At 44.6% G+C, this 571,371-nt stretch overlaps 1 protein-coding gene across 1 annotated transcript; it reads right to left on the bottom strand.

Annotated features, from left to right (window-relative positions):
• Positions 1-96,790: 96,790 nt before the first annotated feature.
• On the bottom strand, positions 96,791-494,681 carry CLSTN2 (calsyntenin 2). The gene is made up of 17 exons (XM_047100142.1): positions 494,510-494,681; positions 475,359-475,481; positions 235,203-235,398; positions 234,033-234,241; positions 227,264-227,413; positions 202,925-203,110; positions 192,922-193,170; positions 187,378-187,499; positions 137,870-138,032; positions 121,094-121,260; positions 112,527-112,675; positions 110,396-110,613; positions 100,540-100,710; positions 99,921-100,066; positions 99,690-99,813; positions 98,835-99,019; positions 96,791-96,994 (listed from the first exon to the last, which is right to left on the bottom strand). The coding sequence occupies exons 1-17, from the start codon at positions 494,679-494,681 to the stop codon at positions 96,791-96,793; spliced, it is 2,934 nt and encodes a 977-aa protein (XP_046956098.1).
• Positions 494,682-571,371: the final 76,690 nt, after the last annotated feature.

The raw sequence follows: 571,371 nt of genomic DNA, 5'->3' as shown, positions 1-571,371 counted from the left end.
AGGGGCCGCTGAAGGACACTCCATGCTTCCACAGGATCAGGTCCAGAGTAGGGTTGATGCAAACAGCATCCTGGAGGTTTGTCACCTTTTGGGTTATGGGGTGGATTCAAGAAGCTATTTCTCTTTGCTTGAGGTTTTCCCTGCCACTTGGGCTAGTTGACTTCAGGGTATGTCTTCATGGACTGAAAGGTCTGGAATGGTTAACTGGGAGTGGACTGACATGATGTTCCTCTCCCTGGGCTTTTCTGCGTTGAATAAACTCTTAATGCAATGAACAAAGCACCGTATTTACAAATCATGGCAATGCCACATTTAAGGGAAATCAACATTTGGAGAAAGAATTAAAGGGAAAAAAAGATAGAAGTTCACTTAGGCATGCCTTTCAGTAGTCATTTTGTTTGTCAATTGCTGCATAGTCATTGCTGAGTTTCAGGAGGCTTCATGCATATGTCACTCTAAATATTTCTTGGCTTTTTTGTAGCTTCATGGTGTTTGGCTGAGGCTCAAGCTGTTTTCCTCCCCGTAATCTCCCTTTTATCAAGAGGCTGGAACTCTACATGATCATCTTTAACTTTGCTTTTAGTATATGCTCAGTATTTCTAGAAATGGCCTTATATTTTAGGGGAGAATTTCACTTTCCTTTACTTTATGCAGCTTGCAAAGATTAAAAGAGAAAGGTTTCATGATCATACTACCCTATGGTATAAACACTGTCTCAGTATTTTTCCAAAAGGGAGCAGAAGTGAGAGCTGAATTTGGCTGTAGGAGTTTATTGTGTAATTTATTATCTCTCCCTGTGATTATCACCTTTATATTAGGAAAGAACATTCACTGAGTGCTAACTGTGCCAGCCACACATTGATTTTAAGTTCCTACAAATGGAAATTCTGGATCATGGGGTGTGTGTTTTATTATTATTTTTTGATAGATTACTACTAAATTACTTATTTAAATGAATGTGTCAGTTTCTACTGACACCAACAATGCATGGGAGATGCTTCCCCCCTGCCCCCATTTTCCCAATTTTCTCAAATATTCTTCTCTATCCTCCAGGCACAGAGGTTTGAGTTTTACTCCTGGATTTATAGTACGTTTTCATCACTGGTCTGTGTAAGGCTCCTTGTTGTTTTAGTTTTTTTAACTTAAAATTTTTTATTGAGATATAGTTTAATTACCATGAAAATCACCATTTTAAAGTGAACAATTTGATGGTTTTTAGTATATTCACAAGACTGTGCAACCATCACCACTTGCTAAATCCAGAATATTTCCATCACCCCCAAAAGATACCCTGTGCCCATTACCCATCACTTTCTATGCCCCCTTCCCACATCTCTGGGCAACCATATATCTACTTAGTGTCTCTATGGATTTGTCTATTTTGGACATTTCATATAAATGGAATCATATAACATATGGCTTTTTGTATCTGGCTTCTTAGCATAATGTGTTCAAGGGTCATCCATGTTTTACCATGTATCGGTGTTTTATTTTTTTATGGCTGAATAACATTGTAGGTATATACAACATTTTGCTTATCCATTGATGGCCATAGGTGTGTTTCCTACTTCTTGACTATTATGAGTAATGTTGCTGTGAACATTTGTGTTCAGGTTTTTGTATGAACATGTTTTCAGTTCTTTTGAGTATACACCTAGAAGTGGAATTGCTGGGTCAAATGGTAACTCTGTGTTTAACTTTTTGAGGAAATGCCAAACTGTGCATCCAAAACAGATGGATTTTACATCTTTCCGTTCCTGTCAGCAATATATGAGTTATAATTTCTCTACACCCTCGCAAAAATTTGTTATTGTTCTCCTAAAATTATTATTATTATAGCCATCATAGTGGGCATGAAAGTGGAATCTCAAAATTACATCTCTTTACCTAGCAATTCCAGTGATAAGAATCTCTCCCAAAGATATACTGGCAAAAAAAAAAAAAAAAAAAGAAGAGAGTTTCACTCATTGTGTTACTTATAATAGCACTATTTTGAGAGCATAAAATGAGAAACAATCCAAATACCCATCAATAGGGAACTGATCAAATAAACTAACATATATCTACACAAACCGAAACATATCCACACAGGTACATCCACTGTCTAATGCAGTTATATAAACCAATGAAAAAGACCTCTGTTGACTGTTTCAAAATGATTTCTCAAATATATTGTTGAGTACAAAAAGCCAGGTGTAGAAATGTGCATGTAATATGCTGCTGTTCATTTCAAGAAAGGTCTTAAGTCATTGGTTAATCTTTTCCTATGATATTGAAAAATAAACCACAAGATTAGATTTATGAGGGAGGGCAGAAAAAAGATTGAGGGGCCTATACGACCTAATTTATTGAATTGATTTTGAAACTACTTAAATATTTTACATAATTATAGAACAAAATTAAACTAAAAAGCCCAATCCTAAAAATTAAAGCAAAATGAAACAAACGAATCTGTGAAGTGAATTTGTGGCACATATGAAGAGGAATTATTTTAAGTTAGTTTAAAACACAGTAATTTGGTGATATATCCCTGGGAGGGGGCATTAATCCCTAAGAGGAAACAAAACAAACAAATAAAACAAAGCAAAGAGAAGTTAAATTCTTTCAGTAATGCAGTGTTGGTATTCTTATTCTGGAAATCTTATGCGGGTAAGGCTTTGTTTGTACAGTAAAGCAAACAAGGAATTAGGTTGATGTCAGTGAGAATCACCATTTTGGACAACGGGGAAGGGGCATACAGATGGACAACTGATGAAGTTAAGAAAATTATGTAGTCCTGAATATGAAACTCATGACGTATCTTATCTGGGAAAAAAAAAAAACCCAAACAGCAACATATTTCTTAACTCCAGCCACTGAAAAGTCCCGGAAACCATGACTTAATCAGTAGTAATGAGCCCTCCGTCTCCTGGATTGTGGTCCTGAATATTACTGAAAAGAAGCCAGGCTCTTTGGAGAAATGGATGATACCAGATGTGGGGCAGGAAATGTACAAGGTAAATGTGGGTTTAGATCTACGTTTCCCAAAACTGAACAGGTCCCCTCTGGCATCTGTTTGTTAGCTGTGCTGGTGGAGGTAGGACAGGAAGGACAGCTTTTCAGCAGGGCAGAGGCAGGTGTGATGGCTCAGGTGTGAAGGAATGAGACCAAATGAGCAGGTGTAGTGATGCTGTGGTACTTGAGCCTGGGGATCCTTGTTAAGACCCAGATAATTGTTCCCCCAGTTGTATGAGTGCTGGCTGCTCACAGTTCACACTTGAACCAATCTCTGGGGATTGCGTTCTGTGGAAAAAAAGCTGCCTTGCCCAAGAGTACGCCCCTATTCAGGAAGCAGGGAGCTTCCTAAATTAGGACTTTAAATGGCCATCCCAGCTACTGAGGAAGTCCGATTGGATTGGCTGAGGTTTACAGTTGAAACTATACTGTAGTTTATCTTTTTCCTCTGCAAAATCTGATTTCCCTCACTCCCCGAGAGCCCTCTCCAATAAACCTCCTGTGCACAAATCTCCATTTCATAGTCTGTTTCTTGGTGGAATCTGGCCCACGTGAATGAGTATAGGTGCTATTCTGGTTTATAAGCTCCATTCCCCATATGAGCCAATATGTTTTATTTCCTCCCACGGGAATAGCTTTCAGGAGGCCTAGCAAGGGACATACCCAGTTGCAAGAATGCACTGCATCAGAGGAGTTCAAACTATGGATTCTCACTGGGTATTTATAGTTAATTCACAGTCCTCCCAGGCCAGGTATAGTTTACTAATTAGAGGTCATTTTTACCATGAGCAATGTTGCCTGGTAACATAGATGGCATTCCACCTTTATTAGGTTTCCAGGGGAACAGAGCTAGAAAGTTAACCCAAGGTCAGTTTTCCATAGAAAAGGAGAATGAATTTGTTAACCCTATATTTGCATTTGAAAACCCGCAAGTTTGTAAAGATAATTGAAACAGAACAAAAATCCCAACAACCCTCATTTAGGTGGTACTAGAAAACTACCTTGTTATTTTGAAACCTGGCAAATAAAGGGAAAGAATAATTTATCCAGACTTGGTTAAATGGATTGTGCCTTAGGATAATAAACGAGTTGGTAAGGGGAGTTTTCTCTTTATAGAAGTGTGCCAGCTGAGAAATGAAGAATGATGAACTTAAGATTCCATCCATTTACATTTATCTCCTACAGAAAAGATGAATCTGGGCAATATTATCGGTGACTGCTAATAGCACAAGAGGGACAACCAGACATTGTGTGCTCCGGATGGAAGTATACAGCACCACCGATGAAGTGTTCTTGCAAAGAGTTCCAGCCTGAATCTGATCAAGCTTCTAGATCTAAACACCAGTTGTTGGGGACAAGATGATATTGGGGTGAGGCAATTTGTAAAATGAAGACTGTGGAAAACTGTTTAGGACAAATGACTGTTTTTTCTTTTTTCTTTCTTTGTTTCTTTTTAATGTTTATTTATTTTGAGAGAGAGAGAGAGAGAGAGAGAGAGAGAGAGAGCGAGCATGCAGGGTAAAATCATAATAGGGGAGAGTGGCCTAGGCCTGCATTTAAGCATGTGACTCTTTTTTTTAAAACATTTTTTAAAAGTTTATTTATTTATATTTTGTATGAGTGAGAGAGAGGGGGAGAGAGAGAGAGAGGGCACAAGCAGGGGAAGGTCAGGGACAGAGAGAGAGAGAGAGAGAGAGAGAGAGAGAGAGAGAGAGAGAATCCCAAGCAGTCTCTGCTGTCAGCACAGAGCCCAATATGGGGCTCTATTTCACGAACTGTGAGACCAACGGCCAGAGGCTTAACTGACTGAATCACCCAGGCATCCCATGACCATTGTTTTTTCAACAAAGACATTGCAAGGGACACACACACACACACACACACACACACACACACACACATACACACACACAGATATGAAGGGGAACATTTATAAACTAAAGGGACTTAAGAGACAAGAAACATATTAACCAATTGTAATTCTTGAAACTTAATAAGATTCTGGTTTGAGCAAACTGTAAAAATATTGTTTTTGGTTCAGTCAGGGAATTTTAACACTGCCTGAAGACTGGATGATAGGAAGAAATAATTGTTAATTTTTTAGGTTTGATAATAATCTTCTGGTGGTATTATTTTAAAAAGTCCTCAACGTTTAGAGATACAGGCAGAAATATTTACAGATTATGTGATAGAATATCAGTTTTCCTCCAAAACATTCTAGACTGTGGGTAATGGATTTGATGAAACCAGATTGGCCATGATTTCATAACCACTGAAGCTGTGAGCATTAGGTTTAGGGGGGTTCATTATTTGGTTTCCTTTACTTTTATATGTTTGAGAATTTCCATTATAAGTAATAGAAGCATGTATACACTTAATTTTTTTTTTGAGAGAGACATTTTAAATTAATTAATTAATTTTAGAGAGAGAGGGAGAGCGAGTGGGGGCAAAGAGAGAGATTCTCAAGCAGGCTTCCCACTCAGCGTGGAGCCTGACATGGGACTCAATCCCACATCCCTGGATCGTGACCTGAGACGAAATCAAGAGTTGAATTCTCAACCAACGTAGCCACATAGGGGCCCTGATACATTTAATTTTTAATATAATAATCTCACTCCTGGGAATCTATCCATAGGTGTTATCCATGTATGAATGTTTAATGTAGCAAAACTAACACAAGAGAAAAAAGATTCTGCAAATAAGCTGAATCCCCAACAGTGACATATGGTTGAATAAATTGTGACACCATGCAGTCGTTACAAGGAAATATTTGGAGGCAAACCAGTTCACCTTAGATGAGTTTTCAGGAATGTTGTTGCTGAATGAGAAAAGCAAGATGCACACATGAATGTAGGAGACCTCATTAAAAAAAAAAGAAAACCGGCAAAAATTCTACGTAGGCACATTTGCATTTGTGTATATGGGAGGGTGTTCAGCAGGTGTTAACATGGTTACTTGGGGCCGGGGGGGGGGGGGGGGGGAGTGGGAAAGTGCTGTGGGTGGAAACTTTGGAAAAATAAAAGGCAGCTGTGATGTGCCCATGTTCCGCCGGCCGGGTGGGCTATATGGCAGGAGCATGGGCCGTGGGGCCAGCCTGCGCTGCAGTCCAGCTTTGCCGCTTGCCAGTGGTGTCACAGTGGAGAGTCCAGCAGTGTTCACGAAGCACCTATTGTGTGCCGGTCTGGCCTGCGTGCTTGCGACACAGAGATGACCATTGCTGTTCCTGCCCCTCGGAAGCTGCCATGCTAAAGAAGGAAGAGAGCAGGTCAACATGTGTAAGTGTTTTCCACACAGGATGCTAGGGGCATATTACTTGAATTTTATGAACCTCAGTTTCCTTATCCATGTAATGGGATTACAACGTCTGCTTCACAGGGCTCACATGAGGATTAAATATGTGCAACATCAGTGTAATTGCACCCTCATGAGCTGCATCCCTCTAAACATGTTCTTATTGTCCCTGCAGGTGGGAAGATGGGTAGTGAGAGTGGGTGAGGTGGGGGAGGGCTGTCGGTCAGGAAGATAAGTCTGAGAACTAAGGCACACAAGAGTAAGGTCAAATTTAATGCTAGTTTCTGGAGGAAATAGAAGAAAGGAGGTAAATGTATTTGTTTAATCATTCATTTGGAAGCATTTGCTTAATCCACTTACATTAGACATCAGTGAGTAAAGTAGACCAAGATCTGTGCCCCTTTAGAGGTTATGTTATAATCCAGAAGGAGGAGAGAAGACAATAGACATTAAAAGAAAGAAATGATTATTTGTTTTTCGGGTGTGGAGTTTGGTAAGTTCTTTATAGATTTTGGATACTAACCCTTTTTATCTGATACATCATTTGCAAATATCTTCTCCCATTCTGTTGGTTGCCTTTTAGTTTTGTTGATTGTTTCTTTGCAGTGCAGAAGCTTTTTATCTTGATGAAGCCCCAATAGTTCCTTTTTGCTTTTAATTCCCTTGCCTTTGCAGACCTGTTGAGTAAGAAGTTGCTGTGGCTCAGGTCAAAGAGGTTTTTACCTGTTTTCTCCTCTAGGGTTTTGATGGTTTCCTGTTTCACATTTAGGTCTTTCATCCATTTTGAGTTTATTTTTGTGAATGGTGTAAGAAAGTGGTCCAGTTTCATTCTTTTGCATGCTGCTGTCTAGTTCTCCCAGCACCATTTGCTGAAGAGACTGCCTTTTTTTTTTTTTTCCATTGGATACTCTTTCCTGCTTTGTCAAAGATTAGTTGGCCATACATTTGTGGGTTCATTTATGGATTCTCTATTCTATTCCATTGGTCTATGTGTCTGTTTTTGTGCCAATACCATACTGTCTTGATGATTATAGTTATAGCTTTGTAGTAGAGGCTAAAGTCTAGGATTGTGATGCCTCTTGCTTTGGTTTTCTTCTTAAGTATTACTTTGGCTATTCAGGGTGTTTTGTGGTTTCACACAATTTTAGGAAAAATGGATAGAAAACATGTGATTTATATTTGCAATAGAATACTACTTGGCAATGAGAAAGAATAAAATTTTGCCATTTGCAACAACGTGGATGGAACTGGAGGGTATTATGCTACGTGAAATAAGTCAGAGAAAGATACATGTTTTCACTTATATGTGGAATTTGAGAAACTTAACAGAAGCCCATGGGGAGAGGGAAAGGGAAAGGGAAAAGGAAAAAATAGTTTCAAACAGAGAGGGAGGCAAACCATAGAGGCTCTTAAATAGAGAACAAACTAAGGGTTGAAGGGGGAGGGGGAAAATGGGTGATGGGCATTGAGGAGGGCACTTGCTGGGAAGAGCACTGGGTGTAAGTGACAAATCATGGGAATCTACCCCCGAAGCCAAGAGCACACTGTATACACTGCATATTAACTAACTTGACAATATATTTAAAAAAACAGCAAGAAATGATACTGTGTGACACATTAGAAAGTCCCATGGGAAATAGGAAAAGCAGAACAGGAGTGAGTTAGTTTCCAGGGCTGTGGTAACAAAGTATCACAGACTGAGTAGTACAAGCAACAGAAATTCTTTGCCCTCACCTCTGGAGGCCAGAGGTCTGAGGTGCAGGGGTCTGGGAAGGATCTGTGCCAGGTGGCTCTCCTGGCTTTTGGTTGTTCCTTGGCTGGTGGTAGCAACACCTCAGTCTTCACATGGGTTTCTCCCTGTGGGCATGTCCATCTCTGCGTCCCAATTTCCTCTTTTTATAAGGACACCAGTTATGTTGAATCAGGGGTCCACGTGACTCCAGCATGACTTCATCCTAACTAATTACATTGACAATGACCCTATTTCCAATAAGGTCACATTCAGAGCTACTGGGGGTTCAGACTTCAGTGTATGAATTGGCTTAACAGGAGGGGAGGTTGAAGTGCCCAAGTGAGTGGTCAGTCGTGTTAAATAGGGAAACATGTTGAGAGGGGCTTGGAGAGAAGGCTTGCAGGAGGTAGAGAGAGGGCCACGTGGATGTCTGTAGAAGGGTGTCCCGGGTAGAGGGGACAGCTGGTGCAAAGGTACTGTGGCAGAAGCGTGCCTGGGATCTTCCCAGAGGAGCAGGGAGCCAGCGTGCCTGCAGCAGAGTGTGAGGGGGTGAACCAGGAGATAAGGCCAGATAGCATCAGGCCCAGACCATGCATCCCTTGGAAGCCAGTGGAGGATTTTGGCTTTTACTCTGAGCACAGGGATTGCAGGTTCTGGTCAGAGTGCCACACTGACAGCACACTGTGGATTGGTGGGAGGCAGGAAGCCACAGCTGTGACTCAGGTGGGAGATACTGATTTAGAAGAGAGCAGTGTCCTGAGTAGAGAAGTGAGGATGGGATCTGGTACACAAGAAAAGGGATTGACATGGGAACCGGGCCTTGGTAAATATGTATAATTTAAATGCTTTCCCCTTATTGCATATTTAAAGGATCTAGCGAAATACACAACAGACAGAAGACCCTCAGTAAAGGTTAGCTTCTTTCCTCTCCCTTCCGTCCTAGAGTCTGGTCTCCTCTGCAACTGCCCCGCTGTTCTCCATTTTCAATCACTCAGCTTAATCTTTATTGGCTCCTTAATCTGTAAAGAGGGAAAGTGGTATTGGCTTAAAGAAATGAATTGTAAATGGTCTTCTGAGGAATCACAGGTTTTTGAGGCAGTGCCTTGGTGTCCATGTGAATGAAAGAAATAAGTGGAGAAACTTCCAGGTATCCGTGCCCATTCCCGCCCTGTCCCTGCTCCATTCCCCACTTCATCCAGAAAAACTCAGTATCCATTGTTTGTATATTGGGGCTCATTAAAGAGTTTTACTTAAAAAAAAAGATTACTGCTTCTTAAAAACAATAAATTTTTAGAGCATTTTTCCTATATGAGATATTTTAGAACCTTTTAAAACCAAAGGAATGAGTCTGTAATGGTAGAATTTTAGATCCTCGTTCTGCTTCTTTTGCTATGGATAGACTTTATGACTTCATCAAGTAATAATGATGATGACAATGATAACTAATACTTATCAAGGGCTAAACTTGCCTTTGTGTAGGATTCTGCATAGAAAAGTATAAAGAATGATGGTGTGCATAGTCAAAGTCATAGGTTTGTGAAGCTATAGACCATTGGAGCTTGGAGAGCTCTTCATAATGTTCTAGTTGCAACCCTCTCATTTTATTAGGAAATAACTGAGAGAAATGTTGACTTGGTCAAGGTCATCCAAGGACAGGTGGTTCTAGAGTCCAGGTGACCTATGTCCCAGGTCCCTGCTCAAAGGCAGATGTGTTCAGACTGGGATATGGAGTGCCATATTACAGCTGTTGAAACAAAGGGTAGATAGGAAATGTGTACTGAAGCCATTTGATGTGACATTTACTGTCCCTGGGAGTTTAGGTTTATAAGCTCCACCACATTTAAGAGCCTTTTAAAGTCTCTAATTGCTCATTTATCTGATGTTACAAAAACCGTCTCCACAGATACAGACTGACAGGTAAAGAGCTTGTTGAGAATTTATTTAAAATGATAAACTAACATAATGCATCTTCTCTTGAGAGAATTATCAAAAGCACCACAGTTTGTGGCAGTATTTCTTATGTAGTTATTATTGGCCGTGGCCTCCTAATTTTCTTGGGCAGTGTTTCATTTCTTGATCCCATGAACTACCACACTGTGAATAAACCTGGCAGTTCCCGTGGAGACAAGTAGATCAGAGTGCCTGGTGAAGTGTAAAAAAAAACAAACCAGTTTGGGGGTTTCCCAGATCTGGGTGTGAATCCTGCCTCTGCCTCTTAGATTTGTCTTACTTTAGATAAGCACTTAACTCTCTAGGCCTCACTCCCCCCCCCCCCGCCCCGTAAAATGGGAATTATAATAATACCTATGAGTGTTAGGATGGTCATGGCAATGAAGTAAGTAGAATCTGTAGAACGTCTCGTGCCCTGTCGGTCTTGTGGCAGATGCCAGTCGGTGCACAGTCTGCTGGGAGGCAGGATGGAGCCTTGCGTTGAGCTGCAAGTGTGGGCTCTGGACCAGCAGCACCAGTGCATCCAGCTGGAGGCACGCTGGTGTGGCTTTTGAGTCAGGCTGCTTGGGGTCAAGTTTCAGCATGGTTCCTAATTAGCTATGTAGTTTTGGATGAACCATTTAATTTCTCAAAGTTACTGTTTATTCATCTGTGAAATCAGAAGGATGATGATAGGAATGCCTACCTCATGGGCCATTTTTACATATCAGTGAGATGCTGCGGAATTTCCCACGATGTCTGGTCTGTGAGGAGTCACCATCATGATGTGAGACTGTCTTCCAGAAGCAGCAAGCCTGTGGGAAAGAAAACTAATATGACATTTTGGGATAAGGAAAGATATGTTCTATTCATATTTTCAAAGTTGCTAATACAGTGTTGGGCAAAATGCTCTCCTATGTATCTTTGGATTTTTCTCTGCATTTGTGTTTTCTCCTTTATTGATTCTTAAGGTTATAATTTCGTGCTTTCTCTCTTTCATTCCTGATTAGGCTGCCCAATGATGTATTCGTTGTATTGATTTTTTTTTCCCCAAAGAAACTGCTCTTAATTTAATCCTACTATTTGTTGATCACAGATTCATGGTCTTTTGAGTTTATATTTTTCTTCAACTTCTTTTTTTCTTTATCTTTGAACTTTCTTATGTTGAATGCTTATTTATTTTTATTCTTGTTTGTTTAATAGTATAAGTGTTTGAAGTTGTGAATTTCCCTGTAAGTACAATTTTGAATGTATCCTAGTTCTTTTTATTTTTTTAAATTTGTTCATTTATTTTGAGAAAGAGAGAGGGATAGAGTGTGCACGAGTGGGGGAGGGGCAGAGAGAGATTCCTAAGCTGGCTCTGCAGTGTTGGAGCAGAGCCCAAAGCTCCACCAGGGGCTCCACATGGGGCTCAACTCATGAACCATGAGATCATGACCTGATCTGAAACCAAGAGTCAGACGTTTAGCCACCCAGGCACCCTGAACGTTTCCCAGTTCTAATTGGTAATGCTATTATTTTATTTTTTAAATATTTGATAGTTGTAATTTATCTATTACCTGTGACCTAATAGTTAATTAGGAGAGATGTTTTCCCCCAAATCTGCAAGTATTTGACTTTTCTATGTTTCTGTTTGCTACTTATTTATTGTTTTATTGTATTGCAATCTTAGAATGTAGTTCTTCGCATTATAACACCTTGGAATTTATGCCCAAAAGATGATAACTTTTGTAAATGCACCATAGCAACCTAGAAAGACATAATTTTAATTATATCCTTAACATATTTTATATCTTTACTTATTTTCATATACTTGATCTGTCAGAGCTCTAAAGCGTGTATTAAAACCTTCTATTACTTTCATATTTTTGTCAATTTCTCTTTGTATTTCCTATGGTTTTACTTTACTGATGTTGATGTTTTGTTATTTGATTCCTAATGGATCATGACAGTATTATCTCCACTGTGGATTGCATCCTTCATCATTGTGAAGTGGCCGCACACAGTGCTTTTGACCTTGAATTCAACTTTGTCTAATAACACTGGTCACAATTCCTGCCTTGTCTCTGTTCAGGCTTCTGCTCCAGGTTAAGAAGCTGGTTTGGGGAAAGGAAAAGTGGTATGGCTGCCTATCCCTCTCTCAGCTCTGTCGACATTGTTTTTTGTTTCCCCATGTGGTGGAGGAACAGCCTTCCACAGGGGTCCCTGCTTCTCCCCTGGCTCACTCAAGACCAGTGTCTCCATCTCTCCTAGGAGAGAGCTCTCCAGATCCCTTTCCCTGATGTTTTCAGATTTCCTAAGCACTGGGGATGCACCAGTGAGTAACACACAGACCCTGGGTCTCAAAGCCATCTCACTGTAGTGGAGACAGTCAAAGGGAGAGGTCACAGTATGGAATAGCAATGGTTACAACTGATGTTGCCTCTGTTCTCTGTAAGTGGATGCTGTAGTCCAGTCTTCCTGAGGAAGACACGGATCAAATATAGCCTGGATAGGAGTCAGCAGGCAAATGGCAAGGACTATGTGGGCATTCGAGACAGAGAGGATGCAATGATCTAAGGCACAGAGATGGCATATATATGTATCTATTTCACAAAGAAGGTAGTAGAATTTCAAAGAAGTGAAGTAACTAGCCAAATGTAAAGGTTAGAAGGTAAGAGAATCAAGATTTGAATTCATGTCTTTCTGACTCCAAAGTCTGTGCTTTGCCCATCCCAGGGTACCACTTGCCCAAATACCATTTCCCCTCTTTGGCATCCCATTTCTTTGTCTTCCTCTTGTATTTTTGTTCCTAGATATCACACTTTCTTCTGTAATAAAAAAGCTTTCACACAGAGGAGCAACAGTTTAATGTCTGAATCTCTTTCTTTCCAAAGACATCTGTGTCTTAATGAGATTAAAGTCAAAAGCTAAAGGAATACAACTCCAGCAGTGGAATTTCATTCCTTATATAGAGAAGGAAGTTGGGGAAGTGCCTGAGAATATTGTCAATGCCTGAGAAGTTTCACCACTTGAGTTCATCCGAAGATTCACTATACCCTCTGCATCCCTCTTTCCTTCCTTCCTTCCTTCCTTCCTTCCTTCCTTCCTTCCTTCCTTCCTTCCTCTCTCCCCACTCTATTTTTTCCTTCCTTCCTTCCTTCCTTCCTTCCTTCCTTCCTTCCTTCCTTCCTCTCTCCTCACTGTATTTCTTCCTTCCTTCCTTCCTTCCTTCCTTCCTTCCTTCCTTCCTTCCTTCCCTTCCTTCCTTCCTTTCTTTCTTCCTTCGTGTCCCTTTGCTCACACTGATTTCTAACTCCTTTGTACAAAGAAGTCTCTGACTCATCTCTTCAGTGACTGAAGCCATGGAAGAGCCCTGGACCTCTGGGAAGGAGGTGCTGATAAGGGACACAGGCTTCAGTAGTGAGAACAGAACTTTGCTCAGTTTATAGTTTTCTAAAGCCATTCCTGCTCAAGTCTTGGTTCTTCCTTCAATTCTAGGTCTTGTGAGGACTCCTTTTTCTGGAGTCCTGTGCCTTCCCTGTCTAAAAAGAGTTTTGAATTGCTGAGAATGCTGAACTTGTACTGTCAGGAGAAAGCCAGCTTCTTCCTGCCATGGACCTCAGGCTCTGCATGAGTTTCTTCTGTAAACTCGTGCTGCCCATGTCAGCTCTCACCCTCACATCCCTTGGATGTGGAAGGCATTCTGAGGCCCTGACTCTGATTTTTCACTGCTCCGGGGGTGCATCTGCAATGTGGAGGTGGGGATGGGAGGGGCCTTCTCTCAGGTTTGTCAGAGTTCCTGTTTCAGGGAGATAGGTGGCCTTGCCAGGAGATGGTCAGTGAGAGCCTTCTTGCTCACAGCCATTTTATTCTGTGGCTCAGCTTTTAGTGAGTTCTACTCATTGAGCATTGACAGGCAGTTGCATATTTACTAGAGAACTTCCAAATTCCAGTGATTGTTGCTTTGAAACCCAGGGATTCCCTAACAGTTGACATGAATTATTCCCGACAGAATTATTCTTTCTGGGCCCACTCAGTCAGTCCAACACACACACACACACACACACATACACACACACACACATACACACACACACACACACACACACACACACACACACACACACACCCCATCTTGGAAAGCTAGAGTGTGGCCAGGATGTGCTTGCTGCTTTGGGAAATGTAGAAATACAGGCTCTTTATCACATCACTTAATTTATACTTTTACCTACACTGAATATATTTTTCAAACCTAAAATCAGGGTATATGGTGGAACACTGAGGGTTTTTGTTTGGTTTGATTTTGAAGTAAAAGAATATCATATCAAAACCTGCTATGGGGCATCTGGGTGGCTTAGTCCATTAAGCGTTGGCTCAGGTCATGATCTCAGGGTTTGTGAGTTCGAGCCTCACGTCTGGCTCTGTGCTGTCAGCACAGAGCCTGCTTCAGATCCTCGGTCAACCCCCCTCTCTGCCCATCCTTTCTGGTTCTCTCTTTCTCAAAATAAATAAATAAGCTTTAAAAAAACCTGCTTAAGTAGAAAAAAGAAAAAAAAATTGTTTCATTTAACAGGACCATACAGTTATAGTTTCAGACATTGCTGAATTTAAGGACTCAGTTTCTTTCCACATCTCTGCTCTGCCTCTTTCTGTCTTGACTAGAGCCTCAGGTTTCTTGTGGTATAACATGATGGTGGGAACAAATCTCCAATGCTTTCCCCCCCACAGTTTAAATCCAGAAATGAAAATACCTGTTTCCCTGAAACTTAACTACATTTTTATTGGCTCTTGTTGGGTCATGTGACCATTCCTAAGCAAATGGCTAGGGTCATGGAAATGCAGTGTGCCGATTGGCTTAGACTCAAGTTTTACGTTCAACCCTGGAGCTGGGGTTGGCTCGGACTCAGAGGATGGGGTCTGAGTGTGGGAGGGGCTAGTTCTCCAGAGGGAGGCAGGGGTTAGTTAGGAGCAGAGTGGCAAATGGGTGGTGGGGGTGAGGGTGGGGCAAAAGCTGTAGGTATTCACCACACCTGATCTGACCAAAAATTTTGAACTTCTAGACCTAAAACCAGCTTGAGAGAAGTAATTTCATGTCAGTGTATTGTCATTTCTGGAACATATTTTTCTTTGTGCAATGACAAGCCTGTCACAGAACTTCAGTGATTTATCGTGGCTGAACTGCTACCTCAATCCCTATGGTCTTTATAATTATTTGGTAATATCTCCCAGGGAAAACCAGCAGAGAAGAAACAGTGTCTCACCCAGTCTATATATTGTTGGCAATTTTAAAAGAGATTGTTTTGAAAACCTATTTATTATATGTGCTGAGAACTTATAAGCTTTCAACACTTTCCAGGGAAGTGTGAAGTGCTTTGAAGGCTGCCAACAAAATGCCAAGTCAGCCCACTGACAGAAAAAGGAAGAGAAACCTTTGGAAAATACATTATTGTTTCCCATTAGCTTACTTTCCGTCTGAATCTGAGCACCTGACCTGAGGAAGGAGGTAAGAGAGGATAAAGGCATGAAATGCTGAGCAAGCCTTTTACTAATGGTTTCAGTGGGAGAGACGCCACCTCATCATTGAAATTCTAAGGGAAATACCCATAGCTTCAAAGATGTTGGACTGCTTCTTCTTGCAGTGCAAAACTTTACGGGGTGAAAAATAAATTTCAGCATAAATTTCTTTGGGCATCTTTTATTAACAGACTCAGGCTAACCAAGTGATTCCTCAAAAGCTCATCAAATTTCCAAGAAGGAAAGCAAACTATTAATCATGAAATATTAATTATTATTATTTCACATATTTTAGAGTGAACATAGAATGGCGAATTTGTTCTAGGACAGTGAGTGCTCTGAGAGTGTTGGGAAGAGGGAGCCATGCTGCGTAGACCAGAAAGCAGGGCAATGGAGGAATGGATACAAGTAAGTAGAAGCAATTCAATCCACAAGCTCTCATGAAAAACTTCTATTCAGTAGATGCAGGGTCTCAGTGCCATAACTATCACAAACAACACAGTGATAAACATTCTTGCATGGTTATCCTTGTCCTTGGATTGTGTAAGAGTTTCTTCCAGGTAAGTACGAAGGTGTGGGGCTGCTGCTTGTCAATCATGTCTGCTGTGTGCCCCCTCAAACACAGCAACACCAGTTACTCATTTCTCAGCCAGGCGTTAGATAGTAATTGTTTAATTTTTTGTCAGTAAATGGGTGTTTTATCATGGCATCAAATATTGTGTCCTCCTGAGGGGGAAGTAACCAGAAGCTCATGACTATCGAGATCACTGGATAAAACATGGCATTTTTTTTTTCACTGTACAATCTCTGGTTACCAGTGAGGTAAAAAAAAAAAAAAAAAAAAAAAAAAAAATCATAAACTCATCAATAACCTGGGGTTTCCTTTCCTGTGATTTCCCCATGTATATTGTTTGTATTTTTTAAATTTCTTGCCTTCTTGTTGCTGATACAATAGAGAATAAAGGAGAAGTGTATGTATGTAAGTCACATTTTTTAAACCATTGTCCTATTGATATATGGGCCATTTCAGTTTGAAATAAAGCAGTATGTCAGTTTATTATTTAAAATGTATCACTATAATTCACCATTGCAAAAGACTAACAAAGAAATAAAATTTATTCATCCCAGTAGATGCAGAAAAAAACATTTGAGAAAATACAACAACATGTGATGAAAACTCTCAGGAAACCAGGGATAAATGGAATTTCCTCAACCTGACAGAGCATTTATGAAAGACCTGCAGTTAACATCATATTTACTGGTGAAAGATTGAATAATTTCCCTCTAGGTTGGGAAATAAGGGAAAGCATGACCACTTTCACCACATCTATTTGACATTGTACTGGAAGTCATAGCCAGTGCAATAAGACAGGAAAAAGAAGTAAGAGATAACATATATTGGGAAAGAAATAAACTGTATTCCCAGATGACATAATTGTCTCCATAGAAAATCTTAATAAATCTGGGGCGCCTGGGTGGCACAGTCGGTTAAGTGTCCGACTTCAGCCAGGTCACGATCTCGCGGTCTGGGAGTTTGAGCCCCGTGTCAGGCTCTGGGCTGATGGCTCAGAGCCTGGAGCCTGTTTCCGATTCTGTGTCTCCCTCTCTCTCTGCCCCTCCCCCATTCATGCTCTGTCTCTCTCTGTCCCAAAAATAAATAAACGTTGAAAAAAAAAATTTAAAAAAAAAAGAAAAAAAAAGAAAATCTTAATAAATCTATTAAAAAGCTATTAGAACAACTAAGTAATTTTATGGGCTTATAGGACATAAGGTCAAAATGTACAAAATGTACAAAAATAAATTGTATTTCCCTATATTAGCAACAAAAGTATCAGACTTGAAATTAATAATGCCTTTTAAAATAACATCAAAAATATAAAATCATGTAGAGAAAATATAAAATACTTATGGAAAACATTTACACACAAAATCTGTACATATTGAATATATTTTTAGTGTACTGAAAAATATTTGCTGAGAAAAATTTTTAAAGACTTAAGAGACTTCCAGTTTATGGTTCTGTAGTAAAGATACTGGAAGTCTCCACTCTGTCCTAACAACAGGTAAAAAGCTAAATGAGCAAAAAATCAACAACTCTTCTTAGATCCATAGGAGAGGGGAGGACACAGGACACAGGGCCAGTTACTACACCCAAGACTTGTGAGGCAGACATGCAAATGCAGGGAGTCATGACTAGAAGCCAGCACAGGAACCAGTGCTGGGGTAGGAAACCCTGAACTATAATTGACAAACTGCTGGAGGCTCAGTGTGGACAAGTATGAGAGTTAAAAACTCCAGGAGGACCCCAGTCATAGGGGAGGATCTCATAATTCTATGAGATTTATCTGTAGGAGTTAGACTACTTTCCCACAGTAAATATCCAGGAAAAGTCCCCTTGTGATTCTGGCAGGCAGAAGGGAAAAGGAATCATTTTGAAATATGCCTGGGTACTCTGTTCTTAACAAGGTCTGCACTCAGGGGAAACTAGTTAACCAGAGCTTAACTTGCTGGGGTATTTTTCAGACTGACTGGGGGAAAGGGAGAGCACAAGTTCTAGCTGGTTGTAGCAGTCTTGTCCCACCTCAGGTGGGGAAGAAAAAACCAAGAAACACATGTGAAGTTCAAAGTCAAGAGGCCCAGGCTCACTAAAAGACTAAGACCTAATCACAGGACTGTAGAAAGCTTTCCCTCCCATCACACCTCATGACCACATTACTAAAGGCCTATTTACAGCAGTTCCTTCTACCCAGTACATCATATCCAGCTATCAGGAAAAAATCACAAGGCATACCAAGAGGCAAAAAACACACTTTGAGAGACAGAGCAAGCATCAGAACCAGACATGTCAGGGATGTTGGAATTATCACACCAAGGATTTAAAATGATTATGATATTTTATTTTATTTTATTTTATTTTGTTTTGTTATGTTATGTTATGTTATGTTATGTTATGTTAAGGGAAGCTAATGGATAAAATAGACTTTATGCAAGAACAGATGGTATATGTAAGCAGAGACATCGAAGTCATAAGAAAGAACCAAAAAGAAATGCTAGAGATGAAGAACACTGTAAGAGAAATTTAGATTGCTTTGATGGGCTTATTAGTAGATTGGATACAGCTGAGGAAAGAATCTGTAGCTAGAGGCGATTTCAGTGGAGTCCTTCAAGAGTGAAAAGCAAAGAGAACAAAGACTGGAAAAAACGGAACAGGATATCCAAGGACTATAGGACAACTACAAAAGGTATAAAATACAAATAATGGTAGTACCAGGAGGGAAGGGAGATTGAAAGGAACGGAAAAAATATTTTAAGCAATAGTGACAGAAAATTTCCCAAATTAATGTCAGGCATCAAACCACAGATCCAGAAAGCTTAGAAAACACCAAGCAGGATAAATGCCAAAAAGCTACACATAGGCATATTATTTTCAAACTACAGAAAATCAAAGATAATGAAAAATTCTGAAAGAAGCCAGGGGGAAGAAATCTTATGTATAAAAGAACAAGATTATATCTGACTTCTCAGAAACCATGAGAGCAAGGAGAGTGTAGTGAAATATTTAAAATCTTGAGGAAAAAAATTGACCTAGAATTCTGTACCCTGTGAAATTATCCTTCAAAAGTGAAGTAGAAATTAAGACTTTCTCAGACAAACAGAAATTGAGAGAATGTGTTTCCAGTATACCTACCTTGCAAGAAATGTTAAAAGAAGTTTTTTATAGAGAGGAAAAATAGTACATATATCAGTAACTTGGATCTAAACAAGAATACTGAGGAAGGAAAATACTGAAGAAGGAATACATGAAGGTAAAATAAAAACTTATTTTTCTTATTTTTAATTGATCTAATAGGTAACAGTTCATTTAAAATGACTTGTGTCATAGGGGCGCCTGGGTGGCTTAGCTGGTGAAGCATCTGACTTCAGCTCAGGTCATGCTGTCACGGTTCGTGGGTTCAAGCCCCGTGTCGGGCTCTGTGGTCTCCCTCTCTCTCTCTGCCCCTCCCCCACTCATGCTCCATCTGTCTCTCTCTCTCAGAAAAAAATAAAATATTAAAAAGTGATTTCTATTGTATTTGATTATACATGCCTATGTATGTATCTTATATGTATATATATGCTTATGCATGCTTAAAAAATTTAAGAAATAGAGTAATATGAGTAGGTTTATGAATTTGAAGACTTAGTATTGTTACAATGTCCATTCTCCTGAAATTGATCTGTAGATCCAAAACAATTCTAATCAAAATCATAGTAGGCTCCTTACAGCTTCTTTCACAAGCTCATTCTATAATTTTTTCTTTTTTTTTTTTTTTATTTTTTTTAAATTTTTTAAAAATTTTTTTTTTTTCAACGTTTATTTATTTTTGGGACAGAGAGAGACAGAGCATGAACGGGCGAGGGGCAGAGAGAGAGGGAGACACAGAATCGGAAACAGGCTCCAGGCTCTGAGCCATCAGCGCAGAGCCCGACGCGGGGCTCGAACTCACGGACCGGGAGATCGTGACCTGGCTGAAGTCGGACGCTTAACCGACTGCGCCACCCAGGCGCCCCTCATTCTATAATTTTTATAGGAATTCAAAAAACCTAGAATAACCAAAGCCATTTTTGCAGAGAAGAATAACAGGGGAGAATGCACAGTACCTAATTTCCAAACCCACTACATAAGACTACAGTAATCAAGGTAGTGTGGATTTGTCATAAAGATAGACATATAACTCAATGAAATGGAAGGAAAAATTCAGAAATGGACACATATGTACATGTTCAACTGATTTTCAACAAGGTGCTGTGAAAATTCACTGGAGAAAATCTAGTCTTTTCAACAAATGGAGTGGAAGCAATTGGATAGTTATATGGAAATAAAAATGAACCTTCATCTTGACCTCATATAATATATAAATAGGAACTCAAAATGGGTCATACTGTCATATAAAAGCTATAACTATATGAAATTTCTAGAAGTAAACAGAAAATGTTTGCGACCCTGGCTTAGGTAAAGATTTCTTAGATAAAGCACAAAAAAGTAGAAACTATAAAAGAAAAAGATTGATAAACTGGACTTCATGAAAATGAAACTTTTTGCCCTTTGAAAAACCCTGTTAAGAAAATGGCAACACAAGCCTCAGACTGGGAGAAAATATTTGTCAACCATATATTGGGTAAAGGACTTGGATTCAGAATATTTAAAGAACTGTTAAAACTTAGTATTGGGAATCCAAACAACCCAGTTAAAAAAAAATGGACAAAGATTTAGTAAGACCCTTTTTACCAAAGAAGATATAGGTATAGCAAATAAACATATGAAAGGATGATTAACATCAGTTGTCCTAAAGGACATTTCCTAAAGGAAATTCAAATTAAAACTGGTTGAGAGGGGCCCCTGGGTGGCTCAGTCAGTTAAGCATCTGACTTTGACTCAGGTCATCATCTCATGGTCTGTGAGTTCAAGCCCCGCATCAGGCTCTGTGCTGACAACTCAGAGCCTGGAGCTTGCTTCCCATTCTGTGTCTCCTTGTCTCTCAGCCCCTCCCATGGTCATGCTCTGTCTCTCAATAATAAATAAACTTAAAAAAAAAATTTTTTTTTTAGAAGACTGTCTGTGCCAAGTGCCACAGAGGACGTGGAACAACCGGCCTGCTTGTCAATTGCTAGGGGGAGAGCAAAATGTCATTGCACTTTGGAAAATAGTTTGCTATTTCCTTATAATGTGAAACATACATCTACCATATGACCCAGCCATTGCAGTGTTGGATATTCATCCTTGAGAAATAAAAACATATCCTGAATAAATGTTTTTACATAAAGTTTATAACAGCTTTATTCAAAATAGACAAAGCCTGGAAACAGCACAAATGTCTGTCAAGTGATGGAGAAATGAACTGTTGTGTATTCACCCAATGGAGTACTACTCAGCAATAAAGAGGAACAAGCTAATGGTAGATGCAAGAATGGAATTGAATTTTATTTTATTTATTTTTTCATATATTTTTAAAAATTTTTTAACGTTTTTTTTATTTTTGAGACAGAGAGAGACAGAGCATGAACGGGGGAGGGTCAGAGAGAGGGAGACACAGAATCTGAAACAGGCTTCAGGCTCTGAGCTGTCAGCACAGAGCCCGATGCGGGGCTCGAACTCACGGACCATGAGATCATGACCTGAGCCGAAGTCGGCCGCTTAACCGACTGCGCCACCCAGGCGCCCCTGGAATTGAATTTTAAAAGCACTATGGTAAGCAAAAGAAGGAGGACTCCAAAAACTATACACTTTAACCTTCCATTTTATGACATTTTAGAAAGAGCCAAAGTGTAGCAACAGGATGCACATCAGTAGCCTGAAGCAAGGAACTTTTGCACTGTGGGGTCCACCTATACACAGATTTTTTTTTTTTAATAAATAAAGTACAATATTGTAAATGTATGTTTTCTTCTTTGAAATTTTCTTTTTAAAAAAATTTTTTTAATCTTTATTTTTGAGAGAGAGAGACACACACAGAGTGAGAGCAGGGGAAGAACAGAGAGAGAGGGAGACACAGAATCCAAAGTAGGCTTCAGGCTCTGTGCTGACAGCTCAGAGCCTGATGCAGGGCTCGAGCCCACGAGCTGTGAGATCATGACCTGAGCTGAAGTCGGAGGCTTAACCAGCTGAGCCACCCAGGCGCCCCATCTTCCTTGCAATTTTCTTTTTTTTTTTTTTTTTAAATTTTTTTTTTCAATGTTTTTATTTATTTTTGGGACAGAGAGAGACAGAGCATGAACGGGGGAGGGGCAGAGAGAGAGGGAGACACAGAATCAGAAACAGGCTCCAGGCTCTGAGCCATCAGCCCAGAGCCTGACGCGGGGCTCGAACTCACGGACCGCGAGATCGTGACCTGGCTGAAGTCGGACGCTTAACCGACTGCGCCACCCAGGCGCCCCTGTTGCAATTTTCTTTTTTTTTTTTTTTTTTTTTTTTTTTTTTTTTTAAATTTTTTTTTTTTTTTCAATGTTTATTTATTTTTGGGACAGAGAGAGACAGAGCATGAACGGGGGAGGGGCAGAGAGAGAGGGAGACATAGAATCGGAAACAGGCTCCAGGCTCCGAGCCATCAGCCCGGAGCCTGACGCGGGGCTCGAACTCACGGACCGCGAGATCGTGACCTGGCTGAAGTCGGACGCTTAACCGACTGCGCCACCCAGGCGCCCCCCTGTTGCAATTTTCTTAATGACATTTTCTTTTCGGTAGCTTATGTTATTGGAAGAATACAGTATATAATATGTATAACATACAGAATATGTGGTGTTGACTGTGTATGTTATTGATAAGGCTTCTGATCAACCGTAGGCTATTAGTTCAGTTTTGGGGGAGTCAAAAGTTATACTGGGATTTTCAACTGTGGGCGGGGGTTGGCAGTCCTAACCCCCGATGTTCAAGGGTCAACTATATATCTTGACTGTGGTGGTAGTTACAAGATTGCACACTTTTGTCAAAACTCACCACACTGTGCACTTAAAATGAGTGACTTTATGGGGCGCCTGGGTGGCGCAGTCGGTTAAGCGTCCGACTTCAGCCAGGTCACGATCTCGCGGTCCGGGAGTTCGAGCCCCGCGTCAGGCTCTGGGCTGATGGCTCAGAGCCTGGAGCCTGTTTCCGATTCTGTGTCTCCCTCTCTCTCTGGCCCTCCCCCGTTCATGCTCTGTCTCTCTCTGTCCCAAAAATAAATAAAAACGTTGAAAAAAAATTTAAAAAAAAATAAAATGAGTGACTTTTTGTAAGTTACACTGCAGTAAATCTGATTTTTAAAATTGTTGAAGCATCTATTGTGTTGATACAATGTTTTCGTGTTGTTGTGCAGGGAATCGGGTGGAGGAGTGCTGTAGGACCTGGGTTAGGGAGGCGGTGGGGTATGGTGAGGTTGGAGGTCAGGTCTGCAGCCTGGGTTGCTCAGGTGCCAGCAACTCTCTGGAAGTTTCCCACTTGTCTAGCACATCATGGGAGTGTGATGTCACATTTCTTTCTGCTGGAGTCCCCATCACTACCTGGGATCCACATTTGACTGCCCGGGTGAAACCCCCAATGGCTAGCTGGTTAAGGAGTAGTGAGCCCCAGAGCAGATGGAAGAGGTGGAAGGGAAAACATTGCTGTTTTTGTCAAGGAGAGAGAACAGTGGTCTCAGAGCCAGGCCAGGGCAGCATCTGCCTCGGGGACTTGTGCTGATTGTCTGACCTGGGCCCCTTCCTCTGTTGATGGACTGACTGATTTGGCCAAGTATTTTCCTGAGCCTGGCCCTCTGTGACTCGCCAGGGCTATGGTGCGACTCATTTCAAGGTTCTCACTGCCCAGGGGGAAATGCAGACATGGGCATAAGTAATTGTCATAATGCATTTGGTGAGGGCTGTGATACAAAGATGTAGGCAGGAGAGAACAGGGGCCAGGACTCTTGAACCTCAGCACTTTCACCTATTAAATGTGGGTGACAGCAATAGCAACCGCCCAAGATCATTGTGAGGCACTAACAGAATATCGAACACTGCATTTTCAAACTCCACATTGCTCAAGTTGCATAAGGAAGCAGCATTCACAGCATGTTTCTGATCTGTGCGAGGCTCTGGCTGGCTTAGCCCCATATTTCCTGGATGGAGTATATGGCTTGCGTCTGAATAAACTAAATCATAATAATAGCTACCAGGTGTTGTGCAAACATTATACAATTTCATCCTCATAAACATCGTGCAGGATCTATACCATTAGCTCTATTTTACCCAGGAGAAAAGCAAGTCTCCTAAAAGTTATAGACTTGTCAAAAGTCACCCAGCCAGTGAACACTGATTCTGATGGAAGATGGACAGAAAGGCAGGATCCCCTGTCTTCTTTTTCCTCTTAGTCTTACCCTGGCTTCCTTATCCTCTTGTTGTTATCAGGGATCACACACCTAAATGCCTTCAGGAGCCAGGTAGGTGTTGTAGAAGAGGGAGATAGAGAGTGTCAGACAGGAGGGTGGGGCTGTGGGGGCTGAGCTGTGGGGGATGTACCCCGTCTAAATCAGCAGCTCCTCAGCTCCAGCCAAGTTTTGCCAAACACGAGTGCCAGCTCCATGTGGCTAGCTCCCTTGGTTTTCCAAGAGAAGCAGAAATCTGAATCTAAAAGTGAACGCAGCAGTGAAATATCCTGAGTTTTAATTGTTAAATACTTTCAAAATTAACAAAAACTTTGCATTGGGAGTCTAACGAAGCACATTGTGGGTTAGATTAGGTCCAAAATTTGCAACATCTGGTCTACATAATTTTATTGTAATGTGATATTAAGAACAACAACAACAACAACAAAAAGGAATTTGCCATAGGCTATGTTCAAAGATGTGACATATTGTATTGGAGTTTTGGATCATATGCTACTTTAAACCATCTTCATTGGTGTATTAGGGTTTTCCAGATAAATAGAATCAATAGGGTGTGTGTGTGTGTAGGAGAAAGAGATGGAGATTTATTTAAGGAATTGGTTGATGAGGCTATAGAGACCCAGGAGAGAGCCAGTGTTGCGGTTCAAGTCTGAAGGCTGTCTGCTGCACAATGCCGTCTTTCACAGAGGAGACCTTCAACTGATTGGACGAGGCCCACCCACACGAAGGAGGACATTGTGCTTTACTCAAAGTCTACTGATTTAAATGTTACCCTCATTCAAAAGCACTGTCATAGAAACATCCAGAGTAATGTTTGACCAAATATCTGGGCACTGTAGCCCAGCCAAGCTGACACATAAAATTAACTATCGCAGTTGGTAATTTCCTTATTATTTCCACTATGCTCAACCTAGTCTGTGGTACGTATTCCTAGGGGTGGAATTTAGTTTTTTTATGTAGTATATGATCATGTTTATTTATTCTAGGAATCTGGCAGTGAGTGCACCACAATGAGTTCTACTAGTGAGATGCCCCAGTTTATGCACTGTGGTGGGTGTATTAGTCGGGGTTCTCCAGAGAAACAGAATCAGTAGAAGATCGATCTATCATCTATCTATCTATCTATCTATCTATCTATCATATACATAATAAGAATATATATACATTTTATATATATAATAAGAATGAATAACTGAATAAAGATATTTATTAGAGGGTATTGGCTTATGAGATTGGGAGGCTGAAAAGTCCCATGATCCTCTGCAAACTGGAGTACTCAGGAAGGCCAGTGGTGTACTTTGAAAGTCTGTGAACCAGAGATCCAATGGTGTAGATTATGGTTGGGGTCTGAAGGCCTATAATGGAGAAGTAACTTCCTTTGGGGCCTGGAGCACTGATTGTCTGAGCTATGATTAGCTGTCTTACATTTGGGGACTATATTCCATATGAGTTGTCTTTAGAACACAACCCCGCCAAACACCCAGCGAACTGAGAAATGGGGGGGAGCAGCCTGTGTTTCAGACTCTGTAGCCTTAACACAATAATTTTCAAGGGAAAGGCTGAAGCTGGGCCATTTGCTGCTGCTTGGACAACTTCACCAATCAGTACAGGCCTCTGGGTTAAAAGCCAAAAGGCCAATGACCTTGACGGCTAAAACTTTTGAGTCAGTGAGTGGAAATGTCACCTGGCTACAAGTCTTTGGTAGTGTTTGGTGAATGGACAGAATACCTTAGTCTGCATGCATATCCCTCATTTGTGAATGCAGGCTTCAAGGTGGGAATTCCAGTTCAAGATTGTGTCATAGGAAGACTATGAACTCACCTCCTCCATGGAACACGCCAAATAATAACATGAAGAACTGAGGGCAGACTGAACTGCTGTTGAAGGACCAAAGACAGAAAGAACAGCAAAAGAACAGGAAGAGAGGTGGACACATGGTAACAAAGGGAACCCTCCACCCCCAGTGCTGCGAGCAGCAGTGGGGAGGGACAACACTGAGGGAACAGGAGCAGAAGAGATTCTTCTGTCCTTGGGCACAGAAAAAAGCTGCAGTTTAAAAGAGCAACTAGCATATAACAGAGATAACACTAGGACTCTGCCAAGCGGCGGAGGAGCCCCAGGAAATCTCTGCAGGTCAGAGGGACCGGAGAATGACACGGTTTCTATTCCCGCCTCACTGGCGAAGCTTGGATTGGAGCAGGGTCCGGACACTCTGGCGGGCGGGTCCAGGCGTGTCTGTGAATTGCACCTTTAGTGAGCCCAGGGTCTACAGGCCCACACCAGTCCTAGATGCACTGGACAGAGGAAAAGCTGTGGTTTAGAGGTGCTGGGGAACTGGGGAACTGGGGAACTGTGGTCTCTCCCTCCATCAAGAGTTCAGACCAGAGCAGGGTCTGGCTGCCATAAAGGGCAGGTTCAGAGGCCATAATCTGAGGGTCCCGATGCCATAACTGGCAGGTCAGATCATCACAGAGGGCTTGGGACCTTAGCAAGCCCAGGGTCTGCAGGCTCACACCAGCCTTAGTCACACTGAAGCACAAAATAAATAGATAGATAGATAGATAGATAGATAAATAAATAAATAAATAAATGCTGTAGATTAAAAGGCTTGAGGAACTGCAGGAATGTTCTCTTTTCCTCTACCTTAGCAGGGTCTAGCTCCTGGCAAGCTTGTGACCTCAGTGAGTCTGGGGTCCACAAGTCCACACTAGCCACCCTGTGATGCTGGGGCACAAAGAAGCTGTGATTTTGTGTTTTGCTTTGTTTTTACTGTTTTATTGTATTTTTTTGACTTTTTTAGAATTTATCTTGCTTTGTTCTTATTTTTTTTCATTTTGGCTTTATTCTTTCTTCTTCTTTTTTCTTTTTTTTCTATTATTTTATTTTTTCTACATTATTATTATTTCTTTATTCTTTGTGTAAAAAGTCATGGTTTAAAAGAGTAATAACTAGCATATATAGTCATAGCTCCAGCCAGCGACCAAAAGTCATCAAGTATACCCAGTCTTTGTAGGGGTCACCATATACAAGACCATTCCTTCAACTTTAGGAGAAATAGTCATTTTTCCTAATTCATAGAAACAAACATAGAAAGCCAAGCAAATTGGGGAGACAGAGGAATGTGCTCCAAAAGAAAGAATAAGATAAATCCTCAGTAAAAGAATTAAATGCAAGAGATAAGCAATATGCCTGATAAAGAATTCAAAGTAATGATTATAAAGATACTCATTGGGCTGGAGAAGAGAATGGAAGAACTCAATGACACTGTCAATAAAGAGATAGAAAATGTTAAAGAGAACCAATCAGAGTCAAAGAATACAATAACAAATAAAAATCACACCAGAAGGAATCAACAGCAGATTACAGGATGCAGAAGAATATGCCAGTGATGTGGAAGACAGGGTAATGGAAAGCACGCAAGCTGAACAGCAAAAAGAAAAAAAGATGCAAAAAAAAAAAAAAAAAAAGATGAGGATAGATTAAGAGATCTCTTGGACAACATCAAGTGAACAAACATTATAAGGGTCCCAGAAGAAGAGCAAGAATGGTATAGAAAAGTTATTTCAAGAAATAATAACTGAAAACTTCCTAGCCTAAGGAGGGAAATAGATGTCCAAACCCAAGCAGCACAGAGAGAATGGCAAATAAAAACGAAGCCAAGCATGTCCACACCATGGTACATAATCATTAAAATGTCAAAGGTTTGGGGTGCCTGGGTGGCACAGTCGGATAAGCGTCCGACTTCAACCAGGTCACGATCTCGCGGTCTGTGAGTTCGAGCCCCGCGTCAGGCTCTGGGCTGATGGCTCAGAGCCTGGAGCCTGTTTCCGATTCTGTGTCTCCCTCTCTCTGCCCCTCCCCCGTTCATGCTCTGTCTCTCTCTGTCCCAAAAATAAATAAACGTTGAAAAAAAAATTTTTTTTAAATGTCAAAGGTTAAAAATAAATAAATAAATAAATAAAAATAAAAAAAATGTCAAAGGTTAAAGATAGAATCCTAAAAGCTGCAAGAGAGAAACAGAAAGTTTACCTACCAGGGTAAACCTGTAAGACTATGAGCTGATTTTTCAGCAAAACTTTTGTAAGTTAGAAGGGAGTTTTCTTGCTGCTTTTTTGGCTATATACTCTTTGACTGACTTTTCACATGTCAATAATTTTGTAATATCACTGTTTACAGACGGAATTAAATGGTAATTCAGTCTTTCCTCCAGCATGGCTGATTCAAATTTCCTTTTTATTATTGATAATTTTAGGTATGTTTTTTTGGCTTAATAATTTATTTTTGGAATGTCACGTAAATTTTTAGGATTGTTGTGTCGTCTAATGACATATGTGCTTAAATTTATTCGTGCTTAACATCACAAAATTGGACAGTGTATGTAATTAGTATTACAACTGGTCCTGTATATAATTTCTACATTCTTTGAGACATCATTTTATCTCCTGTCTTCTTTAATATGTCAAAGATTTTTACCCAATCCAACTGATATGCCCTGAGAGGAATTGACCAAAGTATATTTAAAATGCTTAAAAATAAGTGAATGAGAAAAAAAATGAAAAATTTAAAAGGCTCTAAAGGAGCTACACAGATACATTGAATATGAAGAATCGCACGTGTGATAAATATCTATTTGCCAAAGATGCACATTCAGAGGAATTGCGCGCTCTGGTCAGCTGCAGCTTGCTTCGTGGGAGAAGACGTGATCGCCAAATCATGCTCTTGTTCCAGCCGGAGTCCTTCAGAGGCTTCAATAGGAATTGAATTGCGTTTCTGTGACTTAACACCTGCCCACCCTGCTTGGTGCCACAGAAATGGTATTGAGGGTGAGAGCAAGAGAGGGCTTGCAACATGGTCCCATATGCCTGACTTTTGTATGGAAATACTTCTCCTTACCAACTAGTACACTTGTATTTTATGGAAACTAAAAATATTGTGCTGAATGTATTTCTTTTTTTGCTTTGGACACTTGGAAGCTCCCATTGAATTGTATGACCTTAGTAAGAGTGAAGGACCATGTAATGTCCATTTTTAGGAATTGTGGCTTCAATGCCTTATTCTGATGGTTGCTAATCAATTACTCTGTTTTTGTATACAGATTTCAAAGCACCACAAATCTTATTTGGAAAAATAATAGAGATATAAATGAAAAAAAAAGATGATGTTTTGAGGGAGCATGGCTGATGTGGAGTTGAGCAAGCAGGGATATGAACAAAAAAGCTGAAATGGGAGAGAAGTGGGCTTTGAATATTGAAGAAATGTGGGGAACAGGGTGGGAGGAGGGATAAGAAATTAAGGACAGGATCAAGATTTGAGAGGGTGTTAGCAAAGATAATGTACTGAAATCAGACAGCTCAGGATGAGGAAGGAGAGTTTGCAGCCACACCCCAGGGCAGTCTAATCACCATGCCTTATTTAGTTAGCGATCTTTTTTTGTCTGGGTATTTTAAAGATTTTTCTCTTTATCTTTTTCATATCAACTTTTGGATTAATTTGTGTCAATCCTGCTTTGTGCTCAGAGCAAACTTTTGAGAATTTATGTCTCTCTTAAATCTTAGAAATGTTCTAATTTTCTCTCTCAAGTATTGCTTCTTCACTCTCACCCATGTCTCTTAACAGATTTTTCTGATAATTATCCTTGTTATGGTTTTCCTACAGTTCACTTCCTCTGAATCCATTTTCACACTATGTCCAGTCTCTTGTACACTTTGCCTATTAAGTATATTTCAATGAGTATAGATTTCATTTTCAGGGTTTCAAATTATTTTTTCAATAGTTTATTGTTATTTTAATTTCTGCCTGATTTTGTCTCATAATTTCTCTTTATTGATCATTTCTTCTCACGGAGGATCCTAGACATATTATTTAAAGCCATTTTTAGATTATAATTTTACTTTTGTTTGGAGTAAATTCATGTTTGGTAATTTATTAGTGTATTTTGTTTTGAGTCTTTTATCGAATTTGATTTCCTCATTTGTACTGGAATTTTTGTTTGCAGGCTCATCTTAAGAGCGAGGTCTTGCCCACCTCCCTATCCTTGGAAGGTATTTCAATGAGGATGCATTTGACTTCATGTAGGAGGAAATCCAACCAACACTGGTTAAACCATATGAAATGTATTACTGACTTTAGGAGTACAGAGGATGGGTGTTCCCAGGTTCATTAAGTGGTCCAACAACATCAGGATTCCAGGTCAGTATCTTTCCTTTTCTTCAGCAGTTGCAAGAGGCTGTCTCGGCTTCTGGCATCATGTCATTGCATAATAACATCCCAGGTAACATGGGAGATATAAGCAGAAGACAGCAGTTTTTTTCCCCACAAATGCTTTGTTTGGAAGAAAACCTTTCCCAGAAGCCCTGAGCAGTGAGCCTGATTTGGGTCCTTCACCTGGTGTTCAACGCATTTATTGCCTGCCTGCTGTGCAAGAACAAAACTCTCAGACATCCCAGACTCATTGAGAGCTTAGCAAGACAGCGGTTCCAGCTTTTAGTCACCACTTTGGATTTCTCCTCCAATTCACATCCATAGACACAGTCATCTTGATTTTGGCTATAATTTTTTTATATTTATTTTTATATTTCATCTGTCATTAACATTTGCTCAGATTGGAGGTAAGGAAAGTGGCTTCAAATGATGTACTTACAATACTATCTTTTTATTTTTTATTTAAAAAAATTTTTTTTTATTTTTTCAATATATGAAGTTTATTGTCAAATTGGTTTCCATACAACACCCAGTGCTCATCCCAAAAGGTGCCCTCCTCAATACCCATCACCCACCCTCTCCTCCCTCCCACCCCCCATCAACCCTCAGTTTGTTCTCAGTTTTTTTTTTCAACGTTTTTTTTTTTTTTATTTTTTTTTATTTTTGGGACAGAGAGAGACAGAGCATGAACGGGGGAGGGGCAGAGAGAGAGGGAGACACAGAATCGGAAACAGGCTCCAGGCTCCGAGCCATCAGCCCAGAGCCTGACGCGGGGCTCGAACTCACGGACCGCGAGATCGTGACCTGGCTGAAGTCGGACACTTAACCGACTGCGCCACCCAGGCGCCCCTGTTCTCAGTTTTTAAGAGTCTCTTATGCTTTGGCTCTCTCCCACTCTAACCTCTTTTTTTTTTTTTTTTTGTCTTCCCGTCCCCCATGGGTTTCTGTTAAGTTTCTCAGGATCCACATAAGAGTGAAACCATATGGTATCTGTCTTTCTCTCTATGGCTTATTTCACTTAGCCTAACACTCTCCAGTTCCATCCGTGTTGCTACAAAGGGCCATATTTCATTCTTTCTCATTGCCACATAGTATTCCATTGTGTATATAAACCACAATTTTTTTTATCCATTCATCAGTTGATGGACATTTAGGCTCTTTCCATAATTTGGTTATTGCTGAGAGTGCTGCTATAAACATTGGGGTACAAGTGCCCCTATGTATCAGTACTCCTGTATCCCTTGGGTAAATTCCTAGCAGTGCTATTGCTGGGTTATAGGGTAGGTCTATTTTGAATGTTTTGAGGAACCTCCACACTATTTTCCAGAGTGGCCGCACCAATTTGTACAATGCTATCTTTTTAAAAAAAATATTTATTTATTGTTGGGAGAGCACAAGCAGGGGAAGGGCAGAGAGAGGGGGACAGAGGATCTGAAGCAGGCTCTGTGCTGACAGCAGAGATCCTGATATGGGACTTAAACTCACGAACTGTGAGATCGTAACTTGAACTGAAGTCGGAGTCTCAACTGACAGAGCCACCCAGGAACCCCTATAATGCTGTCTGGATCCAAGTCCCAGTCCGCTGTCTATTTGGAATTATGGGATGTGAGTTGTGTCTTGGGCAAATGATCAAACTAACACAAATTAACTCACGGATATGGGCCAGAAGGATAAAGAAGAGAGTCACCATTTATAACCTATATGGATGTAAGGCTTGAATCACTATGACACAAACACCCTCAACAGGATACACCTTCACTTTGGGCTTAAACCAGCCGAAGCTCCAATCACCAGGACACAAACACCCTCACAAGATGCACGTTCACTTTGGGCTTAAACCAGCTGAAGCTCCAATCACCAGAACAAAAAACACCCTCAACAGGATGCACGTTCACCTCGGGCTTAAACCAGCCAAAGCTCCAATCACCAGGACACAAACACCCTCAACAGGATACATGTTCACTTAGGGTCTAAACTAGCCAAAGCTCCAATCAACAGGACACAAACACCCTCAACAGGATGCACGTTCACTTCGGGCTTAAACCAGCCAAAGCTCCAATCAACAGGACACAAACACCCTCAACAGGATGCACATTCACTTCGGGCTTAAACCAGCCGAAGCTCCAATCACCAGGACACAAACACCCTCAACAAGATGCACGTTCACTTCAGGCTTAAACCAGCCAAAGCTCCAATCAATAGGACAAAAACACCCTCAACAGGATACACGTTCACCTCGGGCTTAAACCAGCCAAAGTGCCAATCAACAGGACACAAACACCCTCGACAAGATACACGTTCAATTTAGGCTTAAACCTGGTGTAGCTTGAATCACCGTGACACAAGCACCCTCAACAGGATACACGTTCACTTCGGGCTTAAACCAGCCAAAGCTCCAATCACCAGGACACAAACACCCTCAACAGGATACATGTTCACTTTGGGCTTTAACCAGCCAAAGCTCCAATCAACAGGACACAAACACCCTCAACAGGATGCACGTTCACTTCGGGCTTAAACCAGCCAAAGCTCCAATCAATAGGACACAAACACCATCAACAAGATGCACATTCACTTCGGGCTTAAACCAGCCAAAACTCCAATCACCAGGACACAAACACCCTCAACAAGATGCACGTTCACTTAGGTCCTAAACTAGCCAAAGCTCCAATCAACAGGACACAAACACCCTCAACAGGATGCACGTTCACTTCGGGCCTAAACTAGCTGAAGCTCCAATCACCAGGACACAAACACCCTCAACAGGATGCACATTGACTTCGGGCTTAAACCAGCCAAAGCTCCAATCAACCGGACACAAACACCCTCAACAGGATGCACGTTCACTTCGGGCTTAAACCAGCCAAAGCTCCAATCAATAGGACAAAAACACCCTCAACAAGATGCACATTCACTTCGGGCTTAAACCAGCCAAAGCTCCAATCAACAGGACAAAAACACCCTCAACAAGATGCACATTCACTTCGGGCTTAAACCAGCCAAAGCTCCAATCAACAGGACACAAACACCCTCAACAGGATGCATGTTCACTTCGGGCTTAAACCAGCCAAAGCTCCAATCACCAGGACACAAACACCCTCAACAAGATGCATGTTCACTTAGGTCCTAAACTAGCCGAAGCTCCAATCACCAGGACAAAAAACACCCTCAACAAGATACATGTTCAATTTAGGCTTAAACTTGGTGTAGCCTGAATCACCATGACACAAACACCCTCAACAGGATACACGTTCACTTCGGTCCTAAACTAGCTGAAGCTCCAATCACCAGGACACAAACACCCTCAACCGGATACACGTTCACTTCGGGCTTAAACCAGCCAAAGCTCCAATCAATAGAACACAAACACCCTCAACAAGATGCACGTTCAATTTAGGCTTAAACCAGGTGTAGCTTGAATCACCAGGACACAAACACCCTCGACAGGATACACGTTCACTTTGGGCTTTAACCAGCCAAAGCTCCAATCACCAGGACACAAACATCCTCAACAGGATACACGTTCACTGTGGGCTTTAACCAGCCAAAGCTCCAATCAATAGCACACAAACACCATTAATAAGATGCACGTTCACTTCAGGCTTAAACCAGCCAAAGCTCCAATCACCAGGACACAAACACCCTCGACAAGATACACGTTCAATTTAGGCTTAAACTTGGTGTAGCTTGAATCACCATGACACAAACACCCTCAACAGGATACACATTCACTTCGGGCTTAAACTAGCCGAAGCTCCAATCACCAGGACACAAACACCATCAACAAGATGCACGTTCAATTTAGGCTTAAACCAGGTGTAGCTTGAATCACCAGGACACAAACACCCTCGACAGGATGCACATTCACTTGGGGCTTAAACCAGCCAAAGCTCCAATCACCAGGACACAAACATCCTCAACAGGATACACGTTCACTTTGGGCTTTAACCAGCCAAAGCTCCAATCACCAGGACACAAACACTCTCAACAGGATACACGTTCACTTCGGGCTTAAACCAGCCAAAGCTCCAATCAATAGGACAAAAACACCCTCAACAAGATGCACGTTCACTTTGGGCTTAAACCAGCCAATGCTCCAATCAACAGGACACAAACACCCTCAACAAGATGCACGTTCACTTCGGGCCTAAACTAGCTGAAGCTCCAATCACCAGGACACAAACACCCTCAACAAGATAAACATTGGACTTAGGTTTAAAACAGGTGAAGCTCCAATCAACAAGACAAACACTCTCAACAAGATAATGTTCAACTTACAAGGCCACACTTGTACATTCAGGTTATTAACATTTGAGGGCTGAGACTGTAGCACAAATGGACCTTCCATAAGATTAGAATTCCAAAATCACCCCTAAAACCATGAATTTTCGTCACTTAGAACTTGAACTGGCTTCATCATGGCAGTTGTGAGGGTCAATATTTAGTCATGGTTAATTTAAATGGAGCGTGATTTCCTACTTGGAAATGACAGAGGTAGGATACGAATACACTGACCCATGAACCCGCCTTGCTTGCCTATTAGGAACTTCATGGGCATGGGGTGAGGAGGGGGCTGGAGAGTGAGGAGAATCAGAGCTTTGTCTCTTTCCCGTGGGAAGGCCTATGTTACAGATCAGAACAACAAGGCACTTACTTAGTTTAACCTGCTGGTATTTGTTGATCCCTGGCTTTTGTAGACTGGCGGGCTGAGTTTTAGGAGCAGAGGTGAGGCTGTTTCCAAGACTTTCTTTCAAAGGCTTTGTTTTCAGAATTCATTTCTCCCTTTTCCTTCAAAGTTAAAAGAAAGTTCTGTACAGGTTGTTTACTAGCAGTTTTTCCAAGGGAATTGGAGTTCAGCATTTCAAAGGCCTTATTTCCAGAATTTTTTTCTTTCCACCCCGCTTCCCCCAAGACAAGTTAGTTTTGTGCAATTTACTAGAGTTTTTTTTAATGCTTATTTACTTTTGAGAGAGAGAGAGAGGGAACACACACAAATGGAGGAGGGGCAGAGAGAAGAAGACACAGAATCCAAAGCAGACTCCAGGCTCTGAGCTGTCAGCACAGAGCCCAACGTAGGGCTGGAACCCATCAACCATGAGATCATGACATGAGGGGAAGTCTCAGACTCAACCGACTGAGCCAGGCACCCTTAAGGGTATTTGAAGGTAGGTAGTGATAGGGCTGTGTGACGTCTCCTTTGCCAGTTTTTTCCAACTTCGGGTCTGCTGCTGTTTAAGTGAAGAGGGGCTCTGGCTGCTGCCGCGGGAGCATTACCCCCTCCTCACAGTCCCGGGGTCCTTCCAGGACGGTCAGCTTTGGGCTTCTGCTCAAGCCCGATCCCAGCCTCTGACTGCTTCCACCTTCACGTCCCCGTCAGTGTCGCTGCTGACCCATTGTGTGGGGCTGGCCGAGGACTGCCTCCGCCCTACAGCCCCTCGGGGCTCCACCCATGCACCTGCCGCTGAGCCTGGCCTTGGGGGCCATAACTGGGTCCAGTCGCCCTCTGGTGAATGGGGCTGTAGCTCTCAGCCACTCAGGCTGCAGCAGTTTCTGAACCTTCTCCTTTCCCTTGGCCACTTTTAAGGAGGTAATGTGTGCAGCCCCTCACCTCTGTGCTAATTGCTTGTACATGATGAGCTCCCACAGATGGTGGGAAAAGCAACCATGAGTTGATTTTGCTTTAAGCTTTAGGGACACAGGTACGGAGGTGTAGGAAGTGGGTGTATCAGGGCTGTGCAACCACGGGAGGCGGCTTTGTCCTGTTGGTTTAGGGAGGCTGCTATAGTCAGGAATAGGGGTTGGCAAACTATGGCCCCAGATTAGCCTGCCACCTGTTGTGAATTACTGGACTTCAATTACAGTTGTTGGTTTACATTTTGTATCGCCAAAATTGGGTAGTTGTACTGGAGATGGTATGGCCCTCAAAGCCCAAAATATTTGCTGTCTGACCCTTTGCAGTAAAAGTTTGGTCTTCAGTTTACTGAGAAGAAACATATGAATTTTGGTAGAGCCCTGAGAGACTCTGGAAACTTCCCTGCACCCCTTATACCTGTTCTGGGTGTGTGAGGTCTTCATGATGCTTATCCATTTACCAAGATAAATCTAAGTGCACTTAACTTTGCCTGGGTCTGACAGGCTGAATGAGGTTCAGCGTTGACGTGTGCCTCATTAATTCCCTCTGAGATGTTATGTCACTAGGAAGGGAAAGAACTAAAGACAGTGTCATATTAGAAACAATAAAATATTTGTGATTATTTGCATCTTTGTGAAGGTTTTGGGGTGTTACATTATTTGCTTTGGTGACATCTAGAGTAAAGCCAGTCAAAGCCGCTGACCACTCATCCTAACACATTTGTATCAGCACATCCTTCTAGGTGGCCCCAAGGTCAAGGAACCCAGCAGAGCTGCAGGCTACCACAGTGGTCAGTCCAGGGCAATCCTCAAAAGCCATGAGGATAGGAGAATGAGTCTGGCCTTCCTTCTCCTTAGGGTTTCTTCCCATCCATCCCCTGCTCCTGGTGGAATAGCCAAGGCAACAAGGAACGCACAACGTGTAGTTTATCTGCATAGTGTGATGTATCAGCAGGAGCATTGCCAGGTCTGCTCTACCTAAGGCGTTCCTGGGCTTCCTTGTTCAGGATACCGTGTTTCCTTTATAACCCAAGGCTGTTCTCCTTGACTGTGGTGTACCCCTCAAACAAGGGCAAAGAAAGTTTTCTTGAAGCTTGAAAATAAGGCAAAAATATGGGACATTTTAAATTAACAGGCTCAACTAAGAATTATTGTTTATGAGATGTTCCTGTGTTTGACCTTGTGTTTTACCATTTATTAAAGCTCAGACATTGTAAAGTTACTTGGTAACTTGAATTCTGCTTGATAGAAAACAATCCCCCCACAGATTATGGTTTTATTGCTCTGTAGAACAGTAACTAGTTTTGCATCTGGCCTAGCAATCCTTTTTAAAGAATTTCTTTTGTTTTTGTTTTTTCCTGGAAATCTTACTGAAGCATTCTTTTTTAAAATACCTTTTATTGAGGGGGTACCTGGGAGGCTCAGTCGGTTGAGCATCTGACTTCGGCTCAGGTCATAATCTCCCATTTTGTGGGTTCGAGCCCTGTACTGGGCTCTGTGTTAACAGCTCAGAACCTAAAGCCTGCTTCAGATTATGTTTATCCCTCTCTCTCTGCCCCTCCCCTGCTCACTCTTTCCTTCTCAAAAATACACAAACATTAAAAAAATACCTTTTGAGGATTACGTAGACCTGTTACTCACATGCTCTACCACCTTACTGGCACATCCTTCTAGTGAAAGGCAGGCACAACTCTGTGATTTTAAGCCTCTTGTCCTTTAAGGTACTCTGACCTCCCACTGGCCAAGGCAAATCAAATCAAACTCCAGGGCAATGAACTTCTCCAAAGGATGTGGAAATAAATATTACCTGAACAAGTATCTAACCTATTAAATGGTTAATTTTATGCATCAACTGAACTGGGCCTTTCGATGCCTAGACAGATGGTTAAACATTTCTAGGGGTGTCTGTGAGGGCATTTCTAGAAGAAATTGAATGAGTAGAGTAAAGCTGATGGCCCTCCTCAACATAGGTGGGCACCCTCTAATCCACTGAGGAGTTGAATAGAACAACAAGGCAGAGGGTGGGAGAATTCTTTCTCTGCCTGATGGCTGAACTAAACATCAATCTTCTGTCCTCTGCCTTCAGACTCAGCTGAAATCTGCCCCATCAGCTCTGTGGCTCACAGGCCTTTGAACTACATTACTGGTCTTCCTGGCTTCTCTAGCTTGTAGGTGGCAGATTATGGAACTTCTCAGCCTCCTTAATTGCATGAACCGACATTATATATATTGGCTCTGTTTCTCCGGAGAACCGTGACTAATACACCTACTACAGTGAATGAACTGGAGAATTTCATGAGCAGAACCCACTGCAGGTTCTTAGAACAAATAAAAATGATCATGTGCTATACAAAATATAAAAGCATGCACACTGACTTCTCAGCAAAAGCAAATTGCACCCCCGTGAATGTGTATCTCAGACTTCATTGAGCATAATGGAGATAATGAGTAAATTCAACGAATCCAAACATGATTATGCCATAATCTTGTACTAGTACCCTGTAGAGACTTTTTTATTAATGAATTCCAGTGGTTGCAACTTTGTAGGGAGTAAACAGATCTAGGTGAGGTGATAGAACTTTATATAAGACTAAGTTTATACCCATTGCAAAAACATTAGGATGGAACAGAAAATTTGAAACAGAGGTAGGAGACTCTATAGCCTGGGAGCCAAATCTGGCCCACCCCCCAATTCTTGTAAATAAAGTTTTACTGGAGCATGGTCATGGGCATTCATTCCTTTATGGTAGTCTGTGGCTGCTTTTGTGCTACAATGACAGGGTTGAGTAGTTGGAACAGAGATCGCAGGGCCCATGAAGTCTAAAATAGTTTTTGGCTTTTTTGGTTTATTTTGAGAGAGAGCATGAGAAAGGGGGAGCGACAGAGAGCGAGGGCGACAGAGGATTCGAAGTGGGTTCTGGGCTGCCAGCACAGAGCCGGACGTGGAGCTCAAACTCACAAACTGTGAGATCACGACCTGAGCTGAGGTCAGAAGTTTAACCGACTGAGTTTCCCAGGCACCCCGTCTGTGGCCTTTGACAGAAAATCTTTGTTGACCCTAATCTAGAAGGATGCCACAGGTATGATTTTTGCCTACTCTTGAGTTGCCTCTGGAGACCCCTACACAACCAGCAAGGTGACTGCAAGGGCAGCAGGACAGACCTTGCTAATACCCCAGTCTGTGGCAGGTGGAGCCTGCTGGGAGGTGTGGGGCAGGGTCTGCCAGAAGACCTACTGAGAGCTCCTCCCTCCCCCCTCCTTCTCAGGTTTCTTAGAAAAATGTTTTCTGAAAGGAAGAATGTTCTGGGTATTACCATCCCTCAAGAATTGGAAAGGTTTACCTCTGTTATACACCTTGAGCTGAAAACAAGAGATATTTATGTGAAAATGTGAAAAACTCAATTTCAGCAGTAGCGACAGGCACATGCAATGTCAGGCTGCTCTCTCCCCACTGACATTGCCAGTATTAAAAATAGCTGCTCTGTTTGTCCTTCAGCCCTGTATTGAACTGGAGCCTCCGAGCTGAGTTCTCCTTAGCTTCACGCTTAATGAAGCATAATTTGTATTAATAGCAGCTATTAAATCTAGAGTACTTAATAGGAATTTAGAGTGGAGGCCCTGAGTCACTGAGCTCCTCCAGCATGGTCCCCAGAGGGCTGAGCTCAGGCCCAAATGCCGGTGGCAATGAATCTTGGGCCTGGTGAGGTGAAACAGCTGTGGTTGAGCAGGAGGAGGGCAGGACTCAAAATCTCCGGATTCAGCCTGGAGTTTGTCGTGTCCCAGGCCCTGCATTGGTCCCTTGGTGGTGTAACGGCTGTATTCTGGAAAAAAAGACAGTGCCGGTGCTGGAGAACGGGTGGACCTGGCAGTTTTATAGATGGGCATTCAGATGTCGGTTGTGCTGTGTGACCTGACCCTGGTCCCCTTATCTCTTTAAGCTTCAGTATTTTTTTTTTTTTTAGCCTGGGAAATGGTGGTAATTGAATGGGTGTAATAAAAGAAATGGGAGTTGCTATGAGGAATAATGAGGAAAGACACACAGAAATGAAGATTTGATGCTGGTTTTGTACCTCTCTGTTGTCGCATCCTTCTATAAAATCAGCTCAATTGTAGATGTAATTCAGAAGGACTTCTGTAGAGAATTACTATGGGAAACAAAATAGCTCCCTTTTATTTTCTTTAAAAATATATATTTTCTAAACGTTTATTTATTTTTGAGAGACGGAGACAGAGCGTGACCACAGGAAGGGTAGAGGAGGAGACACAGAATCTGAAGCAGACTCCAGGCTCTCAGCTGTCAGCACAGAGCCTGACGCCAGGCTCAAAGGCAAGATCACAACCTGAGCCGAAGTTGGACACTTAACCGACTGAGCCACCCAGGCGCCTCCCTTTTATTTTCTTTTAGAAGTTTATTTATTTTGAGAGAGAGAAAGAGCACACAGGCAGGGAAGGGGTGGGGGAGGGGTAGAGAGAATGCCCCCAGGCTCTGTGCTGACAGCCTTGGAGCCGGAGGAGGGGCTGCGTGTCATAAACTGTGAGATCTCTATCTGAGCTGCAGTCAAGAGTTTTGGATGCTCGGCGCGCCTGGGTGGCTCAGTAGGTTAAGCATCTGACTTAGGCTCAGGTAATGATCTTACGGTTCGGGAGTGTGAGCCCCACATCAGGCTCTGTGCTGACACCTTGGAGCCTGGAGCTTGCTTAGGATTCTCTGTCTCCCTCTCTCTTCCTCTCTCCCATTTGTGCATGCTCTCTGTTTCTCAAAAATAAATAAACATTAAAAAAGTTTTGGATGCTTAACTGAGCCACCCAGGTGCCCCAAAAGCTCTCTTTTAGACCTGCATTAGGAGTATTTCCTTACTTGTCCAGGCCTCCTTCCATTAACACACGTTGTATTTGCATTTTCCCTGTGTTGTAAATCCCCTCCTCAAATGTCTGTGTCCGTCCCCACCTGCCACCCCATGGGCTCCTTACAGGCATTGGGCAAAGAAAGTATCTTTCTCAGTGTGACTTGCCATCGCCTTGCCCAGGGGCTGGCACCAAGTACACGTGTGGTCATGAGGTTGCTGTGATCACTGTTATTTTATAATTAAGAAAATAATGTTAAACACAGGGTCTAAATGTCTGTTTTAATATCATCCCCAGCTGCTTGTCCTTGGGCAAATCGCTTAGTCCGTCTGGACTTCAATTTCCACATCTGCAAAATGGGGTTAATAATAGTACAACCTCAAAGGTTGTTGAGAAGAATAAGCATAAAAATAAGGCACTTAGGCTGTGCTTCTGCCCTAGAGCTATTCTTACTAGAAGTGCCCCCTGGTTATTACTAGCAGAGCAGGAAAGGTGAGGCACAGTCCCTGCACAGGCTGTAGCTCCTTCTGACGGTTGCATACTCCGTGTGAAAGGCCTTTTCTGTGCTGGCCTGTGGAACTGGTCCGTGTAGTGGAGGCCTGGCTCCACGCATGGCTTCTGCTCAGCGGTATCCTCCCTTTGGAAGATACTGTTTGAGGCAAGCCATTAAGCAATGCCCTGGGTCCTTTTAAACGCACCCAGGAGAAAATGCTTTCAACAATATCCAAAAGCCCTTCAAGGGGGAGGACAGCTCTTGTCTTGGACTCAGGCAGCCAGCAGGAAGAGCGGCAGTGAGGACCTGGCCAGATGCAGGCCTGAGCATCCTCACTGAGCGTACATTTCCAAGGAAGTGGTGGTGGGAGAGGGGGAGAGAGTTTTTCCCTCTTTAGCAAACGGTGAGGAGCCCTGTTTCATGAACAAGCAGACGAGCTTGTAGACTGTCCAGAGTGGGAGCACAGAGCAGGGGGGTTCTACAGGTGATTATTCAATTCTGTGATGCTGGGTTGACTGCAGTGATTCAGTCCCGGAGGTGGGGCTCTTTGTTGGGCTCTGGACATGAAAATCAGAGCTCCCAGGGTATTTGCTCCTCTCTGATGTACAGCTGTGTGTGCACTCTGACCTGGCGTTTCCCCCAGGTCCAGGTATCACAGCCCTTGGGGCAAGAAAGGACTGGACGTTGGCAGAGTGGGAAACTGAGGAGTGACCTAAGGAGACTCGAGGTAGGGCAGTAACAGTACAGCTGGCTCACAAAGCCGGCCGTTTGCTTTCCTGAGCGAGGCACAGGGTGAAGCAGTGGAGAGAAACGTGGAAACAGAGTCCCCATGCACCTGGCAGTGGACCCAGCTTTGGTGAAAATAATACAAGATGATGAACACAAAAGTAGGTAAAAAGTACATGTTTATTTAGAGGAAAAAAGACATTGCAGATTTTAAAAGCTGACAAAAACAGGCAAATAATAATGTGCTTGAATTAACAGCCAGATGCAGCTCTGGAAATTTTTTTACTAACCTATTTTGATTGCGTATTCTTTGATTGTCAATTCAGATGGGGACAATTTTGTAATGTTTTTTTCTGTGAGGACAGAAAGGTGATTCAGTCTCCCCTCTTGCATAGTTTATCAGACATTGCTGTATGTTATTGGTAGTTTAGGAAAACATTTTTCATCCTCATGAATCATTAGAGTATGTCATGGAAATGTGAGGATTGTTGTAAATTTGGAAAACTTCTCTATGTCCAGTATATGGATCGTATTTCCTTCTGCTTATTTCTTGTTTGGTAGTGTTCTGATCCTCCTCATATATATATATATATATATATATATATTTTTTTTTTTTTTTTTTAATTTTTTTAATGTTTATTTATTTTTGAGACAGAGACAGAGCATGAACAGGGGAGGGTCAGACAGAGGGAGACACAGAATCCGAAACAGGCTCCAGGCTCTGAGCTGTCAGCACAGAGCCCGATGCGGGGCTCGAACTCACGGGCTGCAATATCATGACCTGAGCCGAAGTCGGCCGCTTAACCAACTGAGCCACCCAGGCGCCCCTATATATTTTTAATCTCTTCTGTTAGTCCATGATCTGCACTTTTTGGATACCATGATGCCTTCCTTATCTTCATTTGGAACGTCAGCATTTCAATCTAGTGCGATGTAAGAGCTTTAGACATTTTGGGGCTCCTGGGTGGCTCAGTCAGATAAACATCTGACGTCAGCTCAGGTTATGATCTCATGGCTCATAGGTTTGAGCCCTGCATTGGGCTCCGTGTGGACGGTGGGGAACCTGCTTGGGATTCTCTCTTTGTGCCCTTCCCTACTTGCGTGTGCATGTGCGCACACGTGTGCTCTTTGTCTCTCCAGCTGAAAAAAAAAAAGTTTAGACGTTTTGAGGCCTCTGCTGGTCTTTCAGCTGATATTTTTGGCTTCTGTTAGGATACTTCCTTTCTGTTGTATTTGAGTTTTGGAATGATCGTTACTTCTCAAAAAATACACAAAATCTGTAATTAAGGAACACAAAGAAATCCAAATATATTTTTAAATGCTAGTACTTTGTATTTGCATAATTGTGAAATCAACTTATTTTTATACGATCTACATTGACTGTGTAGGAGTTTAGCCAGGCAAATTTCTTCAGGCCATTTTCCTGCATCCGTGGTAAATTTGTATGCAGTTTTATCTGAAACTTCCAGATTTTTTAGAGGAGAAATTGTGTCAGATATACTAAGATATGCCCTGATTCACGGGGACATTTAAATAAAGCTGTTTTCTACATAGACATGTTTTCTGTTTGTATTATTGCTGCAGGTTTGTGCCCTATAGCACAAGAATTATAAAATTTATTTTGTTACATTCCCATAACAAATAATTTTAAAATGTATGCCAACTTTATCATTGTATATACAACATTATTAGGTGTATTCTGAGAAGAGAGACATTTTTATCTAGGATAGCACTGCCTAGGAGAGGGTGGATAGGCAATGAAGCCTTTACTTACAATTTTAATCTTCCTGTGATTGTAAGAGTGTTTAAGAGACCAGCTCTGACTCCGTGCATTTTGAAATTGGTTTCTCTTCCACCCCCAGGTGCTGTGGATCATGTTTATACATGTCATCTCTGGACTTGTGCCTTTGTACAAGATGCTGGAGGGATCAGCACAGTGGGCAGTAAGTGACCACCCAGCCCTTTTGTAAAATGCCCACTAAACTGATTGCACAGCTGCTCCAATGCCACCTACAGGAAGGGAAATGACCCAGAGAGGAAGTCAGCTGGTGAATGACAGCATTATTAACTGATTATGTTCACATATCTTATTTTGGACAAATCATGTGACCATGAGAACACATTGTTGAGGCTGCTGTCAGGGTGTTGGGAAGGGGCTAGGCAAGTGAGGAGCACTGAGGAAAGCACCCTCAGCTTTGTTGGGGAATCCACCTTAGGCGCCCATAGGAGCTCATACAGGAGGGAGGGAGCAAGGGAGCCAGGCTAGGAGACAGGCCACGCAGGGTGATAAGATGGATCTGTGTCAGAGGGAAGCAAGGACAGTGGAGAGTCAGAGAGGCAGGACCTAGGTCAGCAGAGAGGGCAGGGAAGGCATCCTTGAGGATATGGTGTCCAAGCTGAAACCCAAATGGTGGCCAGTGCTTAGCTGGATAAAAAGACGAGAGAGGCATTTCAGGTAGAGGGCACATTGAGAGCAAGGGCCCAGAGGTGTGGGTGTTTGCAGAGTACAGAGATGCACAAGCAGTTTGATATGGCTGGAATTCAGAGTGCCAGGAGAGGAGAAGAAAGAGGTTCAAAAGAAAAGCAGAGGGGGGATGGCAAAGGACGTAGAGACCATGGTAAAGGGAGGATGGGCCCTGGGAGGTACTGGAAGATGCAGGTGTGATTTGCATTTGGAAGGCTCACTTGAAGCAGGGTGGAATTGGAAAGGAGTGGGGAGAGACTAGGTTGGTGCATAGCCTGTGGGAGAGTGGCTGCATATGAGTAGAGTAGTAGTTTTTTGTTTTTTTAGGAAAAAAAATAAGGAATGAGGGGGGGAAAAACCTTTGGATGAGTGGGGATTTCCAAGGGTAACAACCCAGGTGTTTGGGTTGATGGTGATGTCAAATGAGGGGACAGAGGAAGAGAAGCAGATAAGATGATGCGCTGCTTGAGGTTCTTAGAGTAAAGATGCCCCGTGAAGGGTCTTCAAACACACCCACCGCACAGGTGAGGAACCTGCCCTAGCGATGACTTTTGCAAGTCAGTGAAGCCAGAAGCAGGCATGAGCTCCTCGAAGGAGTCAGTGGGAGGTGAGAGAATCAAGGGCATAGCACCAAACCCTGAAAACACTAATACTGAAGGCAGAGAAGAGAAGCGTGTGTAGGACACTGGGAAGAAAATGGTAAAGTGTAGGAGAAAGATCAGTCTCCAGGGAAGTTTTTCTGAATTTGGGCATGACCTGGAAAAGGAGAGGATGAGGCAGAGCTTGGGGAAAGCCAGATAACAGCAAGCATGTTTTCCTTTTTACAGTTCCACGTGATTTTCCACATTGGCAGCATCTGGTGATTGGAGGGGCCAACTACTTCCACTACTTGCATTCTTTTTATTTTTGTCTCAGAGGGACCATACAACTATAGTGTTCTCCATACCTAAGGCAGACATTTCCTGAAACTAGCAGAGAATGTGGATAAATACAAAATGTTGAGGTTTTGCCTGCAATGATCCTGTAGGTATCTCTGTGGCCTAAAATGTGAATTTACTTTGCACATGCATTTGAATTTACTAATGACAATATTTAACTCTTAGAATAGTAGTTTTGTGTTGTATTCTGTGTAGAGGAGTATAGATACTCGTTATCTCAGTTAATTAGAATAATGCTATGTAGTTTAACACAGCAGAAGTTTATTTCCCAGTCATAATTCCTATCTGGGATAGGGTCTGTTGGAGTTTGGCACCCTAAGGCTATTCAGGGATCCAGGCTGACAGAAGGTACATCATCTTGAAGCTCCACCATTTGGAACACTTGGCTTCCTCAAGCACCGGACAGACAAAAAGAGAGCTGTTGTATCATGCCCTGGCTCTATAGTGCTTTGTCCCGGAAGGGCATGTATTGCTTTGATGACCAGCTCTTTGGCCCAGACAAGTCACACAACCCCATCTAACTGCCTAGGAGTTGGGATGTGGAGGAGTACATCCATATATGGTGGGCAGTGTATCTCTGCCACACCCAATATTGTATAAATCCAAAGTCCCCCAAACCAATGTAGGTTGGAAAATAGAAACAAAACAATAAGAAAATACCTTCCAATTAATATGAACAAGTATTCATGAAATACTTTTGTTGGAAATTATCTAAACAAATACAAATGGAAATGCATCTGTATCATTTTACAATGTCTGGTTTCATTGGAAGCAATTTATTTTTTTAAACCCTAGTAATTTAGAATTTGACATCATATTTGTAATATTAATTGTAATACCACATTGACATTCCACTTATATATTTTCCAATATTAATTTAATTAAGAGTAACTAGAGGATTTTTTGTCATCATTTTTATATGAAAGTAAGTATAGGAAATTGAGAAAATTACAGTAAAAAAGTTTTAGCTATTTTGCTTTTGTGGTAAAACCCAATTGTAGCATAATTTAAATATGTCATGGTATGTTTCTATCTTTGCTTTCTGTAATAAGTGCACAAATACTACAGAGATAAAACACAGTCACTTATAAGAAATTGAGTTTCAACAAAAACTTAATTCACCAACAAATTTTTTTCTCATCCTAATTTATAAGGAAATTACTAGACTGTGAAATGTTAAATTTCTAAGTTTTATTATACAATACATTTTTATTTGGAAGGAAAAGCATTCAGTACCAAGTTCTATGTCGGGAATTCTTAATCATTTAGAGAAAACAAAGCTCATAGGTAAGATTTTTTTTTTTTTTTTAAGAAAAGTTAGGTGATAGTCTCATTTATTTTTCTGGGCCCAGAATCTACCATTTCCAATATTGAAAGTGACACTTTGATCATTTTTAAAAAAGATTTTTGGCCTTATGTAAAGAGAACCCCCCCCCCAACCTTTGGGTCTCCTTTACTCACACACTCAGGAGACTTCTGATCACATGTGTGGGTTTTCTATACATCAAACAATTCTCTGTGACATTGGCTGGGTGTCCTGTAATTCATTTCAATTCGAATGTTTTTTTTAATATCCATTTATTTTTGAGAGAGAGAGAGACAACACGAGTGGGGGAGGGGCAGAGAGAGAGGGAGACACAGAACCTGAAGCAGGCTCCAGGATCTGAGGTGTCAGCACAGAGCCTGACGCAGGGCTTGAACCCACGACCATGAGATCATGACTGGAGCCAAAGTTGGATGCTTAACCGACTGAGCCACCCAGGTGCCCCTAATTCATTTCAATTCAGACACCATCAGAATCAGATCCCACATGCTGAGGGCTCAGTCCCATAAGACTGCCCAACTTCAGGTGCCAATCACAAGTCCCAGGTTGTCACCTGTACTTCTGATTGGTTATAAGTCAGGGTTCCTATAGTCCTCTCCTTGGGCTTGATAATTTGCTGGAATGGCTGATAGACTCTGGGAAACTGTTAGGTTTACAGGTTTATTAGAATATGAAAAGCATATAAATGAACAGCCAGATGAAGAGAGAGGGTGAGGCCTGGAAGGGTTCTGAGCACAGGAGCTCTTAGCCCTTTGGGATTGGAGTGTGCCACTCTCCTGCCATGCAGGTGTGTTTACCAACCCAGAAGCTCTTTGAACCCAGTATTGAGAATTTTATGGAGGATCGCATAAGCTTGATTGACCATTAACTCAAATCTCAAGCCCCTCTCCCCTTCCCAGAGGATGGGGACTGGGGTGAAAATTCCAAGCTTCTAATCATTATTCAGCCTTTCTGGTGAGCAGCTCCCATCCAGGAGCCCACCAAGTTACCTAAGTAGAACAAAAGACTATCCTCTCACCCAGGAAATTCCGAGGGATTTAGGAGTCCTGTGTCAGGAACCAGGGTCCAAGACTGAATATTAGAACAAAACATGCTTTGGAAGTTCTTGGCTTCTCTCATCCCTGAAATGCAGTTAGATCAGCACCAAACCATTTTGCACACCTGGGAAATTGATCTGAGGATTAACACAAAAATCTGCCTACTTTGAGCCATAGAACTTGGCAGGTATGCAGTACAGAAAGGTGAGCTGGGGCGGGGGGAGAAGCCACTGAGGTTTGAGAGCTGTTTTTGCAAAGGGGGGACAGAGAAGGGGGGGGGGGAGACTGTGTCACACTGGAAGAGTACAGGAAAAGAACTCCCCCAAAAAGTAACTGGAAAGAAATAATGGAAACACTCACAGGGACTGAATAAGAAATCTGTTCCCTAAAACCATTGATGAGGAGAAATCAGGGGGGTTCAATACTGTAAGGACTCTATAAATAGACAAGAGCAGAGTCAGAAATTCCAGAGCCCAATACCTGGCAGTGCTCTGGTGGGGAGGAGGGGCAAATCCCCAGGAGCAGGCACTGAGGTTTGAGGGGTTCATGGGCCACACAGGAGAAGTGGTTTCCCTGCTTGGAGGGCATTCAGCCTCCCCACAGGCAGAGGTCCCAGCAGACCCTAGAGGACAGCCACATTTGCTGGTATTTCTACAAAGATGCTCGGTGTGGTGAAACCTGGTGCTGGCTGTGTGTTGTGATTTTCCATAATCTTTGAACCTTTGCTGCTGCTGATGGCATGAAAGTTTTGTGAGGCAGCCAGCACCCAACCACAGTCTCTGAACCTCTGCCACAGGCAGATTGCACGAGCATTCTCTGGGGCAAGCTGGTATCTGGCCATTGCTCAGAGAGGCACTCCCCCCAAGGGTCAGAGCAGGTCCAAGCTGCAGGGTTCCCAGAAGTGAGAGCCCCATATGAAATAAGATTCAGGAGGGAGGTGCTGCGTGGCAGGGTGATTGATGGCTTGGACACGGAGAGTGTGGAAGTGTGGAGTGAACAGAAGCCTGAGACGGGTGGGGTGCTTGATTGCTGGTCAGTGAGAGCACAGAGTTCCTGGGCCAGAAACTAGGAAGCTGGGTGTAAGCATTTTCACCTCTCCCGGGCATGCACATACAAGCGCACATGCTCATTACTGATACACCCCAGTAAGCTAATCAGCACCACCTAGTGGAGAATGGAACTGTTACAGCAAGCCCCACCCGATTGTGCTCTCCAAGCACATGCCCTAGAGGAGCAACACAAGTCTCTCTGACTGTGTATTGTATAGACTATAGAGTGCTTCATAGCTTGAGTTCTAGGGGAAACTAGATGTAACTTCATTCAGGTTTTATTCTGTTTGCTAGTTCATCTATACGTTTTTGTTTTTGCTTTTAAATTGTTTTTTTTTTCTTGGATACAGAAAGAGAAACATTTTTATTTCCCATTAAAATTTTTTTGGATTCTTTAACTATACTTTTAATTTTTTGGTAACTTTTAACATTCTATTTTACTTCATTTCATCTTATTTTATTTTCTACTTTTTTTCTTTTTCTTTTCTTTCTCTGTTTTCTCTATTCTATCAAGCTTCTTTCAACAACCAGAACAAAACAGACCTAGGATCTACCTTCCTTTATTTGATTTTATGTATTTTTAATTTTTTTTTTAATTTAAAAAAAATTTTTTTTTTCAACGTTTATTTTTGGGACAGAGAGAGACAGAGCATGAACGGGGGAGGGGCAGAGAGAGAGGGAGACACAGAATCGGAAACAGGCTCCAGGCTCTGAGCCGTCAGCCCAGAGCCCGACGCGGGGCTCGAACTCACGGACCGCAAGATCGTGACCTGGCTGAAGTCGGACGCTTAACCGACTGCGCCACCCAGGCGCCCCTAATTTTTAAACTTTAATTTTTATATTATTTCATTCTTTTTCTTCCTCCAAAATGACAAAATGAAGGAATTCATCCCAAAACAAAGAACAGGAATAAATGACCGCCAGGGGCTTAATCCACAGATATAAGTAAGATGTCTGAACTAGAATTTAGAATCATGATAATAATAGTAGTTGGGGTTGAAAAGCATAGAATCCCTTTCTGCAGAGATAAAAGAAGTGAAATCTAGTCAGGATGAAATTAAAAATGCTATAACTGAGATGCAGTCTCAAATGGATGCAATGGTGGCAAGGGTGGATGGAGCAGAGCAGAAAATCAGTGATATAGAAGACAAAATTATGGAGAATAATGAAGCAGAAAAAAGAGGGAAACTAAGGCAGAAGAGCACAATACAAGAATTAGAGAACTCAGTGACTTATTAAAAAAGAATAACATCTGAATCCTAGGAGCTCCAGAAGATGAAGAGAGAGAAAAAGGGGTAGAAGGTTTATGTGAGTCAGTTATAGTGGAAAACTTTCCTAATCTGGGGAAAGACACAGATCTCAAAATCCAAGAAGCACAGAGAACTCCCATTAGATTCAACAAAAATCGACCATCAACAAGGCATATCATAGTCAAATTCACAAAATACTCAGGCAAGGAAAGAATCATGAAAGCAGCAAGGGAAAAAAAGTCCTTAACCCATAAGGGAAGACTGATCAGGATCACAGCAGACCTATCCACAGAAACTTGGCAGGCCAGAAAGGAGTGGCAGGATATATTCAATGTGCTGAATTGGAAAAATATGCAACCACGAATTCTTTACACAGTAAGGCTCTTATTCAAAATCGAAGGAGAGACAGTTTCCCAGACAAACAAAAATTAAAGGAGTTTGTGACCACTAAACCAGCCCTGCAAGAAATTTTAAGGGGGACTCTCTGAGCGGAGAAAGGATGAAACAAAAAAGACCAAAAGCAAGGAAGACTATAAAGGACCAGAGACCACCACCAGAAACTCCCAACTCGACAGGCAACACAATGACAATAAATTTGCATCTTTCAGTACTTTAAATATCACTTGACTAAATGCTCCAATCAAAAGACTTAGGGCATCAGAAATGGATGGATAAGAAAACAAGACCCATCTGTATGCTGCTTACAAGAGACCCATTTTAGACCTAAAGACAATATCAGATTGAAAGTAAGGGGATGGAGAACCATCTATCATGCTAAGAAAGCTGGAGTAGCCGTACTTATATCAGACAAACTAGATTTTAAAATAAAGACTGTAACAAGAGGTGAAGAAGGGCATTATATCATAATTAAAGGATCTGTCCACTGAGAAGATCTAACAATTGTAAACATTTGTGCCCCAAAGTGAAAGCACCCAAATGCATAAATTAACATAAACTCATTGATAATAATACCATAATAGTAGGGGACTTCAACACCCACTTACAACAATGGACAGATCATCTAAGCAGAAAATTAACAAGTAAACAATGGCTTTGAATGATGCACTGGACCAGATGGACTTAACAGATATATTCAGAACATTTTATCCTAAAGTAGCAGAATACACATATGGAACATTCTCCAGAATAGATTACATACAGGACACAATCAACCCTCAACTAATAAAAAAAAAACAAAACAAAACAACAACACAACAAAAAAACCCGAGATCATACCATGCATATTTTCAGAACACAGCACTTTGAAATTTGAAATCAACCACAAGAAAAAATTTGGAAAGACCATGAATACTTAGAGATTAAAGAACATTCTCCTAAAGAATGAATGGGTTAACCAAGAAATTACAGAGGAAATTAAAAAGTACATGGAAGCCAATGAAAATGATAACATGATAGCCCAAAACCTCTGGGATGCAGCAAAGGTGGTTGTAAGCAATCCACGCCTTCCTAAAGAAGGAAGAAAGGTCTCAGACACACAACCTAACATTACACCTTAAATAGGTGGAAAAAGGACAGCAAATAAAGCCCCCAAACAGCAGAAGATGGGAAATCTAAAGATTAGAGCAGAAATCAATGACAACAAACAAAAAAAGAAAAAAGAAAACAAAAACAGATCCATGAAACCAGGAGCTGGTTCTTTGAAAGAATTAACAAAATTGATAAACTCCTAGCCAGATTGATCAAAAAGAAAAAGGAAAGGACCCAAATAAATGAGATCACAAATGAAAGAGGAGAGGTCACAACTTACACTGCAGAAATACAATAATGAGAGAATATTATGAGCAATTATATGCCAATAAATCAGGCAATCTGGAGGAAATAGACAAATTCCTAGAAACATATAAACTACCAAAACTGAAACAGGAAGATGTAGAAAATTTGAACAGACCTGTAACCAGGAATGAAATTGAATTACTAATAAAAAAATATCCCAAAAAACAAGAGTCCAGGGCCGGATGTCTTTCCAGGGGAATTCTATCAAACATTTAGAGAAGAGTTAACATCTATTCTTTTGAAGATGTTCCAAAAAATAGAAATGGAAGGAAAACTTCCGAACTCATTCTATGAGGCCAGCATTACTTTGCTTCCAAAACCAGACAAAGACTCCACTGAAAAGGAGAACTACATACCGATTTCCCTGTTGAACATGTGTGCAAAAATTCTCAACAAGATACTATCCAAACAGATCCAACAATACGTTAAAAGAATTATTCATCGTTACCAAGTGGGATTTATACCTGGGATGCAGGGCTGGTTCAATATCCACAAAACAATCATTGTGATTCATAACATCAATAAAAGGACAAGAACCACATGATCCTCTCAATAGATGCAGAGAAAGCATTCAACAAAATACAATATCGTTTCTTGAATAAAAACCCTCAAGAAAGTAGGGATAGAAGGATCATACCTCAAGATCATTAAAACTATATATGAAAGACCCACAGCTAATATCATCCTCAATGGAGATATACTGAGAGCTTTCCCCCTAAGGTCAGGAACATGACAGGGATGTCCATTCTCGCCACAGTTATTCAACATAGTGTTGGAAGTCCTAGCCTCAGCAATCAGACAACACAAAGAAATAAAAGGCATCCAAATTGTCAAGGAGGAAGTCAAAATTTCACTCTTCACAGACAACAAATACTGTATGTGGGAAACCCAAAAGATTCCACCAAAAAAACTGCTAGAACTGATTCATGAATTCAGCAAAACAGCAGGTTATAAAATCAATGTACAGAAATCGGTTGCATTTTTATACACCAATAATGAAGCATCAGAAAGAGAAATCAACGAATTGATCCAGTTTACAGTTGCACCAAAACTGATAAAATATCTAGGAATAAACCTAACCAGAGAGGTGAAAAATCTATACACTGAAAACTATAGAAAGCTTATGAAAGAAATTGAAGAAGACACAAAAAAATGGAAAAATACTGCATGGTCGTGGGTTGGAAGAATATTATTAAAATATTGATACTAACCAAAACAATCTACATGTTCAAAGCAATCCCTATCAAAATAACACCAGCATTCTTCACAGAGTTGGAACAAACAATCCTAAAATTTGTATGGAATCAGAAAAGACCCCAAATAGCCAAAGCAATCCTGAAGAAGAAAACCAAGCTGGAGGCATGGCAATTCCGGACTTGAAGCTGTATTACAAAGCTGTAATCATCAAGAAAGTATTGTACGGGCACAAAAACAAACACACAGATCAATGGAACAAGATAGAGAACCCAGAAATGGACCCACAGACATATGGCCAGCAAATCTTTGACAAAGCAGGAAAGGATATGGAATAAAGACCGTCTCTTCAGCAAATGGTGCTGGGAAAACTGGACAGCGACATGCAAAATAATAACATGGACCACTTTCTTACACCATACATAAAAATAAGCTCAAAATGGGTGAAAGATCTAAACGTAAGACAGGAAGCCATCAAAATCCTAGAGGAGAATGTGGGCAAAAATCTCATTTACTTTGGGCACAGGAACTTCTTACTCAACAAGTCTCCAGAGATAAGCAAAAAACAAAAATGAGCTTTTGTGACCTCATCAAGATAAAAAGCTTCTGCACATTGAAGGAAACAATCAGCAAAACTAAAAAGCAACCAGTGGAATGGGAGAATGACATATCAGATAAAGTGTTGGTATCCAAATCTATAAAGAACTTATCAAACTCAACACCCGATAAACCAAATAATCCAGTGAAGAAATGGACAAAAGACATGAATAAACACTTCTCCAAAGAAGACATCCAGATGGCTAATGGACACATGAAAAAATGCTCAACATCACTCATCAGGGAAATACAAATCAAAACCACAATGAGATACCACCTCACACCTGTCAGAATGGCCAGCATTAACAACTCAGGCAACAACAGACGTTGGCAAGGATGCAGAGATAGGGGAACACTTTTGCACTGCTGGTGGGAATGCAAATTGGTGCAGATACTCTGGAAAACAGTGTGGAGGTTCCTCAAAAAATTAAAAATAGAGCTACCTATGACTCAGCAATTTGTCCAAAGGATTTGGATAGTACTTATCCAAAGGATACAGATGTGCTGTTTCGAAGGGGCACATGCACCCCAATGTTTATAGCAGCACTATCGACAACAGCCAAAATATGGAAAGAGCCCAAATATCCATTGACTGATGAATGGATAAAGAAGATGTGGTATATATATACAATGGAATATTACTTGGAAATCACAAAGAATGAAATCTTGCCATTTGCAACATTGTGAATGGAACTAGAGTGTATTATGCTAAATGAAATAAGTCAGAGAGAGACAAATATCATATGACTTCACTCATGGAATTTAAGATACAGAATAGATGAACATAAGGGTAGGAAAGCAAAAATAATATAAAAACAGGGAGGGAGACAAAACAGAAGAACAAACTGAAAGTTGCTGGAGGGGTTTTGGGTGGGGGGATGGGCTAAGCGGGCAAAGGGCATTAAGGAGGCATTTGTTAGGAAGAGCACTGAGTGTTATATGTAGGGGACGAATCACTAGATTTTACTCCTGAAATCATTGCACTATATGCTAATTAACTGGGATATAAATTAAAAAGAAAAAAAGAACAAAACATGCTCTTAGTGTTCTTATTAAGAAAATACAAGGGTATAGGAACCCTGTGTCAGGAACTTGCAGCTCTTTACAAATACTTGCATGTATTTCTTTTTTTCCTGTCAGAATATATTTATTTTCAAGGAAACTTGTTTTAAGTTTATTTCAGAGAGAGAGAGAAGGAAGGAGGGAGGGAGAGAGAGAGAGAAATTTCTGAGAGAGGGAGAGAGCACTTGTGTGTGAGCAGGGGAGGGGCATAGAGGAAGAGGAAGAGAGTGGATCCCATGCAGGCTCCACACTATTCGTGCAGAGCCCAACATGGGGCTCGAACTCATGAAATGTCAGATTATGACCTGAGCTGAGATGAAGAATCAGAAGCTCAACTAACAGCCACCCAGGTGTCCCATCTAAGGAAACTCTTTAAATGAAGTTTTTTTTTTTTAAATCGTTATTTTAATTCCAGTATTGTTAACGTGCAATGTTATTAGTTTCAGGTGTACAATGTCACGATAAAACAATTCTGTATGTTATTCATTGTTTATCAAGATAAGTGTACTCTTAATTCCCTTCACTTATTTCACCAATTCCCCCACCCACTTCACCGCTGGTAACCATCAGTTCTGTGTGGTTAATAATTTATTTTTTGGTTTGTCTTTTTTCCCTTTATTCATTTGTTTTATTTCTTAAATTCCAAATATGAATGAAATCATTGGTATTGGTCTTTCTCTGACTTATTTTGCTTAGCAGAACACTCTCTGGCTCCATCCATGTTGTTGCAAATGGCAAGATTTCATTCCTTATTATAGCTGAATAATATTCCATTGTATCTATACAACATCTTTATCCATTTATCTATTGATGGATACTTGGGCTGCTTCCATAATTTAGCTATTGGAAATAACGTTGCAATAAACATAAGGTTGTATGTATCTTTTCAAATTAGTGTTTTCCTATTCTTTGGGTAAGTAGCCAGTGATGCAATTACTGGCTCATATGGTGGTTCTATTTTTTATTTTTTTGAGGAACCTCTATACTATCTTCCACAGTGGCTGCACCAACAGTGCAAGAGGGTTCCTTTTTCCCCATAACCTTGCCAATACTTGTTGTTTCTTGTGGAGGTTTTTGTAGTCATTCTGACAGGTATGAGGTGGTATCTCATTGTGGTTTTGATTCACATTTTCATGATGATGAGTGATGTCGAGCATCTTTTCATGTGTCTGTTGGCCATCTTTATATCTTCTAAAAGAAGACTATGGAGAAATGTCTGTTCATGTTTTCTGCTCATTTTTAATTGGATTATTAATTTTTTGGGTATTGAGAGGTATATCTTAATTATATATTTTTAATGCTAACCTTTTATTGATATCATTTGCAAATATCTTCTCCCATTCAGTATGTCGTATTTTAGTTTTGTTGGTTGTTTGCTGTGCAGAAACTTTTTACTTTGATGTAGTCCCAATAGTTGTTTTTTGGTTTTGTTTCCATTGCCTCAGGAGACCTGTCTATAACGATGTTGTTATGGGCAACAGAGAAATTACTGTTTATGTTTTTTTCTAGATTTTTATGGTTTCAGGTCTCACATTTAGGTTGTTAATTCATATTGAGTTTATTTTTGTGTATTGTATAAGAAAGTAGTCCAGTTTCATTCTTTTGCCTGTAGTTGCCAGTTTCCCCAGCACCATTTGTTGAAGAGACTGTCTTTTCCCCATTGTGTATTCTTGCCTCCTTTGTTGACGACTAATTGACCCTCTAATTGTGGGTTTATTACTGGCCTCTTTATTCTGTTCTGTTGATCTATGTGTCTGTTTTTGTGCCAGTACCAGACTGTTTTGATTATTGTAGCTTTGTAATATAACATAACTTGAAGTCTGGCATTGTGATATCTCCAGCTATACTTTTTCAAACATGCTTTGGCTGTTCAGAGTCCTTTGTGGTTCCATATAAATTTTGGAATTGTTTATTCTAGTTTTGTGAAAAATGTAGATGTTTTGATAGGGATTGTGTTAAGTCTGTAAATTGCTTTGGGTGGTATGGACATTTTAATAATATTTATTCTTCCAATCCATGAGAATGGAATGTCTTTCCATTTCTTTGTGTCCTCTTCAATTTCTTCAGTGTTTTATAGTTTTCAGACAGGTCTTTCACCTACTTGGTTTATTCCTAGGTATCTCCAGTTTTTTTGGTGCAGTTAGTGGGATTGTTTTCTTAATTTCTTTTTCTGCCACTTCATTTTTAGTGTATAGAAATGCATTGGATTTCTGTGCAGTTTGTATTCTGTGTATTCATTGATTTTGTATTCTGTGACTTTAGTGAATTCATTTATCAGTCTAGTAGTTTTTGGGAGGAATCTGTAGGGTTCCTGTATAGTATCATGCCATTGCAAATAGTGTAAGTTTTGCTTCTTCCTTACGAATTTGGATGACTTTTATTCATTTTTCCTATCCGATAGCTGTGGCTAGGACTTCCAGTACTCTGTTGAGTAAAAGTCGTGGGAATGGACATCCTTTTCTCACTTCTGTTCTTAGGGGAAAAGTCTCATGTTTTCCCCATTGAGTTTGATGTTAGATGCGGGTTTTTCCTGTATGACCTTTATTAAGTTGAGATATCTTCCATCTACACTTACTTTATTGAGGGGTTTTCACTGTGAATGGATGTTGTACTTTGTCAAATGCTTTCTCTGCTTCTATTGAAATGATAATATAGTTTTTATCCTTTCGCTTGTTGATGTGATATATCATCTCACATTAATTGATTTGTGAATATTGAATCACCCTTGCATCCCATGAATAAATCCCACCTCATTGTGGGGAATGATTTTTTTTTTTTAATCTGTAGTGGCAGATTTGGTTTGCTAATATATTGTTGAGGATTTTTATGTCTCTGTTTATCAGAGATATTGGCCTGTAGTTCTCTTTTTTGTAGTATCTTTAACTGGTTTTGGTATCAGGGTAATGCTGTGCTCATGGGATGAATTTCCAATTTTTCCTTTGTCTTCTTTTTTTTTTTGGAATAATTTGTGAATAAGTATTAACTCTTCTTTAAAAGTTTGGTAGAATTCACTTGTGAAGCTGTGTGGTCCTGGACTTTAATTTTGGTAATTTTTTGATTACTGATTCAGTCAATATCTTTGCTGACAATTGGCATGTTAAAATTATATTTTCCTGATTCAATTTTGGGAGGGTCTATATTTCTCAGAATTTATAAGTTTCTTCTAGGTTGTCCAATTTGTTGGCATATAATTTTTTATAATATTTTCTTACAAGCCTTTGTATTTTTATTTTGTTGGTTATTTCCCTTCTTTCATTTCTGATTTTATTTGAATCCCCCCCCCCTTTTGGTGAGTTTGGCTAAAAGTTTTCAATATTGTTGATCTCTTCAAAAAACCAGTTCCTGGTGTCATTGATCCATTCTATTTTTTTATTTTCTATTTCATTTATTTCTTCTCTCATCTTTATTTTATCCTTCCTTTTGCTGGTTTGGGGTTGTTTGTTGTTTTTCTATCTCCTTTAGGTGTAATGTTGGGTTGTTTATTTGAGATTTTTACTGCTTCTTGAGGTAGGCCTGTATTGCTATAAACTTCCCTCTTAGAGTAGCATTTGCTGCATCCCAAAGATTTTGGAGCATTATGTTTCATTTGTTTCTGTGTATAGTTTTATTCTTTTATTTCCTGGTTGACCCATTTATTGTTTACTAGTATGGTATTTTTTAAATGTTTGTTTATTTATTTTGACAGAGAGGGAGAGAGAGAATCCCAAGTAGGCTCTGCACTGTCAGCACAGAGCCCAACGCAGGGCTCGATCTCACCAACCCTACGATCATTATCTGAGCTGAAATCAAGAGTTGGATGCTCAACCATTTGAGCCACCCAGACACTCCTAGTAGTATGGCATTTAACCTCCATGGATTTGTGGTCTTTCCAGAATTTTTCTTGTGGTTGGTTACTAGTTTCACAACATTGTGCTCAGAAAAGATGCATGGTGTCACTTGGATCTTTTTGAGTTTGATCAAGTTTTGTTTGTGACTTAGTATATGATCTATTCTGGAGAATGTTTCATGTACACTTAAAAAGAATGTGTATTCTGCTGTTTTAGGATGGAATGTTCTGAATATATGTTAGATCCATCTGGTCCAATGTGTCATTCAAAGCCACTGTTTCCTTGTTGATTTTCTATTTGGATGATGTGTCCATTGACGGTAAAAGGAGTGTTAAAGTCCCTTGCTATTTTTCTGTTACTCTACATTATTTCCTTTATGTTTGTTATTAGCTGCTTTATGTATTGGGTGATTCTATGTTGGGTGCATAAATATTTACAATTGTTCTATCTTCTTGTTGGATCATCTCCTTTATGATTATATAATGTCCTTCTTTGTCCCTTGTTATAGTCTTTGTTTTATAATTTTTTTAACGTTTATTTATTTTTGAGAGAGAGAGAGAGAATGAGAACGAGAACGAGGGAGAGTCAGAGAGAGAGGGAGACACAGAATATGAAGCAAGCTCCAGGCTCTGAGCTGTCAGCCCAGAACCCAATGCAGAGCTCTAACTCAAGAACCATGAGATCATGACCTGAGCCAAAGTCAGATGCTCAACTGACTGCACCACCCAGGTGCCCCTACAGTCTTTGTTTCAAAGTTTGTTTTGTTCAAGGTGTGCCTGGGTGGCGCAGTCAGTTAAGTGTCTGACTCCGGACCTCGGCTCAGGTCACGATCTCATGGTTTGTGGGTTCAAGCCCCGAATCGGGCTCTGTGCTGATGACAGGGTGCCTGCTTGGGATTCTGTCTCTTCCTTTCTCTACCCCTCCCCAGATTGTACTCTCTCCCTCTCTCTCAAAATAAATAATTAAGACTAAAAAAAAATAAAGTCTATTTTGTCTGATATAAGTGTTACTACCCCAGCTTGCTTTTTACTTCCATTTGCATGATAAATGATTTTCCATCCTTCACTTGCAATCTGTGTGTGTCTTTCAGTCTGAAATGAGTCTCTTGTAAGCAGCATATGGATGGGTCTTTTTTTTTTTTTTTTTAAATCCATTCCATCACACTGTGTCTTTTTACTGAAGCATTTAATCCACTTACATTTAAAGTAATTATTGATAATTATAGATAATAATTACAATAGATATTATTGATATCAATCATTGATAGATAATACTCTTTGCCATTTTGTTACTTGTTTTATGGTTGTTTGTGTAGTTATTTTCTGTTCCTTTCTTCTCTTGCTCTCTTCTCTCATGGTTTGTTGGCTTTCTTTAGTGATATACTTGGATTACTTTTTCCTTATTTTTTGCATATATGTTCTGGTTTTTTGATTTGTGTTTACCATTAGGTTTATATATAATGCCTTCTGCATACAGTAATCTATATTAACTTAATGGTTCCTTATGTCAGAACCCATTCTTTACTCCTCCCCGTCCCCCCCCCCCCCATTTTAGGTACATGGTATCATACTTTACACTCTTGTATTTTGTGAGCCCCTTGACTGATCTTAATAGATATACTTACTTTTATTACTTTTGTGCTTCCTACATTTATTACTTCTACTTATGGTCTTTACTTTCTACTCAGTGAATCCGCTTTCACATTTCTTGTAGTGCTGGTTTAGTCATCATAAGTTCCTTCAACTTTTGATTGCCTGGGAAACTCTTTCTCTCCTATTCTGAATGATAGCCTTGCTGGATAGAGTATTCTTGGTTGCAGGGTTTTTTTTTTTTTTCCTTTTAGCACCTTGAATATATCATGTCACTCCCTTCTGGCCCGCACACTTTTTGCTGAAAAATCAGCTGATAGCCTTTTGGGTTTTCTGTTGTATGTAACTGTTTTCTTATTCTTGCTGTTTTAAAATTTTTCTCTTTATCACTACTTTTTGCCATTTTAATTACTGTGACTTGTAGTATACCTCCTTGGATTGATTTTGTTTGGGTTTCTATCTCATGGATCTGGAGGAGATCCAGGTTTGGGAAAACTTCAGTTATTATTTCTTCAAGTAAACTTTCTCCCTTTTCTCTCTCTTCTCTTTCTGGGATCCCTATAATGCAAATGTTATTATGCTTGATGGTGTTGCAAAATTTCCTGAGTCTACTCTCATTTTGCAGTTTTTTTCCTCTCATCTGTTTAGCTTGATTACTTTCTATTTCTTGGTCCTATAGGTTGCTGACCCTTTATTCTGCTTCCTCTGGTCTACTATTTTTTTCATCCAGTGTATCTTTAGTTTCATTTCTGGTATTCTTTGTGTCTGATTGGTTCTTTTTTTTTTTTTTTTTAATCTCTTTGAGAGTCTCACTGATGTTCTCCACTGTCTTTTCATGTCCATTGAGTATCTTGGTGATCATTATTTTAATGATTCTATCAGTCATATTACTTCTCTCTGTTTCACTTAGGTCTCATGCTGTGTTTTTGTCCTGTTCTTCCATTTGGGACATACTCCTCTGTATCTTCATTTTGTCTAAATCTCTATGTCTGTTTCTCTGTGTTAGGAAAGTCAGCTATGTCTCTTCCTCTTGAAAGTACTGGCCTTATGAAAAAGAGGTCCTGTAGTGCTCTACAGTGAATTGTCCCCTGTTCACCAGGACCTGGTGCTTTGGGGGTGTCACTTCTATGTGTTGCTTGTGCCCTGCTATTGTGACTGAACTGTTTTTTTTTTTCCTTCAGTCCAGTTGTCTGAAGTGGCTCTCTTTGCCTTTGTGTGCAGTCTTGGTCTCTGTGGTATTAGTAGACCAGTCTAGGGCCTCCTTGGCCTTGAGTTGAGTCATACCAGGCATTTTCCAGAGGTGCAGTAGAACCAAACTGCAGGGCATTTGCCTTGCGTTGTTGTCTGAGAAGGTTTGTTTGGTGGGCAGGGCCTGTAGTCAGACCAGCTTTTTGCTGGGGCAGTCCACTGCTGGGGCAGGAGTAGGACTGGTATGTGTGGTTCTTGCCCTGTCCCCAGGGCAGGAGTCACTTTGAAGTGGTCTAGTCACTTTTGGGGCTGCTTGCACACTGCCAGGGTATGCAACCACTTTGGATGGGCTCCAGCCAAGAATATATTGGAGGGCATCATTCTGCAAAGTGTGTGGGGGAGGGAAGTGTGGTGTTACAAAGATTTGCACTGGTGTTCTGAGGAAAGGAACCGGCAGCACCAGGGCTGAGGCAAGCCAGATTGGAGGAGGACCAAAGTAGGGTGGGGTGTGGCAGGACTCAAAGTTAGGTAGCAAGTGTTGGTACTGTGGTGGTTCCTGCACTTGGCTGTGTTTATACTGTGGGGCAGGGGAGGGAAATCAAACTGGCCTTCTCCTTTGTTCCCGGAGGAGTCTCCTAATGATCTGTATCCCTCTAGGACTAGCTTTGAGATTAATAAACAACTCTCCCTTCTCTATGCCCCACACGTTTTTCAAACTGCTACTTCTGTGCTGCATTTCTATGGGGATATTTGTTTTGTTATCTCTTTAAGAGCAGCGACTCCATTTCTTCTTGCCCTCCTAGCTCTCCCAGAGCTGAGCAAGGGTGATTTTTGCAAAATTCCAAGTTTTAAGTCCTGCCGGCTTTAAGAGCTCATTAAGTTCAGCTCCTCTGGTTTTCATGGCCAAATGTTATGGGTTTTGTCTTCCCTCTGTGGGCTTTCCAGTGTGACAGTCTATTTCTCTCCACTGTCCCTGCCCATGAGTTCCTCCCTCTTGGGAACAGTCCCCGGGGTCCCTTTAGTTCTCAGTGCATCCCCACCCTTCCTACTCTGTTCAGTGTGACATCTTCTTGACATTTAGTGTGTGGGGTTTGTTTTCCAGTCTTCAGGTGATTTTCTGGGTTGTTGACACTGATATGAGTGTTATCTAGTCGTGTCCATAGGACAGGGTAAGTTTAGGGTTGTCCTACTCTGCCATCTTCCCAGCAATCTCTTCTGAAAGAAGTTCTTAAAATATATTTTTACAAATGAGGTTTTAGACCTTCAATTACCTATATTTTATATTGCATATTTAGGAGAAGCCCTTACTTATCAGACAATGTCTTGCTCTCTCTTTGAGACTTATAATCTCTTAATATCATTTTAAAACTATAAATTATAGAACATTTATGTAAATTATAGAGCATTAATTTCACAGCTATGTTCTAAAAACAGTATTCTTTGTATTTGAAAAGGAGCAGAAAGACTAATATATGGTATCAGGAAACCATTTGTCAGCAAATAAGAGAAACTCAATTGAGTAGGCTGAACAGATCACAAAAAGCTGGGGTTCTAAAGGGAGGCAGTAGGGATCCAGGCTGTAGCTGTGGCTCAGCACAGCTGCCAGGAGCTCAGGCTTCTTTACATGGCTCCATACTGTCACCCTCGGCATGCCCGCCTCCGCCGTGAGCTGGGTGTTGTGTGGTTACAAGGTGGCTGCTGTCCTTCAGAGCTTCTCACTCATGTTCTGGCAGCAGTCAGGAAGAACAGGAAAGGCAAAGGCTACCTACTTACAAAGCCTTATTTTTTTGTGTTTTTTAAAAAAAATTTTAAGTTTTTAAAAAATGTTTGTTTATTTTGAGAGAGCATGTGCATGCATGAGCAAATGGAAGAAGGGCAGAGAGAGAGAGAGAGAGAGAGAGAGAGAGAGAGAGAATCCCAAGCAGGCTTCAGTGTGGGGCTCGATCTCACAGTAGTGAGATCATGACCTGAGCCAAAATCAAGAGTCAGACACTTAACCAAATGAGCTACCCATGGGCCCCTAAAGCCTTGTTTTGAGATTCAGGCAAGAATATCTTCCCCAGGGTCTTCCCCAGCTCCCTCTTATTGGCCAGAACTGAGTGAAGTGGTCATGTTTAGCAGCCCGGGCTGGGAGACTGGATGGTTTGAATTGTTCTGTTAGTGAGAATGTGGGACTGGATACAGAAGAGGCAGTTAGCAAGGGCTGCTGAACTTAACTGAATTAAAGTTACTTCTGTAATTTAAAACTTCACATGCACATATTTATTTGACCAGTACATGAGTAACCTTCTTCATTTTATTTATAATTGGCCACTGTTAGGATTTTCCTCCCAAAAAGACAGCTATCTTAGAGCACTTCTCTGCTCTGTTCTTACAGCTTTCTCTGTTTGACACCTGAGTATTTATCCTTTTTCTCTTTTTAAGTAAAAGGAGCTTTGGTTATTTTAAAATAAAATGAGGACTCTTGGTTAATTTGTGGGGTGAGAAGGACGAGGTGAACAGACCTAATTAAGGAAATGCTAGAAGCCTTAACACACAAGCCGAAGCGTATAGAATGATTAATAGACAATGAAATGTTAACTTTCCTAGCTTTGTTCTATGTTTTAATTCCTTTTGAATTTGCTCATGTAAGAGCCAAAGCAGGTGTTCTCATCTTATTATTATTATTATTATTATTTTAATTTACATCCAAGTTAACATGTAGTGTAATAATGATTTCAGGAATAGAATTTAGTGATTCTTGACTTACATATAACACCCAGTGCTCATCCCAACAAGTGCCCTCTTTAATGCCCCTTGCCCATTTAGCCCATCCCCCCACTCCCAAACCCTCCAGCAACCCTCAGTTTGTTCTCTGTATGTAAGAGTCTCTTATGGTTTGTATCCCTTCCTGTGTTTGTATTATTTTTTGCTTCTCTTCCTTTATGTTCATCTGTTTGGTATCTTAAATTCCACATGTGAGTAAAGTCATATATTTGTCTTTCTCTGATGACTGACTTTGCTTAGCATAATACCCTCTAGTTCCATCCATGTTGTTGCAAATGGCAAGATTTCATTCTTTTTAATAATGAAGTAATATTCTATTGTGTATGAATATATATACACACACACACACACATACACACATAGCACATCTTCTTTATCCATTCATCAGTCAATGGACATTTGGCAAAGCACGTGTTCTTGATCAGTGGGCAGCTCTCCGTCCAGTGCCCCATCTTCTAGTTCTGCTGTTGGCCACTTGTGCTTCCAAGGATGCATGTTAATCTGCATTTGGTGGCAGGAGGGGAAGAACTCAGGAAACTATTCACAGCAGGTTTATAAGGGCCAGACTTGGAGTGGCTGGCATCACTTCTGTGCACATGCCATTGGCTAGAACTTCATCACAGGACCACACTAACTGGGGCCCTGTAGTGAGGAGGGGGTGCTGGGAACTGCTTGCCAGGAAGAAGAAGGGATTTGGGAAATGACCTGTCTTTGCCACACAGCTGATTAGGCTATTCAATATTTACCAGGTCCTTTTGACAAACACTGGTTGTGTCTGGTAATTAGAGTTTAGTGGGGCTATATTTCTCTCCCCCACAATTTTGTTGCAGAACTATCACAACAAGAATTTTCTAAACTCAATTCCAGTGAATGTATAAGAAGTTAGACAACAGTCACATGAGCTATGCTTATACATAAGGAAGTGCCCCCTCCTTATCCTTAGCAATTTCTATGAGTGTCTTTGGTGGCACGTTCACCTCAGGGGAGGCCCAGAGGTACTCAAGATACTCAGGCAGAACCAGCCAGCCATAGAGTTGAGCGACTGGATGGAGTGCTCTGGAAAGTGGGGGTTCACAGAGACAATGGGACTCTAGACCTCAGTGCTGTTCTGAAGAAAGCAGGCTGTTGCGTTTGCTTGCTTACCTGTTAACACAGGGGCCATGGAGACCCAAACCATCTCTGTAGGCAGTCACATACCAAGAACCACTCCTCATTTCATCACTTCAAATTAGTTTACTGTTATTAGTAATAGTAGTAATGTGAACTGCAGGTGTGAAAGTGTTGACTTAGTGAGTCCGACAGCTCATGTCCTGCTGTCTTCACTGGTCTCGGCTCAAGGCTTCATTCCCACTCTGGATCCCTCCTTCCTCACATAGGCAAGTCGTCTAATGTGTAAATGTGTGTTCTCTTATCTGTACATGTTCTTGAAAGCACATATATTTTTGTGTGCAGCTATTGTTAATTTGCATTTATTCTAGTGGCTTAGGATCTCATTCTGTTACTTATTTTTTTCCCTCCCCTTTTGCTATTTTTACATGATCCACCTGTGTTGCTATGTGTCTTAGGTTGGGTTTCCCAGGGCACAGACTCTGAGATAGAGATTAACATGAAGGAAGTTTATTATGAATGTTTTCTGCTCCAGGGTCAACCCCTTGGAGGGGAGGGAGGCAGGACTGGGCAGAGGGAGCCCCTGATTTGTGGTGCAAATCTCAGTGATCTAGTGGGGGGCTCTGGAGTTGGGGTGATTCAGCAAAGTTTTCCTGACCTAAGACAAGGGGCCAGACTGCAAGCCATCAACATCTTATTTGAGGCAGAGGTGCCTTGGAAGTGCTGAGGTGGTGGACAGGAGTGAGGGGCTGCTTTGGTTGAGAACAGTTTTCTAAGAGGGACTCAGATAAGAGCATCAGTGGTCAGCACCTCCAGGAGCTGGAGGAATGAGTGCCTGCCTCTATCCTGAAAGAGAAGGGAGACAGAGGCTGGAGAGCACACATGCTATCTGTCAGTTGGTCTCTAAGTCCAGTGTGACATTTCCCACCCTGCTTCACATCCCACCTCACTTCCTCATCTGTGTCTGCAGACAGCCTCAGCTCCCTGGTAGGGAAGGATGTTGTACCCAGCGCCCCCATTTCCTGTGTAGATCTGAGCGAGTGTCTGGGATCATGGGCAGGGAATTCCTGGGGCCCAGGCAATGGTGCCAACTTGCTCTCCAGAGCGCTGTCCCTGCTGTGTTTCCCACCAGTGATGCACAATTATTTCTGGACTCCAGCAACTATCGGCAGGATTCAGCTCTTTAATTTTTGCCAGTGATGGGTCTGTGAGTCTAATTTTGGTTTAAATTTGCATTTTTATCATTGCTAATGGGTTTGAGAGTATCTTTATATGCCTTTTAGCCTCTCGGGTTTCCTTTTCTGTGACTTGTCTGTTCATATTCTTTGTCCATTTTTCTATTGGGTTCTGAAAAAAATATTTCTGGTCTCTTTTTAGCTGGTAAACAAACTTCCCATATAGATTTTAATAATGATATCTAAAGAGTTGAAGCAACTTTCTCTGGAGTGGGGATTCCTGTTCAGAATATTTCAAGTGTTAACTAACTTTCTTCTCTTCTCTCTCTCTCTTTCTCACACACACACACACTGCTTTTTATAATAAAGTATTTTTGGAGAAATGATCACTTAGATTATATAACATCCCATCCAGTTTTTTTCTTAACTTTTTAAAAGTGTTTATTTTTGAGAGTGAGTGAGTGCATGAGTGGAGGAGGGGCAGACACACACACACACACACACACACACACACACACACACACACGGAATGGAAAGCAGGCTCCAGGCTCTGAGCTCTCAGCACAGAGCCTGATGTGGGGCTTGAACCCATGAACCATGGGATCATGATAGGAGCTGAAGTTGGACACTTAACCGACTGAGTCACCCAGATGCCCCTATCGAGTTAGTTTTTAACTGAGAGTTTCTTTGGAGTACCTGCTTTTGCTTTTGTCTTCCCATCTCTCACTTATTTCTTTGTGATTACTACTAATATTTTTTACATCTAAATCTAGAAAAATGTATAGTGTTATCTACCATTTCTGGATGAGAACTACCATCTTCTAGTCAGTCAAATCTGTAAAAAAGCCAAAGAAGGTAGAGGGCTGGTTTTCTTACCTTTACCTCCCTCCCCTCTTATCTCCCTCTTTCCTTCTCTCTTTACTATATTAGTTAAAATGAGAGTCTGGAAGCCCTGAGTTCCGTGATTTGGGGGATGTTTTAAGGCACGTGATTTTGTTTAAAAGTGAAGGTCCTGTTTGAGGGAAGTATTTTTTTTTTTATCCCAGGAAATGTACAGCCTGGGTACCATACGATGTGCATATAAACTGTGCCATCATCCTGGGCGGGCACATTCTTAGGCTCTTTCTTCACACTTCCCCTCCACCATGGGAGAAGCACCCTCAGGGCAGTCTGCTTTAGCATTCTGCCCAGGAAGATTATTTCAGGGGAAGAATATATTCAAACCCATCTGTCTTGGGTTAAAATTTTCCCTGTGTACAGATCAAATCCTCCTGGGGTCCTGTTGCAGAGCCCAGGTGGCCTTTAAGAGGGACTGACAGTGCAGGGTGAGCATGTGCCCCTATTCCCAGGAAAATTCAGGCGTTCCACCCCAGTTAGCACACAGCTCTTTTAAAAAAAAAAATTAAATTCCAGTGTATTTAACTTACAGTGTTATATTAGTTTCAGGTATACAATGTAGTGATTTGTCAGTTGTGTACGTTACAACAAGTCCATTCCCTAATCCCCATCACCTATTTGACCCATGCCTCCACCTACTTCCCCTCTGCTAACCATTACTTTGTTCTCTATAGTTAAGAATCTGTTTCTTGGTTTGTCTCTCCCTCTTTTTTTTTTTTTTTTACTCTTTGCTCCTTTGTTTTGTTTCTTAAATGCTCCCATATGAGTGAAATCATACGGTATTTGTCTTTCTCTGACTTATTTCTCTTAGCATTATAATCTCTAGCTCCATCCATATTATTGCAAATGGCAAGATTTTATTCTTTTTTATGGCTGAATAATCCATTGTATGTGTGTATATATGTATGTATATACACATACATACATACAATATCTTCTTTATCCATTCCTCTGTGGATGGATACTTGGGTTACTTCCATAATTTTGCTATTGTAAATAATGCTGCTATTAACCTAGGAGTGCATGTATCCCTTTGATTTAGTGTTTTTGTAATTTTTTGGTAAATACCCAGTAGTGTGATTATTGGATCATATGATATTTTTATTTTTAATTTTTTGAGGAAACTCCATACTCTTTCCCAGAGTGACCCCACCAGTTTGCATTCCCACCAGCAGTGTAAGAGGGTTTCTTTTTCTCCACATGCTTGCTGACACTTGTTGTTTCTTATGTTTTTGATTTTAGCCATTCTGACAGGTGTGAGGCGATAGTGAAGCTTTGATTTGTATTTCCCCAGTGATGAGTGACTGTTGAGTATCTTTTCATGAGTCTGTTGGCCATCTGGGTGTATTCTTTGGAGAAATGTCTGTTCATGTCTTCTGCCCATTTTTAGTTGGATTATTTGTTGTTGAGAGTGTTGAGCTGTGTAGGTTCTTTATACATTTTGAAAATAACCCTTTCTTGGATATGTCATTTGCAAATATCTTCTCCTATTCCATAAGTTGCCTTTAGTTTTATTTATTATTTCCTTCCCTGTGCAATAAATTTTTTTGATGTATTACCAAAGTTCATTTTTGCTTTTGTTTCCCTCGCCTCAGGAAACATAACTAGAAAAATGTTTCTATGGCCAATGCCAAAGACATATCTGCCCGTGTTCTCTTCTAGGCTTTTTACAGTTTCGGGTCTCACATTCCATGGTGAGTTTATTTTTGTGTATGGTGCAAGAAAGTAGTCCAGTTTCATTATTTTGCATGTTGTTGACCAGTTTCCCAGCACCATTTGTTGAAGAGACTATCTTTTCCCCATTGCATATTCTAGCCTTCTTTGTTGAGGATTAATTGACCATCCAATTGTCAGTTTATTACTGGGCTCTTTTATGTCTGTATTTGTGCTAGTACCAGACTGTTTTGATTGCTGTAACTTTGTAATATAACTTGAATTATAACTTGTGATACCTTCAGCCATGCTTTTCTTTTTCAAAATTGCTTTGGCTGCTCAGAGTCTATTGTGGTTCCATATAAGTTTTGGGATTGTTTGTTCTAGTTCTATGAAAACCGCTGATGGTATTCTGATAGGGATTGCATTAAATCTGTAGATTGCTTTGGGTAGTATGGACGTTTTAACAATATTCTTCTAATCCATGAGCACAGAATGTCTTTCCCTTTGTTTGTGTCATCTTCATTTCTTTCATCAGTGTTTTAGCTTCTTCTTTTTTTTTTAATATATGAAATTTATTGTCAAATTGGTTTCCATACAACACCCAGTGCTCATCCCAAAAGGTGCCCTCCTCAATACCCATCACCCACCCTCTCCTCCCTCCCACCCCCCATCAACCCTCAGTTTGTTCTCAGTTTTTAACAGTCTCTTATGCTTTGGCTCTCTCCCACTCTAACCTCTTTTTTTTTTTTTTCCTTCCCCTCCCCCATGGGTTCCTCATCAGTGTTTTAAAGTTTACATAGTAGAGGCCTTATACCTCTGTGGTAAGGTTTATTTCTAGATATCTCATTATTAGGGTGCAATTACAAATGGGATTATTTTCTTAATTTCTGTTTCTGATGCTTCATTATTAGTCTGTAGAAATGCAATGGATTTCTGTTCATTGATTTTGTATCCTGTGACTTCAGTGAATTCATTTATCAGTTCTAGTAGTTTTTTTGGTGAAGTCCATAGGATTTTCTAGATACAGTATCATGTCATCTGCAATTAGTGAAAGTTTTACTTCTTCCTTACCAATTTGGATGCCTTTTATTTATTTATTTGTTTGTTTCCTGATTGCTGTCGCTAGGACTTCTAGTACTATGTTGAATAAAAGTGGTGAGAATGGATATTCTTGTCTTGTTCTCAGTCTTAAGGAAAAAGCTCTCCGTTTTTCACCAGTGAGTATGCTAGATATTTTTTCTCTATGGTTTTTATTATGTTGAGATATGTTCCCCATGAGCCTACTTTGTTGAGAGTTTTTATCATGAATGGATGTTGTACTTCATCAGATGCTTTTTCTGCATCTGTTGAAATGATCACATGATTTTTATCCTTTCTCTTATCGATGTGATGTATCACATTGGTTAGTTTGCAGATACTGAACCACTCATACATCCTGAGAATAAATCCCATTTGATCATGGTGAATGATTTCCTTAATGCATTGTTGGATTCAGTTTGTTTGTTAAGGATTTTTGCATACGTGTTCATCAGAGATATTGGCCTATAGTTTTTTTTTTTTTTTTGTAGTGTCTTTATCTGGCTTTGGTAATAGGGTAATGCTGTCCTCAGAGAATGAATTTGGAAATTTTCCTTCCTCTTTTATTTTTCAGAATAGTTAGAGAAGAGTAGGTATTTACACTTCTTTAAATGTTTGCTAGAATTTCCCTGTGAAGCTACCTGATCCTGGACTTTTGTTTATTGGGAGGTTTTTGATTACTGATTCAATTTCATTGCTGGTAATTGGCATGTTCAAATTTTCAATTTCTTCCTGCTTCAGTTTTGTCATGTTCTATGTTTCTAGGAATTTACCCATTTCTTCTAGGTTGTCTAATTTGTTGGCATATAGTTTTTTCATAATATTCTCTTACAATTATTTGTATTTCTGTGGTGTTGGTGGTTATTTCTCCTGTTTCATTTGTAATTTTGTTTGAGTTTTTTGCCCTCTTCTTGCTCCTAACGATTCTGGATAGAGGTTTATCAATTTTGTTGATCTTTTAAAAGAACTTCCTGGTTTCATTGAATTTTTTTTTATCTTTTTTTATTCTATATCATTTATTCTTACTCTATTATTATTTACTTTCTTCTGCAGTTTTTGGGTTTTGTTTGTTGTTCTTTTGCTAGCTTCATTAGGTATAATATTAGTTGTATATTTGAGATTTTTCTTGCTTCTTGAGGTCCTGTATTGCTATAAACTTCTCTCTTAGAAGTGCTTTTGCTGTGTCCCAAAGATTTTAAATCACTGTGTTTTTGTTTTTATTTGTTTCCATGCATTTTTTTTACTATTTTATTTCGTGGTTGACCTATTAATTGTTGAGTAGCATGGTATTTAACTTCCATGTATTTGTGGTGTTTCTTGCGGTTGATTGCTAGTTTCATAGTGTATGGTCAGAAAAGATGGATGGTTTCACTTCGTTCTTTTTGAATTTGTCGAGGCTTGTCTTGTGACCTAATATGTGATCTATCCTGAAGAATGGTCCATGTGCACTTGAAACCAATGTGTATTCTGCTGTTTTAAGATGGACTGTTCTGAATATATCTTTTAGATCCATCTGGTCCAATGTGTCATTCAAAACCACTGTTTCCTTATTGATTTTCTGTTTGGATGATGTATCCATTTATGTAAGTGGAGTGCTAAAGTCCCTCCTATTATTGTATTACTCTCAATTTGTTCCTTTATGTTTCTTAGGAACTTATTTGGGTTCTTCGATGTTGGGTGCATAAATATTTACAATTGTTTAACTTTATGTTGGATTGTCTCCTTTATTTTATAGTGGCCTTCATTGTCTTTTGTTACAGTCTTTGTTTTACAGTCTGTTTTGTTCTATATGAGTGTTGGTACTCCAGGTTTCTTTTGTTGTTTTTTTTTAAATATGTAATTTATTGTCAAATTGGTTTCCATATAACACCCAGTGCTTATCCCAAAAGGTGCCCTCCTCAATACCCATCACCCACCCTCCCCTCCCTTCCACCCCCCATCAACCCTCAGTTTGTTCTCAGTTTTTAAGAGTCTCTTATGCTTTGGCTCTCTCCCTCTCTAACCTCTTTTTTTTTCTTCCCCTCCCCCATGGACTTCTGTTAAGTTTTTCAGGATCCACATAAGAGTGAAAACATATGGTATCTGTCTTTCTCTGTATGACTTATTTCACTTAGCGTAACACTCTCCAGTTCCATCCACGTTGCTATAAAAGGCCATATGTCCTTCTTTCTCATTGCCACGTAGTATTCCATTGTGTATATAAACCACAATTTCTTTATCCATTCATCAGTTGGTGGACATTTAGGCTCTTTCCATAATTTGGCTATTGTTGAGAGTGCTGCTATAAACATTGGGGTACAAGTGCCCCTATGCATCAGTACTCCTGTATCCCTTGGGTAAATTCCTAGCAGTGCTATTGCTGGGTTGTAGGGTAGGTCTATTTTTAATTTTTTGAGGAAACTCCACACTGTTTTCCAGAGCAGCTGCACCAGTTTGCATTCCCACCAACAGTGCAAGAGGGTTCCCATTTCTCCACATCCTCTCCAGCATCTATAGTCTCCTGATTTGTTCATTTTAGCCACTCTGACGGGCATGAGGTGATATCTGAGTGTGGTTTTGATTTGTATTTCCCTGATAAGGAGCGACGTTGAGCATCTTTTCATGTGCCTGTTGGCCATCTGGATGTCTTCTTTAGAGAAGTGTCTATGCACGTTTTCTGCCCATTTCTTCACTGGATTATTTGTTTTTCAGGTATGGATTTTGGTGAGTTCTTTATAGATTTTGGATACTAGCCCTTTGTCTGATATGTCATTTGCAACTATCTTTTCCCTTTCCGTTGGTTGCCTTTTAGTTTTATTGATTGTTTCCTTTGCAGTGCAGAAGCTTTTTATCTTCATGAGGTCCCAATAGTTCATTTTTGCTTTTACTTCCCTTGCCTTTGGGATGTGTCAAGTAAGAAATTGCTGTGGCTGAGGTCAGAGAGGTCTTTTCCTGCTTTCTCCTCTAGGGTTTTGATGGTTTCCTGTCTCACATTCAGGTCCTTTATCCATTTTGAGTTTGTTTTTGTGAATGGTGTAATAAAGTGGTCTAGTTTCATCCTTCTGCATGATGCTATCCAGTTCTCCCAGTACCATTTGTTAAAGAGACTGTCTTTTTTCCATTGGATATTCTTTCCTGCTTTGTCAAAGATTAGTTGGCTATACTTTTGTGGGTCTAGTTCTGGGGTTTCTATTCTATTCCATTGGTCTATGTGTCTGTTTTTGTGCCAACACCATGCTGTCTTGATGATTACAGCTTTGTAGTAAAGGCTAAAGTTTGGGATTGTGATGCCTCCTGCTTTGGTCTTCTTCTTCAAAATTGCTTTGGCTATTTGGGGCCTTTTGCGGTTCCATACAAATTTTAGGATTGCTTGTTCTAGCTTCGAGTAGAATGCTGGTACCATTTTGATTGGGATTGCATTGAATGTGTAGATAGCTTTGGGTAGTATTGACATTTTAACAATATTTCTTCTTCCAATCCATGAGCACAGAATATTTTTCCATTTCTTTATATCTTCTTCAATTTTCTTCATAAGCTTTCTATAGTTTTCAGCATACAGGTCTTTTACATCTTTGGTTACATTTATTCCTAGGTATTTTATAGTTCTTGGTGCAATTGTGAATGGGATCAGTTTCTTTATTTGTCTTTCTGTTGCTTCATTGTTAGTGTATAAGAATGCAACTGATTTGTGTACATTGATTTTGTATCCTGTGACTTTGCTTAATTCATGTATCAGCTCTAGCAGACTTTTGGTGGAGTCTATCGGATTTTCCATGTATAGTATCATGTCATCTGCAAAAAGTGAAAGCTGAACTTCATCTTTGCCAATTTTGATGCCTTTGATTTCCTTTTGTTTTCTGATTGCTGATGCTAGAACTTCCAACACTATGTTAAACAACAGCAGTGAGAGTGGACATCCCTGTTGTGTTCCTGATCTCAGGGAGAAAGCTCTCAGTTTTTCCTCATTGAGAATGATATTAGCTGTGGGCTTTTCATAAATGGCTTTTATGATGTTTAAGTATGTTCCTTCTATCCCGACTTTCTCGAGGGTTTTTATGAAGAAAGGATGCTGAATTTTGTCAAATGCTTTTTCTGCATCGATTGACAGGATCATATGGTTCTTATCTTTTCTTTTATTAATGTGATGTATCACGTTGATTGATTTGTGAATGTTGAACCAGCCCTGCAGCCCAGGAATGAATGCCACTTGATCATGGTGAATAATTCTTCTTATATGCTGTTGAATTTGATTTGCTAGTATCTTATTGAGAATTTGTGCATCCATATTCATCAGGGATATTGGCCTGTAGTTCTCTTTTTTTTACTGGGTCTCTGTCTGGCTTAGGAATCAAAGTAATACTGGCTTCATAGAATGAATCTGGAAGTTTTCCTTCCCTTTCTATTTCTTGGAATAGCTTGAGAAGGAAAGGTATTATCTCTGCTTTAAATGTCTGGTAGAATTCCCCAGGGAAGCCATCTGGTCCTGGACTCTTATTTGTTGGGAGATTTTTGATCACCGATTCAATTTCTTTGCTGGTTATGGGTCTGTTCAAGCTTTCTGTTTCCTCCTGGTTGAGTTTTGGAAGCGTGCGGGTGTTTAGGAATTTGTCCATTTCTTCCAGGTTGTCCAGTTTGTTGGCATATAGTTTTTCATAGTATTCCCTGATAATTGCTTGTATCTTTGAGGGGTTGGTTGTAATAATTCCATTTTCATTCATGATTTTATCTATTTGGGTCATCTCCCTTTTCTTTTTGAGAAGCCTGGCTAGAGGTTTATCAATTTTGTTTATTTTTTCAAAAACCCAACTCTTGGTTTCATTGATCTGCTCTACAGTTTTTTTAGATTCTATATTGTTTATTTCTGCTCTGATCTTTATTATTTTTCTTCTTCTGCTGGGTTTGGGGTGTCCTTGCTGTTCTGCTGCTATTTCCTTTAGGTGTGCTATTAGATTTTGTATTTGGGATTTTTCTTGTTTCTTGAGCTAGGCCTGGATTACAATGTATTTTCCTCTCAAGACTGCCTTCGCTGCATCCCAAAGCATTTGGATTGTTGTATTTTCATTTTAATTTGTTTCCATATATTTCTTAATTTCTTCTCTAATTGCCTGGTTGACCCATTCATTCTTTAGTAGGGTGTTCTTTAACTTCCATGCTTTTGGAGGTTTTCCAGACTTTTTCCTGTGGTTGATTGCAAGCTTCATAGCATTGTGGTCTGAAAGTATGCATGCTATGATCTCAATTCTTGTATACTTATGAAGGGCTGTTTTGTGACCCAGTATGTGATCTATCTTGGAGAATGTTTCATGTGCACTCAAGAAGAAAGTATATTCTGTTGGTTTGGGATGCAGAGATCTAAATATATCTGTCAAGTCCATCTGATCCAGTGTATCATTCAGGGCCCTTGATTCTTTATTGATCCTATGTCTAGATGATCTATCCAATGGTGTAAGTGGAGTATTAAAGTCCCCTGCAGTTACCACATTCTTATCAATAAGGTTGCTTATGTTTGTGAGTAATTGTTTTATATATTTGGGGGCTCCCAAATTCGTTGCATAGACGTTTATAATTGTTAGCTCTTCCTGATGGATAGACCCTGTAATTATTATATAATGCCCTTCTTCATCTCTTGTTACAGCCTTTAACTTAAAGTCTAGTTTGTCTGATATAAGTATGGCTACCCCAGCTTTCTTTTGAGTTCCAGTAGCATGATAGATAGTTCTCCATCCCCTCACTTTCAATCTGAAGGTGTCCTTAGTCTAAAATGAGTCTCTTGCAGACAGCAAATAGATGGGTCTTGTATTTTTATCCACTCTGATACCCTATGTCTTTTGGTTGGAGCATTTAGTCCATTTACATTCAGTGTTATTATAGAAAGATATGGGTTTAGAGTCATTGTGATGTCTGTAGGCTTCATGCTTGTAGTGATGTCTCTGGTACTTTGTCTCACAGGATCCCCCTTAGGATCTCTTGTAGGGCTCATTTAGTGGTGATGAATTCCTTCAGTTTTTGTTTGTTTGGGAAGACCTTTATCTCTCCTTCTGTTCTATCTGACAGACTTGCTGGATAAAGGATTCTTGGCTGCATATTTTTTCTGTTCATCACATTGAAGATTTCCTGCCATTCCTTTCTGGCCTGCCAAGTTTCAGTAGATAGATCCATCACTAGTCTTATCGATCTCCCTTTATATGTTAGAGCATGTTTATCCCTAGCCGCTTTCAGAATTTTCTCTTTATGCTTGTATTTTGCCAGTTTGACTATGATATGTCGTGCAGAAGATCGATTCAAGTTACGTCAGAAGGGAGTTCTCTGTGCCTCTTGGATTTCAATGACTTTTTCCTTCCCCAGATCAGGGAAGTTCTCAGGTATGATTTCTTCAAGTACACCTTCAGCACCTTTCCCTCTCTCTTCCTCTTCTGTAATACCAATTATGCGTATATTATTGCGTTTAATTGTGTCACTTAGTTCTCTAATTCTCCCCTCATACTCCTGGATTGTTTTTATCTCTCTTTTCTCAGCTTTCTCTTTTTCCATAGTTTTATCTTCTAATTCACCTATTCTCTCCTCTGCCTCTTCAATCTGAGCTGTGGTCCCCTCCATTTTATTTTGCAGCTCATTTATAGCATTTTTAGCTCCTGACTGTTTCTTAGTCCCTTGATCTCTGTAGTAATAGATTCTCTGCTGTCCTCTATACTTTTTTCAAGCCCAGTGATTAATTTTATGACTGTTATTTTAAATTCATTTTCTGTTACATTGCTTAAATCATTTTTGATCACTTCGTTAGCTGTCGCTACTTTCTGGAGTTTCTTTTGAGGAGAATTCTTCCATTTCGTCATTTTGGATAGTCCCTGGAGTGGCGCGGAACTGCAGGGCTCTTCCCCTGTGCTGTCTGGAGTAACTTGCATTGGTGGGCAGGGCCGCAGTCAGACCTGATGTCTGCCCCCAGCCCACCGCTGGGGCCACAGTCAGACTGGTGTGTACCTTATCTTCCCCTCTCCCGGAGGTAGGACTCACTGTGGAGTGGTGTGGCCCCTGTCTGGGCTACTTGCACACTGCCAGGCTTGTGGTGCTGCTTTGATGGGATCTGACATATTAGCCGGGGTGGATCCACAAGGTGCACAGGGGCAGGAGGGGCAGACTCAGCTCGTTTTGCCTTCAGTGGTCCACTTTGGGAGGGGCCCTGTGGTGCCAGGAGGGAGGCAGACCCGTCGGACGGATGGATCCACAGAAGCACAGCGTTGGGTGTTTGTGCGGTGCAAGCAAGTTCCATGACGGGAACTGGTTCCCTTTGGGATTTTGGCTGGGGGTGGGTGAGGGAGATGGCACTGGCGAGCGCCTTTGTTCCCCGCCAAGCTGAGCCCTGTCCTCCGGGGCTCAACAACTCTTCCTCCCATTTTCCTCCAGCCCTCCTGCTCTCGGAGCAGAGCTGTTGACTTATAACATTCCAGATGTTAAGTCCCGCTGGCTGTCAGAATACACTCTGCCTGGCCCCTCTGCTTTTGCAAGCCAGACTCGGGGGCTCTGCCTTGCCAGGTGGGCTGCCCCTCCACCGCCCCAGCTCCCTCCCACCAGTCCATGGAGCACGCACCGCCTCTCCGCCCTTCCTACCCTCTTCTGTGGGCCTCTCGTCTACGCTTGGCTCTGGAGAGTCCGCTCTGCTAGACTTCTGGCAGTTTTCTGGGTTATTTAGGCAGATGTGGGTGGAATGTAAGTGGTCAGCAGGACGCGGTGAGCCCAGCATCCTCCTATGCCGCCATCTTCCTCACTCCAGCTTTCTTTTTGATCTCCAATTGCATGATAAATGTTTTTCATCCCCTCATTTTCAATCTGCAGGTGTCTTTAGGTCTGTAATAAATCTCCTATAGGCAGCATATGCATGGGTCTGTGTGTGTGTGTGTGTGTGTGTGTGTGTGTGTGTGTGTGTGTGTTGTGTGTGATTAATCCACTCTGTCACCCTATGTCTCCCAGTTGGAGCATTTCGTCCATTTATGTTCCAACTACTTACTAATAGGTATGTATTCCCATTTTGTTACTTGTTTGGTGGTGGTTTTTGTAGTTGTTCTCTGGTCCTTCTTTTGCTCTTTTTCATGGTTTGCTGAGTTTGTTTAGTGATATACATGGATTTCTTTCTCTTTATTTTTTGTATAGCCATTACTGTTTTTTGATTTGTGGTTACCATTAGGTGTGTGTTTAACACCTGCATATGGAAGTATATGTTAGGCTGATGGTTGCTTAATTCTAAACTCATCTTTTCTCCCTTCAGTGTTTCCACTTTGGGATCGTATTTTATATCCTTTCATTTTATGCTTCTCTTGACAGCGTTTTACAGGTATACTTAATTTTTTTGCTTTTTTTGCTCTTATTTTTCTTAGTCTTACTTATGTTTTCTGTTTTCCACTCACAGAGTCCCCCTTTTGGTCTTCTAAGTTTCTGCTAAAATATCAGCTGGTAATTTTATGGGGTTTCCTTTTTATGTACCTCTCTTCTCTTATAAGCTTTATAATTTCCTTTATCACTATTTTTGCTGTTTTATTTACTATGTGTCTTGGTGTGCACCTCCTTGGGTTGAATTTGTTGGGGGGGATCTCTGTGCCTCCTGAATCTGGATCTCTTTTTCCCTCCCCAGATTTGGGAAGTTTTCAGCTATTATTTCTTCAGATACATTTTAGGCCCCCTTTTCTCTCTCCTCTCCTTCTGGGATCCCTATAATGTGACTGTTACTATGTTTGATGTTTTCGCTGAGTTCTCTAAGTCTGTTCTCATTATGCAGTATTTGTCTCTTACCTGTCAGCTTGATTACTTTCCATTACTCTGTTTTCTAGGTTACTGGTACATTTTTCTGCTTCTTGTAGCCTATATTTATTCCATCTGCTGTATTTCTACTTTTCATTTATGGAGTTCTTCATCTTTGATATTATGTTTTTATCTCTTTGTCATGGGTCTCACTGATGTCCTCCACCCTTTTCTGGAGTCCAGTGAGTATCTTTATGATCATTACTTTAAATTCCCCATCAGGCTTATTACTTATTTCTGTTTTGCTTAGATCTCCTGCTGTGGTTTTGTCCTGTTCTTTCATTTGGGACATACTCCTCTATCACCTCATCTCATCTGTTTCTTTGTGTCTGTTTCTGTGTATTAGGAAAGCAGGTATGTGTTCTGCTCTTGAAGGTAGTTGCTTTACAAAGAAGAGGTCCTGTGCCTTCCAGTGAGGTATCTCCTGTTTGCTGGAACCTGGCACTTCAGGGGGGTCTCCTGTGTGTGTTGTTTGCATCCTATTTTTGTGTCTGAGTCACTTTTCCTTTCAGTCTAGATGTCTGCACTGACTCTGCCTGTTGTGGGCTATGCTTGCTCTCTGTGGTGTTAATGAGATCCATGCAGGCTGGCTCTGAAGGGGCATGATTGCAGTAGAGCTTGGGAGTGGGATGGTGCTGTTAGCAGAATATGCACTAAGACTCTAGCACAAGGCCAGATCCTCAAAGCACAGTGGTTGCCAGGGACAAGCAGGGGTAGCAGTGGCTGGGGATGCAGTGGGCAGTGGCAGCTGCAGGGGACGTGGCTCCAGGGGTGGGGGGTGGGGAGGGTGCTCTGTGCAGTGCCTGGGCAGGGCACACACTCTTTATTAGCAAAATTTGCAGTGAGCCCACTGCCGAGGCCAACAGGCTTGGAGTGGGTGAGTCCTCAGGAGAATACATAGGTGGGGTGCACTGCTAGCAAGTTAGGTAGCAAGTGTCTGTGCAGTGCTGCCTCCCAAAGGTGGCCCTGTGTTTATGTTGGGGGTGGGGGAGGAAAATGGTGCCTGCCAGCTCCTTTGTTCCCTCATCCTGCTCTGAAATCAGAATAAACAGATCTTCTTCCCATTTGCCCTAGGTGTTGTGCGAACTGTCTCTTCTATGTTGTCTCTTCTTCAAGGGTGGAGACCAGCTATCTTGCCCAGTGCTGAATCAGCTGACTTTTAAAGCTCCAGGCTCCAAGTTCACTGTTACACAAAGTCAGGGGATTCAGCCCTTCTGGTTTTCAAAGCCAGATGTTATGGGAATGTGTCTTCATGTGAGCTCTTTGGTGCTTTCCCCTCGTTGTGCCCACAAATCCCTCCCTCCTGTGGGCATCTCTTGATCACATTTATGCCCTTCCTAACCTCTCAGATGAAGCTTTTCTCTACATTTAGTTGTAGAGTTCTGCCAGTCTTCGGGTTGCTGTCTGATTTATTTATATGGATGTGAGTGATATCTAATTGTAAATGTGGGATAGGGTAAGCTCAGGGTCCTCCTACTCTGCCATCTTTCCAAGCTCCCAGCACACAGTTTTGAAACTGTTACTTTAAATTAATTTTCAGAAGTGGATATTCTCCAATACAACTCATTGACAACAACTCATTGATACCACCTTTATCCTTGAGCCTAGACATCATATTTTATCTTTCCTTATATGAACAAGTTGAAAATGTGGTAAGGAAGCTGGTGCAGGTGTGCTGGACATACACACAGTTGCCAATCTATGAAAAGCATTGTCTGAGTTTCCTGGCAGTGAGCAGGCTGTCCTGCCACCGCCCCTCTGTCAAACATAGTCTAAGTGAGAGACACCTTATGGTGGAAGAAGCATGCTTCGAGTTGTGTTTTGGCCAAAATCTGTTAGAACCAGGCTTTTATGGTAACCTTCCAGCTATTGTTGAGAGACAGATTGCACCAGAGGGCCTTTTTAATCAAAGTGTTCTCTTGCCAAGTGACAGAGTTGACTTATTTTTATAAAGTGAGAAGTGATTTTATCATTTATTAACAAGGAAAATACACAATGTCATTTTTCAATTTTTTGAATGTGTCCAAGAAGACTTGTGGCTGTCCATCACCAGCATTGCAGATAAGTAGCTACATTTTTCAGAAAGCAGCTTGCTCTTTGGGATTGCTTCTTACTTTCTGCAGCCTTACCCATGCCTAGTGAAATAGGATGACCATGTGGACAAGCTCTGGAAGGCAGAATTCCACACAGGAAATAGTATATGTAGGCTGTGGCCAGTTCATCACCAGTATCATGAGCCATGCCATAGGTATCACTTTACCTTGAGGTCATGGTGCTTTTTTGGTGGATTGTGAGCAGGGGAATAGCACAAATTTGACTGACAAAATCTGAGCTCACTTGGAAATATCCCTGTGCCTACTGTACCCACTCACTGATTCTCCATCAGGTGAGATCCTGGCTGAGATGCCGTGTTTCAGGGTGGAATTGCAGGAAGAGTTTTGGAGTGAAAGTTGTAGGGGATGAAATGGAGAAAGCAAAGCAAGGTGGGGATCCTTCCAGATCTGTAGCCTGTGTCTGTACTCTTGTCACGGTTCATTTCTGTTGGAGGAGGCACTGCCGGGAGGTATTTCTGGAAACTTTAATTCTCTAGTCTTCCCAATGAGTCTGTTTCTAAATACTTGCTGCTTTCAACTAGCTAAAGGTGACTTTATCCTCTGCAGCTATGAAGCTTGACTGGTACGCTTCCCCTTTCTCTTCTCTCAGCTTAATTATTTCTTCTTTAGGGAACTTTGACCTTCCTGATAATGGCAGTTCAGCCTATGATAGATGTTCATAGCTCCAGAGGGGCTTCCTTTGCAGTGCTCATAATAAGTGCAATTGTACACTTATTTATGGGGTTATTTAATAACCACTCCTGTCCTTCACTAGACTGTACATTCAGTGAGGGTGGGAAGCTGGCACTGCTGGTGTCCCCAGTGCTTAGCACAGTGTATGGAACACAGGAAGCACTGAATAAGGCATTTTGGAACATCTTTAGACAACGAATACATGAATAAATGAAGACTCCCCAGTTTCTCCTTGTCTCCAGGATTGTCATAGATTCCAGGACATAGAAGTCAACCGAGACCATGGGGATGGCTTTTTGGTGTTACTGCTCTGGGAGAAGAGACCCATTTGTCCATGTCTCTAAGTGTGTATTTCTAAATAGTTTGTTCTTCTGCTGGTTTTTAGACTCTCTCTGGCTTATGTTTTTTTTGTTTTTTTTTTTTAACACTCATTTTATTTTTGGAACTGTAGTTGTCTAACCAGGACTTCTCAGTTCCTATCTGGTGTGTGCTTTGGGACAGGTTGTAGCCCAAGGTGCTAAAAAGGAAAACCACATTTGTCACTGGGCTCTGGCACCTGCACACTCTGCCTTTTCAGAGGCAACATTTCACTCTTCAAGGCTGGGTATTCCATAGATGTGGGCAGAACCTAGGTTCAGCAGCACTAGCATGGTATTCAGAATACCACATCTGTGGAGAAAGCTGTGCTCTGCCACTTACCTGAGGGTGACCTTGACAGGAGACCTAATCTCTCTGGAACTCAGCTCCTTCATTTATAAAATGTGGATGAAGGTGCTTGCCACATAAGATCACTGGAAGAATTGCATTAGAAAATACCGGGGAAGTGTGTGGTCCAAAGTAAACGCTCGCCAAATCTTTGTACCTCTCTTTGTTCTTTCCCTTCCCCCTCTTTCTGCAAGTGCCTACACTGAAGAGATAAAGAGGAGGTCACCCATGAAGAATGTTGTCCAGGCTAGACCCCAGAACCATTGGATGAATTAACGAGTGAGTGCCTGAGGAAGGACTGAATGAATGAGGGTGTGACCCACACTATCTGTTGCTAGGGGACGTCTGAAAAGTAAAGGTCATAGCTGAGACAGTAATTATTTAGTGAATGCCTTAAGGGCTAGACTTTGTGGCAGATACTTCACAGATATTATCTGACTTAATCGTCATAACCTTCTTTAAGAGAGGTACCATTATCACCATTTTATAAAGAAGGGAAGGAAAGCTCAGTGAGATTGCCACATAGCAGCAATGCCATGACTAGTAGGTGGTTTTACTAAGTTTCTTGAAAACAGGAGGGCGAAGGTATGTATATGCATATGTGTGCATGTGTGTGTGGTATTTATCTGAGTCCCAAGAAAACAGTAGGCACTCATGACATGATTGAGCAATTAATAAATGACTTTAAATGTTTCTGGTAATTAGAAGGGTAAAGATAGATACGGTGAAGGGTAGAACAGGTAAAGTGGTTTGACATTGTGGCCTTGAGAAATGGAAGTCAAGGTCAGTTTACAGAAGGCTATACAACCTTTTCATTGTATAGGGAAAAGAACTGGGCTGAGGGCCCTGGGTGAGGTCAGAAGGTAGTGATACTGGGAGCCAGTGCTGTGAGGCTTCGTGTGCACAGAGTGTCTTGGTGAAGTCCCTATGCACGTATGGAAGTCTCTGCAGAGAGGTCATGTCTAGGATGAAATTAACTGCTTGGTTCAGAATGGTTTCCCCAATGAGACACTAACAAAAGGAAGAACTCTATGCCTCAGTCTCAGGTCCTTATCTCAGGTGAAGAAACCTTATAAGGGAAAAGGTTCCATAGTCAAATCAGTTTGAGAACTATATGTAGTACTGATACTGGTATCAGTGTATTAATAGTATATAACATATAATTAATGGTATATAATAGACGATTATAATTTTGATTTAGTTATGCATATATAAATATATACATAATTATACAATATATAGTTATAATTACAGAATATATGCTATTTTACTGTATACTATATGTGCTTGCATGTTTATATATGATATATATTAGGACTTGTTAAGAACTCTCTTGAAAGAGAAAATCAGAAAATCTGGCAATAATGGGCAGCCATTCTTGCATTGACATGGTTGGTTGGAGCAGAGGGGCAGTTTTCCCTCTGGACTTGGCATGCGATTTTCTTTTTCACTGCAGGCCCCATCTAGGTAGTTATGCACATTCTACCTGCCTTACGTCTGCAGGCATTTGAATTTGACTTTGAACGACATGTCCTGTGACATGTTCCCCTCACCCTCCACTCAGGGCACTTCATAATACGGCAAGAACGTGCTCTGGGGGTGCAGACGGTGGTAGGATCACAGTCCACTGGGGAAGTCAAGGATGGCATCACTGACAAATAACTCTGGACCTTGGGAGTGGGAGCTTCCTCTAGATTTCCATGGTCTCAGATATGGGAGGAGGGATGGAGCTCCAGGGAACAGGAGCTGCAGGAGCAACAGCATGGAGATGGGAATGCTCACCGTGTGTTTGGGAACACTGAGACATGGGACTCATGTTGGCCGACTGGGGGATGTGAGGATGAAAACCAATCACTGAGGACCTTGGACTTGAGTTTAATTCAATTTGTTGTACTTAATTCTCTCTGAGCCTTTTCTATCCCTGGCTCTGCACTAGAATATGAACACAGGCATGAGTGAGATGAAACCTTTACCTGAGACTTTTGTCCATAGTATGGTAGTTTAGAAGCTGGTTTTTGTACGTGTGTCTAAGTTTTTGCCATGGACCCTCTATCAGGTTAATGCAATATGAAGCCCTGTACTCAGGCCTGATAAACCCAGACTTTTTCAATTTACAGAATGGAGCTCATTTGCCCTGAGGACAGGGAGCCCCTAAAGCTCCAGGGGCTTGTGTAGAAAGGGTAGGTTCCCAGAAGTCTGTAGCCTGTTGATGTGGGAAGCCACCTGCCAGTGGAGCTTCAGCAGGCACAGGGTCTGAGGAGGGAAGCCAGGAAGCAGGTGGCTGTGGTGCTGAGGGATGAGGAGATGCTTTTGAAAGAGAAGAGAGGGAGTAGACACAGAAGGCAGATGAAGAATCGCTCAGATGCAAGAACATGGGCCATATTGCTTTGGGAATAAGGGAATGGGGGAAGTAAGGGCTCTGGCAGTGAGCTGCTATATTAGGCTCCAGGGAAGCCCAAGGGTGGGGCATCAGGGGTGGGGTGTGTGGACAGACAGGCAAAGGACAGACAGGCAAAGCCTTTTTAGGCTGAGATGTAATACAAAAATATCACTCAGTGCAGTAAACATGCTGTCTTAACATCAGGCAGAAGAACTCCTCTTAGGTTGTGAATGATCTGTATTTGGGAGAAGGTGGTTGTGAACTGTTTGGGGCAGAAGGATGGGCATGGATTTTGGCAGGAAGCTGCTTTTCAAAGAGGAAAAGATGTGGAAATCCTCTCTTAATTCTGAGAAGGGTGAATGGGGAGGAGACGGGGAGGAAAGGGAAGGGTGGGGTGGGCAGGTAGGCAGGTGGCACAGGGCTGGAGGAGGGTAGCCGCTGCCTATTGTGATATGTGAAGGTTACTGTGTCATGTGCAGCGTGGCTCATCCTCACGACCCCAACACTTATAAGAAAACTTTTCTTGAATTTTTCCTCCTCCTCTCTGAGACCAAAGGGTAGGCTTAACCCCTGGGTCAGGTCAATATGAAACAGGAGGGAAGGGCAGCTGTAACTATAACTCACAGAACCTGGAGAAGTTCTCTGGCTCTCCAGCAGCTCTGGGTGGGGAGAGGAGCCCATCCTCAGTGGGCTTATGGGCCAAGGCGGCACCTGGGTATGAGGCAAGGTCAGCATGGAGGAGCAAGAAGGAATGGGCTAGGAAACAGATCTGTGTTGAGTCCCACCTGCCCTCTGGCAATGCCTGTAGCTCCTCTGAATCTGCCCTTCTTCATGTTACTAGTGAGAACTGCCTGCTTCAAGGATTAATGAAGACCACACACACTGGGCTCCAGCACTTTGTAGGCACTCAGTAAGTACATGAGGATTGTCTTTGTGTTGGTCTCCAGTAGCAATGCTGCTGAGTTGTGTTCTGGTGTAACAGTTTGCCCTGACGGAGGCCTGAATGGGGCCAGCTCATGTCACCACCCCTCATGTCCCACACCCCTCTCTTCCCCATGCAAGGATTTCAGACAGAGCCCCAGAGAATGTTGACCTGGCTGCGCCATTCTCAGCGTCTCATCAAATAGTCTGAAGGATAAAAACTCTCAGAGGTCATCTTTACTGTGAAATTCTAAAATCATATTTATTGACCAATTCACAGAAAGTGTCGTAACGACCACCAGCATGAATCAGTTTGTAGGCATTTACAAGTCAAGGCTGAAAATAAATATCTGTCTGTGTCGAATAGGCATTTAACAAATTACTTGGAAACTGCAAGAATCTTAACTGTTAGAAATTCAAAGTTTGTGACTCAAACATGGGTAAAATCACAGTCATGGGAAGAAGCCCAACAGATTCCTGTGGTGGCTCTTATTTTCTTCCTATATCTTTATATACATAGAGATCCTCAGTGCCCTTCACTCTGCATCAGCCTGGAGTGGACAGGACAGCTCAATTAGGGCAGGGCTGAGAGGTGTGGGGAGGGGAAGGGGCATTTTCTCTGATCATCTGCGATTGGGCAACCTGATTCATTGAGCAAGATGACAGTGTACTTTCCTGAAATTAAATTCAACATTCTATAAACGCTTAAGTCCTCCTAACAAGATAGTCCAAAGTTTGCATTGTATCACATCATACACAGTAGTATATTTAGCAAATAAGTACATTTTCTAGACTAAAAGAATTCATTTTTTGAGGCAGCTAGATGAGCTCAGAAGTCTGACATGCGCCAGATACACACTGGCCCACCCCGGAGGTGGCATCTCCAGATATGGGTGATGGGAAAGGCTGAGAGAAGAAATCACTAGACCTTTTAGACTGACACAGCCCAGAATGGTTCCATTGAGTTCCAGAATTGTGCCCGAAGTTGGCAAAACCCAACAGCATTGCACCAAGTGTTTAGGAAATGGCAGAAGCAATACGAGGGGAGCCCCCAGCCCTGTTCCCTCTAGAAATAGCTTGTTAGGTGTTATGCAGATGAAGTCTAAGTGATACAGACCCACTGTGTGCAGCATCCTAAGTGAAATAGACCCACTATGTGCATCATCCTAAGTGATACAATCCCACTATGTACAGCATCCTGGCAAAAGCCAGACCCAATGCCTGCAGCTGGCTGGACATTGCTCTGAATCTCTGAATTCTTAAAGGCCTCTTCTTAGCTAGATTGTGATGGTCTAGAGGGGGATGTAGCCAGCCTGATTCTCTATGGCTCATTTAATTTGGGGTATAGTGAGTACCGAGTGTTTACCAAGTAGTGACAAGCTGGACTTTCCATTTCCCAGTGCTTACCAAACTCCTACTATGTGCCAGGCACTGTTCCCAGTGCTTTGAGAACTTAAAGTAAATGAGGATAATAAGAAAAAGTATAACATCCAAACCTGTGCTTCTAAGGAATTGAAAATGTCTTAGGACCATTGACATCTTTATTCTCTTACTTATTTGTGCATTGTGTGTGTGTGTGTGTGTGTGTATACACATATGCCACACATAATTGGCTGTCCTTAGTCTACTTATCTCTGATAACTCATATTTAACACATTAACTAATTTTCCAAAGAATGCCCCACCAAGTCATACTCAGTCTTACCTTACTGATAGTGTTCATGCCAACAACATAACACAACCAACTCTAATACCTACAGATTTCTTTGAAAACAACCAAATTCTACATGCAGTTTCTTTTCTAAATTTACTGGCTGGTTTTATTCAATTTCCTTCCAAGCTGTCTAGCTCAGGGCATCAACAACTTTTTTTTGGAAGCCACCAAGGTCAGGCTGGAAGCACTCAGGTGGATTGCTCCATTGTGACTAGTTCAATTAAGAATGAAATCCTCGAACAGGTCTGACTTCAGAGGCATTGGTTTGACTGCCTCTGTGGTCACACAGCCAGCCTTCCCCCTAGGTTGCTGAAACTTGGATAGAGCCTTTCAGTCCAGAGAAATGCTCTGGCCTCCCAGATGAGGGTGTTCCTGTTCTGTCACTGTTCTCCAACTTTCCCTGTCCCTCTGAGTCAGCTTTCTCCTCAGTCTCTCTTTCCTTGCCTTTTGAGTGATCAGCCCTGGGTTATCAAGTCTAACTTCCTAATTTCCAAAAAACTTTTGCCTTATTTCCACCACTTGAAGTTTACAAGTGAAGATGTGCATGGCCTCTTCTGAATCCTGCACATCAGCAGTTCCTTTGCAGCCAAGGGAGGAGCTCATGGGTGGGTTCCACATTGCCCAGGATGGATGGTCTGGTGTTCTGCAGGGTTGTGCACATTATATTCCTATCTGTGACCCACAGGCCCAAGTGGAGCCCCTTGTCACTGAGGCCCTAATGAATCCTTCCCCTCCCTTTTTCACAGGGCATGGACTCTAGCTGAGACCCATGGTTCATTCTCTGCTCCTGCAAATAGACACAATCTATGGGCTCCTTTCTCAGATAGCTCTTTCTGCTGGGGAAAAGTACCCTTACCACGTGTGTGTGTGTGTGTATGTGTCCCATTTCTGTTTTGGAATGCTCAGGAAAAAGGGTCTGGGCAACAGAGATGCATTTTAATTTCCAGATAAAAGCAAACAGATGTTAAAGCCGGCATGTTTCTATTGCCTGTGATTAATATACACTGTCTGTGTTTTGGCTCTTCTCATGTCTGTTGCCCTCTTTTCATTAGTCTGTTGGGGATTGAGCTTCATCTTGACGGATCTCCTCTGCAGTGAACCTGGTAAAAGGGACTGCAAAGCAGTGCAGGACTAGGGTCATTAACAGATGAGGGCTTCCTTTCCTCAGTCGGGATGCTGCCTAGGACCTAGCGGGTGGACCTAGTGGGCCCATCAAGGCTCCTCTAACCCTACTCTCTGTTTAGGGGCACCTTTTACTGGTTATAGACAGGTTATAGCCATCCAAACAACCCCACTCCTGTTCTTTTTTCTACCCCTCTATGCACTTCCACTCCTCCTTGGTCTGATTTTATGAAAGACCCCAACCTATATACTAAGAAGATTTAGGAGTCTATTTCCATTGAAGCGTCTTAATTTTTCACATCCTTTGCTGAGGTCAGGTGATCTCTGATACTGCATTTAATTCACCATTTATCAAGCTCATGCTGTGGGCTAGATGCTGTGCTAGGCACCCATGGTGCTGTGACAAGTAAGTGACCTTTCTTGTCATGAGAGGAGTCTGTGATAGCAGAGGAGGCAAGAGCTGAGGGGGCATACAGCCTCACAAAACCATGTTTTCTGGGACTTGGTCAGTGTCCCTATCGGGGCCTGAGCACTGTGGTTCCATCTTATTCAGTCGACCATTATCAAGGAGAACTCTGGACAAGTATCTCCTCAGTGGTTCAGAGGTAGCAGCTCCTGTCTGCTGCTCAGAACTCGCTGGAGTTGGAACCCAGTTCTCTCCACTGTTTCTGACAAATGCAAATGGCTGGCATGGCCCACACAACGACACACCCAGCCTTCCCAGTGAGCTCCTCTCATACTTACTCTCCCCGCCTGGTGTTCTGGCTGGATCAGAGCTCTGGATCCTTCTGTCTGACTGTACACAGATCTAAGCTTGCCAGTGAAAACAGAACTACTTGAAGCCTTTCCACCCATGTCCTACCATCCCATTCTTTGTCCTTTTGTCCCACAGGGGACTTCATAATAAGTGACTTCAGGGAAACAAAATTGTCTTAAGGTCTTGGGAGAGAGATGTCACATCAGAGAATTCACGAAGAGAGGCCAGGCTGTAAAGAAAGTTCTTCTAGACCTAAGTGACGTGGATACCTCTTGGGATTGCTCCCCCCATGCCTCTCACAAACAACTGGAAAACTCTACTGGTTCTTTTTAGTGTAATCTAATGTGTTAGCAGTGGTTGCTCTTGATATGATCACTGTAGTCTCAGGGGATTGGTTGGACATTTAATCAGAAGATGTTTCCACAAACTGGGCTAGAGATATCCTTTAGGGCATTTGGGAAGATTCAGTAAGGACATGGCTGATGGTACCAGGAATGTGCCTCTGATCAAGAGGGAAGTGGGTTCTTAGGAACTAAGCAGCAGGGGCATGTTATCCATGACCGCATGTCTGGGTTCCCTTCCAGCCCATTCCTCCTCTGAACTTCTACCCCAAGACCCAATGCCCAGGTCCTCTGACTTTTAGTGTCAGGAATCCTTCTATGAGGAGATTCTGCACCACATGTAGGTGTAAATGACCAATAGAGTGCCAACTAATTTCTCCCAAAAAAGTTGTAGACCTCTACAGAGTTTAAGCCATGAATCAAAAACCTAAATCAATAATCAGCAGACCTCAGGCTTCTGAGAGTTGGGGGAAAAGGGAATTGGTGGAGATTGGCACATTTGCAGGCCTTAGAGATGCCAAGGCCAACACAGATTATGTCTGTAGAGAATGCTGCAGGTTTGTTTTTGGGTTTTGCTTCCTACATTTAGTATCCTCCACAATGAGTTACTGCCCTTCCAAGAAAAGCCATTCATTCTCTGTCCAATTTTATGTTTGGATTGTGATGCTGCATGCCCTGGTCCCATTACATATGGAGCAGCACTGCAGTAATCTGGCAGTGTCCTTAGATGACCCAACTCCACTATATAGGCCCTGGTGGCTCCACAGCATAGAGGCTGTGTGGGGGCCAGTTCTCCTGGCGATGTAAGGACACTGCTACGGTTTAATCATTTCCCCTAAAATATGGCCCTTCAGGGGGCTGCTTATCTATGGGACTCTGGAAGGCAGCCTCCCTAGGGATAGGTGACCTCACTGTAGCCTCTCCTGGACTGTGTCTCTCTCAGGATGAAAGGGGTCAGACCAGCAGGAGGAGGCTCCTGCCCCATGGGAGGAGTGGAGTTGGTACTAGGCTTAAGGTTCCTTGAAATCACTGATTCAAGGGACTATGGACTAGAGTCTAGAGGGCCCTGGAGGCTTCATGGGGGAAGTCTCCTTTAGCCCCCTGGCTTCTACACTTGTGATTGAGTCTCTCATCCTGTTAGTCCTCCTTTCCCAGTGCCGTGGAAGTCACTGTCATGCTCTATATCAGTTTTCAAACCTTAGTGTGCATCAGGATCAGAGAGCCTTAAAACATAAACAGCTGGGCTCTACCCCTGGTTTGTGGTGTAGTAGCTCTCAGGTGGATCCCAAGATTTTGCATTTCTCATTCATCCTCAGGTGATGCTCTAGTCCAGGGATGCACCTTGAGGACCTCTGCTCTACAGTGTCCTGTGGCCCCTTTTCTGGTCCTGAAAGGTTAGGCCCTTCTTCCCTCCTCAGCTCTGACTTCAGGCCTCAGGGATACTCCCCCACATCAGGCTTTTCATGCCTTTGGAACTTGGCACATACCAGCCTCTATAGCTGGGTTACTTTCCAGGTATTCATGCTTAAGAATTCATCCTGTTGTTCATACTTAAGAACTTCCTTTGGCCTAGTTTCAAACCTCAGATCAACAGCCACGTGATATCTACCTGATGGGCAGGGTGACTGGCTTTCATCCATACGTGACCTGGGTCAGGTTGGGGCATTGCCTCCTTCCCTAGAGATCTCCTCCTCTCTTGCCTTGGCGATGTGTGTCAGGGCTCTCAGAATCACACCTACCATCTAACTTAGGATGGAGAACTGCAAAAGCAAGTTACCCACATCCCCCAACTGCAAACTTCTGTCTGCATCTCAACTTCCCAACTGCTCTCAGACAACCTCCAGCATTGTAAGGGAAGCATGCCAACAGCTCATGAGACCGGGAGACCCTCCTGGGCAGGGCCGTGCCTCATTCATTCACCATTCCCTGTTTCTGGCACAGGGCCTGGCACACCATGGATGCTCAACAAGGATTTGCTGAACTACACTGAACATAGCTGCAAACACAGAATCCCATCTGTTCGCTAATGGCATCCAGGGAATGTTTGATTGCTTTCTGGGGTGCTGGTGGAGGTAACTTCTTGTGTCTCTTTGTGTCTTCCTGGGAGAGAGTCAAGTTCGACATCTAGCCCATAGCCCTTATAAAGCCAACACTCCTTTGTAGTTGGTGCCAAATGGAAAACTAGAGCAAGATCTATAAAGTAGGTACAGAATAAATTTATAAAGTAAATAAAGGCAGGGAAATGAAGGTCTGGAGTAGACTTCAAAACTTTGCTCATTTCCTTTGCCTAGAGTAGGGCAGCAGAAAGTGATTACATGAAAATTAAATTGTGCCAAGGGCTTTGGCTTGTCAGCCTCGATAAAAGTCTGATGCAGATAGAGGAACCTATACCATCCATAGCCCTCCAAAGTATTTTGCAGGGGCTTTGGAGATCCCCCAAAGGCCCGAGAAGGACTGTACCTAAAAATCATCTACTTTTCACTCGTAAATTATTTCAAAGAATTAAACTCACTCCCTCAATTTTTTTCTAAAACTGATTTGGTTAATTTCAATGAGAGTATGGTTAAAAAGTCCTCTTTTCTTCCTCTTGCTAATATTGAATCATAGAGCCAAGTAGACTGCTAATTTTGAAATGTGCTGGGTAGGGCTTTCTACTGATTATGTTGCTATTGATTCAGTCAACAGTCTTTAGGATCATTTTTAGAGCAATGGCATGAGCAGGGCTAAAATGGAAATCAGTCTGAGATAATGAACACTCCTGCTTAGAAATCATTATGGGCTGAGTCGTGTAGGGAAGGTGCTGCTCCTGGGAGTTGACCCTGAGCTCTAGGGGGTTAGCGCTCAGTGGTCAGTTCCTGGACCCAGAGCTTGGAGTTCTCGATGAATGATGAATGATTGCCTGTGTTTGAGTCAATTCCACCAGTAACAGGTGTTTTTTGTTTTTGTTTTGTTTTGTTTTTTGGTTGTTGTTATTTCCTCGCTGGGACATGGACATTTAAAACAGCTTAATTAAGGGCTATGGAGTTGCTGTTCATTTTGGAGGCAAAGGCCCCTGGGTAGTTGAAAGAAGGGTCTAAGACAGCAATTTTCTTTTCCTTGGCAAATGGAGGACTGCTTTTCATGAACGTATGGTAGAGGTGTGTAAGTTAAAGCCCGCAGACCACATCTGGCTGGCTGCTGGGTTTTGTATGGCCCATGGGCTCAGAAGAGTTTTTCAATTTTTAAAAGGTTGAAAGTAAAAAAAAAAAAAGTAATAAAATTTCATGATATGTAAAAATATGAATTCAAATGGTCGGCTTTTTTAGTATTCATAAATAATTTTCTTTGGAACATACCATATCCATTGGTTTATGTATTGTCTGTGGCTTGTTTCATGTTATGGTGCAAGAGTTGAATACTTGCAACAGAGACAATATGGCCTTGCAAAGTACAAAATATTTACTATCTGGCTCTTTACAGATAGAGTTTGCCGACATCTGCTGTATGTACAGGCACGGAGGACATTGCTTCCCACCAGGAGCCCTCTCCCTGGAGGGTCCATGTCCACAAGGTACAGCTCTTGTTACCTGCAGAGATGTGTGGTCTAAACTTTGCTTGATAGGATGATGGAGAACATTCAAGAAAGTGGTAATGAACTAAGATCCCACTAAAATCACATTTTTGTTATCTACATAAATTTGGGCCTTGGTCAGACTTAAAGGATTTGATTAACTTACTAGAATATACTTTCAGTATTCTTTAAGACAGGTGACCAACTGGTTGATTCCTTTACTCCATTGAGGCAACTCAGTCTATACTGGCTTTTTCCATTTCAACCTCCTCTTCCTCCCTGTCACCTGAATCACTTGAGAGGTTTTAGCCTATTTTCCAGCTCCAGAGAACAGAATCTGGTCATCCTCTTGGCAAGATAAACAATGGTCTGGCCTGTGGCCAGATTGGTCAGCTGTTCCTCTGGGGTCTGAGCCTGCATCTGCTGCTGCTGCTGTCTAGATGCCAGGCTGCATGGCGTCTGGGCCATCTGGGAGTTCTGGTTCCCTGATACCAGCATATGGAGTCTGGAAAATGCTGGGCTGATTAGTGACATTTTTCACTCGTAATTAGAATATCTGGTAGAGGGCAAGTGACATTACTTGCCACTCACCTGAATACCACCTGATGCTTTTGCTCCTTTTATATAACCACTCCTCCTTGTTCTCATCCATGGTGATGAGTGGGGCATGGGATGTGATAAACATCCGTTGACCTAGCAGCATCAAGAGTCTCACTTGTGGGGCTGACATGCAGTGTGACCTCCTACAATAGGAGCTGATGGAGAGGGTCCTGATGTGTTGTTCCCCTTGTTTCCCTCTGTCAATCTAGTCACAGATGATTGAACTCTGCTACCCTAGCCAAATGCCACTTTGACCTGCTTCTCCCATACCCTCCCTGATGTATGCCCCAAATAGCTCACTCAACCTTGAGTAAGTGATGCAGAAATTGGAGACAGCCACAGGGCATGAGGAACACCTTCCCACCCCAACCAATCCGAACATACTGAGCAAGGTGCTCTTACGAAAACCAGACTTAATGTTTTAAATGGAAATCCAATTAAAAAGAATTCGTTGTGATGAGCACTGGGTGTGGTATGTAAGTGATGAATCACTAAATTCTCCTGAAGCTAATATTACACTAAATGTTAACTACCTAGAATTTATATAAAAACTTGAAACAGTAAAAACAAATTATCTTATGAATAACAAAAGTTAGTTTTAAACCATAAATTTGGCTTTTACTGCCATAATTTTGGGAGAATTCTGTTAGCTCCTAAATGCCCAACTGGAGAATTTTTTAAGGGAATTGGGAGGGCTAAGCAGTGTTACCTATTTTCTCCTTGTAGATGTGCAGACAGCCTGATAGAAAAGGGTTTTTTTTTTTTTTTTTGGTTGGGAGAATTCACAGATGTGTCTATTTCCATTCAATGAATATAAAATTCCAAACTTCTCCCTTCATTTTTCCCTAAGAAGGAAAAAACAAGAGCACTTGTGATTGTGTTCCTCTTCTTCCTGTGACTTCTCTCCCCACTCTATGTCGGTCTCTTGTATAATTTCTATGCGTATTTGTTTCTCCTTTGCAACTTTTATGTCTCTGAGGGGGAGAAGCTCATCTCACTTAGCTTTATCATTTCCCATCATTACTGGCTGAGTGCTTAGCACACAGTAGGTCCTCAGCAATGCCTGTTAGCTGCATAAGTATGAATATAAGTAGAAGCAGGGTGGTGGGCACTGGACCAAGAGTGGAAGGTGGGGAGTCTAGTCTTGTCTATGCCTCTGAATGACTCTGAACAAGATGTTCAATCTCTGAACCTCAGTTTACTCGTAAGGGAAATGTTCCTGACAATATATATCCCAACTCCCTGGTATAATTATTGTGAGGCTCAAAGGAGGGAACAGATCTGCAAAAACCACTTTCAGTGGTGGAAAAAGCCACTTAAGGTAGTTTTCTTGAATCAGAATTTTGCAAAGGCCTATCACGGATCCTCACTGGGTGGAAGACACTGATGATGGTCCCCCTTATGCTCTGTTTTGGTGACATGGTGAATAAAATGAACAGATTCTCTTCTTTTGAACCTGAATGCCATTGTGACTAGGGGCCAGCTCTGTGCCTATGCCAATATGGGATGGGGTAGGGACTGCGGGAGGATGGGGACAGATTGTACATACTGAGGACAAAGCCAGAGAAATTCAAAACAAAGATGGTCTCAGAGCCTCGTGGAAGTCCTAGGATGGCCCTGTTTCTTGCCTGCTATTCTCTTGGTCACAAAAGAGCACAGATGAGTTACTATAGCAACAGTTCTCGTCATGAGGTGTCCACATCAGGATGGAGGTGGAAAAGATTTTCTTATTAAAATAAGAAGAAAGAAAGAAATTAGGTTTTCAGATCTATTTGCCCTCCACCCAAAGTGTTGCTCCTTTTATGAGAATAAAGCAGCGGCTGTTACTATCACAGATATGTTTCTAATTCCTAGCATTCAGATCTCCAAACTTTTCATTTTAGATCCAGCACAGTTCATGCTTGTCCTAATACATCCAAGAGGAATGTATTTTTTTAAGAGGAAAAACAGTGTGAGACAGGTGATGAGGGACCCTAAGACTAGATGCTGAGAGCCTTCTTAACCTCTGGCTCAGGAGACACCATTCACCCCTGTCCCCCAGATCTGTGCCCACCATGACGCCTAGCTGTTCATCTCATCAGCCTTTCCTTCTGGTCCCTGGCTGCAGGCTTGTCATGCTGTCGCCTGGGGCAGTGCCTCTGTGGCGTGCTTCCTGGTTTCTGCAATGTCCTGTGGTGGCATCCCCCAGCAGGGCACCAAGGCAGGTAGGTTTGCAGATAGCTTTGGCTGGGGTTCAGGCCCTGCTGTGGTCAAGGACCTATTCTTGGTTTTGGACTTTTCATCTAAGCTTTATGTGGCCTCCAAAAGGATAAAGGGGAAAGGTTCTCCAAACTGGGGAGGGTGTATGTATGCATGTGGGTGTGCACACGCCTATGTGTGAACCTTTCCCTATACATTTAATTTTGCCTCAACAAGGATTTTCCTTTAAAGTGTTAAGGACTGAGACCTCTTGTGTGTGAAGTCTGACCACCTTGCCTGTGTGAAGCCACCTGAAGAGTCAGGTAAAGAGAACCTGCTGGTCTGTGTGGAAGAGGAGACTGGGTCAGGTACACGCACAGTGAGCTGGAACCCAAGGTCCCTGGCCATGGGGAACCCGGGGGAGGTGAGTGACATAAAGGCTTACTTTCTTCCCTGCAGAGAAAAGCAATGGCAGAACTCTGCAGATTGGCCGGCAGGATGCTGGGTGAGCCCAGGGCAGGAAAAGTGAGGGCTACAGGACAAAGTCCACCTTGAAGTCTCCACTAATGACCCTGGGCTTCTTGGAACTACCCTGGGGCTGGGACATAGGGAGTGCCCAAGGCATAACGGGTGGCTTCCAGGACACTGGGGAGGGCCTGCCCAGACCTGTCCTAGAAATCAGAGGCGACATGTGATAGACTTAGGTGTACACTGGGGTGAGGCTTACAAAAGGGACACGTGGGTGGGCGCAGACAGCCGGGCACTAGTAGGGAAGGGCGGAGTCGTCCCACTCCAGCTGGGCTTGCCTGGCTCCACTCTGCCCATGTCTGCCCCTGCCCATTCCTTCCTCCTCCTCTTCCTCTTCGCTGTCCTCTGAGTCACTGCTGCTGGAGCTCACGTCTTCCTCTACTTCTTCCTCCTCTTCCTCCTCAGTCTCTTCTTCTCCATGCCCTGGTTCTTCATGTTTCTGGATGTCAGGGAGAGAAGGTATATGCTCATCAGGGGCTGAGCAAAAGCTGCTTTGGAACCTAGACGTTTCTTCCTCCACTAAGGGAATATTTTGGGCCCCTTGAATTCCTTTCCCTTCACGCTAAATCCTTGGGCCTGGAGATCTGCCTCCTGGATGAGCAGTCCTCTGGTGAAAGGGAAATCGGAGGGCTAAGGACAGTGAAGAAATAGCAAATTCTAAGATCTGCACTCAAGGTAAATTGTGTGTTTTAAACACAAGACATTGAAGCCCATCCCTTCCATCATTTAATGAGCCTTTTATGCCAAGGTTTGCTCTCTGGCATTTCTGAAGCCTGTCTATATGGAACTTTCCAAGCCTTAAGTGTTTGCTTTTCCAGGAGATAATGGCATTTAAGCTTATGGCCTGTTCCCAGGTGAGATTATATTCTCTGGGAGCAGGTCGTCTTTTAAGCCAAGACTCAGGTGTACTGCCCCTCTGAAATACTCCTTTGGGAAGGACCATGGTCCTCATTTTCCATGCCTTCCCTTACCTTCTGAGACTTGTGTCCTCAAACTCAACCCCACTCTTTTCCAGTTCCATTCCCCCTACCCTCCTGGCCAGCTTTTTGGTGATTCTAGCAAAATCTTAGTTTTGGATTTATGTTTTGAGTTGATGTTTGCTGTTGTGTGGCCCTGGAGTGGCTTCCCTTCTACTTTGCCCCCTGCCCCCATTCTTCAAGGCCTCTCTCAAGCTAACCTCCTCCAGGAAATCTTTCCTGAATACTTGAGCCTCAGTGGATCTCCCTACTCATGCTTCACTGACCATTGGAATCAGCAGGTTAGCCCTCGGTAAGAACACTCTTGCCTGGTACTCAGATTGTTCTAGGCAGAGTGGTTTATTTGCCACACCTGAGGCTCAGCTCTCTGAGGGGGAGATGCTGGTGTTCCTACAGTGGTGCACTCAGCATTATACCTACACCCTGTGCTAGAAGAAGCTGAGCTGCACTCTGGCTATGAAATTGGAGCATGAGGCCAACTCAGGGGGACGCTGAGGACCAAACTGGGAGAATCTTCATTTCTCAGTGACTTTTCCTGACCTTCCCCTGCCTCTAGCACCCAGGGCCCATGGGCAGACCAAAAGGTACTTTGATATTTGTATGTCCAGAGCTGGGGTCTTAGACCCTCATGGGTGGATGCTGGAGGTTGCTGGCTAACTGAAAGTTATGAATGTTAGGATCTGGTAACCTTGAGTTGAATACTGGCAATGCCATTACCAGCTGTATAAGTTTGAGCACTTTTACTTTCCTCTCAGAGTTGGTTCCCACCTTGGTGAGGATGAGGACTCCTACTTCACAGAGGGCTGTGAAGATTAAATGAGGTGGTATATACAGAGCTCCTTATGCAGTGTCTGGTATAATGGGGCCTCACTGAATGGCAAGTATTGATGTTATATTTTTGTTTGAACCTGTTCTGAACCTTTACATGAGCTCTGCAGGAAGTATGGAGCAAAGCCATCTAATTTACACTGTTAATCAAAAATTCAATACTCAGTTTTTAAGTGTTAGTCAGCTCTGAGTTAAATACTACGGGGGAGGCAAGGGATAGACACCACATGGCTGCTTGTCTTAAGAAATGTCTGGTTCTGTTTGTAGGGTGAGAGCAATTCACACGTTTTTAATCAGTGAATGCAGCTGGTAGGAAAGTATGGTCCATGCAGGTTGCATGGGCTGGAGGTGCTCAGAAAAGGGAAGGGTCAGTGGGGCTCGGCTAGTTGGGGCAGGGCTTCCAGCACAGGAAAGGTGGAGCTGGTGGAGGGGAAGCATCCTGCCCCAAGATCCCAGCCCCTGCACGGGGATCACCTCCATGGGGTTGACTGTGATAGTGAGCGCAGAGTCGTCCCAATCCATCTCCGCCTCCTTGGCAGCCTCAGTCTCCTGGGTGAAGTGCTGGTGGGCGATCCGGACCCGGTACACGCCCATGGCCACGACAAACACCAGCATGCACACGGAGATGATGATGACCACTGTGGCGATGCTTGGGACCACTGGAACAAGGAAGGAATCCACGTGACATGGTGAACGGAAGGACTAGCTCAGTCTTGGGATGGCATGTGAATGAAACATCCATGTGTAGGTTAAAATCTGCTCTACCATTTCTCAGCTGTAGAACTCTGGACCAGCTCCTTACCCTGTCTGGGCTTTATTTTCTTCATCTATACAATGGGTAACTGTGGGAAGTAAATGAAATAACTGATGTAAATTCTATCTCTGGCTTTCCCCCTCAAACTCTAGGGCAGCGTCCACTGACAGGCAGGTGACTGTGGAATTTCATAAGGATGGAGGGCCCACCAGTCAGTAATATAAATGGCAAGACTAGAACAGAAATAAGGGTGGGAGACCCCAATATGTGTACATATGCATGTGTGTGAGCATATGCAGGGGTTCATGGAAAGCTTCACACAGGATGTGGCTCTGAGGCCTAAAAGACTTGGAAGATTTTACCCTAGTACTCTGTACTAAACTCTGTTATGATATGTTGTGTGTAACTTCTTTCCCTGACTGGCCACTTACTGAGGCTGTGAGTATCTGAGAGGTAGGGCTCCCAACTTTCCCATTTCTGGGTACCTGTAGCTCCTGCACCATACCTGTTAGTGGGTGGTCTTCAATCACAGTGACCACCCGGTATCCTGAGGTCCTTCCTCCAAGGCCACCTACCTGAACTGCGCTGGATGCTACTCCGGGACTCGGGGTGGTGGACAGACTGTAGGAAGGGAGGCTGCACAATAAGGTGGCTGACGTGCTCCTTGTCTGACATTCTGACCTCATGGAGGATGCTGACCTGGGAAGAGCAGGGAGAGGTGCTGCTGACCAAGAGTGGCAGGTGGGCCCAGACAAATGAGGAACAAGTGGGTGTGAGATTCCCTAATGATGGCAGGGCTCACTCACCTCGAGGTTGAACTCATTGCTAGTATAACGTCCATTGAGTTCTGAGCACTTGATTCTAAACCGTCGGGACTCCAGGGAAGCTGGATGCCAGTTGCGGTAGCGGATGTGATGCAGCACCTGCTCATAGCGGCTCATGGAGCCCACACCTGTGCCAAGAGACCACACCTGTCATAAGAAGGCAGAAGATGGGGGATACAGGCTGTGGCTGCTGAGACTTGTGAATCTCCTGAATTTTGGGATGCTTAAGGGCAATGAGTAGGCACAGAAGTTCTAAGGAGCCAATTAAACTGACACACAGGATTTCCAAATACATTGGTCTCTGACCAGAATGTTTGGCCTCAGTCTGTCAAATGCTGCTATAATATTTGCTGAGATCAAACATGATAAGATAAAGCATGCACCTACTTTCTGTAGATGTTCCCAGGAATGAGATGTGGGCCAGGTCCTCAAGATACTGGAGTAATTCATGGAAGGAGGGGCTATAAGTCCATGCTCTGAGGTCAAGAGTCTCCGCATGACCCCTATTCCACAGGTGCCAGAGTGCCATCACACTCATGACTCTTGCATGAAGGCACTCTGAAAGGAGACCACCAGGTGAAGGGGCCAAGTGTGGCCTTACCATAGATGGAGTAACCTGCGGTGGAGTTAGTGGCATCCAGGTGTCGCTGATGGAGCTCACTGTGGTTGAGCTCTAAGCATTCCTGTCTCGGGTCCAGGTCCCCTCCAAGTACCAAAATGTCACAGAAATCTAGGTTATGGAGCATTTCTTCTAAGACTGCTGATTTGGGGGCTGAGGGAAGACAGACACATAGGAAACACAAGCATGAGGACAACTCAGACAGCAGGCCTTGTATGTCATCTTCCTCCTCTGCGACTCCACCCCAGGGTCAGGCTGGGTCAGGAGAAGAGGCTGTGCCATCCCAACCACTGTCTTCACTGCTCAGATGAACGCTCAGGTAGACCCTGAGGTTGGAGGGCATGGATTTGTGTGAGAAACACGAAAATCATAGTCAAAAGATACGTGAATACCAGCTCTGCTACAGAGATGCTTATAATGTTAGAGAAACTACCTACCTCTCTCCTCATCTGTAAGGAGAGTGAGGGTCTTGAGGGGATTGAAGATCGTGTCTGGCATCTAGTTAGGTGCTTCATAAGCAAAAGGTAAGTGCCTTTCTACCATGCTTCCCTAGCTTTCCCCATGGCGTCATGGTATATGTGTCTGTGACCCCCAACAAACCTTGGGTTTTTCAAGGGTAGAGGCACTAGTTTCTTAGGAATGACTCCTCAGTATCTAACCCAGGGGCTCATATGGAGCATATCACTACACATTGTCCAAAGAGAGAAGCATTGTTAATATAATCAAATGGTTAAGTAAACTGGTTAGTTGTCAAGCTTTTGGTCAGTTTAACCATCGTTGCCTGATTTTATGACCACAAATTTCCCAGAGGGATGTCTGAATATTTGAATGCTGGACAGGTTGGCAGTCCTAACTTAAAAATGATTGGGACTTCTGGGGAAGATGGCAGAGTAGGAGGACCCTAAGCTCACTTTGTCCCAGGGACATACCTTGATAACACCACATTAGTGTAAATAACCCAGAAAATAATCTGAAGACTGGCACAACAAACTCCAAAACTAAATGTAGAGAAGAGGCCACATGGAAGAGGATAGGAAGGGAAGAGATGTACTCAGGAGCTAAACGAGTCCATGGGAGGGAGGGATGCCATGGGTACAGATAGGGGAAAAACACAGACGCTCATGCCAGGCACCCCAGGGATGGGGAACCTACACAGAGAAGATTAATCCCCATACCATTTGGCTTTGAAAACCAGTTGGGTATAATTTCATGAGTTCTGAAAATTGGCTTAACCCCTAGAACATTAAAAATTAGTGGGTTTGGCTCTGGGGGAGCCAAAGGGTGAGAGGAAACTCTGTCCCTCTCCTTTCAGAACCAGCACAACAGCCCATGGAGATATAGAAGCAACAGTTTGAAAAATGCCCAGGGTATACTGAAGGGAGATTTGTTTTTATTCTCAAAGTGTGTGCAGAGGGGCAGAGGTCATTGGGAGACTGCTCTAGGAACAAAGGAGCTGGTGGGTACCATTTCCCTCCCCTGCTCCCCAGTCTAGATACACAGACACCTACAGAAACCAGCACAGCACCAACACATGCTACCTAACTTGCTAGCCGTGCAACTGCACCCAGGTTCACCTACAGAAATGTCCCCTCACATAGCAGATGTACACAAACCTTGCTAAAACCAAGTGCCATGCCCCAAATTCTGCTGACTGGCCCCCTCCAAAATGCCCTTGGCTGGAGCCCATCCAAAGTAGTGCCACAAGCCTGGCAGTGTGTAAGCAACCCCAAAAGGACTAGCACTGCTCCAAAGTGATTCCTGGCCTTGGAAAACGGGATGATAATCACACATACCAGCCAGACTACAGCCCTAGTAGTAGGCTGGGGGAAGATATCTGATCTAACTGCAGGCCCCATCCACTAACAAAAGCTACTTAGAGGGCAATACAGGGAAAGAACCCTGCAGTGCGATACTACTGTGATGAAGGCAAAAGCTTATCCACAACAGTAGAGCACACACAGCACACATAGGAGACATTCCTGAAGTGCCAGGTTGTAGTCAACAGGGGACACTGCAGGGCACTATAGGACCTCTTTTTCATAAGGCCACTACTTTCAAGAGCAGTACATGTAGCTGACATTGCTTACACACAGAAGGTTAGACAAAATGAGACAGAGGAATATGTCCCAAATGAAAGAACAGGACTAAATCACAGCAAGAGACCTAAACAAAAATTAGAAGATTAATATCTGTGATACAGAATTTAAAGTTATAGTCATAGAGATACTCACTGGACTGGTGAAGGGTAAAGGACCTCAGTGAGTTCCTCAACAAAGAGGAAACCTAAATCACCAGAGATGAAGAACTCAGTAGCTGAAAATAAAAATACACTAGATGAAATAAATAGTAGACTAGAAGAAGGAGAAGAGCTCAGCAACCTGGAGGACAGAGTGATGGAAGGCAATAAACCTGAACAGGGGAGAGAGAGAGAGGGAGAGACGGAAAGAGAAAGGAGACTTGGAGAATTCTGTGACACCATCAAGCATAACAACATTCACACTATAGGGATGCCAGGGGAAGAGAGAAAAGGGGTAGAAAATTTGCTTAAAGAAATAATACCTGAAAACTTCCCAAATGTGGGGGGAAAAACAGATCCAGAAGGCACAGAGAGCCCCCAATAAAATCAACCCAAGGAGGCCCACACCAAGATACAATCATTAAAATGGCAAGAAGTAGTGACAATTTTTAAAACAAGAAAAAGAAAACAGATACAAAGGAAGCCCCATAAGCTATCAGCTGATTTTTCAGCAGAGAGTTTGCAAGCCAGAAGGGAGTGGCATGATATATTCAAAGTGCCTAAAGGGGAAAAAAAACCCTGCAACCAAGAATACCCTATCTAGCAAGGCGATCATTAAGAATAGAAGGAGAGAAAGAGTTTCCCAGGTAAACAAAACATAAATGAATTTATGGTGACTAAATCACTATAAGAAATGGGAAAGGGGATTCACTGAGTGAAAAGGAAAGACCATAAGTAGCAGTAAGAAATTTAGGAAGCACAAGAGCAGTAAAAAACATCTACAAAAATCAGTCAAGGGACTCACAAAAGAGTATAAAGTATGACACCATGTACCTAAAATGGGGGGGGGGGTGGGGTGGAGAGGAGTCAAGAATGGGTTCAAACATAAGGGACCATTAACTTAATACAGATTGCTAAATGCAGAAGATGTTATATACAAACCTACTGGTAACCACAAATCAAACCAGAACAGATATGTAAAAAATAAAAAGAATGGCATCCAAGCATATCACTAAAGAAAGCCAACCAACCATGAGAGAAGAGAGCAAGAACAGAACAGAGAAGAACTACAAAAACAACTATAAAACAAGTAACAAAATGGCAGAGAGTACATATTTACCAATAATTACATTAAATGTAAATGGACTAAATGCTCCTAAAAAAGACACAGGGTGATGGAATGGATAAACAAATAAAAACAAGACCCATCTGTATGCTGCCTACAAAAGACTCATGTCAGACCTAGAGAAACATGCCGACTGCAAATGAAGGGATGGAAAAGCATTTATCATGTAAATAGAAGTGGAAAGCAAGCTGGGGTAGCAATACTTCTCTCAGACAAAATAGACTTTAAAAGAAAGACTGTAACAAGAGACAAAGGACACTATATAATCAAGGGGACAATCCAACAAGAAGATATAACAATTGTAAATATGTATCCAACATGAGAGCACCCAAATACATAAAGCAGCCAATAATAAACATAAAGGAATTAGTGGAGAATAATATTAGTATATGTGCTGCCAAAGTGAGCACAATTAGTTGAGAATAATAAAATAATAGTAGGGGACTTTAACACCCCACTTACATAAATGACAGATCATCCAAACAGAAAATCAACAAGGAAACAGTGGCTTTGAATGACACATTGGGCCAGATGAATCTAATAGATCTATTCAGAACAGTGCGTCCTAAAACAGAATAAACATTTTCTATTACACCTGGAACATTTTCCAGAGTATATATTAAGTCATAAAGTCTCAATAAATTCATAAAGATCAAAATCATACCATGCATCTTTTCCAAACACAGTGCTATGAATCTAGAAAGCAACCACAAGAAAAAACCTGGAAAGAACACAAATACATGCAGGCTATTAGAATGTGCTAGTAAACAATGAAAGGGTCACCAAGAAATCCAAGAGGAAATTTAAAAAAATACATAGAGACAAATGAAAATATAATGGGCCAAAATCTTCGGGATGCAGCAAAAGCTGTTCTAAAAGGGAAGTTTATGGCAACATAAGCTCGCCTCAAGCAGGAAGAAAAATCTCAAACAACCTTACACCTAAAGGAGCTAGAAAAAGAACAACAAACAAAACCCCAAACCAGTAGAAGCAAAGAAATAATAAAGATCAGAGCAGAAATAAATGAAATAGAAACTGCAAAAGCAATAGGATAGCTCAGTGAAACCAGGAGCTGGTTCTTTGAAAAGATGAACAAAATGGATAAACCTTTAGCTGGACTCATTAAAAGAAAAAAAGAGGACTAACAATCAGAAATGAAAGAGGAGAAATAACCAACACCACAGAAATACAAAGGTTTATAAGAGAATATTATGACAAATCCTATGCCAACAAGTTAGACAACCTAGAAGAAATGGGTAAATATATAATCTCCCCAAATGGAATCAGGAAGAAATAGAAAATTTGAACAGACTGATCACTAGTAGTGCAATTGAGTCAGTAATCAGATACTTCCCAAAAAACAAGAGTCCAGTACCAGATGGCTTCACAAGTGAATTCTACCAAACATTTAAAGAGTTAATACATATTCTTCTCAAACTTCCAAAAAATTAAAGAAGGAAAGCATCCAAATTCATTCTGAGAACAGCATTACCCTGATACCCAAACCAGATAAAGACACTACCAAAAAGGAAAACTACAGGCCAATATCCCTGATGAACATAGTTGCAAAAATCCTTAACAAAATATTACCAAACTGAATCCAACAATAAAGAAATCACTTACCATGATCAAATTGGTTTTATTCCCAAGATGCAAGGGTAGTTCAATATTTGCAAAACAATCAACATGACACATCACATCAACAAGAGAAAAAATGAAAAACATGATCATTTCAATAGATGAAGAAAAAGCATTTGACAAGGTAAAAATTCCATTCATCATAAAAATCCTCCATAAAGTATGTTTAGAGGGAACATATCTCAACATAATAAAGACCACAGATGAAAAACCCACAGCTAACATCATACTCATTGGTGAGAAACTGAGATTTTTCCCCAAGATCAGGAAGAAGACAAGAATATCCACTCTCACCACTTTTATCCAACATAGTACGAGAAGTCCTAGCCACAGCAATCATACAACAAAAAGACATAAAAGGAATCCATATTGGTAAAGAAGAAGTAAAACTTTCACTATTTGCAGATGACATGATACTGTATCTAAAAAACCCTATAGACTCCACCAAAAGACTACTAGAATTGATAAAGGAATTGAGTAAGGTCTCAGGATACAAAATCAACAAACAGAAATTTCTATACACTCACAATTAAGCAGCAGAAAAAGAAATTAAGAAAATAATCCCATTTAAAGTTGCACCAAAAATAATAAACTAACTAGCAATAAACTTAACCAAGGAGATGAAAGACCTGTACTCTGTAAACTATAAAACACTGATGAAAGAAATGAAGATGACACAAAGGGAAAGACATCCCATTCTCATGGAGTGGAAGAAGAAATGTTAAAATGACTATATTTTAATGCAATCTACAGATTTAATGCAATCTCTATCAAAATACCAACAGCATTAGAACTAGAACCAGAACAATCATAAAATTTTTATGAAATCACAGAAGACCCCAAATAGCCAAAGCAGTCTTGAAAAAAAAGAACAGAACTGGAGGTATCACAATCCCTGATTTTGAGATATACTACAGAGCTGTAGTAATCACAACAGTATGGTACTGGCACAGAATAGATGCATAGATCAATGGAACAGAATAGAAAGCCCAGAAATGAACCCATGCATATAAGTCAATTAATCTGTGACAAAGGAGGCAAGACTATACTTTGGGAAAATGATGGTCTCTTCAACAAATGGTATTTGGAAAACTGGATGGCTATATGCAAAAGAATGACAGTGGACTACTTTCCAACACCATAGACAAAAATGAAATCAAAATGGACTAAGGACCTAACTGTAAAACTTGGAAACCATAAAAATCCTAGAAGAGAGCACAGGCAGTTATCTCTCTGACAACGGCTATAGGACCATTTTTCTAGGTATGTCTCCTGAAACAAGGGAAACCAAAAGCAAAAATGAACTATTGGGACTACATGGAAATAAGCTTCTGCATAGCAAAAGAAGCAATCATCAAAACTAAAAGACAACGTACCGAATGGAAGAAGTTATTTACAAATGATAAAGGGTTAGTATCCAAAATATATAAAGAGTTTACACAACTCAATACCCCAAAATAAGTAATCCAATTAAAAAATGGACAGGAGACATGAGCAAACATTTCTTCCAAAGAAGACATTCAGATGGCCCATTAGACACATGAAAAAAGGCTCATCACCACTAATTATCAGGGAAATGCAAATAAAAACTGCAATGATACATCACCTCACATCTCTCAGAATGGCTAAAATAAACACAAGAAAAAACAACTGTTGGCAAGGATGTGGAGGAAAAGGAACCCTTGCACACTGTTGGTGGGAATGCAAACTGGTGCAGCCGCTCTGGAAAACAGTATAGAGGTTCCTCAAAATATTAAAAATAGAATTACCATACGATCTAGTAATTCTCTTGGGTATTTACACAAAGAATACATAAATACTAATTTGAAAAGACATATGCACCCCTACTTTTATTGAAGCATTATTTACAATAGCCAAATTATGGAAGCAACCCAAGTGTCCACTGTTACATGGAAGGATAAAGAGGTGGTATATATATATATATATATATATACACACACACACACACACACACACACACAGACACACACACTATGGAATATTATTCAACCTAAGAATTAAATCTTGCCATTTATGACAACATGGATGGATCCTGAAGTGCAGCAAGTCAGAGACAAATACTGTATGATTTCACTCGTGGAATTTAAGAAACAAACGAAGAAGAAAAGAGACAAACCAAAATACCAGACCCTTAACTGTAGAGAACAAACTGATGGGTATCCGAGGGGGGATGGGTGAAATAGGTGAAGGAGATTAGAGTGCACTTATCATGATGAGCACTGAGTAGTGCATAGAATTGCTGAATCAATGTATTGTACACCTGAAATTAACAGAACACTGTATGTTAACTATACTGGCTTAAAAAAAAAAGTGGGATTTATGGAGTGCTTGCTATGGATCAGGCACTGTGCAAACAATCTTAACAGATATTAAGTGGGGGTGCCGTTATTATCCTTATTTCACCAATGGTGAGATGGAAGGTTCAGGGGTGGGGTGGACTGCCCAGGCTTACACAGATAGTAGGGGAAAAGCTGGTACAGAAACCATGACTTTCTGATTCCACGGTTTATAAATTCATAATCTTTGGGCTAGTAGTCTAAGTGTTTTTGATTTCACAGCCTTTTTTTTTTTTTTTTTTAGTTTCTGAACCAAGATCATTTAAATATGGTTATTTATTTATAAAGTAGACTAATATATTTTGTGGATTATAAAACATTTATGAAAATAGAAATTAAAAAGCATTTACTAAAGAGGGGAGAATTATTTTAAATAATTATTTTCTATTTTAATTTTTTAGTGATACCAAAAATACTTTTTGCTCTCACTGGATATACATTATTATAAATAATTTCATATGATTAATTTTTAAATGCTTGTTAATCCCAATGGTTTCATGGATCACTGGCAAAATCTGAAAGTCTATGAATATACATTTAGGACCCATCATTAATGATAGTGTATGTGTATCAGTATTTCAAGTGGCCTTTGCGAGGTTTCTGGAGATTTTTGTGAGTTTCTTGTCAGGTCACTTAAGGTCATCCTTACTCCTACTGCCCCATGTGGCTGGCTGATTGCTCACACTAGGTAGGGGGCGTGGTGTGGCTATTTTCTCATTGTTCTTTCATGACTGCATTACAGGTTCTATCTTGCGTCTATACTTCTCTGGATTCCCACTGTGCTGAAGGGACTGTGCTGGGCTCAGGCATTTAGGCAAATCAGCCATGGTGGAGCCCTCATGGAGCCCCTGGTCTGGCTTAATTAACAGATAACTGCCACTGAGGGCTAGCCCACATGTACATTACAGGAAAGCATGTTATTGGAGGCTTACAGAGCAGGAGAGCCAGCCCAGACTAGGGATCAGAGCGGGAGGAGGGAGAGTAACACACATGGGAAGGGAGAGGGACCTTCCAGGCAGAGGCTAGAGCATGAGTAAAGGTGAGAACACGGAGGTGTGAGGGAGAGGGGTGGGCATGGGGAACTTGCCTGTCTTTGGTACCGAAACAGCACAAAGAGGAGGGAGTCGGTAGGGGCAGATGATGATGCCGGGGTGGGTCACTGAGGCCTGGTGGCAAATGCCATTAGCCTGCTTATTGAAGGCACCCATAATAATTATTCTAGGCACAGTAAGAGTAAGATAAACAAAGTACCAATAAGACCTCTTGGGCATGTGGCTCTATGCTCTGCCCACACCTCTCATAAACAGCAAGTTTATAAGACAGACACCCAGGTGATTGCTTTTCCGGCCACTGCCCGTCAGCCAGTGTCAGGCCTAGTGTATTCAGCCACTCTCAGTTACAGCCTGCAACCATGGTGGTCACAAGCCCTTCCTTTTTCTGTCTGATGGTAGCTACAAATGAGGGGAAGGCGGAAGACCAGAGGACTGAATGCACCTTGGAGTATAACTAGGAAATGGCCCTGCCAGGACAAGCGGTAAGACACCATCTATTTTTGTGAGCTAAGAAGGGCTGCCTTTTGAGGGACCCCATTCACTAGGGACCAGGGTGGTTTAAGGCAATGAGGATTTGGGATTACAGGAGCAGCCTCTCAGGCACTCTGGCCCACAGGCACCAGCACATCATCAGCAGTGCTTTTGGAGGGGGAGAGGGAGAGCTGGAAGTATGTTCCTGGAGGAGGCCACAAAGGACAGTTAAACAAGTATTTCCGCTGTAGATCTGGGCCCTGGGTTTCCCTTCCTTCTTTCTTTATCCTTCCTGTCACCCACCACTCTCTGCCAGCTGAATGCACTGTAGCTTTTCCGTGCAACTGAGTGTTTCTCCCTGGCAGATAATTCAACTTACTCCACCTCCGCCAGATGGATCTCCCAATGATGGACATGTTGGAAAGCACAATCGGGAAGTTTCTGAAGAGCTTAGACCAATGCTGCTGAATAAGTCCTTTTACCATGTGTGTATTAAGGTGCAGCTAGATTTTTTCTTTGTGCCTCTTTAGCTTTTCTCCTGATTATCACAACAATACACGCTCACTATAGAACCTTTTGCACTTGCCGCAAACTGAATGGGAACAGAGAGAAATGGGCTCTTACGCTTCTTGGAGAACAGCACGGTTAGCATTAGCCTTTTCTTCCTGGCATTTTTCTGAGTATGTGTCGGTACTCTGTAATTTGCATCTTGCCTTCTTTCGTCCACCATTTGGTAAGTGCCCTCCCTCCAACATCCTAACACATGGGTATGTGGGCAGACCCCAATTTGCCAAGTGGTTCATTTCCCACCTGTTACTTATCTGCGTTGTTTCCAGGTTGTTTGCTTTGCTATTAGAAATTCCCTGCTGTGGTGAAGAGCGCTGTTGTTCTCAAGCGTGACCTGATGTGACTGTGAGGACTGAAGGCCCCCGCCCCACAACCCAGTGTGCATCCGTACCTGTGGCCTTCGGCTCACCCGGGGTCTCAGCTTTGGTGAAGGTGCTCACGATCTTGATGTCGGGGAAGAGGGTCACCCCTCTGGCACTTTCAAACTGGGCGGCGGGTCTCCAGAGGCGGTCCGTGCCACGGAGGCTGATCTGGGGCTCGATGGCCTGCAGCACCATCACATAGGCGTCCACGTCGGGGACGCTGATGCACACATCTTCTCCAAAGCACCTGGGAAAACAGCCGCAGTCACGGCACTGACGAGCGAGTGATAAAACCATCCATCGCGCGGCTGTGGACAAGGGTCCACACAGCCATCTCTCGTTCTCAACAAGGTATCCTGACTGCCTCAGAGTCTCTGACGGTGTCAACAGACATTCAGATTTAAAGCCACATTAAAGTCAAAGCCAATAGCAATCTAGGGGCTTAGGAAGATCAGCTTCTGGGAGAAATGGGAATCTTCGATACCAGCAACAAGTAACTGTTAAACCTTTAATTATCCTTTAACAAAGTAATCAGTGGCAACATGAATTAGATAGCAACTGCTTCAGATGTGCATTAGGATTTGGTAAGCAAATTGTTGTCTAACTGGTTGAGTAGCGGCACCTTGCTGAGACCCCGGGGCTAAACTCTCCTGCACTTTTGTGTATGTTTTCTCTCTCTGAGGCCATCTCACAGTGTCCCTGTTGCAGCTGTACAGCTGGGTGCTGCTGACCACATTCCTTTCTCCTGACGCACGGCCACAGAAATATCCAGAAGGCAGAATGGTGTGACAACACAAGCAAGGCCTGGGAAGTTAGGTAAGGGTCCATGGCCTGGCTCTGCCACCACTGGGCGGGGTGACTGTGGGCAAGGTACGACTCCTGTGAACCTCAGCTTCTCCATCTATACAATGGTGATGACAATAATTAATTACCTTTTAGTAGGAAGGATTCAAGGTGATGACGTACAGAAAAGAGGCTTACCCCAGAACCTGCATCGTGGAGCTCATGCATCATGTTGGCAGATCCAACACCCTTAATCACACTCTATCACTAGAACTCTATCACTCATGTAGGCCAAAGACAGAGGCTATAATGGCAGCCCAGATGGTTGCTCTGAGAACGCTGACTTGACTCCAGCTGTGGCAGCCATCAGCTTGTATCTCTTGGGAAAGTTCCTGAGAGAAGTGCAGTCTGGGTGGACATCATGCTGAGCCACATCTTCTTTGGGGTGGGCCAGATGTGCGAGTGGTGGTTGTCTCCTGCTCCCGACTTTGGCCTTTTCTGCACCAACCCCAGAAGGTACCCTGTCCCTCGTCAGTTTATGGAAACCTGGTCCCAGAGGTAGAGACTGGCCAGCCTAGTCCCTCTACTTGACTGCAGCTGACCTGGAGGTGCTTGCTCCCTGGTGCAGGCCTCCAAGGGTGGCCCTTAGTGTGAAGGTGGATGCACCTTCTCTGTCACTACAACTATTCAATCTAATTGCTGCCTAATCTAATGGCACCTATCCCAGGGCCCAGTAATGTGGCAGTCAGCAGCCTCATTCTTCTCTGCCTTGTTCCCGGCCTTCTGGATTCTTCTCCTGGCTCCAGGGGCTGGGTGACTCCACTCCCACCTCTCAGGAGTTTTTCTGGGGGTCCCCCCTTTGCTGCCCTCCCAGGCAGTTGCTGTGGCTGAGAGATGACAGGCCAAGAAGGGAGGTATCCACAGATTTCACTAATAAACGGTTGCATCTCCTTAATTGAACTCTGATTCCCTGGGGACAAGAACCACACCCTCTTTTCAGACTCATGGTGCTTAGGAGATCTCTACAAAGCTGGGTGATTTGAAGCTAATTTAATAAACATTTGTTAAGCACCTGTGTACCCACCAGCTACGGTACCCTGAGATCAGACCACTTAAAACCAAGCTTTCTGAGAATTTACAGAAAGCAGTACTACATCAGATTCTGAATTAAATGGAGAATGCTGGATTGGTGTTGACAAAGCAATAGAACATTTTCTTTAAGAACAAGGGGAGAACACTGATTCACTGGGGCATCCTCACAGGGACAGCAGAGAAATTGAGAATTAGCTGAAGAAAGGTGAATTGTTTTGCCAGGGAGCATGCCCCATCCCTGCTGCCTCAGCTGGGCCCCTAGTTGACCAGCACCTGTCTACTCACTGGACTTTGGAAGAGACTCTCAGGCGCCGCACACCTGCCGTCGGGAACTGCCTGGAGTTGATGTAGGAGACCTTCTGGAGGGCACGATTGATGTTCCCAATATCGTCACCTTCCATCACCAGGACGGACTGCGAGGGGTTGAAGTGGTACTAGAGGAGGAAAGGGGCATCATGGGGGAGAATGATCAGCGACGGAGCCCTCCACCTCCATGGACAGACCACAAAGGCCTGGTGTCTCCAGAGCGTCTGCAAGGGCAGCAGCCATGAGCACAGATGAGTGTTTTAACCCCTCAAACAATTCCTGCTCCGCCCCGCCCCCTTGGCGGGGCTTCCGGGCCTCCCCTTTAAGACCTTTAGGGATTATAAACTCCAAAGCCATAGCATAAGATTCTGGATCCCCATCACAGGTCTCTTGTGATCTAGCCCTTGCAGGGTGGCCCATGCTCTGTGCTGCTGTGGGGTCCTGACCAGCCTTTCAGCCCTTAGACGGCCTGCCCCCTCAGCTGAGTGCCTGGAAACTTGGGGTTTTGCTCCTTCCACTGGTCTTGTCTTTGGCCTTGAACTCCTCCTCAGTTCACCCTGTGCTCCCCTTCCTGATTCATGGCCATCTTCTTAGCTTCTGACCTTAAAGCTCATTTTTTAGTTAACGGCTCTCTTTATATCTGATTCCTGGTCTTTTTTTTCCTGGTGCTCCACTCTGCCTTCCCAAGAGTTTTGCTCACTTGCTGTTTACACTCTTGCCAGCTGTCCCAGGTCTGTTATCTGTTCATTTCACTCAGAGTCCCTGGTATCCCATACTTGGTGAAGGCCCCGGGGCTATAATGCTCTCCACCAAGTCACTTGAGTCCTCAAGACAGATAAACCAGATACAAGCTTCTGCTTCTCTCTGCAAAGCCCTAGCAGTTACTCTTCTCCAAATGGAGCACAGAGAACTGCTTTGGTGCTGGTCTGACTTACTGATCTTCACATGCTTCTGAGCAGGAATTATTAGTAAGTGTTGTCAGTAAGATGTCAGGAGCTTATCAGTGGATTCAGATTATGTATCCAAAGTTCATATCAGAGGAAAAGGAGATCTGGTTATCTATCTATCTATCCATCTATCTATCATCTCTACACCCAACATGGGGCTTGAACTCACAACCCTGAGATCAGAGTCACATGCTCGTCTGACTGAGCCACCCAGGCACCCCTGATCTGGATATATTTTTATGCCAACATTTTTTTGGATAATATATTCACATAATTCAAATATATATATGTTCTAAGTGAAAGTGTCCATCTTATTCATATCTCTTACCCAGTTTCCAATATCCCGTCCCACAAGTAATCAGTGTTCTATTACTTTCTTAGTGGCAAATTGCATTATTGTTCATGATTACCTGCTTCCCCTCCCAGTGGGAGGCTTATACATGCCTGACCTATTGTCAGTAGACTTGATTATGTGACCTATGGAACCATTACCTGCAAGACACACATTTTTCCCTTTTGTAGTCAGTAGTGGTCATGTGACTTGCTTGGCCAATGAAGTGTGGGCAGAAGTATTATTTGGTTCACACTCATGGAGACGATTTCACAGCTAGTTCATGGTTTGCCATGTCCCTTTCCCTCTGCCATGAAACCTGCCAAGTTCCCTCAGGGTCTGGTCCAGCAGCCTGGTCTCACAGTGCTGGTGATATGGATCAGAGCTGAAGCCAATCTATGTAATGGACATTAGGTGTGAACAATGACAACAAAAAGTTGGATAAGCCACTGAAATGTTTAAGTCACTTGTTAGAGCAGCATGACTTAGCCTACCCTGAAAGTTATATGTAAGCATTCTTAGGAATATAGATTTCCTTTTTTCTCCTTTCTTCAACCAAAAGTAGCTTTTTACATACTTTATTGTACTTTGTTTCTTCACTTAGCTCAAATCTTGGAGATCTTTCTGTATCAGTACATCATAAACTTTTTTTATAGTTGTATAATATTCTACTGTGTAATTTTTTCAACCAGTTTGTTACATTTGGATTATTTCCATTCTTTTACTAATAGTTCCACAATGAATAATCTTGTACACATTTCATATGTATGCAAATATCTATGTATTGGATAAATCCCTCCGTGTGAAGTTATTAGGTCCAACAGTATATGCACTTTTAAGTTTTGACAAATGTTGCCTAATTCCCCCTTGCTAGGGATTATATATATCAACACATGCTCCCTCTCCCAGCATATGGGAATGCCTCTTTTCTCAAAACCTCAACAACAGAATATGCTGTCATTTGAGATTTTTGCCAGCCTGATAGGTGATAAATGCTACCTTCATGTAGTTTTAATTTACCATTTAGTGTAGGTTTAATCTTACCATGAAGGAGACAGAGTATGTTTTCAGGGGATTAAGGAAAAATCCATCTGTATGAACTTTTCCCTGACTTGGATGCCTTTTTAAGAGTTCCCTGTTCTGTGTCTGGAGGGTAAAACGAAGTCGACATCCCATGAGCACTACTGATGATACTGACCCGCATACAGTCTTGCAGCATGGCCCCTAGCCAATCAACAGCTTCCACTTTGCCTCCTTCAACTATCATTTGAGTATTTTGTTACCTCCTCCTTGAGGCCACCCCAACTTCACTCGTTTACGTCCCCACTGGGCTCCTCTAGTGCTTATCAAATGGCAGTATAATTACTGTAGTACAGTGACCATGAGCTCACAGAAGACAGGGACTGCAACTCCTATCCCTGAATTCCAGAACCTAGCCCTAGTGCCCTATAATCCCATCAGATGAATGAGTGAATGTTCCCCCTTGGCCCACATTCTACTCCTATCATCTCCAGGTTACTCTCCAAAAGGACTTTTTTTCAGTCACTGTTTCCATAGTCATGGCTCTGTGGGAGTCATCAGTGCTTGCTAAACCCTGTTCACCTCTGCATCCTTGGCATCCTGGAGGCTACACTTGCAAAGGCCTCCTGCTGTGTGTGGGAGGGCCATGTGACCACGTCTGGCCAATGAGGTGTGAGAGGAAGTGAGGCGGGGCTTCCGGGCTGGGGCAGTCAAAGCCCCCCGGAATGCTCTAGCCTTTTTCTTCCTCCCCTTTGGTGGCTCTGTTGTTGTAGGCAGAAGCCTCACACTGCCTCCCTGGCTTGATGTCAGAGAAAAATAAACTTTTAAGCATTAAAACCATAGGGATTTTGGAGTTATTTGCTACTGCAATCGTTTTAAACCCATTTGGAAAAATTGAGCTCCTCCCAGGCAGGATTCTCGCTTACCTAAGTCTATGTGGCATCTTTGAAAGATCATGGGCTGTGCGGGTTGCAGTACCCCAGTTACAGTACAGACTACAGGATACAACAACTTTGGACTACTTGCCCTTTCCAGACTTTATTTCCTCATTTAAAGTAATGGGGATATTAATACCTACCTGTCTGGGGCTTAAATGAGATAATGTATATAATGAATCTAGTGTGTAAAGGGTGTTCAGTCCTAGATAGCTTTTATTATAATTCTTAACATTGTAATTATTTCTGCCCTGAGTCTTGGCCCACACAGGTATACCGCAGCCTTCACTGCTCCTCTTATCCTATGATCCAGTTCCCTTCTGCCCTCAATGCCCTGAGCAGGGTCTCTCTGATCTGGGAGATCAGAGCACCAACCCCTCTGTTGGGTGTGGAAGCCCCGGATATATGTGCAGGTGATGATGCCACAGTCATCTTTTCAGTTGGCGTCTCCCTTGCTGTGGATGACTCACTAGCTTAGTGTGCTCAGCCATAGAGCTGCCCTGTTCTGAGTGTTTTGGAAGTCATTCGGAGATTCGAGTTCATTCTTCTAAAATACCACTTCTGTTCCCATGTGTTTTTATGCCCCCCTACCTCCCTGCAACCCTGCCCTGCACCATCCCTGCTATAGCAGAGTCATGGAGCTGTTGTTGTCTGTCTCCCCCAGCCAACTGTGAGCACCTCCAGGGCAGGGTCTGTAGACTTTTCCTCACGGTCACCACAGGGTCTAGCACACGAGACACAGGAGATGGAATGATAAGCCCTGCAGAGGTGGCTGATCTCTAAGCTTCACACAAGGGCTGAACAGGAACCTCAAACAGTTCTTCCAGAGGCTCTTGGCAGCAGCATACTGTGGCAATCAGCAGGGGGCACATTCCCACTGCAGCCACCTAAGGAGGGGATGGGTTAGGCCATGTGTTGGATCTCCAATTAATACCCTAGTTTGGCTGCCTGACCATCCCCAGAGCTGCCACAGGGCATGAAGGTGGGCACTGGACTAGCAATAAATTTCGTGCAGGATCAACAAAACCTTCTACCAAACTAGGTTTTTTAAATTTTCTTAATGTTTGTTTATTTTTGAGAGAAAGAGAGAGAGCGTGAGCATGGGAGGGGCAGAGAGAGGGAGACACAGAATCCGAAGCAGGCTCCAGGCTCTGAGCTGTCAGCACAGAGCCTGAAGCAGGGCTCAAACTTCCCAAATGTGAGATCGTGACCTGAGCCGAAGTTGGACGCTTAACCGACTGAGCCACCCAGGCGCCCATGTTTTGTTTGCTTTAAATTGTAGTGTTACTAAACATAAAGAATTAAAAAAAAAAATCAGGTTCTGTCTCTGTCTCTTTGCCCCTCCCCTGCTCGCTCGCTCTCTCTCTCTCTCTCTCTCTCAAATATAAAACATAAAAATTTAAATTGCAGTGTTACCAACCCTGTGGCATGACCGAAGTTAGGTCTCTGTGTAAGACACACAGTGGCATTAGCATTACACAGGGACAGGAGATGGCTTCCTGGGAACCCTGCAAGGGGTGATAGCAGCCACTTTCCTTTAGGAAGCTGTGCTGTGGCCATGGTGATTCCTTTCTTTGAGCTAAGAAACTACTAGACATCCCCAAAGCTATGGCCCTTGGGAATAGTCAGTTCTCTTAGAGGGCCAGCCAATATCACCAGGCACCTAGCAGGCTGGGAGATCAGTGAAATTCCTGGCCAAAGCCTAGGTCTGTTCCTCCAGGGAAGGCTGGCCACGGCACTCCAGGCACCTAGCCATTCACTTGGATGCCTGCCAGCCCCTCTGGGTTGGGCCAGATGAAGATTTGCCACATTTGAGGCTCCTCTGCTACAAGTGTCACCTGGTTTACCTTTCAAAAGAAGCTGGGGCAGCGTCAAGGGCAAGTGCAAGACCAGCCCAGTTGGAGAAGAGAACTGTGATTTTATTTGTTAGATTTGCTAAGGAAGATCTTTATGTCTGTATCTGTATTTATCATCTTATCTACACATATATGTATCTTTCTTTTTCTCTCTCCCTATATGTGTGTGTGTGTATCTATATATAACATACATAGAATTTAGTTCCCACAACATCACAACAAACTACACTTTATACATGAGGGAATTGGAGTTTAAAGGATTACATTCCTTTGCCCAAGGTCACCCAGCTAGTAAATATTCATACTACGATTTGAACCTGGGAGTAACTTGTCCCAAAGTTTTTGCTCTTTCCCACTCTTCCACATGGTAGAAATGACAAATTGGCAGGGAGTATGTTATGAAAATCAGAACAGGGTGTTCTTCAGGAATGTGGCTATTCCACAGTGTCATGTATGGGTACGAGACGGTAACCACCCCAGCCATCTAATGACTCCAGCCAGGCTGGACAAATATTCAGAAATTGGCATGAGCCGGGGGAAAACAAGTGGAAAGAGGAACCGGGCCAGTCCTGTGAGCAGACGGAGAGTTTTGTTAATCAAAGACGGACCTCACTTCCTTTGACTAGCTAGGGAGGAGGGAAGAGGCGAGGCACAGGTAAAAGAGAACAACAGTATTCAGGAATGAAATGAGGGATCAATGGAGGAAGGACAAGGAGGAAGGAAGTCTGAGTGATTTTCAAGAATGCCTTCTACTCTGAGTTGCCGGTGTGGAGGAAAGAGCACAGACTTATTTTGGGCAAGTCCCTGAGTCCCAGTCTCCTTATTTCTGAAATGGGGCCATAACATTTAATCTGTTGTGAGGAGTAGGGCTAATGAACTTCGAACAGCCCCCAGTGGGTACACCATAAATTGTGTGTCTTATCATTAACTTCCCCGCAGTGCTCTGCTTCTTGCCAGCTGTGCTCTAAGGATGGAAAAGGATCCTCTGCGGTGACTGCCTATCAACAGGTGGCACCCTAGAAAGTTGGAAGAGCCTCCCCACCCTCCGGGGTGGTGTGTGCCATTTAGTTTACACCCCCTCTTTTCACAGCCTCTGGCTGCTCTGGAGAGACTGCCATGCTTTTCCATTTATGATCCTAAGAATGTGTGGCTTTTCAGTCCAGTATCTTTGCTTTATGTGTTCTGTAGTGCCGGAATCCTGAAACTATGGTCTCACGGGATGCTCCACAGCAGAGCGGATGCAGCTCAGAGGCAGGGAGCAAACCCAGAATCAGACAGAGAGGGGGATGGTTGGAAGACAGATTTCCGCATCACTGGGCTGACAAAACGCTAAGGAAACAACACAAACAGTTGGTCAAGGATCAAACCCTAGGTTCTACACGTGAGGGTGCCTATATGAAATGTGCCGCGAAACAGACCGGGGGAAAGTTGGCCTTTCCAATAGGAGGCAGTCACGAACGTGTCCTTCAATGGCAGGTGATTAACTACTGAGTGCACCTGAGTGCATGTGTGTATCTAATGTTCTGGAAAGCCATTCTTGCCTTACCCTGTCTGAGCACTGCTCCCACCTTCCCCCTCTGACCCAGTTTCCAAGGTGAGCGTCTTGCCCAGATCATGTTCCTTTGCCTACAGCCCTTCAGTGGCTCCCTTGTCGCTGACAGAAGAAAACATGTGTACACGTGAATATAGTTTACGGGGCCCCATGACGTGGTCTGTGCGCAGCTCTCCGACCACACTTTCTACCTCTCCTTCTGCAATTTGGGCACTGTTCCACTGGCCTTCTTGGAGTTCCAGTGCACAATGCGGGGCTCCCCAGCCCTCTGCCATCACTCGTGCTCTCAGATCTGCCTAGAATTACTGCCCAGCTCCCCTCCCCTGCTTTTCTCCTGTTCTATGTCTACCCATCCTCAAATATTCTGCTCAGACCTCACCTCCTCCAGGAAGCCTTCCCTAACTGCTGCTCCCCAGGATCTAGAATTCTGGAGCAGGCTACCTGGGCTTCTATTCTGGCTCTGCTCATTACTAATTCTAGGATCTTAGACAAGTTTCCTTTCTCCTGCAGTCCTCAGTTCCTTACGTGCAAAATAGGAATATCCACACCAACTTTGCCATAGGGTTGTTCTGGGCTTCAATGAGTTAACACCTGTAAAGCATTGAGAACCACGCCTGGCACTTGGGGAGCCTCAGTGCTCATAATCATCACGGCGGTTACCACACTGGATTATAAACGTCCTCTTAGGCCACTGACTTCCCAGAAGACAAAAGGCTGGCAGTGTTCAGTTTCGCGTCTCCTCACCTAGCCCTGAACCCATATGTGGGTGTCTGTGGCATGTTTGCTGAAGTGACTGCAGCTTACAGAAAAGCATGGCATGCTCAGATCACCAGACCCTCCAGGGCTCCCCACATCCGAGCCCCACAGGCCCCACACATAAAGGCACTGTCTGCTGGAGGGGTGACTGCCGGTCCAGGATAGGTAGGCCCAGGGCAGGAGGCAGGTGAGGATCCTAGGGCTGTACCAGGTGCAAGATGGGGGTGGGGGGCACACCATCCTTGGGAAATGGCCCGTAAAGGAAGCCTCCACGGTTTGGCAGGGGCGATGGCTTGTGGGGCTGTCCTGTGCTGCAGGAGGTAGAGGGTGGGCTGCCTGTTCTCACCGCAGACCCCTAACAGGGGTGTGTTAGGATCGAACAGGGGCTATGATGATGTTCACCCAGCTCTTTGCTCAGGTTCCCAGAGGCTCCCTGCTGGCCGGAGCTCCTAAGGTCCAGGTGAGGCCAGAACTACCCCTGCCTGTCCGGGGTGGGGACGGCGAGGGGCGCTCACTGAGGACAGTCAGCCATGTCTTGCCTCTCAGGAAGCGCTGTTCTCAGAATGCAGCTTTGATTCTTTTGGATCACACGGAATGTTTTTATTTTGCATAATCTGCTCACATTCCCTTTGCCAGAGATTGCTCGAAGCCCAATCTGTGCTTCAATTTCACAACATGAGACCCGGCGACCTCTGTATCTGCTTTCTAATTCCAGCCCACCCCAGGCTGACCTTCCTTCCTAATTTATATTTAACATGGCCAAACTTTTTATTCTATTTTTAAATATTTTTGAAATACATTCCTGCATGCTGCTTCTGAGCCTTTGGCAAATAAAACAAAAACCAATCAACCAACCCAGGAACAGCTGAAATACAACAATTCCCTTCTGGTAGGCATTGGACATGTGCCTGCTTTTGCGTAGTGAACTGATTATACAGGAGGCCTTCGTCTAGGAATTTCAGGACATGGCAGAAGCCCATCATGGAAGTCACGGTCGCTAATCTCCCCACCGTGTCAGCACCTTTGCCCCCAGACCATCTCTGTGCAACTCCACACTGAGGACTCCATTTCCCGGAGTCCACTGGCACTGGGCAGCCACTGCCCCATAAATCAATGTCTTATTGGTGGGGATGCCTGCTCCTGCCTTACCTTTATTCCTTGGCCGAGACTTTCCAGGGAATTAATATCCAGCCCTTCCTTGCAGGCCTGCAGGCAGGAAATGACCTTCTGACTCTCCATTTTGCCAGGGCGGATGGTGAGACTGGCCAGGCTGCCGTGGAAGAACTGAGCAAACCGCGGTTTGGTGACTTCTCCTCCTAGAAATGAAAGAAGCACGGTCATTTGCCCTGTGGAGATGAAACACCACTTCAAGGCCACCACCATCTGGCCAGGGGACCAAAGACACAGTGACTGTGTCCCCTCAACCTGAGCTTTTCCTTCGGAGCGGTGAGCTCAGCGGCCGCACTGCCGTCGAGAGGATATCATCTGCACCTGATTTAGAAATCCTGGAATTCCTGAATTTTAAGCAGCTGCCTTCAGGGCCATGAACTGCTTTAGAAGACAGAAAGGGCCTAGAGAGTAAAGGTAGGAGGGAGCAGGAAGTGGCCACTGATGCCAGGCCTGCTGTGTGTCCGGATGTCTGCTAGGGACTTCATCTGAACAAGCCTGCAAAGAAGGAACCCTCGTTTCCCACTGACACCTGAAGAAACCCGAGACTCAGCAAGGTTGAGGGACTTGCCCCAGGACACACAGCTGAACGCTGGAGCTGGTACCCTAGTCCCAGTCTGTCTGGCCCCAAAGCTGGCCTTTGCTTCCCTATATTCTACAAAGAGGCTGGCAGGCAGTCAGGGAATCCTAGAGCCCTACATCCACGGCCTCTGGCTCTCTTGCGATAAATTGGTTTTGTACCCACTTAAATTCAAGCTCTTTGGCATGGAAGGACTTCCTTGATTCTGTTCTACCTCTGACTTTCTTCTCATTGCCTACGTCTCGTTCTCCACTGTTCTATCGGCTGGGCCAAGTCCTGAGGTCAGGCCTGCTCTTCAGCACGTGAGACTGTTTAACGCTGCTGGTCTCAAGTCCTCTCCTCTCATTTTCTCCAGGTCTCTAAAAGCTCCCCTGAGGTCTATTGGAATCCTCCTCCCCCACAGCCTTCCTCCTCCAGGAGGCCTCCCCCGCAGCCTTCCCGGGGCCCAGGCCTGTTCCATCTCTGAGCAGCCCACACGGACAGCCCAGCCTCTCCTGTTTGTTCAGCGGGGTGGCAGGATGTATAAGAAACGCGGATGTGGGTTGAAGTCCAGCCTTGCTAATTCCCGGGGAAGGTTTTGCAAATTCTCAGCCTCTGCTTGCTTGTAGGGGACAATTCTGGGTTTTGCCTCCTGGCTCTCCCGCCCTCTCTCAGAAGTCTCCTGCAGTGTGTCCCCAGGGAAGTGTGCTCCAGTGAGACACCACCACCGAGGGCGAATTTCTGACAAGTTCTACTAGACTAGAAAGCTACAGTGACTTCTCTGCCCTCAACAAGCTACTCTGAGCCAGCAGAGCCTGGACCTTAGCTGGAGAGTGGGGGGAGGGCTCTCCCCTGGTCACCCCACCTCAGCCCTGGGGTAGTAGAGTCTTCTAATACCTGCCTTCCTCTGTTCTTCAGAGTTCTACTTCTCAGGGGCTAATCCTTCATTATTCCAATTCTCCGTTAGTTAATAATTCTTTGCATTTACCTGTTGAAACTACGGTGTAGTTTTTCTCTCCCGATTGAGTCCACACTCAACACCCTCTACATTTGCACACGTACTTTGCTCCCGCTTGTTCCTCTTCCCCCTAAGGCACTGCCTCCAAACTGCTTACATTAGGCAAATCCCATCTCCTGTCCCCTGCTGCACACAAAACCTTTCATGAGCCACCCTGCCTACCACGCTCTGTGTCCTGAGCCCCCTGCTCACTGTGTCCTCTCCTTGCCCTGCGCCTTGGAGCGCTGACTTCATTTTCACATCCCCTCGCAACCCAGTGTTGCTAATGGTTTACACGTGTGCGTTTTATGTCCTCAATAGCCTATTACTGTGCTTCTCAACCTTGGCCGCGCATTTTAATCATCTGGGGATCTTTAAAAAGTCAACCTGATTCTGGTGCTGGGTCCTGCCCGGAGAGATTGTGACTTAATTGGCGTGGGGAGTTTCAGAAGGTCCTCAGGTGTGTTAAACGTGAAGTCAAGGTTAGGAATCACTGGCTAGAAGCTTCGTAGGTTGGGCCTCCTGCACGCCCCTGTGTGATCTCTCTCCTTTCTGCCACCCGCCGGCTTACCCTTGCAGCCCTTTGCACGGTGCTAGAATGTGTTTGTTTAAGTCTCTCTCCTGGATGGCAGGGGGCACTCATGCATTATTCATTTTAATGAAGATGATACTGAGCAGGTATTAGGGGCCGAGGGCTGCACCAGGCACTTTGCATAAGTTGACTCATTTATTCCTCTCAACAACACAGGGCCTCTGTGTCATCCCAGCATCCTGCACCCTGCCTGGCACCCAGCAGACATTTCAAAACTGTTTCCTGAACTAAAAGAGACGGTGAGTTAATGCCAGCAGAGTACCGGGCATTGTGGTGTCTCCCCAACATCCATCTCTCCTCTGCTTTCTTGTCGCAGCGCCCAGAGGTTTGGCCGAGTGGACTTGAATTCCAGGGATGGATTCTACTTAGTCACGGCGAATCAGGTTTTCCTGTTTCCCTTGCTCTAGTGACTGACTCAGGTGTCGACTTGGGACCCAGTACCACGACGAAGCCAATCGGTGCCTGCGTCCACTAAATCACAGAGGCTGGCCCAGGAATAATCACGAAACCAAATTAGGCCAATGAGTTGAGAGGAGAAATTAACCAGCAGCCTTTGGGAAAAGAGCTTTCATTTTCTCTCCAGAAAGTTTCTGGAACCTGCTCTTGCTCTCTTCCCTGGAGATGATTACGTGAGGATGGAAGGCTAAGAGCTGCTCCAGCCATCTTGTAGGCCGACAAGGGATGACCAAGGTGATGCATGAAGGAGAGAAGGGCCAGGAGGATCCTAGCAGAGTGCTGAGTGGACCTCCTCACTGCTCTACCACAGGGCATCTTCAGCTGTGGGAGGCCATCATCCGTCTTTATGGCTTAAGCCCTTTGACTCACACTGTTGTTACCTGCCGCCAAAAGTGTCTTCACTTTGGAAATGAAACTAGAAGGTTCTATTGAAGTACTTAGTCCACGGGGAACTCTAAAGAGATTTGGCTTTGAGGAATGCCCTGACATGGCAATGACTTGGGAGTAGGGGGAACCCTCCTGAAGCCTTCTGATCTTAGTTATCAAAGCACCCATGGGTAGGGTCCTCCGTGCCATTAGCGTATTCCTATTCTAGCAAAAGGGGCACTTCTGTGGACCTGCAGGAAGAAGGGTGTGTCTTGGGTACAAGTCGCAGAGTTGCCACTCTCCGGGGCATTCAGAGGGTCATCTCTTCCCTGCTTTGTCCACCCCACTGTCCCCTTAGAGCAGCAGATACAGCAACTATCATTTACTGGATATGAACTATGTTTCCAACACTGTGCCAAGTCCTCAAGATACATCATCTTACTGAATCTTCACTAAACACTTGGATACGAGGTACTTATTCTATCGTTACAGTGGAGCAAACTCAGATTGAGAGAGAAGTTAGTGGCCCGAGGCCACACCAGTAGTGAAGTATGTGCCCCTCCAGTGTGAGCACATTCACTCCTGCACGGGGCCAGCTGGGGCATCCTGTTGTACCAGCGGCCCCATCCAGAGTGAGGTTGAGAGAGAGCCCTCTGTCATCCAGTCCCCTGAAGTGCTCACTCTGCAGCACCAAGTTTATTTATTTATTTAAAAAAATATTTTTTTTACATTTATTCATTTTTGAGAGACAGAGAAAGACAGAGCACAAGCGGGGGGCGGGGAGGAGCAGAGAGAGAGGGAGCCACAGAATGAGAAGCAGGCTTCAGGCTCTGAGCTGTCAGCACAGAACCTGACGCGGGGCTTGAACTCATGAGCTGTGAGATCATGACCTGAGCCGAAGTCGGACGGACGCCTAACCGACTGAGCCACCCAGGCGCCCCTGCAGCTCCATGTTTAAAGACCAAACTTTGTGACTCTCTTGGATTCTTAGACATTTTCCAACGCACCATTTTCTCTCAGCAAAACATTCATATTCTGTATTTTTCACTCAAGAATCCCACATCTGTGGTGCACTGTATTTATTAGTGATGCAGCTCCAGGAAATCAATTCAATTAGCACTTTGCAATAGGAGGCCAGCATAAAATTTGAAATATATTTGCACTCAGGGGTGGTTGTGATTCAGGATTTAAAAAATAATAGATACATTGAAAATCTCTTTTTAATATCTGGGGTGTCTTCGTAAACCACATGGCTCCTCTGTTAACATTTAGACACAAACATGCTCATGAATTATTTGAAGGAAAAAAAAAAAAACATAACCTGATTTCTTACACAAAGAACTTTCTCTAAATGTTTGCGAATGTGATTTTGGATTCTTGAGGCTAGATCTGCACACATTTTTAAAGTGTTTGCTGAATGTCTAGCCCTCTGTTATATTCAGTTAATTATAAGATATAGACCATGCTCTCTAGGAACTTACATTAGTTGGGAGAATAAAGTGTAGACAATGGGAAGATAAAAATCTAAGAGTAAATTGCTAGTAGAATAGATGTTCTAAGGCAGTGCATGATTAATTTCCAAACAAATGACAGAGATGATGTGTCCAACAGATCATAGGGGAAAGAATAATAGCCATTGTTTATGAGGCCCTTAAAATATGGCAAGTGCTTTCATGTTCTATTTTATTTAATACTTAAGTGGCAGGATAGTACGTTTGAGATCTTAATCTGTCTATTCTTTTGATTTTTTTCCTGAGTATTTCTCCCACCTTACCCTCCATTTAGACACATATCTGGCTTCTGCTCATTGCCACAGGGAGGGTTGTGACAAGGAGAAGAGCAGATCGGGCTTAAAGCTGAGCTTCTTCCTCGGTTTTGTTTCCAGCAGCCTAAGTCCTTAGGAGGATGGAGAAGATCTGGGTATGGATCAACATTTGGGGGAAAATAGAGGAAGAAAATCTGGCTTCCCCCAGAGGAGAAAATGTTGCCCTCGACTGGGGAGGGAGGCTGGCAGGGAGGCAGCAGAGGGGGATAAGGCACAGGGGTGCTGAGTGAGGCACCTAAAGCCCGCCACCTGGGCTGAGCTGGGGCTGGGGAGCATGATGCTGGAGGGAATGCCCGCCTGTTGCATCTGGACAGACAGGCAGATGGACCGCAGATGGTCTTACAGAGAGAGCATGAGAAGCAGCGAAGATATTTTTGTGCCCTCAAGGAAGGCAAGGAAATGCTGAGAGAGCTGCCAGGCCAGAAGGCCCATCAGTGACAGGACCAAAAAGGCGAGCACCATTTCAGCAGACACCTGCTTGGGGAGAGGGCTGGGGGCCCCCTCAACGCCCTAGCCCCACATCAGTACTCCCCAAATCGATCAGCCCCAAGGAAATGGAAACATTTCTAATTTGCCAAGGTTAAATCTCCCCCACTCAGATGGAATAGGGGTTTGAAATGAAACTAAGATGGATGTAGAAAAAATAATTTTTCTTTGTGAATTCTGATTCTTACCTGCTAAATGTATAACTCTTTTAACAGATGATGTTGCACATTTAGGTAACTTGCCCAAACCACACAGCCAGGAATTAGTGAAGCCTAGATTCAAACTCAGGTCTTGCTTGCTTCCAAGGCTTTGACCCGCATGCCATACAATAGATGTGGCTGGGAAGGCTCAAAGAGGACTCCTTGGGGGATGTAGTAATTGGGCTGCTTCATAAAGATGGGGACAGGCTGGGACCGACACAATGCCGGGAGAGACTGTCTGAATAATTGGGTTCTGTGGACACTGTTCAGCAACAACTCCCAATGATTTGTGTCAGGTTTTCTGGGAAATGCAGTTGTCTTGAGAAATAGTAGTATTTGGCAAAGGTGATTTAATGTAGCTTGTATTCTGAGCCAGAGTTTGCGTTGGGGATGAACTCCCCCTCAGCTTTCTTTCAACTCAACTCCCCCTCAGTCCCACCTCTGTAGCTTTTCAATCAGTAACATCCACTTCCCTCCAAGTAGAAGATCCGTGTTGTGAGAATGTGCTGTCTCCTCCCTTTGTGAGGTGTGTGCAGGACGCTGCTGGTGCTTCCTTTCCCGCCGTCATCCCCACAGCTGTTTAGTCTGAGAAACACACGGTGGAGTGGGTGCGACATTCCCTCTTGCTTGACTCGAATGCTGCTCTATGTGTGGCTTGTTGATGGGGACGCCCCTCAATGAACACAATTTCACGGATGGTTGGGTATCAATTTTGAGCAATGCAAATGGCGAGACCGTCTGAAATCTCGCTTTCCCTCATTTCCTCCTGTCAGTGATGGAGACACCCATGGAACGCAAAGACTAAGTGAAGTGTGTAATAGACCCCCACAAGCTGTAGCTTCACAACTGTCCCCACAACCCCGGGGCTGCAGGGGACTTGTGGAGATGGATGACCTGTGGTCGTGGCCGGCCACGGCCATTCTCAGCAGGTTTCTCACCCTTTTTTGTTTCTATGTATCCCCCTCCAGCTGTCCCAGCAGACATTTAATATGTGGCATGTTCTAAGAGAGCAAAACATATGACTATAGATGAGCCCAAAGTCAGCTCTGTCAGGTTGGGGACCTGAATTCATGGAGTGGATTATTATTATCCTATATTATCCAGGATACCCCCTTCCTTCTCCAGATGAAGAACTAAGGAATATAGAGGCAAGACACTTTTCAAAGACCCAGAGCAGCAGTGAGGGTCTGGAATTTTCTTCCTATGGCTCCAAACTCAACTCTCCCTACAGTGAACCACAATGCATTGAGGGGCCTGTAGTTACTTTAAGGCCTCAGCTTGGACATTGTCCAATGTGTGGGGAAAATGCCCTGGGGGTTTGTACAAGTGATTTGGCTCCAGGTTTCAGAATTGTCTGGTCTTCTGTACTTGGGTATGAAGCTCCATCTGGCTTTTTACATGTCCCTAGAAGCACAGGTGGTGTAGCAGTGCAATTAAGGATAAGAGTTCTGGTGGCAGAGTCCCAGGTGCAAATCCAGGCTCTGTGTGACCCCTAGTGAGGTACTTCTCTTCTGTCTGTTTCTTCATCTGCAAAATGGGGATCCCATTCTCACCCAGGCAATAGGGTTGCAAAAGGGGAAGACATGCATTTAGCTCGGCACAGGGCAGGTACTCAAAAATGGCAGCTAGTGGTAGAGGGACAGCATGAACCAAGGAACTCCAAGATCAGATTACATCACGTGAGTCTTCACTTTTTCTTCAGTGGCCTCTTTCCTTCCTTCTGGTGTATCTCTTAGAAAAACTAAGACAATACTGTTTTTGCTCCAAGCCCTTGTCAAATTTTATTTTTTTTTAATTTAATTTTTTATTTTTTACAATTTGCATCCAAATTAGTTAGCATATAGTGCAGCAATGACTTCAGGAGTAGATTCCTTAGTGCCCCTTACCCATTTAGCCCATCCCCCCTCCCACCACCCCTCTGGTAAACCTCAGTTTGTCCTCCATATTTATGAGTCTCTTCTGTTTTGTCCCCCTCCCTGTTTTTATATTATTTTTGTTTCCCTTCCCTTATGTTCATCTGTTTCGTCTCTTAAAGTCCTCACATGAGTGAAGTCATATGATTTTTGTCTTTCTCTGACTAATTTCACCTAGCATAATACCCTCCAGTTCCATCCACGTAGTTGCAAATGGCAAGACTTCATTCTTTTTGATTGCCGAGTAACACTCCATTGTGTATATATACCACATTTTCTTAATCCATTCATCCATTGATGGACATTTGGGCTCTTTCCATACTTTGGCTATTGTTGATAGTGCTGCTATAAACATGGGGGTGCATGTGTCCTTTCGAAACAGCACATCTGTATCCTGTGGATAAATGCCTAGTAGTGCAATTGCTGGGTCATAGGGTAGTTCTATTTTTAGTTTTTTGAGGAACCTCCATACTGTTTTCCAGAGTGGCTTCACCAGCTTGCATTCCCACCAACAATGCAAAAGAGATCCTCTTTCTCTGCATCCTCACCAACATCTGTTGTTGCCTGACTTGTTAATGTTAGCCATTCTGACAGGTGTAAAGTGGTATCTCAGTATGGTTTTGATTTGTATTTCTCTGATGATGAGTGATGTTGAGCATTTTTTCATGTGTCGGTTGGACATCTGGATGTCTTCCTTGGATAAGTGTCTATTCATGTCTTTCACCCATTTCTTCACTGGATTGTTTGTTTTTTGGGTGTAGAGTTTGATAAGTTCTTTATAGATTTTGGATACTAACCCTTTATCTGATATGTCATTTGCAAATATCTTCTCCCATTCTATTGGTTGCCTTTTAGTTTTAGTGATTGTTTCCTTTGCTGTGCAGAAGCTTTTTATTTTGATGAGGTCCCAGTAGTTCATTTTTGCTTTTGTTTCCCTTGCCTCCAGAGACGTATTGAGTAAGAAGTTGCTGCAGCCAAGATCAAAGAGGTTTTTGCCTGCTTTCTCCTCGAGGATTTTGATGGCTTCCTGTCTTACTTTGAGGTCTTTCATCCATTTTGAGTTTATTTTTGTGTATGGTGTAAGAAAGTGGTCCAGGTTCATTCTTCTGCATGTCGCTGCCTGGTTTTCCCAGCACCACTTGCTGAAGAGACTGTCTTTATTCCATTGGATATTGTTTCCTGCTTTGTCAAAGATTAGTTGGCCATAGTTTGTGGGTCCATTTCTGGGTTCTCTATTCTGTTCCATTGATCTGAGTGTCTGTTCTTGTACCAGTACCATACTGTCTTGATGATTACAGCTTTGTAGTATAGCTTGAAGTCTGGGATTGTGATGCCTCCTGCTTTGGTTTTCTTTTTCAAGATTTCTTTGGCTATTCGGGGTCTTTTCTGGTTCCATACAAATTTTAGGATTATTTGTTCTAGCTCTGTGAAGAATGCTGGTGTTACTTTGAAAGGGATTGCATTGAATATGTAGATTGCTTGGGTAGTATCGACAGTTTAACAATATTTGTTCTTCCTATCCAGGAGCATGGAATCTTTTTCCATTTTTTTGTGTCTTCTTCAATTTCTTTCATAAGATTTCTATAGTTTTCAGTGTATAGATTTTTCACCTTTTTGGTTAGATTTATTCCTAGGTATTTTATGGTTTTTTGTGCAACTGCAAATGGGATCAATTCTTTGATTTCTCTTTCCGTTGCTTCATTGTTGGTGTCTAGGAATGCAACTGATTTCTGTGTATTGATTTTATATCCCGCAACTTTGCTGAATTCATGAATCAATTCTAGCAGTTTTCTGGTGGAATATTTTGGGTTTTCAAATTTTCTTATTAATATAATCTTTGGAAAGGGGAGCATGGGTGGCTCAGTTGGTTAAACGTCTGACTTCGGCTTAGTCATAATCTCATGGTTCATGAATACGAGCCCCAAATCGGGCTCTGTGTTGACAGCTCAGAGCCTGGAGCCTGCTTCGGATTCTTTATCTCCCTCTCTCTCTGCCTCTCCTCCACTTGGGCTCTGTCTTTCTGTCTCTCTGTCCCTCTCTCTGTCTCTGTCTCTCTCAAAAATAAACTTAAAAAAATATAATCTTTGGAATAAGATACAAAGTTAGAATTACAACCCAGTTATACTGTGTTTCCAGACATGAATTTTAAAGCTGATTTCATCTATTAAACTAAGATGCCCTTGCATCAAATTAACTCCATTGCCTAGAACAATCTTCTCTTGATTTGTTGATACAGATAATACTAAGGAACACCTTGTTAGTCATCCCTGTGTGTCAGACCACAAACCACATAGCTTTGTCAAAACAGCTTCAAAACTGGGATGTGGGGTGCCTGGGTGACCCAGTTGGGTAAGCATCCGACTGTTGATTTCAGCTCAGGTCATGATCTCACAGCTCGTGAGTTCAAGCCCCATGTTAGGCTCTGTGCTGACAGTGCAGAGCCTGCTTAGGATTCTCTGTCTCTCCCTTTCTCTCTGCCCCTCTCTCACTCACACACACACACACACACACACACACACTCTCTCTCTCTCTCTCTCTCTCTCAAAATAAATAAATAAACTTTAAAAAAACAAATGGGATGTAATTCAACAAACATTAGCTATTGACCTACTAGTGGAGGGGGAAAGGTAAGGAGAGGAAAATCTGTGAGAGCAGACAGTCCTTGCCTTCTGTAAACTCATGGCCTGGTAGGGATGGAGACCTGCATCTCCAGTGAGATATTTCCCAAAGAGTGCTCCAAGAACGCTATTTCACAAAGAGTGAGTTCCATAGTGAAATGAGATTGAGAAACATGGGTTAAGTAATATCAAACAGAATGCTTCATTGGTGGGCTTTTGAGAGCTTTTAATATGCTAACAAGCATTGTGACTCTCCAACATGGTCCTGTGGGGATAATTTATGCAGTTTCCCAAACCTGACCATGGCCTCCTTGTGGAAGGGGCAGCCTATGGAACTGGAGCTTCATGAAGCCCTCCTTGGGAAATGCCCACCTGAATGTAAGGCAGACTATGTTAGCACGTGCCTCTTGCTTCCAGCAGCAGAGACCCTGGGGATGCAGAATAATTTCAACACAGACTTTATTAAGAGAATTTGTACTAAATTAGACCAATCTTATTAAGTGAAGGCATGTACTCCAAGTCCCTGCACTAATTTTAGTGTCTGGCGACAAGTTGACCCGGAAACGTGTACCAGATCTCAGGACCACATGTGGCCCCAACTCGCCTCTGAAGATCCCATACTATTGATTATTGCCACTCTCAGAGTTATTTGTGCCTTTTTATCTCACTTTTGACCATTCCTGTTCTTTGCCTTGACTCCTCCCAAAAGCCACAATGGGAGTTCTGTGTCTGTCCTTTAAGAAGAGGTTCTAATTTTTAGCACCATCCCTTTCTGTATCTCCTGTGGCTTTATTTGTTAAGTAGGGGGTAGGACTCAGCAAGAGCTCTCCTCATCTGAGACCAGGATAAAGTCACAGTCAGGGGCAGGCAAAGCTGAACACTCTAGGAAGGCCAAGATCCAGAGCACTGGAGGAGAGTCCCCAGCAGAGGTAGGGATGAGGTGGTTGCTGGGGACGAGCAACAAGTAGGGAAGTCTGTGATGAGATCCACCAAGAGTAGATGAGGACCAGTGAGGGAGCAGGTTGGTGGCTTCTTGAGGATGTGCCTAGAATTGTGCTTCTGAAACGTGGTTAGCTCCTTTGTTGAAAGAATCCTTGCCCAGATGCCTTAGAAAATAGGTGACACAGAGCTGCTTTGGTTGTAGTATTGGGGGAGGGGTGACCCAGACTTTCACCTGCTGAGGCATCTCCCTGAAACCCTGGGGGCTCCCTAAGACCCTGGACTGATGCAATCAGCAGCCTTCCTGATTCGCTCCCAGGGACAGCTGGGTTCCAGTCCCTGTGTGGGTGGCCCCAGTTTAGAGGTCCAGGGCCGAAGCAGGTGTGAGTATACAATTTTTATTATACACCAGTAGAACCGGAATTTTTGCTGTTAGAAATGGATGAGTAGGAAATCTAAGGAAGAGGGCAAATTAATTAGTCTTTTAAATGATCTTCTCCCAAGGTGTGACCCAGGGAGACGCAAGGAACCTGGAATTTGCCTAAAGGCAGCAGTTTCTGAGTTGGCATAGACTGAAGTCAACCCCAGGAGGGTCTGATTACATCCTGAGAACACTGTGACTCTTAGCACAGAGGTGAAGTCAAGGTGGTGTGCATCAGCCACACAGGAGAAGAGGATTCTTGTGATGCGAGGTCCGTCCTCACCGCAAAAGCTTTTCTCTACAATTAAGATATGCTTTGCGCTCGAGGCTGCACTGGCTATATTTCTTAAGTGTACATGAAGTCTCTCTCTTTTTTTTAAATTACTGGAAAAAATACCAATGTAAATGAAGTTCCACTGATTACTTTGGCTTTCAAATTCACTAACAGGACACAGTAGGCTAATGGGGGCTGCCAAGCACTACCCAGCAACAGTGCTGGAGCCAGTTCCCAGGAGCATCCAACAAGCAGCTGCTATCAAATTATTTTCTATTCCCATTGTTAAACCCCAATTGGAAATTTCACAAATGGGAACTAGTTTCCTTGCCAACCTCAGAGGCACCTAAAAAGTCTCCCCACAATAGCAGGCCCAGAGGCAATTAGAGGCTCATCCAGCAGGCTTATAATATGTATGTAAGTGGACTTCAGAAAGTATAGAAACATGTCAAAATAAGGGCTGCATCATAGGCTGTCAATTTCACAGCACCATGTCCTATTGAAAGGTCTTTTGACGTGTTCTTCTAAGACAAAGCATGGCTCCAAGGAGGATGTACGTATTCAGGAGAATCCAGGCTCCTTATCAAGGCAGTATGGCATCTCAACTCCTCTTCCCAGCCTCTTCTGTACTCTTTCTGGTCCGTGTACCTTCCAGTGACAGGGCATCTTCAGCATGTCTATGTGAAGCTTCCCTGCTATGGCATATGCTTTTGCCTTCCCTGTCTTGCTAGTGAACTCTTACCGATCCTATAAAGCCCAATAAAGACTGTTAAGGATTTTCTCCTATGCTAAAAATTTACCAATGGATTGTCTTTCCTCTGAGGGAAGATACCCAAATGTCCATGGCCTGAAAGACCACACGATCGGGTTCCTGCCTGTGCCACAAGGGCCATGTTCTAATACTTGTCTTCTGACTGGCTAGTGTCCAGCCTCATTGACCCTCCTGACCTGTAGATGGACCTGGGGGAGCAGGGTCTGTGTGTGAGGGTTCATCCTGAGGGAGGGGGATAGAGTCGGTGGATGCAAGGAGTCACGGGGAGGCTGGAATCACAGAAGCCAGAGCATACTGAAAGGTCTTGTAGACCGTCTGCCATATTGGACTTAGGTGCAAGGAACAAGAAGGGATGAGGAGGAGACCAGATGTTTTCAAATGTATACATTTATTCAACTGAAACATGCCAAGCATGCTCCGTGTTCCTATCATCTAACCCTTAGAATGACAAGGGAGGCATTAGCCTAGTTTTATAGAATAGAGAAGAGTTGCTCAGGGAAGTCGAAGTTTCTGCTGGGTCCGCACAGCTAGTAAGTGGCAGGGTTGGGATTTGACTCACACTCAAACTTTTCTGACTCCCAAGGCTAAACCCTTTCCCCTTGTTCTGTGCAGGGTCACTTAAGAGAGTATACAGCAAGGGATTAGCAATTGCAAAGCAGGGTTGCTGTGGCTTTTTGATTGCAGAGTTGTCAGATGTGTCCGAAGGTAAAAGGTTGACAGAGTTTGTATCAATACACATCGGCTCCCGCATTTTCCCAGATACATAACCACATCAACAAAAGGATCAACTAGCAATTGGGGGAGCAAGCCACAGTAAGAAGAAACCAGGCTTTGAAGACCTGGGGTCAGGCAGGTTTGGCTGGGTAACCTAGGGTCAGCTACTTCACCTCTCAGAGCCTCAGTTTCTTTATCTATAAGTTGCTTTATCTAATAGCGCTTTTATCACGGGACTGTAAACACCAGGTTTGTAAAGGACCTCCTTGCAATACTGGCTCTTAAAGTTTCATCCAGGAAATGACATCAGGCACTTCCACTCACATTTAATTGGCCAAGGCAAGTCACATGACCACACCTTACTCCAACAAAGATAGTCCTAGCATCCCTGTCTGGGAAGAGGGCAGAAATACTCGGTGGTGAACACCCTAGTTGGCACTTTCTCCCACATTCCTTTAAAATAAACATATACTTTGGTTTAATGTTTGAAAAGCATTTTTGAGAAATAGTTTTTAAATCAGCTGAAATCAGGTAAAGTATTAGTGCTGTTACTTATGCAATGACAATGCTGTCTTTGGACGTGGCCTAGGTGGATACTGAGAAGGAAACACCTCCCAGAAAGTGGAGTCAGGTACCACAAAGAACACTCTCCATCCTAGGGTAGGGCCCTTAAAGCATCTGCCCAGAGGGATTTCAGAATTGCTAGCAACCAGACTGCTGTGTTTCTCTAATTCTTCCTCTTATTTAGTGGAAATGGTTTTTTTTTTTTTTTGGTTATTTTGACTGATTCCACTGTTGCATTGTGTGTGTGTGTGTGTGTGTGTGTGTGTGTGTGTGTATGAGTGTGAGTGTGTGTAGGGGTGATGGTTGTGGTGGCAGCACATACTTCTCCCTATTAGTGTAGAAGTCTCCAGATCAAGCAGAGCTACATCTGGTCCTGAGATAGAACCTTCTATGCAACTCAGCCTGATGAAGGGACAGATCACCAGGAATCACTCAGAGAATCTGGACGTTGAACTTGGAGCCAGTAACAGGTCAAACTTTTGGGTTGCCTCATTAGGGAAGGGTAGTTCTATGTTTTATGTGGGAAGGACAGTCAAATAGCTGTAGAGTAGTAAGTGGGCAGACCATGGTGTTCATCAGTGTTGTTCATAAAATATTTTCAGTTTTTCTTCCAGACACATTATAGATTTTACTTCCCTGCCTTGTTGGGGTTAGGTGTGGACATAGGAATTGCTTTGGCCAATAAAATGTGATTAGAAATGATTGGTGTCACTCATAGGTGAAAGCTGTAAGGGCTCATGCACCATTCGTCATGCTTTCTTTCTCCTGTTTCTCAGTACGAAGCAATGCAGCTGCTCTCTCTGCTTGGGTCTCAGACTGAGGAGAAATCAGAGAAAATCCCCCCACTGATCTGCAGCAAGTATAAAGTGAGAATTATTTTAAGCACCTGAGAATTGGGACTTGATTGTCACTGCAGCACAACTTAGCCTATTGTAACTGATTCAAAGAGGTCATCCTAGTTCTTTATAAAATCGCATTTTATTTTGGTGGGACTATTTCCCCACCCAATGGGCATGCAGCTGGGCAGCAGTGGTTACAATTGCCCTTCAGAGGTGGGGGCAGGTTTCCCTTGCAGGCTGGTGTGACAGGGAGCCCGATGTGTTCTCTGAAGTCCTCTAGAGGAAGAGTCATGGTGAGGTTCATAGTGAGGACATTACTGGGGCCCCCTTAACTTGTGGGTAGCATCCAGGATATGTCCCAAAATATCCACAGGCTGGCTGTGGTGTCCAACTGGGACACTGAACCATATGAGGGCCATCACTCGGGCATAGCTGTGTTCAGTGACTAGTCATTCCTGTGTAATCTCTGAATCAGGGGCTTGTTGTACTCATTAGTTTCATGGACTCTTGCCAGTTGACCCAGTTTCCCTTTTCTGAATTCCTGGGAAATTCTGCAACAATGATGAAGCTCTTACCAAGTTCTATTGAAATGTTCAATGAACTTTTTAGTATCATATGACATATATCAGATGTTAAATTGGTGACCTCAACTTAAAAATATATTCTCGGGGCTCCTGGGTGGCTCAGTTGGTTAAGTGTCTGACTTCAGCTCAGGTCATGATCTCCCAGTCTGTGGGTTCGAGCCCCGCATCAGGCTCTGTGCTGCACCTTGGAGGAGCCTGGAGCCTGCTGCAAATTCTGTGTCTCCCTCCCTCTCTTCCCTTCCCTCACTCATGCTCTGTCTCTCAAAAATGAATAAATGTTTAAAAAATTAAATATATATGTATATGTGTGTGTGTGTGTGTGTGTGTGTGTGTGTTTGTATGTGTGTGTGTGTGTGTGTATATATATATATATATATATATATATATATATATATATTTATTTATTTATTTATATTCTCTTCCCAGGGTGCCTAGATGGCTCAGTTGGTTGAGCGTCTGATTTTGGCTCATGTCATAATTATCTATCTATCTATCTATCTATCTATCTATCTATTCATCCATCCATCTTCTCTTCCCTTGCCTCATTTGTGCTTTATTTCCTTACTAGGTTGTGTATACCTAGTGTTCCCAGGGCTGAGCTATGTGTGCATCTTTCTGTCTTATCTCTTATGGTGTGGCCTAGAACTCTGTCTCAACCCAAAGGGGCCTATATCTCCTCTAGATCGCTCCTTGGTTAACTGGTTCTCTGAAGACATATTCTTCTACCACAGCCCATCTCTATCTACCCTGAGCCTCCCATGGCGAATGGTCAAAGTCACAAACCTTAGCTTTTGAGGAATCCATCAACCTGAGGTTGGGTCATCTCAAAGTATTAATCTGCTTATTTGGGGAATGTTTTTCTTCCCCTCTGTTCTTTCATTGGTACTTTATAGCACCCTAGCTTTTAAGGGAGCAAAAACAAAGATTCCAACAGATCTGAGTGAAGGACAGAGGGTTAAATGTATGCTCAAACAGCAGGTTTTCCTTCTTCCAAAGAGGAGATTAGTCTTCCAATTTGGGGAATGCAGGAGAGGCAGCAGCAGCACTGAGGGGGCAGCAGAGACCTTTGAGTGGGAAGGCAATAAGGAACCTCTGTCCTTAATGAGCAGGGCAGGGGCTAGGCAATGAGCTGAACTTGAGAGTGGCCGTCCATTGTCTCACGCCTATAGACAATCCACCCCTCATAGCCCTACATATGTGTGAGCTCCCAGAGCAGAGGGTTGGAGGCTTGGACAACTTGTGTGGGGATAAAAGGAGATCCTTGGTTCCTGATTAGCACTCAACAGAGCCAAAAGGCAATTTTGATATGGGATTCTACATTCAGCCTTTTCTGTATATAGTCCCAATTTGAAACTATGTAAGGTTCCAGAACAATAAAAGGCATTAGCCTATTCAGAGGCAACCATGAAACTGCTCGTGTTAACCTAAAATCAGAATCTGGTCTCCAGCCAAGTGCTTTATTATGACACAAGTTTAGTGTCTGGATTAATCCTTATTTTTATAAGTCCTGTCATGTTAGTAAGGGGTAGTAAATTTTCGAAGCTAATTCTCACATCACTTGTTTTCCCCTTTTTTCTATCAGTACCTTTCATGGACTGTATACAGATGGGCCAGGGAGAAGGGCTTGACGTATAGTTACCTTGCCAACAAGCGCCGACCGTAAGTTGCATTGCTATGTGAGATGGATGAATGGGCCAGTCGTTGGTCACCAGATAGGGTTCGTACGTTGCTCCGTCCATGTACAAAGTAACCACAGGAAACTCCACGTTGATGACATAGTAATGCCATTCTTTGTCACATATCTAATGAAAGGAAAGAAAAGCAACACTTAAAATTGAATATGCAATGAAACATCAAACAGGCCTTTATTTTAATTATGAAAGGAAGAGAAGACATTTTGCGTGAATAGTTTTTATTGCAAAGAACCACATGAATATAATGGTTGCTATAACTGAGGTTAGAGAGGCTCATGTCCAACACCATGGGGCAAACCATGGAGTAGAGGAACACCAGAGATTCCAATCATCAGGCAAGTATTTGAGCATGGGCAGAGCATCTTGGTCACATAATTAACAGTTGTCAAGGCTGGCAAATTCTTGGGGGACAGGTGGGGCTGACAGCTTAAATTTGCTTTGTATAAAATTTTTCTTAGTTCTTTAATAGAGACAAAAGTTAAATTGAAATTATTTTCCTAAGCTTGGGGATAGATGAAGCTCTAAAAAGAAAGATACTAAGATTGAAAGTAGAAGTGAAGGTGGAGATAGAGAAGGGGAGGAAGAAAGGAAAGAAAAAGAAGAAAATGGCAGAGAATTAGGGGTTCAAAAGGAGCAAGAGAGGAGGTGAAGAACATCGGGTGAGGAAGAAGGTTGGAATGCAGAAGAGTAGAAACGCCCAATTCATTTGTCTCTACTTTAAGCCTTGCCCAAGGAGCTCTTCTTGTAACCTCAGGGCCTTTCAAATCGAGCAAAATACATTCTGAGAAACATAGTCTTTCCAAGGGGACTCACCTGAATCTTACCTTGGAGTGTTCCTGGGGAGGCACAGAAGGGCCACAGATGGTCCTCCTGGCCTGGATAAGTGCAGGGCACTCTTACACTTAACGCCTCTCCCAACTTTTGTGCCTGAGATTTCTGATCTTATGGTGGTAACCAAAACTTTAATGGACGGGTAGAGACGCTGAGGGCTAGATGGAGCCATAATTCCTGACCTTAAGATGCTGAACTCTCACAGCATGATCCAAAATAGAAACCAAGACTGGTGGGCCTTGGGAAGGGAGGTAAGATGGCCAGGCTGGAGAATGGTGCCCCTTCCCTCTGATCCCTTAAGCCAGTGTCTTGGGGTCACATTCAAACCTCTCCTCCACCCCTCTTCTCCCTCAAATCACTCTGCACCCTGTGGAGTCCACCTCTGAAATGCCTCTCATCTGTATCTTCTTGTCTCCATTGCCCCCGCCATCTGTGGCAGCGGAGACAGATGAGTTCTGCATGAAGGTGACCTCAAGGTGAGGGCATCAAAGCCCTCCCTACAGCCCATTCTGGATTAAATGTGCTGTTTCTCATGAATAGATAACACCAACAGGGATGCTAAATGATCTTTTCCCTTTCATTTTGGAATAGGAATTTTTTCCTTAATGTTCTTTTTATATTGTCCTGTCTCATGTCTCAGAAAATTGCTCCTTTTGAAGCCCATTAGCCTGATAAAGGCTGATGAATATTTTAGGGGCCCTTGGAAAGTAATCAGGAGGTGTCCAAGCAAGTATTTCCAAAATCCTATTACACCCCACTGCAAGTACAGCTCAGTACCTACTAATGAGGTTCTAACCAGGTTTACATCCGTCCTGCTCCATGTCTGAGGCCACATCCTGGGTTGGGGCAGACTCTTAGGCTGGGCCTGTGACTGGGGTAGGGCTGACCCAGTGGTGTGGGAGTGGTACAAAGGAAGACCTGGAAACAGAGCCTAGGGGTCGTGGAAGAGTGGGGAGCTAAGGAGGAGGCATCTAATCCAAGCAGGCTCATCCTGTGCACCTTGGACTTGAAGTCTGCAATCAAGAGTAGGCAGGTGGCATATTTCAGAGCCTCATGTTCTCTGAGGCATGGAGAAATCTCTAGCCAGTCCCAGGGTGGGGTGGGAGCAGGTGGCAGTGCTGTGACCCTGACCGTATCCCGTGCCCTTTGAAATGTGGGCAGAGCATGAGAGTCAACCAGGCAGCCCAGGGGGCCCCCCCTGTCCTGGCCGCCATACCACCCTCTTGGCAGCCATCCTCTGAGGCATGACTGCTGTGTAGGACCCGTGTGCTGACTGACTCTACATCACTCCACACTGCTGATGCTGGGAGGAGAAGGATCCTCTGGCTCGCGTCCTTTCACGATACTTACAGCATTTTTGTAGGACAAAAAAAAATTCCAAGGAAGAAATAAAATAATTCCATAACTAACAGCAGCAGTGACCCCTTTAACATAGGAATCTTTTCCTAGGTATTACCCCCCCAAGTTTTCCGAAGCATGATTCATGAACAGCAGCCCCTGTGATGCCCTGAAGAGAAACAGCGACCATGTATACTGGGTCTTGTGTCTTTTTTTTTTTTTGGATTTCCCATTTCATTTGCATATCCAAGGCTCCCAGCAGCCTCAAAGTATGAAGTATATGCCTATAATAACTTTCCAACCTTGTTGGAAAATGAATTTTTCTATTTATAGCATTCCTGTAAGCGTCCTATGAAACAACAGTGGGAGAAGGTCAATTTGGATCATACTGTGTATATGATTTGAGTTTGCTGGCTTCACTTAATGTCAGCATTAAAATGCCTTTACCAACTTCAGTTTAGATGGCTGTATAGTATGCATATACTAAACCATATTTAAATATGTCCTTAGAATCACGTATTAATTATGTACCAGCAGTTATAAAACATGCTGTAACCTAATACTATATTTATTTATGAATAATTATTTGCCTGCATTTCTGATTATATCCTTGGGAAAGATTCATGGAAGTGCAATTACTGAGTCAAAGGTTGGAGGTAGTTTGAAGGCTCATGACACACACTGTCATTTTTTTTTTTCCGGCAGAAGTTTGTGCCTTTTTGTTCTCCTGCCCACAGACTCTAAGAGTGTTCGTGCATTGTACCCTTACCACATTGAGTGTTAATAAAATATACAATCCTGGCAATTTGAAAGGGGATACATTTTATCTCATTTTAAGATGGGTCACAAAAGATGGCAAGATTTATATTCTCCAAGGTCAAAAGGGAGGGCCTTCTGGGAGTGGGGAGCTCCCGCAGGCAGGAATGCTGGGGAGCTTCCTACTTAGCTCCTGATTGGGCATCTTCGAGCTCAGACTAGGCGAATGCTTGCAGACTTCTGGCACCAAGTAATCTGCGAAGGCTGACCAAGGAGATGCCTAGTTAGGGTTTCACTAATGTGGATCTGTGATCAGGAGGAGACCTGCATTAGCCCTCTGTTAAGAGTCAGAGGGACAAACTGTAATAAAAAAAATGATCAAGCCAGGAGGCAGCAAAAATAAATGTGTCAGAGCAATGGCTCAACCGTGAGAGAAGGAGATTAGGCAAAGTGACCTTTCCTGGGGGGAGAGAAGAACTTTAATTCCTGACTGTTCATGAATCACTGGTGAATGCAGTTGGCACCAAGCATGTCCCGTGTCATCCCCTGAGGCGGTGCCCAGGACCTCGGTGGGGCCAGAGACCCTTTCTCTGTGAAAACTTGCAGGTGTGTTCCCAGGATGGGCGGCTGGGATGCTGTTTAGCTGGCAAGTGAAGCAGAGACCAGAGACCAGAGACCCGGGGACACGTGTTGAGGAACGGTAGGTAGCAAAGACGATGCCAAAGGAGGTTGTGTTGGGAGTGGGAGGGTACTCCAGGGTGAGTCGGGCCATGGAAGCCTCCCACTAGAGAGGAGGAGAAAATCAGGCTGCTGACTGGTCGGTCCAAATATCCTCTAAAGCGTGCAGCCCCTGGCACATAATAGGTGGGAGGCAAAAGTATCTCACGTTGAATTGCTGCACTCAAACATTCCTGATTTCCTGGAAAAACCAATCCGGAGCTGGCACTGTGGCCCTTTAAAGGATATCTGCACTGGGAGGCGGGTGGCGGGGGAAGAAGCCCAGGCACGGAGTATGGAGGGGTCAGGCTGGTCTGGGAAGGGCCAGGGTGGGGGAGGAGGCCACAGGGATAGATTGGGAAGTGAGGCCCAAGGATCGTTATTCTTCAGGCAGCAGGAGGTGTGGGGGGGTTGGGGCAGGGGGGAGGAGGATGGTAGTCATAACAACAGTCAATCCTGGAACATGCTTCTCCCTTTTGAAGAAGCTTTTCATACTCCTTACGCTAGTGAATCCTCGCTGCACCCCGATACAGGAGGAGTGCCAGTTTGACACAGGCAGCTTTACAACATAAAGGGAGAAAAAGGATATGGTTTCTGATGTCGAGGAGTGGATGTCGGGAGTTAGGTGTAACAGGCACCCCACTCGGACTTCCACACTCAGCCTCTCGTGTCTCTATTTCACACACAACCAGTGGCTCAGCTTCGCATACTCACCGCCGAATCAGGGTCTGGTGCAGACACTTACCTCCTGAGTGATGGGCTTGCGTGTCAGATTGTCCCCGAGTGGCCCACCTGACGTGCTACAGGCACTTCGGACTCACGGGGTGTCCAAAATTGAGCCCAACACCCGCCATGCTCCAGTTCCCCCTTCGCCCCCTCCTGTGTCCCTGCCTCAGCAAGTGCTCCTCATCCTATGTATCGTCCAAGCCAGAACCCTGGGCATTGCTTTAGACTGCCTCATTCTTTCCCTCCCTCCTGCCCGCGTGCTGCCAAGTTCTGATGACGCCCCTCTCATCCACTCTCCTCTGTCTACCTTCACTCCCGCTCAGAATTTACAACATGCACTGGAGGGGGGGAAGTTGAGGGAGTGCGTCTCTGACAGGCTACTGCAAGAGGGAAAGCACCTGGGCCAGGGGAGAGGCCCATCTGCAGCAGGGGGATGGCCGGAAAGGTCTGGTGTGAGTGTGGGTGGGCAGAGCCTGCAGACTGCTGGTGGCCAGCAGGCGGCGCTGCGCTCGGGGAGCCAGAGAGAGAGAGCCAAGGAGGACGCGGGTGGGAGTCGTGCAGGCCAAGCCTGGGGAGAATGGGCCAGGGGTCACACCCGCTTTAACAACTTCTGGGGAAGCATGTTGTGGGCTTTGGGAAAATAATTGAAAAATTTAAATCCTGACTCCTTCACCTGTAAAGTGAGGATAATAAAGAGTACCCAATCAGAGGGTTATTGTGTGAAGGGAGCTAAAATAAAGCATATACAATGCCAAGCACGTGTTTGCAGCCTGAGCAGATATGCAGACCCCTTTCCTTTTCCAAATACATTGAGATGCTGCATAAAACAGAACAGCGATAATGACAAAACAGAACAAATAAGAGAGTTAGAAGTCCTTAGGTATAAAAAGCAAACAAAACCCCCAAAGCTGCACCTGACTGTTGTTGGAAGCAAATGACTGCAGAGGGGCTATGGCCCACCCTTTCTTCTTTTTTTTCTTTTAATTTTTTTTAATGTTTATTTATTTTTGAGAGAGAGAGTGAGACAGAGCGTGAACGGGGGAGGGCCAGAGAGAGGGAGACATAGAATCGGAAGCAGGATCCAGGCTCGGAGCTGTCAGCACAGAGCCCAACGCGGGGCTTGAACCATGAACCCTGAGATAATGACCTGAGCCAAAGTCGGGCGCTCAACTGACTGAGACACCCAGGTGCCCCATGCAGCCCACCCTCTCAGCCGTGGTTTCAAAGCCAGTGGGAGAGAGGAATGTAGACTCAGGTCCTTCACCTGGGAAAACTCGACCTGACACGTCTGCATAAAGCCTGCAGCTGCAGAGGGGCCATCTGAAGCCTGTGTCCTGGGACAATGGCAGCCATGGATGGACCGAGGGAGGCAGGGAGGAAGTTGGACAACGGCTCTGGAACAGGTCACCTCTGCGACGTTAGACCCGCAAGCCTGCTCTGTGTGTGTGCATCGGCTCCAAATGTACACAGCCTGCCTGATGCAGAAACCTGGAACTCAGAAGCAAACTTAACGCATCCACAAAGTCTCTAGGCCCTCCACAAAGACAGTCGGAATCTATTCTACATATGCTCACCACCCAGGGCTTAGGCAGGACAATTCCTGCTGGCCTTGAGCTCAGGGTTAAAATTTACAAAACAAAGAGGAAGCGATCCTTTGTGTGTGAGAGAAAAGGCAGACAAAACAAATGATCAAACCCACATTCAGGGAACCACAGAAAATGGAGCAATTAGAAAGGAAATAGAGGAAAACAGGTCTGAAAAAGAATCAAAGAAAAATTCCAGAAACAAAAGACATAGTTATTGAAATAAAAATAAATCAAGAAAACTGACAATGGCATTAGAGAACAGGCTGATAGATGAGATTAGAGAACAACGAGAATTTGATAAAGCAACAAAGAGGTGTATGGATTCTATGGCTGATCAAAGGACATATTCCAACAGACAGCCTGACAGATGTGTGTGGGGAGGGCCCCCCCCCAGGGGACCGCAGCCGGGCTGGGCTCCTGAGGACCTCTTGCATCCTGCCGATGCATGTACTACTCTATTGTAGCGCCTCGCATTCTAGAAAGCCATTCTTTACTTCCACAGCCCCCTCCTGTGACAAATTAGAGGACAGTGGACACACAGAGCCCCCTAGCCCCCGCCCCACAGGACATGTTTGAAGGGCAAGTCAAAACCAAACTTCCCTTCCTGAAACGGAGAGTGATTGAACCAGGAGTGTTGAAACCATGCAAATCGAGTTCTCACTGTGGACTTGCAAGGCCCTTTGGCCCCAGGCCGCTGTTTGGGAACATTTAGAAAGATGAGGTTTTGGTCACTGCCAAGACCAACCTCATGCCAAAGCAAAGATGCCACTCTTATTTGCAAATCTCTTTAAGATCTTCCCAGGAGGTCGCCTGCACCTCCAGACTGGCAGGGAGAAGTACAGTGTGTTTTCAGGGAAGGTGATTATGACAGCTCAGAAAGCACCCGCTGGGCCTTCTGTCAAAAAGCAATTGCTGACTCAGGGCGGTGGAGCCCAGGGGACCGGGAAACATGAAAGGTAGCTTGTGTCAAAGAGACCACCTCCATTTGCAATTTGGTTGAGCAACATTTGGGCCAATCCCCAAAACAATCCTGAAAATCTGTCCTTGCAGTTTGTTCCTGGAGCACGTAAATCAAGACTTGCCCGCACCCACGATTTAAACTCGTCCAGGGTCCAGGGGGAGAGAAAATACACCTTTATTATGCGCTGATGATATGCCTGGCACCATGCTATGGTTTTTGCGTATGTAATTACGGTAGGAAAAGATAGGAGAAAATAGGCAGAGAGGGTTAGGACCTGAGGTCCCTGGGTGCGGAAAAACACGTAGTTTGGAACAATGCTGGGCGTCTCTGACCACAGCAACCCCCCTGGGGTGTAAAGTTCCTCCTAAGAATGTATCAGACACCATCTACCCCCCTGAGGTTCCCCTCAGGAATTTGACAAAAGACCTAACTAAAAATAAGTAGTAGACCACAAAGCGTATGACCCACAAGGAATGATGTGGCTACAGACCACCGCTCATGCAATGGAATCGAGCCAATCAGGAAGGGACAGCCCTGCACCTCGAGCCATCCAGCCAGTAAAGGTGGAACCTGAGAAGGAATGATGGGGAAGGGAAGGGAGAGACGACCAGAACCTCATAAAACAAGGACCCTTGCCTATAGTCACGGGCATTCCCTTTCGAATGCCCCCTCTCTGTAGACAGCTTTCACACCATTCTTCCTTTCTGATCTTATACTCTAATAAGCTTTCGCCTGCTGCTCATTTTGCGTCCACCTCTTCATTCTTCGAAGCGGCGAAACAACGAACCCCACATATTGAGGTAGAGAATTCCGCAACATAATCAGCTTCTTGGATCAGCGGTTCATTCTTCCCCACCACAGCCTTTCAGCAATGCCAGTCAGATCTCCCTTCCCCACCTCTGGAGGACAACTCTGGGAAGATCCCTTAACTTCCAGATCTTACTGATGGATGGCCTCATTTTTATGTGTTAAAATGGTACTTCAGTTAGTCTCTCGTCCAAACCAAAGCTTCTCTCCCCAGCCTGGGTCTGATCTGCAAACTCTACAAAGCCCCATGGAGGTAGGGTTGGCAGCTTCATGGGGGAACCAGATGTGTAGGGGCAGCAAACCTGCACATGAAGTGGGCATTGTACATTCTGGGTGCTGGGTCTCCCACACGAGTAAGCAAGAAGAATGGGGCCAACCAGCGGAGATGAGGCTGCTCTTTGGCCATCACTCAGGAAAGTGTGACCCTTTCAGGCTTCTTTCCCAAGTGGGTTTTTTGTAAAATACGGTCCTGCAAGATATATCATGAACAATGGGGTCAGGGTCAAAATTAGAAAAGCTTCATGTTACACAGTTAATCAGGTTTCTTCTAGCAAGACTCCACGGACCAGTGGTTCTCAAAGTGTGGTCCCTGGACCAGCAGCATCGGCACCAGCTAGTGTTAGGGACTGGATGTTTGTATCCTCTCCAAACTCATATGGTGAAGCCCTAATGCCCAGCGTGATGCTATCTGGAGGCAAGGTCTTTGTGAAGTAATTAGGTTTAGGTGATGTCATAAAGGTGGGTCTCCCCCGGTGGTGCTTGTGTCCTTATAAGAAGAGGAAGACCGGAGCCCCTCTTTTTCTCTGCTTGTGAGGACACAGGAAGAAGGTGACCTTCTGCAAGCCATGAAGTGGGTTTCCACCAAGAACTGAATCTGCTGGCACCTTGAACTTGGACTTCCCAGCCTCCAGAACTGTGACGAATAAACGTCTATTGTTAAAACCACCCAATCTGTGGTATTTTGTTCTGGCAGCCTGAGCGAAGTCACCAAGGAACTTGTTAGAAATGCAGATTCTCCGGCTCTACCCCGGATCCAATGAACAGAAACCCTGCAGGTGGGGCCCAGCAGTCTGTGTAACAGGCCCTCCGGATGTTCAGACAAGTCAAGTTTGAGACCCTTTGCCTCAGAGAATTTAATACGCTAATGTGGTCGATAGACTAGTCAGTTTAGCAAATTTGTTCACCGCATTTATCCTGTTTGCCTGTTAGGCACCTATGAATATCACCTGAAACAAACAAAAGACTCTCAGAAGACGCATGCTGTGAAATTCATTAAGTTCGCCGAACACATATTAACAGAGTACCCACTGTGTCCCAGGCAACTTCCGGGCACTGGGGATGTGACAGTGAACAAAACAGGAAGATTTCTACCAGTCCCTTCCCACTTTCCAGCCTTTGCCCTAGTCTCTCCCCTCCCCCACCGTCCCGCCTCTCCGGTCCCAACTGACTTCCCTGCCTCTGCTCACACACGTTGGCTGTAGCTCTTCCTTTTGAGCAGTAGGATTCCCTTGCCCCCAAAGCAAAAGGCCTCTCTTAAGCTTGCCAAGCTTTCTCCCGCCTCAGTTGCTGCTTCCAGGACGTGCCATCGAATTCCTCGGGGGATATTTTCCTCATGAATTTACTGAACAGCTGACACCTGTCAGGGCCCCGGGGCGCGCACTGGAGCTGCGGAGGCAGGCCAGGAAGAACATGTCTTAAATTTGACAATTAGGAAAGGGACGATTTCTCCCCAGGTGTGCTTTCCCTGATCACAGTCAGCTGCACAAAGACCAAGCTGATCGCTCGCCCTGACACAGGAAGGGTGTGGAAAGCGAGATGCTTTGGTTTGGGGCCGAGGTGGGTGCTGCTCCAGACTGTGAGCCAGTCGCGGTCGGTACAGCCTAAGAGGCGGTGATGGCCACTTAACAGTGAGCGCTTGTAGACGGACCGACTGACTGAAGGAATGAATGATTACAGTAAAACCAGCCAAAGCCAGCGACACTGGAAATGGATCCTTTAGAAAAGGGGGACGTGGGGGCCCAGCTCAGAGAGCTGGAGCACGGTTCTGGGGGTAAAGCTGTGTCTGTGTCAAATACTTAGAATTCTGACAAGCTCACCAGGATGGCAGTCCAAGAGACAGGGTTGAGAAGGTCCAGCAAACATGGAAAGTTCTGGATAGAAGACGAGGCAAAGGAAGGAGGGTGAAGGTCATCAGACACAGGGGAGTCCGGAGAAGACCCTGACGAGGGAAGGGCCCAGGCATGTCGCGAAGGCCTCCTCACGGCCTCTGGCTTCAAGGCCCATCCTGGGGGTACCTGCATCTCTGTGCGTTCCCACCAAGAGGCAGTGGCTTTGAAGAGTCAGGTGGAAATTGTGCAGAGGAAATTTCAGCTGCACCATCTTACCTGGGCTGGGACCTGGGGCAATTTTCTCAAACTTTCTTAAACTTGGTGGTCAGTTTCTTCATCTATAAAATGGGTAGAACACCTGTGTTGCAGGAAGGTTTGTTTATTCCGTGGATATTTATTGGTAGCAACTATATAGATCAGGAATTGTTCTAGGTGTTGAGTGTATAAAGTGAGCAAAAACAGACGCAGTTCCTTCCCTAAGGGAGTAGACAGAAAATACTCGCATAAATAAATGTAATGTTCTAACTGAAAGAAATACTACGCAGGGGAGGTACAAGGTGCCATATGAGCTCAAAGTTGGGAGATCGGGGCTAGTTGTGGCAGTGAAGAAGTGAGGGTGAAGGAAAAGGAGGCAGGTGAAAGGGCCGGTGGGGGTAAGAAGGTTCCAGGAGGAGGGAAGGGCACGGACAGTGGCCCTGTGGTAGGAGCACCGAGGGGACGGGAGAGCTTGTGACGTGGTGCTGAGGACTTGGCAGGGCTGGTGTCATGGGAGCGTCAGTCTCTGCCCTTCCTTCAGCCCCGCTGCCGCCAGCACCCCTTTGGGTCTATCCCAAACTCCCTGCCCCCAGATTACTCTTCCTGTGTCTGCAGACTGGTCTCCGCACGGCTCCAGACCCGCGGGGTGCCCACCTTCCACAGACTCAGCTTCACCGCTCAGCCTGAGCCTGGAGAGGGGCCTAGGACAGATCAATGCTGGGGCTCTGGAGCCAGGCCTCCAGGGTTCACGCTCTAATTTGACCCCTTCCTGGCTGTGTGATCCCAGGCCAGTCACATTCCCTCTTTGTGCCTCAGTTCCTTCATCTAGGCAATGGAAATAACAATAGTAACTACCTCCTGGGGTTTACCCAAGTCCCTCACAACATTCATGGCCCATACGTAATTTCACATTTTTTAAGTAGCCACGTTAAAAAACTAAAAAGGAACAGGTGATACTAGCTTTAATAATACACTCTAATCCAGGGGCACCTGGGGGGCTCAGCCGGTTAAGCGTCTGACTCCTGATTTGGGCTCAGGACATGATGTCACAATCGTGGGGTGTAGCCCCATGTCTGGGCTCAGGGTGGAGTCTGCTTGAGAATCTCTCTCCCTCTCTGCCCCTTGCCCACTCATTCTCCCTCTCTCTCTCTCTCTCTCTCTCTCTCTCTCTCAAAATAATAACCTTAAAACAATAATATACTCTAATTCAATCTATCCATTCATCATGCAACGTGTAATCGATCTTAAAATATAGCATATTTTACATTCTGGTTTTCTTACTAAGTCTTTGCAGGGCACTGTGTACGTTACATTGTCAGCACACCTTGCTTCAAACTGGCCGGATTTCAACTGCTCAACAGTCACGCATGGCTAGTGGCTATCCTGCTGGTCTGGCCGGCCTTTGGCTCTGAGATCCATGGGGCAGGGCCTTGTCTGGACTCCAGGTATGTGGTAGGTTCTCGATAAATGCAGATTGCACACGTAAAAGCATGGATGCACGGGAGAACAGCAGTCATGCTCTGCAAAGCCCCCGTCTGCTCTCATTTGGCTTCTGTTACTGGGCACATAGCCTTTCAGCCATGATGGGGATCAAATCCTGGGTACCCAGTGCCAAATGACCTTTCCGAAGAGAAGGTGAGAGGTGCACTTATGGACCTAGAGGCCCAGAAGGCACCATTAGGAGGACCATGTGAAGAAAGAACGGTGGGGTGGTGAAGATTCGTGGGAACAGGCCCCATCCTGGGAGCCCTGGGCCTTCTGCCTGTAGGCAGAGGGAAAGGGGAATGGACAGAAGGCGAGGGGGCTTCTCCCAGAAGGGCTCTCTCAATTTCCTAGGACCTTGGCAGGAGAGGCAAGAGTTGGCAGAAGGAAGACAAGGTGGGGGGACACTTTGGTACAAAAGTGTTCCTTTCTGTGCTTAATTTCTCTTCTTATTCCTTATTAGATAAGCAGCAGTGAGCAGTCACACATCACCCTTTTCACACTCAGGGAGGGTGACATTTGTGGGCAGCTGCAGAAGGACAGGGTCCCTTGGTGCCTACAGGGCCCAGAGAGCGGTGGGGGCTCGCTTAAGGAGCCCCAGCTTGTTGGCGGTGGGGCTGGAGCCCAGAACTCCTGTTTCTCGTCCTCAGGCCTGTGCTTTTGAAAGTTATCTCCTGGCGAAGATGAGAATAAATCATAAGCTCTTTGAAGAGGACCCCGGTATATTAAACAAATAGGTTACTGAGATGCAGTTAACTATTCACTAATGTATTTGCAGAAAATTAATTTTTCATTCCGCCACTCAGAATATTGAGCCCGACTGTTCATAAATACACAGTCTGACTCCTCCTTGCAAGTTTAAATAAAAAAAAAAAAAGGACTCTCCCAGTGGATATCTTTAGAGAAACATAATTATAATTTAGTTGACAGATCTCATATCTCGGTGCTGGCGAATAAACCTCCCCTGAATAATTCAAATAATAAATTCTGCCCCTTTGGAAAACTGAGCCGATCCTGAATGGAATTGGTTAAGCACTTCCATCTCCAAAGACACAGCACGTGGCAGCCAGCAAGCATGTCTCGGATCTCCCTGGGCCCTCCTCCGGTACTGGCTCCAGCCACCAGCCGCGGGGCGTCTGTCCCTCCTCGCCTTCGGCCACGTGCCTACCTCGACTGTCTGTTAGCTCTCTGGTAACCGAGATGAGTGTGCATCCCACAAGGAGAGGCTGAACTTCTAGCGTTGACCACCACCCCCAACCACACACACACACACACACACACACACACACACACACCCACGGGCTTCTCATGCTGATCTTGCTCTGGTAGCATTTGGAGTGCCTGGGTGTGATTGAAGGCTAATGTTAGTGGGCCCAGGTCATCGTATGACATCACTGCTCCGGAAGAGATCTGTCCCAGCCACGTGTGGATCACCTGTTCCCCTCGCAGAGCAGTTTCTGTAGAAAGGCCTCTTTGCAGTTCACGGGGGCCTCCAGGGAAGGCACGTGAATAGGTTATCTCTGCTTGGAATTCCCGGCGAAGAAACCGGGTACATTCTTGGAACTATAAGTCAGTCCGTGAAGTCTGGGAGAACTTGTAGAACCTTTTGGGAACAGTTGCAGGCCGAAATTCATTAGGACATCCAAGATCTTAAGGCCAGTCTGTCAAGGATATTTGCCAAGTGGAATTTTCACCCCTGGCTTTTGGTATCATAATAAAGCTTTGGGAACAGTTTAAAATCCAGCAAGAGCCACCCTCCTCCTTCCCCCCTAAAATAAAGCAACCCAAACAAACACAAAAATCTGCCCAGCACCGACCTTCCCTTGCTTTGGAGAGACGGTGGGGTAGTCTGACCAGCTCCATGCCCAGACTCAGTGTGGACTTCTGAGAGCTGGTTAGGTGCCACGCATGTGTTGGTTCCAAGCTTCAGCCTGATGGCAGATGTCAGAAAATATATACGGCCCTCTACGTTAACTGAGGCAAGTATGTCTCATTCATCCTGGCTTCTGTCAGAGCCACAGCGTTCAGGGACCAGGTTTTGCCACATCTTTGAAGAAGACTGGGAAGGCCTACATCCACGACTCTGTGTTGGCCTTCGTATTAGTTTGCTCGGGCTGCTGCAATAAAGCACAACCCCCTTGGCTTCAGACAGCAGGAACTTGTTGGTTTTACAGTTCTGCAGGCCAGAGGTCTGAGAGCAAGGTGTTGGTGGGTTGGCCCTTCTGTGGGTTCTGAGGGAAAATCTGTTCTGGGCCTATTTCCTGGCTTCTGGTGGCCACAGGCATTCTTGGCTTGTGGGTGCAGTCTTCCCTCCTGTCTTCACATGGTATTCTCCCTGTGTGTTTGTGTCTTCACACGGCCATGTTCTTATAAGGACACCAGTCATATTGCAGTAAGGGCCCACCCTACCCCCATATGACCTCATCTTAAGTAATTTAATTTGCAACAGACCTATCTGCAAATAACGTCACATTCTATTATTGGACATTAGGGCTTTAACATCTTTTTTGGAGGGATGCAATTCAGTCCGTAACAGCCTTCTCTTGGTCCCCCCATGTTCTCACCGTGCGGGGGTAGGAGCATAGAAAGTGCTCAAAGGATGTGTGCAGTATTCCATCCTATCACTCACCACGTCAGAAACTGCAAAGGGGCAACCTAGAGTTACCACCATTCTCTGGTGTGAGGAAAGAACACTCTTTGAATCCCGTATGATAATAAGAGTAAGCTGTTATATGTGTTCAGGAAGTGCTATTTCATTTCATTTCATTTCATTGAGCGAGAGATGTGGGGCTTGATCCCAATGACTCTGGGATAATGACCTGAGCCGTAATCAAGAGTCGGATGCTCAACTGACTGAGCCACACAAGTGCCCCAGGAAGTGCTACTTTTAAAAGGAGAATCCCTGGTTAAGTAATACGATAATAAAAGCCTCCCATTAAAGGTTCTGTAGACCATATTCATTCATTCATTCATTCATTCACTTACTCATTCATTTATTCATTCAATCAGCATGCACAGAGTCTGTTGTGCACCAGACATCTGCTCCACGTGGAAGAAGCAGAGGTCCCATGCAGGAAACTTGGAGACTTGTTTCTGCCAGGCTGGGCCTCTAAGGCTCCTTCTCTAGTGATCTGGCAGAAGTGGGGAGATGCTCAGACTTGAGACCACTTCCAAAGCAGTTATTCGAACGCCTGAGTGTGAGTACTAAGAAATCTCTATCTCTATCTATCTTTACCTTCGATTCCTGACCTAAAAACCATTGTAAATTGGGGCACTGGGAGACTCTTGTTCTAACATTTAGTCTCAGCAACAGTTCCTGACACAGTACTCTTAAGACCTTTGCAATTCTCTGCATGATAGGAGCATCTGACAGTAAGCCCCTAAATCCTTTGGAATTTCCTGGGCAATAGAAGCATCTTTTGTCCCAGTGAGTCGACTCTGGGTGGGCTCCTGGATGGGGGTCAGTCATCAGAAAGGCCAAGTCATGATTGGAAGCTTGGAACTTTCAGCCTCCCCTGTGCCCCCCTGCCATCCTCTGGACAAGGAAGAGGGGCTGGAAATAGTAACCCGCCATGCCTATAGGATGAAATCGCCATAAAAGTCCCAACAGTATGGGCTTCAGGGAGCTTCTAGGTTGGTGAACACATCCAAATACAGGAGGGTGGTGCAGCCCAACTCCACAGGAACAGAAGAAGCCCCTACACTTGGGATCCATCCAGACCTCACTGTTCTTTATCCGGTTGCTCATCTGTACCCTTTCTCATTCGCTTTATTATTTAATAAGCTGATAAATGTAAGTTAGCGTTTGCCCGAGTTCTGGGAGCTGTGCTAGCAAATGACTGAATCCAAAGACTGGGGTGTCTTTGGAACCTCCGATTTGTAGCCAAGTTGGACAGAAGTTGAGGGTAATCTGGGCACCACCTACTTGCTTACTGGCATCTGAAGTAGGGGTGATCTCGTGGTACCAAGCTTTTAAGCCGCAGGGTCTGCGTGACCTCTAGTTCAGTACCAGCGTTGAACTGGACCGTGGGACACCCAGCTGGTGTCTCAAAGCATTGCTTGATGTGGGAAAAATCCTGCACATCTGGTATCAGAAGAATTGCGAGCGTGGCGTAGGGAGAGAGTAAAGGAGACGCACACAGGGGGTTTTCTTTGCACACACTGAGGTTCTAAGGCAGTGTTTGGATTTATCTGGTAAGGCAGGTGCGTTGTGTAGAAGGAGGGAAGGACAAGGACCGCATGTTCTCCAGGCCCTCGTAGCTGCCCTGCCTCTCCTGTGGCTCTTCCCGGGTCCTGGATGAAGGAGACCTACCATGATGCCATGCACACCATGGGTCCTCAGTCCCTGTGTGAGCGGAAGCTCTCCCTACCGACCTGCTAACAGAGCTGAGTCTCAGACAATTCTTTTCTCCTCTCTCCCAAACTCTTGGATAAACATTTTGTTTTCTTTAGTAGGAACCTTCCTTGATGAGTTGCATTTCCCACGAAATCCTGGGAGACAGCCACCCTGAAGTCACTCTCACCATGTGGGCAGAATAATCACCCCAAGGATGTCTACATCCCAACCCCTGCAACCTGCGTGACGTGTGTGACCTCACGTGGCGGAGGGACTTCCCAGAAGTGATGAAGTAAAGGATTTTGAGATGGGGAGTTTTCCTGGAGTATCCAGATGGGCTCAGTGTAATCACAAGTGTGTTTACAAGTGAGGGAGGGAGGCAGGCGGGTCAGAGAAGTCTGGAGGTGGTAGAGGCAGAGGCCGGGGGGTTGAGTACTGACTTTAAGGATGGAGCCCAGGACGGTGGGTGGCCTCTGTAGCAGGAAAGGACAAGGAATCCGATTCTCCCCAGAGCCTTCCGAAGGAACACTGCCCTCCTACATCTTGGTTTTAGTCCCGCGAGACCCATTTCAGACTTCTGATCTCCAAACTGTAAGATAATAAATTTGTGTTGTTTGAATCTACTAAGTGTGCAGTAACTTGTGCGGTGACAATAGAAAACAGATGCATGCATCTGAGTCCACGCTCCTTGCTTCTCCAAACACAAGATGTCTTCACGGTCATCTTTTGGTTCTACGTGCCATACTTACACATGCCTCTGTTTCGTGCCCTCTCCAGCTTCTCCGAGGCCGCCCGCCCCCCAAATCAGGCACAGAGCACGCTGACCTCTCAATCTCCTCATTTTTTTTAAGTTGATTTATTTATTTTGAGAGAGAGAATGAGAATGAGTGGGAGAGGGGAAGGGAGAGAGGGAGAGAGAGAGAGAATCCCAAGGAGGCTCCGCACTGTCAGTGCAGAGCCCTACGCGGGATTCAGTCCCATGAACCATGAGATCACGACCTGAGCTGAGATCAAGAGTCAGACATTTAACCAACTGAGCCACCCAGGTGGCCCTGAGTCCCCTCAGTATTTCGAAGGGTGTTTCTCATTATCATATCCCATGCCCACTTGTAGATGAACAAATTAGCAAAAGTCACACCTACTTAGATACTGAGAAGGGCTGGTCTGGCCACGCAGAGCAAAACTGGCTACCTAATGCATCTCCCCAAAGCTAGAGTTCCCCAGGAACTAACTGCTGCTTAATAAGGCTCCTTTCCTGAAATGACGCAGACCTCTGCATGGAACCGCGTGCTGCGGCATGGGGAGCTCGGCAGCTGGCCTCTGTCCACCCGTTATGCAAACATAGGCCTCTGCACCTGCTGCTGCTCAACTTGTCCAAGGTGTTTCATTTGCGACAAGTCTTTCCAATTAGTCATGTGCGGTTGCCTTGGGCCCCAGGCAATTCCTAAGCCTGAAAGATGTGCTCTTTGTATTCTTTTTTTTTTTAATTTTTTAATGTTTATTTATTTTTGAGAGAGAGACAGAGCGTGAACAGGAGGGGCAGACACACACACACACACACACACACACACACACACAGAATCCGAAGCAGGCTCCAGGCTCGGAGCTGCCAGCACAGAGCCTGTCACAGGGCTTGAACCCACAAAGTGTGAGATCGTGACCTGAGCCAAAATTGGCCGCTTAACCAGCGGAGCCACGCAGGCGCCCCTGTGCTCTTTGAATTCTTTGAAATGCCTTCCTAGGGAAAGGCCCACTTAGGAGAAGGCTCCCATCTTAGCATCTTGTGATCATTACCACCTCTGTGTGTACAGCACTTTCTCCTCTGCTTTGCGCTGCTCCCTGGGCTGAGAACTTTCCACGCACCGTCTTATGTATTCTTATGTATTTGCTGGGGCAACTCTTGGAAGTAACACTATTCTTCACCTTGCAGAGGCTCAGAGAGGTTAAGTAACTTGCCCAAGGTCACACAGCGAGTTTGTGTCTAGAGCCTCACTGCAAAGCCTCTCTGATCACTGTGAGCCATCAGTCAGCAGCAGCGTGTCCTAGCAGCACAGCCATCACCCGGGAGCCGGTCAGAAACTAGTTGCAGACGTCACTCTGACCTTCCGAATTGGCATTTGCAGTCTAATGAGATCTCTAGGTGTTCAGTGTGCATTAAGGTTTGAGAAGCTCTAAACCATTATGTGGTATGATCACCCAAGAAATTAAAAAATAAGCACGTATTGGATGAGAGCTTGAATAGCGTGTCTGGGAAGAATTCCTGCAGGTCAAGTGAAAATAGGCTGCAAGGCCTTGGGAGAGGCAGATGAGGCCTCTGGAACCATTTCATTTAATCCCTAAGCATCTAGCTGCTCCCTCCTCTCTGCCCCTAGCTCTCAGACCAGACAGAGGGGGCTGCTCCCACTGGTTTGCTGAAGGACTGACACAGGTGTTTGTCCTTGTGTGGTGGCCATGGGAGCCGATGGCCTGCAAAGGGCATTAGAGCTATCGGGACCACTCTTGCAAACATCTCAGCCTTAGGAGGAAGGAGTGGGAATTCAGGCAAGCTAGCTAGTGTGAAGGTGGGAGGCAGGCGGGGAGGGAGGGAGGGAGAGGGAGAGAGAGAGAGAGAGAGAGAGAGAGAGAGAGAGAAAACAAAAGCAAGGTGGGGGAGGGGATGGGTTGACTTGGGGAGGAGGCGCCTTGTGCACCAGAGGAGGTAAGTGAAGGGCAAGTGCTCTCCACAACCAGGCTCCCTCCAAACAGGGTCAGGGGGCCCTCCCCATCCCCCCCCCCCAACACTCACTTAGAAGTGAGAGGAGTGAGATTGGTACTTAATCACTATCCTTACTGCCTTGGAACTCATCCATTTAGATCTTATTTATTTATTTGTTTGTTTATTTTATTCCTCCTTCATTCCTCATCGGATTTAGAATTTGTATTGATAACAGATACTTAATAACCATCATTAATGGCAACAGCACTGATCATTTTCCATTAATGAAATAATACTTATTATTTTCAAAGTACTCCACAGAGTCCCTGGGAAGACAAATGGGTGAGTATTGTATGCGTTCTACAGAGATAAAAGTAAGGCCTGCAGAAGTGGGACTTCATCGGAGGCAGCTTCTGGAGTAGGGGACCGGGCCGCAGCCCAGTTCTCCTGAATTCTAGACGCCATCGCTTCCTTGGCATTCCCTCCAACTAACCAAATAAACGTGAAAACCAAGCCAGCAGTAATGACACAAGGAGATAGGGAAACCGAATGACTCCATAAAAATCTGCTCTTTCGCTCCTTTTCCTGCTTGTGTTCTTGCTAGGACCCACATCCCCACTTTACACACGTCTCAGGAATAGTGTATGTCTTCGTTGTAAGGGACAAGCAGTTCGTGATTTCTTTGGAGTCTTCCAGCAAAACAGGTAACATCTAAGGAAGGGCCAGGCGAGGATGAGCAGAGGAAGCCATCCATGCGCATTTCAGATCACCAGACCTAGACACCGCGATGCCAAGACCCCTGGCTCTAAGCAATAAGTGACTTATGGAGGACACCCGGAGGCTTGTCCTTGTTCTGACTGGTTCCTGGATGCCTGAGAGGATGCATACACCAGACCACAGTTGTCAGTGAAAACCCCACACCCTGAGCAAAGACGAGACTCTCTTTTCCTTTCTGACGCTCTGTCTGTACCTGCACTCTCTCTGTATCTTCAAAAACTCTGTTCTCACTTCCTGCTGGCTCATGTTTGACTTCTATCCTGCACAAAGCCAAGGACCCTCTTGGCTAGTCCTGTGGGTCCTCCCCCCCACCCCCCGGGCCCTTGGACCTGGCCTGCCTGCATCAACAGCACTGATCAAATGTGGGCAAAGAGGAGAAGATGCCACAAGCTGATTCGGGAACATTTACCCCAGTGTCATACTTTAAGAGTATTGTGTTAAGCACAATCCATGTTTTATAGCTTTTTTTTTTAACATATATTTTTGAGAGACAGAATGAGACAGAGCACGAGTGGGAGAGGGGCAGAGGGGGGGGGCACAGAATCCGAAGCAGGCTCCAGGCTCTGAGCTGTCAGCACAGAGCCCGACGCGGGGTTCGAGCTCATGGATTGCGAGATCATGACCTGAGCTGAAGTCAGCAGCCCAACTGACTGGAGCCACCCAGGCGCCCCAGCACAATCCACGTTTCAGATTCACGACAGAGAATCCTGCTTGAATGGTTTACTCTGGTTCCATGGTGGGACTGCCTACATCTGTTCGAAAGTTTTTCTCTCCTTCACACATTCTGAGTGTTTTCCTCATTTTCAAGTCTGTCTTTCTTCTGTGGACACATATATGTGTATATATGTTGCTTGGTTGTTTTTCTCAATTCCCAGATATTTTCTGGGTCTTTAAACAATTACCAGCGAGGCTGGTTTGGAGACCGGCCTCTAATGTTCAATTAGGAGAAATGCCTTTTGAATGAGTGGGTGAATGAGGGGATGGTTATGTCTGGAATCCCTGGGGATCAGAAGCTGACACTGAATTCCTGAACTCCTCCCTGGGGGCCCCTAAACCGGAGGCTCTCTGACTCCCCATGAAATGCCCTGATTTTCACACCTTGCTCTCCCATCAATGGGAACCTTTGTTTTTACAGGGGTCTTAGATGTCTGCACCCCATGCAGAGTGAGGGGGGAACTTCAGGCGCCTAGGCATGCCATCAGAGAGGCTCGGTGACAAATATTCAGAGATGGTGGGATTAGAGTGCCCGTGACACCAGGGACAATTCCGCCAGTGAGCAGAGCTACCCTGCACAAAGATCAGCCTCTCTCCCTCTAAATGGTGTCCCTGCATCCTGGGTCGTAGGAGTGGCTCAGCACTCAGGTGGCTCTTTGTTTCTCGGGTTGCAGTTCTCAGGCCCACAGCCCAGAAAAAGAAAGAAAAGAACGCCCAAGCCGAAGGTGTCCTCCCATGTGGTTGGCTAGCCGTTTAATTACAAGGTCCAATCAAACTAATTACACTTTAAGGACCTCAAAGACATTAGGTAATTAAAGGCCACCTTGCTGCCAGGTTCCAGAAATGCAGATTGTTTCTGTCACAGTCAGTAGATGGGCCATGTGAGTCATGCAGTGAAGAGGTAAAGCTTGAGACCAAGAGTGAGAGGGATCTGGAGACAGCAGATTCTCTAAGGGCTCAATATGGGTTGACGTTTTCAGAGTCAGAAAGCTATTTGAATTTTTTCTTCTGGCAAAATCCATCAGGATAGAAAATCTGGTTTCCTCATCAGATTATATGACTGAGCCATAGCTGCTAAGAGCTGAGTTATGTGAAGATGAAATAAGGTAGACCAGCTAATGCAGTGTTGGGTATACAGGAAGTGCTCAATAGATAGTTATTAATATAATATAATATAATACAATATAATATGCTATGATATGATATAATAAAATATAATAAAATATAATATAATAAAATATATAATACAATACAGTATAATTATAATATAGTAGTTGTTTGCTGTTTGGTTTACGGGAAAAACATTCATCAGTGCCCACAATGCCAGACACAGTGCTCAGTGTTGGGGATTCCAGGGACATGCTGTCCTTGCGGATCCTTGGGGTTTCCAATGACAAATGTAACTAACCCAGGCTTAGAGGAAACACTTCAGGAAACAAAAGCCTTATACTTGGTACGAGACGTGACAGCTCAAGGCCACCTTGTTGCGTAAAGAGAGGTGGTGACAACAGCTATGGGTTCACCCTCAAGCACCCACTCCAGCCACTCTCAGGGGCACTTCAGGGAATAAAAGACATGAGGTGCTTTGAAGATACGACTCTTACTGAGAGACTGGATTAGCACACAGAAAATAATTGTTGAATTTTGTATATGCCCTGGCCCATCCAAAACATATCGAACATGGCCTGTGGAGGATAAAGTCAGTAGATAATTTTTTTTTTTTAAGTCAGGAAATAAGAAGCCATGGAAGGGAAAATGTGGGTAGGAGAGTCTCTTAGACACCTCTCTGGGCCACCTCACATCTGGGCACCATCTCTCTGTGGGAGGAGTGGGGCAGAGGGCGTGGCCACGGGTTGGCTACAGCTGACATTGTGGCAAATAACTCTGCGTGGTCCATCCAAAGCCCCAACCCGATGGCCCCTTACCCTGCTGTGGGGCTCCCAGTTGTCTCTGAGGCATAAGGCACAGCAGGACAAATGCCATTTAAACATACGGGGACACGGACATTCCTTGGGCAAATATTGAGCTATTGGGAGACAGGTGCCAGTGGACAAATTCTTCTCCTTTTCTCTCCTCCCATAAGACTTAACAGCTAGTTACTACTAGCTAATATTTGCTTCGAAAGAACAATCAGCTGAACTTGATCACAAGCAGTGCACAGCTTGATACCACACCCTTTTTATTTACGTCCCTCAATCCCTACCTCACTCCCCTTTCCCATACACACATTCCCAGGGATGGCGCTCCTCATTATAAAGGAGAGACCCATATACTTTTGCCTCAGGCTTTGCTTTCTAGGGACTCAGGCGAAGACAGGAAGTTAAGATGAAGTGTGGGAGGGAATGTGTGTGGCCTGCCCCCTAAATGTATGTGGGAAGGGTCTGTTCTTCAGCAGAGGGGCAGCCAGTGGTTCCAAGCTGTGTAGCAGCCAGTGCAAAGAGGAAACCTGATGTGTCATATTGTCTTACCATGCCCACAAAAGGAAAGAATCCTTTTGGTTAAAGAGAAGCAGAGCTCTTTCTTATGCTGAGTCCAGACTGAAATCTCCCTTATGGGTTCTCAAAAGGAGGCATTGTGTGATGCAGAGACCTCAACCTCACCTTTTATTAGTCTAACAATGAGTTTTGGGGGCTGGCTCTTATAACACCCTTCGACGTGGCCTGAAAAAATGAATCATCAAGGTACACTCCAGCAAGAGCCTGGAGCCAGAGAGATTGTGTTTGAATGGTTAATATCAAGGGTTTTGAACTGGTGTGGCTTGCCGTATGACTCCCAGTTCTGCCACTGACTACATGTGTGACCTCAGGCAAATTAAACTCCCTACGTCTCTGTGTCCTTCATCTGTTAAATGAGTCATGATAAGGATAAGTAAAATAATGCATGAAGAAGGCTCAATATGACACTCAGCACATAGTGAGTGTCCCGTAGAAATTACTATGGATGACACTGTTCTGAGACAGTCCCTGGAAGGAAGTCCAGGTACAGCATGGTTCTCAGATGATCTGTCTTAATTCACAGGTATGTGTAGAGTATTTTGAGGTGTAGCTCCTATTTTTTTTTCACCAATGAGGGTCTCTCCTTGATTTCAAACATTTCAGGCTTTGCATACAGTTGCATCCATGGTCTGAGAGAATAATACAATGACTTAAAGCTACTGTTTATATTTATATGAATATATTATTTTATTAATGATCATAGCATTTGAAATCCAAAAAGCACACACAGGCTATGTGTGCAAAGTACTTGGCAGGGCAAATTATCCAAGAAGACCCCTCAAAGTAACCCCTCAAAGTGTTCCATGGTTTGGGGTTCCCAGAGCCAGAGATCTGATCTTTTGATCTTTCAGTCAGTTTGGAGAACACCTGTACTCTAGGCTGTTTGGCTTTTTTGCTTTTACTGGCTACAAATGCTAGTACAGAATACAGAAATGAAATACAGGGAAAAGAATATTGGGAAGGGCCACGGTAATCACAGGGGTTCCTAAAAAAGAGGCCCTAATTTCTCTTTTCTCTCCCCTTTTTTTCTCCCTTCCCTCCTTCCTTCCCTACCCCCTCCCTCCCTCCATCTCTCTTTTCTTCCTCCTTCTGGCCCAACCACCCTTCCTCCCTTCCTTTTTCCTTCCCTCCCTCCCTTTTCCTATTTCATTCTATAAATACTCTGTGCCAGTGACTATGCTAATGCTGGAGATTCAGTGGTAACCACACAGAAGAGGTTTCTAACCTCATATGTAAAGCTCAAAGTTTGTAGGGGAGACACATGTAAATGAATAATCATACAAATAACTGTATATTTTAGGTTGTGACAAATATTTTGAAGGAGGAGCACAGGAAGTGACAGTTTTAATAGCGGGTCCTAGAGTCTAGGAGTCTGGAAAGGCTGACTGACAACAGGTGGGCAACCCCTGGTGGAGAGTGTGCTTATGGATATGCATCCTCCTCCTCCGACTGCCATGATGGGCATCGTGATCCACAGCTGGGGTGAGGCCACCCTTCATGGGTGTGGGCACAAGCCCCTGGGCCTCTCTAGGAGGCAACGCGCTGTCGTGGAAAGGGCACAGGATTTTGGAGAGACCCACTCAGGAGCGGTGTGGCTTAGGACAAGCCTCTTCAGTGCTCTGAGCCTCAGGTCTCCCGTCTGTGAAATGGGGTCACGATTCTTCTTTGCAGACCATGGTATGATTAGAAGAGCAAACGCAGGCAAAGCCCCTAGAGAAGATCCTAGCATCGAGGCTCAGTAATGTTCATTCCTTTGACCCTCTTCTTCCCCCTTCTGTGGTATTGCAACGTGGTGACGTCATCTAGCCCCTGCTACAATAGGAAAAGAGCTCTGCCAGGTGCCTCTGTGTGACCCCTACCAGACCTAGCTTGATGCCTAGTATAAAGCAGGTAGCCACAGCGGGTGCTGCTCACAAAATATGTGATGGAGGAAGCAAACTTGTCACAGTGCCCTTAGGTTCCATGACTAATGCTACAGTTCTCAGAACAGCACGACAGAGATTCCAAACAGACCCTGTAATGCATGTAAATGATTCTCCACCATCCTAAATAATAACACAGATTTAATTAAAAAACACTTTAAAGACATCCTCTCAAAGCCGCGGCCCAACCCTCTGTTCCTTTATCAGACTCTCAATTTGCTGACTGGAGTGTGATTTTTGCTGAAACCTCTGAATGGCAAATCACATTTTCATCCCGAAGTGTCAGAAATAAAGCCATGTGAGAGAATGGAATAATTAAAGGCCAAAGAGGTAAACCCGGCGAGGAGTGCAATAGGAAACATGAGTGAGCCAATGATGTTCACAGACTTCTTTTTTTTCCCTTTTGCTGATTACACCAAAGGTCTCGGCTGTAAATTAGAACTGTGTTCTCCTGAAATATTAATCTTTGTCTTAAGTGGAAAAAAAAAAGTTCGTGGTTGATTGTTATAATTGAAACTGCTGGTAAGTGTCCTTGGAAGAGGCAAGTATGGTCTGTCAAACTCTTTGCAGAATATTCTTTACATGGTGGGAAGCCCAAGCTTGCAGTGGGAGCTGACAGCAGACAGGGAACCCTGGTGGAGAGAGCCCAGGGACTTGCCTCCCTCCTCGGACTGGCGCGATGGGCATCATGATTCACAGCTGTGGGTAAGAGGTCACAGGTGTGGGCACAAGCCCCTGGGCCTCTCCAGGAGGCAGTGAGCTGTCGTGGAAAGGGCACAAGTTTTTGGAGAGACCCATTCAGGAGTGGTGTGGCTTAGCACAAGCCCCTTCAGTGCTCTGAGACTCAGATCTCTTCTCTGTGAAATGGGGGTAGTGAGTTTACCTACAGAGTCCTGAGCTCTTCCCACCTCCATTCAACTTCTTCCATCCATCCTTGCTCCAGCATAGACTGGCCGAGCCCCCTACTTGGAGCCTGGTGCTGCTCTCTGTGGCTGTGTGGGACACAGCAGGAAGACAGACAGACAAGGTTCCTGCTCTCATGGAGGGAGTTCACATAATCACATACACAAGTAGTTATGGAACGTAAGCCAGCGTTGTCCATATTGGTACTCATTCAACCAAATTTCCTTGAGCGAGGTGCAAAAGGCCAAGGTCACGTGGTTGCTGAGGCGAGTGACTGCTTACCTCTGACGGGGTAAGCGCCATCTCTGATGTAACCCTGTATGCCTGGCGCCTAGCACAAACCCGGAACAGCACACGCTCAGGAGAAGTGTATTCAATCAAGAGAATCTGCTCTGGGGCTAGTCAATGACAGCAACCATGTCTTAACTGCCTCTGCATGGAACATTCCAGAATAGGTTTTAAATTCATTCAGCCAGCATTTTCTGAGACCCACTCATTCCCCAAATATTGTACATGTCCTTTAGTGAACACATGACTGTGTTTCTGTTGGGCAGACAACACCGAGTGCAACTTCTGGGTCCAGTTTAGGAGAAACTGCCAAGCAGTTTCCCAAAATGGCTGTACCAGTCTACATTCCCACCAGCTTTCCACAAGAGTTCCGGTCTCTCCACATTCCTGCCAAATCTTGGTATCGTCGTTTTTCTTTCCTTTTTCATTCCGGTGGATGTTCAGTAGAGCTCGTTGTGGATCTATCTTGCATTTCCCCGATGTCTAATAAAGTTGAGCACCTTTTCATGTGCTTACTGGCCATTTGGAGAATTTCTATGGAGTGCTTTTTTGGGTCTTTTGGAGGGCCAGGAGTTTTGTCTGCTTTGCTCACTGTGTATCCTCAGCGTCCAGAACAATGCCTGCCACAAGTAGGCACTCACAGGAAGGATTTGTTAAATAAATGTGCAAATCCACTTACTTCTACTATCATTTCCTTAATAGTTTTCTTTAAGTCAATTCGCTTTTACTTAAATTAAGTGACTTAGGAAGGTAATTGTATGTCATTCCATAGCTCTGAAATCATGGTTGGAATGCGCAAGTTCCACCTTTTCTGTTACAAGTTAAAATAAATGGGCAACGTTTCATTTTTTAAAAATTCATGTATGTGTTTTGAAAGATCTCCCCCTTCATATCACTGGTGATATACGAGTACATCCCAAATTAAATAAATGGATTCCTGTGAAACATTCAAGTGCCCATTATATGCTGGCTGTGGCTAGCTCTCCTGTACGCCAGCGTTATGCAAGCTACGCCCGCAGACCCGGCACAAGGGGGAAACGGGTATTCGAACAATGTGCCCGGGCCAGGTGGCAGTGCTGCGGCCTTTGTGATGTCTTTAGAAGGACCGCCGAGGTGAGGTGACCGAGTGGACAAGAGGCTGGAGGGGTGCCAGATTGGCGAGACGCACAGAGACGTGGGAAGACAAACTAACACTTGACTCCAGTTGTGATATAAAGTCTGGTTTTTTTCAATATTTTAAGAGGCCAATTGTGCTTTACTCCACAGATAAAAAGCTTTAAGTGTGTGAGGGACAAATGACTTGCAGGGGGTTAAGACTGCTAAAATCTTATTAAATGAGCAGGCTTTACATATCCGGCCCCTCTCTCCCTAGATAAGCTGCTGGTAGATGGCGTGTAGAAACAGAGCGACATGAGGAAGGCTCCTGGCTTCTTTGGTCGGCCACGTGGGAGCCTGCACCAGACGTCAGGGCCAGCCAGGCTGGCCTGTGGCAGCTTTGCAAGGTGCGGGGTCTGTCGTGTGGTGACTGAGCTGATGGTGCTGCCAATGTTCAGCCCACAACACTGCTTGATGAACAGGCTGCCCACGACCTAAAGGTAGGAAGTCACAGAATCCTGCCCTCAAAAGCTGGCCGCCTGCTGGGAACACTGACCTAGGGGGTGTACCACAATAAGAACTGGGCCTGGGCAAATGGCAGCGGGGATGACAGCCTTCTCTGTGGCTCAACCTCGGTGTTCTGGAATGGAAATCAGTGGGACGCCCCTAGTCTGAGTGCTAAATGATTCCTCAGGGTTGCCCATTAGACGCCACTTCTGGGGATGAGCGTCTAACACCCAGGCACCGAGGGGCATTTGTGTTCAGTTCTGTCTCCAGTAGGAAGGGATCCTTCCTTCATACGGAGATGTAGCCACCCCTCGCATCTCCATGGAACTGGGGGGGCGGGGGTTGCATAGACACAGAGTCACTGGTATGGACCCCATGCAGTCCACAGAGCAGATGCCATGGCTGCCATGCTTGCTCGCTCCTGCCAGCGTGCTGGGCCGAGCAGCAGAAGGAAACAAGGTCTTGAAGAGAGACTTAAAATTTTAGTGTTTTGAGACTGCGCTGAGTCAAGCCTTAAGCCAAGGGAGAAACTTTGTAATGGGAGCAAGGATCTCAAAGGTTCTGGAACTTTGAAGCCTTGAGAGCCTGTGATGCCCAGAGAAGGCTCTAGTCAGACTCTCAGAGCCACTCTACTGGATGCTTGGGGAAGGCTTCTCTCCAGCTCCTTAATGCAGACAGCTTGGAGGCAGAGCTACGCTAGGTGCGATGTGCTGTGTTAGCCATGTTTAATCCTCCCAACCCTGTGGTGGAAGTGCTATTTTACCCTGGCTTTACAGGTAGGGGAACTGAGGCACAGTGAACTTAGTTGCCTTCCCCGAGGCCATACAACCTTGGTAGGTCTGGGATTCAAACCCAGGAAATCAGGTTCCAAAATCTATGTACTTAACAACTAAGCCAGGCTCCCACTCATGGCCAAGTACACCAGAGGGGATGGCTCCTTATTTCCAGAAAGTTCTGAATTCTAGAATCCTCTAGGATAGATTCAAACTGGCTAAGCCAAGACTGATCTCTAGTGGGGGCCAAAAAGGTAAAAATGAGGATAATAATTGAACAATGCAATTTATTATCACCTAGCATGAATTAGGTGCTCTACGCATATATCTAATGCTTATTAACCCACTTTACAGATGAGGATGAGGGGCACCTGGGTGGCGCAGTCGGTTAAGCGTCTGACTTCAGCCAGGTCACGATCTCACGGTCTGTGAGTTCGAGCCCCGCGTCAGGCTCTGGGCTGATGGCTCGGAGCCTGGAACCTGCTTTGGATTCTGTGTCTCCCTCTCTCTCTGCCCCTCCCCCCGTTCATGCTCTGTCTCTCTCTGTCCCAAAAATAAATAAAAAAACGTTGAAAAAAAAATTTACAGATGAGGATGGGAAGACTTGGAGGAGTTGAGTCACGTCCCTGAGTTCCCACTGCTGGAGGGTAGCCATGATGAGATGTGAACTCGAGGTTTTCAGCTTAAAGCCCATGCTCTCGCTTTTACATACTTTCCTCTGCCCTCATGAAGCTTTCTATTTTCCCCAAGTATTACCACATGTACGGCCTTCCTTCTTCTCCCATGGGCATGTGAATATAAAGGCTTGTTTGTCACTGAGGAAAGGGACTGCTAGCCTCAGGATGCCCCACCGCCCCCACCCCTGCAAGCCCAAGCCAATTTACACTTGGCCATTAGCATCCCCACCATATTGGGTATTCTCATTAAAAGCAACTTGGCCGTTTGACTTGGGTAAAAATGAATTAAAAATCTGTGTAATTTATAAATTTATAATGTGTGTTTTCTGTTGCTAACCCCTTTAACTCCAGGCCTGGGTTGTCTGCTCCCACAGACTAACTACCTCTATCTGTCAGGGACACACTGCCTCCCTGGAAAAAGAGTGCAGATTTGGTTGAATCTTCAACTCTTCTGTTTACCGGTCACTTGGCCAAGGGTGAGTTGTTTTTAACCACTGCTCAAAGCCACAGCTGCCTTACACCTGAGGAATGGGGCCGTGGTGCCTGGCAGGAGTTAACTGAGACACGGGGGGCTTGGAAGCTGTGGAAAGTAAACAGCAAGGTGCCGGGCCCGTGAGCGGTTCCCCCACCTGCTGCCCCAACCAGCCCGGCGGTGCCTGGGACGCCCTGAGTCCTCAGATGGGCCAGTGTATGGTAGGTGTCCTTCCTGGGCGCCTTGTTCACATCAAGGCTTCTGCTGCTGCCCAGGATGGTTAGGCCACCCTTCCCTGCCAGCCCTGATCACAGTATTTGAATTACCTCTGTCTTCCATGAAACACTAAACTCCTTCAGGGTCAGGATCGGCTCCTGCCCCACTCATCACCCTGGCACCTGACAAAGGCTGCAACACACAGTGGCCCTCAACACATGCTGCTTCCTTTTACATGACTTCGTATGATAACGTAAATCAAGATGCAGATGGCCACGCAAATCAAGTGTAGAACGGAATGAACTATTAGAGGGTGAGCTACTTTTACAGCCACTGCCCAGGCCGAGAAATAACTTTTCCAGCCACCCAGATGCCCTGCTTGTGTCCACACCCCCAGGCCCCACCCGTCCCAACCACCCTCCTGCCCCAAGCAAGGCCGACTCTCCTGACCTTTACAGCCTCTCTATAGTCTGACCACTCAGATCTGTGCCTCTGCACATTATAGTTTTTTCCCCATTATAAAAGCTAGCTTGTTCCATTTCTTTTTTTTAATTTACAGATTCCTCCTTGATTGCTTTCTTTTCCTTACAATTTAATTGTCAAAAAGCCCAGGACATCTGACCTACAGAGTTACCCTATCTGGATTTTGTTAATTGCATACTCACATGCAGTTTAAAAAGTAGCTCCTGCAAATAGGCAATTGGATCCAGGCTCAGAATATTCATTTTCAACCCTAAACTTGGAGTTAGCTATTTCTTCAAGAAATCCTGGTTTCTTTTAGTAAAAATGATATTTTAAGACCACAGTGTGGATAATCAGAGCAGAGACCTGTCATAGTTCTGTTTACTACTATATGTCCAGTTCCCACCATGTCAGTGCCTGGTATGGCACAGTAAAGAAAGAAAAGAAAAGAAAAGAAAAGAAAAGAAAAGAAAAGAAAAGAAAAGAAAAGAAGGAAGGAAGGAAAGAGAGAGAGGGAGGGAGAGAGAGAGGGAGGGAATGAAGAGAGAGAGGGAGTAAGGGAGGGAGGGAGGGAGGGAGGGAGGAAGGAAGGAAGGAAAGAAGGAAGAAGGAAAGAAAGAAAGAAAGAAAGAAAGAAAGAAGGAAAGAAAGAGAGAAAGAAAGAAAGAAGGAAGGAAAGAAGGAAGGAAGGAAGGAAGGAAGGAAGGAAGGAAGGAAGGAAGGAAAGAAAGAGAGAGAAAGAAGGGAGAGAAAGGAAAGAAGGAAGGAGAGAGAGAAAGGAAAGAAGGAAGAATGAAGGAGAGAGAGAAAGGAAGGAAGGAAAGAAGGAAGGGGGGAGAGAGAGGAAGGAAGGAAGGAGGGAAGGAAGGAAGGAAGAAAGGAAGGAAGGAAAGGAAGGAAGGGAATGAAGAAAGGAAGGAAAAAGTCTGTCTGCCTATGTATCTATCCATCCATCCATCCATCCATCCACCATGCATGCATATGTGTGCTAGTGCCTATGCATTATGATAGTGCTGGCCCCCCAAAAACATATTTCCATGGGTCACATGTTCTGCTGCTACTCCCTCACTAACCTCGCTTGACGCTGACCATATCAGGTAATCCCTGCAACCACCCCAAACTGTTTATAATAATCCTCATTTCACAGATGAGGAAACTGAGGCTCAGAGACGTAAAGTGATGCATTCAAGGTCACATAGATATAGGGGGCAGAGCTGAGCTGCAAACTCAGGTCCGAGAGACTCCAAAGCCTGCATGTCTTTCATGGCTCCCTGATGAATATGTGCTCTTGGAATGCAAATGTGTTCACTTTAAAATTTGATCTTGATCGAGATTTGCTGACGAATGACTGAGTGAATGAATGCCTGACTTCATGGGGCAGAATGTAGACACAGCCCAGTTCTGCCCTCTGCTCCTCTATCAAGTGCTTCTTTCCTTCTTCTTTTTTTTCTTTTTTGGTTCCTACTCTGACATATTTTTGCTAGATGGCAGAGGGATATTTTTAGTATTCTGGAATAAACCTGAAGGTATATTTTTTCTCTTGGCTTATGAGGCTCATTTTATTCATATGTTTACAGATGCAAAAGTGGGCAGAGGGTATAATAATTCTTCCAGTAACTCAAGTCTCAGTTCACATTTGTGCCCTGATTGAGGGCTCACTTTTTATTTGAGTCTAAAAAATAGGTAGAAGACTCTCTTTTTGCTTTGAGCCCACATAACTAAAGTTTTTTGTCCCCTTGCATTTGTGACTGTAATTAACCATCTGACAGAGTTGTGTCCGATGGAAAGATATGTAGCCCTTTTAACAGGAGCAGACCTCGCTATAAGACTGACACCGAGCTCTTGGTTTCCAGGGCAGCCTAAACAGGACAATGGCTCTGTGGTAACTAACATTTCATGTCCTTTCCAGAAGCAGGTGCTAGAGTTTGCTATTGGGAGAGCAAAGAGCTCTCTTCTCATGGGAAGCTACCACCTACTTGCCAAAGAGTAGAAGCCGTGTGGATCCATGGGGTCAATGCAAGGGTGACCCTACCACTGTCCTCTGTCTTCATGTCATACCCTGGAGCCAAGGCAGTGTGGGAAAGAATGACAACTCATCCCTACTGATAAAGAGGGGGGGGAGACCAAACTATGTTTTGTACCTGTAAGTAGCCTAGGAGATCATAAGGAAAGTTGACTGGAAAACCTTCATTGGGCTGTTCTGAGAAGCTGGTTTGGTTCGACTCTTGAAGGTAAAATGGCCAAAAGGCCTAGAGGTGAGAGATGAGGAGTCAAGGAAATGTCAAATAAATATGGACACTGTTGGTGCAAATGAGAGATAATTTCTGAGATCTTTGTGGCTATCCCAATGCACAGGATAGTTGTAATTTCCCTCTTAACCTCTAATTTATGGCTAAAATCATTACTTTTGCAGAACTTATCACTGTATTTACTTCCATGACAAGCATGAACAATTTGAACAAAGAGTGATATTTCTGTTTAAAAAGGGAAAGAAGGACACTTACTCCATCAGAGGGAGGCTGATTATACAGATGATGCACACAGGCCTGTAGCTTCCTAGGGCCTTAGGTATACACTGTTTTGAAATGTCCCCAAGATTTGTTTGAATCAGGTATGGCAAGACACACAGACACAGAAGTGACTGTCATGAAGGAGGAAGGTTCTTGGTTTTTGTTTTTGTTTTTGGGATGTTGATTTATTTTTGAGAGAGAGAGTGAGTGGGGAAGGGGCAGAGAGAGAAAGAGAGAGAATCCCAAGCAGGCTCTGCACTGTCAGTGCAGAGACTGATGCAGGGCTTGAACTCATGAACCATGAGATTGTGACCTGAGCTGAAATCAAGAGTCAGACGCTTAACTGACTGAGCCACCCAGGCACCCCAAGGATGAGGGTTTTATATTCACCGATCCCTAGAAACTGGAGGCACCACACCATGCAGGGCTACATGGGGAATCACTGGGGTTGGTCGAGAGGCAGAGGGAGTAAGAAGAACTGTGGGCAGGTTGCTTTATTATGGTTTTTTTTGGAAGGAATGGGTGAAGCTGTAAGCAAGCTGAACAGGTTTAGGGCTGGATGGTCTGAATAATTTCAGTGGGTATCCCTAGATGTCCAGTACTTGGCCCTCGGATGATTTAGGGCAGGTGGATAGTGTCCTGGTCTGAAGGAGTCCAATAAAAGGAGGCAGATGGACGGATGGACTCAGGATTGGTTGGTTTGGATATCAAAGGCACGATACTGCAAGGGGAAGTCCCTCTCTGGGTCCATGAGGCCCCAAGATGTCAAAGCATCAAAATACAGAAAAAAAAAAAAAAAAGATTTGATACACACAGAGACAAAGTTGATGCCTTTGCTTGCAGCCCCAAGAGCAGCAAATTCCTCCTTTCTTTCTATCCCTGCACCCCTAAGTCACTGTCCACATCCCTCAAATTTAATACCTGTTGGTTTTCTTGCTTACTTTGAAACCTAAACCTCAGACTTTTCTCTCTAGGCCCTCTAGAACCCGGTTTCATGGCAAAAAGCACTTCCACATTCTGAAATATTATGTCCAATTCCAATTCACGGTTGGGAGGTCAGATTGGGTCCTCCTTCATCATTCATGCCAACTCTCGAGCACTCACCTTGAGCACTGTCTAGAAATTCCAGATTCAAGTGCTCTATTCCTTGTGCGTCATCTGCCAATAAAAGGTCTTTGCCATCGTGATACCTTTGCCCATTTTTTTTGAAGGAGGCATCTACTTTAAGAAATGTTCATCTTGAGCTTGCACTTTTTTCCTGAGTATCCCTTTAACTTCCCTAGCCTAAAAGTAGGCCTTCTTTCATAGGCATCTTTAGCTTATCAGAATACTTAGTTAACACTCCACATACATACAATGTGAGAACCTTGGTGCATTAGAACTCCACCCTTACATCTGCATATATTATCATATGTTTTACATCTACATATGTTATATGCCCTCAATACACTGTTATAATTATTGAATTAGAAGTCATGGCCATTTAAAGAAATCCAGAAGGAAGAAAAAATAGTCTTTCATACTTAACCACATACTTGCCATTTCTAATGCTCTTCTTTTCCTCTTATAGGTCTGTTTCCCCATCTGACACCATTTCTCTTCGCTCTTAAAAACACTTCCTTTGTCATCCTGTTTCCTTTTGGTCTCCATCATTTCCAGTAAAATTTCAACTGCTTTCATATTGTTGTTCTCCCATATATAATGTTTTTTCTCTTTTTCCGTGGATGCTTTCAAGATGTTTTCTTTTCGTTTTTGAACAGGCTGAGAATGCTATGATTAAGTGTGGTTTTCTTTATACTTGTTCAGTTGGAGCTTGCTTATCTTATTCAATCTTTAAGATGATGTTTTATTTTATTTTTCTTAATGTTTATTTATTTGAGAGAGAGAGAGAGAGAGGGACTGGGGGTGGGGCAGAGAGAGAGATGGGGTGGTGAAAAGAGGATCTGAAGTGGGTTCTGTGCTGACAGCAGAGAGCCCAATGCAGGCTCGAACTCACAAACCATGAGATCATGACCTGAGTTCAAGACAGACACTTAATCAACTAAGCCACCCAGGTGCCCCTAAGATGATGTTTTATACAAAATTTGGAAACATTTTTTTGCCATCAGTTCTTCAATGAATTCTTAAAAAAATTTTTTTTTAATGTTTATTTATTTTTGACAGAGAGAGAGAGACACAACATAAGCAGGGAAGGGGCAGAGAGAGAGGGAGACACAGAATGCGAAGCAGGCTTCAGGCTCTGAGCTGTCAACACAGAGCCCAACGCGGGGCTCAAACTCACAGACCGCGAGATCATGACCTGAGCTCAACTGAATGAGCCACCCAGGAGCCCCTAATTAATTCTTTTTTTAAAAAATATAATTTGTTGTCAAATTGGCTAACATATAGTTAGCACATAAAGTGTGCTCTTGGTTTTTGGGGTAGATCTCCGTGGTTCATTGTTTACATACAACACCCAGTGCTCATCCCAACAAGTGCCCTCTTCAATGCCTATCACCCATTTCCCCCTGCCAACTCCCATCCACCCTCAGTTTGTTCCCTGTATTTAAGAGTCTCTTGTGGTTTGCCTCCCTCTCTCTCTGTTTGTAACTATTTTCCCCCTTCCCTTCCCCCATGGTCTTCTGTTAAGTTTCTCAAGATCCACATATGAGTGAAAACATACAGTATCTTTCTCTGAATGACTTATTTCACTCAGCATAATACCTTCCAGTTCCATCCACATTGCTGCAAATGGCATGATTTCATTCTTTTTCATTGACAAGTAGTATTCCATTGTATATATAAACCACATCTTCTTTATCCATTTGTCAGTTGATGGACATTTAGGCTCTTTCCATAATTTGGCTATTGTTGAAAGTGCTGCTATAAACATTTGGGGTGCAAGTACCCCTATGAATCAGCACTCCTGTATCCTTTGGATAAATCCCTAGCAGTGCTATTGCTGGGTCATAGGATAGTTCTATTTTTAATTTTTTGAGGAACCTCCACACTCTTTTCCAGAGTGGCTGCATCAGTTAGCATTCCCACCAACAGTGCAAGAGGGTTCCCGCTTCTCCACATCCTTGCCAGCATCTGTAGTTTACTGAGTTGTTCATTTTAGCCACTCTGACCAGTGTGAGGTGGTATCTCAGTGTGGTTTTGATTTGTATTTCCCTGATGATGAATGATGTTGAGCATCTTTTCATGTGTCTGTTAGCCATCTGGATGTCTTCTTTGGAAAAGGGTGTATTCATGTCTTCTGCCCATTTCTCCACCAAAAGACTTCTAGAGCTGATACATGAATTCAGCAAAGTCGCAGGGTACAAAATCAATGTACAGAAGTCGGTTGCATTTTTATACACAATAATGAAGCTACAGAAAGAGAAATAAAGAAACTGATCCCGTTTACAATTGCACCAAGAACCATAAAATACCTAGGAATAAACCTAACCAAAGATGTAAAAGATCTCTATGCTGAAAACTATAGAAAACTTATGAAGGAAATTGAATAAGACACAGAGAAATGGAAAAACGTTCCATGCTCATGGAATGGAAGAATAAATATTGTTAAAATGTCAATACTACCCAAAGCAATCTACACATTCAAAGTAATCCCAATCAAAATTGCACCAGCATTCTTCCCAAAGCTAGAACAAACAACCCTAAAATTTGTATGGAACCACAAAAAACCCTGAATAGCCAAAATAACATTGAAGAAGAAAACCAGAGTGGGAGGCATCACAATCCCAGACTTTAGCCTCTACTACAAAGCTGTAATCAGCAAGACAGTATGGTATTGGCACAAAAACAGACACATTGACCAGTGGACTAGAATAGAGAACCCAGAATTGGACCCACCAATGTATGGCCAACTAATCTTTGACAAAGCAGGAAAGAACATCCAATGGAAAAAAGACACTCTCTTTAGCAAATGGTGCTGGGAGAACTGGACAGCAACGTTCAGAAGAATGAAACGAGACCACTTTCTTACACCATTCACAAAAATAAACTCAAAATGCATGAAAGACCTAAATGTGAAACAGGAAATCATCGAAACCCTAGAGGAGAACGCAGGCAACAACTTCTTTGACCTTAGCAGCAGCAATTTCTTACTTGACATATCTCGAAAGGCAAGGGAATTAAAAGCAAAAATGAACTACTGAGACCTCATCAAGATAAAAAGCTTCTGCACTGCAAAGGAAACAACAAAACTAAAAGGCAACTGACAGAATGCGAAAAGATATTTGCAAATGACATGTAGGGTAAAGGGTTAGTATCCAAAATCTATAAAGAATTTACCAAACTCAACACCCAGAAAAACAAGTAATCCAGTGAAGAAATGGGCAGAGGAAATTAACAGACACTTTTCAATTAATTCTTTTATGCCCCATTCATTCACTCTTGTTCTTGAGTTCTTTTTAAACTTTCCTCTCCTCTCTTCTCCTCTCTTCTCTTCCCTCTCTCTTTGGCTCAAGATTTTAAGAAATCTTTCTCCCTTCATTTTTCTTCATATTGGACAATTTCTTTTGATCTCCCTTCCAGTTCACTGACTCTTTCTTCTATCTCCAGTCTGCAAAGCCCACCCTTTCACTTTAAATTTTGTATTTTCCACCATAGATTTTACATTTATGTAGTTTTCATTTCTTTGCTGAGATTCTGTTCACTCATTATGACAATCTTTAAAGTTTTTAAACACATTGAAAATAGTTGCTTTTAGGTTGTTTTCTGATAATTCCTACATCTGCATCATTTCAGGGTCTGTTTCTCTTGAACAATTTCACTCTGGACCTTTGGTCACATTTTTGTGTTTCCTCACATGTCTAATAATTTATATTTCATCCTGGGAACTGTGCATTATACATTGCAGAAACTCTGGATCCTGCTATATTTCTCTGAGGTTATTGATTTTTGTTAAATTACTGAATCATCACCTTGTACCTGTAGAGTTGGTCTTATACTATATATGAGTATGTTTGTTTGGGTTTACCCTTCATTCTGAGCCAGTCCCTTAATCCCGGCATATAATCTTTATTCATGTCTCTTCTGGTATTTCACCCAGAGTTTTCTAGGTGTTTTCCTGGACCTTCAAACTTGGAGGAATTTTAAAATAAGTCTCCTTTGCAGTAGGCAGTAGCTAAAATCTCTACTCAATTTTTTGGCCTTTCTTGCTGTTGCTTTTCACTGGTTTCTTGAAGGCTCCCCTGTGTGTACACAGTTCAGGGGTCATCCAAAGATTTAAGGGATTTGAAGGAAGATTCTATTCTGATTTCGGGATTTCTTCCTACATGTCCCTCCTTTCTGGTATTAAGCCTGTATTAGAACTCTTTAGAGACAAGACAGTGTCAATATCACCCTGTTATCTCAGAATGGGCCATTTTTCAATTCCTATTTTTAATATTTTTATTGAGGTATGATTTACATATCACAAAATTCATTCATTTAAGTGTATAATTCAATGATTTTAATAAATTTATAGAGTTGGGCAATGATCATAAAAATCTGGTTTTAGAACATTTCCATAATTCAAAGATATCTGTGCCCATTTGCAGTTGATTCCTGCTCTCACCCAAGCCCTAGAAAACCACTGATAGTCTATCTACAAAATTGCCTTTTATTGACATTTTATGTAAATGAGGTCATGCAATATATAGTCCTTGTTGTCTAGTTTTTGACATAGCACAATATTTTTGAAATTCATCCACATTGTATGAACCAATAGTTTGTCCCTTTTTATTGTTGAATACAATTCCATGTACAGATACACAATAGGTTATTTATTCATTCACCTTTTAAAGGACATACTGTTTTTTTTTTTCTGGCAGCTTTTTTCAATGTCACTCAGGTGATATATAGCCAAACTGATGCTTATAGGTCCATGGACTAGTGTTTGGGAACCACAGATAAGGACTCATTTTTTTAAATTTAATAAGCATGTATTGAACACATATTTGTAGGAGACACTGTGTTAAACATTAAAGGTGTAAATAAGAATGGTATCCAGTGTAGTGGAGGAAATGAATTAACAAACAAATAAGTGTAATACGGTATGAAAAATGCAGTGACAAAATTCTGGGGCCCCCATGGAAGTAAGGTCAACTGTCTATGGGGGAGGGAGTTACAGGAAAGTCTTTTTCAAAGATGTGAGCCCTGAGTTCAGTATGGAGAGATAAATAGGTAATTGTCCATAGTGGAAATGACTTGCTTGTCTATGACATACTCTGTTTTATTTTTCAGAGCCATGCCGACAGGTGCATGCATAGTGTGGTTCAGTCTGGCTGTGCCTGGGGGTTGTCTGAAGGAAACTATTCCCGTGAGTTTCTGCTGAGACAGAAAGATGGATAAATCCAGTGGAGACTCAGAGGAAACCCAGTGCTGCCAAGCTATGTAAATACTTCTCACCTAGATCAACATATAATGGAAAAGAACATGGAGTTTTGGAGAATGGTAGACTTGGTCCAACACCTTAAGCAAATTATTTCATCTTTCATAGTCTCATTTCAGTATCTATAAAATTGAGACAAGAAATCACTTCAAAAGTGACTGTGCAGTTTAGACTTCATGTGTGAACATCAATGAGCTCAGATATTGGCCTCTTAAAAAAATGCTAGTTTCCTCTCTTTCCCTCACATGTAATATGTCACTGGATAACAGTTGAACCTAAAGCCAGAATGAGTTAATGCAATTGCAAGGTTTATTTGTCTTTAGACATCCATTTCATTGCCTCAAGAAAGCTACCATCTTCTGAGTAACCAAGGGATGCAGTAGCTGTTTCATAATGAGGTCTTGCTTCCTTCTAAATAGGCACTGATTGTCAAGGTGATGGAGGAGGTTCATTATTTAAAGGCATAATTAAAGGGCCCTTCCTTTAGCTAACTAATGAGCAGTAAGTGTAGCAATATTTGCATGTTTAGACATTAAAGATGGAAACAGATGACTCTCGGGATTGGGAGAAAGCAGGGAAGGTAGAGCTGATTCATCTCCCTGCTGGGCCTCCAGGGTTATTGCTGTGCAAGACTTCCTTGGAAGAGGGCTCCCCATGAGAAGTCAGCTCCATTGGCTACTCTTGCTTTATGGGATGAGCCACACTCACCACTGGGCCTCAGGAGCAAGCTGATCTTTATTTTATTTTAAAAGATGCTAAATCATGATTCTTCCTAAGCCGAGCTTGGAATGTGCTCCTAGATGGACACCCACACCCTGTTCTGAACACTTCGGTCTTAGCATGGATATCGGTTCATTCTTGTCTTCTTGTGTCGCCACTAAAGTTGTAAACCCTTCCAAGTCAACAATGGTGCTTTTTGCCCTCTTGAAGTATGTGTGTTTTAAGGTCCTATTTAAGGTTCTTCCATTTATTAGGTAAGAGATTTATTATCTAAGAGATTAGATAAGATGCTATGTCTCCCATTCTTCATCCTTAACCTGGGTGTTATGCCTAAGCTGCAAGATTTTCGTTAGAATTAAAAGAAAGCCCCTGGCACAAGTAAGAACCGAATTACTGCTGGTTCCGATTCTCTTCTCACTACCCGGGGACTTCACTTCTCTTAAAGGAGGGCTTAGCATTAGAATTTGCCATTTTATATTAGCATTCAGCTTTGTCAATTTCTTATCTTTCCATAGTGTGGGAGCGACAGAGAAAAATATCTTTCCTCTAATGAATGTAGACATTTGGGTTTGATGCCAAGGAGTCTCCCTCCCCTCCCACTGACACCAATACCTGAAGCAGCCTGGAAAGACAGGAGCAAAGCACAGCCAGGGTAGTGACCGAGTTCATGCTGCTTTCCGGTGGGACCACCCCGAGGCCCAAGCATCTTAATTTATTATTGAAAAGGTGATTTGATTTACTAGGCATTTTTAATTGTGTTGACATTAATTTCCTTCTTTTTTAACAACAAAATGAGAGACACTGACTTTAAATATGTATTGTGGGATGTCTACTGAAAAAAATGCATCCATTGCCTCTGGGCAGATGTACAGGCTAGAACACAAATAATCATTGCATGGGAGTGAAAGGAATTGATGAGCAGGTGCTCATGGGGGAACAGAGATCAGAGAGGAGCCAGGTCTGGCAGCTAAGGGAGGAATGTATAGAATAGTTAGCATCTCTGACTTGTTTAAATTTAACAGTTGTATAGCCTTCCGCCTCCAGTCCGGGTGAGAAAGTGGGGGAAGCAGAGGAGAGAGTGGCAGAGGAGAGAATGACGTTCCTGCAGCTCTGGATTCAGCAAGAGTTGGGGTTCTCCCTTTGCACAGGATGTTCAGAAGGAAAAGTAAAGAAAACCCTTTGGGTAATAATGGGAATCCAAGAGAGCCCTGAGAAGTCAGCCCTTCCAGCAAATGGCTCAGAACATATTGATCAATAAGCCTCTGAAAACCCTCAGCGAGTTTGTGGACACTACGTCTATAATAAGACACAAATGGAATGATCGCTTGTCATCAGATCTCACTGTCGGTTATGGATACAATCCGCTCACTAACATTTGACAACGCTAATCTGCACTTCACTAACCTCTCTTCCTCCCTTTTGTTCACTTCATTCTGGTCTCTTGCTAACTTCCTCTGTTTGGTCCCAGTTCTGCCTCCGAAACTCTGCAGACAGGCCTTTCTTCCCAGAGATAATAGCAGGCGCTGTTTGCTCACTTCCCTCTATAGATCACACACTTCACCTGTGCTGCATGGGTGTGGAGAGCAGAGAGTTCATTTAGGAGGTGGCTCCAGGGAGGAAGAAAGAAGACGCGTGGAGAGTGAGTCAGGGAAGGGGGAACGCCAGAACAATGGGGCAAAGTCAAGGTGGGTGCTGCGGCTGTGGGGGGCCTGCTTCCCCTGGGACTTCTGATGAGAGTGCAGGTGGCTGCCCACCGGCGCTCCCTACCTTCAGGCCTGGCTGCGCCTGTGCCCTGGGGCCAGGGGTACTCCCGGGGCTGCTTGTGGACTGTGCTCCCGGGAGCCAAGAGGCTCCTCTTGCCTTGGAGCAAGCCCTCAGGCAGAAAACTGAACGGCACGGTGGGGGCAGTGTGAGCTTGAGGGGGACCTTCCAGTGAAGCAAGTGACTGTGCCTCAGGGGCAGGACAGGTATTTTCTAGAGAATCTCATTTGTGTATCAGCTTTGTCAACTTTCAGCTTCCGGGTGAGCCTCTGTCAAGAGACGGAGGATTTTCCAGGTTTGCTTTAGCATTTCCAGAACAAAGCTTGGAGAACTCAGTGTTTCTTCCCTGAAGGCAGAGAAAGGTAGTTTCCACTTATAATGGCTGGGGAGGCAGCCGCCGGTACCTTAAGCTAGAGGGAGAATATGGTCTAGAGCAGGAGGAAAGGCTAAATCTGCTCCCTAGGGATCCTTCACAGGAGGCTGGCAGGAAGCGGGCCGGTGGGGAGTGAGGGGCAGGTGGTCAATGAGGGGCATCAGGACAGGACCTCTTCCTCGCTACCTCTCAGGGCCACACTTTCCGAGAGGATAGAGGCGCCACACTCAGGGGGTGCTCTCTGGGTCTGCCTGGAGAGCTTGGCCCAGGGTCACCTCAATAAGCTGTGCGGAGGTGGGGGGTTGCTGCACCTATGAGCCTGGGCAGCTCTGGGCCTCCCCAAGGCTCACGAGAGATGTATCAGTTTCCCATTGCTGCTAGAACAAATTACCACCAACCTGGTAACTTAAAACAACATAAACTTATTTTCTTACAGTTTTGGAGGTCAGAGATCTGAAAGGAGTTTCAGTGGGCTAAAATCAAGGTACTGGCCAGGCTGCATATATTTCTTCTGGAGACCTTAGTGTGAATCTGTTTCTTTCTCCCTCCTTTTTTTCTTTTTCTTTTTTTTTTTTTTTTTTTGAGCTCAGAGAGGCTGCCATATTCCTTGGCTCAAGGCCTCGCATCACTCTGATCTGTGTTTCCTTTGTCACTTCTTTGACTCTAACCTTCCTGCCTCCCCGTGTGATTGCATTAGATGCACCTGGACAATCCTTCTAGTTTAGGATCTTTAATCACATTTGTAGAGACTCTTGTCATGGGAGTTAACATACTCACAGGTTTGAGGGATTAGGGGGTGCATATCTTGGGAAGCCATTATTCTGTCTATCACAAGTGGTCAACAGGGGAGCCGAGGAGCCCAGCTGAGGTGTAGTGGCACGGGGTGGTCAGGGCCAGCAGTGCAGCAGGGACCCGGGTCAGCCTGAAGGGCTGCCAAGAAAGGGAGTTCTGGTGGAGGGAACAAGGCTCAGGCGATGGGCTAGAATTGCGGCTGCCCGCATGTCACACCCTCTGTAAAGAAAACTGAACACATGCACTAACTGTCAGAAGTCACCTTTCCAGAGAGCAGACAAGCCAGTCTCTGCACAGTCCTGAACCGAGAGGTCTGAGTGTCCGACGTGGGTCTGAGGACCCTGTTCTGCCATGACCACGAAGCCATGGAAGTCAGTTCTCCCCAGAGATCTATTAGATGGGAAGAGGCAGGGAGAGGACCTCTGAGAGAAGGGCTTTGCCTGGGCCCTTAGGTATTAGAGAGAGAAAGAGAAGGGAGAGTAGTTGTGACCCTCCCCACATCCTATTTCATTCAGAACAACCCTGCAAAGTTGGCATCTTAGAAAAAGTCATTTGGGATTCTGCCTACAAGAGAGAAAAAAAAGAGGTTCTGGACATTCTTCCCACTCTGTTTAGGACACATGTTCCTAAAGGAATGTAGGTATCACTGGAGGCCAGTTTGGGGGTGGGCGCTGCATTAGAGAGAACATGGCTGATGCAGCCGAGAATCTGTCTTAGGTGGAGGAACCAGAGTGCTGACAAAGCCCCATTATTCTGCTCTTTAAGAGGACTGGTCTGGCCTGGACGAACCATTCTCCAATTAACTCCTTGGCACTTGGCTGTAATAATGATCGAACTAAGCCATTTGACTCCCGGTGTGGCTGGAGGAGCCGATGCGGGCAGCCTGACTGCCTCGTTCTGACATTCATCCTCAGTAGGAATGAAGGATTTATTCACTTGTAGCTTCCTGCTGGAGTTTCAGAATTCCATGCGAGTAGAAAGGATCTGACCAGCAGAAGCTTCAGCCCAAGACATTTGAGAGCATTTGGCTCCAATGCTGGCCCTGGCATCTGTTTCTGGAAAGACCTGGGCCTGTGCCTTACTGTCTCCTTTGTGTAGGTGGAAGCGAGACCACCACCACCGCCGCCACCACCAGGGGCCTGGGTCTAGGGCACCTGCCCCACTCACCCCTGCCCTTTCCCCTAGGTGTCGGAGGGTAGGCTCCCCCGCCCTCACCACTGGAAGCCCCGCGCTCTTCTTGGAGGGAGGGGCCGGTGCTAGGAGAGCAGGAGGGGCTTACAAAGAACAGGTGGGCCTCACTTAGGAAGACCCAAACGTCTCAAATAGATGTGCTATGGTGTGGTTTCCCTGCATGAGAATATTCTTTTGTTGGTCTCAAACCCGTGACCGGGGTATAAAAGGTACACTGCAGAACATTTGTGGGGTCTGATGATGAATGGTTTTAAGTGAGAAAATACTAAAAATTGGGAGATTTTACATAAAAATCGGATTCTAACTTCTGAACAGTCGGAAAGGCAGCACCAGGCCTAGATTCTTACATGGCCGGGAGCTGTGTGTGTGATGGCTGAATCTTCAATGAGGCCCCACCTCCACCCAGCCAAGCATTTTCAGTCATTCTCCTCACCCCCAATTACGAGAGTTCAGGGCCTCTCTAGGGCCTGTACACTGGGCAGGGCCGTGAGCTCCCTGAGGTCAGGGCTGTGTCCTCCTCTCTCTCTCTCTGGTGCCTGTTACAAGTTCTGGCACAGGGACAGCAATGGCCAATGGGATGAATCTCACTTCTGCGTCTTGTGTTCAGGGTGATTTTTCAGAGACGCATTTTTTTTTTTTCCCCCTGTATGAGCTGGGGGCACCTGGCCTCTTGCTGGTCGATTGAGGCTGTCACTCAAGCTGTGTCTTCCAATAAATGGAACACGCTGTAAAACATCAGCAGGTTTCCCTCCAAGCACCAAGAAGTCCAAGGGGAAGATCATTAGAATTTGTGACAATGAGTCAACCACATCCAAATAATATTAGAGCCGGGAGGGGCTGCAAATGAATAAACCTTTCCTGTGTGAGCTGGCAGCTGGGCGTTCTCTGCTCTTGTCTGGGTTTGCACATGACTAGCTGCAGGCTTGAGGGATTTGCATTAGCAGATCGTAAGTAAAAATCCCATTAAAATGACATTCTCCTCATCGTTAGGATCCCTTTAGTGAGGCACACTGGATTGTCAGGGACATTTCCTGGAGCTACCTGATAATGGACTTACCTGGCAGTCTGTCCACCCTGGCGAAGGCTTTCTGAGGTGTGGGGCAAAGGGGCTGGGCTTCTGGAAACACACAGCTCCCCTGTGGTAACTGCCTCCCTCCCTGGGCACACTCCTGAAACGCTATGTGTGTACCAGGCCCCAGTTTCAATGCCCATGAGCAACATCGGTCAAGTGCTTAATCTCCTGGCCTGGCTATGGAGGCTGGAGGGGGGAGACCCTGGTTCTAATGCAGCCCCCGTCGCTGGCCCTATTGAATGACCTGGCCTGAGCTATATCGACTTAAATTTGATACATTTTATGAATGTCATACTAGCATTATTCACATTTACCCATCCCTAAATTCTACTTGAATAATAAAATTCTTGTAGCCCATTCTTTGAGGAATAAAGTACCAACTCAGTAACAGGATACAAAAAGCCTCTTGGGATTTGATTGACACCCGCTCCTCTAAACATGGGTCCTAATATCTGCCAAACTATTCCCCTCCCCCCCATCCCTATGGCCTGCCACTCCGGAAGCCTACAGTCTCCTGAAGATGGATGTCCTGCTCATCTCCCTTCCATCTTGGCTGCCTGGCTCTACACCTCCAAGCCCTCCGCACTCCATTCAGATAACGTCCCCTCTCAGGGGCTCTTCCAGGCCCCTATTCCCAGGTCTACGTCAGGTGTCTCCAGAACGGGTTCCCGCAGACTCCTCCGACCTGGCCCCTGCCCTCTGCCCCAACATGTATTGCATAGGATTGTAAAACGTTTCTGTGCTAGTTTGCTCATGACAGTGGACCCTTCTAGAGAGCAGGGTCTTCTGTTCTAGCAGCTGATCCCTGGTACCCAGCACAGAGCCTGGCACATAGTTTGTGTTCAGAATAAACTGTTGAATAAAGAAAGAAATGAAGCCCCATTAGCCATGAGAACATTTATTGTGCTTCTGGGATCCCCAAGGTGGGCCAGGAATCTGAATACATATAATACAGTAGTAGACTGGCTTGAGCCCTTTCTGGCCCAAACCAGAAAGTTCTGCAATAATTACAGAGCCATTGGTGGCAAATCCATTTAAACCTTTGAAATTAGATATCAACATAAAAGTGGAACAACACTGAAATCCACAGAGTAAAAAATGGCAAAATTTTGGAATTTAAAATGCTCCATAAAGTGAATAAAAAGATCAGTTAATCATCAGGAGATTTAAAAAAAAATCCCTGGATTTGTCTCCTCTCTTTCCCTCTCTCCCTCCCTCGTGTCATCTCTCCCTTCTTTTGATCTTGACATCCCTTCGTTGTTATGCAAACATTTACTGGGCACCAATGGTGTGCTCAGGGCTATCTTAAGCACTGAGGAGCTGGAGAGAGTACCACACAGGACTGCCCTTGAGGAGCTCAGGGCAAAGTGAGCAGAAAGCAGGATAAATGGGTTACCAGGGTACAGTAAGCACTGCGATTGCATGCTGCATGGAATCTGGGGAGCACTGGGGAGAGGGAAACCCCTCGGGGTGGAGGGGGACCCAGGGTGGCTTCCTGGGGCAGGAGACATAATCAAGTATGTACATTCTTAACACCAAGTGATTTACATCCAAGAAACTTCTGGTAAGGTTCTGTCTACACAGAGAGCTGAAAAAGGGAGAGAGGGGTCTGGGGCTTCATCTGTGTGTACCACTGGATTGCTACTATGAGTGTGGTTGAGGTTTCCTATATCCTACCCACTGTGGCTCCCTTCAAAGGGAGGGCAACAGTTCCGATGGGCTGGGGTTTGTGATAAATATTTTTAATGTTAATTTCTTTTTTTTTTAATGTTTATTTTTGAGACAGAGGGAGAGAGAGCACGAGTGGGGGAGGGGCAGAGAGAGAGGGAGACACAGAATCTGAAACAGGCTCCAGGCTCTGAGCTGTCAGCACAGAGCCCGATGCGGGGCTCGAACTCACGGACCGCGAGATCATGACCCGAGCCGAAGTTGGACGCTTAACCGACTGAGCCACCCAGGCGCCCCAATGTTAATTTCTTTAGTAAAGAATGCCATAAAAAATAAGAATGCTATGGACTGAATTGTGTCCCCCCAAAATTCATAGACTGAAGCACTGCCCCCTAGTGTGACTGTATTTAGAGACAGGGCCTTTAGCAGGTGGTCCAGGTTAAAGGAGTTCATAAGGGCGGGGCCTTAATCTCACAGGGCCTCATAAGAAGAGGAAAAGGTATCCCAGCATGCGAGCTCTCTCGCATTCTCTCTCTCTGTCTGCCATGTGAGGACAAAGTGAGAAGGTGGCTGTCTACAGGCTGGGAAGAAGGCCGTCACTAGGGAGCTGAATCAGCTGGCACCTTGGTCTTGTACTTCCCAGTCTCCAGAACTGTGAGAAATAATTATCTGTTGTTCAAGGCCCTGGTCTGTGATACTTTGCGATGGCAGCCCCTTGACTGCCTTGACTAAGACAAGGAAGAAGACAAGGCTTAATCAAAGGGAAGGTTTGACGGTTTCAAGAGTTTCATCAAGACTATAAATATTTTGCATCTCAGGGATAATTCTGATCTCTAAATCAAAAATATTTAAAATTTGAAAATGAGAACATTTTAAATTAGCAAGCTCATCAAGGAAACAGCATAGTGTAATGCAAAGGGCAGGTCCAGGCCGTGGTTTGCTGTGTGACCCTGGGCAGGTCACAAGACCGTGGTCCCCTGCCTTATCTCATCCACCGGGCAGGCGAGAGTGAACTCAGAGGCAGCGTGCCTGGTGCAGAGCGGATGCTGGCGAATGAATGGTAGTAAACGGGATCAGAGTAATCTGGAAAGTTTTCCATGAACCTCAGTCCCTCCTTAAATTCACCCCTTTGGGAGCAGATTTCAGAATTCCTGGAGTCATTATTCTGTAGAACCACAATTCCTTCCTCACCTATTTTTAATTCCAAACCCTGTGATTTCGTTTGCCTGTATCAGTACTTCTCAAACCCATCTGAGAAAACGCTGCAGGGCACCTGTAATTATCCTGGCCAATACAGCAATGTTCTTATTAAAACCCCTAACAATACGGAATTTATTTTAATTCATCTCAATTTGTATTAGGTATTTAAATATATCCCATATAAGCCATATGGCACTTTAGAAGGCAGCTGAGAGGTTGCCGGGAAATCAAATAAGCAACGTCAGGATTTCACAATTTCTGCAATACCCAGAATTCCTAATTCAGAGGAACATATACGAATCCAGATGCCATATTTGCAAAACCCTGGGATCCAGCAGGATGAGATTTACTGGGAATAGATTAGGCAGTTGCCACTGGGCTTCCTAAAACATCTTTCCATCAGCTTGGCGGCCTTGACCTTGTCCCGTTGCCTGGAGTTCCAGCACTGAAGGATTCCCTGAGGTTAATGAATCTATCTTTTAAAGAGCATATGTCTCTGCTTCTGTGTGGATGAAAGGGGGCAGCCACCATTCTCTCAATATAAATGACTTCCTTCTGGACTGCTTCCCAGTAGCACTCTCTGAAACCAGCCCTACCTACCTGGGCCTGGGGGCTTACGTAGTACAGGGAGAGTGTCTGGTAGATGCCCGTGAGTAGGGAGAGGATTCTGGAACACTCATCCCTAGACAAGGTGAGGCAGGTAGCACACACCATGGGTTTTAGGGGAAGGCAGAAGAATGAAGTTCCCAGAAGCACTCAGGATATGGGTGGGGTTCCAGACAGTATGACCACGGAATGGGCATCGTATCATCTGCTTCCTTTAGCAGGACCCATTCTACAATCCCCTTCCTGTTCTGCTGGCATTCTCCATCTTGATAGTTTAAAACCATTTTTGTTATTATTAAAAAAAATTATTTTATGTTTATTTTTGAGAGAGAGAGAGAGACAGAGCATGAGTGGGGAAGGGGCAGAAAGAGAGGGGGACACAGAATCCAAAGCAGGCTCCCGGCTCTGAGGTGTCAGCACAGAGCCTGATGCAGGGCTCGAACCCACGAACCACGAGATCACAACCTGAGCTGAAGTCGGATGCTTAACCAACTGAGCCACCCAGACGCTGCTAAAACCATTTGTAAAAATCCACACGTGCCTTCCCCCCAGCCTCCTAACCCAGTTCAAGTCTAAGTGAAGGCTGGCTCCAGGCCTTCTGCCAGACTCTTCCTCAGGGACACAGCCACCCAGAGAAGTGACCGCCCCTTCTGCAATCTCAGCCCTGCACAGTCCTCGGAAACAGACACTTCAAAGCTTTTCACTCAAACGAGACACTTGATTTGTCATTGACAAGTATGACACAGTAGCCCTTGTGATCACAAGTCAGGAAGCTCTGGAGTGAGTCATAGGGTTTTGCACTTCAGAAAGGGATGTGCACTGCTCAGTGTGCTGTGTCACTGTTTACTTCAAGGTCCTCGGGTCCCTTGTTCTCAACCTGTGTCACCAAAAGCAAGGCTGCACTGTCACCCAAGGGAGATAACAGAGCATCAGAGAGGAGACATGGGCACTTGTGATAAAAAGATGTGTTAGCACAGATCACAAACTGAGCTTGGAGATCAAGAGAACCAGCTTCCCAGGAGCTCAACGTGGAGCAAATGGACAAGATACATGTCGACGGGTCCGCTGACAGGTGCACGGTCCCGCGTGGGAAGTGTGGCCCTCCCACCCCCAGGTGGTCTTGAAGGCAGCAGTTTCTATCGTGACTTTAAGATGCTGTGTGTCTCCCTGAGCTGATTTTTCCCAAACTCAGCAAGTGAGCAGAACTTTGAGGGGCGTCGTGGCTGCTCTCGTCACTGGAGCACACCTACCGCCCCTCCCAATGGGTGGGCTGGGGTGAGGGGTGAGGGGAGCGCCCTACCTGGTCCAGCTTCCAGTGGAACTCTGCGGGGCGGAAGGTGTCGGCCTGGTCGAAGTCCTTGCGCAAGAGGAAGACCAGGCGGCAGTTGTGCACATACAGGGCATAGTGATGCCGGTTCATTTCTGAAAAGCAGAAAGCGATCGGAGTGGTTGCAGAATCGCTGCATCAGTCTCTGCCAGAGGGGTCTTCCCGCTACATCGCTTAGAGTGCCTCAAAGGGGAAAGGGGTGGGTGTTTCGGTTTCCCCATACACAATCAGATCTCATGAATGTTCTAGAACACACATAGTGGAGCTCACTGAAATGGAAAAGGAAGGTGCAAGAAAGTCCACAGCAAAACTTAGGCAGAGAAGCCATCTGGCCTTAGCAACCTGACTTATACCGAGATACTGCATCAGACACAGGATAAAAATTATATAGGCTAACGAGTTTCGTTTATTTTTTATACCAGTACTTCTGGGAGGGCTAAGGGGGCTCTCTGACAGTCACGTCAGCTACCCTGGGCTCCTTTAGCACAGCTGGTGTCTCCTAGAGTGCTGGACTTTTATTTCATTTCATCAGGCTTGACAATGGCGACCACAGATCATGTCTCCTTCTCTACCTTATGGTGTGCAGTTAGGGGGAGCGGCTTCATTTCTGGTTGCTAGGAGGAGGGGGCAGATTGATTTTTCAGCATTAGTCATAGTTCCATGTCTTTCCAAAGCTATGAATAAATACCTCTCTCCCCATACCCAGTGGATGGGATATTTTCCTCCACTGATATAAAAAACTTCCTTTTCTGCTTAGGAAATCTCACATCGTGGGTCCCAGCCATGATGTCCTGCAGCCACAAGATGACAGCCATTGGGAGGAGAGGAGCTGTTCTTTGACCAATACTCAAAGAGCTCACATGATATACATGTTAGCATACACAGAAATCTACTATGAGGCACATGATCCATAAATGACGCATGGATGAGCAGGTGACCAGGTGTCATAGGAAGAACACAGGCCCTAGAGTCAGATAGACTTTGGGTGGACTTGTATCCTCTAGATGGTTCTGGGAGAACTTTTTAGCTTCTCAGAGCCTCAGTTTCCTTACCTGTGTCATGACAGGGGTGCTGGATTATCCTAATGCATCAGGAGAATAGGATAGTGAGATTGATTTTTGTACTTCCTCTACAAACCTCAACACCAATTCCACCTCTAGATATGAGCTCTGGGTGGTCCCCTTGCCACAGTCATTGGTTCCGGACCCAGGCCCAAGTCAGGCAATGCAGGCCATTCTCTCAGCCACAGGGCTTCTGTCAGGAAAGTGACTCAGTTCAAGCCCGTGATTCAGGAGCTTTTCTGAGTGGTTCTAAAAAAGAACTCTCTTTTTTTTTTTTTTTTTAATTTTTTTTCAATGTTTTTTATTTATTTTTGGGACAGAGGGAGACAGAGCATGAACGGGGGAGGGGCAGAGAGAGAGGGAGACACAGAATCAGAAACAGGCTCCAGGCTCCGAGCCATCAGCCCAGAGCCTGACGCGGGGCTCGAACTCACGGACCGCGAGATCGTGACCTGGCTGATGTCGGACGCTTAACCGACTGCGCCACCCAGGCGCCCCAGAACTCTCCTTTTTTAAAAATATTTTTCTTTTGAGTTTTATTTATTTAATTTTGAGAGAGAGAGAGAGAGAAACAGAGAGAGAGAAAGAGAGAGAGAGAGAGAGAGAGAGAACACGGGAGGAGCAGAGAGAGAGAGAGAGAGAGAGAGAGAGAGAGAGAGAGAGAATCCCAAGCAGGTTCCATGCTTAGCACAGATCCCAACACAGGGCTTGAGATCATGAACTGAGCCGAAATTAAGAGTTGGATGCTTAACCAACTGAGCCACCTAGGCACCCCAAAAAGAACTCTCTTTTATCAGAAAGCAAATAGAAGAGACACTCTCTCTCTAAAAGTTGTCTACATTAGTGGGAGGCATGGAGCTGCTTCAGCCATGTTTGCTAACATGAAATTGTACACACATGGGGCAGATCTGAGAAACTGCAGCAGAAAGGGCCAAGCCCTTGATCACACTTTGCCTGAAGCTGTCATAGCTCTGGACATTTTCAATTAAAAGAACTCTATGTTCCCTTTATTATTTAATTTTTTGTTTATTTGATATCAGTTTGGTCCATATTTCCTATTTCTTATAACTGAAACCATCTTTAAAATTTTTTTTTAATGTTTATTTTTGAGAGACAGAGAAAGATGGAGCACGAGCTGGGGAGGGGCAGAGAGAGAGGGAGACACAGAATTCGAAGCAGGCTCCAGGCTCTGAGCTATCAGCACTGAGCCCAACCTGGGGCTTGGCCTCATGAACCATGAAATCATGACCTGAGCCGAAGTTGGAAGCATATCTGACTGAGCCCCGCAGACACCCTGAAAGTATCTTAGTTGACACAATGAGGAAGTATGTGCAAAGCAGTTGCCAGTGTTGTAGGTTTGGCCTAGGCCAAGGTCCAGGTGACCAAGTAATTTCTGTTATCTGTTGTCTACTGTCAGAAAAATAGAGAAAGAAGGACTTTTCTCATTTAATATTATTTGGAGCCAGGAAAAGTTGTGGGTGAGGAAGGGAACAAGAAGAATGAATGGAGGTCTGGAGCATTTTCTAGCCCAGGAAATTTCTTCCTCCTTCTCCCTCTGTTAGCCTGGGTTCCTGGAGTCAGTATCCCTACCAAGGTCACTGGTTTATTCAGTGGGCTAGGGATATGGCACACTCAGAAATCGACTCCATTTCTTTTCATGACCCCTGGTCATTGTTGCAGCTAAATGTCTAACAAAAAGAAGCCAGTTAACTGAAGTAATAGGGGCGCCTGTGTGGCTTGGTCAGTTAAGCATCTGACTCTTGGTTTCAGCTCAGGTCATGACCTCACAGTTTGTGATATCACAGCCCTGTGTTATTCTCTATGCTGACAGTGTGGAGCCTGCTTGGGATTCTCTCTCTCCCTCTGTCTCTCAAAATAAATAAATAAACATTAAAAAAATGAAATACTAAAGCCCCCTGACAGAATTTTGGATTGTTATGTAATTCATATCTTTAAGGAATATTTTATCACAAAGACAAATGATCTGGATGTAATGTTACATAAAAAAACAAAACAAAACAGAGAACATGACAGTATCACATGTATTATAAAAATAGATGGAAAATTGTAAGGACATCTTACATATACATAGAAATAAAAATAAGATTTTATTTGGTAATGACATATGCCAAATATAATCAGAAGATATCTCTAAGTATTAGGGTTTTAGGGGATTTGTGCATTCCTCTTTATACTTTTCTGTGTTTTTTTCAGGTTTTCTGATATAAACATGCCTTGAAAAAAATGTTTCTGATATATAAAAGCCTAATAAGGCTTTAGTCTATTCCTGAAAAAAATTTTTTTTTTTTTTTTAGGGCAAGAAGGTATTTATAGATTATTTATTTTTTAAGTCAAAGAACTTAGAGAAAACCTTCCCTAGCTTCTCTGTGCCAGGGTTGAGCCGCTTGCAAAGTGTTGTTGCATATGCTTGGCCAAAGCACGGGAGCACCAGGTCTCGCTGACTTGAGGGTGTTGACGTGCCATGGGGTGGACTGGTGTGACGAGAGTGAAGTGTCATTATTTAAGGTGGCATGTTCAGCCATGGCTGTACAAAGGAATCCGCTAGAAAGTCTGACTTACTGCGCCGGGGTGGGGCCCTGGCATCTGTGCACTTTCACAAGCATCCGGGTTAGGTTATTTTCCTGTGTAGCCGTTGAGAACCACTGGACCCAGAGCCTGCGTGTGGAACTTGGGCCCGGGGGGCCCGGTCTGATCCCGTTTCTCTGGGTAACCGGCGGTGCTACCCTGGGCCAGTTGCTCAACCTTTGATATTTCAATTTCTTCCTCTGTAAGCAGGAACACTGACATATGTCTGACCTGCCTCCCGGGGGTATTTGATACATTTCAGAAAGGATTATATGTGTGTGGCCGCTAACCCCAGCCGGGGTGGGGCCGCTTTGCACTGGTACCTACAGCCCTGTCCTGTTGTCTTATTGATACGGGTTCCTGGGTTGTGACGGGAGCGCCCTGCCAGGCACTGCACGGACCACACCGCAGGCTGATTCCTGGGGTTGTGGGCTGAGCTCTGAACCTGGCCCCAAACCTCAGTGTGACCTCATGCATGTCTACAGAGTCCTTCTGGCATGAAAGTCCCAGAAAAACTGACCCTTGGCACAACCAATCTGACACAGACTTACTTTAGGACTAGGAAAAGCCAGACAACTCTGTTTCAGTTTCTGCATCTGGAAAGTGCGCTAACATGTAATATAAAGAGTGACTGAAACAGAAAACGTGGAGTGCTGGTGGAGTGCCTGGGTGGCTCAGTTGGTTGAACAACTGACTTCGGCTCAGGTCTTGACCTCGCGGTCTGTGAGTTCGAGCCCTGCGCCAGTTTCTGGCTGACAACTCAGAGCCTGGAGCCTGCTTCAGACTCTGGGTCTCCCTCTCTCTCTCTGCCCCTCCCCCACTCATGCTCTGTCTTTCTCTCTCTAAAATAAATAAAAACATTAAAAAAAAGATAAAGTTGTAAAATTTGCATAAGATACCCAAAAAGTGTGTGTGCCTGCCTGCATGTGCATGGGTTTGTGTGTGTGCGTGTGTGTGTGTGTATGTGTGTACCTGTGGGGTGTGGTGACAAGTGCACAGGACTGGAGTCAGCTGGATCTGAGCTTACATTCCAGTTCTGATACTCACTGGCTATATACTTGGGAAAGTTATTAACCTCTCAAGGATGTTTCCTTATCCTCAAGATGGAAAACACAATAATGCTTTCATAAACTTGTTTGTAGAGATGTAAGAGACTATCTTGAACAGTAACATCTAACACAGATTGAATTTCCTATGTGCCAGGTACTGTTCTAAAGCACTATATGTACATTAAGTCATTTAATCCTGATAAAAATCCTATGAGTAGATAACACTATAATACCATTTTATAGAAAGGGAAAGTGAGGCACAGAGAGGTTAAACAACTTGCTGAAGGTCATATGGCCAATAAGGGGTGGAATGCTTTTAACCACTAAGCTGTGAACTGCCTTGTGCAGGCTTAATGTGGGGAAAACGCCTTGCCAAAGTCAGCTACCATTCGGTGACTTTGAAAATGAGCATGACCCTTTCACTGAAAATAAACCTTTGGAAGTCTTACTGTCTATAACATAGTGAAGGTGAAGCTGCCTTGCTTGAAGTAAGGATGCGGTGTCCCCCACCAGCTACCCCCACCCCCTTCATGTGTAGCAGCCCTAAGTTACTTCTGGGGAGGCTGGAGTTCTGAAGAACCCAGTTTGAAAACTACCAGTCTCAGCTTTTGCCTTGTGTCTGTGCCTCTACTCTTCCCCCTTTGCTGGTCCTGCTCTACCCCAAGCCCAGAAAATCAGCAGCCAGAAAACCAGAGACAAGAATATTTTCCCAGGCCCCCATCATGCTCTTGCTTTCCTCCCACATCCTCTGTGGCTGCGTCCGTGCCTAACCAGCTGGGATATAAGGGGCAGCCACTGGAAGGGGTGGGCTCCAGACTCACCAGTCTTATCCGAGTTGCAGAGAATGGTTTCCTTCTCGGCTCTCACACCGGGGCTGGGGCCATGTTTCATCCACATGGTGATGGTGAACTGGTCTGTCAGGTTCTTGGGCACAATCCCATCAGGGATCTTGGCCCCTTGCCTGCCATCGAACTTGAAGATCATCTCACTGCTGTCCACCAGCAGTCCTGCTGTCCAGTTGGTGGCCGCGCTGGGGGATGGCAAGAGGTCGATGATGCCAGAGGAGGCTCCTGCAGTGCACGGGGGACAGAAAGAACAAAGGGTTATTCCTCACGGGCTGGGTGTCCTCACCTTCTATTTTCTGCTCCTGGGTCGGGATGAACTACTCAGTGTATCTACTTAGAGATCTAAGCCAACCTGGAGCTGGGTGAGTCAGGAAAAGAAAGGCCAAAGGCCACACCTGCCCCCCCACCCCGAGTTTCTTATGGTCTGCAGAGGTGAAAGCATCAGTAACATGCAGACAAAAATGTTATATGTGACAAGATAAGGTGCAATGAGCTATATTATATAAGGAAAACGGTGCTGGAATTTAGGGAAATGAGAATGGTGGGCTTTCATAAGCAGAGAAGTTCCCAGAGAAGGCCAGAGTTTGATGTGGACCAATGAATTCATCCATCCATTAACCCATGAGCCATTTATTGAGCCCCGACCATGTGCCAAGACCCCTGCTAGGCACTGGTGATGTAAAGGTGAATCAGCACAGCCTCTGACCTGGGGCAGCTCAGAGCCAACAAGTGGACACACAGCTGTGACACAGTGTGATCAGGGCTGTGATTGGGGAAAGTTCTAGGTCCCGATGCCATAAGGAGTGTGAGCCACTTTGTACCCACCACACTTTTTTTTTTTTTTTTTTACAACCATTATGTTTAGGCCAAATGGTACAGTGGTCGAGAACACAGGTTCAGAAGTTAGCAAACTTGAATTTGATGCCTTGTAACATGACTTGCTGACCTTGGCACTGTGAGCACGTCCCTTAGCCTTTCTGCCTGTCCAGCTCCTGCTGTGACATCTCCCTTCCCAGTGGTTGTGAGGACTGAATGGGAGCCTGCATTAGAGCCTGAAGCAGCATGCTGGCCACGCGGTGAGCGCTCACTCCATGTTACCTGTGACTTTATCCTTACTATTGTAACTATTTTTATTTCTGCTACTGTTATGATTCCAGGGTAATGCACGAAGACTAAGCCTGAAGCAGTGGGAGTGTCCCAGGTAGATTTATGTCTTAGGAAATTCACACCAACAGCTTTGTGGAGGGCGGAGCTGAGGGGGGCAGGGGTGGCCAGCCTGGCAGAGAAGACTGGATGCCTCAGGTGGGAGAACGCTTGGGTGTCCACCGGCTTCCCAATGAAGCTCAAAAGTTGTCAGCAGAGCTCTCTGCATCTTTATGTCCCACACAGGAGCAGGGCTCAGCTCTTTAGGGAAGGATAAGGATCGGGGGCTTCCTGATACTGTCAGGGAATAAGGTGTGCATGGTGCAGGAAGCCAGTGCTCTCCCAGGATGGCTCCAACCAGTCAGTCGTAAAAGCTGACGGGCTTAATGGACAGTGGTTGCGTGCATTACCGGATCTTTGTCAGAGGTCACTGGACATCTGAATTCTGTATATCAGAATCTCGTCTTACCTAGGGATTGGGTTCCAAAGTCAGCTACCACCAACATCTCCTATAGTTAAAATGACCTTTGAGAACCTTTCAGGAAGGTGCCATATTAGAAACCAATATACTTCTTGGGAAAGGTTCAAGCAGTTTTCCCTCTAGCCTTAGAACAGATGATCAAGTCTAGAGTTGAGCACCTGTTGGTTTGCAACTGAAAGTTATGCTATGTGAAAAATAGGTATCCTTAGAGCCAGATGCTTTGTTTAGGGTGACAGACTCACCCTAGGAGAGGCCTCCAGGAGCCACAGAGTCTGAGAGGGTGGGAGATTCCTGTCTGCCAATCCATGATCACCCTGCGGCTTATGCTTATCAAGGGGAAAGTGTGGGCAGTATTGACTGCATTATTTACATGTGTATTTCCTAGGGTTTTGGGGTTGGTACCATGCCTGATACACAGTGCCATTAATAGACACTCATTTAATGTTTATAACTGCCCTTCTTCCCACCCAGTGCCTCCATGAGATACTTCTGGCCATCTATCCAATGCCCAGGTAAGCCTGCCCATTCAGCCTTATGTCTGTCCCCACACCTCTCATCAATATTTACTTGTTCTTTTTAAAAAACAATTTTTTTAAACATTTATTTATTTTTGAGAGACAGAGACAGAGCGTGAGCCAGGGAGGGGCAGAGAGAGAGAAGGAGACACAGAATCTGAAGCAGGCTACAGGCTCTGAGCAAGCTGTCAGCACAGAGCTTGATGCGGGGCTCGAACCCACAAACTGTAAGATTATGACCTGAGCCGAAGTCGGATGCTCAACCGACTGAGCCACCCAGGAGCCCCAATATTTCCTTGTTCTTATCTAATGTCCCTGAAGCCTTGTCTGGTATGCATTTTATTTCTCTGCTAAGTTGATTCACAGTAATATGCCTAACAAAGCCTTAAGGGTTATCAGCCTCCAAAGGTATCGGAAAGAAATCTATATGGGTGGTAGCAGGCAGAGATTTGAGGGTGGTTGGGGAGTGGGAGATACGTGGTCTTTTGGAGCAATTTCATTTTCTTAGAACCCTCAGAATAATGCGACATGGCAACTGCTTCTTGGACCCACAGGTGAGTTGGCTCTGAGACCAGGATTTGTCCAGCGTGGAGACGGCCCCATGACGGGGCACTCTCAGAGATTGTGTCAGTTCTCGAAATTCCAGGTGGCCAGAGAGATGCAGGCTGAGTGCTCTGGGCTCCTAGACTTCCAGCTCAGGCCAGTGAATCCAGTGCAGTCTAGCAGAACCAGTGCGAACATGTGTGCCTGGTAGCTGCCAATGCCAGCTTTGCACCATACCACTATTATTTATTTTCCTAAGGACTGGTTTGGGGCACTGAGCACCAGACCTGAATTAAGTACTACAATGCTTTTGCTTAATCATTCATCTGCATGGCGAATACTATTATGATTCCAGTCTACAGGTAAGAACCTGAGGCTCAGTAAGCCCAGGATCACAACCAGCTACTGAGTGGGCCCATCACCAGGGCTTTGCAGCTCCAAAGCCCAGGCTCCCCACTGCACCGCCTCAATGAACCAGGAGGGAGATCTTGTAACCTGTGCTACATTTTATAAACAGAAATCAAAGCCCAGAGAAGGCAAGTGACTTGACCAAGGTCACAGAGCCACACAGCTAGCTAGAGGCAGGCCCAGCTAATGTTCATTCTACCATGCAGCATGGTGTCTTGCCAAGCGCACAGCATAGGCCCCTGGGATCCCACCCTCCTACACAGGTGGCTGTCCACAGACAGTCATGGTGAAGACAGCATGTGCCCTGGTAAGGCCATTGATGTAGGCTTCCCTGATTCCATGGCAAGGGGAGCGGCGGGGCCACCCTGCCTAACCCACAGATGTTGCCTACCAGAAAGCATCAAGCTGTAAGTAACCAGATGGTGCAGACTTCACCAAACTCAACAGCTTGTATTTCATTTCTCAGCGCACTTAAACAAACTAAGAGAGACTTACTTTCTCCCAAAATTCCTCTCTCTCTCTCTCCTCTCCTCAAGGGATCTCAGGGAAAGCTGTGGGTAAACAGGACGCGTCACTTGCAAAGATGGTGCCGCATCATCTGGAATCAGGGTGTATTTAAGGAGCTCTTTGGGAATCCTCTGTGAAGGTCCCTGGGACCCACCCGGCTGCTTAGAGTCCACACTGTTACGGTGCACAGCAGTTGCAGGTTAAGCGTGGCGGACTTGGAACCAGAGTTGAGGTGTGAGTCAAGGTCCCCGAGGCGTAGAATGGGGAAGCCTCTCTGAGCCAGCAATTAGATAAAGATGTATGAATGAGATAGATTTCAGGACACACTGTGCTGTGAAAGCAAAAATGGAGCCCAGGGGCCCTGAACTTCTTAATTGCAGGGTTTGCATTCTGCTCTGAATGACTTTGGTGAGGGCAGAGTGTTCTTAGCACCTCAAGCTGGGCCTGTGGCAATGGTAATTGACATGGAGCCTCAGGTCATGCCTCCTCGGGGTCTGCCACAGGGCAGGAATAAGTGGAGGGTCTCAGGGTCGAGGAATCATTGTAATCAAAGACACAGGCCTCATTCTGGGGCACCTGGGTGGCTCAGTCAGTTCAGTGTCCGACTCTTGATTTCGGTTCAGGTCATGATCTCATGGTTCATGGGTTTGAGTCCCACATCAGGCTCTGTGCTGGCAGTGTAGAGCCTGCTTGGGATTCTCTCTCTCCCTCTCTCTCCCTCTCTCTCTCTGTCCCTCCCCCACTCATTCTCTCTCAAAATAAATCAACTTTTTTTTTTTTAAAAGACGCAGGCCTCATTCTGTGGCGTGCTCTTCCAATTGCAATATCAACTCCATACTATTTCAATAAATATTCATGTAATGTCTAGGTTACACCAGGCACTGTGACGAGAAGCCAGGAACGAACAAAATAGAAGTTGGCCCTACCTTTTGGGACCTAGTAGAAGATCTTTTACCATTGGTGGGTAGAACAGGTCAGTGGCAGAGTCTCAGGGGAGGACAGGGAAGCCCTCTTGGCAAATGCTATACTAGGACTGTGTGGTGGTCGAATGCACCCTGTTCCCAACATGCTTCTCTGCCCCACTGATGTCACAGAGCCATGTGACCTGTTCTGACCAACAACATGTGAGTGCAAGTGATGTGTCCTCTCAGGGCAGAAGCCTTAAGAGACAGTTCATGGCTCTCCACATCTTTTCCGTGCGTCATGAGATCAACAGTGCTCTAGATAAAGGCTACCTGTTAGCCTAGATCCCAGTGGGAGGCCGTGTGGAAGAGAGCCACAGTCAACCCAAGAAGAACATGTGGTAGAGATGATAAATAAACCTTTGTAATAAAATAATAATATGCCAATAATAAACACCAATAAAATAACAATAGCCAATATGATTTTAGAGTCACTGGTGGCTGCTGCATAACCTGCGATCCTGATTATCCACGTAAGTGACCGACATCAGAGCCTACGATTCCCAGTTCTTCTTCCGGAGGCCTTCGACACGGACATGTTGGGAGGACTTTCTGATGTCCTTTCAGGAGCTCACACGCTGTTGTCCCTACTCAGAGTGTCATTCCACCTTTGGAATCCCAGACAAGAAGGGTTCCTGCAAGGCCTTGCCATTGGGAACTTGGATCTCCAGGTGAAGCAAACTGGGCCCTGGAAGAGGGGCGGTCAGCCAGGCTCCTGAAGCAGGGCCATAGAGACTCAGTTGCTGACCAGCTTGTGCAAGGCCACTACAGGTAAAATCCTTACGCCCAACATGGGAGGGCTACTGTAAGACAGCTGTTTAAATGATGCCAAAGAAATCGGCATATCCATGGAGAAGCTCCCCACTCACTATCCTCTATGAGTCAGCCCTTTGCCCTTTAATCTGATTTCCAGTAGGTGTGTACCGATTTTCCTTTAAGCAGTAGGCCCACTGCTGCTCTCTGAGAATGGAAGTACTGGCTACATCTAGGGTTCTGACACTCACCCCCTAGAAGCTCAGCCTTTTAAAGTCATCTTGGAGAAACTGACAATAGCTTCCTGTAGCTGGGCTATTCTTGGGGTACAAAAGCCTCTGACCATGATTATGAATGAGAGCAGCTCTGTTAAGCTTCATGGTATAGTAGAAGATGATCTTAACTTTTTCTTTTCCAAGAAAATGTTTTTTAATGTTTATTTCTGAAGGAAATAGAGACAGAGTGTGAATGGAGGAGGGGCAAGAAAGAGGGAGACACAGAATCCGAAGCAGGTTCCAGGCTCTGAGTTGTTAGCACAGAGCCCGACGTGTGGCTTAAACTCACAAGCTGTGAGATCATGACCTGAGCCTAAGTCGGACTTTTACCGACTGAGCCACCCAGGAGCCTCTTAACTTTTTTTTTTTTTTTAACATGTCTCCCCCAGAAGACTGAATTGTTAAGCGGTCTTATTAACTTCTATATAACCTCAAGAGTTGCGGCATTTGGACACTCAACAAATATTTGTTAAATTAAAACACGAATGAAGGAATGAAAGAATGAATGAGCGAATCAGCTATGAAAATCTCCTGGGCTCTCAAATGAATAAGCCCTGAGAACAACTTAATGTCTGGTGATCTGAAGTGCTCTGACAGATCACCACTTGATTTAATAGGATGCTCTCATCCTGTGGCCTTTCCTGCAACAGAGCCTCTCCTCAAAGTTCTTGACTTGAGAGACAAAGCAGCTGACCCAGGTAACATATGTGGAGGTGTGGGCCAGCTGCCAGGAGCCTCGTGATCCTTAGGAGGACTAGCCTTTGGCCTCCGGGCTAGGAAAGGCATGTGCATCACAGACCGCTTTTCTATTTCCTATAATATGTACTGACTTAGGGGCAGCGCCGTGGGCCTTTCCTGGGGCTGATGTTAATGTCAAATTTAATTTGGTCAAGAGGTCTTCCTAAGGGCTTCATGGGGCATCTCATACTCAAGGCAGTCCTGTGGCACTTCACTTCTGGAAAGTCTGGTATTGAGATGACAGAGCCCTTCATCTCGATCTCTGAATTCAGAGCAAGTGATAAGCAGTTTGCCCAACTTCGTCAAGAAGCCTGGCTTTATGTAAAGCAAGGCTAGTGGGGGATCATCTTAGGCTGTGTTCTACAAGCTGAAGGGGACACCTTTGTTTTTACTGCACCTGTCGGATACTTGCTGACAATTGGCTTTGAGCTAGCTACTGTCAGATTTCCCCTTGACCAGGATTCTATCACAGCTCCTAATGGAGCCGGCATCACAGGTGGAGGAGGCAGGTGGGCAATGACCAAACATGCAAGATGCCCCTCCATGGAGACACCCCTGCCAGAACTCAAAGGGACCCAGGAAGCACCCCTTGGACAGCCTCCCTGGTGTACAGTGGGCAGGAGAATATTGACTGAAGGGAAAGTTTTGGGTCGACGAAGAGGGGAGAGATTCTAGTGGGAAGAAAAATGAGCCAAGATTTAGGGATGAGAGCCAGCTAGGCACGGGGTCAGAGGAGGTGTCCTGGCCAAGAAGAGGTGCAACATCAGGAAGAAACCGGCTCTGACGATGGACCTGCTGGGTGGAGGCCGGGCCGCAGGAGCGTCCAGACTCAGGCTAGCATTGGACACCCACATCTGGATGTTCCACAGGCACCTGACCTCAGAGTCCCCCTAAATCTACTCTTGCCTGCATTCCTGGTTCTGGCTGGTGGCACCCTTGTCCACTTAGAGGCTTATGCTAGAGTCTATCTTAATTTCTTCTTTCTCCCTGACAGCTGATCAATCATTGGTTAGCTTGCTGATTTTGCCTCCTAAAGCTGTCTTAAAGGCATCCCTACTGCCACTCCCCTGGTTAGGAACTCATTATCTCTTGCTTAGACCATGGCAATAACATCCTAATTGGTCTCCCTGTTTCCATCCAAAACCAATAAAGATTTGGAAGATGAAAAATGCATGACTGCTGAGGCTGAAAGTATCATGGCTGCTCCTTAGTTGGGAGAGCCCGCAAGCAACTTGTCTACCATCCACTGAAAACACACGGAAGCTTGTCCCCAGAACCTAAGCTGCCCACAGGAGCAGGAATGATAACCCAGACTCTGTTTTATATGTGACCCAGCCTGCATTTCCCTTGCAGTTGGGAAAGAGCATGGGGTCCGATGAGCTGCCTTCTCCAAAGCTGACTCTAGCAGCAGATGCGCATCTGGGTTTCACTCATTTGCTTCTGCCTTTTTTTCCAGAGCTCTCCCTCCACGGAATTCAAGATTCAGACTCCTAACATGGAGGCAAGAATGTTCCTACCCATCCTGTTACTCGGACAGAGTCCCCAAAGGGCAGTGGGTGGCACTACCGGGGAGGTCACGAGAAAGACACCCAGACTCCCCCACCGCTCCCCCAATAAAGGGTTGCTCCTGGAACCAGGTAAGCTCACATCTTGGGGGAAACCTGCTCTCCTCATTGAATGAACGTGCCTCCTGCAAGGCGAGGCTGGCAGCCCAGAAGGAATAAGCTGTGTTAACAACCAGATGCAATTTTGCTCTAAACTTTCTTCCCTGAGAAAATCCTTCTTGCTCTCCCCAGCAACATTCAAAATCAAATCACAAGTGCGTGCCCTTGGGCCCATCTGATCTTTAACAACCTGATTCCATCACCTCCTTCTAACCTGGAGGGGTTTAGGAAATGACTGTAACCCACCGTGGCACGGGTCGAGTTGACTTATAATCCAGGTGCATGGGGAGCGAAAGGGCATATTCATTCAGAGTAAGATGTCTGAGATGGCTTCTCTGCACGTGGGCTGGAGGCAGTTTGCTGAATACTGTGGGCCCCTTCCATCCATTTTTGCAGGAGCTGTCTGGAATATTGAAGTTGTGATGTTCTCCCCAGCCTACTGCATTGTTCTGGAGAAGCCCCATTCCCGCAGGCCTTCCTGACAGCCTGGTGACATGATAAATGGGACATAGCCTAAAGAGGGTCCATTCCACATTCACTTCTAAAATTTGCACCTGGTTCTTTGGGCAAGAGCAGGGTGGGTGAAGACGTGTGTGTGTATGTGTGTGTGTGTGTGTGTGTGTGTGTGTGCGTGCGCATGAGTGCATGTGTGTGTGTGTGCACAGCAATGTTGAGGGAGGGAAACTGTCCCAGCAATAGTAGTGGAGGGGTCACCAGGAGTGGATGGCAGCCTGCATTGTATCTAGGAGGGTCCTTTTCCTTTTGTGGAGATATAGTTACCCCCAAATACAGGTCTAGTCTAAGAGCAAGCTCTTTTCTAAGCTCCCCGCAGCACAGCTGGGGAATCAAATGGGAGTTCCTGAATATTCTTGGTGAGAACACGAGACAAACGAAATATATGTCGCCCACCTCACCCCAAGGCCCATCAACACATCAACGGTCTGGTTTACCAAGCACATGGGACCATTCCCACTGTACTGAGCACTCCACAGGCTGACTGAAGAGATTTACAATCTAGCTCCCAAGGCCTGGCCTGTCTCCTCAAGATATTGAGCTAAGCAGCCTTCATTCAGGTAGAACTACGTCCAAATTCTGTCTCTGTCACCTTCTAACTGGGATCGTGAGCAAGCCATTTTTCCTCTCTGGGCCTCAACTTTCCCATCTTTAGAAATGGATGAATAACAGCCTCCTCGCACTGAAGATGAGAGAATTAAATCAAGCGATGCATGTGAAGAGCGTAGCAGGTGCACAAAGTTGCTGCTCGGTAAAGTGGTTTCCTTGTGCAGCACCTTCATCAGTCTCGCTTCCTTGCTCTTGGCAGCTCCTTTCCTGTGGCTTCGCCTCACAGAGGCAGTGGGTTCTTTCTGTCACACCGGGACACCTTCACCTGGGCCACCTCCGCCCCCACGTCAGCTCTTCTTCTCTGGTGTGGGCGGCCAGGATGGCTTTACTGGCATGCCACCTAAGCTGTCACATAGGTCCCATGCTTGGCCTGGGTCCCTGGCTTGGTTTAATGCTTTGTTGTTGCAGCCTTAAAATTCTTACGAGTTTCTGAACAAGAGCCCCACATTCTCACTTAGCCTGGGCTCTGCAAATTATGAGGGGGTCCCTTGGGAGAGGAAACTGACCGCTCCCCGAGTGATAAGACACCACCCTTCACCCTGGCCCCTGATCAGGTGCCTCTTTCAAATCAACACAGTGGAACAGACCCCGTGTTTCTTCAGGCTCCACGGTAGGTTGTCTCAAGTGCATTGTGTCATTAATTGCTGATGAAGAGAGGAGGCTTTGTCCCATGCCTTGCCCACAGCCACACAGTTGGTAAATGGTGGGACCTGGTCAGGTGTGCCCAGTGCCCAGACCTGTGCCATCTGAACCCCTAATCATAGTAAGTAAACTTAATAATCATCCAGGAGGTATATATGCCGATGCGGTTGGCAGGGGCTAATTCTTTCATAATATAAGATATGCTTTGTATATCATTTTTACCCACCACACAATTTCTGAAGGGATCTCTCAGAGTAGGTCTCCCGGTCGCAGCCCTTGCCGATGTAATTGGTCTGTAGCTCCGTGGTGATCTGGATGGAGGACACGGCCCCGTCGCACGTCTCCAGGTGGATGCTGGGGAAAAGCGGCACGCTCCCTGAGCCAGGCTGATACTCAATCCTCTTGGTCCAGTCTGAATAAATGAGGAAAACATTAAAGGCAATCAGGTATGGCCAGTTCTGATGGAACACGGTCTTTGAAAATGTGAATTTGTTCCAATGCAATTGACATCTTAGGGAATGACTTGAGGATAATGGGAATTTCACATTTGCCTAGGCAAAATCTCCTACTGGAGAAACACTAGGCGAATGCAGAAAACGGCAGCCAGCTGAGCTGAGTCAGGTAGGAATGCACAAAACACGCCCGTGGACACACCTCCAGCACCTCTCGGTGCCGCAGCCCACTATGCGTTATAAGCCACATCCACCTGCACCTGCAGTTGCAAATTTCCATCCCATCCAGAGAGCCCTGCGTCCGTCCCGCCACAGTACTGCCCCAACTGCCACCCTCCCCCGTCCTCTCTACATACAAACACCAGGTCTTTTCAAGGGGAAGTGCCGTGCTTATTGTAGTACTAATATATTTCTGAACCCTTTAACGTGTGTAAAACTGTGCTAATATTTTTTTCTTTGTGCCCTTTTTATCTGTCACCGATGACATTTCTGAGTGTTATGCCCCTCGCTCCCTGTTCCCCATTTTGTCTAGCGGGGTGCTTTTTAGGAACGCGTATGTCTTGTCACAAAATATGAGAGCACAGTAGTTCAGGATTACTTGGGGTCATGAGGTGGGGAGCGAGGATTCTTTCCCAAGCATTCAGGACCGTGGCTCACTTAAGGAGGGCTGATGGTCTTATGACTTCTTTTTAGAGGAAAAATAATTTGGAGGTGATCAAGTGTTGGAGGGGAACAAAACCACGATCAAAATGGCACCACACGAAATAGAGCAATCAACGAAAATAAACACCAAGAGAGAGTGTACACATGAATTGACCGGAACAGCAAAAGCAGCAATTGAAAGAGCAGAGTCCAGGCAATGCTCACACTGACCGGCAACAGTTCTTGCTGACGAGGCAGGCATACCACGCTCTGTGAGGACACATGTCTGAGAGGTCTGTTCGACCCTAAGCCAGACGTGTGGGTAGAATCAAGGAATGTGACCTATGGCTACTATTAGTTTATGAATCGCAAATGTTTGTCACACAGAACCTTGCTAGAAGGTATCCTTTTGCTGAAGCAGAAATAAAAAGCTATGACATTGCCTGCGCTCACCTGTGAGAAACTGAGAAAGCCTGGCCTGAATGGGTCAGTGTTCTTCACAAGTGCCCAGTGGGCCACTGGCTGCCATCTTTAGCAATTCCAGGGGAGGGGCCAGATGCCTTTGTTCACTGAGCATGCGTTTGTTCAGGGTTTCCATGTCCTAGGCTCTGTTTGGAGCATCAGGGATGCAGCAGTGGAGTCAGGAAAGGTCCCTGCCTTGTGGAGCTGGGGTGAGGGGTGAGGGTTGGGGGGAGGGCTGTGCTATTCTATCTGAGAGGGTGAGTGTTATAAAAGGAAAAGTCGTGACAGAGAGAGACGCTTTAGATGGAGAGAATTCTGGTTTGAGCTGAGGTCTGAATGTCAAGGATGAACGTATGTGGGAAGATTCAGACAAGCAGGTCAGAAGCAGATGCCCCAGTGATCTTGGTTTGACTCTGCCTGGTCAGGAAGTTCTTGGGCAGGTTAATGAAGGTCTCCAAGCCTTAGGCACCTCATCAATAAAATAGGACACAATCATTGCACGGATCTCAAGTGTGGACTTGGAGTGAGGACTGAGGGCTTCAAGTGTGCATGGCATGCAGGAAAGGAAGGAGATGTTCAGTCCAAGGGGACAGGTGTCCCCTGCATTCCATTCCGGATAACCATGGAATCTGAGTTTAGGTCTGATTTTCTCAGAGTGTGCCATGAGCAGAGACTGCACACAGGGTTGTGAGGCTGGTCACCAGGAACTTACCACAGGAGGATATTTGGATAGGGACTTCATGCGAAACGGAATGTACCTGATTGCATGCTTTTCCTCAGAGCCCCCAGGAACTGTGTCTGGCCTAGCCCATCACCTCCTGGAGGATGAGATCATGGAGCTGCTCTGAGCCATGCTCCAGAGGCCCCAAGTTCAATTAAGATGAGCCGCTGGAGGACAGGAAGTCCTGTCAGATGCATCTGAAGGTCATAGAGCTGTCAGAAGCAGTCCACACCTGACAAGCCTTGAGTCTTAGGTACAATGTTTCATGCCTCTGTGCAGTTGATCATGCTGTTTTTTCTATAGAGAGCTCCCTTTCTATCCCTTTCTGTTTTGTTAACTCCATGCAACCTTTCTGACTTTCTCTAGTCTGGGTAGATACACTCCTCTGTGCTCCACAACACCCTCAGCCTTCGACACAGCATTAGACTCCAAGCTTCATGGTTCCTCCGAGTCCCCCTCACGCTCCATGCCCGGTGCCTGGCACAGAGTAGATGCTCACTCGATGTTGGTAGAAAGCGTGAATGAATCCTGTAGGGTTCAGTTGTGTGCTTGCCTCCCCCAGCACCTGGATGCTCCTTAAAGGCAGGGATTGCTATGTTTATTTTTGATGACGCTACATCCAGGTCACAGCGCAGGGCGGACCTGGGGAGCCACAGATACCTAGCCGTGACTGCTGCCGTGGCAGCCTTTCTTGAGCCACAGAAAGAACTTGTGGCCTATCTGCCCCGTTGCCGGTACTGCCCCTGGTTGACCCCGACCTCAGTCCTACAGAACCACCTAGCCTGACAGCAGCCCATAACATGTTCATTTTTGTTTGTTTGTTTCGTTTTGTTCTCAGGCAGGAAGCTGGGCCAGAACTGATGATGGAACAGTCTCCCTCCTGATAACAAGAAACGGCATCAAGGAGGAGGAGGCCTTTTTCCCTTCCCTGCCACACCCCTCTTTCCCTGGATCCTCCCTTTCTTTAGAGATGCAGCTAGAAAGATGGAGAAAATGGTTTTGTGTAGCAGGCCTTGGTGTGAGTCTCAGGGACCAGTTTTTGAGGTTCTGCTGCTTCTGCTGGTAGAAGCTCCTCCCACATTGCCTCCTTCTGGAAGTCTCTTCATTGGAGAAGCCCAAGCCATCCATGGTATTGATTCCCTTTACTCTGGGGGCGCTGCAGCTATCTAGATATTTTGGTGGTTATCTTTGATGAGACATTCTACCTCAGGTCCTTTTTAGAAGGAATGAAAATAAAGAAGCAAATAAATATTGAAGGGAAGGTGAGTGGAGGCACAGGCCGAGTAGAGGGTTCATTCCTCTCCCCATCCCCTGGCAGGGGTGAAATTTCCTCTTTGGGAAGAAATCAGGTACAAAAGACAGTTGGGAACATCACATCTGCAGCTGCTTTGGTGACCTCATGAGGCTTGCTTTTGAGGGTTTACGAGGAGCAGGCAAATTTGCAACCATATAATAAAAGAAATCGATGAAGCTTTCTGAGCGTAGTGTCCTTGAGAGAGTGGGCAGCTCGCACAAACATCTTTCATTTTTCAAGAAGGAATTTGGGATGGGGAATGAGAGAGCAAAAGGCAAATCATCAAATTCAGCCTCTGTCACGTGAAATGTCTATTCATCCTCATTTCCTGGAGGTCGGATAGCAAGATGGTTAAGACTATGACCTCTAAATTCAGTGTGCCTGAGTTCAAACCCCACCCTTACTCCTTCCCGCAAAATGTTTACCTTCTCTGAGCCTCAGCTTCCTCTTATGTGAAAGTGGTGCCTACTACCCAGGATTTGGGAGGGACTAAATGCAGACTCGTTTTAGCACCAAACACAAGGGTTATTTTCAATAGATACATTATTGTTAAATTATCATTTATTCAATAGCACTTATTGCAGGAACTAAAAGGACGTACAATTATTAAGCACCTACAAGGTGCTAAGCACTTCTACATCTATTCTTTTGTTTGGTTCTCCCAACAGCCCAGTGATTAGTAACTTAATTGTGCAGATGAGAAAGCCATGGTTGACAGCTGGTATGACTTGCCCAAGGCCATGCAGCTCTTTCGCAGCAGCTCAGCCATGATTCTGAGGATTTGCCAGGAGGGAGAGCAAGTGTAATTTTTACAGATTCATTTTTGAATGTTTGATTTATACTGATAGATAGATAAAGATATAGACATAGATATAGATATACAGATATAGACAGATCTGTCTATATAATGTATATTTTATATATTATATATACATATATATTATATATATTAATATATAATACATATATTATATATACATATATATTATATATAATACATATATTATATATACATATATATTATATATAATACATATATTATATATTATATAACACATACATATTATATATAATGTATATATAATATATATACTTATATGTATGTGTATATATAACATATATTATATATAATATATATATAAAAATATATTTTATATATATATATATATATATATATATATATACACTCAGACTCCTGAGTCTCCACTGCCTCACCTGCAGATTCAAGTTAGTTACTCCTCATGGGCTTGTTATGAGCATTGAAGGCCAGGGGCCCAACACAGTTGAAGCCCTTAGCCTTACTTAAATTGTGAGTTGAAGACTCACAATAGGAAAGTGTCACACCCTGCTTTACAAGCTTCCCACACTTCTCTGAGCTGTCCTGCTCGGAAATAAAGTCTTTCCAGTTTGTAAAGGACCTGGAGACTGGTTTATGAACTGTGGTTCAATTTTTTTCTTAAGTGAAGAGAAAGGAAGCAGACTACCTCTTGTTTTGATAAATCAGGCTCAATTACCTCATAAGTATTCCTGGAAAAGCTAACAATAGAATGCCTTTAGGAATTAAACTCCTTCCTCCTGGATTAAGGATTTAGAAACATAATGATTTTATTATAATTCCTGCTAAATTTGGGGAACACATGTTTCTTATCAGGAGAATATTAACCACTTGGGACTCTCATATTAGATGCCTAGAGGTGGAAAAAAGCAAATCTGAGACTTCTGGACAGTACAGGCGTTGGGGGTTCTTGTAATCCAAGACATTCAGAATTGTTCCCCTTCTGGGCTCAGAAGTGACACCGAAGGATGAAAAGGAAAGACACAGGTCTGTCAAAACACGCTTCTCTCCTTGACTGTGTGCTCGTGGGCCTGCAGCTCTTTGTGGCCTCAGCTGAAGAAGCATCAGGTGTTCTAGAAAATTGCTGGATTCATGCAAGGTGAGTGGCTGGATGTGGGGGTGCTGGAGCGTGGGAGGGCAGGAAGGGGTGGCCCCCTGCACAGGATTGTTCAGGCAGCTGACATTCTCACATTCTCTGCAGGCATCGGCCATCTGGTGTCTTTGAGGACTTTCTCCAGGAGATAGGTAACTTTGAGCTGGGCACCGAGGGACTTCCTTTCCTACTGGGAGAAGCTAGGGAGGTACTTTTGCTCAGCAGCAAGCACCTTTATCCCCAGGACCACCCAGTGCATCTGAATTGGGGGTGGGTTAGGAAGTAGAGAGGGCCTGGCAAAGTAAGTAGAGGTCAGATGATGAGGGTGAGCGGTTTGGGTTTCACCTTAAAGCTAGTGAAGAGCCTTAAATGGGTGTTTAGTAAGGACATAAAGTATCCAGATTCTGCTTTTTTTTTTTTTTTTTCAACGTTTATTTATTTTTGGGACAGAGAGAGACAGAGCCTGAACGGGGGAGGGGCAGAGAGAGAGGGAGACACAGAATCGGAAACAGGCTCCAGGCTCCGAGCCATCAGCCCAGAGCCCGACGCGGGGCTCGAACTCACGGACCGCGAGATCGTGACCTGGCTGAAGTCGGACGCTTAACCGACTGCGCCACCCAGGCGCCCCTCCAGATTCTGCTCTGAAAACATTTGGCAGCTGGATTACGTCTGGTGTTCATTTTCAGAGCATTAGAGCACTCCTGATTGCCACCTCTTAATCCATGCAGAGGGCCACCCTCCGACAGGGTCACACAATGAGGAATTAACTTCAATTCAATTAGATTCAATTTAATTAAATTCAAGATTGTTAACCCTGCAGCTGGACAGACTCGGGTTTGAACCCTGGCTCTGCCACTTCTTGGCTGTGTAGCCTTGAATAAATCACTGAACCTCTCTGAGTCTCATTTTGCATCTGTAGAATGAAGATAACCCCCGGGAAAGTTGCTTTGTGGAATTGGGGGAAAGGTATGAAAAGCAGCAGGCACAGAGAGCTACTGTTATTACTACTACTATCATTCTTGTATCATTCTTACCATTTTTCAGTTGCCAGGTCTTTACTGAGCACCTACTGTGTGCCAGGCAGAGCCCTAGACATGGGAGGCTGAGGAGTAGGACTCATAGCCCCTAACTGGATGGTTCACAGTGAAGGCAGCAGCCACAGATAGCAGCCAGATTCTAGGCAGACAGAGGAACAAAGAGCAGGTCCCAGGGAACAGAGAAGAAGTAAATTACGCTGAGTAGTAGAGAGATCAATGGAGCCTCCCTGGAGGAAGTGACCTGGGCATTTGTTTTAATATAGGTTTTATTTATTTAAGTAAGGTAAGGCGAACAGATCAGGATTCTGTTCCATTGAACAGATCGTTTGTTACACTCACAGATCCCAAGGAGTGGGGCTATGCCAAGTCACTGAGGGCATGGGGAGGAGCAATGCGGTCAGTCGGGAGGCAGAGGAGGGGGAAAACTGTGGGCATGGGCCTTTATTGTGGTTTCCAAGGGAAGGAATGGGCAAAGCATGGTAACCAGGTTTAAGAATGCCAAAAATGCAGTCTTATAAAGCGGGTGGCTCAGTGGGTTAAGCGTCTGACTTTGGCTCAGGTCATGATCTCACGGTTCGTGGGTTCAAGCCCTGAGTCGGGCTCTGTGCTGACAGCTCAGAGCCTGGAGCCTGCTTGTGATTCTGTGTCTCCCCCTCTCTCTGCTCCTCCCCCACTCATGCTCTGTCTCTCTCTCTCTCTCAAAAAAAAAAAAAAAAAAGACTGCCCAAAATGCTAGTTTGTGTAATTTCAGCAGCTTCTGGTATACAGGGGCTGTCCCTTGTTGTCTGCTACTGGCCCTGGGGTGGTTAGGGCAGATAGATGGTGATAGATGGTGGCACAGGGTATGAGAGCCCAATAAAGAGGGTGATTAGGGGAGTATGGGTTCTGGATTGGTTGGTCTGCATTTGAAAAGCAAAAGGGTAAGTTGTTTCCTATCTCTAGGAATTGGCTAGCCCTGATGGGGAGTCCCTCCAGGGTCAGCAGGGCCCCAGTTATCAAAACATCAGAATATAGACAATAAAGGCATGGTTAATGCAGAACTGCAGAAGGAGGGGGAAAGCCAGAAAGCAGAATAGAATCCCAGGATGTCTCCACCATGGCCTTGGGGCTTCTCAAGGCCAAAGGAAGCTATTTAGATGGAAGGAGGCTATTTAGATGGTACCCACCACCCCAATCTACAGCTCAGCAGCCTAGCCATGACTCAGAAAGGGTCAGACCTGTGTGAGTCATGGGGTGTCCTCCAGGGGGCGTAGTGTCACATGGGCCAGAACTTCTGTAGAGTAGGGATCTTCTGTAGAGTAGGTAATACTGAGAACAAACTGAGGGTTGTTGGGGGGTGGGGGAGAGGGGAAAGTGGGTGATGGGCACTGAGGAGGGCACCTGTTGGGATGAGCACTGGGTGTTGTATGGAAACCAATTTGACAATAAATTATATGTATAAAAAAATGGGAAAAAATGAAAAAAAAAGTTAAAAAATGAAAAAAAAAAACCCCAAAGATTCTTCCAAGGCCTTTGTAAAATGGTAACAAAAGCTGACTTCTGAGACTCACCTTCTCTCCCCTCTCCCCACGTGGCTCCTGGGGGTGAGTTCTTCTGTGCCCTCGCCTGGCTTTGGGTAGGGCCGTGATGACACTTAGACAACAGAGTGTGAGACCCTCCTCTGTTAACCAGCTATTGCACGCTGGGCCAGATACTCTGCCTCAATTTCCTCAAGTAAAATGAGGGGAGATTACAACCACATCTCCTGGGGATGTCGTGAAGATTAAGTGAGACAATACAGGTGGGAGACTCGGGACTTTTGCCAGGCCCACCTGACTCCAAAGCCAAACCCCAGAAAGAATTCCTTGCTTTTCTGAATTCTTTTTCTTGTTACATTTCCTGAACTGCTGCTATAGGTCTGTAGCTATGGGGAGGGACATTCAGCTGGAAGGAGACAGGAGGAGGTGAGGAATCAGTGAGGCGGGACATCCAATCCTGGCTCTAAGTTTAGCTTCGTGCTGAGAAGGGCCTTGTGCTTGCTTTATTTTTTAATTCTTTTAGGTTTATTTATTTGTTTAGAAAGAGAAACAGAGAATGAGCAGGGGAGGGACACAGAGAGAGGGGGAGAGTGAATCCCAAACAGGCTCAGCACTGCCAGCCCGAAGCCCGATGTGGGGCTTGAACTCATGAACTGTGAGATCATGACCTGAGCCAAAACCAAGAGTTGGACGCTTAACCGGCTGAGCTACCCAGGCACCCCGCCTTGTACTTGCTTTAATGCTCTGCTGTCCCTGTCTTGAAATTCTAAATAATTTTCACACAAGAGGCCCTCCATTTTTATTTTCATCTGGGACCCACAAATTATGTAACTGGTCCTGCCTTTCAGCTAAATAGCCTTGGGCATGTTCCTTAACCTTTCAGAGCCTCAGTTTCTTCATCTGCAGAATGGGGATTGTTGTTATCCACCCTAAAAGGAGGAACCCGGGCCTTGGGGTCACACCTAAGTGTGAATCCTGGGTCTCCCACTTGATACCACATACGGTGGGCTGGTCATCTCCCTCTCTGCCTGAGCAGGCAGACACTGGTTATATGCTCACCTAATGCAGAGCTCTTGATAGGGTTTGTTCAGATAATAAATGCAAACCACTGGGGCGCCTGGGTGGCTCAGTCGGTTGAGCGTCCGACTTCAGCCAGGTCACGATCTCGCGGTCCGTGAGTTCGAGCCCCGCGTGGGGCTCTGGGCTGATGGCCCAGAGCCTGGAGCCTGCTTCCGATTCTGTGTCTCCCTCTCTCTCTGCCCCTCCCCCGTTCATGCTCTGTCTCTCTCTCTCTGTCTCAAAAATAAATAAACGTTGAAAAAAATTTTTTTAAAAAAATAAATGCAAACCACTTAGCCCTGTGCCCGACATAGAACAGGCCCCTACACAATTTAATAGGCATTAAATTACATGGCTTTCTCTTCTCCAATTAAAAACAATTACACAGGCACAATTTACAAAGAAACAAAAACACAAACTCTCTGAACTCAATTACAAATATAAGGAATCCTCTCTCTTCCTTTATTACTGACCCCTTTCCATTTACTATATTTTACTTTCACAAAGTCAGATCATTTTATTACCTTTTAATTCTTACTAAAAAGAGATATCTTAATTAACTATAAAAGAGAACACGGGAGGGGAAAAACACCGCTGTGCCCACCCATATCCCCGGTTAAGCCTCAAGGCTTTGCCTCTGCCTGGGTGTTCAATTCCTGCCCTTCCTGTGGCTGGTCCTCCTCTGCCTCCAGGCTTCAACTCACTCATGACTTTGTAAGGCCTTCTCTGCCTCACCTTGATGACCAGCACCTCGCTTCCACATAATCCCTGCCTGTCCTCCCCTCTGGAGAATTATTTACTTATTTGTTTCTGGCCCATTTCTGCTCTGGAGCATACCTATACATCACTGCAGTGCCTGGCCCATAACAGGTGCTCAGTAATGAGTGATTAGGTATATGGAAACCAACACACGCACACACACACACACACACACACACACACACGCACACACACTCCGATTTCGCTGTCAGAGGTGAGGAAGGCAATCATATGCATTCAGGGAACCCTCGTTGCTGACCATGTAAGACTGCACACCTTGCCTGTCTATCATCCACCCAGCCCCCAGCCAGCCCCCAAATGACAGACTGCCAGGCATTAAAGTGGAAAAATTCGAGACGTGGCTGCTGTGTGTATGTGTGTGTCCATATGTGTGCAGGCACACACCCCAGCCTGAATGTGAGTGTCTGAGGGCAAGTGTATATAATGATGAAAGTGCATTGACATATGGCTCCAGCTCTGGAAAACTTCATGTATTTTCAACCCTTTTAATACCTCCCTCACCCTTGCGACATCACGATAAATGCCAAATGAAATAGAAATTTGTCCTCAAATTGTGTCCTGCCTATGAAGTTCTCTCTGGTTTCCTGATGGCAGAGGGGTTTCAATTTTGTCTCAAATTCACACTGTGACTCGTTGGCCTGAGAAAACCCTCACATCTCCACCAGGGTGATCTCAGAGTCATGTACATAAACACTTTCAGGCCTTACTCTGGGAACACCTGGCAAACTGTAGACAGCTTTCTGCACAACAGCTTCTGGTTGCAGCCAGCAGCTTCTATCATACCCTCTTCCCAGCCTGTCAGTGTCAACCAGGAGAGACCACGCCACTAGGCAAGGACCATGGAGGGAGGCTTGCTGAGCAGACTACATTGGAAAGATGATCCAAACCATTTTAGATTTTGTGGAGGGTGAGGGCAAGGCCATGTTGCCAGAACAATGCTACTGTGGTCTGCAGACTGGTGTGGTCCCTGAACTGCTTGTTATGTCTGTCATGAGGTCAGTAGAGAAATCAACAGTAAGCATTTAGAAACTTTTCTAGCAATTTGGCAGAGGAAGTTTATGTTTGTTGAATCTAATAAAAATAAAATTTGGGTTTAGAGTTTGAATGTCTTAGCTGTTTATTTCATTTCCCCAGAAATTTGTTTCTATTATATTTTTATAAAGTTCTGGTCCACAAGTGATTGGGGAAAAAAAAAAACCCTGGTTCTTCACCACAGATGATTTAAGAAGCATGCTTCTAGATTATACCCTATTTTAATAGTTTCCTAAAACTTACTTCCAAAGGCTTTATATCTAGAAGGAAGTACTTCAGAGCATTGTAACATTTTACCCTCCACATGCAAAGGGCCATTAAGGCTTCCTGCTTCTGAATTTTAGATGGCTACCAAGATCAAGGTCTCTCCACTCTAGTTTAAGGCCATCATGTCTTCTCACCGGGACCAATCACTATGACAATTTCCTATCTCACTCTCTTTGTCTTTCTAATCTTCACGGGTCACTGCTGCCTGACTGCAATACAACCAGTTCCTCTTCCAGGAAGTCCTCCATGATTGCCCCAGGCTGGACCACATTCTCTCCTCCCCAATTCACAGTTTGCAATGCACATCATCTATGTGGGATTCACACTGTGGTCCCCAAATTATCGTCTGTAGACAGGTGCAAGATCAGGGCTAGCCTCAGAAGAATCACCAGAAACAACTTCTGAAGACACTAATTCCTGGGTCCCACCTTAGGAGATTCCAGTGGAAGGTTTTGAGGACAAGGGTCTGGAATCTGTCATTTTAACCATCCCCCTAAGTGACTGGGTTGCGCAGACAGACTTGGAAGTCACTAGCCCGAACAATATGGGCAATGAACTCCTGTTCCTCCTCCCACTGCATTCATGCCCCAACAGCCAGCAAGGGGCTGAGAAAGGATTTCTGCCCCCCAAGCAGGACGCCCAAAGGGAGACCTGTTTACTGCCTGGAACCTGACCCAGCAGGGTAGGACAACAAGCTGTCTTTTCTTTCTCTACCTTCTGCAGGGCAAAGCACAGGTTCTAGTCCCAGAAGAACCACGAATGTGGGACCCAGGGCTCTCAGTGGGGAGAGAGCCACTTCTGGTTGTGTGCATTGGATGATTACTCCTGACCATGCCCTCCTCCCAGTGATTTGGGACTTGACTTAGCCATGCAAGTGGCTTTGACCAGGAGAATAAACTAGTCATTTATTTCTGCAATTGTTTTTTGTCTGCAACTCTCTATCCCCCGCTACCCCATCAGAAGTTCCGGGAGAGCAGGGTCTATATCTGTTTAGTTTTAAAATCTCCAGTACCTGGTACACTTCCTGGACCTCTCACTGAATTCAGCCGCTCACTGAATATTTGGGAAATGGACTGGCGAGGATGTTTCATGAAAGGCACCTGTCTTTCTGGGGCTCAGGGAATTCCGTTGGCCGTCCTGCTTTGGTCAGACTTTCTCCTTGATGCATTCCTTGTGGATTCTCCTGCTTGCTCCAGCCTCTGTGAACTGAAGAGGCTCGGATCCACTCTGTGTGTGCCGCTTCTCCAGGGCCCCCGGATCTGCACACAGCCTTTGGGCTCTCCTCTGCTCCCATGCCTGGCGCAAGCCCCTGGACACCGCGCCCCAGTGCAGCTAGCCCCTGGCCAGCCACGTGTTGTGAGGGGACCCACTCTCTTCTGTGTGGCTCTCTGATGCCAGTGCCAGTGCCTCCATTCCCCAAAAGGCCTCTGAGCTTGCTAGTATTGGGAACCACCTCTTTAAAGCTGTGTGGTCCCCCTTCGCCCTGGCTCTAAGCTCCCTGGGGGTGTTGGGGAGCAGCCGGTGCTGCCATTGAAGCGAACCCTGTGGTGTTCAGCAATCAGGACTCCCACCCAAAGCTTGGCTGCTACTTTCTCCCCAACTCCTTCGTCTCCAAAGATTCTCAACTCACATGCCTCTCAACTCCCAAACAGAAACACAGCGGGCAGAATTGATGCTAGAAAGGTAGAGAATCCAAGCAATTTAAGAGCAGCTTTTCTGAAGGATAATTCTCCCAAGGGGGAAATCATTAACTCAACCAACCAGGATACTTTCTCCTGGATTTATAGAAACTCTCCTCTCTTATGTCCAATAAACATGAGCATTTTCCAGGCAATTTTCTTATCTTGGGACAAATGTATTATTGGTGCAAGATGGAGTAGCTATTCTTCAAGAATCTTTAGTTTTATGGCTTTGAAAAGCTTCTGCAGTGCAGGATTATAGTTTTGTTCACGAACACATTTTCAGCCTTTTTGTAAAGATGTCCTCTGTATACTTTTCCTGCTCCGGCGATATAGATCTCCTTAATCTACAGATCACTTGTACACGGTCGCAAAACTTTTATTTTTTAAATAAAAAGACTGTGACTCTGGGTGATATTACAGTCCTGGAGGACTTTTCATTTCACCGAACGGCATTCTAAAATTGGAACCGAATTATCGTCTCTTCAGAAAATACAGTACACATCTGCAGAGTTGGTCACACACACTGGAAGCCCGGGAGTGCGTGTGCGTGAAGGTGGGGAGGGCTGTCACTCATGCTACTGCGGGGCCGCACAGGCCATCACAAATGATTGGACTGGTGCTTGGCAAAACATATCTCAGGCCAGGGAATTCCCATGTACTTGGGCCCAGGTGACATACTCCCGAGAAAGCGATTCAAAATGCAAAGACTTTTGCACAGAGAGCTTTACTGGTGCACAAAAAAGGAAAATGGAGCCAAGCTAAAGTCAATCACACTGCACCCTATCTAACTGCAAGGACACAGACAAGCACGTCTGACCTTCTGTGAAGGAATATTATGCAGCTGCGGCGGGGGTGGTGAGGCTTTATGATGCACGACAGTGCATAAGGCCTAAAGTAAGTGCAGCATGTAAGCAGCAAGCTGTCCTGGGGATACTCCTCCCTGCCCCTTCCACTACTGCCCCTTTCCCCACACCCTCAGTGCACCTGGAGAACTGCACTGACACCTCAGGTCTCAGCCTCTTGTCACCTTCCCTGGGAAGCCTTTCTAAAGGGTTGGGCACCCCTGCTCTCTGCTTTCCTAGCCCCTGGGTCCCCTGGCGACTGCTCTGACTTCCCTGTATGGGAATGATCTCTTCCTGACCTGTCCACCTGCTTACCCTCACCCCACTGCTCCAGCTCACGGTCCCTAGGGGCTCACCATCCGCCTGGCACAGAGTTGGCCCTGAGTGGAGTTCCGTGAGTGGAGTGGGAGTTTTGAGAGATTCTCTGTTATGCCAGGACCATGGCTGGCCCTCTGCATGGCTATAGAGGGTCAACGCTCCCAAACCCTGTAATGACATCTGAAGGGACATGATATGCTCAACAATGTGACTCCAGGGCCCCCCTGGCAGACCAGGGAAGACTCATAACTACATGTGGTCACTCTATCTCCCAAGTACCATGTGAAGCAGATGAGGGGAGAAGAGGACACTGTTCCTGCCCACTTTAGAGGTGAGGACAAGTGTGGCAAGGAGAGGTAGGCAGCTTGCCATAGTTCACATTTATCACTAGAACCCAAGTGTCTGGCTGGCACGCAGGTGGTGACACTGGTGCCCGGGCTGGCTAGGTCTGTCCTCCCACTCAGGGATGCAGGGAGCTAGAAGAAAACCACCATTCAATGGTCTTTGTGCTGGGCTTCTCACAAAGCCCAGTCTGCCTGGCATCCATGTGGGGAAGGGAGTCATAGGAGGGGCATTTCACTGATGAGAGAGCTGAGGCTAAGATGTCAAAAGACCTGCCAAAGGTCACACGGTCAGAAAATGATGCCAAGAGGTTGGCCCGACTCCTAAACCCACTATAGTAGCTTCTCTTTCTTCTCTTCCTTCATCCTCCTCACTGGTACCGTGGACCCGTTCCTGTGGCCGGCCACAGGTCTACCTCGTGACAATCCTCTGAGACAGGTACAAGAGCCTCATTTTGCAGACGCCACATCTGAAGGTTCAGAGAGGTTACGTGGCTCCCCTAATGGCCCTGAGCTGAGGGCATGGTAGAACCTGCATTTGAACTCTGCTCTTTCTGGCTTCACAGCCATCCCTCTGAAGCCCCGCCCTCTGCTGACTCCCTGCAGGGAGCAATTCTAGCAGGCTGCAAAAACTTAAAAGAACTATCAGTTGAAGAGGCTGATCGCGTGTGGTTCCAGGGCAGACCCGTGTCTACAAAGAGATGGGGTAGAGCATGTGGGTTCTAAGTCAGAAAACCCAATACCATCCACTGTTCTCCCTCTCAGCATCTGTGTGTGCTTGGGTAAGCCCCATATCCTCAGTAGTCCGGTTCCCAAGGAGTCATCTAAGAAGGCTGAGAGGTGGTCTCACTACTCTGGATGCAGGCAGGTCCCAGAGGTGGGCTTGTGTGGCAAGAGTGATACCTCCCCCACACCATTCCACAAGCCACAATCCTCGCTCAAGGCTGCCCCGATGTCCAATCACACATTTTTCTCACAACACGAGGGAAGGATTCTAACTACAAAATTTTTCTCAAAATAGCCTTCAATGGTCTCAAAAGGTGGTCAGCATTCTCCTTTGCTTGGAGACACATTGTAGATGAAGAGACAGGAGATCTGTGTCTACAGACAGATGGGACTGAGATTGATGTAGGTCCTGGATATAACTAGTTAAGGCCAGCATCTTAACCTCAATGTTCTCATCTGCCAAAAGGGAAAAGAACAGCTTTCAGGGTATATGCTGAGGAGTCAATGGGACAGTACACGCATCCCTGTTAGACAGGGTTTGGCAAAGATTAAATGCTTACTCACTGGTGACCGTTATGCTGATTGAGCTCTGTTTGGGACAAATGCGGTCCGCCTGCACCCCCTCCCCGCCAGGGCTGAGACGATTAGACCCAGAAACTTCCCAAGCCCATTTCCACTCATGTTCACATGGAGGCACAGGGGAGCCAGGGAGAAACAGGCTCGAGCAGACGAGCTTCCCCAGCAGGTCTTTAAGCACATTAAGACGCCACCGAGTAGGTAAATCAGCATCGTGTACAGAAGCCATTTGTTGCACCATAATGATCGACTGTGTCAGTGATGTCAAAACAGGTCGTTATTCACGGAGGAGTGCCCCTGGAGGCCCTCTGCCAGGAGCTTGGATGCTCTCCTGGCAGATCTGAGCAGACCCAAGGTGCAGCTGCCCCGGGGTCACTCTGCCGGAGTCAGTGGAATTGGGCTTCAGTGATGGCTTTTCCAATTATTTGGGAAGAAAATGCTCCGTTGTAACTTAAAAAAAAAAAAAAAACAGTATAAAGGGAACTAAAAGAGCTGCTGTTCATTGAGCCCCCGTGTGTGTGGTTAAGAGCACGGTGTTCCACAGGCAGGCTTGCTTCTGGCCCTCAGGAGAAGGCATTATTATCCGTTTCTATGTAGGCAAGCTGAACCAGGCAGGAGTGACTTTCCTGAGGATGCGGCGTGGGTTAGAGCTGAGGAGGGACTGAGGCCTGTGTGCCCAGCCCCCCAGACTGTGCTTTTTCCACACACCCCACCCCACTGTCTCCCTTTGGTCCAATCTAAAGCTCTAAAATCAAGACTGCAAAGCTCAAGACACACAGCCTTACTCAATTCTATAAATTTCCGTGTGTGTGTGTGTATGTGTGTGCACACACAGGCACATGTATCCATTTATATGATGGTACCTATTTTACCAATTTTAGTCATAACATTGTTTGCATGGCAATCTAAGTTTTATAAAGCACTTCCAAACATAGGACCTCTTTGGGCCTCCTTACAATCCTGCCAGATGATTAGGCCAAGGGTTACAGTTCTCCATTAACAGCTGAGGAAACCCAGGCTCAGACAGGGCAGTGGCTTCCGCAAAGGCTATGGCCAATCACGACAGGGCTAAGGGTTGGCCTGAGCCCTTTTCACTCTCACTCAGCGCTGTCGTCACTAGTTTGTTCCTGAGTCCCGCACCCCCAGACCCCATCACCTTCCTCAGCCTCAGGGAGGGTTCGGAGGATGGATATCTAAGGAATAAGGGGAAGGGGGTGACTGTAGAGAACAGGGACACAGGGAGAGGAGATGATATGACAAAGGGGAAAGTCAAGAGGATAGGAGAAGCCTGAAGGTGGAGAACACCTATGGGATGAAAGAGCAGAGCCCCTGGGGATGAACGTCAAATAAAGCCAGGTACTGGTGAATGGAAGGGTGGAAGGTGGGTAATTTTCACCTTCGGTTCTCTTACAGGGGAAGGTAGCCTTCCCTACTCTGGGGTGAGTTGCTGTGCTTGAGTCTGTCATCTTTGGGTTTGAAGTTTCACATATGTCTCAGGCTCACATCGTGTTTCTCTGGCCCATGTGATCACCAGAAGCAACTTCAGGTTCAGGCAAAAAGTATCTGAGAGATGGACAGTCTGCAAGTGTGGGTTTATTTTCACATGAGCTGTCATTTAAGGCAATGGTGCACCAGACCAGCATCAATCCAGGAAAGATGGATGTGTTGGGCAGGGCAAGGAGAGGGCACAATGAATGTCAGGGGACCCCTTAGGTGCCACATGTACAGTGCTTCGTTGAACTGGAGCTACCCTTTCAAGCTAAGTCTCATCTCCTTTTTGTAGATAAGGTGATGGGAGAGGTGAAATGTGTTGCCTGAGGGTACTCAGGTGGCTTCTCTTCTGAACAATCTCCTGAGATGCCCTCTTAGAGCTAGTAACGTGCCCCTTTGGAAACTCCCAACCTCCTTGTTCTAGCCTTCTTCTCCTGCCGCTTCAGTAATTCTTTGAGATAGGCAGTTATAACTTTGAATTCTATCTATGCCATTCATCAGCTGTGAGATATTGAGCAAGGTCACTCAAACGTTCTTAACCCTAAGTTTTCCTTATCTGTAAAGTGGGCTAGAATTGCATATCTCGCAGGGTTGTTCCTGTCCTCTGTGCAGCAACACAGAGGACTTTTTGGAATTCCGTGTTCCTTTTCTTCTGTCTTAATGTGTCTATTTGGTGTTCCATTCTTTCTAGGCTGTCCAAGGCGCTCCAATAAATTACTTCTCACTAAGGTGTCAATGGAAGATAACAGCTCCATGCAGGTGTCACCAAGTATTCTCTGTAAAGGGCCAGAAAGTAAACATTTAGGCTTGGAGGACCATCTGGTCTCTGTTGAAACTGTTCAGCTCTGCTGTTAGAGTGCAACAGCAGCCATGAGATGATATGAAATGGACGAGCATGGCAGGATGCCAATAAAGCTTTATTTATAGGCACTAAAATGTGAATTTCATGTGGCCCAAAGTATGATTCGTCTTTGATTTTTTCCAATGATTTAAGGTGCACAAACCATTTTCTGACTCACAGTAGTACAAGGACAGTGGTCAACTAGATTTGGCTTGCGGGCTATACTTTGCTGACCACTGGGTTCATAGTGATTCGTCCAAGAGGCATTTACATTTTAAGCTGGGAGTTATCCTTTAGAACAAAAAAGTTGGTACCCGAATGGTGGCATACTGGACACACTGGCAGTACCGTGAAGGCCAGGACTGAGGGCAAGGAGCCAACCTTTCTTCTGCCATTCTGGCAATGCCCTCGTATGTCAGCCTGCATTAAGGGAAGCACCATCATGCAAGCTTCAGATGGACACAGTTTCACTTTCTGAGCCTTGCCTGTCTCTAAGAAAATATGGGTGCCTCCTGGGCTTATCACCCTAAGATTTGAAATCAATGCCTTTCATGTAGTAAAACCTAAGCCAGCTCTTCTGTGTACTTGACCAATAATTGATCTGATTTTGGAAGGGGCAGGGTGAAGCCAGCTGACCCCTGGGGCCTGGAGTTTTTTCTCCTTGGCAGGGTGATGGGCAAACGGATGGCTGCAGGGGGACAGGGACATATACTTGACAAGACTTAGCAGCAGTCAACCTCAGACGTGCTTGGCTGCCAACCTCATCCCCTTGCCTGTGGGCTCTCATGGGCTTTGCCTGCAAATCTAACTTCCTTTGCTGTCCAGTACTTTGGATTGGTTTTTGAAGAAATACATGATTTTAGGTACTTTTCCAGAAATGATCCATTTAAAAGTGTTCTCAGGACAAATCATCCTTTTCAGCTGGTTCCTGACCAGTCTCTGCATCTATGTGGTTGGCCAAGAAGTCCTTCTTTCCCCCCAAATCCCCCTCGCCACACAGGGTCATGAAAGCCTCTAGGCTCCCCAGTGCTTTTGAGGTAACACAGGAGGCCCTGCCTTCGTGACCTGGTCCCCATAGGCCCATCCAGCCTCCTCCCCCCATGCCCCAGCCACACCATGCTCCTTCCCACCTTCCTGACCTCTGCTCCCTAGTGTGGAACACTCTTCTCTATGCTGAAACTATTATCCTTCAAGATTTGGCCCAGGCACATCTCCCCAGGACCCCTGCAAGGTTAAGTGTCTCTCTTCTGTGTCCCCAAAGCCACCTCCACCAGACCTTTTGTCCTCAGTACCTTCTTTGCCCTCATCTCCTTCTGCACTACGGGTCCTGGTACGTCGTGTCTGTCTCTGTATCCCTGGCCTTCAGCACACAGCGGGCCTCAGTAAAGGGTGAATGAATTCACTCGGCAACGTCTCCCCCTGAGTAGTGTGTGTGTCAGCTCTCACAATGCAAATAACTAAGGGATAATTCACCTCAACCAGCAGCTTTCGTGCTGTGGTCCTTCCAACATGGAAGTCCTAGACGCATTCTGTGTGTTCATAAATCTTTTCTGTGCGACCTTCTTTCTTGTTCAATGTGAAGGCCGTGGACCAGCTACATTCAGAAGCGCCCCAGACTGAAGAAGTCAGGATCTGCAATGTACTCTGGCTCCCAGGCGCTCCTGTGCGCATGCGGGTGCCAGGAGCCCTACTCTATCGGATACCACCTTTCTTCCTGACCAAGGCCTGATTTGTGGAACGGCAGAAACACTGAGACCATCTAATGTACCTAGGGAAATAGTCAAGCCCAAAGAACAGAGAAAAAGTGGCTTGCTATGTGGCTGCATCTTTTTTTTCTCTCCATATGAAACAGGGCAGCTTACTGTGAAGGTGAAGGGACCAGGAATTGGGCCCGTGAGAGGAGGTCTAGGAACTGACAGTGCTGGTTGAACTGGTGCGGGGCGAGGGGTGGCTGACCACCGTGGGCTTGTGCTCAGCGATGACGGGGGCAAGGAGAGAGGGGGTCCTGTGAGGACTGGAGTCTGGAAACTTGGTCTGGCACACGAACAATCCAGAATGGCTGCACGTCTGGGCAAGAAATGGGGAAGGGCCACCAGGGAAGTCTGCCGTGACTCTCTCCGGAGGGCAACTGTTTTGCATAAAGGGACTTGAAATACTGAACTCTGCTTCTCTACTGGCCGGAGCAGGTAACAGACACAAAATCTGACTTGCGATAATAAAAGGAAAAATACAGTAAATAAGTGTTATGAAGACAATGTTTTCATCTTGCAACATAGAAAGAGATGGGCTAAGAGATTATAAAGAACAACGAAAGAAGGCATAAAGAGGGGATGTGTTTCTCCACATAACGTAACAACTAAACAAACAAACAAAACCCAAATCAGCAACCAAATTACAAATGATCCTCTAAGACACATTCTGTGGCCCCTGGAAGGAGGGGTCCACAGGAGCAGCTCCCACTGGGTCCATTGCCACTATCATCCCGATGGCCTCTGAGGGCACTATATCCTCTGTTCGCTCTGATCCATGATCAGATGTGGGTTCTTCCCAAAGTCCTCAGTGCCCACATAGGCCCAGGCTCGGGCACATGTAACGGCTTGGCAAGAGGGAAACAGACACCAAGAAGGCTGCAAAAGTCTGGCATGAGAGGCAGGACACAAGCCAGCCTTTAGGCTTCTGTAGGCTACTGCAGGGGCACCTTTTTTCCTGCTTCCTAATAGAATCTTCTACCTCCATGAGTAAGGGCTACTATAGGGATACATGAGGTCTCCAAGCTCAGGACAAAACACGGAGATTTTGTTCTCTATTCCACTCGCACAGGTCTAGTTGGTCCTTGGAGGACCAACTTCTTCTCTGGGCAGCTGAGAATGGGAGTGGCATTCCCTTGGGTAAAGCTCCACCTACCCCCATAGAGTGAGCTGACCCCTAGTACCTATTCAGAATCTCAGAAGAGAATCTCAGAATCCCAGCAGAGAGGATAGAACTCATATTGTTTCTGGGAAGACAAGACCCAGCCATAGAAAAAAGATGGAAAACGGAAAACCATAGCCCGAGCAGACCATGTCTTGGTCAAGGTGTATAAGGCAGGTGGCAGAAGAGTCAGGGTCTGTGATGTCCTTGTGCACAGCTGGTTAGGGCCAGCAGCATGCTGGGAAAGCTGCAGCCCCACACTCCTGGAAGGGGTTGTTGTGATGGAAAACTGGGGCCATGTCCTGGGGCACCGCGGGAGTCTGGGAGCAGTCCCTCGTTGGCCTGGGAAGGAAGGGAAGGCTCCAGCTGTGAGCAGGGTCCCTTACTCCTTCAGGACAGCTTCTGGGAGAAGCTGATGGTGCTGACTGGGAGTGCTCCCGGGAGACAGGAGGTTCCTGAGCATGATGGATTGCTTTCACTGTGCTGCAGCCCGCTCCTGCCTGGAGGGAAATGACTAAAAACAGGTACAAGAATTTGAACTGCCAAACTGTGTTTGCTTGGTGACACTTGTTGTTTGTGGGAAATCAGCTCAGGGAAGAGCCTCTGTTCTCCTGGGCAATCACCTCTGGCACATACCCACAGACCTCTCACTCACGGCTGGCTCTGAGGGGCTTGGGTTCATTGCAGCTCCTGACCCCGGCATTCAAAACCTTGACTGCCAGCCATACCCTACCCCTGACCTCTCCAATCTTGCTTCCCACCTCCCCACAGTCCCAACCACCTATGCAAGCCAGACTGGCTTCCTTACACTATTCACTGGTGCCCTGAAAGGCCTCCCCTCTCTGTGCTCCTCTCCCATTCTATACAGGGCCGGCTTCACCCCACACCCACTTTAAGAAGAGCCAGCCCTTTCCCCCAGGGACCTGACAACCCCTCAAGTGAGGGGCAGCCTGCTTACCCCATGGTTAAAAAAAGAAAACCTGTAAACATTGGCTTACTCCAGTTTGCTCTGCAAAGCTGGGAGAGGGGAGTAGTAGACTGGTCCCACCACTAGGGGCCAGTGGTGGTAGGTATACTCTTCACTGGAGAAAGGGCTATCCAGCTACAAGGCAACAGCCCTGACCTGGCGTAGAAGAGAGGATCCCCAAGGTGGGTCAGCTGGAGGTGAGGGCTGCCCAAGTGGAGGAATAAAGTGGACCAGCCTTCCGGAAGGGGAGAAGACTGCTCTCCAGGTCTGGGGGCTGGGATGGGAGTAGCCGGAAAGAAGTCTGAGCACTGCTAACACATGTCGGAGAAGCTGGGTGACCTGCTATGATCTGAGAACCTACTGGGATGACGGCTGGGGAGAGAGACCTAGTGGCTTCTACCGGAGCTAAGCTGGAGGGAGGAGGGACACGGTGCAGAATCCAGTGTCAGCTTCTGCCACCAAAGGCTGGCTAACGTGGGCAGAAAAGCCACCGTAAGGTAGTTGAGTCTGACTCAACTTAAGTGGCTTTGCTGGACACAGTGAAGGGATGCAGGGAGTCACTGTGTCCCTGTTTCCTTTGTTCCACAGAAAGGTACATTTCCGTGTACCATCCATTCATCCATGCAGCACTGGCCAACCACCTGCCTTGTGCCCGGCCCTGCGCTGAGCACCGGAGACACAGCGAATGGGCGTGACCTCTGCCTCCAGGAGCTCACAGTCTGGCTACAAATAGCATTGGGCACTAGCAGGATAGGCGTCCCACACATTCTGCACACACGGAGCCTAACATTATTAACATGATTTTCTGTGCATACGTTTAACACTGAAGCAAGTACAAACGCTTTTAGGAAATGGCATTTAAATATAGGTACAAAAATGTAATCCCAAATCTGTAGGTGTCTCATTTGTCAAAGACACAAAACATTGGGATCTTTTTCCAGATACTGCTTTGTGTTTTACTCTCCCCACTGAAAATCCCATTATGAGTATGTTCCCTGCTTAGAAAGCTTTTATATTCTTTCCAGGCTTTCTTTTCAAAAGCTAGACTTTCACTGGGTTAGTCCTTATAAGTTAAAATAAAACAAGCTGAGTTCTTCTTTACTCAAATAGCTTTTCATTCATTCATTCATTCGATGGCTGTTTCTTGAGCACCTATCATTGGGGTCACATATGTGCTAAGTCTGAGAAATTCAGTGGTGAACAAGAGAGACAGAATCCTGCCCTCAGGTCCCTTAGGGTTTAGTGAATTACACCAACCAGAGCCCAGGCTCCCTGAGGTTGGTGACACATAGTTTCCCACTCTGGCTTGTTCCTTTTTCTCTGTCTTTTGGTTGATCCAAAATAGGTGGATCTACTTTGTTCTTTCTGTCACATCTGTCTTACCCGTGACTCCTCTATTGGCATTTCATCTTCTCTACTTTGTTCAAAGGCAAACGACTCTGGCTCTCTCCAGAGGTGGGTTTAATTACCGCCTCCCATTTTTTTCTAGTTGAAAGAGTAAAGGAGATAAAGTTGCACAGGGGAGGACCCTTTTGAGAGCTGCCTTCTGAGGAGAGTGACCCCAGATGGGTCCTCAGGGGTCCTTGCTGTGTACCATGAGAATGAATGCTTGACTAATAGGCGCCCGTTCAAAGTCTGACCAGTGACCTCTATGATATCGTGGCATCTGTCTGTCCGATAGAAATACGGATGATTACCATAGCTAATGACATGAAATACACGGAGAGGAAGAGAAAGAGGGAGAGAAACAGGTAGAATATAACAGGGGCTCTGAAGCTTAAAGACACATGGACAAAACAGTAGACAAAAGCCACAAAGCAGGACTCCAAGAAGTACCCAAAGTTATGAGTGAGTGGTATCTGTAGCAGCAACAGCACAGGAAGCAGAAACAGAAGCCAGTGACCAACCAAAATGGTGGCCCAGAGATACGTCCAGCATCCCTGCCCGGCCACTGGAATATTGGTGCCACCACTAGAGGCATTGTTATTCTATAAGCCATCCAATTCTCGGCGAGATCCATCTATGCACATGGCCTTGTGGTCCTCACTTCGCCTGAGGTCAGTGATAAACCTCTGTCATCTAAGGGTAACCTGAACCTTTGCTCTGTCTTTGCATACCCAAACAGCTAAACCGGGGCAAAAACCCACCTCCATCTAAGGCCATTGTTTCTCCATTCCCGGAGCCAACACTTGAGAAACTCCTTAATCTAGAGGCTAGATTCTGGGACTCCAACCTCTGCTTGTGTACCTACCTTCTGTGCTAGCCCAAAGAACATGACAACCTTCCCCAGGTACTGAGTGATGATTCAAACTTGACACACACTGGCTCAACTCACTCCCTTAGATAAAGCGAATAGGCTTGCTGGCACTTTCTCCCGAACACGGTGGTATAATTACTATCGATTCAAAAGTGTCATGAGATTTTAGAAAGGGTGAGCTGGACAAACAGGGCACACGATATGAGACAAGTTGCCTTGGACATTCTCAACTATAAAATGAGGATAATAGATCACCCAGGAGTTGTAAGAATAAACAAGCTACTTTATTTCTTGCAGCAGAGTGACCGCATGTAAGAAATTCCTCTAGTTATAGGTTGTGTTGGCTTTCAGGATAGGTCTAGCACCTTCTCTACACCAGGCCAAGCTGCCCCCGCTCAACAGCATCAACAAGAGATGGCCCACCTTGCCAGCCAGGCTTGCAAACTGGCTTCACGTCCACCTGCACCAGCGTGTCCTGAGCGGCGGGCTTCTGTCCACAGTCGTAGGCAGTCACCAGGATCTCGTACTGGCGTTGCTTGTCATAGCTCAGCTTCTCGGTATTTCTGATGTTGCCTGAGGATGCAGGGATATTCAAAATGGTTTGGGATCAAGTTAACCACACTGCCGTTCTTTAAAATCCCTTCTCTACTCCGCTAACCTTCACTGGCATGGAATGACCCCTTTCCTTGCTTGTGCCTTGGTGGCAGATTGCCAGGAACCACTGGCTGGAGCCACCTCAGCTGTGGGAAAGGACTACTAGGAGATTCCAAGCACATATCTGGAACCCAACTGGTGGATTCGTTAGTCATGGGTTGTCAGAAAAGTCCCTCCTAGAGTGTGCCCGTGTGGTTGTGTCCCTGATGATGTAGGGCACCAAGGCTCATCTGCCATGAGATCTCTGGGAAAAAGATGGGATTCAGAAATGTCCTGGCACATATTTTTTAACATCTGGGCTCGTCGCCAGAAATGTTCACTGCCTCTTCTCACATTATTTTGCTACCAAATAGGAAGTAAAATCAATAAGAAAACGTGTGACCTCTCTTCTGAAAGCTACACAGAATAACAGATTCCTTGCCCTGGTGGCAAAGACATTTCTCTTCTCCGAAAGAGACCACACCATTTTTCTGGGCCATGTGTGTGTTTTTGCTCCTGTGGGTTTGGTATTATAACTCAGAAATAAATATTTGATAATTAACGAGCAAAATTCTAATTGATTATTTTTGCTGAAATACAGTTTTGCTTCTAAGGGATGAATAAAAGCCCAGTGTGCATTGAACACTTCTCAATTTTGGATTCTGAGAGAGTGAAGTCTTCCTTTGCAAAGAAGAATTTCATTCTTGCTTTTTTTTCTGATAGTGGAGCTGACAGCAAATTAGAACTCCAGTGTTATCATTATCCTTTAGCAGAAGTGAAATTAAGAAAATGGAAACTTAGGGGCGCCTGGGTGGCTCAGTCGGTTAAGCATCCGACTTCAGCTCAGGTCATGATCTCACAGTCCGTGAGTTCGAGCCCCACGTTGGGCTCTGTGCTGAGAGCTCAGAGCCTGGACCCTGCTTCAGATTCTGTGTCTCTCTCTCTCTGCCCCTCCCCTGCTCATGCTCTGTCTCAAAAATAAATTTAAAAAAAAAAGAAAGAAAATGGAAACTTAAAAACAAACCAACGTGCTAATGGCTGACTCAGGTATATTTTTAAATTTCATTAAAACTAAGGGAAAAATTCCTAATGAGCTTTCTTCCATTTCAACTGATGTCTATGGCTCATGTGAGTGGAGGCAACAGGGACTACATGAATCAGCCTCTGGGGAATTACAAAAGTCACATAATGTTTTAAAGATCCGAAGAGCTGGTGCACTCATCACCTAATACCAGTGAAACGGTCCTCAGTACCAGGCCCTGAGCAGGGCTTCTCCTGTGAGAGTCCAGCGTCTGAGACACTGGACCAAGAATGAGGATCTTTTATTCCACCGTCAGCTCCAGACCGTTTCTAAAAATGTACCCGCAGCCACTGATTTGAAGTAAAATTTAGTTTAACAAAGCCGTTCAAAAATCTCTGAATAAAAATGGGTTTGATATATTTTTGGCCTCGTGCCTGGTGTTCAGAATCCCTCTCACTACCCGCCCCCCCCCCCCACACCTTTTGGCTTCGGTCTCAGCTCAGGGCCCCCCAGGACTGGGGCGGCTAGGTGTTGGGTTGGTGATGTTCCCTGTGGGCTCTGTTAGCAAACTGGCTTGTGGTTATAGTGCTCACGGGGGAGGATTTCTTGCAGGTGGAAGCATTGCAAAATAACCGCAAGAACGATGTTGCAGCAGCATCAAATTGAATTTTGAACAAAAAAGTTTTAACTTTCCTTTTCCTTATGGTTAAATGGCTCTCAAAAGATACGCCTCTCGGAAGAGGAAGGCTCAGGGTTTACAAGCCGTGTGACATTAAGCAGACCAAACGCTATTGACTGTGGTAGACAAATAAACACACAGGCGGCAATCCCTGGCCCAGTCTGCGGCAACCGCACATCCTAGCGAGTCCTAATGAAACTGTCTGAGAAACAAATGTACTTTCTCCGCTACCGCCGGCCTCACACATGGGAGAACGGGTTTCAGAGCCCGGAATTTGAAGCCTTAGGTCAAAAATGAGTGTATAATGTGGTGACCAATTGTGTTGGGGAGGGTCCTATGTGGATAAGACACATACTTAAAAATTTTTGGAGGCTCAAAAAGTCACCCATTTTGCTTCTGTTACAATTGTATTCTTCTTTCCACATTTGAATGATTTCTCCCAGCAGTGCCTAAGAAGGAGACCGGAGTTCCTAGCTAGCCCAGGTGACTAGGGGTTGCTGGGCCCATTTCCCTGCTCTAAATGAACCCGGGGAAGCTAATTCTCAAAGAACAGTTAGTATGTACCATGCATATTAGTGAAGGTGTTCTTTTTTTTTTTTTTCAAACTGAGGCTGGTGGAGGTGCCAGGAGCCAAGCACACTGGCCTGCAGCCTCCTTTCAGTGGAATTTAAATCACAATAGCCCCTGGGGCGCCTGGGTGGCTCAGTCGGTTAAGCATCTCACTTTGGCTCAGGTCATGATCTCAAGGTTCTTGGGTTCCAGCCCTGCATCAGGCTCTGTGTGGACAGCTGAGAGCCTGCAGCCTGCTTTGGATTCTGTGCCTCCCTCTCTCTCTGCCCCTCCCCTGCTCATCCTCTCTCTGTCTCTTTCCCCAAAATAAGCAAATAAACATTTAAAAAATCGGAATGACCCTTTTGGAAAGTTATACAGGCCAGTCACTTTGCAATTGTTCATACCTTTGGGGCATGCAATTCCACATCTAAGAAATTGATTCCGGGAAAATGATAAAAATTACACATACAGGTGCAAATATGTTCATCTAAGCATTATTTCCCACAGTGAAAAATAATAAACTGGATGTCTGATAGTAAGGCAAGAGCTAGGTAAAAGAGTCTGTGCACCAGATAGAATGTTTTTAGCGCTGAACGTGGTAATTATGAAGCATTTTTAAGGGTGGAAAAAATCCATACTATCGAATGTTAAGTGAACACAGCAGGGTAAAGAAAAACAAGGCGAGTGTAACCTTACTTTTGTTAGAAAAAACCCCACAGAAAAAGTACTGGTAGAACATCAATAATGGCTATCTTTAGTGGGATTACAGGTGATTTACTTCCTTCTTGTACTTTTCTATGCTTTCCGAATTTCCTGCACAAGGGGCAAGCGTGACTTTTCTATTCAGATGGAAAAGAAATGTTTGCATTTACTTTCAAATAAGCCAACTGTAGGGCACACTTGGCCCAGAGGAGGCGGAGTCTCCTGACTCACCAGGGCAGCCCTGTTGCCCAGGAGAGGCTGCCTGGGGACCGAACACAGAACTGCTGGAAAAGGAGAAAAGTCTGCCAAGTGGTGTCGTGTTGTGGAGACCCCTGCTTCTCCTTCTGGCCATTCCCAAGTGTGGCTGAGAGCATGGTTTGTGCAGACACGCTGGCGAGCCCCCTCTTGGCAATGCACCCAGCCTCTCACATGGGCATGGCATTGAGCACGGGATTTAATTCCCATTTTACCGGGGAGGATCTGAGGCAAGGGTTAAGTAACTTATCAAAGATCTCTCTCTCTCTCGCTGTCTCTCTCCCATACACATACACACACACACACACACACACACACACACACACACACACACACGTAATGGATGTAGGACTAAGATGTAACTTTGTAGTTTTGAACTTAAATACCATAGCCAAGCATTCCTGTCAAATATCACTAAGGAGTGTAATCACTTGACTGGTGGAAAGGCAGAGAGGCCCATGCTCAGGTGATCTGGGCTCCAGTCCCAACTCTGCCACCGGGGTCACAGGTGCTGTTAGGCAAGCTCTTAATACTTTAGGACTCAGTTTTTCCATCTGTTCAACGGAAATAAGGATTTGGTCCCTACTGATCTCAAAGAGACCAGCCAAGTACCAGGAGATGGGAAATAAGAAGCCATCGGAAGTGGATCCGGAACTTCCTAAGAGGGAGTGGTGACTCAGTTACCTGCTTATAATTTCAGCCTGGAAATCTATGGGGTGTGTGTGGGGGGGTGGGTAGTGAATAAGCTTTATGTCCCAACCACCCAGGTAAACATCTAATAATCATGGCACCATGAATGGAGCATTCCCTAGGTGCCGGGTACCCTGTGAACATCACCCCCAGGGCACAGCCTCCCTGAGGCCTCACAACCCCACAAGGGGGCAGGGACGGTTCCCGCCATGATTTCATGGGGAAGGAATTCAAGGTGGGGAGGCCAAAGACCTCTAGTAGAAAGAGGCTGAGTTTTGGGTTAAGACAGCCCAGGCTGAATCCATGGAATGTCTTCGATCTTCGCTGCTGCCCATTCCCCTTCCTTCACCAACAAGCAAAGAGCTTGGCAAGCTGGAGGAGCCAGGACCCATCTACCTGCCGTCATGTGGTTTCAATGAGTGGACCCCGAACTCAGCAGTACTTTCTCTGATGTGCATACAAAGAACTTCTTCAAGGAGAAGGGAAGGTCGCTGGGAGAAATGATGGATAAGGGCCAATTGGGAAACTCATTAGAATGGGGAGCTGCCGCTTCTGTGTCTGTCCCTGGGTCCTGCCTTCATTACTTGGAGAACCGCTTTTGTAAACCTCGCTGTCAGGGGCCCACACTCCCTGGGAGTGCCCACTCTCCTCTTCATCTTCTGTTGTAAACCAACGTTGGAGGCAGAGGCTTGGCAAAAGACCATTACTCACTTTTAATGAGACAGCTAGGGAAATAAATTGGCATATGTTAGCGAAATGGCTCATCAAGGTGAGTAATTATCTTCATGACTGGGGCAGTTTACCCTCAGATGAAAGGATTTGCATCTCAACTCTCATTGGGCTGTGGCATTCCAGAACTAAGGCAGGAAGTCAAGTGGAGCCTGACCACTCATCACAGATATCTCTGCTTGTCTGGTCACGCTCTTCACCAAGGACTCATCGCCCCCCAAGTTCCAAAGCTTTTGTGGACAGAGACCACACAGCTGATCATAGGGGAACAGAAAAATACAAATCAATTGTTGTATATTTTATAGGGTGGTGTGTGCATGTATGTGTATTTGATGTGTGTGAGACATACATCTGTGTGGTAGGGACAAGCCAGCCGCCTCACAGGGCTTGTAGGAAAAGCCATCAGGAAATAGTTCTGACAGACCCTACTAATTGAAATTACCTACTTCTTAGTCCTGAACCAATCTTTAACTCAAGTCCAATATTTTCTCTTTTACTTTCTTGTGCACTGAGGCACTGATCTTGTGTTCCACACAGTGAGCATCTCGCAATGTGCTGGTTTCTAACATTCCCACGTGGTTTATCATTTTATAAGGAAACTGCCTTATCTTTGTCTGTTATAAGAATGCTTTATTTCATCTTCCAAGGCAGATCACAAACCACTGGAGATCAGGGATGAGGGTGTCTTATTGGCTCCCATCCGCTGTGGAACCTGCTGCAGTTCTCAGGATGCAGAAGACCAGGTCCCAGGACATGTTCCCCCGCCCCCCACCCCATCTCAATGTCAAGGAGCACGGGAAGCACTGAATACTGGCAAGCAGGTCACTGATGGTACTTCCCTCTAGGTGCCGGCTACCGGGAGGCTCACAGTTAATCCACTGCCTAATTCTGGCTCACGGCATGCTTTATGCACCAACCTCACCCTTGGTGCCACCTGACTTTCTAGTCATTTCGACTTTCTTTCCACTGGATGGTAAGCTCCACTGGATGGCAGGCCCCCGTCAGTTTTGAGCTCCACTCCACTCCGTTCCCAGTTCCCAGCACTATGCCTGGCACTCAGTAAATAATTCACAGGGTAGAGGAACTTCAGGTTTTGTAACTTTTGCATCTTTGTGCAGTGCTCTATGATCCTATTCGAAACAGAGTGGGGATAATATACCTATAAGCACACACTCATGCTATCAAATAATACACTTGGCAAGTAATTATCATCTGATTAACATGGAGTTATTGAAAATTGCATTTAATGTGGGCGGAGTTGACTGGGCCTCTGGCTGAGGTGTTTGCACTACAAGTGTTCTGTGAATGGTGATGGGGAAATGCACAAAGGGCTTTATAGGACTGTTTTCAGTTCGGTAAGTTCAGTTTGGGATTGGGGTGTGGTGGGAGGTTTCATTCTTTCATTGTTGTCACTATAGTAGAAATTCTCAAAGGACATTGGCAAGAATATAAAAGATTCTTAAATGATTCTAAGCTCAGAAGGTGTTTCCAAAAATCTCCATCTTCTCTTTTAGCATTTTTTTCTTTTTTCCTGGGAGCAGGAAGCAGACGGCTGGGGTCGGGGGTAGTGCCACAACTTACGGTGCAGGAAAGGGACTCAGGTATGGCTGAGTTGATGGCATGGAAAATTCTACCAGAAAGCCATCCTGTCTTAAGTATCCAGATGTGTGGCATTATGAGTTCTAGGGGCTGTACTCACTGAGCAGGTTTCTGAGGTATCTGGGGGGTGTCTTCGACCTGGCTGTGCTAATAATCTAAGGACATCCACTCTAGTGCAGGGCTGAGTTCTGGGTTACAGAGCCTAGGTCATGGATGGCAAGGGAGTCATCACCTGCCATGGACGTTCAGAGCCCTCACTTGGCCTTCAGAGAGGGGGTGGTGGACTTGTTTCTCTGCCCTTCCCCCCAGGGGGGCCCTCTCAGGACACTCACCATTTCTGTCAATGGCAAAAGGCACGTCAGTTGTGACGATCTCATAGTTGCAAATCTGGCTGTACTGAGGGGAGCAGTCCTCGTCCACGGCCTCCACCTGTAGGATGCTGTCATAGATCTTGCCCTCTGTCACCACTGCCTTGTAGGCTGGCTCTTTGAAGGTGGGAGCAAACTCATTGACGTCCTTCACCTGGATATGGACCACGGCCCTGGGACCACACACCGGAAGGAAGAGATGGCAGTAAAGGGAGAATGACACTGTCCTCCCACACCTCCCGTGGGCACTGACTCTGGTCAGTCCCAGGGCCGAAGGAGCAGAGAAACCTGTCTCAGTGTTCTGTCCGCCCTCCCACTGGAGACGCTTCTACCTGTCAATGCCCTGCTTTGGGGATGAATCCGCCCCTTCTCTGGCCTTCCCAGTTACCCAGCTTTTTTTTTTTTTTTTAATTTTTTTTTTCAACGTTTATTTATTCAGAGAGAGACAGAGCATGAACAGGGGAGGGGCAGAGAGAGAGGGAGACACAGAATCGGAAACAGGCTCCAGGCTCTGAGCCATCAGCCCAGAGCCCGACGCGGGGCTCGAACTCACGGACCGCGAGATCGTGACCTGGCTGAAGTCGGACGCTTAACCGACTGCGCCATCCAGGCGCCCCATACCCAGTTACCCAGCTTTAAGCAACGATTCCTTCTAGACTGCTTCCCCTTTCCTTTATCTGCTCCTCCTCCTCTGTTCATTCACTCTTCCTTTCAGTAAGAATTTAACCACTCTCTGAGTTAGGTTCAGAATCAAACTCCAAATGGGAGAGAGTTACAACCCAAACTAAAAAGTGCCAGGACAGAGATATGCGTGTGGCATGGCAGAAACCCAGAACAAGGTCCCAACCAGCTCCGCAGGGATGGGCTGGCTCAGGGAAGGCTTCCCGGAAGAAGTGACACTTGAACACAGTCCTGATGGCGGAAGGGGAATATTTTCAAGGGAGGCACAGGGGCAGAGTATTGCAGGTGGAGGACTCCGCCTGTGCTGATGCCTGCAGGGGCCCGGGGAGCTAGCGGAAGAACCATGGTATGACCACTGGGTATACAGACCTGAAGAGCAGGGTGTGGTACCGAAGGGTGGGAGGGAAGTGGGGTGGGGGGTAGGGGTGCAGGGATCCCTCTCCGGCCACTCACTTGTGCGACTTCTTCCAGGCTGTCTCCCGGGGCCCTGCGCCACAATCATAGGCCTGGATGATGAACGTGTACTCTTTCTGCAGCTCACAGTCGATGGGACTCTTGGCGCGCAGCCGGCCCTCTCCCGACGTCTTGTTGAGCACCACGGCCTCAAAGGGCAGCTCCTGGCCGTGGATCTTGAACGCGCAAATTTCCCCTGCAGAAGGATGGAAGACAGTGAATGAGGATCCTGAGAATTGCCAGACGGAAGACACAGCTTCTCTTGGGCCAGATTTGCAAACCCAAAACCTCCAGGCCATTTCCTCCACACAAAGAATTGTCACACTGGAAAAAGAGGCCTCCAGAGACCCAGATCAACATGCTCATTTCATGGATGGTAAAATTGAAGCGTTTCACACATGGAAATGTCACCCATCAAGTGTATCCGGCAGAAAGGAGGGGAGTCACGGTTGCGGGGGTGGGGGGGGCTGGTGACTGTCCTAGTTTGCTGCTTTCCCGCTTGCCCTCGCCTGGTGTGAGAACAAGGATTTTGCCCACAGCCTAAAGATAAATGGCTGTAGAGGAAGGAGAAAAAGGCCAAAGCTTGCATAATTGTTTGTCCCTTGAACCACCAGCGTGAGCATTGCTGGGGAATTCGTTGAAAATACAGACTTCCAGGCCTGACCTGGACTCCTGAATCAGATTACAGGTTGTTGCGTTTTTTTTTTTTTTTTAAACCAGGTTCCCTGGTGAGGTATTTGTCTGCTCACTAAATGTGAACCGCTCTGCTCTGTCCTTTCCTCCTGGCTTAAACGCCCCATGGTGCTGCAGCCAGCTTCCCACCCCTCCAGCCTCCATTAAGTCTCTCCACCCACCACTTCCCTGGCGGGAGAGGGGCACCAATCAGGTGCAATTTTCTCTCAAAACAGCAGGCGTGAGTCTGAGTTCCAGAAGCCCCGTGGAGCCTGAAAAGCTAACTTCTTAAAGAGCTGAACATGTTGTGAAATTAATGCATTTCTCCCCCTCAGCTGGGTTAATGTGTATTATAACTATTTCTCTGCATTAAAATTATGAGGCCATGAAAACATCTTCTTTTTCTCAATTGATGGATATTTATTTCTTGAACCCCGACTGCAAGTAAGCCATGTAGTAAGTGCCTTGTGAAATACTGAAAACTTGAGACACGTTCTCTTCCTGACATTTCAGGGAGACGGTGTGTAGATGTCCAGAAAGACCACTCCTGGTGCAAGGGACGGGGGGTGGTAAACATCACACGACACGGGCAGCAAAGAATTCATCTCTAGGCTGCTGGGGGTAAAACACAGACTTGGAACCTCCCACAGACTTGGAGGCTTTGAGTCACGTTCTAGGTTTTCCACTTTGACTCACTGCTGTAGTTGAATTATGATGACTGTGGGTCTCAGTTGTGTCACCTAGAAAATGGCTCGGGAGATGGTGTTGGAGGAGGGCATCTACTCTGATGCGTCCCAACACTGTTGGCACCGGGGTGAGGTGCCTAGTGTGCACAATTTAAGGGGGTCCTCATTCTGGAGGCAATCAGGTGTTTTCTTGCCTCTAGTCCAGGCCTTGGCCAACTGTTCCAGAGAGGAACAGTCTCCTGATGCTGTGGGGAGAAGGGGTAACATGACCGCACGCCTGCTCTGTACCTAGTGCCGAGCTCTGGATCTCCACCTGGGTGACCTTATTCAATCTTCATAGCAAACCTGGAGGCAGGTGCTTTATGCCGATTTGTCAAATTAAGAAGGAGGAGGAGGAGTCAGAGGAGGAGGAGAAAGAGGAAGAGGAGGAGGAGGAAGAGAATCAGAATCAGAGAGGTTATTACTTGCTCCAGGTCACAGAGCTGAAGACAGTGTAAACCCCAGGTATGGCTGGCTGACCCCTGAGCCGGGCCCTTTCTCCTCCACCGCACCATCCATAAGCAGCCCCGTAATTTCAAGGGCACTGCACTCGGGATTGCTTCCAGTAGCATTCTATATTCCCATTCAGGTCTCCCTCTGGAGAGAAATCCCCCATTTTACATATAGGAAGCATGCCCTGATCTCTTACTAACAATGTTTTCTGAGATGGTCAATCAATACCAATCTTACCTGTAGGCTTTTATTTTTTATTATTTCATCGATCCTCAATTTCATTATGAGCACTCCATTTTCACTACACCCCCTCCTGGCCATTTCTCAGATGTAGGTGTGGAATCATGGAGAAGACAGACAGGTTGCAGACTGGGCCCCACCAAGAGGGCCGATTCACACTCTGTCACTGTTGTTCAGGGTCGGGGGTGACACTGTACTGCCTCTTGGACAGGGTTAAACCTGCAGCCCTCAGGGCGGAAGGGTAGGTTTCATCTGGTTCTCGCGTTTAATTTCTGCTTTGAGTTGGCTGTTGTTGAATGCATGAACTTCTGAAGTGCCTGCCTTGTGATTCCCAAGATCAAGGCCAACGTGGGAATATTACCAGCAAATGTGCCCAACCTGGCTCTGGGGCAGTCTCTGGAGTGCCCAACCACTGCATGATTATAGGACCAATCAGACCATTTTTCTTTGAAGAGTCGAGTTAAACTGAAAATAAATGAGGGTCATTTTCTGTTGGAAACATTTGATCACAACTAAAATGGTTCTCAAGACTCAGAAATCCTTAACAAGAGGGAAGGAGAGGACAGAGGAAAAGGAGACACAGGGGAGGGAGAGACATAGGAAGCTTCGGGGCCACACATTTCATCCAAGTCCAGCTCAGTTCAGTTCAATGGACCAGAACTTTCGGAGAGCGGAGCAAGCACCAGGAACTTGCCTGTGGCACCAGAGACACAAAGGAAAGCACTTGGATCCCTTATAACACAAGGACGGCCAATCCTTGAGCACTCATTACCCAGAGGAGACAGCAAGGAAACAAGGGTATGTGATGCTCACATAGTCTCACCAGCTCAGTATGAGACAGGATTTAGCCTCTTTTGAACAAAAGCTAGAATTCATGCGGCCCTCATCCCACCTCTTCATCTGATACTTGTGCTCCTGTTGCAAAAACACGCATTCAGTTTTTTATCCATTCATTCACCTTGTAGGTATTGATTAGGGACTGCGTGCTCAGCACTGGTGAAACATGGATGAGCAAAACCAAACCCAGTCCTAGCATAGCGGGGGGGGGGGGGGGGGACAATAAGCAATCCGATGATGACATCCCTAAATAAAGAACAGTGATCATGATGCGTGATTGAAGGAGAGCTCCGCAGTACTAAGACAGTTCTGACCTGTCTGCCGGGCGGGGAGCACTACCTAAGGATGCGACAGCTGAGCTGAGATCCCAGGAGGAGAAGGAAGGACATGCCCAGGCCAGGAGGGAGGAAACCGAGTTTCAGGCAGAGGAGCAGATGCCCTGGGGGCCCTTCAGCGGGAAGGGACATCTTGAGGCCACCAGACCTGCAGGGGCCAGGGTGGCAGGAGCACAGGCACTGGGGCAGGGCCAGCTTCACGGGCATGTGACCTGAGAGCCACATGGCACTCCATGCTTAAGAGGACCCTGAGCTTGGTTTAAACCTCTGTTGTTGCCATCTTGAATTCTTAATCATTTTATCTTTGAACTTGCGTTTTGTACCTAAAGTCTGATGGGACAATGCAGCAAGTCCGGGAGCAGAGGAGACAACGATCCATTGTTCTGTCTGCCCCATTTACTTCTAGCGCTCAGGATACCCAGTGAGCACAGAAACTCAGCGCCCTTACACTGTATGGGAGTTCAGCGGACTCAGTGCGAAGGTAAGCGCATGGTGTCCAGGACTGAGAAAGCAGGCAGCGGACAATCCCGAGAGGTACCTTTCCTGTTCGAACCAAAATTGCTTTGAATGCGGAAGGAAGGCAGGGATGTTTTAAGAAGCATGACCAACCAAAGAACTCTGTCTTGTCTTTTCTTACTCATGGTACTTCCCTGTAGTAGTCAAACACTTAGGCTGAAGACGGCAGAGAGGAGGAAAGCTAGGACACCCTGCTGTTCCTTTCGTTTGGGGCTGCCCTTCCTACCAGTAAACCGAGGGTAGAGAGCGTGGATAAAATGTGTGCACATCAAGAAGCAAAATAAACACAGTTGAGCGCCGTTTGTGTTTGTGTGGCATTTACAATGCTCTGGTAAAGAACTGAATACATAGGCATACGTGAGCTATGAAATGTGAATTCTGTAATTTTCGGAGACTCTGCACAGCAGTTAACTGCTCTTATATTTGCATTTGAAACTGGCATTGCATAGTATATAGATGAATGGTAAAATTCATGCCCATAATTTAGCATTCTAATCTGTCTTTACTTACAACGGCGTCGAGTAGCAAATTAAGAGACCACAAATTGAGAGAGGATCTGTAGAAGGAAGGTCCCGGGATGGAGCGTGAAGGCGGAAGGATATTTAAAATTGCGGTCTCGGGTGCTGGTATGTGACTCACTGGGCTGCCTCCATCTTTTGTGAGGTCTGCCACTGGAATGTGTTATTACTAATAAAGAACTGCAGTCGGGGAAGGGGGGCAATGTGCATAAAGGGTCTGTAATGGTGACGATAAGTGGTGGTGTCCATGTAAACATGTCACTTCTAAAAAGTGGCTTTCTAATGTGCCTTCATGGGTAGGAGAGTATCGCAGTGATGGACACGCACGCCAGCCAGCAGTGGGCGCTGTGGGGAAGTGAGGCCGGCAGCACTAGGCTGCCAGGCCTCTGGCTGTGACCTGCCCTAACTGTGGCCCCAGGACGCTGAACTCGACTTCCCCAAAGGCCCCCTTGAAAGGCCAGGCCGGAAGATGGGCCCCTGCAGGGCTGGGGGGAGGGGCATGAGGCTCTCGCCCCTCCGCACCCCTGTCTGCCTCACAGGTGCCTTCTCCTCCCATAGTGGACCCTCGCAACACCTCGGCAGACACTGCCAGAGCTGCTGCTCAAGTCCTCCCGTAAGAGTCTGGGGCAAATGAATGAAATTGACTCATGAATGGGGGAATGAAACAGATTTTTAGAATGTATTTTGATCCTAACCTTGAATACCCTTGAACAGCAGGTTGTGTTGATTCCATTTTTCAGCTGAGGAAACTGAGTCTCAGAGAGATCAACTAGTTCACCCAAAGCCACTGTGATAGTAAGGACCAGATCAAGGACGGATTTAGACCCTCTGATTCTAACTCCAGCACCTTCTTTGTTCTTTCTTGTTGCCTATCACTGGGCCAGTGTGACATTCTAGAATACCGGGTCTCCAAGTGCGATCTGTGGACCCCTGGGATCCCCGATACCCCTTCCGCCGGGTCCACAAAGTCAAAATTAGCTCTCTACTGACACTAATGCATTATTTGACTTTTTCACTGTGGTGATAACTTGTACTGATGGTACAAAAGCAACAGTGAACAAACGTGCTGTGCCTTAAGTAGACCTGGCTGAATTCTTTACCACATAGAGTTGGAGTAGAAAAATTAAAAAAAAAAAAAAAAAGCCAATTTCACCTAAGAATGACTTGAGGGGCACCCGAGGGGTTCATTGGGTTAAGCATCTGACTCTTGATTTTGGCTCAGGTCATGATCTGACTTCGTGAGATGGAACCCAGTATTGGGATCTGCACTGACACCACAGAGGAGCCTGCGTAGGATTCTCTCTCTCTCTCTCTCTCTCTCAAAATAATAAACTTTTTTGGAAAAAAACACAATGACTTGAATAATGCAGTAAATATTATTGATTTAGTTAAATCTCAGTTCTTGAGTACACATCTTTTTAATATTCTGTGCAACAAAATGGAAAGTATACGTAAAGGACCCTGCACAGCAAAGTATGCTCTAAGAAAAGCATTTGTGTGAGTTGAGTGGGAGCTGAACTAGGACCTTTTTTCATGGAATGCCTTTTTGACTTGGAAGAATGATTGTTAGACAAACTAGGTTTATTCAAATTGGAGGGTGTGGCGGACATTGTTTTAAAAGTAAGCCTGTCACTCCAAAGAAAAGAACTATTAGGATTTGTCGCCAGTGACAAAATGAGCGCTTTTAATTTGGAAAACTTGTGTCTGCCACATTAAGTTTTAACCATTTACCAATATATTAATACTTTTCTGATGAGATGGTTAGTGGTATTAATGAGGGTGACTGTGTGATATTGTAGAATGAAATACATCGGGTTTTGAAAGATCTACTAGCCAGTGAATCACTGTCTTCCAAACGACCAGTGTGTAATATTGCACAGTCGTGTTATGGGTAAAAGAGCCATTCAAAGAGCAAGTACAGGGGCGCCTGGGTGGCTCAGCCGGTTGAGCGTCCGAATTCAGCTCAGGTCACGATCTAGCGGTCTGTGAGTTCGAGCCCCACGTCGGGCTCTGGGCTGATGGCTCAGAGCCTGGAGCCTGCTTCCGATTCTGTGTCTCCCTCTCTCTCTGCCCCTCCCCCGTTCATGCTCTGTCTCTCTCTGTCTCAAAAATAAATAAACGTTAAAAAAAAATTTAAAAAGAGCGAGTGCATTTTAATGTAGTGGTCAGTATATGGTAAGTTCCTTGATGCGATTTCAGATTCCTTATTATAATGAACCTTTAAGAAACTATTACTTATGAAGTTCTGGTGTTGTATCCGAGAAGAATACCTACAATTATCCGAAAAGATTTTTAAAATTTCCTCCCTTTTCCAACTACATACCTGGGCGAGGCTATATTTTTTTCTGCTTGCATACTTCACCTAAACAAATGTATCTCAGCAGACTGAAGGCAAGTGCAGATACGAGGATCTCGCTGTCTTCCAGTAGGCTACACATTGAAGAGATTGCAAAAAATGTAAACAACAATACCACTCTTCTCACTAACTTATTTTGTTTTGGAAAATATAGTCAAACTATGTTATTTATGTTAACATGTAATGAATTTATTATTGTTATTTTTAAGTGAATTAATAGATAAGGACTTGGAAGTTTCTCAGTTTTAATTTCTTATACAGTAAATATTAATAGACACAAACCCACAAAGACAAAAGCTGTTGGGGGTCCTTAATATTGTTTAAGAGTGTAAAGGGGTCCCGAGACCAGAAAGCTTGAGAATTACTGTTCTTATAATTTACCAACTACGCTTTCCACCCAGATCATGATTCCATATCCCATTCCTGATGCTTAAAAACACAACCTGCCACCTCTCAGTGAACTCAGAATCTCAGAGCAACACAGCGCGCTTTGTATCTTGCAATCGAAGGTTTTGTAGTGGGCGCAACTAGGCAGAACTTGATGGCTCTTGGAGCCAAAGACGCTGGACTCGAACCCTACCTGTCTGGTTAACCACCTGTGTGACCCTGAGCAAGTCACCGACCTCTCTGTGCCTGTTTCTTCATCTGTAAAATGAGACGATATTAGTAATAGTCACCTCAGCAATTTTGGTTGTTGGGTGGATTAAATGAGTTAATACATACAAAACACTTAATAGTGCCTGATATGAAGTTAAGTACTACATACGTGTTAACCCTTATCACTGCCATTATACTGAAGAAAAATCACACACTTCTGGTAAATTCCCTGTTCATGTTTGAGAGCTGAAGGGGCTGAATGTGGAGATCATTTCATCAGCAGAAATATTTTGAATCATTTAAGAACAGTCTGCTCCTTGAAATACCTGGCACCTGTCAGCCACAGCTTATACACACCTGCTTTCCTGAACATCCCTGGTCAACGACTATATCCTGTGTCCCCAAAGTCTCATCCAGGCCCAGTACTGCTTCACGGGGAGAGTTTGTGGGGTAGGTTGGCTTTGTCTGTCTGATTTTGCTTGTCTCGGTGGCTGGAGGTAGTTAATGGCCTTTATTGTGCAAGAGTCAAAGGTGCTAAATAGTCAGCTCCGAGAACCATGTTACCCAAAATGGCTATGGTGCCTCCCTTGAGAAACACTGTACCCCAAGCATGTAGCCAGTCTTCTGTTGGAGCTAACGCCAGCTCAGTTTCATGGCCCCAGACCTGCGGAAAATGATAGACCTTGTAAAGGCTTCTCCACCAGAGTGGTGAGGTGCCTCCAGATGGGGATGATGCCATCTGCTTTCCGCAGCAGGCTGTGGCCTCCAGCAGGCACACTCGGCAGACAGTGAACCCTGACCACGCTGCCAGAGGGCTGGGAGGGTGTGCTTTTGTGAAAGTGGACCCTACGCCTCTAGCTGGAGCCTTCTGCAGTGACTTTAAGTATAATAAAATGGGAAAGGACAAATGCCAATCACATCAAGAGGCCATCACGCCCAGAATATCCGATCAGGGCTGAATTTAGAGATAAATCTATACTTTAAAAAAGAAAGGGTTGATTTTAAGCCCTCTTGCTCCAGATGAAAACTTAAAATATCCCCAAGTAGAAAGTTAAAGGGGAAGGTTCAATGGATCGTCACTTCTGCTGGTCCTTCGTGCGCCTGGGTGGCAGGAAGATGACCTTGTTTGGGGTCCCCGGCTCTGTTCTTCTCAGCTGTGTGACCTTGGCTGGTTCCTAAATCCCTCTTCATATAACTGAGGGTGAACCATGCCTAATCCTGAAAGTGCCAAGAGGCTGCAACGACACACTAAATGTGAAAGCACCGTGCGAAGTATAAAGGTCTACCTGCTTTTTCTTATTGCGATAATAATAAATCCTGCTTCCAACCTGCAAGTAGCTAAATGCATATTGGCAGCGTACCTTATTTCTCTGAGACACCAAAGTCAGGGGGAGGGGAGGCGTCACCATTTATAGCTTTCTGTCTACTTAGTATTGAGCAAAAGAAAACATGCTCTTTTATTTAAAAAGCCATCTTCCTACATTCCAAGATCAAAATTCCCTTTCCTTTTGGAAGATTTAACACTAGTTATTGCATTGCTGAAAAACCGATGAAGACAACGCATTTTTCCTTATTTGGCAACATCTCTTGAACAAACAAATGCTATAACAACCGATCTATATGCTGAGAGACTTGAAGAAGTCCCCCTGGCTCAGCTCGTCACAATGAGGTCAAGTAGGACTTAAAGAGATGTCAGACGGTCATTTGCTCCGCCTGGTGCCCAGTGGTCTGGCGTTGAAGGACTCCAGGTACAAAAATGTGCTGTATTCGTCATTCACTCAGCAACCTTCCCTAGGCATACATAATACAGTTAAAAGCAGCTGAGTGAATAATAATTTATAAAATTCACTGCAGCTCACATTTATTGAGCATTTACAATGGACCAGGCTCTTACTCCGGCCTACGGTGAAACCAACCTGCATCTCTTGAAGTGCTGACCTACCTGGCCAGGGGCTAGAGATCCGGATGAATCAGAGACTAGCTCTGTGTTCACAGACGGGAGAAGGAGGCAGATGACTAAAGAATTAAGCACAATGAAGTACTCAAAGGCTGCAACAGGTGTCTGTTCTGAGTGTGGGGAGAACACAAAGCACGATGGCCAGTCAATCTCACCCTTACATGCTTCCAGACACAGTTGTGAGCCACCACGGAGCCACCACAGAAGAGTGTTATGGCTGCCAAGGGGAAAGAATATCAGCCTTAACAGCGCCGGTGGGACAGGACCCTGCCTGTGGACCCCGTCATGTCTGCCTCTTGATAATGGCATTTCTGTGCCTTCATTCCTAGCAGAAGGCTAGTACAGGTCATTGCCCGGCCTATGAGATGGCTCTTTCCTAGTCCTGTCGTTCGCTGTGCCCTTGCCGGTGGGAGCCACACCCTTGCCCTCCTGCTGACCTCGCTGGTTGATCCCAAGGCGTCCACAGTTCTGGTCAGGTGTTGCCACATGGCAGGATGAGGGAGGGAGCCAGGAAACCACACTGACTAGGATAGTGACTGAGTTCATAATGACTGAATTAAAAAAAAAATAATGTTTATTTATTTTTGAGAAAGAGATAGAGTGCCAGGAAGGGAGGGGCAGAGAGAGAGGGAATCCGAAGCAGTCTCCAAGCTCCGAGCTGTCAGCACGGAGCCCAATGTAGGGCTTGAACCCATGAACCGTGAGACCACCACCTGAGCCAAAGTTGGACGCTCACCTGCCTGAGCCACCCAGGCACCCCATAATGGCTGAATTTTTAATGTTTGGCAAGAATGTGTTAAAACTCTGTGTCTCAAAAATTACTGACCTGAATGCAATTACCACATGGGAACACACACCTTTCTCACCACCAAACAGGAACAGGGGACTGTCAAATAAGGGTAGAGAATCTTATTTAAAAATGAAGGGCTCTTGTTTGCCCACAGCTGTTAGGTGCAGTTCAGTCAGATCCACTCCATGATCATTATCTGGAATCTACTTCAACTAACCCCTACTTGTCCTTTAGGGGAAGTAATGGATGTTGAAGTGCCTGGAGAGTGAAAAATGTCCTATGCAAATGTCATGGCCCTTTAGCACTCTACAATTATCTCCATCAACAAAGTTTTTGTAAGCTTCTACCTCCTGCAGGGAGGGAATCTTAGGAGATACTGAGGTCCCCAGAATTAGGGCCAGGGCTTACAACTTCAGAAAGAGGAGCTATCCATAGGACCAAATAATTCTTTTCTTTTCCTTTTTAAATTTTTTAAGGTATATTTATTTTTGAGAGACAGAGAGATAGCACGAGTGGGGGAGGCCCAGAGAGAGAGGGAGACACAGAATCCGAAGCAGGCTCCAGGCTTTGAGCTGTCGGCACAGAGCCCAACATGAGGCTGGAACCCATGACTGTGAGATCATGACCTGAGTGAAGTTGGGTGCTTAACCGACTGAGCCACCCAGGCGCCCCTCTTTTCTTTTACTTAATCGAAGTATAGTTAACATACAGTGTTATATTAGTTTCAGGCATACACTATAATGATTCAACAAATCTATACATTGCTCTGGTCTCACCATAATGTGTACATTTGATACCCTTTATCTATTGCACACATTCTCCCACCCACTTCCCCTCTGGTAACCACCAGTTTGTTTTCTGTATTTATGAGTCTGGCTTTTTTTTTTTTTTTTTTTGGTCTCTTTCTTTTTTTCGCTTTTTGTTTCTTAAATTCCACATATGTATGAAATCATATGGTATTTGTCTTTTTCTGACTGACTTATTTCACTTAGCATTATACCCTCCAGATCCACCCATGTTGTTGCAAATGGCAAGATTTCATTCTTCTTTTTGGCTGAGTAATATTCCAATATATATTCTATTATCTATCTATCTATCTATCTAGATACAGATAGCACATTTTCTTTATCCATTCATCTATTCATGGACACTTAGGTTGCTTTTGTATCTTGGCTATTATAAATAATGCTGCCATAAACATAGGGGCGCATATATTTTTATCAATTAGTATTTTTCTTTTCTTTGGGTAAATATCCAGTAGTAGAATTACTGGATCATGGGGTAATTCTGATTTTAATTTTTTGAGGAACCTCCAAGCTGCTCTCCACAGTGGCTGCACCAATTCTGCAGTTCCACTAACAGTGCAGGAAGGTTCCTTTTTCTGCACATCTTTGCCAACACTTGTTATTTCTTGTGTTTTTTATTTTAGCCATTCTGGTAGGTGTAAGGTGATATCCCACTGTGGTTTTGATTTGCACTTCTCTGATGAGGAGTGATGTTGAGCATCTCTTCATGTGTTTGCTGGCCATCTGGATGTCTTCTTTAGAAAAATGTCTATTTAGGTTTCCTGCCCATTTTTAATCAGATTATTATTATTATTATTTGTGTTGAGTTGTATAAATTCTTATTTATTTTGGATGCCAACCCTTTATGAGATATATCATTTGAAATTATCTTCTCCCATTCAGTAAGTTGCTTTTTTGTTTTGTTGATGGTTTCCTTTACTGTGCAGAAGATTTTCATTTTGGTGTAGTCTCAATAATTTAATTTTGCTTTTGTTTCCCTTGCCTAAGGAGACATTTCTAGAACAATGTTTCTATGGTCCATGTCAAAGAAACGTTTTCTCCTTGGAGTCTTATGGTTTCGGGTCTCATATTTATGTCTTTAATTCATTTCGAGTTTATTTTTGTGTGTGGTATGAGAAAGTGGTCCAGTTTCATTCTTCTGCAAGTAGCTGTCTGGTTTTCCCAGGACCATTTATCAAAGAGACTGTCTTTTCCCCACCGTATATTCTAGCATACTTTGTCATTGATTAATTGACCATATAAGTATGTGTTTATTTCTGGGTTTTCTATCCTGTTCTATTAATCTATATGCCTATTTTTGTGCCAGTACCATACTGCTTTGATTACTACAGCTCGAATCTGTAGCATATCTTGAAATCTGGGATTGTGAGGACCAAATAATTAATGAGTGCTAACGAGTTCTTAAGATAAAACAACGGAACATTACAAACCCCTCAATTAACCAGGAGAATACCTGAAGACTAATATTTAAATAGAATTGGTACAAATCATACTGACAGGTAAAACCTTTAAATGTCTTCCGGTCTCCTTTTTCTCAGTGTCCAAGCAGGGTCTTAACATATGGTCTCAACACTGAACCAGTCAGAAGTTCTAGTCCATACAAACCTTAAGGTTTTGTTTGCCTCCACCCAGTTTTTTTCTCCACCTGATTTTCTTTAATTAATTTTTCTCATCTACAGTGTCTCTAGGAATTTGGATAGACATGGGATGTAGGTTTCCCTTCGAAGGATGCCTTGTGACTGCTCTGCACTTTTCAGGGCAGAAGCCACAAGCCACCATATGGCTTTTGAACACTTGCTATGTGGCTAGTGTGACAGAGGAACTGGATTTGAATTTTATTTCATTTTTGTCATTTTTGAATTGCTCATTTAAGAATAGTTGCTCAATTCAGTTACTGGAAAACTTTTAAGTATGTCTGGGTATGTGAATCAATTTTTTGCAACCATAAATTATACAAAATCTACAGACAGATCAAGTATTTCCAATGAAAATTTAGAGTCCAAATTGAGATGTCTCGTAAGTGGAAAATACACATCAGATTTGAAAAACTTGTTTCATGGAGAATTTCTCACAAATGATTTTCTACTTGATAACATATTGAAATGATAATGTTAGATATTTTGGGTTGCATACCACATTATTGAAATCAATTTCATCTGTTTCTTTTTATTCATTTAATGTGGCCAGTAGAAAAGAAATAATTATGTATGTGGCTGGAATTACATTTCTGTTGGACAGAGTTGCTCTGCCTAATTAATAGTATACATCATGAAGGCTAATTTTCCCATAGAAATAAACATAAAGTAGAGAGGATGCATTCTATAATAACTGTAGAACTGTTCTGCTTCAATGCTGATTTTTATTTCTCAGCATTATTCCTAATATTTAGAGTAATGCTCCCTCTTAAAACAACTGCCCATTTGGCTTTCTTCAGGTGATTAAGCCAAATTTAGCTCAAGTTCCTGAAGTGCTGACTGTCAGGCTTTTAATTAGCATGGCCTCTTAAAACTTTGGATGGCTTTTATTATAAAACAGAAAATTCTTTGAAGTTTTAATGACACTGCATACTTAATCACACATTGGTCACTTGTAGAAATTCAGATGTAGGCACTAACAAATGGCTTTTGTGAATTATCATCTAAGGTTGAATGGCAATAGGATTTGAGTTTATAATTCACTTAGTCACCAAAATTAAAAAGGTATAATCTTTAAAAATAAAGTTTTATTTTCATAACATAAATTTAATAATCTTACATTGGTACTTTATCAACAGTAAAATAATAATCTTATAAAAGAATAATTATATATTGCATGTTGGGTCATATTATGTCAATATTCTTATACTTTTCTAATTAGAATATTAAAATTCACACAAAACGTAATACACTGTGTTTATTTCCCTGAAACTGGGAGGACAGCAAACTTGGGTTGTGAAAGGTACAAATAAAGCGACCTAAGGAGTTCTGCTTCTGATGTGCGTAGGCTTCTAACACATGACTCTCTCACAATACCCTTAACCCTGGAAAAATAGCTCCCCCCCTCCCGAAGACCTGAAGCCTGGGGAGTGACAGATTTTGGAGGGGAGCAGAAAAAGCTACTAAAAATGGGTGAGTTCTCTGATTTTTAATAATTCTTAAAAACAGTGATAAAATTCACATGACATAAAATTTATCATCTTAACCACTTTTGGGTGTGTAGTTCAGTATTACTAAGTGCATTCAAGAGTTTTCTGTTTGTTCCCTTGCCCTGAGGGCGGTCACAGTCCTTGTGGAACAAGGGGCTAAAACTCTGATTTCTATCAGATGAGCGGGCCATCTTTCTGGCCAGATGAACGGCACTTCTGGAAGGTGAGGGAGAACTCTTGGAGAGGAGCCAGCCAGGGAAGGGACAGCCCAAACTGTGTTTCAAATACCCAAGTCTCTGGCCGGCCTCAGAACTGTGCATGTGGGGGACAGACTGAAAGCCATCTGCACTGAGATCTGAACTACTGTCCATACGAGGCAAGAGAGAATTTATAGTTTGAACTGAAGTAAGTGAACTGAATTGCCTGTTAAAACAAAACGTCAACCGTTTTGAAGGAATACGACAATCCAGTGCCATCTTGGCCCAATGTGCAAAATATCCAGGATATAATCTAAACTTAATTGCCATATGAGGAGTCAGGAAAATGTGACCCTTTCCTGAGGGAAAAGACAACAGGGCCCAACCCCAAGATAGCTCAGCTATTTGTATTTTCAAACAAGTATATTATTTATTCTTATAAGTATGCTCAAGGCTATAAAAGAAAATATGCTTAGAATGAAGGAAAAGATATAAATCTCATCAGACAAATGCAACATAGAAAAAGTAATCTAGTACAAATTCTATAATTAAAAGAGAGAATATCTGGGATGCCTGGATGGGTCAGTTGGCTAAGCATCTGACCCTTGATTTTGGCTGAGGTCATGATCTCATGACCAAGAGATCTGCTCTGGGTGTGGAACCTGCTTGAGATTCTCTCTTTTTCTCCCCCTCTGCCCCCTCCCACTCACACATGCTCTCTCAAAAATAAATAAATAAATAAATAAATAAATAAATAAAGTAATATTTGAAATAAATTACTCACTGAATGGACTTGATAGAATAGGTAAGCGAATATGTGATAAATCAATATAAAAGTATCCAATTTGAAGAAAAGAGAAAATAAAGACTGCAAGGAAAGAAACAGAACTTTGATGACCTGTAAGAAATTTGAAGTAGAAAGAGAAAAAATATTGAAGGAAAATGTAACCTCAGAGACCTATGGGTTGATATCAAAAAGTCTTACATAATAAGTCATTGGAGTCCCAGAAAGAGAAGAGAGGGAGAATGAGGCAAAAATAATATTCAAACAAACAATGGCTGAGACCTTTCCAATTTTGGTGAAAGACACGTATTTACATGTTCAAAAAGCCAATAAATCCCAAGGGAAATAAATATGAATGAAACTATACCTATCTACCATAAATCTGAAGATAAAGAGAAAGCAGCCACAGAAAAACTGGCATTAAATACATGTGAATGACTGCACACTGATCAGAAACCATGGAAGCTATAGGACCACTGTGTTTAAGGGACTAAAAGAAAAAAAAAATCTATTAGCCCATAATTCTAGAACAAGAAAAATGGCCTTCAAGAAAGAAGGTGGAGTGAAGACATTTTAGTTCATCTCCACCAGACTGGTCTGTAAGAAATGTTAAAGGAATTTTTTTTTTGTACTAGCAAAAGAGAAATGATATTAGGAAAACATGAGTCTTCAGGGATAAAGGAAGATCATCAAGAAATGTAAGTATCTAGGTAAGTCTAAGAAACTATTTTTCTCCTCCTATTTCTTTAAAATATATACATGATTGTTTAAAGTAAAATTATAACATTGTGTGTGTGGCTTATAATACATATAATTATAACACCCGAGCACTATAGCATAAAAGATGGCAAGAGAGAGGTGGTAAATGTATCTATATGGCTGCAGCATTTCTGCAGTTTGTACAAAGTGGTAAAATACCAATTCTAGGAAGCCTGTGAAAATTTATAGATCTATACAGAGAGCAAGTAACCACTAAAAATAAAGGAAAAGAGGTATAGCTAAAAGTCAGTGATAAACCAAAGTGGAATTCTAAGAATATTCAAACAATCCCAAAGAAGGCAGGAAAGAAGCAACAACAGAGAAACAAGTATGGGAGGTTAAACAGGTAACAAAAAATAAAATAGTATATCTGAATCCAACCACATCAAGAATTACATGAAACATTCCAATAAGAAGGCAGAGATTACCGGAATAAAAATGTAAGCAATAACTATATGGTGCTGTCTACAAGAGATGCACTCTAGGTATAAAAACACAAATAGGCTAAAAGGAGTAGGTAGGAAAGATATCTGATACAATGGTAAGCACAGGAAGGCAGGAGGTGATTAATTAATATCAGATGAAACTGATGTCGAACAAATGTTGCCAAAGGAGGGCATTTCATAATTACAAATGGAAGAGATAACTATTATAAAAGCACATGCATCTAATTACAGAGCCTCAAAACATGAAGCAAAAATGGACAAACTTAAAGGAAGAAATAGACAATTCTGCAATCATAGGAAAATTTTAGTAATTGATAGAATAAAAACACAAAAAATCAATAAACTCACAGGTAACGTAAACAATGCTATCAACCGCTTTGTCCTAACTGATATTTATCGACCATTACGTCCAGCTGTAGAATGCACACTCATTTCAACCTCACATGTCATGTTCACAAAGACCATGTATGGGCCATAAAATGACCCAATGAATTTAAAAGCTGAAATCCTAGAGTATGTTCTCTGACCATAATGGAACTAAATTGGAAATCAATAACATTTAACTATACGCAATCTAAAGAAAGCCAAGATATTTGGAAATTAAACAATACGCATTTAAATAATCCATGCACAAAGAAGAAATTGAAAGAGAAATAATTAAAAGTGAAAATATTACAAATCAAACATATTGAAATTTGTGAAATGCTGTTAAATTGGTGCTTAGATAAACACCGATAGCTTTAAATGTATCTATTACAAAAGAAGAAAGCAAAAATCAAGAAGGTCCTAAAAGAGTAAAGCAAATCCAAAGTGAGTTAAGGAAAAAAACCCCTGTTGATTATTACCATATTTAAATCACATATTAGATCATTTAAAATTTTTTTGTAGAAGATCTTCCCACAAGGAAACTCCAGGCCCAGATGGTTTCTTTGGTTTCTATCACGCATCCAAAGAAGAAAAACACTAATCATATATCATTTTGTTTTTAAGAAATAGAGGAGGAGGGAATGTTTTCTCCTTTTCAGAGGCTGGCATTACCCTAATACCAAAAACTGGCAGAGACACTACAAGTGAAGAAAATTACAGACCCCTGTCTGTCATGAACATAAACACAAAAATCCTCAACAATGTATTAGCAAATTTAATCCATCTCTATAAAAAGGATTATGACTAGGTAGAATTTAACCCAGAAACCCAAGTTTCGGTCAATGTAATTTACCATACTAACAGGAGAAAGGAGAAAAACCATATGGTCCCTTCAATAGATGTAAAAAAAAAAAAATTCGCCAAAATTCAAAATGCATACCCAGTAAAATCTCCCAGTAAACTACAAATAGAAGAGGAGTTGTTCAAACTGATAAGGGGCACCTGTGATAAATTTACAGCTAACATCATATTAATGGTGAAATATTAGATCCTTCCTTCCCAAGGTCAGGAACAAGGCAGGAAGCCTGTCCTCACCACTTGATAGTTCTTGAGGCATATTATGTGCCAGATACTGTGCCGGTGGCTTTAGAGAAGAAACCCTTTGTGCAAGGACCAAATTTCCTCCCATTACAGAGATGAGCATGTTGGCGCACAGGGAGGGGAGACTTGCCCATTGTCATAACGTAATCGTAAGCCACGATTTAACTTCTGATCTCCCGGACTTCAGAGCATGCCTCTTCATCACAACTCTTTTCTCAGTAGCATGGCAATGATTATTAAAGGGAGCTAGGCGCAGAGTAGGAGCTTCTGGGTCTGGCTTCTTCACGCTTTCCCCTCTCAAAGGCCGAGGGGCAAAAACCATGGCCTGTGCTTGTCAGGCCGGAGCCTGGCAGACGCAGCAGGTTCACTGGTGTGTGGTCTCCAGGAGACGCAAAACAGCCCTGCCTGATTTATGTGCCTCCATCAAAGGCGCCATGCTGTCCATCAATAGGAATATTCAAATTATAATGGTATTTCGCTACTAAGAGGGAGTCTGATTGGCTCATTTTCATTATTTAGAGGCAGTTAATTAAAAACCCAGCCGATATTTATTTTGCTCCTTTCACATCACCAGTGATTTCTGGCTGCTAGGCTTTCACAGCATTACAGTTTTATGACTTGACACGGCTTATAGCGGGTTTCTTATGGTTGTGTCTCCCATTACTTTAATTTCAAGCATGGCATTAAAGCGCTGTAAGATTTCAGCCATTACTGGTAAGTGTGAGCCCATCGTGGCACCCGTCTTTATGAAAGAACAGATTTTATGGGATCATACTCCAGGGAATGGACCCAGGTTCCTTCTACAGGGAAAGTATGAGGGTTCAGCTTTTGAGCAGGTGAAAGATGGACCCCAACTGTTCTACTGCCCAGTAGCAGGTAACCTTAATGCGAGGCCCATTCAGATATTTCATTATCTCCTAATGACCAAGAAGGAGTTACCATGCCCAAAAATGGCCCATGTCAACGGTGACATTTCCAAGAAAGCTAATGTTTTATTTCTCAAGAATCATGCTAATTTTGCAATTCACTCTATAAACTATCTAAATACAATATGACATTAACATTGTTTACCTTTGCGTCTTTGAATAGAATTAACTTTACAAGAAAATGTATCATGTTTATCTGGTGATTCCATACCTGCTTCAGGCAGAGAGAAGCCTTGCTTTGAAACTGTTGCTTGAAGGTTAACTTATCAAGGAGCCAACTGGTGATTAATACTCAAGGTTTATAATCTGTAAATTAAGGAGGAACTAAAAACACTCCCTTTTTTAGAGCCAAAACAGGTTCTTTGCAGTTTACCTGCAAACAGAAACCCGTAGAAACAGAAAGGCTTGCAAGCTGCCCAAATGAGAGATTAGTAAGTAGCTGTTACTGCCATTTGCAGTCTTTGTTGCCAAAAAAATGAGGGGCGCCCGGGTGACTCAGTTGGTTAAGCATCTGACTCTTGATTTTGGCTCAAGTCATGGTCTCCCGGTCATGGGATGGAGCCCTGTGTAGGGCTCCATGCTAAGCATGCCAATCCTGCTTGGGATTCTCTCTCTCCCCGTCTCTCTGCCCCACCCCCTCTCACTCATGCTCTCTCTCAAAAGAAAGACAAAAAGAAATAGCCATCCTAGCTGCTCTTGGCCAACTAACGAAGAACACTTCTTTGTATCGGGAGAACTCCTATAGAAGCTTCAAAACCCAGTTTAAGCATTACCTCTTTTGAGGAGCCTGTGCGGGCTTCTCAGGCTGAGATAGCAGCTCTCCCATGCCTCATGCTTCCCTGGCTCCCTGCACATTTCCTCCTGCATTGTCAATTGTGTCCACACATATTTTTTCCTTTTAGAGGTCCCAGAGGCAAGAATCTGTACTTACTCATCTCCTTGACTTTACTGCCCAGTTTAAGGCCTGGCTTAATAGAGGTGCTCAGGGAATTCTTGCTGGATGTCAAAGAAATAAAGTCTCAATCAATTCAAAGGAGTGTGGTATGATGGTTAATACCAGAGTCTTGGAATCAGAAATGACTTGTCTTCAAGTATGAGCTCCGACTTCCCTAACTCTGCGATCATTGGCCGAAATGCATTAACTTCTCTAAAGTTCAGTCTCGTTGTCCATTAAATGTGAACAAAAACAGAACCTACTATCTTGGGCTATTATGAAGTTTAAAATCAACAAGTTTAAAATCAGCAGGCTGGCGCGGAGAAAGGGCACAGTAATTGCTAACTCAGTGGTAGCTCCTCGTGCTGAAGCTGACACTCATTTTCTCCTGATTGTGACCTCACAAGAGAGAAAGAGCCTCTGAGAGGGTCACCATGTGGTATCAGAAAGATCCCAGCAAGGCCATCACTAAGACTTTGCTTCCAGGTTTCTCTTTGCCAGCGGTCACACCCCACCTCCTTCAAGCAGCCTCATTTGCAGGTCTGCTTAGCCCCTGTCCCAGACCCCCGCTTGCCTCTGGGGCCCTGAACGGTGAGCCCCTGCGGTGGACAGCTGTTCCAAGTACCAGGGATCCTCTCATGTCTGCCTGCCTCCCTGTACTTATCTTTGTAACTTACTTCTTCTGAGCTGATTCCACTGCTCTGTCCTTCCCCAGTTCGCCACGGACACTCTCACGCTGCCTGCATGATCTCCCCCAATGATCCTGCTGTCAGGGCGTAGTCACCCCATTTGGCAGATGCGTCATCTGAGGCACAGAGCAACTGAATGCCTTATTCCCACTGGGATCCGGCCCCACGTTTTCCCAGTCCTGGTACTCAAACTCTACGCCAAGCCACCTCCTTGTATAGCAAAGCCTCTGGAATCGATGAACAACCTGCAGGTACACAAGACCTCATATTTCCACTCCCTGACAAGTTTTGCCCATAATCCATATGCTGTGCTGAAGTTCCCAAATGTTCAGGTGGGGAACCCCAAAGGGGCAGAGGCATATTTTAAATGTTTAATTCAAATTAAGGCTGGTGTCAGGAAAATCCATATTTTGAGCCACAGAAGAAAGAGAAATGGCAGCCCAATCAATATTACAGAAGTATATGGACTCTTTTACTGTTCTATCAATTCCTGGAGCTAATAAGTCAGCATCTCAGGGGACAGCTTCGGAGTTTAAAACAAAAGTTCAGAGGCCGCTGCCTGTCAGGCATGATTCCAGCTTTCGTTCTGATCAAGGTGAGTAGGAGATGAAGGGCCTTCTCACACATGGCCCAGACGACCCCCGGGCACCTCTCATCAACACCAGGACGGTTCGGCTGATAACAAGCACCTCCACCGTGGCCGGCTAATTCTTCATCTCCTTGTCATCAATACTGCCGGCAAAGCCCCCACAGAAGGCACGCAGATTAAAATGTTAAATCAAATTCAGAAGAGAAATTTGAAAATCAATTTTAGGTTCCCGAAGAAAAGGCCAGGGAGGATAATTAAGACTCGTAACTCCCAGGTTCAGCTGCTTTATTTTCTAATTCTGGAGCAAAATAAAACCATTATTTTCCAAGGAATCGGCTGGAAGAAGAATGCAATGGTAGAGCAGCCTCCGTGACTGAGAACCAGGGTGGCCAAGATGCTCCCAGTTCACGGACAGGCACTCCAGCGAGCCACCCTATCAGCCAACGGACTTGGGACGCTCTCTCATTTTCTTTTCCTGTACCTTTTTTTTCCCCCTTGGCAACAGAAAGCCAATGCAAATGTGAAAGGTTGGCTGCTTCCAAGTTTACAGTAAATAAGTTGAAAGAGCTGTAGATTACCCAGGCCCCGGTGTCAGGAGCTAATGCATTCTCAATGTAACCCACTTGCAGCAGAGCCAAACTCTGCTTTGACATTTTCCTTCGCTGCACACTGATATTTGTATTATTGGTGCTTTGCTCTTGCTCTCAATTTGCCTATTGTGATTCACACGGACCAGCAATGCTAATAGGATGCTTCATTTCCTCCGTGGGCCAGTGCAGGATAAATCACAGCTTCGTGATCCATTTCACTGTACGGTAAATACCCTTATGCTGCTGCTTACTTTCCAGGCAAAACCTACGTGAATGCAGTTCACTTTTAAGCTACCCAGAAATGCAAAGAGAGAGAGAATTCCTCCCTCTCTCAGTAGGGGGTATTTGTAGAAGACCTAGAAGAATTTAATTCCCTGGCTCCCGGCAGCGAAGGTCACATAATTATGTCATCCCCAGTGAGCTCCAGAATTTGGCATACCCCAGAAGAGGAAAATTGACAGAAGGAGTCATTTTCGCAGCTCCCCGGAATTATTAACGTCTCTACTGATTGGGAAGTCTGCACTGCATGTTTCTACACAAATTTATCGGCAGTAGTTTTTCAGTTTTTCATCTTGCTTCAGCTTCCCGAATGGTATTTGGCTTAGAACTTCCATGACAAGCTTGGAGTTCAACTACTTCTATCTTTTGTTACTTGTATTCTCCCGGCCAATCACACTTCATGCATGGGATGTTAGGAATCACGAATGCACACCTATTCCATACTGGACACTGCAGAGGAGGCAAAAGGAATGGGACTCCATCACTGTCCTGTAAGCTGCTATCTCCTTAGGAAGAGGAGCTGGGTGTACAGGGAACCCAAGGGCTTTAGACCAGAGAAGAAAGATTCAGAGCTCTTACGCCAATATTTCTCAACCTCAGGTTTTCAAGGGTCACCTTCGTGATTTTGGCTAGAGTTGAGGAAGACTTGTGATATTTTTACTTCATAATTTTAACCAGATTTGATTGTTTCTACTTCAAAGAATTTCTAAAGAAGACTTTATTGCTATTGTTTGGAAAACAACACAAGCAGACACAAAGAGAGAAAGCACTGTTTATGCATTATTTCTAGTTTGACGGCTTTACCCTCACAGTGAGGAAATAGACATGTGTCCATTTCATTAAAATGGAGTAGGATAAATACAACAGAGAGAAGAGGGGAGGGAGCAATTAATCAACTGTAGGGGTAAGGGAAGGCTTCCTGGAGGAGGAGATTCCTAAACTGGGCTAGAAGGATAACTAGGAGTTCATTAGGAAGACCAGAAAACCCTTCATACTCCATTGTGGTCTTACTTGTGTCTAGAACCAGCTGAATTGTCTTGCTGTTAATTTACCTGCTGTTGTCTCTGGAACATGCAGAGACAGCACCTTACTGATTATCCAACATGGACATCAAAATCTATTTGCACCAACACTTTTCAAACTGCTTAGGCTGTTGCAGACATGCTCTGATCATTCCTCTTGTGAAACAACTCTAAAGTGTTGCCTGTTTTCACACGCAGCATCTCTCATATGCTTTGATTAGTGTGATTTAAGGTTTATTTATTTAAATGGTTATTTATTTTTGAGAGAGAAAGAGAGCACAAAATGGGAGGGGGGTGGGCACAGAGAGAGAGGAAGACACAGTATCTGAAGCAGGGTCCAGACTCTGAGCTATCAGCACAGAGCCCGATGCAGCTTGAACTCACAAACTGAGATAATGATCTGAGCCAAAGTCAGACACTTAACCGACTGAGCCATTCAAGTGCCCTTATTTATTTAATTTGAGAGAGAGAGAGAGAGAGAGAGAGATGAATGAGTGGGGGAGGGGCAGAGAGAGGAGAGAGAGAGAATCTCAAGCAGGCTCCATGCTCTGTGCTAAGCCTGACACGGGCTCAATCCCATGACCTTGAGATCATGACCTGAGCTGAATTCAAGAATCAGACTCAACTGACTGAGCCACCTGGGTGCCCTGTTGTGATTTATTTTAAAAACCACACCGCGGCTACTCTCCTTCCCCCAGGTTGTGATTCTCTGCTAGGGTCAGAAGCCCAGCCTCTCTAGCTTGCCAAGAACTTGCTGTGAACTAAAGGGCACTGACCTCAGGAATGCCTGGAGATTTGGTTGTGGTGACAACCCTGAGCTGAAGAATCTATTCGCTGGTCACCTGGTAGGGGATAACCCCCCAAAACCTTTTGCTTGGGTTTCCCTCATTTCTCCCCTTGGGGGAATACCATCATTTCACTGTTCTCACAGAGCATGTGTGAAGTAGGCTTGAAAACATGGAGTTTATGCCAAGGATAGCAGCCTCTGGTGTTTCCTCTTGGAGCAACACCATGTGTTTGTAGAACGTAGGTTTTTAGTAGGGTTATCCCATTAACCTGAGCCCCCATGGAATGAGGCAGAGCACAGACCAAGACACAAAAGTAGTGGTGGCTGCAGGGGTGCTTGTCAACTTCCACGAAAATGAACCAACTTCTTTCACAAATCGCATTGATTAAATATCACTCGGTTGAAAGTAGAAGCTATGAGTCATTCATTTTCCCCAAAGGATCAGCTTCTCTCAGTCTTATGAGGCCATATCTTGTCTGGGGAAGCAGTGTCTTCTGTTTCCATCCATTGGATAACCACAAAATAGTCCCCAATACCTTCTCAGTGTGCAAGACCTTAGCTGGGTGGGAGGTAGTCCACGGAGAATAAAACTGACAGAGACCCTGCAGTCTGGGACCTGGTCTGATGGATAATGGCAAATATAAATGACTAAACACAAGACTGAAGATATGGTTATAAGTTGGGTTAAATGTTAGGAAGGGAATAAACAGGAAAATAACTGGGGGAGGGGATAATGAGTGAGTAAAGAACGAAAAGAAATGAGATAAACTGGGGAATGGGGAAGGAGGGTGGAGGGTAGCTGCATAGTGTATTTTAGGTAGAAGAAACAACAGTGTGAAGGCCCTGAGGTAGAAGGGTACAAGCTTCCACTTAGGGAACAGAAAGAGTCCGAATATGGTGGTGTCAGTGGCAGGAGAAGAGTTAGAGAGGTAGGAATGGACATATCATGTTTTTCCAATTCAAGGCTCTCTAGTCTGACCCCAAATTTATTCTTTGAGGACCCCTTCCTTCCTCCCTCCCTTCCTTTTGAGAGAGAAAGAGCACAAGCCAGGGAGAGGGAGAAAGAGAATCCTAAGTAGGCATGGAGCCCTACGTGGAGCTTGATCTCATGACCATGAGATCATGACCTGAGCTGAAATCAAAAGGTGGTCATTTAACTGACAGAGCCACCCAGATGCCCCAGGACCCCTTGTTTTCTTATACCCAGCAGGACGCAGGGCAAATGTGGCCTCTGTGAGGTTGTTTAAAAATGGCAAGCTCCAACTGCTGATTCTGCAAACTTTGATACATCACTAGCCCTGTGTCTGGTCCTACGCTCTTCCTTGCTTGGACACCTAGCTGGTCATTCTGGGAGACCTCTGCTGACATGCCACCCTTGGACCCTCTACAGTGTGGAGCTAGGTAGAGGTGCAGGGTCAGCCCTGGTTGGCTCAGGCCAGACTCTCCCCTGAATGGAATGCCCATGTGGCCTGGAAGTGGTAGCTTCATAACAATGATGAGAAAAAATCATCTAAAATCAGCTAGGTGTCATGTTGCATGCTTTACACATATTACGTCCTATAGACCTTGCGATGACCTTGGAGTTAGGTGTTCTTTTTAACTTCCGTTTAACAGAGTAAGAGGTGGCCGAAGTTTGGAGAGGTTTTGTGATTACCAAGGTTATACACTTAGTGGGTGGCTGAGTCAGCCTTAGAAATCATTGTAGACTGAACTGTGTACCCGCCCCCCCCAAAGACACCTTGAAGTCCTAACTTCAGAATGTGAGTTTATTTGGAAATAGGGTCTTTATAAAGGTAAGTGAGTTAAAATGACATCATTAGGGTGGGCTCTAATCCAATATGATGGTGTCCTTATAAAAAGGGGTTAATTTGGACACAGAGATAGCTATGCACAGAGGAAAGATGCTAACATAGAGCAGAAGGTGGCCATGTGACTGGGGAGATGCATCCACAAGCCAAGGAATGCCAAGGATGGCCAGCCAATGGCCCGGTTGACATCACGATTTCAGATTCTAGCCTCCAGGACAGTAAGACAACATATTTCTGTTGTTTTCAGCCACCCAGTTTGTGGCACTTTGTTATGGCAACCCTGGGGCACTAATATAGAAACCAAGCCTGAGGCAGATAGACTTTCTGAGCCACAAAGCCTGTGACCACATTTTCCCTCTGCTGCCATTGAAGTCCACCTTGGTCCTATGTGGGAGCCTTGGAGGCTGAAGAGGGAGAGAAGGTCTTGGAAGGAATGTCTGATCCAGCCATGGAAGTTCTCATATCTGTGTCCCCTTCTGTTCCATTACTTCTGTGTGAGCAGCTGTGGTTCTAGCATACAGGGAAGCTCCAAGCGTGCTTGTTAAGTACATGAGGAATTATGCATCAGAGGCGGCCACAGAGGCCTAGCCTGTGAGGCACAGACTGGCGGTATTTGTGGAGGGGTTGGGGTCGAGAGTTTACTGCAGATGCTTAACTAGGTTTCCTGCCTCTGCCCAGATTTTCTCAGGAGGAAAGAAACTACTCCTTGTCAGTGTTTCTAAAAGTTGGAGAAATTTCAGAATTAAAAAAAGAAATTCTTAAGTACTTCAATAAAAGGGCTATAAATATATCTGTTATTTCATTGTTATGTGCTGTCCCTTGAGGGAGCCAATCTGATAAGCATTCCAATTTACAACTGGCTGGACAAGGCTTGGAACACACATGGATATGTCGTTTGGCCATCTCAGGAAACAGGGCCAGGCCGTGGTGAGGGCCCTGCTCCCCCTCCAGCAGGGATCCCCCACAGGGGCTGATTTTGGTGGCCTTGCCTGGCTCTCTGACAGGCATGCACTCCCAGCTGCCCCTCACAAACATTTCTGGCTGTCCCCAAAGCCCAGCATTGTCAGAGTGGGCTCAGTGGTCAGTCACACACACCGCTGTCAGGCAGGGTGATTGAACGGGCCCCAGATGGCTCTGATTCCAACAGCAATAGGCCTGGCAGTGCCTGAAATCCCACCACTAGAGTCTATCTGGGCTTGGATCATCCATGCTGGCATTTCCTGATGTTACTTTTGTTTCATTTTCCATTTTTATCTTTATGTGCAGTAGATAAAATTTAGAAATATAAAAAAGTTAAAAAAAAAGAATGATAATCCTACCTCTGGGAAGCAATCAAAAGTAACTTTTAGGCATATTTGCTTCCAATTTTCTTCCAGTGCACTTTTTTTAAATAGCGGAGATCATGTTTTATGTACAATTCTGTGTCTTACATCTCTGTTTCATATCATAAGAGTGTTTTCCTAGCTCATTAAAGACTCTTTGCAAGCACTACTTTAATGGCTACATACTATTCCATTCTATGGATATAGCTATCATATATGATTGGATCCAAGTGATTGAAATGTAGGTTGTTTTGGGGCGGGGGCCAAAGGGAGAGGGGGAGGGAGAGAATCTTAAGCAGGCTCCAGCCCAGTGCAGAGCCTGACACAGGGCTTGAGATCAAGCCTTGAGCTGAAACCAAGAGTTGGATGCTTAACCAACTGAGCCACCCAGGAGCCCTGTCATATATAGTTTTAAATATTGGCAAATTATGATGAATTCTTGGAAGTGGAAATACTAAGTCAAAGGGCATAGATATTTTAAAGTTCTTGTTGTGTTTTGCTCTTTTACTTAAGATGCAGCTTCCTGCTTCTCCCTTCTCACCAGGAGGACACATTTTATCATTAATGCTCTTCTGCCCTAATGACAGTCTCCCAGGACATGGAGAAGCCTTCCCAATTGTGGTGTGGACCCTGGCTGAATGACTATCCAATGACCCCCCACAAGTTTCAGCCAAAGAGCTACTCTGAAGAGTCATTGTTGCCTCCTTCCCACTCCTGGCAACCTCCACATGACCTTGACCTCCCTGGGATCAGTCCCCATTGACACTCTGGGAGTGCATCCTTCTCAATATGGTCCTGGGACTGTCTGCTTGTTTTTGGGCCAGGCTGGTGCCCAAGACTATGAGCAAGAAACAGCAGGCTCCTGCTGGCTAAATGAGATGATCTCAGCTCCTGTTGGCAGACACCCAGAGCAACTAAAGGGGAAAAGTGACCCATCATTGCTTCTTCCTTCCCCCAGAATGTGGCAGCCCTTTGGGGATTTTTCAATTAGCACCTCACTCTCCAGGCAGCAGGGTGGGAATAGAATGGAGTGGGGCAGAACATGCTCACAGGGGAAACCTAGCTGCTAAGCTAATGTGGACAGTCAACATTGACCACTGAAGACTGCAAGCCTCAAGTGCATTTCAGCAGGTAGCAGGCTCAGGCTGTGATTTAAATCACAGTGATGGTGGCAGGAAGGCCAGGAGGGGAAAGCCATCTATAAATGAGCATCTAGTATACATCAAACACTAAATGTGGCATTTCATGTATATTAGCGTCCTTAATGTTGTCTATACTCCTGAAAGCTAGCTATTTTACCAAATTTTAGAGAAAAATAAGTTGGAGTTCAAAGAAGTTACGTGACTCACCTAAGGCCACAGAGCCAGTAAGCGACCCTCAGGCTTCGGACACAATCTGTCTGCTTCCTACACTGATGCTCCTTTTAGGTACTAGTGTCTAAAGAAGCTTCTCCTGGTGGACTCTCAAGGCCTCCCTGCTGCTTCTTCCACAGCCAGGTTCAAATGTACAATAGGGTCCTCATGCCAGTGAACAAAGTCTAGGTCCCAGGTCTCTAGCAGACAGATTATATAGCCTCAAAGACAGATAAACAGAATTACTGCATTTCCAGTCCCACCTTTCCTAGTTCTAGCAGAGAGCTCTTAGTCTTTGGACAGAGTCCATTAAGTCAGGAGGTTGTAAGCACTGGCTTTATACAGCTTGAGTGTGTAAAGTGCCTGGAACATAACACCTATGAGCAGATATTAGTTCCCTTTTCCCATTAGGGTCAGATGGCTTTGCGGTTCACTCATCAAATATTTACTAAGCATCTACTATATGCCATCCAGAGTACTTCCTATATAGGTCTGCTACCAGGAGAAAGGAATTAGGGAGCACTCACAGCAGCAAGAGATGTTCTTTCCCATAAGTCCAACTGGCAGGAATGTTGTTCCTTTTGGCTTTTAGAATTCATCAAGAAATGATGATAAAACATTCCCAAACCCAGTTCACAGATCTTTCATTATGTCTTTTTCCAAGGAGTCTCATGGGTATGCTACAAATAACCTGGTGGCTTATTTCAATGAAACTGAGACATTGCTCTCTTGTTGGCACATTTTGCCAAGTGTTCTGGGGTTGCACAGTCTGGACTTACAGGACACCCCCTCATAGAGACTGTAAAGAATGTGATATTAAAAACCAACTTTGTTGCAACATTTAAAAGCAAAATCCAGATAGGATTTGCCTCTTGGGAAGGGGATTTGGAATTTTGGCCAGTTGTCTACTAGATAATTCAGCTAAGTATTTTTAAACTCGTTAGTTGAATATGTAGTTGAAGAAGGAAGAGATGGAGGGATGATGCATAAGGAGGAGGAATCTATGGGAGAAGGTTATGATGTTATCCCAGGATTATCTGGAAGGAGAAAAGCATCCAGCCTCCCTCCCATCCCTGCCCATCACTGCCCTTAGGTGGGGAAGCTGCCTGACAAAGTCTAGAAGGCACAGCCTTGAGTGAGTACTACTTGCTGCCATCCTGATGGCTAACACTGATGGGAGGGGGGGTGGTGGTTAGGATTGGAAGTGGAAAACTGAGCCAAGGTGAACTGCAAAATCAGATCCTCTCTTCCTGGTATTTGGCAGAGGTTAACAGAAGCTAGTCTGTTACATGGTAGTAGGTTCTGGACTGGAAGGCATGCAGACTGGAGCTTGGTGGTTAGGCTGGGTCCTGAGAAAGCAGACCTGCACTATTTGGAGAGGGTGCATGAACCAGAAGAGCAGAGAGAAAGAAACCAGCATCACCAGATTGGGAGACAGATGGAGAAGGCAGTTGCTGGTGATAATTTTCCATTTCTAATGAGCCTTGAATATCCTTATTACACTTCATTTCTTTGATATTTGTATTCTTCCAATAAGTCTTCGCTGCATGGAGTTAGTCTGAGTGGCTTGCTGCCTCTGGCCACTCGCGATGTCCTTTCTAAGACACTGGACAGCCCTCACAATCGGCTTCTGCACAACTCTGCTTCAAACTTGCTATTTTGTAATGAGAGAGCATAAAAGCCAACAAACAGTATGCTACCAACAAAAAGATGAATCAAGGCAAAAGTCATTAAAAAAAAGCAGAAAAGGCAAATAACAAGGCTGAAATAAAAATGAACAACATAACAATAAAGCTCAAAATAAAAGTTGAGTATGATGAGAGAAGTAGATAAAATATCAGCCACGGATAAAAGTAAAAGTGAGATCAAAGAAAGCCATTAAATTGTCGTCAGCTGAGAACAATTAAAATACAAGAAACAAAGAACAAAGTGAATACTGAAAGAATATAATCTACAAACTATAAAACTGGGATAATCAGGCAATAAAACAAAATGGATAAGAAGATAGAGCTCATCTGGTCCTGGGGCATATGCCAAAGGGTGGAGTTTCCAAGAGCGAAGACTGTCAGGGCCTTTGTGCTGGGGCACAGGCCTCCCACCACTGTCTTCTCATGGCAAGGGGTCCCCGAGCAATGTTCTCTGGAGACAGACCCCCAGCAGCTGGAGAGCGGGACATGCATCCTTGCCTCTTCCCTTTTTCCCTCTCTCCTTCAATGTGGGCCTCCTTCCCATGCCAGCCCCCTTGTTTAATGCACCAGAGTGAGATCGCAGCCAGATCAGCTGCTCTTCCTCAGCCCCTCCACTACATTCTGTGAACAGCAAAGAGCAGTGCCCATACATATAGTCCATTAGGGAGTCCAAGTGTCAAGATCTAGCACCATACCCTGCCTGCTAGATGGAGAAAGGGAGGCAGAAGGCTAAAGGCCTTGTCTGTCTGAAATTCTGCAAAATGCATAGAAGTTTTGGGTTGGGCTGATATGGCCAGAGGAAATCACTGGGTCAAGAGAGTTGTTTGTGAGCACCTGACCTCTCCTTCCAACCCTCGCCAGGGTACTGAAAAGGGTCCAACGGCCAACATCAGTCAGGCAATATTGAGATATACTGTGATGCTGTCAAAGAGCTCCTTGTATACCAAGGAGACAGGCATGCTATTATGAAAAAGTACTGATTGCATTTATTTATGGGTTATTGGATCACTTAGGCTTTCCATTTCTTCTTGAATCAATTTAGGAAGTTGTATTTTTAGAAATTTGTTTATGTCAGTTAAATTTTCAAATGTATTGCATAGTCATTTATAATACCACTTTATTAACACTTATCATATGATGTTCTCTTCTGTCATTCCTACTACAGGTTATGTCTTCTTTTTTCTTCACTTGGTCATCCTTAACAGAGCTTTATCAGTTTTATTAGTATTTTCAAAGAACTAGCAAATGCAAAGAATAGAAATTAATGAAATAGAATAGAGACGTACAATAGAAAGACTCTTTAGGGCAAAAATGATACCTATAAAAATTAGCTAACAAAACAAGAGAGGAAGGCTAATGTTACAAGGATATTTTGTACTAAGTCCTACCAGAGGCCACTCTAGGCCACTAAAGACACACTAGGCATAATGTGAAATTTCAGTTAGGTTGTAAAGAATGGCAATATTTGCACTGTCTGGGAGTGGGTGGTTGGGTGGGTGGAGTCCTGAGCAAAGGAGCAGAACAGACGGGTTGATCAACTTGGTTTTTGTCATAGGGTTTAAGGTCACAGAATTAAACAGTAAACAAGGGCCCCATCATAAAGGGCTGTGATGTGAAAGCCAGGGGGAAGGGTTTTATGTCACATCCTGGAGTTGGATGTGGCGGCTACTGAAGGTGCCTGGTAGATGATGGATGCTGTCCTGCAGGAGGACCTCTCTGCAGAGCAGCAGAGGGGAAAGCATCTGAAAATGAAGACTGTCAGGCAATGGGGGCGATTTGAACCCAGTGATGAGGGCCTGCAGCAGGAAGCCTACAGAGAAAACGGAAGAAGGGTCTAGAGGCTGAGCAACCAGGAAAGGAAACGAACTGAGAGCACGTGACATGTCCAGTCCAGAAAGTTCTGGCAGGGATGAGTGGCCCATTTTCATGCTCCAACACTGACAGGGAGCCTCCAGCCTCTTTGCTCTGACCCCTTTCCCTCCTGCTGATTGGGAAGCCAGACTCCACCTTGCTTTTCAAAGAGACGATTATGCTTTCCTGACTTTCCCACTGTTGAAGCCTCACATGTGATAGTGTATGTAGGTCAGAGTGATTGTTCCTTTGCCCTAAAATAGAGTTCTTTCTCTCTTGAGCCAACAGTACTGATTGCCAGTGCCCTGCGCACTTAGAGAGCTCTTTCCCCTAAAGACTCTCTCCACACCCTGGCTATGCAGCCCCATAGCCTGAACCAAGTGAAGAGGGAGAGATTTCTTCTGGCTCTTGCTGTTCCACGTGACAGCACATAAGAAAGCAGCACTCAGAATGGACCTTTTGTGGGAGCAGAGTGAAGCAGAAAGTCGATCGTTTTCCATTTGGAAATGTAGTTGTTAACACTGGGCACGTTTTTAATCCCTGGTGGTCACACAAGCAGTAGGGGAAAGAGGTCATATTTCCCTGATGGCTGAGCTGAGTTTCTCCCAAGAATAAGGAACAATAGTCCTCAAAGTTCCAGTGAGATTCTCTCTCGTATTATCACTGTTGAAATAGTGTTATGACCATTTTTGCTAGAGTATGCTCTGCCATTTCTTAATGGACATTATACACGCAGTTCCCTTTATGGCCACCCATGTTTGGAAAATGCTGACTTAACAATAGGTTTCTTAACTGCAATACTTCTCAGAGCCTTTAATATGTTAATTTATACTGTGCACTTCCAAGAGAACCAGTGATCCAGAGAGGATGCATTCTTGAACTACCTTATTGTAGAGCATCTCAGGCAACTAGAGCTTACAGCGTGCCTGTAGGGAAAATGGTCAAAAGGCCATCTCACCTCCATGTTGATGAGCCACCCATGCTCTGAGCGTTGTGTGTCTCTGTGAGGTGAGAGAGACTCACCTCTCTCATTTGCCTCTCCAACAGAATCTCATGGATGCAATGGGATTTTATTGCATCATAACTGGTGATACCAAGTGGCCTAAAGTTATCGTTGTCAGCAAAATGTGTTGTCTAAGGCCTCTCTCGTTCCCTGCCTTCCCCTTCTTTTCTTTCCTACCAAGTACCGTTATGTTCCCTCTGACATAGTTATCCAAATGTCCTCTCATAAAAAGGGGGAGAATATTTCACACTAAGGCTGCTCACTGGTTACCCACCCATGCAGGCATTCTTCTATCCTCTCATTTAGTCATTCGGAAACAGTTAGTGCTGACTGTGCTGAGTAGAAAGTGAGTTGTAGACCCTGCCCTGGAGAAGATCTCAAGTCCACTGAGAGAGACAGAAAACTAAAAATATAATTACTCTTCTGGGTGATATGCTATGAAAGAAGGATGGACCAAGAGCTTTGAGAGCAGATGAGGGACACCTCACGTGGTCCAAGAAGCATGCATTTGGAGATGGCTTCCAGAAGGAGGTGATACCTAACTGGGGAAGTGAGAAAAGGTGCTAGAGCAGAATAAAGGACATAGGCAGGGCTGGGAGAAGAGACACAGAGTGCTATGCTTGGGAGAAGACCATACAGCCCACCACAGCTGAAGAGAAGGATAACTTTAGAGAAGTGACAGGAGATGAAGCCATCAGGGAGGTGGGGACCAGATCAGGGATGTTCTTACGGAGCAAGGAGTGTGGATGTCATCACGGAAATGAGGAGGAGCACTATGTCCTCATCCACTAGGAGTCTGAGTTCCTATTACTCTTTCCCTACTCTGGGATTTCTTAGGCTTGGGGCATCTCCAGCTGCTGCACTTCCTTCTCCACATTCATCCTACATCCTTGCAGTTACTCCTTCTCCACCCAGATCCCCCAATTACAAACCCTGTTGCCATGCGGGAGTTACTGGCTTGGTCTCTTCAGCCACCCAAGGCCCATCATGAAGCATCAATGTATTACAACACCTTCACATCCACTCAGGAAGGGAGAGATGGGCATTGCGGGTATGTCCCTAAGGTTAGGGGTAGGTGCAGACAGCACACCCATTTACTGGTGGTGATACCACTTAACGCGAAACTCCCTGACCACAGATTTGATGAACACGTACTATTTGGCTATTATACCATAACTGGTTTGATGGGGAAATGCTGTAATTAATGAGTGTGTAGCCCTAGGCTGGTCCTATAACTTCTCTGAATTGCAGTTACTTAGCAAAGTATGAATAGAATTTTCTTCTCAGGCTTTCTTTAGCGGAAAGATGATGGACACTGAGGCTTTAGTCTGAGCTTAGACCAAACCCAACATGCCCAGATATGGTGGCCAACTAGAGTGCAGGACCTCAGGGGCTGATTTGCAAGAAGGGTCCAGGGGCAGCTACCTGGTGGCCTGAAGGAAAGCCAGTTACCTCAGCCTGTACCAGGTGGCATAAACAACAGAAAATTGTCTCACAGTTCTGGAAGCTAGAAGTCTAAGATCAAGGTGTTGGCAGAGTTGTTTTTTCCTGAGGGGCATGAGGGAGGATATACTCATGCCTTTCTCCATGCTTCTGGAGGTTTGAAGGCACTGCCTTATCTCTGCCCTCACCTTCACATGACATTCTCTCTGCATACATCTGTGCCCCAATTTCCCCTTTTTATAAGGACATCAGTCATATTGAACTAGGGACCCACCCTACTCGAGTATGACTTCATCTTAACTAATTATATCTACAAAGGCCCTATTTGCACATAAGGTCACATTCTGAGGTACTGGAGGGTTAGGACTTGAGTGAATGAATCGGGCAGGGGGACACAATTTAACCCATAATAGGGAGGAATGTGGGATGACCCATTAAGTTCATATGGGACCCTCTGGGAACTGCAGAACTTTTTTGATGGTTTGCAGCCCAGTATTGTGGGCAGCCAGAATATTATGAATAGGTATGTTCATAGTATGTTACTAGTGACTGGTGTGGAGGTCTCATTTGCATCAAAGATTGGTGAGGCTTGGGGAAACTCGCTTATGCACAAAGATGCTTGGCATGTGCCTGGCCTCAGTACATGATAGTTCCTTGTCCCCCACCCCCTAATGCCCTGTGCCCCAGCTGACCATGTTTTCTCCTTAATCCTCTGAAGGCTGTTTGCAACAACCTTCCAAGGCCATGTGTTCCAGGCCTAGCTGTCACTTATCTTCAAAGATTAACCTACATGCTGCCTCAGGTCCTGAACCCCTCCACTTCCCAAAGCCCTCTCAGATCCCAGTCTCCAGAGGTCCCTGCTGGGACTTCTGGAAGGCAGCCTTACCTGGATCCCTTTATCTTTTAGCAGCTTCAGTGCCAGGGGAATTGCCAGTGAAATATGTTGCCTCTGAGAAGTGAGAAAATTTCTGCAGAAGGTGTTTGCCAGAAAGACAGCAAAAGGTGTTGTTTTCACTTAGCAGGTGTTTAAATTTTTATGAGACACAAACCTGTGGAAATCGCAAACTTTCAGATGGGTGTTTGATATCTAGAGTCCTAATGCTTTCCTGGCCAAGGCACTAGAGGTGGATGGGATGTGTGTGTTGGCTGTGGGTGAGGGGTGGTCCTGGGATTCTAATGGAAACAGTAAGTCCTCATGGGTCTCACATGGTCCTTGCTGGGAGCTGGGTATTGACAAAAACTGTTGAGCTCCCAGAAGATGGTTCTTCATCCTTGAAATGTGATTTGCTCTTCTATAAGCTCTGAATGGCGCTCTTTACTCAGCTGTGTGTACTTCCCATTTAGCTGGACTTCAGACCACCCAGGGTGAGGGCATGCTGAGTAAATAAAGTTCTCTCAGGCCAGGGGAATTATCTCGCCGTCTCCTCCTTCCTCCTTCAAACCTGACACAATAATCCTATTCTAGAACTACAAAATCAGCACCAAGCCTGGCCATAAGGTTTCCAGGACAATTCCTTTCCTCAATCCCTTTCTTTTTTCCTTCCACAAGTGTATACGGAACATATACCGTGTGCCTGGTTGGTGAAAGACACAGGATGAGCACAAAGCCATCTTGGGTCTTCAGTCTGGTGGGGCAGGCAGCACTCCCAAGCTTTCAACCCAGGACTGCACTTCAGTTCCATGATTACTGACCTTCAGCAGACAGCCTTCCTTGGGACAGTGGTCGACTGCTCATGAGAATCACCACACAGTTTTTACATATACTCGCACCAGGCCTCACCTGAGAGCAACTGAACTCGACTCTGGGGAGAGTGCATACCGTGCAATCTAACGCAGAGTGTAGGTGGAGAAGCCTGCCCCGGGACAGCCTAGGGCCTTAGATAATCTGTTCACACGTCCTATCCCCTGAAACCCATCTCGCTTTAGTTCCCAAAACTGATAGGGGGTTGTTTCTAGGTAAAACATGGAAGCCAACTCTCTGTGAAGCAGGGGCCTCTCAGACTGCAGACATGACCCCACAATCCTACGAAAGTAATCCTTATCAATTCCCCGAACACACATGTAGTCTTACATTTTGTAGCTACCCATCTGTAATATCAAATGGCCCCCAGAAACAACTTGCAGGGGGACCACTATCTGCTTTGCATGGTGCTCCCCATGGTGAGGCCTGTGTGTCCATCTATAGCCCTGTTCTTCCACGATCTGAAGCTCAGCATTTCACCTCCTGCAGGCAACACAGGGCCAGGTACCAGGAGTGAATGAAACAGGCTGAGTTAAGGACAAACAGTGGTGGAAGCTGGGGCCACAGGAGTGCTAATGCTGGGCCCAAATTGGGTGGACCATTATAACTTCCACTAACGGTGGCCAAGCGGGAACTATGTTGGCATCGAGTTTTTTTCTGAAGATTTTTAAATGAAATCTCTTGGTTTTTAAATGTGGAAAGCCAATATAATTTTAAAATATTAAAAACAAACAAGCAAACATACCACAAAAACACACTAGGGAATGCAAGTCAGACATGTCAACCAATCAAATTTGGTTTCCAGGCCAAAAGGATAGCAAGCGGTCTGGCCAAGCAGGGCTCTATGCACATACAGACCTTCCATGATAGATCATCACTGTGAGCTGCTGGCCCCCTGGCTTAATTAGTAATGTTAGAGGCAGGAAAGCAGCATTGCTGGTACCCCTCCACTGCCTGCTGAGACAGACAAGTACGACGTTCACAGACACCTGTGATGGGAAAGTATCTCTGCTCGGCTCAGTACTGACTTCTAAAAAAATTTTTTTAATGTTTATTATATTTGAGAGAGAGAGACAGAGAGACAGAGAGCAAGCAGGGAAGGGGCAGAGAGAGAGGAAGACACAGAATCTGAAGCAGGCTCCAGGCTCCGAGCTGTCAGCACAGAGCCTAATGTGGGGCTCGAACTCACAGACCACGATATCATGACCTGAGCTGAAGTTAGCCGCCCAACCGACTGAGCCACCCAGGCGCCCCCAGTATTGACTTCTAATGGCTGCTGGTGAATTTTATACAAGACCATTAAATAGCAAGCTATAACAATTGAGGCGCCTAGAACCCAGCTGATGAATTTGTGAATTATTCTTCCTCACGTAAGCGACTGGTCTTACATGTTGCTTGGTAACAGAACAGCCACAATCTGGCCAGAAATTCATTCTCTTACTTAAAAACTGCTACTGACCCTCTACTTGAGATGGGCCTCACCTTCAAGGTCTACATGCTCCTAGAGAGGAAGAGTGAATTGTCAGTTAAAAGGCCTCAATTATGCACTGGCTGTAAGGGAGGCAAGCTAGCCTTGACTATGGAACAAGATGGGGCCACCCACCCTTCTAACTGCTTTCCAGATTGTTTTCATTTCAAGCTCACACAGAACACCGTAAGCAAATCAATGAATGATGATGCTATAAAAAATAAATTTCCATAGCAAATGGAACAGCACGCAGTGCGCACTCTAGAGAGAGAGGGCAACTTCTCTGCTTTCTTTCGTAAACAAGGCAGAGGCAGAGGGAGGGTGGGGGCAGAACTTATAGGCCTGGGTCTGCCCCAGGTGCTTGCATGGCTTTTTGAGGATTCCCATGGATCATCTTGGGGGTGCTTTAAGCACAGGTTGAGACAAGGACTGGTTGTGAATTGACTGCAACTTAGGGAAGATGGGACTATCTGGCTTTGACCTATTGAGTAGTGGCGCTTGACCCAGGCCAAAGATTGTGTCCTCCAGGGCCTGGATGTCTCTGGGTCCCATCCTTCCTTTCCCCAAAAAAACGGTCTCCTCCAGCCAGGATGGCTTATGCCTTCTATGGGGTTATTCCCACATCTGAGCCTCTTCTCAGCGTTGCAGAGGTCCTGCCTACACCTCTGAACATCTCCCTGCCCAAGACATCTATCTCTGAGGCCAGTTTTAGTGCCATGGAATCTTCTTCTCCAGGAAGCCCTTCCAGTCTACTCCAACCCCTTCAGCAGGCTTCTGCACACAAGCATTTATTGTGCGCCTATCATATGCCATGTGCTGTATCTATAAAATAGCCTCTTTAATTCTCAGCTCAACTCACAGAAGGTCTCCTTTACAGAAGAGGAAACAGACGGTCAGAGAAGTTCAGCATGAGGTGCGGGCCCACCCAGCTACTAAGTGCAGTTCTAGAATCTGACCTCACAGTGTCCTCCCTCTTCTGTGCCTCGCAGACAATCACCATGCTACTGAGATGGATTCTGGGAGACAGAAATCGGGGAGACCACGGGTCAGAGAAGAGCAGGAGAGTCAGACAAGGGGGTATGGGTGGTCATGGCACAGACTGCCAAGGGGAGGAGACAGCTCCTTTTCCATGTGGCCATCTTTCAGCATTTCTGTCAGGAACTATATTGTGCACAAGAAAATTAGGATTTGTTTTAAAATCATTTTAAAACCGACGGAATGGGAAAAGATATTTGCAAATGACATATCGGACAAACTCACCAAACTCCACATCCTAAAAACAAATAATCCAGTGAAGAAATGGGCAGAAGACATGAATAGACACTACTCTAAAGAAGACATCCAGATGGCCAACAGGTACATGAAAAGATGCTCAATGTCACTCCTCATCAGCGAAATACAAATCAAAACCACACTCAGATATCACCTCATGCCAGTCAGAGTGGCCAAAATGAACAAATCAGGAGACTATAGATGCTGGAGAGGATGTGGAGAAACAGGAACCCTCTTGCACTATTGGTGGGAATGCAAACTGGTGCAGCCGCTCTGGGAAACAGTGTGGAGGTTCCTCAAAAAATTAAAAATAGACCTACCCTATGACCCAGCAATAGCACTGCTAGGAATTTACCCAAGGGATCCAGGAGTGCTGATGCATAGGGGCACTTGTACCCCAATGTTCATAGCAGCACTCTCAACAATAGCCAAATTATGGGAAGAGCCTAAATGTCCATCAACTGATGAATGGATAAAGAACGTGTGGTTTATATACACAATGGAGTATTACTTGGCAATGAGAAAGAACAAAATACGGCCTTTTGTAGCAACGTGGATAGAACTGGAGAGTGTTATGCTAAGTGAAATAAATCATACAGAGAAAGACAGATACCATATGTTTTCACTCTTACGTGGACCCTGGGGGAGGGGAAAGGAAAAAAAAAGTTAGAGGGGGAGGGAGCCAAACCATAAGAGACTCTTAAAAACTAAGAACAAAGTAAGGGTGGATGGGGGGTGAGAGGGAGGGGAAGGTGGATGATGGGTATTGAGGAGGGCACCTGTTGGGATGAGTACTGGGTGTTGTATGGAAACCAATTTGACAATAAATTTCGTATTAAAAAATAATAATAAAAAAATAAAAAAGAGTAAACCTTAAAAAAACAAAACAAAAGATTCATTCTCCTTCTGTCAGAACTTTCTTTCTTTGTTTTTAATATCTTGCCAAATGGAACTATCATCCACCAAATCTTTTGATCCAGAACAATGAGAAGTTTCTCTTTGTTCATCCCTTGTACTTTACATGTACTTAATCCCTTGAATCCCCCCCTTGTTATCTCACCATGTGTTTTGGTCTATCCTCATAATCTCTCACCTGGAGCACCCGAGTGGCCTCCTACTGGGGGTTCCAGCTCCAATCTGGCTCCCCTCAAGCCCATCTTCCATAAAATGGCCAGAAAGTTCTTTCTACAAAGCCAAGCTTGATCTTGCTACCCCAGTATTTAAAATCCTTTTGGGGTTATCATTTACCTTCAAATAAACTCCAAGCTTTTCAGCTTAGCACAAAAGACTCTCTGCCACGGGGGCCCCTGCTTCCTTCCCCAGTGTATCCACACCCAGATACGGGGTGTCTCCCATGCAGAGGGCCTGGTAGAGCCCAGGTCCAGTTCCAGTCTTTTTACTTGTGGTGGGTTCCTCTTTCCGTCCATCTGTGTGTCTCATGTTTACCTATAACCAGTCACGGTCCCAGCAGGAAACCAGAGAGGTGGGTAAAGGGTGTGGTTCTGGTGCAGAGAAACTACAGAGGCTGGGGGAGCCAGGACGGCACCCCTAGGCCTGGATGGGAGTAAGGAAGTAGCTTCAGAGGTCTGAGGCCAGAGGCTGAGGATGGACCCTTTGACCGTTGATCAAGAGCACATCCAGCCTGCAGTGGCTAATCAGGGAGCGTGCTGGGGCAGCGAATAACCTGGTGTCCCTCGATCTCCCTCCCCTGAGCTCCTGCCTGGCTCCATGGGCCGAACTAGCTGGAAACTAGAGAGCAGGGGACAAACAAGGCAGGGAAGGGGGGCTCTAAAGGGCAGATAGTCACACAAGCCCAACACACTACTCATCTCTTAAAATGCAGCCAGGCCACTTTGTCTGGGAGAGCTTCCTGACCACCCCATCCTCAGGCCAACATGGGTGTCCCTGTGTCTGTGACTCGCTCAGTTTAGGTGCTCAGTGTGGGGGTGTGGGACATACCCATGAATGCATCATTTTAAATTTCACAGGTGACCTGTTTCCCCTCAAATTTGGAATAATAAACTTTACATAGTTACAATTTTCTGTCTTAACTAGGCTTTCCCTGATTGGTTTTTCCAAAAATGCTCACCTGGAAGCTTCCATGGGCCTCTGTGCTTTAGAATTCAGGGTCTGGAGTTTTCCTTTCACCCCTGTGATGCACTGTGTACCGTGATTGCCTCCTCCGGAGCCCAGACAGAAGTAATAGCAGCCCTGAGCACTCGCTACACCCCAGGCCCTGCACTCAGAGCTTACAGTTGAGTTTCCAAGAGGTTCCCAACCATATCCGGTGCCACAAACTCAAGTAGTAAATCCAGGACTGGGATAAATACGTTAGGACCTTCATGCATTAAACAATGCTACGGAGCCCTCAGTCTCCCCAAAGCAAAATATAAAGAAGTAACTCAAAACACTGATGCAAAACTAATGCCGACGATGGAGGATTCTAAGTTTTCGAATTATAAAGTTCTGGGTGCATTTCTCTGAAGCTGAATGTCTCTCCTTATTGTGAATCCCCTTCAGGGTACCAGCTGGGTCCCCTGGCCCTGAGGTGAGGGGGTGGAGTCCAGGTGGTGGGCCCAACACCCATGTGCTTACCGACAGGCCCGCTGCCAGGCTGCAGAGTGGTCCTTTGGCATGCAGAGTGGACTCAGAACCTTCCTGCCTGGCTGCAGGTGGCCACGCCAGTCCATGGGAGCTTGGCTTTGCCTCCCCTCCTGGAGATGTTGCCCAGGCCCCACCCGGTGCTGGTTGGACTCTGGGCTGGCCAGTGAGAGCACCCTGGTCATTCCCAACTCAGGTCTTTGCACCTTTGACGCTTCCCAGTCACCAGCTGGCCCCAGAAGCTGGAAGGGAAAAAGCCAAAGGCACAAGAAAGGTCCTAAGTGTAAGGACAAGTCTCGAGTAGGAATAATCTGGTGGGAGTTTTGAGAAGAGAGCGATCAGTGCCTGCCAGCAGAGGGATTCTGCAGGTGCTGGGAAGAGACGGTGTCTGAGCCGGTGCACAGCGTGGAGAGGATTCAAGAAGGAATGATGTGAGGGTTTAGGCCCCTGGCAGGCAGGACTCACAGGGGCAGAGGAGAGAGGGAAGGCAAGGGTGCACTAATGACAATGCAAGTGGGTCTGACCCCGTGCGGTCCTCTGCAGGCTGTCTGAAATCAGCCCTGCGTGGCTCAGCCCGTGGCCCACACAATTCAGTACCTTGATTTTGACTTATATATTTTTCTTTCTAAATATTTGACGGCTGCTTTCTTAACTGTTCTCTTAAGGCAGAACAAATCCTGTCTCCGGTCCTCCTGCAGCTCACAACTGGTTTCAGAGCAAGGAAGTAATTAGGCTGATTGCTCCAGACTGGGGCCGCTGCCCACACCCGATGGGTCGCATTCTCCTCATACAGACGGTGTTTCTGTTTACCTGGCAAGGCTTCTCCAGCATGAATCATAACCGGTGGCTTCTGGGCGGGAGGGGCAGAAGGGGGTGGTGGAGACGCTGTGTCCCATCCATCCCGTGGGTGGGTTCTAGGAGGCAACGTGTGCATGATGCCTGTGCCTCTGTGACACATAGCAGCCTAGCATGTCAGGCTGTCCCCGGCACCGTGTTTTTCCCCTCCTGGGTCAGCTGGTCTCCGGCCAGCTGTACAGGTTCTGCAAGTGCGGCTTCCTTCTGAGAATCAGGGTGAGGAGGTGGCCTGGGGCGTGGTCCTCCAGGAGACAGAACACAAGCTCCTGGGGAGACCCCCAGCTAGGGCATGGGGCTGCACCTCATTTTCTCTCTAGACATTTCCCAGGTGCTTCAGGAAGCTTTGCGAATGGGTTAAAAGTTTTTTTAAAAGGAGAGAAAGTTCTTGTTTTGAACGTGCAGTTGTCTGTTTCCCTATCTCTCCAGAGCACCAAGCCGGGAACAGGGCCTGTCTTGTCTCAGGCACGCAGTGAGCATTGGGTGGACACATGAGAGGATGGTGGGAGGAAGACGGGCTCCGGGGCTTTGATTTTGAAGACCCCTCTCTGGCACCACTGTTCACCACACGTGTGGACTTTGGTCAGTGCTGTCCTTCCTGGGCAATCCCGAGGCGTGCTCATGTTTGGGTGAAGTGCTCATCCTAGGGGCTCTCAGCTCCTTGGGCTTCCTCACTGGATTGTAAGCCCCCTTATTCAGCACTGTGACCCCAGTGTGTGCCCACTGTCCAGGTGGGGCCTGGACAACTGTGGCACTCAATTAGTCTTTGCTGAATGAATGAACACATGAATGAATGGATTTCTGGTGAGTTGTAGCCCATATTTCCCTCCAAGGTAAGTGATGGCATGGGATTTGAATCAAGCACCTTCCACATGCCCTTCTACAGGTGGGCCTCTGCTTCTATCCTGGCCCTCCCCCAGCCTCATTATCCCCCCCACAAGCCCCAGGGGTTGGCCGCTCTTGTCCCCTTTTCCCAATTGCTATCATAAGCTTCTCATGCCCTACCCCTCCCCTATGTCTTGTTTCTGGCACCCTGGACAGGGGTGCCCCGTATTCCTCACTGCTGCCTCTTAAATGACCTTCAAATAGGCACCAGTCTCACATATACAAGTTTTAAGTTGGTTACAACCAGGTCAGACTAGGAGACCAAGTGGCACATGGAGGGGAAAGTAAAGTTCTGGGGACCTTGGGCAGTTTCCATCGTAACTGTTAGTTTCCCTCAAACTCCCTTACTCAGCAGGAGATGGAGATGGGGCCTTTTGATACCTTAGGACAGAACCCATCAAACCCCAGGTGTCCACTCTCCAAAGGGGCCAATGCCACTCAGAACTCCAGGGATCTCCTACAGGGCCCCCCTCATGGAACTCTGGGTGAATGTGTCTGATGCCTATGATTGCCTTTTTTTACCAAAAACATTAAGTTCACTCCTTGGAATTGACTTATGGGAAGGAAGTGGACTAGATGGGCAACTCTTTGAGAACGTGCACCCTGAGGTCTAGATTCGGGACTTAGAAGAAGATGCAGCACAGAAGGACCCTAGAGGGACACTCGTTCATTAAACACACATGGACTTGTGCCAACCGTGTACCAGGCACTGTGGATGGTGCTGGGGTCCTATAGTTTACCCCTCTCGGTTTGCAGATGAGGAAACCAGGGGAGGCTGTCAGTCAGGGACATGGAACTGAAGGTCAGGGTCACACTGAGACTCCCAGTCAGAATCCAGCCTCCCACTCATCTTACCATTCCAACTTGGGCCACTGGCCTCCTGCCCTTCATACTCCCTATCCCCAGTTCATCCTTCACTGAGCAATCAGGGGAATCTTTGTAAAATCCTTGTTACCCCTAAATTTAGAGTCTGCATTGTTGCCCGTTGTACTCAGCATAGAGTCCCAAAGGATTTTGTTTGCCCTTCCTGTTTTTACCCACCATCCACGTCTGCTCAGAGGAGCCCCGTTTGGGTGGAATTCAGGGCAGGGAGAAACAATACATAGACAGGATCCTAACTACGGGTTAGGCCCCACCAACTGGTCAGGCGTCTCTATCAGTGGTCACTGAAACCAAGACCACCATCTATCAGCCATGGTTCGAGAATCAGAAGTTTTGATCTCATTTTTCTTTAACAACTTAATTGAGGTATAATTACAGATCTAAAAATCACCCATCATAAGCGTACACTGCAATGATTTTTAGTAATTTTATAGCGATGTACAACTATCATCGCAATCCAGTTTGAGAACATTTCCATCACCCCCAAGACATGCCCTTTGTGCCCATTTTTAGTTATGTTGGGGGCTTCCAGCCTTCATCCCGGGCAACACCCGAGACAGATCTGCTTTCTATCTCTAAAAGTTTGACTTTCCTGGACATTTCACATAAATGCAATCATAATATTGTTATAATATGGAATAATATAATAGTCTGTTGTGACTAGCTTCTTTTACACAGCATGTTTTTGAGACTCATCCATGTCATACTGTGTATAAGTAAAGCATTCCTTCTTATTGATCAATAATGTTTTATTGTATGGGCATACCATATTTTGTTTATTATTCATCAGTTGATGGACATTTTGGGTTGTTCCCACTTTTAAGCTATTATGAATAATGGCACTATTAATATTCTGTATATAGATGTATATTTTTCATACCTTAGATGAATACCCAACAGTGGAGTTTTTGGCTCATATGGTAAGTTTATGTTTAACTTTTTGAGAAACTGACAAATTGTTTTCTAAACTCATTGTATGATCATGATTTCCTCACTCCGACCCTGCAATATATAAGGGTTACCGTTTCTCCACATTCTTGTAAACATTTGTTATTAAGTCTGGTTTATTATTGTTTATTGTTTATTATTATCATTATTACATACATTCTTGGGATGTTGAAGTGGTAGCTTACTGTGGTTTTAATTTGCATCTCCCTAATGACTAATGATGTTGAATACCTTTTCACTTTTCATTCTTAAATCTTCTTTGGTGAAATGTCTATTCACACCTTTTGCCTATTTTAAAAATTAGGTTGTCCTACCTCTTATTATTGAATTGTAAGGGTTCTTACATATTATGCATTCAAGTGAGTCCTTCATCAATACATGATTTACAAATGTTTTCTTCAAGTCTGTGGCTTGTCTTTGCATATTCTTAATGATGTCTTTTGAAGCAAAACCGTTTTTAATTTTGATGAAGGTCAATTTTTTTTGTAGATCATGCTTTTGGTGTGATATCTAAGAATTTCTTGCTCAATCCAAGATCATGAAGATATTCTCCTGTTTTCTCCCAAAGGTTTATAATTTTACCTCTTACATTCAAGTTAATTAATGATCCATTTTGAGTTAGTTTTTGTGTTTATTGGGAAGGATCCATATTCATCACTGTTGTATGTGGATATCCAATTATCCTAGCACCATTTGTTGAAAGAACTACCCTTTTCCCCATTGAATTAATGTGGCACCTGTACTGAAAATCACTTGATCACAAATGTAAGGGTTTATTTCTAGACTTCCAATTTTGTTCCACTGATATATATTCCTATCCTTCCAACAGTTCCCCACTGTTTTGATTATGTAGACATAGTAAGTTTTGAAATCACAAAGTCTAAGTCTTCCAACTTTGTTCTTTTCAGAATTGTTTGGCTATTATGGGTCCTTTGCATTCCCAGGATCACCTTGTCAATTTCTGCAAAAAAGCCTGCTGAGATTTTGATAGGGCTTGCATTGAATATGTAGATCCATTTGTGAAGAAAAGCCATTGTAGTAATGCTGACTCTTCCAATCCATGAACTTGGAATGTCTTTCCATTTATTTAGGTATTTTTAAATTTTTTCTTAGCAATGTTTTCACAGTTTGCAGTGTACAAGTCTTGCCCTTCTTTTGCTAAATTTCTTCCTAGGCATTTTATTATTTTTGACGTTATTTTGAATGGAGTTGTTTTCTTAATTTCTTTTTTGGATTGTTCATTGCTAGTATATAAAAATACAATTGACTTTTCTACATTGATCTTGTATCTGCAAACTTGCTGTACTTGTTCATTAGTTCTAGAATTTTGTTGATTCTGTAAAATTTTCTACATTCTGTTTTGTGTTGTCTGTGAATAAAGATAATTTTTACTTCTTGCTTTCCAGTCTGAATGTCTTTAATATCTGTTTTTTGGTCTTATTTAACAGGCTTAGAAACATCAGTTCAATGATTGGAGTGGTTGGAGCGGGTATCCATGCCTCATTTTCATTTTTGGGGAAAGGCTTTCAGTCTTTCATCATTCAATGTGATATTAGCTATAGGTTTTTTATAAATGCCCTGTGTTAGGCTGAGGAAGTTCCTCTATTTTTCAGTTCAAGTGGGTGTTCAATATTTTTACATGTTTTTTTTTTTTTTTTTTTTTCTGTTGAGATGACCATGTAGTTTTGTCCTGGCTAATTTTGCCCATGTAATAAGATGGCATATTACATTGATTGACTTTTGGATGTTAAACCAGCATTTTATTCCTGGGATAAATCTGACTTAGTCATGATATATAATCTTTTTTATATATTGCTGAACTTGAATTTTGAGTATTTTGAGGATTTTTGCATCGATGCTCAGGAGAGATAATGCTTATGATGTCATAGTCTGTTTAGATGTTCTATTTCTTTTGAGTCAGTTTTAATTTCTTGTGTCTTTTGGGGGATTTACCCATTTTGTTGAAGTTGTGTAATCTATTGGCACAAAATTGTTCATAATGTTTCCCCAGTTTGTTGTTTGCCTTTGGTCGATTTTCAGAGTCCTGAAATGGTTGTTTGTGACAATTTTTTTTTCCAGTTTTATTGTTCCTTCTTGAGGAGAGTATTTGCCAAGCTCCTTATTCTACCGTTCCAGAAGTCACACCGTTCTCTTCTCCTTTATACCACATCCTCATTTCTTGGTGAAGGAGACTTTGTGTAGGTGACCATTTCAGACATTTGAGTTTTTATTAAAATGACAACTCCCCTGTGAGAGCTTTCTTGGTCACTGTCATCTCAAATGCCTCTCCCCCTCCCAGGTACTTATTATCATGTCAGTCAGTGGTATTTTATCTTAGCACTTATCACTATCTGAATTTATTCTATTTGTTCAGCCACTTTCTCACTTAGTTACCATCCATTTCTCACTCCAGGCCCACCTCCGGCTTCCCTGCCAGAATGTTACTGCCATGCAAGCACTGGCTGTCCTCAGTTCTCTCCACAGCACGGGGAGGAACTCAGAAAACATCTGCAGGTGAATGAGTGAAGGAATAAAGCAAGGAAGGAAGGATTATAGGAGGAGATAAGGCCTCAGACCTGGGGCCCTCAAACCACTCCAGAGTGGCAATTTTCTAGTCCACTGTTCTTTCTAACTAAATTATAAACCAGTCCCCAGGGTGGAGGTGGGAGGAGCTGTAGGTGGGCAAACTAATGTGTACTGAGCTTACTGCCCATAGAGAGGTAGGGGGCATTTCCACACATTTCCAAGTCTCCTTTGCAGTCAGGCTGGGACCAGATTACTAGTTCTGGCCAATGGAATATGATTGGAAGTGAGTCTCTTATGCCTCCACCATCATTACTCAGCAAGATAGATATTATCGTCCCCCTTTAAAGATGAGGCTGTAGAGGGTCAGAGGTGAAATCATATGATCAACCTCACCCAACTGATCAGAGGTGGAGTCAGCCCTCCTTTTACATTTCCTTCAAAGGGTTTGAGATCCTGCTGTGTTTTCACTGTTCTAGGAAACCTACATGGGGGTAATTATGTCATTAAGTTATTATAAACAATTAGCACCATAGATGGTTTATTGTGAGTTAGGCAGAGAATCAAAAGGCCCATTTTTTTTTTTCCTTTTCCTTTCTGAATGTGAGCACACATAATGTTTAGCATCAGTGCAGCCCTGGCTAACTATCAACATGATTTTTACACTGACAATTAAAATTTAAGACACAAGAGCTAGGAGAGTGCAGAAATGGTTTCATTTTGTGACGTTCAGGGTTTAAATTTAAGCCTTGTACCGGGCACTTCACATGCTTTTGTTTGTTCACTCACTCATCCACCAAACATTTTTTTCTGGTTTGACTTTTCCTCTATCAGGGATGGCAGGGGCGGGGGGGTGGGGGGAGTTGCAAAGATGAGGAGACTCAGCCCCTGCCCTGAAGAGTTCAGAGTTCAGAGGGACAGCCAGAATAGAAGTCCGTATTTCCAAATATACAGACATACAAATACCAGCAAATAAACTGCTACCTCTGTTGCTGCATTAATTCCCAGGGGCAGCATCTGAGCAGATGTTGTGGGTGAGTCGTGGGTAATTGCAGACTGATAGACAACACCTTGGAACAATAGGATCTTTGCTCTTGGCATAGATGCCTGGATATCAGAAGGAGGTTTGGTTGCTGGCCCTACCTGGGAGGGTGACCTGGCTGTCACCTCTGCTCTTGGGTTTATTCTGCCTCCAAATAGGCCTCTCCCTCCCCAGGTGCACATCATCTGTATCACTGAAAAACAGGGCTCTTGTCCCACCCCCAGACTAAAAGGATCAAAATATGGGTGTTGTAGGGTTAGAGTGGATGGGGTGGGGGTGGTGGTAGAAGATTGGTATTTCTGAAAAAGCTCGCAGGTGACAGTGATAAGCTGCCAGAGTTGAGAACTAGAATAATACGAATCTAGAATAATCTCTGGGGCCCACTCCAGGTCCGTGCAGATTCAAACATGCAAGGTATGACCCAAGAAAGGCTCACAGTTCAAGGGCACCTGGGTGTTCAGTTGGTTAAGCATCTGACTCTTGATTTTGGTCAGTTGGTGAACCAACAGTTGGTGAGATTGAGCCCCTTGTGCTGATGGCATGAAGCCTGCTTGGGATTCTTTCTCTCTCTCTCTCCCTCTCTCTCTCCCTCCCCGTTTCCCACTTGTATACACATGCACACACATTCCCCCCTCCCAAAATAAATAAATAAACTTAAAAAAAGGGTCACAATCTGGAATCATATATCCATGGCTGAAAGGCATTCCTCAGCCTTGTCTTTGATGTTGCCTTATGTTTTCCTAAGTGCTTTCCTATTCATTAAAGGAATGATCTTTAAATACTAATACTGCAGCAAGACAGGTATTTTAGATATTTCATAGACAGTTCAGAGTCTCTCCCAAGGTTACCAGCTATTGAGTCGCTAACTGGAACCAAAACGCAGACAAGCTGAGGACCCCAGCCCAGAGCGGAGTCCAGGAGCTCTAACTGGTCCCTAAAGCCAAGAAGCTTTACAAAAATGTTTTCAAGGGGAGGTGGAGGGGGGATGGCCACATCTCCCCACCACTCTGAGAGATAGGAGGGCCTGGTTTCACAGGATTCTGAGCAAGGAGAGACCCATCATTGGGCCACCTTGTGACACACAGAGCACAGGGAGTCCCGGCCTGCCCAGCAGGTGCTCCGCCGGCCCTCAGCTCTGATGAAGGAAGTGGTGGGAACAGCCTCCCTCAGGGCCAGCCTCTAATAGGAAGAGAAGTTCTTGCTAGGGCACGTCACACTTAACCCCTTGCTATTGGCTAATGGGCTGTCAGAATCCATAAGAGAGTCTGCATTTCTGCCATGCAATCCAGAAATGTATATTTTCCTCGATATTAAGTTGCTGAGGCTGGTCAGCCCAGCATTGAATTTACAGTTCAGACGGAGAAGTCTGGGCCTCCGGAGCACCCTCGTGACCCTTGGCCAGGGTGCGAATAATAGTGTCTAGATGCCTCCAAACCACACCCCTCTGCTCTCTTCATGAGACATCTGGATCCCAAGTGTCCCCATCCCTGAATGTCATTCTAAGGGCACACGGAGAGAGTAAAAAATGAGGTAGACCATAGAGTCTCCGCTCAGCTCTGGCCGCTACAAGCAGAGTGTCCTGAGGCCTTTTCTCTGTCCAGGCTCAGTGTCTGTCTGTGCTTGCCTTCCTCACATAAAGAGACAGTTTTGGGTTAATAAGACAAGTGCCAAAGTGACAAGAATAATAACACTCTCAATGCTGGGGAGGGGGTACATACCCAAGGCACCCACCCAGCCCAGGTTAAGGCCAGGAAAGCTTCCTGGAGGAGATGGCTGAGCAGTGGGGACGAATGCACAGGAGGTGCTCCATGATGCTTGGTGGGGGTGGGAGGGCTTGCCCAGCTATCAGCAGCCTCCTGGTGAGGCCTTGCCCTGTTCTACAAGGTGCGCATGAACTTGCATTCTGTCTTTAGAGAATGCTGGGAGAGTCATCTCCCATCACAGCCAACATCTTGGGTGGGGTGGCAGGTGGTAGGCCTGAATGATACCTGTGATTCTCATATTTGAGAAAGGTAGGGTAATTTGGGGCAAAAGGTCTTCTGGGCAACACCCAAGACTGGGCCTCAGGAGGCTCTGGGGCTCTGGGCTTCGATCAAATCCTGCTCTCTTCTAGGCCCTTCCGCTTTCCTGCCAGGGCCTGCTGGGCACCGAGCATATCCGTCTGAGTGTGCAGGAGGGCTGCAAGCCCCTTTCTCCCACATTCGCCCTCTGCCAGGTCCCGTCCGATTGTAAGCAATGGGCTGCCCTGCCTGGCCCCGCATGTGGCTCCCTGGGAGGCTGGAGCCAGCGTCACCAAGAGAGCAGCCCGGCACGCTCCCAAGAGGGTTCGTCGTCTTGCCGTCGACAGCTGGACCTCCGGGGAGGTTCTGCGAGGCAGGAGGAGAGGAGGACACTCCAGGTCATGGCAAACCCCTCCGAGCAGGCCTCTGTGCGTGAGCCTTACCCCTGCGTGTCTGGAGATGAAGGAGCAACTGGTGTGACTGCGTGCGTGTGCGTCCGTGGGAAAGGTGGTCTGGAGCACATGCCCACAGAGGTGGCTCGGATGCTGCTGGTCCAGGGGCAGCATTCGGAAACGTGGGGTCAGTCGGTCTTTCTAGCTCCTTCTGCCACGGCAATCTCTCACCGCCGGATAGAATATCGCTTGGAGAGTCACCGCTGTTGCCACTTTGGAAGATGCGCTGCACCAAATGAATTTAATTGGCAACATTTCAGACCATTTCAAAAACCGAGGTCTGTCAGACACATACTACGTCCCTGACCCTCTGCTAGGAACTGTAGCAGAAAATACCTTATTTCCTCTCCATTTTCCAGACTGAGGTTCAGGGAAGTGACCCGCTCAGGAGCTGGCAGGTGTTATGTGGCTGAGCTGAATTTGAAGCTTGGACCTGCCGTGCCTTTTACTAACTGGCATGGGGCCAGGTTCCTCCGTAAGCCTCCATTTCCTCATCGGCAAAATGGGCGTGCCTACCACATGCTGGTGCACGCTTAGGACTGAGACAGGACACGTAATGTGGCCGGTTCGATGAGTAATTGTTAACCCAGTTTATGATAATTCTCAGTTTTCTTTACCCTTTCCATCGTCTGAAATGATAATATAATTGTTAGGGTAATATGTTTTAAAGTTTTTTTTTCAAGTATTTACTTACTTATTTAGAGACAGAGCACGAGTGGGGGAGGAGCAGAGACGGAGGGGGGAGAGAGAGAGAATCCCAAGCAGGCTCTGTACTGCCAGTGCAGAGCCCGACATGGTGCTCGAATTCATGAAACTGTGAGATCATGACCTGGGCTGAAACCAAGAGTCGGACGCTTAACCGACTGAGCCACCCAGTTTTCCTTTTGAGGACAGTTGTTTTCCTAGGTGTCACCCAGCGCAGGTCCTTGTAGGGAAAAGCCCTCCATCTTGTCTTAGCTCGCGGGGAGTCTTACCAGTCGCTCCTGGACACCTTTAGCGAAAAGCCCAGCGGTAGCTTGCTTTGTGAATCCAGTCCTGATCGGTCCATTGGGGCTGATCTCTCGCTCTGCTGACTCCCAGAGCATTTTCTGCTCCCAGCCCCCTCTGCTGTTCGTCTTTGATTTCCAATAGGCATTGAGCTGTGGGTCTAAGGCTCTGTGGCAATCTCTTCCCTGGAGGAGCTCACACTCAGTGGGAGGAAAAGACGGTCAGGATTCAGGGTGGTAACTGCTAGAAGATGGAGATACTGCAGGTAGGGAGATGGTGAAGTCTGAGCTGTGTCATCACTAGTGGGGGTTTTGCTAGATGCTCAAACAATATTATGGTTAACTTTTCATTCATTCGTATTCAAGGACAAAAGCCCACATTAATTCACATTTTCCGAAGGCAACGCACAGGTGTTCACTTAGCAAGGAAACAAGAGCAGCCCTTGACTGGAACAAAACGCCTCCCCTGTGACGTCCTGGGAGTGGGAGCTGCCACGGGTGGGAGATGCCGAGCAGGTCTGATAGCCCGGCCTGCCTCCTGCCACGTGCCCCGGGGTTCCTTTCGACCTGCCTGACCCACGACGGGGGAGTGTGTGGCACAAAAGCTTCCTTCTCCAAGACGCCTCCAAACTTCTCCCAGGCCGCCCCCGACCACACTGGGCCTTCACCCCGGCGATTCGGCAGCATATCCTGGCTGCCTCAGCATTGGGTCTGAGGCCCATACCTACTGTGCTCCGTAGGCAAGCCCTTTACCTACTGGGCACCCTCTGTATGGCAGATGCCATGCTAAATGCCAAGGGCATTTTCCCCTTTTTCCCTGACAACAATCCTATGAGATTGACATTAACATTCCCATTTTACAGACAAAGAAAGCAAGGCTCAGATGACCAAAAAAGCGTGTCAAATGACAAATTCCCTGCACCCAACTATTTATTCAGCAGAGTAAAGACTCCCATTTAAGTTTAAAAAATTAAATGAAAAATGCCATTCTTAAATAAGAAAGGCCAATCTAAGAAAGGCAATTCCTAAGCTCGCGCACGGTTTAATAGCAATGCCACTTTCTGTGAAACACCTGGGGCTTACCAGTTAGCTTATCTGTCTTCTGACAACACGGTGAGGGGTGGGTGTGAGGCCTCCCCCTACCAGCTCATTCTAGATCCCACAGGGAGAGTCCCAGTCTGGGGCTGCTTCAGACACCTGGGGGACTATGGCACAGGCTGGAGCAAACGGTGGCCCCTGAAGGGTGGGTGCTGGTGATCAGGAGGACACCCATGTGGCATCGGGGGTGCCTTCTCCACGAGTGCCTCCAGGTGACCGCTGGCCTGGTAGAGGGAGGGCGTGAGAAAGCAGTCTCTCTCTTGGAGACTCCTCACAGAAAGGAGTTATGAGATGTGCCTTTCCGCGCTCGATTCCCACCCACCACGGGCCAGCCCTAACTCATCCTGACCCGGCGGGGCACGCCCTTCCACGTGCAAACAAGGACACACACGTGGCTCAGTGCAGGCTGGGGTTGTATCTCCTTGGAAGCGGACTCTCCTAGAGTCTCAGGAGCTGTCCGTGGGGCTGCGGGAAGTCTGGAGGATTGTGGAGCAGGCACAGTGCCACCAAAATGCTAGGACACTCGTCGCTGTGGGTAAGGTGGGTGCAATCACAAATGGAGTGACACAGAAATAAAGTTTACACGGTTGCCACGGGGGTGGCAACATGGTGGGTAGAAAGGTACCATCCGCTGCCGATGAAAGGAGGAAAGTTTCTGCACAATTAAAGGGCATAAAGTAGCCACAAAAGACACATAATCTTACAAAGCTAGACACACAACAGAAGGCCATACAACCCATTCCCAGACCGTCACCAGCAAGACCTGCACTGAGCCCCCTTCTCCTTCACAGGAACATTAACTTAATCTTTTAGAGGCAAACAACAGGAGGACCTCCAACCAGCCTAGACCAGTTTGAGCAGGATCACCGATGCATACCTGCACAGATGGACCATGGAGTGTCTGGTAACATTCATGACAGCATTCAAACCTCTGCCCAAGGAGGAGCGCAAATCTCATTTACGTAACATACGATGCGTGTTGAGGCATATTTCATGAGTACGCATGTGCAACCTTTTACCTGCCTCTACATATGCTGACCAAACTCCTCTTTCTGAATATTCATCCTAACCTTAAGTAAAAGGAACCTACTTACCCCTGTTTGGGGAGTCATGGCTTTGGAAGTTATTTCCCCATGATCTTAGTGACTGCAGGTAAAGTTTCCTTTGTGTAACAAACCTACCTGGTGTAGTTTTATCCGTGACTCACCAAGGAGTGACCCCTTGAAGTGTTAGTTCAGTTACAAGATAGAAATTCAGTGTCCTTGGGTGGCCCAAAGTTTGACTCTGATCGGTGCAACTGTGAATGATACCGTCATCTGGAGGCAGGGCACTGTCAGGTGTCAGAAACTCCACTGGCCGTTTTCAGGAGGGTCCTTCCTAACTGTTTCCAGCCTCACCTCCTCCACCTCTCCTTGGGCCTAGTTACGAAGGTTATGTGCCTACTTACTCTCCATATGCAAGGAACAGGCCAGCACATTCCTGAGTGGTTAATGTGTGATGGATGCAGAGGGACTGTTTTCCCAGGCTGTTTTTCAGTAAGCTCTGCCTTGAGACCCACCTTTGGTCCACTCGTGGGGTTCAGGGTCCCTGCTGTGTGATGCAGCCTCAGCACTTAGGGATCACCAGGCAGTCTGTCTGGTTGAACCCAGGCAAAGATGGACGACAGCACCACATGGCATTAGTATCATTACTCTTAAAGTATTGCTATTTAGAAGTGAAAAGGAAATCTACAAGTGGCCTGGAGTAAATGCGTCGTGATCATTATTTGTTAATATTTTACGGAGGCCATCTGGGTAAGCTTTGGAGCTGCTAGCAGAGGGCAGATGTACTAGCAAGCAGCCTGAGTGAGGCAGAGGTAGCCCCCTGAGAAGATGGAGCCGGGCTGAGGATGCCAGGAGGTTGGGTGGAAAGAGATGAATTCCTCTGCTCTGAAGGAGATAACTGGTCCCAGTCAGCAAAACAACAACACAACCAACAAAACCCCTAAAACCTTTCAATAAACAGTATAGAGGTTCCTCAGAGAGTGAAAAATAGAACTACCCTACAATCCAGAAATTGCACTACTAGACATTTACCAAAAGGATACAAAAATAATGATTTGAAGGGGCACATGCACCCCAATGTTTACAGTAGTGCTATCAATAATAGCTAAATTTTGGAAAGAGCCCCAGTGCCCGTCGACTGATGAATGGATAAAGAAGATATGGTATATATATACACAATAGAATACCACTTGGCAATAAAAAAGAATGAAATCTTGTCATTTGCAGCAACGTGGATGCAACTCGAGTGCATTATGCTAAGCGAAATAAGTCAGAGAAAGACAAACACTATATGATTTCACTCATATGTGGAATTTAAGAAGCAAAACAGATGAACATGGGAGGGGGAAGAGAAAGAGAGGTAAATCATAAAACAGACTCAACTATAAAGAACAAACTGAGGGTTGAGGAGGGAGGAGGGGACGATGGGCTGAAATGGGTGATGGGCATCAAGGAGAGCACTTGTTGGGATGAGCACTGGGTGTTATATGTAAGTGATGAATCACTAAATTCTATACCTGAAACCAATATTACAGTGTATGTCAATGAAGTAGAATTTAAATAAAAACTTAAAAAAGAGAAAAAATGGGTATAATTTTAAAGTGTGGCTTTGAGTAAGCGCCGGATGCTGCTGGCAGGGCCAGAAGACAAAGTGCTGCTATGTTTCTTAGAGAATCTCTTAAGGCTTTAATGAATAGGTAGGAATCGCTGTTAATTAGCGCATCCATTGTCTGAATGCAAATACGGCTGCTAATCCAGGAGTTTTGCTCTAAGTACACTCACTGTGTCCTTGTTTACAAGGTAATTGTCCCCAGAGTCCTTGTTGTTTATAAATTGTTACTGGGGGTGGGGGGTGAGGAGATTCTTAATAGGACTTCCGGGAAACCCTGGTCTTCTGAGCCCAGCTGGGTATTGAAGGAAAACATGGCCTTGGTTTTAGGACAAGGTCTCAAGGACCAAGGACCAAGGACCTTATGAGAAGGAGGTGAGTGACAGGACTCTCCATTATACCTTCAGGATCCCAGCACCTACCCTTTGTGACTAAGTGTGGACTCAACAGTAGGCCTAGGACCTCCCTTTGCCTTTGCTTAATAAAGGATATCAATAATAATTTTATAATCAAAAGCTATCATTTATTGAGTACTGGGAAATGCACTGTCTCTTTTTACTGTCACAGCACCCCTCTGGCCAGGTCCAATATTATTTTTATTTCTGAAGCAGGAAAACCAAGTGTTAGTAAGACTACTTCAGCCCTCTCAGGTCGCTCATTGGAATCAGAACGAGGTCATCTCCTTTTCTTGCCCAGGTGTATTATTCAGGTACACCTGTTGCTACAGGTAAAAAGATAGTCGATTTCCTCCTGAGTTATCCAGCTTTATTCCTCTTTGTATAGCCAATACTCCCATACTAGTGCTCTAGGAATTTTTACTCACTTCTTCCTCCCCAAATACAACACGTGAGCTCAGGCCTCAGTGTCTTTGCACTTGCTGTTTTCCATACTGCAAACCTACTAGGAAAATAGCACCAAAGCTTGGAAATAAGTTAAAAAGGTGATTCTGTGACCCTTTAAGTTTATCCTGGAGCAGAGGTCAAGTGTAGATTTCAGGCCAAATCCAGCCAACCACTTGTTTTTATAAATAAAGTTTTATGAAAACACAGCCACACCCATTTATGTAAATGCTGTCTAGGGCAGCTTTTTTGCTGCAATGGCAGAACTGAGTAGTTACGATAGGGACCTTATGGCCCACAAAGCATAAAATATTTACTATCTGGGTCTTTATATAAATGTTTTGCTGACCCTTCCTGGGGTCGGGGGCTTGACCGAATTTTCTTCACTATTTACTATCAATTAGGGCCCGGATATTTTGTCTTCTGTAAAAGTTAGAGGTTAACTTACAGAGAACTGACAGGGGCGGTGGATGCTGGTAGAAAGGATTCTCAAAAGCGATAGTTTTATTTCCCTGCAGAAATTACCTAGCTTTGCATCTCATTTGCTTATCTCTTCTCGGCATTCCTTTTTAGTTTTTGCACACTATATACGATACTACTTCTCATATTTCTGTGGCACTGATTTTGTCATCTTGCTGGTTATGCCCTTGACAAGTTAAATAAAGCTCTGACACATTCTCTTTCTCTCTCTTCCTCCATTTTCAGCAATTTATTTTGACGAGCTCTTCCATCCACTTCCCATCACACTTCAGCACTCATGTGGGTCGTCCCCTTTTCCTGGCTACCCGCCCCTCTGTGCACCTGAAGCGTCCTGAGGGCACTTTCCCCGGCACTAGTCCTCTCCACGTGGGAGCGGAACAAGGTCTGTCCGACAAACAAGCGCTACACCTACTGCAGGGCCTGAAGAAGAACGGGCTCGGCTGTGGGCGGGATTGGTGTTGAGGGATCCAGGGGTTTGCTTCACCCCTGATCAGCCTCTCCACAACTTGATTCAATGACTTCCTGTCTTGGGTGAGTCATGTCTCCCTTTAGAACTGCCAGGATCCCTGGGCTTCAGGGACCTGGAGTCAAAGGCAGAAAATCAGGCACTACCTGGACAAAGGAAGATACCAAAGTAAGTGCTGCATTAGGTGCATTCCATCTGCAAAAGGCTAACATAGACTCAGAAGCATGTTGTTAGGACATCTGGGAAGAAAGAACCCAAGAAGTTCCTATCAAGGAGTAAGTGGGTAGATGCAACCTAATCACAGGCAGCAGCCACTGTTCCCGTTTTGAGATAATGCCACGTCATCGATACGCTCATTATTTGATGTGTCCTTCAATGTCTTACTTGTGAAAACATAAAACATGTAGAGGGGCTTTCCCAAGTCACACCCTCTCCTTACCCCACCTCGCGTTTTCTCCATTAGATCTAGTCCCTCAGCACAGGACATCCAGGAACCCTCCAGCCATGGCAAAGCTTGGCGCTGAAGGAAGACACCTGTAACTGGCTTTTAAGCTTCCATGTAATCCCTGCCTTTTCAAGTTCGTTTGCGTAAGTGAAACTCCTCCAGCTGTTGTTACCTTCTGAGATTAGCATGGACTTCCGGCGGGCTGTGTTCTTGGCATTAATAAAGAAAGACTTGGTTTGGGATGGATGTGTTCCTTTCGGCTTTCCAAAGTCATTGTCTTTCTTCCTGTCCACCCCCGCGCTAAGCTGCCACCAAGCCAAGAGGCTGAATGGAAGCTGTTCTTGCAGTCAATTCACCTTCCTTGGGGATTAGAGCACACGTGGGTAGAAAAAGGTTGGCCAGTCCACAGCGTCTGACTGACTCTTGGCTCTCCTTCTTGGACTTCAGGCAAAGTTTCGAAAACTGTCATCCAAATGACCCCCTCAATCTTATGGGCGGTGTCCGCAAGGCGAGAGCAGGAAGAGTCAGAGAAGACTTTGGAGAGAGATACCTTGATGCAAAATGTGCAAAATGCTGGTGCTCTGCTCACAAGCCAGCCATTGGCACGGAGTGATGGGGAAGCATGCAGATGCTTACTCTACCTTAACCACATGTATTAGTAGAGTTTTGTTATAGAGGGAAACTTGTACCTGGAACCAAGGTGGGAAAATAGCCAGCAAATGGTAAGTGGGGACTTGTTACTTCAGTTCTAGAGCCTGTTGTCTTGCAATTAAATTCAAACACCTGGACTCTTAAAAGGCTGAGTGACCATTTCAAACTTTTCAGTTCACAGATTTTGGATGTGGCCATTCCCAGCCCTCATACGTCACTCATTACTGCAGCTGTAGGTTAGACTCCCACTGTAACGCCAACTATGATCTTCTGGGTGAATCTACAGGATTGTATAAAAAGCAACCAACCAATGTTTCTTGAATAAATGAGTGGATCATTCCTATTGGGAAAGGATTTTCATTTTACAAAGAGGAACATGGGCTTTTCTCCTAAACTAAATTCCTTCAGTGCATTCTAAAAGTAACTGGATTCTGACCCAGTGACAAAGTAGAGCGTACATTTGCGGTATAGTGTGAGGGAAGTACAGTCAGCCAAAGTAATGACTGACAGTCAGTCTTGGCAAAGTCACTGCGACCCTATCTGTGCCATAGCAGGGAGGAAAAAGAGAGGACACAGAGGAGGGGGGTGGGAGAGCAGGGGGAGAGAGTGGCTGGAGTTCTTGACCTCAGGGAATTTACCTGTAGGCGTGCGTGTGATGACACAACGAGACCCTTAGGGAAGGAATTCTCTCCAGTACAGGTTACACAGCAGCAGAGCTGACCTCACATATTAGACGGATTAGGCCATTATATATAGGGTATGCCTTAATGCCTCATGTAAAGCTTTCCCGTATGACATTGTTTCCCCTATCTGCTACTGTGGCCTACCTTTCTGTCATTGGGGGCAGGGGGCAGTCTTTCATTTCTTAGAGAAATTTCAAACTGTGAATCTCTGAGAGAAAGAAAAATAGTGAAACTCATGCTGAGGTGCAAATGACAGATAGCAGATCCCTTCTGGATCCAGGGCAGACTGGAGCAAGTACGTGGTGGGGAGGAGAAGTACCCAGACTGACACGGATACCAGGGCAGAAAGGAGAACGCAAGGCGACTGAAGATCGTGTTTGCTGACTGACTCTAAATTGAGGCATGAATATAAAAGTGATCAGAGAAAGGAAAAGTCCTTGGTTTGGGGCTCTTGTGCTCCAGTCGTGAAACTACAGAGTTCAACCTATCCATCATGGCTGGGGGATTAGACTGAACAGTTTCGTTTCTATCTGAGAGTTTGAAGCCAAAGAACTAGAGCTATGCCTCATTTTGGTAACTTCACCATTTAAAAATTTTTTTTTCTTTTAAGTTTATTCATTTTTGAGAGAGAGAGACAGAGCATGAGCAGGGGAGGGGCAGAAAGAGAGAGGTAGACACAGAATCCAAAGCAGGCTCCAAGCTCTGAGCTGTCAGCACAGAACCCGACGCGGGGCTCGAACTCACGAACCGAGAGATCATGACCTGAGCTGAAGCTGGACGCTCAACTGACTGAGCCACCCAGGCGCCTCGGTAACTTCACCATTTAAGAGAACTTTTCCAAGGGCCAAAGCTCTATAACTTGACCATAATTGATTACCTTTGCAAGTCTAGGAGATAGAGCCAATACCCAATACCTATATCATACTTCCTTTCTACCCAAGTGACAGTCAGTGCTAATTCATCATGGCATCCTCCATACCGAGCCAATACTAGCATCAGAATCCTTCTCAACCCAGCTTTCCAAGTTGCCAGAATTAATCGACTGAACTTGGCTCTTGAGTCAAAAGCTATTTTCTTTTCTTGGTCAAAAGCAATGAAGAGGTTCCATATATAAATTCTTCAAAGATTCTATCTCTATGTTTCTTCCTTGAAGAATACAATTCAGGGTAGGATACTGTAGCACATATGCAGTTGATCTATGAGCATTTGATAAAACCTCACGTGCAAACAAGTACACACAGTCAACACATTTAACAATTCCTAAGAGGCAGGTGGAAGAAAGTATTACCTGGATATCATAAAAGTATATTTGCTATGACTGCTTACTCTCTGTTGCTTTGGGAAGAAAAATGATTCACTGAGGCCTTATCTACACAGAGCTCCAGTCATGTTCAGCAAGACAAAAATATTGTAGTGTGTGTTTTAATGATGGATCTGAGGTTTGCTTAACCAAAACCAAAACCAAAACCAAAACCAAAAAAAAAAAAAAAACCCAGAGGAACTATGATGAGTTAATAAGCCCATTCCAGTTGATTCCAGGTGATTCACTTTTGTTCCTTCTCTTGTTTAGGACTCCAGGGAAGTGACTAGAACTCACCAATATGGCAGACTCAGGAGCACCATCTTGTAAATAGCCATTAAACAATACCACAGTGGACTCAAGCTTTAGCAGTCCTGCAGAACCTCTTTGGAATCTTCAACGTTTACATTCTATGTCACTGGAATGACTTAATGTCTCCTGTTTAACCAGGAAAAGGTATGTATGTATGTATGTATATATACACACACACACATACATATACATACATACACACACACACACATACATACATATACACACATTGTCTATTAGGAAAAGTTCAATATATATATATACATAGTCTGTTAGGAGACACCAAATAATACATTTTACTCATTGTTTCAGTAAATGGTATTTTGTGAGAAAACCATCAACAAAGCAACAATTCTGTTTAAAATGTGTGTATGATTCCAGGAGAAAATAGAATCTGGGTCCCTTTAAAGAAAATCAAACATAACTTTTAGAGTTGTGAAATCCGTCCCAGGAGAGAAAAATTGTAAAACATAAAGGTTATATAAGATATTCTTCCAGGGTTTACTATTGGGCAGGTTAAGTGGATCGATAGGTGCAGAGACCCAATATTAACCATTATTTTAGATCCTGGAGAATCTGCCAAAGGCCACCTGCATTTCACTCTCTGTCCATTACCCATAATCCTCACAACCATATTCATGGTTATCATTTCCTCACCTTTGTAGGTGAGTACCATGAGAGGTTGATACGTGAAGTCATTGGCTGAGGGTCACTGGGGAAAGTGGGATGCAGACTGTATGTAGAGATGCAATGAAGGTTTTTCAGCCCCAATTTTAGATAAGTAGGGACTGAAAATGGCTCAGTTCAGAGTTTCTGGGTATTTGACCCTTGTTCCAACACTGCCTACTTAATTCTCGTAATTCAGTCCTACAAGCTTATTGAATAACTCCTCTGTGTAAGGCACGTGTGCCAGCAGGGGACACTGCCTAGAAGATCTGAATGGGCAGAACTGGGAATGTGAGCAGGCAAAGCGCAGCACAGAGATGTGGATACATAGAGCGAGTTGAAAGGGAGTGGCTAGCAGAGGCGATCACTGAAAACAAGGTGGCGGTGACAGACACAACTGCACCTATCCCATCAGTTCTTATAGCTCCCTGTTGCCCTTCTCCAAATGAGAATACCCAGAAAAACTTGTTTGGGCTGTTATGTGCAGGATGGCTGCATGGACTTGGCTAATATGAAATCCTAAATTTGAATAAACAGTGTGATATCTTGTTTGATAAATTTTACAGTCAATTCAACTGGCGTGGGATAAACACCTTTGCGATGGTGAGACTTATCTGAACGTCTGCACGCTTAGGGGAGCTGGACATGGCACCAGGAGAGATGGCAGGCCTTGGGGCTCTGCCATCCCCTCCTTCTCTCATACTTCACTCGCTCTGAATGGAAGAGGCTTCTGAATGTCTCCACTCGCTCCTTTGGATGAAGACCCAGCCTTGGAAGCCATGCATGGTTTCAGTAAGCTGAGATGATAGGCCATTATATCTAAGAGTACCATATTGAACCGGCAAACAGATAATTGAGTTACCTTCAAAATGATCATTCACACTGAAAGGCTTTGGATTCCTTTAAATGAGGAGCAGCTGTGACTTTAAAGTACCACCCGGTAAATATATAAATTCCCATTTCCAGCCCTGTTCTGAAGAAACTGAAGTGTGCAGTGGGTTGAAAGCAGCCCTTCCACCCTCCCTATTGCCTCTGGAAAAATCCAAACAGCGATGAGTGGCAGCCACACATGTCACTGCCTTTAACCACATGCATGGCCTTCTGCTCTATGCTCTCAGCCCCACCCTTTACCAGACAATTGACACAGGAACACCAATGACAAATCAATGACAAATCCTGCATAACAGAGCCTGCATCTGCCCAATGTCTCCCTGCCTCAAATCCTTCAAGACTAGTGCCTGGGGAGGAAACTGGCAGCTGGTCAGACCTACTCCTCAGCTAAGTTAAGATAGGGGGAACAAAATTTAGAAAGGGCAAATGAGGATATGGTGCCGATCAGAACAGATCCTAAGCCACATGGTCTACACTGATTTCCCAGTCTCCACATGCCTCAAAAGCAGATGGTGTTTGTTGGACACAGTCAGTTGGGCCCAGACGGCTCATATGGTTCATTCCAAATGGCCCTCCTCCTTGGAAATGTCAAAACCCCAGTTCTTTCTGTGCTCCTCTAGAGCTGTCAGTATAGAGAGGTCAGTGCCACAAATACCAGCACATATTTGCTCTTCAAAACCTTTGAGCCTGAGTGCATATTGGGGAAATAATAGTGAATAAGATGTGGTTCAACACTCCTGAAACGGTGGGGGTGATCAAGACAAAAAGATACATTCACTGTACAGGATAAGGAGGTCTGCATGTGAAGAATGTTATGGGAACCCAGAGGGGAGTCCAGGAATCTGTATAATATCAGAGCCACCAGAGGAGGTGGCCTCAGACTAGAATCTCAGAAGTTGAGTAGGAATGAGTTAGGGAGCGGGATAGTTTTATCCTGAAGGAGAGAGTATTTCAGGTAGCAGGGAGGGCATACCAACGGCCCAGAGGCCAAAAAGCCCATGGCACTTATAGAAGTACTACTGGCTGTGATACATTAGACAACTGTTAAGAATATACTCAAGCAGTCTTCCCTGCCTCCTGGGAGGAGTCTACTGGCATGCAAAGTGACTTTGGGCTGAAGATATGACTTGTTTTGGCTACTGGTATGCCATCAAATGGGATGTGAGCAGAGGCTTAAGAAATGCTTGCACGGTCAGGTTTGCTGTCTTGTGCTCCCTGCCTTTTGCAAGAAGAACAGATTTTGGATAGCTTCAAGCCCAGCCACAAGGTATGTGTCGAACGGGCCTGAACCCTATGTCAACTGAACTCAACGTAAATCAGCCAAACTCTAGATGATGGTGCACAAGTAAGTAGTAAATAAATGCTGATTACTGTACACCAGTGAGAATTGGGGCAGCTCATTACACAGCATTACAGAAATAAAACAGACTGATACATGAGGCAAGGCAAAGAATGGGAAGAGTAGAAGCTGAAGAAAGGACAATATGCCGATTATAACTAACTGGAAATAAACACAGCAGGAAAGCAAAGGGAGCAACAAATGGCCCCAAGGCTGTCTTCTTTTGGATGGTAACCCATGCCTGACAGCATAAGTTTGAGTACACAGTAGCTACTCAGTAAAGACAGGTGAAAGACCAAACCAACAAGTCCTCAGCCAGGAACAGACAATAGTCTGCACATACATCAGCATGACAGAATACTTGTAGCACTGGCTTGAAACTATCCTAGGCAAAACTTCAGTCGGGGCCATAGCCTAAAAGTCTTTCAGTTAACACAATAATCATATGAACTCACTCAGGGTAACCAAAAGTTGCATAAAGACTGAAGAGGATTAAAACTTCATATTCTAATTATATTTTGCCTAGAAATTCCAGGTTCAAGAAAAATCTCATAAGCTCTAATGTAGACAATGCTGAATATAATAAAATGCCCAGTCACTGAGATCAGAAATATCTATTCAGTAAACACTTATTAAGAACTCAGTTTGTGCACTGCACATTGGTAAATGCAAGTTCACTCTAAGGGAGTCTCTTAAAAGCAAAGATGTATGTGCAATCTTATTTCAAGTATATCAGTACCACAATTCTTTATTGAGCCAACCTCATAATAACCAAAGCTGTGGTTTTGCCTTAAAATGAGCTTTCTCAGGCTGAAATGGAACTAGCTATTCTTAAGACCTCTAGAATTGAGAATCAAAAGGTTCTCAGAGCCATTGGGGACAGTCAGAGAGAATAAAGCAGACAAAACCCCAGAATCATCCTCTTCTAGCAGATCTGGAAGGTAATGTTATGTCAGTCTCTTTAATTCTGGGGAAGCCTCTGTGGTGAATGAGAGGAGAGCAGAGAGCCTGAGAGAAGAGTGGGGAGCCAGGGTCCATGGGATGGGTGGTCTTTCTGACTACAGAAAGACAAGGTCAGGGAAAGAACTGGGGCAATAGCCACAACATATTCTGTCCATGTGCTCTTCCTACAAGGTGACTTGGGCACTCTTCCCACCTGGGAATGCTTCTGACCACAGTAGAAGCCACACCATGGGAATTTCAAGGCTTGGTCATGAAAGGCAATACAGTTTCCACCCGGTTCTCTTGTGACAGTCACCTTTGGAGACCAGAGACACTATGCAGCATCTGGGTGCCCTGAGGCCGCCATGTTGAACGGAAGCCCAGACCACATGGAAAGGCCATGAGTAGATATTCTGGCTACAGACCCCAGCTTAGTTCCAGATGACAGCAAGTATCAGCTGCCAGACATGTGAGTGAGGACAGCTTTGGATGATTTCAGGTTCCCAGTAAGAAGTTACTCTCAGCCTTTGAGTCTTCCTACTGAGGGCTCCAAGCCTCAGGTACAGGGATAAGCCATCCCTGCTGTGCTCCTTCTAAACTTCACAGAATCCAGAAATGGTTGCTGCTTTATGGCACTAAGTTTGGGGTGCTTTTTGGCACAGCAATAGATAACTGGAACAGGAATCATGATGGGGACTGCCTCCTCGGTTTCTCCTGTTAACCTCTGCAATTAATGGTTAGCAAGCCATCAGCCCTCCACAGGCAGGAAGTAAGCAAATGTATTCCATTGCACAGGACCTAAAGAGATAGCCATCCCTTTAGAATAGTGGTTCTCAAATGAGGGGGATTTTCCCCTAGGGGGACATTTCACAATGTCTGAAGACATTTTTTTTAATGTTCATTTATTTTTGAGAGAGAGATCTCGAGCAGGGGAGGGGCGCGGGGGGGGAGACAAAGAATCTGAAGTGGGCTCTGTGCTGACAGCAGCGAGCCAGATGCAGGCCTTGAACTCATGAACCTCGAGGTCATGACCTCGGCCGAAGTCAGATGCTCAACTGACTGAGCCACCCAGGCGCCCCTGAAGACATCTGTGATTGTCATACTTGGAGGAGTGGTGCTACTGTCACGTGGTGGGTTGGGGCCAGGGATGCTACCAAACATTCTCGAATGCACAGGGCAGTTCCTCACCACAAAAAATTCTTCTGTCCACACTGTCAGTAGTGCTGAGGTTGAGAATCTCTGCTCTAGAAGACAGCAACCACTCAGAGCTGCACAATTTGCTAAGAATGTTCCATTTTCACAGGGGAAGCCTACCTGGGCCAGGACAACAAGGCTCTGACAAGGTGTGGTTGAAGACTCTTTCCTTTCAGGTGTTACATAAAGCCATCCACAGGCCCTCTGCCCCACGGCACTCAGCCCCAGGGATGTCCTTTTGCACCCGGCACCCTTTAAAGCATAGCAATTAGCCACCTGCTCTCCACTCAGAACTGTTTCTTTTGGAAACAACAACAACAACAAAAACAAACCAACAACTCCCTAAGGATAGTAAATTTTAGGACAGTGTCTCTGCTGCAGGTGGCCAGGAAGCTGTTATTGTGGGAAAAACTGTCCAATTTCAGTGCGTCACGCTCATTAGCTTCTCTGACAAAAAGCCATGGGCAAAAGGAGGGAGGAAATTGCCCCAATTCACTCCCTTACCCCTCTGGTAACTGAGCACAATGTGCCCTGCCCTGTGCTGCATGCTGGGTGTTTTGAATGAAAAGGTGTGGAGCAGATTGTCCTCCAAATGGCTGGGGTACTTTCCAGAGCCTGGATAAGAGTCTTCTCCTTTAGCAAGATTTACGCCGTGTTTACCTTCGGCAGCAAGTTGAAAGTGAGGCTGAAAATCCCCTTCACTTTTATAGTGAGGGCAAAGCTCCCTGGCTGATTTATGGGCCCTGCACGTGCACAGAGCCATCGGAAGTTACTCTGCACAATATACCCTCCTCATGGCGGGCAGCCTGGCCCCAGGGCAGAATCACACTTGTCAGGAACCTGGGTGGCCAGACAAATTCCCAGCAAAAACTTCTGGAGGAGTGGTGTGCAATAGCCTGAAAATCAAGCCAAAATAAAATATATAGAAAGGAGAAAGTCTTATGAGACCTTGCCATTTTTTCCCCCAAAATGATTATCAAAGTAATTATGCTCGCTGAAAGAAAAAGAAAAAAACCTTCAGATAATATGGAACAATAAAAAAAGCAATAGGGGCACCTGGGTGCCTCAGTCGGTTAAGCGTCCAACTCTTCGATTTCAGCTCGGGTCATACCTCATGGTTTGTGAGTCCAAGCCCTGTGTCGGGCTCTGTGCTGACAGTGTGGAGCCTGCTTGGGGATTCTTCTCTCTCCCTCTCTCTGCCCCTCCCCTGCTTGCATGCTCTCTCTCAAAATAAATAAATAAGCTTTAAAAAAATGAAGTAAAATAATATAGTATGGAAAAGGGGGTGGGGGGTAACTGTACATTTGTAAAGGAGAACCTGACAAATACCACATCACCCAGGAGATCAGATCAACGTCACCGGTGGTAAGTCAGGTTGCTAGTATGTGTCCCTGATGTCATGTGCTGATAATAGCCTTTTACCTCTGTGGTCTTCCTCCCCTCAAACTCATAGACTCAGTCTAATCATGAGAAAAACATGAGACAAATCTGAATCTAAGGACATTCTTCCAATACTGGATCAAATATCCCTCAAAACCTTCAAGACGATCAAAAACAAAGAACCTTCTCAGCCAAGAGGAACCTAAGGAGACATGATGACTACATAATGTGGAACGCTAGGTGACTCCTAGAACAGAAAAAAATGGACATTAAGTAAAGAGTAAGGAAATGTGAATACAGTGTGGACTTGAGTTAATAATAATATATCGATATTGGTTCACTAATTGTAGCAAACGTACCATGTTGATGTAAAAAGTTAATAATGTGGTAAACTGAGAGTAGGGCTTTTGGGAATTTTCTGTACTATATCGTTTGAGATTTTTCTGTAAATCGAAAACTTCTGTAAACTTTTCTATAAATCTAAAGAAGTAAAGCTTATTAAAAACAAAAAGGAATTATACATCTTTTATAACTGTACCCTCCAGATAAAACTATTGTTAATAATATGGTTAATAGTCTTCTCTTTGCATACACAATCATTCTATATACGGTTTTATTTCAATATTTTTAAACAAAAAATAGGGCTCTTCTGTATCTTTTTAACCCTATTTTTATTCACTCTCTGGCTCTCATTTGCAAATTTAGTCAGCATATATTACTACAATGTTCTACATGTGAGAGAAGGTGAAATACATGTACAAAGTACGTTAGAACTTCTCAAAGTCAAGTCTACTTCACGAATTGCCCTGCACCAAATTAGATGCATATTGTAGAAAGATACCTGATAGGCAAGTTACCAGTTTCAGCAAGATTAGAAAGGGATACACTCCAGCTATAGGGAGGGTGTGGGAGAAGAACCCATATCCAGCCATTGTATTATACCCTGCTCACCTCACGACCGACCACCGTCTCCTTTATTCCCACAGAAATCGTGTAAGGCTTACCTGTTTGTCCTCAGTTTCTGGAAAGAAAACTGGGGTTGTGAGGGTACCTTGCTCAAGGTCATACAATTCAAACAGTGAGTGGCTGAGCCAGTGTCTGAACCGAGTCCAACTCTGAAACTCGGACTCTTTCTCCTTCATAAGGCACTGCTGTTGCCTGGACCAGGTCTAACTTTGGAGATGAAGAAACTAAGGCCAGATGAGCACATGATCAACTGCAGTCGGCTGCTTAGAATAAACCCTGCTAAGCATGTGACACGTGCCCCTAACTACTTGTTTTTACACAGTTGGAATACCCGAGGGGTACAGTGGTTCTTTGTGTGCTTTGGGCAACCGCACGGCACATATATTTCCGCTAAGGATGAAAACTTCTAAACTATGGTTTCAAGGCCCCCATGGCTCAGAGGAAGCACAAGGCCAAGTTGGATAGAGAGATTCCAGGGCCCCAGCCACAGAGATCTCATTTAATGGGACTAGTTCATGGCTTGGGAATTGGCGTGTTTTTCAAGTGATCACCCAGGTGATGCTGGTGTGCAGCAGATTTAGAAGTCACTGACAAGGACGGTCCCCTCTGCTTTTAAGATTCTAAGAGGCTGGGGTGTCTGGGTGGCTCAGTCTGTTAAACGTCTGACTTCAGCTCGGGTCATGATCTCACGGTTTATGAGTTCGAGCACCACGTCGGGCTCTGTGCTGACAGCTCGGAGCCTGGAGCCTGCTTCGGATTCTGTGTCTCCTCTCTCTGCCCTTCCCCAACTTGTGCTCTGTCTCTCTATGTCTCTCAACACATAAATAAATGTAAAAAAAAAAAAAAATTAAAAAAAAAAAAGATTCTAAGAAGAATTGATTAGCAAACTAAATCCCCATAATTCCTCTTCACAGATATCACTAATCCCGGTGTCCCTTCTGGTCTTCTTAATAACTTTTCCTTGGAGGAAGAGAGAGAGGGAGGGAGAGAGAGAAAATCCAATTCCTTATGGTACAGACAAAGTACTAAAGTTTCAAGGGCCACATTTAAACCTGGACTGCCCGCCTCAGACCCACACCGAAAGCACCGCCCAGGAAGCAGATGCCGTGGTCCTGGTCATGCCCGCTGACACAGGGCAACTCCGCTAAGAGAGTCACTGCACAGAGTGACACATCCCTATTCTCTCCTAATAGAGCAGCATATGTGGGTCTGTGTCAGGCGGCCAGAACCCTCATCTCTGCCCCCCATCTCATTAGCTACGAGCCCATAAAGCCCGCCCCACTGTCTGCTTGGAGAAAGCAGACAAGCACGGTGCATATGAGATTAAGAGAGCAGCTGGCCAGGCTGAGGACAGGGAAGATGTGGCATCTGTGCACCGAGAACCTATGGGCCTGGAAGAGAACGGTCCACACTTGCCCCGTCTGTTCTATAAGATGCGTGTTCCCCCAGGTCTCAGGCAGGAAAAGCCTCTCAGGAACCAGTTCCAGGCCTGGTGCAGCAAAAGGCGCTGGCTTTTTGTGCAGTTCTTAGGATCCTCCTCCAGCTCCCCGAATGAGAGCTCTCTGATGAGCTCGTGTCACACAGCGCCTCAGAGCTCTGAGGGTGCTCTTAATAGAAAAGCCACCACTTACTGAGCACCCCCTAGGGGCCTAGAGTGGAATTCGACGTGTTAAGTGCTTGGCCACATTTCATCCTTGCTGCCACCCTGGTGGAGATGTTATTAATCCTGCTTCAGAGATGAGGCTCAGAGGCATTAAAATCCTTGCTGCATTGGCAGAGCTGGGACTTAAACCCACGCAGGAGCAGGGATGGCTACCAGAGGGCCTGTGGCAGTGTTAGGGATTCAGGGTTTAGTCTAAGAGCTGTGGGTCACAGACAGATCTGTGGCCCCAGGTTTGCCCTGCAAATAGATTCCTGCTCCAGCCGAAGTGTGGGCAAGGGAGTGGAGTGGTTGTATGTGGAGACCCATCACTAAGTGCCTGAGACACACAGGTAGCAGCCAGAGAAGTGGAAGGAGAGCCACGGTGATCACTCTTGCTACCCCTGAGGCCAGAGGATTAAAGACTATTTGACCAGAGCGCCTGGATGGCTCAATTGGTTCAAGTGTCGGCTCTTGGTTTCGGCTCAGGTCGTGATTTTGAGGTGTGTGGGTTTGAGCCCCGCGTTGAGCTCCATGCTGACAGTGTGGGGCCTGCTTGGGACTCTGGCTCTCTCCCTCTCTCTCTTCTCCTCCTCAAATTGCTCTCTCTCTCCAAATAAATAAATAAATAAACTTAAAAAAAAAAAAGACTAATTGACAATCATTTCCATGGAAACGGGAGGACATTTTATCAAAGTGTGGACCACGGACTCTGCATCATAATCACTGCATGTGCTTTTAAAATTCAGATTCCTGGGACTCGCCTCAGATTTGCTGAATCAGAAACTCTAGAGGAAAAGCCTAAAAATCTGTATTATCGAGAATTTGGGATTAACAACTTGAGCTCTGAAGTCAGAGTGCTGGGTTTTCATCCAAACTCTGTCACAGTTTGGGCACCTGGCTGGCTCAGTCGGTTGAACGTTTGACTTCGGCTCAGGTCATGATCTGACAGCGCATGGGTTCGAGCCCCGCCTCGGGCTCTGTGCTGACAGCTCAGAGCCTGGAGCCTGCTTCAGATGCTGTGTCTCCCTCTTTCTCTGGCCCTCCCCTGCTCACAGTCTGTCTCTCTGTGTTGCTCTGAAAATTAAATAAACATTAAAAAAAATAAAAAAGAAATAAACAAACTCTGTCACTGCAGTGAGTCTAGGAGAGTTTCCTGCTGGGTGTAAAACAGGTATTGTGCTGGTGTCCACCTCATGTGGATGTTCTGAGGGTTCAATGAGTTAACATGTATAAAACCTTTAAACTAGTTCAAGGCCAACAGCAAGAGCTCAATTAGTATCCAAGTGCTACTGAAAGGGAAAATGCAAACTAAAGGTCAGCCAGTAGAGGCTCAGGCTCCATTTCACCCTGGTAGAGACGCTTTCTTCATGGGGTCACTCCAGGGCTCAGGAACTCAGATGGAGGGTGATTATATTCTCTACCTCGGGTGAGGCCAGTCCCACAACCTGGGTGTACCGCCATTACCCGTGGCAGCCAACCTTTCCACTTCTCCCATGGAGCCCGGAAATTAAGGCAGCATTGTAGCTGCTATGGGTTGAATTGCTTTCTCCCCAAAGACGTTGAAGTCCTAACTCCTGGTGTCCGGGGATGTGATGATCAAGTTACAATGAGGTCATTAGGATGGGCCCCAATCCAACATGACTGTGTCCTAGGTAAGAGGAGAAATTGGGACACAGAGGCAGACATGTACAAAGAGAAGATGATGTAAAGACACAGGAAGAACACCATCTATAAGCCAGCGAATGCCCGAAGTCCCCAGAAGCTCAGGGAGAGGATTAGAGCAAAAACAGCTCTTAGAAGGAACCAACCTTGCCAACACCTCGATTTCAGACTTTGAGCTTCTGGAACTGTGTGACAATGAAGTTCTGTTAGGTCATTTACACCAAGTGTTTTAAATGTGTTTGTGACAGCAGCCCTAGGAAATTAATACATCTGTCGACACGGAATGGGCATTAACTGGCCTGTAGAACCAGAGAAGGAGAGCTGAATGACCTTTCCCAAGAAGTAAGCTCCAAATTCCTGAAATTTGGATCCTGGATCTGGCCTGCTAAGCACCAGCGAGGGCAAAAGCCCTTCTGGAGACAGTAATGTGGCTACTGATAGGGAAGAGGTGGTTCTCAGTTATTCCCTCAGGTGTTCGTTTTCTGGGGGTGGGGAGGAGGGTGAGTGTCGTAAGGACCCCCCTTCCCTCTTCCTCGCCTGTGTAGATATGCAATTTGGTTCTTGATGACTGGGGTGTATCCAGCAGCCCCATTAGCCTGCTGCCCACTGAATGCTGATGATGGAAGCCTTTGGCGGCTGGTTTTCCGCAGCACAATTCACACAGGGCAGCAGCAAGTGGTTGCATGAAAGAAAACACAAAAGCCCCTTGCCCTGGGACTTCAGCTTTTGGACATTAAAAGTCGTTGGCTTTCAGCAAGATCTCGGCATGTCTACACTGGCTCTGGTAGGCTGTGCACTTGGCACACAGTCAGTTCCCATCCCCGCCTTGGTTAGGTGCTGAGCAGTGGGGGAGCTGTGCCATCCTACGGGACTTGTCCACACTGCAGGGGATGCTGAGGAGGGGCCTGTATACAGGCAGAGCCTGAAAAACCAGAAAGAAGGAAGGCTAAGCCGGTCAGATGGTACTCCAGACCCTTCATGATTCCTCTCCAAATACAGTTCCATCTCATCTCTCTCACATTAGGCTCCAGAAATGCTGAACAATGGGTTGTTCCTGAGTTCAAATCCTGTCTCCACCATGTACCTGCTTTGTGAGCTTGGATACGACACTGAGCCTCAGTTTCCAACTCTGTAAAGTGGGAGACTTGAGATAAAATGTTCAAAGGGCCTTTGCAGTGCTCAACACACAGTCGGCACTCATTGGTAGCTGTATCGATCATCTTTATCTCGTTCATCAATAGCCAAATCCAATAGTACTCAATCTATAAATAACTGCTGGATGATGACAGAATTAGCAAAACAAACAGACAAACAGTAATTGACTCATTCGACCTAGCTTCGCCGTTGCTTCCCAGGTCCAACACTTTCACTGTAAGAGGGTAAAGAGGGGTTTTCTGGTCTAGTGTCTAGAAAACTTAGACTCTGATGGGGCCTGCCTGCAGCTTCTGTTCTGAGCAGCAGACCTGTTCTGATAGCAGTGAGGGTCAGAGGAAAGAGGCTGTTCCCAGCGTCCCCCCACTTCACTCACTACACACACAGACACACACACGCACGCATACACGTACGTGCACACACACGGTCATGGTCAAGTGTCTTGCAAATTCACTTCTCCCCTCCTCTTGGAAGAACTGACTTGCTGAAACGCATGGCCCCCAAATTACAGGTGCGTGATTGGATTACTACCAGTGGTACAGAACTCAGTAGCCTCCTGAAAAGACTTCTGTAAGTAATTGTATTCTCCCTCCTGTCTTTGTTACAATAATGTAATATAAAATAAAGATAATCAGTCAGAAATGCAGTCTCTAAGTACTGCAATCTGATTTATCCTGTCTCTAACTGTCTTCAAGATTCTGGCTGTCTCAGTCAGGGGTGCCAGACTGTAGGCTGCTTTCTTTGAGCACTGTGGTCCCAGGGAGGATGGGAGGGTCTTCCGTATCGGGGATGCACGGAGTCCTTTGACTCCTGTCAGAGAAAAGCCAAGTCAAGTCTCACACGGGGCTTTCTTTTTCCTTCCACATCCTCTGAACAAGGGCACACGGCTTGAGTTCCCTTGATAACTTCCTCCCCACCTGCTGTCTGCCATAATTGATTTTTTGTAAGAGTTAGAAGGTTAGAAGTGTCTATTTCCTTACTACCATCCTAATAACATACGATCCCTAAAAGATGAGTGCTCCTATGCCTTGGTCCATTTCCTGCCATAGCCACCAAATGGATCACCAGGTCCAAAGGTGATCAGACACAGGCTGCCTGTCCCACACTTGGATTTTAATCAAGACCAGGATGCAACTTACTCTCTACAGAGGAAGACAGAACAAGCTTTTCCTCATTAGAGGGCAAATAATCCTCAGCCTTGGATTCTTTAGAGTCCTCACAAGGCAACCTTCGGCCAAAGAAATGTCTGGTTGGGGTAAAGGGCCACTTACTCCTTTAAGAAGCCCCTGTGACCACTCTGTTGGAGTTTATACCCTCCTGGATATAACCAGCTACCATGGAGACTCAGGCCCTGCTCCTGCCTGCGCTAGAGGTGGCGACAAGTAGTAACACGGACAACACACTCCCGAGGCTCTGGAGCAAAGAAAAGGTGAATTTCCAGGCTCAGCTTTTCAGACTGGTGGCCTGGCTTTAAGCTTGCTTGCAGGAGTCCGTCGCTGTACCTTCTGCCAGTTGACATTCACCTCAAACCTGAGGCTCCTCTCCCCTTCCCCTTCTGCAAATTCCTTACCCAACCTGCAAAAGTCCTAAATGACACTTCCTCTGAGAACCTTTCTGGATTTCTCTAGATGACTTAGCAATCCTTTTCTTAGCCTCGCATGGAGCATCCCCTCATTCTGTAACTGATTTGGACACACGGCAATTGTTTTCTTTCATGGGCCTCCCCATGTGGCTATGAGGTGGCCTAAGGCAGGGGCCCTGTCCTTCCATTTGTGTCTCCACAGCCCAGGGCAGGGCTTGGCACAGAGCAGGTCTTTAGCAAATGTTGTTGTGTGCTCACTGCATGAACATGGAATAGTAAAGGCACAAGTAACAGCAGAAACTTTCAGCCAGGCGGTGATCAATGAGACCACCAGGCTGTTCTTCCATTTTAATGTTTTAGAGCTGCCACACTTCCTTTGTTTATTCAGGTCACATCCAGGAAAGTGAGTCATTTCTCAGTGGCTGGGGTGGATGACTGGTTTAGCTCATTCTAGAAAGCCTTTCTGTAATGGATGATAAGCAATGACTTTATGATAATGCTTCCTCCCTTCGGGACAACATTTGCATGTTTCTCCCAATGCACCTTTATATGCAATGTCTCAATCAGGGTGGGATACGCCCCCAGGAAAAAGAGCATCTTCATTTTGCAGATGAGGAAACTGAGGCCCAAGAAGTTAAGCAGCTGGACTGAAGGTCACATAGTGAGCTAAGATAAAGCTGAAACGAGGCTTCTATCCCTGCCTCTTTTTGTTGTACTTTCCACGAGACCAGCCTTCCCCTCCTTGATCAAACTGACATAGCCAGATGTAAAACCCAGGTGTCATTTTTTGTATCTGGTCTGCTTATAACAATCTCAACAGCAGGCTGTATGTGGAGCTGCAAGTACTTCTGGGGCTGGTATTTCTGCCCTAACAACTGTCTAGAGGGCCTGGTCTGGTGACCTCACCAACCATACCTCTGATTATAATTTCAGGCTTTCTTTCTGTTTCCCTCAGTAATACCCACTCATAATGAAATTTCAAGTTGACTCAGCAAAAAACTTTGTTGTATGTCTCCTCTCTGCCTAATACTGTTTTTTGTTGTGATGAAACCGGGCAGTGGGGATGAGATACATAGTGTGGCAGGGGTCCAGGGAAGTGGCAGAGAATTTCACTGGGATGATGAGGCAAGGGACTGGATAGAGACAAAGAGGAGACAGGGACAATGAGGGTAAAATTATAGTCAGACCATGGAGACAGGGACTCTGGGCAAAGCTTGCACACTCTGCCAAGGCATTTGGGCTTTATTTTCTAGATAGTGGGGAACTATGGAATCATGGAATCATATAATGTTAGAGCTGAGAGGCCTTTCACAAATGATCTGGTCCATCGATCTGTATGATAGATGGACAAACTAAGGCCCGGCAAGGGAATGTCACTTGCTAACAGTCACGTGGTGAATTACTGGCAAAGGAAGTGCACAATCAGAGCTCTGACTCAGAAGGTCATCACTGGTGGAGGCATGGAAATGGATTAATCTGTAAAGAGATGGATGAGGTAGATGATGCTGATATACCTTGGCCCAGATCTCATGCATTTACAGAAAGGGAGTCAGAGAGATGTGGAAACAGACCCCTAAAGGAGGAGCCAGGAGAGAGGAATGGGCCAACATCCAGCGAGCTCCATCTGGGGTCACCTTCAGAGTCAGACTCAGGGGCAGGCACTCCATATCGTCCCCTTTACTTGTCCTAACAGCCTAGTGAGCGAATGAACCCTCCTGGGAAGGAAATTAGTGATTTGGAGAAGTTTGATAACTTGTCTGAGCCTGAGCCTGGCTTTGAATACAGGTCAGTAAGACACAAAGATCCCAAGCTCTTTCTTCTCAACTAAGCCTCCCTATATTTTATAAGATCCTGCAAAGATCTTGAGCAAACAAACAGGGATGGAACTCCTCCCTCCAGCCCACTGCCTCCTTCTCCTCTTGTTGCTCCTGTCTCATGTCTGGTCTAGAGGAAGGGCAAAGGGATCCTTCACGTACACTTTCTCGCCAGAAAAGACAAGAAAATCCTCCTGGGAGATATGTAGACCAGGAAACCCAGTGTTCACCATGTGAAAGGGAAATGTTGGCAGAAGCAATCACAGACTCTGATCTTTATTGACTCAGCACCTTTCACGTTGACAAGATCAAGTCTGTATCGATGACATTTCTCATCCATTCATTACAGCCAAATATTCATCCCAGCCCAATGGACCCTCACTCTATGTGCTTTCTATTCAAAAATGCAAGCAGATTTGGCAGAAAAAAAATCAGTTGAATTTCTTACTGTTTACAGAACATAAGCAAGAGCAAAGCAAAGAGGCGGGCCTCTTTGCTTTCTGTAGGGTTCAGTAAATGTACCTTGATGGTGCTTATAATCAACATGGAATTCTATGGTTCCATGGCTCCCCACTGTTGGCTTACCTTTAACCCAGTCCAGCCTTACTTCTCCCTTTTCCAATCCCACAACGCTGAACAATCTAGTGTCCCCTGTGGACATTTCTTGTCTCCTTGTCCTTGAACCTGCCCTTCTCTCTTGGAATGCCCTCCATGTCTCCCACCCTCTACCTTTACCTAGCATTAAGACAGTTCAGGTTACCTGTCTGCTTTGGCCCCCAGGGCCACGAGCCTTCCTCTACCATTGTACTGATCACTGTTCTCTATCTGCTTTTTTGTCCTTCCCCAGGACAGGGGTTGGATTGATTCATGTCTGCCAGACCCAGAGCCAAGTACGTTATTGGAAAACAGTGAACACATTCTTGAAGAATAAACGTATAAATAAATGAACAAATGGACAAATCCAAATAAGTACTATAGTGGCACAAGTGAGCTTGCAAGCTTACTAGAATGAGTGGGGATCCAAAGAACAAATGCTGGAGAACACAGGTGTACCTCTGGGAGAAGAAGGAAGGAAGGGGTCAGCATTAACCAAGGGCACATGCAGAAATGAAAATGTCATACGGGGCATGAGAGAGAGACTGTCTGGCTACAGTGTTAGGTTTGTGGATAAAAGTAATCAAACACAGGGAAGACACCCCCCCCCCTCCCAGTGAGGGGTCTGAGGACCACAGTTAGCCTGTAAGACACCTTTGTGTGAACTGGAAGAAGGTGTACCCCATTTGTGCACATGTCAGACTGAAGCCACATGGCCTGGAAAATGATCAGTAACTTTGTGCTAAGAAACAAGAGCCTTTTATTTTGGTGGGTACAGCCTAGAACTTGAGGGTGTGGCCTGGTGAGCAGAACGAGTGCCAAATTTCAAACTGCTGCATGAGATGCCATTGTGCAATGCCTGACCTGCACAACTGTATGCCGTAGCCTCACTGTGACAGGCCAGGTAAGATGTATGTAGAACCAGAAGCACAATTGAAGCCAAATTCTTTTCACAGAATTTGACTTGTAGGGGTATTCAGCCTATTTGTCAGTCCTCAAGCCTCAAAGTTCACCTTCCCCTTCCAGAAACCCTCCCCATGCTGTGAGCCTGTGTCCTGACATGAGTCCCCCTGAAAGCAGAGCCTAGCATGAGAACTTGGGCCAGGTAATTTACTTGGAGGTGTCTCAGGAAGGCAGAGTAATGGGGCAAGGAAAACAAGACAAGGAAGTATGGAAAGGTACAGAATTGGGCTAGTTATAGCTGTGGACGAACTGAAGCTTGATCCATCTGGAGACCATTTGAGGAAACATGTAGAATGCACATCAAAACGCACATCCTTTGCCTCTCCATGCGATGAGCAGCCAGGATATTTATTGACCACCACCATCCTCTGTCTCCCATTAGTTGGGAGGTGTCGCTGGGAGCATGACCTATCTCACACTTCTGAGCAGCACGTGACTATGAGGCGAGTGGGGTCCAGTGGATGTGGGATTTTGATGGCGTGCCCTCAACTGTGCACTGTGATGACACTGAAAGCAGGTGGGCCGCGGGGGAAGGATGTGGGGCACAGGAAGCATCTGCCGCAGCCTATCCTTAGATAAAATCTCACATTGGGAAGCCTCTCTTAGCTTGAAGGGTTTCGGGAAGAGGAACAGCCCCTCGGGCTCTCTCCCTGGGGAGGCCCAAAATGTTGGATGAAGATTTGGCCCTCTGCCATTCATTCCCTGGGGCAGTTGGCTTCAAGGGACCCTAAGAAAGGCAGCCTCCAGTCATGAGAAATAGAGGTGTAAACACTGCACCCACAGTGTGCGGCTGCCAGGCTGGGTACTCAGGGCCATTACTTCCTGAACAGGGGAAGAAAAAGGCATCGGCTTGGCTCTGGCTCTTGAGTAACACTGAATTACTTACTTTTAATATTTTATGGCAGGCGTAGTGATATAAGCTGCATTCTTCAGCATCCATTAGAAATGAAGGACCATTTATATTTCAGTGGCACCCAGCCATAGATTCCCATGCCTACTTTGCTGAGGCCATGCTGTGAATACAGGAAGCAGAGGAGAGGCCATCGATCAGAGCTTGGATCTTAACCCCATAAATATGGCCTGAAGTGCTTATGCCTATAAAATCAAAGGGAAGGGGAAGAATTTCTTTTTCAATTCCAGGTGCACTTGGCATAGGAGACGGATGTAGAAGGAGTCACCTACCGGGGGGCTGGACAGCAGACCCCAGGGCCAGCCATTCCTGCCATATCAGGCACCAAGTCATCAAGTCAGAGGATACAGAAGACACCTCACACCCATTAGGATGGCCACAATCAAAACCCCCCAAACTTAGAGAATAAGTGCCGTGAGGATACGGAGAAATTGGAGCCCTTATACACCGCTGGTGGGAACGTAAAATAGTGGAGCTCCTAATGGAAACAGGATGGAGGCTCCTCAAAAAATTAAAAATAGAATAAGCATGTGATCCAGCCGTTCCACTTCTGGGTACACATCAAAAATCATTGGAAGCAGGGACTCAAAGAGATATTTGTATAGTCATGTTCACTGCAGCATTATTCACAACAGCCAAAAAGGTAGAAGTAAGCCCAAGTGTTTGTCAATACATGAGATAATTTGAAAATGTGGTATACACATACAACGGAATATTATTCCGCCTCAAAAAGGAAGGGGATTCTGACACACGCTATAACACGAATAAACCTTGGGGACGTTATGTTAAGTGAAATAAGCCGGTCACAAAAAACCATAACTGTATGATTACACTTACATGAGGCACCTAGAGTAGTCAAATTCATAGATGTGGAAAGTAAAATAGTGGTCACCAAGGGCTGGGGGGAGGGGAATGGGGAGTTACTGTTTAGTGGGTACAGTTTCAGTTTGGGATGATGGAGACGTTATGGAGACGGTGTGATGGTTGCACAGCGGTGTGAACATACTTAATACCACTTAACTTACACTTGAAAGTGGTTAAAGATGGTAAATATTATGGTAGGAATATTTTGTCACAGTTAAAAATTAAAAAAAAAAGAGAAGATAGGAGGCCTTACAGATAACCTACCCCAACCCACTGATAACACAAATGGGGGAAACTGAGGCCCAAAGAGCAAAAGTATCTTGATTAAATCACACACCAAATTGATGGAGGCATGGAGGAACCAAGACTAGAATTTAGATCCTGACTCTCAGTCCGGTGCTCTTTTGACAATCCACATTAACTCACTTCATTACCAAACATGGGGCAAAGCGTCAAAGAGAAATTTGTGCAACACTGCATACCAGGCACTGTTCTAAGGTCGTTACACATCCTAACCTACTGAACGTTCACAACAACCCTGCAAGGAAAGAACTACTATTATTTTAATTTTACACATGAGGAAACCGAGGCAGGGAGCAGTTCTACAACTTGCCCAAAGTCACCCAGTGACAGAGCTATGGTTTGAATCTAGACTGTATGAATCCAGAGTCCATGGTTGTAACCACTCTACTATACTGCTTCTCATCAGGAGTCTCCATATTCCCATGTTTGTAGCCTCCCTGACTACAAACAGTCTAAAGAATTGCATAGTGAGGAAATGTCTCCATTCTCTTCTATACATCGTGTATGTGCTGAGCTTTGGAGAGTTTCTAGCTTGAGAAAAGTTGGAAAAAACAGAGGAGAACCATGGGAAGATAGCTAACATATGATCCCCTTAAATCTGACCCCTCCAAATCCCAGGCATTTATAATCCAATAAGAAGGAAGAGCTATGTGTGGACTGGGAAGTTCAGTGAAACTTCTCTGCGGAGAGCGGGTCTGCCTTGAGTTTTGACAAACGAACAGGGCTTGGCTAAAGGGGACGGTCTATGTGTTAATGATCTGGTGTATGGTCCCATCCTGGGAACTTGGGGGAAGATCAAAACACACATCCCATGTATTTACTTTCCAGGATGCCAGGAAATGTCTGTCTTCACTGGTTAGGTTGGGAATAGGATCCAGCTCCTGAAACTTTCAAGCCTGGGTTAGAGAAGACTCCGAGTTTCTTTCTGAAGAACTTACAACAGAAGCAAGGCTAGTGTGAGGGGAATGAGTATCCAGAACAATTGATAAGCCATCTTCCTGCAATTCCCAAGTGCTTCTGGGATTAGAGAATACTCTGAGAATACTCAGAGTACTGGAATTGAAATACAATTGACCTGAGGTACTGGGACTCTGGGTATCCTACCCCCACAGGTTAGCTTTCAACTAGTTTACATGCTGTGTTTCTACATATAATTTCATTAAACAAACAGGTCTGTTACTAAATATGCCTGAAAACTATAGTATGAAATTAACATGCTACACTAAATTCTTCAGATCCCACAGTATTCTATGGATTGGCCAGTAAGCTGACATTAATTGAGTGCATGGTACTAATTTCAATTAATTCCCACAAAATCACTAGGAGATCAGTTTTACAGATATGCCCACTTCATAGATGAGGCTCATCAAGGTGAAGTGACTTGCTCAAGATGGCTTGGCTGTTTGTCAGTGGAGTCAGTACATGAACAGAGAGCTGTCTGACCCGAAAGCCTGTATTCTCTTGAGTAGAGCAGGCAGTATGTCCAGAGTTTTCCCCCAACTCCATTTCCTAAAGTTTGAGGCCAAGTATGAGGGAAGTCTGGCTAGTAGAACTCAGGAGACCTTAAACCCCAAACTTGAGACTAGCAGCACACGGACCTTACGTGAGTACAAGGAGGCTCTGGGTCCTTCTTGTGCATGAAGGCACTTCAAAAAACTTAACCTGTTGCTGGGACAACAGGGGCAGGTTTTGAGTGTTTAGGGTTATTCCCCCTGTCGCTCTCCCTCGGGAGGACAGGATGATGGCTATGTTGTGAAAGGCAATAGGGGCATTTGTTACCATGGTGCATGGTAGAGCATCAAACTTTGAATGGCTGCTAGTAAGCCTGGCTTCAATTCTAATGATTTGGTTTTCTCCATAGAATGAACCCTGGTTCATTCGGGGTTGAGATAATATAGACTCATCCTCTGTCTTCTGTGTGCTTTCTGACCTGTTTGCCAAGAGCTACACACACAATCACTTTAATGAGGTGTTATTTTTTTTTTCTATGCAATAGATAATCTTATTTGATTGCATTTTTAGTTATTCCTCAGGGCAAATACTTTGTATTAATCTTAGCAATGACAGATAAAAGGTCATGTATAAAATATTTCACATCCAGAAAGTCGACCTTTCACTCTTAAAATTGATGTCTAAAGCAAATACGGTCATGGAAAGCACTTTGGGAAAATGTCACACCAAATTGCACAGGTCAATGAGAGAGTTTTGTCTGAAGGTACAGAGGTAGATTCTAATGAGGCCCCACTCTTTCATTCCTTTGGTCCCTCATAATTGGTACAATGTCACAGTGTTTAGTTCCACGGGCAGCACCATGGCAAATCCTGCTTGGATGAAGGGGTCATCTGGGTAGAAAGGGTGGTAGCTTTTGGAGACTTCTGTCTCTTAGGCTCTTGAGTCCTCGAGAGGAATCTGGCTTGGAGGAGTAAGCCATGGCCTTGAATCTCCCATGTGCCCTGTATTAACATGCAAACTTCGACTTCCGTAACTAATCAGAGTAGATTTTCTGAAAATGAGGAAAAGCAAGATGATAAAATGATACCATGTACGGGAAATGCTCAACACATTCTTCCCAGGGAAGAATCAGGTAATTCACAGCCTTGCATAACTGTAATACCCAACAGGAACATGATCTCTGGAAGCTTCAGGCACAACACGTACAGCATTGTGAAGATTTTGCCTTTTGGGGCCTACTTCTAGCTTTGCTTCCCTGACTTCACACCAAGAAGGCTTCCCTACTGGCAGCAAACTACTAATCCATGAGACGCTCTGGCAGTGGCAGAAAGCTTTTTCCCCCAGGGAGAAGGTATTGTTTCAGGACTCTTAAGAAACTAGGGACTATTCAAAGCTTAAAGGAGTAAAGCCATAATGGTAGTGTTTCAGATAGAGCACCTAGTAGTGGGGGAGAGTTTGGATGTGATGTGCGGAGGGTGGAATTCTGTTTATCACAATGACTTAAAATGGTAATTCTTGCTTGTGGCTAACACTTTATTGTGGGGTAGGACTGCAAGGAGAAAAAGTACACATTTGGCTTCTTAAAACTTGATTCAGTATCAAGTCGTGGGCAAGGTACTCGGAGAATGGGGTTTTCCACCAGCAACCCACCCACGGTGAAGCAAACTTCATCGTCCACTTACCCCTCAAGCTGGCCCTGGTAACCCCATCGCCCGCTTTCTGATCTACCTCATCAAACTTCTTGTCTTAGAGGCAGCTTTGGCTCTTTAATCTCTTTGTAATCAAAATAAATCTCTTCATAAGGATGCATGCCAATCCTCTTTGATTTGTCACAGACATTAACTGTGGTTTCTCAAGTTTTTAGCATTTTCTTGACACATCCGTAGTCCCAGAAGTGTCCCCTAACCCACATTTCTGTGGGCACCACCACCCTAGTATCACTCTTAGTTTATATAACCTGTTCTCAGGGCAAGAGGTCCTGTCCCTCATCTCTCATTTGTTTCGATAAGCCTGTTAAAAATGCATGAGATGCAGACGCTCTCCCCACACAGTCTGAGTTGCTTTTTCACATTGATTTGGATAGAAGAGAATGATATAAATATACATGCAGATCTATGCCAAGAGGGCATTCTCTGTGGTCAGGCTAGCCACCATTATTTTTTAAATTGTTTTTCTCCCTGTTAAAAGACTAAACATGTGAATCATAGAAATTCTGGAACACTGTAGGGAAAGAAAAAGAGGCCCAATCAATTGGGCTTGCACAACCCTCGAAAAACCACTGTCAACATTTTGGTATGGTTTCTTCTAGCATGTTTTTTCCCCTACACATAATTTTGTTTTGTACATATGTTTGCTTTCCTTAGTGGAAATAATGTGGTGTATATGTATTTTTATTTTACTCAACATTTTATAGGATTTTTATATGTCATCTGAAACTCATTTTTAATACTGCATAGAGGAGTACATTATTGATTATTCAACCGTGCGTCTACTGTTAGACAAGTGTTTCCTTTTCTTTCTTGCTTTTAGAAATTATACCACAGATAACTTTCTACACAAAGGATAAATATTGCTAAACATGATAATTTTTAAATAACTCAGTGCTTAACTGTTTTTAATGAGTAGTGACACTTTAGTGATGCCTAATGTGTGCATATACCTTTCCAGGTGGTATGGGAGAGATATGACAATGCAAGATCACGTCCCAACTCCTTCAGCCTTATTTGAAGAGGTGTGGTAGATACATCCATCTGGCTGCCCCTCTGAGATCTGCCCATTTTCCTTACTGGTGGACTTCCTTGTCTATGAATATCAGGAAGGCATCGTTCCTGGCCTGTGAACATTGTTGGGTGGGGATGTGAGGCTGGACCACCTTGTGAGAAAAGCAAGGGACTGGTCTTAGGACGGAAGCCAACACTGACACCTGCCTCCTTGGTGAAGTCCTTGAGCTGCCATTCAACTCATCCTGGTGCTGTCCTGGCACCAGCCTTGTTATTACATGATAAAGCCATATTCCTCCTTGTTTCTTCTGGTTGTGCTGGACTTGTTACTAATTGTAGCTGAAAGCATCCCAACTGATAAAGTAAAACAAACACATTTCATAAAAATGGCAACCACTCATGAAGTTGTTACAGATTTTATCTTTAATTGAACAGCAATTGCCCTCAATGAACAAATGAAAAGACTGAATATCAGAGAAGCTACACAACTTGCCCCAGATCCATATAGGCGTGTGAGTCGGGAGCCTCCCTGATGCATAGATTAGAGAAGTGAAGAGTGTCAAGCATACTGTCCATGAGGGTGAAGAGGGTAGCATCCTTAGTTTCTGCACCATTTGTTTAAATGTGCATATGTGGAGCTCACTGCTTTATAAAATCTTTTTACATCTATTCATTTATTTTATCTGTCCCCAGATACCTTGTAGAAGAGGGGACAGGTCCAAGAAATTTAAGTGCTCTGTCCCAAGGCACAATGCTAGCTGGTGTCAGAGACTGAACTGGAATCTAGGTTCCCTGACCAGTGATGCAGACCTTCCTCCAATGGATCCCACTACTGAGGAAGTCTGCTCAGGGAGAGAACCCCCTCCTCATCCCTGTGTTCTCCAGTTAGACCCCACCATTCAATGTTTTTATTTTCTCTAGCACAGCATCTACCCTGTGGTGCTGTTAACAAATATAATACATCAGAGAAAGACTTACAAATATTTATGGCTGTAATAACTTCCCACCCAAAACAGGGCCATGGATCAGATCATTAGAGAAAATCAACTCAGCGTGAGGTATGCTTTTTATTTCTCTCTTAGATTTTAATTCACAGAATGTACGTGATTTTCTGGGAGTGAGAAACTTTCACTTAGGGAAACAGGATTTTGCATGACAGGGATGCTGATTTGCAAATAGGGAGTTTATTTTTTGATTCACTGATTCCATCAGAATGTTGTAACCCAGAAATCCCTTGGAGGCTTTCCAAGTGGGACTGGGAGATTCCAGGAGTGATAGTGTTCTCATGGATGTGAGTGTGACATACGTGCACCATCTCTCTCACACACTCTGTGTCTTTTGCTACCTGCATTTGGGCAAATCTTCTTTGTTAATTTATTTTTAAGGTTGATAAGAAATAATAATGAGAAGGTTCATTCTAAAAGACTCAGTTCATTGGCATCTGCTCTAGAAAATATCACTGACCACCCTCTACCCTAAGAGGGTAGGGGCTCTTAGGTTGGGGCTCCTCCCCCAACTTTCCACAATCCCTCAGATAATCTTCACTTGGCATCTGTCATTGTGCAACCCATGTGGCCATTTTCTTGTCCATGTTCTCCACCTGACTCTGAGGTCCTTCAAGCAGAAACTATCACAATTGGGTCTGTATTCTCAACTCTAAGCATGGAGCTTGCCATGGGAATAGGTACTTAATACATTATTTATTCAATGACTGCTAAGTAATACCCAGGAAGATGACCCAGTGTTAGTTCATAGCTCAGTGTTCAGGTGGGGAAGTTTGTAGCCAGATCATCTTAGCCCCGGGGAGACCAATAGTGTATAAGGCAGTCCAGGGGAAGCTCCCACCTCTCCTGAGCACTGACATCCTGTCCCTTTCTCTTCACTGACAAGGTCCTTGTTCTGGGACTTAGCTATGACTAAGACTCTGTCCCTGAGAACAATCCCTGCCCCAGGGCTGCGCTTCTCCTGTGGGACTATAGTCTGGAGAGATGGAACCATAGAGGGATAGAGGGTGACAGTGAGGACCTAGGCATCTGCCCTAGAACGAGATACTAGTCAAACCACCCTGCTCCAAGTTGCCAGTTGTGCACTGGACAGGCTGTGGCTGCATGGCCCTCCTTCCCTGAGAGTCTGGATTCCCTGGAAGCTGGGAGCAAGCATGACCCCCTGAATGCCAGTCTGCATTGGACACAAAAGTAGCATACATGGGGAAAAATGTATTTCCCAGAACCCTTCTCAACGAGAACAATCTGGTCATTTCTGGGAGTGACGTGATGCCTTCTCGGGAGGGTGGATCTGGGTATCTGAGGGCTCTGGTTTCTCAGTAGGGTGTGCACCCCCCCAGCTGCTCCCCAAATCTGCCTTCAGCTTCACTTCTAAATAAATGAGCAGCAGCATTTTAAGGACTCTAAGCTTGAAGGGCTGTTAAGTTATTAGCTTCTAAGGTCCCCAGCAGTCTGTCTCTGGCCCTGCTGAGGGAGGGTGGTGGGCCTCAGGAGGGTCCATGCCTGAGGGTTTAGGGACCAAGTAGAGAAGGATGCAGTGCACACACTGGACAACACAGGCCACTGCCGGGAACTGAGAAGGTCCAAGAGAAGGAGGGGGAGACAGGTTTAGGGCTGAGGGGTACATGCTTACCACCTGGCTGGGCTGACCCCACCTACCAGGTAGTGAAGTGACCACGAGTCTGGACTTACTCTGGACTTAAGGCTATGGAGGGTCCTGGGGCAGACCCATCCTAACCTGGTCCTTGAGGCCCCAGGGCCCCATTCCAGAAACAAGCTGCACTCTGGCTAAGGCGGCCAAGGGAGAGCGCCCTTTTCCACCATCGTTTATTGCAGTCACTTGCCCTTTTCCCTTCATAACTAAGCCCACTGATTTCAGCTACACGTCCCCCCAGAGATAAGGGGGCGTTCTATGGTCCATGCGGGCCATGTGGTAGAGTGTCACTTACTGGCATCCAGTGAAAGTGACATCAGGTACTCTTCTCTGTTGCCTCTGCTCACCTCCCACCCAACAGTCAGGCAAACATAAGCAACCCAGATTCTTAGGCAGTGCATTTGCCTTCTGTTTCGGCTTTCTCTCACATCTGCCATTTATTTGTTCGTGCCTTTCCGGAGCAGCTTAAGGCTCAACTGCATCCCCCCCACATGGACTTTCTGTCCTACTCGACACGGTTCAGGGCTCTAACCAATAACGAAGATGCTCCTGAATCTTGTATAATCCAAAACATACCCATAAACTGAGCACCACCAACACCCCCCAACAAAAAGGAAGCCTAGGCATTATGTGTCTAGAAATAGGGCCTGCTCACTGCCTCCTAGTTCTCAGGGATATTGCTAGCCTGACTTCGTGTGGTCAGGCCCGAGGTATCCGCTCAGTGCCAGCAGTGTGCCCTGAAGCCTGTGACATCTGCATCTGAAAACCATCAAATTGGGACCATGTCTTTTACCACTTTGTCATCTTCCCTTACCACCCATATCACACCCTCTTCCTCTCCTCTGAGAGAGGGTGATAGGGCTGTTACTTTCCATTTCCATTTTGTCTTATCTCTTACCTGGTTTCCCCATTCCCTAATCTAGAAACTACACACAGGGGTGAATTCTAATAAGGTCCCCAGTACCTGATCTCTGATAGCCTTCAGGTGGGAGGTTGTCCCGACAAACCCTGTGCTTCTACCTACTCTCACGATCTCCTGGCTGGCTTGCATCACGCAGGGCTCCTAAGAGAACCCAATCCTAAGGGCTGTCCGAACAGCTAGGCTAGGGGAGAATGTGACATGTGGCTCCCTGTGGTCAGACCCTGGACACACATCTTGCTCTGGGATGATAGTTCAGACGCAAACCCGTTTCATGGCACAGCAAGGACGTTTGTTTAGGACACTGGAACACAGTGTTCAGAGACCACTGGGAATGCACTTGCAGTAAGACGGGAAAGGCATAAAGCAGCAACGAAGAGATTGCAGCAAGAGTGGACTTTTTTTCTTTAAAAAAAAATTTTTTTTAACGTTTATTCATTTTAGAGACAGAGAGAGACAGAGCATGAATGGGGGAAGGTCAGAGAGAGAGGGAGACACGGAATCTGAAACAGGCTCCAGGCTCTGAGCTGTCAGCACAGAGCCCAAGCGGGGCTCGAACTCACGGACCGCAAGATCATGACCTGAGCTGAAGTCGGTCGCCCAACCGACTGAGCCACCCAGGCGCTCCAGAGTGGCCTTTTTTTTCTGTGAGGGGAAGCAGCTGAGTTGCTGTGCCCAGGGCATGTTTCAAAAGAGCACAGTGACTATTATTTGAAACAGGGACAGACGGAAATTCCTAGAAGGGTTCGCACTGTTGCTTATTATAGAAGCGATCTACAATCATGCTGAGGCACATGCTCAGAACTTTCAATGTGTCATCTCTTTGTTCTTTGTGACAAACCTCTATCATGGCACTTGTGGCAGACATTGTCGTTGGCTGCCTTCCCAGCATTCATGTTCTTGCCACCCTTCCTAAGTGGATCCTCATGTGTCTGCAGCCAGCCCAGCTCCAGCCCCACAGGGGTCACCTGATTACTTAAGAAGCAAACAAGTGCCCGCTATGTCTCTGGCCACCGTCACTTGACTGAAAGGAGCTCATGACTATGGCCCAGACAGTCTGAGCATAAGGACACATACGCCATGGTTGGGGAAACGGATTCTTTCTCACTCTCACTCTCCTGCTGGGTGAGAACAGAGTAGCACATAGACCCGAGCACCAGTGGTGGCCACCCTGGTCTCAGGGAACCGCCCTTAACGTGGCAGGTGCCATGAACAGAGGGGCATGGAGACCCGGGTCCCTGATACCATCACTGAGCTGTGGGATCTGTCCACCCTGCTGCTGGGCTTCCTTGCAGTGTGAAACAAGACATTTCCTTAATTTCTAATTCAGGGTAAAGTGGAATCACTCTCGTACTTGGAAAAGTCATAATTGATCTAGGACTATTATTGTCCTCATTTTACTGATGAATAAACTAAAGTTTAAGGGACTAATTAACTTGCCTAAGGTTATATAGTTAGTAAATAGTGAAAATTCAAGGATAATTTGACTCCAAAGCCCAAACTCTGAATTACAGCTACAGATAGGTTCTAATAATAATAATAATAATAGGTGGAAATTTGATAATTCACCTTCATTGAAGGGAAGAAAAGTACACTAAATCAATATTGTCTCCCAAGGATTCAGAGCATAGTTTGTTTTGCAGGAAGGTTGTTTTTAAAAACTACTTTAGAATTCAAATCTTTACTCTTTCTCCAGTTTCCTTCTCAGAGAGGTACAGAGCAGGCACTAAATGTGTGTTTTTAAATGACACACCTAAGGTCCTCAGCAGGGAATGATGGCTCTGAGAGGGGCCATCAGGTGCCGGGCCTCTGTCCTGCAGTGCAGTAACTCCCTGGATCTTCAGCATGTGGAGACATTTATTCTAAGGCCTGTTCATTCAACAGTAAGAAGGAAATAAAAAGCTTTCAGCAGTAGCAAAATCTTCACAATGAATCCCTAATATATTAGGCCACAGCCTGAGACCTGAGGGACCCTTGATAATCTCCTAGGGATGGGAGTCTCAGAGGAGCTCTTCAGTAAGTGCTCGAGGCTCCCCCCGGGTACCATGAGCCAGTGTCTGCAAAAACCCAGCATCCTGATATCACTTCTGTTAAAAAACCTGATTCCTGACACACCTGCTCTGTCTCTGCTGACCCTGACCCCATCCTTTGCTCTCCCCAAAACCCTTGGAATTCATCGCCGTCCAAGCTCCCTCCTTGCCCCTCTCCCTGATGCATCGTCACTGGGTCACATGTCCGTCTGTGCCCAAGGCACCTGGGATTTGCCTGGGTAGCATCATTCCCCAGGAGCCTGCCCGAGGGATGACATAGCTAGTCCACAAGACCCCATCACCCACAAGGTGAGTGACTTTGGATAGGTCAACTCATTTCCTGTGCCTCGCCTCTGAGCTGTCAGCACAGAGCCCGACGCGGGGCTCAAACTCACCAACTGTGAGATCATGACCTGAGCTGAAGTCAGATGCCCAACTGACTGAGCCACCCAGGTGCCCCTGGCCATCCCCATCTTAAATGGGGGCTGTAATAGTCCCTGCCCCATGGGGTTAAGGTGCACTGGCCCAGGGTCACAATGTAATAAGCTGCACAGCTCTAGAGGGTGCTATTGATGTGATGCACGGCCTCACAGAGCAGTCCTGGGTTGTATGTATCAATTAACAATACATATTTAATATTCAGTATTATTACTGTTAGTATTATTACTTTTAGTGACAAGACTCCTGGGGCTCTTCCCTGCCATCCACGTCCTCCCAGCTGGCCCCCAGCTGCTATGTCCCTACAGAAGGGGAGAGACCTGGTGAGAGCCCCTCAGGGCTATGTTTGGCATGGATCTTGATATAACCGAGGCCGTACAGTTTTTAGGAACCTTGGTTACAAGAGGTGAAGACTGTGAGGCATCCTAGGGAACCAACAAACCTGGCCTGAATTGTGAGGGAGGTCACAGATGCATCTTGAATATGAATTTCGATATTTCCCATTTCTCTCACAATCGAACACGGAGTCAGAGAACAGTAACATGCCCGCCTAGTGTCAGGAGAGTAAATTTGTAAGTTTCCAGGTTTCACGTACACTTTCTCTTCTGAGCCTCAGAGACCCCGAGAGAAAGTCCAGGCAGATAGATTTTCTATTCTGCTCTTGAGGAATAGGAGAGTCTGGAGAGGTGGTGACCTCTGACCCAGCCGGGCACTGGTGGTCTGACAGGAGAGCTGGGGCCCTCACTGCCTGGGGCCTAGTGAGAACGCTCCGGGGAGGAGGCAGGCTGGGATGGGAGGTCTCTGGCCTCTCAAGCCTCACCCCATTAGTTTGGGTTGCATCAGTAAACTGTGGCTTCCAACCATCTGAGGCAACTTATTAGAAGTGCTCTCCCAGAAGATTCCTCACACTTTACTACCTGCCTTTTCATAGGATGATGCAAAAAAGCCACAACCCTGTCTGTAATTGAGCCATCTGGTCCACTCAACACTTCCTTGGTACAATTCATGGATACTGCTTTCTTTGTTTGTTTGTTTGTTTTTTTTTTTTTTTAAAGGATCGGCTTCATTATAAAGAAGGGTTGTTCCCAAAGGATCCACTAATCGGGGAAATCACGGAAACTCTCAGATGGAAATGCTTCTAATAATTCACTTTATTATGACTCTGCCTTGCTCTAAGAACTTATTTTCTTGATTTCCTCGAATTGTCTCTAAAGTGAGACAATTTTCCCATCAGCATGCTGACAGCCTACCCTGCATTATTCTATGGCAGGCTTTATTTGCATTCACAGTGAGTTTAAAACTTGGAGTAGTTTGATGAGATTAATATGAGGTGTCTCTTCAAAAGTTGAGTGGTATAACAATTTAGCAATGACTCCACTAACTATGTGAAATGAAATATTAACTTCACAAACGTGGTGACAGATTAGAGTATCATTTGCCTCCAGGCAATTACAGCTTCTGATCACACATCACCACCACGCCCGAGAAATGTGTGAGCCCCTCTGTCAGTCACTCCCCAACAGGCATTCCCTCAGCACTTGCTTGTGGACCACACTGCTCTGGGAGACCTGAGATACCTCATCCGGCCTTAGGGAGCACAAGTAGCCAATGGTTAAAATGGTACACAACTGAGAGGCAAAATGGGGGACACAGACATAGGAGATGTTGAGAGAAGAAGAGTATGAATTGAAGGAGGTTTGTGGAAAAGATGTTCAGTAATTGCAAGAGAATAGGTAGCATTTAGCAAGTATTACTTATGCCAGGCTCTGCACTTGACATATGCCACTGAATTCAGAGAAGACTGAGGCTCGTCCTTGGTTCTCCTCCAGGACTTGAGATTTGGGGTCACGAATTGGGCCAGATGAGATCCTATTCCTCGTATTGCCTCTAGAAGGGGTTTCTCTCCTCCATACCACTGCTCACAAGGAACTGTAGTCATAAGTGAATCTGTCTGTCCGAAGACCTGATTGTGAAGATCCTGGCTGGGTTTCATTTCTCACCATACCCTGGGCGCCTCACACAGAGACTGACCCACAGCTGGCACCCAGCCAATGCCCACAGATTGAGGGAGTGATTCGAAAGACTTACAATTCCCCCAGAGCTGGGGTAAGTGCATGACCCTTGGCAAGCCCATCCTGACGCTGTCTCCTTCCGCTGAGCTCCCCTTCTCCCATGTCCACTGCCCCGGTGAGACAGAAATCATCTTGAAGGCAGTGACCAAACACTCTCCACTTTTTATCCCCCCTACTCTCTACCCCAGACCCTATACCATGCTGAGTCCATAGCACAGGCTCCAAAAACCGATGAGAACAGGTGGGTTGCAACCTTGCTAAAAGACATCACCTCTGACTTGGGATTTTTGCTGAGACAGCTGGGTTTTGCATTAGCTGGATCCCCCTGGAAGGCAAATTGCTATGGGGGGGGGCCCCATATTCAGGAAACAACCATTCCATTTAGGCTCCCCCAGGACACTTGCAACTTCTAATCGCCCTTTCCTAACTGAAAACAAGTTTCTTGGCTAAAGGACCCAGGCAAAGGGACGATGAAAGGGCTCACATGTGGCACGTGTGGAAGGCAAAAAAGCTACAGTATGAGAGGATAACACCATCCACAGGAACAAATAAACATTTTCATAATTTGCCTACTAATTAAAATAGCAAATACAATCAAATCCAATTAACGTGGATTGGTCTGTGGGGCTTTAAATCAGAGGAGCCTGGTTGATTGCTCTGGAGTCATTAATTAGGCCTGACATGATTTCTTCCAAGCAAAGCCTCTTGGCATGCACTGTTCCCATTTACGGGATTCATGATCGGCTGGGAAATCACAGGTGCTGTTCAGAACTAGACTTTAGTTTGGGCCTACTCTGAGGGTTTCCATCATTTTACTTAGTTCTGGGGCAGGGAGCTCACTGAGCTTCTAAACCTGGTTGGTGTGTGTGTGGTGGTTTTGAGGTCTGGGGCAGAATCTGGGAATGTCAGGGAAGGTGGTCCTCCATGAGACTTCACCCTTCTCTTCTCAGCAGTGTTTTATTCCTGTCCTGTGCACCCTGCCCTCACCAGGAAGCATCTACAGCTTTGAGGCCAATCTAATATTTCCTTGGCCACAGGCTGAAAAGTGATCTGTCATCTAACTGGGATAAGTAGAAACCTAGTTCAATCACGGTTCTATCAAGGATGCTATGTGGTGCTTGCTTTGCGCTAGAAAGTGGCTACGAGTGAGATCAGAGACTCTGTCCTGAGGAGCAAAGGTGTGTTTCCTTTAGGGAGACACGTGTCTACAGTCATTCCTATGCCCCATGGGCCAGCCCAGGCCAGAACCTAGTTCCTAGATGTCTGGGTTTACTCAAATGTTAGAGATCCAGAGCCTTATGTCAAAACTCCTATTTTTATTGTTTTTTCTTGTATGTTTCATTTTTAAAGATTGGTTTACTAAAAAAACAAAAACAAAAACACTGGGCCATGGAAACATGGGCCCTCAGGGCAAAACGGAGGTGAGGAGAAGAGCATCTGACTGTTCCATGTGAGTGGTCCTACCAGGTCTCCAGGGGAGGAGCCACAGTGATTAAGTCTTGACAACAAAGCTCTTCTCAAGATTAAAGAGGTGACAACAGATAGGATGCATAAAATGGAACACATGAAATTTATGGGTTCAAAGAGACATACGCATGCCTTCTCCAACCCAGGGGTCTTGGCATGAGGACCCTTGGCATGGACCCAAGGGCAACCCCAGGGCTGCAGCTAAGGGGAGCTCCACGGTGGGAGGCCTAGGGGTTCTCATGTATTGTGAACCAGAGACTGGCTTCGAATTAAACTCATGAGATTTCCTCTTTACCCAACTCTTTCATAGGAGCTTAGCTTTGAGGATGACTATTTAATTTCTTAAATAGAAGATGGAGATAAGACAAAACTACCTCGTGGGATGGTTGTGGAGGTTCCATGAGGCCACAGTGGGAAATGTACAGGGCCTGTCACCTGCTGATGTGTGTCGTACAAGTGGAAGTGTTTGCTACTGTCAAAATTCCCAGCGGTCCAAAGCATATGCACTTTTCCTTGAACTAGGTGTCCCTTGGTCCCATGGCCACCCAAGGATTGGGATTGGGGTGGGTCAAGGGCAAAGGGGCAAGCCCAGAAATTAGAGCCTGTGTGTGTTCTTCTAGCTTTGAGCTGTCCTCAGTGTCTCCAAACTGGTAGGTGCCAACTTCCCAAAGGCTCGAGGACCAATGGCAGGCAAAGTTGCAGGGGCATTTGCTGTGATTTGGAGATCAGTGCACCGTGCTTTGTGTCACAAAGCCATTATGATGTCTAGACTTTTTACCAACGACACACTTCACTTTGTGAGTATAGAAATAGCTTCTGAGTAGCTAGTACAGATGCACTTGAAAGCTGTAAAAGCCTCCCTGTCAATCTCTGCGGAGTCTCGCTCCCGGAGTCATTATGCCCCTCTGCTACAACTTTATTACCCATTTGTGCTTCTTCCAAAGCACTGACCACAGCTGCCACCTCTTCTGGGCGCTCTTAGCTCGCCTCTGCTCTCAGCCTGTCTCAGTGGTAATTTGTCATATAATTCAAAATGACACTGTGCTCCACTGAACCGCTATCTCTTCTGTGAAGACTTCATGGGACCCCCTTCCCAGACAGAAACGATTCCTCCCCTTTTGGCCTCCCACTGCACACAGGAACTGCTCTGGGGAGTGGAAGGGACAATGGACTTCAGAGTTAGAAAGCTCTGTACCTAGGGGCACCTGGGTGGCTCAGTCGGTTAGGCATCTGACTTCGACTCAAGTCATGATCTCGTGGTTCGTGAGTTCAAGCCCCACATCGGGCTCTGCGCTGACAGCTCAGAGCCTGGCGCCTGCTTTGGATTCTGTGTCTCCTTCTCTCTCGGCCCCTCCCCTGCTCATTCTCTGTCTCTCTTTCTCAAAAATAAATAAAAAAACATTAAAAAGATTTAAAAAAAGAACAGAAAAGAAAGAAAGCCCTGTATCCACACCACCTTGCTGTGAATCTCTGGCCAACCTCTCTGAGCCTTAGTTTCCTTCTGTGTAAAAGAACTAATAGTCCCTAATTTGCAGGTTTCTTGTGAAGATTAAGCACCCTGAAGTGCACAGCATCTGACATGCAGAGGGATCCAAAGAAGAGTCGTACAATAATTTTTTGCACTGGTTTTCCTGTCCCTTCTGCTAGAGTACAAGTTTCCAGATGACGGTGATGGTGCCCAACTCACCCATCTTTACAACCCCAGCACCCAACACTATGGATGGCACACTACTGGATTCACTGAATGTAACTGCCTGAACTTTTTCTCCCCCTAAGTCTTTGTGTAGCTTTTAAAAAAATGTTTTCCTTCTTTTCGAAAAGAAATTAGCAAATAATACCAATACCACAAAACAGAAATTGCCTAGGATTCGGGTGCAGACCTTTGGAGACAAGCTAACAAATAAATCCAATTGCTGCAAATGTCAACCCTTAAAAGGTTTGGCTCTCAATTTTCAAAACAAATGTAAATTCTCATCTCTGTTTCTCCCATAAACCTGTCGTCAGACTCTAAAACCAAGGCAAACCAAACTGTGTTCTTCTGAAAACCCCTAATTTTTCCCTTGACCTCAATTAATTACAATTTCATTGTGGTTTTACAGAGTTCACTTCACTGCTGATTGCAACCTGCTGGCTTATCCTGGCACTTGACTACGCTAGCAACATGACAGAAGGAGAGATCCAGAAGGTGTTCATCTTCCGTATTTCTCATTATTTTAAAAGAAGCCTTAAAATTTTTGTGTACATTCCTAATACAGAACGATTACTTCAAAAAAGCTCTTAGTGTAAACCCTATGGAAAGAGTTGTAGACTGAAGGTGATAACCACGGCTGTCAAAACAGTTTGCTTATTTCCCTGGGGACAAACTACTTGAAAGAAAAATAAAGAGAAGGAAAGACTCCTCATAGGCAGTGATGACAGAGGAGGTCAAGGGCCCCATGCTGAGCAGAGTCACTAGGTGACAGCTCCCCAGCCAGCCCGGTGGGGGACAGTAACACCGCTCAAATGGTGCAAATGGTTTGCACAAGGAAAGAGAGGAAATCGTTTACTTTTGTGTAACTGGCATCCTGATTTGTAAAGTAATGCCCACCTAGCGATCTGAAACCAATTACTTGTTAGAAAAACTAGCACAGAGCAAACAGCTACCGGGAGGAGATCTCAGACTCGTGTCCTAATGAAACACTTGGCCTTCTCATTAAAAATAAATGTCTACATTGCTTCCAAGCATTTGAGGAAGACAGTCACAGACTGCAGGGGAGAAAGGGAAAGTGCTGTGCGTCTGAATGAACCACAGAAAGCAGAAACTAAGCTTAATTGGATTACTTCTAATTAGTGACTCTAATGAGAATTGAGGAACATTGACAACACATGTGTAGAGAAGTAACTGGAATAATCTTCATAATTAGAGATGTGGCTGCAGATAAGACTTTTCATTCCCTGGATGGTTTGTTAGTACAGACTTGTTCTTCCAGCCTTCCATCCACCCGGAGCCCAGGATCTGGGCCCAGTCCCTGGGTAGAAACCCAGGCCGACACTCACTAGCTGTGTGATTCCGGCAAGTTACTTAACTCTGTGTCTCTCTTCCCTCATCAGCTGGATGAAAATGATTAAAATAGCACTTACTTCATAGGGTTCTCATGGGGATTACATGAGTTATTACATACACAACCCTTATTATAGTGCCTAGAACACAGTATGTATTCATAAATCTTAGTTGTCGTTATTAATTCACATACCCATCCACCATCTGTTTAAAATTTTTTTTAATGTTTATTTTTGAGAGAGAGAGAGAGAGAGAGAGAGAGAGAGAGAGAGAGGACATGAGCAGGGGAGGGGTAGACAGAGAGGGAGACACAGAATCCCAAGCAGGCTCCAGTCTCTGAGCTGTCAGCACAGAGCCCATTGTGGGGCTCGAACTCATCAACTGTGAGATCATGACCTGAGCCAAAGTTGGATGCTTAACCGGCTAAGCCACCCAGGCGCCCCCACCATCTGTTTATTCAAACACCATTTATTAGGTATTTTCAGTGCTCCCAATTCTGGGCTAGGTCAATCTGACCGTATTAGCCCCAATTCAACAACTTCCCACCATTTTTAAAATGACTCTACTGAATTGCAGCCACATCTGGCTCACCTCTTCCTTCCTCTCTCTGCTCTTCCTTCCTCTCTCTGCTCCTGGCTCTCCAACCTGTCCTACTCTCTCTCCACAGGGCCTTCGCACAGCCTATTCCCCCAGCCTGGGATGCTCCCTCCAGGTGGGCAGAATCTGTACCTGTTTTTGTTTGTTCTTGAATCCACAGCACCTAACATAGAAGCTGGTTTATACTGGGTGCTCGATTAACATTCATTGAACTAATGAATCAGTAAGTGACTTAAAGATGAGGAATAATAAATAAGACAGTGCTGAGGCATGATAATAATAGCCAACATTTATTTAGTGCTTGCTCTGGACAGGCACTATTCTAAACACTTTTCTTGTATTATCGCACATCCATTCCACCTTGAAAGGAATGAAATAGAATACAGTGGGTGGGGGGGAGCTGGAGTGTCATGCATTGGAATGGGACAGGACAGGATGGCAGATCCTCACCTAAATGTCTAGCAACAGACCACCACAGTTAGTGAGTTGACATCATGACGGAGGAGTGCAGAGGGCATGGCGGCAGCCCAGAAATGGCATCCCCACTGTGTGTTGACACTGAGGAAGGTCTCACAGAGGTGACCGAGTCCTGCAGTGAGGGCTGAAGGACCACTAGAGATTGTCTATAGCGAGTGGGCGATCCTTTCCAGGAGGAGGAACGGCAGCTACGAAAGCATGAAGGCCCACGAGAGCCTGGGACATGAACCAGTGTATGAAACCAGGCCGAGGTTGCTAGCCAGGGAGCGGTGGGAAAGGGGCTGGGGAGCTGGGAGGCAGCCAGACCAGGGAGGGCCCATGGGCCAGCCTGAGTATTCCCCAGAGGCTTTGGAGTGGCTAGCCAGAGGTATGTTTCATAAATATATCTCTGGCTACAGCACTGAGTCTAGATGGCATTGGTCGTGCAGGAGACAAGGAGGAAAGGAGGGAGACTGCTCTGGTAGCTCAGGGGCGATGCTCAGACCTGAGTTCCTACAACAGTAGCAGTAGGGAAGGAGGCCAAAGAAGGAAATGGAGACGGAGCAGGAGGAGGAGGAGAAGGGGAGAGAGAACAAGGGAGGCAAGAACCCTAAGACCAGACCTTCCCTGGAGGGGATACGAAGAGGTGACGGCAGAGGGCCCCAGCAGGATGACCATGCTCCAGGCAGCAAGAGTCGGAAGCATCACTCCTGCTCAAACTCCCAGGTGTCTGTCCTGGAAGAACTGGGAATGTGTGTTCGTATGAGCATGGTGGAGACGGGGAAGGAGGCAGAAGCCAGGCCTGAGAAAATGGGAGGGCCAAATGCCAAAGCAGGAGGCGGACATTCAGGACACCGAGGCCCTGCAGTGTGGGGGGAGGGAGCAGAGAGGCAAACGAGAGACTGAGTCACTGGGGAATAACTCCTGGTAGGGCACATGGGGTGACTCCTGTGGCTGCCTGGCCCTTGCCGCTGTGACCTGAAACTCTTGCCTGAATGCCCTGATCACCGAGAGGCTCCAGTGTGCCCAGCGGGTCTGCTGAGATCCCCAGGTCCTGCTCCCTCTGGCTGCCTCTCTTGCCACCAGCCATGCTCAGCTTGGGACAAGACCAGACCTCCACAATACTGTCACATCTACAGTAAGACCAGTTCCTCGAGTTTCCCCTCACCCTGCTCTACCCCCAGAGCTCCCTGGGGCGCCTACCTCCTTGCCCTCTTCAGACACCCAGCGTCCAGGGTCTTTCTCACCTTCTTGTCTCAGACAGCCCCAGAACCAATTCCCCAGGGCGGACCATAGTCCTGATCAGGGCCTGCCAGGCCTGCATGACCTGGAACCACCTCTCAGCAGCCTTACCTGGGGCCACCCTTCTGTGGGAGCAGCAAGCACACCCCACATCTTCTTATTACCAACACGCCCTGAGCATCTCATCCCCTCAGGCCCTTCACAGGCTGTTCATTGCCCCCCCCCCCACCCCCCGCCTCCACCTCCTACTCAGTCTTCAGTTTGGGCCTAAATGGGGCTTCCTCACAGAATCCTTCCCTTGGATATGCCCATTACGTACTCTCAGTAGGCCATACTTCTGCTTTGTCTCACTTGTCAAGATTGTAATTTGAATAATTATTGCTTAATCACATGCTTAGTGTCTGACTCCATGAGGGCAGGAGCCAGGCTGGTCCTATTCACTGTTCTATTCCTGGCACTTAGAACCAAGCACATAGCACGTGCTCAGTAAATATGTGTTGAACAAAGAGAAGGCTTAGCCAATGCCACGGTGGCTCAAAGATCACACAGCCTATAAAATGTTGATTCAGGGCGCAAATCACCTATTCTGCATAGGCTTCAGGCCAGTCCCATTAGGAAAGGAGTTTTAGTGGAGATTTGCCCTTAGATCTGCATTAGGGCGGCCCTTAGGGAAGCAGTGGGATACTGTAGGGAGGAAAGGGATCTAACACGCCAACGACCGTGGGTTTTCCGAGAATACTAGATGGCTTAGCATAAAACTGCCGTGAGATGGTGGTTCTGAAACACAGCATTTAATAATTCGGCACTGCGCGATGAGGGGCTTCTGTCAACATTGAACATGTAGCACTCCAGCTGGCTGAGAAATGAGCAGGGTGGTTTTGAAAAATTCACCACTTCTCTTGGGGAATGCCAACTAATCTGATTTTAACACCTCACACAATGCTTTAGAATTGCATTCATTCACTTCCAAAATGTACTTGCTAGAATTAACTAGGTAAACTCTCCCAAGGAAAATGCTGAGTCCTCCATGAACACCACACTTCTTTATCAGAATGTAGCATGAATTCCAGGACAGACTGCAAAGGATTTATAACAGTTGGGATCATTTATGGAAAGCCTACTCCGTGCTGGGACTGTGCGGGTCCTTCACCTACATTTTCCCCCTTAGGGTTGAACAACACTCTCTGAACGGGTGACCCTTACATCTGCATTGAGGTTAAGTGACTTGTCTGAGTCTCAACATCTAACGTGAGTGTGGCAGGCCTGAGCACCAGAAGCCCTCTGGCCCTGAAGCCTATGCTCATTCTCCAGTTCCATTTTGTCTGGTTTCTGGGTTGATATTGGTACTGTCAGTGTTCCAGAATTAAGGGATCTGTGGCCTTCCATCAATGCCAAGAGCCAATGCCACGGTGAATGGCCACCCCCTGGGTGCACTTTCCCAAAAGTCTCAAGATGGAGTTAACAGGCTCTGAGTTCAGCAAATAATGGGGGTTGGGGGTGCTTTGTACCATCCTTCACCCTTTTTAAAATGTTGATTCATTTATTTTGATGGAGAGAGAGAAAGAGAGAGAGAAAGAGAGCGTACACACACATATGTGTGAGTGGGGGAGGGGCAGAGACAGAGGGGAGAGACAGAATCCCAAGCAGACTTCACACTATTGGCACAAAGCCCGATGCAGGGCTCAATCTCACCAACCATGAGATCAAGAGCCAAAATCAAGAGTCGGATGCTTAACTGACTGAGCCACCCAGGTGCCCTGAACCATCCTTCACCTTTAAGAAGGTCTTATATTGACTTGCTGTTGAGCCTACAGGGGTTGTATCTGCAGACCCTGTTAAGGGGATACCCTTAGCAGACCTCAAAGGAAGCCCATTATGAGTCTAATTATTCAATGTAAACACTTAAGTGCACCACGGTGTTGCTGATTGGTTTGGCATTGCTCTATTCTTTAATATACTGGAAGTCTCCAGAAAGAGAAATAGCTGACATGCTTCTGCTCTCATGAATAGCATGGAGGAAAAGATAAAATTCATTAACTGGGTTCTGGGCATTTGAAGGAAGCTGATTTCAACCAGATAGAGGGGATGTTGGGGAGAGTGAACGGGCAAGACAGTAAACCAATAAAAAACCAAACATTCAGTAAACAGACATTTAACGGACACTCACTCCATGCCATGGGTTTGGCATAGTGCTATGCTTGTGACTAAGCATGGTGGAACACCCATTGTATATACTTCACACTTTATGCCCAACTTGAGGGAACCATTTAGAGATTATCAGCGTCACCTTTTCTGTCTGTGCAGCGTGGGGAAGTGAGTACAGACATGAGTTTTTAGCAGCACAGTCTACACCATGACAAAGGGGTCAGGCCAGGAGTCCCCAGGAGGAAGAGCAAGGAGCCTGGAATGGGGAGCAACACTGGATCCTGGAGGGTAGGTTGCAATCAGATGGTGAGAGATTACAGGGGAGATGTCTCACAGGTTGAGGGATTCTGAGTTACTCAGTGTTGTTCATGTAGAAACAGGAGAAATGAAAAAATAGGTTACAAAATACAAACAAAAATGGGTCCCAGAACACCAGAAATAAAATGGGGATGAAGCAAATTTACCCGGGTAGGTAGAAAGCCATTTCAACAACGAATACATAAATCTGCAGGAAAAGCCACATTCTGTGGGTGCTGAGCCCAGAGGGTCAGAGCAGTAGCAGGACTGGAGATCTGGAAGATGTGCAGCGACCCAGGGAACCCCAGCTCTTCATAGAGCAAACTTTGCACAAAGAGGAAACCTGGGTCAAAGATGTGCAAGGCAAGTGCTGTCCTCATTACACTCATTCTCAAGTCCTGTGATCAGGCCCTGAGTTTTGCTTCCATTGGACAGAGGTGGAACCTGAGACTCAGGGTTTCAGCAACTCGCCCAAGACCACTAAGCAGTGGAGCCAGGATCAGTTGGCTGTAAAGCCTATGGCTCTTTTCTCCAAACATGCAATCAGCCTCTTAGAAGTTGGGGTGCCTGGGTGGCTTAGTCGGTTAAGTGTCAGACTTTGGCTCAGGTCATGATCTCACGGTTCGTGGGTTCGAGCCCTGCGTCGAACTCCGTGCTGACAGCTCAGAGCCTGGAGCCTGCTTCGGATTCTGTGTCTCTCCCTGTCTCTGCTCCTCCCCCACTCATGCTCTGTCTCTCTCTGTCTCTCGAAAATAAATGAACATTAAAAAAAAAGTTCGATGTTGTCGGGAAGAGGATGTCTTCTGCTGGAAGAGGTCATGGTGAGTGACTGTAACAAAGGGAAACATTAAGAGCAGGAAGGATTCTCCATGGCACCTGCTTCATCCTTGAGAGAGTATTGATGAGTGCCATCTATGTGCACAGAACTGTCCTAGGCACTTTGCGTCCAGTGTGAACATGGTGAGAGCCCTGTGGGAATCTAGGTGCTGCACAAAACGCATGCTGTGAGTATACTTGGCAAGGGCAATCTGGAGGAGACTGGGCCTTGGAAGATGAACAGAATCTGGATTTATGTAGAAAGGAGGAGAACTTTCTGTGGGGGAGAGGGGCTCAGCACGAGCACCTGATTGAGGGTGGTGATGACCACCTATCACGGGTAGTCAAAGTAGAGAGATGGACACAGCAAAATAGCATTTCCTCCCTGATTGTAAAAGTGACATATGTTTACTGCAAAAAAATCCTTGGAAAGACAGAAGTATAGAGAAAAAAACTAAAAGGTCATCTCTCAGTTTTTGCTGTCTACCCTGCCAGGCTTTGTTCCGTGCACTTAAAAAAAAACCAAAAAATAAAAAACAAACAAACAAAAAACCCCACCAAAACTAATTTGCTACAAAACTGTATATACAATCCCAAGGCCTAATTTTTTTTTACAATGCAACACATATTGGAAGTATTTTGTTCTGCTAAAATAGTTGCAAGAATCTGGGTTTCCATAGCTGCATGGTGCTCTGTTTAGGGCCTCCCAAGTTATTCTTGGGCCCTGCGAGCATGTTGACCTGCACCAGCTGATGAGGACACGGCTCTCTGGGCTGGAGAGGGGAGTTCACCACTGCCTTCCTGGGCTCCTCTCGGGGCACTTCCACAAACCAGGTCTCCTTCCCATTGCTGCCTGACCGTGCTCCCCCTTCTTTCCTCCAATAGTGTCTGGCCTTGCCAGGGGTGATCTAAAGGGAACAAAAAGATGAGTCTGCTTTTCCTTTGGAGACAAGAGACCCGAAATGCCTGCGCTCCACCCCCCTCCAATTCCCTCACTTATAAATGCAGAAATTAAAGGATTTTAGGAGATGTTATCTAGAGATAATGGAGTTTAAAGGAATCTGTTTCAGATTTCTGGAAGAATTAAGAGATGTAATTTCTAATTCAACTTGTTAGAAATCAGCATATCAGGCTATTAATATATAAATGCAGGCCCTTCTGACCCTGTCTTGTATGGTGACAGTGTGAATCCATTTATAGGATCCTCAGCATAGAACAGAGGCTTCCCTTCCTGGTGATTAGTACCGAAGGTGGGGAGGGAGGGGGTATTACACAGTGTGTGTGTGTGTGTGTGTGTGTGTGTGTGTGTGTGTGTGTGTTTGACAGCTCATGTGATCTGTCCTCCAGGGAGAAGCAAACTATTGTGCATAGCTTGATATGCAGGGCATGAGACACTTGATATAGATTATTTTTCTTTGGGTTCCTAACAGTAGGTAGAGAAAGGACAACTATCTGATTCTCTTACCTGAGGAGAGAGAGAGGTTGAGCATTTTGCTCAAAATGACACATCTACTCAGTCATGGGGTTGGGGTTAGGGTTGGGACTCAGATGTGCCCGGACCCAAATCTGGCTTTCTTTCCACTACACAGCTCCACCCCCTGCACTGGTTCAATGAGGTGGGAGGCCTCCTCCCCACCTCCTTCCCACCACAGCCCTGGAGAAGCACGAGCAGCCTCCAAACTTCCAGCGGGGTTCAGGTCAGAGTCCCGCCATCAGCAAAGGATTCCAATTGGAACTGAACCCAGCATTTTGGAAGATTTTCAGGGATGAGGAAAGAAACATGAAGGGCTTTTAGGTTGGCCGCAGTTAGTAGAAAATTCAAAGACATGAAGTTCCATGCAGTTATAGTCTGGGGGCATTTAATCTCCCTACTGTCAGTTTCCGAGGTAACAACCCAGCTCACACACATCCTCTTCTGAGTTTTACACACACTGTGCATTTAATCCATACAATTCCCCTAATGAGTTGGTTTTCTGATCACCATTTCAAAGACAAACAACAGGAGACTCAGAGAAAGAAGTAACTTATTTAAAATTATAGAGAAAAACTGGCATTCTCCTGCTGCAGACTTCATTTTCCCCAAGATTACAGATCCTTAAAGTCTTAAGGCCATAAGCCCTGGCCTGTGAATGGTGACCCCGTGTGAGCTCAGAGTGGGGTTCCTGGTTATGGCTGGTCTCCTCTCATTTCCAGACAGAGCAGGCTGACACGTGCTAGGATGCAGGGGTCACGCCGCCTCCTTTTGGGCCTCTGGCTTCTGGAGCCAGGTCACAATGGGTGAGGGTCAGGCTGGCTACTAAATCATCCCTTCAGGCTCAAATCTGTTTTCACACTTTTTGAAGACATCCCTAAGAGAACTACCTCCTTCGCCCCAATTGATTTTTAGGTGGATTCATTTTAAATTTTGGAAGTAAAAGTGTTTTGTAAACTGTTGAGAGCTCTATGCTTGGAGGACGTTATTATAATCACAATTGGAGAAAGTTCTGGAAGGATTATTTCTATTATTTACTCTCTTATAAGTAAAATGCTACCCAAAGAAGTTAAATAACTTACCAAAGATGGCAAGGTTAGGCTGAGACGAAAGCCTGAACTTTCTTTTTGGATTCAGGTCAGTGAAATACTAACTGAGCACCTCTTATGTACTCAACATCTTGCTAGGCACACGGGAAAAGGAGAGGATGCAAGTTCCCGAATGAGAGGAACCACATCTTGCTTGGTCTTCGCTGGTTCCCCAGGCGTAAGTGATGTGCTTGGTGCAAAATTAGCTCTTAAGAAATGTCTGCTAAATGAATCAAATGGCTGAACTCCACGAAGCTCACATGCTTGTGTCCTCTTGTGAATATTCGGAACCTAAACTGCCTGCCTGAGGGGTGACTCCATCCAAGAATGCCCCAGGTGTCCTGTCATTATTTCCCCTCCATTCATCAGCAAGCTCAACGGGACGGCACACGCTTCAAGGGTAGAGACCCTGACCACGCTCTTGCCTCCCATGCTGTGTGCACTGTAGAGATGGACGGAGGCTGGGGACTTGGCAGGGGCTGGGGAATCACAGTCCTTCACCTTCTCTGAGACCGAGAGCCTCTCCAAGGCTAGCATACCGTTGGCCCACAATGGGATGCCTGTGTCCTTATTTGGAACCCTGAGCTCACCTGGGTCCACATTCCAACTAGAAGCCACCGATCCCATCTCCACCTCACCACCTGGCCTACCTACGTGGCCTCTGTCTGCTCCGCACACCCGCCTCGCTCCTCCAACTGGGTGGTGGGCTACAGTGAAGGCATTTTTTCTACAACCCCAACCACCCCCACAGGTAGAGTGAGGTTTTTCACATGGAAGGTAGGCAATAAGCTTCTGCTAAACATAGAAAATATTTTAGCCACACGTGTTTGGCTTGTTTTCAGCCAAGGTTTGTTGGCCTTTGAAAGTAAATGCTTTGAAGACCATATTTTTCAAAGAGCTCCTACGCGAACCCAGAATTAATAAGCATCTAAATTACAAATCTCACCATGTAGAACAAATTGGATTTCTTTTCATTAATAGCAAGGAAGCAGAAAACAGGCCCAATCCCAAGGGGGCCGAATGAACACAGTTATTCACCATTTTCTCTCGCGTTCTTTTTTTCGTCTATAAACCCATCTTTATTCAATTACGTAGCTCATAAATATGGCCCCTGTATGTCAGCACAGCTAACAAGTGGTCTCCAATGTCACAGGCCTTCTGACAGCTCACCCAGCCTTGCAATAACAGAGTCACGGCTCTGGTTCTGGGATTTTTTTTTCCAGAAAAAAAACAAAACAAAACAAAAAACTGGCAAGACTCATCCATGCCTCAAATGATCTCAACATTCCAAATATTAAGATGTTGGGCCTAGTGACTTTTTAATAAAAAAAAAATGTTAATGCTGTTCTCTAACAGCATACAAAGTATGTCACTGATGGAAAACAAAAGCTAATCCACGCACAGAATATTTTTATATCTGCCTTCTTAAAAACACATTTGCTTTAAAAACAGGCCTGAGGGGTGCCTGGGTTGCTCAGTCGGTTGAGCGTCCGACTTCAGCTCAGGTCATGATCTCACAGTTCGTGGGTTTGAGCCCCGCGTCGGGCTCTGTGCTGACAGCTCAGAGCCTGGAGCCTGCGTTGGATTCTGTGTCTCCTTTTCTCTCTTCCCCTCCCCCACTGACTCTCGGTCTCTCTCTCAAAAATAAATAAACATTAAAAAAAAAAAAAAAAAGGCCTGAAGCTCTCGTAGAAATCTGAGCACCCAAATAGCAAAGATTCCTCTCCAAAACAATCACTGTAAGGGTTTGAGGGAGTTCCAATTCTGTGCCAGGTTTACCGTTGGATATTTCCCATTTGCCCCATTGGGCAAGGGGTAGGAGTGGGGAGGTGCTGCCCGACAGACTCATAGTTTCCAGGAAAAGCCCTCGGCAGCCCCCTGCCCGCATAGCAGAAGCCCAAAGTCGAGCAAGTTAACCAATTCTAAATCATTGAGCTTCCTGTCTCTAAAACAGAAGTTCTTGAAGTGCAGTCCAGGGACCCCTGGCGTTCTCGGTGACCCTTTCAGAGGGAGAGCCCATGAGCTCAAAACTGTTTTCATAATTTCATGAAAAACGTTTTTGTCTTTGTCACTTGAATTAGAGCAAGGTTCCCAAACTACACAAAGCTACACAGGGTATAATATTGCAACAGATCAAGTGAAAAATTAGAAGTGAGAATCTGCTGTCTTCTATTAAGTTAGATATTAATGAGATACGCTGTCATGTAAAGCCAGGCTGCTCTTCTTGGATTCGCTTTGTTTTTCAGAAAAAAATGTTATGTTGACATGTAAGAGGTCGGTTATTATTGGATTAATAAGTATTTCTGAGACATGTTGGTTTTAAATTTAGTAAGTATTGATAGACCCAACCTACATGAATACGTTCTTTGTGGTCCTCAATAATTCTCAGAAATTTAAAGAGGTCCCAAGAGCAAAGGGCATGAGTACTATGTCTGAGGATGCCCCTCAGCTTTTCATGGGCCTTTCTGGCTTCTACTCATCCTTCAGACCCACATCTCCAACACACCTCTGGAAAGCGGATCTCAGAGCCCCAGGCCCCAAGTGCACCCTGGGTGTCTCTGTCATTGCACTGACTACCTAGTATTGCATTCACAGATTTACTCGTCTGTACTTCCCGACGTTGACTCTCTACAGCAAAGCTGGGCATTTTCAGTCCCGCATTCTCGATGCCAAAGAGAGGGCTTAGTACCCAGGAAGAATTTACTGTGAGAACTGTAAGCTGTAAGGTTTTGTATGCGCTGAAGGAAGGAAGAAAGGCGACAAGGAAAGGAGGTGAGTGAGACAGCAGGGTCGTGTAGGGATTTGGGTCTGAAGGACGTTGATCAGCATCCCAGACCACAGCAAGGCTTATAAACTCTTCATCACAATTATTCACAGAGGGCCTAATTTTGGCCCAGCCCTGTGCGTGGATTCCTGATACATTATGCATGAAGCTACCTTGAGGTATTTGCTAAATTGTAGCTTTGGGAACCCTACCCTCAGGGATAATTAAACAGTAAATCCTAGAGAGCTGGGGACGGGTGCAGAGGTGGCGGGAGACTACTTTCTGGGCAATAGTTCCAAGTCAGGAGGTCAGGCTGCAGTTTTCGGAGCAACAAGAGGAAACCCTTTCAGGCTGTTCTCATTTTGGAAATTGCTCCGTTCCCTCAGAAGCCGAGGCCGTACACATAAACCATCATCCCATGTGGCATTCTCCCGGCCACGAAGAGAAACACTATTATTGCAGGAGAGGAGAAAGAAGCCGTTCACTGAGATCTCCGGCACGCAAGTTTGCGTAACTCACACCAAGTTCTAGAACCGCGCCTGTGTCCATGCAAACCAAATTAGGGGGAGATCGCTAGTATAAACGAGCTCGGCAGAGGCCGGCAGGGCCGGATGTCTCTGCAAACCACTTGCCCACCCTTGAACAAGCAGTACTCTTCATGACACAGCAAAGCGGGTCGTAGGACAGCCTGCGACACAGAAGATCAGTGGCTGACACAGTCAGAGAAGACAAAGAAGAGGATCTGGACAGGGTGGAGACTGACCCACACTGCCCTATACCTGCCTAAGGGTTTTTCCTTACTTCCCTGATGAGCAAGGATTTCGGGAATGAACTCTCTCTGTGAATCTGTGTACAGATACATACATACAATGATTACATGTTATGACTGAAGTAGTAGTTTAGTAAACTGAATGGAATTTATTATAAAACAGACCATTTTAAACTAACCTTTCAAACAATTTTTTTTTTTTTTTTTTTTTATTAAAGACTCCCGTAAGGAACGGGAAGCAGAGGTGCCCGTGTAATCATGCAAGTTGGGATCTGGCCAGCAAGTGGCTGTTCAGGGGCACAGCCCCTTCCCAGAACTCAGCTGCCAGGACAGGGCCTGTTCCCACTCAACTGGGCCATGTACTATAATTACTGAAAACTGTATCTTGGAGAAATTTGGGAGGACTTCCAGCAGGAGGGAGCACTCTGCACTGGGCTGTTGGGAACCAGTGGGATCAGGCTGAGTGGAGGGGAGAAAGGGGCACCCCAACCTATGGAGAGTCCAGGTGGTAGGGAGGGGTTGAGGCCAAGGAGAAGGGGTAAGGTTGAGGGCCAGTCTTGTATTAGGTGCTCACTGTGTGTTCACCACCTAGTGACGCACTATTCAGAGTCTCTTGATTAAACAGCGGCTGTAGACGTTTCTACTCAGCCCACGTCCAGACCTCAGCCTTTGCTCGGGCATGAAGCGCCTTCCTTACCCCCTCCAATCCTCTCATCCTCCTCGCTCAGCCCCAGTGCCCTGCTGTCCCCATGCTGCCCAGGTGGGTTTCTGCTCTCCTGCCTCTTGACCCCAGCTGCAGCTCCTTCGCATTTCTCTGGTTTCCCCTTCCCTTTATATTCTGGCTCCTTGTGTGTTCAGCACTCCCGCCCGCAGTGGACAACGAACGTTTTGAAACCTTACGCTGCTCTTTGCCTGTCCGGTAAGGGCTTTATAGCTGAAGGAGTGAACTGCCGAATGGGCCTCCTTGTGTGATCCTGGGCTTTGTCTTTCCCTCTATGGAAGCCGGCCATGGACCGTGGCCTCCCCGGTGGGAGGTACGTGGGCCCCCAGCCAGAGCTTAATTGCTCAGAGCTTCCTGCTCCTTCTGCAGCCTGTTCCTGGCACAAACCCTCCTCACCCCGCCAGACACACCGTAAGCAGCTTCTTCCCGCTGACCTCCCTGCAGCCCCTGTGTGTCCTTAGCGTTTCATACCACAGTACTGCAGCTATGTGCTTCCATGCTTGTCTCTTTCTCAAGACAGTGAGCTCCTTGAAGGTTCACAGGCCAATGTCAACTATAGTTGTTGTCATTAGTATTGATATTAGCTTCCATTTAGCGGACACTATATTCCAGGCACTGTTTTATTTTTATTTATTTATTTTTAATTTTTTTTAATGTTTATTTTTGAGACAGAGAGAGACAGAGAATGAACGGGGGAGGGGCAGAGAGAGAGGGAGACACAGAATCCGAAGCAGGCTCCAGGCTCTGAGCTGTCAGCACAGAGCCCCACGCGGGGCTTGAACTCACAGACCGTGAGATCATGACCTGAGCTGAAGTCGGACGCCCAACCGACTGAGCCACCCAGGCGCCCCTCCAGGCACTGTTTTAAAGACTTCACACAGATTATTTCCTTATATATTTACGATAGTCCAGTGGGCTATTACATATATTTTATAGATGAACTGTGTTGTGCCCATTTTATGGATGAGAAAACTGAGGCTCAGATATTAAATGATTTCCTCAAGGTCATGTGGCATGTAAATTCTTTACATCATCCAACCTCTTACCATGAGGCCTAGCACATTTGATCTGTTTGTTTGCCAAGTATTTTGGCCAGTTTGGCATTTTGTCAGCCAGCCTTTGGTTCTTGAAGTGGTCTCTGCATCACCTATGAGAATTGATCTTGCACAAAAGTCACACAGCCTCTTAGTATGAGGCCTAGCACGTAGTAGATGCTTAGTAAATTGTCGGTAATGAATGAATGAATGAATAACTATTAGGCTGAGCCATCATTACAGCACTCAAAAGCCCTACATATCATCCCACCTGCTCCGAGAGCAATGACTCGTGGAGAGTCACAGAGCTGCTCTGAGCCGCAGTTTCATTATCTATTCGCTGAACAAAATAGTGTATGTTGGGGATTAGCAAACTATGGTGCCCAGGCCAAACCCAGCCCCATGCCCCTTTCTGAGTAGCCTACGAGCTAAGAATGGTTTCCATATTTTTAAATGTCAGAGGTAAAAAAAAAAAAAAAAAAAAAAATCCAACCTTCCAAGAAAACGACTGTTTGACTTTGCCCATTGGCCTGAAAAGCCAAAGTAAAATATATACCATCTGGTTCTTTACTGAAAAACGTTTGCTGAGCCCACACTCTGTAGCAATTACTATGCAAGTTTACTGTGGGAATCCAGTGAAGGCTGTTTGGGGAAATCTTCTGAAAAAGAAGACGTGGTAACAAAGGCATTCGTATGAATAATAACTATTAATATTCATTATGAGTTGATGGCAGAGGTGGCCGTGGTTCCCAGAGTCCTCTGCACATATTTAAAAACGGTGGGTCCTACGTCCTCCAGCCCTCTCAGAGGCTGTGTGACTTCTGTGCAAGATCAATTCTCATAGGCGATGCAGAGATCACTTCAAGGACCACAGGCTGGCTGACTGAATGCCAAACTGGCCAAAATACTTGGCAAACAAAAAGATCAAATCGAGTCCAAATGTCTCCTAATTAGTCAAAATGTTAAGAAGCAGTTAATTACTTTAAGTAATGCCTAGAGAGCTCCTCACACAGGAGTGGCAGGAAGGTCTGTATTTCACCTGAAGGAAAATGGGCATACCCAACAGAGGAGCTCAGCCTTTGTCTGCCCATCTGTCCATCCGGCAGAGGGGGCAGAGGCTGCCTGCAGTGCTCTCTTGGCCACTCCTGCTGGCTCTGTCCCAGCATGTTCCATTTCTCTCCTGAACCTCATGTTCTGAATTTGAGAATTAACTGCCATTACAACTTTTCTTTCTACCGAACAGGGTGGTTATGAGGAACTAATGGAAAAATGGATGTGACAGTCTAGCCTTTGCTATGATTAGAAATAACAGAGCACAGCCCTCGTAGGGGAGATAGAGCCAGAAACCATAAAGGAAATACTAGTAGATTTAACTTTATTAATTCAACATTCAACTAATGTCTGTGAAACTCCTATTGTGTGTCAGCATGATATAAAAATTCAAAAATGTCTACAGGGAAAACAAAGTTACATAAATGTTCAACAAATTTTAAAAACGTTTGTGTTATATATGACAAAGAGTTGGTAAGAAAAAGAGTATCCCAATTAAAGTATGAAAGGGTGTCAATCCATAAAAAATGTTACAAGTGAGTTCTAAATATCTGAAAGGATGCTCACTCTTAATAGTAATCAAAGGAATGCAAAGGGAGAAGATAATGGGAATGTCACAGTCCACTACAGCAATTGGGGGAAGGGGTGAAGAGCCTGGTGTGGACAGAGCTATGAGGAGATAGTGAGAATGTAAATTAGTGCAAACTTCTCAGAGGGCAACTTGCCACTATGGGTCAACATCTTAAATCTGTATACCCCAACTCTATCAACTTTCCAACCAGATGGTTTTCAGGGAACTCACACAGTGAGTCTAAAAATCCTAAAGATCATCTTCAAGAATAAATACATAAGAACTGCCAGGGGCTTCAGAACAGAAGATCTTTCTGGAGCCTAAGATAGATAAAGGGAGAAAGCTGTGAGATGAAGGCATGGGAAAAGACAAACGAATCAGGGCATTATCATGGAGAATTCATAAGTAAATTCAGGTGTTAGGGCTGGAATGGAATCAGAGTGGTGGGGGCTGGGATGACTAGTTAACAGAGAAAAATTGGGCCAGCTGTTTAACTATTCAGGGAAAGAAAGCTAGATCTTTACATGGCTTTTTTAACCAAAATACGTTTCAGACAGACCAAGGATTTATATGTAAATAATGCAAGCGCATTAATGTTTGACAAAAAGGTGGGTAAATCCCTTTATAATTTTTAATAAGCCTTTCTACAAAGGAAAAACTATGATAAACAAGGTTGAAAGATAAATTCAAAACCTAGGGGAAATAGTTTAACTTATGTGGTGATAAAAGTCTAAAATTCCTAAGACCAAAACTGCAATGTCATAAGGAAGAGTTCAAGTTCAATGATCACCCCTTCCCCAATGGAAACAGTCAATTTACAGAAGAAATATGGTCAATCAGCATATGAAAGGATGATCATAAGATCATCCTTGCTTATAATAAAATGAGTAGAAAGAAAAACAGGGAATCATTTTTTTCCTAGAAAATTGGCAGAACTATATATATATATATATATATATATATATATATATATATATATATATATAAAACTAAATATGGCTATAACATTTTAGAATGGAGAGAGGGATGGAGAGAGAGAATGAATGCTCCCTGATGGCAGGGGTTAATGCACTCACATGTCCTAGGTGGGGACAAAAATTGGTCCTCAGCCTCATGGAGTCCCTGCTTTCCCATTGGCTAAAAATGAACATGACTAGCTACCTGTAAGCACTATTGCTATTTGAAATATAGGGCATTAAAAACTATGCTATAATCTATAAAGCACAGTCACAGACATTATCTTGTGCAGCTCTCCCAGCAACCCTGTGATGGATATATTGTTTTTCCTGCCCTTATTTGGCAAATGATGGAACTGAGCCTCAGAGAAGTTAAGCTGCTTTATGAATGTCACTTGACTAATATAGAGTGGAATATGGGTTTACATCCATGTCTTTTGAGTCTGCATCCTGCACAATTCTGCTCTCTGTGTAACGGCTGTTCTAATAGGCACCCAGAAATGCTGGGATAGAGAGAGATGGTTGTTGCAGCCTGTGAGTAGGGATACCAATTGGTTCAATCTTCAACAAAAACGTGCTAAGGAGTTAGTGTATGGCCAGCTCGGGACACAACTGTGTTCAAGGCAGATAATGACCTTGTGTGTAGGGGGACTCGATTTTCCGTGGGGCAGTTAGAAAAGAAACAAATATTAATGACAGCTAACTGGGTGAATCAGACGAGGCCTGAAGAGGAGCTATTTGGGCTAAGATACTCATAATGTACCATTCATACCAGCCATGGGAAGAACAGAGCAACAGCATCCCAGGGAGGGAGCAGCATGTGCAAAGGCCCAGCCTGTGGGAGAAACAGACAGAAGCCACACAGTGTGAGTGCCCTGGAGCAAGGGGAAGAGCAGTGAGAGTGGAGCGTGAGAGGCAGGCCTCAGGCAGGCCAGGGGGCTTTGTAGGGGGATGAGGAGTGTTTTTATCTTTGGGATGTTGGGAATTCTTTGAATTGAATTAAACAAGGGAGAAATATGATTTGGAATTTGCTTTAAAAAGACCCTGTGGGGCGCCTGGGTGGCTCACTGACTCTTGATTTCGGCTCAGGTCATGATCTCACAGTTTGTGGGTTTGAGCCTCGCTTTGGGCTCCATGCTGGCAGTGCAGAGCCTGCTTGGGATTCTCTGTCTCCCTCCCTCCTCTGCCCCTCCCCCTGCCCCGCTCAAACTGTCTCAAAATAAATAAATAAAACATAAAAAACAAAAACCCTGTGGCATTGAATGAAGAATGCATGGAGCAGGGGGCAAGCACGGGAGCAGGGAGACAAGACCGGAGGCTTAGAAGGCCCTCCAGGTGCACTGATCTGGGATAGGTCTTAAAGTTGCAGCTGCTCTGGTAAGACTGGTCTTGTTCAGATAGCACAGAGGAGCCCAGGATGATTGGAGCTCATTTTTAGATGGAGAGGACTGAGGGACTGCCATTTGAGGTGAGTGGAGTGGACAGAGCTCTGCTTTGGACATTGGGTTTAAGGTGTTTGTGAGACAGTGGAGCAGAGATGCCCAGTAGACAGGGCAATACGCCAGCCTGGAGGTCAAAAGAGGGCCTGCCTGGAGAGGGTGGAAAGGGAAAAAAGAGGAAATAAAAGACTCCCAGAGACCCGGCTATCTGGTGGAAGAAGAGGAAGGAGGCAGCAAAGCGACTGATAAGGAATGTCCAGTGAGACAATGGAATCACAGAATCCAAGGGAGAGGTGTCTCAGAAAGGGAGGGGTCATCAGCTTGAGAAGGAGAGGTGCCTGAGGACAGGGGATGAAGTGTGAACCAGGATACTTGTGCCTGCACATTGAGTTATCCATGCCACGCTTCTGACTGGAGGGTGAGCCAGGACCCTGAGAAGATCTCAGCCAGGAAAGAGCCCTTCCTGTGTTACCCATTGACATGACCAGGCATGTTTGGGTCTGTTCCCTCCCTGTGGTCCCGTGAGCTCAGAAGAAGGCATGGGGATTTTTTTCTTCCTCACCTCCTCCTTCTCTTCATCGGTAGCAATCTCTCCCCCTATCCCTCAACCCCACCTCAAAGGCCTCCCCTCCAAGAGTCCTGAATTGATTGGGCCATCCCAATCAACCCATTCCTTCCTGATGGATGTTCTGCATCACATGGTAGGCCCCTCCAGCCGTACTGGTGTTGCTACTAATGGGAAGTTCCTTGAAGGCAGGACTCTGTCCTCTTAGTCACCTCTGAATCTCTCTGTATTACCAGCCCCCCAAACCCCAATCTGGGGCTGACTGCAGTGCTTAACTCATGAAAGGTACTCAATATGTGAATGCAAGATGCACTCAAGTACTTTGCAAACCACGCTTAAAAAAAAAAATCATAAAACGAGAGTTCCAAGACAATTCTGGAGTCCATCATTAACTTAAAAATGCAAAAAGATAATGAAACTCTTTTCTGATGCCTGTTAGCAAAATTAGAGCACTAAAGGGACTTTTGATCTTTATTTCTCCACCTTTTACATAAAGTCTTGTTTTAAAAGCCTTAAAAATGCCTGTTCAGCATCTAGCAGACCGGTCAAAGAGGCTTCAGAGACTATTTTACATGCCTCGCAAGCCCTGTTTCTAACCTGAAAACACAATTTTGCCTGACTCAATATGAAAATGTGTCATCATTAGCATAAATGAGGATCCTGATAAAACCTATGTGTTGGGCTTTTTAAAATCTTGTCTGATGTGTAAGAAACTTATATATGAGACTATTGACAGGGTTATATTTTTAATTCATGATCAAATTAGCAGGATGTGATTTTAGAAAGGAAACAATTGTGAAACGTTGTCCTCATACAGATGTAATTTTAGTGCATTTGTTCATTCAACAAATGTTAATTATATCATCTATGATGTGCCAGTATTATCTGTTAAAGAAGGAAGGGAGTAAGGGTGTGCCCAAGTGTTTGGCCTTGATACTGAAGTCAATGAGGACCCATGGAAGGGTCAGAAATAGGACAGAGGTCCGGTTGGCATTGTGCCACAGATGGGACAGTGCTATGGAATTAGGCTATCACCCCTGGTATGGGCTATTCCTTCAGCTTAAATTGTTGGCCCATTGCAAACAGAGATTAACTAGGTACCTGAAGAAAAACCTCAGTTTGTAAAAATACAACTCATTGGATGTCAGCAAACTTTGAAATTGGACTCTAAAACAGGCTGTCTGGGTTTAAATCTATCTATCTATCTATCTATCTATCTATCTATGTATTTGTTTATTTTAGAGTGCATGTGCATGAGCAGGGGAGGCACAGAGAGAGGAGACAGAATCCTAAGCAGATTCCGTGCTCAGCGTGGAGCCCGACTGGGGCTTGATTTCACATCCCTGAGATCATGACCTGAGCCAAAATCAAGAGTCGGATGCTTAACTGAAAGCCACCCACACGCCCGAAGCCGTCTGGGTTTAAATCCCAGCACTTTGGCTTCTTAGCTGTGTGACCTTGGACAAGTAACTGAACTGCTTTGGGCCTCAGTTTTCCCATCTATATAATGGGCACAATACCACAGTTCATCTCATACAGTTCTGCAGAATAAAGGATTTAACAAGGTAAAGCCCTTGGAATAATTTCTGGCACATGGTAATAACTCATATTGGCTATTGGGGTACTTGGTGTTGGGTCCTGTGGACACAACAAGGAATAGCCACAGGTCCCTCTTCTCAGGGAGCGACCGGTAAAGATCCCAGAGGATTTCAGCACAGTGTTAATAGGGCAGTTATGCAATAGCAGCAGCATGACCCTGGTGAGGAAGAACAGGTCACCAGGATCGGGGAGCAGAGGTGTCTGGGGAGGCTTCTGGGGTCAGTGGAGGTAGGTAGAAAGGATGGATAGAAAGAATCCAGCTCATTCAAGGGGCTGTGGAGAACGCAGCTCAGAAGCAGCTGAATTTTCCCAACTTATGGATTATTTCATTAGTGGCTAAGCCTGGTTCACAGTTGTTTTATATGAATCCCTTGAAAGGTGTTAATGGGACCTTCCACAGCATCAATGGAAGCGTTAAAAATAATAATTAGTATCAGTGGTATTGGTGGGAAGTAGGAGATGCTAACTGGAGCATGGTGAGAAGAAGGAAAATCAAAACAATCGATTAGCATCTCTCAATCCAATATACAAACTTCAGAAATTATGTCCTGCACTTAAGAGGCTAAATTCCACCAAAAAATTCAGGAAATCAAAGCGGACCAATCGGTTGTGATTTTTTTTTTTCCAGCTAGCACTGAAGGAATCTTTCTAAAACTTCCAGGAAATGGTGTTCAGTGACTGCAATAGACTCTTCCTCAAAAGAGCTGGGTATCTGGGAAGGTCCTAGAGGGTCTGTGTGATCATCACTCTTACCGTTGAGAGTCTTGAGTGGAGAGCAGAGGGGCCAGGAGATCAACTTGTCTGTACACCTGGCATATGCCCCAAGGTAGAGATCTTTTCCCGTCATCTCTCCCTTCCTTTCTCTCTCCCTCCTTCCTTGTTTCCTTCCACTTTTTTCCCCCACCCTCCTTTCTTACTTTCCTCATATTTTTACTTCTATTTTTATCTGATATGTGTTAATGATCAAACATTCAAAGATTACAGTAGGTATATATCTGAAACATAAGTTACCCACATCCATCTCTAACCCCCTTGTTTCCTGTTCTGCCGATTGGTTTTCTAACTAAGGTTATGGTTTTTTTTCTGTTGAGAAGAACACGTGGTTGAGCTACAAATTCGAGCAAAAACACCTTGGTAATCATAAGGAAGAACTCTTGCCTGATCCAAACCCATTCTAGAAGATGAGAGAGGGAGTCCTATGAAGTTTTTGAAGTGCTATGTGGCTCATCAATTTATCCCTCTCTCCTCCAGAGCACTGGGACATGCTCTCAGAAGGAGATTCAAGTTTGAGAGGCACAGACACAGTGAACAGCACACTGACTTGGAGATTAGACAGACCTGTGTTTGAATTTTGGCTTTACCCTCACTCATAAGCTGTATGATCCTCTGTAAATCACTGGATGTCTCTGAGCTTCAATTCAGAGTCTGTAATGTAAAATGGGAATTTTTTTTAAAGGTTATTTATTTATTTTTCAGAGAGAGAGAGAGAGAGAGAAGGAGTCAGAGAGAGAGGAAGGTGGAGGGGCAGAGAGAGAGAGGGAGAGAGAATCCCAAGCAGACTTCATTCTCAGCACAGGGCCTGATGCGGGGCTCAATCTCACGACTGCAAGATCACAACCTGAGCCGATATTAAGAGTCGCATGCTTAATCGACTGAGCCACCCAGGCACCCCAGAATGGGAATTTTATATCTATATCCTTGGATGATGAGAGAATTACACAGATTGGTATGTAAAGCATTGCCTTTTTCTTGAGAAAGTAAACTGTTTTCCAGTTTCTCTAAGAAACCGCACACATCGAAAGTACATTTTGACCAGTGTTGATATGTGCATATGCTATGAAACCATCACTACAGTTGAGATCACAAGCATTTTCAGTCAGCCCGAAAACGTCCTCATGCCCCCTTTACAATCCACTTCTCCCTCTGCTCCCTTCCCTGGGCAACCACCGATCTGCATTCTGTATTCAGAGATTAGTTTCCATTTTCTCAAACTATATATAAAGGGAGTCACACCGGGTGTCCTTTTGTTTGTCTGCTTGGCCTAGCTTCTTTCACTCGGCATAACGATTTTGAGATTCATCTATGGTGTTGGGAAGAACAATAATTTAGTGCTTTGTATTGCTGAGTAATATTTTCTTAACTGTACTTTTCAAGCCGTTAAGGCACGCCTTAACATATACAACATCCTGGAGATCTGGAAGCCAGAAAGATCTTGTTGTCTCTCATCCTCAGAAACTTTTGCTCACTATTATAGTCTCCTTTGATGCATGATGTCTATTCCTCAGCTAGACTATTGAGGCCCTTCATGAATCTGCTCCTTGGACTGAACCAGTATCTTTCCCCTCTGCTGACCAGCCTGATTCCTCATTCTAGCCCAGGCCGGGCCTCCCGGTCACCCACACTTCCCAGGATCTCTTTAGCGTCTATGCCTTGGCTTGGCCATTGCTGGGTCACGGCCAGGAACACAGTCTCTCACCTCCTCGCCTCTAAAAATCCTACCCACTCTGTGGCGGCCTTACCCCCTCCAGGCCCTGCTGCTTCTCCAGCTGTCCTTCGGCCCCTCTACCCAACATACAGGTCTCACAACTCAGCATGTGTAACCAAGCAGGCCCCTCCTCCCTTCAGCCAACAACCTCCAAATGGCAGCTCCACATCAGGCTGTGAGCTGAGCGCGGGAATAGGGAGAGAGGCAAGACATGGTCAGCCCCTTTGGGATGCTCACGGTCCAGGGCTGGGCAGGGAGGCAGCCAAGGGCTTCATCCTGCCTGTGGGTAGACGGAAGATAGAGGGAGAGAAAGAGGCTGTGTGCATGTCTGTCTGTCTGTCTGCAATGGGGAAATGGGGATGGGGGTCCTCCTGTCTGCCCCTATCTATATAGGGCTAAACGGAGAAGATAATCCATAAATATTTAATTGATTCGCGAAGGAAAAAACGGGCCAAAGGGTCTCCCCGGCTCTCCATGAAGACATCACACCTAACAATGAAAGGAACCCACAGCCAGCTATGAATCCGCAGGCTGCCAGTGTCACCTCTGTTCGAACTGGGACCTGGACAGAGAGGCTGGTTTCTTTAGCAGGGCTGCAGTTCTGGATGCTGCTCAGAGGTTGGGGATCAGATCAAGCCTCTGGCTCCAGAGGCCTCTCGAACACTTTGCTGTCAAAGAAGCATCTCATCTTAAAGCCCGACACTAAAATCTCTCAGGCGCTGCACCACCACCCTGACTCTCCACAAACACCCGAGGCAAGAAGGACTGTGCCCAAACTTCCCATTTGGCAGGTGAAGTCGCTGAGGCACAGGGGGTGGTGTGCTAAGACACCTCCAGCAAGGGTGATCGGATTGACTCGTCCCCGTGTTCCCAGGACTGTTCTGGTTTTAATGCTTGAAACTGTCATGTTTCAGGACATCCCCTCCCCCGCAGTCCCAAGCAAATGGGAATGGTTGGTCACCGCAGCTTCAACTCACATCCTCCGGCCCACATTTTGCTTTAGCCCAAGGACCCTGGAAATGTGATCACCCGACCAGCGGCATGGGCATCACAAACCCTAGGGGTGGCCATCAGCAACCTGTGTTTTACCAAGCTGTCCAGGAGCGCCTCCTGCTGCCCACTCAGCTTTGTGAACCACTGCTCTAGCCACGTCTGTTGCAAACAGCCTCACGCAGGAGTGTCTCACCAGCTTCTTCTGCCTCTGTTACACCCCCAAGAGCTCCTACTTTGCACCTGTAGCTAATCGGATGCAGTGCTGCCCGGAGAAGTTGGGGTGGTGCCTGTAGGAACTGCCTGCACCCACATAGGGAGTAACATCCCCTGAGGCGACAGGAGACAGAGCTAGTTGGAAAGCCATCCTTTTGCCACCCCTTCGGCCAGCAACTTGACCACGCAGTCTATACCTAATCCACAATGAAAATTAATTACGATGAAATAAAGGAAAAACTCAGTGGCTCAGTCTCACGAGCTGCATTTCAGTCATCCACGCGTGGCTGGTGGATGCTGTACTGGGAAGCACAGAGCGCATTCTCAGCATCATAGAGAGCTCTGCTAGACAGTTCTTATTCCACAGAGCCCGGCACACTGGTGACCAACTGGAGAACGTTGCATTGCATCGGCTTTTCTTCACTCCCTCTTGCGCCCCACCCAGCCCCTCAATCTCATCCCTTGAAATCATGCAAGCCTTCGTCTCGGGCTCAGCTTTCCTGGGGCAGGGGTGGGAGGTGGGGGTGCGGGCACAGCACGGGGAGCTCCCAAGGCAGAGCCTGTCCCGACTCCAGCCCCGTCGCTGGTCCCAGCTCCCACCATCCCTTTGTCCCTGGTGTCAGGCTGAGCAGGCCAAGCAGGGATACGCTCTACCCTGTGTTTGCAGGGATACAGCAAACACAGGCTGATGATGGAGTCTTTACACTGAGAACTGTAACCTGAAGATGACGGGAGAAGAAAGCCTTCAGAATGAGCCCTTTTGGACAGAGTTTTGCATTGACTTTGAGAAAAAACTGGTGCTACTCGAGCTTTTCTTTCCGCAGGAAAAAGGTCCCCGTGGCAGGGCATGTCTGGACAGAGTGGCTCTTGAGCTAGGAAATACACAGTGGCCACACACAGCCTTGATTTGAGACCCCGATTCCCACAATCCCTTGTAGTTTGTGAATAATGCTATTTTCTTAAAACAAAATCACCCTTATGTTTTCTTTTCTTTACAACTCCCTCAATATTATATGTGTGGAACGGTCCTACAATTGGCTGTTTTACCTTAAAGACTGATTAAGGGTGATGGTGTCTTGACATCTTTTCAATTCAGTTCAATTTGGCAAGCATTTATTGAGTAATTATGGTGGGCCTAGTATGGTGCTTTCTACCTCAGCAATAATTTGAAGCCCAATTTGTTCTTTCATTAAAAATGATCTAATAGCATTTATATATATAAATATATATAATTCTTCATTTTGACAAAAACCTACCAGATTTTCATATGTTGTTACTGCGTCTTTGGAGTAACGGCTTGATTTCAATAATCAGTATTTCACTGCTTTCTCTTTAAAAAAAAAAGGAGATGTTCTTTTGGATGACAATTTCATTTGATCAATAATTGCATCAATTCCTGCCAAAAGCACATACTAGCTGCCCAAGGTGAAATTTACCAGCTTCCAATTTTTAATTAGCCTGTATCTCCCTTACAGTTGGAGCTTCTACCAAGGAATCAGAGCAAAGTAACTCACTGAAGAAAGGCAAGCCATGCAGAAAATGCCAATATCAATTTTCTAAACAAGTCATAACTTAAATGCCACCCACCCAGCTCTCAGCCCTAAGTTTTTTTTTTGTTTTTTTTTTTTTAAATTTTTTTCAACGTTTATTTATTTTTGGGACAGAGAGAGACAGAGCATGAACGGGGGAGGGGCAGAGAGAGAGGGAGACACAGAATCAGAAACAGGCTCCAGGCTCCGAGCCATCAGCCCAGAGCCCGACGCGGGGCTGGAACTCACGGACCGCGAGATCGTGACCTGGCTGAAGTCGGACGCCCAACCGACTGCGCCACCCAGGCGCCCCTCAGCCCTAAGCTTTAAAGGGAGACACAATCAAAGAAACTGATTGGGAAGGAACATTATCAATTAATGAGAGAAGTTAAAAGGAAAAAAGAATGCATAAATAAACTGGAAAAACAAATTGCAACTGAGGCTTGTTATTTTCAGTCTGAGAAGGAATGACTTCTCTGTTTGGACTCATCTGTCTTTGCCTCTCAGTGGCCCAGCGCTAAGATGAGACAGTGCAGAGGCACCTGGGTGGCTCAGTTGGTTAAGCGTCTGACTTCGGCTCAGGTTATGATCTCACGGTTCGTGGTTTGAGCCCCACGTCAGGCTCTGTGCTGACAGCCCAGAGCCTGGACCCTGCTTGGGATTCTGTGTGTGTGTGTCTCTCTCTGCCCCTCCTCTACTCATGCTCTGTTTCTCTCTCTCGAAGATAAACATTAAAAAAAAATTTAAAAGGAGACAGTGCAGTTCCAGGAAGGGGATGCACCCTAGAACCAGGCAGAGGAGGTCTAGGGTACAAGTCTGGCTCTGCCACCATCTGGGGGACTTGTGACCATCTCTTAAACCCTCCTTAAGTCCTTATTCCTCGTTAAAAAAAATAAAGGTAATGCAATCAGCCCCACAGACCCCACCTGCTCACTGGAGAGGCCAGACAAGATCTGGAGCTGAAAGTGAAGCATTGATCATCCGTGAGGAGGAGTGAAAACTCTGCGTGTGGGCCTGGATGCCTGCGTACGTGGGTATGCGCTCTGCTGCACGATGTCATTGTGTGAGTGTACCAGTATCTGTGTGTGCATGTGTGCAACCTACTAAAGTACATAGACTTAGGCTCTCAGAAAGATGAGGGAGTGCATGGAAATGGTCAACACCAACTTCCAGCTGATGAAAGCTGGAAGATTTGGTCAGAGAAGGTCACACAGGGCTTCATCTGCACTGGTGATGCTTTCTGTCTTAAGCTGAGTAGTAGGAAAACCCTGTTTTGTTGTATTAGTCTTTAGAAACTTCTGTATTATGAAATCCATCCATCCATCCATCCATCCATCCATCCATCCATCCATCCACCTTTCTATGCATTCATCCACCTACCCACCCTACCTACCAACCAACCAACCAACCCACCTACCTACCGACCAACTGACCGACCGACAGACCGACTTCCCTCCCTCCCTCCCTCCGTCCCTCCCTCCCTCCGTCCCTCCCTCCCTCCCTCCCTCCCTCCCTTCTTACCTAAATAACAAAGGGTAAAACAAAGGGTAAACCTCTGGTTGCAGTAGGAAAATATGAGGTCTGAAGACCATGACAATCGCCAGATGGGACCTCATCCTCAGCTCTCCTGTGCATCCCTGTATACCATTTTGGGGGGAGATGACAGCTCAGTTTTAGGAGAGAAAGCCAGTTTGAGAAGTAATCATCACTTCCGCTCTGGAAACCAAAGCTCAGAGACTCTTTTGCAATGGAACATTCCCTTGTTCAGCTTTGGCAGGATGGGTTGCAAATGGTAAAAGTTGGCATGCCCGAAATTCTAAAGCAATACACACATTATAGACAGTGTGGACTAGAGAAATGTGTGTCTCTTGTGAACTCAGACCTAGCTGCAAAACTCAGTTCCTCTGACCACCAGCTCTAGGAACTTTGGCAAATGACCACACCACTCCATAAGGTGGCATCCTTGATGTATACAGGATACTAATCCCCCTCCAAGCAGACAGAGATCACTCATGGGGCAAAGGAAGAAGAGAGAGAGGAAGGAATCTTTGGGCCAAAAAAAAAAAAAAAAAAAAGTAACAGACAAGTTACTTTGGTCTATAAATTGTTCTAAAAAACTGGGGGTTTTTTGGTCAATATTTTTACACTCAGGAGATTTCATGGGAAGCCCCAGTTTCCAGCTGGTTGCAGAATCCCAAGTCCAGCCTCACTGGCCTTCATTCACATATGCTGTAGTAGGTGGTAGTTCTATAGGCACCACATGCTCTCCGGCCAATCCCAGCCCCTCCAGGCCCACTGCAACCCCTGTGTCACCATCCACACCCAGAGCCCTAGAGGGTGAGGTTGCTGTTTGTAATCTTTGAGGAAATATGAGTGAAAGACCTAGTTCAACGGCATATCCTCACCATCCCTTGGCAATCAGGATATGTAGTTTCTGGCTGGTGTGCTTAGTGCCTGAAGGAATCCCACTGGTGAGCTTTATTTCTCTGGGATTGACACGGCCAATTGCCTGCCTCCTCCAGGAAGCATCCCTGTCTGCATGCCTGTCCTCTTTGGACTAATTAGCTAATGTGATGCAGCAGCTTATGCATGGACGGTTGGTGGTTGAGAGGGGTGGGCTGGGCTGTCATTGGGTTTCTGTTCGCTTTCCTATTTCTTGTGGTTTCTAGGCTAGTCTCCGTGTCTGATAGTTTCTTTTCTAATCCCTATCAGAGGGCTCCCTCTAGGATTCACCCCCACCCCTCCTCTCAAAATTTGCCACTTCTAATCAGCTGTGGGGTGAGGAATCAGGCTACCAAGCTTTTTAAATGGAAGAGCTTTTATCCATAAAATCTCAATGAGTGGCCTGTGAATGGGGGCCTGGGAGTACCTCTCAGAGCAAATTAATCAAGTAGGTAGAAGTGCTTCCCCAACCCCCCCTGCCATGCTTCTGGATGAAGAGATAATGGGCAAAATAATGGGGATTACACAACTCTGCACCCTGCCTCACCTGAAGTGAGAAGCCACCTACACACCCCTTCCCAGGCACCAGGAGCCCTGAGGCCGACGTGATGAGCATGAGCTTGATAGAATTTTATTTGCTTCTTTTTTTTTGGTTTTCTTTCTTTATTTTTTAATTTCTGAAAGTTTCTCAAACTCCATGAGCTGAGGGCCGGAACCCTCTCCCTCCTGGTAGGTGCCACCATACCTTTGACATTATTGGCACTAGATATTTGTTAAAATGAAAACAACTCGTTCATATTAGATTCCGGCATTCAAGGAACCCGTGTGCATTTATTTACGAGCTCACTCAGAAGCATTTTACAGAGTTCCTATTCTACACGAAGTGCTCTTTGAATGAGATTTTACATATTTAATGATGCCACTCACTCCTCGTGAGGCTGTCTGCCATACACGTGGACACACACGGTCTCACAGTCACATGTCGACCTTAAGCCTTGAAAGGAGCTTTAGGGAAGCTCTAAACCACAGCCACGTGCTCTCCGTGGTGTGTGGGACAGACATTGTTGGCCAATCACGTCAATCATGTCACTCTTTTTACTGAACCTCGATCCTACCTCAAAATCCTTCTCAGTCCCAGGAAGACTACCAACCAATCAGAATTGGCCTTGGGATGGATGTAAGTTATTTGCCATCCCAGATCAAATTGAGTATACAAAGTCCTTACTACACAAAGGCGGGGCTGTCCTCAGACGTGCCGGGCCATTCGCTCCAATTCTCAAGAGTTTCCCTGCAGCAAGACTGGCCTGTCTGTGCCCAGTGCCCCTCCCCTACAAGACCCGGTGTCCCTGCGTGTGAAGTGTGCAGGAAGCTGGCCGCCACCCCCCACCCCCCCAAGCCCCGTGTGTGTTATGGCACACTGGAAGGTGCTCCAGTTCAACATCTAAAACAACTGAGCAGAAATGCAGTGTCTACTGAGCTGTCTCAGAATCTGTGCAAGGAGCGTTCGTCCACTATGCACAGCAAAACATCCTGCACATTCTCTTTCTCAGCTCCTCACAAGCATGGCAGCTGCTTCTCAGTTACTTTCCTCACTCTGCTAGCTCGGAAATTCTCCTCACGCCAGCCCGCCTTGCCTCATGCCGTCCTCCCTCCTTATACGTTCCACATAGCTCCAGTCTACTCTCTTCCACCAGTAATCCTATGCCTTTTTCAATGCAAATAAACCCAGCCTGACGTTCTTCCTCTCGATTGCCCTGCTCACCCATGGCCGTGATTCTGTACCAAAAGGACACAGGATCTGATGTGACAGAGCCGGCATTCCACTTATGGGGCAGAGGAGGGGAGAGAACGTGGATACTGAAATGGTAGTATTGACTTCTTTTTACACATATATTATTATGTATGATTCAGGAATCTCAGGGTGTAGCCTACTTGGGAGATTTCTTCTTTCTTGCTAAAATTTTCTTTTATTGAGGAGAGGACATGGAAATTTCAGTTTGATGCCTGCACAATTCCCCAAGCTCCCTTTTCTGGCCCAGGCCCTGTGCTAGGGCTATAGACACAGAGGGGAACAAGGCAGGGCCCTGACTCTGGGCATGAACACACTGCATGGGGATGGACAAGAGAGTGGGGGCTGGGCCAACTGCCAGGTGATGGCCCACTATGTGCCTGCAAGGTCCTGCTCACCTGTGGGGCAGATCAAGAGGGCACTAATGGGTGTAGGTTCCCCAGGGCAGAATGAGGAAGGAGGCCTGATCATCATCTTAAAGGTATTTGAACGAGCAAAAGGGGGGACTAGTTGCTCATTTTTCCCCCTTCTTTGTTCATTTGGCAGCTATTTTACTGAGCATATACTATGCACCAGGCATCTGATGGGTACTGGAGACATGGGGACAAATAAGGCAGACCACTGGCCTTGAGAGGCTCGTGTTCACTAGAGTTCACCAGATGTCACCTGATTTCTTGAATTCACCTAGTTAGGGCCTGAGTAGAGATGGCTACATTGTTACAGGGATCAAGAAGACAGGTCACTTCAGAGATGGTGACTTGGCAGAGCAAATCAGGGGTTTCCTGAGAGGACAGCCATCTGCCCATACCCATCACTGACCGTTTCTTCCTTCTCCATGTATTCCTTGCTCAACTCCTAGGAGTACACTCTGGGATGCTTCTTTTCTTTTCTTTTTTTAAATTTTTATTAAACATTTATTCATTTTTGAGAGTGAGAGAGACAGAGCATGAGCGGGGGAAGGGCAGAGACAGTGGGAGGCACAGAACCAGAAGCAGGCTCCAGGCTTTGAGCTGTCAGCACAGAGCCTGATGCGGCGTTCGAACTCACGGACCACGAGATCATGACCTGGGCCAAAATCGGATGCTTAACTGACTGAGCCACACAGGCGCCCCTTGGCTGCCTCTTTTCAATGAACCCAGGCCTCTGACAGCTCCAGCTTATTGGCTCAAGCCTGGTCACCCAGAAGTGACCTGAACACCATCCAAGTGTCCCAAACTCTGGTGCTGAGCCTGCAGCAGTTGGTGGGAGCTCTGCAGCCTTGGGCTTGTCCCTGTCCTCCCCCAGTCAGGGCTTCCCTGGAGGCATCTGAATAGGGAAGCCTCACAGTGGATGAGCTCGCGGCACGTAAAACACCACTGGGATAAGCCCCAGAGACATAATGTCGAGGGAAAGAAGTAAGACACAAGTGTCTCTGCTATATGATTCAATGTTTTACAAAGGCCTGCAACAGACAAGGTTGATGGATGGTGACAGAAATCAGAAGAGTGGTTACCCTGGGTTGGGAGGTAGGAGGTCTGGAAGGAGCAAGAGGGGGCTTTCTGGGGTGATGACAGTGTTGTCAGACTTTATCTGTACAGGAGCTACATACTTGTACATAGAGTAAAACCTAGGTTTGCGAGCATAATTCTCTCCGAAAACATGCTTGTAATCCAAAGCACTTGTATATCAAAGCAAATTTCCCCATAGGAAATAATGGAAACTCAGATGATTCGTTCCACACTCCAAAATATTCCTATAACGATGACTACGGTAATCTACTACAAGATAATAAAGAAAATACAAAATATAAGGAAAAATAAACAAATCAACCCGCCCTTACCTTTGAAAACCCTCGTGGCTGGTGTGACAGAGACAAGAGAGAGGAGGGTTATCGTGTAGGACAACTTTCACTATCGTTAACAGAACCACCGCTATCTATTGGCTCAGTGGAATCTTTTTCTTTTCATGCCGCTTTAACAAGGAACCTATCCAATGACACTTGCTTTTGCCTCCTTTTGAGGATTTCATGGAAATGTGACATTGCATTGACAATCACCCACAATCCCACAGCGAGCACACACGTGCGAGAGAGAGGAAGAGAAGAGCCATCGGCTCACTTGTGATCATGTGACATTTGGCATCACGTACTACTTGTATTGCAAGACATCAGTCATTTATCAACTTAAGATTTATTAGAAATGTCTGCCTAACTTGTGGAACATTTGCAGAACAAGTTATTTGCAATCCAAGGTTTCACTGTATATGTGAACAACAATCCTTCTATGCCTGTAAAATTATTGAACTTCACTATATATAAATTATACCTCAATTATTAAAAAAAAACCCAAAACCTTTGGGACATTGGCAAAAAGGTCATTGTGAGTGTGCAAAGGTAAGTTCACTCAAGTACCAGAGAGTTCAGGGTGCTATTCTTTCCCACGCTCTGTGCTGGGCCTGGGTTGGAAGTGAAGAAGCACAGGGCTCATTCCTGCAGAGTTCAAGGTCTGGCCAAGGATGGCCATGTTCCCTGAACCAGGATAGGAGGCAGTCAGAGGACAGGAGACAGCTGGCCGTGTCCTGAAGGGTGAGCAGCCACCGGCCTGAGGAGGAAGAGAGGCAGGGCTCTGCAGACAAGGAGGTGGTCTGCGAGAAGGGAGAGCGGAGGGGAATCTTGAGTAGTCTGCTGCACCAGGGCATGACCGAAAGCAAGGCCGGGAAGGAAGGCAGGGGCCAGAACGGGCTGTGAGGACCACGTTGCCCGAGAACACCTGTGAGCACTTGGGTCTGCTCCTACTATCTCACCTCATTATTTAGGCCCCAACTATCCAGGAATCTAGAGAATGACTTAACATAATCCAGTGTAGAGTCCTCAGTCTTGAGTACCAAGTAGATGAAGGAGGTCTGGGAAGGGCCTTCTCAGAGCACCCTGATCACGCCTGCCACCTTATTCAGCAGACCGCAGACAGGTCAGTGGGGCCGGGTCTGCAGCAAGGTGCGCCTCGGACCTGCTATCTGGCCTGCATGGGGAATGTCATCTAGCATCGGCAGAGAGAGTCTAAGTTGCTTGTTTAAGATCCAGGTTAATCCTTCCTCTGAAAGCACCATTGTCATGGCCAACAAAGAATTATTGCTTGTCTACATGTATTGTTTATTTCCTTCTTCAATAAAGCCTCACAGAACACAGATATTCCTTCATTTCCATTTCTATTAATTGCAGTGTCTTTGAGGTGAATAATAAGACCAGGCAATCAATAGTAATGATGGAACCACCGAGCACAAACAATATCTTCTCCAATGTCTCTCCCCCAGCATTTATCTGCTTTATTAAGTGGCAAAGTATATTATTAAAAAAAAAAAGTACACCAGTAGGGGAAACAAATCTACAAATAATTATTTAAAAAATTAATCGTGGTATAATTCAATTATGCAGCATGCAAAGCAGGAAAGTTCTCTTAATTACAACAGAATTGAATAGAACATTCTTTCCCCTTAACCTTGTTATTTTTCAAGGTGAGCTATTATGAACTAAATTCTAGCATGAAGTTTTCAATAGTTTCTCTTTGCAGCAGTGTCTGCAGAACTATTCATAAGGAATCTGTCTTGGGCTCGATGCAACTGGAGATGGCTGGAGGAAAAATAGATAACTGGAGGCTACAGGGGTGAAAGGCAAGGAGCACGGGGCTTTGATGCAGGACATGGAGGAAACAAAGCCAGTGACCTTGGAGGAAGCAATGGAACTCCTCAAACTTGCAACTTACCTCATCCTCCCTGCCTACCCGAGTTCCAGGAACAATGAAATGGTTTAATATACACAGAGATCTGAGACCCCAGGTACTCATAGCTGATCTTACCAGTGCTTCTACCCATATCCCCCCCTGGCCCAGGTCTGAATTTACCTGCAGCTCCATGCACTGCTCTGTGTAAGGTGACAGCTTTTTACCTCAGGAGCCTGTACCTCCCTGCTTCTCTGGCCAAGAACTTTCTGCCACTGTCTTTTACTCAGCTGCCTAGGAGAACAGCCCAGAAGTGCTGACCCCCCAGAGGCAGCACTCAACCAAAGAGGGACTTGTGTCAACAAATAACTCCAACTCCCCCATCCTTTGGCACATTCAACATGATATCAGTGACCAACCATCCGAGGCTACAAGGGGCTGACTGGATTCTTGGGAGGCTAACGCCGGGTCAGTCTAGACTGACTGGGATGGTTGGCCACCCTAATGACATCTCAGGAGATCCCCAGTGGGATGGGGTCCAGATGTTCACAGCAGTAACTTGTGCATTCCTTTACTGTTTGTTGGGTTTTCTCCCTTCCCTGACTCAAGGTCTCCACTCTTGCACTTGAGCTTCCTAGGGCCACTCCCACATCCAAGTCCTTGTGTCCGGGGAAACCCAGCCTGAGAGAGCACTGGCTACATGGTAGTTCCTTCCCTAGCTTTTGCCTCCACTCCAGACCGTTTCTCACAATGGCCAAGAGTGTGGGCTGAGGTGGGCAGGGGCATGGTAATAAAACCACATGGGACAGACTGCCTGCTGGAAGTCAGGAGACTCTCGGGGACTCCACAGTGGGCAAGTTGAAGGAAACGTGCATACCCCGCAGCCTCAGTTCTGGGCAGTGTCAGCTGGTTCATTCTCCAGACACCAGAGCTCGTTTCCACCTTGTGTGACTGAACTTACATGAGTTCGCACCTTGGTGAGTTACAGGTCACACAAAGGATACTTCGTTTGCAGCAAATAAAGAGATCACAGGGAATAACTTCCAAAGCCATGACTCCCCTGGTAGGGGTGAGTGGGTTTCTTTTATTTAGTGTTAGGATTCATATTCGGTGGGGGTGTCTGGGTGGCTCAGCTGGTTAAATGTCCAACCCAGGTGTGATATCACCGTTTGTTTGTTGAGTTCGAGCCCCCCATCAGGCTTTGTGCTGACAGCCCAGAGCCTGCTTTGGATTCAAAGGTGAGCTTTGTCACCCTAGGTACAGGGGGACATAAGGTCATGCATGTGCCTTAAGGAAGCATGCCTATAAAACACTGTGTGTTATGTAAATAAGGTTTGTCCTCCTCCTTGAGTGACTGTGTTAATATTCTTAGAATTTTTTTTAACATTTATTCATTTTTTGATAGAGACAGAGTGTGAGTGGGGGAGGGACGGAGAGCGAGGGAGACACAGAATCTGAAGCAGGCTCCAGGCTCTGAACTGACAGCATAGAGCCTGAGGCGGGGCTCGAACTCACGGACCGTGAGATCATGACCTGAGCTGAAGTCGGACGCTTAACCGACTGAGCCACCCAGGCCCCCCTGTGTTAATATTCTAACAAAGCAGAGGTAACTGCAGGGCAAGGGGAAGGGGCTGTGGGCATGCTCCTAGAGCCGGTATAAACTGGATGGGGTTTCCAGTAAGGAATACAGAACTTCCCTCACTTTGGAAACAGCAGTGGGAATTTTTATCACTGATTTATTGTCTCTGTTATGGTATGGCTAATTCCAGGCCCGGTAGAGACTTAGATTTTGCATTCTCTTTGTCCCTTTTAAATCCTTTACTCCTGAGGTTTTTGTGTTTCTTTGTAGTTCTGACACCTCCTAGGCAATTCTGCAAGAGTTGTGCTTGGGCCAGTAGAACCCATAGGGCACAGATTGCAGAAGACAGCTGGGGCTTCAAATGACTTCTCTTGTGTCCGAAAGCTATGTCTCATCTTTCCTTTTTCTGGGGCCCCCTGACTCTTTCTGCTTACACTTCGTGCATTCTCCACTGTTCCCACGCATGTGGAGGTACTTTGGGTGGGAGAGGAAAGGTGCGTTCTTTGCTCCTGGGAGGAATATGGGAAGGCAGGTCTCCAGTCCGTATCCAGGTTCTCTAGCCAACCCACATGAGAGCCCGGGCTACCAGACCTCCCTTGTCTCTGGTCTCTAGGCCCCCGGTGCCTCTGTATCTTTGTTCTTGGGCCCCTTTGCTTACAACCTCCTCAGCCTCTCCAAATCCTACCCAACCAAGTATGAGCTCATATCACCCAGGAAGCTCTCCTCGAATGGTCGCAGCACACACCAACCTCAATCTTTCCATGGCTTGTGTCCCACTTTGTATTAACTCACTGCGGCTCACGGTTCTGCTGCTTCCCCAGCCAGAGGTGAGTGTCAAAGGGATGGAATCTGAGCATAGTTGTGTGAACCACATGGGTCACACAGCGGGGCTCAGAACCTGCTTCTGAGGTGATGGGCCATCATGGACATGAGTCAGAGGCCCCTCAGATGGTGCTCCTGAGGAGCAGACCCTGAGATGCAGGTTCTTGTGTAAGTGATTCATTAAGAAATCCTCCCAGGGGAGATTGTAGGAGCTGGGAATGGCCAGACAGGGAAAGGTGGAAGTCGGGCAAGGATGAGATCTCAGGCAAAGCCCCACAGAGAGTGGCTTTACTCGGATCCCGCAGGTAAGACCTGGAGAATGACACACAGCTTAGAGTTGTCCTGACTTGAGGCAAGGGAGCTGGACTTACAAATTTTGTTAGACAGTCTTTGGTTCAAGGGTGTTGGGGCCGGGAGCATGGGTCCCCAGGCACTTCTGCAGATGAAGCGCTTCCAGCAGCCCAAAGACAGTTGGCCATAGAAGAGACTCAGGTGCTGGCCATTGAGCCACAGCCAAAGGGGCCCCTGCTGTCCCCTCTGGCTACGTGGGCATAGCAAAGCCTCGTATGCTACAAAAGTCACTGCTATATAAAAGCAAGTATCTGACACTTCCTTAGTTCCCAGCTAAATTCTGGCCCACTTGGCCTAGCTCATCTTACGATCTGTGCCCACCCTTTGCCCTCTGACCCCTGATAGCTTTTCTTCACTTCTTAGGTCTGATGACACCACTGTCCCACGCACCCAGACCTCTGGCTTGCCTCCTTGAAGATAAGCACACCCTCTCTCTGACTGTGCTACTTCTGGTAGCTCTGGGAATAACCCACCCTGCACTCTGGGAATTATCCTGGCTCATGACAGGTCTGCCCTGTCTCAACTCTCCCAACACCCTGGACATCAGGATTTTCAGAACCTGTGGATACGACTGTTGCTGCCTTAATGTCCTGCTGTTACCGTGTGAAGATGCCAGCTCACCGTTGACTGTTTTATAAGGTAAGTCCTAATAGAGCCAATTTATATAAATGACCACTATCAAAACTGGTTGAATGGACAGAGTTGGGGTAGCGTCAGTCAGACTTTGGGGAGCCTTCCTCACAAGCAGCAAGAGCTTCCCCTTAGTTGTCCTCAGTCGGAGCTCTTCTCAGGTGCTCTGGAGAAGCAGTGCCCAAGTCTCCTGTGCCCCTGACGTCCCTTATCTAGGCATCACAGCGTTGTGTTGACCTGCATGGCCTCTGCTTGGTGCACGCATGCTGCATGTTCTGACCCTCCACGATGGGCTTGTGTGTCAAGCTCAATGTCAGCACGCACGTGCTTCCAAGAAAGATGTCTTCGAGGTGGGTTCCTCCTGGCTCTTACCCTGGCAACGGGCAGGGGTTACAAGGTAACCTTTGCTCACTTGACGATGCCAATGACCTCATTTCTGTGGCACTGTAAATTAACCACCAAACATCCTCTGAGGGTTTGTGAGCTGCTTCAGTCCTGTCTCAGACCCTCAAAGAGTCGCACATGGGGACAGGGAGACAGTGGGTGAGGAAACCCTTCCCGGTGATAGGAAATGATCAACTACAAAGCACTTTCCTACAATTAAGTATCAGGAGTAAACTTCTGGAAGCCTCTCCAGTGCTCCGTCACCCACACCACGAGTCAACAGAGAGGGACTTTGAGGGACTGATTTGCTGGGCTTTCTGAGGAGGCCCCTGGAGGGTGAGGAGAGGATCCAAAAGCAAAAGCATCCATTAGGGATGAATGTGATGACAGGCCCCAGGGCTCTGAAAGCAGCTCACAGACTCCTCATAACAGCTTGTATAGATATGTCTCCTCTGCACCTTAATATTACTATCCTTACGCATATGTGATATAGGAAAAAACTACGAATTTTGGAGTCATGCTAATGCCCAGGTCACATATACCCATGAGGGTTTAGTTTCCTCATCCATAACATTGTGGGGAGGATTAACTAAATTAACACAAGTAAAGTATCTTACAGGATCTTGGGTGATTGATATATTTAACAAAAATTTTTTTAATGTTTTATTTTTGAGACAGAGAGAGACCGAGCGTGAGCTGGGGAGGGACAGAGAGAGGGAGACACGGAATCCAAAGCAGACTCCAGGCTCTGAGCTGTCAGCACAGAGCCTGATGAGGGGCTAGAACTCACCATGAGAACCATGAGATCATGACCAGAGCCAAAGTCGGACGCTTAACCAACTGAGCCACCTAGGTGCCCCGGGTGAATGATATTTTTAAGAAAGAGAGGGAAATAAGTATATTTTCCAACCAGCAATAATTCAAAGATGGTATGATTCCAAGGGCAACATCATTCTTGAGGAAGTTTGCCCTTAAATTAGTGTGAGATAATCCCCCCATCCTAGGTGCTCTTTGTCTATATCTGAATATATAACAAATGACAATGGAGTGAGAGAACCAAGGAGAACATAGGGGTGGGGGGTCTGAACTCCCAAAGAACCGGGTCAGTGTATAGAAGAGATATTTCCTCTGAGATTCAAAAGTGAACCAGACTGAAAAGGATATTGTTAACCTTCCTTAAACACTATATAATTTTCCCAGCGAGTAATCAATACAATGAGACGTAAAATACAGAATATCAGGTTTTAAATAATCTAAATCTTTTTAACTATTATAATCTCATTGATTGGCTACTGTATGCCCCTTTCTATACAGGACATTCTTTTCACACTTACCTCATGAGCTATTTTGTTGCTGACCTTATTCATGTCCTATGCATAATGATTAAATTGTAATTCTGTGTCTCATATCAGAGGGGAAGAAACTGAGGCCAGCAACACTAAGTAACTACCAAGGTCACTCAGCTAGTCTTGGAAAATTTGGGAATGTGAACCTAGATGGTACTTGTTCAAAAGCTCTTGAATTTTCTTTTCCCACATTACTCCATAGGCTTTTGTGAATTTATATGTGGGCAAAACACAAACAGAGAAGGTGGTCCTTTATCCGGCTTCTCCTTTGCCCCCTACCTCCATTCTAGAAGGGCAGAGAGTTAATGGCTTCACTTTGAAAAACAGCCCTGGCAGCTGCTTTAAACACAGCACTATTATCTTGACAAGCAAGAAATATTAAGGAAGGAGGTGGGAGAATGCAGAGTTGGTTTCTGTTTATACTTTTATTCTAGAAGCTAAGTGTTCGTTGGTTTAAGTAAACACATTTTGCCTCAGCTGGGAACCCACACACATTTGTGTATCTGCAATTCACAAGCCACACTTAGTGAATTTCAAAGGCTTTCCTTCTTTTGAAACTAATCAAGCCTGGTAAGCAGCTTCATGTGCTACTAAATACAGAGAACTTCCAATGAAATAAAGCAATTAGCCCAGAGTGGGGAGAGGCCAGTGGACAAAAGCACTCTGGATAACCTGCAGCTTGCCCTTTCCTGCCTGGACACTAGCTGCCACTGGGACTTGTGCCCTCTTGTGTACCTGGGGCCCTGATGAGCAGAGGTGACCTCTGAGAGATTCGCGGATAAATGATATCAGAATGCAATGGTGCTCTAAATCCATTCGATTGGGGGCAATGATGCACCGAGCCATCAGCTGTTTGGTGAGCCAGTACAAAGTGATTATGCTGCTCCCTGGGAAGGAAATCACCCAGAGACGCTGGTAAAGAATTATCTGGCATGAGAATGTTAGGGAGTAATTCCTCGTAAATTATTACTTTGTTGCAAGACTATCCAATGGTGCTAGCTTGTCTCCAGGCTAGGATGAAAGGTCAGATGCAGACATCTTCCTGGGTCTGTTGGAGGGGAGTGATGATGGGAAGGAAGCCGCAAGCCAAGCCCTCCCTTGAGACTACTCTGGACCACAGGTTTCAGAATCTGCTATCCGAAGCCAGATGATAATGAATGTGCATTTCAACCACTCTGTGGACTGCAATGAAATCATTTGGAAATGGCTGAGTGTTTCTGTGGCACTGGCCATTTCCTGGACCAGGTTTTCCAATTGTAGATCCATAGATCCACAAGGTGGACAGGGCAGATCCCTGCATCACTGTCCTGTACACACACAACCTGGCCTCGACGTAGAGGATCATGCTCTTTCCTGGCCGAACACACGAATCCTTTGGGTGGGGCACACTGGGATTGCACTGAGTTGACAGCGGGTAGCACGTGTTCTTCCATTCCCGCAACCAGACAATAGGCACATCCCAAACAAGGACCTTGTCTCATTTTGTCACAAAGGTGGTTGACAGAGCAAGTAGATGACTGCCATCTGCTGCTTAGGCTCCTCCCTCCCGTGGACACCACCAAGCCGACCGGGGCAGAGCCTGGGTTGTGGAGCATCCGGGTGAGAGCCCAGCTCCAGCATGGACTCTTGACCTGAGTTTCCCTCTCCTCACGTGTGCGAGAGGTTCCAAGGATGGCAGGTGAACGAAGGAGGCAATGAACGAGTAGCACATAGTAGAGGCCACATAGTTAGTCCTCTCAGTGAATGAGAGCCATTAAGTCCTCACTAGGACATTTATGCAGTTTCAGTATTACTCTAATTTCCTTGGCATGTTCATCTGTGAAGGTGGGCTTAATATCAGGTCTTTCATATGTTGGTTCTGAGGCTTAAATGTGTTCCTGTCTGTAAAGATGGGGGCCCGGTAAGAAGCATTGGCTCAAGAAACCATCCTGCATTTCCTCTCCCTTGTTTTCTGCTTGTCTGTCTTCACCGCTTCAGACTTTACCAAATCTTCACAAAACCCCTCTGAGATATGTACAACTATTATGATCACCAAATGAGTAAACTGAGACTCAGAGAGGCTTGGTAACTTTCTCAGGATCACACAGCTAGTGATGGGCTAGGCTTTGAACCCAGGAGTAAGACCCCTTTCTTAATACTCGCCCAGATTCCCATGGGGCCAGAAGTACCCAGAAAATGCAGGTCAGGGGCTGCATTTCATGCTGTCCCGATTTCTGACAACACTCGCTTTGATTCTCCATTGGTTAAACACTGGGGCTATGCACACAGAGTTTAACTCAACAGTAGCAAAAGTTTTTCCTTCCAGAAGGGTCCAGTGTTTAATTACCTCCATTTCTGTGCATGCGCTGCGGGCTTGGGCCACTCTGCCCCATATGAGTGTTGATCATTAGATTTCTGTTAATTAATACCAAGTTTAATCTTCTTTGATTATAAACATTGATTGTTGCTGATCTTTCAACCATCCCTGCCAGCGGGTATGTATCTGAGTTCCAAAACACTCAGGCACCATCATGCCAGGAGAAAGGTGAAATGAAACATTATGCTGGGTTTATGGTCAATTTAATTAATGCAAATGTTCAGCTCGGTTCATTTGGCCCAATAATGCTTTCCAATAAAGCTATTGGGGACAAACACTTCTTGACTGTTTATTTTCTGTGTCCTCTTTAAGAAAATTCCTGTCTGCAAGAAACTGAGCAAGGTATGGCCTAAAGGACACCGCTAAGTTCTGAGTTGTGTCCAGTTCTAACTCCATGGAAAACCTACCTCTTGACTAAAATCCTGAAAACAAAGGTGAGGGGCTCTCAGCAGAGAGAGAGAGTAAGCCTGTGAATTGGCAGGGCTGATGGCAGAAGGTAGGTGTGAGTGTGAGAGAGACAGACAGAGGGGAAGGGGGAGAGAAAGGGAGAGAGAGGAGGGAGAGGGAAGCAAAAATAGAAGAGGTTGGGGAATGCAAGGTTTACCTGCTAGAAGATTTATTAAAGATTTCCCTGATTAATTTATCAATAGACAAATCTCTACCGAATAATAATATTTCATCTGTGTTGAGCCTTCCAGGGCCCAAAGCACCGCAATATACATTAGGTCATTTGTTTCTCATGACAAGTAAGGTAGGTGCATATTATGGTTTCCATAGTGCACATAGAGAAAATGAGACTTTGGGAGGTCAAGTGGGTCACGTAAGGTTACACAGCATCAGAGTCAAGATGTGGGCCCTATATGTTTCCAGCCGGCTGCCACCGGGGTGCCGTGTGCAGGTGTGCAGGCTGCACCCTGCAGAAGGGTGCCTAGGGGCTCCCATGGTTCACTGGCTAGGTCAACACCATGGCCGCATACTGAGACAGACAGAAGACTGGGACCCTTTTCTCTATCTGCACAGCGATGCCTCTGCTTGCCAAGCCACAGTGATGTCTGTGGGTAGTGTCTGTCCGGAAGGGTTGTCATTCTCTAAGGTGTCCCAAAGTGCCACGTGGTGGCTTGCAGCAGCCAGTGCTGCATGCTCACCTCCTCACACGTCAGATCGATCTCAGCACCCGTAACACTACTGACGGGTAAAGCGCCATCCTTCCCCTGAGGATGTTCCCGGGGTGCGCATCAGTATGTCCCCAGAGCCCAACACGGGGTTCGTAAACACGGGATAAAAGGTTGGTCAAAGGGCTGGGTGAGTGAATGCATGAACGCCATGCCCGGTGTGCTCCTTTCACTACAGGTTCCTGGCCCAGACCTCTGCTGAATGATCCTTCCCTCCTCTGAAGACTCAGGGCCCTCGGTCGCTCCCTTCTGGGTCTCAGGCCATGGTGTACTTCCTGCTCTTACTAGAAAATCAACTGTGCGAGGGCAGCCACAGACTCAGGCCAAGGAGCCTTCTTGCCGCCGTGCTCCAAGCCTGGCATTAAATGTTACTTCCCTCCCCTTTCCACTGCCTTCAATTCATTTCCCACTTTTTTTTTTTAATTTTTCTTTTAACATTTATTTATTATTTTTGAGACAGAGGGACACAGAGCGTGAGCAGGGGAGGGGCAGAGAGAGGGGGAGACACAGAATCCGAAGCAGGCTTCAGGCTCTGAGCTGTCAGTAGAGAGCCCAACGCGGGGCTCGAACTCACAAACCGCGAGATCATGACCTGAGCCGAAGTCGGTCGCTCAACCAACTGGGCCACGCAGGTGCCCCCAATTCATTTCCCACTTCTATGGGGTCTGTTTCTTAAGTACAAATAATATGCTTCTGTGACAGGAGCTAATGAATGTCGATATGGGTATAATTTCATTTCACAGAAATCAATCAGAGTCCAAGAACTGCTACACCTTCTAGGAATGCAGTCTTCTGGGGTGTTCTCCCGAGGTCTTTACCCACTGTTCTATCCCTATGCTGGGGCTTCTGAGCAGTACCAGAATTCCCATGCCTCCAAAGCTCAGGGCAAATGACACGTTGAGGTATGAAAAGGATGGCACAGCCCTTCCTCAGGCCAACCAAAATAAAAATCACTGGGGTTTTCCCTCGCACACTCAAAGGTTTGCCTGTCTGTTGACCTGAGGCGTGGCAAACCATGTGGCTTCTGCCTGAAGGAGGAAGCAGAGTGGTTCTAAGCACACTGCCCCTCGAGGATGTAGGTATGTCCCCATCTGGCACAGGTGTCCACCTGCCTTCAGCCTCCTTTGGTAACTGCTATCGTTTCACTCTCTCCATTTTGGTGAAGTTCAGCTCTATTCCCCGACCTTCATTGTTACCTCAATGCACATAGGCTTTCGTCTTGCTCTGCAACCCAGAAATGTGCAGCAGACGCAGGGATGGGAGGTGGTTAGGCCAGAGCAGAGGCTTTCTACAACCAAACAAAAACTTAGAAGAGCAACACGGAGCTGGGTTTGCTCCAAAATCTCATTTATCTACATTTGCTCATTAGGCTACATTCTCCTCTACCTCCTTCTTAAGGAAGGATCTGAAGCTTCTAGATATTGGCAGGTGCTCAAACAAGTCTTGGTGGACTGACAGGAGGAATTAAGTGTTGTAACAGACAGGAAGATATACAATCTTCCCCAGCTACGCACTCAACTTGATGGCTTGGGAGGAATATGGTCCATTCTCCATCCACCTCAGATTTCCAGGTATCACTGGCTTCCAAATCTTATAGCTCTGATCCCATGAATGAAAAACACAGGTCTCACTTGTCCTGATTCTTTCTACCTAAATTCACGGTAGACACTGCTAATTGATCATGACACTGTTTCCTACTGAGGCAATTTCAGCCTTGGAATTCTTTCCAACACAGTGTTCCAGACGATAACTAACAATCAGAGTTGGCACATGAAATGCCAACAGTGCTCCTTCCATAGAGCTAAGGACAAGTCACTGGTTAACATCCACGGCCAGGTGGAACAACCAGTGGTGCTTATAAACTGGGTCTATTTAAACTTACAGTGAAGGATGATCACTTCTTTGACTCATCAACATCCTGTGTGGTGACCATTAGCTCAACACTAAACTGTCCAAGCTTTGAAGCCTGGCATACACTAGATGGATGAAACCAAAACACAAGAGTGGAAATCCAGACACATTTTCACTTATTCCGCCTCTATTCAAGGCAGAACAACCTACTTAAAACAAATGATAAGTTTTAGCAACCAAAATGTAAAGAGGATAGCAACAGATACATCTTCCGATTGCTCTCTAGTAGCTGAGGACAGGAATTGTTCTTCAGGGATGCATACATGTGGGTGCAGCCAGGCATTTATCTCTTACACTTAAAGGAAACTTGGAAGATGCTCTCTTTGTTTCACAAGAACACCAAAACTACACTCTTATAATATGAGCTCAATACTTTTTCAAGTTTGCCGTTGTCTTTTTGGATCTCACTGTTGTGGGATTTCCAATGTTTTCTTTCTTCCCTTCCTTCCTTCCTCCCTCCCTCCCTCCCTTCCTTTTTTCTTTCACTCCTCCCTCTCCCTTCTTCCTTCTCCCCTCCCCTTCCCTTCTTCCTTCTCCCTCAACCCTCTTCCTGCCTATTTATACTTTGATTTCATTCACCTATAAGATTAAGAATTTAGGAGCATCTGCTCAGGGAACCACCCCTTCCCTGCATTCTCCCTGGTGATGAGGGAAAACAAAGGTTAATGGGGAGAAGAAGAGCAAGCCAACACTAAGAATGGGTTAAGTCACCCTCAATAATCCAGGCCCCTGGTTTCTGGCTTCCTGGCGTTAGGCTACTGACTCAGGAGCAGTACTCAGGAGCAGCACTAGAAGGTTTCTTAGGAGCACCCACGAATCACAGCTGCGTGACTCAAGGCAAGGCAGTGTTGATGTCTGCACCAGCTGTGTTCACCTAGTGAGGGGCCCAAGACCCCCACAGCCTAATGTTCCCAGTATGGTAATGCCTGGACTGAATGCATCACTACAGATAACTGGGAGACTTAGACTGGCACGGACGCCTCCACCTGCCTAGTTTCCCTGGGCCTCTCACCCTGAATATCCTTTTGATGTGTAACATTCTTGCTGACTTACAAACTTGCCTTTTCAGGAGCTCTGTGTGGGAGTGGGAAGAACAGGGAGAATCTTGCCCTTACCTCAGAAACCTCAAAGCACTGATGGTTTTATTTTTCTTCCAGATAAAGCCGGCTTTTATTTCATATCTGCAGCAGGAGAATCACTTTTAAAAGTCAATGCTGATGGAAAGTGCATTCCAACTGCACTTATTCACACTCAGCGGGGACAGGCTAGCTGGAATGATTGTGTTTTTTCGCCAGAATTTGTTTTCTTGAAGACAGGCCACAAGGGCCTTGGAAGGCCCATGCACAGCAGATCTCTGACCCCATGGAGTCTGCCTAGCCCCCAGTCTCTGAGCCCTCTCTGCTATGTTGACAAGTTGTTAGTTCACACCTTCCCATCCCTACCGGAGTCCAAGACTCCTAGGTGAGATTGGCCGAGGGCTGCTGCTCCTAGCTCCCTCAGCCCCTGTGAGCACTGCCTGCGGAGAGCAACTATAGCTCGAGACCGTGTTTGTTTGTACTCTTGTCCCCCAACCAGGAAGGGCAGGGCAGACCCATGGTTGAAGGGCTGGCTGTCTGTAGCTCCACTGTTTGGACCCCGTTCCTGGCTCTGCCGTGTTGTGAGTCAGCTCAGGCAAGTGATCTAGCCTCAGTTACCTCCTTTAAAAAGTGATAGCAGTAGTAGAACTTCCTCGTGGAGTCATTGGGGAGATTACGTGGACTGTGATGTGGAATGCACTAAAGCGATGACCAGCACATACCCAACACTTTGTGAATGTTGGGAGTGGGGAGGTAAGGAATCAAAGATGGTGAGCTCTTTGGTGGCACGGCCCCGTCCAAATCACTTCTGTAATCTCCACATCTAGTCTAACACAGAGAAAACTGTTGACAAATGTGTGTGGAAGCAGGCCTGTACTCTTAGATTCTCTCCCGCTGGCCTGGTTGTCGATGAATAGCCATCATTCAACGAGAACCACCACACCAGCTTCTCAGTTGCCCTAAAAACCACTGACCAGTCCTTTCGTCTCTTTCTGTCCCATTCTCCTGAGTCACTTGCCTAACAGGCTAGAGATGATCTCTTGCTACAGGTCAACATAAGGCAATGCAAGGAAATCATCCTCAAAGGGAATCATCATCAACCATAGTCAATTCGTGCTATGTGCAGTAGTTATGCTCTATAAAATCACTACAAACACTGGATTAGTGAATTCTGAATCATTGCCCCTAAGGGAAATACAGAGTCAGATTCCTGAAAGCCTCTGATCACATTTTCATCAACTGATGAATATATAACCTGGTTTTATGTGTGTTTCTGTTTAAAGACACCTTCTTTAATACATACTGTTGATTCATTAACACTGAACTCATGACCAATAGCACTATATTTCATGCCTGAACAAAGCTTATCGAACACAAATATTTTTTCCATAAGGTACATCAAAGCCTCTTGTGCTTAGATACACTAGACAGCATTGAACACTATGCTTGAAAGCAATTTTAAACAGCAAAATCACCAACAGAAAAACACTAAAATGAAAAAAAAAAACAAACCAGGCACTAAATAGACTATGACAAGGACATTTGTTTACGGTACGAAAAGCTAAAACAAGAAGGCAGAATATCACCTTGTTCAGCCTTAGCTAAAAATGTAGACATTGGGCAACTTAAATTTTGCCACTTTGAATGTACTCAGAAATGACTGTGAAGGCACTATGAGTAATGATATTGGAATTGCAAATAATTTCTAGGAAGTAGGTAGATTTGCAAATACAGAATCGGTGAATAGTGAGGGTTGAGTGTATATGATCTTGAAATAAGAAAGCGACATATTTAGCATGGCATTTGTAATGAATGCCTGTAGAATTGTATCTGCAAATGTTCTCAGACTCAGAGTTCACCTTAAATTTCCTTTCCGGGATTGTTCCCCCCTCATGGAATTTTCAATGAGTAGTTAATATGAATGTTTTATTGTTCTAATAAGGAACAGAAACATAAGTAGCAGAGCAAGCTCTAAAGACATTCTGATAGCTAAGATAAGCCATGAAAGATACATGGAAGCTAAGAAAAATTGCCAAAGGGACTGACCCAAATGTGAGTCAAAAGTATGGTTCACAAGCACCAAATTTGCAGACTTATCCATATATTACTGCAAGGACATGTCTATGTGTTACTTAGTGCCTCCTCTATATAAAAAGTCATGATGTTATATGCATATCATGATTTTCATCAGTGAGAAAGCTGATACGGTGAATAGGTTTTGAAAATAAAGATAATTACACAGAAGACTCTTCTTCAGTACGCTTTGCCATCAGACAGCTTCTAGTAATCATCTGGCAAATGTCAGAATAATGGAAATTTCCAATGTATCGTTGAAATTCAAAGAGGTCTTGTACCTAATAGAAAACAGTTCAAAGATATTAAGATGGAAGTTTCAAAAAAAAGACAGTAAAGGAAGGGCGGGGTGGGGAAGATGAATAAGGAGGAAGTAATGAAATTTAACTTGAAGTAGAAAATTCGGCCTCGCTTCAGGTTTGTAAAGAATACATATCAGAGCAGCAAATGCGGAACGACAAACCTTGCATCAGAAATACGACTTTCATTCCTGTGGTGGTGCATTTACAGCTTTTCCAAGAATTGGACTAAAGAGAGCCAGAAGAAGGAAAAAGGAAAAGACAAATGAATTGGAGATGACCTCATCCATTATCTATGTCCACATGAAGGAAATAATGCCTTCCCAAAGCTGGGCCATGGATTAGCTGTCAAATAAAACACCTATGGATAAGTACCTGACCTAAGCACAAAGCATTAAAGTAATTTCAGCTACATACATCTATGAGGAAGTCACTGCCCATGTGGAATTAGCAAATTAGTAGAGAGAAGTTTCCACACAGGGCCTTCTTTACTTAATCTCAAGGTATAGTTTAAATAATTTTACAAAAGGGAGCTAACACAATAAAGGAGGCTGAAAACCTATGAATAAAAATGTATACACGAGGAAATTAAAAATGCCATTAAGCATTGGAGAAAGTGCTTAATTAATAATTAAGGAGTAACAAATTAAAACAAAGATAATTATTTCTACCAACGTAGAAAAAATATATGATATTCAATACTGACAGAATTTGTCAAGGGGAGAGCACCTGAAAAGAATATATGTGAGGGGTCTTAAAGATATTTATATCCTTTGACTCAGCAAGAACCTCATCTTAAGAAAAGAATCTTAAAAGGAGACTAATATTTTGATACAAAAGTGATCACTATAATACTTTAAAAAACATTTCTGTTTATATCTGCAGAGGTTTGGAAACAACCTACATGCCAGCAGCAGAAGTGTTAATTAAATTATGACACATCTATATATCAGCAGTTTGCAGCCATTTAAAAATGCATTTTCAAGGGGCTCTTGGGTGGCTCAGTTGGTTGAGCATCTGACACTTGATTTTGGCTTGGGTCATGATCTCACGGTTCGTGGGATTAAGCCCCACGCTGGGTTCTACACGGGGCATAGAGCTTGCTTGGAATTTTCTCTCCTTTCTCTCTGCCCCTTCCCCCCCCAACCCCCACATATTCTCTCTCTCTCTCTAAAAATAAATAAACTTAAAAAATGCATTTTCGAGATGTTTTCAGTGACATGGGAATAGTTAATGTTATATAGAAAAGCAATTTTGAATTTTTTTAATGTTTATTTATTTTTGAGAGAGAGAGAGACAGGCAGAGCGTGAGTGGGAAGGGGCAGAAAGAGAGGGAGACACAGAATCTGAAGCAGGCTCCAGGCTCTGAGCTGTCAGCACAGAGCCCGATGTGGGGCTCGAACTCCCAGACCACGAGATCATGACCTGAGCCCAAGTCAGATGCCCAACTGACTGAGACACCCAGGCATCCCTAGAAAAATAATTGTGTACACAGAATGTGACCTCATAACAGATACACACATGTGTGTGCACACCCATGCATGTGCACCCTTATATACACCGAACCCTGGAAAGAAAGAGGGTGGAATTGTGGGATACTGACAATGTTTGTCACTCTGTGCCAGTGAGGCTACCAGTGATTTTAAATTTCTTCTTAATAAACAACTGAGCAATGATGAATTTTGAATACAAGAAGATACTATCGTGACACATATGATCTATAGTAAGTTTTTTCCATCATTTCTCCAAGTACTGTGAGACCTTCCTCATTACCCAGGCAGACTGTGTTACTGTTGATTATTACTTGCCCACTGGATCATGGTTTTCTCCTTCTCACCTAAATGCTTCCCCTTATTAAATCATTTTAATGTCCTAAGTGATCCTCAGAGACTGTTCCACTTATAGTGTGAACCAAAGGCTATTTATGGAGCATACACTTCATTACTGTATTAGTTTGAAGCATATTTGCTTTAAAAGTTTGAAACTGAGGGCACCTGGGTGGCTTGAGTCGGTTGAGAGTCCAGCCTCTCCTCCTCCTCCTTCTTCTTTTAACGTTCATTCATTTATTTTCGAGAGCGAGAGAGCACAAGCAGGGGAGGGGCAGAGACAGACACACACACATAGAATCCAAAGCAGGCTCCAGGCTCTGAGCTGTCAGCGCAAAGCCCGATGTGGGGCTCAAACTCACAAACTGTGAGATCATGACCTGAACTGAAGTCAGATGCTTAACTGATTGAGCCACCCAGGCGCCCCAAGGGTCCAGCTCTTGATTTCAGCTCAGGTCATGATCCCAGAGTCATGGGATTAAGCACCGTGTTGGGCTCTGTATGGAGCTCATGGTTAGTGCTTTACAAATGTCATGCAATGGTTCTGATGATATTTTAGTTAATGATATCTATCTGGTTGTCTTTCTGTTGAACACAAGCAAAAAGAAGTCTCAAACGATCAGAATTTTTAACCTGGGGACAACCAAGCTCAAAAGGGGGGTACCGTAAAGCCTAGAGAACCATTTCTTCCCTACAATGTCAGATCCAGCAATATTCTTCTAGGATATAAAGCAGGGATGACAGAGAAGGGACATACCAACCTGAAACTCACTCTGAAAGATATCAAGGCAAATGACCACTTTTGTGCCCCTTCTCTGGGCCAGGGATAGTGATGACACTTTCTAATTTCATCTCATTCAATCTGCACAAGTCACTCAGTAAGGTTGATACGATGATACCCTTTTTCAAGAGCTCAGAGAGGTGAATTACCAGACTTCGATTCATATGTTGAAACAGGTTGCAACTAATCAAATATGCATTTTCCTCTAGGAATTAGTTTGATCATGAAAATTAACAACATGGCATTTCTTATGGTTACTTTTGGAGCAGCATGGCTCAAAATGAAGTTTAAGGTCTACCTTCATCAAAAGGGGGTAGACAGCTGCATTTTGAAAGGAGAGGTCCCAGTGTCCAGGAGAGGACTGGAATAAAGGATGGGTGAGGGAGCTCTTATGGGTATTTTTGAGGAAAGGTCTCTCTTGTCTTCAGCCATCATACCTAGGACTAACTTTGACCTAGGAATAGCTTTTCATCTCACACTATCCATGACCCTCATATCTGCAAAATGTGGGGAAGCGTTGGCAGAAATATGACTTGCATACATAGAAATCAGTTCTCCAAATTCAGGGTTTAAGGATTTTAAATGTTTCCAAATGTCCAAATGTTCTGGATTATGTAGAAGGAGTCAGTAATTTCTGTTCCTAAAGCTGTGCTAGAATTGAAAGATCAGGAATCGGAACCCTGGTTATGTGTCCAGTTTCTCAGAATCAACAGGCATGTGGTTGGTGAGCAGTGAACACTTCTTGGCCTCAGTTTTCACATTATAAACTAGGGATGGTAGTTTCTGCTCTGCACCATTCCTAAGGAGAACAGGAGGACTACACAGTATATATCTAAAGTCCCTTCATAAACCTCAAATCATTAAAAATTCTCCAAGTTCTTAAGCTATTTTAAAATATAGCCTTTGCAATTCTATGAGTGGTATAATTCTGCTTCCCATAAAAACGTTCAAATGCATGTATACAAAAATTGTAAACAAAATTATTTCAGATAGTTCATGGAATCCCCAAAGCCATAATGAGTCTCTTGTAAATTAGTGATGAGAAACTCTCCTAGAAGTCCCCTCCACAGAGTCCAAGACCTCCTCACCCCTATATGTGATGATTTTTCCTTCCCGCAGAAAGCCAAGACTAGTAATTTGACTATTTCTATCACTTAAATAAGGTTTGTAAGGATCTGCACCTTTTCTCAGATTTGTCACATATTTGCAAGAAGAGGTGAGAACACGGGAAGTCTGCAAATATCTTGTAATGAGTCCCTCCTTACCTATTTTATGATTTCTAGAAAAGGATGGGGAGAAATTAAGTAAAGGCTCAAATTAAGTAAGGAACTTAGAAATTCTGCCTCAAGGAAAGTTCCAAAGGAAACAGAACATGGCTCCCTGACCACTATGGAAAGTTATCCAACTGCCCCTAACAAAGGGCTGCCTGTGGCCTTGAGCAGAACACTGACACCCCCATCACCACCCCCATCACCAAGCATGGGCGCTCCAATTCCAGGAGTGCCACTCAATCAAAGAATCCCATATCTGTCAGAGAAACAAAAAGGCAACAGTCACGTCTGGATGGTGCATTACCTGGGAGAAAAAAACAAAGACTGAAACTCTGAGTAGATCCCTGTGTCCTGAGTTCTTGAACTCTGTATCTCGTCACATTGAAAAGAATCCAACTAAGGTCTGTCCCAAAGAAGGGAGTCATCCCTGATTCCGGCAGATTTGGAAACGGCTCTTCCCCTACACGTTTCTGGCTGTGTTCTCTCCCAGCACACATACCCTTCCCTTGTGAGGAACAGCCTGGAACGCCAACCTGTCAGGGGGACCCTGCTCACAATCTCCCTGCCGGAACTGTGTTCTTTTGAATTTTTTAAGTGAGTTATAAAAGAGCAATTATACAAATCTGATTACATAACGTCATAAGCAAATGTAGCTGCTGCCAACGCTAATTAGGGAGATCAACTACTCAGGTGTCACATGCACAGCGCCTTTGAGCTCAGAGAGGCTCACAACAGGTTTCTGGCTATGCAAACAGCTCCTGGAAGTACCCTGAGGAGGTAGCTCCCATGATCCGCCCTCCCCGCCACTGAAGAACCTGGCAGTGATGACAGAAGAGCTCAAACGCTGAACTCAACTAGTCCCCATCTTACTCCCGCACCCTGCCCGCGACCAAGATTTGCTGATTCTGTCTTTGCAACAGTAACTTTGTAATCTCCATCTGTCTTCTGCCTTCTAGCTCTCTGCTTCTGACCTTGGGTAGAGCTCCCACTGTCCCTTGCCGGGTGTACCTGGACTATCCAGGTGGCCAGACAGATCCGAGTGATCAAACTCACACATGGATAAACAGATAGTCTTAGGCGAAAAAGCACATTTGGCTGACAGTGACACAGTATAGGCTGGGGGTGGGGGAGATCCAGGGATTGGCGTTAACTTAGCATGCAGGTGTGGGCTCCCCGGCTTCCATGCGGACACTGGCCAGCAGATCCAGCTGTCAAGGGCTTTCATAAAATGGGCCAGGTCAAGGCTGAAGAAAAGCTCTCAGAATCTCTCACTGGTCCATATATCCCTTCAAGTCTCTGAGCCATAGCTTCTACTTCCTTAAACAACATAATCAATCCAACAAGATGTACCTGTGCACCACACTGTCCTGATTTGCTTGCACCTTACAGAGCTGTGTTCCTCCTTCCCATGATCCACTAAAGACGTGTTCTCAAAGTTTCACACAGACATGAATGACCCAAAGAGCTTGTTAAAATGTAGATTCTGATTCAGTAGGGCTGGGTGGGTTCCGTGTTTCCAACAAACCCCAGATGGAGGCCGTGTGGCTGGCCTGTGGGCTGTGATTTGAGTAGTGTCTCTGTGGGCTAGTTTGGGACCTCCAACAAGGGTGGGGTGCTCAAATCTTTACACATGGTATGATTATAAGCCTTGGGTCATACTCTAGGATCTGCACCTTCTTTTCCCCCACTCTCCATTTAACCTTCCTCCTAATCAGCTTTCTTGTCTCTGGTCTACTCTCATCCATCACCACTTCTTCCAGTTCTGTTTCCAAAGTTTTCCTTATAAATCAAACCCATGTCTCATTGGGTCACTCCCTTGCTTAAAATTCTTCAGTACCTCTCCACTGGGCTTAGGAAACCAACTTCTTAATATGGCACCTGTGGCTCATTGTAGCATAGGCCCTGTCTCTCCACCACAGCCTCACATCCTCCCACTGCAAGTCTTCTTATCCTGAGCTGGTGCAAATTTAGCACCCTGCAATCCCAGCGTGTCACGGCTGTCTGCCTCCAGGCTTTGAGCATGGTGCTGTGGTCTCTGAAACCTCCTCCTTCCAGCCTATCCCCTTCTCCACCAGAGAAAGTCTTCCAGGCTGCACAGATTCCATTGCCTTGGGGTACTAGGTCCATTCCTTTGTGTTGTCTGTTTCCTTCTCTGTTTCCCTCACTTGACAGAGCTCCATGGGGGTGGCAGCTGCATGTCCCTTCCATCACATCCACAGTGGACTGACAGCATAGGGCATGGGGCTTGGCTCCGAGAAGTGCTAACTCTCTGAGGGAGGGAGGGAGGGAGGGAGGGAAGAAAAGGAGGGACCCAGCACCAGCCCTTGGTGATTGGCCTTTCCCTTGCCACCCCAGCCAAGGAACCAGGTGTCAATCACCAGGCTTGAGTAAAGACGTTATCTCCAAACTAGGTGAAACATTTTTAACTTTTCCTGTCGGACTTTCAAAGAAAATAAACGAGCTCTTCAGACTCTTAGTCACAAAATATTCATTTAATAACTAGGCAAACTACCAAAGTATAGAAACAGATGCCGAATAAATCATACAGGCTGGAGAAAATGTTAATGGAAGAAGACACTTAGGATTATTCTTTTTGAAAATTTCTTACAAAAAACAAACTCAATAGCCTTGCCCCAGAGGAGATGCCAAATTTTAGTATTGAGAACAATGGAATTACCTTCTGGTAATGTCCTTCCTCCCTTCCTCCCTCCCTCCCTCCCTTCCTCCCTTCCTCCCTTCCTTCCTCTGTTCTTTCCTCCCTTCCTCCATCCTTCCTTCCTCCCTCCCTCCTTTCCTTCCTTAGATCCTTCCTCCCTCCCTCCTTTTCTTCCTTCCTTCCTTCCTCCCTCCCTCCCTCCCTTCCTCTCTCACTTCCTTCCTTCCTCCCTCCCTTCCTTCCTCTGTTCCCTCCTTCCTTCCATCCTTCCTTCCTCCCTGCCTCCCTCCCTTCCTCCATTCCTTCCTCTGTTCCTTCCTTCCATCCTTCCTTCCTCCCTCCCTCCCCTCCTTCCATCCTTCCTCCCTCCCTCCCTTCTACCCTTCCTTCCTCCCTTCCTTCCTTCCTTCTGTCCTCCCTTCCTTCCTTCCTTCTTTCCTTCCTTCCTTCCTTCATTCCTTCCTCCCTCCCTCCTTCCCTTCCTCTGTTCCTTCCTTCCTGTAGTACCTGAATGCCTACCAGGCTGGACACAGAGAAAGCCAGAGAAGATGTGGTTCTGGCACTCACAGAGAGGTACACATACTTATGCTTCCCCACACACATGAAGCCTGCAGGAGTCACAGTCAACATATGCTGGACACAAATGTCACAGCATGGACACATCTGCCACATGGAGAACCAATCAAAGGGGAAAAGGCTCTTCTCAAAACTCGTCTGCTTAAGAAATCCTTTATAATTCCATATTGTCATTTTTGGATTTAATAAAGGTCACACAAGAAGCAATATTCTTTTCTTCTAAGGAACCAGGCTTTGAATTAAGGTCTGCCTAAAACCACATTTCACTTTAATGAAGACTATATTATTAAAATGTATTTTAATTTTAGTGTTTTACTCTTAACTGTGGAAAAACAGTGATTAATTAAAGAGAATACTTTCCTTTCTTTTCTCCCCCCAGGTGGGTTTTCTCACCCATTTGGCCTAATTATCCCTGGCCGGGGGCGCACCCACTTGCAGCCGAGTGCAGCTTGGCTCTCCCTGTGCGGAGAAACGTCTGGCTCCAACTCCAGGGGCTGACGCACTTGCAGGGACGGTGGCTCTAATGCCACTCTAGGGAAGCCCGTAACGAACAGTATTACATCAAATGATTATGTAAATTTGACTTCTAAAAAGTAATTGAAATAGATTTTCTCATTTCTTCCCTATGAAAACTCCATGAAGCATCAGCCCCAAGCCCCCAAAGAGGCCAGCCAAATAGCTGTGACTCTCAGCTGTAACCGACTGACATGGAAATATTCCCCAGCTTCTTCTCAAGGGATCCACCTCCATTCCACCATTAGAGCATGGCGTATTCTTTGGAAGGCCCTGGAGGAGTATGGCTCTGGGAAGGCAGGGCCGGACCTGGCTCACTCAGGGTTGCCACATCCTGGTACGGCACTGGGCACAGGGTGGGCACCAGTGAAGCCGTGCTGAGTGCACGCACGGTCCCTCACCCATGCTTGCTGCTGGCTCTGTCTTGTTGCCAAACGATGCCTGTCTTCCTAGTATGTTGTCTGTTTGACTTGTTACCATAGATCCCTCCATAGTACAAATTATTCCCAAGCTTCTAATAAAAAATTAAACGAGGTCTTCTCATAAGTGGCCTGAGGTGATCTCTGAAAATGGATCTCTATTCACTTGACCCAGAAAATCCCACAAAATCACGCAAATCAAGAGGTTCAACTCTTCATGTCCAATTTCAGAACACTCATGAAACTGCCCAGGCCATCAGGGTAAGCCTATGTGAAAAGCTACCAAGTATCTGAAAGACATCATTTTACAGATGTAGTACGTGCCATTCTCTCCTTACATGGTGGAGCTGGTGGGTAAACCCAGGCCAAACAGTAGGGCTGGACATAGGGTAGGTGGCCCAAAACGAGTGCTGAGCTTTTCCTGTACGTGTTTAAAAATGCACAGAGTAATGCTGAACGTAAGAATTTAGATGTAGAACCTTTGATCGTAAAGCACATCCAGATGAACATAGCCCCCAGATGGGCCTCTGTGCTTAGAGAGCTCATAGGTAGAATCATCCATACATGAGCTCCACCTGTCACATTGAGATGATCCTTCCTGAAGAAGAACAGATTGTTCCTAAACCACCAGAGGAGATTGCACAGAAGAAAAATACGTCTCAGAAGAAACTGAAGAACAAAAAACTTATGGCCCAGGAATGAATTCAGCATAAAATGAATGCAGAACAAGTTTAAAGAAATTAAGCAGGTACCTCGTGAAGAGGGGTTATTCACTATTTGTTAAATTGACGTGATTCCTGGCTAGCACCTGAGGTCACACTGCTGCCTTTCGGGCTCTCCCAGCCAGCCACAGGCTACAGCCAGGATGCATGGCTGTGTCAGTGCTTCTGTTGCTGCAGCCCATTGCTCTGCTGGGCAGGGCTCTTTCGTGACTATCCTAATCTGACACCTTTCCAAACCCCTCACTGACGTCTCTAAACTCCAGCACTCCCAAGTTCCCTTGAATGGCACCCATGGATTATAGTTTTCCAAGAATGGTGGGTGAAATAAGGATAGCCAGAATTTAGTACTTAATGGAGGAAAGGAGATAGACTTTCATGCCACACTGACTGGGGCACGAATCAACTCTCCCCTTATGAACCTCCAAGCCTTAATTTTCTCACCTATGAAACAGATCATAATGCCCTAGGGTCTGGAAGACAATTAAGTGAGATAAAGTGTGCACTGTATTTGCTTACACTGTATGTGAAACATAGTAGGTGCCCGGTATGGAAGCCATTGCTGTTATCCCCTAGCTCACTCAGGTCCTATCAACCTGTTAAACCGGAATCCATCCCCCTTGACTCCCCCTGATCATTTCATGCCTCAGAGCAGTGTAGTGCCAGATTCGCCCTCTGCCGAGTGTTCCCTCAACCCCCGGCCTTGTCAGACTTCTCAAACTACAGGCTGGCCACGTTGACTAAATGTTCTTGTGTGAGCTGTAGGGAAACTGCTCTGGCTAGAACAGCTGTCGGTGTCAATTTATCTTCATCTAGGCTGAGATTTGCAGCTGGAGTTGTTTGAGCAGGGAAATAACTTTAGGGGCAGGACAGTTTCTCTTGGGGCCCTGTTTGTTGGAATGACATCTTCACAGGGGTAGCGGGGCTTGACGTGAGCCAAGCTGGCTGGCATCGCAGGCCCTCTGAGGCTCCAGAAGTTGCAGGGATGTGCTTAGGAGAAGCAGGGATGGAGTAGGGGACTACGAATGAGAGCAAGGAATCAAAGATCCATGGGCAAACACTTCCTGAAAACCCTCTTTCTCTTTACAAAGATACTGTGCTAAATTTATTTTATTTTTATTTATTTCTTTAATGCTTATTTATTTTTGAGAGAGACACAGTGTGAATGGGGGAGAGGCAGAGAGAGAGGGAGACAGACTCCAGGCTCTGAGCTGTCAACACAGAGCCTGGCGCGGGGCTTGAACTCAATAACTGTGAGACTATGACCTGAGCCGAAGTCGGATGCTTAACCAACTGAGCCACCCAGGCACCCCATATACTGTGGTAAACTTGTGTGTCATCTTGACTGACTTCAGGGTGCCCGGATGAAACATTATTTCTGGGTATGTCTGTGAGGGTGTTTTCAGATGAGATTTTGCCCTTTGAATTGACAGACTCAATGTAGTAGATTGCCCTCTCCAGTGTAGATGGGCATCATTCAAGTCTTCAGGGCCTGAAGAGACCAAAAGGCAGAGGAAGGAGGAATTCATCCCTTTTTTTATGCCTCACTGATTGCACTGGGGCAACTCACCTCATCTTCTCTGACACTTCTCTGCTTGCAAACTATAGACTGTGAGACTTCTCAGCCCCCACAATCACACGAACCAATTCTTCATAATAAACATTTATTTGATGAGCACTGGGTGTTGTATGGAAACCAATGTGACAATAAATTTCATATATTGAAAATAAAATAAAATAAAATAAAATAAAATAAAATAAAATAAAATAAAATAAAATAACACATTTATTTATCTATAGATGTATAGATATAGATCCATGCCTGTTGGCCCTCTTTCTCCGAAGAATTCTAATACAGAAACTGAGCTAAAAAAAAAAAGTCCATGAATTCCTAAAGTGTCAGTGCTAAGGGGTCTCCTAGATATCACCTAAGCCACATTTCTCATTTCAAACTTGGGCAAATGGAAGCCCAAGGAGGGAACGTACCTTGCCCAGGGTCATTTAATTACTTAGTGGGAGAACTGAGGTTGAAACCTGAGCTCGAGATGGGTAGACTGCAGTTTCTTCTAGCTCGTGTGCAGACAAAAATTTTATAATAAATTAATCTTCAAACATTACGAAGGACCTCCATTGGAAGAACGCTGTAAGGACGTTTTGTTCATATGCTGATCCTGCATCAACAGAAAACTGGTAAAATTGTTGTTGCCGGGCCCCAACCCCTGGGGATCTGTAATGAGCTAGTCTCTAGTCTTTCAGTCCCACCTTCCTGGCCACAGCTTGTCAGCCACACCTCTTCTGACCACCAATGCAGGTCTTGCCAGTTCTTACAGCTGGACATTCTCTGGGTGAGTTTCAGACCCATTTGAGAGCAACTCCACTTAACGCATGATGGCTCAGCCAAGGTCTGCTGCCCACAGCATTTGGGAAGGATCCTTAGCCTGTTCTACCACCACTACCTCCTCCTTTGTGCTTGGGGCTGCTGTCATTCTGCAGACCCAGCTATCACTGCCTGCAGGGTCCAGGACAGGGAGCCTTGTTCCTGATGTGTGGCACTCCCTCCCCAGCAGGGCCCCTAAGCAGTACGGCTTGTGTTTCCACTTCAAAATGGCCCCTTCGGCTTAACCTGTACCCCCATTGTTCTGTGCGATGTCAAATCTAATGCTCTGTTCGACTCAGGGAATGACATCATCGCCTCTCATCTCCCCTCAGATACCCACAGACGGGTCTTTGAAGTTCCCTTCTCACATGCCTATTAATTTGTGCCCTCAGATGCCTGGGAAGTAGCAGGTCTGAAATGTGCTGGCATTTGGAACCACCTACCGTTCATACATCCTGTTTGATTACAAAAGTGATCTCGGTTCTGGCAGCACGTTGGAATCACCTCAGGGAGCTTTTAAGGAATCGTAATGCCTGATCCAATCTGGGATCAATTAAATCAGAGTCTCAGAGGGTGTGCCCTGGGAATCAGTATGTTTGAAAAGCTCTGGCATGCAGGAAGAATGGTGCCTCTGGGGTACTACCTGGGCAGGGGTGTGGGGGAGAATGCAGGGTGCCCCAGACACTCCATGTCTTCGTGTCTCGCTATACGAGGAGACAAGGAAGGTTTTGGGAAGGTTTTGGGAAGGTTTTGGGAAGGTTTGAGGGGTAGGGTTTCTCATTGTCCATGTGCTCTGCACCCCTTCAAACATGAAAATGCCTGCATTTCCAACTCAGTGATACACATTCAAAAACAAACAAACGAGCACACCAACAACCATTAGGAGGGAAGAACAGTGGCAAATAAGTCACATCATTTTGTTTTAGAGACCCAGGTGTTCTGTGTTCTTGTGGTTGTTTTTTAAAGGAAAGAAATCTAATATGCCAGTTTGAAGTTGACCTTTTTTTAGGCTTAGGAAAAAAGGGACTTAACACAAATGTAATTCTGGGCACCATAAGGATGCCAGGGCTTTACAAGGGTCACCTCTCATCTGCAGGGTAACAATTAGGGGCATGAACCATCTAATTTTCCTGGAAGAGGTTGTTTCCTAGGACACAGGGCTCTTACTGCTAAAACTGGGAAAGTCCCAAGAAAACTTAGCAAGTTGGTCACCCTACCAAGAATTAGGTCCCAATTGCTGGATTCTTGACATGGCCATGAAGGAAACACAGAGTTAAGAACTGGACCCTCTTGGGACAGATATCATTGATAGCCAAGTCAAGATCCCAAGATCTATGTCAACGCCCTTTCATGATCTTCAGCTCACTTTTCTGAAAACCAGCCACAATCTCAATGGAATTCATCTCCAATTTGAAGAGGAATCTTCATACGCCATTATGATGGTTGTGTCCCCCATTTTATGTTTTCTGGTATCAGTTCATAACCACAGCTCCCAGGTACCTGGCACCAGGAATTTAGATGACAATTTTATCCATTATTCATAATCCTCAACAATAACTAAAATAGCATTATTATACCCATATTAATAACTCTAGAATTAGACTCCAAGTGTATCTAAATTCACAGCCCATGCCCTTTCTACTACATCATGCTGCCTCTCAGGAGTGAGGATGCCTAACACCCGCTTCTGAAATTCCTCCAGACGTGCCTTCCTACCTGTCAAGATGTGCCCCCGATCCTCTCTGCCAAGCCCTTCCTGAGACTGGTTTATTAGTTTGAGATTTCTCATTTGTACTGAGACTTCAATAAAACAACAAGAACAAGAACAAGAATAACAACAACAACAACAACAACAGTAATATGAGGTGGGCACCATGCCCCCTGCACAGCTGAGGGAACTCAGGCTCAGAAAGATGAGCTAACTCATCAAAGCATGTGCAGCTCCCCCATGGGAAGGCTGGTTTTCACATTCACATGTGTCTGAGCCCTTCTCCTGGCTCAGAAGGGGAAAGGCATCCCCGGGGATTCTTGGGACTCATGGCAGTGGAAGCTCCCCCGATAGCAACTGCCCACTCAGAACCACAATTATTTAGTAGGAATATCCTCTGATTGAAGGGGCAGGAGGTGCATTCAATTAACATTTCATGCAGAGTCAAAATTCATGACTCTCCCGGGGAAAATAATAAAACGTCACCTTAATCATAATTAAAAATGATACTCAGCTTCCATCTGATGTGCATCTAAATCTATTTTAGTGTTATTAGTATGGAAACAGATTCTCCATCAGTGTCATCCCCGGCTCATAAATAAACTAAAGTAAAAGCAAAATAAATTTTAAGTTGGAAGTATCAACGTAAACGCATTTTTACAAGTTGTCTTATTTACAGTCACTGAGATTCACAGTTTATTGATTGCAAGCTAAAAAAAAATATGCATATCGTACTGCATAACAAGAAGACTTTAAGAAAATGAGAGATTCACTGGCACACATGACCTCAGTAGATGCCCTGCTGGCTAAAGCAGGGGCCATGTGCCATGGCAGCGTCCCTCAGGTCCTGGACCAGCAATTCAGTGTGAGCTCACAGGGGTGAGGCCACTGTCCAAAGCCACCACGGATCCCTGAAGTCAGGAAGTGTGGTGCCTTCCTGGATCAGAGTAAGACATTGTCCCCACAGAGCTGCACTGCCTCTAGGAAAGTAAAGAAGTACACACTGTGACCAAGGACACTCTCAACTCCAACATCTGTCAGTCTTTACATTTTCCTTTTTGGAAAGCGCTAGTCTCGGGGACATGGCAATGTGTTTCCACCAACGTTTAGAAACCCCTGACCATCCAGGACTCTCTCTCTGGATTGTTCTCCCCTATGCTTGTCACCCTGGTAAACTCACTTACCCTTCCAAAACCTACTTTAGTCATCGTGTAGGTAAAGGATTCAACACTCCTTTTCCTTTGCAGCCTCTAAGCCTCATATATCCACCACTTGTTCCACTTATCCACAGTTAAGCAATTTCTTCATTTAAACGGCAGTATCTCCTTCAAGCTTTTGAGCCTCCTGGAGGTGCCCAATTCTGTATTCACCACGCCTACCACCGTGCAAGGCACGGAAGCAGTTACCTGCACATTTCACTGCACTGGATTAAAACTAAACTGAATATGTTTTACCCTGAAATTTATGTCTGTTTGACTTTCTCACAAGCTTACTTTTATCTCGTTAATCATTCAAACAGGCACTCCTTGAATACCTACTATGCCCTCAGCCTTGAACACTAAAAGCCAAGTACAAAACACGTCGACAGCCTCGTAACACGTGGTTGCCAAGTTAGGAGACAAGTGACGTGCATACCAAAACAACTCGATTTGTATTTCCCAAAGTGTCTCCTGAGAAAGCAAGACTCTCTGTGAGAAAGAGGATCTGTGGTGAGGCAAGTGTGGGGAGCCTTGCACAGTCCTGCTTCCTGGGGAGTCAGCCTGCACGCTCGTGCAGCTCAGGTCTGAGAAGCCTTGTAGCCACACACACCGTGGCCTTTTAAAACCCTAATATTCAAAATTTATTGGGCAACGGGAACTTTTTAAAATATAAATAAAATTAACATTCTGTAGGAGCAAGTGTTACAGAGAACAAATTACAATGAACCTCAAGCTAGAACTATAAACCTAATAAAATACAAGCACAAATGAAAATCTGTTTAGGAAGAAGTTCAAAAGGTCTGACCTCTCCATTAGGTAAGTGAGGCCTTAAAAAAATGTGTGGCTCCATTGATTGAGTGCCTGACTCTTGATTTCAATTCAGGTCATGATCCCAAGGTCGTGGGATAGAGCCTCGCGTCGGGCTCTGTGCTGAGTGTGGAACCTGCTTAAAATGCTCTCTTTCTGCAAGATTCTGTCTTGCTGCTCCTTTCCCTCCTTTGTGTGTGCTCTCTGTCTCAAATAATAATAAAGGAAGGTAAGCGAGGCCTTGTCTTGGAGAAAGTCCTCCTTTGTTCTGCTATTGCACTTGGGTTTGCTCCAATAAACTTGTCTTGAGCAGCTATTATGTGGCAGGCATGATCCCAGGGGCTGTGGCCACAGAGATGAACCAGACACCAGATCAAGTATAAAGCTGTGCCTAGATTTGTGAGCATGTGAGTGTAGATGTACAAGTGTGTGTGACTGAATGTGTGAGTGTGTGTGTGTGTGTGTGTGTGTGTGTATGTGTGCACATGTGGGCACGTGATGCCTAAGACAGAGACTCCTCCTACAAACAGCCTAGACTCCTAGATAGATGTAGAGTGAAGGAAAGGAGAGATGACATTTCCTCAGGTGTGAGGCAGGGTCTCATATGACATAAAGTCCTGAATGGCTGTGATGTGAATTTAACTTCATGCTAACGTCATTCTCTTGATAATAACCACACTACAAAACCCACCCCATGTCAGGCAGACCCACTCTGCAACCATTCCATTCCCTGCCACACTGGTCGGCCTGCCACCCAGAGGGCCGCCCAGGTACAGGCAGCACCAGGAAGCCCTGTGGCATATTGCTGCATAGCCCTGGCCTCAAGGCTCTAATCCTCTTAGCCGTGACTGAGGTCAGATGTTAATGCTCCTCCCTGGCACTGAATGCAGACAGCCTTCCTCTCCACTCCCCCAGCATTTCTGACGGACAGACTGCACTCCTTATAGGAGAGGAGCTGCACACTGGGCAGAAGAAACATGGGCACAGACCTGGGCTACACCAAGGAGGACCAAAGTGTGCTGTCAGCATTACCAGGCCTGGTTGTGGTTCCAGCTCTGACATGGACTAACTTTGGTGTTAGTCTAGGCCTTTGGAGTTAGTTAACTCTAGGCCTGCTCATCACCTGTGCCATGCAGGTAGTGGACTCTAGGCAAGCACTGCTCAAACATCCATGTGCTTGTGAATCACCTGGAGGCTCCATTAGGATGTAGATTGACTCAGTAGATCTGGAGACCTGAGATTTTGCATATGTAACAAGCTTCCAGGTGATGCTGAAACTGCTGGCCCATGGACCACACTTTAGGAGGCATGAAAACCCTCTTTTCCCTCTCCCAGAGCCTGCAGTCCCACTTCTTAGCACTCCCTGGGAAGGCTGAAACCATGGAACTTATGGAGGCCCTGCATTGTATATAGTTATGATCATTACCTATTGCCTCAGCTGCATACAGCCCAAATGGGGTGCTTTCACTATGTACTCGCAGTCACACGGGGGAACAACAGGTATCCACACATCATGCACTCCTGTACAGTCATGCACACATACATACACATGCCACACATCCTCCCTATTCACCATCTTGTGATCACCCTGAGAGATGTCACAGAGAGATGACAGCAACAGCACCCAGGATGTCCCAAAACATCAACACCCTTGCATAACACACTTCTGGGAAGCACACCGCTAGCTGACCATTTACCTGGCAATGGCTTTCTTTCTAAAGTCTGGATTAAAATTTTGAGCCCTGAATTAGCCTTTCAACAGTGAGCATTCACATCCTAACTTGGAAAGGGGAGACCAAGAGCACACTGCTGTCCTTGTCCATTGGTAGGGGGTTTTAATGCATATACCTCCCACTGACTTTGTGCTACACTCCAACATGATGGGGAAAGACTGAGCCATGAGATCTGAGAAGCTCTTTGTTCCTAGAGCGTGGTTGAGAAAATGGGACTGATATAGATAGGAAACATGTGCTTCCGAAAATCAGGGAAGGAAAAAAGAACCGTGGGCTATAGTGGCCTGGCAAGGGTTCTAGAACAATCAGAGCTTCACAATGAGTGAGGTGGAAGAAAAAGAAGTGGTGTTGATGAAAAGCAGTATATAAAAAGTACAGATAACCATGGCAGCATGTATATGTACTTCTCTATGTGAATGGAGAGTGAGGGATGATATGGGTAAGCTCGGGCCCTTCGTCTGGGGAGGGGCCTGCAACACAGCAATGTTCATCCCCAAGAGAATCACTTCGGGAATATGCACTTTTCTTCCACAGGCTGTTGGGCAGTGAGGACTCCGTCAGGCCCCATTGCCTCTGTGAATGCCAGACATGGCAGCCTGGGGAATGGGAGTCATGTCCTCTCATAAAGTTCAGAGTCCCGTGAGCTCTTGCTGCTTGTAAGCTTCCCCGTGGGAAGGTGATGGCTGAGTGTCAAAACCCTCCAGGTCCATAAAAACTCTGTAGTTACCAAGCAAGTGGGAAGTCACTGTGGTGGACAACTGCATCTCTGTCTTGTATAGGCAGAAGTTAGCTTCCCTGGTCTCTGGGAAGCCAGAGCACAGAGAATGATGTTCAGCATAGAGCACACGAGCCTTTCAAAATGCAAAGTAAACTTAAGTAAAAAATACTCTCAGATGTCGGCCCATGGAAGACACATGGCCACACTTTTCAATATTATATTTCAGATATGCTTTCTTCATATTTCTGCTCATATATCTCATAGGCAGGTTTTCCTGAAAATAGTGAAGATGCATTTTAAAACCACGATGTGGTTTCTATGAGTCTTTCTCAATGAAACCTTCACTGATTCCTGGAATAGGTCAATTTCCCCCACTTTTACATATTCACAATATACTGTATAGGTCCTCTCCTCTGCAGCATGTAAGGCAACTATATTAAATAGTTTGTGTGCTTATTGAAGGCCCATATTCCTTCCTGACAGAACTCCAGGGCCTTCATCTGTCTTGTTTATTTCCCAGATTCAAGTACAATTCCTGATACATAATAAGAACCCAATCAAAATTTGCCAAGCGGAGTCTGGGGCCAACATGTCAGAGAAGTAGGGGAAACCATATTTCCCACGTCTCTCAAACAAAGAAGGACTGAAGCCAAAGGACTTTGAACCCCAAGAGTCTGGGGGGAAAAGAGACCGAGTCTAAAAGGAAGACACCAGGACATCCTTGATGGGCTATAGGGCTACTTCAAGGAACAAATCAAAGCACACCTGGTGGAGGGTCCAAAACATCACTATGAGTAGGGAAATAAATAACCAAAGTCACAACAAGAGAGAACAAGTAACACTCTCCAAAAAACACCTCCTGAAGGGCTAGGCCCTGGACAGTATATGAACCCCCTCCCCCTCTTTAAGGTAGCAGTGCTTGTAGGTGCAGATCACATAACAAGCTTTTAAAACTCTTAAGGGACAGAAAACTAGCCAAAATGACAAAACAGAAGAATCCTCCTTAAAAGAAATTGCAGGAAGAAGTGACAGCTAAAGAATTGATCAAAACAGATATAAACAACGTAACTGAACAAGAGTTTAGAATAATAGTCATAAAATTAATCGCTGGGCTTGAAAAAAGTATAGAAGACAGCACAGAATCTATTGCTGCAGAGATCAAGGGACTAAAAAATAGTCACAATGAATTAAAAAATGCTATAAATGAGGGGCAAAATAAAATGGAGGTGGCCGCAGTACAGATTGAAGAGGCAGAGGGGAGAATAGGTGAATCAGAAGAGAAAATTATGGAAAAAGAGGAAGCTGAGAAAAAGAGATTAAAAAAAAAAAATCCCAGACCATGAGGGGAGAATTAGAGAACAAGTGATTCAATCAAATGCAACAGTATCCATATCATGGGAATTCCAGAAGAAGAAGAGAGAGAAAGGGGCTGAAGGTGTACTTGAACAAATCATAGCTGAGAACTTCCCCAATCTGGAGAAGAAAACAGGCATTGAAATCCAAGAGGCACAGAGAATTCCCTTCAGATGTAAATTGAATTGATCTTCTGCACGACATATCATAGTGAAACTGGCAAAATACAAGGATAAAGAGAGAATTCTGAAAGCAGTTAGGGATAAATGGGCCTTAACATACAAAGGTAGACACATAAGGGTAGTAGCAGACCTATCTACTGAAACTTGGCAGGCCAGAAAGGAATGGCAGGAAATCTTCAATGTGATGAACAGGAAGCATACGCAGCCAAGAATCCTTTCCCAGCAAGTCTGTCATTCAAAACAGAAGGAGAGATAAAGGCTTTCGCAAACAAACAAAAACTGAAGGAATTCACCACCACTAAACCAGCCCTACAAGAGATCCTAATGGGGACTCTGTGAGTGAAGTGTTGCAAGGACCTCAAAGTACCAGACATCACTACAAGCATGAAACCTACAGACATCACAATGACTCAACCCGTATCTTTCAATAATAACACTGAATGTAAATGGACTAAATGACCCAACCAAAAGACACAGGGTATCAGAATGGATAAAAAAATAAGACCCATCTATTTGCTGTCTATAAGAGACTCATTTGAGACCTGAGGACACCTTCAGATTGAAAGTGAGGGGATGGAGAACTATCTATCATGCTACTGGAAGTCAAAAGAAAGCTGGAGTAGCCATACTTATATCAGACAAACTAGACTTTAAGTTAAAGGCTGTAACAAGAGATGAAGAAGGGCATTACATAATAATTACATGGTCTATCCATCAGGAAGAGCTAACAATTATAAATGTCTATGCAACGAATTTGGAATCACCCAAATATATAAAACAATTACTCACAAACATAAGCAACCTTATTGATAAGAATGTGGTAATTGCAGGGGACTTTAATAGTCTACTTACAACAATGGACAGATCATCTAGACAGAGAATCAGTAAAGAAACAATGGCCCTGAATGGTACATTGGACCAGATGGACTTGACAGATATATTTAGAACTCTACATCCCAAAGCAGCAGAATATACTTTCTTCTTGAGTGCACATGGAACATTCTCCAAGATAGATCACATACTGGATCACAAAACATCTCTCAATAAGTATAAAATAATTGAGATCATACAATGCACACTTTCAGATCAAAATGCTATGAAACTTGAAATTAACCACAGGAAAAGCCTGGAAAACTTCCAAAAGCATGGAGGTTAAAGAACATCCTACTAAAGAATGAATGGATCAAGCAGGCAATTAGAGAAGGAATTAAAAAATATATGGAAACAAATAAAGGTTAAAATACAACAATCCAAACCCTTTGGGATGCAGCAAAGGCAGTCTCAAGAGGAAAATACATTGCAATCTAGGCCTATCTCAAGAAACAAGAAAAATCCCCAGTACAAAATCTAACAGCACATCTAAAGGAACTAGAAATAATAAAGATCAGAGCAGAAATAAACAATATAGAATAAAAAAAAAATAGAACAGATCAATGAAACCAAGAGTTGGATTTTTGAAAAAATAAACAAAATTGATAAACCTCTAGCCAGGCTTCTCAAAAAGAAAAGAGAGAGGACCCAAAGAGATAAAATCATGAATGAAAATGGATTTATTACAACCAATTCCTCAGAAAGACAAGCGAAAATCAGGGAATGCTATGAAAAATTATATGCCAACAAACTGGACAACCTGGAAGAAACTGACAAATTCCTACACACCCATACACTACCAAAACTCAAACAGGAAGAAACAGAAAATTCTGAACAGACCCATATCTAGTGAAGAAATGGAATCAGTTATCAAAAATCTCCCAATAAATAGGAGTCCCGGACCAGATGGCTTCCCTGGGGAATTCTACCAGACATTTAAAGCAGAGTTAATACCTCTCCTTCTCAAGTTGTTCTAAAAAATAGAAATGGAAGGAAAACTTCTGGATTTCCTTGAAATCCTATGAATTCCTAGCACACCAGCATTACTTTGATTCCCAAACCAGAGACCCAGCAAAAAAAGATAAGTACAGGCCAATATCCCTGATGAATGTGGATGCAAAAATTCTCAACAAGGTACTAGCAAATCGAATTCAACAGCATATAAAAATAATTATTCACCATGATCAAGTGGGATTCATTCCTGGGATGCATGGCTGGTTCAATATTTGCAAATCAATCAGTGTGATACATCACATTAATAAAAGAAAAGGTAAGAACCAGGAGATCCTGTCAATAGATGCAGAAAAAGCATTTGACAAAATATAGCATCCTTTCTTAATAAAAACCCTGAAGAAAGTAAGGATAGAAGGAACATACTTAAACATCATAAAAGCCATTTATGAAAAGCCCACACCTAAAATCATCCTCAGTGGGGAAAAACTGAGAGCCTTTCCCCTTGAGATCAGGAACACGACAGGGATGTCCACTCTCACCGCTGTTGTTTAACATAGTGTTGGAAGTCCTAACATCAGCAATCAGACAACAAAATGAAATAAAAGGTATCCAAATTGGCAAAGAGGAAGTCAAACTTTCACTTTTCACAGAAGACATGATACTCTACGTGGAAAACCTGACAGACTCTGCCAAAAGTCTGCTAGAACTGATACATGAATTCAGCAAAGTTGCAGGGTACAAAATCAATATACAGAAATTGGTTGCATTTTTATACGCCAATAATGAAGCAACAGAAAGAGAAATAAAGAAACTGCTCCCATTTATAATTGCACCAAGAACCATAAAATACCTAGGGATAAACCTAACCAAAGATGTAAAAGATCTGTTTGCTGAAAACTCTAGAAAGCTTATGAATGAAATTGCAGAAGACACAAAGAAATGGAAAAACATTCCATGCTCATGGACTGGAAGAATAAATATTGTTAAAGCATCAATACTACCCAAAGTAATCTACACATTCAAAGCAATCCCAATAAAAATTGCATGAGCATTCTTCTCAAAGCTAGAACAAACAATTCTGAAATTTGTATGGAACCACACAAGACCCAGAATAGCCAAAGTAACAGGGAAGAAGAAAACCAAAGCAGGAGGTATCACCATCCCAGATTATAACCTCTACTACAAAGCTGTTACCAGCAAGGCAGTATGGTATTGGCACAAAAACAGACACATAGACCAATGGAATAGAATAGAGAACCCAGAATTGGACCCACAAATGTATGGTCAAGTAATCTTTGACAAAACAAGAAAGAATATCCAATGGAAAAAAAAGTCTCTTTAACAAATGGTGCTGGGAGAACAAGACTTCTGCAACATGCAGAAGAATGAAACTAGACAACTTTCTTACACCATACACCAAAATAAACTCAAAATAGATAAAGGACCTGAATGTGAGATAGGAAACCATCAAAACCCTGGAGAAGAAAACAGGCAACAACCTCTTTGACCTAAGTCGCAGCAATTTCTTACTTGACCCATCTCCAAAGGCAAGGGAATTAAAAGCAAAAATGAACTATTGGGACCTCATCAAGATAAAAAGTGTCTGCACTGCAAAGGAAACAATCAACAAAACTAAAAGGCAACTGATGGAATGGGAAAAGTTATTTGTAAATGATATATCGGATAAAGGGCTAGTATCCGAAATCTATAAAGAACTCACCAAACTCAGCACCCAAAAAAACAAAGAATCCAGTGAAGAAATGGGAAGAAGACATGAATAGACACTTTTCCAAAGACATCCAGGTGGCCAACAGACACATGAAAAGATGCTCAACATCACTCCTCATCAGGGAAATATAAATCAAAACCACACTGAGATACCACCTCATGTTGGTCAGAGTGGCTAAAATGAACAAATGAGGAGACTATAGATGCTGGTGAGGATGTGTAGAAACGGGAACCCTCTTGCACTGTTGGCGGGAATGCAAACTGGTGCAGCCATTCTGGAAAACAGTGTGGAGGTTCCTCAAAAAATTAAAAATAGAACTACCCTAAGACCCAGCAATTGCAATGCTAGGAATTTACTCAAGGGATATAGGAGTGCTGATGCATAGGGGCACATGTACCCCAATATTTTATAGCAGCACTTTCAACAATAGCCAAATTATGGAAAGAGCCTAAATATCCATCAACTGATGAATGGATAAAGAAGATGTGGTGTATATATACAATGGAATACTACTTAGCAATGAGAAAGAATGAAATCTGGCCATTTGCAGCAATGTAGTTGGAACAGGAGAGTATTATGCTAAGTGAAATAAGTCAGGCAGAGAAAGACAGATACTGTATGTTTTCACTCATATGTGGATCCTGAGAAACTTAACAGAAGACCATGGGGGAAGAGAAGGGGAAAATAAAGTTACAGAAAGGGAGAGAGGCAAACCATAAGTGACTGTTGGATACTGAGTACACACTGAGGGTGGATGGGGGTGGGGGAGAGGGGAAAGTGGGTGATGGGCATTGGGGAAGGCACTTGTTGGGATGAGCACTGGGTGTTGTATGGAAACTAATCTGAAAACCAATTATATAAAAAATTTTCTCTAGTGAATTAATGACTGATTGAGTGAATTCATAGTCTAATCATTTGGGCTAGAAGGGTCTGGGACACTAGCATTGGAGCAGGATGCCAGGGAACAGTTACAGGACATTAATATCAAGGTTGGAACTAAGTGAAGGACCAACTCCCTCCTCTGCCAGCTCTTAAATGTTTATTCAAACAAAGAGATCTGGATGAGTGGTCTGGACCACAGGCCACACTGTAAGTGAATTTATGGAACGTTGAGTCTATTCTCTTTTCCCTCATCCATGCCAGATAGTAATACTTAAGTCCTTACAGGACACTTACTTGCTGAACATAAACATGTCCTGAGAATATTTTCCAACATAGCACTTCCAGTAGTCACTGACACCTGATGAAATGACAGGAGATAAGAAACCTATTTATCATCCTGACCACAAGTGACAGGGATGGGTAGGCACAATTTGACATAATAGGTGTAAGTCACGCCATGAAATGGCACTCTTAATATTCCTCTTTTTTTTTTAATTATCTTGCTAAAAATACTGGAAAGCAACACATAGAATAACTTACAAATTATAATATCTACAGCTGATTTCACGCATTATCATTTTTCATGTTGTGTCACATTGTCAACAGTTACAATTTTTCATCTCCTGGGATGTCAATACATTACAACTAATTATCGGGGACCTATACCACTTCCCCCACTCTGAGTCTCCTAAAGGATGGTCATCATGTCATCGGAAGAGGAAGATTCTCTGATGGAGACGGCAAGTATAAAGGGAGGGACCCTAGGAGTGCCCTGTAAAACTTTGGCCACCTCTTTTAACCATCTTTAGAATACTCCATATCCCCTGGTGTGTCTTCATTGCTTCAATCTTTCAGAGCTGGCATACATCCTCCCTAGTTCTTTATTCTTCTTTGCTAGGAGTAAGCCCAGGGATCATCCACCATTAGCAAAGGCCTCACCTCCTGGCCTGTAGGACTTGTGTCAGCACACTGGCAGTATAAGTGAGATTCATGTGTGTTATCATTTTATATCTGTATAAATGTTGTCTCATCTGCCCTCCCAACAAACTGTATCATTACTTTCAAATGAAGAAATGAGGATCTGTGAAGGTATGTAACTTGACTAAGCTTTCATAGCCAGTGAATATTACAGTTCAGTGGGGCTCAAATGTTGTCCCTTTATTTCCAAATCTCATTCTTTTTCCACAGTGCTATGCAGTGTCTCATGCTTGTTTTCTTTGATCGTGATAACTTGCTCAGTAAGCACTACTGTAAAAAGAAAACAGAACATCCAGCTGCAGTTAAGGTAGAGCTCTATGGCTGGGGCTGGGGCTTAGAGAAATGTCAAGGCCAGAGGGAAATGCACAGATGTAATGTCTGTACCTGGGAAAGACAGAAGCATATTCTATTTTTCTGGAGTGAAATTCTACAATACAGGATGTTTTTTTCTTTTCAAAATGTCTATTATATATGTGTATATACACACAAATATATACACATACACACATATGTATATACATACATAATTTGATCTCTTTTAAGATGCATTTTTTTCATATTTCATCATCATTGAAATCAGGATGTATCTTACAAACAATGAATCAGTGGCATCTCTCAATGTCAGGCCAGGCTGTAGTCATAGTGCAGTTGTCATGGACAGTGTATACACATCAAAATTTACAAAATGGCTTTTAGCACTTGAACAAAATCCTGGATACAATAATGGGAAACTTGTAAGACATGTTGCCCTAGCTATGCTCCAGTGGTACCGAGGATGATACTATACAGAAAAAGTTGGACTTAGATAGCACTAAGTGATAGATGATACTTGATTAGAATTTTCAGCTGAATGTGAGGATAACTTGTGGACAGCTCAAGCACTGAATTTTAGCTATATTTTCTAGTATCTTATAGTATACATAGGAGTGATAATAGTATTCTGATTTTGAAACTCTTAATACATATAAAATAAACTTTTATCCAAAGTATCAAGAAAGCATGTGTCATAGGTTAGCTGGCAACATTTTTCCATTTTTAGTGGCACATAAAAATATGGTGCATCTTAAAATTGATGGCACCTTTGCACTGATAAGTAGAGCTCACATACATATTGTGTGTTAATTCACATGTGTATGTGTGTCTATTCTACAACCCTAAAGAAAAACTGAGTTACAGGTCTGGACTGAACCAGAATTGTGGAGTTATCATTTTGCTTTTCATGCGACCGACCAACCTGCCCCGTCCTCACAGCCAACCTTTGGGGAGACTGGCAGCAAAAATTGTGTCTATTAAGGACTTTGTACAACCCAAATGCAGAAAAAGATTACTGGGACAGGTGATGAGATGTACAGCACATATGAAAAATATACAGAAATATTTTTTTCCATGTGTCGCTTTTATTTTCCCCCAAAGGAATGTGTTAAATTTAGCTGGGCAATCTAACTTCCGTTTTAGATCTACATCCATTGTACTTTACGCCATGAATGCTGAACTAAAACTCTGGAATTCAAATCCCTTCTTGCCTTAATCATTCTGTTCTTTCAATGCATCACAAATTTCTTTGTAGCCAAACCCAAGGCTCTGAGGCATTCTTGAAATAGTTCTTTTAAAGCTGACATTTAAAACTCACCCCTAACTCAAATTATAATGGTTTTGACATGGTGTTCTGAGAAGGTACAGGGCTTAATAGCAAACACTTCTCATGTATTAAGCAGGATTAGTCAACCTAATTCTAAAAAGATGTCATAATGAGAACACCACAACAGATGTTTTAAAATTTGGATGAAATTTGCTTCTATTTTTCCCTTAATGTCTTGGAACATGAAAGGAAAGTTCCACTTCTAAAAGTGAATAGAAATCTCTGGTTACTAATTACAAAACAGGATGCAAAGAAAATGGGTGAGGTTCCTAGTAGAAGTGAAATATATTAAAAGTAGTTTCTTCTGGACAGTATAGATTTTTTTTTCCACTCTGTGAAGGAAATGTTCTTAAAATAGAACACAGAGAACTTTACCTAGCTGAAAACCATGCATAATTCAGCATAGAGAGTGAACCATAATCTCTTTACACTGTTTGGGTAAATGGTTTGTGCTCTGAAAACAGGAATTTTCCAGATAGCAGTGAAAAGTCAGATTGTATTGCTCTTCAATACAAGTATCTGTCACAACTAAAGGCCCTAGCAATCTATCCTATGGCCCCAAAGGGTCAGGAGAAATGTTGTCTGTCCTCAGATCTGAGACAGGATGCAAATATAGCATTGAGGCTGACACTTGGAAAAGCATCCATGTTTAGCTCTGAGCACATAGATAAGTGGAATGGGTCTGTCCCTCTGAATGCTGGGTGGATTTATGTGAATGCATGTTGATTTCTTTCTTCTGTAATTGGGAAATACCAAATAATCATTCATAAAGGCTTTGATTTGTTTTATATAAATACTTTTGAGACAGTACAGCCTGGAGTTTAGAAACATCATTTCAAATCCGTGGCTACTTCAATTGTTAACTACACAAACTACACAACAGGCAGCACTGCATAGAGATCTCTGTGAGAAGAGAAAGAAATGAGGTGAAACTTATGCCCCAGCTTACTGTTTGGCAAGAGTTTCTGGGATTTGTCATAGGGAGAGAGTGTCCAGAGAGAGAGAGCTCAGCAATCCCCCTGAGCTAAGAAGTCAGATTCAGAAGTTTGAGAAGATCAAGGCAGCTAGAATCTGTGGGCAAGAGTATCAGAAAGGAAGGAGATGCAGAGAGAAACAAAGACAAAGAGACACAGAGACAAAGACAGAGGGAAGGAGAACACGCTCTGGAGATAGCAAAGAACTTCCCTTGGGTCTTTGATTGAGTCCCAATCAGAACACACGAGTAAGAAAACCACCAAGGCTGGGGAAAGAACTACTAAAGGAACAGGAAGTATAATCCCTGGAACTCACCTGGTGCGAGGAGTAGTTTGCATTCCCACCATCCAGTGAGGAAAACCTTGTAATACATGAGGCACGGAGTATTGCTTAGGTGTGGGGACAAATTATCCGTAGACTTACGGCTGATCTGGTCCAAACTAACCATACTTAAAAGTAAGTCTTGAACACCTTGAACTGATTCCAAATCACTTAACTGGGTTACAAAATGAAGTCCTCAAATATTTAAAGGTATAATAAAAAATGCTGCAACTCAACGTAACATTCACAATGTCCAGAAACCAGTAAAAATCTACCAGGCATGCAAAGAAACAGGAAAACATAGGAGAAGAACAACCAATTGATAAAAACAGACTCAGAAATGACACAGATGATAGAATTAGTAGACAAAGGATTTAAAACAACTACTATAAATATATTTCATATGTTCAAAAAGGATGGGCAGATATAGGAAAGATGGAAAATAAAATAGATGAACAGATAGGTAGATAAATAACAGATGTAGACACATGAGGATGATTTTATACCTATCTATTTATCATAGAACTTCTATAAATGAAAAAAAATACATGAGGTTTAAAATACACTGGATGGGAGATAACAGCAGATTAAATACTGTAGCAGAGCAGTGAACTTGAAGGCATAGCAATGAAATTATCCAAAATGAAATAAAGAAGGGAAAAGAATGAAAAATAAAATTAGTACGGCATCAGTGCGTCAGTGAGTTATGGGACAATATCAAACAGCCTAACATACTTGTAATTGGAATCCCAGAAAATAGGAGTGGAGATGGAAAAAATGTTTGAAAAAACAATTATTGCAAATTTAACAAATTTGATGAAAACTCTAAACTCATAAAAAGCTCAATAAGCCTCAAGGAGAAGAAATAAGAAAACACATAAGGCACAGTATATTAAAGAGTAAAATCTTTAAATTCACCCAGAGAAAAAAAATGCCTATTACACACACAAACAAAGGTAAGATTAAGAACAGACTTTTCATCAGAAAAGTCTGTCTACTAGTCAGAGACAGTAGAGTAACATCTTTATAGTTTGTTTGTTTGTTTGTTTGTTTGTTTGTTTGTTTTTAATATAATAGGAGTTAACTCGTAAGGGTGTGTTAAGGTTTAAAAGAGGTAATATTTTTATTTTATAATTCTTAGGCTAGCACAAAGTGGGTGCTATTTTAAGTATTTAGTAAATTAAACAAACAAAAACAAAAACAATTGTAGGCTTCCTTTCCCAAAAGATCCCAGAATTTTAGGTGTGCAAAGAGGCCCTTAGAAATCATCAAATCCAAATCAATGATTTTACAGGATTGATCCCTGAGGCTCAGACTTGGCATCACCCTTGGTCAAGGACAAAAATGAGGTATAGGCAGAGGGAGCTTTGGGACCCCAATAACTCATGGGTCTTCTTGATGACACCATCTGCCATAGTCACTATCCACGGTCAACCATTTGATTTTCTCCAGCCTCATTCCCAAGTATCACTCTTCACTGCAACCTTCTTTTTGTATCTGTGGCTTTTCCCTAGAAATTACTCTCCTAAGAATTTGCTTTGCTCAAGCAATTTATTCTTCTTCATTTTCCTCCTTCTAGCAAATAAAGTGGTCTCATCTATAGTCATCTAGTTCAAAGCAGAGTTTAAATCTTGGATGAAGATAAGTCCCCCTACTCACTGCCAGCTTGTGAAGGCAATGGTCTAGTCACTTGGTGGGTGTTTAGGATCCCTGGGGAGATTCTGGGGCTACCCCTCTGGGCCCCTACCTCCCCCAGTTCCACTGGCAAAACAGCTTTGGAGCCTGCTGGCACAGAAAAAACAGACAGCAAGGGCTCCTCACCGGAGCATATTTGAAAAGGTAACACCAGACCCTCTGTTAGTCACAACAAACTAGAAGATTAATTAAAGCCACTCAGACTAACAGGTGGGTCTCCAGAGGTGCACAGCACTGGACACACCTTAAGCCCTGATTTATCACTTAAAATTGTTATCACCAAGCGTGCATTTAAGTTTCTCCCCAAACACACCGCTTCTGCACCCAGCACACTTAAGCTCCCCTTTACCACCACCTTTCTTCCTGCAAAGACTTCAGGGAAAGAAGAGGGTTAAAAATGCTGGTGTGCAACTGTCAGCCCCCCCCCCATCTGGCCCTAAGAGGCCAATAACAGGGAGCAGCAATGCACATTAATCAATCCATGTGCCCCGCTATATACAAAGAGTCATGTGTTAAAAACATGGAGGACAAAATGAATATATCTTGAACTTACTACATGCAAGAAACAATTATTATAGTTAATCCTTGCAACAACATGGAGGTATAAATATTATTATTCCTACTTTGTAGTTGAGGAAGTTGATGCTTAGAGAGGCTAAGTGAGTCATAGAGCGAAATAAAAGCTGAGGAGACAAGTTTCACACACAGGGCAGTTGTCTCTCTTGGTGCTGTATGAGCTCAGGCAGGAGGAGAGCACTGTGGGTGGTGGCCACAGTCACAGGTGGCTTCCTGCAGGAAGTGGTGTGCCTGCTGGGCTTTGAGACAGGCAGAAAGGAGGGATGAAAGAAGGCAAGCTTAGGGATACAACATTAATAAAGCAAAAGAACAAGAGTGACCAGGGCGGGCACAAGACCCACTGATAGTGATAGAGGCGGAATGAGATCAGAGTGGATGAAACGGATGCAATCCTTTTACGATCTTCTCATGTGGGCACTGAGATAGACAGACGATTTCATGTGGAGGAGTAGTATAAAGAAAAGAAGTTTTAGGTATCTGGCTATTCCTAGATAGCTAAGCTATTCTTTTTTGGGAAGGAACAAACAAATCCAGGAGAGCTTCTTGGAATCTCTTACCATGGTGCTGAGCACACAGCTGAATAAGACCATAACAGCTGGCACTTATTAAACATTTTGAATAAACCAAACACTTTGATAAAATCTTTCCATGCCCCATCTATTCTCCACTGTAACTTTGGCAGTATGTCACTTTCACTGAGCACATTTTACAGAGGAGGAAACTGAGACCCAGAGGGTCAAGCACCTTACTTGCTCAAGTATACACCATTGGTAAGGAGCAAGCCTGATTTAGACATGAGACTCCAGAGCCTTTGCTCTATGGCCTTGTAACTCGAAGTATGACCTGCAGAGCAGCAGTGTGGGACTCACCTGGGAGCAGGAGTATTTGTATTTGAAGATCTTTTCCTTAATGAATATGAAAGCTCTTAGAAAAACATAAAGCATTATCAAAGGGAAGGTATTAGAAATGCTTTTCAGCCATGGAAATTGGATTTAAGACTGTGACCCTTTCTTGGTTTATGTCTTGCATATTTGAATCTCAGCACAGAGCTGAATGGGTCCAGATGCTCTTGAGCAAAGCCCTAGAGCAGGTGTCGTCAAACCTTTTATATAAAAGACTAGGGAGGAAATATTTTAGGCTTTGCAGGCCATATGGTCTCTGTCATGATTACTCAACTCTTCCACTGTAGCATGAAAGCAGTCACAAACAATACATAAATGAACAGCGTGGCTGTGTTCCAATAAAACTTTATTTATAAACACAGGAGGTGAGCTGAATTTGGCTCCCAGGCTATGGTTTGCCATCCCAATGCTAGAACACCAGATATTCCCTCTCAAAGAGGGGCTGTAGAAAGGAGGGCAAGGTAAGAAAATATGTTTTTCTTTGAATGGACATTCTAGTAGTCACCTGGAGGCAGGACATTCCAACGAGTCCAAGAAAGGTTTGGATTCTGAGTATCTAGAATGAATACAAGATGTACTGACAGACTGAAGAACAGTAACAGGCTATTTATGGCAGGGAAAACTTTTTTGCTCCTTCATGTCAAACTCTTATCAGACGGGCTCTGCAGAAGAGAAGGGCATGTCAACTAATTTCCATCAATTCTCTTTTATTCATTCATCCTTACTGAGTGACTACTATATGCCAGATATTATAAATAAATACAGGATAAATGATGTAATTCCCCTGTTTTCAAAAAGTTCATAACCCAAAGGGGGAAGAAGGTATAAATACACAGCCCAAGCCAATGTTGTGTGTGCTAGAAAGGTGAAAGCTAAGACGTACTACATGAGCTTGGAGGAGGGTACCGTATACAGACCAGGAGAAGGGAATTAGAAGCAGCTATCAGGGAGAAGGTAAGCCTCTATTGATATCTCAAGTCTTGGAGGATGCAAAGTCAACCAAGTGAAGGAGGGGCAGAGTGAAAAATGTGCAAAGGCTATAGGTGGAAGGAGCATGTGAACTTAAAGCAATGTGACTGCAGAACCAGAAAACTGAGTCTAAGTAGGAAATGCAGGGAAATGGGGTGACGGACAATCTGGGACCAGACTGTCAAAGACCTTTTCAGTCTGAAGAGAGGGGGTCCAATTCTGAGGGCAATGGGAGTACAATGAAGCCTTTTAAACCAAGGAGAAACAATGTCTGAATTTTTTTTTTTAATCTAAAGACATTTTACTAAGACTTTGGTATAGAAATGAAGGGACTAAGGGGGTGACAATATAGAGGAGAGGCCAGTGTTCAAGACACTCTGGAAGTCACCTAGGAAAGAGCTGGTGCCCTGACTAAGCTACTAAAAGGGGTCAGAGAGAAGGGAATAGTATCAGAAAGAATTAAAAGCTAGATCTGATAAAGCTTGGTGTGAGAGAGTGTTTAAGAAGACACCCAAGTTTCAGACTAACTGGGTGGGTGCTGATGTCATTTAGTGCAATATTCAATACAGAGGAGGATTGGGTTTGGAAGAGGGGTGATGACTTCAGCTTTGGACTTGTTAACTTTCTGTGGCTGTAAGCCAGACTAGTGAAGATACTGGAACTGGGACTTAGGGGAGAGATGAGGGCAAGAGGCAGGAGTTTAGAACACTGGGACTGTGATAGAAGCCATGGTAGCGATGAGATCACACAGAAAGAGTGCATACAGTAAGAAGAACAGAAGGCCTAGGAGGAATTCCTGGGGAGAGATGGACAGAGTAGGGAAACCATGAGGAAAGGAAAGGACACCCAGGAGGAGAGGAGGAGGACCAAGAAAGAGTGACATAACAGTCATTGTCAGGGATGGCACATGGACTATCTCCTATAACGCTTCCAACAGCTGTATGTCTGGATCTGATTATTCTTATTTTACAAATAAGAGAAGGAAGCAAACCATAAGAGACTCTTAAATACAGAGAACAAACTGAGGGTTGATGGGGGCGGGGAGAGGGGAAAATGGGTGATGGGCATCGAGGAGGGCACTTGTTGGGATGAGCACTGGGTGTTATGTGTAAGTGACAAATCATGGGAATCTACTCCTGAAAACAAGGGGACACTGTATACACTGCATGTTAGCTAACTTGACAATAAATTATACTAAAACAAACAAATAAGCAAACAATAAAACAAAAAAAAACCCCAAAAAAAATGGAAAAGAAAGGGGAAAAAAGAGAGAGAGAGCTGGGAATCAGTGGGAAAAGCAACTTGACTAGGTTTGCAGTGCCAGTAGATTTTGGAGGTGGCATTGAAACATACATCCGTGAGGTGTTTTGTCTTGTTTTGTTTTGTTTTTGAAGCCTATGCACTTCTATTCCACCAGCCACATCAGAGATTTCAATAAGAAAATAACATTTATTTAGTAGGTACTGTACTTTACACACCGTTATAAACATTTTGAAAATATTTACTTATTTAACTCTCACGACAACCCGGTGATACCCAGTACCAATACTCCAGTACCATTATTATCCTCTGTTAAAAAAAAAACAAAAACAAAAACAAAAATCACCCTAGATTACATGGCTTGAAAATGACAGAGCTGGGTTTTAAATATTGGAAGCCTGTGCTCCTCACCACCTCATCATACAACTCAAATCTGAAACCTTTAAGCCTTTAATTCAGCAGAGGCTAATAAGGTGACTATCACATACCTGGCATTATGCTCCATGTTGCAATTCAAAAATGCACTGAAACATTACAGTCCCTACCTAAATGGATCTTACGGTTCAGTACCTCTTCAATATTATCTAGAAAAGACAACCAAGGGGCAAGAGTTGAGGGATGGAATGTGCAGGACACTTGAATTGGGGACCAGGTAAGAGAAACTCAGGTTCTTATTGCCCACCTCTGTGTGGAGTACTGCTCTAGACCTGAGATGAGCTATAATGGGAAAACTAGTTTAAGGGCATAGTGCTGGGTATTTCAGACTTGCTGACCTGAATTTGTCTCCTCCCCTTGTGTTTTACTGTGGAAGGTATTTTTGTGATGATTAATTCCCTGCTCCTGAGACAGTCTGCATTTTTTTTTAAATCATAAAACCTTATTTCAATCTCTTTTTTTGTGTGTGATGGGGATACACGTAGATATTTAAAACTTAGAGGGTTACTATTTATGAAATTGTGGAGTTCATCCAGTGCTGGATGATGGGAAGGATATTAACAACTCTGGAGCCAGGAAGGGGAGACAGTATATCTACTTCAGGTATGAAGGACTCTTGGGTGACATCCTGACATAGTGGGAGCTCCCTTAAAAAAGTCAAGATCCTACTGGTCCCCTTTATCTCTTGATAATATCTTCTTTCCCAATGCTCACCATGGGCTTTGATTGTCATGGGGATGAGAAAGGCCTGAATTAGGGGAGAATCTACATTAAATATTTTACTATGGAGAAATACTTGACTTATAAAATAAATGAGAGAATTATTTCCCAGTTTAAAACCCAAGTTTGAGCTACCTTGCTGCCTCCAGGAATTGCCAAGCTGACCTGCTAATAAAGTCTCCTGAGATCCTACATAAGGTTCTTTGTCTCTAGGGAGACTATAATATTCTGAGGGTGATTTGGGAAGGATTCCCTCTACAAATATCAGTTTGGTATCATATGTAGGGTTTACAGGACATTCAAAGGTGGTTTCTAAAATGGCTGTATTTACTATTTGAGGCATGTTTCAGGGACTGGACTATGTCTACTCATTGAGGATATTACAGGTAGGTCTAAAATATCCATGGTTTTGACATATCCCTTTGCACTTAGGCTAGCTGCCTGTTTGACCACACTATATTGCCATGTGGAACCTTTCCAACAAATATATTCGTCTCATGTCACTGCTGTTAGGATATACTGTTACATACATCAAAAATCAATGCCCAAACTACCTCCTGCCCCTGCTCACTGTGGCCTGATATTCCATCAGTGCTCGCTCCATCCATCCATCCATCCATCCATCCATCCTAGTCATGCAGGAAACACTGGCTAAGCATTTACTTTACCAAGCCCTACCCTACGGGCAAGGAGATGAATCAGGCACATCCTTCAAAATGCTCACAGACTATTAGAGAAGACAGATCAAAAAGCAATAATTTTAATATAGTGTGATAGATTCTATAATAATTGTATCTCAAAAAAAAAAAAAAACAGTTTGAGCTCCCACCTCACATCCTGTTCAGCGTGACAATCACGAGAGCACTGTGAGAGAACTAGCCAGCTGAAGACTGTCTATGTCCCCACAGGGTAGAAAGGAATTTATTATTAGAAATTTACATTGCACAGAGCAAGATCTTGATTTGCCTTTGTAAGAGAACATCTTTATAAGGAGAAGCCTGGAGAGCTGAATCCCCAGAAGCCCAGGGAGAATCTGTGAAGAAGAGGATGGGAATAGTATTGGAAGGCTACCAGAGTAAGCATGGTGGCTTCCCCACTTCCCCCTTCACTTACTTAGATACCTACTTTCTTACCTCTCTGAATAATTTCTGGCTCTTCTGAATAACCACCTGAGGAGCATAAATACAGTTTTTGCTTTGTCAAAGACAGATAACTCAGGATGCTAGGGAGCAAGTTGGTGGACTGGAAATCCCCAGACCCTCCTTCTCTCATAAAGATACTGATCCAACAACAACGCGCAAACCAATTCCTTTGTGAGAACACCAGAAACCAGTTAAAAGGACACTGCATCCAAAGTGAATGCAAACCCAGCTGTTATAATTATAAGATGTTTTATGTATGCCCCATGGTAACCGCAAAGAAAATGCCTATAGACAATACAAAAAAAGGAGACAGCAATCAAACCATGCCCCTACAAAAAAAATTAATAAAACACAAAAAAGATAGCAAAAGAGAAAAAGAGGAACAAACCTTCTATAAGACAGGCAGAAAACAATGAACAAAATGTCAATAGTGAACAAAATGTCAATAGTAAGTCCTTTTCTATCAGTAATTACTTAAAATTTTTTTTAAATGTTTATTTATTTTTGAGGAAGAGAGAGAGAGAGACAGAGTGTGAGTGGGGAAGGGGCAGAGAGAGAGGGAGACAAAGAATCTGAGGCAGGCTCCAGGCTCTGAGCTGTTAGCACAGAGCCCGATGTGGGGCTCAAACTCACAGACTACAAGATCATGACCTGAGCCAAAGTCGGACGCTTAACTGACTGAGGCACCCAGGTGGCCCTCTATCAGTAATTACTTTAAATGGAAAAATTTTAAACTCCCTAATCAAAAGATGGCATGTCAGGGTGACAGTCAATAAAGCATTCAACTCTTGATTTCAGTGCAGGTCTTGATTTCAGGGTTGTGAGTTCAAGTACCACATTGGGTTCTGCACTGGGCATAAAGCCTACTCAAAATAAATAATAAACTCCCTAATCAAAATACATGGAATGACTGAACAGATTTTTAAAGGGGGCGGATACCTAGGTGGCTCAATCAGTTGAGTGTCTGACTCTTTGTTTTGGCTCAGGTCATGATCCCAGGGTCATCGGATCAAGCCTTGTGTTGGGCTCCACACTGAGAGTGGAGCTTGCTTGAGATTCTCTCTCTCCCTCTGCCTCCCCCTTCTCTCTGTCTCTCCCTCTAAAATAAAAAATAAAGAAAACAAGATCCAACTATATGCTATCTTAGAGTTTCACTTTATATGTAAGAACCAATACAGGTTGAAAATGAAAGGATGGAAAAATATATTCCATGTAAATGTCAACCAAAAGACAGCAGAGATGGCCATACTTATGTCAGGCAAAATAGACTTTAAGTCGAAACTGTCACAAAAGATAAAGAAGACATTATGTAACAATAAAAGGGGAAATTCATCAGGAAGGTATAATGGTAAGTATATATGAACCTAATATCACACTATACAAATATATTATGCAAACATTGACCGAACTGAAGGAAGAAATAGCAACATAATAACAGTAGGAAAAAATAATAGTGGGAGATTTCAATACCCCACTTTCAATAATGGATAGAACATCCAGATAGAAGATCAATAAAGAAACAGTGGACTTGAATAACATTATAGACTAAACAGACCCAACAGACAGACCACCTAACAGCAGCAGAATACATATTCTTCAAGTGCACACAGAACATTCTCAGGATAGATTATGTGTTAAATCACAAAAAAAGTCTTAACTTTAAGAAAATTGAAATCATACCAAGTTTCTTTTCTGACCACAATAAAATAAACTAGAAATCAATGGCAGAAGATTGCAAACTACACAAGTATATGGAAATTAAATAACATACTCTTGAACAATCAATGAGTCAATGGAGAAATCAAAAGGGAAATTAGAAAATGTCCTGATACAAATGAAAATAAAAACATAACACATGAAAAATTATAGGATGCAGTAAAAGCAATACTAACAGTGAAGTTTGTAGTGGTAAACATCTACATTAAAAAAAAAAAAGATCTCAAACAACATAAATTTAAGCCTCAATGAACTACAAAAAGAATAATAAACTAAGCCTAAAATTAGGAGAAGGAAATAAATAATAGAAATTAGAGTAGAAATAAATGAAATAGAGAATAGAAAAGGAATAGAAAAAATCAATAAAATTAAGAGTTGGTTTTTTGAACACATCAGCAAAATTGACAAACCTTTAGCTAGACTACCTAAGAAAAGAGGAGAAAAAATTCAAACAAAATTAGAAATGAAAGAAGAGGCATTTCAACTGATGCCACAGAAATTAAAAAAAAAAAGGGGGTACCTGGGTAGTGCGGTTGGTTAAGCATCCGACTTTTGATTTTGGCTCCAGTCATGATCTCACGGTCGTGAGATTGAGGTTTGCATTGGGCTCTGCACTGAGTGTGTAGTCTCTTGGGATTCTCCCTCTCTCTCCCTCCCTCCCTCTCTCTCTCTCTCTCTCTCTCTTTCCCTCTCTGCCTATCCCCTGCTCATGCTTTTTTTTTCTCTCTCTCAATCTCTCTCTCAAAATAAATAAATATTTTCTTTAGAAAAGAAATAAGGAATGATGAGTCTTCTGTGAACAATTATATGCCAAACAAATTGGTTAACCTAGAGGAAATGGATAAATTATTAGAAACATACAACCTACCAAGACTGAATCATGAATAAATAGAAAATATGAACAGATCTATGACTAGTAAGGAGATTGAGCCAGTAATCAAAAACTTCTCAACAAAGAAAAGCCCAGGACCAGATGGCTTCACTGGAGAATTCTACCAAACATTTAAAGTAGAATTTACAGCAATCCTTCTCAAACTTTCAAAAAAACTGAAAAAGAGGGAATACTTCCAAACTCATTTTATGAGGCCAGCATTACCCTGATACTAAAGCAAACAATGACACTACTAAATAAATAAATAAATAAATAAATAAAATAGAAAAAGCTACAGGCCAATATGTCTGACAAATATCAATGCAATAATTTTCAACAATATGGTAGCAAGTTGAATTCAACAACAGTTTGAAAGGATCATATACCATGACCAAGTAGGATTTATCTCTGAGGTACAAGGATGTTTCAACATATGCAAATCAACCAATGTGATACACCACTTTGAAAGAATGAAGGATAAAAATCACACGATCCTCTCCATAGAAGCAGGAAAAGCATTTGAAAAAATTCAACACCTTTTCGTGAAGAAATGCTCAACTATCTAGGAATAGAAGGAAATTACCTCAATATAATATAAGCCATATAAGTCCACAACAAACATCATTATCAAAGGTGAAAAACTGAAAGCTTCTCCTCTACAATCTGGAACAAGGCAAGGAAGCTCACTCTCACTTCTATTTAACATAGTACTGGAAGTCCTAGTCAGGACAGTTAGGCAAGAAAAAGAAATAAAAGGCATTCAAATCAGAAAGGAAGAAGTATAATTGTCCCCATTTACAGATAACATGGTCTTATATGTAGAAAACCCTAAAGATTCTCCCTGAAAAGTTAGAATTAACAAACGAATTTGGTAAAGTCAGAGAACACAAATTCAATATGCAAAAATCAGTTGCATTTCTATACACTAACACTGAACTATGTTAAAAGGATATTAATGAGTGATACCATTTACGGTAACACCAAAAAGAATAAAATCCTTAGGGATCAGCTGATTAGGTGAAAGACTTGTACACTGAAAACTACAAGACACGGATGAGAGAAATTGGAGACAAAAACAAATGGACATCCTATTTTCATGGACTGGAAGACTTAATATTAAAACGTCCACACTATCCAAATCATTCTGTACATTCAATGCAACCTCCTTAGAATTTTAACGTTACTTTTTGCAGAAATAGAAAAACAATCCCAAAATTCATGTGGAACCATAAAAGATCCTGAATAGCCAAAATAATCCTGAGAAAGAACAAAGCTTCCTGATTTCAAAACATATTATAAAGCTACAGTAATCAACACTGGATTGTACTGGCATAAATCAGATTAGATACCTAGAGAGAACAGAGATAGGGAAAAGAACGGATAGATAGATACCTAGATAGAACAGAATAGGGAAAAGACAGTCTCTTCAATAAGTGGTGCTGGGGAAAACTGGATATCCATCTGCAAAGAATAAAATTGGACACTTATACCATAAACAAAAAGAAACTAAAAAGGGATTAAATACTTAAATGTAAGAACAGAAATGTAAGAAACTACAAAACCCTAGAAGAAAATGTAGGGCAATTGTTTCATAAGTTTGGTTTTGGCAATACTTTCTTGAGTATGACGCCAAAGGCAGAGGAAATAAAAGCAAACTTAGACACGTGTGACTATCTTTAAACTAAAAAGCTTCTGTGTAGCAAAGGAAGCAATCAGCAGAGTGAAAAGGTAACGTATAGAATGGGAGAAATTATTTGCAAACTTATAGCAGGTAAGGGGTAAATATCCAAAAACCACAAGGAACTCTTAGAAGTCAATAACAAAAAACTAAATACCTGACTTGACAATAGGCAAAAAGATATGAATAGACATTTCTTCAAAGAAGACAAATGACTAACAAGTGTATGAAAATTTTCTCAACATCACTAATCATCAGGGACATGAAAACCACCATGAGCTATACTTTATACCTGTTTGGATAGCCGTTATCAAAAAAACAAACAAACACAAGAAGAAAAACAGAATATAACGAGTGTCCTGTCAGGGCTACTGCTCACATTTCCAGTATATTTTTTCCAATAGCTTACTGTGAAAATTGTGGAAGATGGAGAAGAGTGGAAAGAATTGTACAATGAATATCCATACTAATTTGTACAATGCCCAATTGCACAATGGATCGAGTTTTGTTGCATAGCTATACATGTATCTAGTCACTTCCCTGTGTTTTTCAATGTGCTTTTTAGATTGCACTTTTATTTTGAGATAATTATAGATCCTCACGCAGGTATAAGAAATCATCCTGTGTACCCTTTACTCGTTTTTTCCCAGTAGCAACATCTTGCAAAGCTATAGCACAATATCACAACCATGATATCAACGTGGATGCAGCCAAGATACAGATTCCTTCACCACAAGGATCCCTCCCTTTACCTTTTTAGAGCCGCACCTACTATCCTCACTTTCCTCCCCCTCCGAAACCTGTGGCAACCACTAAGCTATTTTCCATTTCAATAATTTGTCTTTCAAAAAATGTTATCTGAATGGAGTTATGCCGGTTGTAGCCTTTGGGGATTGGCTTTTTTCATTCAGTACCATTTTCTAGTGATTCCAGTCGTTGTGTATATCAACAGTTCATTCCCAATGTGTTTTCAAAGGCATTTTCACACCTAGGGGACGTTCTTCATGAGCTTGTGCCAGTAAGTATCACCCCATAAAATCCCCAGCAATGTTAGAAAAGGAAATATACTCTTTAGAGTCTTTTCTTTGAAAAAACCAACAACAAAACAAAACAACTTATGGAGGTTTTGACATTTTGCAGTATTGGCCACAAACATTTTGAAAAGTTTCCAATGTGGATTTTGTATGTGTGAACTTGAGAAGAGAATAAAAATGTCAGTGGCCGTATTCATCTTGCATAAAATATTTGAACTTTATGCTGCACTAAAACAATAAATTGTCTCTGTAATAAGACATGGGCAATTAAACAAGCAAGAGAAACAATTCATGTAGCTTGAGTTGAATGGAAGCCCTGCAATTGAAGTAATGTAATCACACCCCAGGAGTCTGAGGAGGGGGTGTGTGCCCAGGAGAGGTGACTGCTTTATGCTTCTTTATATAATGGATAAGGGAAGTGTAATTTAATTTGCAAACAGCAATCTTTAGAAATCAATTAGGAGTTTATTCCAAAGGGGGCAAACGTTGGTTATAGATTTATGGACCTCTCTGCAGAGGAGGGAAAGTTTAGCACTTAGGGCTCAAGCCCTGCCCTTCCCGCCTCTCCACAAGTAACTCCCAGTGGGGAAGGAATGTAGCGGCCCACAAGGGAAGGAGTCCTGTGCAGGGGCTGCAGGAGAGAGGTCTGCAGTGGGAGACGTGAGCCTGTGCCCCAGAGCTGGGCGTCTGTGGACCAGGATGGTCAGGCTGATGCTCTCCTCTAGTTGTTGGTACTGAATTCACACACAGGCAGATGCACCTGGGACAGACCCTGACATCAGGCCAGCGCTGGCTACTGGAGAGAGCCTCCTGCCCCTGAGAGCAGGGAAGGCTTTGTTTCGCAGCTCGGTGAAGTACAGACCCAGGTACTCCTCACTCTATCTTGTACTTGCCTGTTCAGTCATCTCTAGCTGAGCACTGCCTTCATGTGCTCCTCTGAGCGTAGACCCGTGGCCGTCAGTCTAACAGGAATTAGCAACGATTTCTTGTGGTCATGTAAGTTCGAGGAACGCAGGTTTAATCAAAGTTAAGCAGGCCTCTTTACTGTAGGATGGCCCAGACCTATGGATCTGAGGCTGTGCATGGGGCATCTATAGATTATTATAAGACTGGAGAGTTATAATTACTGATTGTAAGATTATAATCAGATTTTTTTTTTAAAAAGTTATCTGACCAGGGACCCAGACAAAAGTGTTCTGGGTCACACTTGGAGGAAGGCTGCCGCACTGGGTTCCTGTCTGTGAGGCTTGCATGAATAGGACCGCAATGAACACAGAAAGGTAAGTTCTGTGCTAGAGAACTTTCCGTTGTGTTCCCTGCTGTATCTCTACCGTCTAGGACAGTGCCTGGCTCACAGTAAGTGCCCAATGAATGCTGGTTACGTGACTAAAAATAATAGCTATTATTTCTTGAGTTCTAGGAATTGTGCTGAGCTTTTTTCAGCCATTATCCCATTTAACTCTCAAAACAATACTGAGAACCAGTTCTCATTGTTATTCCCTTCTACAGGTGAGAAAACTGAGGGTTAAGACGGTTCCATAATTTGCCCATGGTCACAGAGATAAGAGGGGGTCAGGCTGCGGCTTGAATCCACATTATATAACTCTACAACCCACACGAGTAATTGTTTCTCTGCATTGCTTCTAGGAAGGACCAGGTAAGTAGATAAATGAATCCAAAACCCATCCAGGCATCACTCATCGGAAGGGAACTAGCCCTGAGTGGTCCCACCAAAACACCCCATTCCTCCAAGTGAACTCATCCTCAGAGGTGGCCTTCCAGGGTGCGGGGGACAGCACACATTCCCAAAACCTTCCTGGCTGCAGAGCATGGCACACATACCTGTGGGAACTGTAGTATTACCAAGGACCAGATTTACCTGCAAAACTTGATCTGGTCTTCATTAAGCTGTGTGCAGGTCTCCTTGAAACAAGAGTCAACACTGAACACCGAAGCATGTAGAATAAAACAGCCACAGGAACAGGGTTTGGGGCAGGGGCTGAAGTTCTTGCCAGGGATCGAGTAATCACTAAGGCTTCCCAATGGGAAGTTAGGAGCATTAATTTCAGCACAGCAGACCGAGGCCCAAGAGAGAGCATCTCGACCTCTTGATGTTGGTAGTGTGTCTACTACACATTTCTACCCAGCACTGGGGCAGATAGGAAATAAACCCGCCTAGGAAAGTGGATGGTGATATGGCGGAAAGCCAGGTGCAAAAAAGGCGTTCTCAAGATCCCTCTTTGCAAACAGGAAGTGCATCCCTCAGAAAGGGCCGGTTTATCACCCTAGTATTCAAGGGTCTCCTACAGCTTTGCCCAAAGGCCAGCCACAGGATCCAGGTCCCATTAGGGGCTGGCCCAGGTACTGGGGGCTGGGGGCTTTGCAGAGTGCCTCTCAAACATGACTTAGGCATGGCCCTGTCTTAGGGAAAAGCAGTCTCCACTTTTAAAAATTTTCTTTCTTCTCCTTCTGCCCTTTTTTTTTAATGGATAAGGAATTGTTCAGCTGCCTCAGCAGCATAAATGAAATAAATTATCATTAAGATTAGGGATTGTGTTGTAAGTACACTCTAATTGCTAATTAATGCATTGTCCTGTTGATTTTTCCATGCATCTTATGTTTGACAAAGACGGAGGCTTGTTGCCAGCTCCGGGTAAAACATCGTCTCTGGCCCAGGCAGACAAGGTCGCTGGGTGAGTAAGGCATTTCTTAGTTAACATTACTCCAATTCAGCATTAGAACAGCGGTTAAGAAGGCTGACATTCAAGCAGATTGCCTGGGTTTGATTCTTAACTCTATCGCTTACTGTGTCTGCTTTGAGCAAGTTATTTTATTTCTTTGAGCCTCAGTTTTCCCTTCTCTATAACAGGGATAAAAATGATAGCATCCACTTTTTAAGATTTTGGCAAGGATTAAAAGAGAGAATAGAGTGAGGCATTTAGATGTAAGACCCAGTATGAGTGCTAGCTGCCAATCTTACTATTCCAGGTGTATATTTTCTTAATCAAACTATTTGAGGCCAATTGGGTTGCAGAATTCAGGGGTTTTGTTTCGTTTTGTTTTGTTTGGTGTTTTGTGTGTGTGTGGAGGGGGGGTGTGGTTTGGCATTTAGGAAGCTAATGTGGCACACACAATTTATATTATGTTCCACTCCCTGCAGGATTGAGGGCAATGTCTCACAATCAAACATGCTAATATTTATGTAGTTAAATATAGAAACATTCACATTAAGTGAGATAAATAAATACTATAAATACTTTTCTGTTACTTCAGTCAAATGTTCTCACCCAGTGAGTTTTGACATCAAATTTATGAAAAGGCTTTCAGGATTCAGAGCTTTTTAAAATTTTGGATAACGGAGTTTTGACCTGTCTGACAGGTACTCCTGCAATAGGTTGCTGTGTCTACACTGGAACAGATGCCATCCATACTCAGAGGCCTCAGTCATTTTCCTGACTCACTGCGGATGTCTGTTTCAGCAGCAGATTCTTGGCTCCTGCCTAGACCTTGTGCAGGAAACTTCAGGGAGCCTCTGGGCTGAGCCTGGGAATGGTCAGTGGTCTACAGGGGTCAGGGCCTCCAGCTGTGAGTACCTGCCTGGTGCCAGGTGCTAGGTGCCTGATGCCCAGTGCCTGGCTGGGTTTTCTTGCTGGTCCCTGATGCTGTGTGCACAGGGGCCGGTCCTGCACCTAGCCTGGACTAGTGATGGCTCCTGCTTTACAGCTGGTCTCCTGGACAGATCTCTTCCTTTAAGTGAGGTGGGCAGCCTGATATAGTCATGGGCCAACTTGGGAAGTATAGTGAAAAAAGGGTCAAGAAGCACCTTCTCTCTCGAGGCTCTGAAATCACAGACTTACAGGCAGCTGAGTGAGGGCTGGGTGGGATTCAAATCTGTCCACTCACTCACTCACTCACTCACAGTAAACATTTACTGTGGTCCTACTTTGTGCCAGGACCCTTACCAGGCCCTGCATGGCCAGGAGTCCGCAGAGTCACAATGATATAAAGCTAACAGTGAGGAGTATTTGGAATGTGGGCCAGGCACTGTGCTCTGTACTTTACCAGATCGGCAGACTGGATTCCTCCTTCCCTCAGGCCTGGGGCCACTGGAGTCTGAACCTCTCACCCAAGCCTTAGAGTTCTAGCTCTTAAATTCTCCCCATGAGATTCTTCATGCTCTACAAAAGAGCATTTATCCTCAGTCTATAAAAGAATTAAGCTAGGTTCCAGCTCTAAAGTTAGCAAGAATGGAAATATCAACTTATCTGTCAACATCTGCTTCCCCCAAACTGCATGAAGATTCCACCAAGATGTGGGAATTTTTGCAGTAGGAGACTGGATGGACCAAGGTCTGCCCTGTTCAGGACCACTTATTAGTCCCCTTGCCTTGCGTAGGTCAGAATTTGTGGTAAATAGAGGCAGGAATTTGGGCCTCTGTACTGGGCCTCTCTGTGAATATTGGTGCTTGGTGCCCACTCAAAGATTTGTCAACTCTTTCTGAGCACAATCCTGTCTTTGCAGACATTGTCTGAATTCTAACTGCTGAGAAGGAAGTAGAAGGAGGGGAAGCCCAAGGGGACACTGAAGGCTGTCCTTGTGATTAAAATGAACCCATGAATGGCCCCATTTTGGGGCTCAGCCCTGCACCAGCCACTTTCATATGCCATGCCACTTACTCCAAACTTCTGGACTTGATGCTATTTTTCCATGTTATACATCAGGAAAATGAGAAGTAAGAAGTTAAAGCAATTAATGTGGTGGCCTAGGCTATGGTTCAGATCTACTGAAAATCCAAGCTTTCGACATGAGATACAAAAAAGGTGCCCTTCCACTCTGGGCCCCACGCTACTGAAGACAATACATACCGGTGAGAGCCTAGAGGCACAAGAGATACTTTACTAATAAAGTGCTTCCTGAGCTAGACACGCTTATTTGGCTGAAGTCTTTTCTTATGAAAACAAAGAGCCAACCTGAAGACAGAGCCCTGCCCACTCGAGAAACAACCAGGGGAGAGACTGTGTCCCTCCAACACATCCTGCCCAGGGCCTGTGGATGGCCTGCTCTTGGAATGAAGATGGACACGATGGAATTTCAAAGTGAATAAAAACATTAAAATGTGAGTTGTCTGACGTTTCCTCCTAACTCTGGTCTTGGACATGTGGTGGTCTGGTTATATTCTTGCTTTTATGTCTTGCTGGCCTTCTGGTTTTAACACCAGCCTCAGTGTACTTAGGTACTGTGTGAGACAGCCTCTTGGTGTTGATCAACTCTGGGGCACAAATAAATTCTAGTTTTGGGGCCGTGTGCCAAGGTCCCAGTCATGGCTGCCCTGTGAGCCTTGTAGACCATAAATACCTGGGTCTCACAGCAGGTACCAAACAACCTTCTGCGCTGTTCATCCCCAACCACCTGAAGGGTGTAGGTGTCCCTGGAAGCCCCAGGGTTTGCTGGAGTTAGAATGAGACCCTCAGGGGCTCCTGATCTAGCCTGTTTTCCTGCCTCCTAGAATTCTGTGTCTTCAGCATTTGGCCCATATTCTAATGAGATGTTCAGTTCTTAGCTGCAGACATGTGGAGAGATAATTGATAATTAAAGTCAGAGGGAAAGACTTGAGGACAGCAATCATGGGTTTAAATTTATTATTCTTCTGCATATCCATCATGTTTCTGCTCCGTAAGAGCCCTCAAATGATACTATTAATTCATTCTTTCAATAATATAAAACATTTTTTTCAGCCATTATAGAGGTACAGAGAAGAACAAGGCTTGGTCCATGATTTCTGCTTTGACTGGGTGGTTGTTCATTTTGAAGTCAGACCCAGTAAGGTAATGTGTGTCCAGAGCCTGGCTAACTCCTCACCTGTCTTCTGCTCTCCACTTCCCCCACCCCCGCTCTCAACCTTGTCTCCTCGTAGTCACAAACCCATGGTCCCACAGAGCCAGTGCCTCAGATCACTTTCTGTCCTCTCTGGCCCCAGATAATACTATTAAGCTCACCAGCTAGTTGTGAGGATCTAAGGCCACAGCGTAGGTGACAGTCCTGAGCACGCAGTCCTGGACACGCAGAGGCATCTGTCAATTTCACTTTTCTTCCTTCTCTGGATGGAAACTGCCCTGTCTCTATCATCAATCATCACAAATGGTATTGGGTATTGTGTTCTTTCTCTGAGTTCTTGGGCCTTGCTTTTGGATTTTCCATTAGAAAGCATTATGGAAGAAGGCTCCAGTTCTGCTCAGGCATGCTCAGTACTGGGCACTGAAGACATTGCTGTTAAACTGAATGGAAATGGCTCTTGGCAAATCTGCCTCTGAATATACCCAGAATCTTCTCCATGACTTAGAGAGTTAATAATAATGGACATGGACGGAGTACTTGCTATGCTGCCCAGGCAAGGAGGCCTGGTTCCAAAGTTAAAGACATCTAGGCCAATTTCAGGGTAAAAATGGAAACTGTCCATAAACTAACCATGGGACTCAGGTGGGGAGACAAGGAGCCAAATTCCACATAGTGGTCCACAATTCTATTCTCCCAGGATACTTGCACTCTCTCCCCGGCCAGTGTTGCATCATACTAACTAACACTGATGTGTATAGTATCATGAACATATGGGATGGCACCTGGAAGGGGCAACCTCTGCTGGGGGGTGCTGTGGTCAGACTCGCCTGTAGGCCTTTGAGGAGTTCAGCGGCAGGTGACACAGCCCAGTCTGCACCTTAGAGTTGAGCTGATGCATTGATTGTTCTCATCTGGATGTTGTTTTCCGGGCTGCAGGGAACCGTGAGAGGCAGAACAGCACAGTAGGTCAGAGCACAGCATCCAGAGCCAACTGCCTGGGCCTGAAGCCATTTACAGATGCTGAGAACATAACATAAGCCCTCTCATCCTTATTCCCCAATCTATAGAATGAGGACAAAAATAGTGCCCCATGGCCCTGAAGGTGGAGTGACCAACTATGGCCAAAGTATGAAGCAAAGAGAAAGCCCTAGGTGAATATAGATATGATAATGACAACAGCGCCTTTTGGAGACACTTCTGTAACCCACGACCTGACGTAGCACATTCCCAGGGAGGTGCCATGGTCAGCCAGGAAGCTTGGAGGAAGCCAGGCTTCCAAGAGGTGCCTTCTAGAAGTTTCTCTTTACCAAGTGTTTGTGCAGGAGATCCAGCTGCCTCTGACACCAGAGCTGAATCTGCTGGACGGTCTTGAAGGGCTGGGTACCACCTCTCCATCCTGGGACCACAGGTGTCCCTCCAACTGCATTTACCAGCCTCTAGGATACCAACATAGGGTTTGCTCTGAACAAGGAGGGAGCAGCATCCATGAAGCATTAAAAAAACACATCAAGAAAAGGAGTCTGGAAGCAACATTACTCCTAGATAAAAAGCTACCTTGTTTTCTTAAGGAGATTTGAATTCTCTGAATTAAGGAATTGTGGTTTTAAAGGTTACCTGAGGGAAATACGGAGTTTTTAAAGCCCTGGGCTTTAATTAAAACTCACTCACACGCAACTAATGTGTGAGCCCAGATGTCCCCTGCATGCTCTCTGGGAACACAGGCCAGAAAAGGTCTCTGATGAGATGAGAAACTCTGAAGTCCTCAGCCCTGCATGCAAGCCCCCTCTTCTCCTATTCCTGTTCCTATTTTTTAGGAAAGGCTGGACACCCTACTCTTCAGACATGAATGTATCCAGGCTCTGGAATGTCCATAATCCCTGCAATTTACACATGGGGCAGAACATGGTTAGAGTTGACATACTGGTGGTGTTAAAATAAATTCCTACTTTACCACCTCTGCTCATGTGGTTCACTGTGATGGTTTGAATGGTTGCACCATTCAATCCTGCTGCACATGGCCATGTTTGTGAAGGCTCTTTAGATGTCCTTGTCCCCGCAGGGACTCCACATAATCCGTTATTAGAAGCCAACTCAAATTATCATTTCCCTCAACAGATCCCACCCCAAACATTAGCTTTGCTCCACATTCCATCGGGCTTTAGTTATTTTATAAAGCAGCCACCTGCCTTGAAAGGTCTCTGGGGAGAAGGTTCCTCTGGGCTGAATTTGGTCCCAACACCAGCGAGGTTGACCTACTCAGTGTTTCAAAAACAGCTAGTTGTTGATCTTTAGAATTCAGGAGTTTTTTTTTTTTTTTTTCCTTTTCAATTCAGGTTCTCCTCAAAACTCAGAATACCTAGCAACATGTGCCGACAATCAAACAAGGCAGCAATTGGCTGGGTCCTGCTTTCAGTGAGAGCAGCCCCCCTGCAGCTCAGCACAATCCCAGTACCCCTGTGTCTTCCACACTCACTTTTACTTTCTGCTTGGCCCTGGGATGGGTCTTTCCAAACCAAGAAGTAAGTATAAAGTAAGGGAGCAAAGACTTGAGTACCGGGTTGCTGTGAAAGCACCACCCCAAATCCCTCACAACTTTGCCACTAAGGGGCTGTGTGAGGTTGCATCTTTGCTTAAATGGCATGGAGGTTAATACAGGCAAAACAAGAGCATATGCAGGGACTCCAGACAGTCTTATTCCCAAATGTTGGAATCTCTCAGTTAATAGGGGTAGCCATCTTTTTCTGACAACAGCTAGGGAAATTTTGCGCGTCTTTAAAAATGATAACTGTTGGGGCATCTGGGTGGCTCAGTCAGTTAAGCATCTGACTTCGGCTCAGGTCATGATCTTGGGGTTCATGAGCTTGAGCCCTGAGTCAGGTTCTGTACTGACAGCTCGGAGCCTGGAGCCCGCTTCAGATTCGGTGTCTCCCTCTCTCTCTCTGTCCCTCCCCTGCTCACACGGTCTCTCCCTCAAAAATAAACATGAAAAAAAGGGATAACTATTACATTTTCTTAGCAACATTCTAGTTTTGCTTTCACCTCCTGAGTTCCAGCCCCTTGATGACTTTTTGGATGAGGTGCACGTTCCTATTCCTGGTCATCCTCCTGTTGGGGCAGCTAGAAAACAGGTCAGTTTATGTATGCCGAGTCACTGATGAAGGTTTCAGGGAGGGTCTCGTTCATTCCACAGCTAATGTGCTTCTGAGCGGAAGCAGAACATAGTTTGGTTTCTTCCTTCCTTTCTGCTGTAGAGAACTTTAAAAATCTCAAACCGTAATTTCTAAGCTTTCTCTGTACTTGACTTTTCTTAAATAGTTTCATTTTCTAGTCCAAAAACAATGCTCTGGCTTTCTAAGGTAAATAAGGCCATTTCTGTTCTAGAAGCAGCTGATGGAGAAAACTGAAGGTGAAGGAAGGCTATTAGAAGAAATGGGTCACATTCTACAAATCCTGGAGCCACAACGGTCTCTCAGGACACCAACCATTTCTATTTCTCCTATATCTTGAAAAGGTGCAGAAAATATCAATTATACTGAAGAGAAAGGACTTTATTTGCATGTTCTTATTTCCTATATATGTCACGTACAAAGTAATTAATGAACTTGAAATTAAAAAAAATAAATAAATTTTGGCGGGGGTGGTTGGGTGGCTCAGTTGGTTAAGCCTTTGGCTCTTGATTTCACCTCAGGTCATGATCTCATGGCCCATGAGATTGAGCCCTGCCTTGGGCTCTGTGTCGACAGTACATAGCCTGCTTGGGATTCTCTTTCCCTCCCTGTCTCTCTGCCCCTTCCCGGCTCATGTGCGCGCGCTCTCTCTCCCTCTCAAAATAAATACATAAACATTTAAAAAATAATTAAAAAATTAAAAAAATAAATTTTTTATGTTGACCGTTGAATGATAATCAGTTTCTCCTGGATCTCAGAAAACCACAGAGGATGTGCCACTTTGTGTTGAATGAGGATCTTGGGGCAGTTCTTGGGGCGGGTTATAACTCTGCTCCGTGAGCAGCCATGATGGGACAAAGTTGCTTAATCATTTTGTCAAATTCCTCTTCATAGGAGAGCACATCCCCAGCCTTGGCAAAAGACTGCTTCTAGAAGCAAGAAATAAGGACCTGGGCTTTTAAAAAGTAACCTCTACTCTGAGGATGTAAAAATCATAGTGGAGGGGCGCCTGGGTGACTCAGTTAAGCGTCTGACTTCGGCTCAGATCATGATCTTGCAGTCTGTGGGTTCGAGCCCCACATCAGGCTCTGTGCTGACAGCTCAGAGCCTGGAGCCTGCTTCCCATTCTGTGTCTCCCAATCTCTCTGCCCCTCCCATGCTTGTGCTCTCTCTCTCTCTCAGTCTCTCAAAAATAAATAGGCGTGAAAAAAATTTAAAAAATAATCATTGTGGAGGATGTAACAGACACTTGGCTACAGTCAGAGCTAGCGCCCAGAAATGTGAAATCGGCCAACCTCAGCCTGTGCATTCCTCCCCGCTACAATACACCAGGTAAGAAACCATGTCCCGGAATCAAACTGTTGAGATTCAAATCCTGGCTTGACCATTTTCAAGCAGTGTGACCTTGGGCAAGTTACTTAACTTCTCCAGACCAGGATTTCTCACCTGTAAAATGTGTATGATGGTACCTCTTGCATGGGTTTTGGTAAGGATTAAATGACTGAGTGCATGTAAAGCTTTTATGATAGAACTTGGCATATGGTAAATTCTTAAATGTGTCAAATTATCCATGGCATGTGACTTCAGTACACTGTCACTTGGTTTCCTAGGTTTTCTTATGCGGTCTTGGATTCATTGTTGGGGCATATTGCTCCTGCTTCCCTCCCGTTATCATCAAAATCTAATACCCGCCTGGAACTTTGAAGTTTACAAAATGCTTTTACACTCTAAATCTCACATAATCTTCACATCAGCCCTGGGTATGCTCCCTACTCTGCCCAATGGGTTTTGGGCAACTTAGTGCCATTTTCTCTCCTCTGTGCTTTCTCCTGTTTCACAGTTCTAGAGCCCTGGGAACTAGATTTCCTGGAATTCTAACCAGCGGTTGACAGGTTTTCTGTCTTTGTAAGAATAACAGCAGAGAGGCAAGGGGACAAGGTGCGGAGTCCCTACTCTCCTAAGCAGTGGTGGGCAGCCATGCAGGCTGTCCAGCAGAAGGCAGACGGGATGGAGTGATGCCAGGAGCATTTGGACGTCCTCTTGCAAGTTACCCCCCTTGGTTCTGCAATTCCTGACTTCCTGAACACTAGCGGTGGCTGATTTTTCATCCCCTTAGTTCCTCTAAAGATCTGCGCCCTCAAATCTCCTCTATGAAATCCCTTTGTGCTGGAAATATCTAGAGTGTTTGCCATTTTCCTGACCAAACCCAGACCTACTTTATATTAGAAAACACACAATGAGTACATACTTTATGTCAGGCACTGTGTTAAGCATTTTATATGAGTTAACTTATTTAATCCTTATAATGATGCAGTTTGAAAAGCAGCACAATTATCCTGATTTTTCAGATATGGTAACTGGGGCACAGAGAGGAAAAGTTCCTTTTGCATGGTTATCACTAGGCTCTACAGACTCTGTTAAGTTACTGAATGTTTACCATGTGCCTGGCATTGTACTGAGTATTTCAACGAAGGATGAGTTACGGTTTCCCAAAGTAACAGGTAGTTAAAAGCCAAGCAGGGATTCCCATCCCTTCCTAACTCTCCACCCAGTGTTTCTTTTCCCAAACCTCTGATGCCTCTTGCATGGAGAGAACTACCACAGATGTAAGGATGTATAAACAGTTACAGTTAAAGGGTGTCTGTCTAAGAACAAGTTGTCTGCTTCCCGTTCTATGCACTCCTTACATTTTACCAAGGAAACTGTTTTATTCCAAAGAATGAATGGTGGGTCTTGTAACCCAGGGATAATTTGTTATTGTCATACATGGCAGAAGTAGGGGGAAATTAAAAAAAGGAGAGAGGGAATGAGGAAAAGAGGAGAAGGTAGATGGTGCAGGAGGGGCAAAGAGAAGAATAAGGAAAAAGGACAAGGCAGGGGAGGAGGACAGGAAGAAGAAGGAAGGCAGAATGAGAGCTTTTTCTGATCAAACCACCAGCCACATATAAGAGCAAGGCAGAAAAGGGACTTTTCCCACCTCCTATTTCTACCAGGGGATCCAGATCTTTGTCGTAGCAAGGACTAAGTGTTGTTACTCAAATATTCATCCCTCTGCCCCAGATCTACATCATAATGCAAAATCCATAAGTGTTAGCTATTTTGGCTGCTTGATAAAAATTTGATACATTCTGATTAACACACATATAATAAATAGTCTAATTTTATTATGTTGTATAAAGAATTCAAAAATATGTGGTGTCTGTGCTTTCCCAAAGTGTAAGGAAACAGATAAAGCTTCAGACAGTCAAAGAAAGATTGCTTTCATTAAATTATGCTGTTATTGAATTTCTTCCCCTATGATAGTCTCTCCCTGTTCTCAAAGCTGTCTGCCACATGAGCAATCACTTGGGGTGGGATTTTCCCTCGATCTCTGGAAGCGATCCTTGAAGACACGATTTAAATACTTAAGAGATTCTTTACTGAAGGCCTGCAAGCAGTGAGGACGTGTTACAAAGAGGTCAGGAGCTGGTAAATGTAGTGCTGAGTCTATGGGCAGAGGATACAAGTGCTGACTCTAGTCCCCTGGGGCATGCTGGAGTTAAAGAATGTTGATCACCTGCTCCATGCTAGGTGTGCTCCATGTAGGCACTTCTACAAAAAACCTTCCAAATTGGATGGGCACATTCATCTTTTTTTTTTTTTTAATAGATAAGGAAACTGAAGCTGGGATAATCTTATCTAAGACAGAGTTAGAATGGTTGCATTGGGGATGCCTTATACTCGTTGCTCTTTAGATTGGAACCATAAACCAGGTTGCCAGGCCAAATGACCTTTCCAGATCACTGAATCTTGGATGGATTGGCTCAAGGATGGGAATTAAACCTGGGCCTTCAAGCTTCCGTGGGGTCTTTGAGTTCCCTCCGCTCACATTACCCTCTAGTAATTCCTCTTCTGCTTCAGCCACCAGGGTCTGTTCCTGTTACTGACAACCAAAGTGTGCTGACTGATGGAGGGTGGGGCTGGATTTGAGCCCTGTTGTGCCTAAAGACACAGATCCTCTGTAAAGGAAGGTGAAACTCATCCCTCCTACTAATCCCACCACAGGGACCTACATTCCCATCACAGGGTCAGACTTTAGAATAAGTGAATGAGGGTAGACTAGGCGTCCTGAAGGACTGAACAGAGAACGACAGACACTGGGCACCAAGGGCTACTCCCCAGTGCTCCTACTCTTCAGCCCGGAGCAGCTCTGGGCCTGCCTGCACAGGCCTGGGGGGCCAGGTGCTCCTCCTCTACTCTAGTAAGAATCAGCAGGCAGGGCTGGGTCCCCAGCTTTCTGAGGACTGGTTTCCTCCAAGAACATGCCAAGTAAAATGGTCATTCTGTTCCCTGTGTTCACTGGCATTTTCCGGGGGAATTCAGAATCCTCTTATTATCTCCATATCCCTGCCCAGACCTACATTCTAGGAGAAGATTCCTCACCCAATGTCATCCCAGTCTGACCCAAATCTACTTGTCCTGCTCCCTCTTTCCTTGGGGACGGAAGCTATGAGGATAATGGGTGACATTAATGGAAGCATAGTGGTTAATTTGAGGGAGATGATAATCCCAAAGAGCCCAGGGCTGGTTAGGCTGTATCTAGTATGCTGCCTTTTCTCCTAAGAGTGACACTTTAAGAGAGTATTTTTCCAAACTGGGTGCATTCAGAAGGCTGCCTGATGTTTATGGGGTCTAGGAATAAAATCCTAAAGAAATTGGCAAAGGACTAAGAAGAATGATTTGTGGGAGACCGTTCCCATCACACGTCTGGAGGGCAAGGGGAGAGGAGGAGGAAGTGCACTTCGTGGTTGAGGTTCCAGATGAAAGAATCAACAGTGGAGGGTGGCAATTAAAAGAGGGAAGATTTTAGTTTAATGTGGGAATAAATGTTGTAGTTAGGGTTGCCTTCTCTGGTATGGAATATTCTGTTCCTTTAAGTATCCAAGCAAGAATGGGAGACATCTGCACAGGGATCCTCCTGGAGGGGCTCCAGTCTCTAGAGAAGATCAGATCATATGATCCCTAAAGTCCTCCCCTCTATCAAAGACTCCAGGATTACTCTGTACGTAAATTCTGATGGACAATAGGGGAGTGACTACATACATCGTTCCATCCACACTCTGAAATCTTGACAGCCTCTAAAAAGAATGAATTAAAGCTAAGGATGCTAACACAGGATCAAATCCATAACAAGTTGTAAATTTGGCAAAGCAAGCTGCAAATAGGTATTTCTATATAATACTATACATTTTCTTTGTAGGATATGTGGGTACAGAAATACAAATGTGAAAATGTGCACACACACATACACACACACAGAGGCTAGGAAAAATAAAAAATGTATAAGGGAGGATTTGGGGGCTGGAAATGGTAGTTAAGAAGAGTTTAGCTTCATTTGCTATGTTTCTTTTCTTTCCTTCTTCTTATGTTTTTTAACAAGAAGAATATTTTCATGTATTACTCATGGTATTGAAAATGAAAGGAAAAATGCTGATGGCTATGAGGCTATTTCTCCCAGATAGAAAATGGCGAGTTTAATCTTAATTAATGATCAGGTCATTCATTCATCAATAGCCATCGAACACCCCCTATGCACTGACATGGTAAGGATACAAGGCATGGTGGAAGACAGAGCTCTTCCCCTCAAGAAGCTTCTGGCATAGGAACCAGCGATTGCAACCGAGTATAAGCAAGGCTGTGAGGGGCAACAGTGTGGGCTTCCCAGGGCCTGAGGGCTGAGGTCTCGTGGGTCTTAGCGTGGGGGATGAGGGTTCCAGGTGTGACGGACAATATGTAGCAAGGTCTGGAGTGAACAGAAGCATGGCCTACTTGAGAAAATGAAATGTTTGTTATAGCTGCTGGGAGGTAGGAGGAACAGTGGGGAGCAAATCTAAAGATATAAGCAGAATATAGATAATAGAGGCCCTATGGGTCACGTCAAAGAGATGAGACTTTACCCTAAAAACAGTGGGGAACCATTGAAGAATGTCAAGTGGTTGAGAGGTTAATGGTAGTCTTTCAGGCTAGCTAAGGGAGTTTTCTGGGAAGGGTGGCTCTGGGTGGTCCTCAGAACATAGCGTATAACATAGCTTTCTACTTACATAAGCCGCAGTTTTGCTTTTGAAGAGGTACAAATGAATAATTATCTATATGCAGATTAATTGCTTTGTGGATTTGCTGTGGCAAATGAGAAACGTTAACCCAAAAATGATTTTCCATTCTTGCATAGGACACTGATGGCTGCCTTTCTGTCATTAGTCACCAGGCTCCCCTAGGCCTCAAACTCATTTTTAACACTGGACTGAGCCAAACCAAATCCAGAAGGGAAATCTCTGCTAAAAATGATTAACATAACGCATGAGAAAGCCAAGTGTAAATGACTGTTCATTCAGGGGAATACCCACAGCAAGCACCCAGAACGTTCCTGAGGAACCAAATGTCCATGCAGTTGCTGGGCACGGCTATACATGAAGCAAGGGACTGAGAACGGAGTTGGTCATTTGGTGCAACATTTGAACCCTGGCTCCTCACCACACCTGTGATGGCAGGTTACTTAATCCCTGACACCTGTCGTTTTCATTTCACAGCTACTATGGATGAGGCAGGGGAAATCTATTCAGGTTTAGGGTCAAAAGCCAGCAGGTGTGCTGGGAATTGAAAACCAAGCACATGTTGTGCTTGAAAAATAAAACAACAAAACTTTAAATCCTCTTTAAATTGTGAATGCCAGGCACTCTAAAGCCCCAAAGCTTCCACTGATTATTATTCTTTTTCTTTTCTTACTTTTTTTTTTTTTTTTTTGGATTCACTAGAGGTTAAGGTCTAGTTTGAAAGGCTGAGGGAGAGATGGTAAACAGGGTGGGGGCAGGGATGTAAAGAGGAGATAAATGAAGATTTCTCTCTCAATATCCACATCTGGTTTCATTCAAGTAAATCAAATGTGCATGATGATTCAACTCCATTGTACCACTGTAACTATTACAACTACCTAAAGTTTTTTATTGTGGGGGTTAATTGGATATATATGAATTACCCAGCATATATTATGTGGTTTGGGGCCTCTCCTTTTCTGTTTATTGGTCATGGATAATTGAGAACAGATTGCTTATCCCTGCAAACCAACCACTCTAGAATGAATCTTAAGTAACAGAGCTGGAAGTTTCCTTAAAATAATCCAAACTGACCTAAATAGCTCAATTTATGGAGGAGGAAACTGAGGCCAGGAAGGGAATGATCTACCAAAGCCACACTGCCAGTGCAGGGCGGAGCTGGGATGAGGCCCCAGCCCTCCCAACAGCCAGTCCAGAGCTCCTTTCATTCCATCACGCTGACCATCTACAGGAGCCTGACTCTGCCTGTCCAGGGAATGAGACACCGCTCCACCCCTAAGTCTGCAGAACCTCTCTTAAAACTCATGCTCATAATAACGTGGTGTTACTGTTCACGGAATAGTTGGGATGGCGAGGGGAAAAGCTATGAATTTGGAGACTGGAAACTCCCTAGGAAGTGGAGGGAATGCTGAGCTGTCCTTGGCTTCATGGCTGTCTAAGTATTTGTTACAACTCCCTCCCTGTCCCCAGATTCTACCTCAATAGTTGTAAGTAGGCCTATTCTGCGGGTTTCTGTAACAATCTTCCTCCTTCAAACCCACTGCATGGACAGGGCCCACCAAGATCTACGCAAGATGAAACATCTAGACAAGTGGCACCCTCCCTCAGGAATGGTACAAAGAATGGTTAGGACACAGTGTGGCTTCAAAATGATGAGTTATCCAACCAAAAAAAAGCAGCAGCTTGAGGTTTCCTTGAGCCTTCATGACTTTAGCTCAGGCTACTGCATGATTTCCCATAGGATTACAAGAGCAAAACTGAAAATTGCTCTCAGACTTTAGGAGTCTGTACTCCAGGTGGGAATGCCTCATTCCCGCTGGGTGCGTTATCATGTGGGTTGACTGGCTCTTTGTTGCCAAACACCTGCCTAAAAGTGTGTAATGCTTCCAGATGTTTCTCAGCATCCAGATGTACAGCATGCTCCAACTACGGCTGCTTCTATCAAGTTGAACACTGCATCTCTGGTTGCAGAATCACATCCTCACAAACATATTCTGATCATGCATGGCATGTGGGAATTGGTGGATTTGGGAATCATGAGCCAAGGGCTTCAGTGTCAGGCAAACAGAGGGTTGAGTCCTGGCCCTCCAATGACACAAAGCTCTTTGTGTCCCAATCCCTCACTTGTAAAATAAGGACAATGGTGGCAACCTCCCAGAGTCATTACATGTGCAGCGATGCATATAAGGCTCCTAATAAATGAATACGATATGGTAGGTGTGCAGTGAAGAGTAGATTTTCTCAGAGGAGACAGGGAGGGCTCTGTCTTGTTCACCACTGTATCGCCAGCACTTAGTACATGGCAGGAGCTCAATAAATATAAATAAGGAAGTGAATGAATGAGAATCCGAATGGCCTCTGATTTGCAGCCACGTAGGTGCTTAGAAAAGTCCTTGAAATCTATGCTTGTAGTGAGAATTTAATTAAGCCTCTGACTTACACATAAAAATTTAGCACCTTTTCAAAGCTGAACCACAGTAAAACCCTCTTCCATCACCACGTGAACGAAGAGTTGACTCCCTTTCATTATGTGGGCCTCTTTATGCCATTTGTCTTCTCCGGTGCCAGTCCACAGGAGAGAGTAGCGTGCATTGTTACTGCTACTTTCTCAGTTACTAAATCCCACAGTGCTCTAACTCCCAGCCTGGGCAACGGCAGGTTCAGACAGCAATGCAGATACCACTGGAACTTCAGCAGGGATATATATTCTGGAAGGCTCCCTGGATAGCAGCAGGGGACTCAGTCTCCCTCAGTAAGAACCCCATGGAAGTACGTACCAAGCCACCACAGGGACCACCACTCACAAATGCACTGAAATCTGGCCCTGGAAGTTAACCTATTAACAAAACTTAGAGGAAAAGTCTATCTTCTATCAATGAAATGGAAATGAAAAAAATCCACTAACGGGCACCAAAGCTATGTGTTTGAAAGGGAGTGAACCTGTGGACCTGAAAGCATGAGGGACTATAATCCATTCATTCTCCACGGACCCCTGATCTAGAAATGCAAAGTCAATACCTACCCAAACACTGAGCCCTCTCTTTTCTACTGAATGGATCCTGGTTTGATCAGCCAGAATACTGTCCCCCAAGCATTACCCCAACTCTGCATCCCCACCCTGCTGACAACCACCACAGTACACACACCGGACTTTATTCTACAGATAACTGAATCTCTACGTTTCAAAATTCTGAGAGTGAGAAATGAGTGGAATAGATAGAATGGTAATAACATATTTTTCCTAAATAAATGGTTCTCACAGGAAGGTGCTGTGACAGTGGCAAAGCTATGAAGGAATCTGGGGGCACTTCAAACTGGGAACTGTCATTTTCTATCCACTGTGTCTTTTCAAAGTGTAAAGTAAGTGTGGTGGGGGTTAATAATAATGAGATTAATTGTGCCCTTTCTCTGCGCCAGCCATAGCTAGAAGCGCTTTGTTAGTATTGACTCATTTTATTCTCCAATTACCGCTGGGAAGTACAGAGAAGGTCCACAGCTTGCTCAAAGTCACAGGGTCTTTATATGTAAAACTGGGTTAAAAGATAACAAATAATATGAAAACCCAACAGAATTAACTAAAAAAAAGATAAGTGAAATAAAAAGGATTGCAACAGAACCTAAAACCATGGCATCGGAAAGAAAATTTGCATTGGTAGTACCCAAAAAACAAAGTGAACACTGTAAAACTGATGCAAAAAATAAAATAAACTATCTAAGAAGGCAGGAAAATGCCAAAGAAACACACATCAGTGTCAGAACACATCATACATGGAGAACAGAGATTGTAAGCATTGTCAGTAATTGTGGGGAAGGGAATCAATAAACAAAGATATTCTAAATTTCCCTTGACTAAAATAAAACAGACAAAAAACATTAATCATAATTGTAAGATTAAAAGATCTTCTTGCACTTCATAAAAAGAAAGAAAATCCATGAAAAGAAGCCTTCCTGGATAAAGCCAACTAGATTTACTAAATTAAGATTAATGACATTATTTTCAAGGGGATTAGTGAAATATTTTTACTCATAAGAAATTAAGCTAGAGCCTCACCTCCAATCCTGTATCAAAACAAATTTCACAGAGTTTAAAGAGTTAGTTTAAAAACGAGCCATATACAACCTTGGGAAAAAGTGTTAGTATTGTATGGATTTTTGGATGAGGAACATTTTTCCTTTTGCTTAGAGCAAAAAGTAATGGGAAAAAAAATCATAAAAGAAAACATTAATGGATATGACTAATGCCGTTTAAAATTTATATCCAAAACCATCTAATCAAAATTTAAAAGCACAAAAGAATAACATTTCCTGCAAAACAAAGATATATGAATGGGTTACTATTAAAAAGAGGAAGCGAGAGATAGACATTTTTGCATTTTAATAGGGAAGCAATAATCTCTTCAATTATAAGCATATATGAATATAAAATGTACAAAACAAAAAACACATATACCTCATAACGATTTTGGAAATGTTCACACTCCTCAGTAATCAACAAGATGCAAACTAAAATGTGGTCACAATTTTGCTCATTAAATTGGCAAAACAGGGGAGAGAGCATTTCCTTTCTTAACTACTGGTAAATCAGTTCCTTTCTGGGAAGACAGTTCTGCTCTGGGTACCAAGAATACTAAGAGTATACATTTGACCTGCCAATTCATCTGCTAGGACTTCACCCAGCGCAACAATCCAATAATTGCATCAAGATGTATGTAGGAGGATTTTCACCAGGCAGAGAATGCTCTATCTACCCGGTGCTTGGTTATTTAAAAAACCGCCATCAACGTCAGTCCCCACAGGTTTTGACCTTCTGAATTTGTAGAGCATGTGTCATTTTACTTAATTTTGGAAACAAGTTCCTAAGGAAGGCATTATCATCATTATCCCCACTTAAAGACCCTGGAAGACAAAAAGGGTAGGGTAGTCTGAGTTAAAGGTCACAGAAAGTTCTCTCTGATGTCTGAAATCATGCCATTAAAGCATAAATAGAATGAGAAGGGTAGGTTACCTGGAACAACTCCTTCCTCTTATAAAGTAGATAATTGGGATTCAGAGAGGGGAAGTTTCTCATGGAGGTGCACATGGTGATTCTGAGACACTTTCTCCTGGACTAACTCACTGTTAAGGCACAGACATTCCCGGAAAGAAGGATCTGTTCTCAAAGCTCTTCCTTTGCTGTTTTCGTGAGCTTATGTGCTAAAACACTGGCACCTTAGACACTGGAAACAGGACATGTGATGAGTCGGTTGTGATGGACAAACAGGAGGTTGAGGAAAGTCTGAAGAAAGGTCTGAGAATATCCCAAAGTCCGCTCCTCACCCTGGGGGGCTCTGGTCACGCAGTGGTTGTGGGATGCATGAAGAAGTAGGAATAGAGGAGAAGGAGGGAACCAATACCAGCTGTCTAATCTACTGCTCAGGCAGGGCAGGCTCAGCTTCCCTTCTGGGGCTCCGAATTCCTGGCTCGGGCAGCTGTGTCATGGGCCCCACATCTGCCATTTCAGGTCTACCACGTGCTGGTTGGCCTCTGAGCATTCTTGACCCTGGATGCGCTCAGCCAGCGTCCGAAGGGAACAATCCATCAGACCCTCCCCAAGCGGAGATTCTAGCAGGGCAGGTACAAATGTCTCCCTCGAGGGTCCAGAGGGTGCTTCCCTGGGAGATTTTAAACCTGGTCTCAGCCGCTCTTCTCAGCTGCACTTGGCAGCACATTTATCAGATACTTCATTATTTAAAAGAAGAAGCCCTGAAGAGTTGGTTTGGGGAGCTAATTCAGGGCTGGAAGATAAGAGTCATGTTTGGCTTTCACGTGTCAGGTGTCCTCATCCTTGATAAGAGCAGATGGGTATTCACAAAGCCAGAACCCGCCTGGAGCACTTCACACTCATTTCTGGCTGGCTGGGGCCGTGGTTCCTCAATCTGCTCCCGTAGGGCCACTTTGCCAAATCCCTGCCCTGCTGCTCATCCTTGCCCTCTGCCTTGGCCTCTGTCCCCAAGCTGGGGAAGATGCCCTGAGGGGCTCTGCAGAGTGTCAGGAGAAGGTGTCTCTGTGGGTTCCTTCCTTGCCTCTCTCAACACCCTGGCTCCACTACCAACCAGATCAAGTGCCCTCCCGGCCCCATGAACAGACTAATTTAGAGTTGTTTATAGCTATAGATCTCAGCAGCAGTATTTCCACAGGCGGTAATTTGTTACTAATAAAAGCGAATGTTCTGAAGTTTGTGAATGATTTCCTTTTCATTTTTTTTTTTAATAGAATGGATTCAAGGTTACATCTATAACAAAATCCCATCCTCGTGTGCATTCTGGTGCATTTTCTTCAGGGACAGAAGATGAAGCTCCCAGGCCCCGGGGGCACAGTGTATGCCCATGGCAAGGTGCTGTCCACACGAGCCGCACCCAGCCCAGGGCCGACTGGTGGGAGTGCAGGTCGGGAGCTTTGTGAGGCATGGATGTTTGTACTGATCAGGGAGTACCAGCCATTTAGGGCAGTAACCTTGCTTTATGGTCCTCTGGGCTCAAGTCTCAGACACAGCGCCTACATACAGTAGGTGCTTAGTCCTCATGGAGTGGCGGAAGATGGCGTTTTGAGTGATCTCACTGACTAACCAAGACCTGCCTTGGGAACATGCAGAGAATGTGGCTGTGTGGGGTCAGGTCCAAGCAGCAACTGCATCCAATCCTGCCTCCTCACCCCTCCTCTGTGGTTTTCTCAACCTTATCTGCTCACCAACCTCAGTTTAATGTCTCTGATATTCCTGCCTTGTGTGACCCAGGAAGTACTTAGAATCGCTTTTCTCTGAACCTGTTTTATTATTTGGTCAACCTGATCACTGAACATTTATCACATGGTCAGGCACTCCATGAGCATGTTCTGCCTTCTTGTCTACGCTGACCACTCCTCACAGGTGGGTGTAATGTCTTCTGCCTCCCGACCAGCACTGGGGCCTCAGTGTGAGCTCCAAAAACATTTGAATTGAGTTGAGCCACACATAGGCATAATGTTAAAGAAATTTTAAGATTTTTTTTAGTTTAATTATTTATTTTGAGAGACAGAGAGAGAGACAGAGAGAGAGAGAGAGTGAGTGAGAGTGCAGAAGAGGGGAAGAGAGAGGGAGAGAGAAAAAATTCCTAAGCAGACTCCACACTGTCAGCAAGGAGCGCAACGTGGGGCTTGAACTCACAAACCATGAGATCATGACCTGAGCCAAAATCAAGAGTCAGACACAGGGCAGCTGGGTGACTCAGTCAGTTAAGCATCCAACTCTTCATTTCAGCTCAGGTCGTGATCTCATGGTTTGTGAGTTTAAGACCCACATTGGACTCCATGCTGACGGCTCAGAGACTGCTTGAGATTCTCTCCCTCTCTCCTCCCCTCCCCTGCTCATGTGCATGCTCACTCTCTCTCTCTCTCTCTCTCAAAAAAAAAAAAAAAAAAAAAAAAGAGACACTTAACCAACTGAGCTACCCAGGTACCCTGAAAGTTTTTTAAAAACATAGCATTTCAGTGTCAGAAGAACCTTGGTTCAGATGCTGGCAAATCCCTTTGGATGCTGTATGATCTTGGGTAAGTTACACAACCTCTCTGATTTTCAATTTCCTTAACTTTAAGAGTTACATAATAATGTTGACCTCATCATGGGTAGGACACAGGACACATCTTAAAGATAATGCCTGCCTTCTTCTCACATATCTCCTTACTCCCCCACTCCCCACCATATTTAGAGCCCCTAAAAATCATTAGCAGGCCAATAATGACAGGGGGTCCACCAATGTACTGTCCTTAGGGATCGCCAGTCCCTTCCCAAGGCCTCATAGAGCCAGAATGGGGAACAGGCAGGCCTGAGCAATCATAAGGACCACTGCAACCTGGCTGCCTGAAGGGGCAGTAACAGGGGAAGAAGACCTTAGGCAACTTCAGGGACCTTAAGGTGGCTTATGTTACCCCTAAGATGGAGGTCCCCCTCAGCAGATCCGGCTCCTCCAAGAAGGGACGTTTGGGCATAGCTGGAATGAGAGATAGGCTGACCATCACACTGTTATCCTTAGTTCCAGATCCATCACCCCATCTCCACATTCTGCCCAGGTTCCATGTTAAGTACAAGCAACCAACCAGGAGATGTGCCTTTCTCCAAGTCAACACAAAACCACACACACACACGTGTGCAAATAATTGTAACAGCTAATTCACCAAGAAGTCATTATGTGCCAGACACTAAGTATCTTACATGCTTTCATTTATTAATACTTTCCTCAGATCTGTGAGGTTAGTGTAGTGATTACCTTCACTTTACGGATGAGGAGGCACAGACAAGGTAAGTTGCAGAAGGCTGGGGAAAAGCACCATATGATAACCCAAGACAGCTGGCTTCTCTATCTAGGCCATCACGTCTTCTCGGGTCCCAAACAACAGCAGCCACCACTCGTGGACACCTGCCACAGGCCAGAAACTACTTCAGATATGATCATTTCTATACTCCAGAAGGGGAAATGGATCACATAGGCAGGAAGTGACGAAGCAAGAACTTAAAGTTGAGTCTGTCCAAGATGTGACACTGCATCCCAAAGGACACCTTTCCTTTGGAAAACGGGAAGAAGGAAAGGGATGATCCATGGAGATTAACTGCAAAAGGAAATATCCTCCTTGGGTGATCCTAGTTTTTTCCTACTAACCAAAACCGTAATGAGACACATTTCTTTCATATTTTTGCTCCCTCCCCTGGCATCTGACAATTAAACCAGACCTTGAGGCTTGTTTCCTTCCCATGCTTCAGGTTCCACTTTAAGTAAACTCTCTGCAACATTTACCCCTTCCTCCTCCTCCTCTTCCTCCTCTGTTTCCAGCATAATGCTGTTCATGACCATCCCTGGAATCTCGCCAAGACAAGCACTGCCAAGAGAAGCCATTGTCTTGTCAGAAAAGTCCATTAAGGCTGTCAGGTTCCCTAACAAATCAATCAGGCACCAGGAGGCCTTTCAAAACGATATCATTTGCTATTCAGGCGGAAACAAATAACTGTCCCAGGTGAGCGGCAGAGGCACGGGCCATGTGCCAAATTGCACCATGGTCTCAGGAAAGGAGCTGACATTTTCCACCAACAAATGGCACAGGGTGTGCTTATTTCTGCCATCTTAAAACAAACAAAACAACCCTTTTCTTGACCCCTCCTTCCCCATCAGCTAGCGCTCCATATGTTCCCCTTCACAGTCTCGCTTTTCAAAGGGGGGGTGGATCTGGACTCACTGTCACCAGCTTCTTTTTTCCCATTTTTTACTGCCCAGAGTTTCAGCCATCTTCCCCTAAAACTCCCATTTCAAGGTCACTAGTGACCTCCAGGTTGCTACACACAATGATCCTTCCTCGGTCCTCATTTTCCTTCACCTGTCTGAAGTCCTCGATCGCCCCCTGTGTTTGTTAGAGTTCACTAACTGCTGTAACAACCAATCCCCAAATCTCAGCGCCTGAAAATAGTAAAGGTTTATTTCTCACCTGTGACACACTCCAAAGTGTGTGTGTGTGTGTGTGTGTGTGTGTGTGTGTGTGTAGCAAGGTGATTGCTACTCCACACAGTCATTAGGGGACCAGATCCTCCCATCCAGAGGTTCCACCATCGCCTGGGGCCAAGGGAGCAGGAGATTTTACTGAAGATAGCATACATCACTTCCAGCCACATGTTAGTATCCAGAACTCAGTCGTGTGGATGCATCTAATTTCAAGGGAAGGTGGGAAATGTAGTCTAGTTATGTGCCTGGGAAAAAGAGGAACTAGTTTGGGGAGTACCCCCCTGGTATCTCCCATGTCCCACCCACCCCTCCTTCCCTTTAGCTCCAGATACTTTACTCTCTTGGTTTCCTTCTTAACTCACTGGCCAGTTCTTGTCAGTCTCCTTTGCCTGTCCTACCTCTCCTCCTGAACGTCTTAATAGTCCATACCCTCAAAGACGAGCTGTAAACTAACAATTCTCAATTTATTTCTCCAGTCGGACCTTTCTCCCAAACTCTAAACGTGGGTGTCCAACTGCTTACTTCACATCTCCATGTGGATGCTAGAAGACACAGCAAACTGAACATTCTAAAGTGAAGGCCAAGTACTCCTTCCCAAACCCACTGCCCCCACTCAGGCAATGGCACCTCCATCATTCGAGTTGTTCAGACCCTGCAGCCACCAGAGACCCCTTTGTATCTCTCACACCTCAAATATCAGGAAATCCTATTAGCTTTACCCTCAAAACATACTTACCCAAAAACTTCCACTATTTCTCACCTCCTTAGACAGGCCACCAGCACTCCTAACTGGATTACAGCAGTAGCCTCCTACCTGGCCTTCCTGGTACTGCCCTTGCCCTCCTACAATCTATTCTGCATGCAGTAGTCAGAGAGGTCCTATCCGAATGTAAGCCAATTCATGTCACCTCTCTGCCCCAAGCCCTGCCATGGCTCCCACAGCACTCAAAGGAAAAGTTAAAGCTGTCACCATGGTTCACAAGCTGTGCTTGATCTACCCGTACCCCCCCTCCCCCGCCATGACCATAGCCTTTCCCTGAACCCAGCTCCAGGCCTTTGTACTGACAGTTCTCTCTGCCCGAGATACCCTGCGAGCCACCCATCCAGATGACGCACCACACAACCCCACCCTTCCATCAATAGCATCTTCACAGTGACGCCTGACACTCCCAACCACCCACTCCCTGCTCTACCTTTTCAGGATTTTCTCTCTTTTCATTTTTTATCTGGCCTACTATATAATTTGCTGATTTGCTACGTCTATTGTTGATTATCTGTGTCTCACTCTCACCGTGGCTAGGACATAAGCTTTACGAGGGCCCAGAACTCTCTTGGGTTCACTGATTTGTACCCTGAGTTTCCAGAAAAGAGCACATACTGAGTGATCAATAAATACTTTTTGAGTAAATAATTATTATTTTGCACCTCCAAAATTTACAGAGTGTTCATAGTTATTCTCACGGTGGTCACAAAATGCCACTTCAATTTCCTATGCCTCCACGTCAGTCCCGTCGCTCAAAACCTTCCTGAGTCCCCACCAAGTGCAAACTCCCAGCCTGGCAGTGAACATGCCACACGTTTTGTCGCTTTGCTCTTTCCCCTCACTGTGGCTCCCACTTCTTCCACGCATATGGCCTGTGTGCCAGGCAAAGGGACTGACAGCCACAGCCTTAACTTGGCCACATTTTTCATTCCCTCCGTCTCTGTTCCTGGCTTCCTTTCTCCTTTTGAGTGCAGCTCCCAGGACCCACTCATCTTCCAATGGCCACTTCAACAATCCTCAGCCACACTGAAGCTCCCCTGATGTTCTCAAATGAACTGAGACCTCCCCAGTCTCTGAACGTCACCGTGGTCTCCAGCCTGTCTCTCGTCTGCTTCCCCCACTGAATAAATATTTTGGAGGCAGGGCCTTTGTTATATTCAAGCAACAGAATGGGGCTTTCTACTCCTTTATCCAGGTCTCATCTAGCAGACATGTTTGCTCTGTGCCAGAATGAGGGACCTAGGGGTAAGTGGGTCACCTTCCCCGACTTCAGGGTGGTCACTGATGGGAGAGAAGACTGCTGGATGAACAAGGGGTTCCCAGGTTGTGATCAAGGTCCTGCAGAAGTGGGTACTGAGTGATGTGTCACTTGGGTGGGGGAGGGGCTGGGAAGGCTTAGCACAGGAGGAGGCACCTGAGCCAGAGCCTAAAGAAGGAGTGAAAAGAAGAGGCAGGTGGGGGGAGCAGAGACATCCTAGAACAGAGGCCAACCTGGGACTCAATAGTATTTGTTGCATCCAATTCAGTCATTGAGAAATGTTCTGTCTGTGATGCACTTTCAAATGTCTGGTTCTACATGATGCTGTAATGAGATTAAAGAAAAACTGATGCCTTAGAATAAAAGACACTTTTTAAATAAGCTAGTAACAGGGTCCTGCATGTTGAAACAGACTTTTTAATGCTTTTAGATGCTTTCACATCCATGATACATTCTGCTTTTTGCAAGTATCATGTGGATACAAAGACCATGCTATTAGCACTCCCATTTCACAGATTTAGAAATAAACTTGGAAATTCTGTGTGGCTTGTTGACCACTGATGGGTGAGCTAGCTCTATTTTAAACACAGCCCCTCCTGTCAATCGATGCAGAAAAAGCATTTGACAAAATTCAGAATCCTTTCTTAATAAAAACCCTTGAGAAAGTCAGGATAGAAGGAACATACTTAAACATCATAAAAACCATTTATGAAAAGCCCACAGCTAATATCATCCTCAATGGGGAAAAACTGAGAGCTTTCCCCCTGAGATCAGGACCACAACAGGGATGTCCACTCTCACCGCTGTTGTTTAACATAGTGTTGGAAGTTCTAGCATCAGCAATCAGACAACAAAATGGAATAAAAGCCATCAAAATTGGCAAAGATGAAGTCAAGCTTTCACTTTTTGCAGATGACATGATATTCCATGCAGATGACATGACATCAGTTCAGTCTGCTAGAACTGATACATGAATTCAGCAGAGTCGCAGGATACAAAATTAATGTACAGAAGTCAGATGTATTCTTATACACTAATAATGAAGCAACAGAAAGACAAAGAAACTGATCCCATTCACGATTGCACCAAGAACCATAAAATACCTAGGAATAAACCTAACCAAAGATGTAAAAGATCTGTATGCTGAAAACTATAGAAACCTTATGATGGAAATTGAAGAAGATACAAAAATATGGAAAAATATTCTAGGCTCTTCTTCATCTTCTTAACAAAAGACGATGGGGGAGGGGAAGGGGAAAAAAAAGTTAGAGAGGGAGGGAGCCAAACCATAAGAGACTCTTAAAAACTGAGAATAAACTGAGGGTTGACGGAGGGTGGGGGAGACGGGGAAGTGGGTGATGGGCATTGAGGAGGGCACCTGTTTGGATGAGCACTGGGTGTTGCATGGAAACCAATTTGACAATAAATTTCATATTAAAAAAAACACAGCCCCTCTCTCTTCCCCTCCTGAGACTTTCTGCTACATTTGGGGGTCACCACCCGGTGAGGATGGAGTCTAAGGATGGAGTGGTCTAGAGGCTCCAGGAATCCCTTGAAATTTATGTGAAATTCTCCAGGTATTCTTCAGGGCACTGAAGTTCTGTGTCTTTCATTAGATATCACAGGGACTGTGATTTTAAGATATGTGCAAACCACTGCACCATATCACAACCAAAGCCAATTAGAAAGAACAAAACAAATCTTGGCTTTTATGATGACCTTGACAAAAGAAAAACTTGCAACAAGTATATACTAGTAGATACGGCTCCTGCTTACAGTGAAGCTCCCAGGGAAAGATACACGAGGCTACACGTAGAGCACAGGCTCCTCTGACCCAAACCTCCTCTGCGTCTGCACTGAAGGTCTCCTAGGAGGTACCTGGAAACTGCCACCAGCTGCTCCAATCCTAGCATAAATAATTCCCCCCAGCCAGATCCTGAACTATATTTGTCACAGTGTTTGGGTTCAGTGTCACTAGACTCGGAAGACTTTTGCAATGCCTAACACCCAGTGTCTGATTTGGATTAAATGTCATTAAGTTCTAATGAAGTGATTGCTAGAGGCACACTCTCCTGAGTCCACCTGATGGCCAGGTGTGCTGACTTAGATTGTGCATCGCAGTGCACGGTGGACTTCGGAGAACCTGAGATTCACCTGTGGTGCTTGTTAGTCATCTCTCTATCCAAAACTCACCCGCCAGCCCAATCTCTGAGAAGACGAGCTGTAAGCACGTGTGAGGACTCCAGGCTGGAAGGAGACTGGGAGAAAGCACGTCTGGTGGGTCTCTATCATCCAGCTGATTAGAAGCGCTGATGTATTTAGTGGCTTCAAGTCTGGTGCTGCATCAGAATTGCCTAGAAAGTTTCAAAACGACTCTGATTCTCAGGTTCACCCCAGACCTACTGGATTGAAGTTTTAGGGACAAAGTCTATGAATTTGATTTTAGATTTTTAGATTTTTAAAAAGCTCCCCAGGGGATTCTGATGTTCAGGTGAGGGTGCAGATGAATAGATGAAGGGTTATCTGATGGATAAACCTGGACATCTACAAAGACTTTCACTCATTTTCTCCCAAGGAGAACCCTAACCTCCTCCCCCAGCCACCAGCCACTAGAGGGGCCAAGGAGCCAGAGCAAGGCTAAGACAGTGCCCCCACCTACTTCAGAGAACAGGAAACAGGCTACAGACCAAGACCTCACAATTGGCACGTGGTTGAGTGATTTTCCACTTTTCTGGTCCTGTCACCCTTGTGGGGACTTGAGAGAAAGGAAGTCAGCATCTAGAAGGAAGATCAGCAAACGGAGAATCCCTACACATGTGGGTTCTGATCAAGCCTGGCAGAACCAGATCTGGGAACCAGAATCAGATCCACCTGGGTGCTGAGAGAGTCTGGCAAGTAACCTAAAGGGTCTGTGTCTCCATTTACACCTCTCTAAATATGACAGTATTTTAGCCTAGTAAGAGTGCCCAGAGCAGGAAGAGAGCAAGCTACCCATCACATAGGCAAATTCAGCCAGTGGATTTTCACAGCCTGCAGGCTAAAGATGGTTATTACATCTGTAAATGATTACATTTGACGTGGTTATATTAAGTACCTGCCTAATAACCTTGAAGTACCCTCCTGACCTGCAAAGCTTAAAATACTTACTATTGGACGCTTTAAGAAAAAGTTTGCTGACCCCTGGTTTAGAGGGCTAAATGAAATAAGTTGTGTGAAGTGCCTGGCATATACTACATGCCGTATCTTTATAAGAGCTTTTAGGACCTGAAAATGTCTCCTAGTTGGCAGCCATCAAGAAAGGAGGGACTTGAGTCCTACAGGCACAGAAACTGAATTCTGCCAACCACCAGGGATCGTGAAAGAGGACTCAGCTCCTGATGGGAATGTAGCCCTGCCAATGCCTTCGTTTCAGACCCTGAGCAGAGGACCCAGCCACACTGTGCTGGGTCTCCTGCCTCCGTGTGAGATTATAAATGGATGTTGTTTTAAGCCACCGAATCTGTAGTACGTCGTTACACGGCAAGCGAAGATTCATGCAAGCCTTCAGACACCAAAGAGCTGCCGATTCGCACCAGGAAAAGACACTCTTAACCCTCTCCCTGCCCAACGTACACTCTGGAAGTCTCCACTTACTTTTCTCTGCCTCATCTTTCAGTTTCCCTGACATCCACAGACCCTCACCCAACCATCCCCAGCCCTCAGGGAGTATGCAGTCCTTGACACACAGCGCCCTTGGGAGTATCACTCACTTGTGCAGGAGTTCATCCATTCCTCGGGAATTCTCAGGGCCAGGTGTAGGCAACATGGAGGTGAACAAGTCAGGGCTTCTGCCTTCACAGAGTTCCTAGTCCAGGCAGAGCAGGGTGGAGTGACACCTTCCATGTAGCAGAAGTAGAGCTGCGACAGACAACTGTGCCGGTCTGTCGTACTGAGCAGTGTTCACTGAGGCCTTTGTGTGCCTAACACTGTGCTCAACCTTGATGATGGAGGAACAGCGCAGCCTGCAAAAAGCTCACCAGCCTCAGGACTCTGGCCCAGCCTCACAGCATCTAAGGCTACAGCGGTGTTACTGGCCTCCAACCCAGCTCTGCTGTGCCTTCCCACCAAGAGACTGCCAGGCCCCTCAAGGCAGGAACCGAATCGTGCCCACATCTACTTGCTACCCCATGATTCATTTTTAAAAACTTTTTTTTTGTTTATTTATTTTTGAGAGAGAGACACACACAGAGAGACAGAGAGCGAGCAGGGGAAGGGCAAAGAGAGAGGGAAACACAGAATCTGAAGTAGGCTCCAGGCTCTGAGCTGTCAGCACAAAAAGCCCGACGTGGAGCTCAAACCTACAAACTGTGTGATCATGACCCGAACCCAAGTTGGATGCTCAACAGACTGAGCCACCCAGGCGCCCCATCTACCCCATGATTCAGAGAGCTGAGAGTCTAACTCACTAGTTTAATTTACCAGTACTCAAATACCCTCCTGTCTAAAATTCAAGTAAATTCTTACCTTTTTTTTTTCTCCCCTGATCTTCGCAAGAGCACTAGCTCTGTATCCTCAATATACCAAAGGTCTGTTCTCCACAATTATAAAACAATGGATGAAGTTAAATCCTCATAAAGCAAATCCACATAAAGTTGTTGAAAGATTTAATCTGTTGCCAAATATGTAGGAAGTCAAATTTTAACAGGACCATCAACTAAGACCCGAATACAGTATGCAGACTTTTTTTTCTATTGCTGAATGCATGACGTGTCCGTGTGTATCCTCTCAACAGGATTTATTTATGCCTTCCAAAAACTCTCCTGACTTCTGCTTCAAGCCTCAGTATGATTCATGGGTACTTTCAAGGCCACTTCAAGAGCCACGGATGAAATGCTAAAGTTTCTCAGGATCCACAGGGTATTAGAGCTGGAAATACCTTAGAGATAATCCAATCTAACAGTCTAACCCCTGGTTTAGGCACAAGAAAACTGAGGCTCAAAAAGAGGAGGTAAGTTTTCCAAAGTTATGCTCGGAGTTAGATGCAGAATAGGAACGAAAACTGTGGCCTCTGGTCTTCCAGAGCAGGGTTTTCAGTCTCAACAGTACTGACATTTGGAGTCAGATGACTCTTTCGGGGGCTGTCGTGTATCGTCAGATGTTTACCAGCATCCCTGCTCTCTGCCCACTAGATGCCATAGCAACCCCCATCCCATTAGAAAAAAAAAAAATTTTTTTTTTTGAACATTGTTGAGCATCCTCTGGGGGCAAAATCACCCCAGTTAAGAGCCAGGGATCTGAGTGAACAAGGGTGTCTATGTGAATTCTAGCTCTAACATTTACTAGGTTATGTGATCTCAGCAAGTCACTTACCTCCTGAACCCAAGTCTCCTTATCTTCCAAGTAAAATTAGTGCTAACTTTATAAGCTCCTGTGATTGGTGAGTGTAAATGAAGTTATGTTAAGTGCCAGGCACATAGCAGACTGGCAGTGGCTATTATTTTTATTATTTTTATGAGATGCAATAGTCTGACACCAGTCTATTTCCAGCAAGCTCTTTCTCCTTTCTGCAATTTGCTGTAAATGCCACTGAACAATCATTTTGTAGTGGGGACAGCTACCTTGGCAGCAGTGAGCTGAGACTGTGACCTTCTCACATTTGGAGGAAAGGGGGAGCGTTTGCAAGTCAGGCAGGGTTGTATTTGCTGTACAGGAAAACAAACTACGTGCTATTTGTTTGTTTTTGTCATGTCTTTAAGCTTCCTTATCTTCAGCTGCAGGATTCTGCAAAATAAAATTCAATTAGTATTTATCATCCTTTTCCTGGCTGAGTCAGTCAACTTCTTTTATTGCCGAAACTCATAAAAAATGTGGAATTGCCAAAGACCTCTGAAGATTTCAAGGTTTTGAGATGAAAAAGGCCCAAGTGTAACAGGAGAGAACTAATGTTTTTTCATAACAAAGTAACCATGCTGCTGCTGCTGTGATCATAGAAATGATCAGATAGGAATCTAAACAGAAAGTTCAGTTCTGGTGTTTTCAAACTTTGGCTTCACCATAAAACATGTGTGTGCAGAAGCCTAACACTGTGCCACACATGAGAATGAGACAGCTTTTGCTGTCCAGGTGGCCTCGTTCTGTTTCTACCCCACTATGGGTGTTTATGCTGGTTGGGATTCCAGGGCACTTAAAGACACATATGCATCTTCATAACCAGGACTGATTATCTCATACCCTGATGACCAAAAAGTTCAAAGGAATTTGTACTGGTGACTTCTTGGGTCCATCCCTGTCCTCTCTCTCTCTGCTGGAAATGGCAAACAGTGCCTATTACGTGCCAGCTTCTAGTCTGACCAGGCAAGAAACAGGCTGCGTGAAACCTCCAGGACCTGTCCACACAATGATAAAGCGTGTTCCAACCCTATATCCAGATGTCAGCCCTCCTGTTTCCTTGACTTTCATTAGAGTCACTCTGGATTTTCTCCCCTGTCTTTCCTCCACTGTGAGGTTTGGGAAAGCTCTGTGTGTGTCTGGCCACAGCCAGCTTCCAAGAAAGGATGTAGATAAGGGCACTTGTTCTCTCTCTTCCAGCTGTCACTGGAGCCAATGTGGCTTTCCCCAGGCCATCTTTTTAAGTAATGAGAAAGATGACTTTGGATTCCTGAAGAAATTCACTATGAGTAACCAGGAGAAAGATATCCCACCTCAGTAGCTGCCTATAAAGTCACATCTATTTCCAAAAACTTCTCCATCACAATGCCTAGTCTAGTGTGCTTTGTTTGTTCATGTAAGCTCCATGGTGAGAAGTATTTGCCTCATTCATCACTTAGTTCACACACAGTAGATATGTGATAATTTCTTATGAATGAATGAATGAGTGAATGAGTAAATGTGGGGTAGGGTTACCACCCTTCTTTGGCAGTGTGCAAACCTCCAAGTGGACCAAACCCATAGCCCCGCATCCTTCATTATCTGGGTAGCTTGAACCAAAGGTCCCAGCAAGTGGTCTGAGAACAAAGTTAGCCATCAGGGTTACTTAACCTGTAGAATGCCTGTCTGTGCACTGCTTTATAGATAAAACTGAATTATTTATGAAAAAAATTGGGGAGTTTCACACAAAAATGCTCTTGATTTCTGACTTCTTTTGGAAAATGACAAGACCTGATAGCCTGGGCCTATGTTTATAGATGAAAAAAATTAGACTTTTACCTATTCTTCCCACCAAGTACAAGTAAAAGCCCTGGACAAGATACACAAACACAGGAAGACTCTAAGTTGGAGACAAGGTAGACTGGTTTGGGAGCTCAGGATCTGAGAAATGACATGGTGGTGAATCTTAGGTTTCTTTTTGCCTCATAAATCCCAAACTGGGACCTGAAGAATCCTGAAACTTAGAAATGCTGACAGGTACAGCAAAAAACCAACAAGACTCCAAGCAAAAGGTTTGCTCTCTCTAGCCAAAGGACCAGCACAGGAGTAGCCTACCAAGACAGATAAATTTCAGATAACTGCCACTCTATTCAGACAAGCACTACATTAAAAAAAAAAAAAATGTGGCCTCACCTCTACCTATGCCACAAAAGGTTGAGTTGGGATCCTAGACCTCCACCCTCATGAGGCTGTAATGAGGTATACCCCAATATCTTGGCCAAAGTGGTATCAGGGAAGATCAAGCAGGCAGCTGGGACTTTCATCCCAGTAGCCTATTACAAGGATCCTCCTAAAGTGTCAGTGAAGACCATGTAGGGAGCCTGGCTGTCCACCCTCACCTGACAGTAATGGGGAACCCTTTACCCTCCCCGTGAGGGTGGTGTCAAAAGAGGCCTAGGCGAGAGTCAGGACTTTCATCACTGTCCAGCTGTAATGAGGCCATCTCCACTGCAGTGTCACTGGAGAAAATGTGGGAAGCTGAAATTCCCACGCCCCAACCATCAGTAATGAGGAGGCCCCCCACTCAGATGTCATTAAAAGCCATGTACAGAACTTGGACTTCCACCTCTGGTTGGCAGTAAAGGTGTAGTACTGCCCCACCCCCTATTGGAACAGTGTCAGAAAAGTCAATTAAAACAGAAGGTTTAAATAAGATCCAGAGTCTCAGAGAATAATATAAAATTTTGCAAGTTTCAGTAGAAAATCACTTATTATACCAAAAGCCAGGAAGATTTTAAACTGAACAAACAATCAATAAATGACACTGATGGGATAACAGACATATGAAAATTATGTGACAAAGATTTTAAAGTAGTCATGATAAAAATGCTTGAATGTTCAATTGTGAACATGCTTGATTCAAAATAAAATATAAAGCCTAGCAAGGAATTAAAACACTCAGCAAAGAAACAGAAGATATAAAGAAGAACCAAATGGAAACTTCAGAATGGAAAAACACAATAAATTAAATAAAAAGCTCAGTGTATGGGCTCATCAGCAAAATGGAGGAAAGGATCAGTGCATTAGAAAAGAGAGAAATAGAAATACCCAAGCTGAGCAAGAAAGAGAAAATAGACTAGAAGAAAGGAAGGAAGGAAAGAAGGAAGGAAGGGAGGAAGGAAAGAAGGAAAAGGAAAGGAAGGAAGAAAGGAAGGAGGGAAGGAAGGAAGGAGGGAAGGAAGGAAGGAAGGAAGGAAGGAAGGAAGGAAGGAAGGGAGAGAAAGAAGGTTCTGGGACCTGCAGGACTGTAACAAAAGATCGAAAGATTAACATTTATGTCATTAGAGTCCTAGAAGGAGAAGAAAAAAAAAAAGAGCAGTGCTGAAAAAAAAAAAAAGTACTCGAAGAAACAATGGCTGAAAACTCCCCTTTTTGACAAGAGACACAAACCGATAGATTCAAGAAGTCTAGTGAATATCAAACAGGATACAGTTAAAGAAGTCCAAGGCAAGGTGACATAATTAAACTTCTGAAAATAAAAGACATAGAAAAAAAAATAATGAAAGCAGCTAGAACAACACATCACCTATAAGGGAAAAGCAGTTAGAGTGACAGTAGATTTCTAATCAGAAACCAAGGAAGTTAAAAGGAATTCTTTTTAAGAAAAGAACTGTCAACCCAGAATTGTATATCCAGAAAAAAATATGCTTCAGGAGTGAAGGGGAAGGCAAGACATTCTCAGATGAAAGAAAACTAAGAGAATTTGTCACCAGAAAACCTATTATCCAGTAATGGTTAAAGGAAGTTTTTGAAATAAAAAAGAAACTGTAAAAGAGGAAACTTTGGAACAGCGGGAAAAAAGAATATGATAAGCAAAAATATGGATAGATACGATAGTCCTTCCTTCTCCTCTTGAGTTTTCTAAATTACATTTGACAGTTGAAGCAAAAGTTATAACACAGTCTGATATGGCTCTAAATGTATATAAAAGAAATATTTAATACAATGACACACAGGGAGGCTAAAGGGAATAAAAAGAGGTAAGGTTTCTCTACAACATTTGAACTAACAAAATAGTGACAATAGTGGACTCTGATAAGTTATGTACATACACTAGCCAGAACAACCCTTAAAAAAGCTATACAAAAAGATACACTTTAAAACACTATAGATCAATCAAAATGAATTCTGACCAAAGGCAGGGGGGAAAAAGAAAGATAGTTTAAAAGGAGAGACCACAATAGCAACAGAGATTTTTTTTTTAAAAAAAGCAGAGAAAACATACAAAAATAAAAAAAAAAATGGCAGACTTAAACCCTAACATATCAATAACTACATTAAATGTAAATGATCTAAGTATATCAATTGAAAGACAGAGACTGGTAAAAGTTTAAATCCAATATACCATCTATATGAAACTAATTTCAAATAAAATCATAGAGGTAGAGTGAAAGGAAAAGATGGAAAAAGATATATCATGTAAGAATTAATCAAAGGAAAGCAGAGTAGCTATCTTAATATCAGATAAAGTAAACCTAAGAGCAATAAAAAAAAATTCCTGGAGACAGAGACTGACATTATATAATAATTAAAAAGTCAACCCACCAAGAAGACATAGCAATCCTAAATGTGTATGCACTAGACAACAGAGCTGCAAGATATGTGGAACGAAAACTAAGAGAAAAAAAGATAAGTTAATAATTATAGTTGAATACTTCAACAGCCTCCTTCAATAATTGATAGAACTGGACAGAAAAGCAGTTAGGATATGAAAAAAAATTAACAACACTATCCACCAGCAGAAACTAATTGACATCTTTAAAACATTTAACCCAACAATAGCAAAATGGAAATTATTTTCAAGTGCCCACAGAATATATACTGACCCAGATAGATCCTGGACCCTAAAACAAGCCTCAGAAAAAAAAAAAGTTAAAAAAACTGAAACCATACAAAGTATGCTCTCTGACCACAAAGGAACCAAAATAGAAATCAACAGCAGAAAGAAAACAGGCAAGTCTCCGAACATTTGGAAACTTAGCAACACAGTTCTAAATAACTATGGCTCCAAGAGGAAGTCTCAATGAAAATAAAACTAATACATTGAACTAATAAAAATACACCACATTAAAATTTGTAGGACACAGTTAAGGCAGTGCTGAGAAGGAGATTTATAGCATTAAATGCCTACATTAGAAAAGAGAAAACATCTCATATCAATAATCTAAGTCCCCACCTCAAAAGACTAAAGAATAACAAAGCCAAACAAGTGGAATGAAATAAGTAATAAAAATAGGAACAAAAATCAATGAAATAAGAAATATAAAAACAATAGTGAAAGAAATCAATTAAATGAGTTGGTTCTTCAAAAAGATCAATAAATTTAACAAACCTTTACCAAGTATGCCAAAAGAAAAAAGAGAGGAGACATAAATTACCAGTATTGTGATTGAACTGTGTATCATCACAGACCCTTATAGACATTGAAAGGATGGTAACAGAATACTAAAAACAACTCTACACACATACATCTGCAACTAATATGAAATGGACCAATTCCTTGAGAAATACAACCACACAACCTACCTCTACTTAACCCTAGATGAAACAGATAATTTGAATTGTCTTATAGCTATTAAGGAAATTTCACTTATCATTTTAAAACTCACACCAAAAAGTTTTCACTGGATGATTCTACAAAATGTTTATAAAAAAAATAATGACAATACTACAAAGTCTCTTTGAGAAAACAGAAAAGGAGGGAACATTTCCCAATTCATTTTATAAAGCTAGTATCACCCTGATTAAAAAAAAAAAACAGATAATGACAATACAAAGAAAATGACAGACTAATATTGCTCATGAATGTGAATGAAAAAAGCCTGAGTAAATTATTAGCAAGTCAAATGCAGGAACCTATAAATAAAATTATACACTATGACTAAACAGGATTTAAGGAAGCAAGGTTGGTTCAATATATGAAAATCAATCAATCCATCACCATATAAACAAAGAAGAAAAAAGATATATTCGTATAAATTGATACTGGAACAAAAGAATTTAAGAAAATCAATACCTATTCTTTTTTTTAACAACAATTCTTGATTAAAAAAAAAAACACAACTCTCAGAAACCTTGAAACAGAAAACTACTTCAACTAGCTAAAACTCTACAGGTTACATTCATTATGCTTATTGGTGAAATGCTGAATCCTTTTCCCTAAATCAGGAATAAGGCAAGAAAATCTTCTCTCCTTTCTATTCAGTGCAGTAAGACAATAAAAGGAAATAAAATGGTTTCTAATTGCAGACTGCACGATTGTCTGTAGGAGTCCAGCAAGGTTGGAGGATATACACATGAAAACATAAACATAAAAGGACAACTATATGTCTCTATACCCGAAATGAACACATGAACAACAAAATTAAACACACAATACCACTTACAGTCACCAAAAATGAAATGTTTGGGTCTAAATCTAACAAAGCATGTGCAGGATTTTTATGCTAAGACTAAACAACATTGATGCAGGAAATAAAACTGAAACAAATGAAGAGACACAGCATGTTCACGGATTGGGAGACTCAACATGGTAAAAATGTCAATTCTCCCCAGATTGATACATAAGTTTAATTCAATTCCTGTTGAAATCTCAGGAGGATTTTTTTGTAGATGTAGACAAGATTATTCTAAAATTTATAGGAAACATAAAAGAAACTAGAATGGTTTATACAATTTTGAAAAAAGAAAAGTAAACTGGGAGTTATTCATTTATTTAACTGTTAAGACTTAAATACTTGCAATAATCCAGACCGTGTAGTTCTGATGCAGTAGACATATAGATTAATGGAACAGTGAAGAGAACCCAGGAATAGACACATACAAATATGCCCAACTGACTTTTCTTGGCAAAGGTGCAGGAGCAATTCAATAGAGGAAAGATACACTTCATGAATTTGCATGTCATCTAAACAGGTACAAAGAGATCGAGATCACCCCATGCATATTTTCAGATCACAATGAAACTCGAAACGAACCATAAAAAAAAATTTGGAAAGCCTTCAAATACATGGAGATTAAAGAACATCCTAATAAAGAACGAATGGGTTAACCAGGAAATTAAAGAAGAAATTTAAAAAACACATGGAAGCAAATAAAAATAAAAACACAGCAGCCCAAACCCTTTGGGATGCAGCAAAGGCAATTCTAAGAGGAAAGTACATTACAATGGAGGAAAGATACACTTTTAAACAACAAATGGTATGCAACTGAATATCCATCGGCAAACAAAAAAAAAAAAAAAAAGAGGAAGGAGGAGGAGGAGGAAAAAGAAAGAAATCTCAACCTAATATAATCTTATACAAAAATTAACTCAAAATGGATTATTTACTTAAATATAAAATGTAAAACTACAAAACTTTTAGAGAAACACATTAGAGAGACTTTAAAATCTAAGGCAAGGCAAAAAGTTCTGAAACTGTACACCAAAAATTCAATCCATAGAAAGATAAACTAGACTTCACCAAAATTTTAAATTTTCGCCTTGAGAAATACAATGCTAATAGGATGAAAAACAAGTTATACAATGGGAGAAAATATTTACAAACCAGGGATCTGACAAGGAACGAGTATTTAGAATATGTAAAGAGCTCCCAAAACTCAATAGTAAAAACACAAACAATCCAATTATAAAGTGGGCAAAAGACATAAGGAAACAATTCATGGGATATGATATACACATGACAAATGGACACATAAAAAGATATCTAACATCATTAGCTACTAGAGAAATGCAAATTAGAACCACAATGAGATAATGCTACATAGTTAATTGAGTGACTATAATAAAATATAGGGATAGCATCAAATGCTGGTAGGAATGCAGAGAAACTTAATCACTCATACATTGCTGATGGGAAAGTAAAATGGTACAGCCACTCTGGAAAACAACTTAGCAGTTTCTTAAAAAACAAAACATTGCAACCATCATCCTACCCTACAATTTTACTCCTTGACATTTTTTTCCAGGGAAGTGAATACTTACATTCACCTAAAAAGAAATGGAAAAACATTCCATGCTCATGGACTGATAGACTACATATTGTTAAAGTGTCAATACTACTCAAAGCAATCTACACATTCAATGCAATCTCAATCAAAATTGCACCAGCATTCTTCTCGAAGCTAGAATAAGCAATCCTAAAATTTGTATGGAATCGCAAAAGGCCCAGAATAGCCAAAGTAATATTGAAGAAAACCAAAGCGGGAGGCATCACCATCGCAGACTTTAGCCTCTACTACAAAGCTGTAGTCAGCAAGACATCATGGTATTGGCACAAAAACAGACACATAGACCAATGGAAGAGAATAGAGAATCTAGAATTGGACTCACAAATGTATGGCCAACCAATCTTTGACAAAGCAGGAAGGAATATACAATGGAAAAAACACAGTCTTTTTAACAAATAGTGCTGGGAGAACTGGACAGCAACATGCAGAAGAATGGAACTAGACCACTTTTTTACACCATTCACAAAAATAAACTCAAAATGGATGAAGGACCTGAATGTGAGACAGAAAACCATCAAAACCCTAGAGGAGAAAGCAGGAAAAAACCTCTTTGACCTCAGCTGCAGCAATTTCTTACTCGACACATCTCCAAAGGCAAGGGAATTAAAAGCAAAAATGAACTATTGGGACCTCATCAAGATAAAAAGTGTCTGCACTGCAAAGGAAACAATCAACAAAACTAAAAGGAAACTGAAGGAATGGGAAAAGATATTTGCAAATGACATATCAGATAAAGGGCTAGTATCCGAAATCTATAAAGAACTCACCAAACTCACCACCCAAAAAACAAATAATCCAGTGAAGAAATGGGAAGAAGACATGAATAGACACTTTTCCAAAGACATCCAGGTGGCCAACAGACACATGAAAAGATGCTCAACATCACTCCTCATCAGGGAAATACAAATCAAAACCACACTGAGATACCACCTCACGCTGGTTAGAGTGGCTAAAATGAACAAATCAGGAGACTATAGATGCTGGTGAAGATGTGTAGAAACGGGAATTCTCTCGCACTGTTGGTGGGAATGCAAACTGGTGCAGCTGCTCTGGGAAACAGTGTGGAGGTTCCTCAAAAAATTAAAAATAGACCTACCCTATGACCCAGCAATAGCACTGCTAGGAATTTACCTAAGGGATACAGGAATGCTGATGCATAGAGGCACTTGTACCCCAATGTTTATAGCAGCACTTTCAACAATAGCCAAATTATGGAAAGAGCCTAAATGTCCATCAACTGATGAATGGATAAAGATATGGTTTATATATACAATGGAATACTACTTGGCAATGAGAAAGAATGAAATCTCACCATTTGTAGCAACATGGATGGAACTCGAGGGTATTATGCTAAGTGAAATAAGTCAGGCAGAGAAAGACAGATACTGTATGTTTTCACTCATATGTGGATCCTGAGAAACTTAACAGAAGACCAGGGGGGAGGGGAAGGGGGAAAAAAGTTACAGAGAGGGAGGGAGGCAAACCATAAGACTCTTAAATACTGAGAACGAACTGAGGGTTGATGGGGGGTGGGGGAGAGGGGAAACTGGGTAATGGGCATTGAGGAGGGCGCCTGTTGGGATGAGCACTAGGTGTAGTATGGAAACCAATTTGACAATAAATTATATTTAATATAAAAAAACCTGTCTACAAATAGTTACAGCAGCTTTGTTCATAATAACTAAAAACTGGAAACAACCCAGACGTCCTTCAGTGGATGAATGGTTAAACAAACGGTGGTACATTTATACTGTGGAACACTGCTCAGCAATAAAAAGGATAGACAGGTAACAACCTGGATGCATTTCCAGAGAACAGTGCTGAGTGACAAAAGTGCTAATTCTAGAAGGTTGCTTACTGGATGATTCCATTTGTATGACATACTGGAAATGACCAAATTATTCAAAGGGGAACAGACTAATGGTTGCCAGGAAGTTAAGGAGGGAGTGGGTGGGAGGAAAGTAGGTAAGACTATAAAAGGGTAACAGAAAGGATCCTTGTGGTGATGGAAATGTTCTGTATCTTAACTATCAATGTCAATGTCATGGTTGCGATGTACAATGGCTTTTCATGGTGTTATGACTGGAGGAGACTGGGTAAAGAGTACACAGGGTCTTTCCATGTTATTTCTTATAATGTATGTAAAACACAATGAATTGAAAATAATGTGATTTTTAAACAACTTTTTAAAAATTATTTTTTAATGTGTTTTGTTTTGTTTTGTTTTGAGAGACAAACAGAGACAGAGCATGACTGGGGGAGGAGCAGATAGAGAGGGAGACACAGAATCTGAAGCAGGCTCCAGGTTCTGAGCTGTCAGCACAGAGCCTGACATGGAGCTTGAAGCCACAAACTGTGAGATCATGACCTGAGCCAAATCCAGATGCGAGCCAACTGAGCCACCCAGTCGCCCCCCCAAAAATCAACCTTCTTAAAAGAAATTAGCCAGCACTGACTAGCAGCTGCCTCTTTCCTTAGGTAAGGAAACTTTTCCACTACCACAAAGAATCTCTCTGGATTGTCACAGTCCCCTCGGGTCCAGATCTCTGTACACCAGTCATCTTCCTTCACTGGCTACATTGAGTGTGGGAGTAGTGATCTGGGAAACATACTAGCTGGGGTGGCTTTGCTCCCAATTACATCAGAGGGCCACCAGGAGTCAGTTTTAGCCCCCGCAGTGTGCAATGTGGGCACCACGATGAGACTTCCCTGAACACCAGCGTCCTCCTTCCCTACCCCCATGCTGTGAGCAGTAGGTTGGAAGCCCACTCAATCCTTTCAACTCAAATTAGCAAATATTTACTAAGAGCCTCTAAGCTAGGTTGTATGCCAAGACATAAGTATAAACAAGCTCACTCTGGTAGGGGGAACAGAGAATTCAATAGATTGATTAAAAGTACTGCAGAATTCAGCTAAGGCCAGGAGCAAATATGTCAAAAGCAGTAAAAGAAGGTGATAGGTTAGCTTAAGCACGTAATATGATATCAATCTGTCTCTCATTCATTGCACCAATTTTTTTTTTAATTTTTTTTTTTAACGTTTATTTATTTTTGGGACAGAGAGAGACAGAGCATGAACGGGGGAGGGGCAGAGAGAGAGGGAGACACAGAATCGGAAACAGGCTCCAGGCTCTGAGCCATCAGCCCAGAGCCCGACGCGGGGCTCGAACTCCCAGACCGCGAGATCGTGACCTGGCTGAAGTCGGACGCTTAACCGACTGCGCCACCCAGGCGCCCCTCATTGCACCAATTTTAATTGAACACCTACTCAGTGCTAGGTGCTAAGGGACACAAAATGGATTCAGACTCTGCTTGTCAGTTGAAGCCCAGTGTGGCAAGTCCCGTGGCTGAGGAGAGAACTCATCATGGGAACCATGAGGATGCCACTTAGAAGAGTCTCCTTTACATGCTGTCAGTGGAGGAGTCCTGGTGGGGTGGACGTGATCCTGATAAGGGGCATGTGGAATTATAAAGCCCCTCTAGCCACTCCCCTGCTATCTGGCTATTCACTCTGGCTTGCAATTGGCTCAGGCCCCTCTCTGTAAATGAGGTTCACACTCATTTAGAGTGATGCCTGATGGACTGTGTGTGGGGATGACAGGAGAGGTGAATGGAGAGGGCCTGTGAAACCATGTAGCTGGCAGCAATGTCTTTGCTTGTGAGAGGAAATAAAGTGCTACAAAAGAAGGAACTGAGACAAGGGCAGAGTCAGCAGGGGTCACCTAAATGGAATATCACTTATAGCATAACTCAGTCTGGTATGTGAACCCATCCCTTAGATATCCTGGGAGTACCCACCCAACTCTGGAAAGGGAAGAGTTTATGGTAAAACAGAAAGAATTGTAGCATTGGGAGTCCAAACAACATTTCTGTGGGAAGCCCTGAACAAGAGTTGGCCTGAAGAGGAAAAAGGCCATTTTCTCCTGGGCTGGGAGGGAGGTGATGAAGGGGAGTGCCACGTGGGCTGACCCGGGGCCTCTCATTATCATGGTGGACGTGGAAGGAAAACATCATAGCAGCAAGCATCTGGAGGTGGGCAGTGATGGAGTGCCCAGTGGCAGAGGCTGAGATAGAAAGCACCCCAAATGGTATGGCCAGCCCACCACCTGTGAGGCAGAGCGGCACAGATGGCCTAAGTGCTAACGTGACAGACAACTGGGAACAGCACCAAGGTGGGTGGTCTAAGGGCAGGCCTCAGTGAGTGTTACATCTGTTATCCCACCTCTTTAGGGACTCTGAGAGAGAGGTACACAAAAAGAGAAAGGGTCAAGGGGTGCTCTTTGTGCAGTGGACTTAGGGACAAAGAGCATAAAGCTTTACCCTTGCAATCCACAGCCTGATAGAGCCAGGAGAAGGGGTTTGCTAATGTTCCCACACTTCTGAAATCTGTGGGGTTTCTTCCTTGCCCTTCAAATTTTGCTATTAGTATCGTTAATGTGCAGAAAGACCTCCTGCCTCACTGGGATTTACTTTTGCACTAAAGAAAAAGAGGAAGGAAGGAAGGAAGGAAGGAAGGAAGGAAGGAAGGAAGGAAGGAAGGGAGGGAGGGAGGGAGGGAGGGAGGGAGGGAGGGAGGGAGGAAGGAAGGAAGGAAGGAAGGAAGGAACGACGGACGGATAACACAGAATATTGTATTTTAATGAAGTCCATGGCCACCCAAGCCAACCATTACAGACGATGTCATTTACCATGGCACTCAGCTGGAACTTAGATAAATAATAATAATTTTTAAAGTTTGTAGATCATATTGAACTTGGCTTAATAGGCCCTCTCTCCAAACCTCTGAAAGGATGGCTCATAAAAAAGTAATTAGTTTATATAGACTGTCAAGGTTCATGGGGGACAGCTGGCCTTTGATGCCTCATCTGTGATTACAGGCAGCTACAAGATAATAAAATCGAGCTCTGAATTCACGCCAAGGTATTCAGTGATCTTACGCTGGACACGATGCCAAGCAGAAAGAACTGTAAATGCCTGCTCTACTCCTATTCTTTGCTTTGGAATCTCTAACAAGTCTAAGACATTTAGGACTTGCATTCATAGGCCCCAAATTCCTATTAAAGTAAAACCATTGACCTTACGAATTCATGTTCATAATTAATATTTGTGATGGGCTCTGATTCCAGGCCTATTCAATATGGCCACTGTTGTAAGCTGCGGAAATGGCTTCTGGAGAAGGGATTTGAATCACTATTAACTTGTCTAAGCTTGGCTATTAAACAGTCCAATTACTGACAGTTGGAGCTGGTTTTCAATCATCATTGATTTCCCTGTGATGATCACCAGCTACTGCTTTTTATGAGGATTTCTTCAATGTTTTCAAATTCCCTGCTCGTTCTTCTCTATGCTGCCCACTTACCTGAGCATTCTTGGGTTCATTTTTCTCCCCTAGCTCATACAATGCCACTTCCCTCAATACAGAAAACCATATTAACAGGTGGTTTTCATTTGGCCTCTTTGCTTTCCAGGGACAAAGAGGCAGAGTCATCTCAGCAGAGAGTGGAGATACAAGTGCAGCAATGAAAATAATCTCATGGAAATCCAAGATCACCTGGACACCAGAACCACTTAAGAATGGAAGCCATGGTTCCAAGAGCAACCACTTAGACCCTTCCCTCCAGGTACATCTGTTTCTCCCTAGGACCAGCTGCTTCACCTCAGTTGGTTGACCAAGGGCTTGCCTCAGTCTACTGACCAAATCATGATTTGCACATATCATAGAAGCTTCATTCATAATCCTTGCTCTCCCACATGGTCCCTTAGCACTCAAACAGGAAGCCAGTTGGCCTGTGTGACCTCTTCTATCCAGGTAGCAATCACAGGCAGTAACTAGTTTATTCATTGGCTGGCCTGAGCTATGTGCCCACTTCAGGTCCAATCACAGTCGGGGAGAGGGTCTGGGTCATGTGGCCTGGAATTTGGCCATGAGGGGCAGTGAGTGAGAAAGCACCATAAACATGTTTGCATCACATTTGCCAATAAGGCTATAGATTGAGAGTCACTGATTCCCCAGGATGTGTTTGGGCTTGGAGCTTTGATACCTATGTCTTATGAATTGTTTCTCCAATAGAAATAAAGGTGTGTTTTTTCTTTCATTTTTTCCCCCTGATTTATTGTATGCAGAGCCCTGGCTTTGGAGTTAAGTTTGACCCACTGTCTTTTGCTAATGCTGGACAGCATCAGGGACACTAATGGGGAGATGAATGAAGCTAGAAGTGTCCCCAAGGACTGAGGCCAGGACCCTGTGCCCACTCCTGCTGAGTCCACTAGCTTGGGATGGAGCAGAACCAAATGATGATGATAGGGAACAGTGGTTAACAGGGAACTGTAGAGAAGAGTAGCCTGGGAGCCACTCCTAGGCAACAGAATCACCCTCAAAATCGAGGGACCTGGCAACATTTTTCCAGAAGGGTACAGGATTGCTAGAGATCAGCCCAGTGATTGCTATGTGCTTCCCATTCTTCTTCTCTTTGAATGGGAGGTTGTTAAGGTTTCCCTTCCCTGAAAATTGGGGTGGGGGGTGGGGAGATAACTTATCCTTTTAGCTAACAGATCTCTAGACCAAGAGACCTGCATCCAGACCTGAGGAAGATCACAAAATCTTGGCCTCAAAGCCAGATGCCATTAGAGGATGCACTTTTGGGGATCCTAAAATAAAGTGGGCATATTTTCTATGAGAAAGGGGTGTGAATAGTTGTGGCCTAAGGGCAGGCTGTGATGGAAGGACCACACTGATGACCCTACTTGTCACCCCTCTTTGCCATTGGCAGTCTGCTATGACGCTGACTCTGGGCTTGGCCATATGATTTGCTTAGCCAGCGGGACAGTAACAAACCTGTCCCAAGTAGCTTGCCAGGTAGTTGCCAAATCTTGCACAACTATGTGCTCTTTATGCTCTATATACTCAGGCTGGTCTGCCATCATGCTTGGGCCAGCATTCCAGAAGGATACATGGGGGAGAACAGTGTCATCCAGTCAAGGCCACTCTAGACAATCCAGCCTACAGCCTACCCACCAGCCCACAAGTACCTGGACAAGCCCAGCTGGGACCAGCTGAGCCTGGCTCACATTAGCAGAGCTGTCCAACAACTACCCCAAAACTTGGGAGCATCTTTCTTGAGAAAGAATTAATGGCTGAATTTTAATGCTCCTAAGTTTTGGGGTGGTTGTTGCACAGCAATACCTTAGCTGAGACACCTGGTTAAAATTACAATTTTATCATCACTACTGTGTTCTGAGCAAATTACAGAATCTGGTTTAGCTTTAGTCTCTCCTTCTGTAAAAAAGAAACAATGATAGTGCTTACTTCTGAGGACTGTTGTAAAAGTTAAATGATACAGTATGTGTGTATCTAGTACGTATGATAAACTACCTAGTACAGTGCCTGGTATGTAGTCAGTGCTTGATAAATGTCAGTTAATTTCCAGTGCTGTTGCCTGCAAGTTGTTTTTTGTACAAGGATGTACGACTGACGGGACAAGTAGGGGCTGAAATCTGCCTCTTTCTCCATTTGCCAAGTCATGTGCTCTAGTGTGGGACAGTGTCCATATGTAATAAAGAGCACCTGTTTCTAATTTTCACAGTTACCATATGGGCTGGCACCAGTCCTGCTATTATTATTGATTTCATTGTCCACTTTTCATCCTGTTTTACTATAATACTGCCATTAGCTCCAAATCCCAGAAGACTTGAGATTCTTACCTTCAAAAGGGCTTTTCTCAAGCAACCTAGTGCCAGAACTCAAGCTTTCTACCCTAGAACTCCACATCCTTCCTGTTGGGGTGACCAACTCACTCCAGTTTACCCAGAACTTCTTGGTTATAACAATGAAAGTCCCATGTCCTAGGAATATGGTTTGAATCCCTAAATGTCCCTCACTTTTCAGCCTAAATTATGGAAAATGACCCACAAGTAATCACTAATTCTCCCTTAAACATTAGTTTGAACTGGAGTGGGACCCCTGCTGTGAGCATTTATCTGGGACTCCCACACTCTTCTTTTTCCTTGCCTGGCCAGCCCTTGCTCCTGCCTTCCTTCCTCTGTACTTTGGCTCCTAGTCCCTCCTCCAGCCATCCTGACACAGTGTCCCCTCAGCACCTGCCTCTGACCACTAAGCATGAGAAGAGGTTATGTGACTGCACTCATCAGGGACTCAGGTGCAGAAGAACCCTGAGCAACTCGGCTCCTATGGAGACGCCTGGGACTCCAGGATTAAGCATGGATCATAATGGAGAAGAGGTGAACAGTACAATTTTCCAGATGAGATGGGCCATCCTAAAATGAGTTGCCATGAAGCAAAAATATACACAGCCTTCAGCATGAGAGAAGTGAAAACAACAACAACAAAAGGCCCAGTGACTGACGATATACAGACAGAGAGCTTTAGGGACACTGAGATAAAGTCTGGGGTGGGCAAAGAGGATAATTAACGAGAAAGAAAATTCAGGGCAAAGACCCCAAACGCATGGGCAGCAGAGAATCTGGGAAGCTCCTTTTTCTCCCTCCAGCAGAACGGTTCCACCATAGAAAGGGGCTACTGACCTCCTCTGTGGCAGGAAAGATGTTTACTTCTCTACTCAGCAAGGCCAGGGCTTTGTGTCCCAGGCCCTGGGAACCCGAGGGTTATATATGGAAGGCCCTGTCCAGTGATGAGATCTGCCTCCAGAGCTTCTTGGCCATCAGCAGATAGGAGGGAGGGGTAAAAAGTGTGAAAGGGAAACACCAGAGTGAATGCACTGCTCATGGAGGGGTAACCAAGAGCAAGACCCAAATATGCCCCCATCACTGTCAAGGCTGGAAGCTGCGAAACTGGCTGAAAAGAGAGCACCAAGAACAGAGCTAACTCAGTACTTTAGTTCCAGGGTGAATGATATACCAGGTCTTCTTCTCTCCCAGTGTGCCTGGTAGACCCCTCTGCCACCAACAGGACGGGGCCCACGGGTGTGGTCCAACAGGCCTTGCTGCTCCTGGGGACTACAAATGGATGCTGTCATGGTGATCCTCCCCAGAGCATCCACTTGACCAGGACTTCTGGCTTATTTGCTGGTTGATGTGCCCTCACCCTGCAAATTTTTCCCAGCTTTAAAGCAACTTCTGTACTGTCCTGATGAGTTCTCAAATCACACCTTGCCTAAAACTGGAAACCCTTAGATGACAGTCACTATGGTGAGGGAGAGGGTTCATTACAGGATGGAGGCTCCGCCACAGGCTGTGGACAGGTGTGGGAGCCAGTCCAGTTTCTACTCCCCTGTTTATCCGGAAACCCACCATATGCTCGAAAATTGGGCGATCACCGATCACATCGGCAAAAACATCTGACAACACAATCTCAATCTGTCACTGAAAATAGAACACATCTGTTTTTTTACCGTCTATGAACTAAACCATAAACATGAAATCCTGACTCCTATGTTTGTATAAGAAAGGTATTTCTACAAAGTTGCCCATGGCAATGTTATTTTTAATTGGAAAAACACTGTAAACAACCTAAATGTACAAAAATAAGAGAATGGTTAAATAAACCACGAGAGGGATCTATGAAGTATAATTTTGTACTCTACTCTTCAGTAATATTTTAAAATATATTTTAGTCAGCTTGGAAAAGGTCTATGAAAGATGAAAACACAAAGACTCTGAACCGAGTAAACTATGATCCAAATTAATCAGAACTGTGTATTAACATATGAACAGGAAAAGGTCTGGCAGGGTCTTAGGAGTGTAGGTTAATTTTGTTTTATTCTTTATTCTTTTTAGTAATTGTCACATGTACTCGAATTAACAGACGTTGATCCATGTCTTTCTGGTCCTGTCTATTCTTTTTTTTAAATGTTTATTTATTTTTGAGAGAGAGAGAGAGAGAGAGAGAGAGAGAGAGAGAGGGAGTGTCAGAGTGTGAGCAGGGAAGGGGCAGAGAGAGACACACACACAGAATCCGAAGCAGGCTTCAGGCTCTGAGCTGTCAGCACAGAGGCCAACAGGGGGCTTGAACTCACGAACTATTAGATCATGACCTGAGACAAAGTCAGATGTTTAACTGACTGAGCCGCCCAGGCGCCTCTGGTACTGCTTATTCTTGATTCCAACTCTGTTAGGTCCGGGGCAGTTACCCAGATTGTGGATTCCAGAGAATCCACAGTTCTCTGCAAGGACTGCCAGACTGGCTTCTGGCTGAGGCCAAGTAAATGCTCAGAGACCAGGGTGGGACACCAGGGGGCACCCTGCCTCTGGCCCACAAGAATGACCCCCCCGCACAAACCACCTAGAACACAATCACCATCTACTATGAGGCTGATGTAGGTGGCTCCTTGGCTGCCTGGGTCAGCCCTCAGAGACCCTGTGGCAGGGAAGGGCACTGAAGATGGTGGGTAGCCCTGAGGTGGCTGGGTGAGGAATGAGGCTCAGAGGTGGTCATTCCATGGTGTCCCATGTGGCACTCAGTCCTGGGCCTCTTTCATGGTTTTTTGTTTTTTGTGGTTTTTTTTTTTTGCCATTGCCATGAACTACCTACTTATTTATTTACATTTTTCTTTAAATTGGGGTTTAAAAACACCCAAATGAATCTATTTTTAAAAATAAACTCCCAAAACTGAAAAGCCAGCAATACTTGTCTCAAAAAAAAAAAAAAAAAAAAAAAAGAAAAAGAAAAAGGAACTTAAATAAAACACGACAGAATGCTATTAACATTCTACCTCAACAGTGTGGCCTATGGAATGCTTTGAGAAAGAGCTTGTTCCTTCTTTGTCAGAGAGAGGGATTAGCAAATGCTGGAGAGGTTCTGAGCCTCGCCAACTGCCTTTCTCCTTGACATCATCAGAGAGATTGAAAAAGAACTTCAAAGGGAACAGCCCGGAACGGTAGGCCACATTCCTTAACGCTATGTCCGGGTACCACGTCAATCTTCGACTGCCAATGAGACATGTATCCACCACTGGACAATGGGCAGAGGGGAAAGAAGGCAGGACTTGGAGTCTGAGCATCTGGGATTGAGTGACAGGGCCGAGCCATCCTCGGCGAGGTAGCCCTGAATAGTTACTTAATGTTTTTTCAAGTTTCAATGTCCTCATTGTCAAGACAGAATCACGACAGCTGACCTTCTTGTTCCACAGAGTTGGTGTGAGGCTTGGATATAATTTTGTGTGTGCTGTGGCTGGCACATGTGTGTGTGTGTGTGTGTGTGTGTGTACATCTCTAATAAAAGAGCATATGGTTTGCAGTAATCCAAACGTGTGTCTTGCAACTAATGGATTACTCCACAGGGATAGAATGCAGGTGCAATGCAAGGAAATACATTCCCACCAACGATTTACAGAGTTCTGCACAATTCACAAACTACTTTCACTACATTATTTAACTGATTGTCCCGACACTACCACATAACCAGTCTAGGAAACCTAGCTGGATGCGTGACTGCATTAAGCCTTTAAAACAAACTCCAAACTCACTTTTCTCCTCCCTTTAACATCATTATCATCGATTATAATTCCATCATTGTAATCAGCCTAAAATAAATAAAACGTTGTAGCTTATTGGTGACACTAAGAATTATACCTACTTTGATTACTCTCATTATTATCATTGCTAGGATTATCAGAACTGTGACATACTGGACCTCTACTGGCTGCCAGGGAGTGCGCTAGGCACAGGACATTAGTATTTTATTTAATCCACATTAACCCAGATGTAGATACTGTGTTTACCCTCGTTTTAATTATGAGAGAACTGCCCCTCAGAGGAGTTCAGTAACTTATCTGAGACCACACAGCTAAGAAATGGCAGAACGTAAATATACAGCAATGTGTATCTGTCAAAGCCTGTGGCTGTTCACACTCCGTGTTCCCCTACCACCATAAGAGGCAGGGGCTGCACAAGCCCTCAGGGAGGATCCCTGACATCAGGGACCTAGGGGGCCCAAAGCACAGAAAGGGCCCTGGGCAGGTCCAAAGATAAGGGGACAAATAGGTGGGCAAATGCTGAGCAGCACAAGGAGGGGCAAATGGAGCTAACCACAGAGAGGGGAGAATCTTCCGCTCCAACCAGCTGATCCAAACAGGCCAAATCGCATCCTGGGCAATTTTCCAGGCAGCCTTCAGAGAGTCACCCAGCCTGAGAAGCCAGCCAATTATGCCTGATCACTCTCTGCTGCTCTGTCCTTACTAAAGACAAGTCCAGACTGGCCCAATGTAGACAAATGAACAGTTCTATTATCTCTGAAAGGCAATCTAATTCCCTTCAAATTTAAAAGTCTCCACAGTTTCCTAACAGGCCTCAGTGGGGCTCATGTAGAAATTAATAAGTTCACAGTGTGCCCAGCTTGCTTTCATTATCATTTTTTTGCCATGCAATGGACAGGATTTTCATTATTACTCAAGGATTTTTCTGGATCTGATTCTCTAAGAAGGTCATGTCCACCGGGCCCAGACACTGGGTTGAGAACTGAGTTAGGTCTAATGGATTTGACTGACGTCTGAGAGAGGATGATTCACTGACTGAGGGTTGATGACACCTCTAGTACTCAGTGGGGGCAGGGATTGAAAGGCAACATCACTGGGAAAAAGAACTCGGAGAAAGTGGTGAGAAGTCCTGGGCTCCAGTCCCAGCCCCATGGCTGGCCTCCCCTGAGATGCTTGGGATCTCTCTGAGTTGGGTTATCTTGCTATGAAATGGGCACAGAAGAGGATATGGAAAAAAAACCCCTCAAATTTATTAAGCTTCTATTATACCTCGAATCACTGTAACATTCATCATAGACATTCTTTAAATTTAATCAAAACAACAACCTTGGAAAGCTTATATTATTTTACAGATGAAGATGGTGAGGCTACTGTTACTGGTGATTGCACCACATCATCTAAATCACACCATTAGAATAAGCCGTAAAGGGGCCAGGGAATGAGACTAGAGTGGTAAGAATAGGACTGCAGACTCATATGAATATTCTGGAAAGGAATTTAACATGTTTCCAGAACTTTAAAATGTTTGACCTATTAATTCCAATTCTGGAAATCCATCCAAATGATAGAATCAGAAATGTAGACAATTATAATAAAAAAGAATTATAACAGATTATTTGCCTATCACCTCATACCCGTCAGAATGTTTATCTTCAAAACGATGAGAGATAAAATGTTGGCGAGGATGCAGAGAAAGGAAACCTTTGTGTACTGTTGGTGGGAATGTAAACTGGTACAGCCACTATGGAAAACAGTATGGAGGATCCTCAAAAAATTACAAACATAAATACCATATGATCCAGCAATCCTACTTCTGTATATACATCCAAAGGAAATAAAATCAGGATTTCAAAGAGATATCTGCATCCCTATGTTCATTGCAGTATAACTCACAATAGCCAAGATATGGAAAACAACCTAAGTGTCTGTCAACGGATAAACTGATAAATGTATAAAGAAGAAAATTGATAAGTGTATAAATAATACTCCATTATTAGTATTATTCAGCCATGAGAGAAGAAATTCCTGCATTTGTGACAACATAGATGGACCCTGAGGACATTATGGTCAGTGAAATTAGCCAGACATAGAAGACAAATACTGCATGATCTCACTTATATATAGAATCTATATGTGGAATCACTTATATCACATATATGATATCACTTATATGTAGATTCCCTTATATGTGGAATCAGCTTTAAAAAATCAAACTCAGAAACAGGGAGTAAATGGTAGTTACCAGGCACTGGGGGTGGGGAAAATAGGGAGGTGTTGCCAAAGGGTAGAAAATTTCAGTTACAAGACAAATAAGTTTTAGGGATCTAATGTACAGCATGATGATTATAGTTAACAACATTGTTTTATATCCTTGAAAATTGCTAAGAGAATAGATCTTACATGTTCTCACCACAAAAAGGAAATTGTAATTATTTGAGGTGATGGAGATGTTAGATAACACTATGGCAATAATCATTTTTCCAATATAGATGTTTATCAAATCAATACACTGTACACCTTAAACTTAGACAATGTTGTATGTCAACTGTAACTCAATGAAGCTAGAAAAAAAAAGAATGGTAAGCTACAGAATATTCATTGAGAAGGACATCACACAGCCATTTAATCAGTTGCAGAATTAATATTTAATGAAATGGTATATTTTCATTAGTTTAGTGGGAAAAATAAGTTGTTAGTAATTGTAATACGAGGAGAGATCACAATTTTTGGAGAAGAAAAAGAGTAGAAAAATGACTGGAAGGAAATACACTAAAATGTTAACAGAGGCTCTCTCTGGGGGTAAGAAAACATATTTTTCACACCTTTTTGTGTTTTACTATATTTCTCACATTTTCCACAATCAACACTTATTGTAATAATCAGGAAATATGCAGGAAAAGCTATTCTATGTCCCTGAATTTGCATTTATATGCAAAATGCAATGATGACTTCTATTTAAGTGAGTGATATTTTATGTAGATTTTTCTAAATTTTTTTTTCAAAGAGGGAAATCACAAAAGAAATGAGACAGAGCAAAAATGTTATGGATGGAACCATCTCCCAGCAAGCTTATGGCTCACCTCACAGGCTAAATTGGAAATAAAGACCAGTGGGAAAGGGGTGGAAAACTGACAATGCACAAACAGTTGATAAGGGGGGACTAAAAGCTACAGTTGACTTCAAGAACTGATGGAGCTGGCAGATATGAATTTTTCAATTTTATGAGAATGATAGAGATCTGAAATAAATCTTCAGTATTTTCTTTTTAAGATAAATGTTTTAAAATAAACGTCTGCAGCATGGATGGATGGTGAGTGCCTGTGTCCTGTCTTAGAGCTGATCATAAATAACACTGAGAAAAATAGCTTTGACCATTCCAAAAAGCACCTTTATTTTTTACTCTGAAGAGCTTGGAAGATTATATTTTGATGCATTAAGCTAGATTTTTTTTATGCAGCTGCAAATATCAAGGAGCAGAGAAATTTTCTTCAGATGGGAATAACTACTCAGGGCTTGGCTTAGAAGCAAATCTTAGTTTCAAGATGTGCCTGAAAACCAGTGGGCATATCAGATGGTCAGAATACAAATTCAAGTTTGACGGATTTATGGTTTATGAAACACTTTGGTGAATCTTCAGGTGAAGTTATTAATTGTCCTGCAGTCCCATAAACCAAGCAAGAGAAGTAATCTTTTGTAAATCCAAACTTCCAAATATCAGATTTGCTTAAACTGTGCCCCCCTCCCCCATTTTGGTCTGTACCTTAAAGAGCTTATAACTTTATGGTAGAACAGTTTATTCAACAACTTCAGTTTCCTAGTTCACTATTAGAGGAGAACAGGGCTTCATTGAGGGTAGACATAATAAAGAATCAGACACATCCCTCATCTTTTAAAATGTTAGACGCACTACACTAAAGTAACTTACTTTTACTTTCTGCTTCATGTATCACTGGTTTTTTCTGTCATGTTTCAAAGAAGAGTCACACACTTGAAAGGAAAGGCGAATGAGAGGACCTGCTTGGTGGAAAGACCTATGCACACAGGCTGCAGAGAAGGGGCTGAGGGAAGCCAGGAGCACTTGCTCAGCCTAGAGAGGGAAGCCATGACTCAGCTTTGCATTTCCTATCTGGTTCATCAAGATAAACCAGAATCCTGCCTTCTTACACTAAATCTCCCAATTTTTAAATATTGTCTCCATTTTGTTAAGCACACAGTGCATTCCAAACCAAACATTTCCATAACCCAAACATTTTTTGCTAGTGCTTGTTTTAAAATCTCATTTCTAGGAGGTTAAGAATTGCTGATTCACCCCAATATCATCTAATTATATCCAGAAGGGGATGCTTTGGAATAGTCTCAGGCTGGCAAAGAGGGTCTGGGAAAGATAACTCCTCTTTTGTGGAAAAGACAGCATGGGATTCACACTTCCGAGTGGAATTTGGTTGAGCTGGAAACTTTGATGATGGCTGGAAGATGTAAGGAAATATCCCCACTCTAAAACACCATGCAAGTCACAGTTAGGTGCCCTTGGTGGTAATCAGTCTAACATGAAATAAAGATAAAGCTTCTTCTGAGAGTCAAGAGTATCTCCCTGATGCTCTGTAAGAATACTTATGGGTTTATCTTCACATAACGCTGAATTTCCCCCATTGAACCCACCCCCTCACTCCTTACTTTACAATGTTCTGGAATGAAAAAGGGGCCTTCATAGAGCTTATCTCTTAGAAGTGTGAAAGAGCCATTTTTTTCTGCCCAAGTAGCTCATAATGTAGCAGACAAACTGTCAGAAAAAAATAGACTTCATCATGGTGAAAACCTCAGCCTGGCACCCATCTATCATAAAGCAATCTTCTAGAAATCTTGAAAACCTTCGTTAAATTTCCTGTCTTTCTCCTGACAGTGATAAAATGTTAACAATATTACTCATGATGCAGGCATCTTCAGAAATTTTTTGCCCATTCCCTCCTGCCCCTACCATCAGCCATCCCCTTCTCTTTGCCAGAGTCTGTGGAAATGTGAGACATAGCCATATTCTTCACACACTGGTCCAGAGAGCTGGTCCTTACAGGAGGTTAGAGAAGGAAGTAGTCATTATCTTGATGATAATGAGAAGACTCTCTACCACAAGCTGCAGAGGACAAAATGGCACTGTCTTTTGATTCCTCCGCCAAAAGCCACACCCACTGTGAATCTCAAGGGCACAGCCCTCTCCTATCGTTAGCAAATATTTCTTGGTCCTTTTTTTCTTTCCCTCTTCTCTTGCCAAGCTACCAAGCTGCAATTCTTCACCTGTCCATGATATATGGGTAGTGGGGACAATGGGTCACACACTTAATCTGTCGATAGGTCATCTTTCAAGAGGGAAAATTCCCCTATGGACCTTACTAGCCCGGCTTTTCCAACTCCAGAGGCCACTTCAGCAATATACCATCACTCAGAAGAAGAAATAAGGGTCTTGCACTGGAGGCAATACCAAAGGAAAAAACCATAAATCAGAAATCAGAACAACACCAGAAGTCAGAAGAGGCACAGAGCTTTGAAATCACAGACTGATCATGAAGAGATGCACAGAGGGTGACAAGAGCTATAGACAGCCTGAGTCTCAGCTCCATGGAGGCTTCCTGACATGTTTAAAAGAGGGCTAAGTGCAACCATAATAAGCCATCATCTCACCTGCAAAAGGAACTGGTGCATCTTTATCCAGGGCGACAAGTGGTGGGTCCAAAATCACTGTGTCGTTGTTCTCAGTTATGACTCCGTGATATGAGGTCTCGATCCATGGCTTGTGCTTGTTGACTAGAACACAATGGAAACAAAGATTGACTTTTAAGATCACCACTTGAATAGCTCATCCATAATGATATTATTAATAGTGCACATTTGTCCAATCATATGCTCTCATCCAACAACTGCATGAGAGACAAAGAGCACGATGGTCCCATTTTACACCTAAGGAACCTTCAGAGAAGCGAGGTTCAGAGAGAAGTTCAATGAGGCACACAGAAAGTTGGGCAGCAGATTTTTGGGCTCCAAGACCAGGGATCTTTCACTTGACCCAAATCCAACTATTTCTATTCCTGGATGCCCAGTGTAGATAGCTACTGTTTAAAAACTGAAAGCTTTAATTCTCAAATGCTACCATCTATCAATAGATGTTTCAGGATTAATATTCATTATCAATCAATGAACTAGCAGGTCATGGCTGTGTGCTGGAATTTCTGACCTCAACCTAATCATTACAAATTGTTACTGCATTTTATATACATACATATCTGTATATGTACCAACATATGTGTAAAGATACAACAGACATTTGAATGCTTTCTTATCACTTAAAAACTGTGTCTATCTTAATGGTCGAAATTGCCTAAGCAGTTTAAGTTGCTCTTTAGTAATGTTACCAGGTGAATAACATATTATTTAATGGAAAATTAACACATGTCAAATACATGCTACTGGTTGAATTATGGCCCTGAGAAAAAAGAGGTTAGAGTCCTAACCTCCAGTACCTTGGAAAGTGACCTTATGTGGAGAGAGGGTCTTTATATGGGTAATCAAGTTAAAGTGAGGTCCTTTGGGCAGGACTTAATCCAAAATGAATGGTGCCTTATAAAAAGGGGAAATTTGGACACAGAGACAGACATGCATACATGTGAGTGCAATGTGTTCTGTTGCCACCAGCCAAGAAACTACCAGAAGCCAGAAGAGACACTTGGGACAGATCTATCCCTTGTACTTTCAGAGCAAGCCTGGTCCTGCCAACAACTTGATTTCAGACTTCTGGCCTCCAGAACTGTGAGACAGTAAATTTCTGTTGTTCTAAGCCATAAAGTTAGTAGCACTTTCTTAAGGCAGGCCTAGCAAAGGAATATAAGATACTTATGGTCAACAGCCACACATAAAGGGCCGAGAATTTAAATAAGACTTGAGCTAGGGTTGGTGTAATATTCCTGTGTGAATACTCCAAGTCTGTCAATTCCATCTCCTTTTTTGGTTCTGGCCCTGCCATCACCTCTCTGCATGCCTGTAGTGGCCTTCTGACTGATCTTCCAGTAAGAAGTCCTATCCCACTCCAATTCATCCTCTACTATGGCATTAAGAATAATATCCTGAAACATTAATCTGATTCCTCAACTGTGATCTTCTTGGTTTGTCCTTTATTCCCCTACATACACTCACACAATTTTAAGGCAGGGTAGGTGCTTAAGAAGCAAAATAACAGGTTAGAGGGAACCCTAGAATAATCAAAGTTGTCCTGATGCCAATCCTCACACCCTGCTTCACAGTTTGAATGATGCTGTCACATGCGTAACGCTCCCCACAGGGACCTAAGAGGTAGGTGTGATCATTATGAAAATGATGAAGAACTTCTTTCACAAGGTGTGACTTTCCCAGGATGGCCACAGGCTTGAAAACTAACAATTGGGAAGACCAACAATTCTCTCATATGTGGTGAGATCCAAAAACACATACATGTGTACATAAACATATTCATATTATAATACAAAGTCAGGCACATTATAATATATAACACACATTAAAATATATATACATATCATAGTGTATAATTTTCAGTAGTTACTGCAAAGCAAGAGCTTATAAAATTGAAAACAGCTCTGTTGCAGTGGCTCCTGTCCCCTTTCCACCCCATCATGCTTCAAAAGGTCAGCTAAGAGATGCTCTAGGATAGCTAGTAGACTCAACCTGGCCACCATTTTGCTCCTTCTCACTCATTTCACAGCAATCACGAACTAACCAAGAGGCAGTTTAGTGGAGCAGGGACATATGCCTGTTCTTCTCAGGTCTTGGCTCCTGAGAGCTATTTCTGCGGATTGGATCATGCCCAGGTCAGAGAGCGGCTCTGCCCACTATGGGTCTGAATGGGACAGCAGGCTCCTCCGTGCTTACATGCTGGCATTCGAACCAGTTCTTCATTATGGACCCTGGAAGAATTACGGCCACCCAGGGTTGTCCCCGCGCGCCTTTGCTCTTTTATTAGCCATCAACACAAACGCAATGTAAATAATTTGCAGCTGTTGGGAGAAACAATTAATCTTTTTTCCCCTTTAATTAAACCTAGGGGCTATTCATTAGACATGTGGATAGAGGATATGCCATAAGCTCATCCAGTGTTTCAGGTTCACTGTGCCACTTGACTCGATGGCAGACAATGGAATCTAGAGCCAGTTGCTAGATTGCTGGGTTTCAGGCCTGGCTTAGCCACCTCGGGCCACTTCTATGTGAGTCAGTTGGCCACTCAGAGTGTCAACTCCCTGAACTGTAAAATGGGGAAAACGACTCCACTCACAGGGTTGTCATGTTATTCAGACGCCCTGGCCTGGACACACAGCCTCTGACCTTTGATTACTCAGACTTACCACCCTCATCTCACAGAGCCCCTGACCTTTCATTAGTCAGACTGACCACTACTCTCTGAGCAGTGACAGTGTCAGCAGGGAGGGGATTTATAGACCTTACAGTTGAGGTTTCCCATCATGAGTGGGGATGGATTTATTTCCTTTTATCCATAGGCCTGCCGTCCTTTTCTCCTCTCATCACTAGTTGTGTACCTATCACATATTAGGCATTTTACATACATTCATTAATCCTCATCACAACCCCATAATATAAGACTTTATAGCTCATTTTGCAGGTGAGGAACTGAAGCTCAGAGGGGCTTAAATGTTCCCTTTTTGAAAAATAAGAGTGTTAACATCCCTACAGTTTCCATATTTTTCTTCCACCTTCTAACTTCCTTCAAATCTTTCTTGACTTTCTCGTTGTCAAGGTTGACAAACATTTGCATTTTCATGTGTAAGCTAAATTAAATCTTCTTTGCTTTGTCTATAGATCAAATCCTCAGGGCTGCACACCAATAACTTAAATTTGCATGATTTTGACTATGAGGCTTTTGTTCATGGCTGAGCTGAGTGTTATGCAAGGATTGCTTTCCCTTCTTAATGGTTTAACTGTCATTCCACGGATGACGTTCCTTGTACCCAGACCAACTGGACTCTTGACAGTTTCATGCCATCGAATAACTAAATCATACTCTATTTTAACTTGCATCATATTTGAAACCATCCTCCTTTGTATATTCTTTGTTTTATGAACATAAAGGTTATCTTTTTTCATTCTATTGAATTATGAAACACAGGACCTTTTCCCCACATCCCAACCATATTACAGCTTTTTAATCATTCTATCTATTACTCATCATCCCTCATTTGCAAAATGGAGATACTTACTTCATAAGAATGTTGTAAAAATTGTATGAGATCATTTAGGCAAATCTAGTATCTCTGACATGAATAGGCGTTCAAATATTAACTTCCCCTAAGCCCATCTCACACTTCTAAGGAGCTAAAGTGTAGCTTTGCACTCACAGAGATATTTAGCCCAACTCCATTCATTCAACAAATATTTATGGGTCACCTAAAAATATGCAAGAACAGCTTAAGCATGGGGTGGGGGAGGTAAATTGGGGAAGAGTCCCTGAATGAAACACTTGACAAAATTCAGCATCCATTTATAATCAGAACAATCAGTAAATAGGGAATAGAAGAGAACTTCCTCAATCTGATAAAGAACTTTTGTAGAAAACCAAAGCTAACATCATGCTTTATGGTTAAAGAGTAAATGTTCCCCTCCCAAGAGCAGAAAGAATACACAAGGATGTCCACTCTTACCTTGTACTGTACTATGCACATTGTACTGGAGGTTCTAACCCATTCAATAAGACAAGGAAAAAAATAAGATTGGAAATTAAAAAGTAAAATTGTCTTTACTTGCAGAGAACATGATCCTCAATGAAGCAAATTCTATGGAATCTATGAAAATGTTACTAGAACTAATAAGTGAGTTTAGGAAAATCACTGTATAATAAGTAAATACATAAAAAAGCAATTATATTTTTATGTACTAGCAGTAAACTATTGAAAATTTAAATAAAAGAGTTCCCATTTCTCCACATCCTCTCCAGCATCTATAGTGTCCTGATTTGTTCATTTTAGCCACTCTGACTGGCGTGAGGTGGTATCTCAGTGTGGTTTTGATTTGTACTTCCCTGATGTTTATAGCAACACTTTCAACAATAGCCAAATTATGGAAAGAGCCTAAATGCCCATCAACTGATGAATGGATAAAGAAATTGTGGTTTATATACACAATGGACTACTACTTGGCAATGAGAAAGAATGAAATATGCTCTTTGGAGCAACGTGGATGGAACTGGAGAGTTATGCTATGTGAAATAAGTCATACAGAGAAAGACAGAGATACCGTATGTTTTTACTCTTATGTGGATCCTGAGAAACTTAACCGAAGACCATGGCGGAGGGGAAGGAAAAAAGAAGTTAGAGAGGGAGAGAGCCAAACCATAAGAGACTCTTAAAAACTGAGAATAAAGTGAGAGTTTATGGGGGGTGGGAGGGAGGGGAGGGTGAGTGATGGGCATTGAGGAGGGCACTTGTTGGAATGAGCACTGGGTGTAGTATGGAAACCAATTTGACAATAAATTCCATATAAAAGAAAAGAAAAGAAAATTTAAATAAAAAATACTAATATGATAACATCAACAACCAACAGATACTTAGGAATAACTTTCAAAAAATACATGTAGGATCTGCACACACAAGATGCCAAGATATTGCTTAAAGAATTTAAAGAACACCCAGGGGTGCCTGGGTGGCTCAGTCGGTTGAGCGTCCGACTTTGGCTCAGGTCATGATCTCATGGTCCATGAGTTCGAGCCCCTCATCAGGCTCTGTGCTGACAGTTCAGAGCCTGGAGCTTGCTTTGCATTCTGTGTCTCCCTCTCTCTCTGCCCCTCTCCAGTTTGCGCTCTGTCTCTATCAAAAAATGAATAAATGTTAAAAAAAAAATAAAGAATTTAAAGAACACCTGCAGCAGTCTTAATGGAGACAGACAGTGTTCATGGTTCAGTAGACTCAATATAATTAAACATAAATTTTACCCTAATTGATCAATGCACCCCAAATCAAAATAACAGGATTTTTAAGGGATAAGCTAATTCTAAAATTTATATGAAAATTTAAATAACTGATATAGCCAAAACAATTTTGAAAAAGAAGGGCAAAGTTGGAGGACTCACACTACTCGATTTTAAAACTTATTATAAAGTTTCTCTAATCAAGTAGTATGGTATTAACATAAGATAGACCTACAGACCAACATAAAAAAAAATTAAGAGTGCAGAAATAGACATACATGTGGTCAATTAATTTCTGACAAATTTTCTTTCCAAGAAAATTCAGTGAAGAATGGTCTTTCATTTATGCTTCTGGAAAAATTGGATATCCATATTTTAAAAAAAGAAGAACTTCAATTCTACTATACATGATACACAGAAATTATCTCTAAATGGATCATGGTCCTAAATGTAGGACTTAAAATTATGAAACTTTTAAAAGAGAGCATAAAAGAAAAGCTCAGTGTCCTTGGGTTAGGCAAAGATTTATTATAAGGGACAAAAAGAGCACTGAATAAAAATAAAACTGATACATCAAACTTTACAAAAATTATACATTTATATTCTTTACTTTTCAGAAAATATTTTTTTGAAGCCATAGACTGAGGTAATATTTGAGAGACATATCTCACAAAGGACTTGTATCCAAAAACATATAAAGAACTCTTATAACTCAATAATGCGAAAAATAATCTGTAAAAAAAAAAAGGCAAAAATTTGAACACACCTGTCACCTGAGGAGATAAGAACATGAAAGGATGCTCAACATTAGTAGTTATCAAGGATGTGTAAGTTAAAGCCACAATTGGATGTCACCATACCACCACCTGAATGTTTAAAATAAGAGTGACAATACCAAGTTCTAATGAAGATGTGAAACAGTTGAAACTCTCATACACTGCTGGTATGAACGTAAAATAATACAGTTACTTGGGAAAATAGTTTAGCAATTTCTTATAAAATGACTCAGCAATTCCATTCCTAGGATCTACCCAAGAGAAATGAAAACATAAATTATCCAAAAAGACTTATATGCAAATGTTCAGAGAAACTATATTCAGAATAGTGCCAAACTGGAAAATAAAATGGCCATCAACTAGTGAATGGATAAACAAATTGCAGTGTATCTATATAATGGACTCAGCAGTAAAAAGAAATCAACTACTGATCCATACAAGAAAGTGACTGAATATCCAAAGCACTTCTCTGGTGAAATGAAGCGAAAGAAGCCAGACACAAAAGACTACATGCTATTTGATGCCATTCATATGACATTCTAGAAAATGCCAAAATATAAGGACAGATTATGGGTCAGCAGTTGCCAGGGTCTGGGGATGGGGTAGGGTTTGCTTGTACAGGGGACACAAGGGAAGTTCTAAATGATGGTACTGTTCTGTAGCTTGATTGTTGTGGTGGTTATATTTCTGCATGCCTTTGGCAAAATTTAGCAATCTGCACATTTTAAAAGGTTAGATTTTATTATATGTATATTATACGTGTAATTTATAATGTGGTGTTAAATATGTGGTAAGAACAAACTTCTTACCATCAAGGGACCCTCAGACTGGAGAGAGACCTATGATAACCAGTATGGTAAGAGATAGAGAAGCAAAGGAAAAGCAGAGTGCTATAGAAAAAGAGAGGAGAAGCACTAATCCAGCCATGGTAATCCAGAATTACTTCCTAAAGACAGTAGAATCAAAGTCATAAGTAGTAGGAATTAAGCAGGGATAAAGGATGTGCGAGTCGCAGGCAGAGAAACCTGCCTGGGCAAAGACCAATGGTAAAAGCACCTGGTGCACCATAGGGGAACTGTAAATAGTTAGGTTTAGCTGAGAACAAAGTCTGAGGGGCAAGTCCAGCCAAGAGTCTGGACTGAAAGATAGTATCTACATCACTCGGGGTTTATTGGCATGTACAGATTCTTCCAGAAGCCACTTCCAAATGCTGCGTTCATGGGATACCAGAGAATCATCTTCTTTCCAGAAAGAAGCAATAGCTATTGATGCTTGTGCCTTGGCTGTTGTTCTTTATGCAATCTGTTCCCTCCCCTGACAACAGTTTTGCTTTTTTGTTCCAATAGACTGAGGCCAGTCAGCTCACACTTTACTCCCTTTGAATGTAACTTCAGAGGAACTGACTTTTTATCAGTTCTTCATAAGATAACATCCCTGTTTGCAACACAACTCTTTCTGAGGCTGAACTCTGTCATATCATGCCCCCTTAGGACTGCTTCTTGCCTCTGTCTTGCCTCTTTCCCATGCTGTTTCAGCATCTGGAAAAATGCCTGTGTCTTTGCACTCATACAGAGGAAACACCAGTGTGATATTTCTGCTCCATTTACAGAGAAATTAGGTCTTGCCACCCAATGCGTCTTTAACTAGAGTGCAGATGCATTCTCAGGAGCACTCCTTGCCTCCCTCTCCTTGCTTCCACCTCTGAAAAAGTGCATTAACACTCAATCTAAGCAGCAGGACCAAGAAGCTGTTGATTTATCCTTTGGATCTTTCTATTCTCATCGTAAAGTTGACCCTCAGAACTCCAATGCTTCCCTCTGTTAGTAAAATACAAACACTATACTGATTACAAAGTGCTCTAGAGAAGTTAACTTATATCCCAGGTCATTCTTGTAGTTAGGCTGGTCTTTTGCCTGTGATGTGCAACTTCCCCTTTCTGACTAGGTGCCCTGGTAGAGGTGTTTAGAAAGAGTGGATATCCATCCCAATGGGAAATCAATGAGTGGGGTAGGCTGGGCCAACTGGTTGGACCTTTCAACTTTTATTTAGGAGGCAGGCCCAGAACCTATAATTTATTTGGTATTAGACACTTGAGATAAAAGTTCATGTGGAGTTGGGGCTTGTATTCATGTAATGATCACTCAAAGTTTAGGGGGAGCTGAGAAGCCATTAAAATGAGAGAAAGCTACCAGGAGACAGGATTTGGGAGCCAAGAAGCAGAGGGAAGAGAAGCACCCCAAGCAGCTGTAGGAAGTACAGAGTTTGGCAGCCCACTCTGGTTTTCCAGTAGATGTCCTGTTCAGCCTGCTGTGGAGTGGTTGAGGTTGCCAACTGGACTCATTGGCTTGCTGTGGGGGGTCTGAAGTTGTCAAATGAAACCTTTCAATTTTTCTGCCAAGGCACCAATTTTTTTTTTTTTTTTGTATTTGTAATAGTTTGAGCCGGGTATCTATTGTTATAATAAAATGATTCCTAATTATAATAATTGTAATAGCATTTTAAAAAGTGTTTTTATTCCTAATTCCAAAGTGTAGGTAGGACAGGGCCCCTGTCCAAGTGAGAGGTCAGCCTGCCTACAGGCAAATCAGATGCTACACTTGCTTGCTTATGATCCATCAGTAGTAATCCTGCCTTCAACTAGCAGATCAGAGGAAGCTCCCCAAAGGTACCAGCTCCCTGATTACCCACATCTTTACCCTCATTGTGCCATCTACTCCTCGCCTCTTTCTTTCTCCTGACTCCCACTTGTGCATCCTTCCAGATTCACCTCCAGCCCCACCTCCTCCAATTGTCCTCCTCTGCACCCACGTCACCCTGTACCACCCGATCTCATGCTACAAGTCCACTGCATTGCCATTAGCTCTTTCCCTACCCCTCTTTACTTGCCCTCTTCAGGGAACAGTCATGATGATATCCACAGGACCTAACACAGTGCCCAGCACCTTGGTAAATGAGGTGAGCACACCTCTGCTTTGCTGGCACCTCCAATGCCTGAAGCAATTAGCAGCACTGTGCTTCCAATGAGCAGGTATTTCTACATCACCCAAATAGAAAGAGGGTGTGCCTCCCAAATCATAAGGTGACATTTGCCATCACTTAATTAGAGGCAATGAATCTTTCTTGCTAGAGGTACCAATTAGAGAGTTTTAAATACAAATCCCATGTGTGTGACTCATACATGCAAATATTCACAGAAGATGAGAGTTAAATTTCACTGCTTTAATTGGGTTTAAAAAGCATTTGAAAAGAAGATGACTGAGTTGTTAATCTGTAACTGCTTGATAGGTGCTTTCAGTGGGGGTAGCATGTTGCTTTCCTTCCCTTCCTATCTCCTTTCCTTATATCCATCGATCAATCCACTTACATACCATTCCTATTTTTTCTTCCCTTCTATCTGTCATTTTCCACTCATGAATACTCATTTGTTTGGAGTGTGGGTTCTCTTAAAGTCCTTACTCCAGCCTGGGTACGAACCACATTCCATTATCCCATTGGGTAGTAGCATGTGAGCCAGGAGCAAAGCTAGGGAGAAATGTGCACTGGACGATTGTGTAATCTTACAAAAGTGAGTTTTAGCTGTCTCTGAATAAGCCATCTGGACAAAGCCAACTGCCCAAAGCTTGCCCTAAGACAAAGTTCAAGATTGGGCACAAGGGGTACTGGGCTTCATGTCATAGTTCTGACACCATGTAACCAACAGGATGTCTTAGGCGAGTCTTTCAATCTTTCCAGACCTCTGCTCCCTCTCCTTTATAAAATGTAGGCAATACCAATTCCGCAGGGTTACTGGGAGGAAGACAAACGAGACCCAGGGTCAGAGCTGACTCAGTGACCAGCATGTTGTATGTCCACAGTAAAGTCCCTTTAATCCTGAAGCTCAACACCTACGGGCTGGGGTTAGGACCCACATGGGACCCAGTGTACCCCAGCTCGAAAGTGTTCAAGTTACCCAATAAACCTATTGGTGGCCTAAAGACCTAAGAGAATTCCCAGGGTATGGGGAAATTGGATTAAGTCTGTGAAGAAGACTGAGAGCCACTCAAAAGGATCCTTTGGAACAGGAAGAAGGGCAGGGGGAGGCAGGGATTGTGATTGTGCAATGTTCCCATTCAGCTGCTAGAGCCAACTCATTTTTCCACACAAAATGTCTTACCTTCCGAACAAAATGATTGCTACAGCTTTAATTTCCCAACAGTGTTATTCCTTCAGTATCTCATACTTCACTACTTTTTAAACATCTTTAACCCCCAAAACCAGCCCTTCACTTACTTTGCAGTTTATGCTACTAAATGTTAATTGTCTAAAACTCTTCCTGTAATTACCATTGCTCAACATAATCAGGAATTGCTACTATGTGACCGGCTCTATTGCTGTAATCTCATTAAATCCTTACAACCATCCCTGTGAGAGGAAAGCACAGACTCCATTTCATGGGTGAGGTTATGGAGGTTCTGAGTGCTTAAATCAGTCAAGTCAAGTGCTTAAATGGTCCCTAATGGAGGAACTGAGAGTCCCACCCCAACGGGTTATTCTTCCCCCTGTCCAGAGGTCAATGCAACAGCACATTTATTTCCATCTCCTGTGGGTCCAGCCTTGGATCAAGTGCCCTGTGGGAGCACAAGGGGACAAAATAGCCAAGAATGAAATCGATGGGACAACAATCAGGGTTCTCCAGAGAAACAGAACCAATAGGGGCTAGAAAGAGATAGATAAATACGTGTACATATACATAACACGCGTATGTGTGTATACATTTCTGTATGTGTATATATGCATATATAAAAGGACTAGCTTGCATGATTATGGAGGCTGGCAAATCTGAAATCTATGGGGCAGAGGTCTGCAGGCTGAAAGCTCAGGCAGGAGTTGAGGCTACAGTCTTGACAAAGAATTTCTTCTCTGGGAAAACTCAGTTTTTGCTCTTCAAGCCTTTTGACTGATTGTATGAGGTGCACCCACATTATTGAGGGTAATCTCCTTTACTTAAAACCAATTGATTGTAGATGTTAGCCACATTTCCGAAAAACCTTCATAGCAACACCCAGATTAGTGTTTCATTGAATAACTAGATACTATAACCTAGCCAAATAGACACAGAAAACTAACCATCACACTCACTGAATAATTTTTTAAAATGTTATATTCAAAAATGAGGGAAAGGATTTGAGGTGACAGTGTAAATTCCTTTTAACCTCAGATAGAAACACTATATTTTTGTTTCTCTACTGTCAAACTAATAAATAAAACCTTTGTGGCTTATGATATCAACTTTGTTCCAGAGGATAGGAAATTTTTATTGCAAATTCCATTTCATGCCTTAGATCCCAAGATGTTCAGAACAATGAATGGCAATTATCTGGTTTAGAGTATATTCACTGCAAAATGCCCATCTGCTTCTCACTGCTTCCAAAAGAAAGCACTGGCAGGCCAATCTCACTTCTTATTTATGTGGACTAACTGGCTCCTTTCTGGGAAGTTGTGGGATATCGATAGCAGAGGACAGGGAAAAAGAAAAAAAAGCCTCCCCTCCACCACTACCAAATACATGATCCTAATAAAGCTGCAAGCTAAATACCCTAGGTCACCCTCATGATCAGCCCTGAGTGGCAGGGTTTCAGACAAGGTTGTTCCATTTGCAATTAAATGTCTACAGTATCCCCTGCTCAGCTCAGCTCAGGCACCAGTGACTCAGGGAAGTATTCACTGAGCCTCCCCTTTCCCTCCACCCATGAGGACGCACGCAAGACTGAATTATGTCTTTTTGTGCTCCCGTAGCCCCATCCCTATCCTTAGCACAGTAAGCACTATACCGGGCTGTAAATGTCCTTTGTGTCTTTCCTCTAGCCGATGGTGGGGAGAGATGCTGGGTTTTCCGTGTCTGTATCTCTAACCCTAGTACAGAAGTTCTCAAAGTACAGCCCAGGAACTCTTGGGTGTCCCTAAGACCCTTGAGGGTTCACAAAGTCAAAACTATATTCATAAAAGTACTGAGATACTATTTGATTCCTTTGCTCTCATTCCCTATGGAATTTTCCAGAGGTTATATAACATGATACCACAACAGATTAAATGCAGAAGCAGATAAGAGAATTCAGCTCTCTTCTATTAAGTCAGACAGTTGCAAAACTATAAAACAATAGCACTCTCTTCACTATTTTTTTACTTTGGATAACATAGTTGTTTTTAAGAGAAAGTATTTTTGTCAATATCATATGGGTTTATTATTATTTTAACTGAATCAATAAAATCATATTTTAAATTGTATCAGCTGTAATTAATAATGTAATAAACAGCTACAGGCGTAATCCACAAAAAAAATGAACTCTTTGGGATTTTCAATGATATGAGTGTTAAAGTGTTTTGAGACCAAACGAATTTGCTCTGTGACCTGGCAAAGGACTCACAGCATAATACTCTTTACGTAGGAAGAAAAAGAACAGACGTGAATGGAGAAGACAGAGGAGAGAGAGAACAAGGATATAGAGGAGAGGGAGAGAAAGAAAAGATATCTAAAGTTGTCAAGGCGAGATTCACATAATCAATTCTTAGATTCAACTCAGTTGGAGGAAAGTTGATCAATATAGTGACAAGATCAGTCCTTTCTCTGGTTCTGGATGTGAAAGAAAAGCAACTGGTTGACTGAACTGCTTGCACACCAATTGTTGCTATACCGGGCAGAGAACAGAGCTTCAGATTCTTTTGGAAAAAGCAAGAGAAGCATCTTCTCTTGCTGTATGAACTTGAGCGCATGCTGTCAAGAGAATAATTGTCTGAAATCACAGTCCTTATATCTCTTGCAACCTGGTTGGAGAAGCCGCCATAAAAAGAAACAAACTTCATAAATCATTCCTGCAAAAGGCATCAAAGGTTAAAAGCATCGTGATGAATTTCTGAAATAAATCTGTACTCTGAATTTTCAGAGTGTTTGAGAGGCAACCAGTGTGTCTCAAAAGAGAAATCATGATCTTAGCGATTTTAAAGGGTAACTCCACTGTTAAAGGTGTCAATTTCTCCTAGCGGTAAATAGAACAGGTATTTGCCAACTAGAAGAGTCTCCCAATGCTTACTTAAGGCATCCTTCCCAAAAGAGATGGGTGAGATCCCTGGTCTCCTGGGTGCTGTGGAAGTGGGGGAGCATGGCACATGGTGGGTAGTCAACACATGTGTGTTAAATGCTCAATGAATGAATACGCTCTTTCTGCTTGTGTCGATTGTCTGTATGAAGACCCCATGCACAATGTTGCCTCCCCAAATATAAATTCTCTTAACCAACGTTTCTGGTTTGGACATATTTACTTCTGAATAACGTTTGATCGATCAAGAGAATGCTGGTTTCCACATATACCAACACTACTTCTGGGGATAACTGAACAAGGAAGAAACAAGGAAAAGAAAAACAAAGAGAAAAGATGGACAAGGTCTATAAAGGAAATTGGCAGAAGATAAACAATGGCCTGGAGCAGTGCAGCATGTTATAAGAAGAATTACATGGAATTGAGTAGGTCACAGGAGGAAAAGTAACTCCTATCTTATGGAATCACATTGTCACAGGACATTTGGATGGGAAAGAAGACATGCATATCATCTGCAACAAAATACAAATGCAGTACCAATGAACTGATTTAGGGTTGGGAGAGGCTAAAAGATTCTTAGGAACACAGATGATAAATGGAATTAATTATGCAGAGCTCATTATATTGAATTTAAGATGGGTATCATGCCACTGATAGTGGATTATTTGGTGTCCTGTATATTAGCAAAAATTGAGACATTTATAAAAAGTTACATGTTAATTCTCAACATCATTTTCTCATTTTTTTTTCATAAGGATTGATTGGATTTCTCAACAGCGATGCCTCCTCCCATTGGACATTTATCCAGGAACTCACTCTACTTCACAAAGGACATGAGCAAGCCCTCCCTTGCTGCCCAGAGTCCTGGTCTCTTCTGATGTCAGCAGGACATGTCAGTCCAGGCCCTCAAAAAAATGAAAACAAAATACCAAGATGGGATTAAACATGCAAGGATTTTACAAGGGAAAATACTTGAATGAGGGAAAAGTGGAAAAGGGCCAGAGGAGGCTGGACATGATTTCAGACCTTAATGCAAGCTTAAGTCCCATGCAGGAGAAAAGAGAAGACTGGGTGAAGCAGTCTTATTCTGTCATGAAATCTAAGTGGAACTTGATAAAGCTGAGGCCCTAGGCCATCTTCAACTCAGAGCCAGCAGTCAAACAGATCCCATGTCTCCCAGGAGTAAGTCTGTCCCAGGATCCTCCAGTATCCCCACACTCAGTCATTGGCTGGAAACAGCCTATGGAAGTCATGGCCTCAGAGCCAAGATGTCTCAACACCTAGCAGCTGGGGCCCTCATTGATTGCCCTGTGGCTGGAAGTTTAGGAGACACTTTCTCATGACTGCCAGGCACACAGGGTGCCTGATCGTGCTCTCAGCCCCCACAGAGTGAACTTTAAAAAAAAAATTCTCTCATTTATTTATTCACTTAGTCATTCAATAACTTTATTTATTCATTCAATATATACTTACTTAGAAGCTATGATGTACAGAGCTCTATTCTAGGCATGAACAATGAAACTGAGGAGAAGTATATTCCTAGAAATATCTGGGGTTTGTTGACATAGGTAAAATGTAATTAGGACATCTTGGAACAAGTGGACAGAACCTCTCTTCTCATGTCCATGAGGGGCATGGGTAATCAATCCCACTGAGTCTGGGCATGACCTCAGACTCTTTCCCAACACAATGTTTCTAGCAAACTCTATAAATCAATAAAAGCAAATCTAATCAATAAGATGAAACTCATTTGCCAACTCTCTGCTAGGAGAAGTAATGGATATAATGAATGGGGGAGCTACAGAATGCAAAGAACATTATATATCCAGCCTATGTATCTATGCTGAGAAGGTAGGACAAGACAAAGGTAAATAAGATTGTCTCCAGGAGGGTTGGTATTAAATCTGTTTTAAGAAAAGAGAGAGAAAAAGCATGGATAAGGATATAAAATCAGCTTCTTACTCTTATATCTCAGGCCTAACAATTTTGGAAATTGTTTTTGAGACAGATCATAATCATAGTAGTGAGCCTTCATGCCTCTGTCCCAGAATTTTGGAATCCCTTGACTTACTAGTTATTCCATGACTGTGAGAATCATTGATAATGGGCACTCAGCAAATGCATAATGAATTAGATTGAAGGTATGTTTGCATGGTGGTCATTTAGCTATTATCCCCTAGGGTTTTCCAATGCACAATGCAAAGAGAATTCCTAGGCATATTCAGGGTGCCCTAGACCCAGCCTCTGGCTTTGGAAGAAATCAAAGAATTAAGCTTTTGAATCTGAGTTGCATGCTCTTTTCTTAAAGATGAGTCCCTGACCAGGTATAATTTATCATTCCCATTCAAATGTTCAGGAAACCCTCACCTCTGGCTGCCACTTGGGAACAGGAGGCAACTTCTGATTTCCCACCCAGGCCTGTTCCTCCCCTCAGAAAATGGTACCATTATTGCTATTCAAGCAAAAACCCCAGGAGGCACTTTGATTCCTGCCTTTCACCAACCAACAGTCCTTCTTTGTCCACACTAACCAATCAGCAGGTTCTGCCATTTCTATACCAACATAAGAGAATGTGGGACTTCTCTTCTTCCACCTGCCAATCTCCCATCCCCAGTCAATACCATCTCTTGATTAAATTCACAAAGAACCCTCCAACTTGCCTCCATGCTTTCACCCTTGTCCCCTACAATCCTTTTTCCACAGAGTTTCTAGAGTGATGATTTCAAAATGCAAATCTGATAATAAAGCAGGCCATGGGCATCTCTGCTTAGAGCCTCTCAAGGCTACCCACCACACTTAAGACAAAATTTGAACTTATTCCTATAGTCTAGAAGATCCATTCCTGATTCATCTCCCACCTCTTTTCCTCACCCACTCTGCCCCAGCCACAGTGGTTTCCCCTTTGCTCCTCAGATTTACCAAGCTCGGCCCTAGCTTGAGGTATCTGTACTAGCTGTTCCCTCTGCCTGAACACTTTTCCCACTATGAGATGACTAGTCCCTTCTCATCATTCAGCCCTCAGCTTAGACCTCAAATAAACCCTCCCAGAAGACCTCAAAATATCTTCTCACTGAAGTATCTTCTCACCGCCCAACTCATCCTATCACACCTTGATTCTTTGCATTACAATGATCACACCTGAAATTACCCTTTGTAACTCTTGACTTTTTCATGGTCTATCAGCCCCCTTTGGAATAGAAACCCTGAGAGCAGAGGCTTTATCTGTTTTGTCCATCACTGTTTCTCCACAGCTGAGACAGTGTTTGGCCCATGGAAGGCACCAGTAAATGAACTAGCACCCATCCTAACTATCAGTGGGATCAGAAAAATGTCTTTCTGACACCAGCCCCTTTCTTCTTGTAAATCCCTTCTTTAGCTCAGCTCAGCTCCCTCTGGGAAGCCCCATGTCCACCATGATGTTTCTCTCATCTCCCATGCTGCCATCACTCTCCTCTGTTCCTCCCTCCCTATTGTCCCCAAGGTACCAGTGATGGATCATGCTCAGACACTCTCCATTTCAAGGCTCCCATTTCCTGCAAAGAGAATCTGAGAACTTTCAAGGTCTTTTAGCCTCCAAAGGATGAGGCTCTCCAAGAAGGAATTCAGGGGTGAGGTAATGATTTTGAAATTGGTCTATTTGATTTACCTGTGCCTTGATTTGTTAATCTCACCCCTGCCCCGCCCTGGCCCCTGGCCCCACAAACACACACAGGTACACTCAGGCCCCATAGCTCTTTCCATAGCATCCATGGTCTGAGCTGGTGGAGACCAGTTAGCAGAGCCTACCTCAGCACTGTAAAGGGGAGCTCTCTGTTTACCACTGCTGGGCAGAATGCTGAAGCTCCAAGCCAGAGCTCTTGCCAAATTCCTACCACAGGTAGGTGACTCTAGCCCTAAGGAGTGACACAGTCAAAGGCAGAGCATCCCCATGCTTTTATGTAGGGTGATTTGTTTTTTTAACTGCCTGGCAGCACCCTGTATTCACCGTGCCAATGAGTGCACCTGCTCCTCTACCCCCATGTCTTCATGAAACAGCCTCTGCCTACACAGTCTGAGCAACAGGGACCGGAAATGAAGCTGAGAGGAGCATACAGGGGACAAGGTGCCAGGACCTTTTCTCTCAACAGTGTAAGCTGGAACCTCATCTCCTCTTCTACAGGAGTTTAACAAGCCCCACACCGCGTTCTGGCATGCGATTCTAAAATCCTCACAAAGCAAGCTCTCTGAGACACTACATAAACCAGGCAGGCACCCAAGCTCCACAGCCAATGTGGCTCCAGTCACAGGTAGTTCAGGCCTCCTTTGGGAACATTTGAGCTGAAGTTAGTGCATGTGGGGACAAATCTTGGCTTCAGGGCCTGTCCCCAGGGCTTGTGCAAAACAGGCTCTCCGGAGGTATCTCTCGGATTCATGAAGCATTTATGTCTTGGAGATGTGGATTATGTCCAACTTGACTGAGTAAGGAATGGGAGAAAATGGGATTTACTAAAGCATAAAGGAAGGGAACTAGCTGTAAAGCAAACCTGTGTGAAATGGGGGCTGCTTACTCAAGGGCGTTGAGGGAGAGGGAGGCTTCATCTCACAGAAAGTAACTTGCAAAATGGCTTCCACCCACAAATAAGACCAGGCTAATGGAATGTGAATGCCCACTGCCCATGTACACAGTGTAGTGTACAAGAAACAATTTCACTTAAGAAATATTTACTTAATGAGTAACTATGATAAGTGGGGAGGGGCTAGGCTAGGTGTTGGAGATACAGCACTACGTAATTACACTAGTAATTTGGGTAAATGCTAAAAAAAAAAAAAGTATAAGATGTTATGAGGATATATGTCAGAGGGAAGTGACCTATGTGGGGGTGCTGGGAGGGACCACCATTCAAAAGTTACATAGGTGGGGCGCCTGGGTGGCTCAGTTGGTTAAGCGTCCGACTTCAGCTCAGGTCGTGATCTCGTGGTCTGTGAGTTGGAGTCCTGCATCAGGCTCTGTGCTGACAGCTCAGAGCCTGGAGCCTGTTTCAGATTCTGTGTCTTTCTCTCTCTCTCTGCCCCTCCCCCACTCATGCTCTGTCTCTGTCTCTTAATAATAAATAAACATTAAAAAAAATTTTTTTTAAAGTGACATAGGTAAACTGAGACCTGAAAGCTGAGAGGGATGGAAGGACATTCCAGAAGAGAGAACAGCATGGGAAGAGACTCTGAGAGAGACCCGAGTGTGGTCCACTGGACAAAGAAGTATAGAATTAGTGTGTGTGATGGGGAGACAGGGGATGGCTTCATGCTCGGAGAAGCTCCCAACAACGTGAGAAATTGAGAAGAGGATTCGGAATTCTAACTGTGTAACTGGGGAGCTCAGATACAGTTTTGCAGCAACTTCAGAGGAAGAGGAAGTCAATAATGAACCTACTTTTGCAGGCATTCAAGAGGTGGGGCTGGACCTCAGCCAGGTCTTGCATGATGAGCTAGGTAGGCAAAGAGATGAGGGAAGATCCAAACCTAGATATCCACGTCGACTCCTCCTTCTCCCATCTGTTAATCTGTCCTTTACCTTGTCTACATATCGTCCCTCCTATAAATGTCTCTTGGGTTTCTGCTTTCCATGCCCACTGCCCAGGCCAAGCCCCGCCCCCGTCACTGCCCATGGAAGTGTTTGTGGCAATTGCCTCCAATCATCTCTCATATTGCACCCTCCAAGGCATCCTCGCTGCTGCAGGCAGAGTAGCCTCTAAAACACAATTTGGACCACACCTGTTCCCCTCCTTCCAGCAGCCCCCATCACCCTGGATATAAAGATCACACTCAGCCTGGCACACAGGCTTTTCACTTCATAATTCCACTTGCCTTTGGCCCCCACTTATTGCCTCGTCTCCTCTGACACCTTACGTTTCCTGGGTTTGCCTTGCTCTCTCTCCAGCCCTGACTTACACTTCTCACCCACCATTTTCTAGGGGCTCTTCCTACACGACCTTATTTTATGGGCCAAGAGTATCCCCAAGCCCCTTATTTTCAGCTGCAGCCACTCACAGTCTCTTCTGCACACGCTGATAGGCAAATTCTCCTGAATTTGATCTCCATCTGATCTTCTGAGGCCAAGCTGGTAAATGTTGCCCAAGCACTTATTGAGCATGTGGTGTGTCTCCAGGCCCGTGTCTACCACCAAGAGAGGCACAGGGGCAGACACAGGCCTTGCATTCATCACAATCTTATGTCAGCGACATCACCACCAGGAAGGAGGCCCTTTTTAAGAAGGCGCAGGAGATGCTGTGTAAATAAAACTAGATCGGTATTGTACGCTTGACCCTACCGTTGCCATTCTTTTGTTGTAGTCATTAAAGTTGTCTATGGGTTCAGCCCCTATACTCTATGCTAGGGCTGAATCGTACCATGCTGTCACAAGTTGGATTTCCTAGGAAGCAGACTCTAAGACGGTGTAGTATGTAGGATGTTTCTTTAGGAATGCCCTTGCTATCAACAGCCGTAGAAGAGAAGAGGATGCAGGAAGGGCAGTGGAGGAAGGGAAGCTGTGATGCTCTAGAGTTTGAAAGGCTCTTTCCAAGTTGTCCTGGGTTGGTCTCAGATGGATGAGCCTTTACACCCTTGAATTCATCAGTCCCTGGATGGGGTGCCCTCAGGAAGGGGGTTAACTTTGGGCAACGTGCCCCCCTGCAGCCGCAGCAAGGCTGAAGGAGCTGACAGCTGAAACCTGTTTCTGCCAAGAATTCTCCCAGCAGCTGGGGCAACTGGCACTTTATTGAAGGGGCGTTTAGGTAGCACATTGCAGGGTTGACACACAGCCGCTTTCAAAGTTTCCCTTTGAAAACTTATGAGGACCCAAGATGTAGATATCATCTCCATTTTACAGACGAGAAAATGAGGCATGGAGAGAGTATCATGTGCCCAAAGCTGCACAGCTGGATTTGAACTCAGTTCTGGTTTCACAGCTTCTGCTTGTGTCACTGTTAATGTTCATTCCTTCCAAGTAAGCGGGTAAGGGTTCAACCGTGTGCCCTCACCTACCATAGCCTGAACACACAGTAGACCATGAGTACCTGCTCTTCACGAAAATAACTGGGAGATCAAAAGGTGGAAGCAGTATGCTCAGGTCAGTCTGGGGGTGAAGGAGGGTGCCACCATGTGTACCCACTCGCCTGTACCCACTTTGTTACTGGCACAGTGCCTCATCCTCGGCCACATTCAGGAGATGGCACCAAGGCTAGGTCTCGTGGATGAGGTTTTCTAACTTAACAAATACAAATACAGGATACCCAGTTAAACTGGATGCTCAAATAGACAATCAATGATTGTTCTAATATTAGGTATGCCCATACAATATTTGGGACGTGCTCCTACTAAAAAGTCATTTTACTATTTAGCTGACATTCAAATTAGCCCTGTGCCCGGTATTGTATCTGGCAACCCTACTCAGGGTGAAGTGGAATCCCTATCCTCAGGATGACTTCAGTGACACAAAATTTCCTCGGGCCACTCTTTCTCAGTCTGAAATCCATTTTCCTGCACCCAAAGTTTCTCACTGCACCATTAAAGCTCATGTTTATTGTGCCAGCACCCCAGTGAGAGTGGACCCATGAGCTACACTTATTCACCCTCAGGACATTACTGAGAGCAGGTTTTGGGGAATGTGCACAAGAGAGCAGAGATGGAGACGAGGGATGGCCAGAAGCAGACACTAAGGGGGTGAAGGGCTCAGGATGAGAAGAAAAGGCTCATGGTGTGTGGGGCAGCCTCAAGAGCTTCTCCATTTATTTCAGTCATGCTCTGGGAGGAGAAGGTTCCAGTATTTTGGGATTGCTCAACAGGCTCCTCTCTCTGGCTTGGAGGGTAACACTCCAGGTGCTCCCCCCCCCCATGCCTCCAATAAGCTCCCGCCTACCAGCAACCAGCTATACCCATGACCTGCATATGGGCTACTGAGTGGTGTAATTCCCCCACATCTGGAAAAGACCCAGGTGTTGCAAACCTCCAGCTTCACGCTTGGAGTGTCCTAGTCCTGTCATTGGCCTAGTCCCTTCAGCTTCTTAGCTGCTCTGTGATGATGAGAAAGTATGCAGATAATCCAAAAATGTCACCACAAGTGACCCGAACTTCCTTTTCTCCCAGTTTTCGAGATAAGCCATTCCTTTTTATTATGTAGAGATTCATAAAAAAGCATAAGTGAATGCAACAGCTTAAATAGTTTTCTTTTAGGAGTTTGGCACTAAATACATTAAATAAATTCCCTTAGCCCTTGGACAAGAAGCCATTAGATATGGACTATTACTTGCATTATCATTACATTCGTGGGTCATTATGAAAAATAAAAGTTCTAATCAGCATGAACATTTATAAAGTACCATGATGGGAAATATGCCAGGCTGGGCTGTCTCAAATATCCAAACTAAACATAGTGAGTAATGACTGTGAACAAAAAAAGGTTGAACACAAAGAATCACTTGAACAAATCCCACTCAAAGTCATTAGCAACTAAAGGCTTTAGGAAAAAAGCAGAAGGCCACCTCCATCTCACTAGCTAAGTGAACTCCCTGAACCCTCCTTAGGGCTCTGTGACAACAATCCTGTCTTTACCTTCCTCACCCTGTGACCAGCTGGAAGAGGAGGACTTTCTGTGGTCCTCACAAGGTTCTAGGCAGCCCCAGGTCCCTCAGAGGTAGCCCAGGGGCCACAGTGGGTGGCAAGAAGCAGCTCACAAACAGTGTGGTAGACCCTGTACCCCTGCTCTGATCCTGTCCTTTCCCACACAACTGTTTGCTTTTACCATGATCCTCTTAATAAGTGCCAAATGACTCTGGAATGATCTTCATTTGCTTCCCCAGCACAGGATGATTTTAAAGTGACCGAGTTACCTGTTTGCCATGTTGCAGGGACCTTGTCACAGCTATGGGGAGTGTGGGTCAATCACATGGGTAGACTTTGGAGCTGGCACCAGGCCTGGATCTTTGGCCACAGGCTGGATCAGATGTCACCCTGGAATGGCCAGAATCAGTGGGCAAAGGACAGAGTGTGCAAGCAGTTGGGCCAAGGGTCCAGCAGAAAAGCTGAACCATTCCAGGTATCAAGGATTCCCTCAAGGATGTGCCTATGTTTGGGACTACAGGCAAGGACCAAGGTGGCCACAAGATAGGAAGGTCATCTTGGAAGGCTTGGCCTCAGGATGCCTCCCTCCCTCTCTGGGATGTTCTCCTTGGCTTTTTATGGTGAGTGGCCCACTCCCCAGGGGACTACTGGGTCCTGTACAGACTCCTATATGAATACATGGAAGCAGTCTGGTTGTACTTGTTGTTTCCATCTATTAGACTGCGGCCTCTATGAGGGAAGGGTAATAACCAAATAGGCTCACCCATTCACTCAAACTTTCATTCGCTCATTCAATTCATTCACTCAACAGATTGAGAGTCAACAAGTTCCTTTCACAGTGTCAGGTGCGTACTTTGTCTCTGTATATCCAGCACCTGCAATAGAGCCTGTCACCCAGAGTACTAAATAACATTGATGAATAAATGCACAGATGACTGAGGATGTGTTCTGCAAACAGGGCTGCATTCTCAGGAGGCACTACTGCTGGAGGGCTGGAAGGAGGTGGTGCAGGAGGAAGGAGAGGATGACGTCATTGTGGTTGGTCTCAGGTTCTACACCGACTTAAATATTCCAAAGGCCCAGCAAGGTCTCCCTCGTTGTTCCATTCTAGCACATGAAAACTCTATTCCCAGGGCTGTTACTCTTTTGGATTAAGATCTTTCCTTCTGTGTGTTGCTAGTAATATGTTTACTATATTACTTGTGCTACTTTGTAGGTGCAACACAATTTCTTTCTGGTTATCTTTTCCTCCCATTGAACTTCCTCTGAATTACCTACCTGCTTTATTTAGCAAAACCTCAAGGAGCCTTGGAGGAGGTGAGGTGTTCCCTGTTGGTCTGCACAGCACTGCTTCCTCCGTGAAACCCCTTCAGTTCCCTTCCCCGGGCACTGCTCATTCTCTGGCCTCATCTGAACTAGCCCTCCTGCTTTTCATAGACACCCTAAGAAAGCTTTGCTGAGCTTTTTCTATTTGTATAATATCCTTTTCCTAATAAAAACAACCTGCTTTGCACACTGCATTTTAACTACAGTTAAATTCCTCCTCCCTTACTGTGTGTTCAGCAAATTCAGGGCATCCCAGCTATTGTAACTTATTATATGCTTAGCTGAACTTATTAAATTCCACTTGTCTCCAGTTTTTTCTCATTTCTGTAATGGATTCTGTGCCCCTTTGTATATATTTATCAACAGACTTTCCAAACCAGTAGGGAGCATGGGGAATATACCTCACAGGCAGTGACAGGTGGGCTCAGGGGATCCTGGGAAAAGGTCTTCCCAGGTCTGCACTATGGATCCAAACATTTTGGTGCTACATGTCCAAGTGCCTCAAACCAACTCCCTTCTTATGGAAGGCTTCTTATGGAAAAGCATTTTTGAAATGGCAGGCCATCACGGGAGGTGGGCAATCTCAATCACAGGCAATGATTTTCATCAGGCAGAAGGTTCTGTAACACCATCTGCCCCACATGGGTGGAATGTGTCAGAAAGATCTTTCTGCCAGCTCCAGGAATGATAGTCTTTGAACCCAAGAAACCTTCCTGTGCTTAGAAGAGGCGTTGGAAACTTGCCTGGAGCTTGTTAAACTGCAAAGGGTTGATCAGAACATGCAGACAAAGCTGGAAATATGTTAGAATTTGCCACCAGGACCCTGGGGCTGGGGCTGGGGCTGGGGCTGGGGCTGGGGCTGGGGCTGGGGCAGCCCTGGGCAAGGTGCTGTTTGAGCATAAGCCTAGGTAGTAGGAAGCAAAGCTGCATTTCCCAACACATATCAACGTCCTCTCAAACAGTTGGGAGAGATTGCTTCTAAGTAACCCCTTGGGAGCCTATGCACTTATTCCAATGATTCAGCCTTTCTGGAACCATTTGGAGAGCTTCTCTCTGAGAACTGCCTTGAGAAGCTATGATCTTTCCAGCAAATGCTTTACACAGCCCATATGTGCTGCGCAGAGCAACTGATTCATGCCATTTATTTCTCTTAGAAACCCTATGTGTTTAGGAATCACTGTCTCCCACATGTGCATCAGGAGGCACAGAGACGGTGAGGTCTCCCCATGGCTCCTCAACTCCTGTGGGCCAGAGAAGGAATCTGAAATCAAGGCTCTGTCCTGTCATAGCCCAAGGGCTGTCCACCTACTCACGCTTCCTATTTATAGCTGTCTAAAGTCACTGAATAAACATTTACTGAGGTGACACCATGTGCCAGATGCTCTGCTAGAAGCAGGTTACAGAGGGTTTAGTAAAAATATATCCTCTCATCTAAAAGAAATCACAGTGTAAGGAAATATCCCATAATTCAACTCTTAAGATGACAAAATCGCCAAGGAATGGACAAGGAACATCAGGCGTACTGGGGCAGCAAATGGTCTTCCTGGGGGACAACTGGAGGTGGGGACCTTATTCACAGAAGATGTAAGTTGAAATGATTCTTCAAAGATGACAAGAAGCTATCAAGCGCTGAAAGAAAGGGATGTAGTTTCCAGCAAAAGAAAAGCTGTGTGCAAAGGCTCAGAGGCAGGAGAATGTGCAGCCTGTTGGGTGAAAAAAATAAGATAAAAACAGAGAGGGAGGCAAACCATAAGAGACTCTCAAAGACAGAGAACAAACTGAGGGTTGCTGGAGGGGAGGTGGTTGGGGGATGGGCTAAATGGGTGATGGGCATTAAGGAGGGCACTTGTTGGGATGAGCACTGAGCGTTAGGTGTAAGTGATGAATGACTGGGTTCTACTCCTGAAGCCAAGACTACACTGTATGTTAACTAATTTGAGAATAATAATAATAAGAGATGGTTTAGTATGACCTGAATTTCAGGCACAATGTAGCATGGAGCTGGGATGTAAAGTGGAGCCCAGGGCATATATACATCACACCTTCTTTATCCATTATTACTCAACTTTCATAAAGGAAATTCTGCCATTATGACACCATGGATGAGCTCAGAGGACATTATGCTAAGTGAAATAATCCAGTTACAGAAGGATAAATGTTGCAGGATCCCATTTATATGAGGTGTCGAAATAAGTCAAACTCATAGAAAAGAACAGAATGTTGGTTTCCAGGGGCTGTGTGGTGAGGAAAATGGGAATTGTTTTTCAATGGGTATAAAGTTTCTGATATGCGAGATGATTAAGTTCTAGAGATCTTCTGTACAACATGGCATCTGTAGTTAACAATACAGTGCACTTTAAAATATGTTGAGGATAGATCTCATGTTAAATGTTCTTACCAAAAAAAAAGCCACAAAAGAACACAAGGAAAATTTTGGAAGTAATGAATATACTTAGCACCTTGGTTATGGTGATGGTATCATGGGTATATGTGTGTGTGTTTATGTATGTGTGTGTGTTTATATTAAATTATATCTCAATAAAGAAAAAGAGAGTGAGTGAGAGAGAGAGAGAGAGAGAGGGGTCCAGCATCACCTAACTTCCAGAAAAAATGCACGTTGAGCCTACTCTGGCCAACTTAAGCTGCACTGCCTTGGTATCTTTGGTTTCATGGGCTCTGAAAACAACTGTTTTTAAAAAAGAAGTAAAAAAAAAATGTACGTACTTTCAATGTAATCAGAATTAGAGAGCAGTCGCCTAAGGGGATTGCTTTTAATGTCAGCCCTCATTTGGAGCCCTACTCAACATTAACAAGAATCGTATTTGTCTCTACCACTTATAATTTTTATCTGTCATCAGAAATAACTGTGAAAATATCTATTCCCCAGCAAGTCAGCTGGTAGCCTGTTGACAAACATCCAATCCCCTAGTCTTCAATCGGACCAAGTTCCGTGCCTTTCATTCGAGTAGGGGGGCTCTTGCAAGTACTTCATTCTCCCAAGCCTCAGCCTGAAAAAGGATGGTCTTAAAGGCTTCTGTTAATTTTATCTGGCTGGAGCGCTGGGGAGCACGTTCAGCTCAAGAACACATCTATTAAGTTGTCAGTCATGATATCATTTGCCTTAACAGTGTTTAGTATCTACCAAGCAGAAGCTGACAGACAGCACAAAGGCACTTGGGGAGGGAGACAGCATGCTAATTAGCACAGCACCCTCCACGTGCCTTCACCGGTTAGCAAAGCTGAACTCCTAACATGTTGTTCTGCACACTTCCTCCAAAGATTCCAGGCAAAGAAGCATTTGGAAGTTTGCTATCAGAGGATCCTAAGTTCCTACACTAGTGATTAGGCAGGCTTCCCACCTGGAGCCCAGCCTGCATTAGAGGGAATGGGTTCACCTGGCACACAGGCCCGTCCTTCCCAAACCGCCAGAAGGGGGTGAGATGCAGAGAGTAAACCATGGGCTCTAGGCAATGCTCTTCAACAAGGCCCTGGGAAGGCTTAGCAAGGGGGGGTTCTAGGTTTAAAATGAGGCACTGAGAACCACTGCAGTGGAAGAGATGGGAAGGGAACTCCACACAAGAATTGGGTTTACCTGGCGGAAATATCTATAGTCATGTATGTGATCATTATAGTCAGTCTGGTGACTGCATTCAAACAGCAGCCGTTGTTTTAGATTTGTATTCTATATGCCAAGCACCGTATTATATGCTTTACACACATAATCTTAATCCATAGCAGCCCAATGAGGGCCCAGTGTTGTAATGAGGGTATTGTTATCCCCATCAAACAGATAAGAAAATGGGGCTTCGAGAGCTCATTGGTCACAATATTAGCACAAAATTAAGGTGCTTTCAAGTACAGGTTGATCTGCTAATCCTCACGTTGTAGAGTTTGAAGTTGCCTGCAACATCCCAATGGCCTCTCAAATGGATCATCACACCTCTAACTTGGGACAAGTATTATTGCCATTTTACAGCTGGGAAACTGAGGCCCGAAGCGATAAGGTGCTTATTACCCTAGATGGCAATGCGCTAAGCCAGGATCACAAGGCTTCTGTTCCTCCCCTTGGGACTTCTCTCCAGGTCACACAAGGGCTCAATAGCATTAGACCAGTCATGACTTGAGCAGAAATGCCCAGAGACAAAGAAGGAATACTATTTCTCAGTACACGTAAGTGAATTTGAAAATAAGAAAAATGATCCCAGAAATCCAGGTGTATCTATCTTGGTTGTGTACAACATTTCCTGTAACTTATGGAGATGGAACCCGAGGGGATCTCTGGCAGCTGGTGCGAGTTTGGCTAGGTGGGCCTGGTTCGGCACAATTCCCCTGCATTTGCCAACCACATCCTGCTCCCTCCCACCCTGGGGTGCAGCTTTCTCACGGAGAGGCCCTCCACAGCTTGGGTAGCTTGAATAGCCCTGTGGTCCTTCATGCTTCACCTCAGGTTGGGGGTCCGCTGTGAGCATTCTCTGTGCTCTCAGGCACCCCTCTCTTGGCCATCCCTTGTCCCCAGCAACTATCTCCATGAGTCCTGATGATATTCACGGCAAAACCACGAGCCCAGCTTTCAGTCTCCACACCAAGCAGGTAACATGAGGCAAGGTGAGACTTTGCAAACACACATCTGGATGCTGAGGTTTCCTAAAGAATGTGCTCCCCTTCACCTATTTACCCCCGTGTACAGATCACAAATGACTGTATTCATCAGGCAAGTGAGGCAAGTAAATCTGAGGAGAAGGAATGAGATGTCCAAAATGTCAGAGCTCTGAGGTGGGCTTTAGAATCGGAGCCCCCACCTCCTTTTACCTTTCTAGCTTTTGGTTTCTCCAGTGAGCAGGGAAACAAGCCTGGAAACTACTCAGGACAAGACCTCTTCCTGGGGTCAGCACAGCTCTGAAGCAATGGAACCCCTTGCCAGGAGTCAAGGAAAGGTCCTTTGTGGCAGTGGAGTTGGGTGAAGCATAGACACTGGCTCTGACTCAGGCGGTGGCGAGGCTGAGGCAAGGGCCATACACACAGGCCCCATCCACTGCATGCGGAGGTGTGCTCTGGAGGTGCCCTGGTCCATCTGAGCAGGACGACAGGCTAGGGACCACCTGGCTCCACTTCTGGGACTGGGCACGACTCTAGCCCCGTGACCACAATCGGAGCAGAGGTAGAACCTAGAATGCCATGTCCTTCAAGTCTCTCTCTACCTCCTTCTCCTCCAAGAGCCTCTCCTCACCTCTGCCACCCACAGCCCTCTCTGCCCCAGCTGACTCCACGCCACAGGAGGTGCTGGGTGGACAGGAGCCCCTGGGCCCTGGGTCACTGGGTCACTGGCAGTCTCCTATTGCTATTGCTTTGGTGTATGGGGTGGCTGAGTTTCCTTCCTTGGTGGAGACCACAAAAGGCATTAAGTGAGTTAGGGAGGGATCTTTTGTCATTTCTCTGGTGCCTGGGACATGCCTGAGATCCTTGCGGGAACCAATGCTGACCTGTGAAGAGGCACAGTGGTATGCGGAGAGGGACAGATTTGGGACATGGTCCTGAGTTCAGGTACTGACTCTGCCTCTTAAAAGCTGTGCCCCTTAACAAGTTACTTAGTTCTTGGAGATGAAGGCTGTCGTGCCTACTCAAGTAGTTTTGGGAAATCAGAGATAAATAATAAAAGGACCTAGGCTGCCTACACTAGGGGTTCTCAAACTGTGGTCCCTGGACCAGCAGCATCAGCATCACCTGGGAACTTGTTAGAAATGCAAATTCTCCACCCAACCTCCAACCCACTGAATCAAAAACCCGAGGATCCTGCCTAGTGGTCTGTGTTTTAACAAGGCCTCTGGGTGATTCTAATGCACCAAAAGGTTTAAGAATCTTTGTAGACACTCAATAAATGTCAGTCTGTCCCCAGCCAGAGATGAAGGAATGGCCTTCATCTCTACCCAGGTTTCAGATCCAGAGCTGAAGGAAGTGGCCAGTGGCCAGACCAGTCATGATAGAACCATGATCATGAGGGACAAGTCACTGGGTGCAGGAGGAGAGTGTGGTTCCACTGACTTAAACATGAGCCAAGAAAACGTCCACTTCAATCTAATCCAGTAAGGATGTGAGTGGTTGCTATTACAGAGAGTAATGAACTCGCCTTAAAAGCAGGCACTCAATATGTGCTGATAGAGTCAGAGCCAGTTAAATATGGGCTACCACCAGGAGCAGTGGGTTTTCAGCCCTGGCTGCATGTGACAATCACCTGGGGAATTTTGAAAACTCCAGATACCCACACTGCATGCCAGACCAATAGATCACATCAGCACCTCTGGGAGGGGGTGAGACCCCAACACAAGAACTTGTCAAAGCTCCCCAGGTGATTCCAATGTGCGGCTGTCCCCTGACCCAGGTGGACAGTCCACAGTCAGGCAGGAAGCAGAAGCATGCCCGTGTCTTCTTCATCCCTACCCTCATCCTTTTGGTCCCCTCACCAGGTCACAGATTCAGTCATTCTCAGTAAAGAGGCAGAAAGCCAGTTCATAAGTTGAAATTCACTTAGGCTTTACAAAAACGTTTGGAGAAAGGAAGGGCAAATGTTATTCTTCTACTTTGTGGGAAGAAAAACCCCAAACTGCCCCTGGGAGATTCTGAGATGTGTTCAGTAGCTTGCCTGAGCTTTGGGGGGGTCAGAACTCAGCTGAGACATGCCCCCTGGCCGTGGGTTTCTACAAGAGTGTGCATGTTGTGAGTGCTTCTCTGTCCTTTTGCCGAATACTAAGTACCTACTATGTTGCAGGCCCATGACATCATCCCTAATCCTCAGCATCCACACTGCCAGATAAGTCTGATTCTTCACATTCTACAAAGAGAAAACCCAAGGGCAGAAACATAATTGACTTGCCCAATATCAAACCAATAGTAAATGATGGAGCTGGAATTGGATCTACATCTTTTTTGTTCTAAATATAGCTCCCTTTCCACTATCCCATTCTGCCCTTCTGGGAGAGAGGACATGAGAAAATGCTAACATGGCCTCTCCAAATGGAGCTCTTTGATTTGGAGCTATCATAACAAAGTAACTCAGCACCAGAAAGAGGTACATCTATTACTTCTAATTTTTCATATTCCTCTACTTTTTCTTCAAAGCCTGGCTGAACCAGGAGCAGAGAAGGACCGCAGACGTCCACACTGACCTAGAAGGACCACAGACAGCCACATTGACCTTGGTAAGAACAGAGGATCACCCACAGATATAATTGGCTCAGAGAGAAAACCACTCAGTACAAGGGTCCGTGAGTTTCCAGGGTCCACCAGGTTCAGGATAGGTGTTGATATGTCTCCCAATGCCTCACTTGATGAATTTGTCCTCAAGATTTGAGGTTCAAACTGAGGTTCCTATGTCTGCTTGGCTTCATTCAGCCTTGATCACAGTGTATCCCCCGCCATGCTGTCTCAGGGCATTTAGAAGGTATACCTCAGGTGACTCTGACCCAAGAAGGATTCTCTTCCCTGAGCACTAGCCTGGTGGCTGCATGGGGTCCCCACTTCCCTGGACAGGCCCAGACAGGTGGTCTAACACAGCAAAGGCCCCATGACAAGCAGCACTGTACGGGCAGCAAAGCTTATTTCCTCCTCCCTGTCCCTGTTCCTGTACAAGTTACTGTGTCCTCCCTTCAAGCAACATGGGTCTCAGGAGAAATTTGCTATTGCCATTTTGGGTAGATGCAATATTTGTTACCCAAGCTCTATTGTATGATCTCAGACTTTTGTCCCCATGGAGAAATGCCAGGTCTCAGGAAATTAGCCAAGGTAAGTAATTCAGGGGAAGGAGGGCTCCGGACTAGGGGATTCCTTACTGAAGAGCCCCTTGCTTGCTGTGCCGGCCACCGGTCTTTGTGTGTGCACATGTGTGTGTTGTATGTTTCCGCATGTGTCCTTTCCTTAGGACTTCTGTGAAGTAAGGAAATTAACAAACAAATGACGGTAATAGAGAAAGCAAAAGGATTTGGAACCACGCGGACCTGGATTTGAATGCCAACTCGGACACAGCACAGCCCACACAATTAGTCCTCTAGTGATTCCCCATCTGCAGGACAGGGGACAGGGAAACAGAGCCTGCTCTACAGATGTTGTCTGCCTCCTGGGGCAGGGTGAGAATTCGGTGAGGAAAGACTGAAGGAGTGCTCTGTAAACTGCAAAACTTTATGTCAATGTTAGCATAGTCATGATAACAGCTACCATTATTACATCTCTTTGTGATCTGCAAGTAGGCTAAGCCACACACATTCAAATCACATTGGTATTGTCCCTAACACATTGCAGTCCCTGGACTAGATAGAATCTCCACATCAAGAGCTTTTGGTCTAGGAGGAAGATGTGTCCAGTCAGAGGACCCTGAGTAGTGGGTGCTAAACTAGAGGGAAGGAAGTGCAGGAAGGGAATGTGGGTTCCGGAGAAGGGACAACTAACCTAGACTGTGGTCCGAGAAGGCTTCACGAAGGGAAGAGGTACCCTTGAGCTTTTCTTAGGAGGATGTATAAGAATGGTGCAGGCTGGGAGGCTGGGGATGGTGGGAACTTTCTAAGCAAGCAGAGAAACAGTATGTACAATGAAACAGAGCAAAGAACAAATGTACTGCTTGAAGCTCCATCCAGGTTCGTATCTGCAAAGGTCTTCAGCAACTTGCCCAAGCGATTTCATAGTACTGGGCTCCTGAGCCTCTGCTGGGGCAGGGACAGGAGGAAGATGGATTTCTTCTTGCCCCTGATTACAGAGCTAGCCCTCCTCAATGGTTTCCTCTTCAGAATAAACCAACGCATCCCTGTAGCTAGTCTAAATCCTGGCACATGTGGTCAAGCCTCCACCTGGGCTGAAGTCGGGGGGCGGGGGGGAGGCCACAGACCAAATAATAATAACAGTAGCAACAAAACTACTGTATATTGTGTATCGTGCATCCCACTGACAAGACAAGGTACTGTCATCTTACTTAATCCCAGAAGCAATTCCCAGAAGATAAATACCATTGCCCCGCTTTTACACATGTGATCCTGAGGTTTGGAAAGGTTGAGTAATTTCTCTAAGGCCCAGCTACTAAGTTGTGGAGTTAAGTCTGACTGATTCCAAAGCCTGTTCCCTTACTGCCACACCACTTCAGTGCCAACTACAAATGCAGCAAGAATCGAAGGGGGCTGGGTGGGGAGATGTGCCTGTTTTCAAGAGGAAACCAAGATCCTACGGGGGCTTGAGGACTCAAAGGGATATATATTTTTAATTACTAGAGCACTGTTATACATCCAAATCATTTCTAGGAAGCTGTGGCTGACAGGCATAGTGAGCCTCACTGTAATTCATAAGCTCTAAAGAAACTGCTCATTAAAAATGACAGTGACCCTCACTCTGCCTTCCTGAATCTAAAACCTTCAAATCTTCTTAAGTCCAAGATAAATAATGACTTACTCATATTAATGCTCCAAGATAGAAACCTAAATCTCCTAAGCATAGGGCTGCGTTCACCAGTGCTCTCAAGGTGAACAGCAGAATATAATTTAGTTTGGGGCTATAAGATTTTAGAGATTTGGGTTTAAGTCACATTCCTAAAATGGAGGCGGTCCTGGACAGGAAGACAGCCGTACAACACAGGTCATTCTTTCATAAGCTGGCTTTAGCTATCAAAAACAGGTTGAGACATATACTCCAACTTCAGTATCACAGGCAGCACCACCAGATTAACATGTCCATTTGTCAAAAAGCCAAATGTGTTTGCGCCATGCGTGATCACATGTGTTCTGCTATGGTTCTGCTCTCAGTGTATGATAAGGCAATGACACAGGCTGGCCGTATGGTCCCATGATATCTGCTCCCATGTGCCCCCTTCAGATGCTTTTATTCAATATTTCTAGAAGCTTGGGTGTTTATGAATTTCTCCCAGCCAAACTAGTTCATGTTTAAAGAGCATGAGAATAAAAACACTTCAGAAAGGACACATTGGGTCAACCTCATTCTCCACTCAGCCCAGATCCTACCTTTGAGGCTGGCCACAAGGATCACATGGAGGAAAAGTGTGATGGAAACTGTCCAGAGTTTCCCAAGTATGTGCCAACAAAGAAGGATGGGATGCAATTAGGGACATCAAACAGCTCTAGAATTAATAAGTTTGGGAAATACTAATGAAACAAAATTAAACAGGCATCTTTACCAAAGGTCTCAGTCTTTTATGTGTAAATAGGCACTGTATAAATCTCAGAAGTGACCATGATACCCAGTATATCCCCAATATATCTAATCCTTTAAAAGGTATAACCTTGGACTATAGATATTATGTGGAACATCCTCTTAGAAAAACTGTCTAAACCTTTCTTGAACCCATTTTTCTTTGCAAAACAAACACATCCTGGGGCAAGAAACACCATGTGTTCTCCATTCTGAAATATTCTCATATGCACTTCTCAACCTTCTTTTTACAACCCAGCTTGGGGAATTCTTCACAAGCCATCACCGAGGGGTTTGCTGCATGTATTTTGGAGCGTTTGATGAATGTGATGTTCCCTGATGGATTACTGGAATGGCAGCACATGAATCTCAGGTACTAAATGACAGCTGCTCCCTATGCCCCACCCAGCCCAGCTCTGCACTGATGATCTGCATTGCACAAGCTGTTGTCTGGTGGCCCCTGTGCTGTACTGGAAGAAATATGTAAAGGCAATACTCATCAAGGGTCAAACTATCTTCTCCTAAGCTGAAGCCCGAGTGATAATAATTCCCTCTGCCCGAAGAGGCCTGATTAAAACCCCAAGCTTTCCAGTGTTAGCACAGGCCATGTTTCTATGGAAACATTATTTCAAGGACAGTGTCCAGACCATTTGGATGGCCTCATGAGCCCTCTGCATGGCTGCTCTTCCCAAGAAGCCAGTTGACTGGTGTGGGGGCTAAGACAGTCCTGTCTCATGGAGAAGAGCTGCCCTGTCTGATATCATCAAGACAGCAGACAGCCATCTGAGCAGGAGACAGACTCAGGCTGCAGAGCACTGTACAATTCCAGCGGAACGACTTCTTCCATGTCCAGATGGGGAATACCCAGTTCAGAGTATAAGCATATAAGCAAGAAGGAAAAAATAAAAGCATCTTCAGTGCTTACCAATATTTGATAAATGCAGGAAACAATGACTCAGAGGCAGTGACATTATTTCCTGGAGACACCATCGGCAAGCCCCTCGGAGATGGGGCTCCAGGCCAGGTGAGATCTTTGATTCCAAGTCAGTTGCTCATGTCACTCTAACCGCAAACAGTTACCCAAAGGTCATGGGTTGGGGGAGGGGGGGTGGGGAACAGAAATATCCTATCAAAGCTTTGACTTCTCAAGGTCCAAATTGTAGTCAGATGTATACTGCTGCCTCCATGGTGGGCTGTGAATATTTTTGTAACGACAGACACTACGCTCTCATCTGCCAAGAAATGCCCAAGATTTTCGTTGCTGTGCTGAATGCCCTACATGGGCACCTGTATTCCCACGTCCCAAGCTTGCTCAGTACTGTATAACGTGGTTAGCCTCCTAGTGACAGCATCAAACCTGGTGATGAAGGCAGGCTCCTGGCTGCCACACCCTTGCCACTCTCCAGGCGTCAAGCCTTCAGATGGTGTGGGAGTGACCTGGGCCTTTCTCAGGCATGCTTCTACCCCAGTCCTTGGGTATTGGTTGACCAAGTGTTAGCTGCCTCCAGGTCTCTCTGGAGACACCTTGGCTATAGATGCAAATAGCCTAGGCATGGGTCAGGACTTTGTGATTCCACTGCAGAATCAGGCCTCTGTGTGATTTCAAAGTCAGCAGATAGATGCCTGCCCCACCAAGCAAACATTTTAAAAAGGTACCCCATCTTGACATTTAGAAATCCTGTAAAATGACAAAAATATATCACTTTCCAAAGAACACACCTTTCAATGGAGTATCTTCCCTCTGGGACATCCCTGGGGTGCACTAAAGGGGACGGCTTTGCCACCCACAACAACACAGACACAATTCCAAGGGAGTGACTATTCTCTAACTGTGGATATTAGTTGTGTTCCTCTTATAAGAGTTTTTTAGATGGCTTTTGCTATCAACAATGTTTTTCAACTTTAAGACATATTAAAATATTAAAAAAACTCACTTCTCTGAATCACCTACTTTGCATAACACTGTCACGTGTCATTTGGTATAATCCTCATGATGTCCTACTGTGCTCAACTTCAGCCAGGAAACTGAATTTCAGGCACTCTAAATAACTTTCCACACCTAGCAAGTGCTAGAACAGGGACCGGAAATTGGGTCCCACCAAGCCCACAGTCCCAGCATTTGCTCCCATCCCATACTTTCTCTCCTCTACATTTCAAAGGCACAGGAGAATTATTTTCTCTTCCTCTATGGGGAGACAAAGTTGGTTTACAAAGTATTTTTAGAAGATTTATGCATTCTAAGTGAGGTTACCTGTATTAGCTTGAAAAAATAAGAAGAAAATATGGATCTATTTATTATTCACCTTCAAACATAGAAAAAAGAATCAATTATTTAAGTGCTGTCGGTAAAAATCATAGAAATCAGAGGAACACATTTCCCCTCAAAGTGAGGAGTCTTTTACATTCTTTCCTCCTGTTAAACTTCAGCCAACATGATGAGTTATGTGAGCCCGCCATGCAGAATAGCGATATGTATCATAATTGCAGCACTCCATGTGAGCTATCTATCAGAAACCTTAATGTAATTGCCAGACTGAATCCTAATTCATCTCTCAGAGAAGCTTATTACTTTGGGGGTGTTGTATCACCTGCTTTTAAATCACACACAAGTATAGCTGCAATGATCTATTTAGTCCTCAATGTTTTTAACATCGCTGCCTGTGTCTACATTAATTCCCCATTGCCATCCAGTTCAGACAAGACACTGTTAACTGTAGGGCAATTTTTAGGGCCTTCTCTGTGCTTGTGTTCCTACCCCTGTCTCTTTCCTTCCAGTCTCCCCTCCTAGACACAAATGCCACAGCGAGCTTCCTAAAACATAGAACTGCCTGAGCCATGCCCTGCACAAAAGCCTTGACTGGCTCCCCATCACCAACAAGGCATAAGACCTCTCACCATCCAGCCATTACTTGCCCATCTTACCTCATCCCATCCTTCCACTATCTACAGACAGAAGCAGGATCACACTGGAAGTTGTTATTGTCAGGCTAAAACTGTCTGCTTATTGCCTCTAAGGGGCTATGGCCGTTCTAGATGTGAAGCACAAACTTGACAAACTCTCTTCGGGATACAGAAGAAAAGGACAAAAAAGGTAAAAGTCACGATACAGAAAATGATAAATACAAATGACTGCAATCATCAAACATACACATAACTTACATTCCAGAAGAAAATACCAGTACAGAGCATACTCTGTAGAAGCCACAAATAAAGATATAAAAGAAGAAATTTGCTGAGTGGGGAAAAAAAATGACCTAAGAGGATCACTGCATTAAAAAACAAAAAACCCTGGAGAAACTCACTCTTAGTAACCTGCAAAAATTTGGATATGAAAGGACAAAACATGGTCTAATAAGTACCCAAGCAAAAATGACAAAACGGCTTTGCTGGCAGACAAATAGAGTCAGAGTGCCCTCAGACTTTTCCTCTGGGACACTATCTGCCAGTCACAGATCTATCAAGTTGTGAGGGATACAGTGGTTGTGACTCAAAGCAGGAACAGCAGCCATGACGTCCATCCTTCAAGGCAGGGAAAAGGTTACCTTCAGTCTATAAGGGCCCAGAAAGCTTGTCCCTGATGTGCTCTTCTGGGGGGTGATGGTATCGAAGTACATCCATGGGGGTGAACTCGGGCCATCATATCAAAGAGAAGCAAAACTAAGAGTGGAGAATGGAGAACTGTGGCTTAAAAGGGCGTCAGCGCTGAACTCAATTAAACCCAGGATGCAAACATGGCTTTGAATTAGGCTGCAAAACTGCAAAGGTCAAACTTCTTGAAAACAAAGAGACCAAGTATAAAATCTGCATCTCCATATAGAAAAACATCACCCACCCACCCACTCCTGCTTCCTGGGATAGAGGACCCCCTAGGCTGGGCCAGGCCCCCACCCCACCCAGTCCCTGTACTTCCCTCTATCACCGCACTCATCCAGCTGACACATTTTACAAGAACTCCAGCCCTAAGAGCAGGGGCTATTGTATTCATGTCTTTCCCCCCAGGGTGGCCTATAGTTTGTAACTCGGTAGGTTCACTGAAAGAATGAATGAAGAAAAGTATGCCTGTTCGTGCATTATACCCCAGGCAACCTTCCCCGAGGGCATGATCTCTGATTCCAGGCAGGGCTTCGTGAGGGTCTCCTGGAATGTGCCTTTAATATGTACTCTGAGCTTGACCAAAGCTACCCTCAATGTCTCCCTAAAAACCCTGGTGGAGTGCTCATTCCCTGGGCACACCACATAGCAGCCGTATTACAGGGTGACTGCAGAGGCCCCCCAATAGGGGTTTTCACCGCCACACTGAGAGTCTGGTATTGCCGCTCCCGTGAGGCAGAGATGGAATCTGAGGCTCACAGAGGGTGTGTGGCATTTCCAAGAGCACACTGGAAGGAGTGGATGGGAGCTGGCTGCACCTCTCTAACTGCAAAGCTCCTGCTCTCCTCCATTTTCTCATCCTTGCCCTCGTCTGGAAACCTGTGTCAGAGACAATCACACTGTGACATGCAGGAGTTTTATCTCCTGAATGTCAGCAGCCAAACCCAACATCCGCCCCACCGGGAGCCTTGCTCAGGCTGCTCTGTATGCTGCGGAGGGAACTCGTGTTCTCTGTGCATTAGGCAGTTCAGTTTACCAGGAAGACTCGGTGTCCCCTTGATGAATGGGGTTCTGGTTGCATTTACATGAGAGGGGGTCTGGAGAGCGGGCTTCCTATGCGTGATAAGGGGTTGGGCGATGCATCACTCGCTCTGCCGGCACGCAGAAGTCAGGATTGATGAATGGGGCTCCAAGAGAAAGGGCTTGGAATGGCACCGAGTTTCAACACGCCAGGCCCAGCAGATGTGGCGGCTGATTAGGGGTTCAAGAACACCGACCCACTCAAGATCCAGTCCCTCATGCATTCCCTCGCTTGTTAACAACTGACTGAGCACCTGTCCAAGCTGGTGCTCGCTAGATACCGCAGATAGAGAGGAAAGCTATAGTCCCTACCTTTCACCCAATAATGAAAGCATTAATTATTGAACACTTACTGTGTATCAGATACTGTACGTGCTTCGTCTCCTTGACGCTTCACCACTTCCCTGTGGGGTAAGGTATAATCTTCACGTAAACAGTGGGAAAACTAAGACCAAGAAAGATGAACTAACCAAGCCACGACCTCATGGCTAATTAGAAAACAAAACAGAACAGAACAAAAACCTGTAGTTTGCCAGTAGTTCTTTGCGGACGTGCAGACAATAGTAGCTATGTACAAGTAGTCCCTTAGAATGTATCAGATGTTCTACATGCTTTGTCCATCTTTATTCTCATGACAACCCCATATCACTTTCCCAGTTTTTCAAATGAGGAAACCAGGGACCAGAGAGGTTAAGACATTTAACCAAGGACACACAGCTTACTAAAGGGATGAAAACTATGGTATGCTGCATCACCAAGTCTCCCAAGAGCCCCACTGGGCTGCCATGGGAGTGGCAAGGAGAGGTGTTTACAGGCCTCTGGTCTACAAAGTGGGTGTCTCTGAATAAACCGTCCCCAAATGTGACCCTCACACAATGGCACAAGTTATACTCTAAAAGCTGGCAGGAATCTAATTTTGATAATGCGCTGTACTCAAATAAGATGTCACCACAGGAGAGGCTGTGCTCTTTTTACAACTTCTTATGAGCCTCTACTTAGTTCAAAACAAAAGTTTTAAAAAAGTGGTAGGAATCAATTTAATTTAATACTAAACACCCAAATTGGGGTCAGCTCTTTCTTTGCCACTGTTAAGAGAAACCGAGATGGCTACTCAGATTCTAGGATTACAAGTTTTCAGATAGGAGTTCACATCCCCTAAAATGTGAGGACTTCATGCTCTCAAACCTCCTTGCTGTGGAAACACTCACCATCGACTCTTCCTGCTGAGAATTTAATTCTGCATCATGTCTGTACTTCTGGTGACCTCGTGTGTTAATCTCACACAACCCCCTTCTTCAGGTCTCAGAGTTAGACATCTTCTTCCATGGACCCCTCCAGCTGAACCTTCCCTTTTCTGCTTATCTCTGTGCCCCAAGGCCACATGGTCCCCATAAATTAGTCCCCTTGCCTGCCCTCTTGTGTTTGGTTTCAGCAGTGGGGACTGAAGGAAGGAGGGGAGAGGCGAAGCTGGGGTATTTTACTGCCCCCGGCCACCCCTCCCAAGGTTGCTACAACATGGCTGCCTCCCTCCACTAAAAGGAAGGCCATGGCTCCTGTCAGGAGACCTTCCCTGCCCAGCTTTGTCTTCAGGCTCCCTATCGAGTCCCCCTCTTCAGGTCTGGGGGTGGCCGCCATGCCCACCACGTCTAGACTAGGGTACCACACCCTCTCTCTCGTCCTTCACAACATCCTACCCACACTTCTGTAAATAATGCCTTTATTAACCTTTCTTCCAACTACCTAATTTGAAGGTGCAATCTGTTTCCTTCCAGGATGCTGTCTGATACCATCTCTGAGAGCAGAAGCCATATTTCATGTATTGTTTCATTACCTCTGGTATCGACCACAGAGTGAGGCCAGGCCCACAGTGGGTGGGAGCTACCCTGCTGAATATCTTTTCACTTGCCCAAGAGTTGCACTTTTGGCAAATGTATTTAAATTGTTTTGTTTTGGTTTTACAAATGGAATTCTATGTTAACTGGGAAAGCTCAATGTTTCCTAATCTATTTTGGGGACAAAGATCTCTCAGGAAATTTGATGAAAGCTATAGACCTTCACCCTAGAAAAATATACAAATGCATGTTTTCATAAATATTTGCATAAATTTTCGGGGTGGTTGGTTCATAAACCACAGGTTAAGAACCCCTGCAATGAATCCATTATTTATTAAAGCAGAGAATCCTATTGTAATGTGAGCACTTGCTTCCTAATTTCAAGACACAGTCAATTCTAAATGCTTTATTATTATGAGAATGACTATTTAAATGGGAATGTCACTTGGATTTACAAGTCCAGGCGGTATGGCAAGGATCTGGGATGAAACACAAAGATTCTGTTTATTTATTTTTGAGAGAGAGAGAGACAGAGCATGAGCAGGGAGGGGGAGAGAGAGGGAGACACAGAATCTAAAGCAGCCTCCAGCTCTGAGCTGTCAGCACAGAGCCTGACACAGGGCTCAAGCTCACAGACCAATCTCATAACCCAGATTCTAGTAGCTTATAAAGGACAAAAGAGAGGGGCGCCTGGGTGGCTCAATCCGGTTAAGGGTCCAACTTTGGCTCAGGTCATGATCCTGTGGTTTGTGAGTTCGAGCCCCATGTTGGGCTCAGGGCTGACAGCTCAGAGCTGGAGCCTGCTTCGGATTCTGTGTCTGCCTCTCTCTCTCTGCCCCTCCCCTGCTTGTACTCTCTCTCTCTCAAAAATAAATAAACATTAACATTTTTTAAAAATAAAATAAAATAAAGGACAGAAGAGAAAAACAACAGGAACTCGTATATGGCCCCTACTCTGTGCCCAGCACTGGCCTAACTGCTTTACAAACATTAACTCACTCAGTGCTCACAAACACGCCACAATGTCAGTCCTGTTCTTATCGTACCCTAGTCTCCTCAAGCTTTTGAGATTACTCTGGCTCTTTCTGGCCAAGAGGACCAGGGAAGTCACTTCCTTACTAGGAAATTGGACTCAGGAAGGGTCTGAGAGCTATGATTTCTGTCAGTCTGTTCATCCCTACTTCCATAGCACTTGGCTTTGAGGACCATGCCTCCACTTGGCTGTCTGCCTTATAGCCACCTATTTGTGCATATTGTGTATGCCAGCAGACCAGTGGTGTTCATCTTTCCCACTATGATACACTTGGCCCAGAATAGAGACTGTAGCATGCTAATAACAATAATTAAACCCAGAATGTATTGACAACTTCCTATGTACTGGACTAGCCCTGTCCTAAGTATTTCATAAGCATTATACTTATGTTAATCCTCCTGACAATTCTATCATTAAGAGAGTTACTGTTCTCGGGGCATCTGGGTGGCTCTGTCGGTTGAGCATCCAAATTCGGCACAGGTCATAATCTCGCAGTTCACGATTTCAAGCCCTGCGTCGGGCTCTGTGCTGACAGCTCAGAGCCTGAAGCCTGCTTCGGATTCTTTGTCTCCCTCTCTCTCTCTCTGCCCCTTCTCCACTTATGCTCGCTCTCTCTCTCTCTCTCTCTCTCTCTCAAAAAATAAATAAAAACATTAAAAAATTAAAAAAAATAGATTGTTACTATTCCCATTTTATGATGAGGATACAGAGGTTAAGCAATTTACCCTGGGTCAAATGGCTAAGAAGTGGATCTGGGAGCTAAACCCTAACAGGTTGCCCCCAGGTTACTACAGCCTTCCAGGGTTAAGATAATGCTGTAGGACACTCCCACATCCCCCAGCCCACTGGCCCTAGAATCACCCCTTTCTCCCCCACTCGAGAATGCATTCTGGTATGAAAGGGAGGAAGCGAGGAAGACTGACATTATAATGATAACCTTGAATTAGCCTCTAAATTATTTGAAGTCAATAATTTGCTAATTGCATTGTTTCAGCCTTTGATGGGAACACAGTCCTTGCACCTCCTGAGGGACACCAGCCCACTTGTGCATCTGCACACGGTATCAGGGGCCCACAATGTTGGGCAAGGTCTAGGGATGACTATCTCTGTGTCTCCAGCACAGCCTAGGCCCTTAGCGAACATTTAATTTTTTTTTTAATGTTTATTTATTTTTGAGACAGAGAGAGACAGAGCATGAACAGGGGAGGGGCAGAGAGAAAGGGAGACACAGAATCTGAAACAGGCTCCAGGCTCTGAGCTGTCAGCACAGAGCCCAACGCGGGGCTCGAACTCATGGACCGTGAGATCATGACCTGAGCCGAAGTCGGACGCTTAACCGACCAAGCCACCCAGGCGCCCTGGAACATTTAAATGAATGTATGCAAGAATATACGAATGAAGTTTAAAAGAATGACCCGTAAGTTTCAAAGGCCCAGGTAACCAGAAAAGAAAAACTGGCAAAAGGTTTGGAAGGAGAAGCAAGTGATGGAGAGACCACCCTAGCCTGTGCCTCCCCTTATCCTTCTGTGATCTTCAAACCCATCTCCTGGCCCTGTGGAACTTAGAGAAAGTCAAAAGCAAACTCATTTCAATCCCATAGGTGGGGCTCAGCACTGGATAGTTCCTCCACTTTCTTATTCTAACGGAACCCTAGAAGTCACTCTGGACACTTAATACAGACCTTTCTAGTAGCAGAGGCAAATTTCTCACAGCCCAGGGTTTGGAGGTGAGCAGGTACCCTGCAGGTCCCCATTGCCACTTCAAACCCTGTCCCTGTCTTCCTCATTAAAACCCCCCAGATTTTCTGAAACACATCATCTGCTGTCATCTTCCAACTTCACGGTCCCTGCCATTCACCGATGCCCTACACTGCTTCCCTGTCTTCTTATGGGAAGATTCCAACATTCATGGAAATGCTTCTTCTATAACCATGGCTTCTCAGTCCCTTGACCTCCTCAACCTAATTTTTTTTCTCTTCTCACCTTGAGCACCTACTCCTAAGGCCATATATTGTCTGTTACAATCACTGAACCAATAATGAACTTTCTATTCCAATCACCCATTCCTGACCATCACTTCTCACCCTTCTGCTCCTCACTCCAATGTACATGCACTAACAATCTCTGACACCACTGGCCCTCAACCATTACCCTGTGTCCCCATATCCATCCTCATTCTGCTTAGAATCCATTGTCTAGACCACCTTCCCTTGTAAACCTGCTTACCAGCCATGTCTCTCTTTCCTTCCTTTTCTCTTGGCTTTACTCCACCCCCAATTTAACCCAAGGGCCCCCTTTTCTCTGGTCTGCACCCATGTACATGTGTCTGGAGATCACCAGGTAGATGGTGCTGACCAGGCTTGGTCTGTATATGGGACCCAGCTCTCCAGCAGATGTGCTCAGCACTGCAGGCTGCCATTCCTCCAGCAAATGCACTGTCTCACTCCGCATCTGAGCATTTCACACCCTCCTCTCTCTACTGAAAATCTCCAACACTCCCTCCCCCTCCTCACTCTAGCTGGTAACTTTGCCTGTTATTTCATAAAGCAAAGAGATGAAATCAGGAACGACCTCATATCCCCATCCTCAAATTCTCTGACTTAACTAGCATTTGTTCTTACGTACCCTACCTTCCCTTTAATCATAGTAGAACCTCTCTGCTCCTAAGGCCAACCCTGTCGCTGGGCCCTAGATACATCCTGCTTGCCCACCTACGGCCTCTGTTCCTGCAACTGCTCTCTGTCTCTGAAGGCGTCAACTCCATAGTCACACATAAACACGCCCTAACACTGACTCTGAAACATACCTCACCCTACAACTCCACTGCCCCATTTCCACGCTCCTGTTCACTGCACGCTTTCTCAAAAGAGTTGGCAACACCATGGTTCTCACTTCCTCCCCACAATCCTTCCTCAGCCCACTCCAGCTGGGCTCCATTCTCACTCCTCCACTGATGGTGCATCCTTCATGGTCATCAGTCACCTCCGTCCTGCTCAACCCAAGGGCCAGTTCTCAGAGCTCACCTCTGACAGGATCACACTGGCTTTCTTGAAACACTGTCTCTCTAAGCCTCTATGTCTCCACACTTCCTTGGGCTTCCTCCTACCCCATGGCCCCTGTCTCTATAGCTACCTGATTACCCTCTCCTAACTTCAGTGTTGGCCGAGGGTTCAGTCCCCCGGCCCTCTTCTCTACACATGCTCACTTCCTACACATTCTCATGCTGCAATGAGCTTTAAGTGCTTCCTATATGCTGATGATGGCACTATTTTATCTCTGGGCTTGACCATCTCTACCAACGCCATACCAATGGCCATCTCTACCAACATCTCTGCTTGGGTGTCTCATGAGGACCTCAACATGCTCAATACTAGACTCCCGATTGCTTCCCCGAAACTGCTTCCAGCCCAGTCTGCCTCATCCTGGTCATTGGCACCACTATGCACTCAGCCAATCAGACCAAACACTGGGGAGTCATCCTCACCTCCTCTTTCCATGCTGTCTGCACATCTCATTCATCAGCAAGGCCTGTGGTTTGACCTTGAAATTCTTCCACAAATCCATCTACGTCTCACCACCTCCTATGGCTTTTACCCCAGTGCACGTCACTACCACCACGTGCCTGGGCTACTGCAGTGGAGGGCACCTGCTTTCTCTGCCTTCACCACTGCCCACCACAGCTTGGCCCTCCCGCAGCAATCTGCTACAACCACCGGTGCCTTTGCACAGTGATGTGAAATAAAAATCAGCTGTTATGAAGCCCTCCCTCCCTGATTTAGACCTGGCTTTCTTCTCCAGCTCATTGCCTGTCCATCCCCAAATGCTGAGCAGACATTTAGGCTTCTGTTTTATGATACACCGGATGAGTTTCCATCCAGGTCTTTGCAATGTGCTATTCCCTCTGCCTGGGATGCTATTCCTCTATCTTTTAGAGGTCACATCTTAGCATTCAGCATTCACATTTCAGCCCAAGTGCCATCTCCTTAGAGAGGCTTTTCCTGACCATCGTAGTTAAAAGCAGCCACCCACTTCCTTATTTTTTTATTTTCTCTACAGCACTATTTTGTTTGACTTATGATGCACTTACCATGCTCTAAGAATTGTTTTCAGTGTGTTACAAATATTAACATATGTCAACCTCATCCTTATCCCATGAGATTAGATTTATTATTATCATCCCCATTTTACGGGTAAAGAAACTGAAGCACAGAGAAACTAAGTCACTCGCCCAAGGTCCTACAGCTGGCACATGCCAAGGCAGGGACTAGCGCTCAGGTGAAGGCACTGGAGGAGATGCTTCTAGAGGCCCACTTGGTGGTTGGTGAAGCTAAAGAGAACTTATTGGCATAGGAGTAAAAGGGTATCATGTGCTGGGGCCAGGAGCAGAAGGTGCCCTGAGACTCACTGTGTGACCTTAAGCAAGGCTACCTCTGTAGAGGTTCAGTTTCTTTGATGGTGAAGTGAGGGCTTGTAACATGATGACTTCATCAGCCCTCCAACCACACGTGATGGTGTGGCAGCCTTGACATGAATGGGTGGACGATCTGGGAGCTTAACTCTGGTGTTGCATTACTGGTAACTCTACCATTATGGCTACAAATACTACCGCTAACGTGACAATGATGATACCTGGTACTATTTGTTGAAAGTCACCTACTGGGGCCCTGTACTTCACATGCTCATCTACTTCCACAACTGCCCTTGAAGATTACCCTCCTTTCATGGAAAAGGCAACTGAGACTCAGAGAGGTTAACAAAATCATCCAAGATCACACAGCCAAATACCGGTCAAGCTACACTTTAAACAAGGTAGACCAGACCCCTCCTTTCCCCATCCACCCTTGTCCAGCAGTTCCTACTGTTCCATTTACACCCTTCTTAGCACTTACCACCCTCCTACATGCTCACTTAGTATGCTTTTTAATTGTTTCCCCCTCCCCACTAGAATGTGAGATTCAGAAGGGCAGACACCTCTGTTTACTTTGCCCACTGGCCTACCCCACATGTCCTAGAACAGTGGCGGGTATGCACCAGGCACTCAGTGGAGACATACTGCCTGAGCAACTGATTTCCCAACGGGTCTCCTTCAGGGCCCTGTCCCCCACCTGGGAGGCTCACGGACTGACTGGCTCACCATCCGCCATGACAAAAGTCTGGGCAAACAGCCCGATGGCCACACCCAGTCAGTGGCCTGGTTTTGTACAGCCCATAAGCTAAAAATGGTTTCTGCATTTTTACTTTTTAAAAAAAAAAAATTAGTTTATTTATTTTGGGATGGGAGGGGCAGTGAGAAAGAGAGAGAGAGAGACAATCCCAAGCAGGCTCTGCGCTGTCAGCACAGAGCCCCACGTGGGGCTTGAACTCACACTCCATGAGATCATGACCTGACCCGAAATCAAGAGTCAGACTCAACTGATTGAGCCACCCAGGCACCCGTGGTTTTTGCATTTTTAAAGGGTTGTAAAAGAAGATAAGGAAGAAGAAGAGGAGGAAGAGGAGGAGGAGGAAGGGAAGGAGGAGGAACAATCAATAAGAGTATGTGACAGACTGTATGGCCTGCAAAGCCTAAAGTTATCTGACCCTTTACAGAAAAAGCTTACAGAAAAAGACCAAGGTGAGAGGCGGGCATGCCCGTGCCTCAGCGGCCCTCAGGGGAGCATGTTGTGCCCACTGCTCTGCCACGCCTTACGCAGACGCTGTTCCCACGTAACCCAGAGTGGCACACACTCGCCCTGAGCCATTACTTCCACGTCTCCAGCCCATTAGGGGAGCTAATGTGGTACATAGCAGAGTGCTCAAGAGGTTTCTTCATGGGAATTTCCAAAGAATCCATTTCTTGGGAGTGAAGACATTCTTTATGACCTAATAAAATAGTTATATTGTGAACCAGGAGTCCATGATTCAGCTAACGTGATTCCATTAGCAGTTACCGCCACTCCTTGCCGTTTAGTTTCTGTTGTATACCAAATGCTCTTCCCCTCGCAACCATCCGCTGCATTTTGCTGGCTTTGAAGTTAAGAGGGGCCATCCAGGATTGCCTCCTCCTAAATGCCAACCCTGCACAGCTAATAGATTCATACTGTTAAAGACGCACTGACAAGCTCATGCAGCCGGGAGAGACGTCCTCCGACTGCAAAGCACGTGCTGCAAGCTGGTGTGCACCCGAGGGAGTGGGAATGGTAGTCAAACCTCTGTGATTTTCCGAGGGCAGCAAGGCACAACCACAGGGCAGAGAACCTGGAGGGGATGCACCACCCTTGGCTTTGCTGTGCTCCTGGTTGATCAGAAATGTAATTAACGACCCCCGCCCCCCGCCACGACAGTTGCTGTCTCGCACTTGCTACAGCTATTACTGCTGTCAACTCCAACCAGCAGGCTTCCGTATTTTACCGCCAGTTCAGACTTGGTGAGAATTGGTTTTCTCAGGAGGGAAGGTAAGAGCAGGCCACAGCCTTCCCATGCTTGCCCACCCTTGGAGGCCCCGCCCTGAACGGCCAGGCCCCAATCTTCCAGAGTGATCTGCAGAGCTGGGCCCTCCCCTACAGGAGAGACGGTCCAGGTGACAAACCTTGTGCTAACTGCTCGCTGAAGAGTGTCTGAGCTGAGCCACATGCCTTTTCTCTCGACCATAGCATGTCCCCGCATCGGCCTTCTATTTGCACTCAAGCAGAGCTGAGAAGGGTACTGAGGATTTGGAGGGGTGGTCCCAGCACCTCATAGATCTCGATCTGAGACTTGAGACCCAACCAGCCTCTTCCTCTTTTTTTTTTTTAAATGTTTATTTTTGAAGGGGGGGACAGACCGAGGGGGGCTCAAAGGATCTGAAGAGGAGTCTGCGCTGACAGAGCTCTTGAACTCCTGAACCGCGAGATCATAACATGAGCCGAAGTCAGACACTTAACTGACTGAGCCACCCAGGTGCCCCAGCCCAGCTTATTCTTAAACGGAGCCTGCTCTCGTGGCCTCTCTTTTCTTTGAATCCCTGCAAGGTTTCTGTCCAGAGGGGAGGACTTTGTATTTGTTGAGTCCATATGGTGTGTTGGGTGTTTGTGCTGGTCTGCACCTGGCCCTCTGCCCTTCTCCTCCTGCTCTGGGCCCTGGGAGGCCAGCCTGTGCAGCCTGTATCAGCAGGCTCCCTTGCCTCTGGCTTCTGGTTAGGTTCAGCCATCAGGCACGCTGGGCTATGACTGCCCTGTCTCTCCCTGCGGGGCACTCTGCACTGGCTGCACCCATCCACTGAAGGCCATACATAACCCCCCTTGAGAGCCCTCTGCCTCGTAAGCTCCCTGTCACCCCTAGTCACTTCTAGCCCAGGGGGAATGCCTTGCTGTTACTAGCCCTCGGGTACTGCACTATTTCCTGGGGCTTTCCTAGTGCTGCCCACACATTTCAAAATCATCCTTTTATTAAATTCTCCTCAAACTACATCAGTTGAGTGTGTCATCTGTTTGCCATGGGAGCCCAGATTGGTACAGTGCTCTATCGCGATTTTCAACTGGTGCGTAATCTGTCACTTCAGGGACATTGACCAATGTAGGCATATTTGGCTGCTAGCGTGTGCAGTGGCCAGGGCACAGAGATTCCCAGTGACCTGCAGTGCACGGGACAGTCCTCCATACAGAGGTCCTCCAACCCAGGAGGTAAAGAGCTCTCCACTGGGCACACTTCAAAACCCAGGGAGAAAGTCCTGAATGCACCCGTTTCATGGGTGAGGAAATGGAGGCTCAAGGAACGTCCACCCAGCACCCATGTGGCAGCTGAGGACTTGAAAGTCAGCGCTCCCTCTGAGACACAGGATGCCCTGCTGCCCACACATTCCAGCAATTAACTGTGTTCTAACTCACAGCTTCCACGAACTGAACATTTATCGTGCGCTAGGTGGCTTACACCCATTATTTCACTTAATCGTGTCTTGTCTGGACATCTCACCAGCCACGTCCGGGTCACAGGGGGGACCCAGGCCTCTCCCCGCTTCCGTTTCTCAGTGTTTAGTGCTCAGCTAAGCACACACAAAGGGTATCATTACCAATTTCTGATTGACCCTGGGTTGATTTGACTCTGGGATTCTGCCAAGTCAGGGACCATGGACTCCTATCCTGTCCTTTCTGTTCTTAAACCAGAAGAAAGCAGTTTGGAGAGGTAGGCAGTGGGCAGAGGAAGAAACATGAGCATGACACCCCCACCCCCACTTCCTGAGAAAGCATTTCAACCCTTCTGGGCCCCATGACTATGCAGAACTAGGTCCTGTCTCTACCTCTCCCTTGTGCCCCCCTTGGCTCCCACCTGCCTGCTCTGCTGGGTTTTGGCCACTGAGGCTGCTTCTCTGCCTGCAGCCCCTCCACCCCTGTGCTCTCTCTGTCCTGGGAATGCAAGGACAAGACCCAAGGAATTGTTAACAAATGTGGTCATGGCAATGGTGGCCACCACTTGCAGAGGCTCTGGTCTAGTCCGGACACGACACATATATTCCTGCTTTAGGAGAGAACACATTGCCCGTATTCCAAAGATGAAGAAACTGAGCCTTGAAGAGGTTAAGTAACTCGCCCCATGTCTGTAATTCAAAACCCAGGAGTATCTGAAATGGAAGCATATGTACCCCAGTGCAAACTTCCCAGAAGAACTCATTCTGAGGCTCACCACCTGTCCTTTACCTGACCCTGACTCCCAAGAGAGGGCTCAGACTGTGCTATGTGGAATCACATTTATTTTTGCCTCTTCTAACCTCATGTTGATTATGAGAGAAAACTTAATGGTTTCCTTCCCAAGCCTCAGCATCACCCAGGTCCTCCAGAGTGTTTTGAAATACATCAGAGAGCCTCTGTTCTGGAACTGAGAAGTTTTACTCTCGTGCCCCTGGCCCACATAACCCCTCCTTTTTTTTTTTGTCTTTTAATATATTATTAGTCAGTTTGTGCTTCCATAATGAAACTTCCATAACGAAACTTCCATAACACAGAGGAGATGGCTTAAACAACAAAAATTTATTTTTTCACAATTCTGGAGGCTAAAAGTCCAGGATAAAGGTGTTGGCAGATCTAGTTTCTTCTGAGGCTTGTCTCCTTAGCTTGCAGATGGCCACCTTTTTGTTGCATCCTCACTTAGTTGTCCTGCCTGTGTCCTAATCTCCTCTTGTGATAAGGACACAAGTTATATTGGATTAGGGTTTACCTGTATGACCTCATTTTACCTTATTTACAATTTAAAGATCCTATTTCTAAATACAGTGAAATTCTGAGGTGCAGGGGGTTAGAACTTCAACATATGAATTTGAGGGGGCATGATTCAGCCCATAATATGCCTAAGAAGGAGGCATTTAGAGCAGGGCATCCCAATAATGAGGTTCCCCAGAGGGAAAGGGACCAAATACAAGGTATATGGAACCCAGTTAGGAGACGTGAATTCCAGGCCTGACTCTGCTCTGGCCATCACCTCACTTCCCTGATTTTCCTATTTGTAAAACGGGCACCACTATACCTTTTTGGCCTGTTCCAGAGCTGCTCTGCTAACCCTATAAATCTACGGTTGTGAAGGTTCTTTGAGAAGCTAAAAGCATTGCACCCACACGGTGGGTTATAAAATTTCCATTGAAAGGAGAAGCAGTGATAAGTGTTTACAGAAAATGGAACCTTCCTGCCCCTCCCTATGCTGACCAGAGACCCACCTCTTCTATCAGCTCCCTTCCGGGGGAGCCAGCAGTTCTGGGGGCTGTCATGGGCAGATTCTGGGTCAAGGGATCTGTCCACTCAGCCTGGGGACATCCTTGCCATTACCCAGGTAGTATTACTGCCAGCTGTGGCTCACAGGTGGGGAAAGCAGGCCTCAGGAGGTTGGGATATGCATCAAGCATGCACAACCCCAGCTTCTGATTCTAGAGCCTGTGCCCTTGGCCCTGCACTGGACCTAGCCCTGGTGTCCTGGGGGCGCTGAGTCGTGTGAGGCACAAGCCCACCTCTGAAGGGATCACAGGCTGCAGAAGCCGCCAAATGCAATGCACAATGGAAGACAGAAGAAGCAGACTGAGCAGGGGTCATCTTCATCAAGCACTGGGCAGAGGAATGCTCACAAGGGACTGGGGACACCTGAGCAGGGCTCTGAGGGCTGAGAAGGAAGCAGGCTGAGAAATTTCAGGCTGTACATTTCAGGAACAAAACAGCATGGTGTGCTCAGAGCCATCCTAACAAACTGTTCCCTCTGCCTGTGAGGGGAGCTGAAGCGAATACAGAAGCGATGCCAGAAGATTGGCCAAAAGCAAACAGTACCCCGGTTTCAAAGGGGGCAAAATGGTAGATTCTGGATGCTGGAGTTGGACAACCTGATAAAAACACTCAGTGCACTTTGCTATTGGGTACTAAATAGGTGGTGAGGGAGTACCTAGAACAGGGTTCAGCTACAGTCAGGAGATACCTGGGCACAAACATGAGAATTCAAACTCTCTCCTGACTGGGCAGGACGCTGGAGGAGGTCAGGGTTTCCCAAGGCTGTGACTGGCACTCCAGTGACAGATTTAGGTGGGCAGGGGACCTGGTGTGGAATAACACCCATTCAGAGAGGGCTGGAACCAGAGTAAGGCAGGTGAGGAGCCCAGGGAGCTAATTAGGGAGGTGTGCCCTTATAGCACCGATGCCAGGGAATCATGGGCCGGAGGGTGAGTGCCTCCTTAATTTAGCACCTTGACCTCACTCTACTCTTGGCCCTGCTCACAGGGAGAAAGCCAGCCTCTTTCAATTCATGATCAAATCCCCCCGATTTCTGCAGGGATAAGCCTAGTATATTTCCCAACCCGGCCACACTCTCTATGGTTGTGAGCAGGTCTCAAGCTCACAGCCCCCTACAGGCAACAATGTCTGGCTAGAATTTAATAATTGCTCTCATTGCACCATATTTTTTTTCACAGGTTTGTAGCAAGCGATATTAGTTTTCCACTCAAGGTCGACATACGCAGTTTCCTCTTAAAATATATTTAACTGGAGAAAAATATTAAGTCAAAAACAGAGCAGAGGATATGCCGATGAGGAAACATACAGGCAGGAGTGTGAAAGCTGCTGGGAAATGCTAGGTTTCACCAGCACAGCTGTTTCTTCAATGGAACAGGTTAGTCCGGGAGGGGCAAGGAAGCACATGTCCCTGGCAGTAAGCCCAATGCACCAGACACTGACCACCACACCAGAAGCCACTCTTGCCCCAGGACAGCAGAATGCAGGACTTCTGTCTCAGGCAAAGACACTGGGTTTACATTTCCCATGGAAACAATCTCAGAAGCTCGCTGCTCCCAGAGTTTCTCATCTTTGCAGTCACTTTGGCAAGCTCCTCTACACAGAGGGTTTCTGATCAAACCTAGGAAGCCACTTTTTATTTCCTGAAGCATGAGAGCCTCTGACAAGTGGCTGTTCAGTGAGAACAATAGAATGGGGACAGTTTCTTGATAAAGACATCCTTACTGTTTCAACCCGTTTCTTGGGACATGACACCTTGGTGACCAATGAGGATATGGCCCTGGTGCTTTCACTTGAAAAGGATCTCAAACACAAAAGCTTCTGGCCCAGGCTGCCCTGCCCAGTGAGGTGCAGAGATCAGAAGGGGACAAGCTGGTTTGGGAAGAAAATCTAATCAGAAGTAGAGATTTTTTTTTTTTTCTGTCTGCCCTTTGCAAATGACCTTTTGTTCACATTTCCCTGCTCAGCCCTGTGCCAGTAGGAATGAAGAATGAGGTCTTTTTCTGGCCCTGGTAAGCAGAAGAATGGGTGAGGGTCCAGGAAATATGTGACTCCCCCTGAAAGTAGGAATGAGGCTGCCTAGCATTTTGTGATTTTATCCCTTTGAACACTGTAAATGCAGACAGAAAAAAGCTATGCATGTTTTAAGGAAATGTCATGCACTCGACTACAGTGTCCTGAAATTGGGAAGGCCAAGATAGAATTGCAGAATGAGCATAAATAGGTTTAGAGGCTGAGGAGTGAGGTATGGTTTCCAGACCCACCTCTCACTTGCACACAGCATATGATAATGGAGTAAGTCTTGCAACTTTTGGAGCCTCAGTTTCCTCAATAGTAAAATGGGCTGATGTTTCCTCCCTTCAGAGAACAACCGATATATAATCATCAGAAAGCATACTGGAAATGGTAAATTGTTGGCCAAACCAAAGGCCTTGTTACAAAGAAGGAAAACAGATAATATCTGGGCCCAGGAGTGGGTCTGGAAAAGGTAACATGGAAGTCACATCAGGCAGGAGAGGGGAGACCACAGCTACTATGACCGAGAGGGTTCCAGGGATGGCTCCTGGAAAAGCAGACATTGGAGGATGTTAGCCAGGTTAACAAAGGGTTAAGGCCGTTGTCTAGCGGGGATGGTGAAAACAATACCAATTCATTTGTTATTCATTATTTTGGTTCATCCAATACATATCTGAGTGACGCACCTCCTGTGTGCCCGGCACCAGGGATAGAAATGATGGAAGTATTACATTCTGCCTCCAAGATCCTTAGAATCCAGTGGCCCACATACCTGGAGTAGGTATAGTGGCCCTTTGAAGGAAAGCACTCACTTGAAATGTACAAGCTCTTCTGGGGAAATCAGATGGATTTTATCGTGAGAGTTATTATCCTTGTGTCTAAGACCATCCCTGCATTCTCCCAAAACAAACATACTGAGAAGCATGAGCTGGGGGGGTGCAGCGTTAGGGACTAGCCTCACGCAAACCTGTTCCCCCAAGAACTTACAGGCTAGGGATGGGCATGAACGGGAGACAGACAAAAGACAGGAGGCTGTGTGTGAGGGTCGTGACCACCAGCGGCAGTGGGAGCACCACAGCGTAGACCTAACCCAGCCCGCAGCTGAGGACAGATGTAATGGGGAGCTTCCTGAGCAAAGAAACAACAGATGTGAAGCTGTAAAGGTGAGCAGTTCAGGAAAGCTGGAGCAGGTGCAGGAGGAGAAGGGAGCACCGCACTGGGACGGGAATCTTAAGGCACCCGAGAGTGAGAGGAGCTCTGCCAGGGAGGGGTGTTTGGAGGCCTGGTAGAGAGAAGCAAGGAATCTGGGCCTTACCCTAAAGGCCAGCAAGGAGACTTAGATGGACCATAACCATCCATGTCTGCTCAGAGGCAGCTGTAGGCTACTGCAGACTGCCATAGACCCCCAGTGCATCCCAGGTTCACTGGCATGACCCACCTCAGTTATGCCATGCAGCCGGCACCTTCCCCACAGCTGCAAGTGACTCCCCACATCTCATGCCGCTGTCTCCTACGTGGTGCACACATGAGCATCTGTTTCGTTCACTTTATTGTTTAAAATGAATCTTCTTGCTCAATTGAAGAGTCCTCCGCTACCATCAGTTTCACAATTTTGCACAACCTCCCTATCCGAACTGCTCCCCATCTTATCGTGTTTACCTATAAAATAGGAATGATCATGACCAACTTAACTTGGAGGGTGACTCTGATGGTAAATGAGATGCTTCCCAGGAAACTTTGAAAAATGTAACCTGAGGCTAATGGAATCATGTGGCTGAGACTCTAAATCCCACATACAGCTCTGTCTCCCACCTATGAAGGTATAGAAACAGGGCAGGAAAAGGGGCAGAGAGGAATACAGCTGGGCCGAGAGGAGCACAGGAGAAGGAGAGGCATCTCTCAGGCACTGGGGGTCATGCAGATATGGGAACTCAGGTGCATGCAGTGTGGGAACCCCTGGCTATACAGATTTGGGGGCAGCTCCATCCTGCAGCTGTAGCGATCACCCAAGAGCCAGAAGTGCTGAGAAAGAAAGTTGGGGTCTGCGCCTGGTCTGCGGGTACTCTGTGGCTATAGCCCCAGGGTTCAGAGGGTTACCACAGACCTTTGAGGAAAGCGGCTAGATGGTCTGAATTTGATGTCAGTTGGGCACAGTGACTAGTAAACAGGCCCTCCAGAAGGCCAGCAAAAACCTCAATCGTAGTGTTTGCCCATTTCCATGGTGTAAAAACCCCAACCATGGCCAATTTTAAGCCATCAACGGCTTAAAAGTTGGCTCCAAAAATTCCAGAATTTTTAACAATCAGTTCCCGCAAGCTGGCATAGCTGGCTCCAGCGGAACACTCAGGCAGCCGTCAGAAGGATGCATTTGGCATCTCCAGGCCTCTCCAGAAAATTACCACAAGCAGATTATGAGCCATTTTCAGTAATAAGCATTCATACTTCAGTTTGGTTAAATGGAAATGAGCCGTAGAGGGATTTTTATGATGTGCTCTTCTCTTGTTCTGTCTCCAAAGGCATGTTTACAAAGCAGAGAGATTTTCAAATGTGCCTTTCCATGGTGTCCATAAGCAAGATGTGCCTAGAGCTCTAAAGAGCAGAATGTGCACTCTTTCTCTCCAGTGCCCGCCGAGTCAGACATGTGGTCCTAGCACAACTTCATCTGCCTTTGGTTAAAACCCAACACCTCCCCTGGCTTGAACGCATCCACGAGAAGCCGGAGGTGAGAGTGACTGCAGACTTATATTCATCCGTAGTGGAATAACTCTTTCGCATGTATCGAGTTTACGAAGGAACTGATGACCTTGTGTGTGATATACAGTGTGTGGCTGCCTGCCTCCCCACCACTCACTCTCTGAGTTTTCCCCATGATGTGCTCCTTTGAATTATAAGCTCCCTCCTTGTTGAAGGTTTTAAAAATGTATATGTTTTGCCAGGAAATTTAGGGGAAAAGTAATTATTTGGAGTGCAGTGAAAAACACATTTCTAACATTTGTTCCTCGTCCTTCTACCTCACTTCTGGGATCGAAAGCAAGCTAAACTTCAAAAATAAGGGTGTTCCTGGAACCGCTTAGAAGGCAACTTGCTAAAGGATGCTTTCTCTTCTCTTTGCCGCTCCTCACAGAAGGGAGAATTCCATCAAGATGACTCTTTCTCTTCCTCTTAAGCAGGAAATGAAAGAAGATTCTATTTGAAGGAATACTTTGGATTCAACAAAATAAAGAAGCCCCTTCATGTCTCTTTTGGGGATTTGGAGCTGAGCTATGCCAGTGACACCTGGCATCTTCACCTCCACACCCTGCATACACTTTTGTGTGGAGAGAGGAGTGGAGTGGAGATTCAGAGCACAGGCCTTGGGGTCAGAGTTTGGGTTGAAGCCCAGTTTTGCAGCCCAGGAGGTGTGTGGCCTTGGCCAAGTCCCTTGTACTCCCTCCCCCTCAGTTTTCTCATCTGCAGAGCCAGTTTACTTTCCAGGGATGTTTCAAGGGCCAAAGGGGACGTGCATGCAAAACCCTTAGTACAGTGGCTGCTGGTGCAGTAGGCACTCCATAATGGGTGATGATGATGTTCTCTGTGGTGAAATAGGCTCAAGAATTCCTTATATTTACATAAATGTGTTAAAAAAGCTTAGGGGCGCCTGGGTGGCGCAGTCGGTTAAGCGTCCGACTTCAGCCAGGTCACGATCTTGCGGTCCGTGAGTTCGAGCCCCGCGTCAGGCTCTGGGCTGATGGCTCGGAGCCTGGAGCCTGTTTCCGATTCTGTGTCTCCCTCTCTCTCTGCCCCTCCCCCGTTTATGCTCTGTCTCTCTCTGTCCCAAAATAAATAAAAAAAACAAAAAACAAAAAACAAAAAACGTTGAAAAAAAAAAAGCTTAAGGCAGAAAGCCGCCACCACAGGGCAAAAGCTCCCAAGGTTAGTTAACGAGATATTATGACGGGATCATGAGTAACTTGTTATACCACCTGCAGGAAACTACTTCCCATCTGGCGCCAATACACTTTGATCACAACTTCAAACTTCACTTGTCCCCCAGACCCTTTGATGCTTACACACACAAGTTAACGATTACGATCATATTGTTTTCTCTATGATCACCATGTGTGTAAGATCTTAAGTGCTCAATAAACAAGGAGACAAAACCCCTGTTTGGGGCTCTTGCCTCCTCCCAGACATTAGCCTCTCTTGTATTCAATCCTGTGTCCGCTCTCTTACTGGACAAGAGAGAACTGCAGACTCATAGTCTGCTACAGTTCTCTAGCTGATCCAATGTATGTACCCTGTCTTTCAATTATGCTTTGACTGCTTGATGGATTGAGCCATTTTTCTCCCCTTGGAGGTCCCAGGAACACACAGAGTATAGGTGCTAAGTAAGGGGTTATAAACTGATGTGCTGATGAATCGGCAGGTGGGAACAAGAAGAAAGACAGCTGGGCCCCAGATAAAAAGGAGGCCCTCTTGGGGGGAAGTGGGAGTATCCTGTGTGAGATGGAGACATCCTGGATCAGACCTAAGCAGGGACTCTGCTCCTCAAACACGTGGCTTCAGCGGTGGTCTCAAAGTAAGAAATCTCCTCAGGTGGCCTGCCCTGGTGACTCACATTTCCATTGGACAGATCACCTCTCTGACTTGGCTAACAAAGATGGGGTCTTTCCAAACCCACAACTATGAGCTCTTGACCATGGACTGAGGGATCTGACCAGAGAAGAGAAACAATGAAACTCAGATAGAGAGGGCAAGGCAAGAATAATAGACACACAACAGGGCAGGGGCCATGTCTGTGGGGACAGGGGTACATATAAAGCATAAAGAGAGATGTCATCCCTGAGCACAGGACTACTTCAGACTATCCAACAGAGTCACTGTTATTCCTTGGAATAGTGACTGAAGAATGCAAGCACATGAGGTGGGAAGCATGGAGGGATACACGTTGAACCTTGAATATGTAGCTCTCTCCCCTGAGAATAATAGGAGAAAGGGTTGAGGAACCCAGGATCCTTCTGGAGCACAATCAGAAACTAGACAATGGCCCTGTCCAACTAGCCTGCTTTTTGTCTGGGATCCAACTGCAAGTCTCATCCCCATCTAGGGGCTGCAAGGGGAGCAGGAGGAGAAGCCATTGAGAGGCTTACTGTGGGTGGCTGGGAGGCAGGGCTCCCAGGTAGACAGCTTGGAGTCATCTCAGAGGCAGAGGACCAGTGGGGACAACTCAGGACTAAGAACCAGAAAGCCAAGCCCTTACTCTCTGAGTGACTGAGATCAGTGAACCTTGAGCAACCTCGGCTTTTCTATATCTACAATAATGATAATAGCAATCCCAACATTTGAGGCAACATATCTACCCTCCAAGGGAATTATTTTAGAACATCTATAATTAGCTTTCTTATCTTTCTCTAATAATAAAGAACAAATAAAATTTTTCTCTAATAATAAAGAACAAATAAAATTAGAAGGAACAGAAAAAAGTCCTGACCTTAGAATTAAAGTTCTATCTTCTCCACAGAAATGTAGAAATTAATTTCTTAACTCAATAACACGATGCCCATGGTACTTCATGTTTGCATTTCTCTCTTTGCTTACTGCCAAAATATTACCATGCAAATACACTCTGATGTTTGACTTGCAGTGTGGTCCATTCCTCGATCTTTTGAATTTCCTGCATTAACAGTTTGGGAGTGGGCAGCTCTTTAAGGATGATGTTGGTCATCTTAACGACCATTTGGAATTCAAATAAGCACAGAGCCATCTAAGTAGCAAGCTCCTCAAAATAAAAGGATTAAGAGATTCAAGATAAAACCTGAATATTAAGGTGGAATTATTCCAGTATTTGCAGACTTTAAGATGAGTGGCGATAGTGGCTTGAAATTGCCAACCCTTTAAAATAAATATTTTAGCAAAATCTGATATAAAATTGGCATACACAGTGAGGACCATGACTCTGGGAAGGATGCTGAGGGTTAGCATGACAAGAGAGTTGGAGGGAGGTCCGTGATCAAATGGCTGAACTGGGAGGAAATGTGGAGAAGCTTTAACAAGTTCCTTTTGATTATTGCTGAAGAAGATGAGCCCCAGAGAAGAGCATAATTTCCCAAGGTCACTTGGCTGTTGACTGCCAAACCAGAAGTAGAACATGGCCCACTGACTAGGTCACATGAAATTGAAGCTCTCGCCATCACTTTTGCTCTAGGAAGACCCTTTGGTCCTGTCTCTGTGCCACTATGAAATTCTTCTGCTAGAAACCTCTCCACCAACCCTGGGGACTCTCTAGTGCCCACAGAATTCTCCAAGTGCTTCTGAAGAACTGCGCAGAACCCAGGACTTTAACAGAGCACTGACACCATGAGTTTAGGACTTCCCTAAACTCAATAGCCCCGAAAAGACCAACGAGTAATCTTTTCACAAAAGATTCATGCCCCCACCACATCCATCGCTGGCCTCCAGAGCCAACAGGAAGACACTCCCCACGCACTTCTATCTAAGCCTGATCCAATTATGCAACCCTCAGGCAGCACTAGCACTGCTTCCAGCTAGAGGCAATCAAGGCTCCTGAGGGCACAGGCTGAGCTAAGGCTTCTCCCAAGCACAAGCCTCAGACTTCCCTGGGAGCAATCAGAGACACACACTGCCAGGGGGAGGGATTCTCCACAGCAACACATGGATTTACGGGAAATCAGGGAGAGCCATCCTGAGCCAGAAGCCTCAGACTGGGGAAAGAGCAATGGTGCAAGTGGCCTTCTCCTGTTATATTTGAACAAGGAAGAGAAAGGAGGCATTTCTATACATGGCATGCTGAAACCCATGAGAGACCCACATGCCCAGAACAAACTTCCTTAGTTACAAGCTACAGAACCCAGTGTCTTCTGTTCAAATCTGAGCTTTATGACTTCACAGCTGCTTGGCTGAAGCAAGTTAGCTAACCTTTCTGAGGAATGCTTACCTCACCTTTAAAATGAGTTAATGACACTCAGCTTATCTCCAGGATGAGAGGATAGAAATGGAGTCCTCCCAGTGCCTGGCACCTAGCAGCATTGCAACAAATGCTGATCTCTTCCTTTCCCTTTAGGGAAGAGCTTCCCTCTCTGGGCTCACCTTCTAAAGGGAGTATGTCCAAAGAGGGAACATAGTGAATGTATTTAGATGCATGTTTCTTGAAAGAAGAGATGGGACTCCTAGCTATGGGAACTGCATGGGGTTGACAGGAGAGAGAAGTGCCTGGAAAAGAGTCGGGAGAGAGACAGGGAGGGGTGGACTCAGCCCCACTCGCACTGTGGCAGGTTTCCCAGCTTCCACTGGCTCCAGGAATCTCCGAAGAGCTCTCCTTATGGCTTGGGCAACTATAACAGAGATTTCTATTTCTAAGCAGTTGCACATCAGACAATACTAAGCACTATAGTTTAATACTTTAAAGAGCAACCAAATTTTATCCTGAACCCACTCCAATTTTCCCATGCAAGTTATGACTGTTTGAAAGGGCTAGTGTCAGCTCCCAGACTTGTTGATATGGTGGTTCTACCTGCATTTGCATAATTACTAGGAGAGTCAACATTAAAATTTCAGAAGAGGATCCTGTCTGAAAAATTAATTTCTGTACTTTTTTCTTACTAGAGAGGGACACTGACTGCCTAGAACACCCAGACCACTCTTTTGTGAGAGGGGTCCCTCATTAACTCTTCACTGCTCTGGCACACGGTGGCACAGTAAGAACTATGCACTTGGCTCAGTTAGAGGTCCTGTATTGCCACTGTCTGGCTGTGTTGCCTCAAGGAATTCCCTTAACTTTTTTAGTCTTCATTTTCTCAGTTACCAAATTGGGAGATGAACACCCATGTCTCTGTAGGCTTAAGAAAATTAGAAGACTGAGAAGAACAAAATCATGTCATGAATCCAAAGAAAATAGTGAATCCACTCCTCTTGGGGTAACAAGGGGAGCAGCATGAGATCGTACCCAGGCTCCTGAACCTTTCCTTGGGTTCATTTCCAAGGCTGAGAGGTAAGGAACCAAACCTTGCAACTGCCCATGGACTTTAGCAATGCCACCTGAAGGGGGAGCCACTGGCTAGCGAGATACGCAGGGAAGTTTCCTTGTGCTGGCAGGATGAGATACAGGCTTTCTCAGAATTATACTGTCACCCTGGTGAGATGCATATGTAGATGTCTGATCCAACAGTCCCATCTCACACTCCCACTGGGTGTGAAGGGTGGGAAGGCAGGAAACCTCTCCCCTGAAAACCTGCCCCCTGTAAGACTCCATCCTGAAGCTGATTTTGTATGCAAATAAGGAACAGGGACATTGAGAGCTGCTCCCATAGGAATAAGGACAATTTGGGAAGAGCTGGGGAAGAGGTGAATGGAGCAAAAGAAACACCTCCTTGTGTTAGGAGAAAGCAGTGAGAAAGAACCTGAGAAGTAGGAGAAAAATGTAAAGAACCACAAAGACAGGCTACCCTTGGGGAGCCAGGGCAGGATAGGACATGGGGGCTCCCCAAAAGCTGCTATCACCAAGGACCATATCAATGCGGAAATTCCCTGTGGGTACTGCAGAAATGCTGATGTAGGGAGACCTCTAGTCTGTTCTTGTCTGCCCTTTTTCCAGCAGGCTCAGCACTCAGCGAAAGAATTCACAAGGATTCCTAGCCCTCTTAAAGACAATCTTTATCATCAATGCCTGGACTGTGAGGTTGTGTAAAAAAAGAAAAGTTGTCACATCATTAATTGAATGATCATTTAGAAGGTGAGTTCCCACTCAGATGTCCCCCCTGCTGCTTAACAATAGTGTTGGGGGAAAATACTCAACACTCGACTTAGCATGAGTAGCACATAGGTGCAATTATAACACCATTTTTGTTAAATAGAAGATAAAATTAACATGCTTTCATAATTCCTAATTCCATTTTTCATAACAGTGCTTTAAAAATCTACCATGAGATTTTCCTATCTTGCTTTTTATGAAGCTTCATTTCAGAAGGAGCCTTTCTTCCATATAAATTATGTGTAAAGAACAAGGGCCTTGCACACTGTCCTCTGTGGTGTGGTGGTTTGGGGAGACTTAGCTGACCCTCCCACCTCTTTGTGGGCCATCCTGTGAGGGCCCTTATCTTCCGGAAGGAACCAATGTCTAGAATTCCAGGCAGAAACTGGTGCTGTGAGTAGTGCCACTGTGGGGGGACAGAGAGGGACATGAGACACTGGGAGAACTGAGGGTGGGATGGCCAGCTCTGGCCCATGTGTCAGGGAGGCTGTCCTCTGTGATGACAGCAAGTGGTCTTCTGATCTACAGGGTCCAGGCTGAGGACTTGGACACAATTCTGGGCTTACTTTGCTAGTGGGAAGAAAGCTCTTTTTTATATTTGGTGCCTTTTTTAAAAGTTTATTTATTTATTTTGAGAGAGAGGGAGGGGCAGAGAGAGGAGACAGAGAGAATCCCAAGCAGGCTCCACACTGTCAGTGCCTGATGCAGTGCCTGATGTAGGGCTTGAACTTCCAAACCATGAGATCACGATCCAAGCTCAAATCAAGAGTTGGATGCTTAACCAACTAAGCCACCCAGGTGCCCCCCTTTTTGGTCAAATCTGCCCCTTACTTGGAGAATTCTGGCAAGCTCTGGGGAAAGTTCCTGGGTCTGGCTCTCAGGAAGAAGCACATGTTAAAGACAGTGCTAGGCATCTGGGGAATCCTCCGTCCAGAGCAGAAATGGGCCTGGTCACTTATCACTCAGAGAATCTATCTATCTGGAAGGTGTGTTTCTCAGAGTTGGACTGTATATAAAAGAGATAGAACAAATATGGACTTTAAAAACCAAATCTGATACTATGAGGCAACCTCAAATGCCTGCTATATACGTGGCTATTTGAAAAGGAAAAGATGCCCACAAGTTGCTGTGTTGTACAGGTGCTCTACAGGTAAGACCAGGCCCACCACTGGGGTCCTCAAAGACTGAGCAGGGGGTGATTTTGCACTGAAGGAGACTAGACCCAATAATTGTCAATTCTTACATTACTGAACATGACCTCTGCTCAAAGGAAGCCCTATGTGCTGCAAGGCAGCAAACTGACCCACAGCAGCCCTCTCCAAGAGTGGTACACACGCCAGGGAACAAAGGGAAAGCAAGTGCTTGTCCCAGGACACAAAATGTGCACTACTAGGGGTCTGTCTATAAGGCTTGCTACATCTCACAGTCTTCAGCAGGCTCAAGTCTAGGGTGCCTGAGGGTCTGAGGAAACAGCATCCCTCACTGCCTCATGTTCCTGGGTGATATACCTGCGTTGCAGAAGGAGCCTGACACAGATTAGGTGCTCAGTAAAGGTTTGTCCAAGAAGACTAAGAAATCAGCCTGATGTAGATGCCAGGAGTTGGTCATCAAACCTTCCACTGTGCTGAAGGTGAAAGAAGATACAAAAACCAAGTAGCTTAGGAGAAATGCATGTGTTACCTTTCCGTGGGGAACCACATGCCTAGGAGAGGAGGAACAGAGGTTACTGTGCAATTACTAGTTATTACTAAAACTACCAAAATGTGTGCTATGTGCTGGCCCTTTAAATGTTTGGGTTGAGCATTTGGAGCTTAGAATATGATGCCTTCATTCTGGGAACTATGTGTTTTGTTGGGGAATGAGCCATGATGAAAGCCTGCCGTTCTGCCAAGGTCTGTCATGGCATAGTTATTAACAGGCACACGAAGGCATTTTGTCAATAACTTCAGTAAAAAAGATTAAAGTCAAAGAGAATAGAGTATTTAAATAAACTCTAAATAGATTGAAGACCCAAACATGAAACATGAAACTGTAAAACTCCTAGAAGAAAACATAGGCAGTAATGTCTTCGGCATCAGCCTTAGCAACATTCTTCTAGATATGTCTCCTCAGGCAAGAGAAACAAAAGCAAAAACAAACTATTGGGACTATACCAAAATAAAAAGTTTTTGCAAAAAAAAAAAGGGGGGGAAACAATCAACAAAATTAAAAGGCAACCTACTGAATGGGAGAAGATAGTTGCAAATGATGTATCCGACAGGGGTTAATACCCAAAATATATAAAGAATTTATATAACTCAACACCAAAACAACCCAAATAATCTGACTAAAAATGGGCAGAAGACCTGAATAGACATTTTTCTAAACAAGACATACAGATGGCCAACAGACACATGAAAAGATACTCAACATCACTCATCATCAGGGAAATGTAAATCAAAACCACAGTGAGGTATTACCTTACACCTGTCAGAATGGCTAGCACCAAAAACACAAGAAATAACAAGTGTTGGTGAGGGTGTGGAGGAAAAAAAACCCTCATGCACTGTTGGTGGAAATATAAATTGGTACAGTATTACGGAAATATTGAAGTTTCTCAAAATATTAAAAATAAAATTACCATGTGATCCAATAATTCCTTTACTGGATATTTACCTAGAGAAAACAGAAACACTAATTCACAAAGATATCTGTACCCCTATGTTTATTGCAGCATTATTTACAACAGCCAAAATATGGAAGCAACCTAAGTGTTCAGTGATAGTGAATGGATAAAGAAGATGTGAGACACATACACAGACATACACACACACGCACACATGCTCGCACACTAGAATACTACTCAGTCATGAAAAAGAATGAGATCTTGCCATTTGCAACAACGTGAATGGACCTAGAGGGTATTATGCTAAGTGAAGTGAGTCAAACAGAAAAAGACAAACACCATATAATTTCATTTATATGTGGGATCCAAAAAACAAAATAAGGAAAAAAAATAAATAAACAAAAAGCATAAACAGACCCATAAATAAGAGAACAAACTGATGGTTGCCAGAAGGGAGGGAGGTGAGGGGATGGGCAAAACGGGTGAAGGAGAATAGGAGGTACTGGCTTCCGGTTAAAGAATGAGTAAGTCATGGGATTAAAGGTACAGGAAATATAGTTAAGGGTATTGTAATAATGTCATATGATGGCAGATGGTAGCTTCGCTTGTGGTAAATATGGCATAATGCATACAGTTGTTGAATCACTAAGTTGTGCACCTGAAACTAATGTAACATTAAGTGTCAATTGCACCTCAAAAAACCCCCGGATTCTTGAAAGAGAATACATCTTAAGAGGAGAAATTTAAAGAAATAAGCCTCTGGATAAACTTAGTACTTATCTCACTAATTCTTAACTATTAGTCACTGCTTAATCTAAACCTGGAAATACCTCAAGACTCTAATAGAACACGTCTTTCTAAGCCACCCCAAGTCATTGTCCTGGAAAAAGATTCCTTCGCCTTTTGTTTTCTGTCGCAGCAAGTTTCTCTTTTATCCTACCTGGATTTGGGGTTTTTGTCAATATGAACAGCTACTCTTTCTGGGGTAAATCTATGGGCATTTGGGGTGAGCTAGAAGTATAATATTTTGCACAGCTGTCAAATGTTAAGTCAGCTAGAAGAACTCTATCACAGCTCCTCTCAGCTAGGTGTTACTGACTTGGCAACAAAGAAAAAGAATCCTAGGTATTCTCTGATATTTGGGCTGGGAACAGAAAGAAATTTCTTCTGCTGGCAGCTCTCACTTGGAGAAAAACAATGATCTTCAAGTATGGGGGGTACAGTTCTCCTTCTCTGGTGCCCCTAGCCCACTGCTCTGTGAAGAAGAGGGCAGGTGGGAGGGACTGTCTTTCAAAGAATCCAGATCATCCTTTGAAGTGTCCCGTTTGACCCTTATCACTGTAGGAGTCAGCAGGGGGGAAAGTATCCTTACTGACTGCATGATAGTGAATTGTATGAGTTGGCAATATTCTGATTAAAGCTGTACAATTCCTTCCATTCAGCTAAATTTACCAGCCTTTAATGTGAACAGGTACATCCTTGTTCCCTGATAAGAACAAGGAGAAGATACAGTTCTAAGCAACTTTCAGAGCTCCCTCTACCTTCTCCATCAATCACACCCCAGTTCTCTGGAAATCAGAATCCCACAGTGACAGTGTGAATCCTTTCCTCATGTGTTTATCTTCTCTCTCCAACTAGTCCAAAACCTCCTGGAGGGCTCAACTGGGGCTGAGTACACAGTAGGCGCCTGCCACGTTGGGTATGATACTCTAGAACTCCAGCTAGGCCATGGAAAACAATGGAAAAGAATGTATCTCTGCTGGAAAATCACTTTGTATTTTATTTTTGAGAATCTGGACATGGTTAAGCATACTACCTGGCTTACACTTAATTTGTTACATTGTGACTAGAGTTCTGAGATCATAGGGCCCTGAAAAAGATGAATGCATAACTCACTTATCCATGCTGCTGATGAAAAGACAAATCCACAATCTCTAAACGATGCCACACACAGCCTGTGACGTGGAATTGTAGGCACTATGGCTGGCACGGAGGTTGAGAAAAAATTGTAGGCGGAGGCTTCTTATCCCCTCTGAAAGCTCACTGTGGAGGGTGCAACTGCCTCTTCTTCACTCACAGTAGGCCAGCTGTGCACCCATCATTCAGTTCTGCAGTGAAGGTGTGGAAGACGGCGTGAAGGCACTGCAGAAGTTAGCAATCCCTGGTTTGGCTAAAGGTACAGACCAGGATCTTTCCCAAAGGAGGTATCTCCAGGTGTCCCATCTAGCTGTTGTAACCCCACAGCCTAAGCTGTAACAGATGTCTGGCAACCATGAGCATGGTCAGGCCCAGAGAGGTCTGCCTTCAAAGGACTATGAAATAATAATGCCAGCTGCAAACTTTAACTGAGAAGCTATTCTCTTCCAGACAATGAGAATGAAATGTTTGAAATGTTCACAACAAAAATAGTTGTTAATGTCCCTATGTGACAGGAAAGGAAACCAAGGGCCAGAGGGATTGTTTACCACACAGTATGTTTTGGATCTAAGTATTGGACCCCAACTTGACTCCAATGCTCTTTCAACTATTGGACATTGTGTAGCTATTCTACATATTAATTCCTGGTTTATTGCATATGCCATTCTGAATACCACAGAATTCTCTTCCCAAGGCAATTCCATCACACCCAGGTGGCGCTAAGGTCACTGCTTCCCAGCTTTTGGTATCAGTATCATTAAGAGCATGAAATAGCAAAGGAGTTATTTGGGTCATGGGAAGACAGTAGCTTTCAGTTGAGTTTTTGTTGTCTATACAAGGGAATTACCTCTTGATTACAAGAAATCTTGCTAGGCAACCCACAGTAAGATTTTTTAAGTTTTTACTTAGACTCAGAGGCAAAATCAATATGTCTATCTGCCCACTGCTCTGCTTTCCAGGGCCTGAAAAAAGGAGGCTGCTCAGTCACTATAGAGATCAGTCTGGCTTAAAGTGAGGGCCTGCAGAAAAGCAATGACCGTGGAAGGTTTGGGTTGCCTGAAATGATGCCTGTACATAATAGGTTTCTTGCTCCCAAATCCTGGACAATTGGTCCTACATGGTCCCTAGGAAGAACAAACTAAGCTCCTTGGTACAACTTCTCTTTGGGAATGCCAGCTCCAACTGTATCTCTTTCTGAGAGAACATGCTCCTAACACAGCATCTGCCAAGGAGGCAGCAGACCATGTGACTGTCACCCTCCTAGTCACAAAGGATTGTCCCAAGGGTGGACAGCTGTTTATAGGAAGCCCACTGACTAGCCAGCAACCTCTGTATGACATGTGTGGTCTGGCTTGAAATGAAGAATTGGAAAAGTAGCCTCTCTCATTAAGAATTTGAACTAAGAGGGGCACCTGGGTGGCTCAGTTGGTTAAGTGTCCAATTCTGGGTTTCAGCTCAGGTCATGATCTCACGGTTTGTGGGTTTGAGCCCTGTGTCAGTCTCCATGCTGACAGAGTAGAGCCTGCTTGGAATTCTCTCTCTCTCCCTCTCTCTCTCTCTCTCTAACTCTCCCCTGCTCATTTTTTCTCTCTCTGAAAATAAAGAAACTGAAATAAGAATTTGAACTAAGAAGGCCTCAGGGAAAATAACAGGGAGTTGGGGACACTGGGTATGAAGCAGTGTGGCAGAGATCATCCATGTTTACCAAGTATCCATGTGCTCTCCTACATGTCTCAGGCTCCCTCACAACTGGGTTGGAACTGCACTAAAGTAGTTCTGGCCAGTGGACTATAAGCAGAACTGAGTAGTGTCATTTCTGGGCCAATGCAGTTAAAATGCACCTTTTCTATCATTCTGTCACATTCCTTGGCCACATCTTCCAGATAGCACAGCTGTAAGATGGAACAACCCTGAATCCCTGAACTATCTCCTAGGAGAGAGTACACACACATTAGCACATTGCAGTGGCTTAGGCGATGTAGCGATGACCCATATTAACATTAATATGACTACTAGTTGGTGACTGATAAAATGGCAACCAAGGTCAGTCTGTGGCCAGCATGAAGCAATGCAGTCCACTGGGGAAGGCAGGAGACAGAAATTCATGCCTAACTAATGAGTATTTACTGTGTACCAGGAACACTGCCTCATTTGATCCTTATAAAATTCTTTTTTATGTATTTATTTTTTCATTAAAAAAATTTTTTAATGTTTATTTTTGAGAGAGAGAGAGAGAGAGAGAGAGCGTGAGTAGGCGAGAGGCAGAGAGAGAGGGAGACACAGAATCCGAAGTAGGCTCCAGGCTCTGAGCTGTCAGCACAGAGCCTGACGTGAGGTTCAAACTCACCAACCGTGAGATCATGGCCTGAACTGAAGTCAGACACTTAAGTGACTGAGGCACCCAGGTGCACCATCCTTATAAAATTCTTAATAAGGAAGTAGATAGTAGCTATTTGTAAAAACCCATTTTACAAATGAAAACTAACAGAATGGTTAAAGGACATGCAACTGATAGTGCCCAACATCAGGAGTGAAACCCAGGTTTCACCCCAGCACACCTGCTTTCTTTTCCTAACAGGTTCCTATAACCTTGCCTTTCCCTTTGCCATCTACAAAGGCCTGCAGTGACACATCCTGACCACAAGGGGCATCAGAAAAGCTACAGTAAATACTGTCTTGGCATCCTCTCTAGGAGCATCAGGGACACGAGATGAGAGCAGAAGGGAAATCAGAATCACATAGGGGCACGGGTGCCATCAGGAAGCATCACTTTGGGGTGTATGGCAGCTGTGAGACTGCTCCCAACTCCACAGCAACCTGGTGGCCAATGATGCTGCTCACATTTTGTTAGATAGAATGTGAGCCTCATAACCCACCTCTGCTGTTCACACACATGCAATTATTACCTGCCCACAGAGAGGACTGTGTGTGAGTCCTGACATTCAGTCTGGACCCTTAGTGGCACACTGGGTTGTGTAGGAGGCTGGGTAATAAGAAGTACATTTAAGGGGCGCCTGGGTGGCGCAGTCGGTTAAGCGTCCGACTTCAGCCAGGTCACGATCTCACGGTCCGTGAGTTCGAGCCCCGCATCAGGCTCTGGGCTGATGGCTCAGAGCCTGGAGCCTGTTTCCGATTCTGTGTCTCCCTCTCTCTCTGCCCCTTCCCCGTTCATGCTCTGTCTCTCTCTGTCCCAAAAATAAATAAACGTTGAAAAAAAAAAATTAAAAAAAAAAAAAAAGAAGTACATTTAAGAAAGAGAAGAAAGTGAAAACCTTCAGTGACTGCAAATTTGTATTTTCCTATCACAAGGTCGTGTTTTAAAGAGAATTTAAGAGAAATAGTTTCCAGTTTTTCCCTCCTATCTTTAGAGTTTAAAAGTGAATATTGAAAGCAACATTTTAAATCATTTTCTTTTGCTTAAGAAAAATGTGTCCACATTGATCACTGCCCAAAGTGAATAAGTACAGAATGAGGTGCATTGCCTTGGGGTCACAGATGGTAATTTTAATACCTTGGTACAGTCCACAGAAAGCTAAGGGGCTTGGGCAGGAACCACTTCCACATCATGTGAAGGGAGAAGAGAAATAACAGAAAAAATCTCCATGTCGAGTCAAGAAGGGAAATGAAAGGATGAGAGGAGACCTCTGGACAAGTAGGAAGAGCTGGGACTTCCCAAAATAGAATTCACAAAAGTTTCACAGTTAAAAAAAATAAATGTAATTTATAGAGGCTGGTGATGTGGGAGTCTGGAGAGAGGTACTGAGCATGTGTATGGGAACATGTGTTTCTGTGGGAGACAGGAAGGAAGACTTTGTGGAACCTTCCAGGAGGAGAAAAAAGGGATGGAGAAAGTCTAACACTGCCAGGCTTTAGACGGATCTCTGCAAGATCTGATTACCGATTCTCAAAGAAATTAGGTAGCAAGAGCAGCGTGCTACTGCCCAGGAGCATCTCTTTACAGTGTGACCCAGAGCCTGGCTGACAATAGACCAGACTGACCCAGTCTTCTAAATCCGCCTTTGGCTCCTGTGTTCATCTTGCCCCTTAACCTGCAACAGGCATTTTCTTTAGGTTTGGAAAATAGATTTCATCTGCTTCACCAGCTCTAAATGAACCTGCAGCATTACATTAAGAGGAATTCCACAGGAGAAATGCATCCAGCTAAAAACGTGCATCTCTCTTTCTCCTTTGTAGACAGGGATGTGCCAGGAATGCTGCGGGGCTCAGTTCTTGCCAATGAGATGGAGGAAGCAGTTTGGTCAGTGTAATGGGTTGAGTAGAGTGGCCCTCAAAGATATGTCCCCATCCAGGACCCTGTGAGTGTGACCTTATTTGGAAAAAGGCTCTTTGAAGATGTAATTGAATTAAAGCTCTGGAGATGAGATGATCCTGGATTTTCCAGGTGGGCCCCAAATCCAATAACAAGTGTTGTTATTGAAGATACACCAAGGGCAGAAGAGGAGAAGAGAAGAAGTCCAGGTGAAGACAAAGGCAGAGATTAGAGTGACAGCCACAAGCCAAGGAGTGCCTGGAGCCCCCACACACTGCAAGAGGGAGGCTAGAATTGCTTAGAGCCTTCAGAGGGATCCCAGCCCTACCAACACTTTGATTTCAGACTTCCAGACTCCAAGCTGTGGGAGAACAAATTCTGTTGTTCTAAGCTACCCAGCTCACAATAATTGGTTACAGCAGCCCTAAGGAAATGAATAAAGAGGGACCTCCAGAGAGTTCCTTAAAAGCTGGCAGCCACTCTCTCACCCTTTTTGTTCATTAAAACCTGCCCCAGGAGAAAAAGCTTCTATTGGATAAGATTGGCTGGGCCACATGGGGACCAGCAGATTCTTGGTCCTTTGGATTGTGTGGCATTTGACACACCCCTCACTCAGCTAACTGTCCCGACGTGGGAGTCTTGTCACCTCAGATGTCCACATATGATCTTACCTCTCAGTATGGCTCGAACCTGTGCTTTAGTTCTGGATTTATGATCTGGCCTAGAAAGTTTGCTTTGCTTTTTTTTGTTTTGCCATGGCAGTCCAGTGAATTCTACCTCTTCCCCTGCTCCTAGGTGGGCCAACTCCTAATGCTTTTGCAGAATATAAAGTAATTATAATAATAATAATAATAATAATAATAATAATAATAGTTTTAGGAACACAGGGTCTATAGCTCAGTAATGCAGAGCCATGGAATAAGATGTTTGGAAGCCAGATGGAAGGAGAACAGGGGAACTTCATGTCTATCGTAAAACAATGAAGTTCATTCAGGGAGGATTGCATATTTTGAGTATTTGGTAATTGCCTCCAAAGCCAGGGTAATGAATAAAATCTCCAGCAAAAACAAAAATTTACTGCCTTCAAAATAGTAAATATGCAGTGTCTATACATTTCCAAACAAACATATTTTGATTAAGTCATTAATGTCACTTTATAGCTGTTTCTCTCTCTCCCTCAGTCTTGCTGAAGGATTTAACGTCAAGCAATTTAACAATGACAGCTGGCGAGAAATCAGCTTTGAGATTTCTCATTAAAAGTAATGCTGTGTTAGTAGCCAAATACTTGGAAATGTGAAATGTTAAAATTTAATGGTGTGGAAAAGGCTTATTCTAACTTTGCAGATTGTACCATCTTTGCAAAGTTGGTAGAAAATACCAACTTGGATTGTGGAAGGCCCAGTGCAATTGTAAAAACAATGGTAGTTTTCAGAAGCAGGTATCCACCAAGCTGCAAGACTTAATGTGGCTTGCTTTGTGGGGTTCTAGAAACCTCAGATTGGCTCTCACACTTGCACAGAATAAAGATTCTCATTGGTGTCTCCTTTATCTGCACTCTCACCGTTATTGGCCTGTAAGCTGAATAGGCAAATTTATTCCACTTATATTATCTTCCCAATGCTGTTTTCAGGAATATTCTGCCCAATGTCTTATATCATCGCATTGTGCTAAGTGTTTAGGCAATTCATTTCTGTGAGAGGAATAGCAGGAAATAAAGTTTCATTGTATCTTAGATGGAGAACAAAAATGCAAGGACTCACATCCAATGTAATCAAAGCTGCCCATTTGCATTTTGGGAAAATAATTACATTCTTTATCTCCTGATCTTAAATCACTTCCTGGAAACTCCCAACACCTGTGACAATGAAAATGTACAAGTACACAAATTATTCAATGGATCTCATCTGTAGACTTTAATACTAGTGCCTTCCAGCCCTGTAACTGCACTGGAACTGAAGATAGTTAGGAGTGGGTATGTGTGGGCTCTCTGGCCCACCCTTTCTATTTCTTTTCTACAATTTGAAAGCACATGTGCAACTATGTATCTTTTTGGACAATTTGTGTGGTTTTACCTAAACATTTCATATTAGCATGCTTTATCTCCTCAACTTGACTGTAAGCTGCTCAAAGGCACATAGTAAGGACCAAAGAAGATTAGCTGCTTTGATTATTATGATGACGATGGTTATCAAAAGAGAAATGTGGCCCCTAGATAAGGCCAGGAAAAGAAATCCTTAAGCAGAGAAGCAGAAGGTGCAAACCAGATGGGTGGTATAGCCCTCCAGTTTAAGGATGGGGTGGAGAGAAGAAAGGACCACTGGGCCTGGAGACAGGCAAACCTGAGCCACAGCCCGAAGACTTCCACTTTGTAATCTTGCCTAAGTCATCCAAACCCTCTGATGCTGGGCATCTTCATGTATAAAGCCAAGGTAATAACATAGTTGTTATTATATTAGAAAAATACATGTAAAGCCCTGGCACATTATAGGTACTCAAAGTATCCACCTATTTGAGGTAATAATCCCATAATATTGTTGAGGCTGGAAGGAGTTAGAGAGCTCAGCTGATCCAATCTCCCATCCTACAGATCAAGAAACTAAGACTCAGAGAATGAAGTTGGACTACCCAAATTTAGCCAGGAACTAGCCTACTCAAGGTTAATGGCAGAGCAAGGGCTAGAGTTCCAGGCTCCTGCACCCAGATGAGGGCTCTGTTTACCCCTGCCTACTGCCACTATCACTTCATGTCTCCAAACAGAACACCAAGTCCATACAATGAGACCTGTCCCGTCTTCTCTGGTTTTCCCCACAGTATAGCCGACTACTTCCACGCTAAGATACCACAGATTCCTTGTTAGATGAAACAAGACCCTCTGAATCAAGACCCCAGGTCCACTGTCCAGCTTCCAACATAGGCCATGTGTACCTCTGGGTACAAAGGAGACTTTGGTGGATCTCCACCTGCACTGAATACACGGCCAGCTAAAGATCCTAGCATATATGGTCTTGGGCCAAGATCTAGAAGATTTCCTCCCACTCATCTCACAAGAAGGAGCCATGGGAATGGGGTCCTGCTATTCAACAAAAGTGTAGAATACCAAGAAAGTACTCCTGCCAGGACTCTCTCCAGCACCCTACCTCCAGTGCCACAGCCTGCCATCAGAGCTTCAATCTTTCCAGCTATGACATTTATCCTCTGGAGCATCACAAATGCTCTCAGGACATGTTCTTATAGCGCTATGACTCATTAGTGTCAATTGGACTATCTGAAACCTTCCACTGGGAAAACATAGAAACTTCTAAGAAGAACATGATTTCCATTAGACAGCACTGGCTTGAGAGGGAAAAAGGCAGGGGTTGGAAGCAGAATTAGTTATGCCCTGAACTGGGGGACTGGAGGCATCATGAAAACTCTGGACACCGGAGGGAAAATGAGATTTTAGGAGCGAGAAGGCAGGAGTAAATATGATGCTGTCAGAGAACTCTGAAACTGGACTTTGAAGTCATTTAGTAAAATCAAATTACTTTCCCTTAGAATCTGTTCTCTGGGAAAGACGCTTTTGTTTTTCCAAGAAGCTGACTAAATTGTCATCCAGGGTCCTTAAATTTCCTCCTCCATCCATTGTGCTTTGTCTCCTAGGAGAGCAGCTCAACACAACTGCACAACCATCAGTAACAAGAGCCCGTCGTAGACATATAAACAGCAGCCTACTCACCAACAGTGTGGGTGCCAGCTCGTAGCTCAATTACTTCCAATCCTAAAGCTAATATTACAGGGTTTGGAGTGACTGTCACTGTCCTTGGAAAACACACAGCACTGAAGAGACACAGATGTTTGTCCCTGGTCACTGACATTGTCCCAAGCCCCCACGTGTTCTCCTCCAGCCACACACACTTCCTTCCCCATTTTGTGCAAAAATTTTCATGCAGCATGACCAATACTCATAATCAGGACATCAGACAAAGTCTCTGTACACATTATGAAAAGTGGGAGTGTTTTCAGTTGAAGTGGAATAATATTAATAACCATGCCAAAGCCTGATGCTAATTATTGTGTGAGGCAGAAAATGCATGTCGCTTGCTCTCCATTAGCTGACATTATCTGGAATGAAGAGTTTTAAACAGCCCACTGGATCTGCCAGTTTTCTAGTGGCACTGGCCTTCCTGTGTTTAACACCCACATACGTTGTCCCCATTAGCAGGACATGTAAGACCTAAGTGATTTTTCACTTTGACGTTTGGCTTGGGAACATCAAGGAACACGGTCAAGCAACCTGGAGTATGAAAATAAGGGGCATGGCCACTTGACAAGACAGTTTCAAAGACCATGCTCTACACATGGTGATAATTCATGGAGAACTTTCAGAGCAAAAGGTGGTATTACAGGTTAATTTATTCTATTACTCCATGAATACTCTCTCCACCATTATTGCTCTTAACCCCAGATATCCTTAATATATGAGCAGTAATGGTGTGGCGTTGGGAGGGGGACAGAACCGATCAGAAAGGGATAAAGAAATTTAGCCCATAAAATCTTCGTGAAAGTCTCTCGTAGGGTTGAGGATACCACCTGCCTCCCATAATATGGGGACATCATGCCGTCAATAACATCTCCTTAAATTTCTATAACCAGTCTTGGTCTTAACTGAAGTTATTCCAAGACCTCAGAAAGGCGTTGATAATCCCACTGGTTTCAGCAGTGGCTACAAAGTCCTGGCTGCAGGAGAATCACTGACGTGTTAGAGAACATCATTCGTGAGAAGTTAGTTTGCTACAAATGAAACCTGCCACAAGAAGACAGTGTCTTCACCAGACCTCAGAATACTGCCAACTTCCATGCCTAACGGGAGCTTCAAGCCTGAGAGTTTAACCTGGGGGCCCAGATATGGGGGGGGCATGTTTTCTGCTTTTTTCCAACGTGTATCTGTCAATCCTGATGCAGAATGAAGGATATAGCATTAATATTGCACAGCACACTGGCGGCTTAATTTAGGTACTTATGATGTTGCATTTTTAAATTAGAAAGAGTTTTGAGCATTGAACATTTCATTTGCTAATGTGTTTTTCCTTTCTTCCCTACAGAGGCTCCTGCACCATTTGAAATAAAAATTCATTTCCCTGAATACATAGAATTGATGCTAATTAAAATGCCTGTGAGAGTTAAGGCATCAGCCAGCCCCGGGAAAATATAAGGTCAATTTTATTTTTCAAAGGGCATGGAGAGAAATTAAAATACCCGTAATTCAAGTCATAGGTTTCATAGAGTTTGAAGAGACTTTACAGCTCCTCTAGGAAAGTAAGACAAAGGACATGGGTTCTGAAGTCAGACAGATGCAGGTTTGACACTTGGCTCTGCTGCTTTCTGAGTCTGTGACCCTGGACAAGGTCTTCCGCTCCCCTCCCCCCCTTCCCCCCCCCCCCCCCCCCGGGTCCTGAAGGTGTGACCCTGGAGAAAGTCCTCCACCCCCTTCCCCATTGGATCCTGAGTCTGTGACCCTGGACAAGGTCCTGTGTCCCACTCCCTACTGGATTTAGAAGCTCTGCTAATGAAAAGGGTTTGAATTTCTCCCACGGAAAAAATGGGCTGGCTTCAGAAACAACTGCACCCTCTGGGCATGAGATCCTTTACCATGGATCCTCTGGGGCAGTGTTTTCAACACTTGGATGACTCTGACATTCCCTTCTTAGATTTTTGCCATATTGGACACTATGCGTACTTTTATTTATTCTTTGTTTTTATTATTTACTTGACTTGAATAAACCCACTTTACTGGGTTGCCCTTGCCTTCAGATATTATCACTTATATCTGAGAATAGGGTTGACATGCTACTCGTATGTATTTTAATATATAATTAAATACAGAACTATAAATCACCCATGTTCACCCTGTGCCATTCAAAATCACTTGGCACACTGCTCATTCAGAAATACTTCTCGAGGGGAGAGTTAGAGTAAAGAGAACCATAGTTTCTTCCCACCTCATCTCTCAAATGGCCACATCTATGCCACCCCTCACACCCTGCAGAGGCTGGGGCAGAACCCACCCCTCACTGTGCCAACCCTCAGTCACTGGTCTTGGGGGATGCTGAAACTCAACACCCAAGAATATGAAATTTGTGCACAATCCAGAGGGGACGTGAGGGCAAGTGGACTCCATTTTTTAAGGATGAGAGTAGAGAGGGGAAAGGATAGGGAGGGCAGTGGAATACAGATTAAAAGAAGAAACTGAGAAGAGGGACGTGGGGAGACAGCAAGCACACCTTCAGGCCAAGGTGGGTGGGGCATGCTGTAAGGCCACCTCCTAGTTGGATGGCCTGGTGCCATTATTTACTACCTTGACTTTCACTTACTTGACTTTAAGTAGACTCTGTTTTTTACTTAGCCTTAAGTAATAATATCTGTGAAATAATGTTTCAGAGAACAACCACAGGGGGCAGTGCCCCTGCCCCCACTCACCTGGGGAAGCCTGGGCTGTGCTGGGATTGACAGTTAGGTAGCAAAATGGTTTAAAGCCTGTGACTTTCTCTTTCCTTTCAATCTCTGTACAGCTCTATAGCCCCCACCTAGGGTAATGAAGGGCTTAAATCCTTCCAGGAGCCCAGATGTTGTACACACATCGTGGAGAAGGATGGATGGATCTGGTGGCCCCCAGAAGAGCAGAGCGATGCCCACCCACCCCTCATCCCTGTTCCTTGGCCCCCTGGCCAGCTTGCTAAGACAGGAGGACACATGGCTAGGAGGAACATCCATCCCAGGCAGCACCCAGCCCACCCTTCCCTGTGATGGTCAGAGACACACTGTGGAGGGAACGCTGGGGTGGAAGCTCTCTCAGGATTATCTTCTCTATTGCTCTGTCCCTTCTCCCACGTCCAAGGACAGTAAGCACTGAGTGAGCTCACAGCAAGCAGAATCTCCATTGTTAGCACATCCCCCGCATGTTGTAATTAACTTGTTTAAGGCTACAGAGGCAGGAATCAGACAGAGGTCGTCTTGATTCCCAGCCCACTGCTCTCTGCAAAGTGATTTCATCTCAGTCTCTCCACTCCGCCAGCCTGGAGCATACTACAGTGCCTGTGAGCATAGCCCTGGAGTCAGATATCCTCAGTGGGGCACCTGCTCTGCCTCCCAGCTCTGCAACCTTGGGCAAGACCCTCATCCTCTTGATTCCCCAGGATAAAACAATAACACTTGCCTCTAAGGCCCCTGCCAGGAGGAAAGGAACAACATTTGTAAACACTAAGTACATGCTAAGTGAACTGATCACTAGTCCATGTGTGCGGGACACAGAACACAGCCTCACTGTCATCCTTGTCCTCTTACCAAGGTGTACTTTTTCCCAGTAGGATTATCTGGCTTATCCAAAAGCATGTTCCCAGGTGACAATTCTGGAAAGATTCCTTAGCGAATTGAACAGCAAGACCACATCCCAGGTCTAGACATTTCCAGGTAGGGACAGGAGGCTTGAGGGGCACACACTGCATTCCCAGGAGACTCAAAGTCTCATTGATGATGGATATCCTGAATCATTCCCACAGCAACCTCCATGGACAGACTTTGAGGGAGCAGCTGACCCAGAGGGCAGGAAGGAAGCCCAGGACATGCTCTCTTTAAAAGCCCCCTGGTGATTTTGAGGCACAGCCAGACTTGACTAATTTCATCCTTGTTTATTTAATAAACATTTACTGAGCACCTATTACGGACTGGGCATTTTCTTGGGATTAGGAATACCAAGAAGTGAAGCAATCAGATAACGCGAATGGATTTTGCATTATTATGGGATGGGGAAGTAAAGGTGAATGCAGGGGCTATTGTTCCCATTCCTAATCAAGCTTTAAAACACAATATAGCTTTCATGCACATCATCAACAGAAACCCTAATAGGATATTTTTCCTTTTGTGTTCATTTCTGAGGCTTTGTGCTTGGCTCAGAGGAGCCACACAAGGTCTGGAGTCATGGTTGGCCCATGCTTGGTACATTTCAACAACAAAAAGTAAAGAAATGTTTCATTCACTGAGTGATTCAGGAAAGTGATTTCATAGAGAAGTGCAGCAAGTTACCATAAACGTTTTCAAAATGCCTTCAAACTGTAAACAGATTTTGGTAATGAAATGTTCTCAGGTTCTCTGACTGTCACATGCCACCCAGGCTCAGATGTTTACTAGAAATTCCTTCTCCCACAGATATCTGGGGGCTGACACTACCCAGTGGATGAAACATGTGAAACCTGTTCAAAGGGATAGCTCCTTGGAAGCCAACAATCTGAGGAGAATGCCTGGAGTAGATTTCTTTCTGTCTCGGGATCCTGCGCCATTTGTTTAAAGCTAAAGAGCTTCTGTTCAAGTCACATCACCAAGGCGTGTTCTTCAACCTGGCCTTGCAGTATCCTATCTTGTCCTCCCCTGAGCTTCCCTGCACACAGTCTACCCCATGCCATTGGGACCAAGCTTGTATTAAGCACTGACTATCTGTTGTGGTATGCTGTGTTGGGTGTTTGTTCACAGCGATCCCCACAACACCTTCAGGAGGTCACTGTCATCAGCCCAACTTTAAAATCAAAAGACAAGGAGTGGCTCTAGGTAAAAACTTGTCCAAGGTAACACAGCTTGTGACAGAGCCCTACTCCACCCACTCCACCACACCAGAAGCCCAGTGTTGCTCAAGATTCCTCCATCAGGTTACCTGACCTGCATGCCTTCAAAGCTTCTCACTGTTGTCTCGGATCAGGTTCACATTTTACAACATGGCATTTGGGGGCCTCCCACTTTCTACCACAAAGCTCTGTTTCACTCTCCTAAACAGCATCCTCCCCACCTCCCACCTCCTTTCCTATCTTTCATATTATGTCCAGCCTGCCTCCGAACCTTAATTTTCTCCTTTAGAAACTTTACCCCTCTCCCAAGGCTAAGCTTGTCTTATCCTTCAAGGATCACTTTCAGCTATACCTCCTTCACTTTCACCTGGCTGATCTAGCCATTTCCTCCCATGAGAATTCACTATGCCCTAATTACATTCTGTGTGTTAGTGCTGTGTCTCTACCTAGACTAGTCTCTAATTAGACTTAAGTTCCCAGAGCAAAGGTGTCATAACTTCATCTCACTATCTCCCCCCCACCCCCATATCACCTGACACTATGCCAGACACCAGTAAGCACTTGACTTGCATTTGTCCATCCATTAAAAATGCCCTGCTTTTTTCTTAGTTTTCCCCATTGATCCTAGGTGGAGGAGAATGGTCAATTTAAGAAGCTGAAAAGGAAGACCCAAATGGAGTAGACTTGAAAATGTAGGGCTCCAATTCTCTTTGAATGTCCTAGGTACGGACATCCTGCTGAACTACTATTCATTTCTCCATTGGGCACATACAAAGGGCTCCCCTGGGACCAGTCCCCTCCTGGAGAAGCAAAGGTTGGGGTATAGACTTAAAGGCCTGTACTGAAGGGAGCCACCTAAGTATTTAAATGAGGGAACTCAGAGATCACATAATCCAAGGTCAAATTTCAACCTCGGCCAAGAAGGAAAGACAGAGGTCAACCCAAAAATAATAGGACACAGCTTGATTTCTGAAGGGTGGCACAAAGCCACACATGGGAAAACAAGCCCTGAGTAAGAATGCCAAGAGGTCTGGGCAAATGAAATGTGAGGTGAGAGGGTGGGCACAGTGCAGGGCTCAAATGCTTATGAGCTTGGGCTATGTTGTACATGTGTAGCCTTTAAGCTGACAGGTCTCCAGGAAAACCTAAAGAGATTGAGTGAATAGGAGAACAGAGAAAGCATCAGTGAAATCTCATTTGTAAGTTTTGTCTCAAATATTCTACTGCAAGCTGTGAAGTTCTCTCCCAGAGAGCCCAGGAAGAGACTCAGGGATGATTCATGACATCACCACATCCATTGTGACAGGTCAAGCTATCCTGGTATTGAAAGTCTCTCAGGCATTCAGAAACATTGGGGTAGAAATATTTGGGATGACGGTAGGTGATAGAAGGGAGCCAAGTGACAGCTGCCATGGAGAGCTGGCTTCCTTTGTTTTTCTGTAGTTATAATTCTATGAAGGTCAGCTCAAATGACCTTGAATGTCAGCATAGACTTGGTGGACATAAATGTGAAATGGGGTGGGGTGGAGGATTGTGGCTCAGCTGTATTCTAGATTAAAAATATAAGACTTTCAGAAAAAAATATCTCCCCCAACAAGTTATGGCATGTCCAGGTGTCACATAAAAGTCAATCTTGATATACGTGTTCTGTGCAAGAATAAAGGAGACTCTGGATTATAAACTGTGTCTGGAACTCATTGTCTGGCCATTATCAGAACAAATCCCATTCTCAGATAATGGACATCTGTTAAATCTTCCACTGTTAATAGAAAATGTTGCCTGTGGGACAGAGACTTTTATGATAGCACCATCTCTTCTGTGATAAAAATGTCCTAAATCTTATTTTAAACAAGTGATTGTGTTTGCATCTGGTTTTCTTAGGGGGAAAAATAATGGGCCACAAAAGAATCAAATGTGTCAGAAGTGTCACAGCATAATGATTGGCTGGTGAGATACCAAACTCTCCTGCCTTCAGCCTTTCATCCAGCTCACAGAGATCAGAAGCTCCAAACTCCTTAAAATCCAGACTCTTTAACCTGGACCATGAAACTCATAGGGATATGGCTTGAGTCTAGCCCTTGCAATTTATACTCTAACCATGCCAACGTTTTGCAGGTTGCAAATGTTCCAAACATTACCATATCTCCCTGACTTGCCACATGCTGCTTTCTTGAATTCCTTCCCATGCTACAAATGACTTAGCGTACCATGTTAACTCAAACCTTTCCTCTTGTGAGAAACTTTCAGTAACATTCCTCTCCCATCTCTGGATGGGTTAGGTGTTCCCTCTGGGGACTCCACAGAACCTAACAATGATTTCTAGATAAGCCTCAACTTACCATGTGAGTGAGTTTAATTTTTTTGTTTTCTCTGATTACCTTTAAAAGTACATTCCAAAAAAACAGGGATATATCTTATTTACTTCTGTGTCCACAACATGACAGCCCAGCTTAGGGGTGACTGAATGGATGAAGACTTGGGTGGGTAGAAGGATGAACATATACACAGAGAATTAATTCTGGGAGGTAGAAAAATGGACTCTTCCAATGCAGGATGACAGCTCTATAGGCAGTGGCTATTATAAATTTACCTATGACCTTAAAAAATATAAATTCAATAAGAAGCATGGCTGAAATTCATATTTTTAAACTTTTTTTTTAAATTATTTATTTTGAGAGAGCATGTGAGCAGGGGAAGGGCAGAGGGAGAAAGAAAGAATCCCAAGCTTCATGTTCAGCATCAACCTAATGTAGGGCTTGATATCATGACCAAAAGATCATGACCTGAGCCAAAATCAAGAGTTTAATGCTTAACCAACTGAGCCACCCACATGCCCCTTTAAACTTTCATTGGCTCCTGTGCCTAATCCTTGACCATACCCCTACCTGGACTCTGTCCTAATCTCAATGACCTGTTCCTTGAGATACTGGGAAAACTGAGTCTAATTTCACAATCTTCTTTCTACCTCCTTCCCTTAAACTCAACAAAGGCAATATGGGCACATCACAATTCTTATCTGCTTGGTCTTAAGTGACACTGGCTCCTGATCCAGAACTTTACCCAGCTCCAAAATCCTGTCTCAGATATCAACTGTGATCCTCTTAAGGTCTCCTCTACAAGACAAAAGGTCTTCAAACTACTTTTCATGTGAGCAATGACTGGGTTCAAATTCACAGTCTGCCATTTCCCAGATAAGCAATCTCAGACAAGACATTTAAGTTCTCCAAATCTTAGAGATATTGGAGTGTTTAAGTGTTCTCAATGATAAAATGAAGATGATCACAGTGCCGACCTGAAAAGACTATTTTGAGGAGTAAATGAGACAATGAATAAGAAGCTCTTAAAACTGTGTGTGATACACAATGGCACTTGATATGTCACTAGGATCTGCAAAGACACCTGTGTACTAACAGAATGAGAGCAATGCCTAGAGATTAGGCAATGGCACAAGTCTTAATTTTCAAGAAATAAGAAAGCATGGATCCAAAAATACATGTTGTAAGATACACAATGGTGCCAAGGAAAAATGTAGGAAATATCTTAAAGAGACAGTTTATAAAACTTTAGAAAAAAAAAGTGGTAATCCTGAAGACCCAAAACGGACTTATTTATGTCAAACACACCAGGTTAACCTTAATTCCTTCATTGTATTGAATGTCAAGCATATGCATTAATAATTATAATAACAGCAAATACTTATGTTATACTTAGTACGTGCCAGGAATCATTCTAAGCACTTTACACCTATTAGGCGATTCAAGCCAGGGGGTAGCCCTATGAGGTGGGTACTATCAATATCTTCAATTTATAGATGAAAATACTAAGGTACAGAGGACTTAAGTAATTTGCATAAGATCACACATAACTATAGAACTATCAGAGCGAGGATTCTAATTGAAGAAATGCAGCTCCAGAGCCTGTGTCCCATGAATGACACTAAATCTAGCACACACACTACCACTCTGCTAGTACACGACCACAGCAGACACTGCTAATCAATCCCAGCCTTCATTGCCACTGACCAGAGACACAGCCTCCATATTCTTCTCAAGATAGCACTTCAGAGGCACCCAACCTAAATTATGGCCATCACTACACCAGAGGAAATCCTTTTGCCATTCCTGCCATTGGCATAACATATTCAAATGACCACAGGGCAGTAAGCAAAATCTGTGATGGTATTCTTATAAATTAGGTAGGTAACAGCCCTATATTTGTAGCTGGTTGAACACACGTAAAAACATCATACATCTCAGGAATGGGTCAATGCCCATCTAAGGAGATCTCTAGGAGTCATTGCAAATGATTTGTACTTTAGCTGGCTCTGTATAGCATGATTGGTCAAGGACCTGCACAAAGGCCTGAATCATAGGATCTGGCAAATACACAACTGAGTAACATAGAAGAACATAGTTCAAAACTTCCTGTGAGTCTGTAAGTCCTAGGGAGTCTTCAGGGGCCAAGTTTTTAGTCTCTAAACATAGTTTTATTGAGCCTGTAACTAGCCAGGCTTCTGTGAGACCGTGGAGGCAGCAATGGAGCAAGAGGCACAAGTGGAAGCAGAGCCCTGGCCAGGATGTTGAGAGCCAGTTACATCAAAGTAACACCTGTGGGTCACCAGACAGATCCCAGCACCCAGACACAGACCATTAATTGTGTCAGCTCCCTGGATGGAGTAAGTTGTACTCAGAGGACTCAGATTCTCACAAAAGGTGTCCATAGCCCAACTGCCCCCCACCCCCAGTTCAGGATGAAGATAGTCCCAGGAGAGTAGGATTGTGAACAATGCCCCCAGATATCAAATATCATCTTAGACAACGGCCCTCCATACATATACATAATGAGGAAAGTAAGTAGATCCAATGCTGGTCAAAAAAACTCCCTGGGAGACAGTGAGCCTTTTGAGCTGCTGGCAGGAAAAGGCTCCTTGTGCAACAGAGGGACAAAATACTCCAATCCACCATTTTTCTTTCAGTCAAACAATGCAACAGCAATGACACCCATCTGTTTGTTGATTTCTTTTCTAAGGCAGGAAATGAGGTGTCCACAGAGACCCTGGATGAATAATGCATAACATTTGCAAACAAAATCAACCCTCAATTAACTGTACCAGTAGAAGGAGGCTGCAAGAATCCAAAATACCTGACAATCCTAGAAAAACCCTATTTCTCTTTGGAAATGTTAGAAAGGTAAATGGTAGGAGATTCAGCCATATGCACTGGAAGCAAATGCATGGATTACACACTCACATATTCACACCTCCATACAAATACACATACTTATACTTACATACACACACAGTTTACATAACTCCCAATTCAAAAAGTGACTGGCCTTCATCAGAAGGGTACTATATTCCCTGTCACTGAAGGTGGGGAAGGAGGCATAGAAAATCCTTGTTGCAGGGGCACCTGGGTGGCTCAGTCAGTTGGGCGTCTGACTTCGGCTCAGGTCATGATCTTGCGGTTTGTGGGTTCGAGCCCCGCGTCGGTCTCTGTGCTGACAGCCCTGAGCCTGGAGCCTGCTTCGGCTTCTGTGTCTCCCTCTCCATGCCCCTCCCCTGCTCATGATCTGTGTCTCTCTGTCTCTCAATAATAAATAAACATTAAAAAAAATAAAAAAATTAAAAAAAAGAAAATGCTTGCTGCAGACACCGGAGAGGGAATTCTGGTATCTGATGGAAGGACTCCCTTCAGGCTTCCCTCAAATGCCCTAGAATTTTTGCTTCTGGATTTTCTCAAGTTTAGCAATAGGTTGTATCCCACATCACTGTGCCTTGTACCATGTAGTATACCAGACAACTCTCAAATATCATCTCCTTGAACCTGTGAATTGAGTAAAACAACCATAAAACAGCAACACATTCTACTGCAGCTGTCCATGAGCTTGCTTTCTGACAGATGTTGGCAGACTCTCAGCTACTGTAAGAAATTAGCTTTTGTCAGGCAGCTGGAATACGTATGAATGTGTATTTATCCATATACACCCCTACTTCTCACATTAGTGACAGCCCACAGACATTAAAGATCTTGCCAAGGCTCACACAGCTGGTTAAGGGCTTCACTGAATAGGAAACCCACCCTCCCATCCCCTGCCCACTACTCCACTCACTTCCTCAGGGAGTAAGAAAGGAGGCTGTATTTATTTATTTACTATGATCATATCCTCACCTTTGGCCCCAGATACATACCTCTCTGTCTTTTAGTCACCAGGACAGGACAGAGAGGCTGCAAGCATGTGTTGGTGCCTCTCAGGAGGGCAGAAGGAAGATGCACATGTACCCAATTTGCCACAAGAAAGGCAGAGAGAGCATACCACATATGCTGACTCATTGGGATTTGACCTCCTCTTCCTCTGCGGATGTACACAACATGAAAAGTCTACATCCCAGGTCAAGAAAACTTATTACTTCTCTTTGGTCAGAGCCTTCTAAAGGCAACGAAGAATATCTCCCACCAACATCTGATTTATGTGTCACATCAAAAATTTAAGTATCAAGACTCCGTCTTTGATGCTCACTGAATGGAGGCAGGAGATCAAAGTTTACCACTTAAAAAAAATTTTTTTAAAGATAGAAGGGAAAAATTCCTCAAAAACGATTGCTGAGCTCAGGACACATGGATACCAATATTCCCATTCTTGTTATTACCCACGGCCGTGTGCTGCACAGATGCCTCTTATGGACGAACAGACAGGATTACATTCTTGCACTACTTTCCTGTCCTGGGGCACAAAAAGGTGCTCACTGAGCACCCACCTGCTGGGATTCTGGAGCGTACTTGGCCTCCACCTGCTGCTCCAGTTAAGGTGTTTTATTACTGAAGCATTCCTAACAGGCTTGTGGTCTCTAAATGCTTGGGGAGAAACACCTTGCCCAGACGCTAACTATAGACAGGTGGAGGGTGGTGAGCAAGAGAGGGGGGTACAGTGAGTTAAATGAATCAGACAATAGGTGGTTGTATCTGTATTCCATATAAAAAATAATAATAAGCAAGTAAGCTAAATACCGAGGGGTTTGGCAACCTGCTGAAGGCCAAACAACTATTAAGTGATAGAGCTTAATAACTTAACTCTCTCTGACCTCCAGAGCAGAAAGATGGCTACATCCAGCAGATCGAAATGAACAAAACCCAACTCCCTCCCCCAGACAGATTCTTGTAGTCTCCCCCTCTAAAGATTTCAAAAGTGCTTCTTAAGGAGGTAGTGGTGGCATAGTACTGGGATACAGCTGGGAAGAGGGAAGGGGAGGCCATGAGTGGGGGTGGAGGCAGGGAAGGGGGGGTGAGGAATTTGCTGGAGTGACCTACCAGCACCTGGGGCTGCAGTGCAAGGACCCAGCAATTTCCTCTCCCGATTCCCTACTAAATAAAATAAATGCCTCTGCCTCATGTCACAGTTTGCATTTTCAATCTGATTCATGAGGAAAGCATTGGCAGGTAATCTTTACCCGTTTCAAGTGTTTAACTTTTCACGCAGAATACTAACGACAAACGGGCAGAAGGAGAAACATCAACCTTGGCATTCAGAACAGAATCTTTCCAAACAAAGAAACAAATGAAACTTCCCAATGCTTTCAACACTTTCATATTCTCTATATTTTCTTCCTTGTTCATTTTTAGTAGTGTCTTGACAGCCGTGAGGGATTTGCCCTAAGGGGGAGAAAAGCCAAACTGACAAATGCCACTTTAGTACAAAATGTCCCCCACTGAATGTCTCTTTTCTTGCAGAGAGCCATCACTTTCTCACACATCTCCACCGCTTGTCCCATTCTGTCATCAACAGGAGCTTCTTCCTTTCTTTTGGAGGCCCATTTTCCATAAAGAAACTGCATGCTGTGCCACCCTTAGATCACTGTGCATGCTGTGGAGTTGAGGATGTGGGAGGCCAGCCAGCCACCAGCCACCCTTGGGAGTCACCTGTACACACAGAACTGCCAATATTCTCACACAGTGTTGGAATCAAAGCGAGCTTTGTAAACTTACTGCCCGATAGAGATCTTTGGCCCTCTTTCTCAGATGAGGATAAAGGGGCTAGGGAGTTAGGTGTCCCACAGGTGAGAAGTGGTGAAGTGGGTTGAAATCTTCCCCATCACATGACTCCACTTATCCTGTGGCAAACCTGCACTCATCTTGTTCTTATGGCAGAACAAGGATGTCACCTAGCCTGTGTGGAAGAGCATCGATTTTAGGGTGTCTGGAGTGGTGGCTTCCTGGAGCCTTCATGGTGGGGAACGGGCAGACCCAGCCAAGAAGCTCAAGTGGCAGGTAGGGTTGTGGAAGGCTGTGAAGGAGGTGGCATCTTGGACAGAGTGGAGACATCCAAAAGAAAGATGGGGTTGGGTCCTAAGTTGAGGATCGTAGGAGGCCCAAGGAGCCTTGGGCTGGGAGAGCATTAGTCTTGATGAAAAGAGACCCATGGACCAGGGAAGGAAGCTTGAGTTGGGATGAACATGAGCCCAGACAGGACCCTGCACAGATGAAGTGGAGAGCCACCGTGGCTCAAAGGAAAGGGCTGGGAGCTGGACACTGGGTGCTGTCTTCCAACATTCAATGTTGCCCAGGCACCTAATACCTGCCAGCCACCCCAAGAAGGTCCTGGAGGTCCAGAGATGATAAGCACATAATCTTTGCAATTGTAGAGTTCACTCTAGAGATTCAGACTAGTGAACAGACAAGAACAATACAGTGAGTTAAGTGGGGTGACGGCAGAAGACCCAAACACTGTCAGAGCTTAGCAAGGGTGCTGGACAAGATATCAATATCCCCTCTTCCTTACGGCAGCAAGAAGACCAAGAGACTGGAGTATGAACCTCAGCCTCACTCCAGCTGTGCAACTTGAGTCTACATTAAATATTTCGTTCTTAATCTCATCTGTAAGATGTGGATAACATGCCTCATATCACTGAACTGTAAAAATAATGTACATAAACACATCTGCCACCATAAGGGTATGTTAATTCTTCTCTGCCACATAATCAAGAATACTCAAACTTCTATGCACTGGACCATTTAAAAAGCTACATATGGGGGCATCTGGGTGGCTCAGTTGGTTAAGCATCTGATTATTTTTCTTTCAATGTTTATTTATTTTTGAGAGAGAGCACGAGCAGGGGAGGGACAGAGAGAGAGAGAGGATTCAAAGCGGGCTCTGTGCTGACAGCAGAAAGCCCAATGTGGGGTTCAAACTCACAAACCACAGATCATGATCTGGGTGGAAGTCAGGCATCCAACTGACTGAGCCACCCAGGGGCCCCAAACGTCTGATTCCTAATATCCACTCAGATCATGATGTCAAGGTTGTGAGATAGAGCCCTGTGTCAGGCTCCATGCTAAGCGTGAAGCCTATTTGAGATTTTCTCTCTCTCCCTCTCTTCCTGCCCCTCCCCCATTCCCTCTCTCTCAAAATAAATAAACTTTAAAAAAAAAGCTAAACATGAAAATCCATATCATTTTGCCTCAGATTTTTTCCAGCTTTTAAAAACTATTCTAGGGGCGCCTGGGTGGCTCAGTCGGTTAAGCGTCCGACTTCAGCCCAGGTCATGATCTCACGGTCTGTGAGTTCGAGCCCCGCGGTGGGCTCTGTGCTGACAGCTCAGATTCGGATTCTGTGTCTCTCTTTCTGCCCCTCCCCTACTCATGCTCTGTCTCTCTCTCTGTCTCAGAAATAAATAAACATTAAAAAAATTTTTTAAACTATTCTAACCTCATTTAAAAAATAATCTGTATGCAAACTCTTACTCCTGCTTTCCATCCACCCTCATAATCTTTTTCTACAGCACTCATGATATATGAATATTCTGCCTCTGCTGAGGTATTTCCAGGGCTTACTGTTACATTTTAGAGGGACTTTTTACATCATTTAGAGATTGCAGCTGACTTCTTAAACTTTAGATATGAATGTGAGTGTTGTTAATAACAGAGTCGAAAGGTCACCTATACCACCCAAGTCTTTCTTGGTCTGTGGCCCAGAGGTCATTAAACTGGTGGCCCAGAAGTCATTAAACTGGTGGCCCAGAAGTCATTAAACCAGCATGGTGATGGCACTGGCAAACCATATCCATGGTTTGACGCATACCCATTGCCTAGTAGGTGCAGGGTTGGATGCCTTCGCAAAAATGCATGATGCTATTTCAGCCTCACAACCAGCCTGTCTAGAGAGATATACTTATCCTGTTACAGAGATGAAGAAACTGGCCAATGTTTATACAGCTAATAAGAAGCAGAACCAGGCTTCAAAAACCAGGTCCTTCTGACAGCAAATATCACACATTCCGTCCGCAGGATTCCTTGAATTCCTCCATCTGCGTATACATTCATTTTTCCGTTCACCTTTTTAAAGGCTATGAAAATTAGCTTTAATCGACGCAACGTGGCTGCTGTGTCTATGAGAAAGTTAGTTTTTTCCCCCAAATTCCCATTCTCTCCAACCTATAAACTAAAAAGAAGTATCAAGTTCATAACCAGTTCGATAAAAACCATCCCAGAAATAAATGATTGCATTTATTACCATGACTCTGCTAATACTATCGATTTCCCCCCCACCACCATTTCCCTCTTCTTTGCTCTCTTTATAGACCACTAGCAGCAGGAAAGCTTGCCATTAACCCCACAGACAGCACTAATAGATCACTGCGCTGTCACTCGCCCTCTTCTGTGAGTGAGCATAATAATTCCAGGCTGGGGTGGAGCTTCCCACCTATCAGTCATCAAGGCCCCCTATTGGAGACAATATACTCATTACACGGAGCTCCTGAGACAGGCTGCTGTCAGCTTGCAATCCTGATTGAAAAGTCACCTTTAATTTTCTCGTGCTAACAGCAGTATATTGTATCACACTTTGGGTCCATGTTGACAAAAATATGGGTCATTTCTGCTCCAACCGTCTCCCCCAAACCACAGTGACAGACACCATGCACTGGATAGCTTCAGATCTGAGTTGCTAATTCTGCAATCAACCAGCAGAAACTAATTCAGTGTCTCTGTGCTTACCGCCTTAGTGAGGAGAGGAGCCAAACACAGGGGGCAGGGTTAAGGGTAAGAGCTGATCACAGGGGGGCTGCTGCAAGCCCCTCCTGACCTTGATCTACAGGAGGATGGGGGGAGGGTGTTCTGTGAGTCCAGAAGACAGAGCTCAAAGGAGTCCCCAAATGCACTAGCACACACAATAATCCCTACTCTCTCTTCCATCGTCCCTCCCTCCTCTCCACCCCTGTTACCCAAAAATTAAAGTTCTCAGTTGATCCTTTGCAGGGGAATGTCTCCACCAATCCTAGAAACTTCTCAGGGTCGGTTCATTGCCCTCCAGCTCCAATCACTTGCCCTGAGATGCAGGTGCAAGCTTGAATAATCACAATCAGACCTGGATTGGATTCCAGGAGGCTCCACATGTAAATCATCAAACACTTTTGTCCCAGCAAAGGAGCAAGTCAGCCTCTCCAAATGCTGGCAGCTACAGCTAGGTGGGCATTTGATATGAAATTAAAGGACACACGAAGAAAGGGCTTTGTGGCAGCAGATGGAAGAGTACCTCAGCGCTGAGTACTTTCAAACCATCAGGACGGAGTGGGCTTCTTTCCTCTTCTCTCAGTGAAGGGGAGGCTGACAAAACCCTTTCCTCTGTAGCACGATGGGCTTTTACAGGAAAGCCTCACCAACCATGCAGGGCAGGCCCTTCTCCTACTCTACCCATGGCTGTCCGAGAGAACTCCGGGCTCATGATCACCATGGGTGGTGGGTTAGATGCATTTGGTGCTTAAGTTTGGTTCTCCTAAGTTTCCTGTGCTTTCCTTTTCATTGAGGGAATTAGCACCAGCTGTCCTTGGGAGCTCCAGGGACAACATGCCACTGAAGCATCAAAGGCTGAGGAGCCAGAGCAGAGAAGATGGGTCACCTGTAGTTTCAAAGCACCGTGTGTGGCTGGGTGTGGCCGGGCGTGCGCAGCATCACCTGGTAAGCCAGCTCCGGGTAAGGCAGCGTTTGGAGCCCTGAGCCCACAGATGCAAACACTGTGGTTTCCATTTTCATGGTGTTCTCACCCTTCGAGGTGTCCTTGGTCAAGCTGGGGAGGCCAGAGAGAGCTATAAAAATATAGAAAACAGTTCACACTGCATAGGCTAAGTGCCAAATAAATCATGCAGGCATTCATTGCTGTTGAGTTCCCAGGCAGCGCAGTGTGGCCCGTGGGGGTCAGGGGCATTGTCAGAGAGAAGCTGGGCCTTGAAGGGTGGAGAAACCACTACTGTGGGTAGGGCAGTCACTGACCACGCAGGGCATTTCCACTCAAGCTCCACGAGAGCAGGGACACTCATGGGGGTATCTCTCGTGCCTAGAAGAATGCCCAGCATATAGTCAGCCCTCAGTAAATATTTATGACACGAGTGAACAAAATAATATTTACTGAGCTCCTACAATGTACCAGGCACTAAAATTATAAAGATAAATAAGAATCCTTCATCTCAAGTAGCTTCTAGTCCAGCTGGAGAGACAGAGGAGTAAGCATATGAGCTCAATTTAGTGTTAGGTGCTATCGTGAAGCTGTGCTCAGGACATGCATACCCACCAGCCCTGGGAATATTCATCCAGTTTGTCTATCGTGTCAGATATTGAGGACAGAGAACATAGAGACTCTTCACATTCTAATGGAATCCTCTTAAGTGTTGCAGATCAAAAACATTAAAAAGAAGGCTGACTACCTGATCCAACAGTTATTCTAGGGATTTATCCTAAGGTTACAAAGAGTGAAGATGTACATATCTAATTAGACCTAAGGTTCTTTCTTGCAGCACTTTTTTTTTTTTATTAAAATTTTTTTTTCAACATTTATTTATTTTTGGGACAGAGAGAGACAGAGCATGAATGGGGGAGGGGCAGAGAGAGAGGGAGACACAGAATCGGAAACGGGCTCCGGGCTCTGAGCCGTCAGCACAGAGCCCGACGCGGGGCTCGAACTCACGGACCGCAAGATCGTGACCTGGCTGAAGTCGGACGCTTAACCGACTGCGCCACCCAGGCGCCCCTCTTGCAGCACTTTTTACAGAAGAAAGAAAAAAGAGAGAGGAAGCCCAACAATAAAATACTGGCTAAATAAATTACAGTATATTCATACAATGAAATACAATGCAGCCACTAACATATTATACCAGAATATATATTGACAAAGAAATATGTCTCTACTATATAGTGACTTGAAAATGTAAGATTCAAAAGAAAATGTACACAGTAAGATCCATTTTGTACAAGCATATTTTCCTTGAGAAAGGTCTAAAAAATTTACCTACAAAAGTGATTATCTGCAAATGCTGAAACTGTAGGAGGGTTATCCAGAATTAATATGCATTAACTTTGAGGGGCACCTAGATGGCTCAGTCAGTTGAGCGTCCAACTTCAGCTCAGGTCATGATCTGGCGGTTCGTGAGTTTGAGCTCCGCATTAGGCTCTGTGCTGACAGCTCAGAGCCTGGAGCCTGCTTTGGATTGTGTGTGTGTGTGTGTGTGTGTGTGTGTGTGTGTCTCCACCTCCCCAGCTCATGCTTTCTCTTTCTCTCAAAATAAATAAAAAATATGCATTCCCTTTGTATAAGAAAAATATATATTATTTTAATAAAAAATGAATAGTCCCTCCCACCCCCATACACACTCTGAACAAATACCACAAACTAAACTGCCTGCCTAGCTCACATAAAGCAAGTGAAGGCTCCATGGCATTCAGAATGATCTTCCCTGGAAACAGCCCTGCAGCTGGGATTGCCTGCCCCAAGCCTGCCCCAGCCCTTGGCCCGTTGTGGAATCAGCAAACTCCAACAATTTAAAGCCTTTTGAAGAATGGACACCTGGCAGGTTAGATCCCTAACACTCAGGATCTCTGGAGCATCTCTTCTCTCCATTTCTCCTTAAAGAAACTATCCTCTCACTACTTCAAGCTCAAATGACCTCATTATAAAACAGAAGGCTCTAGAAACTCTCAAGTTTATTTATTATTTATTGATGATCTCTGGAAAGGACATGTACAGGAGCAAATTCTCTCTCCAGCTGACTTGAGTAATTTGACAGCAAAGAGATTACCTCCAAGCGGGCAGAGAAAAACATGCTGGGGGACAACACAATAATGAAAACCTGTGTGCCAAATAACGACCAGAGTCCTCATTTTTCTCCTTAATATTTGCTAAGGATGAACCACCCAGATGCACTTGTTTTATGATGGGAATCATAAAGGAGCCACTTGCCGACAGGTCTGCCCATCAAGTGGAGTGTGGGAGGCTGGCTCTGACATCCTTCGGCTGCTCAAATGACATGTCACATCCCAAGGCAGGCCCTTCCTTCAAGCTATTTTTGCATTTTTATAAGTCGCTTTTGCTGCTCTGACTGTAGGACATTGCTCCTTGCGGTGGGTGGCAGAAACGAAGAAAGCCAGGGACCAGAACCTGAGTTTGTTTTCAAAAAAATCCCCCGTGAGTCTGGAGAGGGAACTTTCATTAGTGAAAGCGAGCACAAGCCACAAAGTGAAGGGGTGACTGACTGCAGGGCAGCAGGAGTTGGTGCCCACCGTGCGATGACGGTGCAGACCCTATTTCTCCGCGGACACTAAAACTCTCACTTGTTCACATCCCCAGTGACTGTGGAATGGAGAGGAGAGGGCAGAGCTGAGCTTCAAAACCAGAGGAACTGGGTTTGACTGGACCCCCTTCCTCTCTCCACACCCACGACTCCGGCACACAAGCTAAGGGACATCGGGCAAAGACTTTAACGTCAGTTCCTTTGGAGAAAGAGACACTGCCTGAGGAGGGAGGGTGTAGGGAGCCACAGGTCAGGCGTGGTCACCGGGAGCCTGCTTCTGCTGGACGTAAGTGCATTAGAAACTTCAGGAGAAATCAGTCACCAAAAGATAAACCCAAAAAATCCCCCATTTGTCTACAAATCAAGAAACATGCTTCTGAATAATCCATGACTCAGAAATCATAACATAAGCAGGAAATATTCTGAATTCAATGATATAAAAAATATATGCATCAAAACACGTGGGATGCAGTTGAAGCAGAATTTAAAGGAAAATGTAGAGCCTCACGTGAAGAAAGGACAAACATTAATAAGCTAAAACATCCATCTCTCTAAACTGGAAAAAGAAGAGTAAAATTAACCCAAAGGGGAAAAAAAGGAATAACGATTAAAGTAGCCACTAATAAAATAATAAGCATAATTTAGGGCAGGACTAGAAAGCCAATAGCAGGTTCTTTGAAAAGGCTAATAAAACTGATAAACTTCTTGTGTGGCTGAGCATGACTGGTGTTCCCACAGTTGAAGCCGTGGCCTCTGCTCCAGGGATGAAAATGCAGGGATGCAGGGGAGAGACACGTGTCCATGAAAAGTATGAGAGAGATTTGGGGCAAGTGAGTACTTCAGGCAGGAGGTGCAGAGGAGAAAGAGCCCCCAACTAGGAAGCCATGGAAGCTACTCAAGTGGTATCAGACATAAAACCCTGGGGCGCCCGGGTGGCTCACTCAGTTGAGCTACTGACTCTTGGTTTCGGCTCAGGTCATGATCCCAGGGTCGTGGGATCGAGTCCCGCATCGGGCTCTGAGCTCAGCATGAAGCCTGCTTTGGATTTTCTCTCTCTCTCCCTCTGCCCCTCACCCCCACTTGCATGCTCTCTCTCTGAAAGAAAGGAAAAAGAAAAGGGAAAGGGAAAGCAAAGAAAAAAGGAGAAAGGAAAGAAAAGAAGAAAAAAAGAAAAAAAAGTAAAATCCTGCTAGCTCCTACAATGAGTGCTTTTACTATCCATAGGGACTCAGATGATCTGAAGGAAGACTGTATCTCATAGTGGCCATAAGTTCAGGGTAGGGGTCAAACGGAATGGAGTTTGCATCCCATCTCTGCAACTAGCTAGCTTTGTGACCGTGTACAAATTGCTTAACCTCTCTGAGCCTCTATTTCCTTATCTGTAATATGAAAGTAATAATAGTACCTCCCTTACAAGGTAGTAATGCACATTAGAAGAGATTGGTGCATGCTCAGTTGCCTTCAATATTACTATGAATATGAATATTATTTTTACACCTCTATGAACATAGTTTAATGTATCAATGTGGGCAGGGAGGCAGAACGGCATTTCTGTGAATAGGCCCAGAAAGCCGGGTAATCCCTCACCCCTCCATTCCCTCAGCAGTCCTTTATGAAATGCCTCCTATGTGCCAAGAACACCACCAGTCCCACCCAGGTTGTCTAGGAGCTGCCTAGAAGGGACAGGCATCTTTGGTCAATGCCCAGGCTGACAGACTGGGCCTCCTGTCTAATACCATCATGGCCAAGGGGTAGGCAAGGTAAGAAAATACCTCTCAGATACTCGAGTGTCAAAGAATCAAGACAAAAATGGATAATAATAGCCCTGAGCAAAAGTGGCAGTTTTTTTGAAAATAAACATTTTACCTAAGGAAAATCAGAGATCAAATGACAGATGGAAGAAAACCAATGGCGAGTGGCAGCTTTGACCTCAGTTTTCACACCAAGAGTTCTGGGGCTGGTGTTTCCAGGGTCAGAAATGGAGGAGGACAGCCTGACTGACCAACCACCCCCAGGCAGCAGGACCAGCATCCGGGCTTTCTCTGGCAAAGGCACAGCCCCAATGCCTTCCTGAGCCTCTAGAGGGGGGCTGCTTTCCACAGGGCTAGGACAGGAGTGGACTGAGTTCAGAGCTTTTCAGGAGCGTTCTGCCAGGCCCAAGGACCATAAATCACAGAAATGGAAAACAGGAGTGAGAAATAAAACCCTTGGCTTCCCTCGAAGTGCCAGCCACTTTCTTTGGGCTGTAAATAACCACAGTTAAACCAAGCACCCTTTGCACTTCTAGGCAGGGAAGTGCATGAAAACATCTGATGTAAGGATTTTAAATGCTTAAATGCTCTCTGCCAACATCTACTTAAGCCCCCAGAGCTGTGTCATCCCAATCTTTAAGGAGAGCCCTGGTGCACTTCTCCCTCACCCCTCCACTGCCCTAAGGGACCCTGAGTGGCAGGGTGCTGGGTGTCATCATGAATGAGGAGCTGGAGTCAGTTAGGCCTGGCAGAAGGAGGTGGGTGGCTCTGAGGTGCCCACATAGCCAGCTCTGGCACTCACCATTCTGCAAGCCCCAAATCAGTCAGCTGGTGAGTAGGTGGCTGAGCCCAGCCCCGAACCCATGTTGTCCTGGTTCCAAAGCTCAGGCACATTGTCAACAGGCACACTACAAGCCTACCCAGGAAACCTATCCTGTGACTGGGACTTTGGAGTCGGGAATGCTTTCTCCCTCCACTCCGCACCCCGCCTTCTCTCTTTCAGATTTCACTATATTACAGTGAGCCTGGAAGTCAGCTGATTTTGACTTCGCTGATTCTGAGTTATCATTTTGATGTTATCTCCAGAGTAAGGGAGG

This window comes from Lynx rufus, unplaced genomic scaffold (assembly GCF_022079265.1).
Source record: "Lynx rufus isolate CCGP_SWC_20201006 ecotype Redwood Valley unplaced genomic scaffold, mLynRuf1.p SCAF_5, whole genome shotgun sequence".
Taxonomy (NCBI): domain Eukaryota; kingdom Metazoa; phylum Chordata; class Mammalia; order Carnivora; family Felidae; genus Lynx; species Lynx rufus.
The sequence above is the reverse complement of the archived record's forward strand: the minus strand, read 5'-3'. Positions and strand labels throughout refer to the sequence as shown.

Excerpts from the sequence above, each read along its gene's own strand:
- CLSTN2 (XM_047100142.1), bottom strand. The coding sequence starts at position 494,681 with ATGAATGCAAGGCCTGTGTCTGCCCCTGTGCCTCTCTTGGTGGTAGAC. Across the intron at positions 234,242-235,202 it reads GCCTGGAAGAAGTCGCACAA|GGCCGTGGTCCATATCCAGG; the intron begins GTGAGTGGCCGG and ends GTGTGGTCCCAG. Across the intron at positions 110,614-112,526 it reads AGAGTCTCTTCCAAAGTCCA|GTGCTTTGGAGAAGATGTGT; the intron begins GTGAGTAGACAG and ends CTGTTTTCCCAG.